General features: G+C 40.1%; 1 protein-coding gene across 1 annotated transcript; it reads left to right on the top strand.

The window, feature by feature from the left end:
- Positions 1-205,182: 205,182 nt before the first annotated feature.
- KCNB2 (potassium voltage-gated channel subfamily B member 2) lies at positions 205,183-572,061 on the top strand (the record flags this gene model as incomplete). The annotated part of the gene is made up of 2 exons (XM_080801383.1): positions 205,183-205,761; positions 569,902-572,061. 2 exons carry the CDS (start codon positions 205,183-205,185, stop codon positions 572,059-572,061), a joined length of 2,739 nt encoding a protein of 912 aa, XP_080657509.1.
- Between the last annotated feature and the right edge of the window lie 4,655 nt (positions 572,062-576,716).

The raw sequence follows: 576,716 nt of genomic DNA, 5'->3' as shown, positions 1-576,716 counted from the left end.
GAAAAAAGAAGCAAATAAGTAGAAAAAATATTGAATGTTTCAAGATAAAATTATCCCTAACTACATATTTTTTCACAGTGTACATGAAGATAAATAGTACACACCTTAGAGATTAGGAGAAAGTTGCCCTTTAAAATGGAAGAGGTATATGTAAAATGATTTATTATAATCATACAATAATAAATTATCTATGACTGTATTGGTAATTATGTTTCTAGGTGACAGGGCTTCACTTGGTGAATGTCCAGGAAGTAGGGATCTTAGAGAATGTACCTCTTCATAAGGAGGACGGAAATGCTGTAATTAGGCTTTTCTAGACCTTGGAAGCATAAAACCTATCATAAATTCAAAGAAGTCCTGTGATTTAGCTCTACAGTCCACAGTATTTTTTTCTGTCCAGGGTATTATTAATAAAAAGCTGCAAAAATGACCTCTGTATTCTTGTTAATGTTCAGCTTAATAGTTAATTATTAATGTATGTCTTGTCCCCAAGTGCCTCACCTTGAGCCCTGTACACAGTAGTTGCACAAAAGATAGTTTAATTTCCTGGACGTGACCCTGTGGCACACCCAACAGGAGTGTTGTTGAAGCACCACTCAGTGAGAGGCACTATTTAATTGGTCTGGCCCCTTGGTCAGCAGAATCTGAAGCACAGTTACCTCTAACAGGCTTAGAATGCACAGCAACAGGGAGAGGAAGCTGAGAAGGACTCATGCCTCTATGTGGGACAAGATTGGTGGACAGTTTTCCATGTGGTTAACTGAATTATGGAGGGAGATTAGGTAGATGGATAGACATATAAATGTAGAAATAAAACAACTAGAATTAATCCAAACCTATTCCCCTACTTCTTTTTGCTTCTTCCATCTGTTATATGAATGTGATTATTACTAATTCTATGCAGAGGTATTCTGGTAATTAGTGTTTAGCACTTACTAAGGAACTGGTTAAATGAGTGAAGTCATTTGCCAGGGATGCCACAGACAGGGTGGCTTAAATGACAAACATTGATTGCATCACAGTTGTAGAGGCTAGACATCCACCACCAAGCTGTCGGCAGGGTTGGCTCCCTCCCAAGGCTGTGAGGGAGAATCTGGCCCATGCCTTCTTCCTGGGTCCTGGTGGTTTGCTGGCAGTCTTTGGTGCTCCCTGTCGATAGGTTCCTCACCCCCATCTCTGCCTACCTCATCATATGGCATTCTCTCTGTGTGCTTCCTCTGGCTCCACATTTCCCCTTTTTATCAGGACACCAGTCACTGAATTAGGGGCCCCCTCTACTCCAGTATGACCTCACCTTAACCAATCGTATCTGCAATGAGCCTATTTCCAAATAAGGCCACGTTCTGAGGTACTGGAGGTCAGGATGTCAACATACGAGTTTTAGGGGAGGATGGTGGGCACACAGTTCAACCCATAACCAAGGGATACTTCAATGTGTCTATTCACCTTTGCTATGCTTCCTGGATCCCATCGACCCCTCTCTGTTGGTCATATATTCTTCTTGTCTTGTGTGGAAACACCCTGGGGCTGGTGCTGCTTTGTATCACAGGCTGTTGCAAATGGTAATTCTAAGGCCAGATTTTTAAGAGCAATCTTCTCTGCCTTTGAGAAAAGGAGGGTCCACCACCAGTTCTGTATTGCTGGAGATGGCTTCTCTGGGTGCTTGGGCCATGCTAGAGCCCTGCTTCCCATCTGCTTCAACTCTGCTGCCTAATGTCATGGTGGGTAGTGGCCCTACAAGGACAGTAGCTGCCAGATGGAGCTAGAAGGGCTCCTTTACTGCCCAGAAACACAGTCGGACAGGCATCCTGCACATGATCATGGACGTACCTCTGTGGGTTTTATTATTTAACAACTTCACCCCCACAACCATATGGTCTGAGTGGATGTTCTTTGGTGAACTACAGGCTTGAAGTTTCTCATTCACTCTTCAGGGGTATCATACTTGCAGCTTATCATTATGACTACAAGTAGAAAGAGAAATTGAGAGATTTTACAAAACAAGGTGAAAGTATATGAAAATATAATTTCTCATATTTTACATTCTTCCCCAGAAGTTAGACTAGCTAGATATAATGGAAGTTTATTTTACATTAGTCATTTAGCTGATAATAAATGGCATTTATTAAGCTCACACTGGGCAAGTTAATAATTAAACAGAAATTCAGTTATCTAGAATCCTTGGGTGATAAATCAATGCAAAGAACAGAATTTCTGGATGACTGAACATTACAACTTTCAGCCATCAACCTTAATAAATCAGTAAATAAATAACCTTTGGATATTATTGATTTTTTCCAGACTAAAATCTATGTTCTGTTACTTACTTTAAAAGCTATTTACCTTTAACTTTTGTTGAGAATATGTTCATCAGTATGAAATAAAATATTATTCTGAATTTTAGTATAGCTATTGCCATAGAATCAGTTGAAAAATCCTACTATTTGTCACTACACTAAATAACCCAAATATTTCTCTTTTGAAATCTCATATTGCATTCTGATTTTTCCCCCTTTCTTTAGATGTGTGTGGTCTTTATATAATAGCCATATTAACCCTCTTATTTTGTACCTGCTTATATTAATCCTTTTTGTCAGTTTCTAATCCACTATGGAAACCAGGTACTCAAACTTGTTAGATTTCTTTTTTTTTAATTATGTTATGTTAGTCATCATACAGTACATCATTAGTTTTTAATGTAGTGTTCCATGATTCATTGCATCTTACCCCCAGTGTTTCATGCAAATGTGCCCTCCTTAATACCCATCACCAGGCTAACCCATCCCTCCACCCCCTTTCCCTCTAAAACCCTCAGTTTGTTTCTTGGAGTGCGTAGTCTCTATTGGTTTGTCTCCCCCTCAAACTTGTTATATTTCTAAGCAAGGTAAGCAGAAATGGGTTCAGATTTGGCCTCATGTGAGAAATATTCATGAGCATTAGTGTTTGGATACTATGACACTTATTTGGGTAAGAAACTTAAATTGGGTAAGAAACTTGGGTTTCTTAAATTCTCTCAGTACTTTTTCTTATCTTATTTTGTGTCTGTTATTTGTGTCCCCAGAAATTTGAGATTTCCAGACACCTGATTCCTGGATGGGTGAGGCATTGTTCTATGAGTCAGTAATAACAAGCATACTTCCACATACATGCTCTCTCCTCTGAATCCTGTTTTATATCAGGCTTTTATATTAAGTCTTCACTTTCAGAGTTCACAATCCCGTCGAACTACACAAGGCACCCAAATGAAAAAGAACATTTACAAAGGAGTAGATATTTAAAGATCTTAATAAACATTTATGGGATATTAAGTGGAGTAGTACATGGGTGAAGTTAACCTGGAAAGAAGCACCTGTACGTATGAGACTTATGAGAAGGCGAGATGAGAGGACTGTCCAGTGGGTAGGGAATCAGATGAATTATGTAAATAGAAAGAGCTTTTGGAAGTGGGCGAGAAGGAATGAAAGCAGAGGGCCTGAGACTGTATGCTAAGAAAAGCACTCTGGTAATGGCTGGGAAGTGTGAGGGAAGAACCCACATGTGAGGAAGAATGATACTATTAACTGCCTCTCAATTAATAATGTGTGCATTGGGTACTCCATTCTCCTGGGTGGTGTATCAAATGTGTTATTCTCCAAATGCAAAAGAGTTGCAATTGTACTTTTGTCTCCTCCTCAACATGTTTAGTGGGGTTCCAGTTAATTTTAGTGCAAGAGATACAAATTAAGCAGTGCCCTAATGCTCCCTGTGCACTCGCTGTGGCTTCATCTGTACTCCTTACCCTCCACCCCCCACTTCCGTGGACTCTAGTTCCTTTGGAGGTTCTGCTGTGGTCAGACCTCCTATGGGGAGGTCTGACGCTCCTCACAGTGTCATTACTAAGGATAACAAAACTTCCACATCCTGGGTGCTCATGTACAGCATTCTGGTAGAGTTGGCACTCGATACCCACATGGAAGAAGCAGAAATATTTGGTCCAGGCATATCGCGTTGCCTGTATTCAATCTGTTTTGACCTACAAAACCTTTCGTAAAGTTCAATCTAATATTTTTATCCCTACTCCCTGTGAAAGAAACCAGCATGTACCACTCTCCTTGCCATGTGGCATGTGATTACCTAGACCCACTCAGCCAAGAAAGAGTCCGTGGGATGGTGCTGGTATGCAACCCAACTTTTTTTTTTTTTTAAGATTTTATTTATTTATTTGACAGAGAAAAATCACAAGTAGGCAGAGAGGCAGGCAAAGAGAGAGGGAGAAGCAGGCTGCCCACTGAACAGAGAGCCTGATGCGGGGCTCGATCCCAGGACCCCGAGATCATGACCTGAGCCGAAGGCAGAGGCTTAACCCACTGAGCCACCCAGGCGCCCCAGCAACCCAACTTTTTTTCCAACTTTATGCCAAGTTCATCAGATTTTATTTACTTTTACAAAAGCCCTGTTTGTTCTTTCTCTGTGGAGGTAGTTTTCTTTCTGCCTTCAGCAATTTTCTAGTGTTGTAGCAAGGACGTATGTTAAGGCTTGTAAAATTAAGGGAGCCATTGGAGGCACCACACATTTCTCCAGCTGTGTGCTTAAGAAATCCTCTGCAAGGGGCGCCTGGGTGGCTCAGTGGTTTAAGCCGCTGCCTTCGGCTCAGGTCATGATCGCAGGGTCCTGGGATCGAGCCCCGCGTCGGGCTCTCTGCTCGGCAGGGAGCCTGCTTCCCTCTCTCACTCTCTCTGCCTGCCTCTCTGCCTACTTGTGATCTCTCTCTCTCTCTGTCAAATAAATAAATAAAAAATCTTTAAAAAAAAAAAAAAAAAAAAAAAAAAGAAATCCTCTGCAAATGTTTCCTTGAGGACGCATTTCAACATGTGTTGAAAAATTCTTTATTACTTTAGATATCAACAAACAGGACCTCTTACTTAATGGAGATTTATAAACGGGATTAACAAAACCCATGTTGCATCCAGTGCTACATCCATTTCCTTTAAAGCCAAGATTGGTTCTTTTAGATGTGGAAATGCAGAAATATGTTACTCTTAGGGATCATCCAAGGAAAGAGTTCTCAGAAAGTACTCCAAATTGTAGAATTTTGAACTAAAAATGAGATTTAAAGCCATCTAATCTAACCTTCATATTTTTTAGAATATAAAACAGACAAGACAGTTAAGGAACTTGTCCACTGTGTATCTCTGGTTGGGAGAAGAACTAGGATTGTAATTCAGATTTCTTCAATCCCAGTCAAATTTACTGCTATGCCTACTGAGTGAGAGACTTGAGTCATGAAAAAGCCAGAATGATTACCATTTAGAGTGCTTGGTGATCAGAGGGCCACTGAACCAGACACGGGCCCAAGCACACATACAGAAATGTCACCCTCCTTTGTTCTTTGTCCATTTTTAGGATTTCATGGGGTTTGACGTTTGCTGGGAACTTAGTTTATTTGCTACAAACTGAAGCTGATATTTAATTAGTCTCCTGAAATGTCAAGTAACCAAAGTTGGCTTATAGTGTTTTGTTGGAGATGTAGCTGTATTAAGTATGAAACTGGACCCTGAAATTTGGTGGCTCAGATGTGATCCGTGTGGAAGCGTGAATATGGTGTTTCCAGATGAATGAAGCAAATGGCACCCTCTTGTCAGGAATACTGTTCGGTCACCCAAGCTAAGGGCTGTAATGTGTACTTTGACTTAACATAATGTGATAGCATCTGGAAGAAAAATCTTTAATATTCCTTTTTTGCCACTTTAGAGGCTCAGAGCTTCCTAGAGTTGCCTAGATTTTGAGTGCATGTTAGCTTAGTCCCAGGATATCTACTGAGCTCAGAGTTGATCTGATCCAACCTAGAATATGAAGCTTTAAGGCCCCCCGGGAGTAGGAAGAACTTGGAGATTTCATTCATGTCAACATTCAGGATCCTTCTCTTTCAATTCAATTTAAATTCATTGGGTGTTTAGTTAGAACTGATTTTTCTAGGATTGGATAGAATCCAAATTTAACCCTATGGAATCCTGGACTGGCTCAGGTTCAAGGGTTCGATCTTAATCTGACATACACAGTTGAAGTACATAGTGGTCAAGGAAAGAGAGAGAGAGAGAGAAAGAGAGAGGAAGGAAGGAAGAGAGAGAGAAAGAGAAAGGAAAGAAAGAAAGAAAAAGAAAAGAAAAGAAAGAAAAAGGAAGGGAGGAAGGAAGGAAGGAGAAAAAAAGAAAGAAAGGAAGAAAGGGAGGGATTTATTTCTAGGTACAAAGGAAAAAGTTGCCATACTTATGCAGATCTGGTTGCTTTTTCACTACTGAAATATAATCTGTTCTTTCAGTTTCTCTTCACTGTGGAATTAAAATATGAATGGAGAAATTGATACAAATACCATGTGAATAAAAGTACCTTTTGTCCTATGAAGAGTTTGACTTACAACTCGAAACCATTACATAGCTATATGCTATTGAATATAGGTAAGAGTAAGAATTTAATATAAAAGAACTTGACAGTTTAAAACCTTCCCAGCTCCAATCAGCTGGGTTGCTACCCTGCCATTATTCCTTCACAGGTTGCTTGACTGGCATGATGGATTTGGCTAGTTGCCTTCCAGATATATCCTCCCCTTCTTGCTTTGTAAGAATAAAGCTCCAATATAAACTGAGCACAGATAAAAGACACATTTCCTGGGCACCTGGGTGGCTCAGTCAGTTAAGTGTCTGCTTTCAGCTCATGTCATGATCCCAGATTCCTGGGATTGAGCCCCACATCAGGCTCCCTGCTCAGTGAGGATTCTGCTTCAGAGAGTCTGCTTCTCCCTCTCCCTCTCCCCCTCACCCCTGCTCATACTCTCTCTCTCTCAAATAAATAAATAAATAAAATCTTAAAAAAAAAAAAAAGACATTTCCTGCCTCTCTGATAGCAAGGGACAGCCATGTTGCAAAATTTTGACAAAGGAATTAATTACACGAGTGTTGTGTGTGGTTTGAGGAGATTTCTTTAATAATGAAGGGCATCGTCTCCTTCACTTCTTTTTTTTTTTTTTTCCTTTTGCACTGAGTGTGGATTTTATATGATGGCTAGAACATCTGAATTTTTTTCATGAGAAATTAGCTTCCTTGTTGCTTAAGCCATTGTTTTTGTTTTTTTATTCATATGAATTAAGTATAATCTTAAACCACACAGTCATTTGATGATCAATGATGATCTCTTTCCTCTGGGGCTCCACTCCATGGTGGCCAGTCTGATACAATTTCACTGCACCCTTTCCACACAGTCTTTCCTGTTAACCAGGTTTTTAATTGGACGCTGGTAATGTCTGTCCTTCTGAGAGGGCAGTCTTGGAAGCTGAATCCCTTATGACCAGCTGAGAATGCCCAGGGCAGGGCTACTCGTGAAATCCTAAACAACCTCTTGCCCATTTCATTGGCATCTATATCATTTTAACTCCAAGGTAAAGTCAACATTAGCATTTCTCCAATGCTTAGCACTTAACCTTAATAGCCATTCACCCTCCCCACCACGTAGCAGTGGCTCCCTGGCTCTGGGCAGCAAGGTGTTACCAAATTTGCAAGGCCTGGAGTGTGGACCCCTCAAGGGTCATGCCCAAGTTGTATTTACTTCTATATATTCAATACTTAATATGATGTTGGACATAATATAATTGAATCAACCAGTAGTTGAATGGTCTATTTTATTTTTAGAAAATTGTACCTCCCCCAGACATTACCAGACCAGCCCAAATGTTCCTTTCCGTTCCTCTTTCAACCTGGCCCCAGGCCCCTCTCTCCTATCTTTTCTTGGATTTCAACAGTTTTTTGACCTTGTCTACTCTTTGGTATCACCTGGTGATTTAAAAACACTCATGCCTGGGTCTTCCACCAGGAGATATAGATATATATATATATATATATATATATATATTTTTTTTTTTTTTTTAATCTGGGATATGACTCTTTAAAAACAACCCAAGTGATCCTGTTGTGCAGTCATAGTTGAGAACTAAAGCTGTTCTCACATTGACAGAGCACCATCGGCTCTACTTCCAGTAAGTCTCCCTCAGCATCTGCATCCTTGAATTCCATCTGTTTTTCTTTTTTTTTTTTTATTGAGGTTTAATTGACGTATAATATTATATTGGTTTCATGTGTACAACATAGTGATTCAACACTTGCATACACTGTGAAATGATCCCACAATAACTCTAGTTACCATCTGTCATCATACAAAGTTAATACAATATTATTGACTACATTCTGCACACAGTACATTACAGTGCATCCCCATGACTTATTTATTGTATAACTAGAAGTTTGTACGGCTTAATCCCTTCACCCATTTTAAGGAAGGATAGTCAAAAGAAAGGCAGGCAGGGACAAGGGCCCCCACCCTAAGAGGAAACAACCCTTAAAAGGATTTTACAGCACCCTAAAAGGAGCCCTCTGCCCTTTCTCACATGAACAACTACCCAATAGGTACATGAAAACGTGGACAAAAATCTGGTTGGGTGGCAGGCACAGAGAGGGTTAATCAGATTAAAACATTCCACCAACAAGCCCATAAAACCCTCTAGACTTAGAAACTCCAGTGACAACCCTCTAGGGTCCCCTCCCTCTTTGGGAGCTTTGTGCTGTGGCTCAATAAACTGCCTTGCTGCCCACCACTGTTCATCTGGTCTGTGTCTTCATTCTTTACAGTGGCGTGAACAAGAACCATGGGCACCAAAGGAAAAAAAAATCCTGCAAGATTTTCAACTTCCCACCCACCCAAGCAGCCCATCTCCCCTCTGGCAACCATCAATGAGTCTAGGTTTTGTTTGTGTTGTTTTTTTGGGTTTCACATATAAGCAAAATTATGCAATATTTGTCGTTCTCTGTCTTATTTCATTTAGCATAATACTTACAAGGTTCATCCATGTTGTTGCAAATGGCAAGATCTCATTCTTTTTTATGGCTGAGTAGTTAGTACTCCATGGTGTATATATATCCATCTTCTTAACCATTCATCAATCTTGGACATTTAGGTTGCTTTTGTATCTCAGCTATTGTAAATAATGCTGCAGTGGACATGGGGGTGCATGTATGTTTTTGTATTAATGTTATTGTTTTCTTTGGGTAGATACTCAGTAGCGGAATTGCTGGATCCTGGTAGCTCTACTTATAATTTTTTTGAGGAACCTCCATACTGTTTCCCATAGTGCTGCACCAGTTCACATTCTTACCTGCTATACAAGGATTCCTTTTTCTCCTCATCCCTGCCTTGTTATTTCTTGTCTCTGATAGAAGCCATTCTACCAGGTATGGTTTACTTTTGCATTTCCCTAATGATTAGTGACATTGAGCATCTTTTCACGAGCTTGTTGGCCATCTGTATGTTTTCTTTGGAAAAATGTCTATTCAGGTCCTTGGCCCATTTTTTAATGGGATTGTTTTCTCATCATCAAGTTGTATGAGTTCTTTATGTATTTTGGGGATATTAACCCCTTGTCATATATATCATTTACAAATACCCTCTCCCATTCAGTAGGTTGCCTTTTTGTTTTGTTGTTGATTTCCTTTTCTGTGCAGAAGCTTTTTAGTTTGAATAGTCCCATTTGTTCATTTTTGCTCTTATTTCCCTTGCCTTTGGATTCAGATCAAAAAACAAACAAATAAGCAAAAAACCATTGCTGAAACCAATGCAAAGGAGCTTACTATCTATGTTTTCTTCTGGGTGTCTCATGGTTTCAGGTCTTACATTCAACTCTTAAATGTTTTGAATTTATTTTTGTATATATGGTAAGATAATGGTTCACTTTCATTCTTTTGCATACAGCTGTCCAGTTTTCCCAACACCATTTACTGAAGAGACTCTCCTTTCGCCATTGCATATTTTTGCCTTCTTTGTTGCAAATTAGTCATGGATGCACGGGTTTATTTATGTTTTGTTCCAGTGATCTCTGTGTCTATTTTTATGTCACTACCATACTATTTTATTACTATAGCTCTTTGGTATAGTTTGAAATCAGGGAGCACAATACCTCTGGCTTCATTCTTTTTCTCAAGATTGTTTTGGCTATTTGGAGTCTTTTGTGATTCCATACAAATTTTGGAATTATTTTTTCTAGTTTTTTGAAAAATGTCATTGGAATTTTGATAAGGATTGCATTGAATCTGTAGATTGCTTTGGGTAGTATGACATTTTAACAATATTAATTCTTCTAATCCAGGAACACAAAACATCTTTCCATTCATTTGTGTCTTTTTCAATGTCTTTTATCAGTGTTTTATAGTTTTCACCATACGGGTGTTTTACCTCCTTGGTTAAATATATTCATATGTATTTTATTCTTTTTGATGTAACAAAAATTGGATTGTTTTCTTGATTTCTTTTTCTGATAGTTATTAGTGTATAGAAATGCAACAGATTTTGCATATTAGCTTTCTATCCTGCAAATTTGCTGAATTCATTTATTAGTTCCAAGTTTTTTGGTGGAGTCTTTAGGGTCTTTACTGACAGTTTTACTTCTTCCTTCCCAATTTGGATGTCTTTTATTTCTTTTTCTTGCCTAATTGCTGTAGCCAAGAATTCCAGTACTATGTTCCTTTCATTTCTATTCACATGGAGCATCTTTTTCCATTTATCCATGTTGAGACTATGTGTGTGATTACTTCTGAAATTGCTCTTCTGTAGGCAGTGTATATATGTGTCTTTTTTAATCCATTCAGCCACTGTATGATTTTTGATTAGAGAATGTAGTCCATTTATATTTAAAGTGATTATTGACAGCTATGTCCTTATTAGTATTTTGTAAATTGTTTTCTGGCTCTTTGGTTCTTTTCTCTTCCTTCTTTTTCTTCCCTCTTTGATGATTTTCTTTAGTTTAGATTCCTTTCTCATTTATTTTGTGTATTTGTTTTGTTTTAGCTTTGTGGTTACTAAGAGGTTCATTTATATCATCCTCTGTATATAACAGTCTATTTTAATTTGATAGGTACTTAAGTTTGAACACATTCTGAAACTACATTTTTACTATCCACCCCCAACATTTTTTATGTCCCTTTTTACATGTTTTTATTTTATGTATCCCTTACCTAATTATTACAGTTTTAATTTACTGCTTTTGTCTTTTAACCTTCTTTGTAACTTTATAAGTGATTATACTTATACTTATACACTACCTTAAAAATATATGTATTTTCCCAGTGAGATTTCTACTTTCATATGTTTTTTGTTATTAATTAGTGTCATTTCCTTTCTGCTTAGAGAAGTTCCTTTTTATTTCTTATATAGCCAGTTTAGTAGTGATGAAATCCTTTAGCTTTTGCTTGTCTGGAAACTCTTTATCTCTCCTTCAATTCTGAATGGTAATTTTGCTGGGTAGAGTTTTCTTTATTGGAAGCTTTTTCCTTTCAGCATTTTGATGTGTCATGCCACCCCTTTCTGGCTTGCAAATTTACTGCTGCAAAATCTGCTGATAGCCTAATGGGGTTTCCTTTGTATGGAATAACTTCTTTCTCTCTTGCTGCTTTTAAGATTCTCTCTTTATCTTCAACTTTTGACATTTTAAGTGTAATGTGTTTTGATATGGCTCTCTTTGGGTTCATCTTATTGGAAACACTCTGGGCTTCCTAGACCTGAGTATCTGTTTCCTTCCCTAAGTTAGGGAATTTTTCAGCCATTATTTCTTCAGATAAATTTTCTGCCCCTTCCCTCTCCTGGGAACCCTGTAGCGTGACTTTTATTCCCTTTGCTGTTGTCCTGAAGGTCTCTTAAATTATCTTCACTTTTTAAAAGTCTTTTTTTTTCTCTCTCTTTGCTGCTGTGTCTTAGTTAGTTCCATTACTTTATCTTCTAGCTTGCTGATGCTTTATTCTGCTTCATCAGTCTCCTGTTGAACCCCTTTAGTGTGTTTTTCAGTTCAGTTATTATACATATTTTTTTAAAGATTTTATTTATTTATTTGACAGACAGAGATCACAAGTAGGCAGAGAGGCAGGCAGAGAGAGAGGAAGGGAAGCAGGCTCCCCGCTGAGCAGAGAGCCCAACGCAGGGCTCGATCCCAGGACTCTGGGATCATGACCTGAGCCAAAGGCAGAGGCTTTAACCCACTGAGCCACCCAGGCGGCCCCAGTTATTATATTCTTAACCACTGTGACTTCTGTTCAGCATTTTATGTTTTCTGTCTCGCTATTGAAGTTCTCACTGTATTCACCTTTTCTTCTCCTGAGCTCAGTGAACATTTTTATGATCATTACTTTGAATTCTTTATCAGGTAAATTACTTATCTATCTCTTTCCCACTCTCTTTCTGTTTCTCTCTCTTTAGAGAGGGAGATGGGGGGAGGGGAAAAGGAAGAGGGAGAGAGAGAATCCAATGCTGGGCATGGAGCCTGATGCAGGCTCAATCTCACAACCCTGAGATCACGACCTGAACCAAAATCAAGAGTGAGAGGTTTAACCATCTGAGCCACCCAGGCCCCCATAGATTACTTATCTCTTTATTGTTTAGGTCTTTTCCTGGGGCTTTTCTTGTTGTTTCACTTGGAAAATATTTCTCTGTTTCCCTATTTTTCTTGGTTCTCTGTGTTTGTTTTTTATGTGTTAGAACAGCTACCTCTCTCAGTCTAATAGGAGTGGCCTTGTTTAGGGGGTGATCTTTCATGTTCAGCCTTGCACTTGGTTGTCTCCTAAACCTTTGTGATTATCTAAACTACCCGATTTATTCTTGATATACCTCCATTGCTGAAGGTGTGTCAAGACCTGTCAGTGATCCAAGGGAAGGAATCTCATTTAGCATCTAGTTTCAGGCTGAAGCCAGACCCTCAGACAATAGTTCTGCAGTATGAAAATATATAAAGTCCTGGGAAGCCACAATCATAGACCCTCTTTACCTCCAGGCTAGGGGATCTGGAGGTGTCCCCTGGGTGAGACTTGTAAAAATCAGGGCTCTAGATGAGTATATAATCTCTTTTCTGTGAGGTCTCATCCAACTGTAGCGAGGCCCAGGGTATGTACCTGGATAGTATCTCCTCACATTCCCCAGGAATGCCTCCGTAGCCTCTCGATGTATAAGAAACCAGAATCCTCTCTGCCAGGCTGAAGCTCCAGGAAAAGTGAATAGGTCTTTTTCCCCTGGGAAGACTGGGGTGTTTCAATTTACTGTCTGTGCATTGTCTGGGGGATGTTGGCCTGCCAAGGACTGCCTTTCCAATTATTGTAGTATGGTGGAGCTCTAGAATGCCAACCCTCTTGGCCACCAGGTGATCAAGGGGTGTCCCCTGGGTGCATTGCACATGCCTACATGGCAGCTGGAGAATGTTGGGGATGGGGTACATGTCAGCTTCAATAAAGAGAGGGGAAATGTGTCCACTGTGCATGCTTACAGGCTTCAACAATGCAACAGAAGAATGCCTCGTCTACATGCAAGCACTGGCTTTAAGCTGGGTGCAGAAGAATGCCACTACCACTTGCACTTCCCATCCCAGTCAGGTGGCAGGGGAATGCTGCTCTCCAGTATTAGCATGTACCGTAGGCAGGGTGTGGGGGTTAACTGAGCTTGCCAGACTGAGCCAGCAGGCTATGTGGAGAGTGCATTGATGGTGTCCATCAGCACCTCTGTCTTTGGGGAGCATCTCAACTGTCCCTATCCCTCCAGTCAGTCCCCCCAGATCAGCAAATGAAATCCTCTTTACATACAGTCTAGGCACTTATCAAGCTGCTGTTTTGTGCTGGGTTGAGGCCAGTGAGACAACATGTGAACCACCCAAGAGAGAAGTTTCAGTTTCCCATAGCACTTTGGGACCTCTGGACATCAGAGGTTTTCCTCTGACTGGTTTTCCAAGCCAGATGTTGTGACTCATCTCTCTGATGCAGATTACAGGGATTGGGGTGCTTGGTGTGGGACAACCCCTCACTTCTCTGGGGTAAGGGTCTGTCTGGTGAGATCCCTCCCCATTGTGTGAATCACTGTACTGGGGTGTATTTCTTTGTGAGATCATGTGCCTACCTCTCCTATCCATGGAAGTGGTCCTTTTATCTTTTGTTATGGAGAGCAGTTCATCTAGTTTTTGAAAGTTCTGTCTTTTTTGGAAGGATATGATCCATATGTAGCTGTAGATTTGGTGTGTCCACAGCAGGGGGGTTTGGGATCTTCCTACAGACTTCTAAGAGTTCTGTAGGACCTTAAGGACCTTTAAAGACCTCAAGGTTCTACAGACCTAAGACCTGTAGGACTTCCTACAGACCCTTCTCCCCATCTATTTTTCACCTCTATAAACTTCATGCAAAATTGTGAGGAGCTGTTCATTCTTACCTGGAAGCAGGCCTAAGGCAAGCTGCCTGTGTGTACATTAGTGACTACACCAGGAGCAAGGGACTCACCCCCTTTATTCCAGTTGACCAGTATACTGCTTCCAAATGTCTGTTTCTTATGCATTAGAGGATGCAAGGGTTTTATGAGGCCACAGAAAACAAGGAGTCCTTCTTCCCAGATGTCCTTTCCTAGAGTGAAAGTCTCTCCACTTATCTCACATTTGGACTGTTCTTATCCTGTCTCCACCCCACACCATATTCATGCCTTTGACGTTATGTTATACGTAAGCTTTCTGTAAATTATGTTTTCAATTGGCCATTTTCAAGATTTAAATGGATTTCCCCTTAGTATATAGATATTTAGATTGTGCTTCTGGCCAGATGTCGTAAAGAGACATTGTTAGCTAAGGTTGATCATAACTTAGTCTATTTCACTTGGCTAGATTGGAGAGGACATGCTCATCAACTGCCACACTGCTGCCACCTGCTGGATGCCTTTAGAATAGTGTTTTTCAGCACTCTCCCTCTTTCGTTTCTTGAGCAACAAGACCTACTATTTGGGGTCACGCACACACACTCACAAAAACACAGTTAGTCATTTATACTTCCCTGCTAAGCAGGCAGCCACATCTGTGGGCAGTGCACCTTGGGGCCTCAAGCTGGGGTCAGCCAGACTGGCTAGCATCCTCCACTTGGCTAGCATCTCCTGGGTAAACATGGTATGATTATTAAAAGCAGTATCAATACCATATTAAATGGGCTATTTAGTGAATTCCTACCTTCATCTTCTAAATCATTACTGTGATAGACATTAATTTCATTTTCATGGTTTATTGTTATTGCTAATGTTTTCTTCTCAGTAGAGACTAACATTACTACTCTCTAATGTGAAGAATAATTTATACAGAAACACAAATTCGAAGGGACATTTTTCCTTTCCTAGTAAAACATTTTTACTTTCCTAGTAAAATCCTAGTGAAACAGGATTTTGGGATCCTCTGATCTCTCACTTTGAACATTGAACAGTTTAAACAGTTTAGATCATCAGTTTGGATTAGAAATGGTAAAAGGTTGTTTTCTAACAGCAAAAAAATCCCTGATACACAAAAGACATCAACTGTTTTATGTCACTTGGCAGATTTGGGGAAACTAAATACAAACTTCCAAGTTTAGATTTAGTTCTATTTTCCTAATCATCCAGATGGTGGCAGCATCTCCAAATTTTATTGAATCTGAACCCACAGGGGAAAGAATTCACTTCTGCTTATTCCCTAGTGCTAATAACTACTTTGCTGTAGTTAGCACCATACAATATCAGTCTTCAAAGAATTCTAATTCTAATACTATGATGTATTATATTTCAAATATAGGACTTTGTAGTTACTGTGACCACACCTGTAATCTTCCTACCAATAAAACAGTATTTTCCTTAGCGCATGGCTCCTTCCTTGTGCAGTAACACATATTAGTTATTTTCTAGATTAGTAGTACCCAACAGAATTGGACTGTGTCCAATAGAATTAGTCTGCTGTGGTGGCAATATTGTATCTGTGATGTCCAACACAGTAGCTACTAGCCACATGTGGCTATTGAGCACTTGAAATATGCTGGTGTTACTAGTCTAGTAGTAGATGTACTAGTGCTAAGGAGGAACCAAAATTTTAATTTTATTTCTTTTGAATTAAATATATGTAAGCTGTATGTGGTAGTAGTTACCATACTAGAGAATACAGTGCTAGATGGATGGTACAGATGACTTGGCCAACAGATAAAAATTTTCTCCCAATATCAAACTTACTAATGTTGCTTTGTAGGTTAAATCTTGCTTGACTAATTTAAGAACACTTAGAGAAGGCTGTCTTAGAACTAAACTTTTAATGGGAGTTTGTAGTCTGGTTCTGATCAAACTCTATCAGATTTTTTCTAGTCCCTTTGGTTTTTTTCTCAAGCTCATCCCCCTGCTACTGCCTCCAACCATGCCTTCCTACTTCTCCTTTTCACTGATGGATTTTTTTTTTTTTTTTTTTTTTTTTGGTCCTTTCTGGGCCTCTCGTTCATTTGCTGCTTCTGACCATAGACCTCTGCATTCTCCCTGAGTCATCCCATTGACTACATGGTTTTAGTTCCTATCTCTCCACTGCTGACTTCCTAATCTGTAAAGGCAACTCTGACCTTGGCTATGCCCTTCAGCATGTATCCAGCTTCCTTGTGGATAGCTCTAGTAGGGAGCTCTAACATAAAATACCCAAAATTAAACTTAGGTTCCTCCAAGTCTGTTCGTTGTGTAGACAGCCAACCAGTTACCAAGCTCCACTACCTCACAGCTCTTCCCTTACCCCCTCCTGTGTAATGCACAACCACATTCTATTAATTTGAGCTCCTGAGAGGTCTCAAATCTCTCCATCCCTGTGGTTACTGCTTATTCAGGCTTTCATCATCTCTCTTCCACTGCAAAAGCCTTCTCCATGGTTTCCTTATTTTGTTCTGTTGGCCTTAAATCCTTCTTCCACATGGCCAGGTCTTCCTAAACACATCTTCTCCACACCCTCCAGTGGCTCCCACATTACCTAAAGATCAAGTCCAAACCTCTTTGTATGTCTTGCAGTGTTCTCCAAGGCCTACTCCGCATAACTATTGAAGCATGACTCCCACCTCTCTATTCTCATGTCTGCCCTGTCCTGCTATCAGCTTCTTGCAACTTTTTAGACATACCTCTGGGATTCCCATCTCTTATTTCAGACCTCTGAGGTTTTATGCATCCTGCTCCCTCCGCTGGAAACATCTTCCCGCCCACCCTACCGCTACCCCCATTTCCTGGCTGATTTCTCCTTATTCTGGCGCAACTCAAGTAATATTTTCTCTAGGAAGCCTTCATTCAGTTCCCAGGCTAGACCAATCATTCTGCTCAGTTTGTTTGCGTATCTTTATTATTGCAGGCGCAATGGTTTTCTCACTCAGCTTCTTGAATATAAGGATTTTATCTTATTCAGTGATCGCACCCAGCAGATGCTCAAAATTTTTATCAAAGTTCTAATGAAACTCATGAACTATTTGTAAGAACCAGGTCTCCCATTGTTGTAATTGTGCAGAGAAATGGATGATGAGTTTAAGCAAAGAAAGTTATGCAGCTCCTCTAGATAAGCTTTTCCTATATCTAAACTGTTCAACCTCTCTACACTAACTTCTCAGTCATATGATGGATTTCTTTTTTTGCATTCCTGATTAATTTTATTTAGTAAGCAGTATGGTTTGTTTTCGTTTTTGTTTTTGTCTTATTAACATATAATGTATTATTTGCCCCAGGGGTACAGGTCTGTGAATTATCAGTCTTACACAATTCACAGCATTCACCATAGCACTTACCCTCCCCAATGTCCATCACCCAGCCAGCCTATCCCTCCCCTGCCATCCCCCAGAAACCCTCAGTTTTTTTCCTGAGATTTAAGAGTCTCTTATGGTTGTCTTCCTCCCTGATTCCATCTTGTTTCATTTTTTTCCCTCCCTTCCTCTCCCACAACCCCCCTCCCTGCCTCAAATTCCTCATATCAGAGAGATCATATGATAACTGTCTTTGTCCTATTGACTTACTTTGCTTAGTATAATACCCTCTAGTTCCATGCAATGGCAACATTTGGGGGTTTTTTTATGGCTGTGTAGTATTCTGTTGTATATATAAACCACATCTGCTTTATCCATTCAATGTGATTGTTTTCTTTACAAAATCACCGCACGTGACCTGAAGCTCATCTCAAATGCCTTCTATGAAAATGAACATTCAGTGTCAGTTCTACCAAACAGTGCTGGTGATGGAGGATCAAAGACACTCCCTAAAGGAAATGAACTTGCAAGCTTTGCCCTTATAAATGTTGTTCAAAGCCTGATTATGAAGACTTAACCTCGGTCTTACCGGCACATTACCAGGTTTGTAATTCATAGTAGATAGATTCCTCATGACTTGGGACTGAGCTCAGCACGTGGATCATGGTGCTAGTTCAGAGTCTGGAAGCTTCCAGTCCTCCCTCCACTCTTTACCCCGTGCCCTCAGTGCCAAACAGCCCATGCACACCCCAGACCCACGTTCTCTGCACAGAGTTCCATAAAACACTCATAATTCACAGATCACCCCCTCCACCAAGAATGGTGAATGTCTCTTCTAGACGAGAGGTCAAAACAGTTAAAATTTTGTTAACCCTAGGGCATTACATTTAAGGGATCTAAATGCTTATTTGCAATTCCTTAAAGCAAATTTAAAAGTTTCAGATTTTAGGCTCACACTAAACTGTGAGCTAGTACTTTGCTTATTGCTGTCCCTATGTGGCTCTCTTTACACCCATCAGTTTGGGAGAAGTTTGGGGGAAAGTGCTGACATTTTGAAATGTTACTGCAGAGTAAGACACACACACACACACACACACACACACACACACGTGCAAAAAAATAGTTACAGGTTGTTTTGATTCAGTTAATTGTCAAAAAATTTACAATCAAATAAATTTCCAAACTATTTTCTTTGCTGTTAAAAAAAAAGTAGACTGCTTAAAAATGGTATTTGAAACCTTTTTTTGTTTTCTTATTACTCACACTACAGAGCTTTTATCACAGTTCTACAAATTTGGAGTGCCACAAAGCAGAACTCTAATGAAATCATTCCTTTTCAATGTAGTATGTATTTAAGGTAAACTGGTTACAGTTAATGAATTTGCAACACTTAATTTCTCATTTTGAAACTTGATGACCAAGAAGAACAAGTTACTTAGCATAAGTATTCACCGAAGTTCCTCTTTTTTAGGAGAGGAAAATTAGCTTGGTTTCATATACCTTTGCTATAGCTAGAAAACAAAGCTATAAAAGAGAAAGGCAGAAAGCACAAACAATCCCTTAATTACTGTTCCTTTTCCAAATAAGAAAATAGAAATCTTACCATTTGACCTACTTCTCCCACTCATTGAAATTGGATCTATTGAGAACTTCTTCTTTTTTTAAATCTGCAAGTTTCTGTGCAGTTTCTTCTTCTTTTTCTTTTTTTTTTTTTAAGATTTATTTATTAAAGTAATCCTACCCCCAGTGTGGGGCTTGAACTCACAACCCTGAGATCAAGGGTTGTGTGTTCTACCGTCTGAGCCAGCCGAGTATCAGTTTTGTAGACCAAACTGTGCTATAATTTTTGATTCAAAAACTTTACATTTCTTAAAGTATGAGGTATGGGTATTAGGTACCCAGGCTTGAGGTATGTTCCTCACTCATTTCCTCAGGCAGTGGTTCTCCAACAGTAGGGTACAGCAGAATGCCCTGGAAAGCTTGTGAATCCACAGATGGTTGGGCTCCAGCCCAGAGTCTCTGATTCTGTAAGTCTGGTTGGGACCTGGAAATGAGAGAAGTCCCCAGGGCATCTACTAGTGCTGGTCCAGGGACCACAGTTTGAGAACCAACGCCCCAGGGCAAAAAACCATAAGGGCATCAAGAGTAGCTTCAGTTTAAGTATCTTCAAATGTGATTTTCCACTGAAACCAACCTGGGTTTGAAGGGGAAAATCTTTTCTAGCAGTGGGGTTGTTAAGGCTGACTAATAGTACTATAAGTCAGTTGAAAACCTGAAAAGAAAATGGGTGATAATTATTGAATCCCTGGAAAGACTTCATCATTTCTGTTCTAATTAAACTAGACTTGATCCTCACTCCTTCCTTTTCATGGAAAGTAAAGTGAACAGACGGTTGGGATCTTAGACGTTGCCCCTGATGAGAACAGCCTTTTGTCCACATTTACTCACTTGCTCCTTTTATGGAATACACTGATCACAACCAACAGATCAGTTGCCCAGAGTTTACTGTGTTTTAGGCCCTGTAATCACTGTCTAGGTATAGATGATGACCGTTTATCCTGAAGAATTATTCAAATGCTCATGCTTCCCTTGTCCTCTATTTGTAAATGGTGATACTAGTAATAATACCCACCCCCTCAGGGCTGCTATGAGGATTTAAAAAGAGTCTAATGAGTCTAATGAGGTAGGTAACAAGGTACATGCCTCATGGCAAGTGCGTTCTTAGTTTGTTGTTGTTGTTAAAGATTTTATTTATTTATTTGACAGAGAGAGAGCACAAGTAGGCAGAAAGGTAGGCAGAGAGAGAGGAAGGGAAGCAGGCTCCCCGCTGAGCAGAGAGCCCGATGCAGTACTCGATCCCTGGACCCTGGGATCATGACCTGAGCCGAAGGCAGAGGCTTAACCCACTGAGCCACCCAGGTGCCTCATGAGTTGTTAGTTTTATTACTTTTACTGAGTGTTCTGGAATCCAAATGCAAAATACCAGAGGAGTGCATTACGTGGTCAAGAAATGTCACAGACCAGACTGTGATGTTTAAACAGTGACCTCAAGGAAGCAGAATTATTAGCTGGCAAAAGTGAAGGAGGCTCAGGGTGGGAGAAAAATGTGCAGGTAACAGGTGAATCTGTTGTGAATATCCGGAGGTAGGAAGAATTTGCCAGATTTGAGGAGCTGGAGGGCAAGAGCGGCAGGAGTGAGGCCAGAGAAGTCTAGACAGGGCTCGATTGTTCCAGAATTTGCCAGATTTGAGGAGCTGGAGGGCAAGAGCGGCAGGAGTGAGGCCAGAGAAGTCTAGACAGGGCTCGATTGTTCCAGAATTTGCCAGATTTGAGGAGCTGGAGGGCAAGAGCGGCAGGAGTGAGGCCAGAGAAGTCTAGACAGGGCTCGATTGTTCCAGAAGCTCGGGAAGACACATGATTCTTGTCCTCTAAGACCATATAATTGAACTGGAGTTCTAGATTCACACAGATAAATATCAAATGCAAGGCAGCCTATGACTTATTCCAAAGGAGCATGGAGAACTGGTACCAGGAATCTGCCAAGAGACGTTCTTTCCACTCCTGTTTCCACTTTAACTGGTTACCTCTGTTAACACTCACCTGCAAAGCCCTGCGTTTTGCAGGTGCTTTGGCTCTCAATGCCGCTCTTGGGAAGTACCAGTTTCTTGCTGTCAAGGTTCCCTCCGCTGTATTTGAACTCTGACTTAGCTGCCTCCAGATGTTCTATATGTGCTTTCTGGGACCTTCACTGTCTTCCTGACCCACCAGGCACAGGTTTCTGGCATACCACCTGTGTCCATCCAGTAGCCAGGCTTCTCTTCTAGTTGTAGCCACAGGCTCCTCCTAAACACAGAGCACCTAATGCGACCTTGGCCTTGGTGTGCACCCTTGCATACCCATCCACCCTCCTTGTCTCAGCAGTTGCCCCGAATCCACAGGGTAAATCCCTGTTTCCTACCTACCCCAAATCCCAGTAATGATGGCCATAGGACCTTTGAAGGGGGAAGATCACTGTGGGGTTGGTTCAAGGGGCTTAGATGGTATGACACGGAGGAGTTGAATGTAAGGAAGGGAAAAATGGACTGGTTATTTCATGCAAAGAAGAATATAATCAGAGGTTTTGTGCAGGAGAGTAAAAGGAAAAGTTAAAAAAGCAAGAGTTGGAGGCCAAGAACCTGAGATGCTAACAAGGATCCTGTGGACATGTGTTTTTCAAAGTGCTCTAAGTGTTGATCTTTTATATGTTACAAGTTGTTAGTCAAGATTGGAGACATTTACATACTTATTAAGGTGTTTGGGGAAATAAATTTTTAAGCAATGCTGCACTCTCCCCAGAGACAACTAGGAAGTCAGATGACATCCATTCTGTTCCATGATACACAGAAAAGTGCAGCTTTATATAAAGCTGTTTTGTGATCATTGGACCATTCAGTTACATAGTGATTTTTCAGTATTACGTAATTATCATTATATTAGTTCTGATAGTATTCATTGTTTCGAATGCTGCATTAGAAAATAAGTGTTGACATACTCTCCATATCAATTTATTTTTTTAATTTAAAAATGTTTTTCCGTGGGGCGCCTGGGTGGCTCAATCAGTTAAGTGTCTGCCTTCGGCTCAGGTCATGGTCCCAGGGTCCTGGGATCAAGTCCCACATGGGACTCCCTGCTCAGCGGGGAGCCTGCTTCTCCCTCTACCACTCTCACTCCCTCTGCTTATGCACTCACTCTCTGTCAAATGAATAAAATCTTTAAAAAATCTTTTACTGTGAAATATAATACACACCAAGAAAAATGCCTAAAATTTGTATGTACATGTTCATTAGCATGCCCATGCAATTTACCCCACAAGAGCAAAACCTGAGCAAGAACGGAACCTCTGTTCACGACAACAGACATGGGCTGGACTCTATTGCCATCCTAAATTAATGAACGGCTAAAAAGCCAGTTCCTAGGTAACTACCACCCAGATCAGTACACAGAAATGTCTCTAGAATCTCAGCCACCTCCAGTGTATCCCTTCTGGGTCACAAGCTCTTCCCAACCCCCATCATGCAACAGCTCACCTCTCTTCCATGGTAACAATTTACGTGCTTTCATTTATATTTCACACCTCAATTTGCATTATTGTGGAATATTGTTTGTTTCTCCTGTTTTACAATTTTTAGAAAGTGATACTTCTGTACTTTAAAAATGCTTTAAGTCTCGCCTCTTTTGCTGACATTACCACAATACTCCCCATGCGCTGGCACGTAGCCGCGGTTCCAGCATTTCCTTTGCCGTTTCATGTATCATTGTACAAATAGCCCGTGGTTTGTTGATCCATTCTATTTCCTATGATTTTGACCTTGTTCCCAAGGCTCGGATTTTTAGCAGGGGAATAATATGACAAAAGTAATGTTTTAGGAAGAGCACTCAACCGTCAGTATTTCAGATGTGCTAAAGAGAAAAGGAACAAACATGAGTTCTTTCCCGTGCCAGGCACAGCACACACCACTCTCACACACATGCAGGGACCAAGGCAAAAACCCCAAGAGGCTGGTCTCTGGTAACAGCGCAGTTGGACTCTGTCCAGGCTGTGACTTGCGTTTCATTCCTGCACCTGCAGCACCGAGGCACGGAAGGTGACATCTGTTGTCACAGAGCCCTGGCTGCCAGGACTGGCTCTGCCGCTGTCTTTGGTGCTTACAATCAAGCCAAGTCTGATAATACCACCCTCCTGGGATCGTACTGACAATTCAGTGAGACCATGTTTTCAGGAGTTAGTTATTTCAACCACAGTCCATAAAGGAGGATACTTAGAAAAGTTAAACACTTTTATTCAGTTTCTGTTCTGGCCTTTCTATCCCCATTCCCTTCTCCAGGGACAACTGCTGAAGTTCCTACCCTTAAAATATCCAAAGAACCAAATATTGTGCAAAAGTGCACCAGAGCACAAGATAGATAAAGCTCCTAATGCAACTCTTAAGAAAGACCATGTCATTTCAAGTTCTGTATCTTCATCACACTCCTTACTATAGATACACATTTTAGGATTACTAGGTTACACACTTTTTCAAAAAATCAGCAAAGAACCAGGGTTTATACCTCTCCGTCTCTCTTTGAGCCCTGAGCCTTTGAGTTTGACTAAAGCTACAAACTATCTTCTTCCATTCTAACATTCTCCCCCAAGATGACAACATGACAGACCATCCCTGTTAACATCCAATAAGAATGGAGACCTTTTCACTGAATAGCTCTTTGAACCATTGAGCAATGTTCCTTAAATGTATGTACCATCACTGGACCCTCTCCAAATAGTTAACTTAGGTGCAAGTCACAGAGATGCTGGCCTTTTTTGAAGAACATTAGCAGAGATTGCTATGAAAAGATGTAAATACATTTCCTTGGTCACCATTGGCCGATTTTTTTCATGATTGGAGACCTGGTCAATTTCTAATCAGGAGGAACCTTGATTTGGCAATGAATAAGTTCATTGTCTCAGTATGATCATATTTATTTACAATGTTCACATGCCCGCTAAATGGCTGGAGGGCAGTGAACAGCACAGAGCTAGAGAGAGGGCTCTGCTGCTTGGTTTCCGTGCACGCTTAGCTGTCAACCCAGTAGGTCTCTATGTTGGCAATGCCTGTGGCCTGAGTACAACACCTGACTCTCCTGATCTGGTAGATCAAGATGGCTCTCAATAACCTAAAGCCCTTAAGACCTTTTGCCTAACCGGCACAAAACCTTCAGGCTTCCAGAAACACTCAGCACTAGGCTTCACCCATCCCATCTGAAAGAGCTGTTACATCTTGCTAGGTTACCTGGCTTACGACAAGAGAATGAGGCTTTCAGAAAATATGGCTCGTCATGCACAACGAAAAATAAATGTGTGAGTCCTAGGACAGTCCTTCGGCAAGAATATCAAGGAAGGAAAAAAACAGAATGAAGTAAATTCTTGATTAAATTAGGGCTGATTTCTAAATCATAGCAGATGGTAAACTAAGGGAAAGAGATGACTCACTGCATCTATTTAGAGAAAACCAGTGAACAGACTGTTACCCATCCTCTTGTGAGTTTGTTTCCCTGTGAACTAGCCTAAGAAATTTACCAAATATATTAAATTGTTCCATTTTAAAAAAGGGGGCTTAGTGCAAAAAAGTACAGGAAATCACTGTTGACCAGTCTTTATAGTATAGGGAAACATAGACCCACCAAACTAAGGCCCAGGAAGAAACGTTTTCCCAGGGTGGTCTTTTTCAGGTCATCAGTTGCCTGCGTTTGCTTATACAGTTCCGTTGTCCACAGTGCCCTTGGCCAAAGGTGGATGATTTCACCCCACGTCAGCCCATGTACACATCTCCATCTCTGTGAGTGTCTACCACAACTCCAAGCAAACTAAGAATTATGAGACTTGTAAGTCACACTGCAGAGCACGTTGCCCTAAAACTCCTCTCAGACCTCTCTCTTTCCGATCCCTGACTTTCTGGGCTCACACATGCACTCTGCATCTCAGCTCACCTCCTGTCCCGTGGACACCAGCCTACCTTGCATTCTCTCTTCCCCTCTTCTCAGTTCTCAGGAAGTTATAATGCAAAGCAATTCCTCTGTCCCAACTTCTACTTCAAACCTATGTGCCATCACCCACAAAGACATTTAACATTCTGCTCAGAATATCCACACTTTTGGGAAAGAGTCATGTATGCAAATATTTTTTATGTTCCACTGAAATATATTGACATATGCCGTGGATTTCTTCATAACATTTAGCAAGAATCTTTACCAATCTAAACACATTGTTAAAATCTGTTTCAAAAAGGTCAGTATACATTTTTAACCCTATCTGTGTAGAAGCTAAGATTTCACATATTTATTTTCAATGATAAAATTTTCAGCACCTTAAATTGAGTTCCATTTATACATCACAGTAGGAAGGATATAGATGTATAGAGGAAGGTAAGATAAAATTAGAACGAACTTACAGCCTTTCATGTATTGGAACCTAGAGATGAATAAAAAGAATAGGGAAGGCAAATAGTCCGGAGATTATCTGACTAAAACAAATGTAATTTGGTTTATGTAAAGCTTTGTGCATAAGGCAGATCTACTTTGTACACACAAGCCTGGCACCCACACAAGTCACTGAGTTACCAACCATGTATTACATTTTCTGTTCATTTGAAAACACAGAAGTCACTACATTCTTTGAGGCTATTTTACCTGCAAATAAGCCTCACCTAAGTGCAAAAGCCCATGTGTTGCATACAGTCATGCTGTCTCTTTGACTACTTTAATCTGGAATGTGGTGGTCTTTCTTCGACTAAATAGTTTTGTAGAATACTTTTCAACTTGAGCTTTATCTGATATTGGTTTATTATCAGTTGGTTCAGCTTATGCGTTTTTTACAAGAATGCCAAGAAGAGAGTTGTGTTGTGTTCAGGGCATTGTATCAAGGGGCTCTTGATGTGTGTCTCTCCCATTACAGGTGAGATTAACTTTGGTTTCTCACTTAGGGTGGCATCTGCCATGTCTTTCAACTGTAAGATTACTAGTTTTGCCTTCCAAATTAATAACCACCTTGTGGGGAGATACTTTGAGACTATGTAATATCCTCTTCCTCATTAAACTTTCACACAATAATTTTAGCAACTATTGACAAATTTTTGTAGCAAATTGATTATTACTACAGTGCCTACAAAATGGCGATTTTCTAACTCCACCATCTTTTTACGTTTTTTTATTTGGCAATCAATTGCAAAGAGGAGCCCTTTCTCTCATTATTTATTTATTTATTTACTTACTTATATCACATGAGAGCCACTCATGCATTCTCATTTTATTGGATGGTGGATTTTGAATCCAATGTCACATAGCAAATCATGCCAAAACGTAGTGATTTGAAACAATAACCATTTATTGTCTCTCATGGATTCTGAAGGTCACAGATTTGGGGTGATTTGGCTGGGTAGTTCTGGCTGAGGCCTCTGATGGAGTTGTGGTGGTTATCTTCTTGTCTGTCATCCTTGGCAAGGTGAAGTGGAACTAGAGGGGCCACTTCCAGGGTGGCTCACTCACAGCTGGCAAGGTGACACCGGCTAGTGATAGGAACCTCTCCATGAGGCTGTGTGAGTGTCTTCTCAATGTGGCATCTGGGTTCTCCCATGGTGAGGGATCCAGAGACCAAGGGGGAAACTGCAATGCCTTTGGCTTGACCTTGGAAGTCATACACTGCTGCCTCCGCTGCATTCTGTGGGTGACCCAGACTAGGAGGTGGACATCATTGTGGACCATACTGAAGGCTGACCACAAGTGGTTTTGCCCTTTACTCTCATTACTTATTTTGAAGCTCACTTTTCCCAGATTTGGCCAGTGTGACCTCTTTCAACTTGGCTCCTCTGGTTTTTTGTTTTGTTTTGTTTTTAACATGCTCTCATCATTTTTTTAGATCATTCTTAATTTCAGGTTCAGTGGAAATTACAGGTTCATCTTATCCCTTCCCTGCTCTAGTCTGAAATCCTTTTAATGAGGAATGGTTTTAAGAAGCCAAGATGTGGGCTTTATGTGTGAACATTGCTATTGGAGTATCATTGCTTCCAAATTCTTTCAATAAAAACAGCTAGGAAATACATGTGTGCACATAAATATATACTTCTATGTCTATATCCAAAACTTTGGGTTTATACTAATACCACCAATTCCAATTCTGACACTAGAAGGTCCATTTCTAGCCATCTACCTTTCTATATTTTAACTCCCTTCTTCAACATTGAAAAATCTGCTTTCCTCTTCCATCAATGCATTTGCTTATTTGCTCAATTGTAAGAAACATAAAAGCAGTTTCAAAATTGCTAACCCACACCACAAGGAAAACAACCCTACTAGGTTAATATTTGTTTAATAATCATTAACAGCTCCTTTGTCTTTAATCTACGGATATATAGGCAAAACGTTCTGTTCAAAATTACTTTCGGGGCACCTGGGTGGCTCAGTGGGTTAAAGCCTCTGCCTTCAGCTCAGATCATGATCCCAGGGTCCTGGGATCGAGCCCCGCATCGGGCTCTCTGCTCAGCAGGGAGCCTGCTTCCTCCTTTCTCTCTGCCTGCCTCTCTGCCTACCTGTGATCTCTGTCTGTCAAATAAATAAATAAAATCTTTAAAAAAAATTGCTTTCTATTTCTCCCCTTAGTGCAGTTGTAGTGTTCACCCAAAATACAATTAGATACATTTTCTCCTACTTATATTACATTTTAGTTCCCTTCTTCATTTTCAGTGCTCTTATTTTGATATTTTTCAGTATGAAAAACATTAATATGTTTCCAAATGTCAAAACTACACAAAGGTCACAATGTCTACATCATTTCTGCCCCCATTTCTACATCTCTGTAGGCAACCAAGTTCATTAATTTAGTCTGCAGCCTTCCTATGTTTCCTTTTTTGACAAAATAAGTAGATAGACACAAATTTTATTATTTCTTATTTTCTTTCACTGAAGTTAAAGCTTGCATCCTAGTCATGAATGCCTCCTTAAATTTTGTGCCCTAGGTACCTGACTTACCATATCATAGTCCCTCCCTGCCTACCAAGAATTGATTAAAAAATAAAAAATAGCTTGACCCTTGTTGACAGATAGATATGCAGGGCTTCTGTGTCAGCCAGAAGTGGATGTCACAGCACAGTAATGCCACCCAGAGCAGGACAGAGGGAAGGGAAAGCCTCCCACCAAGCATGTCTAGCAGTTCATCTGAACGTCCACTTTGCCTAGATGAAAAAATGGCCAGGAAAGAAGGTGTGTACTAATTCACAGCCAGGTGCTAATGGGTTGTCTATACTATGGACTGAATGTTTGTACTCTTTCAAACTCATATGTTGAAGCCCTCTCAGTATGATAGTGTTTGGGGGTGGGGCATTTGGGAGGTTATTAGGATTACATGAGGTCATGAGGATGCTCCATGTTGAATCTATGTGTGTGATTACTTCTGAAACTACTCTCTTTCAAGCAGTGTATATATGTGTCTTTTTTAATCCATTCAGCCACTATATGATTTTTGATTAGAGAATGTAGTCCATTTATATTTAAAGTGGTCATTGACCCATATGTCCTTGTTAGTATTTTGTAAATTGTTTTTTGGTTATTTGGTTCTTTTCTCTTCCTTCTTTTTCTTCCCTCTTTGATGATTTTCTTTAATGTTAGTTTAGATTCCTTTCTCATTTCTCTTGTGTGTTTGTTGTTTTTGCTTTGTGGTTACACAAAGGTAAGGTTCACATATATCATCCTATGTATATGTCAGTCTATTTTAATTTGATAGGTACTTAAGTTTGAACACATTCCAAAACTACATTTTTACTACCCATCCCCAACATTTTTTGATGGAGCCCCCATGGTTGAAATTAGTGGCCTTATAAGAAAAGAAAGAGACCAAAGAAAGTGCTCTTTCTCTGCTGTGAAGATACAGAAAGAAAGCAGCTATCTGCAGCCCAAAAAAAGGGTCCTTACCAGATACTGATTCTGCCAGCACCATGATCTGGGACTTTCTCAGTGTCCAGAATTGTGAGAAATAAATTTGTGTTATTTAAGCCACTCGGCCTGTGGCATTTTGCTATAGCCCTTGAGCTAATTAAGAGTGTCCATATGATCAGAATTCAGAAAAAAATAAGATTACAAAGGATGGATACCTACCATTTGCACTGACACAGTTGGGACTGGAGGGGATTATGCTAAGTAAGATAAGCCAAACAGAGAAAGACAATTATCATATAGTTTTACTCATATGTGGAGCATAAAGAATAGCATGGAGGACCACAGGGGAAGGGTGGGAAAACTGTATGGGAAGAAATCAGAGGAGACAAACCATGAGCGACTCTGAACTCTGGGAAACAAACTGAGGGTTACAGAGGGGTGGGGGGAATGAGGTAACTGGGTGATGGGTATTAAGGAGGTCATGTGATGTGATGAGTATTGGGTGTTATATGCAATTAATAAATCATTGGACACTACATTAAAAACTAATGATGTGTTATATGCTGACTAATTGAACGTAATAATTTAAAAAGGTTAAATATCACAAAAAAATAAGATTAGAGAATTGATTGGAGGTTCTGGGAAAAGCAATGTGGGAGAAGTTCTTGAACTGAGACCAGTGTATGAGGATATTTGGGTCCCTTGTGAATGGTCACCAATGGCACTAACTTTCAAAGGGGGCTATCAATAAAGAGGTAGGCAAACTCATTAATTCTTCAGATATCAGCTAAACTCTTAACTCTATAGTCATTCCAGTGGAACTTAGTGGTACCATTTACAGGTACTTACCAGGGCAGAGGAGGATATGCAGAAGCTCATCAACATGGATTCCCTTCACTAAGGCTGATCTCGATGCCACCATTCTTGACTTCCCAGCTTGCTGGGAGCAGAGACCAGCACTGAGCTCCTGCACCTGCTACCTGGAAGCTGATTACAATGGACTCCTTTTACCTCACAGGGAATAATTACATGTTCTCACTGGAATAAATCATATTCTGGGTATAGATTTGCCTTTTTGCCCACTATACATCTCCTAGCACCTTCATACATGGTACTATATTTGCTTTCATCTTTTCCCATATAACAAAGAAACTCATTTTATAGAAAGAAAAGAGAGACAGTGATACCACAGCCAAATAATTCATTGTTCTTCTCATTTACCTGGTAGATTTGACCTATTGAAAATTGAACTATGGAGCTAATTCTCTGCAAGGATACACACACACACACACACACACATACATACCTCATACTTATTAACAAGGTTTTTACTTCCCATTTATATATATATAAATATATATATTATATATATTTATATATATATAAATATATATATATTTATTTATATATATATATATATATATATATTTTTTTTTTTTTTAAAGAGAGAGCAAGTGGGGAGGTACAAAGGGAGAAGGAAAGAGACATTCTTAAGCAGGCTTCATGCACAGTGCAAGAGCCCAATGCAGGGCTGGAGCTCACAACCCTGAGATCATGACCTGCACCAAAATCAAGAGTCAGACAGTTAACCAACTAAGCCACCCAGATTCCCTCCATCTTTGTATCTTTGAAATATGATATGTTCCCAGGAAACACAACAATTGTTTGCCAGTTGGAAACTGGGCCTGCCACTTGTTGTTTGAATCTCATCATTCTATAGAATGAAAAGACAAAGAAGCAGATGACTGTGTTGGCTAATGCTGTTGAGCCCAATTAGCGAGACAGAACTTGGTTACTTACTGCTACACATAGACGTGGAAAGGGAGGAGTATGCCTGTAGCCTACAGGATTCTATGGGATACCCCCTGGTATTTCTATGTCAGTTAGTAAAATTAAGAAAAGGCAATAACAACTCATATTAGAAGACAATAACAAGGGGTGCCTGAGTGGCTCAGTGGGTTAAGCTTACTCTGCCTTCAGCTCAGGTCATGGTCTCAGGGTCCTGGGATCGAGCCCCGCATCGGGCTCTCTGCTCAGCAGGGAGACTGCTTCCCCCTCTCTCTCTGCCTGCCTCTCTGCCTACTTGTGATCTCTCTCTCTGTGTCAAATAAATAAATAAAATCTTTAAAAAATTAAAAAAAAATTTTAAAAAGACAATAATAAATTAGAAGACAATAACAACTTGTCTTCAAATTAAAAGACAGTAACAACTCATGCAAATAAGGTAGAATCACTGAGAACTTAGATCCTTTAGGAGTGAAAGTTTGGGGTATTTTAGGTAAAATATCCTAATCAGCTGAAGTGTTCACAGGATGCGAAGAGAACACAAGGAATGGTGGAAAATAGAAGTTATAAACATGAACTAGAGCCTTGTGACTTGTTACAGAGATGATTAGAGTGGCCATGTATATTTTTTTCCATGCTTTTCATGGTGGTCAGCTTCCAAGATGGCCCCTAATGATTCCTGCCTCCTGGTATTCCCACCCTTGTGTAATCCCCTCCCACATTACACCAGGGTTGACCTGTGAGTCCAGTAGGATATTAGCAGAAATTGTGGTATGACAATTTTTTAAAATTTTTTATTTTTACTAACATAAAATGTATTTTTAGCCCCAGGGGTACAGGTCTGTGCATCGTCAGGCTTATACATTTCACAGCACTCACCATAGCTCATACCCTCCCCAATATCCTTAACCCAACCACCCTCTCCCTACCCCCCTACCCTTGGCAACCCTCAGTTTGTTTTGTGAGATTAAGAGTCTCTTACAGTTTGTCTCCCTCCCGATCCCACCTTGTTTCATTTTTTCCTTCCCTACTCCCGAAAGCCCCCACTTTGCCTCTCAAATTCCTCATATCAGGGAGATCTTATGAAAATTGTTTTTCTCTGATTGACTTAATTGATATTTTTATCTCTGCAATTTTAGGTTTAACATACATTTTCAGCATTATATGTCTCAAGCAAGCTAGAGTATGATGGTTAATTTCCTCTCAATTTGACTGGGCCAAGAGTTAGTCTAGATAGTTGGTCAAACATTATTCTAGCTATTTCTTTGAGGGTGGGCCTAATGTGGGTGGGCCTCATTCAATCAGTGGAAGCTGACCCTCCCCTGAATAAGAGGGAATTCTTCCTGCCTGACTGCCTTCAAGCCAGGGCATCAGTGTATTCCTGCCTTGGACCTGAACTTAAATATTGGCTCTTCCTGGGTCTCGAACTTGCCAGCCTTCAGACTAGAACTACACTGTAGACTCTCCTGGGTCTCCAGGTTGTTGAGCACAGATCCAAAATCATCCTGTGAGGCAATTTTAACACATACATACATACACAAACAAACAAACACATCCTATTGATTCTGTTTCTCTGGAAAAACCATAGCTACTGCACAGCTGTTATTTATGTTTTCTATAAATGACACATTGATAAACACTATCCATGTCAACAGACTATCTCACAGGTACCATTGGTCAAACATTTCCTCAGAATGATTATGGATGATTTGATTCTGGTGGCACTACTATTAGACACCTCAAGGATCTTACCAATCTTGGCTTACTACTTTCATTCAAATGTGTAAACAGAGGTCAACACAACTAAGACAAACTGAATAGCATTTCAATAGCAATTTGCAAAAAAGTACCTTCTTTCATGCATTCACATTTGGTAGAGACTATGGCTCAGTTCAGAGCCTGTTGTCACCAAGGGTGCCTTCATTTACACCTTTCCATTGAGATCACAGTGTGTGTCACCACATCTCTGAGCTGTGTTTTCTAACAAAGAACTAATTTTGCTTGATGAGTTGGTTTTATTTAAGAATGTACCATCTGTCATGCTTATTGGGGTGCCTAGGTGGCTCAGTCGGTTGAGCGTCCAACTCTTACTTTCAGCTCAGGTAATGATCTCAGGGGTTGAGCCCCATGTTAGGCTCCATGCTCAGCTCGCTCGCTCTCTCTCTCCCTCCCTCTCCCTCTGCCTCTCCCCACCATGATCACCTGCTCTCACATTCTCTCTCTTAAAAAAATATATGTGTGTGTGTGTGTGTGTGTGTGTGTGTGTGTGTGTTTCTCGCATTTGAATTACTTAAATCAAGTTCTTTTTTCCCACTTGGATATTTCTAGACATCACATACATTTTGCATTCCAAAACATTTTAGGTGGTGTTTACTCTAAAGCCATTCCAGTTGTAGAATATTGAGAAATTGGGACGCCTGGGTGGCTCAGTTGGTTAAGCCGCTGCCTTCGGCTCAGGTCATGATCCCGGGGTCCTGGGATCGAGTCCCGCATCGGGCTCCTTGCTCGTCAGGGAACCTGCTTCTCTCGCTGCCTCTGCCTGCCTCTCGGCCTGCTTGTGTGTACTCTCTCTCTCTCTGGAAAATAAATAAAATCTTTTAAAAAAAAAAAAAAGAATATTGAGAAATTAATACCTGAGATACAAGAATCAGTGCTGTATTTCTTCTTATTTCCTATACTTAAGAAGAATCAAAAATACATCTTTTCTTCTTAATGCTAATTCAAGTTTATTGAAATATAAGAGAATAAACCATAACTGTCTCTTCCATTTGCCTGGTATTTCATTTGCTTTTATTGATTGTAAGTCAGAATCGAAAAGGGGGAGAAAGAAGCCCCACAAAGTTGTGCGTCAACTAAAAGTTATTTTTGTTCTGCCTTTGCCACTCCGCTTTGGCATCACTATCTTTATGGCTGTTTTCTTGGGGGAGTAGACACTAATCTCTGCCGTCTTTGTATCTTCAGCATCTGCTGGCATGCAGTAAGTGCTCAATAATGCTTTTTGATGGCAGTAATTGCTCTTTACTTAAGAAATAATAAGAATTACACTTGTCAGTGCCTTAGAAAATGTAATCAATCAAACATCCGTATGGATTTGATTTGCCTGCCAAGATTTATACTGTTTTGAGTAATTCTCCTCGTTCTGTGCCTGGAGATTTTGGTGAGTTTTGTTTGTGTGTCTGCTGAGAAGGCACCCAGCCCTCCCCCTCCTGGTTTGCCCCAGTTACCCAGATACTTTTATTTTTACACTAATGTTCCGATCTCATTTGGAGGGATAGTTTACTTGCCAGCATGTGGGCTCATTCACATGACTCTCCTGGAGAAAAATATAAAGCAGATTGTTCTGTTTTCTAACAGTTTATGAGGCAAACTTATCTCTTTCCTCTTTTTTAATTTCCTTGACTACTTCCATTAATCTTGACTTGGCATTCTATGTAATATGCAATTTCCAAGTTCTCCAAAGTAAACCTGCCACGTGTCCTAGCTTCAGTCTAAGCTTCATTATGTGGGTGTGGAGACCAATGGAAGCCTGTGCCCCTCCCTAAATTTGACGAAGTGGAATCATCAGTTTAAGCAGGTGGGTATTTTCTGTTTTTACAGTTTAGACAGAAAAACACACTGCAAACAAATTTGAAAGATTTATTACGTTGAAGAATTGAATGTGAAAGTTAACTTTTATCAGCCTGAAATGTCTGATGAATGGAATGTCAAGAGAGTCTTTTGCTAGTACTGTAACAAATTAGAGATCAGGAAACAAAAACATTTGTGAGCAGGAACCTATTGATTAAAGAAAAAGATGAAAATCACCGGAAAAAAATTACATAGAGAGCAAGCATAAAGAAAATAACACAATAATTAGCAGTCGTATTGAAGTCATGCTGAGAACAATGCCAGAATATTTAAACTTACCTGGTTAATTTACATGAGTCCAATGTTCAATAATCTAGGTAAAATGTCTACTTCCACATTTTAAATTTCAGACTGTGTTCTCCCTAGGGGAACACTGAAAGTTTCACCGCTAACCATTTTAATATGAGTAGGAAAATAATCAGACGTTGCCTTATGAAGAACAATTCTGAAATCACAAGGAAAGTGATTTTTAAGAGATGGATTTTAACAGAGTTTCCAAAATTCCCCAAAAGGCAGTTTTTTTTTTTCAAGTTGTTCTTTCCAAACAAGACAAATAAACTCACCCTGGAAAGAATGACAATACAGGCTCTTTAGTAAACTACTTGCTCTGGTGCAGTCAAGGGAAATGTTCTCTCTCACATCATCCACAAAGGAAGCAGGGATTTGGAAGCAGAGTTTGACCTGTGATCTGCTGGAATGAACCATCATAAAGTGAGAAGTGCTTTCAAGAATTCATAGAAGGGATACTGAGATTGTCTCTCTGACAAGGGATTATTGCGAAGACTGTAAAACCCAAAGGTGGATTTCTAATCATACTGGTCAGCACACTCTGAGCATGTAATGATCAGATAAACGTGATTGAGTTCATGCGTAAATGTCGACCCTGTCAGGCGCCCTTGTAGTAGGGGCCTGGGCATAGAAACCATATGTGTTTGGGAATATTTATTTGTCTCGCCTTCTTAAAATCAAGCTCAAGTTTCTATAGCACATCAGCTAGTTCAAACTTAAGCAGTGCCAAAAAAGATTTACATACATTGCATAGGCACCCAAGCATTTATTTATCTAAGTGGAGTTTTAAGAACTATAATGGTGGTTGAACCTTGGATTCAAATTCTGGAAAATCATAATGGAAAGACTAAGGAGATATTAGAAGAGATATTGACTGAGAAGCAGGACCTGCCTTGAACCTCTGAGGTTCTTCCCTACAGAAACTTAAAAAACAGAAGAAAAATTGGAAACAGAGAAAAACTGATTATATAGAATTACCAGGTAAGAATAATCACCTAACTGGAAGGCGTGTGGGAGAACATAAAAGAAATACACTAAGTAGCTACAAGCAGAGCAACGCAAGCATGGCCCATCCGTTATAATATCTGTCCGTATCAACAAAGATTTGTTGGAATAGTTACTGTTTTAAAGGACTTAGTTTTTTAGTCAGTTTTTGTTATAATTCATTATGATAAAGGATTTAATTTTGGGTGATATGTTCTTGTAAAAATTTGATTATAATTGCAATATTTAGTTATTTAGGAGAACAGTCTTCTTTTTATTTAATGAAATACCATATTCTCTCACTGGGTGGCAGCAATGTTTCAAAAAACCAAAGGAGTTTTGGGAAAAAAAAAAACAACTGCTTTACTGTTGGAAATCTCACTTACAGGACAAGCAGATGAACAGGTAACTACTGAACCATAATAATCTAGTTACATTGGCCATGACAAAAGTGCATACTCTCATGGAATTATATAGTATATAGAAATGAGCAATTAAAGCCAAATACCGGGTTTTGTTTTATGTTTTATTGACAATATTGATTATGGTTTCTTTTTTAAGATTTTATTTTTATTTATTTATTTGACAGAGATCACAAGCAGGCAGAGAGGCAGGCAGAGAGAGAGAGAGAGAGAGAGAAGAGAGAGAAGCAGACTCCCCACTGAGCAGAGAGCACAATGTGGGGTTCTTTCCCAGGACCCTGAGATCATGACCTGAGCCGAAGGCAGAGGCTTAACCCACTGAGCCACCCAGGCGCCCCAATTATGGTTTCTTAAGTTAGGATAAGAAAACCAGTTTAAATGGTATCATAAATGGATTAATTACCATCTGACATACAATAAGCTACAGAGATGTCGAGGTATTTCATTCCTCTAGAACAGATTTTAAAATAACAATTGTTTTGGGGGGTGCCTCAGTGGCTCAGTCAGTTAAGCACCTGACTTCAGCTCAGGTTGTGATTTCGGGGTCGTGGGATTGAGCTCTGCATCGGGCTCCCTGCTCAGCAAGGAGTCTGCTTGTCCCTCTCCTGCCTCTGCATGGGCTCCCCCCTGCTTGCGCACGCTCTCTCTCTCTCAAATAAATAAATAAAATATTTAAAAATAAAATAATAATTCATTTCAAAGTACTTTCGAGTAGGAATAATGTCATAATTACTTTGGTACTCCCTCTACCCAAAACTTTGGCTGGTACCTGTACGTATTCAATAAATATTTATTGAACAGAAACAAACTAAGGATATAGTCAGTTTTATAAAGATATGTAAATTAGGTAAAATTCCCTTGCAGTTATCCCTGGCTTGCCATCTTTGCAATTGTTATAAAGGAATGTCAACATTTATTGACTCAGTCAATGAAAGTATTGAGGATTTACCATTATCCAACACTTGTTAGGAGCTGAGAGTTTAAATATGACCAGCGGGTTTGGGCTCTCAGAGAATTAACACTTGAATAGAGTAGAGACTTGAAAACAAATAATTTTAGAAGACTCTAGGAATACTTAAACACATATACAAACTGCAGTGGCAGAAGAGGAAAAGGGCAATAAATTCTAGCAAGGGACAGGTCTCCAGAGTTTTCAAAAAGACACCACTGAGGTGTTTTGCCCCTTGCTTACCTAAACCACAAAAACATACGAATCTCTCATTGGCCCACAAGGTGAAATAGCAGAACATGGTACTCACCAGAGAAAATATTGAATTAGAAGTCTTCTAGCTCCTGTTAAAATTGAGGCGAACGAAAGGGAGATTCAAAGAAAACATTCTAAGTGTATGGAAGACATCATCTATTTACTCATTTAGAAAACAGCACAGGTTTGAGCCGGGAGCAGATGTGTTTCTGCCTCCTCATGCCCCTCGTGATTTTGCTTTAGAGTTGTATGAGTGGGCTGCCCATCATCCTGAAAGGGTCATTAAGAAGAGCCTCACAGATCCCTTGTGGAACCTTCTCCTCCTCTTCCTCCTCCTCTTCCTCTTCTCCTCCAGCATCCCTTGGCTTCTAATCCCTCCTCCACTCCCCTCCTGCGTCAAGGCTTCTGCTGAAGAGCCCTTCAGGGAGGTCAGCATCCTGTGCTCCTTGTGTATTCAGGAGACTGTCTTCCTAGCTCCCTTTAACAGTGTTTGCATAGAATCCAATGGAAGGGAGAGTAACATGGCCCTTGCCTCTTCTCTGAGCCGTTATCACTTCTCTCATAAGCCAGATTTCTGTGGCTTGACTTCTGTGAATGCAGTTTCCTATCAGACACTTACTTTGTTTATTTAGTTCTGTTGGTAAATACTGGAACACACTCTCCTAGTCATCCCCCAGAGCTAGGACCATCAGCTACTAGGAGCTAAAAATAAGAGGGACTCGCAGGCATTTAAACAAATACTGACATTTAAACAAAACTTCTCTTCCTTTATCCTAAGAATTCAAAAACACGATCCAGGCCATTATTTTTCACATACTTAAGTACACTCTTAGCTAAATATAGTGCTATGTTTTAGTATCTGTAACAGAATTCCCATCCAAGCAGAAATTTTCTGACTTACTCTGCCTTGTTGTGATAAACGTCTCTTAGGGAGACTGGTCCATAGACTCACTGGTACTGTATTTTAAATGTGAGTACCCCCTAGCAAAAAAACATATCTTCATCAGCCAAAAACATTTGCTCACTCCCTTGATGATTTTCCCCTTTCCAATGTAAGTCCTTATTAGGCAAAGTGAGAAGAAAATTGACATTGTTTGGTCTGTGTTACATTAAGGTTGTCTGATAAGCAATTTCCATACATTCCCTCCTTTAGGCCTTACGGCAAACTTCTTAGGAAGACAGTATTAACACCATTTCCCTCAGGAGAAAACAGATTAGTGGGATTAACTTACATATCAAAGATCACATAGCTAGAAATATGTCCATCCTGGGTGTTGAGCCATGGTTGGTCTGATTTTAAATTGCTACTTCTAGATTTGTGAGATGTAATCTATTCTTGACATAGGCAGTAGACTCTCTTCCTCTAGCTCTGGTTTTGGAGGAAAGGATCAGAGTGATGAGAAAATTTTCTGTAATGTACAAGATCATGTACACCCTACATCACATCAATAATTAAATTTGGTTTGCTTATATATGCAGTTATGTTTTGGTGGAGGTAAGACTCACAATTCAATAGCAACAATGAGGATGAATTGGTATTTAAATGATAAAATCTGGCTTGTACCCTGTACTTTTTTTACCCTCATTAAATATATTGAAACCTCCACTATATAAAATGGCTTAATGGTAAACTAACAGAATGTCCTATAGTTCTCATTGTATGGCTGGATCTTCTTGGTGTTTCAATTTTATTCTAAGCCAGAGGATTACAACCCGCCCTCCACCCCCCAAGAAAAGAAGTCCTCTGATTATTAACTTCTCTTATCTTTTAAGTTACTTAACCATCAAGAAGGTGGACAATGGCCTTCGTTCCTCGTATAAGAGGGCAGAACATACCAGGCCTTGCATCAACAAATTTTTTGTATTGGCGTTAAGGCTTTCACATCTGTCTTGGTAAGGGTTTTGGTGTGGCTTGAGGTCATCCTTTGGGATGCAAAAAATAACATCCCCCTCCAAGTTCTGGCTCCATTTGTATTTTTTTACTCTCTCTCATGGCTCAACAAATCCCTTGATTTCAGTATCAGATTAGTCTTTTCGTAAAACCAAATCTAAAAGTAGTTCCCGTTCTTCATTCCAAATTTGCTCATATACTTGTCTTAAACTCCTGATTGTCTTTCTAGTCATGCCTGTGTAAATTTAACTATGAACAGTCCTTTTTGACCTCAATATGTCACTGGTGCTCAAAACATGTTGTTACTAGAATCGTTTTTGCTGTGAGTAATAAAAATTTGTATTCTGATGGTGATGTCAGCATGGATCTAGCTTCTTTCCATCTCTTCTCAGCCGAGCCAGATTTGGTTCTATCTTTAGGTTAATGGCAATATAGCTGTGGCAATTCTAGTCATCTCATTCTGACTCATTATCTGCAGAAGAAAAGACCATCCTTTTTTGGGGGTGGGGGTGGGGGTCTCTCTTTGGAGCCAGGAAAATGTTTTCTAGAAGTCCCTGCAGACCTCCCCTCATATCTCATTGGCCATATGCCCATTCTTGAACCATTCACTGACAAGAAGAATGGACATGCCATGACTTGTTTAGGCCAGTCACCTGGGTGGAATGAATATTAGGGAACCAACTACAATATTCACATGTAGTCAATGTATGGTAAGCATATTACATAATGCTAATGCAATGTACTATTTGAATGTGTGCATAGTGTCTTGACATTAGAGTCTATTGAAAATAGAGAAATATTTTACATATTCTAATATTATTGATTACAGAACTGTAAAACATGTTTAATGCAAAGTTCCTGCTATATTTACAGATCCTACCACATGCTGGAATGTCTCTAATGCCAAGAAATTTATCCAAAGTTAAAATCTGAATGCATTATATTATCTACTTCATCCTTATAGGACAAAAATGCATCCTTAAAAATGTAGGACGTTAAGTGATGCTTTTTGCGATAGCCTGATTTTGGCAGAGGTCCTGGGGCTAAGAAAAATCATAGGACTTAGTATGGCTTTGCAATCATGCTTAGAGACTGTGATACTGGTTTTGTCAGCATTGGTAGATCATCCATCTCGATAATACCCAAAGGAAGGAAATTGAAAGCACCAGTAGATTTCTTTGATAAGGGATGTCACTGAGTTGTGTTCCCCTCCCTTGCTGCTCGTGAGTAGAAATGGGTACTTACTCCAAGAGAAAGGAGCTGTGAAAGCACCAGAAGCATACGCCCATTAGTATTTGGAGGTACCTGATGAACATCTGAAAATGTCTAAGGGGAAGGGCCTGGCCAACTACTCTGGAGGCAAGGCAAAGGGAGATTAAAATACTAATAAGGAGGACTTCCCCACCAAGAGCAAGGATAAAGTGTGTGTTTCCCATGATGACCAAAACTCACAGGAGAAAGTGGTCTTGAGTTCTCTTAAAAGTTATCTGAGCAATCTATGAAGAAAACCAGGCAGTCAGGATGTAGTGGAAGCCAGAGGAAGAGAATGAGCAGCAACAGCAAGAATTTCTAAGATACCAAGTGGCCATTGGATTTAGCATAAAGCTTACTGGCACCTTTGGTGTTGAACAAGTCAGGCTATAGCAGGTTGCATTTTCTTGGTGATCACCTATGCATTTGGTGGAGGAGAATTGAGGGAGTTTCCATCTGTCTTCATTATTTATTGATGTATAACAAATTATCCCCAAACGTAGCAGCTTAAAACAGTACACATTGATTATTTGACAGTATCTGTAGTTAGGGGTTTGGAGACAGCTTAGCCATGTCTTGAGATTTAGGGCTTCTCAGAAGTCAGCAATTAAGGTGTCAGCCTTGGGTGGACTCCCATCTGAATGTTGGACTGGAAGGGAATTGCTTCCAGGTACATGTGGTCATTGGCAGAATTCAGTTCCTCCAAGACTGTTGGCCCAATGGTCTTAGTCCTAGCTGGCTATTGGCCAGAGCCTGCCATCAGTTCCTTGCCATATGGGTCTCTCAAATATGATAATATATTAGTTATACATTTTATATAACAAATTACTACAAATTTAGAAACCCAACATAATACCCATGTATTTTCTCCCAATTCCATAGATCAGAATCCATAAGGGCTTTAACTGGGTTCTTTGCTTAGGGTCTCACAGGCTAAAGTCAAAGTATCAGCCATGCTGGGCTCTCATCTGGAAGATCTGGGAAAAATCCACTCTTAAGCTAATTCAGATTTTTGGAAGAATCTAGTTACTCATGGTTGTAGGACTGAGGTCCATGTTCCCTTGTGGGCCATCACTTGAAGGCTACTCTTTGCTCTTAGAAGCTGCCTGGATTCCTCATCATGTATTTCCTTCTGTCTGCAAAGCCAACAGTGGGTGGATGAATCCTTCTTGTGTTTCAGATTTCTCTTACTTCCCTTTTTGCAGCCAGTCAGAGAAAGTTTATTGTTTTTAAGGTCTTACATGACTAGGTTATATCCACCCAGATCATTTCTGTATTTTGAGGCCAAGTGTGCCATATTATATAACATAATCATAAGAATGATATTGTCCTGGATTCCTAGGTTCTGGAGACTAGAGCACAGCGACTTTGGGTGGTCCAGGTTAGAAATTCTGCCAACTACAGGCATTTTGATTCATTACAGTGTGGTAGCCAAGAAAGCAATACAGCCTGTTAAGATACTTTCCACACGGTAGTGTGGAAACAGCAAGAGGTGGTGATTATGGGGACCCATCTTACCATGGTCTGCCTGCCATACCACCTAATGTTCCTTTTTTCTCCATGAAGTAAGAGGCTGAGAGTGAGGAGGAATTGCTATGGCCAGAAGTTTAGGGAAAGTGGCAAAATTTTCAGATATTCATAATGGAGCATGAGGAAGCACACAGACTAGGAAAATACAGGTTTCCTGGGCACCTTGAGGTTGGGCAGTAGGAATTAAGCTTGTTTAAAAGACTGACAAAATGGTTCCACTTTTCAGAAATCTTGGTTTACTCTGTGTGTCATAGATATTAGATGGCATTTCTAGATTCATGAATGGTCTGAGGGACTTTGATTAATTCAGCTCTAGCAAACATGCCATTCTTTTTAATATCTGATATGCAGCCATGGCCCCAAGGAGGTTTTCTACCCAAAGTCTACAGATTCACTCTCAGATACATGTTTATTTTAGAGGAAAATAACTAAAATTTAGTCAATATAATAGTATAATTAAAATATGAAATTGCTATCAGGAAATGCGAGGCCTAATTGGTTAAATGTTTAGTGTTAAAACAATTCATCTGACACTGAGTTGACAACTATGTTATCTGATCTCAGTTTTCTTTAGGATTCTCCGGCCTTAGGTAATTAGAACAAGTGCATATAGAACAAAGCTATTGAATGGAGATAGCATTCAATAAGAAGGTGAAAAGTATGTAATTTTTTAACTCTTCTGTGTATTGCTCGGCAGAAGAATCTTGTTTTGACTTTAGACAAGTTACTTAATGTCTCTAAGCCTTAGTTTCTTTACTTGAAAAATTAGAACAATAACATATCTCTCACAAATTAATTCCAAATATTAAATGAAACAATATATGTAATTAGTATAGAGTAAACAATATAGACATTTATTTATTATAAATGTATTTGTATTGCTTGATTTACCCTAAAAAGAATGATTAATTTACATGTTGTCATTCTAACCTAAATCACTAGAAAACCAAATCAATGCCCATGGTCTATTCCAAGACTCTAAATGAACTGAAAGCAAAGTCTTGGATTTTGTTTTTCTTGTTGGGAGGGGAGTCTAAAAATAAACGCAAACCCCCTTTTTGATAATAGACATTTTATCTTAATTGTCTGCTTTTTCAAAAGGCTGAGTTACAATCATTTACTGTGTTCTGCTGCTGTCAAAGAACCCAATTATTTCTCTGATGGAATTGACCTATAAATGTTCATACTTCAAAAGCCTTAGTAAATAAATACTAGAGAATTTCACAAAAACTATGAATGAAAAATGTACATTGAGTTCAACCAAGAAAGAAATGGATATAATCAGACTGCCACTCAATTTTGAAATTGAAGAACAAAGAAAGTGGCAAATTTCATGACAAATTGGAATGCACTCATTGCCAAAGAAAAATGAATGTTTTTTTTGTAGACTCAAAAGAAAAGGTAGGCTATTAATTGCATTTTAATTATATTGGCCTTTCCAGTGGCCTTTTTTGTTCATATAAAACTTGAATTTTGCATTTCATTTGAATTGGAATTTGGAAAGGAATGAAGCGTATTTTCATTTAGCATCTGCTGTCTTTAATAAATTAATTCATCACTGATAATCAAGGAATGTATGCATATGGATACTAGTGTCATTCATATATCACAAGCCATATTTACTGCTTCAATTAAGCTAATAGTACATATGCAAAAATTAAAGGTTGAAGTGATCATTTAAAATTTCGAGTCACTTTTGACTGTTAGATCTGACTCACTTAGGAAGCAACAATTTACTTCCAACAGAATTTATCTGGATGAATTGGAACCATTAGATAAAATATGGAACTATAAGCCAAGACCAAACACAAAATCATACACACATGCATACGTACATACTCACATGTACATCCTTGCTACGGTACGTACATGTTTATGACTATATACTACTCATTCATTAATTCAATGAGCAAAACAAGTGAGGTCCACATCGCCGTGTCAGGCATAGATCTATGTTCTATAGAGACAATATTAAGCAAGATAGAGTCATTACCCTCAAAAAGCTCACACAGAGAATAAAATATCGTAATACCCTGTCACAAGTGTTCTAAATAATAAAAAGTACCACGGACTCACATAAGAAGGCCCGCTTCTATTCTCTTATTCCACCCACCAGACCATTTCCAGGTAGGAAACATTGGCTAGATGGAGACAAAAAATATGGATGCCTTAGTACATAGGCATAGATGCCCCTAGAAAATCAAGTCAGTCCACGTGTCCTACTGGCTATCCCTGTATTTGAATTACATGTTTTTCAGATATCTAGTTTACTATAGGAACATCCAGTTTTACCCATACCCTACTACTTCAGTTTTTTTTCAAGGAGCATCACAGTTAGGCATATCCGAATAATTATATACATAAAACACAACTGAAGGAATTTATATTAACTCTTAATAATTGCTTTCTTGGTGTTGAAAATTGGGGGAATATCACTTTGTTCACCATATATTTCTGTATCTTTATATTTTTCAATATACAAGTATGACTTTCATGATCAGAGAACAATAAGGATAAATATATTCCCTCTATTTCCTAAAAACCTCAAGAGCTTTCCTAGCTGTCATCCTCTTTCCGTTTTACTTCATAGTCAAATGTATTTTTAAAAATTCCATATTCCTTTTCAGTTCCTCAACTCCCATTTTTTTAAAAGATTTTATTTATTTATTTATTTGACAGAGAGAGATCACAAGTAGGCAGAGAGGCAGGCAGAGAGAGAGGGGGAAGCAAGCTCCCTGCTGAGCAGAGAGCCCGATGCAGGGTTCAATCCCAGGACCCTGAGACCATGACCTGAGCTGAAGGCAAAGGCTTAATCCACTGAGCCGCCCGGGTGCTCCTCCTCATTTCCCATTTCTTTTACCAACTAGTGAAGCCTGCTTTCCCTTCCTAGTTTCTTTCACCCTACAGTAAAAAGAACAGAAGAATGAATACCTCATCTCTTTTATTTATTTTTGGGGTTTTTTTTTTTTTGGAAGATTTTATTTATTTATTTGACAAAGAGAGACAGCAAGAGAGGGAATACCAACAGGGGGAGTGGGAAAGGGAAAAGCAGTCTCTCCGCCCCCCCCCCCAATCACCACACTCCAACAGGGAGCCTGAGGTGGGGCATGATCCCAGGACCCTGGGATCATGACCTCATCTGAAGGCAAATGCTTAATAACTGAGCCACCCAGGCACCCCTCTTTTATTTTTTATGTGAAGTCTTTGTCTTACTCTCTTTTCCTTTGAGCCACTATGTGCTATCATTTTAACATTTCTTTCTTTCTCAACTCCTTTTCTGAGTTGTTTGCCAACAAGATAACAAACCGGTTTCCTTTCTGTGGCCCTTGCCCCATTATATGTTCTCAACACAACAGCCTTTTACAGCTATGTGGCATTTGTCATTCTTCTTCTCAAAGTGGTCCAGTGGCTTCCCAACACACCCAGAATGAAAGGCTTCCATTGTCTCTGTCTTATCTCCTACCACTCCCTTCCCACCTAACTCTGTTTCAGCCCTACTGGCCTCCTTCCAGGATTCTCTTGCTTCACTCATTATGTTAGATTCTGTCTGCCTGGAATGTTCCTCCCTACCGAATTCACATGATTCTTTCTCTCACTTACTAACAATATTGATCCAAATGTCACTCCATTCACACCATTCCTTACCTCCCTCCTTTATGTTTCTCCTAAGCACTGATCACTAGTTAATATACTACATAATTTACTTTTATGCCTTGCTTATCATCATTCTCTTTCACTAGAATGTGAATCCTTCAAGGGCAGCACTTGCCTCTTTTGTTCCCGCTTATTCCCTCTTTATAGAAAAGTACCTGGCACATTGTCAACACTCAAAAAAAAAAAAAGAGTATTAAATGTAGGAATGAAGATAACAGTATAAATGTTTAATAAATAATACTTTATTCATTTAACTGGTATTGACTCAGTACCAAATACATGTCAGAAACACTTCTAGGCACTCAACACACAATGGAAAACCCGTACAAAAGAAATGCTGTCCTTGGGGCACCTGGGTGGCTCAGTCAGTTAAGTGTCTGCCTTCAGCTCAGGTCACTGGGATGGAGCCCTGCCTCAGGCTCCCTTGCTCAGTGGGGAGTCTGCTTTTCCTTTTCCCTCTGTTTCTACCCCAAGCTTGTGCTCTCTCTCACTTACTCTTTCTCTCTCAGAAAAATAAATAAAATCTTTAAAAAAGAAATCCTGTCCTCATGCAGCTACACTGAACAACTAAGTAAAAAATACAATTTTTGATCTTTAAATATATCATCAATGGGGCGCCTGAGTGGCTCAGTGGGTTAAAGCCTCTGCCTTCGGCTCGGGTCATGATCCCGGGGTCCTGGGATCGAGCCCCACATCAGGCTCTCTGCTCAGCGGGGAGCCTGCTTCCTCTTCTCTCTCTGCCTGCCTCTCTGCCTACTTGTGATCTCTCTCTCTCTGTCAAATAAAATAAAATCTTTAAAAAAAATCATCAAGAAACTTAAGGCAGAATATCAGGGTAAAAAATATGGGAAGATAAAATACTAGTGAAAAGGACAGAGAGTTAGGTAAGGGAAGACCTTCTACAGAGGGACATTTGACATCATGATGATCATGCTGATGGAGATGATGATAATGACATAATGACAATGAGGAAGACGGTTATAAAAGAAGTGGCCAAACGTTAAGCAGGAAGTTGCTGGGTACTAAGTGCAGCTCTGTAATATCCGTTATGTAGTGCTGATTCCCTAGAACAAGTCGTTTCTTGTATCTAATTTGTTAAATGCTTGAATAAAAGATTGTACAAAAATGTGAGAATAGCACCATTAGTACTGTTCCTGGTTCTATTACATTTTGTTCTTTTCCAAATTGCTTGTTTACTCTTTTAAAAAAATACATCATTTATACTTTCTAGGATGGATCTCAATGTATTTTAAATAAGATCATGGCCATCACTATTATTGAGTGGGAAAGTTCATAATTCTCAAGGAAGGTAAACAGTAAGTTCTCATTTTAATGAAGACTGTGACCTACAGCAAATTGAACATGCCTAATCTCTTTTCAGCAATCAATTAAAGTTTCCAGCAGGAGACCAGCCAAGGAAGGTCCAAGTAATGATTTTCCTTGACATTAACATTATTATTTCTTCCTCTGGGTAGCTAGTTGGATTTCTACCCTCACCCCCACACTCCCGCCCAGGAGGCTTTAGTGGTATGAGTCCTTTCCAGTATAATCCTGACACTTCCAGGCACAGAGCAGAGTATATTTCTGAAGTAAGCAGTCCTATTAGTTACTTCAAGAATAACATCATTTTTACTTCTTTTGTAAGTCATTATCTTTTGTAGTCCTAAAGCTCTTTGATTCCTCTTCCTAAATCTTTTTTTGCATCCAATAATTCCAATCACCTTTCTTCTCAATCTATACCCAAAATAGACCCAGTAAAGATTTTTCTAATATTTCCATTTTATAGGACTAAAACAATTCATGTTCATTTTATTTTTTTTAATATTTTGTTTTTTTTTTTTTAATTTGACATACAGAGATCACAAGTAGGCAGAGAGAGGCAGGCAGAGAGAGAGAGAGGGAGAAGCAGGCTCCCCGCTGAGCAGAGAGCCTGATGCAGGGCTCGATCCCAGGACCCTGAGATCATGATCTAAGCTGAAAGCAGAGGCTTAACTCACTGAGCCCCCAGGTGCCCCATTCATGTTCATTTTAAAAGGCAAACTTCCTATAAAAAATATTTTAAAAGTCGCTGTTTTTCTTGAAATACAAACTGTGAAATACATCCCAATGTATTCCCATTTGTTTATTAATAAAGACTGCAAGATATTATCTTAAAATACTGATCTTTCTGCTTTTCTTCCCTACCTTTTCTTAAAATTTCCCTCTCTATTGACAGACACATGCAACTGCCTCGAAGAGGCACTATATTTTTATAGTGTACTGGAAAAAGAAGTCAATGTTGACTTTTTTACATAAACTTATATGTTAAGTCAGTGGTCCCCTAGTCCTGAAAAGCCAAAAACTCTTGAAAATCAATGATCATAAAAACAATTTTCCACCAGGTACCATTACCGAAACAGAAAGAACACCATTAAGCTAGTAATGGGATTTGCATCAGAAATAATTTTGATTCAGTGTAATTTGACAAGTAGGGATTTCCACTCCTTTGGAAAGAAGTTGTTCTCACAAATTTTTTTTTTGCTCACTAAGAATAAATTGTTTGCTCATTTGAATGTTAAGAATTTATCTGTGATAGATTCCCAAAAGGAGCAGCATTCTGAACTATGTGTGCATATTGAGGTCAGGATTTAGGGGTACTTGGTGTATGAGGGAGTTGGTAGGCAAGAATGACCCTTCTCAATCAGAAAGAGAAATTCATATTAACTACACATACTTTACGATCTTTACGGGGCCAGAAGAGTTATTTTCTGCAACAAGCTAAATGGCCCAGGAATGGACGTAAGTTGGTGCCTCTTGTAGACAGAAATGTTCACTTTAAAGACCCATGACCTGCAATGACCATGATTAATCTCCTCAGCAGGAAGGGGGGGAACATATTCTGGGTACTTAGCTTAGTAACTAATCTATAGCCCATGACTCTGTTTTATTTTGCCACATCTAAAATCAACTGTTATGATGAGACCAATCTAAATTGCAGGCTTTCAATGAAAGGTTTACTCAGAGATTCTGTTCTGCTCTCTTGGTCTTTGTTATGAGTTGAATTGTGTCCCTCTAGAAGGTATGCTGAAGCCCTAACTCACAGTATCTGTGAATGTGACCTTATTTGGAAGTAGGGTCTTTACATATTTAATCAAGTAAAGATGAGGTCATTAGGATAAGACCTACTCCATTATAACTGATGTCCTTATAAAAAGAAGGCCATGTGAAGAAAGTCAGGAAGGGAAGATTCCGTGGGACAAGACAGACAGAGATTGGAATGATGCATCTACAAGCTAAGGAATGCCAAGGATTGTGGGCAATCACCAGAAGCTATGAAGAGGAACGGAACAAATTCTCTCTCAGAGACCTCAAAAGGAGTCAACCCCACAGACACCTTGATTTTGGACATCCAGCCTCCAGAACTGTGAGGCAGCACATTACTTCTGTTTTAACTGTCAGTTTATGGTACTTTGTTAGCAGCCCTAGGAAACCGACACAGCATCTCCCTCATTTTATAATCTCATGGGGCTCAGGTGATATCAGCTCACCTTTCTGACCACATTGTAGTCAGTCCCCTTGCTGTTTACTCTAATCCATCCCTGGCTAACTTCCATGTCACCACTTTGGGAAAAGGATACCATCATATCTCCTTGTTTCTGGCTGCCTTAAATATATTCTAGGCCTTAACATGAACTTCCTGGTCATTTCCCTTCTTTAAGGAAGCAACAGCTTGCACACAAATCTTCTATCAGTCTTTCATTAGTTTATTCTTTTAAAAGGCAAGGATACCTTCAAATTGTGATTATCAACTTCCAAATTTCTTTATGAACTGATCATGAAAAACAATCACCTGTATCCAGAGAGAGAACATAGTCCATTCGATTAAACTTCTGCATTTTAATCCTGCCCCTTGGCGTTGCTTTCCTTGGAACTTAGGGCAAATCACTTAATCTTTTTGTACCTCAGTCTAATAATATTGACTTATCTTATTGGGATGTCCTAAAGATTAAGTAATATTGAATGGAAAAACGCTTGAGGACCATAAAGATAAATGTAAAGATTAAAAAGATGACCCTTCCTGACCTGAGAGGGTGGTTCAGGTCTTGATTAATTCACATTACTATCTAGCCACGTAGAATTCTCAAAGGATTCTTTTTTTTCTTTTTTAAGATTTTATTTATTTACTTGACACAGAGAGAGAGAGTCAGTGAGAGGGAACACGAGCAAGAGGAATGGGAATGGGAGAGGGAGAAACAGGCTTCCCACCAAGCAGGGAGCCCGATACAGGGCTTGATCCCAGGACCCTGGGATCATGACCTGAGCTGAAGGAAGATGCTTAACCGACTGAGCCACCCAGATGCCCCTCAAAATATTATTCTTAAAAAAACAAGCTGGTCATTAAATTTGGAGCAATAAAAAATCACCTTGCAAGGTAGGACTGATATATCTTTTTTTACTGATGTCACATTATTCACATTTCAGTAACTATATTAACAATAGCAGGATCAAACAATGTTTCTGTTTCCATGCATTGCATATTCACATTACTTTTTTCTGCAGTATTTCTTAGAGGAAGAACTGTCAGAATTTATCAAGGTTCTAAGTCATAATATATTACAACTCCCAAAGCCATAGACAGACTCTATGTTTACAATAACTGAGATGTCTTCTGTGTTTGAATTCTGGTATTAGGTATCAGGAGGAGAACGGGTTATTATAATTCACTTTGCATCCAAATTTACATGGCTTCAAATTGTTTTACCTTCAAGAGTGTGCAGACGGGGCAGCTGACATCAGCCCAGATAATGGAAGGTATAAGTCATGTTCTTTTATTATTTCATTTTACAAGTAGTTTGTTTGCTGCTGCTTCATTCTGTGCCCTGGTTGAACACTGTTGCTTTACTGCATTTAAACCTTGAGATTAATTTTTAGCTACATCATTTTATTTGCTAATTTATATAATTGTATCGCTGGCAGATTTCTCTTTTAAGGACCTGGGCCCCAGATACCGAGGAGAAAACGGTAAACTTAGCTTGTCTTGCATCCTCCCAGGGGGCGGGAGAGAGATGGCTGGAACACTCACTCTCTGGTGTTAAGGAAGAGCAGCAGTAAACCTGCATTCAGTGATAGGCACTCAAGTGTGGCTACCTGTCAGGACTTAGAATATTTTCTGGAAGTAGTCTCGCTGGTGGTGGGAGACCATCCTGTCCCAAGCTTGGAGCTGGGAGTGGACTCTCCACCTGGCATCTATCCTGCCTCATCTCTTTCTTACCTGGAAAGGGTCTCCCTGCGAGACTTTGCTTTGCCATGCTACTCTCTGAAAAATATGGCCCCTTCTTTCGTATGTTTTTTAAACTTGACTGGCAGAGAATTTTAAGCCTCTATCAGGTCTCTAATAAGTGTGACCTTACAGTAAATAGTCCCAGAAGTCTGTTATTTTAATAGAGAGTAGTTATACTTACTCTTCAATAATACCCATCTGTACTACCTATTGCAACAGCATTTTGGATCCAAACCTGTAAGTGGAGTATCCTCTTTTTTTAAAATGCATAGTCAAAAATTTTAAGTGAGAAATCCAGCCACTACCAAATATTTACTAGAGTGGTTTCCAAAATCGAGTACCATTAAGAATTTCTAGGGGTGCTTGCTCAAAATGTAGAGCTCCTGACATGACCCAAGAAATACTGATAGCAGGTGAATCTGCTGCAGGCGTGTGGTAGCTTGCCTCCACGATGGCTGCCTCTGGTCCCTTCCCTCCTTGTCTGGGGATACCATTCTGCCAGTAAGAGGTGGAGTCTGTTCTTCTTCCCCTTTGAATCAGGGGTATGGCTATGACCTATAGATATGACCTATAGAAGACAGAGGTGTTACACTGTCACACTGGCATTTTGAGCTGGTAAGTTGTGCCTGGTTTTCTTGCACTTCTCATTTTGGAAGAAGTTAGCTGCCACCGAGAAGATTAACTACCCAGAGACGACCATGCTATAAGAATCGGCCAGGTCATAGCTATTCCATCTTAGCTCCATGGTGAGGATATGCTTCTGGGTGAATCTAGAGTAGTGATTTAAAGATGCGAATGGGTCCTTCTTCAGAATTAAGAACATCCCCGGATGAGCTAACTATAATGTAACCCAGATAGAGGACTCCCTATGCTCTGGTCAAGACTCACCTTGCTCTGGTGTGTGTGCTTCCCACCAGTAAGAACAAACGAAACCTGGAGCCCACACATCCACAAGGTATGCATAATAATTTAGTTATAAATTACATAAACACTAATGCAACTTTTAAGTGGCTGAGATCACAAACAAATGGTATGAAGTGATAGAATATATGTGAGTGTGTGCCTGTCTGTCTGTCTGCTCCAAGTTCCTGGCACAGAGCTCCCAAAACCCTTGTAATTTTTTCACTGATAAGAGTACTAGGAGCACCTCTTCTTGTCATATTTGTCTTTGACCCTGTCCCCTAACATAGGGCTCTTAATACCCTTATAAATTCCTGGGTGATTACAGCATTAGGAACATCTTTTTTTCTAGTAAGGTGACCCTGGGTGGGTTCCTGCATGGCTCCTGGATGGGACCTGGTCACCAGAAGGGCCAAACTGTGATAGAAGCTCAGAATTTTCCGCTCCACCTGCTGTCCTCCAGAGGGAGAAGAGGGGCTAGAAAGTGCTATTAATAATTGGTCCTGTCTGATGAAGCCTCCATAAAAATCACAGAATATGAGATGGAGAGCTTCCAGGTTGGAAAACAGATGAAGTGGGGAGAGAGTGGTATGATCAGAGATGGCATATAAGCCCCGGCCCCTTCCCACAGCCCTTACCCTATGCATTTCTTCCATCTCTTCATTTGTATCCTTATTCAGATCTTATATCATAAACTGGTAAACAGTAAGTCAACAGTTTTCTAAGTTCTGTGAGCCTCTCTAGGAAAATAATCAAACCTGGGAACGGGTACCTCAAGTTTATAGCCACTTGGTCAGGAGCACAGGTGTAACCTGGACATGTGACTCCCATCTAAAGCAAGGGCCATCTTGTGTACTGAGCCCCAGTCTATGAGATCTAACACTATCTCCACATAGATGGTACCAGAATTTAGTTAAATTACAGGACACCCAGCTGGTGTCACAGAGAATTGCTTAGTGAGGGGGAAAATCCCCACGCATTTGGTGACTAGAAAAGGCAGAAGTGACGTGTTCTGTGTGAATAGTAGAGAACATACATAGCAGGAAAGAACTGAGGTATTCTAGTACAAGTGGAAATTCTAATAATTTCTTTTCATACCCTAGAAGTTCATCTTGCACATTCCTCTTTTTTTTTTATTAACATATAATATATTCTTTGCTTCAGGGGTGCAGGCCCGTGAATCATGAGTCTTACACACTTCACAGCACTCACCATATCACATATCCTCCCCAATGTCCATAACCCAGCCACCCCATCCCTCCCCCCACCTCAGCAACCCACAGTTTGTTTCCTGAGATTAAGAGTCTCTTATGGTTTGTCTCCCTCCCCAGTCCCATCTTGTTTCATTTTTTCCCTCCCTATCCCCCATGACCCCCTGCCCTGCCTCTCAAATTCCTCATATCAGAGAGATCATATGGTAATTATCTTTCTCTGATTGACTTATTTCACTTAACATAATACCCTCTAGTTCCATCTATGTCATTGCAAATGGCAAGATTTTGGTTTTTGAAAGCTGCATAGTATTCGATTGTATATATGTGCCACATCTTCTTTATCCATTCATCTGTCGATGGACATCTAGGCTCTTTGCATAGTTTGGCTATTGTGGACACTGCTGCTATAAACATTCAGGTGCATATGCCCCTTCAGATCACTACATTTGTATCTTTAGGGTAAGTACCCAGTAGTGCGATTGTTGGGTCGTAAGGTAGCTCTATTTTCAACTTTTTGAGGAACCTCCATGCTGTTTTCCAGAGTGGTTGCACCAGCTTGCCTTCCCACCAACAGTGTAGGAGGGTTCCCCTTTCTCGGCATCCTCGCCAACATCTGTCGTTTCCTGACTTGTTAATTTGTACATCCCTCTTGGAAGCTGCTGGTGGGGGGAAGGAGGCTGGCCTCATGTTCAGTCCTCGGTGTGTTTGTACAACTCCACCACTCTCAAGTAAACCTGACTTTTGCATGCTTCCATGGATTCCTCCATTTAAAAAGAAAGTCAGAATCACGTTTTATTATATAATATATCAAGGATATACAAATGTAAAGAGAATAATATAATGAACTCCCATTGACCCATCATCCAGCTTAATGAATTATCAAAGAGTGGTCTAAGTTGTTCATCTGTACAATTCCTTCCTACCCCATTTCAGCATGTCATTTTGAACCAAACCATATAATTTAACTTAAAATATTTTATTTCACACGTCTAAGAGTTAAAGACTGTTTTAACCCACATAGTGCCACTATCACATCCACAAAAATTAATAGCAATTTCTTAACATTCTAAAATACCCAGTCTGCCCTCAAATGTTCACAATTGTCTTGTGTATTTTTAACTGTGTTGGCATCAAAAGTGAAAATAAAGTGGATGCATTTTAATTGGTTGTAAGACTCTTACATATTTTTAAAACCTTCAGCCTTCTATCTTATTTCTTGTGTTCATATTGTTTGTGCAAGGAATTATTTTTGATTTCGATTGTTTGTTTTGCTCCAGTCTTCTGTGGTCTGAGTTTTGCTGATTGCATCCCTGCGGTATTTTTTCAAATGTGTTTCCCTACATGCTGTATCTTCCAGAAAGTGGTAGTTAAATCTATAGACTTGGTCAGATTCAAGCTCAATTGTTTTGCCTTCATTTTCTCATTCCCCGAATCCAGGTCAAGTGTAGCAAACTTCACTGATGGTTCAAGGATTAGCTATCTATTTTTGTTGGGCAAATTGCCACAAATTTAGTGGCTTAAAATAATACACATTTATTATCTCACAATATCTGTGGGACAGGAGTGCTGGCGTGACTTTGTGGGGTCCTCTGCTTAAGAGTCTCACTTACTGCAGTCATGGTTGGCCAGGGCTCTGGTTTCATCTGAGGCTCTCCTGGGGAAGGATTTGCTTCCAGGCTCACTTAGGTTGTTGGCAGAATTCAGTTTTCTTCCAGCTGCAGCACCGAGGACTCAATTTCTTGTGGGCTTTCCGTTGGAGGCCACCCTCAAGATCTAGAGCCTCTCAGTTTTTTTGTTTTTTGTTTTTTTGGGTTTTCTGCCACATGGGTCTCCCAACACAGGCAGCTTCTAACAGGGCAGCTTTCTTCAAAGACAGCAGGGGAAAGAGAAAGACTCAGCAAGGCAGATGCTACAGTCTTAGCACCTATTGTCGATAACACCTCAGTAATGATAATAATGATAAAAACAGCCAGTTTCGAAGCAAGTCACAAGTCACCAATGTGAGGGCATGAGCATCAAGAGACAGGAACCCTGTGGGGACCACTCTATAGCCTGTCCGCCATAGTTTGAGAATTCTGGAGAGGAATGCAGCACAGTGGAGCTTGGCAAATAACTTTCAGTTTAATATGTATTAGATATCCCTTAGCTTTGGTCAGACTTGCCACTATGAACTTTGTTCTGGCCACCTCGCTCTCTCTGGCTCTCCTGTATTCCCTTAGAGATAGGTTTTGTGCTCTCTACTCTCTGGGCATCACTCCTTCTTTCTGGACTCTTTCTAAAAGTTTGCTTTTCTTATACAAAGAATTTAGTTTTCTTTGCTCCAGTATTTAATTTTCCTAGCCATTCCCTAAAGCCTATTTTCCCCCTCAATTAAATGGCTTAGTTAAAAAAAAAAAGGCAAAACAAAATATATCTGTATTTTCCAGTCTTCATTTACATGGCCAACACACTATAATTACTCTCTTTACCATAATACTCTGCTGAATTGCATATACTTTTGGAAGCTGAAACATAAAAAATGTCATGGACAGGTAACTGCTGCAAAAGGTCTTTCCCATGCTTGATTTAGGGTAAGACTACGTGCTTTTTTAGAGTTTTTTAAAACTATAAAATTTCCCTAATATATGAATGAGGAATCGACTCATTGAATCAAACCTACACTGTTGAACATGATGGGCTTCCACACAGACTTCTGTCCTCCCATCCAGTTACTCTAATGAAACAGGTGTTTTATCAAGTAAGACAAAAGAATAAGAAAATCCTGACTCATTGATAAATTTAAAATTTTGGTTCAAGAGGATAAAAAAAGCTTTTTCTCCAAAAATACAGTGATCCTCAAATGCTGGTAAGCATCAGACTCATTCAGAGGGGTTGTCAAAATACAGATTGCTGGGTGCCACCTCCAGTTTTTTTTTTTTTTTTTTAAGATTTTATTTATTTGAGAGAGAGAGAGAGAGCGCGAGAGCATGCATGTGCACAGGAGCAGTGACAGAGGGAGAGGGAATGGGAGAAGCAGACTCCCCTGCTAAGCGGGGAGCCCAACGCTAGGAACCTGGGATCATAACCTGAACTGAAGGCAGGTGTTTAACTGACTGAACCACCTGGACATCCCCACCTGCAGATTTTTATTCAGTAAGTCTGCAGCAGGGCCCAAGACGTTGCGTTTCTAACAAATTGCCAAGTGGTGATGATGCTGCTGGTTGGGGACCATACTCGGAGAACCACAGCTATATACAACTGCCCCAAATATCTCACAACCTAGCAAAATGAGATGTGATGAAATGGGCGAATATGTCATTAGCAACAGCCACACCACCTAGAGTAGAAGACATAAGTCCAAGTGATTACGGATTCTGTATCAGTGCTACTGAGTTCCCCAGTGTTATCCCAGTTTTCTAGGGGCTATAAAACTACACGATCTGACTGTCTTTTATCATTATTATTATTATTGAGGTGTAATTGACATACAGTATATATTAGTTTCAGGTGCACAACATAGTGATTTATATACATTGATGAATGATCACCACAATAAGTCTAGTCACCATCTGTCACTATACAAAGTTAATGCAATATTATTGACTATGTTCTCCATGCTTTACATTACATTTCTCATGACTTATTTATTTTGCAACGGGAAATTTGTATTTCTGTCTTTGGAGAGTATCTGAAAGCGTAAAAGAATTGAGGTATTGGTGAGTAGGACTAAATTTTATTGGGCTCAATATAGCATCACGAGAAAAGTTGAACATGACATTCTAATCAATTATTAATCAGTCACTAGCAGTAACAGATTTTTAGCTAAAGGGCAGTCACTAAGATGTCTTTTGTAACATTTATAGGTTTCAATACTCAGATACATCCATTGTTACCATTTAAGAATGCCTTGTTCCTAATTTTGGCAGAAAATTATATGTGATCACCTTTCTTAGTTGGTAATAGGCGTTTTTTGTTGTTTTGATTGTTTGATTTGCTTGTGGTTTTATAAATAAGTTTACTATTAAGGTCGTTCATAAAACTATAAGTAGAAAGTAAATCCCTGAGACCTAGAAAATCAATAAATCCCATATGGAATAAATAACCAATAATCAACTTCAATATAAAGTAATTTCTCTATCAAATATGTCTGCAAAGAATTAACTTTACTTGTCCTTCATACTTCTAAAAGAATTCTTTTCAGAAACAGCATGCTGTTTAAAGCATATTCTTTGGAGACAGGCAAATGCCTATGGTTCTGCCAAAACCCAAAGATGAAAACCAAACCAAATCAAAATGTGTCATAGATACATCATTTTACGTGTAGTGTAAGAAAAAGAAGTATTTTCTGCTGAGTTATACAGTGAATTTTCTCTCCAATATTTCTATTAATGTGAATAGTTGATGAGTTGTGTATAAATCAGGGGAGAAGAGTGGAAAAGAAGGAATACATGTATCCTGTTGTGAATTTTATATATTTTTCTTTTTGCCTTATTTATGGATTTATTTATGGATTTATTTTAATTCCAGTATAGTTAACATACAGTGTTATGTTAATGTCAAGTGTACAAAACAGTGGTACAGCAACTCTCTAGTACTCAGTGCTCATCATGAGAAGTGTACCTTAATCCCCTTCACCTTTTTCCTGTATTTTATCCATCACCCCATCCACCTCCCCTCCCGTAAATGTTCTCTATAATGAAAAGTATGGTTTTGGTTTGTCTCTTTTCTCTATGTTTGTTTCTTAGATTCCACATATGAGTGAAATCATATGGTATTTGTCTTTCTCTGACTGACCTATTTCACTTAGCATTATATTCTCCAGATCCACCCATGTTCTTGCAAATGGCAAGATTTCATTCTTTTTTTATGGTTGAGTAATATTCCAGTGTACCTGTCTCTAATTTGGCTATTACAACTAATGCTTCAGTAAACATGGGGGGACATAGATCTTCGAATTCGTGTTCTCATATTCTTTGGGCAAATACCCACGAGAGAATACAGGGATGAGGGACAGGCTGCACTGTTAGGAAATTAGGTAGCAAATGTTGGCACGGGCAGGTGTCCACAGATGTTCATGTATTTAGGGGAGGGAAATGGTGCCCACCAACTCCTTCATTCCCTGAAAAGTCTCCCTAAGATCCCAGCCCCTTCAGTATATGTTCTGATGTTAGTAAACAAATCTCCCTTCCATACACCCCAGGCATTTTTCAAACTGCTATTTCTATTCCGTATCACCATGGAGCTGTCTCTTTAAGGGCAGGTACTCAGCTCCCTCTTGCCCTCCTGGCTTTCCTAAGAGTGTGTGGATTTTTTTAAGTTACAGGTGTTAAGCCCTGCTGATTGTAACAACTAATGAAATTCAACCCCTCTGGTTTTTAAAGCCAAACGTTGTGGAAATTTATCTTGGTGTGAGAATCTGTTTCTCACCCCTCTCTGGACCTGTGGCGTCCCTCCCTCTTGCAGACAGTCCCATGGGTCCATTTAACTTCTGACTGCATCTGACTGCATCTCCACCCTTTCTACCCTCTTTGGTCCAGCCTCATTTCTACATTTAGCTGCGGAGAGTCTCTTTTGTCAGTCTTTGGGTCATTTTCTAGATAATTTACACTCATGTGGCTGTTATCTAGTTGTACCTATGGGATGAGGTGAGCTTAGGGTCTTCCTACTCCATCATCTTCCTCAGAAGTTCCAGCGTGAATTTTATACCGAGGCATCTGGGCTATCTTTAGATGCAGGCATGCTCTTCCCTGTAGGTGAGTTCATAAATAATGCAGAGAAAACTACCTAAAAATATTTGGTCCCAGCTCCTTTAGTGCTGACATTTGCTGTTATCTCGTCTCCTCCAAAGGTAGATATTTTTTTTTCTCTCCCTGTACATGTGATTTTGGTATCTGTTAAGTTGAATCATATGAAGTTGCCATATTTGGCAATTTTTGAACTACAAAAATGATTTCATGTATTACAACTTAATAATTTATCAGGAAGAATGTTGCATAGTATTATATATATATATATATGCATGCTAATTTCTGGGGATTTCAGTTCTTGCACGAGAGTAGTTTTTAAATTGTGATCCTATTTTTTTATTAAATAAACTTGCTCGTGTTTTTTAGCGTCCTGGTGACTGACCAGGCAGACCACCATTGGAAGGAGAAGAGATTACCCAAATGCTTTTGCTTCTTCACTTATAAAAAGATTGTTTAAAGTAATTAGTGAACAAACAACTGCAGAAGGAACTTGAAATATTATAAATTTCATACATAGTTGGAAAATTAAAGTTTGTCCTACAAAAAGTTCATATTGTACCTTATAATAATTTTCAATAATACAGATCAGATTCAATTCTAATATCTGGGCTCAGTCAACACATAAGAGAATCCTCAGCAGTAAATTTGGGAAAGAGCTGTATTCCTTCCTTCCTTCCTTCCTTCCTTCCTTCCTTTCCTCCTTCCTTCCTTCCTCCATCCGCTCATACATTTAGCATTTGTTCAGTGCCTCTCTTGTGCCCAGTACCATTTCCCATCAACTGAGTTTGCACTCATGTAAAAAAAAAAGACATGTTCCCTTCTCTCACTGAGTTCACATTCTATTCTAACTATATTGCTGTTGAGAGAGTGAGAATGGCTTAAATATAATGCTAAATACAAATGTTTGCATAGTGATCTACTGGATGTCTATCCCAAATTTGTTAAGGTGTTTCTTTTCTTATTTCTTTCTCTTTCTTTCTTTCCTTACAATTTTTTTATTAACTTATAATGTATTATTTGCTTCAAGGGTACAGGTGTGTGAATCATCAGTCTACACAGTTCACAGCACATACCTGCTATGGTGTTTCTTATATACCTGACTTTAATTAGAAGAATAGTTGTAGGAAGCATATTGAAGTTGATAATGATATACTTTCATACAATCTGGAATCTGTAATTTGACATATGTAAAATAATTTTTAGAGCTAAAATTTCTTAATATTAATGTTATCTGTAATATGACTCTATATGTATATACTGCCTCATATATATTAAAAGAACTCTAATTATTCCCAGTTCCCAGTTAAAGGAAATTGAATCTTTGGATCAGTAGTTCTAGGCCAGGGGTGATTTTGTCCTACTCTCTGCTCTGCAACGTTCCCCTGAAATCTGCCACTTAGAGACATTTGGCAATGTTTGGAAATGTATTTGGTTGTTATTAGTGGCATCTGGTGGATAGAGGCCAGGGACACTACTAAACATCCTACAATATACAGGGTAGCATATCCCACCCCCACACCCCGAAAAAATTTCCTGCCCAAATTGTCAATAGCGCTGAGGTAGAAAAACCCTGCTCTCACTAATGAAAGAGTTTATTCCCTTCTTCACATTTTCTTTTTCCTTTGTCTCCACACCTCACTTTTATAAGTTTAACTCCACTGGATTTTCTGACCACTCATTTATTTACATTTCCCCCAAATCCACTGTTAAGACATGATGGGGGATACAAAGACATAAAATAGGCTATCTGGTCTCTAATTCACATCTGATTTTAAGAACCTACCTTACATCTGCCTGGAGGATTATTTGACTTTCTGAAAAGGACAAGTGACCCATCAAAACATTCCTCTGGGTGATGAAACCTAGAGACCTTTTGTGCATTCTGCTCATCTTTCCAGTTTCCTCTATCTCCCGTTGAATGCCATTTTGCATGGTAGAAGTCTGGTTCTGAATTCTCCGGAAGATAAAAATGCAGTTCTATTGTTCAAATTGCATTAAAGGCAGAACTTTGTGGGGGTGAGAAGGACAGGAAAATACGACCCTTTGTAATCATAATGTGGGGGAAATGCTTGGCTTAATAATAGGTTACAAAATAGATTTCTTAATCTAAAACGATAAAATCTCTTGAATAAGGGCAAGCTGATACTTCAGATCATGTACAAATAAGGCAATATTTAATTGCATTGTAATCCTAGGATACATCAAACAGCTAAACCTTTCTTGTCTGCTGTTAGTCACATTGACACTCTGACAATACAAAGATCCTCCTCCTTTGCACCCGAAATGGCAATGAGTTGAATCAAGAAGAGAAAATAACATCAGAATTGTGCAATAAATCCCTATCTGAACAAATATAGGTGTACTTTGACTGCATTTGGCTGAGAAAATATAGAGACACAGAAATGACATAGAAAAGCTAGGTATGAACAAAGAAAAGTTTTTTCATCATCAGTCACTATTGCACATACACTGTGTGTGTATATGTGTATACACTACACATATATTCTGTATTATCCAGAAACACCCATATAATGGAGATACCCTGCCTGAACTTCGGCAAAGAGCTGATTAAGTGGTTCACAATGGTGCAGTGTGCTATTTGCTCTTATCCTCAATTTTCCTGATGATTCACCTAGAATATGGCCATCTATCTAGAAACAGCTAAAATTAACAGAACAATTTAGAAAACCCACTGAGCTAAAGTTGCATAGTGCAGACTAAAAGAAGGGAGGAAGATGGGTGACTCAGGGGATTCTTAATGGAATTCTAAACCTTTCGTTTCCAGACTCCCTCAATTTATGGATGAGGCAGTGTTCTCTTGGATACTTCCAAAGTGCTTTTTTGGACAACTTATTACTGCAAATGAGGGGAGACAGCAGGTGTGGTGTTTCAGGAGATAGTCAGGAACATAGGCCAAATTTCCCACTCTGGATTGCTGGTGTTTAGAAACGTGGTTTACAGGGACTCCCACCAGAGGCTCAAGGGCTGTACAGTATTTGCTCTCCCTGGGAGGCCCCCTCCAGTGCTGATAAGCTCCTCCCCTAAATCAACCCCAAGGTCTGAAAGAGGTTCCTAAAAAATCCTTTGGTCCGCGGACATAATGATGCAGTGATTCCTCCCAGAGCAACTTGCATCTGCAGGAGGTTGGGGACTAGAATGCCCCTTAAAGTCACACATGATAATCTCCCAAGCTGGGAACCAACCCAGGGCAGGGGTCATTTTCTGTGAGCTCCCACCTCCAAAGACTTGTCAGGTTCATATCCCAGCATTGGAGTGAGTAGTCACGAGAACTGGAATAGCTCAGACATTTAGAAATCTGAAACAGGGGTACTGTGTACTTTTCCTGAAGTAAATAATTATAATTTGTGCAAGGCTTTCACAAGAGTCCAGTCACCCTACATTGGTATCTCAGAGAAAAGTGGATGGTGGCTGGGCACTTGATGAAAGATGTTCACAATTTAGTCTTGTTAATATGGGGACAAATTCTCCCTTTAGTTCATGACCATAAATCTGACATGTGCCTGGCAGCCAAAATGTGATCAAGAAAGAAGAGGTTCTGGAGAAGACTATGAAAGCTATTGGCCCTATGTAGGGTCCATAGCCAATATCTGGTGGCTAGTCTGTGGTCTGCATTGGACAGCAGGGCCAACAGTCAGGAAGACAGGCTAGATATGTTGTAGAGGGGAGCAAAAGCAAGCTACGCTATCAATCACCGCATCTCAGAACAACAACTTTTGGGGCACCTGGGTGGCTCAGTTCTTAACCCTCTGCCTTCAACTCAGGTCATGATCTCAGGGTCCTGGGATCGAGCCCCACGTCAGGCTCCCTGCTCGGTGGGAAGCCTGCTTCTCCTTCTCCTACTTCCCCTGCTTGTGTTTACTCTCTTGCTGTCTCTCTCTGTCAAATAAATAAATAATTCTTAAAAACAAAACAAAACACAGCTTTCTGAAGAAAGTAACCACTGTCTACCTGTTTTGTTGAACTCTAACCTGGATGGAACCTAGCAGGGGAGATAATTCTAGGAGAGAAAGCCAGGTGAGCTTAACTGAGTTAACAATAGCACGGCTCGGCAAGAAATTATAATCAAGTTAGATAAAGACTGAAAATTAATCATTGGATCCTGCAATGATAATCATGGCAAGAGCAAATTTGATAGACAAGAAATTTTTTGGTGTAAGTTTATGAGAGATCAGTTGGAAGGGTTAAATATTTTGAGAATTTTTACTGCAGAGAGAAGCAGAGAAATGCCTTATTAGCTGGGTGATAAGAGAGGCCAAGGGAAGTTTTTAAAATAAACATTAATTTTTTATTTGAGTATAGTTGACACCATGTTACATCAGTTTCAGGTGTACAACATAGTGATTTGACAATTCTATACCTTATGCTATTCTCGCCACAGGTGTAGCTACCGTCTGCTACCACACAACATTATATCATACCATTAACTATATTCCTTGTGCTGTATCTTTCATCCCCGTGACTTATTCATTCCATAATGGGAACCTGTATCTCTCATTCTCCTTCAATCATTTTGCCCATTTCCTTCCTCCTCTCTGGCCACCATTAGTTTGTTCTCTGTATTTATGGGTCTGTTCCTGCTTTTGTTTTTGTTTTGTTTTATATTCCACATATAAGTGAAATCATATGGTATTTGTCTTTCTCTGCCTGCTCACTTCACTTAGCATGCTGCTCTCTCTAGATCCACCCATGTTGTTGCAAATGGCAAGATCAATTCCTTTTTATGAATGAGTAAAATTAATTGTATATATATATATATGGAGTATAGATATGCACATTATACTTATAAATATAAGTATATACTATAAATAGACATATAAATAAAAATTTATTTATTTATTTATTTTTACCACTCCTTTATCCCTTCATCTACGGATAGACACTTAGGTTGCTTCCATATCTTGGCTATTGTAAATAATGCTGTAGTAAATATAAGGTTGCATGTATCTTTTTGAATTAACATTTTTGTTTTCCTTGGGTAAATACCCAGTAGTGGAATTTGCGGATCACGTGGTATGTCCATTTTTAATATTTTGAGGAACCTTCATTATGTTTTCCACAGTGACTTCACCAAATTTGCTTTCCCACCAAAAGTGCTTGAGGGTTCTTTTTTCTTTATAGAAGGGAAGTTTTGTTATTTGCTTTGTTTTTTAAGTTGGAAGAATAAAAATGTGTTCAGATGCTAATGGGAATGATCCAGTAGAGAGGGTGCAGTCGAAGCTGGAAAGTTAAGGGAATCCAGAGTGTCTCGTGCTTTGTCTCCCTCTCTGATTTCTTCCCCTTCAGTACCCACCCCTTTCCCCTATGGTCCTCTGCTCTATTCCTTGAGTTCCACATATGAGTGAAACCGTATGATAATTGTCTTTCTTTGCATGAGCACTGGGTGTTATACACAACTAATGAATCATTGAACACTACAGCAAAAACTGATGATGTACCATATGCTGGTTAACTGAACATAATAGGAAAAATAAATAAAAATAAAACATTTCAGTATCAGAATACGAAAAACAGAAAAAGAAAGAAAAGTAATGGGAGAATTTCTGGAGCAATGTGTTTGGATAGAAAAGAAGAGAGAGAATCCAGCACACTAGAGGCACTAGCTTTAGAAGGATGGAATCTCCACCCTGCTAACTACTTCCACGGCCACCAACGGGCCCAAGCTGTCGTCGTCTCTTCCCTGGATGACTGCAGTAGCTCCCAACTAGTCTCGCTGCTTCTGCCCTTTAACAGCCTATAAACTGTTCTCAGCACAGCATTCAGAGAGATCTTTATAAAAAGTATGTCAGATCAGGTCATCCCAGTGCTCCAAACCCTCCAATGGACCTCATTTCACTAGGAGAAAAATCAAAGTCCTTGCAATGATACACCAGGTGCTTGATGGTCTGGTTCTTCATGTGTCTATAATCTTCTTTCTTCTCTCTCTCTCTGTCTCTCTTCTCTCTTACTCTCTTCTTTCTAAACTTCTTGACTTTTCCTGGAACTCCCTGGAATCCCCCTGCCACAGGACCTTTGCTCTATCTTTTGCCTCTGAGTAGGACTCTCTTGAACCAGATATTTCCTCATTTGACTCCCTCTCTTGCTTCAAGGTTTTGTTCATATCTCAGATTCTCAATGAGGCCTGCCACGACCAGTTAACTAAAATTGTAACCTTAGTCCTATCCTCTCATCTCCCTCACAGTGTTCCATTTTTTCTTTTTTCCACGTATATTTATACCTTCTAAAGGTAATTGACTATTTTCTTATATTTGTACTGTTTGCCTCTCTTTCCCAGACAGAATGTGAGCTCCAAGAGAGATAGCTCCATAAGTGTATCTCGGGCTCCTTAAAACCATGCCTGGAGCATAGTAGGTAGTCAATAAATATTTGTAGGATGAATTAATATATTTAGCTATCAGAAAAACTCTAGTAAGCTCTCTGAAGATTTATGAAAGAGAATCAGAAACTGCCTCTTTGTGCCAGGTAAAATATATCATTCTCTGTAAATCTTGTCAAGGTGTGTCTGCTAAGCTGCAACAAATTAATTTGAAAGCTAAAGGCTGTGTATGATATTTTCATCTACCTTTTGCATTCAATGCAAAACACATTCATCAAATAAATATTTATAATAACCTTCACACGTGCTCAGCACTTACCGATTTATAATTGCATTTTGTTAAACCTCCCAACCTTGTGAGGTAGGCATTATGGTCTGTCTGCATTTAATTGATAAAGAAAATGAAATTCCAAAGAGTCCAATGACTTGCTCAGATTCTTACAAAATTAGTAAATGGTGGACCCAGAACTCAAGAACAGACTTTCTTATATCCATATAAGGAAACACCTTTATATCCACCGGCTATAACTTCACTCTATGACATGGGGAAATAGCTCATGTAATAGCAAATTGGCTAACTTCATACTGATGAAACTTGAATTCAGATTGGTAGTTTGAGAGCCTTTGTATAAAATTTTAACTAAGTATCTATATATCCATTTATCCATCTGTGTATCTTTCTGTCATTCATACATACACACATTTGTTGAATATTTGCACCAGGCATGATGTTAAATGCTATGCAAATATTATCTCATTCGTATCCCATCCAAACACTATAATCAAGATATTCCATTTTACAGACAGGAAAACTGAGGCACAGAGAGGTTAAGTAACTTGCCCAGGCTGACATCAGAATGAGCCACAGTGTAAACCCAGAAGTCTAACTGCAAAGTGTTCCTAACCGTCACAACATACACTTTCCTTCCTCAGTTAATGATAATAGATTTGATAATCTTAACCAGGTAGTATGTAGAGAGAAATAATTTCTGAACTGCTTTGCTTTATATCTGAAAAAAGATGGGTGTTTTTTTAAAGTGCCTTTGACTGGTGGTATGTTCTGGGGCTAGTTGCTGACCAGTCCCATTGTCCCGGGTGGAGCTGACACACAGTTTCTCCTGCAGTGAGGTCAGAAACACCACCCTGCCAGAGCTCCTCTTTCCTTTTGGAACCCTGCCTCTGATGTAAGTGTTCAGTTTTCAGACACCTGCCTCAGTGACTCCCCAGACTGGTCATTGTCAACCCAGCTCCTGGAGGCTGAGCACAGCATGCCAACATTCTATGTTAAAAGATATATTCTTTTAAATATGGCTAAAATGTCTTCATTTTCTACTCTTTGTCATCCTTATACCTAATGACATTTTAATCTGAGCAGTTTGGAATGGGTGAGAACAAAGAGAGATAAAATATCAAATTCAGAGTGCAGATATGGACGTGTGAAGAGATGAGCCTCTAGAAAAATAGTGCATGTGTTCAGAAACTCACTTTTAACTATACTCCAGAAATCTCTTCACACTCAGAACCTGACCAGAATTTTATAGTTCGAGATCTAGGCTTCTCTGGCCCCTGGAAGAGGTAGGGAATATTTTTTACTCCTTCTCTTTGCTGGCCTGTTAATTACCACTGGAGGAAATAGAGAATGGAGGAAAACAATATTCTTATTTTTAAGAGATCAAAATAGTACATAGAACAATATCTCTGGGGCTTCTATCAATTTATGATACAGCATTCTGCATTTATCTGGATTTATCAATAAGAGAAGAGCCAGAGAAGTTTCTTTCACCTAAATTAATGAAACTATAAGTAGATTGGGTGAGACAAACCTAATAATTAATCTAAAACAAGTGCAAACCCATTCCCTTAAGAGGTTACCAGAATAGTTTCTTTCTGAAGGTTGTCTGGCTTTTATTGGGCTACTCCACTAAATTTTCATTAGACTCATCTTGATTTTTTTTAACTGCCAGTCATCTGTCCACTAATTCATTTAACAAACATTTTATTGAACAGCACCTATATTCTAGAAATTGTGTTTCGCATCAGGGACACAGAGATGAATTCAAACCGGTTCCAACCCTGAGGGACTTATGGCCTCATGAAAAAACAACCACCCTAACATAATTATACTATAATGTGATAACTAGGGGCATGGAGATAGTTATATACGAACCTGTGCCTTATAGGACTATTTTAAATCAGACAATTTCTTCTGCTTATGAAAGCAAATTAGAAATCGAAACTGTCAGACTACTGTGTGCAAAACTGTTTTTCAAGCTACGCAATGTATAGAGCTATGCTATATTAATCTCAGTAACAGAAAAGAAAAAGAACCCATAATCTTACAACTTTAAAAAAAATCAGATCATTAGATATTGGGTGTGGAATTACTTCATTATCCTAGCCATAGTTTTAAAAATAGCACTGTACACAATATACTTTGTTATTTTTTTCATTCTTAATTACCAAGTTTTAATCAACTTCGCACCTCTGGTTCTTCTGAATCATAATAGATTTTTCTGTCTTCCTCTTTCTGACCGGCTATCTATTTTTAAGTTTGTATTTATATTTATTTGTTCAGAATATAGTTTTGTTTCTGCCTGCCTGATTTTGAAGGGCTCAACTATCATTTTCATGAAATCTTTGCATTGTTACTGATTGGCAGACAAGTAGACTCGTCAAACTGCAGAGTTAACAGGCTAATCTTGGTTCTCCTTCCTTTTAGTGACAGCACATCGGTGTTATTCAGCCAGAGGTGGGACGTCAAGGCACTGCTTAAACCCAGACTGATGAGCGCCTCTTCCACTCTCTGTGGGGGGAGTATGAGTTATATGCTTTCCCAGCAAGGAAAGTTCCTGTACTTCGCCTGTACTTCTCCATTTTGCATACAGAAACTACTGAAGCAGGGGGAAGGAGTGGGAAATAACAGATCTTGGCAGGTTCTTGGCAAGGATGGGAACCTATGTAGAACTGGGAGGAGGGGGAAATTCTCTTGATCTGCTCCTATGTGTTCACATGTGCATAGTCTGCTGATGTGCTTTTCTAGACATACTCAAGTAGAGACTTGAAATTTGCAGTGCTCCTTGGAGGAGAGGACATGAGACAGATACAGAAGGCGAGTGGAGGGGAAAGACAGAGAAGTGGCAGGCAGAGGCCCTGGAGCGAAAGACAGCCGCAGGAAACGATCAAAACTGGGTTCCATAAGGCGTTTTAAAGAAGAAAGTTACCTTTAACGCCCACATTGTAGTTTTTAACCATACTGCCCTACAGAAAGCAACCTTGTATTTGAGGTTGTTTAGGAACACACAAGTGAAAGGATCTACGATGCACATCTTAAGGTCATCTTGAGTCTCAAAAGAGAACAGCCACAGCACCGGAAGCACAGGACTCAGGTTTCAGTGGAAAGACAACATCAGGGCGGTGCCAAGATGGCCGTGCGGTGGGAGGACCCTAGCCTTGCCTCGCCTCTTGAACACAGCTAGGTAGAAATCATCCTGAGTACCCAAGAAATTGACATGAGGACTGATAGAACAAATTGCACAAGTAGAGGGAGACAAAAGTCCATTTCGAGGAAGGTAGGAAGAGCAGAGACATAGTTGGGAGGAGAAACAGATCACTAATATCATCCTCATTGCGCAAAAACTGAGAGCTTTTCCTCTCTTGTCAGGAACAAGAAAGGGATGTCCACTCTCACCACCATTATTAAACATAGTACTAGAAGTCTTAGCCTCAGCAATGAGACAACACAAAGAAATAAAAGGCAACCAGATCAGCAAGGAAGAAGTCAAACTTTCACTATTTGCAGATGACATGACACTCTATATCGAAAACCCAAAAGACTTCACCAAAAAATTGCTAGAACTGATATGAATTCAGGATACAAAATCAATGTTCAGAAATCTGTTGCATTTCTATACACCACTAATGAAGGAGCACAAAGAGAAATCAAGGAATCAGTCCCATTTAAAATTGCACCAAAAACAACAAGATATCTATGAATAAGCCTATCCAAAGAGGTAAAAGATCATACTCTGAAAACCATAAAATACTGATGAATGAAATTGAAGATGACACAAAGCAATGGAAAAACCTTCCATGCTCATGGATTGGAAAAATAATTTTTTTATTATGTTAATTACCAAACAGTACTTCATTAGTTTTGATGCAGTGTTCCATGATTCATTGTTTGTTTATAACACCCAGTGCTCATTGCAATACATGCCCTCCTTAATGCCCATCACCAGGCTAACCCATGCCCTCCCCCCTCTGAAACTACTTCCCCTGTGAAACCCTCAGTTTGTTTCCTGGCATCCATAATCTCTCATGGTTTGTCTCCCCCTCTGATTTCCCACCCTTCATTTTCCCCTTCTCCTAATGTCTTTCATGTTATTCCTTATGTTCCACTTATAAGTGAAACCACATGTTACTTGTCTTTCTCTGCTTGACTTATTTCACTTAGCATAATCGCCTCCAGTCCCATCCATGTTGATGCAAATTGTGGATATTCATCCTTTATGATGGCTGAGTAATATTCCATTGTGTATATGGACCACATCTTCTTTATCCATTTGATTATTGAAGGGCATCTCAGCTCCTTCCACAGTTTGGCTAGTGCAGACATTGCTGCTATGAGCATTGGAGTTCATGTGTCCCTTTTTTTTCACTACATCTGTAGCTGTAGGGTAAATACCCACTAGTACAATTGCTGGGTCATAGGGTAGCTCTATTTTTAACTTTTTTTTTTTTTAGTAATTATTTTTATTAACATATAATGTATTATTTGCCCCAGGGGTACAGGTCTGTGAATCATCAGGCTTACACATTTCACAGCACTCACCATAACACATACCCTCACCAATGTCCACATATTTTTAGCTTTTTGAGGAACCTCCATAGTGTTTTCCAAAGTGGCTGTACCAACTTGCATTCCAACCAACAGTGTAAGAGGGTTCCCCCTTTCTCCACATCCTCTCCAACATTTGCTGTTTCCTGCTGCATTAATTTTTGCCATTCTAACTGGTGTAAGGTGGTATCTCAATGTGGTTTTGATTTGAATTTTCCTGATGACTAAAGATGTTGAACATTTTTTCATGTGCCTGTTAGCCATTCGTGTGTTGGAAGAACAAATATTGTTAAAATGTCTCTATTACCCAAAGCAATCTACATATTTAATGCAATTCCTATCAAAAGACCACCAGCATTTTTCACAGAGCTAGAACAAACAATGCTAAAATATGTATAGAACCACAAGAGACTCCATCCAAATAGCCAAGCAATCTTGAAAAAGAAAAGCAAAGCTGGAGACATCATAATTCTGGGCTTCAAGTTATATTACAAAGCTGTAGTGATCAAGATGGTATGTACTTGCCCAAAAATAGACCCATAGATCAATGGAACAGAATAGAAAACTCAGATATGGACCCACAACTATATGGCCAACTAATCTTCAACAAAGCAGGAAAGTATATCCAGTGGGAAAAAGACAGGCTCTTCAACAAATGGTGTTGGAAAAAAAGGATAGCTACGTGTGAAAGAGTGAAACTAGACCACTTTCTTATACCATATACAAAAATAAATTCAAAATGGATAAAAGACCTAAATGTGAGAGAGGAAACCATCAAAATCCTAAAGAACACAAGCAGAAACCTCTATGACATCAACGATAGCAAATTCCTACTAGATATATCTCCTGAGGCAAGGAAAACAAAAGCAAACATGAACTATTGGGACTTCATCAAGACAAAAAGCTTCTGCACTGTAAAGGAAGCAATCAATAAAACTAAAAGGCAACCTACAGAACGGAGGAGATATTTGCAAATGACATATCTGATAAAGGGTTAGTATCCAAAATATATAAAGAACTTATAAAACTCAACACCCAAAAAACAAATAATTTAGTTAAAAATGGGCAGAAGATATGAATAGGCATTTTTCCAAAGAAGACATTCAGATGACCAACAGACACATGAAAAGATGCTCAGTGTTACTCATCTTCAGGGAAAAACAAATCAAAACTACAGTGAGATTTCACCTCATACCTGTCAGAACAGCTAAAATTAACAACAAGGAAACAACAGGTGTTGACGAGGATCCAGAGAAAGGGGAACCGTCTTATACTGTTGGTGGGAATGCAAACTGGTGCAGCCACTCTGGAAAATAGCATGGAGTCTCCTCAAAAAGTTAAAAAATAGAACTACCCAGCAATTGCACTACTAGGTATTTACCCAAAGGATACAAAAATACTGATCCAAGGGATACATGCACCCTGATGTTTATAGCAGCACTATCAACAATAACCAAATTACAGAAAGAACCCAAATGTCCATTGACTGATGAACAGATAAAAATGTGAGAGATATATATCTATATCTAAATATAGATATATATACACATACACAATGGAATATTACTCAGGCATAAAAGAATGAAATCTTGCATTTGCAACAATGTGGATGGATCAAATGGTGTATCAGATCAAATGGTGGTTCTACCTGTAAACCACACTTATAGTGAGAGATACTTACTGATAAATCAGACAGCTCAGCTGGTTTGAGTCTCTGCTAATGAAACCATTTATGAGTTTACCTTTCACGCCAGGTGTTTCCCCTTATGCAGAGGAGAATTCTATGTCAAAGTCGGGGCCACTCCCAAGTGAAAGATACAGAGCAATGCAAAGTCCTACTACGTTCCAAGCCCTGGCAAATGTTGCTCCTTCTGCCTGAACTCAGTCCCTGCCTCCCGACCCCAGATGAAGTGTACTATCACCCAGCTGGTAACTCTCTGTAAATCTTGGTATGCTCCCCACTCTGGAGAGGATGTCTTTTCCCTCACTCTCCCCCTATCCCACAGTGCTCTACTTGGACATGAGTCACTGCTCAGAAGCCCTGTAGAGAAAGTCATCCACAGTAAATGTGTAATGCTGGGGTAGCTAGTAAGGACTTTTAAAGGGAAAAATCCTTCTAACATTCAACTAATTAGCATTCTGTAATACTTGATTACATTGCACTATTATGCTTGTATCACATGCCAGGTTTTGTGTATGATGCGGTGAATCATTCCACGTCCAGGGACCCCGTCTTCTCACCTTATACCTGAACCGCAGGTCCTTCCATAACAGAAGTTTATTTATAAATGTGTGTTACAAAAATAAATAAATAGGTGGATGAACAGATGGTTGGATGAAAAGATAGATAAATCTCTTGCCCCCTAATACCTGCAGTTTCCCCAGAAAAGGCAAGGCTTCTTGTGGTTGCTATATTTTGCTTTAAAAAAAAAATAGAGATGAAAATATTTATTTGTGAACTAAGGTAAAACTGAGAAGAAACTTCTTAGGACCAGCCTTGTCCACAATCATAAAATACATCTTATATAAACCTCTCATAAAGGAGAATAAGAAAGAGATTGTGGATGGATTAGTGACAACCTATCATCACAAGAAAGTAAAACCAAAAGTCTAGAGGTTAAGTTAGATCAGTTTTGTGGTGGAAAGAGTGCTTCCATTTAGAAGATGTATTTGTGTGGGAAATATATTTATTTCCTGTATAAAATTTTTATGTAAAGTTATATATATATATATATATATATATATATATATATATATGAACTGAGAACAGGACATGCCCTGTAATACATGGGGATCCAGTGCAAAATGAAAATGCAGAGTCTAAATTCAAAAATTATTCAGAATTTTTAGACAGTGACAGTAGAGCATTAAACCCATCTCAGAGTCCTTTGAAGTGTAGGTCCCATGTGACAGTATGGTTGGCTTACCAGGAATTCAGCCCTATGATTATTCCTTTTTCTACAGTCTTTAGATATAATGCATTTTTGTTTGTTTACAATTATATATGGTTGTCTGTCATGCTGTCTTCAACTGGAGGATATAAAATGTCAGGGATTATATTATATGCACATATTCCACTTTGTGGCTGCTTTATATACTATTTATATCCTCCAATACTAATGTTTTTGTGTTCTACTCATCAAGATTGTTTACATAGGGTCCTGGTGTGGCATGTAGTAAACTCTTGATAAATGTTTAAAACAAAAAAATTATCAGGGCACCTGAGTGGCTCAGTGGGTTAAAGCCTCTGCCTTTGGCTAAGGTCGTGGTCCCAGGGTCCTGGGATAGAGCCCCACATCGGGCTCTCTGCTAAGTGGGGACCTGCTTCCCCCCTCTCTCTCTGCCTGCCTCTCTGCCTACTTGTGATCTCTCTCTGTCAAATAAATAAATAAAATCTTTAAAAAAAAAACAAAAATTATCTATTCTCTTTCATCTTAATAAAATAAAAGTTTCATCAGCATCCATGGACATTGGCAAATAGAGGTATTAGTGAATGATAAATTTACCATACAATATACATTTATATGTATAAACTTCCAAATACATACAGTAGTATTTGGGAGCTATATTCTAAAACCTTCCTTCAATTAAGACAAAGGTTAAATATTGCATTTTATAAGAAGTTCTAATGATGTCAATTATATCTTAGTTCCACCTTTCAAGGCATATGTACAAAGGAATGAAAAATTACATTTTCTGCTCTTTGGAAGTGTTTTTGAATTCAGGAATGTTAACTGCAGGTGTTTTGCTTTGGCCCCACTCAGAACACTGATTCCTATGTCCAGTGTTAGCCAGTGAATGCTAGGAGTTTTCTGTGTGTCATTTCGGGATCAGATTCTGTGTCTGGCATTTCTTTCATTAGTTCTATTGTTCTACCTAATGTGTGACTTAATCTGACTTAGTCTGAGTCCTGTCAGATAAGCTCTAAGACATCAGCTGTATTTTTGTAGCATTTCTTATGTACCAGAAACTTGCTTTAATCCACTGTTTTAATTCAGCTATTATCACAACCTATCTGACACTCATTGACTAATTTTTCTCGATGCCTATGATATACCAGGTATGATATTAGACACCTGTACCTCCGTTATCCAAATGCCAGAAATAACTGGGACAGATAAAATAGAATCTTATTATAAAGAACTTAGAATATTTGAATGTTTTATTAAAACTCTGAAAAAAAAGGGGGTCATCTAAATTAAACATATATTAAGGTTGTTGGAAATCTAGAAATCCCATGTAAAACTCTTCTTCATGTGGCCTTGGAAGATGAGAGGATGTGAGGTCTAAGATACAGTTTTTCCTCATTAACTCTTAGGAAAATATGCAACGGTATGTTTTTGTAGCCTCTGGGCCTAAATGGTTCCCTATCATTTACATTTCTCTTTTCATCTTATTAGCAGGTGAAACTGGCATAAAGCCCTTGAATAAGTATTTCTTACATAAGTGGGACTGATTTATTAGACTTAGTAAAATCAGATCTCCTAAGGACTCTCATAGCAAAATTTTCAGAAGCATCATCACTGATGTTGATTATGCCTTTTCACCCTGGAATCCATAGCACATAAGAACTGTGGTTTAATTTTATTTAAATTCTACCTGTTTCTTTATAAGCTGTTTGGAATAAACCAACACAGACTAAGAATAAACAATGGCAGAACGTATTTACTTTTCTTCCCAGTTGACTTCCAAAGGTTAATTCAAGGTAGCAAGCGACACATTTTGGGTTCCCAAAGAGGCACGCTGGAAGGTTTGCTTCCCAAGGAGACATGCTGGAGGACACTAGATAAAGAGTCAATGGACTACCTGATTTCTTGAGTGGCTGTGCCTTCTAAAGAGAAAAGCATCACTGCTTCCTGGTGGTGGCAGGGGGGATGATGAGCTGGTAGGATGAGCGGAATACAGATGTGTGGTCAGAGAGATCTAGAAGAAACAGCAGATTTGGACTTTAGATATATCTTTGAGTAGGTTCTACACATGTATTGTTTATAATCTGAGCCACATTAAAATATGCTGAAAGTAAGGGAATCTCACTTAGAGACCGAAAAGACGGGGTAGAGATAAACGGAGAAGAATAAAAATTCTAGACCAGGTTTTAACTGAGTGAGGTTACATGGCATTATCTCTAAATTTATAGATATGTCAGCTAGGAATCTTTGACTCTGAAAGACAGAAGGCTCAATTCAGACAGGCTCAACTACAATGGAGGTTATTGGGTCTCTTAACGGGAAGTCCAAAGGCATACTGGGCTTTAGGATGGATTAAATAAGCAACTTCTGCTCTACTTGTCTGCAGTTTTCTTTCTTTTTCTGCTCTTCTAGGTATCAGATTCATACTTGGGCTGAGAATAAGATGATGGCAGCTGCTCTGGGTATTCTATTTATATATAACAACTTCCCCACAAAGGGAGAAAGGATTATTTCTTGAAAATCTTTGGAAATGGGATAAAAGAACAGTTTTAGAAGCCTCTTCTTCAATTTCATTGGATTGTATTGGGTCACATGCTCACTCATGAACCCATCATTGGAAAAGTGGATGGTATTCTTTCCCTTTAGACTAACAAGGCATATTTCTTTCTTTCTTTCTTTCTGTCTGTCTTTCTTTCTTTCTTTCTTTTTTCATGAAATATATTTTATCTTTCTGGAAAACATTCCAATATACATCAACTATTGCGAAGTTTACTACACAATCTCTTCTGTAACATTTTATTAATTACCTTAGTTTCTAGTAGCTGTTCTGGTAAAGAAAATATAAGATGGTATTTAGTCCGTTTTCCTTGAAATTAACTAGCCTAATAGGGCCCATTTCTAAATCTGGGGTTTGGTTCACTTGAGATCTCGTTGGGCCTGCATGAGAACTCTATCAGCTGTCTAACACTGGGCTGTTTTTCCCCTACTGGATATAAAGTTATATTTAAGAATATTTGAGTAGCATATTTTGTAGTGAAGTTTTCTACTGTAAGAGGGGAAAAAAATAAGGGTTTCCTTAGTAATAAAGATTTCCTTCTCTTATAATGCATGTCATTTTTTATTATGGAAATTATATTACTCCCTTTAGAGAACTGTAAATATGGAAAAGTATAAAGAAGTAAATAAAACTTATGTACAATTTCTCACCATCATTAGCATTCTGAAAGCTTTTGCTACTCTGTTTTCTGTGTATATTTGTTTAACACGTATTCTATTTGTTGTTACTGACATAAGCCCATTTCAAACTGATTTAGACAAAAATGAGAATTTATGTAAAGTAAACCAGTGATACTCCGGGGAACCACAAGGACAACAGAACCATAGATGGGACGAGTACCGGAAACCAGGAAACAAGTGGGAACTTAGGGAGTAAAGGCTCCGTCCTTCCCTCTTTCTGTAGCATGGCTTTCTTTGCTTTGACATGCAGATCCTCAAAGCTGGCCACCTCTTCAGTCCCAACGGTGCACTTTATTCTTTCTCACACTTAGAAGAACAAGCCCATGCTCCTGGGGAGTCCATCGGTTTTCCCAGGCTTGTGCACAGTTCACCCTGAGTCCAATCAGCTGTGACAAGGGAGCACTCACATAGGATAACATGGCAGCTAAGGCCCCATGGGTGTAGGTAGCGGGTCATTTCTCAGAGAAAGTGGACCACTGGCTTTTGAACAGATGCCATCAGAAGGAGGTAGCATATTCATAGGTTCTGAGGATTAGGGGATGGACCTCTTTGGGAGTTCATTATTCTGCCTACCACAGACAGGAAATGGAGGAAACTTGGTTAGAATGATTTGTTTTAATTAATGGAATTGACATTTCAAACATTTCCACAAAATGAGTAAAAAGAGATAAGTCTGGAACCACTTGTTTTCAAGAAGCGAAACAAAAGAACACACAACTGGCAACAGTTTTGGCCAGCATTAACCATCGACTCTGTTACAACAGAATTAACTGACACCCCAGTTTAGAGATTGCTTTGCTTACTTGTGATTGTTTAGTTCCTTAGTTACACTTATTTGTTTAATATCTGTTTCACCCTTGGTTTGTAAACAATACGGGAGGGGGTGGGAGGCAGCTGTCTCTTTTTTTTTTCACAGCTGGATTTCCTGTACCTAGCATCTGTAGTAGGCACTAAATAAATATGAATTTACTGAGTTAAATAAAAGCCTTACTGGACAGTCTGACATTTCCACACTTGCAAATTTCAGTGGTTTTACTGGTAATGACACCAAAAATCTTCCACAGTCACCTCCAACTCAAAGGGCCAGGACTTCCAAGCCATATGGTTCAAAGGCTTTCCAAGCCCAAATTCCCCAGTCATTCCTTTCGTCAGCATGTGCTGTTCTGGATTGGTCCTGGGCTCTCCTAAGCACCTAGAGACATACCAGGGTGGGGTTTATCTTGATGTCTGATGGCTTGATTTTCTCACCGAGCCCAAATCCCTGATTTCAAGGTCCTGGATTAGATAGAGTCTTTTCTTCTGGAAGTATCTAACAGCTTACCCCCAATATAGACAAGATATTTTTATCTATTTTTTTATTTTTTAAGATTTTTAATTTATTTATTTGACAGAGAGAGAGATCACAAGTCGGCAGAGAGGCAGACAGAGAGAGAAGGGGGAGCGGGGCTTGATTCCAGGACGCTAAGATCATGACCTGAGCCGAAGGCAGAGGCTTAACCCACTGAGCCACCCAGGTGCCCCTAGACAAGATATTTTTAACAGCCTTACTCAGGTGTACTTGATATGCCAAACACACACTCACACACACACACACCCCTACACTTCTTTAAAGTATACAATTTGATGAATTTTGACACATGTATATACCCTTGATTAGATAATAAACATATCCACCACCTCCAAACGTTCCTTCCTGCCCTTTTGGTTTTTTCTGTTTTTTGTTTGTTTGTCTGTTTTTTAACTTGCCATGTTCTGGTAAGGACACTTAATTTGAGATCTACCCACTTAACATTTCTGAATGCACAGTATTATGAACTACAGGCACAACATTTAACAACAGATTTAATAGTAGCTTCTCAAAGAGTAATGCTTTCCTTCTTCCCGAATTTATAAATTGACCCACTAACTGTGAGGTGCCCATGGTGGTATTTCTGGAGCAGCCAGTTGTCCCCGGGTCCTCCTCTCTTTCCTCTTTGGGTGAAGTCATCCTTGCAGGATGGAGGTAACCCTGACTCCAGCGTGGCTCTGGGGAGCAATGTTTAATCAACAGTAGCCATTACCTCATGTTAAATCCCAGCCACAATGCCACGTGCAATCTGGCCATGGCCCTCACAATTCAAATTGTCGTGGACTTGGATTACGTAATTCTGAGCTACATATTTCCTTCAGACATGAAGTTGGCTCTTCTGAGATGAGGGAGATTTCTAAGGGTTGTTTTTCTGTTTGAAATGATAGATTGGTGTTGATCTGCCCAGTTCTTTTTGTGCTTATCAGGAAAAAATAGACCATGAACTGAGGCCAGGAGTAAACTGTGATGATCAAAAATAATAAAGGTAAATGAATCCTTGGTGATTTAACCCTTGATCATATAAAAATTTTAAGAATTTATATGGAGTACTGGGTGTTGTACATAAGCAATGAATCTTGGAACACTGCATCAGAAACTAATTGTATATTTTATGGTGCCTAACATAACACAATAAAAATTAAAATTAAATTAAAAAAGAATTTAAGTAGTTTGAAATATTAAATACACAAAGTTCATTTAATTTTGCTCAATAGAAGGCCACTCCATTCAGAATCCTGTAACAAGAGAGTCTGTAAGTGGCGCCTGTGTGGCTCAGTCATTAAGTATCTGCCTTCAGCTCAGGTCATGATCCCAGGGTCCTGGGATCGAGCCCCACATCGGGCTCCCTGATCTGTGGGAAGCCTGCTTCTCCCTTTCCCACTCCCCCTGTTGTGTACCTTCTCTTGCTGTGTCTCTCTCTCTGTGTCAAATAAATAAATAAAATACTAAAAAACAAACAAAACAAGAGAGTCTGTAAGTCCTAAAAGGAACAAATTCAGTTTAATAAGTTCAAAACTTCATCTCACTCCCTACAACAGCAAATTTTAAGTAAATTGAACAGCTAAACATAAAATTAAATAATAAGCATAAATATAAAAAATAGAAGCAAATATTTATCAAACCTTTAGGAGAAGAAATGTCAAGCAACAGAAGAAATTACAAAAGATTGAGAAGTATATTTACATAAAAAATAGATGACATCTCAGAAAAAAAAATATAATAGCTTTTGCCCCCATTGCCAAGCAGTGAGGAGCTTTGGTCTATGTTCACAGCCACACAATCCAAGGATCCTCTGCAGTCCACGCAGGTCTTCCGTGGCAAGAAGACGGCCGCAGCCCCCACCTTACCAAGGTGAATGGGCAGCCCCAACAGCACACATTGCAACATAAGCTACTGGAACCAGCTCTGCTTCAGCACAAGGAGCAATTTACCAGGGTGGACATCTGTGACCTAGTAAAGGGTGGTGGTCATGTGGCCCAGGTTGTTGCAGTCCACCCATCCATCTCCAAAGCCCTGGTGCCCTGTTATCAGAAATAGTGGATGAGGCTTCCAAGAAGCACAACAAAGACATTCTCCTCCAGTACAACCTGCCCATGCTGATAGCTGAACTCCCGCCCTGTCGATCTGAAGAGTTTGGCAGTCCCGGTACTGGTGCTTACTACCAGAAAGCCCACCAATAAGCCCATCATGAAGATCGGGGTTCACCTTTCTAATAAACAATTCTCACGGGACGTGAAAAAGAAAAAAATATAATAGAAATTAAAAGTCAAATAGCACATTGGAGCAAAGCATTTATTATACCAGGAAGGATTGTTTTTATATAAAGATATAATATCTTTTGATAAAAGCAATGAGAGCTGATAGAGTAGGCAAAGAACAAGGATTCTCTCTCTCTCTCTCTCTTTTTTAAGATTTTATTTATTTGACAGAGAGAGAGTGAGCACAAGCAGGCAGAGTGTCAGGCAGAGAGAGAGAGAAGCAGGCTCCCCACCAAGCAAAGGAGCCCGATTCGGGACTCGATCCCAGGACTCTGGGATCATGACCTGAGCCGAAGGCAGCCGCTTAATGGACTGAGTCACCCAGGTGTCCCAAGGATTCTCTTAATAAAAGAAAAAACACAGCTGGTTGATAAAAATACAGAAAAGTGTTCTACCTTGTGGTCATCAATGAAAATTTTTAAGACCCAAGATACCATTTTAACTTCTTTAGTTATTTACTTATTCGATAGGTGATTCACTCAACCAGCCTTTTTTGAAAACAGGAAGAAGCAAGGTGCTATGGATTTTGTGATCAGAGACCCAGACTGCTTCTGTCAATGAAATTTCAGCCACTTGGATAAAGATCCAGAGAAGAGGCACACACACACTAAAATAAAAGGAGTAGTAAATACACCTGGTGTAGGAAATAGTTTCGGAAATATTTCACCTCATTACTAATATTGCTACTGATGAGAATTTGGTATAAATGGGTCTCCTTATCCTGCAAATAAGAGTAAAATCACTATCACATTTTTTTGGACAGAAATTTGTAAAATTATTTTAAGAACTATAATTCATGAACTCTAAATTCATACCCTTTGATCCTACCATTATTTTTCTGGGCATCTAGTCAAAAGAAAGGGTTTTATGTTCTGAAAAAAAAATTAATGGGGTGCCTGGGTGGCTCAGTCATTAAGCATCTGACTCTTGATTTTGGCTGAACTCATGATCTCAGGGTCATGAGATGGAGCTCTGGATGGGGCTCCAAGATGGACATGGGATTCTCTCTTTCCCTCTCCGTCTGCCCCTCTCACCAAGCTCATGATCTCTCTCTCTCTCAAAAAAAAAAAAAAAAAAAAGAAAGAAAGAAATTTGTATATATATATATATTTCACAAGGATTTCCATAACACCATTATCGATCAGTATAAGAGCAAAAGATTGAGAGAAATTTAAATGGCCAAATTATAGAAAATTATGGTTCCTCCACTTAATGAAATACAGCCATTAAAAATAAGTTTCACAAAAAGTATGATACAGGGTGTCTGGGTGGCTCAGTCAGTTAAGTGTCTGCCTTCAGCTCAGGTCATGATCACAGAGTCCCACCCAGGATTGAGTCCCATGTCTGGCTCCCTGCTCAGCGCGGAGTCTGCTTCTCTCTCTGCCCCCTCACCCTGCTCATGCTCTCTTTTTCTCTCTCATCCTCAAATAAATAAATAAAATCTTTAGAAAAAAACAAAATTAATGCAAATATTTGAAATCTGAAATTGTATACATACAAAAAATTAAATTTATTTAATAAACTGTAATAAAATTAAATAAATAAATAAAATTATAAATAAATTTAATAAATAATACATAAATTTATGATATCTAAAAAAATCCCTTAATAAAAATTCTAGCAGAATGTTTGAAATGTTATGTTTGAAAATAGCAGTCATAGTAATGGTATTGTTTCTAATGAGTCACTTTATTCATAACTGTAAGAGTGTGACCCACCTTATCACATTCATTCTGGGTTTTGCCCTGTGACTTGCTTTGGCCAGTGGAATGTGCATGCGCTCTGTCCCAGGGGAAGCTTTTAATGCAGTTTCATGGGACTAGACATCTCAAAATAAGGACTCCTCCAGCCTTGACCTTGGAAATCACCCCCACAAACCCCTTGTGATGTGACAGGGAAATGAAGATGTTATTTTAAGTTGCAAGAGTATTAGAACTGTTTATTTCTTCAGCAAAGGCTAATTAATACAGAAACTTTGTTTCACTTTTTAGAATACTGTGTTTTCAGAAATTTCTCAGTAAGCATTTAATGACTTTCAAAGTTTCAGGTAAAAACAAGTATCTCCACCTGAAAACTAACAATGGCCCTGGAGTAAAATGAAAATAGTTATTTCTACACAGGATGGAGGATCATGCCCGAGTATCATGGGAAATTATTACGACTTGTTCTGAGAATTAAAAATAATAATAATAAACCCTCAGCTAGATAACGTTTTTTCACTCTTAAACTTAGTTTATTTTTTTATTTTCTTATTGAAAGTGAGGGGAAAGCCGTTGGGGACTGACAATCAGGAACAGCTAATGAAGATCCAGATACAGGAACAAATTATATCCTTCTACAGTGTGTTCTTTCCCTTCCTAGCTCATTCTTATTCTTTCCAATTAATGTTCTCCTTACTACCTCAGAATAATTGGAGTCAGCTCTGCCACCATTATGCTGGCAATGAGTGCAGTGGCTTTGCCTGTTGGCAGGGGTGACAGCAAAGGACCCCTAATATTTGAAGTGTAGAATGAACCTTTAATAAATAGTAGCAAATGATACTCTAAACATTCATTAGAGACAGTATTTTTCTTGTTCCAGAAATGAGAATAAGAACCAGTGTGTAAACTCACTGCTGCCAATACCAAATCTGAAATGGCATACAGGGTATTTTAGCGTAGAGGAAATAAAGAGATTTCCTTTAGTGAGGAATTGTCAAGACTACACAGGGGAGAGAAATGTCGACCACAAGATGTGTCTAGAGAGTGATTGGATCGCTAAGGCAGGTAGCACAAGCTATCTTGAAAGGACAGATTTATGTTATCCAAAGCCTCAATGAGAACAACTTCATAAGTAAAATTTATCATGCCTCAGTGAATTAAATTTTTTTTGATTTTGCAAGCAGCAATGTCATTTGAGATAGTTATTAATAATTGTTCAAGATTTGCTTTCAATCATGTGCTGTTCTATATACCTCCTCATAATTGCCCTCATGGCTCATTATATAAATCCTTCTAGATTAGTAACACCCATTACTCTCAACGTACTATGAATATTCCTTTCAAACGATTGTTATCATTTTTAGTTATATATCTGTAAAATAAATTATTTAATATTCATTTCATCCACTAAACTCACTGCCATATTCTCAGTGGCCAGTATCTGGGAAGCACTGAGTAAATATTTGTTGGTTAGTCAATCGGGTGATTGATTGCATGAGTTAGAAAGTTAGATTACATGACTATAGAAGTTGTGCTTCTATGATTCCCATATTTCTGCAGACAAGGATTTCTATGCAGTTTAGAAGATCTGATGGATTTCCCCCTGCTCTCCCACAGTGAGAAATATACGTAAATAAAGTCAAAGCTCAGAGAAGTTAGTTTTCTGCAGATCACACCATGGGTCTTAAGAGCATCTGGACCTGGACTAGCCCCACACTGCTTGCTTAACACATGTCTTTGAGATAATTGAAAATATATGTATTGATCTCTGCCCCTGGTTCCTGGCACAGAGATCCTAAAACCCTGATAAATTCCTAAGTGTTAGGAGCACTAGGAGCATCTTTGGTTCTATGAGGAAATTCTGGGTGGGTTTCTGGATGGCTCCTGGATCGGGACTGGTCACCAGAAAGACCAAGCCATGATTAGAAGCTTGGAATTTTTAGCTACCCTCCCCCACATCCTTCAGAGAGGGAAGAGGGAGTGGAAGTGGAGTTCATAGTTGATTATGCTTATGTAAGGAAGCCGCTATAAAATATCAACAGTATGGGGTTCAGAGAGCTTGCAAGTTGGTGAACACCCCCTAACTCCACAGAAACAGAAGCTCCTGCACTCGGAACCCACCCAGACCTTGCCCTATTTATCTCTTCGTCTGACTGTTCATCCAGTAATATCCTTTATTATATCCTTTATTATATCCTTTAATTTACAGGTACATGTAAGTGTTGCCTTCTGTTCTGTGAGCCATTGTAGCAAATTCAGGGAACCCATGGAGGGGGTCATTGGAACCTCTGATCTACAGCTGGTTGGTCAGAAGCACAGGTGATGACCAGGGCTTGCTGCTGGCATCTGAAATGGATGATCAGGGTGGGGAGCAGTCTTGGGGCACCGAGCTCTTAACCTCTGGAATATGATGGTGTTTCTAGGTGGATGATGGTGTGGGGAAAACAGAACCCCATGTTTGGTGACCAGAAGTGTCAGAAGCCAAGTGTGTGTGAGTAGTAGAGGAGACACACAGGAGACACGTGGGTGGGAAACAGAGTCTTTCGAATCCAGTGACCATGGACAAGTCACTTAAACTCTGTGTCCCAGGTTTCTCATTTGTAAATTGGGGATAATAAAAGTACTTACCTCATGGGGTTGTTTGAGGGTTTCAAGTCCTCAGAAGAGTGTCTGATACATAGTAAGCACTATGTAAGTGTGAATTATTAAATAATTGAAAACAATCTAGACTGAGTCCTAGCATCATGAGTCCAACTATCTATTTAAACATTTCCTTGGCATTTTTTGTGTGAGGTATGAATCTAGGCTTTGAGGATGCAAAACAAGGTAGCCAGTCCTTGCTCTTGAAGAACATGCAGTCTGGGAAGGACAAATAAGCCAAAGAACAGATACCCCAGTGAAATCATGGCAAATGATACTGCTGAATTAAAATCACAAAATACCCAACCCTGCTTGATGTGAAATGAGGAATACTTAACAGAAGAGTTGCCACATCAGCTGGGCCGTGAAGGATGAGCGGGAGTTGGGTAGATACAGCAGGTCCACATTCATGACACCCTCTGTTCTCTGAAAACAGATTCTTAATTTTTTAAGAACCCCACAGAGATTTCCTGATCCCCAGGCAAGTAGGTCCCTACCCTAGTCCTATGAGGGTATATCGAAATTAATTTAAGCCAGTCCTGGTAACATCTGTCCTCTTCACCAGGAATTGGTTCAGTCTGTCAAATTAGATGTAAGGAAAGGCTGGCTGGAGAAGGCTGTCCTTCCTGAATTAAGCAGACAAAGCCTTATGATTAGAAGGCCACTGTTTGCTTTTCCCTTCCTCCATCTGCTGGTACACAGATGCTCTGCCTGGAGGAGATCAGCAGAGGTAAGAGCCACCGTGCCTCAGAGGAGAGAACAGGGAGATGGAAGGAAGCCAGTTTCCCTGACACTGTCGTTCGGTCACCACAGCATCCCTGAACTTCTTACCTTTAGTCTTGTTAAGGGAGAATAAAAACACCCCAATTTCTTTAAACTGTAGGGATCATGTTTCCGCTTACTGAACAGCTGGAAGCATTCCCAGCTGACACAAAGAGGCAAAGCGGGGATGTATTTAAACAGAGCAGAGTCTGGGCAAGAGTTTGTTTTGCCTACAGATAGATCACAAGCTTAGGAAAGCAGGAGCAAGTGTGGATAATCGAAGGAAGAGAGAAGAGATGTGGGGCTAGACATGTAAGTCCCTAATGCTATAGGTTTGAATTTGGATTTGTGTATTATAGATAATAGCAAGCAACAGAGCATTTTAGGCAGTTAAATGATGTGATCGATATTGCTTATATAGGAGAATGACCCAGTAACTTGTGTACAGTGCCCTGGAAACCAGTTAGTAAATGGGAGTAGCAGTTTAAGAAAGAGGATGAATCGAAATAGCAATTTGGGATGAAGAAGAAAGGACAGCCCCAAGAGGCCTGCCAGAGGATCATACGTTGGCACCCGGAGGCTTCCATATTGTGTTGTGTTGGTCCCTCGGAAGCTGGGGAATTAATGGAAGGAGTTGAAGCGTGAACTTGGCCCCTGGAGTAGGATGACTGAATCACAGCTCCTCTGCTGGGCACCTGTGTAGGCTTCCACTAGACCCTCAACCTCGCAAAGCCAGTGTTCTCACCTGTAGAGTGTGCTCCATAATACAATTATTTTTATTTACTTAATAGGGAGTTATGTGCCACTCACCGCATGCCAGGAAGTTTCTAAGTGCTTTACAAATATTGCAAAATTTAATCCTTATGACAAACATATAAGTACTACTAATATCTCTATTTGTGGTATTGGTCCCCTTATTGTGTCTGACACATAGGAAACCCTCAATAGGCACTTTCTTCAGCTGCTCCTTTTCTTTCTGTTGAAATTATTACAGTGGATTTTCTCTTTTTATTTCTTACCCTTTGCATGTGTACATAGTGAGTAGCAGTACAGAAATATCCCATTTCTTCTCCCCGCCCCCATCCCTTTCTGAGAGGGAATGGTCAGGTTTATTACAATATTAATTATGTGCAGTAAATTTCACCCTTTAAATGATTGATGAGTTTTGACAAATGCGGGCCGACATGTTGCCACTACCAGTTTGGAATACTTCCATCACCTATTTCTATCACCCAAAAAGCTTCCTCTGGGTCTTTTCCAAATCAACACTCTCCTCCATCCCAGAGCCCCTAACAAACCATGGATCTGATTTCTCACCCTCTTTTAGTTTGTCTTCTTCCCAAATGTGATATACATGGAATCATATAGCAAGAACTATTGTGTTCTGACTTTTTTCTCTCGGCGGGACACTCTTGAGCTGTTGTTGTGTGTATCTGAGTTCATCCTCAGTGTGGCTGAGTATTGTTTAATGTATAAAGGTACAAGTCCTTTATCAAATAAATAATCTTCAAATATTTTCCCCTAGCCCATGGCTTCTTTTACACTCTCCCAGAATATCTTTTGAAGAGCAATAGTTTTTAATTCGGTAGTTTGTGTTTTTTGTATCTTAGTCTCTAGCTCTAGGTCACAAAGATTTTTCTCCTGTGTTGTCTTCCAGAAGATTTGTGGCTTTATGACATACATCCAGGATTGTGATCATGTTTGAGCTGTATTTTGTATGTGGTAATAGATGTGGGTTAAGTCATTAATTTGCCTATGGATATCAAGTCATTTGTTCAGTAAGACTACTCTTTCTGCTACTGAATTACCTTGGTACCTTGTTGAAAGTCAATGTCTGTACGTGTTTCAGTTTATTTCTGAATGCTATTCAGTTTCATAAAACTATGTTTTTCCATTCTGTCTTAATTATTACAGCTTATAGTAAGTTTTGAAGTTAGGTAGTGGGAGAGTCCCTGACTTTATCTTTTTCAAAAACTTTGGCTACTTTAGGTCTTTTGATTTTCCATGAAAACCTTAAAAAGAGCTTGTCAATTCCTTGAAAAGGAGCTGCTGGGATTTTGACTGAGATTGCAATGACATATAAAAATCTATAGGTCAGTTAGGGGAGGATTGACAACAATTTTCAGTTATCTGACATGTGAAATGACATATTTCTCCAATATTTAGAACTTATTTAATTTCTTTCAGTAATGTTTGCCTTATTAATATTTTAGATCTTACACATATTTTGTTAAATATCTTCCTAAAGATTTCCTGGTGTAATGCTATTATACATGGCATAGAGTTTTACATTTTAATTTCCAATTACTTTTTGCTACTATATAGAAGAACAATTGATTTTTTTAAAAAGATGTTATTTCTTTATTTGACAGAGAGAGAGATCAAGTAGGCAGAGAGGCAGGCAGAGAGAGGGGGGAATCAAACAGGCTCCCTGCAGAGCAGAGAGCAGATGTGGAAGCTCAATCCCAAGACCCTGAGACCATGACCTGAAGGCAGAGGCTTAACCTACCGAACCACCCAGGCACCCCTTCACATGTTTCTTGTATATTTTTTTAAAGATTTCATGTATTTATTTAGAAAGCGTGCATGCACAAGCAGGGAGGGGAAGGGCGGAGGGAGAGAGCATCTCAAGTAGACTCCAGGCTGAGCATGGAGCCCCATGTGGGACTCGATCTCACGACCCTGAGATCATGACTGGAGCTAAAATCAAGAGTTGGATGGTTAACCAAATGAGCCATCCAAGCGCCCTGTTTCTTTTATTTTAAATTATGATTCAGTCTAGCCTGGCCTTGATAGACTTTGACAGAACCTCTATAACCCTGGTGACCATGATCCTGGTAAGAACTTGGGGTTCCTCCCCCACAGTGTCTGCTGTGCTCAGCCTTGATTGAGTTGCTGGATGACCAGACACTGCCCCAGTGCACGGGAGGCACACCACGTGTCACAAAGAAATCACAGCACCCCACTGGACCAGAGCAGCTTCCCCAGGTTCAAGCTGACCTTTCCCCCACCCCTCACCATGCCTGCAAGGACGGGGCCCAACTCACATGGAGACCCAATACCAACAACGAAGGTGTTCTCCCACTGCTTTGGCTCACCTACTCCCTAAAATAGTCTTGGAACACCATGAATACTCTCTCCACATTTTAAACTTGACATCTTAATGTGTTTAATGTAAGTTTAAATAATTGTAGAGGATGACTTTTTTTTAAAAAAATATTTTATTTATTTACTTGAGAGAGAGAGAGAGAGAATGAGAGGGGGAGAAGGTTAGGGGGAGAAGCAGACTCCCCATGGAGCTGGGAGCCCAATGTTGGACTCGATCCGGGGACTCCAGGATCATGACCTGAGCTGAAGGCAGTCGCTTAACCAACTGAGCCACCCAGATGCCCCAAGGATGACTTTTAAAAATAAACAGGTTGTGGGACACCCAGTAGCTCAGCCAATAGACCACATTACTTGTAATCTTGGAATTGTGTGTTCAAGCCCCACGATGGCATGGAGCCTACTTAAAAAAATAAAAATAAAAAGGTTGTACATTAAAAAAAAAGATTCTATGTATTCATTTGAGAGAGAGAGAGAAAGAGCACATGAGCAGGGGGGAGGGGCAGAGCAGAAGGAACAAGCAGATACCGCTCTGAGCAGGATGCCCATGGCAGAGTTCCTTCCCAGGACCCTGGGATGGTGACCTGAGTCGAAGGCAGACACTTAACCGACTGAGCCACCCAGGCACCCCTGATTTTTATAGTTATTTTCTATCATGTGAATTTGTTAAACCCACTAATTCTAGAGGTACTTTTATAGATGCTTTAGATTATTTATATAGATGATCATATCATGTAAAAATAAAGACATAGGTTTCTCTATTTCCAATCTCTTCTCTTTTATTTAATTTTTCTTGCTTTACTTCACTGACTAGGACCTCCAATACAATGTGAAGAGAACCAATGAGAGTGGATACCCTTGTCTTGTTCTTTGTCTGAGAGAAAAAGCATTCAGACCTCCACCATCAAATCTGATGTTAGCTGTCGGTTTTCATGGATGACTTTTATTAGCAGTAGAAGTTTCCTACTATTCCCAGTGTAGTGAGAATTTTTATGATGAATGGATGTTGAATCTGTCAAATTATTTTTCTCTACTTATTGAGCTGAGCACACGGTTTTGCTTTTATAGTCTGTTAAAATGGTGAATTATATTGATTTGCAGATGTTGAAACCACCTCACATTCTTCGGATAAACTCTATTGTTCATGAAACACTCTTCTTTTATATGTAGCAAGATTCACCCTGCTGGCATTCTGTTAAGCCTTTTTATCCTATCTGTGTTCTAGTTTCTGGAAGAGTTTACATAGAATATGTATTATTTCTTCCCGAAGCATTTTGGTAGAATTCACCAGTGAAGCCATCTGGGCCTCAAGTTTTCTTTATTGGAAGGTTTTTAACTACAAATTCAATTATTTTAATAGATATAGTGCTATTACAGGTATCTGTTACTTCTTGAGTGAGTTTTGGTAGTTTGTGACTTTCCAAGAATTCGCCCATTTCATGTAGGTAATCAAATTTATTGGCATAAAGTTGTTCATAATATTTACTTGCTACATTTTTAAAAAGATTTTATTTATTTATTTGACAGAGAGAGAGATCACAAGTAGGCAGAGAGGCAGGTAGAGAGAGATGGGGAAGCAGGATCACCGCTGAGCAGAGAGCCTGATGCAGGGCTGGATCCCAGGACCCTGAGGTCATGACCTGAGCCAAGACAGAGGCTTAACCCACTGAGCCACCCAGGCACCACTACTTGCTACATTTTAATATATTTACAGTCTATAGTGATGGCCTTTTTCATTCCTAATGCTAATAATTTGTTACGATTCCTTTCCTTCTTATTCAGTCTGAGTAGACACATCAAATTAGTTGCTCTTTTTAAAATAACCAGCTTTTTATTTCATTGTTTTTAAATTGCTTTGCTGCTTTTTATTTCATCGACTTTTGCTCTAACATTATTTTCTTCCTTCTTTGTGTTTAATTTTATCTTCCCTTTTTAGTTTTTAAGGTGAATGCTTAATCATTCACTTAAGAGCTTTTATCTTTAATTTTCTAACATAAACATTTGATGCCATGAATTTCCCTCTCGGCACTACTTTAAGTGAGCATCTCACAAATTTTGTAAGATCTGTTTCATTTTCATTCACACCAAACTACTTTCTGATTACTTTTTAGTTTCTTCTTTGATCCATGAATTATTGGAAGTATATTTAATTCAAATATTTATGGATTTTTCCAGGTATCTTTCTGTTCTAGTTTAATTTCATTGTGGTCAGAAAACACTTTTTATGATTTCAATCATTTTAATTTACTGAAGTTTGGTTCCTGATCCAAAATTTTGGTAAATATCCCAGGGGTATTTTCAAAGAACACGTCTTCTTCTGTTGAAGGTTGAAGTGAAGATTGAATGACAGATATAGTTCACTGAGAGTAATGTTCAGATTTTCCATATATACGCTGATTGTTTTAAACTTCTTTTTCTATCATTTGCTGAGAGAGCAGTTGTGATGTCACTGAGCTAATTGTTGACTTATTATTTTCTTTTCACTATCAGTTTTTACTTTATGCATTTTGCAGCTCTGTTACTAAGTATAAGCATATTAAGACTGTTTTATCTTCTTAGTGAATTTATGCATTGATAAAATGTAAGGGTTCCTTTTTTCCCTGGCTCTATATATCCTGTATTCTGAAGTCTACTTTGTCTCATCTGAATACGTTTACTCCATCTTTCTCTTGATTAGTTTTTCCATGCTACATATGTTTTTCATTTTTTTCTCTTTTAACACCTATATCTATATGTTTAAATTGAATTTCCCTGCAGATGATATAATTGAAGTCTTGTATTTGATTCAATTTGATAATCTTTGTCTTTAATCAAGATGAGTAGTACATGTAAATTTAGTGTAATGATGAATTTGATTGGATTTAAATCTGTCGTCTTCCCAGTTTTCTATTTGTCTCATCTATTTTTGTTCCTTTTACCCTTTGTTTCTTGCCTTCTTTTGAACTAACAGAATATTTTTCTTCAGTTCATCTTCACTGTGGCATATTAGCTACCCTTTCTTTTTCTAGTGATTGTTCTAGGGCAGTGGTTCTTAAAGCAGGGCACTTTTTCCCTCAAGGGGAATGTCTAGGGACATTTTTGACTGTCATGACTTGATGGAGTACAGCTGACATCTAGGTGGTAGAGGCCAAGGATTTAGCTAACCACCCTACAATACACGGGGCAGCCCCCACAATCCAATCCAATCATTGGATTGTCCAATGAAAATGTCATTGTATGTCTGAGAGGCCCTCTGTGACTTCATGTTTCTCTTATTTCTCCCACACAATCTAATAACCCTTTCATGGCCTATGATCTCCTCTTGTACGTCATGAAGCAAAGAGAAGCTATCAGACACAAACTACTCCTCTCTCATACACTAGAGCTGCACAACTCACAGCCAGTCTTCCCAGTGGATATTTCCTCAAGCCCTGTCCCTCCAAAACTACTCAGGATCCCATTCACCCTCATCACCATCTCAAGGGCTTTGCCCTCTCAGCTGAACCCTCACACTCTTGCATCATCCATCAATTTCTGTCTAAAGGACCATTCTCATCATCATACTTATATGCTCTAGTTTCCTTCTACAAGCAAACAAATGTCTGTTGATCCCACATCCCTCTCTATCAATTACCACATTCATTGCTCCCTCTCATAGCCAAATGTAGTTGAAGAGCTGCCCATATCTAGTCTCTCCTACCTCCACCCATTTCTTCACTTCCAGTTTCTGCTTATATGTCTCTCAGAGGGGCTGTTCCCATCCCCCTGCCCAAAATATGTCTTCCTCCCTTAGTCTCTCTCTCTCAAACCACTGCTTAATTCCTTCTTTCCACTTACTACTACCCATTTTTTCTGTGTGTGTGTGCATGTGTGTATGTGTGTGTGTTTATGATAGGCTGGTTGTTTGCTCCCTCACCAGAATATAAACATCATGCAGACAGGAACCATGTCCAACTTACCTACTTCTGTATTATATTATCATCTGTGACTGACATGGAGACTGGCATGTAATAGAGGCTCAGAATATTCCATGATAACTGACTGACAATATGAGTGAATAAACAGATGGAATAGTGCCATTGAAAACAGGACATTAGTTGTGATGTCTAAAATACACTCTTTGGAATGCGGCATGGCTATTTTAAAAATTTCACTGTATTATTCATTGTTTTGAACTTGAAACTGCTGAAATGACAAAAGTTGTAGTAGTATCAGCTTGTTCCCTTTACATATTTTTTATGGGTAATTTAATGGTGGAAAAATATATATATATATATATTTCATTATTTTCCAAACACAGCTACAAATCTTTCCTCAGTTTCTAATTTCTAATTTTAAAGAATCCAGAACTAAATGATTTACAGTGTTCCAGTCCTCTATGAGGTGGTACTTCCCATTTTTTCCTCTTTTTCCCTTAATCTTGGACCCTGTGTAAAGTTGCAGTCTACAAAGTGACAGGCAATAATTTTACAAAATATATGCTATTGTCGTTTCAAACTGGCTACAATTTAACTTTATTAAGATGCTCATTTATCAAGCTTCTGGCAGTTTTCAAGGAGCACTAATGTAAATTCAAATGAGCTTTAAAAAATGCTTTACAGAAAGCCCATTAAAACACCACATGCTTCTTTTTTTTCTTTACTATATAAAGTTTGCCATTACTGGTGATAACCACCAGAGTATTTTTATATAAATCGAAACTCTCTCCCTTCTGGTCCAACCACTTTCTGGCCTCATTGTACCGTGTTGTCATTTATGACATCATCACACTTTATCGGGAAAGCACATGTGATGATGTGAGCAAAAGTTAGTGTGTCCAGTTTTTTCTTATCTGTAACACAGTTCAGTGATGGCCTTTTCCTCTCTTGGACCTTATCGAAACTTTGATAGTGAAACCACCCTTAGAAATAAGGGTTTGTAATCAAAACTATGTAATGGTAAACAGAAACAACTCAAAAGGAAAAGGAATGTTACAAAAAACTAAAATCACCTCATCTTCCAGTGTTAGAAATATCAGGAAAGCAGGAATTCTACCCCCACATTTTCCACAGATCACCCCTTGGATTTCAGGTTGCAGCAGAAATGCCAAAGCAGGCAAAGCAAGGATACACAAATTCCTCTGAAAACATTCAACTGGTTAGCCATCTCGTAAGATTTCAACCAGTCTCAGCTTCATTTTCTGAAAAAATGTCTAAGAAATTGGGTTCTAGTTTTTTGGTTTTTTTTTAACAACTTTGCTGATAACAGAGGCAAAGTCGTGAAGTTGAAGGAGAAATTGTTGGAGCCAAAGACATCTCTCATTTTTATATTTCAATTCCTTTATTTGAAATACTCATCCATTTCAAAAGGACTCAATTATCAGTTTCTTCTAGCACCATCATGTTTGAGCAGCAAAGGGGCAATGCTACATTTTGATTAATGGTTTCCAAGAAGCTAAAGTCATTAATGGGCAGTGTTGCTCATTATTTTAGGAAAAAAGTGACCTTTGTTCTGATTTATTATATATATTTTAACTGGGCTTATCACATTGTTCCAGTGATTTTTGCCTTGGAGAAATATTTTGACTTTTGAATGTCATAATAGCATGTTGTGACTGATTAAAATATAATAACTTGTATCAAAGGGATGGTTCCTTATTTCCAATCCACTAAAGAACCTTAGAAAAATCTGAGAAATATTGCCACTAGAGCCTTTAGCTATGTAAGAATCCTTTAAGAAGAGATCTTTGAATTATTTTAAAAAGTATTTTTAAAAAGTAATTGCTGGTACCATCAAGGAGAAAGGTTTCCCTTGTAATCATTGTGGGAACCTTAAATATAACAATTGTAAAATATCTTTCCCCCTCTAGATCTTATTAATGTACCTAATAAGAATGTGACAAGTTACTCACTTTACTACACTTTGGAGTTGAACATTTTTAAACATTGTGAAAATGTTCAACAGAAGCCTTGAGGTCAAAGTGCCCTTTGGTGATGGTCATTGTTCGATTACACAAGAATCAACAATTTCAAAAATATTTTTAAAAGTCATTTACTTTACCACTGTTAATTCAGTATTATAATTAAAATCTCTGATGTAGAAGAAAAGTAATTTTGTATTCATAACTAATGAGAACAAACAATTATGTATGTGTTTTCTAAACACTTGAATCCTGACTACTTTAAGTTCACCCTCTACTACTGGTGTGAAGAACCCATATTAATAGAGTTAATATTAGCTTACTTGCTCTGGAGTTCTTAAAGTCCCGTGTCATTAAATAGGGAGACCACACACTCTGGACACAAAGCCAGTGTATTAGTCCATTTGTAAATGCAGGCAACTTCTCAATGCAATAATCCTGCTGTGACAAGGACAAAATAACATTGCTCCTTCCATCAGTTATTTTGTGGTGATTTATACTTTTAATTTGGATGTGAAGATAACATCTAACCCTGCTAGTTTCCAGTGATCATCCAGAGTCATAAACGCTTAAATACTGGCCATAATTCTTTGTTGAGATAATATTGCATTTAATCAGCACCCATTATGTATACTCTGTGTTCTAGATGGCATCCCAATATACATTATAGCCTCTAGGCCTCAGAACAATAGTATTTTAATTGCAGCTTCAACAGGCACAATAACCTTAAAAGGGACATTTTAACTCACCTTTTTTTTCCCTTATCAGTTTTCATGCTATCATTGCTTCAAACTTGGAGGTCAACGCCAATTTGGTTATAAGATAGCAATATTATAGACATGTTATTTTCTTATTTATTTTTTAAGTTTATTTATTTAATATCTATACTTAACGTGAGGCTCAGACTTACAACCCTGAGATCAAGAGTCATATGCTCTTCCAACCAGCCAGGCTCCCCAATATTACAGATTCTTTAAAAGAGATCTTTGCTTTCAAGTATCATTCGCTTCAGTTCTTAACTACAAAAGCTATTTGGAGTAAAGAAGGTAAATTTTTAAAGTGCCCAGTGCTGTTTTCTAACTTTTCCTCACCATTAAGAGTATGATGAGAATCATAGAGGACAAGACTGTTGTGTTAATTTCATAATTTGTCCACAAAGTTTTGATAATCCTTCCCTTTAAAAGTGGGTCGCCTCTCCTTCGGTGTAAGCTAAATATAATGGCTTGATTCTAATGTGGCAGAAGTGACCATGTATAAATTTCAAGACTTTTTGAAGGGGCATGGGGGGTGGGAGGTTGGGGGAACCAGGTGGTGGGTATTAGGGAGGGCACGGATTGCATGTAGCACTGGGTGTGGTGCAAAAACAATGAATATTGTTACGCTGAAAAGAAATAAAAAATTTAAAAAATAAAAAAAATAAAATAAATTAAAATAAAATATAAGTGGAGTATGGAGATCTCAAAAAAAAAAAAAAAAAAGACTAGGTCGTAAGAGAAATTGTGACATCTTCCAAGCTCTTGCTTTTGGAACCACCATTCTGGGGGAAGACAGCTGCCTTGACATGAGGACACTCAAGCAGCTGTATGGTGAGAACCACACATTGAGGAACTGAGACCTCCTGCCAACACCCATATGGATGAGCCCCTGTTGGAAATGGGTCTTGTAGTAGCCTTTAGATCAGATGTCAGCAAGCTACAGCACATGGGCCAAGTCCCTCACATGGCCTGTTGTTATATGGCACTCTAACCTAGAATAGTGTTTTGTTTTTTAAGATTTTATTTATTTACTTAGAGGGAAAGAAAGAGTGTGAGTGGGGGCAGGGGCAGAGGGAAAGGGAGAGAAGGAGAATCCTAAGTGGGCCCCATGCCCAGTGCAGATGCAGGGCTTGATTTCACGACCCTGAGATCATGACCTGAGCCCAAATCAGGAGTTGGTTGCTTAACCCACTGAGCTACCCAGGCACCCCAAAACAGTTTTTATGCATTTTAATGGAGGTAAAAAAAGAAGGAGGGGGAGGAAAAGGAGGAGGAAGACAGGAGGAAAACAAGGAGAGAAGAACAAGGAGGAGGAAGAGGAAGAGGAGAACAGAGGACAATGTGACAGAGATTGATGGAGCTTAACATACTTGCTGTCTGCTGACCCCTACTTCAGGGGACTCCAGCTCTAAATAACACCCTGATTGCAACTTCAGGATAGACCCAGAGCCAGAACTGCACACCTAAGCTGCTCCTGAATTCCTGACTCTCATAACTGTATGAGATAATAAATGTTTATGAGATAGTGAACTGTTTTAAGCTGCTAGGTTTGGGGGTAATTTTATACACACAACAGATAACTAACAGAACTAGTTACAATATGAACTCCATTTTACCTTAGTCATTTCCCCCACCAACATTCTATTTTGAAAAAGTTCAAACAATCTTGATTTAGTTTCTTTCTTTCTCAAGATTAGATTCAGGTTAAACATTTTGTCAAGAACAGTATGTCAGTTATACCCTATTCCCAACTATCTTTCCTGCTTATCCATTAGATTGGAGATTAAACATCTTTTGCAAGAAAGTCTTATTTGAGGCTTTGTTCATCTCCACTATACAGAATTTTTATTTGTAATTCTCTCTCATACAACAAAGTATTTTCTGCATCACACAATCCTAACTGTAAATAATGATTAATATCTGTTGCACTCACACCTGTACTCCACAAGATCAGGAATTGCATTTCTATTTTAGCCAATATTAGCACTGTCCTTGGGAAAGAGTAGATACTGACCAAATAGTTGTTAAATCAATACCTTTATGAACAAAGTCATTGATTTATAGCTATTTTATTCAGTTGTTTAAATTTGTATATTAATTTTACCTGGCATTCATTGGACGCCTACTATGTGTTAGGCCTGTGTTGGGTATTTTAAAAAATAGGCATAATTCAATGAAATAGGCAATTTTCACTCATTATGTCATTCAATAGATTACTTTTAAATATGTACAGTGTGTAATATTTTGCATTTAGAACTACTGGTTAGTTGGTGCAATTATGAATCTCAAATCTTTTGAGCAAAAAAAAAGTGAACCATAATGTCTTTCTTCATAATTTCTTATTTTAAAGAGTATGAGGAAAGAACTGTATGTTATAAAATTGGTGAGAAACAATGATGTTCCAAAAATGTATGGTCTCAATCCACCAGCTTATCTAGGTCCAAAAGGAGACAGACATTAAGTCTTCTGCTCTTATTTCTACAGAATTTGGGGAATTTGAAACAGGTCTCTTTCTTTGATCTATGAAAAAACTAATTTGTTTAGTTTAGCAAAGATATTTATGAATTTTGTGATAAAAGACTCTGAGCACAGATGGTCAGAAAAACAAGAGACGAACATGGAGAGTTTAATGGAAGGAATTGAAATTGCTAAGTTGGGAAGACTTTGGTGCCAAATGTAGCCCAGAAGCAAATGCATCAATTCAGGGACACATTTACCAACTTAACACATGCCTGTTGTGTGACTACATCACACCTGACCATACGGAGCATCCCCACTCAGTGGATTTGGCTGGGCTCTCTTTACGTTGTTTATTTTTCAGTGTGAAAATCTGTGCCCAGTGCTCAAAAGTTCTCTGGATATACCAACCATATCAATTACCAAGCAAAAACAAAGGACAAAGGAAACAAGACTGCAAGTGACCAAAGACCCAGATGCACTTCCTTAAAGGTGCTGTTTCCAATCAATATGGTGGAACTAAGAATGAGCATGAGGGTCTGTCATTTGGCCAAGACGGTGCCCCCAGACAACATTTCCTGATTTTATTTTTTCCCTTGGGTTCATATAGGCAGTCGGTCCGATAAGGCAAATCACACTAGATACTTCTTTTTCATATTTTTTACAAATAAATTAACAAACATTTATTGAGGGGAAATGGTTCAAATTTAAAAAGTAACATGTTTGTAACATGCCAGGCACTATTTTACCATAGGGGTATGTGTGTATTTCCCTTTTAGCCTACACACACATACACAATTTATATTCCATAGCCCGCTTTATATACCACAGCCAAGTTAGTGGAATGGCATACAACATAAAAATGGAAAGAAACTACCTGTAAGCCTATTAAATCTGAAATATAATGTTAAACCTCATGTTCCAAATCTTTTTTAGTATAACAAAAATAATGAACTCATCTCAGAAGACCTGAATTTGGCCATTGGGTATAGTTTTTTTTTTTTTTTTTTTAAAGGTACATAACGTCTAAAGGCAATGAGTTAAGGTCATAGAGAATCTGAGATTATTCTTAGTTGACACCTTGGAAATTTATTTACCCTATATAAACTAAGGCTAAGAGGTATGGACTTTGTAGAATTCCTTACTGGATCTGGGTATTACTCACTCCTGTTATGGAGTGGATTAAAAGGCTTAAACTAAATAAAGTGCCCTTTGGAAGATCAATTCATCTCTAGAACCACCAAGGGAATGCTGTGAAAGAGGGAATACTAGTTTTTGTTGTTTTCTTTCTTTCTTTTTTTTTTTTTTCTTTTCAACCCTATGGGTGGAACTCAAAATACAGTCTATATAATTTTAAAAAGGAAATCTTTGGCATTCTCAAGATAGTAAATTCACTAACTTAATGCATTCCATTTGAAATTTGTGTCTCCTTTTTAATAGATTACAATCCTAGAATGCTTTCAAAATTCTAGCCAAGGAGTAGATAGGCCTAGTGCATGGCATTTCCATAATGGAAACTATCATATATTTTTTTCTTTTGGATAAATCTACTGAGAATGCTACAAGGTTATTTGCAGTTTTATTCCTCTTCTTCTTTTTTAACCTTAGCCTTTGACTTAGATAATTGGCTGATTGTGGGCTATGATGGATGGTTTTACTACAGGTTCGTATCTGATTTCCTTACCAAACCCATAGTGTAATTCTATTTCAGGAGTTTGGGAAGAATGACATCTTGAAACACAAAACAATAACTTCCTGTTGTCATTTAAAAGATGATGTGTTCTGTCATCAGTCATTGCCAACCTCCCTCATTTTTTAAACTTTTACCTCTTACTAAGGAAAAATTCAAACATATACACATAAATTGAATGGTATAATAAACTTCCACATATCCAAGTCCAACGATCATCAACTTTCTTCGTCTATATTCCTCAATATACTCCCCACTGTTCCATCAGATTATTATTTCTTTAGAGTCCTTTTTTCCACTATTCTTTTTAATTTATATCTTGACCACTTGATGTCACCTCTGGTGTGGTGGATGCATGCCTCCTACTATTAGAAATAGAAATATAAGCATTGTTATATAGACAGAGGACAAGGATTTTTTCTGATCTGCCTTCGTTAGACAACTGGTCTGGCAATGCAATTCCTGCTAAAGAGAAGAGCTGCAGATAACAATTCTGAAAATAAAGTCATTGTTTCTTGCCATTGACTGGTCTGTAGCCTGCCCAGTATTTCTCCCACTCTGGGAACTCAACTACTGTCTCTGCAGAACCTATTTCTTGTGGTTCTACTGGGGGCAACTCTACCCTGCCCAGGAGTAAACATGTGATCCAGACTGTCGAGGAAACTCCATTCCAAGGTGATTGGAATTCATGAGTACATGATTATGTGGGCCCTGGGGCAGAGGCTCTTACACTGCCTTTGAGATTGTGAGCTATGTGGACTGTATGAACATTTGAAGTTAAAGGCATTTATCATCAGGAAGAAGGAGCCTAAGAATGAAGCAGTATAGAAGAAAGAAAAATAGACCAAAGTAGACAGAGACAGATGGAGAGAGACTGAGGGAGACAAAGAGGAGAGAGCAACATCATTTGGACACTTGAATATCCAGCTGTGCCTGGGGCAATCCTGCCTTTTTCAGATACTTGAGGCAATACATTTCCTTTGTTGAGTAAGTGGTTTAAATTGGTTTTCTGCCACTCAAAACAGAATCCTAATACAGTAAATATCTGCCCACATTTGCTAGCCATCAGCCATAAATACTGCACCACAAATTCATTCAGTGCTCCGCTACCTGGCAGCACGTTTTTCACCCACCCTCACGGGGGCAGGGACCTACACTGAGCCTATGAGGAGCTGGGCTGGCCTGGAATCATGAGTATGAGAACAGCATGTCCAGAAATGAACTCGTGATCTTTCCCTGCAATCAGCTTTCTCCTCTGGCATTTTCTATCCCATAAATGGTGCCTTCATCCACCGGTTATGTAAAATAGAAACTGAAATTCCAAGCCTACCCCATTCACTCCTTCACATGCCACCCCAGGCCATTGGTAAGTGTTGTCCACTCTGTTTTCAGAGCACAGCTTTGCTCCATCCACTTCTCTCCGTACTTGTCCCCACTACCCTCTCTGAGCTAGGTCAACTCTCACGTGCACAACTCTACCCAATTGTCTGCTAAATACCGGAGTCTGCCACTCTCTTCCTTAGAACCATCAATGGTTTTCCATCCTGCCTGGAATGATTTTCAACCCCCTTAGAAGAGCCTGCAAAACCCCACATGATCTGGTCCCCAACCAATCCAGTCCAGGCCCATGATCCATGATGCCTGGCTCACTCATCATTTCCGCAAAGGACCCTCTCTGAGATGGGCTAGGATACCCAACTTTTTGCCACTTCATCCCTGGGCAGATTGTTGTCCTCTTTCCCCAGTTTTTACTGTACAAAATACCACTTATTATCTTGTTTTCAATTTGTCCTCTCCATAGAGAAGCTCTCCCTAACCTTTCAATCTGAAGTAGTCTCTTCTGTGTGACCCTGTAATTTACCTTTTTTCTTTTTTTTCCCTTAGAAACATCACAATTTTTAATTTTGTTTATTTCCGTAGTCACTTGTTTGTTTATTGTCTCTCCCTTTGGGCTGTAAGCTCCATGATGGAACCATGGTTCTCTGTCCTCACCATTGTATCTCGAGGGCCTGGCATAGCTCTTTATGCATAGTGGACACTTAATAAATCATTTAATAAATAAATCACAAAAATAATCATTGTTTAATGAATCTTTAACAAACATTGACTGCAATAAGTAGTTTTCTAGGAAACTATATTATAAAGCTATTAATTTATTTATTTTAAAGAATTTATTTATTTATTAGAGAGCACATAAGCAGGGGGAGGGGCAAAGGGAGAGGGAGAAGCAGACTCCTGGCTGAGCAGGGAGCACAACATGGGGCTTGATCCCAGGACCCCGGGATCATGACCTGAGCCAAAGGCAGATGCTTAATGACTGAGCCACCCAGGCACCCCTATTATAAAGCTTTTTAAAATAAAATATATATTTTAAGTTTTAAAAATAAGCAAAATATTTAGAATTTTGTTAAATATATAGAAATCAAAACAAAAATTTTCATTATTAATTTCTATAATTAATATATTATTATCATCATTTATAATTATCTGTCCTATATGTCAGGTTTTACTGGAGACAGGTAGCTGTCTCACTTTCCATTCACTGGTTATTAGTCATGCTATGGATCTATAGAAGTGACTTGTGTCCACATATGGGACTGAGGGAGAGTTTCTCATCTAGAAATCTGTGCCCCTAACCACTACACTTCATCACTTTATGTTTTTCCACTTCTGCGCCAATGGATTTGCGATTTGGTGTCGAGGAAACCTTTGAAAGTTGCCAGTGTCCTTGTTGGTTTCCTGCAACTCTAATAGGGCGACCTCAAAAAGTCAAGGTTTTGCTAGATTGAAAGAGACCAAGAGAAATCCATTCTTCCTCATGTCTACGATTTAGATGTTAAAAGTTTGGCTTTTACTTTCCTAGGTTTGGGCTGAAACTTTATGGTCATTCAAGGAAGACCAGAGTAGTTCCCTGGCTTTCCTAGAAGTCTCCACCTTATCTTACTTCCTTACTTGTCCATTAATCCCATCCCTTCTGTGTCATTAAGGTTTTCTTATGAGAACCATTTTTTGGATTAAGAGGACATACAGAAACCCTGGGTTCTGGGGCATGAAAGACTAGTAACATGCCTCTCCTCGCTGAGGCAGCCAAAAATGTGGGGCAAATTCATCTATTATCATAGAAATAGTAGGTTTATAATCAGCAATTTAAGTGTTTATTATTAGCAGCAATAATAATAATAATGAAGTAATTGATCAGAATAGCTACTTGCCATCTTGAACAACAAAGGGATAGTGATACTTGGAAGGTGAAGTAGGAAAAAGTTGATAAGCAGACAAAGGCTGTGGAAGGCAAACTAGATGTACGGTCACCTTGGGCACACAGGGAATCCCTGTATTAGAAGGTCAGTGGAAGGCTTTCCAAGGAATCTGGAGCCCTGGAAGTGAGCCCTGGAGAAGGTCAAAGATGACCTCTTTCTCCTCAACCTTTTTGTGCAGATTTTTCTTGCTCAGCACACAGGAGAGAATTCCCATCCTAGGCTACTAGAACTAGCAAATGTCAGAATTCAAATAGAAAAACTAAAATTTCTTCTTGGCCTGGTAAATTGTTTTGTAAATTGTTTTGGTAGCCTGATATATATTCCCTCCCAAACAATTCTCCAATTCTAAGAATTCTAAAGATTGAGAAAGTAAAGAATAATGGCAGGTAGGAAGCTACTCGCAGAGAGATCAACAACAATGGGTTAAGGATACACTAGCCATTGCTGGAAACAACATGTTAAGAAAGGCAGTCCCAGGTGTAAAGACTTTTGACCTTTGAACGGTTACAAAACAATATGTCCTGGGCCTGGAACATTTCCTCATGGAGAGATAAAGAGCTCTCTCAGCCTAGGTCGGGCATATTTGCTTGGCTCTCTCTTTTCCATGTTCTGGGTTTGTTCTGCTTCACTGTGTGCATGGTAAGGCACCTGACCCATCCCACTGCTCTATCTGTTCCTGGCAGGGAGCGAACAAAGTCCTTTGCCTGCAACAGAAACCATCTTCCTGTCAGCTACAAGGTGAGCCCCACTGGCTGATGGGGGACTGACACTCGTAATTAAGGCTGGTCCTGCTTTGTCTCTGTGTGAGGACAGTGTTGCTCCAACAGTGCCTGTGTGAGTGTGAGTTATGTCTTTCTTGGTGACCCTGACCAAGTGGGTTGACCTCCTGGGATTGTTGCTTCTAGTGGAAGGCAACAGCATTCACTTGCTCAACACTGAAGGCATCTCTGCTGCCCTCACCCCCATTCTCAGCTCAACCTGAGTCCTAGAGCTCCAAGTCCGTAGCCAAGAGCCAAATCCCATTAGGTCTCAGTTCAGTGCTTTTTTTCACCAAAACAGTCAGTCAAAGGCGTTGTTTACCCCAAAATGTATTATTTACCCCATCTGAGACTTCCATCACTACAGGTTAAACACTAAAAGCAAAACAAAAACAGTCCAAAAGCTCTTGGATGTATGTGTAGCTCTGGGGACTAAGGCTTTGTCCCTACCCAGTTAAATAAGGCTAAAATACTGAATCCAGACTGCACCATTTTATCTGATCACTGATCAGATTCTCCCCTCCTCTAGCACATCAAAGTATATCTCAACCACTCTGGTACTCAGTTAAGTATTACAATGGGGAATGAGTTCCAAGTTCAGGTTCAGAGAAATTTGTACCAATATATCCAAACTTGTCTCTCACAGAATATGGTTTCATATTAGAGGGTTTTTTTAAGTTACTCTTTTTATAGTTATCCATGCTAACTGATAAATAAGGGTAGCTAATATTAACCGAGTATCTTCCACATACCTGGGAAGGTATGTTACATATGTGTTTCACATATGACGTTTCACGTATGGAACACATATGTTTTGCATAAGATGTGACATGGATTTCATTCCATATGCTCAAGTATGCAAGAAATAGTTCCTATCTTCATTTTAAATTAATCAATTTAAGCTTTATTTTCATGCCCATCCCTCTGGCTGGCAAGAAACTTAATGACAATCACTCTTGGGTTTCCTCCCCTACCATCTAGAATTGTGATACTATGCTGAGAGCATACAAAGAACCGGTGGGGGAGTGGGGGACCCTTGCTCCTCGGCCATGCGTTTTCACAGATTCCCACTGAAACACGCCTTCTTCCTACCCACACGGCTTCTCTGCTCCTGTGGTACTCAGTGGCTTCTAAGCTAATTTTGGGTCACAGGGGACCACTGTGGAGCTTCCTGAGGCCTCAACAGCCTCTACCTACCATGTAGTCATTCCTCTTTGCGTTTTTGCTGCCTCAGTGGACACTGCCAGAAAGCAGCATGAACGCCACTGGCTTCTAGAATCCACAGTCTTCTCTGTTCCTTTCACATCCCAGGATATCGGTGTAGTAGACAGAGAGAAATCCTTCTTCAAGTTTTTCCAGATCCTTTCCTTTGGCACACACCCCTTTCTTCCTCGTCTTCCCTTTGGCAAAACCTGTAAGTTCTCCTATGAGCTTATGCTCTTGGAAAAATAAAGCCAGACGGAGTCTCTCAGGCTGCTTCTATTTCACTTCTTGCCCAACACCTGCCCAGAGGAAGATGAAGCCAGTCATTTGTGGGAACTGACAGAAAGAATGAGGAAGATGAGGTCAGGAAACTTGCGAGGAGGAAAAGTTAGCCTCAAAATATCCAGCCGTATATCAAATAGGCACAGTAACCCAATGAGACATGTGTTACCATTTAAATTTTATAAATAGGAAAACTGAAATTCAGAGTGGTTACCCAGGTCACATGACTGACTATTAAATCCCAGGCTGAAAATGTAACTCTAGGGCTAATCGACCCCATATGTTCAATCTCACTTGCAACATTCTTTGTAAATAGGCTATATCATAGAATGTAGACTGTATATTTAAAAGTATCTAATTTATTTGGATTATTAGGCCTAATTAGGTTTTTTTTAATTAGAGGAAAGAAACTCTCTCAACAGTGTTTGAAACTGACATACCGCTGTATATATTAAATGCTTTTGCTTCTGAAAAAATGTTCCCCATGAACTTGACTAAGATTGCATTAACTCTACCAGTACCAACCTGGGAACAAGTATTTTCAAGGAAGCTTGACAAGTTTTCATACTTAGAAGATTTGAACAAGAACAATCACTCAGTGGGGCATTGCTTGCCGAGGCTCTCCTGCCCGCTGGGCTTCTGGCTTTTAGGCATTTTGACAATATGTAGTCTTTAATTGGCCTCTTTGCAAATGTCTGCTCGGCACTTTTGGCATTAATTGCTAATTAATAAAAGCATGAAAATGTCAGTGTGTCAGCATATGCGCCAATATCTCGATGTTGAGGAATTAGGTAGAAACATAGCATTTAGATTTGGGATAGGAAAAGTGAGAAAAATGTAACAGGTTTCAACATTCCTTCTTCAGACGTACCTGAAGTGTTGGAGAGTCAACTTTCCCAAGACCCCTTGCACCTTCCCTTCCCCAAGAGACTTAGGTAAGAAGGTTCTGTATAAGCAGGTTGCTGCGTCACTCTTGCCACCCTCTGCATGGCACCCACCCATCACCCGAAGTGACTGGAGATTTGCTTGACCTGAAATCACTGTTAAACTTGGGATGCTTTAGGTACAAATACAAATACACAGTGGATTGGTCCTATTACTGCAGTTTTTGGTACTTGGGGTAAGATGTGAGTTTGTAAAGGAGGAGAAGCTTTCCCCTGGGCCACGAGCCTAAGCCACAGACCTAGCCCTGGTTTTCAGAAGGCAGAAGCTCTTCTGAAAGGAAGAGTCCCTCCAAATTCCCACTTGCTAGCAGAATGCCTATAAATATGTGCCTTAAGAATCTCGTGGGGAAGGCTTGCAGATATTTTTCTGCACTGATGTCCACTAGATACCAGGATGTACCATCATGGAGGGTTCTGAATGTAAAAAATAGAGTTCCTTTTGCTACAACTCTTTCTCCCTCTGCTCAGAGCCTCTGTTAAAGCAAGAAAAGGAAAAAAAAAAAAAAGCTGTGAGTTAAAATGGAAGGAGGGAGGGGTGCCTGGGTGGCTTAGTCAGTTAAGTGTCTGCCTTTGGCTCAGGTCATGGGCTCAGAGTTCTGGGCCCGAGAAGGGCTCCCTGCTCAGCGGGGAGTGTGCTTCTCCCTTTCCCTCTGCCCCCCACCCCCTGCTGCTCCTGCGTGCTCTCTCTCAAATAAAATCTTTTAAAAAATAAAATAAAAAATAAAAAAAAATTTAAAAAATGAAATGAGAGGGCCTAGCATTTTCTGAATATGGCAGATACTGTAAAAACATTGTTTTGAAATGGATTCTCTCCTATCCTGCTTGTAAGCCCAGCCCACCTCCAGGTAACCAGCAACTGAAGGCTTTATCACTGTTGATAAAGACAGGGATGATTCTTTCAGTTCTCCACTTTACTTTTATAAAAAATAAATTTACTTTAGAATATTTTTACAGAAAAATTACGAAGGTAATAGACCTTTTCCTATACCCCTCACTCTATTTCCATGAATGTGAACATTTTACATCAACATGGTATGTTTGTCAAAATGAGAAATCAATGTCAGGGCCTATTTTTAACTAAACTCTAAACTTTATTTTTATTTCACTAGATTTCCCCACCGATATCCTTTTCTGTGTTGGGATCCAATTCAGGGTACCACACTGCACAGAATGTCTTCGTCTCCTTCACCTCCTCTGGTCTGTGACAGATTCTCAGCTTCCTTGTTGTTCAGGACTTTGCCAGCTCTGAGGTGTGCTGCTTTGTATTTTGTCGAGTGTCTCTCAATTAGGGTTTGTCTGATGCATTTCCTTATGATTAGACAGGGGCATGGGTTTTTTGGGAAGAATATCATAGAGGTTGAGATGCCCTTCTCATTCTGTCAGAAAGGTATTTGAGGTATTTGAAGGGGTATTTGACAGCATAATATAACAAGAGGATCTTCACCTTAATAACTTGGTTAAGATAGTGTAAGGAAATGGAAAAAAGGAAAAAAAAGGAAAAAGGAAATTTTTCCTTATTCCCTTCTAGATTCTTTGGCTGGCCTGATAATTAAATCGGCATAAGATGGATGAACAGGAAAACAAACTTTAGCTTTGTACACATGGGGCCACCCAACAAAATGGGACTCAAAGAAGTGCCCAAAGTAGGCAGCGTTTATACATTTTAGACAAAGAAATAAATTTATGAAGAGCTGACAAGACAAAGGGGTTTGAGCTTAGAGAGTGAAATGGTGAAAAAGTAGCAAGGTTTGTTTACACATCCTTCATGACCCTAAATTCCCTATTTCTGGTGATAGGGATGTCTTCAGTCCTCTAGGCATGCTTCACATGGGGGATTTATTTCCTAATTTCAGGGGGACAAAGGAGGGCAGTGTGCTCTCCTTATACCAGCTCTTTCTTGCTAACTTAAATTCAAAATAAAAGTGGCATATTTGGGGGTGTCAGACTCTGCTTCCCTTCAATAGTATTCGCCAGGTTTTATAACATGGAATTACTATCACTCCCTTTCCGTACTCTAGTCCTCTGAAGCAACTTACTAAGTCCAGTGCATACGGAAGAAGGGGAGGGATTAAGCTCCCCCTTCCAGAGGAGGAGGGAGTATCTACATATATTATTTGGAATTCTTCTTTAAAGAGGGTTTGTCCCTTCCCTTCCACATATTATTCATTCAGTCATTTTTTTGAAATCAGTATGAACTCATCTATATTTTACTTTGGATTATACATTAATTTTTATTTTGCCCAGATTATTTCAGCTTTGGCCACTGGCAGATCTTTCATGTTGGCTCTGTGTCTGTTTTATATGCTCTTTTTCCTTTCTGATGGAGGCATAATACTCCATAGTGTATATGGGCCACATCTTCTTTATCCATTCGTCCGTTTAAGGGCATCTTGGTTCTTTCCACAGTTTGGCGACCATGGCCATTGCTGCTATAAACATTGGGGTACAGATGGCCCTTCTTTTCACTACATCTGTATCTTTGGGGTAAATACCCAGTAGTGCTCTTTTTCCTTATGTTTTGAGCACTGCATTACTTTTGGGCACAGCTTGAGGATCAGCCTATATTTTCCCTATCCCGCTCCTAGACTCAGTTATTTCTCCAAGCAGCCTGATTCCTCCATTGCAGAATGATATTTAGAAACCAAGCTCTGGGCACTGGGGGTGCTCATTGCCACTGTGCTTCATGCCTCTAAGGCCTCTGAGCTGACCGAGCTAGAACAGAAATATATTATACTGAGCCATGCAAACCTACACATTTACAATCATTTTTATAGTCACCTCTGTAAATACTAGGATAAACATGAGTTCTTTTTGATGTCTCTGATTCTACTCCTGTATTATAAGATTTATACCAATCTCTCCCCCTTGCTTATCTGCAACTTCTCTATGCAAAAGTGAGAAATGTAGCTCCCACCTTCCACAATCCACATACCTAGTCATTCAACTTTGCTTTTTAAAGCAGATAAAATCAGAATAGCTCATAATATCAAAAGATAGAGAATTCATATAGTGGTCTGTGTGATTCATGAAAAATAAGACTTTTAGCCCCCCCCCCACATAATGCATATAAATTCAACTTAAGTACTATTTTTAAAAAGTAGTTAAACTCTGTATTTGTAAAAATGCAAAGAATAATCATTTCTACCTCATAAAATTACTTGTAAGAATTTAAATGAGACAACACATTTAAAGATTTTAGTAAGTAGTAAGTTTGGGATAACTACTGGCTATTACTATTACACATAATAATTCAAACTGTTGAAATGGAATTCTTTATAAGTTTATCTTATAAAAATATAATTTTCTCCTCTACATAAAACCCTGAGACCCTCATTTAGAACAAACTAGAAATGGGTTTGGATACCGAAGTGGTAGGGAGGCCCAAGTTGGCCCACAAGTACTAAAAAACGATGCTGTGGGGAAGTCATGTTTAGCTGCCACACTTTGGGTTACCCAAAGACTAGAGGCCTGAGACTTACGTGAAACCAGAAAAGTAACAAAAGTTCAGTGAGTAAAATTCAGGAGTAAAAGGAGCACTGGGAAATTAAGCCCAGCACTGAGGAAGACAGCCCAAGCACAGCTTACTAAAGATAAAAAGAGGAGTCTTGTTTTTCCAAAATAGATAGAGGGTACTGTCTCCCACTCGGCAATGTGCAAATGCAAAGAGCCAAAGATATAATAAAGATTAAAATACAAGCACAGAAGATGAAAAACAAGAGCAGATATGACAGAAAGCCGCAACACCATCTCCTCTGTGAGTGAGGCTGCAAAGACCGCAGAGCCAGCAGAGTCTAATGATGCTACGGTGTCCAAAGAGCAGTGACCCTAGAAGTATGCTCCCCCGCCCACTGCCGTAAGGGTCTTGCAACAGATGGAGAACTGACACAAAATGAAAATCCTTTCTTTAGCTTTTAATCAATTAGATTATAGGCCTTTCTATGGATATTCATTTTTACACACAACTGAATCACTTCCAAGGAGCTTATTGGGTCATTAAAGATTGTATAAACTAAAAGTAGCACATTATGAAAGTTTGATCTGGCTGCCATGCCAAGCTGGGGAGGACTGAGAAATGCCCACTGCACGCCTGCACCCCCTCAGACATGTGGATTTGCAAACGAATCATTTTCTGAAAGGACCATTCATACTGAGTGCACCAGGGAGGTTGGGTAAAGGGGAGCAGACTACGCCACCCCAAAATGGGACACTTGGCATGCGGATTATTTTGAGCTGAAGACAGTCAAGACCCAGCAGAATCAGGAAAAGCTATATACCTCCCCCATAACTGCCTAAAAGAATTTGGAAAGAGGGCTTCCACCGGGGAGACCGCTATTACCAGAGATAACATTTTCATCTGAGACACCTGTCTGCATGGCCTGGCAAACATGTATTCACCAAACGTTTCCTCTTTTCACTTTCCTGTGAATTGCTTTCCACCTCTTTGAAGCCCCAAGCCCCCCTTCCTTTCCTTAGCTCAGGATGGTATATAAACCTCCATTGCTTTGGCTGCCTTTGAGTCTCATATCTTTATGGGGCTCCCATACACATGGAACTAAGTGAGTTTTTCTCCTGTTGATCTGTCTTCTTATTATAGGAGGGTCTCAGCTAAGAACCTAGAAGGCTAGAGGTCAGCTTAAATTGGTCATGCTTGCATTTACAGCTATTCTTGCTTTTGAATTATAAAACACTCCCAGTTTCATTTCTTCACACAAGTTTAGCCAGAGATTATTTGGTTCATCCTGTATTGATATGTAACTATAAATCATTCACACCATATTGTTAAAAGAAATACCCAGTAGTTGCCAATATCCCTGCCATAACAAAACAGATGTGCTTGGAGCATGATACTTAACTGTTCCCACCTAGCTTTCCCCACCCCCCCTACGTGAAAGGTAGAAATAGAGAAAGTAGGGAGTCTTATACACCAAGTTACTGGGCCAAGACAAAATAAATGAGGTGGGAGTGGGGAATCACATTTCTGCTATGTAAACTGTAACTTGTTATCAGTGTATGTATGACAAGTTGATCATGCAGTATTGTGATTCTTCCCAACCATTTATTAATATCAACGTTCAAATTAAAGAAACTTATTTAAGTAATGTGAAAGTAGAAAAACTCTAACCAGGTGGCCCCGAGAACACTTTGGGGATAGTCACAGTAACCAAGCTCGGAGCACCTTGACTGCATCTGTCTCATTCTGGCTGATGAAGAAGACTTTTGCCAGGAAGCAATAAGCTTTTCCCTAGTATTTAACACCACTGATTGCTGAAGAGTAGTTTCAAACCTCACCATCATCCTGGTTAATTTTTCTTTTAGAGAGAAAACTGAAAGTTTAAACATGGCATCCTTCTGGGTTCTATTCATTCTTGGGAGTTTGTATCTTTTCTCCTCAGTTTGATGTCTCAAGTGAAAATTTGTAATTGTCTTAATATACATCTCATTCTCCAATTTGGATTTTGCAGAACCTAGTGAATTTGAGCAAATTCTCATTTGACAATAATTTCTGAATTCCTCCAATAAAATATTTCAGTTGTGACTCATAGAAATATGTTAAAACATTGTCTTAGCTCAGATTCTCCCCAAAGCTGAGCCTGAGATAAGAATTCAATTGTAGGTAGCTTGGGAGTGGAATCCAGGAATGAGAGAGAGGAGACAGTGAGACGAGGAAAGCGGAAACGCCAAGAAAAAGACTAGCTATCTGCTAAGAGCAGACTCCCCTGGAACCTCTGAGAACTGCCAGGCCAAAGGATGGGGAGTGGGGCTTGACCCACTGCAGGTTCCTGCCCCATGGGCTGAGGGTTGCTCCAAGAGATGTCTATGCACTTCTACTTCCAGATGAGAAGGCTCCCGCGACTTTAGGAAAACGTGGAGGCACAAAGTGAGAGACCAAGAGTAGGCTGGAGGTGGCTGCTGTCATTTGAGTCCGTGGACCCACTGAACTGCCCTCCCCCAACTGCAGCCAAAATTAGAGGGAGACTAAGGGTATATGTTGGGGCACAAGAAAAGACCATCTGCTACAGATGCACCATCTGGTGCCTCTGGTCCCATCACGTAGAGCCAGAATTGGTCTACTTTAGCTGTTACTCTTACCTCTTTTAGGATGGATTGTTTCATTCTCTCATCATAATAGCTAGAGACTGATACACTCCAAAGATAAGGAGAGTATCATGTGATATTAAGTGTCTTCATGCTTTTAAAATTATATACCCTATCAATTAAAAAAAAGTTGAGAAGTTAATCCAAATATATGTATGTTATTATTTATACATCACATACATGTACTGTCGCACTAACAAACTATAAATAGTACATAGGTGTGTATATAGTATACATATATGTGTATAAACAATGTACGTAAACTAATATTAATAAAATTTGAATAAATAGCAATTTAGGGACACCTGGGTGGCTTGGTGGGTTAAGTGACCAACTGTTAGTTTCAGCTCAGGTCATGATCTCATGGGTCCTAGGATCGATCAAGGCCCATATCAGGCTCTGTGCTCAGTGGGGAGTCTGCTCGAAGAATCTCTCCCTCTGCTCCTGCCCCCAATCACACTCTCTCATTCACTCTTGCTCTCTCTCTTTCTCCAAAATGAAGAGATAAATCTTTAAAAAAATATATAAATAGAAGTTTGAGTAATTTTTTCTTAGCCTCAATATATCATTTGACATATTCCTGTTTTGGAGACTAGAGATTTTGATGTTTGTATATACATCTTTTTTTTCATAACTCAAGTCAGTCTGAAATAAGGAAATTAAGGTTGCACTGTTTAACTCCTGTTTAAATTTGTGTCTGGTTACTGAAAGCCACCAATAAATTTCATTTTACATGAAACTCCTTAATGTTAAAAACTCCATGAATATATCCTAATTCCTTTATTCCCTGGTAATAATATGCTATGAAAGGAAGTATATTCTTCTGTTTATTAGATTTACTGTCTACCCTGAAGCCAAGGGCATGACTCTCTAATCATGTTTGGAAAGACATTCTCTTTCTAATTTATGAATGAAACGAAAGTATACTAATTATATCCCTGCAATGTTGCCAATGTATGCAAGTAATTAAATAATCAGTTCAGGTCTCAGAAGGAAGTTTTAGCAATTCCAGACACATACTAGACATAGTCACTAATATTCAAGCTTACAAGAGGTGAATTCTCATGTTTTTTGAAGAACAAACATGTGAGCAATGAAACACGAATTGTCAGCTTTACATAAATACCTCTTGTTTTACCCAGCAATGAAAATTGCTAATTGAGCTATTTTTGTGGAGGTCAACTCTGAAACATAGACTTACCTGATGGAGAGTTGATGGGAAGTATATCTGGACCCTGTTCACCATTTTATAACCAGCTTCTTTTTTTTTTTAATTTTATTTATTTTTATTTGACAGAGATCACAAGTAGGCAGAGAGGAAGGCAGAGAGAGAGGAGGAAGCAGGCTCCCTGCTGAGCAGAGAGCCCGATGCAGGGCTCGATCCCAGGACCCTGGGATCATGACCTGAGCTGACCTGAGCTGAAGGCAGAGGCTTTAACCCACTGAGCCACTCGGGTACCCCTTATAACCAGCTTCTAGGGAAACCTGTTTCCTACCCCATCCCTAATCTCAAAATCAGTATGTTTTTCTTCCTTGCTCATATTGGGTTTTTCGGACTGCTTTGTCCTTGTCTCCTTTGTTTAAACAATTTTTTTTTTCTAATCTGCTGGTATGTAGCACTGGCCTCAGCATGATGCCACGGCATCTCATTTTTTCTTAAAGATTCTTTAGGAAATAAGCAAGGTCTCATACTTACCTTTTGATATCTTCAGCTCCTCTTGATTATGAAAGATAATTAATGGTTACTCAATCTATTCTAAAATTGGCCTAAACATATTCACAGGGCTTACTTCACTTTGTTTTCAAACTAGGAGTCTATGTTAACAGATGGCAGGATTTTCCAACATTTAGATTCCAGTATTGAGAGAATTCACAAAAGTATGAGCTTCAGTTATGAAATTATATTTAAGTCAATGATAAAGCAATATTTATACTGATTAAAAGCAAATGTTCCATGTGGTTACGCAAAAGAATTGAATCAGGAGAAGGAGGAAGGAAGAAGAGCCTGAAGAGTCAACAGGGGGTGGAGGTCTTCGAGGTGATTATTAAAGTATCTTTTTCATTTTTTATCACTGTTTTCCCACCCACCACAACGACTGGCACTATGATTATTGCTTTTGTTGTCATTCTTCTGGAGGAGAGGTATTAGTGGGAAGGGCAGGTCCAGGGAGAGAAGGATAGGACTACAAGTCTACCTGCATGAGGGAGGGAGGCTGCTCCCCGACACACAAGGGCCAGTAACAGACAAACCACATCTACTGCTTTTGCCCTGAGGATGCTGCAAAACCCCGGGGAGTTACCTCAGTGGTGAATATTAGAATGGTTAAAAGCCTGCAGGCTTTAGCTAGAATGCCTGGATTTGAATGCCAATTCCATCTCTTACAGCTCCAGGATTTTAAGCAAGTCATCAAACCTCTCCATGTCTGTTTCCTCCCTTTGTAAAATGGAGATGATACAAGGGCTTATTCTGTAAGGATGTTAGGAGGATTAAATTACTTATACATTTGCAAATGCTTTCAAGAGTGTCTGGTATTTAAAAAAATCATATGTGTTTTGTTAAATTAAAAAGTATAGTAAGTGAAATATGACTCCTCTCCTTAAAACCTTCTGATTCTTTTCATCTCACTCAGAGTAAAACTCCAAGTCCTTCCAGTGGTCTCTTCTATGGGATCTGTCCCCTATTCCTGCCTCACTTCACTCACTCTCTTCTAGACTCCAGGAGATTGCATTTCTAAGCCTTTTGCATTATGTGAGGCCACGCAGCTACTTGTGGCCACAGCATGTGGCCTGCCATGATGCACTTCTAGGCCTGGCTGACAGTCCCCAACCATCCTGGTGCGCTGTCCCGGTTTTCATTCCAGAAGTCCCATATCCTGGGAAACCTGGCAAGTGGGAAACAGTTAGTCACCCTAACCCTGGCCTATCAAATCAACCAACTGCTGGATATCAATGTCCAGAGTGACCTTGAAAGTCACATGTTAAAGATGACAGAGCCACCATCAGTCTGGGCTTCTGAGTGAAGCAATTACTGCCTCTGCTCCCCATTGGACTTCATGTGAGCAAAAACAAAATCTATTCCATTAAGACTAATGAAACCATTAAAATTTCATTGCATTAGCTTAACCAATAAACTGATTACCATGCTGGTCATTCTGGCCTCCTTCCTGTTCTCTGAACAAAATAAGCATGCACCGACTGTTCATTCTGCTCGGGAGGCCCCTTCCCAGACATCTGCACAGCCAAGTCCCTCACCTCCAACCGCTGTTTGCTTAACTCTTGTGGTCTACGGTACGTACTTGACCAGTTCATTCAAAAATATCACCTGAGGTTACTGCCTGTGTTCTCCTCTAGGATTTTTATGGATTCCTGTCTCACATTGAGGTCTTTCATCTATTTAGAGTTTATCTTTGTGTATGGTGTAAGAAAATGGTCTAGTTTCATTCCTCTATATACAGCTGTAAGAAAATGGTCTAGTTTCATTCCTCTATATACAGCTGTCCAAAATTTCCAACACCATTTATTGAAGAGACTGTCTTTTTCCATTGGAAACTTTTTCCTGCTTTGTTGAAGATTAGTTGACCATAGAGCTGAAGGTCCATTTCTGGATTCTCTACTCTGTTCCATTGATCTGTGTGTCTGTTTTTGTGCCAGTACCATACTGTCTTGGTGATCACAGCTTTGTAATATAGCTTGAAATTAAGCAACTTTGTTTTTCTTTTTCAACATTTCCTTGGCAATTCGGGGTCTTTTCTGGTTCCATACAAATTTTAGGATAAGGAATAGCATGAAAGACATTAGGAGAAGGAAGGTTAAAAATGAATGGGGGCAGGAATCAGAGGGGGAGATGAACCATGAGAGACCACAGACTCTGGAAAACAAACTGAGGGTGGGGGGGATGGGGAAATAGGTGAGCCCCATGATGGGTATTAAGGAGGACATGGGTTGCATGGAGCACTGGGTGTTATACACAAACAATGAATCATGGAACACTGTATCAAAAACTAATGATACTGTATGGTATCTAACTGTATGTGTATGGTGACTAACTGTACTGTATGGTGACTAACATGGCATAATAAAATAAAAAATATATATTACCCTGATCTCTTCCTCCTCTCCCACTTCCTCCTTCCATCTTCTTTCTCCTTCTCCCCTTTTCCCCCCTTCTTCTCCTCCTCCTCATCTTTCTCCTCCTCCTTTTTCTCTTCCTCCCACTCCTCCTCTTCTTCTACCTCTTCCTCCTCTTCCTCCTCCTTCCCTTTTTTCTTGTCCTCTTCTGCTTCTTCTTCTTTTAACACAGTATCATCACTTTCTAATTTACACAATAGCCTCTTCTTGTCCATGGGGGATGTGTTCCAAGACCTTCAGTGCCTGAAACCATGGATAGTGCTGATTCCTATATAAACTGTTTTTTTCCTATGCATACATACCTATGATAAAGTTTAATTTACAAATTGGGCACAGTAAGAGATGAGCAACAATAACTAATAATAAATTAAAACAATTATAACAATATACTGTAATAAAATTTTGGGGAGGGTAGTCTCTCCCTCTCTGTGAAAATATCTATTATACTGAATTCACCCTTCTTACAAGGATGTGAGATGATTAAATGACTACATGATCAGATGAAGTGGGGTGAATTACTGGGGCATGGTGATGTAGTGTTGGGCTACTATGTTTGAGTATATGTCAAAAAGAGGATCATCTGCCTCCAGACCTCGCATGACCACAAGTAACTGAAACCACTGACTGCAGATAAACCAAAACCACACATAAGGGGTGACTACTGTACTATATTGTTTACTCTCCTTTCTTATGTTTATTGTTTATTATCTGTCTTGCTTTTCCCCTCAGAATAGAAGCTTCACAAGGGTTGAGAACTTTATTCAGATCACTGTTTATCTCAAGAGTCTAGAACACTGCCTGATACATAATCAGTGCTCAATAAACCATTGTTAAATGAATGAATGATTTCAATTTATTTCATTTTCAAAGTTTACCAAGTTGACAAAAATAAAGTCAAACCTTCAAATGACTTCCTCCTTCAAGAAGTAACACATATCACAGAATTTCAAAATGACAATTCCTTCCAAACATTTTCAGAATATTATTATAGGTTTTAGAAATTACACACAGAATAATCCTGCTATTTATTATTTCACAATACCTTTTGTTCCTGGTGTGCATCCAAATTTCTCCCAAACAGAGAATTTAAATAGACTATGTCTGAAATCAGATATTTAAGTCTATCAGTATTTTGGCTTTTGTAGTCACTTTAATTACTGGTTAGACTCTGCTATGCCTCAAATCATGTTCCCTATCTTTTCAATGGTGTAGCAATAGCTTACTATTGACACTTCATCTCTTTTCTGCCTCAAATACTGAGTATTTGCATATCTCAGTAATTCTGGATGTTTCAAAGAATGTTCAAGATGTACCCAATATCTACCCATACAAATTGTAAACTCTTCTGCAAGCTGGAAGCTCTGCATCTTTGAGCAGAGTCAAGGGACAAAGAGTCAGTTGGCGCTCCTATTGATTCATTATCTAAAAATAAAGAACATATTTGTTATATTGAGTTTCTTAGGGAAGGTGTTATGTACCCGTCTTTTATGGCAATAGTTATAATGAAGAATTCTTCAGGTCACAGTTTGTATCTTCTTTTCAGCATACAGGACATAGTGTATCACCTGTCCTATGGGCACTCTTTTTGGTCCAAGTTTCCAGCTAATTGAGAGTTGGATTTGGCAGGTATAGCATCCCTGAGTGATTGCTTTTAGAGTGCATGGAGCTTTTGCATTCAAAGGAATGTTACCATGGAGAAAGTCCTCCATCCACTGATATGATCGGTATGATTCTGGAAAAGATTAAATAGGCCACCACTGTGTAATTCCACTGTTTATTTATATACCTCTGAGAATGGTTTCAGAACGGCTGTTATCACTGAAGGGTGCATATTCAGAGAAGCTGCCTAATGAGAGGTAAGTCTGAATAACTATTTACAGATGATCTAATCCAGAATCTTCCAGAATTAATATTTTATGATTTATTTTGAATTTATTTGCCTATGAACATTTTCGGTCAACCCTCAAATAGACTATGTATCGGAACTGGGCTAGGTCCTCCATGACCTCAAGGAGCTTGGAGGCCAGTGGCGAGGATGGGATGAGTGAACAGAATGAAATTCAGTGCCTTCCTGTGGTATGAAAGAGGGAAAAGGGAAGCACTGAGTACCTAGCCTGGATTCAGTTTGCCTCCATTTATCAGTAGATGGCAGATAGTGGAGGTGACAGCCAGTGTGGTGTGATAAGGCAACAGCAAACAGATCACTCTGGGGAGTGGTTGCTGGGGAGGGAATGAAGGATGTGTGGCTACAGGACCTGAATAAGGCTTTAAAGTAGGATTCTATAACTTACTGTAAAAGGAGTCTGACCTCTCTTTAAGCATACAGAAAACCATGGAAGGTTGTAAGAGGAGGAGCACTATCTAATGTATCCTTTAGAAAGTTCACTCTTCTGTAAAGAGGTGGAGGAATTTTGAATGGCTAGAACTAACAAAACAGAGTAGGATGCCAAGAGACCTATTTTGATAGGGCTTACTTGAAGAGGCTCAATGATGGTGGTGACCTAAAGAGTGAAGTGGTGGCCAGGACAGTGGAGGGAAATTAGAACCCAAGCCAAATGTGTAGATTGGTGGTGCCATTCAACAAGACTTGAGACACTGGGAGAACTCATGAAAACAGTTTGGGAGACTCAAAAATTGGAATTATTGGTAGGACAACTGAGAAGACACCTACCCTCTGTGTGTCAGATTCACCTTCCTTAATCTTGTTAAAAGTCCAATTAGGAGGGAAAATAATGATTTCTCTTTTTCACAGGCTTTCAAATTTTCAAGCAACCTACAAGCAAAAATGATATTTTACATCATTATACACATGTGCACAGAAATGGCCACAAAATATCTACAAACAGCAATTACCCTCATCACATCCCAAGTGCTCTGTTGTTTTCTGTCCTGCTACCATTTTCACTGTCTCTTCCAGCAGGGTGCACATCATGCTCACAGACACAGAAGTTCAACTTGAGGGGCATGTGGTGGCTCAATAGATTGAGCATTTGAACATCCACCTCTTGGTTTTGGCTCAGGTCATGATCTTGGGGTGCTGGGATCAAGCCCTGTGTCAGGCTACATGCCCAATGGGGACTTTCCTTGGGATTCTCTCCTTCTGTTCCTCCCTCAAATCATGCTTACATATGCTCTTTTCTCTCTCAAATAATAAGTAAAATCTTAAATAAAAAAATTAACTTGAGTAGCAAGGCATGCTCTGAGTACATTTTCTTCCTTTGAACTCAAGACCTTACACAGGAAAATAAACTGGAGAAAGACCTGGACTTTGAAATCACACCAAGTCCTGCCCTAGAGTCACAATCTACTAACTATGCTGACTAAATCAATATCTACCCCTCGAAGATATATGGTAATGCTACCAGCTGTCATTTACTAGGTATTTTCTCCATACCAGGCATCGTACAAATCTACACACACACACACACCACCACCATCACCAAAAACCCAAACCAAACCAAAACAAAAAAACACTAAAGTGAGGGTAAAAAAACAATAATACCAAATTAGAGGATTGTTGTCCTTTAGAGGATTGTTGAGCCCTAGTGTAGGATCTGGAATATAGTAGTTCATAAATGAGTGAAATATATATATATATATATATATATAACATAAATCATTTATTAAAACCCTTATTAGGTACCTGAGTGGCTCAGTCAGTTTAGTGTGGGACTCTTGATATCGGCTCTGGTTGTGATCTCAGCGTCATGAAATCCAGCCCCTGGTTGGCTCCTCACTCAACCAGGAGTCTACTTGAGATTCTCCCTCTTCCTCTTCCTCTGCCCCTTCTCACCTAGCTCTCTCTCCTAAATAAATAAATAAATCTTTCTAAAAACCCTTATTAAATAGAAACTGTTATTATATCGTTTCAGACATTAAAAGAATACACCCACCCACACAGATGCATGATTTTTTTTTTTTTTAATAAAACAGACCATTTTTATTCCCCACTTGGGTGGCAGAGAGGAGATACCTCCAGGTCAGTCCAAAAGCAGAGATACTGGGGGTAGCAGACGGCACAGGGACTCAGCACTCGTTCTCACCCAGCCCAGCACAGGGTTTTAGACAGCCATGCCAGACCCTGGAGGTGACGTTGGGATGTCCTCATCCCCTTCCCCTTCAGCTGCAGCCCAGTCCTCTTCTCCCTCCTCCTCACAGGAGCCGCTCAGCTCTTCCTTTTCCTCCTCATCACCTGCTGGCCCCAGCCTGCCCTGCAAACCCACCCGCTGTGTGGTCTGCAGGTGGGACTCCCAGGTGCCTTTCTGTTCACCATAGCTGGGGAGATGAAAGAAGATGACAAACCGTAAACTCACGTGCTCAGCAATCAGATTAAGAAAGAAAATCTTAGCAATATCTTTGAAGCACCCTGTGTGTTCCTCCCCACCTCATTGTCCTTCTTTCTCTTCAGAAGTAATCACCATCCTTAATTTTATGTTCATTTTGCCCTTACTTTCCTGCATTGTTTTCCCACATTTATATGAATCTTTAAAAATATATTGCTTCCCTTTGCAGAATTTTGAGGCTACATATATGGAATCTCTCTGTATATCTCTTCTGTGACTTGGTTTCCTTCCCTCTGTTGAGGTTGTGATATTCATCCAAGACAATGTGTATAACAAGAGCTCATCCACATTTACTGTCTCACACCCCACAATTTATTTACACATTCCCCATGTGTGAATTCTCATACATGTGTGAGTTATTCCCACTTTGTTTTTATATTACAAACAATATTCCTAGGAACAATCTTGCGCATGTTTCCTGGTACACATATGTATGAGTTTCTAGTGTTACCAAATCAAATAGAGGACATCCAATGAAGTTTGAATTTTAGAGAAACAAGTAAATTTTTTAAAATATTTTGTTTATTTATTTGAGAGAGAGATATCATAAGTAGGCAGAGAGAGAGGGGGAAGCAGGCTCCCCGCTGAGCAGAGAGCCCGATGCGGGGCTCGATCCCAGGACCCCGGGATCACGACCTGAGCTGAAGGCAGAGGCTTTAACCCACTGAGCCACTCAGGTGCCCCAGAAACAAGTAAATTTTTTAGCTTAAGTATGTCCCCATGCAAAATTGGGACATATTAATACTAAAATTTATTAGTTGTGTCTCTGGAATTAAATAAACTAAGTGTCCTGCTTTTTTGTTTGCTAAACCTAGTAACTGTATGAGTTTCTTATACCTAGGAGTGGAATTGCTAGGCTACAGGGAATGTACAACTTCAACCATTGGGGTGCTGTCAAATGTTTTCTAAAGTAGGTGAAACAATTTGTCACACATGCCACTACCAGGGGTTTGAGTTCTCATTGCTTTATATCCTCATTGCTATGGAGATAATCACATCCCCCCAAATTCATATAATGAATCCCTAACTCCCCGCATAACTGTTTGCAGAAAGCTCCTTTAAGAAAGTAACTAAGGTTAAATTAAATAGTAAGGGTGGGGCCCCAATCCAATATGACTGCTGTCCTTATTTGAAGAGGAAGACATGTCAGAGCTCTCTCTCTATATATATAAAAGAAAAGCCATGTGAGGACACAGTGAGAAGTTGGCTGTCTGCAAGCCAGGAAGAGATGACAAGTTGTACTTTAATTTTCATTTAGTTCAAAATATTTTTCAATTTCCCTTGAGATTTCTTTTTTGACCCTTATGTTATCTAGAAGTGTGCTGTCTGATCTCCCCAAGTATTTTGGGATTTTCCATCTATTTTTGTGTTGTTGATTTCTAGTTTAACATTATTGTGATCTATATTGTATCTATATATTGTATGATTTCTATTCTTTTAAATTTATGAAGTTGTGTTTTATGGCCCAGAATGTGGTCTATCTTGATGAATGTTCCCGGTGAGTTTGGGAAGAGTGTGTATTCTGTCATTGGATGAAATACTCTGTAGATGTCCATTATATCCTGTTGACTGATGGCACTATTGAATTCAACTAAGACCCTACTGATTTTCTGCCTGCTAGACCTGTCCATTTCTGTTAAAGGGGTATTAAAATCTCCACCTATAATAGTGGATTTATCTCTCTCTCCTCACAGACCTATCAATTTTTGCCTCACATATTTTGATGCTCTGTTGTTAGGTGCACACACAGTAAAGACTGTTACATTTTCATGGAGTATTGATGCCTTTATCATTATGTAATCCCTTTCTTCATTCCTGATAACTTTCTTTGTTCTTGATGTCTACCCTGTCTGAAATTAAGAAAGCTCTTCCCATTTTCTTTTGATTAGTGTTAGCATGGCATATATTTCTCCATCCGTTTACTTTTGACCTATATGTGTCTCTATATTTAAGGTAAGTTTCTTGTATACAGTATATAGTTGGCTTGCTTTTTATCCACTTTCACAATCTCTGTCTTTTAATTGGTGCATTTAGCCCACCGACTTCCAAAGTGACGACTCACACAGTTGGATTAATATCTGCCATATTTGTTACTGTTTTGTAGTTGTTGCCCTTACTCTTTTTCCTATTTTTGTCTTCCACACCTTTTCTTTTTTGGTTTTAATTAAGCATTTTATAATATTATTTTCTCTCTTTTCTTACCAGAGAAAGCATACTTTTTTCCTATACTCTTTTTAGGGTTACTCTTGAACTTGCAGCTAATTCAAGTCCACCTTCAAATAACACTCCATCACTTCCTTAGGAGTACAAGTGCCCTTTCTATCTTTTTTTTTTCTTTTAAGATTTTATTTATTTGACAGACAGAGATCACAAGTAGGCAGAGAGGCAGGCTGAGACAGAGAGAGGGGGAAACAGGCTCCCGCTGAGCAGAGAGCCTAATGCGAACCTCGATCCCAGGACCCTGGGATCATGACCTGAGCCAAAGGCAGAGGCTTTAACCCACTGAGCCAACCAGGCACCCCAGCAAGTGCTCTTTTTAAAAAATATTTATTTATTTATTTGAGAGGCAGACAGAGTGTGCACGAGCATGTGAAAGAGGGAAGAGGGGCAGAAGGAGAGAATCAGCAAGTAGACTCCCTGCTGAGTACAGAGGCCTATGCTGGGCTTGATCTAACAACCCTGAGATCATGACCTGAGCCAAACCAAGGGTCAGACACTCAACCGACTGAGACGCCTAGGCACCCTGCATGTACCTTTTAAAAACAAAATATTCTTAATTCCTCTCTTCTGTCCCTTGTATCATCTATATACATGTATAATAAAATATATTGTTGCTATTATTATTTTGAGCAAATTGTGTTAGATTTATTAGGAACAAGAAAAATTTTTTTTATTTTACCTTCACTTATTCCCTCTCTTATACTCTTTCTTTCTTTGTGTAGATCTTTTACCAAACCATGTTATTTTCCTTCTCTCTGAAGAACTTCTTTTAACATTTCTTACAAAACAGGTCTGTTGGCAACAAATTCCCTCAATTTTTGTTTGTCTGATAAAGTCTTTATTTCTCCTTCACTTTTGAAGGATGATTTTGCAATGTACAAAATTTTAGGTTGGGGGGGGTATTTTTCTCAACATTTTAAATATTTGACTTGCACCCTCTTGTTATTTCCATGTTTGCTAAGGATAAGTCAGATGTAACTCTTATCTTTGTTTCTCTGTGGGTATTTTTTTCCTCTTCTTTCAAGATTTTTTTTTTTAGTCTCTGGTTTTTTGGAAGTTTGAATATAATATGTCTAGGTGTCTTTTTTAGACATTTATCCTGCTGGTGTTCTCTGACCTTCCTGGATCTGTGGTTTGGTGTCTAGCCATTAATTGGGGGAAATTCTCAGCCATTGAGAAAAGGAGGAACTATTATTTCTTTCTTTCTTCCTTTACTTTATAGTATTCAAAAAATGCATATATTATACCTTTTATATTTGCCCCCACAGTTCCTGGATATCCTGTTCCTTTTTTTTTTTTTTCAATCTTTAGTCTCCTTGCTTTTCAGTTTTGGAAGTTTCTATTGATATATCTCAACCCCAGATATTATTTCCTTAGCTATGTTCAGTCTACCAATAAGCCCATCAAAGCCCTTATTCATTTCTATTTTAGTGTTTTTTATATTTATCATTTCTTTTTTGTGTTCTTTTTAGAATTTCCATCTTTCTGCTTACATTATTACCCATCTGTTCTTGCATGTTGTCTACTTTTTCTATTAGAGCCCTTAGCATATTAATCATAGTTGTTTTAAACTCACATTCTGACAATTCCAGTATCACTGCCATATCTGAGTCTCATTCTGTATGTTTGCTCTGTCTCTTCAAACTGTGTTTTTGGCTTTTAGTATGCCTTGCAACTTTTTGCTGAAAAACAGACACAGTGTACTCCAGTAAGTATACTTTTAGTTATGTGGTGGTAACATTTCTGGAGAGGGGAAGTGTTATATAGCCCTATGTTAGGTCTTGGTCTTTTAGTCTGCCTTTGTCAGCTATGAACTCCATAAATGCTTCTCAGTTTTTTATCCCCCTTAAGTGGGAAAGGATGGCTAGAGTGGGCTCTGGTTGGGTATTTCCCTTCTCCCACATGGAAGGTTAGAGAAGCTCAAGATCAGTATTTTCCTTCTCTGGGTAGGTTAGACACTGATAAAACGCCAATAGATTATACTCTGGTAAAACAGTTTCTCTGGAGGGAAGGCCTTATTAAGGAGAACAGAATGCTCTCGAATATTTCAAAATGGTTACATTTACCCTCCCCTTGCCTGAAGCACAGTGAGGAGGGGGGTGGATTTTTCTCCTTTATTCACTGTGAGGAACTATTAGAAGTCCTGGAGGTAAAACAAAAGTGTGAGGGCCTCTTTATTTCTGGGCCCCTCTTGACTTTTATACCCTCACACTTGTTCTCTCTGAGTCTCTAGCAATTTGTCAGTTACAGTTTAGGTTTTCCTAGCCTGATACTGGTTGTTGTGAAAATGTCTGTTTGTGGGCTTCTATTCTGACAAGTTGTGATTCTCTGTCTTCACCCAGCTGTCTCTCCAGTTTGTGAGGGCAGCAGTTTTCCAGGTAAACTCACTTCGGTGATGGACCCAAAAAGAACTGATGTCTCAGTTTTAGTTGTTTTTAGTCTGGAATGATGATTTCTAAGTTCCTTACATGCCATACTGAAAACTGGGAGTCCAGACATCCTTTATTGGTATTAGTTCTATAAATTTACCTATAGGATTTATTAGGGTTTTCTATGGAAGTAATCATACTGTTAATATAACCAGTTTTGTTTTTCTTCCACAATTATTTAATTCTTTATCTTGTTTTGCTGTACTAAGACCTTGAGTACACTGTTGAAAAGAAGCAGTGATATTGAGTATGGTTGTCTTTTTTATAATGCTTCACCATGGACAACAATGTTTACATTCTATTCCTATTTTACTAAGAAGTTTTTTTATATGAATAAATGTTATATTTTATTAAATGTTCTGCATGTTTTGAGATTTCATATCCTTTTCCCCCTTTAATCTGGTAATGTGAGTGATGAATGATAGCTATAGATTTTCCAATGTTAAGCCTTCCTTGAATTCCAACTCGGTTGAGGTACAATCTTTTTTAAACATCACTAAGTTTGCTATTATCAAATTTAGGATTTTTGCATCTTTAAGCATGAATGAAATTTTACTATATATATATTTGTTATTCTACTGTCCTGTTCAGGTTAATGTTTCTAGGTTACACCATCTCTTAGAATGAGTAGGGAATTATATAGTCAGTTTATGTTTTGGTAACAAATGAATGCAGAATTGAAATGACTTAAATATGAAATATTTACTTCTTGCCCAGGGTCTGCAGATCAGCTTCAGAAAAGCTGCACTAGGCTGTGCTCCATTGAGTTCTAGATGTCTTCTCACTCCAGGACTAGCCTGAAGAACAGCTACTCCTTGAAACTGATACTCACACATCCAAGCCCAAAGCTAGTGAGAAAGCCACCTAAAATCTACCACAGGGAGTATTTCCTTTTACTGTGTTTCAGAAAACCTTGTAAGCAGTTGAAATCATCTGTTTCTTGAATGTATGATGGTGCTGCATCATTAAAGCATCTGAACCTAGTGTTTTCTTTGTAAAGAAATTTTAACTCTTAATTTATTTAATGGCTATGTGTATTTTCAGATTTTATATTTCTTCTTGACTCTCTTAGGTAAGTTACATTTCTCCAGAGGTATATAAATTTCATTTAGCTTTGCAAACGTATTGGAATAAGATTGTTTTTAATGTTACTTAATTGATTTTTAAACCTCTGCTGGATTCACATCCATATATGCTTTGTCATTTCTAATGCTACTTGTCTTTTTCTGCTGCTCCATATCACCACAGATTTATCCTTTTTGATAATTAAAAAAAATTTTATTATATTGATCTTTTTTATATTATCTTTATTTCTCTTTCCAGTGAATTTTTAATCCCATTTTCTTTTTTTTTAAATCCAATTTTCTAAAAACATTTGAACATTATCCTATATATAACGAGAAGCACTTATTTTACCACCATTCTTTCTGTATAAAAAAAATGATGCCCAATGGTAGACTAGTATCCTTTTACAGTTATGTCAGGGGTTGGAAAAGTTGTTGGTAGATTGAATGCAAATATTTATAGTGCAAATTATGTGCAGTATAATCATCTTCCATGCAGCCTGTAATAATCTTGACAAATTTAGTATGTGTGTTGTTGAAGTAAGCACAATCTTGACTAATTTAGGTAAGTTCTTAAACTAATTAAAAAATACCAAACAGCTTTTTCTGAAATAACTATGTACATGTCACAGAGATTCTATTTTTGTTTAGAACCTAATAATAACCATACATGTTATAACACACACACAGATATGCTTCTTTTGTTATAGTAAATGTCACTTCTCTTTATCAGGGCTACACTGATATGACAAAATGCATGAGGCAAGAATATTTATGAAAAGTAGGTGTTTGAGAGTAATTATTTAAACAAATATTTTTTAAGATTTATTTATTTTAGAGAGAGAGTTGCGGGGGGAGAAGGGGCAGAGGGAGATGGAGAGAGAAAAAATCTCAAGCTGTCTCCCTGCTGAGCGTAGAGCCCAATGCAGGGCTCAATCTCATAACCCTGAGATCTTCTCGCTGAGATCCCGATGACCTGAGCCAAATGAAGAGTTGGACACTTAACTGACTGAACCACCCAGGCGCCCCTTGAAATTTTTAAAACCCATCATCATCTATATTGACAGTGGTTGTGTATGCATCAGAGAGACCAGTATAAATCATACAGCTATCACTAAAAAAAGTTTTTTTTAAAAAAATTAAGTTACTTTAAGATTCTCTGTTCATTATTCATATTTTCATAAATTTTTAAATGTCATACTTATTCTTAATCATGGCTCACTAGTTTTTTTTCTTTTCTTCATTATATAAACTCTCTCAAGCCATGTGCTATCTATTCTAGTTTGTTCTCATTCTTTTAGATTAAATACTTACATTGAAGGATCTCTTTCTTATTTCAGTTCACCAAAGTGTACAGTAACTTCAATTATATTTTTGAGATTTATAAAATGTAGAAAAAGAGAAGAATACAAATAAAACAACAGGTAGTTTTTTACCTTGTGCACAAGTCAACATGATTTCTTTTTTTTTTTTTTTCAGGCAAAGTAGGAAATACAGGACAGGTTATTATATTTCATTTAATATCTCTATAAATATAGGTAAAATTACTCTATATCTCTCAGCATGATATACTTTATTTCTAAAATATTATTATAATCATCAATTGATTCATTAAGGAATATCCAACATGTAAATGAACAAGGGAAGTTACTTTATGTTCTATTCTATGAAGTACTTTTCACAATTCATAAGAAATTTTTCTACTTCTCCAACACATTGAAAATTGCAAAACCGAGGTGTACAGTCATTTGGAAAGAAAGTTGAGAACATTTTTCCTACCAAATTAACACTGTAGTCTCATCAGAAAGGAAAAATAAAATTGAGGCAGCAAATGTGGACATATTAATTTAAGGTCCCTGAAGATCTTCTTGTTTTACTCAAGATGAACATACAAAACATAATAAACTCCTAGGAATGAAACTTTTCTTACTTTTTAGTCTTTAAAAAATATATATAATTGTTGAAACAAAAAATAATGATAATGTCATTATCATGCCAGCTCACATGTCAACCAGTAGCCGTGTTCCCTCAGTGACCTCCTCCCACTCTACATATTTAATATCAGAGCTTTAAAATACATGAAGCAGAACTGAAATAAGAAATAGATGAACTCACAATTATAGTCAGAGATCTTAACTCCCCCCTCTCCATAATAGATAAAACAAGTGAGGTTATAACATAAGTGATTGAACAGATTTGAACAAAGGACGGCAAGAGGAGGCTGGAAGTGTTTTATTAAGTTAGAGAGCCAGGATCTTGTAGGAAAAGGAGAGGGAATCAGCAGAAGGAGAGAAGAACAATGCAACAATATAAGCATAAATATGGTCAATGAGTGAGGACTCCTGCAAATGCTGGAAGCGTTGGGAGTAAATGCAAGGATGATGAGTTAGTCAAGGCAAAAAGACAGGCACAGATAAAAGGGAGAATGAAGATTAAGAAGTTTTTGATTTGAAAGTGAAATTAAAGAAGCCTATATACCCTTCTCCCTTCCTATACTTGGGTTGCTTAGTACCACTGCAGATACCACGTGGTCCTGCGGATGGATACCAGTACAGATTTATGGTGTCCAATCATTACTGTAGATGTTTTCAAGGATCTCTCTCGTCTGTTTTCTCATCCCCTCCCTTCCTCATATTAAATATTCCCTTGGACAATCATATACATGTTAATGGGTCTAATTATAATCTTGGTACTTATGACTCCTAAATTTATAACTAGCCCAAATGACTTGCCCTTTCCAGAGCCTTATGTCCAATGTTGATGCCTTTGATTCTACGCTACCCGGAAACCTCCCCAACTCAACATGTTCAGAAGCATACCTATGGTTGACATCTATTGTCATATTAGATGGCACACAAATGTCCACTTACTGAAGCCAGAAACTTGAGGGTCACCCTAAATTTGTCCTTTCCCTTACCCTATATTGAATCAGTTATCAATTTCTATCAGAACTTCCTCTTTTATCACCCGTACCACTGCCATTTTCCTACTGCTAACATACTGTGTGGTCTTGTCAGTATTCTCTTAGAGAAGAGCAAGAACTTCCTAACCATAAAAAAAAAAAAAGAAAAAGAAAAAGAAAAAGCAACCTACTGAATGGGAGAAAATATTTGCAAGTCATATATCTGATATGGGGTTAATATCTAAAATATATTTAAAGACTCCTATAACTCAATAACAAAAAAATAAAGAATCTAATTTAAAATGGGCAGAAGATCTAAATAAAATTTTTTTTTCCCAAAAAAAGACGTGCAGTAACCAATAGGTACATAAAAAAGGTGCTCAACAGCATTCATCATCTGGGCAATGTCAATCAAAACCACTCCCTACCTCACTATTCCTGAAAATTCCTATTCATCCTTTATATCTCTCCTCAAAAACCTTGCCCATAAAGCTTTCTAAGATTCTGCCACTCAGTCTTAAGTGCTCCTTCTCCTATATACCTATGTACACTTTGACTTTCATAAGATTAGGTGCTGAAAGAATTTGGTACAAATAAAATTACGATAAATCAGAGCATGACTTCACATCAGTAAGATTTTACAAAGATTCTCAAAGACAATGGGAGTATGAAGGAAATTTCAGAGGAAAGGGAGTTTAGATACTCATTGAACTCTGTGCCATTTGGACTGAGCTCTGGGAGAGAGGAAAGGGTAGGGGACCGTAAGTGATAATACAATGTCCAGATTGATTGTAGAATCTGAGAGTAGAGATCAGAGTCTCTCTTCCTGAACAGACCCTCAGGGAGGGATGGAACAATAAGAGGAAAATGGCAACATCATGCATCTCAGCAGACAGGGCTACTCAGGATGGAACAGAAATAGGATGATGACATTGTCGGCCTGAGAGGTACACATAGATCGGGTCTCAGTCACAGAGTGGATTTTCAGGACCCACTTCAGGGTCTTGTGGCAGCAAAGTTGATTTCTGTGCACCAAGGAAGGTTGCAGAAGTATCAAGAAGAGCTGCCAGAACTGGGGTTCTGGAACCAGCAATAATGTATCATGACTTCCATGGGCAAATGACATTGAGTCAGTTAAGATTCATCCTTGGAGTTGTTTAGGTGTCCAACCTTTTTCCTCATCTCCAGCTCCAAAGGTAAATTGTAACTGGTAGCTGGTCCTGGTAGCCATGCCAAGTCATGGTGATTTTACTGGGGAAGGGTCTAGAAAACTCTTTGTTCACGCCACAGAAGGAGGCCCTGGAAGAGACAGTACCTTTCTGTCTCTGAGCATTGCTGTCTCTTGACATCTCTGCAACCACTCCAGCCATTTTATAGTCATAAGGCAAGACAAACTGAGAGCAGAGCTAACATAAGGAGGAGGCAAAGAAACAAATAAAGAACCAAGGTCCTTCATGATGTTGAGCCACTGTAACGGTTCTGAAATCTAACCTCCAATTAGGTGAGGTAATATATTTTTCTTTATTATTTAAGCCACGTTGGGTCAGGATTTTCTGTTACTTGAAATCAAAAGCATTTGAATTATCTAATTATATAACTTAAACTTGCCCTCTGAAAACCAGCACGATCCTCCTCCTTTGCTCATTTGCAAGAGTTTCATTATCAATTGTATGCTATTTTGTGTTGAAAGGTTCAATAAAATACCAAATAAATGGCAGAGAGGGAGGCCAGGGTGGCGTACATAGTACATGTTGTATAAAAACACTCAGCTGAGGGTTGTGCAGACAGCCTACGTTGGTGGAGAGATCTCATTAGAGATCCTGCTTGAGGGGGTAGAGTTCAGTCTGCCCTGCTAGTTGTCATTGTCCAAGGATGCCTGAGACTGGTTGGCATGTGGAGGGATATACATGAATGTTTTCTTAGGAAGCTACCTCAGGGAGAGACATTCAATTAACTAATAATTTTAGATAACTACAGAATTAATCAGTGCTGCATGGTTGGCATCAAATGGGATCCCTACTCAGTGTACTTTCATGGTCTCTGTTCTTCAGAGGCTAGAAGCCTAAAGAACAGAAAAGAAAGCAGACAGTGGGAGTCGCACAGGCTCGTGGGAGTAAGAACCTAACAGAGGGAAGGACGGCGGGTTGGAGGAGGGGGAAGGAAGGTTAAAATGCAAAGGACCTAGGGTGGCACCGATTGCTGTTTAGCTCCATCTGATCGGGAAACCCGGTTGAGGGGGACAGCAAGTAAGAGTGGAACAGTGTGACAGTCCGAACCCATTAGGAAAGGTGAGTCGATGTAATAGCAGCAAAGAAGCGGCACAGATGGTGGCCCCAAAGAGGATTTTGAGAGTCTGATATCGAAGAGACAGACGTAGAGGGGAAGGGCTAAGAAGTAACTAAGCTGGCTGAGTGAGCAGGGAGGATGGGGGGCAACGAAGGACAGGGGGAGAGATACTGTGAGCACCCCATGTTGTCTTATTACCCTGTCATCTGGATGGATGGAAAGAGAAAGGCCATTTCAGAAAATAGCATAATCTTTCATCACTGGCAAAAGATTCCACATGCAGAGATAAAAAATTGCATTATTGAAGGTGTTTAGCATAACGCTAATCATCTCTTTTTACTTTGAAAGCACAAAGAGATACTGTGCATATTTTATTAAGATGTTTGCCTTAATCTGCTTCAAAATGCAGTCACCATACAAACTGGCTTACTGAGCCATTTCTAGGGGAAAACTGTCGACTTGTTGTAAAGGCCATTTGATTAGCCTACACCTAACTGGCAATATTCTTTTTTAAATTTCCTTTGAAATGCCTAATATTTTATGACAGCTTTCTGCTCTGCTTACTGAGAAAGGTTGAGAAGAAAAAAAAATTTTAATCTGTCTCTTGTTTAATTGCTTCCTTCCCTGTAATGACTAGTTTCTTTTTGCTTTTGTTTTTCCCTTGTATTTGTTTTTGTTTACTACCTTGCAGGTTGTGACCCAAGCAGAGCCTTTGGATCCTAGAGAAGCTGCAGCTTCACCCCCAAATACAGACTTTGCAGCCTCCTGAGCACCATCAGACCCTTCTGTTGAAGACTCAGAATGGAAGCATTGGACGACATGTCCTGGATATTCTCAAAGACCCAAGGTCTTTGTTTCAGTATTTTCCTTTGAGAGCTAAAACTAGTATATGTACCATGGAATGATGAAAGAACTTGGACTTTAAGATTCAATGGATCTTGTATTTTTTCCTAATTTTGACTTCTATAGAAATTTAACCTTCTTATGCCTCAATTACCTATCTGTAAAGAGGGGTGACGATAATGGTCATCTTCCACATGTCTTATGACAATTAGGTAAAATAACATATTATGATAGGTGATTAAAAGAAGCGTTCAATGAATAGTATCCTCCTCTAATTTTCTTCAAACAGGTAGATTCAGTTTTTTAAACTAATAAAAAGACTTTATTTGGGTCTTTTGTTCCACTTTGTTTATACTTTTTATGGATCATGGGAAACTGAAAATGTGTTCCCAGCCAAGCTCTCATCCTAGACTTCATGTCTGATTTAGACTTTCATCACCTAGCTTTCCTTTAAATTATTTTTCTTTTCTTCAAATAAGACATTCAGGTCCCCTTTTCTAATGCACTTTGCAATTGGCATTGCTTCAAATAATATGCCACTCTCATTAATATTAAACTTGCAAATGAAAATAATTTTCTGTCATTCCTAAATTTTTTAAAGTACAATATGGATGATGTGTGTCTCTTTGAAAGTTTTCCATAAAGTGCTGCTGATGTTTTCTTTCTCTTTAGTCTCCTTCCCTTAGCAGCAGGGGCATTCCAACCTGTGCCACCAATCATTACCACTGAGTGACAATTGCTGCATCTTACAGTGGGAAAATGCACTGAAATGCAACTCAAGAGACTGCGTTTTAGCCCCAGCTCTGCTATCAACCAGCTAGGAGAAGCTTAACTAGCTCACTAAATATTCTGCTACATTAAGTGATTAGAACAGAATTGCTCTTCCCAATAGTCTTGAGCACAACATTACCATTCTGTTAATTAAGAAAAAAAAAGGGGGGGGGGAGAGCATTTCATACCAGATTAAACAGAATAAAATGTTTCTAAACTGTGGAACTTCTCAGGGCCTTTAGTATGCTAATGAATATGATGAATCCTTAGAAAAATGTATGTGCTGGATATCAGTAAGTACAATGTCATGATATTACTATGAAGAAAACAGAGATAATTTAGGAAATTCTGCATGGGATAATTTCTGAAGTCCCTTCTTCTTCCATAATGCTTACTACTGATTGATTAATATTTAGATAACATTGAATTAGTTCTTGCTATGTACCAAACAATGTGGTAGCACAGGAGCACTGGTCATACTGAGAATAATGATATAATCTCTCCCCATAAAGATTTAGCAATGTAGTGAGGGAGAATATGATACCAGAGTTACTCAAACCCGAATCATTTCTTAATTTTATTCATATCCTCGCCTCACATCCATCTCAAAGACAGGTGAGGGGCACCTGGGTGTCTCAGTGGGTTAAGCCTCTGCCTTCGGCTCAGGTCATGATCTCGGGGTCCTGGGATCAAGCCCCACATCAGGCTCTCTGCTCAGCGGGGAGCCTCCTTCCCCCTCTCTCTCTGCCTACTTGTGATCTCTCTCTCTGTCAAATAAATAAATAAAATCTTAAAAAAAAAAAAAAAGACAGGTGAAACTAGATATGTGTAGAGTGAGGGTCAGTCAGGCCTCTTTGGTGACAGTGGGTTGTTTATGCTAGCAGTGGAAACCCTTCTGCTCATTCCCACTGCTCTCCTTGGAGAGACGCTCAACCACTACTACTCATTTTAATGACCTCTAAAGGGAGGAGTTGTTGCAAAAGGATATTCTCCTCCATAAAGAGATCTCACAGACAACAAGAAAAATACAAAAACATCATTAGGGAGAATTAGTAGAAAAAGGATACATGAACTAAAAATCTACAAAAATAAAATAAGCCTTAAAATGAAGTGAAATATATCATAGTATAGTATAATATAGTGTGATATGGTATGATATGACATATACCAAGCACCATGCTGGGGCCTAGAAATGAAAAATGACTAGATTAAAGGGAAGACAGAAAAATGACTGATAGATTTAAGGGAAAGAAAGAAAAAGAAAAATGACTAATAGATTTCAGGAAAAACAGACACATAGACAAGCAATTATAAAACACTATGGTAATGCTAAGATAGAAAGCTCTAAGCGAAGAGAAGTTATCTTTCTCTAGACCATGCCCATAAAGGCATCCCAGAAGAAGGAGTGTCTTAGCTGAGTCTTGAAGGACCCAGACTGACAAAGAAGGGAAATGAGTCTAAGCCAAGTATTCGTTCTTTTCTGTGGTATTATCTAAAAATAATATGGCCCAACAGGGCCCAAAACTTGGAAAACTGAATGATTGTCTCTTCCCAGTAGAAATAAAGGCGGTCTCCCTATTCTTTGACCTTATTCCTAAAGCTTCCCTTTAGATATTTACTTTGTTTTTATACCATTAGTCTCTTAATGCACAGCTGCTTGAACTCTGAGACAAGGAGTTGGCTGCAGGTAATTTATTTCAGATTATTCTAGAAAACAGAAGTGAAGAAATAGAAAAGTGAGACAGGCATATTTATTTCCTATTGCTTCTGTAACCAGTTACCACAAATTTAGGGGCTTAACACAATACAAATTTGTTATTTTAGAGTTTTATAGATTAGTAGTCGAACAGAGGTTTCAAGGAGTTAAAATCATTGTGTCAGTAGCCTGCATTCAATTCTGGAGGCCCTAGGGGAGAATGTGTTTCCTTGCCTTTTTCAGTTCTAGAGGCCTGCCTATATTCCTTGGCTCATGAATCCTTCCACCATATTCAAATCCAACAACTTTGCCTCTATAGGACTAGTCTTCCATAGTCACATCTCGCCAGGAAAGTTTCTCTGCATTTGAAGCCTCCTGTGATTAGCTTGGGCCCCCCTGGAATATCCAGGGCAGTCTCCTCATCTCATGGTCCTTAAACTCAATCATATTGGCAAGGTCTCTTTTGCCATGTAAGTTAATATATTAATGTATTCTGGGAGTTATGATGTGGGCATCTTTGGGGGACCATTCTGCATACCACAGAGTGAATGGTAGGGAGACCAATCAAAGGTGCTTTGATGAGTGTATTAACCTATGGGATGCAGTTTTGCTGGTGGTCCTCTGAGGAGCTGTGCAGAATGCATATCAGAATTGTCCCACTTTAGGAAAGGGAGACTGAAGCATTCTACCACCACCTGTTCCCCAGGGGTTGAAGGCCGAGCTTGGAGACATTAACACCTCCCCATTTTGGGGTGGCCCCTGTCATATGTGAGTGGTCTGAACAGCTTAAGGAGTAGCCAAGCAGAGAGATGTGACAGAGAGCACATAACTGTTCAGTATTTCTTGGTTAAAATCAGGTGGGTCAAGAGGATGTGATATTGTATCAAACAAGTATGCCTCAATCTGTTAAACACACTTTACTGTAGTCCTTTATTAGAGAACAGATTAATTAAGAAATTTAGGGCTGTGTCCTAAATGCCCCTTATTGAGGCAATAAGAAATGTCAGTTGTTGGGGACACTGTCATATTTGGATAATGATGACTGTCCTCTGACCACCAAGGTAGAGAGTAGGAGATGCTGTCATGGAACAGAATCTATAGTTTCAGGGGAGGCAATATGCTTCCAGAGTTGCAGAAGCCAGAAGACACTGCAAAGGCAGACAGAAGTACCATAATGGGTAGCTAAGCCAGAGTGGTCAACAATGCACATTGGCCTATCTTGATCTATCACGATGACTAATATATCATTATCTTAGGGATGAGATAGACGGTCAACTGACTAGTGAATTGCTTGATTTGTAAAACAAGAAAAAAATTCAGAGCTGGCAAGAAGAAGGTTAACATCTACTACTTCAATAGGGCATTGCAATTCCTTGCTCAGTTCCCATATCTGAGTCAAATCTCAGATGCAAGTGCCATTGGTTGAAGCAGAGACGTTTTCTTCTTGAGGAAGTACCCTGACCATCACTGCAAGTATACTCAATAAATATTCCTCCAATAATTCCCCAAAGAGATGGGATGCTGTTTATCAGAGTAACTTCACACTGAATACAGGGGAAAATTCACACTTTTTGAGAGCTATTATATACAAGGCTTGGGGAAGCGATAATACCTGAGCTTCCCAAATTCCATCATAAGGGTTGTCATGGACATTTACTGAGGCCAGGTGATAAATGTATCCTAAACGATTGCATCTTAGAGCCACTGCAATGGTTCTGTGAACCAAACAACTATTTGTTGGAAGAAATCAACAAAAGCTCTGGATGCCTTACTATTGCTATTGCTCTAATAATAATTCGTTTTAATCCCCATCAGTAAAGAGAAGAAGAAGTAGCTTGCTTTCATACGGAGAAAACAGCAGTTCACATTCGATGTCTTTCTCTGGGGCTCTGTTAACTCTCATGCTCTTTGTCACAACATAGTAGGACACTGACTGTCTTAAAATTCTGCAGAATGATACGTTGCTCCAATGTTCTGATAACTTCATGTTAAGCAGAAAGTGGCAAGTACTCTGGACACTCTGCCAACATATTTGCATATCAGAAATAGGAAATAAATTTATAGGTCCATCATATTGGTAAGTTTTGTGTAAGTCCATTGATCTGAGACATGCCAAGACAACCTCTTTAAAGTAAAGGATAAATTATTGCTCCATGTACCTCCTGACATTAAGAGGTATATATCTATCCTTATTAGATCTTGAGGCAGTTTAAGCCATACCTGAGAATATTCCCCCAAACCATTCTCCACCAGGTGACTTAGAAGGCTATTAGTTTTAAGGGGGACCCAAATCAGTAAAGGGTTCTGCAGCAGGTTTAAGCTCTAGTTCAATCTTCCATGCCTCTTAGGTCATAGGATCTTGCAGATCGAATGGTGGTGGAGAGGACACTGTGTGAGTCTTTGACAAGCCCTAGCAGAAGGGTCCTAGGGTTCTAGAGCAAGGTCTCATGTTCTTCAGCAAAGGGCTACTCATTACTTGAAAACTAGGTCCTGGCATGCTCCTGAGCCCTAGTAGGGCTCTAAAAGCTTGATAGTGAAATATCAGTGACTATGCAATATCAGTGACTGTCAGATATTCAAAGTCACAATGTAGAGTGGGTGTGAGAGCAATTCCTTGTATAGTGGAAATGATCCAATGGGGATCAAGCCCAGCCTGGTCCAGAGAGCACTAGTAAAATACATGAACATGTGTCTAAGACTCTCATTTCACCTATTACTATTGAACTGATACTGCTCCCTCACTTTCTACCTAAGAACTCAGGAATTTTCCCATGACCAGCTGATAAGGGAGGAAAATTCTCAAGCCTCACTTAATGGATGGGTTGGCTCAGTACATTGGTGCCAGCCAAAAATGGACTGCTGCTACATTACAGTCCCACTCAGAGTTGGCCCTGAAGGATAATGGTGCAGGGAAATCCTCTCAGTGGGTGGAGCTGCAAACATTTCAGTTCATCAAATTTATATGAAGGAAGACATAGCCTGGGAAATAATATAAACAGACTCCAGTGGCTTGGATGGTTGATCAAGAGCCCGGAATATTAGGAGAATGGAAGCAAGGAGTTTGCGGGTGAAACGTGGATGGACTTGTGAAGCGGCACAGATTGGGAAGGCACCTGTGCTCATGGCATTGCACCCCAGAGATCAAACTTCATAATCCAATGGTGGGACATCAGTCAGGCTCCATCTGTGGTCACCGCAAAGATGGTATGTAAGAGGACTATACACAGAGTACCCCGAGTGGTAGAGATGAACCCTATTCATGGACCTAAGACAGGAGCACCCTTTCACCAATGCTACTGCTGAAGACTGAGACTGACCTATCAGCTGCAGGGACCAAATTAGGTGTTCTCTCCTGAACACCTGACTTACACAGCCAACTTCCTCTTGACATTTCCACATATATACTGAATCAACATCTCAAGGAGGAAGGAATGACAGAAGGAAGGGAGGGAGGGAGGGAGAGACAGAAAGGTAGGAAGGAAAGTGTAATGGATTGAATATTATCTCCCAAAAAGATGTGTCTAAGTCCTAGATCCAAACTTCACACCTCTGGTATCCATGATTATGACCTTGTTTGGGAATAGGGTCATTGCAGATGTCATTAAGTAATTAAGTTAAGGATCTCAGGATGAGAACCTTCTAGATTTGGGGTGGACCTTATAAGATAAAGGAGAGGGAGATTGGAGACTCAGAGATGCTGAGGGAAGAGACAATGGGAAGACAGAAGAAGATGGAGTTATGTTGCCACTAACAAAGGAATACTTGCGACCACCAGAAAGAAGCTGGAAGGCAAGGAAGGATCCTTCCCTAGAACCTTTGGAAGGAGCATGGCCCCACAGACACCTTTATTTCAGACTTCCGACTTTCAGAACTGTGAGAAAATAAATTCTTGCTGTTTTAAATCACCAAATTTGTGCTAATTTGTTGCAGCAGCCCTAGGAACCTGATACAGGGAGAAAGAAGACACATAAGCAAGAATTGCAAATACTTGATAAGAGCTTCATCTTTGAAATAATTTATAAGTTGAGAGATAGTAAGTGATTGTAATGATTCCTTCTAGCCCAAAACATTCATGAGTCTAATCAAGGTCTTGCAATAAATATCTATTGTATTTTGTAGGAACTAAGGGAAGACCAGAGAGATTGAATTCTGTGCTCCCTCAGCCGTGTACCTTGAGGTTCCCCTGCAGTACAGGTTGTGTAGACAGACTGAGTAAATCCTTTCTCCAGTAATGGAAATAGGACAGTTTCCTTGGCATTGTTCCGTGGAAGAAGTATATGTGGGAAATTGCCCTGCAAGAATGCAGTCAGAACTATTTGATTCAAAGTAGTTAACACAACTTTTATAAGCATAGGAGAAAGAAAATAGATTTTATTTTAGTCCTAATGCAGCAGAGATCGAAGAAAATGGAAAATACTAATGAATGTAATTCAGGTCTAAAATATACAGAGAAGTGAACTTAATAAGCAAATTGGCCTCCGGCCGTAACATTAGGTTTCATTTCTGCAGGTAGAATAATTATGTTAAAAAAAAATCTAACATTTTTGGTTCTCAACTTTGTTAATTAAGCAGGAAAGTTGGAGGTAAAAATTTATTCTACTGGTTCTTAGGCAGAGATGTAGTGTTTCAGTGTGCTTCTCAGAAATTCAAATATAGAGATGAACATACAGATGTTCTGGTACTTTTCGAATGTCGATATTTGGGTGTAAGTAATACAGATATGCTGGCTTATAGGTGATTTTATTAACGACACACTTTTGCTATCCACAATCACTCCCTGGTAAGCTTGTCTAAGTTTCATGGCTTTAAAACACCATCTTACTGCCGACAACTCCCAAATTTGTATCTCCAGCTCAGACTTCTTCCCCGAACACCAGACTCATACATCCAACTGCCTCTTGACATCTCCACACATGTATTGAATGAACACCTCAAACTTAACATGTCCAAACCCCCTGTTGTCCCCCCTCAAGCCTGCTGCAACTCCTCACTTCTCTGCATTCATTAGTGGCATCTCCATTCTTATCACCATTTTCCTCTGGCATCTCAATCAGTCCTTCATGAAATTCAGTCGTCTCTCCCTTCAGAATACATCTAAATTCTGATCACTTCAAACCCTGCCACCCTAAGGCAATTCCATCATCCTGACCTGAATCTTGCAATAGTTTCCAACTGGTATTTCTGCTCCCACCCTCCTACAATCTAATTCTCAAATAGCTGCAGGAAGGATCCTTGTAAAACATTAAGTGAGATCATGCCATTCTTTTGCTCAAAATCCTGCAGTTTCTCTCCTTCTTACTGAGAGTAAAAGGTTCCCCTTACCTACTTCCACAAATTTGCCTGCAGCTACTGGATTCTAGTCCATCCTCCCTTGCTACCAGCCTTCTTCTCTTTGAGTACAGCAGGAAAGGCTCCTCTCAAGGCTTTTGCTACTGCTGTTCCCTCACCTAGAATGGTCTTCTGTTAGTTCAAGTCTTCCAAGAGGCAGACACCCAGATGGGATTAAATGTGCCTGAATTTTATTAGAGGATTTCCTATAATGCAAGTCTGACCCTGGTGAGGGGGAGAGGGAAGGAAGGTTGGGTGGTAGCATCCTCAAATGCCACACACACCATGAAGTTTCCACAAAGCCCTCAGGGAGTTTCCAAGCCAAAGTCAGCTGTCTGGAGAGTCTCAGGTGCCCCAGGAATGGCCTGCCTTGATGCTGGCACCCCTGAATCTTGTGGAAGTCAGAATTCTGCAAACCACCCCCAAAGATGTTCACATCCTCATCTCTGGAACCTGTAAGTATTACTTTTTTTTTTTTTTTTTTTCTGGCCAATGTAATGAAGGTTAGAGATCTTAAAGTAGGGAGACTCTCCTGAATTGGGGACAAATCTAACCACATAAACCTTAAAAGAGAAAAACCTAGTGAACTGTTGTGGGAATGCAGGTTCTTTAGGAGCCAAGAAGCTCCAGCGGACAGTCAGCAAGTAAATAAGGACTTGGGTCCTACAGCTGCAAGGAACTAATTCTGCCAAAGACCTCAGTGAGCTGGGAAGCAAATTCTTCTCCGGAACCTATAGATAGAAGTCCAGGCCTGCCTACTCCTCAATTTTAGCAGAGGAACCAGCCAAGCCCATTCAAGCTTCCTACCTAGGGAAACTGTGTGATAGTAAGTTTGTATTTTTTTGAGCGACAAGGTTTAGGGTAACTTGCTATGGTAATAGGAAACAAGCACACCGTGTAGCTGGAGGTGTGTGAGGCACACTCGGCAGGCCTCCATTCCATCCCATAGAGAGGCACAGCCCAGCCCTTTACTCCCCAGCCCTCCCCTGCCTCACTCTCTACAGCACGCATATATCACTTTTTAATACTACTTATCATTTCCTGATTGATTTGGCTTATTGCTGTTTTCTTCCAGAAGGACAAAAATTTTCATCTGTGCACTCACTGATGGGCTTCTGACAGTGCCTAGAACATAAGAAAATGCTCTTTAAAACTGAAGGAATGACTATCAATACTCTAGCATTTGCATTTGGTCTGGATTATGGCAGCACGCACTTAATTGAATGCATGGGACGTGGGTCAAGAAGTCCAAGTACAGAAGGATATAAAGCTAGGGGTGCCTCGGTAGCTCAGTTGGTTAAGCAACCAACTCTTGATTTCGGCTTGTGCCCTGATCTCAGGGTTGTGAGATCCAGCCCCGTATTGGGCTCTACAATGGGCATGGGCTCTTGAGATTTTCTCTCTCTCCCTCTGCCCCTTCCCTCTAAAAAAAAAGAAAAGAAGATATAAAGCTATAAAAGCTATAAAAACTGAGGATCAGTGCCATTGATCTTCTGTCTTTTTACCTAGGAATTATGTGGTCACTGATCATCAGAGTAACAGCATCTTCTATGTGCATGCTCACAGACTGACTAGTAATTTGCTGAGAGGGACACCTCCTACAAATCTTTTGGCTCACTCCTTGGCAAGGAGATGGCTAGCCCCTTCCCCTCTCCTCCCTCCTTGGGTATCCTGGAGCTACCTACTTAGTCCAAGAGAGCTGGTAAACCCTGCCTTTGGCATTTTATGGTTTGCAAATCACATTGACACTTGTGATCTGGTTATTTTGATGAGGTCATTCACCTCAGGTCCAAGTGATACAATCTACAATTTAGAGATAAACTGAGGCTCAGAGAGACAGTCATTTGCTCAATATTATGCAAATAATTAGAAGCAGAGCCTGCACTCAAACCCATAACATCCAACTTCAAATTCCATGTCGATCACATTGGGACAATGTGCCTTTTGGCTTTGGGCTTGACTGGTTTAAAAATGATGAATGAGAAAGAAGGCATGGGGGAACAGAGAAATCAGTTTAAGAGAGCTAACTGTAGTAGAGTAAGAAAATTTTGAGAAGAGGAAAAAAACTAGGGCATAATAAATTTAGGAAGAGTACCAAAAAGCTTTATTTTTGAACATGCCTAAAAACAGACGACATGCATTAAATATGTACACAGTCACTGGTGACTCACCCATATATTTCATTAACCTGGACATGACACTGGGAAAATCCTAATGAAAACAATGACTCTACATGCTGAGTACAACATGAGGAGAGAATTATAAGCATTGTTGAAGTCAGAACATCTTAAATTATCATCTCACCTTAAGGACACTGTGGCTTACACCTGCCTAGAGGAGAGCATCAGGAACACATATCACCAGGGTTTCCTCATAGCCCATGCTGATCACAACTCGTTTTTCTTCTAAAATGGAGGCTGCTGTGGGGAGTCTGGGTGGCGCAGCTAGTTACGCATCTGACTCTTGGTTTTGGCTCAGGTCCTGATCTCAAGGTCCTGATCTCAGGGTCATGAGATTGAGCCCCACGTTTGCTTGAGAGTCTGCTTGAGATTCTCTCTACTTTTTCCCTCTTCCCCTCTTATACTCTCTCTCTCAAAATAAAGACAGAAATCTTTAAAATAAAATAAAATAAAATGGAGCCTGCTATGATTGTTCCTATAACATGGATGGTTAAAAAAAACATGGGGAAGGGAAAGTTATAAAATTAACAATTGGTCATTTTAGAAAATTTCAAAAATAGAGAAAAAAATAAAGAGTAAGGAAGAATATTGTCCAGAGTGCCACTCTCCAGAGTCTCTATTAACATTTTAGTATACCTCTGCCCAATCCATTTTGGTTTCGCACATTTTAAATAGAAGGTTATAAATAAAATTGAATTACATTAAGGAGGGCACGTGTTGCGATGAGCACTGGGTGTTACACGCAACTAATGAATCATTGAACACTACAACAAAAACTCATGCTGTACTATATGCTGGCTAACTGATTATAATTTAAAAAATTGAAGTACTTTAGATTCTCCCTCCCCAGATCCATTCTCCTTTCAAAAATGTGACACACATCCTTCAAGTCAATATTTTATATTTTTGTTACATACACATTTGCATTATATTATTTTTGTTTTTAAATGTTTGCATAAATGCCACCATACTGTTCTAAAGCTTTCTTCAATGCAGCTGTTTTTCATTCAACCTATTTTTTAAATCTATCTTTATTGTCAAAGGTAAATATATTGCTTATGAATTTGAACTGCTAGGTAATATTTCATTATATGACTAGACCACAATTTATTTATTCCTTCTGAATAATACCTAGTTCTTTTCAATTTCTTCTCATATTTAAAGAACACTACAGTGGATATTCTTAAAATATGACTTCCTGGAGCACATTTGCAAGAATTTGTCTGGACAATATTTTTAGAGGAGAAATTCGTGGATCATAAGGTATACACAATTTTAGTTTCACTTGATATTGCCAAATTACTCTCCCTGTAATGGGTGTACCAATTCACCTGTATGAATGAGAGGTCTTTTCTTCACATGCCTACCAATATTTGGTACACACACACACACACACACACACACACGTATAAACATATATACACATAAACACATCTATACATACATGAATCTTCTGGATATGAATTTTTGTTATTATGTTTCAGATGCCTTCTCTCAATCTGACTCTTGCCTTTTAAACTGGATTATCATACAAGTTTTAAATTTGATAATAGTCAAATTTATCAGCCTTATGCCCTAATAATTGTGCTCTTTTTTATCTTATCCAAAAAGTCCCTTTCTTGACTCTGTCATTGTGTTGTTGGATAGTCACTGTTTGCCCTTCCAGATTCACCCTCCACCCTTCTCTACTCTGTGTTCTATGCCAGCTGGATTCACTTGGCCTCTGTCTTCCAGTTGAGCCTCACCAGCGGGAAACATCTGCAGATTGAGAGGCAGGAAGAGAGAAAAACTGAGGTATTTGCATTCCTGATTTATTCTTTGCCATATGAAGGTTTGGAAATATTGCATTCCTCTATCTCAGGCTGAGGTCCTGCTGAGTAGCCCTTTTCTGTAGCTCTGGCTTTCCCTTAATTGACCCCTTCCCATTCCCCTTCAAGCCTAGGGATTGTAACAGGATTGTTGGCTGTCATCAGTCCCAGAAGAATTCATGATTCCCCATTTGTTTCTCTTAACTGTCCCCACAGCTTTGTAAGTGGTTCAGTCATTAAGCTCTCTTCGGTTACCACTTTTGAGTGACTACCTGTTTCCTTCCCAGACCCTGATCAATACAGTCATCAATATTTTCTTATATATGTTCTTCTAATAATTTCAATGTTTCTTTAGAGTTTGTTTATGCACAGCACATGGTATGAGGTCAGGAACTAATGTCATTTTCCCCCATATATATGGAAAGCCTTGTGTCCAGCATCACTTATTGAATAGTTCCAGTCCTTGCCACTGACTTACAGTGGCTTCTCTATCATACATCACAGTATCACAGACACTTAGGTCTGTTTTTAAGTAATTTACTCAATTCCAGAGAGGCAAGACCCTTAACCTCTCCATGCAGATGGTACCAGTGTGTATTTCATATTGTTGTTGTTGTGAGGATGAAGTGAGTTCATACTTATCTGTTACTTTGGTCAGTAGAGGGCACACAGTAAAAGCCAAAAAAATTCAGCTGTTAGTGTCATCATTAATATTCGTAGGTCTTTGCATAAATCCTGAATTATTTTAATGACTCCAGCTTTATAATTAATGTTGGTATCTGCTAGCGCAAATATTTTTTCCTGTTTTCTTTTAAGTTAAAATTTTCTTAAATATTTTAAGCATTTTCCCCTTAAAATTATATCAATTATTAAAAACCGTTAGAATAATTTTTTGCTAATAAGAATAATTTTTAATAGTTGAATATTATTCCACCATATGTACACATCTTTTTTTATTTTTACAGGATAAACAGGTAAGCTTTATACTGTCTTTTGAGAACAATATATTGAGTCTCCGTAGAGACTGTCAAAAATTGCCAATGCCGACTATATTTCAAGTCGTCATGGCGGGGTATTGGGAAAAGTTTTCAATTAGCAATAATCATGCCTCAGATAAACCTCATTGGCTATGATACTGCCACTGAGCAAAGCTATATATACATACCTTTTTTTTTTTATTTCTTTTCAGTGTAACAGTATTCATTGTTTTTGCACCACACCCAGTGCTCCATACAATACGTGCCCTCCCTAATACCCACCACCTGGTTCCCCCAACCTCCCACCCCCCCGTCCCTTCAAAACCCTCAGCTTGTTTTTCAGTGTCCATAGTCTCTCATGGTTCACCTCCCCTTCCAATTTCCCTCAACTCCCTTCTCCTCTCCATCTCCCCATGTCCTCCATGTTATTTGTTATGCTCCACAAATAAATGAAACCATATGATAATTGGCTCTCTCTGCTTAACTTATTTCATTCAGCATAATCTCTTCCAGTTCTGTCCATGTTGCTACAAAAGTTGGGTATTCATCCTTTCTGATGGAGGCATAATACTCCGTAGTGTATATGGACCACATCTTCCTTATCTATTCGTCCGTTGAAGGGCATCTTGGTTCTTTCCACAGTTTAACGACCATGGCCATTGCTGCTATAAACATTGGGGTATGGATGGCCCTTTTTTTCACTACATCTGTATCTTTGGGGTAAATACCCAGTAGTGCAATTGCAGGGTCATAGGGAAGCTCTATTTTTTTTTTAATAAAGATTTTATTTTATTTATTTGATAGAGAAAGAGATCACAAGCAGGCAGAGAGGCAGGCGGGGGGGGGGAAGCAGGCTCCCTGCTGAGCAAAGAGCCCGATGTGGGGCTCGATCCCAAGACCCTGAGATCATGACCTGAGCCGAAGGCAGAAGCTTAACCCACTGAGCCACCCAGGCGCCCCGGGAAGCTCTATTTTTAATTTCTTGAAGAATCTCCACACTGTTCTCCAAAGTGGCTGCACCAACTTGCATTCCCACCAACAGTGTAAGAGGGTTCCCCTTTCTCCACATCCTCTCCAATACACGTTGTTTCCTGTCTTGCTAATTTAGGCCATTCTAACTGGTGTAAGGTGGTATCTCAATGTGGTTTTAATTTGAATCTTCCTGATGGCTAGTGATGATGAACATTTTTTCATGTGTCTGATAGCCATTTGTATGTCTTCACTGGAGAAGTGTCTGTTCATATCTTCTGCCCATTTTTTGATATGATTATCTGTTTTGTGTGTGTTGAGTTTGAGAAGTTCTTTATAGATCCTGGATATCAACCTTTTGTCTGTACTGTCATTTGCAAATATCTTCTCCCATTCCGTGGGTTGCCTCTTTGTTTTGTTGACTGTTTCCTTTGCTGTGCAGAAGCTTTTGATCTTGATGAAGTCCCAAAAGTTCATTTTAGCTTCTGTTTCCTTCGCCTTTGGAGACATATCTTGAAAGAAGTTGCTGTGGCTGATATCAAAGAGGTTACTGCCTATGTTCTCCTCGAGGATTCTGATGGATTCCTGTCTCACGTTGAGGTCTTTTATCCATTTCGAGTTCATCCTTGTGTACGGTGTAAGAGAATGGTCGAGTCTCATTCTTCTACATATAGCTGTCCAGTTTTTCCAGCACCATTTATTGAAGAGACTGTCTTTTTTCCACCAGATATTTTTTCCTGCTTTGTCGAAGATTATTTGACCATAGAGTTGAGGGTCCATATCTGGGCTCTCTACTCTGTTCCACTGGTCTATGTGTCTGTTTTTATGCCAGTACCATGCTGTCTTGGTGATCACAGCTTTGTAGTAAAGCTTGAAATCAGGTAACATGATGCTGCCAGTTTTATTTTTGTTTTTCAACATTTCCTTAGCAATTCGGGGTCTCTTCTGATTCCATATCTTAATTTAACTCTCAATTTTCCTGATGTGGAACCTGTCCCAGCTTTTTAGTATTGTCAGTAATGTTATGACAAATATTTTACATAAATTTTTATTTGTATTTTATATTATTACTTTAAGATAGAGCTATTAATCGGGCTCCCTGCTCTGCGGGGAGCCTGCTTCTCCCTCTCCCACTCCCCCGGCTTGTGTTCCCTCTCCCGCTGTGTCTCTGTCAAATGAATAAATAAAATCTTAAAAAAAAAAAAAAAACCCTTAAAGTAGGATTAGAGTCAAAACTCAGGTTGCTAAGGGTACTGAAGACCAGATATTTCTTACACTTTTGAAACAATAAATTGCTTTTTTTTTTTTGAAACAATAAATTGTTTTAAAAAATCTGTCAGGCTAGTAGCTTCTGGATTTAGTGTGTGGTATAACCAATGAATCTCATAATTATACGTCTACTGCTGTACCTCTTTTGCTATCAAAGTTAGAGGCAATGCTATGTGGAATTGTATGCCGGTATTCAGATACTCCCTAAGTCTTACCTGATAGAGGCTGAGATCAGCATAGAGAAAGGAAAATGTATACTTGGAATATGATTCAATTGCAATAGGGAAAAATTGCTGACCTTTTCAGGACAGAATGGATCTTTTTAGGGTAATCAACTTATCACCAAGTAGCTGATTCGTTTCCTCCAAAATAGTAATATACTGGAGGCTTAAAGTCAGTCTTTGTGGCTCATGAATTGGACATTTAGCAGCAGTAAAAGATATATCAGCCTTGTTGAGAGATCCATGGTGGTCGGCCCATGTATAGCTTCTGTTCCGCCATAGCTACCCCACACACGAACCCATTGCACAGCACTGAGGTAGCCAAGGACAGAGAGTGACCATCATTTTCTGGACTAATTATTCAGTTCACCTGTATGCTAATGTCTCTTCTATAGCAGATGCTCCCCAGTAGATGTTAACATGTGATACCAAGACTCTTACACTTTGTGCCAACTTCCATTGGTCTATCAACATGCACGCTCCATGACCTTATGGCCAATCTTCCAATCTTACTCCTCTGGGCCCTAACCAACCACTAAAGACATTGACCCCTCCACCCATAAATTCAAGTAAATTCTTACCTCAGGCACTTTCATTTCAACACAAAGTAGATCACCAAATGGTCATGAGGAAGATTTCTACTTTGCCATTATCTTTCAGAAGTACCCTTAAATGGGACTGTATTGCAGTAGTAATCCATTTCTAGTTCACCAACATACTAAGCCATGAATCAAGCTCATTTTTTTCTCTTCCAGCAGTCAGTCATAGGCAATCCCCCATAAGGCCATAGACAGCTAAAGGAGATGCCATGTGCAAAAATGATGAGTTTGAGAACTCCTTGGGCCTGAACTCAGATGTATCACCTTTACTGTACAATGAAATAAAACTGAGCTTTAAGTCTTGGTGGGTCTGCAGCACTCATCTCATGATGGCCAGCCTGGTCTGTATAGTTACAGGATATCCCATGGTACAGACACTCAATCTCTACCAGGGTAAAGAATAATATTGAGAGCAAGTTTTCAAGTGGTTTACAGTTGTCTGCTGCAGACGACATGACCTTGCTCTAGAACCCAGGAATCTGTGCTGTGACATTCCTATTGTGACTTGCCAGAGACTCCATGTGGCACTTTTATCTTCCAGCAGATCCTTCTAGCATGATAGGATTTGCCATGTCTATAGGGCCTCACTGGCAAGTACAGGTGTGATTTCAGGTGAATACCAAGGCTTAGCCTGATCATGTAGGAAGGTCTGGAGTGTAAATAACAACACAGGATCTATTGTGTTTCCAGGAAGTAAGCTGGTCTTTCATATTTCTATATCAGCCATTGGGTTGCTCCAGGTTAGGGGAGGAATAGGTAAATTCTTGAGCATCTCCACCTCTAGTTGTCTATGTGAAGCAACTGGAGTAGCCTAATAGTGGTTCTTGAAGAAAGGTGCAGGAACAATCTAATAGCAGTGAGCACGCTGAAGTAGAAGGAAGGTAAAAAGAATGTGGGGGGGGATCTGAGCAGCGTACCAGCATCCTTCATTATAGCAAGCCCATCCATGGAATTACCGAAGGCATGAGTAGATGGGGCCCAAAGGTCTGATAAATGTCAGATGCCATAGCAAATCCTCCAACCAAAACCAATCCTTGATACCAATAGAAACAAGTGAAATAAGTCAAGCAGAGAGAGTCAAGAATCATTTGGTTTCACTTATTTGTGGAGCATAACAAATAATATGGAGGACAAGGGTAGATGGAGAGGAGAAGGGAGTTGAGGGAATTTGGAAGGGGAGGTGAACCATGAGAGACTATGGACTCTGAAAAACAACCTGAAGATTTTGAAGGGGCGGGGGGCGGGAGGTTGGGGAACCAGGTGGTGGGTAGTAGGGAGGGCACAGATTGCATGGAGCACTGGGTGTGGTGAAAAAACAATGAATTCTGTTACGCTGAAAAGAAAAAAAAAAAGAAAGAAAGAAAGAAAGAAACATGTGTTAAACCCAAAAATCCTATCTAGCCAAGTTTGGTATTTTTGTATAGGATATATATAGATGCATATAATATCTGTCAATCTCCTAGTTCTTACACTTTTTCTCTTTTGACTTTTTGTTCATAAAGGAATTTTTTATGTGCAAAGTTTGTTCCCTTTATGCCTTGGAGTTACTTTTCTTTATTCTAATTTAACAGATGACATTTGGTACTACTATTAGTATTATTGAAAATCTTTAGGCCTCATGATATTTCCTTTCCTAGGATTAGCCCTAATATTTTGGAGTGAAGTTGGAATTACTGATGGTATTTTTGCCAAAATAACTTTTGATTATGGTTGATGTTGAAAGAATTCTCAGTAGTTACACTATATGGCTCTGGATTTGGAATGCTGGTGGGTATTCCAGTGATGATATAATAGGAAACTATTTGTAATGATGACAATCCTGAAGGAGAAGGAACATATGAACATAATGTCATCATAGAGGAATGAAGGTTACTTTTGTAAAAATAGGACAAAGCAACTTGTTAAGTATGATAGACCCAAACAGATAAAAATGAATATACTTTTGGTGATAGCTATTTTACAAGAATTCTCTATTTTCATATAACCTTGAAGAAGATTATATAGTGTTTAGGGTCACATACTCAGAAAAGTTGTGATAAATATTACGACATTTTAAAAGTATAGTTTAGTCATTGGGCTAATCTCAAGTGAAAAATGAAGCGATTTGTTCTATTAGACCCAAGAGATCACAAAACCTAATTATTCCATTGCTTCCTCAGGCATAATCTCTATGTCTGTTGTTGTAAGAAGCTAATTCTCTGAGGATGCTATTAGTAACTCACTTCTGCACGGGTTGTCCCACACTGGAAATTGTGCAGGTGTTATAAATGTCACCGTGTTTCCAAAGCATAAAGCTCCATTAATATTTTACATTTATGGTTTATCAGGAAATAATGTTGCTAAGTGGTAATAGGATATTATCAGGATAAGTCGAATAGGATACTGAGGATTTTTTAGGAACAATATATACTTTCATGCCTCTGTACCTTAGTGTGTGCTATTCCCTTGGCCCAGGTTCCTCTTTATCTCTCTTTGCTATTGCATTTCTGCGTGAATTCAAGGCCCAGATCAAATATCAACTCTCTGAAACCTTCTCTTTACTCCCAGGTAAAAAGCACTCGCTTCCTCCTCTTTGCTTATGCAAATATTCTGATACTTTACAGGCTCTGACCATGTGCCTCTCTCTAGTTCTGTGCCTGCTTCTCATCTGTCTGCTCTATTACATTTCAAACTCTTAAAAGTGAACGCTTCTCATCTTTGCTTCCTCAAAGGCCAGAACAATGCTTGGCACACAGTAGTCACTCAATGAATGCCTATACTATGTGTTGTTATTTTTGTGAAGGGTCCCTTCGATTCACCCATGCCTTTGTCAGTACCTGTCAATATGGATACCTCTTTGCAAATATTTGTAGAATCGAACAGAATCCATTTACATGTAAGACAAATATTTGATGATTATTTTAATCTTCTTAACACTCTCCAAATGGCACTAATAATAGTAGGCCGATGTTTATTTCTGTTGCTACAGGCAGTCCATAATGGCACTTAGAAATGAATAACTGGCTTCAACTTTTTTTAATAAAAGCCTATAAACTGAAGCCGCTATACATGTATACTGGAACTGGACAATTAAATAAATGGATGGTAGAAGGTGGGAGCCAGGTTTCTCACTGTTGGAGTGGGACATTACAGAAAAGCAAGGGGAGAAGGCCAGAATGATCCATGTGATAATAGATTAGAACTAGAGACATCAGTGTGAACTAATGTATAACTTACTATAAATAGAGATGGACATATTTATATATATAATATATACACATACATATATACACGTGTGTGTATATATATGTATACATATATACATATATATATTTATACACACACACATGAACAAGGATTTGTTTACACATATGTATTTCCATGCTTTGTCAACAGAGAGGTCCTAGAATTAAAACACCCCAGTAGCAACGAGCACATTTACAGCCCAGATCTTGATGTCTAATACCATTCTCCAAAACAGGAACCAGGCATCCTTGGAGAAATGGCTAATTATAGAACTGGAGCAGGAAATACAAGATGAGCCCAGAGCATCCTACAGTGCCAGAAAGTAAGAAAGCGCTCAAAAACCAATAATGACGGAAATATGTCAAAGGGGCACAGAAGTCAAAGAAAACAGCTCCCGCTAGCCAAAGTGGCAATAATTCGAGGAACAAAATAAATTAGTATTGGATTATAACCCGAAGTATAAAATAAAATCTCTAAGTCCATACCAACATAAATAAATGATGGATAAATAAATAAATAAGCAAAAAAGACAGACTTTCTCTGTAGAAGAATTCTAATGATTTATGGTACTCTATTCTCAAGAGGGAAGAACATCGTTCCTTGATCTTTAAGTGTGGGCTGTTCAGTGACTTCCTTCCCAAAGGTACAGTATTTAAAGGTGAGAAAATAGAGGAGACACCTGACAAATAGTACCTCAGGCAGGTGGTAAGAAGCAACATCAACAGCTCTAAGTCAGGGGGATATTATGTCGTGATGAGAATGACACCTACCTCTGTGGGTCGTCTTTGATCTCTTTTGGGATCTTCTTTCCCAAAACCCATAACCCCAAATTAATCATGAAGAAAAATGCCAGAAAAACTCCCAAACAGGTACCTTCTACGAAATACCCCACCAGCATGTTAAAACTTTCAAGATCATCAAAAATAAGGGAAGTCTGAGAAAGTGTCCTAGCCTGGAGGAATGTAAGAGGATGTGACAGCTAAAGGGAATGTGGCTTCCTGAATGCAACAGAAAAGGGACATTAGGTGAAAGCTAAGAGAATCTGAATGAGCTTTTGACTTCAGTTATTTTTTTTTATTTTTTTAAAATTTCTTTTCAGCGTAACAGTATTCATTGTTTTTGCACCACATCCAGTGCTCCATGCAATATGTGCCCTCCCCAATACCCACCACCTGGTTCCCCCAACCTCCCACCCCTTGTCCCTCCAAAACCCTCAGGTTGTTTTTCAGTGTCCATAGTCTCTCATGGTTCACCTCCCCTTCCAATTTCCCTCAACTCCCTTCTCCTCTCCATCTCCCCATGTCCTCCATGTTATTTGTTATGCTCCACAAATAAGTGAAACCATATGAAAATATGAAATATGAAAATATGAAACCATATGAAAATCTCTCTGCTTGACTTATTTCACTCAGCATAATCTCTTCCAGTTCTGTCCATGTTGCTACAAAAGTTGGGTATTCATCCTTTCTGATGGAGGCATAATACTCCGTAGTGTATATGGACCACATCTTCCTTATCTATTTGTCCGTTGAGGGGCATCTTGGTTCTTTCCACAGTTTGGTGACCGTGGCCATTGCTGCTATAAACATTGGGGTACAGATGGCCCTTCTTTTCACTATATCTTTTATCTTTGGGGTAAATATCCCCAAACTACTAGAACTCATACAGCAATTCAGTAACGTGGCAGGATACAAAGTCAATGTACAGAAATCAGTGGCTTTCTTATACACTAACAATGAAAATACAGAAAGGGAAATTAGAGAATCGATTCCATTTACTATAGCACCAAGAACCATAAGATACCTGGGAATAAACCTAACCAAAGAGGTAAAGGATCTGTACTCGAGGAACACTCATGAAAGAAATTGAAGAAGACACAAAAAGATGGAAGACCATTCCATGCTCTTGGATCGGAAGAATAAACATTGTTAAAATGCCTATACTGCCTAGAGCAATCTATACTTTTAATGCCATTCCGATCAAAATTCCACTGGTATTTTTCAAAGAGCTGGAGCAAATAATCCTAAAATTTGTATGGAATCAGAAGAGACCCCGAATTGCTAAGGAAATGTTGAAAAACAAAAATAAAACTGGCAGCATCATGTTACCTGATTTCAAGCTTTACTACAAAGCTGTGATCACCAAGACAGCATGGTACTGGCATAAAAACAGACACATAGACCAGTGGAACAGAGTAGAGAGCCCAGATATGGACCCTCAACTCTATGGTCAAATAATCTTCGACAAAGCAGGAAAAAATATCCGGTGGAAAAAGACAGTCTCTTCAATAAATGGTGCTGGAAAAACTGGACAGCTATATGTAGAAGAATGAGACTCGACCATTCTCTTACACCGTACACAAGGATGAACTCGAAATGGATAAAAGACCTCAACGTGAGACAGGAATCCATCAGAATCCTCGAGGAGAACATAGGCAGTAACCTCTTTGATATCAGCCACAGCAACTTCTTTCAAGATATGTCTCCAAAGGCGAAGGAAACAGAAGCTAAAATGAACTTTTGGGACTTCATCAAGATCAAAAGCTTCTGCACAGCAAAGGAAACAGTCAACAAAACAAAGAGGCAACCCACGGAATGGGAGAAGATATTTGCAAATGACAGTACAGACAAAAGGTTGATATCCAGGATCTATAAAGAACTTCTCAAACTCAACACACACAAAACAGATAATCATATCAAAAAATGGGCAGAAGATATGAACAGACACTTCTCCAGTGAAGACATACAAATGGCTATCAGACACATGAAAAAATGTTCATCATCACTAGCCATCAGGAAGATTCAAATTAAAACCACATTGAGATACCACCTTACACCAGTTAGAATGGCCCAAAGACAGGAAACAACGTGTATTGGAGAGGATGTGGAGAAAGGGGAACCTTCTTAACACTGTTGGTGGGAATGCAAGTTGGTGCACCCATACCTTGCAATACAGTGTGGAGATTCCTCAAGAAATTAAAAGTAGAGCTTCCCTATGACCCTGCAATTGCAGTTATTTTTTTTTTAAAAGCTGTAAGTACATGATGTAAACCTGTAAGTACCAGAATGCAGGGTAGGGACTGGCATGTAGTAGACATTTAATGTGTATTAGATAAAAGGGTGTGGGAATGATTGGCCCTCCCTTAAATTTATGTTCCTCGCCCAAACACATATAAGGCCCATAATCATATAAATATATATACTTATATCCATATAGCATAAATACTAGTAAGTAAAAGTAGATAAGCAATTGTATACATTTCTGTTGTATTAGTTTGACCTTATTTTCAGATCCTAAGCCCTTTATTTTTATTCTTCCTCTCTCATTTAATAGAATATAAGGATTTCTATAGCCCAAGTGGTGACACATTTGTAGGCCTGTTGCTTCTGCATTTCTGTGGAGCTCAGAGATAAAGATGTAGAGAAACTACTAAACCACTCTACTGAGAAAACAACCGCCAAGTGTAGCTGCGGATTGCTTCTTTTAAACACCCCAGTGGCAAATGGCCAAACATTCATTCACATCTTTCACAGGGATTCTGGACCCAACACTTTTCACAATCCCTGATCACAGGCAGCTCATTCTCTGTGTAAAGAGGGATACAGACGGGTGAACAAGCAAGTCAAGGCACTAAGAAGCTGCACCTGAAATCAAGGAAGGCTGAACCAAAGAGGTCTGGTTCAGCTGGACTTGAAGGATAAGTAGGTGCTCAATCAGGAAGAATAATCATACTAAAGGTTGAGAAAAAAGGAACACTTAGAAGAATGATGCCTTCTGTGGCTCTACATGAGGATGGGGGGTAGAAACCTGGGAATAGAATTACCCTACTAAGGAAAAACTGAGGCAAAGTGGCAAAACTGGTGAGGATTATTTTTGGTGCTTCCTGCTCCTAGGTGATGTGAAGAGTGTTTAGGATCAGGTTTAAGAGAACCTGAATCTGAATCTGTAGCCCAGCTCTACTATTTATGGCTGAGTAAAGTTATCTATGCTCCAATTTCTCATCTGTCAGATGGGATAATAACAGTGCCTACTTCACTTGGTGAGAGAATCAGTGACTAACTGCCAAATACGTCAAACACTTTGAGTAGCATGGGGTACATGAAATTCAAGAAAAGTTGTTTTTATGTTAGTGCTGTTTTTGATAACACAGGTCGGTCCTACTGAGATGGCGTGGTCTCTCTCGGATGGTGTGTCTGCATTTTGGGACCTGCCATCAGAGCATCATGGAACCTGCCTTTGGCTGGATAGAGGTTACTTTTTAGGCTTTACCCAAGCATTGAAAATGAATGATCTTTGTCATAAAATCCTATCGTCTCTGAGTTAAGATGCTATCTCTGTCATAAAATAAGTTCCTACATGTTTTCAATCTAAATAATACAACATTGTATCATAAAGTGTTATATATGAATTTCTAAAGCTGATGTATGGTGAATGCTAGAGTGTCCACAACCCTGAAGGAGTACATTATTCTGACTAACTGCATCTTCCAGAGAGCCAAGGGAGCAGTACCTCAAGATTCAAAACTTCTAGAATTGTATCAATTTCAAAGGAATATTATTCTATATGAAATATCTTTATTTTATCAAGAGTACTTTTTTATTTATCCTTCAAGTTACAACTCTAATACCTATTCCCTGTAATATTTCAAACTCTAAGGGGAAACTCATTGTGGCCCTACTGCAGACTAACAAAGAAAATTCATTATTATAAATTCATAGAAATAAAGGATGAAATACAACTAAACTTGAAAAAATACACAACTGAGCTAGGAAAAAAGAGAAGAAAGTTCCTGGTGCTAAACTCACCAGCTAGAGTTGCAGCAACCCACAGGATGTAAGATCAGAAATAGAGGGAGGGTCTAGGAACTCGGGTTTTAACTGACATGCCAGGACAGAAGGTATTACTTTGGGGCTCCATCCATTCACTGTGTTTAGCTACAGCTGAGACACCCACACGTAACTGAGCACTGGAAAGCAAAAAAAAAAAAAAAAAAGAACTTAAAAAAGTTGTTCTGACAATACATCTGTCCAGGGAAGTGATAAAAAGCTGTGGGTGAGAAAGGAAATAGAAATCTGAGCCATGTACCTGTAAATCTTACCAAATGCATAGTAAGGGAGTCATCAAAATAAGAAGTTAATGCCAAAAACTAGCCCAGATGTGGGCCAACAACTGGGACTTCAGGCAGAAGCAAATTCACAGCCTCTCTAGGTCATGCTTCAACCCAACGGACATGTGGTTCTCACGAAAAAATGATCCCCTTTGAAAAAAACTCACCTCCCCAAATTACAAGATGTACGAGGAAATCATCCACCTTATGCAAAAATCAACAGACAGGAGAAAGAGACAGATTAGACTTTCATATATATATATATATATATATATATATATATATATTAGTATATATAAAGTCACAAAAGTAGTTGTATCTAGAATGTTAAAAATTCTTTTTAAATGGAAACATTACAGGCGAAACCAGGATGTTCTAAGAAAATAAAACATATTTTCTTAAATAAAAAGGAATATCCAGAAATAAAAATTTCAACTATTTGATATTAAAAACTTTGTGAATAAATCAGATTTTAGGTAAGATACAGTAGAAGAGAGAATTAATGAAATGTAATATGTTTCTAAGGAAATTCATTGTAATGCAGCACATTGAGAAAAATAGATAAAAATATGAAACAGCTGTTAAGAGACAAGGAGTAAAGAATCAAGAAGGAGAGTGTATAATGAACAGGAATATTAAGAGATATTATAACTGATAAATACTGAGAACTTAAATAAAATAGAAATCCGCAGATTAACGAAAAAACACCTAGTCTCATTGGAATGAACAAAAATAAATTTGCACCTGGAAAAAATCATAGTAAAAATGCGAAACATCATAAACAATGAGAAGATTGTTAAAAATCACCCAGAGGTAAAAGATAGATTATCAGCAAAGGAACATTTGGGCTGATGGCTATTTTCTCAAAGACAATAATAGAGGCTGAAAACCAATGGGACAAAGTCAAACTACTGAGAGAAAATAGCTGTGATCCTCCAGTTTTAAAAGTATCTAAACTACCATTTAAGAATTAGATTAAAAAAACATTTTTCGGCAAATATTTTTAAAAATACTAACAGATGTACTTTAGGAATAAGTAAAGTGACCAGGAAGGAGTAGAATAGGATGTATGGAGAAGGGATGAACAAAGGCATTAGAAAACATCCGGTAAATCCAAATAAACATGCCATAAAAACAAGAGCAAAGACTAATTTGGAGTGAGAGGATTTAAAAAGAAGGTGGACCTAAAATATTTCCCAGTCATGACATGGACCACAGGAAGAGCTGTAATTTGATTACAAGTGTTCTAAAATGCTTCTATTGTTCAAGCTGAAGCCAGACCTTTTGATTATTAGCTTTTTATTTATTTTTTTTTAAGATTTTATTTATTCATTTGACAGAGAGAGATCACAAGTTGGCAGAGAGGCAGGCAGAGAGAGGAGGAAGCAGGCTCCCTGCCGAGCAGAGAGCCCTATGTGGGGCTCAATCCCAGGACCCTGGGATCATGGCCCGAGCAAAAGGCAGAGGCTTTAACCCACTGAGCTACCCAGGCACCCGATTATTAGCTTTTTAGATTCAAGAATGCATGTCACCAATCTTTAGAAGTTCACCTATACTTTTAAACTAATCTCAATTAAATATTACCCAAAAAATCCCTTTAAACTCTCATGTTTATGTGGAAGATTAAAAGATTAAACCAGTTGAACAGCTAAAATTGTATTTTTAAGGCAAGGTTGCTATGATGGAGCTTGAGGACCCAGTTGCAACTATAAGTAATATTAAAACATGCTATAAAGCTGTAATATATTTACGCATGGTAAAATGATGACACAGAATGAAGAAACAGGCCTATGAACTAAAATAGTTAGCTTTAAAAAAAAAACAAAAAACCAGAATACGTCAAATGAATTAGAAGATTTTAAATAAAGCCTTATAATAAAGCAACAGGGAAGGGGAAGATTATTTAACAAATGATACTGTAACCATTATCAATTATTTTTAAAAAGTAATAAATTTTCATCTTCACATATTATTCTAAAAAAGGAATGCACATCAGGAATTTAAGAATAATTATTAAATAAATAAGAAAAGAATCTGTAACTCTCAATTAGTTGATGGGTAAAATGGTGAGGAATAAAGAAAACTTGATCGATCCAATAGAAATGTTCTGTGATCCTACAATTCTGCTTCTTGCTACATAACCCAGGGAGACTCTGGCACATGCGCAAGAGAGGTAGACAACATATTCATTATGTCATTCATCTCCATCAAGAGTGGAGTAAGTAAATTGTGGTAAGCCTAAACAACAGAATATTATAGGCAATTAAAATGAATTAACTACATCAACGTTGGTCAAGCTGGAAAGGAATGCTGAGTATAAAAAATAGAACCATAGGTAAAAATGATACCATTTATGTAAACTTAAACACCAAAAGAGATCTGGGATGTCTGTGAAAGCATGTGTGCCCAGGTGAACTATGAAATCATGCATTGGAAGGATTTATCGCCATGTTAAGATAGTGGTTATCTCTGGGGAGATTGGGAGGAAGAGTGGGAACAGGAACATGGGTAAATGCCTTTAACTCTATCTATGACACTTAAATTCTTTGGTAAAAAGAAAACTGCAGAAAATATGTTAAAGTGTTGACATTTGATATATCTAAGTGATGGAAAAGAGGTATCAGTTATATTTTCTGTACTTTTCCATATGTTAAAGTTCTTAATTTTAAAATATTAAAAAACAATTCGAATAATTTATAAGTATACAAAGCAAATCAATCTTCTGTCCGTCTCCCCTGGCAAATTTATCTTTCCATATTTTCTTTTGCTTGTGCAAGAATACATATTCTGGAAGTTTTTTTGACTCAGTATATTACAGAAAATTTCTTTTTTTTTAAGATTTTACTTATTTATTTGAGAGGGAGAGAGAGCATTAGTGGGGCAGGAGGGCGCAGAGGGAGAGAGAGAAGCAGGCTCTCTCTCACTGAGCAGTGAGCCCCACAACAGGGCCAATCCCAAGACCAAGACCTGAGCCAAAGGTAGATGCTTAACTGACTAAGCCACCCAGGCACCCCTAGATAATTTCTTCCAGTCAATGCATGTAGATTTACTTCATTCTTTGTATTTTTCCACAGCATGGATGTATCTTAATTTTACCCACTGATTACCATATTAATTAGATTTCCAGGAACATTTTCATTTGCTGGTTTGTTTGTTGTTTGTTTGGGGAGAAATTGCTAGTAAAACAATTCTCTAATAAGTTGCTACCCTCTTATCTTTGTCAGATATATTCCCAGAGGTAAGACTTTGGGGTTAAAGAATATATACACTTTATATTTTCATAATTATTATGAAATTACTTGCAATAATAGCTATAATATTTTATAGTCCCAACAACTGTGTTTGAGAATGCCAGATTCATGTATCCTGGCCAGCCCAGAAACTATCAATATTTTCCATCTTTGGCATTCTAAATTATTGTGTTTTTGTTTTTGTTTTTGTTTTTGTTTTTTTGCATTTCCCTAACAAGGTACAAATCTGAACATCTTTTGTATGTTAATCCAACATTTGTGTTTTCTCCTTTGAGAACTGAAAAATTACTATTCTTTGCTCTTATTAAAAATAACTTCATAACTTCTATATAACTCACTCATTTGCTCAGTAAACACTATTATAGAGGTGATAGTGAAGGTCTGGGACTAAGCACCAATGGCAATTAAGATACAGACTGGGGGTACCTGGGTGGCTCAGTTGGTTAAGCTTCAGACTCTTGGTTTGGGTTCAGGTCATGATGTCAGGGTCCTGGGATACAGCCCGATATCAAGCCCCACAACATACTCAGTGGGGAATCTGCTTGAAGGTTCTCTCTCTCCTTTTCTTTGCCCCTTCCCCTGCTTACACACTCTCTCTCTCTCAAATAAATAAGTCTTAAAAAAGAGATACAGTTTTTACCTTCAAGGAGCGTACCATCTAGTACAGAGACTTAGTGATAACAAGCTACAAACACTGCAAGAAATGTCTGTCTAAACAGAGTGCAATGAGCCACCTTTTGAGACCCAGAAAGGATAGGAAACCTTAATCCAGCAAGTTGATGCTTCCACTATCGGGTCTTGAAAATGAGTAGGTATTGGCCAGCTTGGGATCTGTGCAAAAAGAAGACAACACAAGTAGAAGAAACCGTGTATAAAATCCAGCAGATATGAACAGTGTGGATTACTGCACAGGAGTCATGCCACTGAGACAGGAAATCAGGACGAGTTGTAGCTTCCAGAAGAGAATGAGGAAGAGAAGTTGGAATTGCCTTTAGATTATCCAGCTGGAGACATCCAGTGCATAGTTGAATACGTATGTCCAGAGTGCAGAAGAATGGTCTGTTAGAAATCCATTCTTGAAAGTCATCTACATATAGGTAGCAGTCTGTCATTCATTATAGCAATTTTGAAGCTCCACCAGCTTTCTGGGGTTTCTGGTATGTGGGACAGTTTGTTAGCAAACTAAATGGCTTCCAACTGCAATTTTTTTTTTTTAAAGCTTTGGTACTTACTTTATCGCTTGAGGTTTGTTTTTTTTTTTAAGTGTCTCTTCCCTTGCTTTTAAAACTCATTCTTTATGCTGTGAAGTACCTCCTATTATATTCCTTTTTCTGCCTACTTACTAAAAAACTCTGTACATAGAGATTGGCTACTCCTCCCCCAAATTTGGGATTGTGTGTCTATACGGGTGTCAGTATCTTTTAATATATCCAACAGGGGGAACAGGAGAAGCTGTCTTGGTAAATACTGAGATGTGGAAGTTTAAAGGTTTAAAAGTTTTTACTTAAATTCCAGTTAGTTAGTATACAGTGTAGTTTCAGATGTATAATACAGTGATTCAACACTTCCATACATCACCCAATGTTCACCACATACATGCACTCCTTAATCCCCACCACCTGTTTAACACATTCCCACCCCCCACCTGCCTTCTGGTAACCATCACTTTGTTCTCTATAGTTAAGAGTCTGTGTCATTGTTTGCCTCTTTCTCTTTATTGCCCCCTTTGCTCATTTTTTTGTTTTGTTTCTTAAATTCCTCATATGAGTGAAATCATATGGTATTTGTCTTTCTCTGACTAACTTATTTCATTTAGCATAATGCTCTCTAGCTCCATCCATGTTGTTGCAAATGGTAAGATTCCATTCCTTTTTATGGCTGACTAATATTTCATTATATATTTTATATATATATATATATATATATATATATATAACATGGAAACATATATATATATATATGTTTCCATAATTTGGCTATTGTAGTTAATGCTGCTATAAACATTGGGGTCATGTATCTCTTTGAGTTAGTATTTTTGTCTTCTTTGGGTAAATACCCAGTAGTGTGATTGCTGGATCTTAGGGTAGTTCTATTTTTAACTTTCTGAGGAACCTCCATACTGTTTTCCAGAGTGGCTGCACCAGTTTGCATTCCCACCAACAGTGCAAGAGAGTACAAGAGGGTTCCCCTTTCTCCACATCCTCACCAACACCTGTTGTTTCTTGTGTTGTTGACTTTAGATATTCTGACAAGTATGAGGTGATGTCTCATTGTGGTTTTGTTTTGTATTTCCCTGATGATGAGTGATGTTGAGGAACTTTTCATGTGTGTGTTGGCCATCTGTATGTCTCCATTGGAAAATTGTCTATTCCTACAGTCTTCTTCCCATTTTTAATTGGATTATTCATTTTTGGGGTGTTGAGTATTATAAGTTCTTCATAGATTTGGAATACTAAGGAGGTTTTATCTTTTAAGAAGTTTGTAATTTACATCCTGATTCTTGTGTGTTTTCCAAGGATAGATTAAGGGGTCAGATATTTGAGATCTGGATTAGTGAAGTTTTGCTGTTTATAGACACAGACATAATATCAGTATTTTTAATTGCCTTCACTTTATAAATAAGTTATTTATGAATTGAATTTTTCAAGAAAAACATTTAAGCAAATGATTTACATTTTCATTTCAGACACACTTTAAGATGAATATTTAATAGCTCTACTTCTCTCATGTTCTAGCTTGAAGACCTTCTTTATCAAGCAGTTTATGATCCAGGACTAATGATGAAATGCAGATGGCACCCTCACTATTTAAAAGATGTCCATCACTGAATCTCTAGTAAATTGAGTAATATTTTGTAATCAAATCAGTACCCCAAATTATTCTGATTTATGAATTCTAATCTGATTTCACAATTTCCTTTTGTCATTGCACTTTGTATTTCACTTTACAATGTCAAAACAAAATATGCCTGTGGTTGCAGAGTCAAATAGACTGAGGAGTCTGCTGCTATATCTTTCCAACTCACCAGTTTGCTCTTTAGACACAACCCTTAAAAATGTTTGCTTCTAGTTCCTTTGTGATGCCTCAACAATCTCCTAACTTGCTCACTAGTGCTCATTGCTCATTAGAGTTTGTTTTCATAACAGTTTTAGACAGTGTCGACTGACATCCTACTGATAGATGAGGGTTTATCTCACATATATCTCCCCACTTCACTTTCCCCTCTTCCTTACCTCCCCATCATTTATCACTGTTTACACTTCTTCTACTGGATGCCTCTGCAATTGTAAACAACTTATTAAATCTCCACTTCCTAACCCAACAACCACAGTCATCAATCTCTTGACCTCCACTATAAATGATCAAGACACCAATACACCAGTTTTCTATCCATCTCTTCAACTCCAACCCATCTCCTTATTTCATGCCTTTTATGTTATAAAGATGGATAACCTTTACATTCTTTCTAGTAGTACAATTAAGTCCCTGATTTGTCCATGAGTTAATTTTTGTTATTGAAAGTTCAATGAACAATTTAAAATTTACAGTATTATGAATATGTAAATTTTGTTTCCTGTAGAGCCAACTTGTATGACTGGATTATATTTTTTATACAGATCCAATGTCATGAGCACTGTGCCATTCAAAGGAAACATTCCTATAGTCAGGTTCAAATGGATTCTCCTTTTTCTGTTCCACCACATGTCTTTACCATATTGCCAAGCTTATCAAAACTCTCATTCTCTTTAATCAATTAAAGCTCCTTCTCTTTCCAAGTCTGGATTGGGAAACTTTGGTCCCTTGCTCATATTTGGACTAGTTACTCTTTATGTCTCGGTAAAACTGTGATTTAGGGATTACATACCATTGATCTTCTGGTTTGGCACTTCTATCTCCTAAAACCTACCCTGTCTTTTTTCTTGGTTTAGTTGGAACACTTCTATAAATCACTTTAAAAATTGGTGAGCATTATAAAAAAAGACACAGACCAACGGGATAGAGGAGAGAGCCCCAGACGAACCCTCACATACATGGCCAAATTATTTTTAACAAGGGTGTCAAGATCATTCAATGGATAAAGGATAGTCTTTTTAACCAATAGTGCTAGGAAAACTGGAATTCCATGCTAAAAATTAAGTTGGACACTTACCTAATATTATATGCAAAAATAACTGGATCAAAATGAATCAAAGGCCTAAACATAAGAGCTGAAACTATTAAATTCTTAGAAGTAAACATACAAGGAAATCTTCATCACATTGAACTTGGAAAGACATCAAAACCATAGGCAAAAAAATTAATAAACATCATCAAAATCAAAAGCTTTAGAATATCAAAGAGCCCGATCAACAGATTGAAAAGGCAACCCACACAATTGGAGAAAATATTTATAAACCATCTGATAAGGTATTAATATCCATAATATATAAGGAACTCATACAACTCAACAACAAAAACAACCCAATTAAAAAATAGGCAAAAGAAAAAAAAAAACAAAGACAAAACCAAAGAGTTACAATAAAACCTTATATTCCAAACTGGAGAAAAAATAGGCAAAGAATTTGAATAGGCAGTTCTTTAAAGAAAATACATAAATGCTCAATAAACACAGGAAAAGATGCTTAACATCACTAAGTATTAATGAAAATAAAAACCACAATGTGATACCACTTCATACCCTAGGATGGTTATTATAAACAAACAAATCCAAAAGTAACATGTGTTGGTGAGGATGTAGAGAAACTGGAATGCTTGTGCGTTGCTGGTGGGAATATAAAATAGTGCAGCTGCTGTGCAAAACAGTATGACAGCTTCTTAAGAAAATTAAACATATACCAGAAATTCCACTTCTGGATATTATTCAAAAGAATTTAAATCAGGGACTCAAACAGATATTTGTACACCAATGTTCACAGCAGTATTATTCATAATAGCCAAAAGGTAGAAATAACCCAAACTTCCATTGACAGATGAATGGATAAACAAAATGTGATATATACATACAATGGAACATTATTCAGCCATTGAAGAGATGACATTTTTTTTTTTTTTTGAAGAGATGACATTTTGATACATGCTACAACAGGGGTGGGCCTTGAAAACAAGTGACATAAACCAAATACAAAGGTCAAATATTGTATGATTCCTCTATGAGGTACCTGGAATAGTCTAATTCATAAAGGTAGAAAGCTGAATAGTAGTTATCAGGGTCTGAGGGAAGGGAGCAATGTGTATTTGCTGCTTAATGTTATAGAGTTTCAGTTTAGGATGATGAAAAAGTTCTGGAGATGAATAATAGTGATGGTTGCAAACAACTGAATGTACTTAATGCCACTTAACTATACACTTAAAAATGGTTAAAATCAGGGGTGTATGGGTGGCTCAGTCAGTTAAGCAGTTGCCTTCAGCTCAGGTAATGAACCCAGGGTCCTGGGATTGACCCCACATTGGGCTCCCTGCTCCTGGGGACCCTGCTTCTCTCTCTCCCTCTGCCTGCTGCTCTACCTGCTTATATTCTCTCTCTCTGTCGAAAAAATAAATAAAATCTTTTTAAAAATGGTTAAAATCATAAACTGTATATTATGTTTATTTTACCATAATAAACAATTACAATTATATGGAAAAGATAAAGTAAGCTACTTAGAATATTTTAAAATAATAAATGAAAAGAAAATATTTTGACTTTTTGAAAATCTAAAAATCTTTTAAACTTTCCCTCAGATTTTATTGATAATTTAGCCAAGTAGGGAATTCTAGGTTTAAAATAGTTTTTATTCAGAAATCTGAAGAACTTTTTGCCAGTAAGAAGTCTAATGACTACCTGATTCTTGTTCCATTTCTCTCAAAAGTTCTTAGAAATTTAGCATGTGCTCTTAAGATAAGACATACCTATTGAAGACCTAAGAATTTCAAGATGGCCTTTTTCCTGATGTTTTACTTTATTTTTTTTTAAGATTTTATTTATTTGACAGAAGGACAGTGAGAGAGGGAACACAAGCAGGGGGAGAGGGAGAGGGAGAAGCAGGCTTTTCCGCTGAGCAGGGAGCTCCTGGATCCCAGGACCTTGGGATGATTAAGGACTGAGCCACCCAGGTGCCTTGTTGTTTTAAAATAAAGCTTCAAACGTAAGTTATAGGCATCTAATCTGTTAAGAAATCCAAAGATTGGTTATGGTATTTAAAAACAACTCATTCGGGGCACCTGGGTGGCTCAGTGGGTTAAAGCCTCTGCCTTTGGCTCAGGTCATGATCCCAGGGTCAGGAAAGCCTGCTTCCCTTCCTCTCTCTCTGCCTGCCTCTCTGCTGCCTACTTGTGATCTCTGTCTTTCAAATAAATAAATAAAATCTTTAAAAAAAATAAAAATAAAAACAACTCATTCTTACAAACTTCAGAGTTCTGCAACTAAGTAACCAAGCATATCATATTATTAAGAAAAGATTTTCCATACATATTCCAACAAAGAGTTTGAATCCTGTATGGGTACTTGTTTCTTTTTATGCTGTTGTAACTTAGAAATAGTGAAATCCTACTGCCTAATCAAGCACTATAGATCCTAATATAAAAAAAAAAAAATAGCGTGAAACACCATGAAACTAATCATTGACTGAAAAGACAAAAGCACTGTTGGGGCTGATTTTATCAATGGAAACTGTGCAATATCTTTTGATACCAGAAATTTAATTAAAAGTAATATGTATTTTGATTTTTCTTTTTTTTTTTTTTACCTTAAATGGGAAGACTGTCAAGCCTGAAGGCTTAAATACAAGCCAGAAATAATTAAACTGTATAATCAAAGCTATACTTTTGAGTAAACTTTTTTCATGTCCTTATGCTCTGAGTTCATTTTCAGTAAAAGGCTAGTGATATTAACTTAGCTGAGTTGTATTCTAAGTATCTTGTATACTTAATCGACATTCCAATCCAGAAATTTATAAGCTGATTTATTTATATAATACTGCTTTTGTATTACTTATTGTTACCAAAGAAACATAGTCTTTTTTTCTGCAACCAGAAAGTCAATGATGAATGCCACTAAATGATACGAAGAAACATAATATTACTGATTATGACTTATTCCTTAATTCTGTTTATAATTTGTGGGTATTTTCAGATTGTTGATTTCTGAATTTGAATTGAATTATCTTTGCTCCATAAAGCCATATAAGGTTTAGGGCCTAATTACCTTTGCATCTCACAGAGTATATTCCCATTTCTGAATACAGAAACACAGCAATGTCTCCACCTGGGGGCTTCCTCAATACCATTACCCTGTTGGTCCTTCGGGCTCCAAGCACAATGCATGCTTTTGTTCTGCAACAGTCTATTGAATTTTCTGCTGTCTGGATTTAGTTTCATTTGATGTAATGCTATTACTTTTTTGCAGTGGTCAATGTTGTCTTATACATTTAGTAAGCAGTCAAATTACATTATTTTGTTTTATGGCATTTCCACCTGCTTTTGAAATCTGGCAGCACTGAGACCAAAGAAAGAAAAAGGGACAACTAGCAGTTAAATGCACCCATCCTACAGGGTTCACTGCATTTGGTACTGTTATTTTCTTTGTACCTATAGCCCTCCTTGGAAATGGGAATTCACCCCACCATTACTTAGTTGTTAAACTCCCGTTCCACCATAAACATAGACATGCATCTTATTTTGTGTGTGTGTGTGGAGACTTGTAAACCATATAGTGTATCTCACCAAATCTAAAGAATACTATTGTCTAAGAAACAGGACATATATGTCACTTTTAACATTTTATATTCATGTGGCACTTCATATCTTGTGAATTCTATTTTATATATTTAATCACATTTTATCTTCAAAGAAATTCCATGAGAAGAAAATTATTAGTCTTATTTTACAGGTAAGAAAACAGAAGCTCAGAAAGGTAAAGGGATTTGCCTAAGGTCACATAACAATTGACTGTCAAGGCCAGAAATTCAACCCAGCCTTCGGAAACCAAGTGCATGCTTTTACAAATATCTAGCACCTCTTCTTCCCCATGGTTCTTACCCACATATTACTAGGGAGGCAGGTTAAAAAGAGAGCAATAGTTCACAGGACTCTCAGGTCAAGTGTTTCAGCGTCTCATATTTCAGATTAAGTGAGAAAAACTGCTCATAGCCTGACAATCCACACTCTCCTCAGGGTTGCGCCAGCCTACATTGTCAACCTTATTACTCTCTATCATCTTGCATGCACTTTTGGTCTAGCAACCTTTTTCCTAAGAAATGTTAAAAATTTAAAATTGTTACAAAAATTTTGACCAAGTCCCCACTGTGAGTAAGCTACTTAGAGAACACAAAGGGAAAAGAAAAACTTATATTTACTGAGAGTAACTTACATTATTTCTGTGGTTGCCATCTTTACATAATATTATCTTAATTAACCTTTAATATACTTGCAAGATAGTCATATTCTCTTCCTTTTTGCAAACAGGAAACCTGAAGCTTAGGGAAGCTAGGTAACTTCCCCATTCTCATGACGATGTCCTGGGACTGTTTTGAACTTTATAGATTATTTTAATTTCAAAGCTAGTGATTCTCAGTTTTTTCTTTACCAACTTTCTCTCAAGTTGCTTATCACTAATTAAAGAAACAGATGTCCTCTGAAACTCTCTTTGAAAAGTAATTGTGAAATAGCATTTAATACACGTATTACATTAGAAATCTGGTGTAATATATGATAGATGAAAGAATGTCTATTCTAAATGCTACCATTTTCTAGGAAAAAAGAGTAGTAGATAATGTGGTATAGTTTAGGAGAGAACAAAAGCTCTCCTGCTTACAGTAGTCAAGAAAGTTACTTCAGGGAGTAAGTGGGATTTAAGTAAGATGGAGAAGGACAGAGAGGGTATTTCAAGATAAGAACATGGTGTGGTTGGAAGAGTGAACTGGGCAAGGCTGTATCTCTCAGAGAAAGTCACTAAAGGAATGAGTGTGGGGAATAAGGGGGCAACATGAAGTAGTCAGATCATGTAAAGGTTTGAACCTCAGGCTAAGGGACTGAACATTTATTTCACAGGCAGCAGGGAGAGATTTTTGAACCCAGGTTGATAGTAGTGTTTGGGGAAGGTGAGAGTGGGAAAATATTCATACTGGGGGGAACTGTGGAAATGGGGCAGAGAGTGAAGCTGTGTGTGTGTGTGTGTGTGTGTGTGTGTGTGTGTGTGTGTACATTCAAGGTTGGGTGAGAAGTCATTATGAAAGAAAATTCATAGTACTTAGTTAAGTAGCTGAATGTGGGAGGGAGCAAGCCATGAGTTCAAGATGGCTGCCAAAGCTCTGATGCAGACCGTGGAAAGAACAGTGGTCAGGTACGGTGATCAGGGGAAGAACTATTTCAGATGAATTAATTTGAAATAATGGCAGAATATCTAAGTGAAAAAATCCAATGCACAGTTGGAAATGCAATACTAATTGCAATGATAACGGATTAGGAAATGTGGCTTTAGGAGTCATCTGCATATGGACGAAAGTCTTAGGGATACCATTGGTCATGGCAGGAGGAAAAGATGGAAGCATAGGGAAGGAGGATGTGGTCAACTTTGATTCTGGCTTTCCTCATTTCATCATGCAACTTTCTAAGGGGTAACCCCACTTGTGGTGGAAATTATTACACATTTTTAGCTACTAAAACTGTTCCTCTAGCTGTGATAAATATAAAATTGTTAAAAAAAAGTACAACAGTGTGAAGGAAATAAAGAAGGGATATCCAATTGGAATGCTGAAAACTTTGTGAAATCCACACATTTCTTAAGGAAAAAATGAATGACTTTGTACAGAAATCATTTACTCTGAGATAGTCAAGTAAGTTTTCATTTATACAGGAGACTTACTAGAATTGTAATTCTCTAAATCATAAATAATTTTGGAATATAGCAATGGAACAGGCAGTTCAAATACTTAATAAAGTCGATGTTTATTACTTGATATGATACATATTTTCAACATAAAATTGGTCTCCAAAATATATAACGTGCCTTATTATTTAAATGATCAAAGAGGGGCACCTGGGTGGCTCAGTTGATTAAGTGTCCAACTCTTGATTTCAGTTCAGGTCATGATATCAGGGTAGTGAGATGGAGCCTGGCCGAGGCTGGCTAGATGCTGGGCATGGAGCCTACTTAAGATTCTCTCTCTCCCTCTCCCTCTGCCCCTGCTCACTCTTCTTTACAGAAATAAAAAAATAAAAAATGAATAAATGATCAAGGAAAGTCTCACGGTTCTTAGGTGCCCATTGCCTTAGTGAGTTTTATTAGGAAAAAAAGCTCTAATGTACTTTTATTTTCTTAAGAGTGTGAGAAAAGTAACTCTTTATCATGAACATGTTACATCCTTTAAGTCTAAGTACCTTTTTTGTTTTGTTTCACTTTTTTGTTTTAAAGAGGGGCTTACTAAATACTTTGAGAAGAAGCTTCCCTATGTTGTAAAATGAGATTTTGTTTTATTTTTTTTATATTGGTGACCACTTTTTTTTAATTTTATTTTTATTTTAAAAATAGTGTAGTTATCTTTAACCTCACTCTTTAATTATATTTATCTTTAGTCACTGATCATTATCTCAACATTAACTCCATTCGTACTTATACGATCATAAGACACAGGATTTCTCTATCTCTGTTTCCTCATTGTTCACTCTAGTAGTACCATTTAAATGTTCCTCTTCCTATTTTCCTCTTTAATCATTTGTGTTACTCTTTTCCAAATTCCCTCATCTGGCCACATTCTTTTGGTAATAAAGTGTACAGAGTGGACTGTAATTTTCTAGGTCAAATCTTAACAGAGTCATTTAAATGTCAACAGGCACATTTATCAAATAGGGATGCCAGCAGTACTTCACAGTTCTGCAAGCCAAACAATAATATTGTCTACGGGCACTCAAATCTCATGCTTCAGGGAGTAAACTGGAAAGTTTGTAAAGAGATAGCAAAGTGTTTCTTCCTTCCTCAACATTCACAGTTCAGCTAATTCAATTTATCCACTTGGCTTTTTTAAGTGTGTGTGTGTGTGTATGTGTATGTTAATCTCTAGTTCTACAATTATTGGCAATTGCCATAGGCAACATAGAGAATTACATAAGCCAATAACCTTACACTATATTGAAAGTCTTATGCCCAGGAACAAGCTCTCTTGAGCTTGTCATTCACAATAGGTAAATTTCATTTTATGTAGTAGATAGAAACATGCTCTTTTCAATTATTTCATGATATCCTATAGGGTACACTTCAAAATTTCAAATGAATTTTGTGCAAAATGATGAACTTTCAAGCTTTCTCCTGGGAATATTGGAATTGGAAATGTTTAAAAAAATTTTTTTTAAATTTATTTATTTGTTAGAGAGAGAGAGCGAGCGAGCACGGGCAGACAGAGTGGCAGGCAGAGGCAGAGGGAGAAGCAGGCTCCCCGCCGAGCAAGGAGCCCGATGTGGAACTCGATCCCAGGACGCTGGGATCATGACCTGAGCCGAAGGCAGCCACTTAACCAACTGAGCCACCCAGGTGTCCCTGGAATTGGAAATGTTTAAAGTAATGAAATCTGTAAAGAGAATATGATGGGCCTTATGCTAGATTTTTTGTGTGTCTCTTGTTATCAAAGGCAGTTGTCATAATGATTGCATCTGGTAATTTCCAAAACAGTCTAAGAGAAGGCCACACTCCTCTTTGTGTGTACTCTAACTAGCTAACCCCACCTGGTACCAGAGAGGCACACCCACAGCTAATTTTGGAGGGAACTAATTTTGGAGGGAAATACAAGTACTGAAAGAGGAATCAAGAGAAGTTCTCTAATGCAGGAGAGATTTTATCCCCCTACTCCAATCAGCATTAACCACAGAAGATATGTAGTTTTGTTTTTTGTTGCTGTTCTTGGGAGAGGTTAGTTTTCTTTGCCCTCACTTTCTTATGTGGGGGAAAGGGATTTGATGGAATGAGTCATGACTAACTCAAAGTTCATGAAGATTTTCTTCCTTAATGATGCCAAAGTGTCTGTCAACGCAGTGCCAGGTGAACTCAGCAACAGCTAGGGCAGTGGGGGGCTTATTTGATAGCAGGAGCAGAGAGTCCAATTAAATTGCTTTTGTGCCAGTTAGACTGATCTAACAGGCTGAATTTCCATGTTTGAATTTCCATCTTTTCTCCCATGTGTGACTATCACTGTGAGCAACATGATTAGCTAAATCAAATATGAAATACGACAAATGCTAAAACCTACTTGGGTCCGGTTTAGTTATGCCCAGAGTAGAAGTGGTGGCTGGGGTATAAGAAGTTGTCGTTTCAAAATTTTTGTTTCTGAATTTTAAATTCCAGTCAAAATCACTCGTTCTCATGTTCCAAGACATACCATGTTTGTTGAAACAAGTCTTCATTTCTTTTCATTGAAAAGGACTAGATTAATAAATAGAACCAAACATGTGAAATACACACTGGCAATATTTAACTTCAAATTATATATTTGGCATAATAATATATATTATATGAACTAGGATAATGAATATGTGTCATAATTAGCATGTATATTCAATTCCATAAACTGGCAATTTGCTGGTAATTAAGCAACCTAAAGGTTAGAGTTATTGAAAAAAGATCATTCTTCCATTTCCATAATATATTTTAATGAAAATATGCTTACATTTGAGTTTGTACTCCTTCTCATAAGTGTCTATTAATTTTCACTAGTTATATCTATTTATTTTTAATACCTAATGTTTTTCAATAATTACTTAGTTAAATTCTTGATATAATTTTAGTGAATATACAATGTTAGGGTTCTTTTAAAAAGCTCTGATTTTACATTTATTACCATGATATATTTTATTTAGAACAAAACATCAAAGCATGGCCTTAATTAGTAGTGAGAAGTGATACTTTTAAGGCTACAGATCCTAGGAATGATTAATATTTCTGCTTGATACTGCAAAGAAGGTTTTAAAGGTTCAAGAGTGCCAATTACTGGGAAGACCAAGAAATACGGCAGCATACTTTTTTGTCATTCTGAGAAATCATGGCCCTATTGGAAGTATGTCTCCTTTGAATGTACTGTCAGCTCAGACTTTCTTCTCAGAAGGGAACAAAGGCACTGTTAGAATATCTACCACAATTTAAATCCAATTGCTTTGTTGAGTCCTAGATCTACACAGAAATTTTTTCAGAAAAGACTGTGGGTAACGCATTTAATTTTGCTTGTTGTGGTTGTGATCTTGGCTTCTGACAGTCAAGATTCTTGCCTCACCATGAGAGACATCTTACATCATTATATCCACTTTTTGCTTATAATGATGTGAAGTCTGGGGCTGAGAATAATGCCCTTGTAAATGCAAAGAGGGCTCTTCTCCAGTGTGACTGGTTATTCTTCCTCTACTACTGGAGATTATTCCATTTCTTACTTATCCCAAACCTAGATTATACTAAGAGCCCCAGAAGCTTTCTGATCTGCCACGCTGGTGTTATGTTCACAACGTGGAGCTGATTACTCCTTTTGGGTGGATTGCGATTCACACAGGTAACCTTCCCTATGTAAGCCCGAAAGCCTTTATCTTAGTCCATGGCCACATGCTTCATCCCAGACATACCCAGCCTTGTCAGGTCAAATCTCAGATAAACATCATTCAGATAGCTAGTGAGTGGTGTGGATGGAGCAGCATCAATCTATCTACTAGGAAAACAGAAGGTCTATATCCTACCTCCATCCCCCTTTAGGACCAGGAACGCATTTTTTCTTCTCTTTCCTTTTCTTTTCTTTAGGTAGATCGTGGTTGGCAGCTCCCACATTTATCTTAACCAGATTTCCATCCTGAGAATTAAAAATAATATTTTATACGATATTTTCCCACATGAACCTGAGACAACCTAGTGAAACAGGCAGAAAGGTAGTATCAATTTGGGGTGAGGTAGAGGGAAAATAGTCTAAAATTTTAAGGTCACACTGCCTTAGTCAAATTCCAATTCTGACAGTGTGAGCTTGGGCAAATAATTTAAATTCTCTCTAGTTCACTTACTTCCTTTATTAAATAGAATAATAAGGATGGGACCTACCTCAAAGAACTATTATAAAGTGCAAATGAGCATATACCTGTAAAGAATTTAGCCCAGTGCCTGCCATGTAGTAAATGTCTTGGTAAAACTTACTTGTTATTATTACACAGCACAAATACGTAACAGACATAGGATAAAGATCTAACTAGGAATCCAATTCTTGTTTCATCATGTCCCAGAATAACAGTTACATTTCAGATCTTATGTAGCATATTTTTGAAATTTGCAGTTCATTGGTCTCAGAAACCCCTCCTCCTAAGGCTCTTAGATTTCCACAAAGAAACTAAGTTCTAGACTCGTAATGTTTGGAAGTATCACTAAGGATGGATGCAAATACAGTGCTTACATTCATGCTACTATATGGCAGAGAAATGTTGTGTTTCAGCATCTGGCATCTTTCAAAAAGTTCAGGCTCAGTACAAGAACTGTTAAAAAAAAATACAAATTCAGTCAGTCTAGAGCTTATCTCTCACTTTGAATCTTCAAAGGACAGCAAATCTGTCTCAACTAAATTCAAAAGAATCAATGAGATAGTACTTATCTCCTCAATGAAGAACACACAGACAGCTCATTTATTTTTCAAGCCTTCACTGCAATGTGCAAGTGTAGGATTTCAGTGGCTGCTAAGATTCTTAGTTGCTCTAAAGCATCCCAGCTTTCCTACATTCTCCTTTAGAAGGGCAGAAGAAAGCATATCGGGTCTAAGAATGTGGTAAATCCCAGTTATTCTTCAGTGGTTGCTTTCTTGTATGATAAGTACCACAGTAGTATTAGGCCTTATTTTTAAAAAGTATAGTTTCCATTTATTTGATTTCTGATTAAAACTGTAGCATCCTCATGGTGCTGAGGCTTAAATAAGATTACTATTCATCTATCTTTTGGTATAATCAGGTTATAACAAATAAAATAAAACCTGCCTCTCAAACTCTTCAAGATAATTTCTTTAGCTTGTTAATGTATATCCTCCCAGAAAACACACACACACACCACATTTACATAAATGTTTGTAAATATTCCCCTTTAATGGGGTTTGGCATCATTTTAAAATATTGTTCCTTTAGAACTTTTTTATTTTGGGTTTACTCAATACATCATACACTTCTTTCCATTTGGCCTTCTACAAAAACTTAAATCCAACTTTAATTGTTCAGTCCCCCAAACCATAAATTCTTAGCCTTATGCTTTTAACATTTTAAAATACGTTCATCCTTGAGCCTTTACTACTTTATTCTAATCTATACAGGTTCTCTCTGCAAGTCAATTCACCAATGAAACTCCAACTTGAAACATTAAAGTGTAGTCAGTAATGATGTTATTCAGGTTATAGTAAACATTTTCAAATGCTTTATTCAACAACAACAACAACAACAACAAAATACCAAAAATCTATTATGCTTGTGATGTATGAGGAAACACTTCATCTAAATTTTATCAGCTGATGTGCTTAAAACTATTGCAAGTTAAACTTACATTAAAGTTATTTATTTTGCCAAGCATTATGAGGAAAGCATTTTGACATACAAAACATTTATCCCTTTTCTTATTAATATAATTCCATCAAAACTCAAGGTAAACCTGAGAAATTAAAATATAAACAAAGGAATGTTTCCATAAGTATCAATAAATGTAAAAAAAATGGCTTAAGGAGTAATGTGAAAACACGTCTGATTTTTCAGCAAGATCATTTTCAGTTTTGCTTTGGAGAACAACTGAAAAAAATACAAAACCGTATATTCTAAGGCAGTAGAACCATGTGATGATAATCAACACAAGAGCCGTTGCAGCCATCCAGAACTCAAGCTGTGCATATGGAGAACTCAGCTATTCCAAACAATCTGTATACTACGGGTGATTCTCCATCATAACCTATTTGGGCCACGAGTAATTTATTAAGCAGAATTAGATTTTATTTCCAAAGACTGTTTTTCCATAGCATTGCATGCTTGTAGACACAATTCAGGCATGATGGATATGCTACTCCTAGTGGCCTACTTCCACAAAATGGAGACAGTAGCAATGACTTTTAGCCAATAGATAATTTGATCTCTTGACAAACGATCATTTAATAGGAAAATGGATTTGGGTTTCTAAACTCTAATGGATATTTAAAGTAAAATTTAAAGTAAAAAAAAAAAAAAAGAATTAGTAAATTCTTACTGCAATGACCATAATGTTGATGCAAGACCAGAAAGTAAGGGGATTTTCACTATCTCTAAAATTTATGAAAGAGTATACCACTTAAATTTAGGCACACCTGAAGTGACTCTTAAGTGATTTTTGTGAATTTAAAATATTTTATAAATTCTATTCACAAAGAGTGCCTAAGAGAAGTTGCAAAACAAATGTTCGGTGGATAAATAGGTATCTCTTACATATGTGGCTTTGGGTTAAATGTAAGGAATGCAAACTAAGGGATATGGAATCTACCCTGGAGAAACTTACTTAAAAAGAAAGACCTGGGACACCTGGGTGGCTCAGTTGGTTATGATTCCAGCGTCCCGGGATCAAGTCCAATGTCAGGGCTTCTCCTTCTCACTCTGCCTGCTGCTCCCCCTGCTTGTGCCCTCTCTCTCTCAGGCAAATAAATACATAAAATCTTTTTAAAAAATTAAAAAATAAACAGTAAGACCTGAACAGGGGGAGTACATCTACTCTTCAGGAAGGTGATATGTCTTTAAAAAGATAGCTCCAACGGTGTGCTATACATCAAAGGGGAAGAGTTGGAGGAGGCAGAGTTTGAAGTGTGACCCGAAGGGCTGGGATGATTTTGGGTGTGAGAAGGGGAAAGGGGTGTCCTAGAAGGAGAGATGTCCACATGCAAGGGCACAAGTGGGCAGACACTGGTAGGGAAGGGGAACTAGGGAACCTTTGCGATCAGGAAAATAAGATGGTCAGTGGTGTGCTCGGGGAAGACCAATCTGCCAAAAGCACGTGAAATGTATGGGAAGGTGGAAAGACCATAGGCGCAGGAGGGGACATCCTGCAGGTCCCTGTAAATCTGGAGCTGAAGCTTGGAAACAGGTCAGGGTTGGTGATAAAGGTCTAGCAATCTGGAAGTCCTAGTGTTCATACTAGAGAAGCCTCAAGAATAGCAACGGACCAGGACAGGTGGGGGGAGGGTGATGGCGTGTGAAGGGCCAACTTCTATACAAAAAAAAATCCTTCCCCAAACACCAGCACAAGGTAAGGCCTATGGAAGGGCGAGAAATCAAGGTGTAGAGATCCCAGCTTTAAATATACTATCATGGCCTACATGCTTTTTTATAGGGTGTTTTCAGCTACTTTGTTTTCCTAAAAGCCCCTCTAACTGTGCCCGTTAAGGAAGGAGTAGAGGGCTCAGGGAACTGGAGAGCCTGGTGATGTTTGTATTCAAGTTCATCCTGTCTTCACCGCGCCCTGAAGGTGGGGAAAGGTCTGGGTGTCCACCAGGCGGCCTCGCCAAGGAGGAACTTGGCACAAATTCTCCAGATCTCAGAGAGAGCGGGCAAAATAAAGCAAGCCAGAGTACGAATAGCGCCCCCGTGGGAAGCAAGAGTTAAGGCTGCTACCAACTCACCCGGCTTTTCCCTCAAACCCAGAAGGGAGGGATTGCGGAAGAGGGCTACGGCCCCTGAACGAACCTGAAGGCGCTGGGAGGAAAGTCACATCCCATCTGCGCTCTGGGTTAGCCCTGACTCCTCCGGGAAAATACTCTGGGCCCTATCACTCAGGAGCGATCTCCCCTCACCCTACGTTCCCGGGGTCAAGTAGCGGGCCCCGTGTCAGGGTCGCGTCAGGGCGGGCGTGGGGAGAGCCCAGCAGCTGGAAGCACCAGGGCCCAGGGAATCCCGCGAAGCCACCACAGCGCTCGAACGCGGGGCGTCCCGGGCTTTCCCCGCCGCCCAGTGCGTGGCGCCCGCCGAATGCGGACCCTCCTGCCCCGCCGAGCGGGAGCCACAGAGGGAAGCAGGTGGGTGTGGAGCCAGGCCCGGGGCCCCAGGGAGCAGCGGGCGCGCCGGAGGAGAGGGAGGCACCCGCCGAGGTGTGGGCGGCGCCCGCCCGCTCGCCAGCGCCCCGGCCGCGCCCTGGGCTCGGGGGCGCTGTCCCAGGCCGAGCGCACAGCTCCCGCCCGGCGAGGCCGAGCCGGGGCGTCCCCGGCGGTGCCCGGCCAGCCGCTCAGCCCAGCCACGCGGGCCCGCCGCCCACCTCGAGAGCCGCGAGCGCCTGGGAGGAGGAGAAGGAGGCGGCGGCGGCGGCGGCCCCTCCAGCCCGCGGGTGCGCGGAGCGCGGGAGGAGGCGGAGCGCGAGGCGGGGTGGCAGCGGGCGGGTGTGCGCGCCGGCCCGGCGCCCCCGAGCGCCCTGCCTCGCCTCCCGCGCCCAGCCTCTCCCCGGCTCCGCCACAGACACACACCCACCAAGCACCCACCACCCTCCGCCCCCGCCGACCGCCGCCGCCTCTCCGCCGGCCGCCCGAGCGAGCGGCAACTCTCCGGCCCGCGCGGCTCGCCTTCCCGGCTCCTTCCGCGCGGCGAGCTCAGCCCCGCTCGATTTTTCCTTTTCTATCCCAGCCCTCTCCAGTCTGGGCGGCGGCGGCGGCGGCGGCGGCGGCAGGGGGATGGGGGCCCGCGTGGGGAAGGGGGCGAAGATCGATGAAGATTATTGTTCTTTTTAAGGATACCTTAGCTTCCTCCCGCCGCCTCTCCTTTGAGCTTTCCTGCTAGAGACCGTGAACAGAGTCAGGGATGTGAGGAGAGGGGGAAAAACGCCAGGAGCTCCAGCCAGCCGGGGAGACCCTCCTCTCCGTGGAGGGGAGGGGGATTTCCAGCGACAGATCATTGGCGAAGGGGACCGTCGCAGGGAGAGGAGCCCCGGAGGGAGCGGGGAATCCCACAACCCTTTGTGGTGCCCGAGCCCGTGCCGCCTGCTGAGCGGGGTCTGTGGGAGCTAGGTAAGTGAAGGGGCTTTGCTGCTCCCCGAAGGGGTCTTCCTTGTAAGAATGAATCATCGCGGGCAGCCTAGCCAGACTTGAGTTGCGAAAGGAATTGGAAACTGCCATATGGCGCCGAGTGGACTTACACACAAAGCTGAAGCTGACTTAGCCCTGAGAGGGTTGTTCGTGTACGGCTCCGTCCCCGTGGGGAAGGCACTCCAGTGCCTTCTCAGCCCCTGAGAAGGTGCTGAGCAGCCTGCCTGGGAAGGGATGGGGAATGTTATTTCTAGGAGACGAGCTCTTGTTGCCTTCTGTTCATTTGTTGGTAAATGCCACACTCACATGCACACACTTGTGGGACCGGATTTAGGGAGTGTGATGTCTCTGATGTATGAACAGTGCTCGGAGCACAGAGACATGCATGCATTTTATCCTTGAAGCGGTGCGCGTTCTCCGTTCTGTAGCAAGGTTCCTGAGAGGGAGAACGAGTCTCTAAGGAAAGAGCTTCATGGCTGTTTCCAACACACTCTGCTAGGGGACTTGGGAATACAATTGCCCTGAATGGCACCAAAAGACACCGACCATTTCCCTCTTCATTTGCTTCCAAGGCTTAATGACCGTTTTCAAAATAGTGTGCTGCCATCCATTTTCTCGAATTCTGAACATTTTTGTGTATTCATTCATAAAAATTGTCAGTGTGCAATATGCACAAACATGCCATTTATGCATAATTTATGACTGCACAAGTGATAGAATCGTAGAGACAAGATTATACTGAAAAATGTAGGGTGCTCAGGTGTACACTGGGTTTATTTCATGTGGGCTCAACATTCCTTCTAATCAAGTTATGCAATAATGTCAATATTTTAAGTAGCATTGCACATTTCTGTTTTTGCACTGGTTGTTGGATTTTGTTGGAATTTGATTTTTTACGCCCAACTCAAAAGAGAAGTAGGAATTTGTTACTGTTTCTAAATGTGTGGCATTGTGTGGAACAGTGGTCTCTTGGTATGTTTATCAGTACTCATCTACTGAGATACTACATTTCATAAGACAAGAGAAAGGTAAGTGCTGGTCAAAAATCCAAAGGACAACTTGTCAATACTGCATAACTTCCAGGAAAGATTTTCAAAAAAGAGAGCAACATTAAAAAAATATGTGTGTGTGTGTGTGTGTGTGTATACATACACACACATACATATATATAATAAAGTTTTACTTTTTTTCACTCTTTAGAGGGTGTATGTGTGTGAATAAATATAAAGTTGTCCAAAACTTACGTATAAGACAGGAATTAGATTGATAGACATCTAAACTAAAGAATTCTTGATTCTTAAATAAACCAAAACTTAAAACAGTTGAGTAATGTGGCCCATTATGTATATGTATGTACTTTTAATTGCTGCTAGGGGTGGCGTTTTTAATGTAGGGCATAAACAATGTGCTTGCTTGTGTGGTTGTGTAGACTTTCTGAGAATATTGAGGGTACAGTATATAAATAACTTTTTTTTCTCCACTGAATAAAAAGTATTGTCTTCACCTAGAAGAATGAATATGCCTCCACGAAGTAAATACTATAATCCCCTCCCTCTTGCTGTCAGGCTCAGACCAGTTGTTTACCATGAATAGAATTCGGTCTAATGCACTCTTTTTCCTTTTCTGGCACAGTACAGACTCTTGGAGAAAGGAGTGAATCAGTTGGCAGTTCTCTTTGCTTTCTTCCTCCTTTTAACCTTCACCATTCCTTCTCCAGGGTAGTGCTTCCAAATCTCCCTCATATACAAACACACACACCGACTCCAAAAAAATAACTCCATTGCCTGACACTTTGAGAATTCTAGCATCTGTCTTTTCTTTCTCGCTGATGTTTTTCTAAGTAGAATCAATCCATGTGTCAGTTTAAACTATTTCCAATTTCTCTTTTCTCCAAATCCCACAGTTTAACTTTCCAGGCATACATGTTTACTGAATATTCAGATGGGAGTAGTGAAAATTATTACCTTATCTAATCCTGGCTGTTTGGCTTTTAAAGTTTCCTTGTTGACACCGTGGAGCAACTGTGAGCATGAACTCACGCTTCTCATTTCCAGCATGGTAACAAAAGTGAGACAGCTAGAAAAAACACAATGGCAGGATATGCTTTCGGTAACATTTCTTGGTAACTCAGAATAATAACCTGCTGAGGTTCTTTTTGGATATCTGGCTGTATATCTGTGGAAAATCTTCATTAAGCATGGAAAAAATATTTTTTCTTGAATTTATATCTGGCATTTTGAAATGGTATTCTGGGGAGATTGGGATATGTGTGTACATACTATGAAAGCAGACCAAATTACTGGTAAAATCTTGGAGAGCTACAAAATTTATTCATTCTAACCTCATACATTTTTTCCTTGAGGAATTATAAAGAAGTAATTCGTTATTTGAAATGTGCTGTCCCTTGGAGACTAAATTCCTTAAAGTTGATAGGACATCTCATGTACATTTTAGGGTAAATACATAAGGTTAAGATACTCTGTTTATTTCAGAATATTATATTATTTGAGATTTGCTAATATTCTTCAAGTGGATTTTGCATAAAACCACAATGCCCGTTATTTTCACAAAGCTTTCAGAGAAGAGTAAGCATGCATTATAAATGATTATTTTTTAAGTTCAGTAATTTTTCGGAGTATTTTTTAAGATAAGAGCTTATGACCTTGTTACTCCCAAAATGATAAGATAAACTTTATAGAGCAGCTCAGTCTTAAATTTTTCAGTTATATACTATAAGTGTCTTCATACTCTAGATCTATAACCCATTCTTCTTCAGTGGTTTTTTCCTCTTTGAGCTTTTTAAATATAAATTCCCACCAGTTCTTTACTACAAGCCCAGGCTGTCGAGCTAAAGGTCTAGTGTGTGTGACCAGAGACTCCTTGGTCTGTGTAAGCCAAACCCTACCATATTATCTTTTTTTTTTCCCTATCATATTATCTTTAAGGGAAAAGTACCTGTTCTTGTACATTGAATTTTACCTATCTCTATTGTTATTTAATGTCATATATCTACTCACTAACTCATTCATTAATTCATTTATTACTCATTAAATGTGTATAAGGAGATTAGAATTGATTAGAATGTAATCAGTGTAAAACAGATAGCAGACATAGTCCCTGCCTCTCAAGGATTTTTTAAAGTGTAGAGAAAAAAACTTGAATATATAACTAATGGAAGAATCACATATATAGTTCAGAATCAGGGCTCTCTGGCATTTAGACATGCATTTAACAGTTTCATACTTAAGAAATTAATTAAGGCAAATTATGAAGAAGATCATGAAAATTTGTCACAGTCTATAGTTTGGGGAATTATTGAAAAAGAATAACAACTTTTATTAAAGTGATTACTCTTTAAATTTAAATTAAATGAAAACATTATTATAAGTATTTGTATTATATTTTAATAATTATATTATGATTATTTTATTTACATAGACCAAATAATTTTTTTTACTATTATTATTTTAGCAACCACTTCAGCTAGGAAATGTTTTCAGTGTTTTTATTAAATATTCTCACAACCACCCTCTGAGGAAGCTATCACTAATCCTCTTCATTATACAGAAATGAAAATTCAAGTACAGAGAATGTCTTGTGCAAAGTCACATAGGAGGTAAATGGTACAAACTTGAACTCAGGCATTCTGGCTCTACTTAACCACTATGATATTAAGAAGTATTAAGTGTGATCACAGAATAAGAAAAGATGTTTGCAGCTTCTAGATTTATTTGAAGCTCTGTCTTCCCATTAAAGGATATGACCATAGTTATGACAGGGATGCTTGGAATAGGTCAAAAGGAGAGACTTTCAGTAGGTAAAAACCCCCAAATTTTCAACATCATTTTAAAATCAGAAGCTAGGTTACTGGAGGTTACTGGAGGCTGATCTTTAAAAGTTGGGTAGACTGTTATCAGAATGCTGAAACATTAGAAAGTACTGCTCTTAGAGTGACAACAGGGAATAAAGCTGGCTGGGAAGTGACTGGCCAGTTTCAAATGATAGTTTATTTTGTTTTCATTTCCAGTTTTTAAAAACTTTTGTGAATTATTTTGAATAAAGTAAAGTATTACATTTTTAATTATATTACATTACATTTTTAATTTGTTAAAATTATGTATTCATATGTTAAAAGAAAAATTTTTAGTTTTTTAATATATAATTTTCATTTACCTGTGTCCCCATATTTTCCTGTGTAAAATGTACCTCCCATATATTATAGAATTGGAATACAGTCACATGACAGGTTTACTTTCTAGTATATTGTCTAGAATGCATTTTTTTAATTGACAACTGTAATTGTGAAAGCATAAATCAGATTATAAATTACTGAGATTTTCATCAAGAAAAGCTTATATAATGATTGAGGTAAAGTTCTTTCTAAATAGCCACTGCTTCTGATTGTGTGAAAAATACCATCTGGATTAAATCTGGAAGATAAAATGGCCAGATATTCCCTGCAGGATGCCATATAATTAAATATTTAGATATATCCTCATGATTGACATTTTAATTTTTCCCACAGATGTTAGGTCTAATAAGCTTGGTCGCATACTGTATAGACAACTCTCAATCTACAATTGGCTTACAGCTTATAAGTTGATTTTAGAAGTTTGGTTTTTTTGGAACTTGTATTGCATCGAGAGAAGCAGTACTTTTTTGATGTTTAGGTCTCTAGCCCAATCCACAAATGCCCTTTTTAAAAATCAGGGATATACCCAAAGTATAGTAATATTAGTACTAAAAATGTAACCAGTATGTATAGCGTTATTCCCGGGGAATAATTTGATTTAAATAATATTTATTGACTGCTTCCTCTACACAGGGCTCTTTGGGGCTACAAAGGTGAACGTGGTACTGCTTGGGCCTACAAGGAAGAGAGAAAATTGAGTTTGTACCTAACTCATTTTCATGTTAGGCAGAATGAAGAAAGCTTAGTAATATTGGTATAGGCAAAATAGTGAATAATTGATTCAGAGATCTATCAGAAGAGCCAGGGGCTGCCTACCTCCTTAGGATTCTCATTGGGTATTTCGTCCTCAGGATATCTACTGAGCTCCTTTCTTGGTGCTCAGCCCTACACTAGGTGCTGGGGACATAAATATGAATCAGCGTGCACTCACAGCCTGCACATGCAGACAAGTAAATCATAACAAAATGTCATAAATGCTGTTGGCAGAGCAGAATGGCAATTCAATGGAGTAGTTGCCCAACAGAAGCATCCTGAGAGTAAAAAAAAAATGTGATTGCTTTGAGTTCCTAGATGTATTTAGTCATGATTCACTACTCCATCAGACCCAGTGTCCCCTTTTTGTAAGCAGGGTTTTGTAATGTTCCTTTTACTTCCCTGAAATGGTATTTATGGGTAATATGACCTATCTTCATAGGTAATATTTGAAAAATCAGTAAGTTCTTTATCTGTAATAGAAGCCAGAAATCAAAGGAAAGCTGCTTACGATAAACTTGTAGGTATGTCAGTTTGTATGTGATCAGGATAACTATACCAAGAGGTACTAAAGTTGTCAGATGCTTGCTACTTAAAATGCATAAATTTGGATTTGAGAGAAAGCATTCAACTGAATATTGGTGACACTTTTGTATATTTGGCATTTTTGAAATAAGAATGAAGTCAATATATCCATTGCATGTGACAGCTACAATTGCAAACATGTGGGTGTACTCTATCAGTGAATGAGCTCCCATGAGCAGCATTATAGTTGGTGACATGACTCTCTAAAATGGTGAGCAAATCTTGGTGAAGTTCCAAATATGGTACTTTCCTAGAAAATTCCCATGTAGAAAAAACATTTGCTGTACAACAGGGTTAAGATACCACAGGTACTCACAAGCTAGTTTTTCATGCACATATGTGTCAGATCAGTAGTGTAAAACTTAGGGGGCACAGGATTTCTGTACACATTATAGGGTTTCTGGTATTCCTGGGCCTTGCCTTCCAAATATTTCACAGTTGTAGAAAACTCACCCAAAAGACTGGAGTAATCTCATTCAGCAACACTGATCATGGATAGAGTCTCCCACTGAAGGGAGACAATCTCATTCTAATGCATCACTGGCCTGTTTGGAAAAATCAGGACCCTCTAAGTTTTTAGTAAGAAGATAAATTGAAAGGCTGACTGAATAACAAAGAAAATAAACAGCAACAAAATCAGACCATGAGGATAACTGAATAATAGAAAACACCCCAGTAGTAGGCACAATAGTGAGGCTGGCTCATAAAAGTCAGGATTCCGTCTTCTATGTGGGAGTGTCACACAAGACTTCACAGATGAAATGACAACTCAGCTAATTCTTAAGAGATGAGTGAGCATTTTCCAGGCTAAAAAGGAGGCTGATGGAGAACATTCTAGGCAGAGGGAACAGCATTTGCAAAGCAGTGTCATAAAAAGGGCTTGGCTGGTAGTTGGGGCTCAACATTGTCAGTTGCAGGGAAATGAGGGGAGATGATGTTGAAGAAGGTTGGAGATTAAATGGGAAAGGTGTTGTGTGTTGTGTCACATCACTTTGATTTTATCCTATGGGACAGGTAGTGAGGGTTAACTGTAATTTTTTGTAGCATGACACAGTCCTCTTTTTGTTGGGGGGGGCAGTCTCTGAGGTTGCGTGAGGAAGATGGATGGTAAGAGGAGAAGAGATTGAAGCCCAGGAGACTAATTAGGAGACTCTTGAAGCATACAGGTAGGATAAGGGCCAGGACTTACCCTAACAGAAATGGTGAAGAAGAGGAGGGTCTGAATTCCCCATGGCAAACATTTATAACCCAAGTGTCCCTAAGTCTGTCAGCTCCCAACCTGGGTTGGAATAACAGGTTTGAAAACCCACTCTTTCTTCTTCAGAGGTCAATGTCTTGGTTGTGGTAACATGAACTTCAGTGATTAATAGAGTAGAAGTTTATTTTTTGCTCATATGAGAGTCCAGTGTGTGTGTTTTTTGCAATGATTTGGGGACCCATGTTCTTGCCAAGTTCTAGGGATTTGGAGTTCTCTGTATCTAGCTGGGAGTTGTGGCTGTGAATGAACATAGAGAAGGTTTACCTGAGAAGTGACCTACCTTGTTTCCATTCACATTCTGTTGGTGAGAGAATCACATCACTCCATCTATATACAAAGAGGGCTGGAATATCTGACCTCTGGCTGGCTAGCCACTCCACAGCAACATTTATGTATCATGGAAGGAGAAGCAAAATTCTGCTCAATAACTATTTCTATCATATTCTGCCTCTCTGGCCACATGTAGCAAAACTTCAGCCCCAGAAAACTACCTGAATTTCCCCTGGTCATTGTGCCTTTCTCAAAGTCCATGCTGTAAGGGTGATGCTAAGTCCTCCCCATTAAGACTGGCTCCTCGTTGTCCAGGAACCTTTATACTGAAAGACAGGTTTTTGGCCTCCCATGGCATAATGTTAGATCAGGTACAGAATAATTGCATTCAGAAATTCCCATTTGGTAAAGGGAAGAATGGGAGATGCATTCATTGGCCCATAACATGGAAGATATCCTGCTAGACATTGCCAGAGACCTCCTGCTCTGGCAGTAGGAGAAATTTTTTTTTTTTTTAGACTTTGGTTTTTCTGTCTTAGAATGACTCCTTTGTCCATTGTTATCTGTAGCCCTGGTCACCCTTGAGAGATTCTTCCCTACCCATTACTTCAGCCAAAATGGATGTTGAGAAGTATGTCCTTCTTGGGAATTATATTACCTTTTCAGCACCCTTCTTGCTGGGCTTAGAAGTTGTTTTATAGTCATTGTTTTCTTTTTCACCCCCACTCTTTAGGCCAGGCTCCTAATTTCTTTGACAATACAATTCCCTCAAAATCTTCATAGGTTTTTAATATGTTTGCTTTGTGTTGGTTACACTACTAACTTCATTGAAAATTCTTTCCTATTTGTACTTCTTGATCCTGTTTCATTTCTTTGCTCACGTCTCAACCACCATGTCTCAAGTGGTTACTTTGAGGTCATCTGAAAGAATAGCCATGGGTGGTTGGGTGACTTATTAGATCTTTGTTGCAAGGCTGAGTCATTTTGTCAAAAATACGTATCTGTTATTCGAAGCCATTTTCAGCGTTATTCCTCACTGTTAGAGTCCCCGAAGCAATGTACTGTTGCAGCTTCATAGTCTTGGATTTCTAGAGTTTAGCTATTTGCCCTTATCTCTGTTCTCAAACCAGCCAGTTCTTTCCTGAGCTCATCCATTATCTTGTTAACACCTTGCTGTAGGCACTGAGAAGCAGCTATCACACACAAGCATTCTGGCTCTTTCTACCCATTTCCTCTGGAGTTAGTGCAGTTTCAGTAGGGCTGAGGAGGGTTCCAAGCCTTTAGTCTCCTCTGTCTCCTGACTGGTGGCCACGCTACATATTTAGATTTTTATAAAGGAAGCACCCCCTTCAAGGTATCAGCTTCAGAATAAGTTAGGATGATACTAGCTGCTGTAACAAACTGAAATGTCAGTGGCTTGACATAATATAAAATTTTCTCACCCACATATCAAATGGGGAGAGGTGTTTATGTGGGGAGAAAGGGAGAGTTGAAAAGGCAACATCTACTTCTTAAACATCTTGACTTAGAAATGATGACAGCAACATTTCTGGTTGTAATCTGCTGATGAAAACTAGTCAGATGGCCCCCTAGATGCACAGGGGCTGGGAAATGCAATCCCTGGGTTAATAAGAGCCTCCCAGTGACTGTTCTCTCTTGCAAAAGTGAAGCATAAATTTAGACAATTAGCCCATTCCAGCTATAGTCGTCTTCCTCCAGAATATATTAGGGAGGAAAGGGTTTGAATTACATTCACTCTCCAGTTAATCCATTCTACGCATGACATCGCCCCACGTCACTCCCATCTTCTTATTGGCTCTCGATGCAGACTTCTGGGACCAGCATAGTCTTCCCTAATTCCCTAAAGCATCACTGGTGTGAGGCTCTTATCCGTAACAGACTCTGGTTGAGTGCTTTGGGATAAAGGATGGTAATTCTACCATAGATAAGAAACTAGTTCTAATTGAATGTTAGACATCAGTGCTTCTACAAATGTCTTTACCATTCCTTACCATGGGGGTTTGCTCACCCACTCGGATCCCTCTGGGGCCCAGATACAAGCCATTTGCTAGGCCTTTCTCTTCCTCTAGACTCTTCCTCACATCTCTTTATCTAGGATTTCCCTTCTATCCTTTCTCAAGGTGCAGTGGACTCAGTGAGCAGGTCCACAAAGGGACTTGCCTGTAATAGCCAAACATTCCATTATGTTTTCCTCCCCAAAACAAAGCAGTAGTTCCTTCTCTGAAAGAACTTACTGCTTTCTCATACCCCAGCTGTCTCCAAATTGTAGCTAGCTTTTTAAAGACATGCACTTAGCAAATATTTATTAAGTACTTTTACTAGGTAAAGCACTCTTCTCAGTCATCAGGTTAAACAATATTGGTCATTACCTTCACAGTGCTTATAATCTATCTGGAAACAGACAAGAACCCCCCCAGATCCCTCTTCAGCGGCAAGGGCAGTGAGTCTGCCCTGGGTCCAGTTGATTGGGGCTTCTTTATGAACTACTTGGAAAGGAGAGTGACGGGCAAAGGCAAGGCTGCTGGAAATGAAAGGGTGGGGATGATACTTGTGGACCGAGGAGCCACATGTGGGCTGTGGTGTGCTAAAATGGGGGAGTTGAGACATTATGGCACCATTATTACCCAGAGATTCTTTATGCTCTGCTTCCGGTCACCTGATTTGTTCTTTGCAGACTCTGGGACTTGAGTTCTTTGCTTTTTTTTCCACTCCCTCCTCCTGTTTTCTAACAGTGGGCACTCAGTCATGTCAGGGCCGGGGTAGCTAGTTCTAAGAGGAAACCAGCCAGGTAGGCACACGTGGCATCTGGAGAGGCCAGAGATGGATGGCCGGTAGCAGTCCAAGTGGGCAGGAAGTTAGATCTGTGGAGTACTGGGGGAAGCCCTGGTCAAATTATGGGGGAGGGGAGTCTGGGAACAGGCAGTATTTGAGATTCAGACGGGGCAGGCAGATTTAGGAAGATCCAGGCCCATAGGCTCAAATGCTATGGTTTGTGAATATTTAAGAATTTATTTAGAAAGAAGTCTATTGTATGTAGCTAGCAGGAGTCTAGACTAGTTTGGACATGGGTGTCTGTTGTCAGGAAAGCCATGTGATGGTCACATTATAAATGCAGGGTTTCAGGCACAATGGACAGGACCATTTTCTATGCCATCACCAAAATGCCAACACCTCTTTCTGGACTTCCACTAAAGCTTATTAACTGGACTCCTAGCTTCTATTCTTGTCCCCTCATTCCATTTTGCCCTTTGCTTTTCTTTTTTTATAAATGGCAGATCTGATCATATCACTCCTGTACCTTAACCCCTTAAACAATTTCCCACTTTTCTTAGACTATAGGCCTCAGTCCTTAACTCCGGGCTTACCATATTCCTTCTTTGCTTTCCAAAGCATCACTAGCATAAGGCTGCTGTTTATAGAGGCTCTGGTCAGTCTGGCCCCTGCCCGCCTGCCTCATTTCAGGCCACTCACCCTTCATAGTCTGCTATGATTTCTGACTTTCTTTTAGTTTATCCAAAGTGCTTGAGATTCCTTGGCTCTCAAGGCGTGCACAGGTGGTTGTTTGGGGGTGCTCTCTGATCCCTCTTTTACCTGGCTAACTCTTACTTATGTCCCTGATCTCAGGTCAAAAGTCATTTGCTCAGAGAGGCCTTCTCGGGCCCCCAGAGTAGAGCAGGTCTCTCCATTATTCTCTTTCTTAGCATCTTCTATTCTCCTTCGCAGCACCCCAATTCTAAATTGTAGGTCATTTCCCCGTGTTGTTTCGCTGTGTGAGAATGTCGGCTAACTAAAGGCAGACACGGTCCTTATTCACTGCTTTATCCACAGCACCGCCACGTGGTTGGTGCTCATTGTTAATGCGTTGGGTCAGTGAGTGAAGGAATGGATGGAACCAGGACCTAAGTCAGGTTCTGGGTCCCAGAACAGCTACCAGGAATGCGGCTACCAAGAGCTGCTGCTCCGGGTAGACCAGAGGAGGACAAGAGTAGGGCCAGCATGTTGATGAACAGCCAGGCCATGGCCCTACACTATTTTATGCTCAAACACTCTTTACCTGCTTCTTGACCAGGACTAAAATGTTTCTAGAATCTGGGCTGGAACAGTTGAAAGTGCAGTTTGAGGGGCTATCACTGGCAAGATTGGAAGCCACTGGTGGAATGAGTTGAGGAAGAACATGGTATTTCCAATAGAATTTTTCTGTCATCCCTATTTTCAGAACAGAATTGAGCTTCATAACTTCACAGGAGAGTTGTCTAGACCCGTGCTCTCCAATAGAACTGTCGTGGTTTTGGGCATTTTCTGTGTCTGTGCTCTCCGATTCTGCAGGTACTAGCCACATAAGCTATTGAACCCTTGAAATGTGACTTGTGAGGCTGAGAAATTAAATTTTGAATTTAAATACCCATATGTGGCTAGTGGCTACCATATGAGACAGTGAAGGCCTGGGTTATTATTAGCATGAATTACTTTAGGAAGCACTAAGTTTCAAAAGCAGTATGGTTTAAAGTCTAGAAATACCCGCTTACAACCAGCATCAGCCTCCAGCTAACCATATATAAACATGCAAGCCATCTGTGGAGACCAATGCCTATTTTGACTCCGTGGAGTATCTCCCAGGTATCCCAGTGAAGGGATTTGAATGCACTATGATTTGTTTCTATGCATAGGAATTGTTCTTTATTGAAGGCATTTCTTTCTTTATGTGAACTACAAAATGAAAAATATTATACAAATATAGAACATTATCTTTGTAAGTGTCTAATGTGACCTTAAATGCTTTCTCATGCCCACTTTGCCCAGACAGGATGTCCTTCCTTCCTTTCTCTCTCTTTCTTCCTTTCTTTCTTCCTCTTTCATTCTTACATTCTTGTCCATCCTATCTCTCTGTCTTCTTCTATTCATGTTTCTTCCTCTATTCATGTTTCCTCTCTAACCTCTAAAATGACACAGACACAACACTGTGTTCTTTAACAAATTCCTTTCCTTTTGCATATTGGTTTCTTTTGTGTTTATTTATAAGAGCTATTTTATCAGTTCAGATTATTAACAAAAAATTCCCTCTGAAATGATAATAGCTCTTGACATGCCAATTGATATATTTTTGGAGATTTGACAGATACAATAATTTCAATATTTATTATGTAAAGCATGTTACGGTAAAGTATTGTGCTTTTTTTTTTAATAGTTATCACCTAGATAACATTAGAGTTGCTTTTAATCCTTTGAAAGTTCCCATGTGACTGGATCTCTTGAATTCTTTGTTCTGCTTTTCACAAATAAAAAGCACTATCTTCCAGAAAGATAATACCAGAATGAGAAAGTGGTATTTAGAAGGTACAATTCTGAAATATAGCATAAAGTAACATTTGAGAAGAGATGGTCCATCTTTAGTCCTATTCTCTAGTCTGTATAGTTTAGAACAAATGTGTCTAGGGGCTTCAATGCTAAATGTCTTTAGTTCATAAAATCACAATTATTAATTAGGCTACCATTAAATATTAATCTACTTTTGAGATAAATGTCATTTTAAATTTGGAATCCTAGTTTTTTCCCTAAATCTAAGGAGAGCATTTTCATTAGGCTTTATAGAAAGAGTGTACATAGAAAGCTCAGAAGTCATTAAAAAGTTACTTGTTAAAATTGTCTTCTGGTTTCATTCAGGCCCAGCAAAATACTTAATGATAAACTTGGCTTGTGATTCTATATGCGCAGCTAAAGTGGAATATTATAGTAAGGATTGGTCTTTTCTCTTTTTTGTCTTTTCTTTTTTAGGGACCCATTTTCTGACAGGAATTTTATAACACAGTGTTTGATATAGTTGTAGGTGCTCGGTAAGTCTGTGTCAAATGAATTAGTGAAATAATCCATTTAATTCATTAATTCATTTAAGACCTCAAAAAGCTTTTAAAATTGCAAATGGTGGCCAAGGCTATAGCTCACATAAATGAACATTATGCTCCTTAAAGCCCCATGAATTAAGACATCTGTGTCATTTGCTGGTATTTTATACCTTTCCCTTTCTTTACATTAATATGTTTAAATCAGGCGGAAGGCTTTAATTAGGTGCCAGTTAAAGAAATATTTAAGTCCATAATATTATCTGAGCCTATAAGACATATGTTAAAAGCACAAATCCAAAAATTCTTGTAATATTCTTTGTAGTAATGCTATGGGTTCTTTGAGATCAAGGGCTACCTTTCCAAATTTTGTATCCCCTGCATTCAGTACATAGTGATAGCCAATTAACACATGGTTTTGGAAGGAAGGGAGGAAGGGAATGAGAAAGGAAGAATATACCTAACTTAGTATGTGTTATTTGTAACTTTTGATCTTTTCCCCTTTTGACTATTATTGAAATAGGAGAAATTATAGATTTATGTTTCAGTCAGGATTCATTAATAATTAGGTTCAATTCATCAGTATTTATATTATATATGTATGTACTGATATATATATATACACACACATACATGTATATATATATATATATATATATATCAGTATTAACTGAATATGAGATAGTTGGATTGCTCTTACTTCACTTTTTCCTCTTCAATTATTGTACTTTTATATTTATTTTTGGTGCTCTAAGGTAGCAAGATCTAGTGGAAAAATACAGACTCAGGAACAAGAGAGTTGGCTTCTAGCCCTGACGCTGAATGGACCCTGGGAAAATCATTTCAATCCACTAATGTTGCCCTTCCAAATGCTATAAATTTTGTATACATGTTTTGAAGGATTTTATTTATTTGAGAGAGAGAGAGATATAGCGAGAGAGAGAGAGCACAAACAGGAAAGTGAGGAAGAAGCAGGCTCCCTGCTCAGCAGGGAGCCCATCACAGGGCTAGATCCCAGGACCCCCAGGATCATGACCTGAGCTGAAGGCAGATACTTACCTGACTGGGGCATTCAGGTGCCCCTGAATTTTATATTTTTAAAGCATCTATCTTGACTATAAATCTCAAATACTAAGGCTAATAATATTACTTTACAAAGTCATTTACTAAAATTTGTTTAGGGGGCACCTTGGTGGCTCGGTTGGTTTCAGCTCTGGTCATAATTCCAGGTCCTGGGAATGAGCCCTGCATGGGGCTACCTGAGGAGGAGTCTGCTTCTCCCCATGCTTGCTTTCTCTCAAATAAATAAATAAAATCTTTTAATAAAGTAAAATTTGTTTAGTTTTAAAAATTTAGAACTACAAAAATAGTTGCCTACCCTACCATCTCTATACATAAGAAAATTAGGATATGTAATATATTTATACATGCTTCTTAGACCAAAGGATAGATATAATGGTATAAGAATTATTTGAGTTTTAGTCTTCTGTATAATGCTAAAAATATACCTCAATATTGGTTCCATATTTCCATTAATTTATCATTCTGAGGCATCCAGAATCCTGCCATTCAAGGAAAATCTCCAGCATCTTATGAGGTTAAAGACATGGGAGGCTTTGCATTAAGATAATGCTGGACTGGAATCCTGGTACCAGCACTTACTATTTATGTCATCTTGAACAAAGAACTTACCTTTTGAAGCCTCAGGTTATTTTTTTTTTAAAGATTTTATTTATTTATTTGAGAGAGATCAGAGAGCAGGGGGAGGGGGAGGTTGAGGACAGAGGGGCAGAGGGAGAGGGAGAAGCAGGCTCCCCATTAGCAGGGAACCTGACATGGGGCTTGATCCCAGGACCCTGAGATCATGACCTGACCTGAAGGCAGATGCTTAACTGACTGAGCCACTCAGGTGCCCCTGAGCCTCAGTTTCTTTATTGGTAAATTAAAGATAATAATACTCATCTTTAGGTGGTTGAGAATTAATGAACATGTTCATTCTGAAAATTAAGGGATAAGCATAGTGGCTACATACAATAATCACCCAACATGTGGTAGGTGATAAAAATGGTAATTATTAACAAAATTCACAAAGCAAATGAGATCATAACTTTGGCTTTCCTTCATATACATCTCCAAGAATATTCTTACTTTCTAGGAAATACAGTTCCTACTTATGGGCATTTTGATCTTAAGCTGAAATAAAATCCAAATTATAAATCTGAATCTTACAGCAATAGCTTATTTTACCTTGACATACTCTTGGACTATAATCCTGACTACATGAGGCTTGTAGAAGTGAAAAAAGAGTGCTTTAAATATCACCATACCTAAACCCAATATTATTGACTCTTTCCTTGAAGAAAAAACATTGGGAAAATAATATGACAACATTAAAGAAGAACTGAAAAAGGGGGGGAAGTCCATAGTTTCATCATTCTTAAACGTACTAGTCCATTCAGTGAAAATAATAGGTGTCCTTTATTTATGAATATTTTCACCTTTGCTTCAAAATGACATTCCCTGTTGTACTGTCACAACCATAATTTTTATTATTTTTTCCACACTGTTTTCCACATTATTTATTTCAAGACTGTATCATCTGGTATAAGTCACATGAACTCAAGGCTTTCAGTCAGTCCATCTGTGGTCCCAATTTTCACATTTTTATTTTAGAAAATGTTGATGGAATATGATTAGCTCATTTTCCTCATCAAATGCTTTGATATTTTCTTATCAAATTGTGCTAAATTATATTATTAGCAGTAAATTTAGCATCCTAAGATTCTTAGATGTTAGTAGGTCATCTCATCCATCTGCCTTATGCTCTTACCATTAATTATTTATTATCATTGTAGTTCCCTAGCATTTTATACAACAGAGACACATGGTAGATTGGGAAAGGGAGCAGGGGCAAGGGGAGGAGTATTTATAAAGTGCCATACACAGATGGATGCTTAATAAATGGTGTTTAATGATCCTCACTGATGACAAGGGTGGATGGAAAACATTAATTATAAGGGATGTGGAGATGGATGTCTGTAGTTCAGTGAGCCTCTTTCCTTTTCTACTTAATGCACAGAATAAAAATCAAGCATACGATTACTTGTGACACATTCTGATTTTTTAAATTAGTTTCATTAATGAAGGATACCATTGATCTGTTAGAAACTGTTTTTCCATGGTAGAAGCTAGAACACGTGACAGTATTTTGAACATGGGCAGTCAGGACTGTGGCTTTGGCTACACTGAGCATCCTAAGGCAAATTTTGGCCATAGTCTCCTTTGAGTCTGAAGATGTGGCTACCCACATATTGTGATTTGAATATGTTGGGAAGGATTTCTACCTTTCAACTATTTCAACTATTTCTACCTTTCAAGCTATTTTCCCAACCCAAATACTGCTCTGCTTGTATTTCCATTACCATTGGGTCATTCCTTTGATTAAACTTTGTCCTCTTCATATAGTCTTTCCATGGCAATACTTTATATTACTTAGAAAGAGAAAAGATGGTTGTTAAAGGATGTAAGCTTATCTCTTGGTGGGGCTGGAGGAGAAAGGACTCACTAATTCTGCTACTTTCTTTTCTTTATTTTCTTATTAATGGAAATTCAATCTCATTGTCTCTTCTGGCCTGCATATTTCTGTTTTTTCAGCTTATACTGAGAAATAGAAAATTCACTTTTGCAAAATTTTAAACTTAAGAAATTGAAAGGGTGGGGTCACCTGGGTGGCTCAGTCGGTTGAACATCCCCCTCTTGGTTTCAGCTTAGGTCACGATCTCAGGGACATGAGATGGAGCCCCATGTCAGGCTCCGTGCTCAGCGGGGAGTCTGCTTGAAAATTCTCTCCCTCTGCCCCTTCTCCACACTTACATGCCCTCAAGCTCACCCTCTCTCTCTCTCTTTCAAACAAATAAATAAATCTTTAAAAAAAAAAAAAAAGGAAATTGAAAGGGTGAGGTTTTCCCTATTCTGTATCTATCCAGTGGACTGTCTAGATGAGTGGTATTCACTTAAATCTTATAGAACCATAAAATTTGAGTGATAGAAGCCACTCTGAAGGCCATCTTCTCCATCTCACAACAGGGTAGGAGTTTCTTCTGCACATACTTGACAGGTGGTCACCCAGGGTCTGCTGAAACATTACTAGGCCCAGTAGTGTTTTTAGGTAGCATATTCCAATTGGGACAGCAATAATTGTTAGAGTCTTATCACTTCTTCCCTACAAATGGCCAGAAAACCTAGTTCTTATCTTGAACCCAGGCCTTGTCAAGATAGACAAATAAGGGCCAGTAGAACTTCTAAACAAATTGGAAGTCACCAAAATAAACTGATATTAGATGATGTTAACCAAAACATTTGATCAAAAATAAGGATAATAGTGCCTTGAAATTCATTATTCACTCATTCATTCATTCTCTTGGATAGTCTACAAAATTTGTTAGGCATTTGCATGCCAAAGTTGCAAATATGGATAAGAGAAGCTTAATACTTTTAAGAGCTCACAGCCAAGAAGGTATTTTCAGTTAAAGCTCACATGGAACCTTCTTCTCCATTGTAGTTTTTTCCACAGTTGTAGTCAGTTGCTTGTGTGTTTGTTTGTAGAATGCCTATCTACCTCCACTAGAATATAAGCCTCATGATGTCAGAGACTGCACCTCCGGCAGAGTAGGGCTCATAAATATTTGCTGAATGAATGAATAAAAAGAATGAATAAATGAATAGTTATGATACAAGATAAAAGCATTATAACATATAGAACAACTTTTAATCCATTATGGCAGAAGAGATTAATTCACCGTGGAACAAAATATTTTTTCTTAATCTTGAATAATGAATAAGGATTTATCAGATGGAGAATGCAGAAAAGAGCCTTTCAGACATGAAAGTCACATTGGATTTGGGGAGTGGCAGGTCATATGGAGTAGCTGGAATGAGAATATGATTTTTAAATAAATGTTAAGTAAAATATAAATCTGATCATTTACTTTTTCATTCAAAAATATCATGATGGGTCTACTTCATGCCAAGCACTTGGGATACAGTGGTGAATAAGATGAGACATGATCCCTGCCTTCAAGGAATTTAGAGTCTATTGAAGAGGATGCATATTAATCAAATAGTCAAAATACTCATCCCAGGGGCGCCTGGGTGGCTCAGTCAGTTAAGCATCTGCCTTCAGCTCAGGTCATGATCCCATGGTCCTGGGATGGAACCCCGAGTCAGGCTCCCTGCTCAATGGAGACCCTGCTTCTCCGTCTCCCTCGGCCCTTCCCCCCTGCTCATGCTCGCTCTCTCTTGTGCTCTCTCTAATAAACAAATAAAATCTTAAAAAAATACTCATCCCAATAAATACAAAACTGCTGTTGTGACAAGTGCTGTAGGTACAAGGCACGTAATTCTATGTAAGTTCTTAAAATAAGATTATTTTATAGTCAAGGTAATCAGGTGATGTTATCTAAGACGTGATTCTTTTTTTTTTTTAAATTTATTTATTTGACAGAGAGAGATCACAGGTAGGCAGAGAGCAGGCAGAGAGAGAGGGGGGAAGCAGTCTCCCCGCCCAGCAGAGAGCCTGATGCAGGACTCGGTCCCAGGACCCTGAGATCATGACCTGAGCTGAAGGCAGAGGCTTAACCCACTGAGCCACCGAGGTGCCCCCTAAGATGTGATTCTTGAGTTGATATCTGAAGGTGAAGAGGGGAGAAAATAGAAGATGTGCAAATTCCTTGTGGTAGAAGAACAGCACATGAAAAGAAATGAGTGAAAAAGTCAGAACACAGAATGAGAGCGAGTAAGGTACGTGATAGAAAACTGCAGGGAGAAGTCGATGACAGACCTTGCTGTCTTTGTATGTAGTGTGTCTTTATCCAGAGAGTGGGAAGCACGGGAACATCTGTAGGAAGTGACTCCAGTCTGCTGGTGTTGGGGCTGCAGTGTGCAGAATTGACTGAAGGGATCCACACCAGAAGGGGGTAGTTATCATAAGAACTAGTACTCAGAAGAGAGAGGTAATAAAAGAACGATTCTGTGAAGTTCACCTCTCTTCCTAAGAGCACAATCAAGTTGCCTGACAACAGCCATTAGCCTTTAAAGAAATCAACAATATAAAGGAAATATCACATCTCCGCTTAGTGTAGTTTGAATCAGTATTTTGATATGGGGGTAGACAAAGAAATAAAAGCTTTTAAAAATGGGCTATAAGGTGAAAAGCAAAGAATAATGAGGTGGGATGTAATAGAAGGAGACTTACGTAGGCATTTATAGATCTGGGTTCTAGCCCAAGTTCAGCAGCTACCAGAAAGAGAGATCAGCCAAGTCACATGACCTCATTGGATCTCGGTTTGGAAACCTGGAAATGAGGAATTGGACTAGAACATATACAAGTTCCCTTTGCCACATTTTGTAACTCCAGTCTCCAAACTGAGGGGATATAAAGTATGGTATAATGTTTAGGTCATAGAAACTAATCTCAGATCAGACTCACTATTTACACTTTTAATGAAAACCACGTTGCCTGTAACATGTTCGATTATGAGAAGTAAGGGACCAGAAGGTAATTGGAAATTGTATTTTTGTTATTAAGTGGAGCCCAACTGAGAGAAACATCCCTTGTCAAGAATGTTACTACTGGGGGCGCCTGGGTGGCTCAGTCGTTAGGCATCTGCCTTCAGCTCAGATCATGATCCCAGAGTCCTGGGTTCAGGCCCTGAGTCAGGCTCCCTGCTTGGTGGGACACCTGCTTCTCCCTCTCCCACTCCCCCTGCTTGTGTTCCTTCTATCGCTGTGTCTCTCTCTGTCAAATAAATAAAATCTTAAAAAAAAAAAAAAGAATATTACTACTGAACATTCCTGATCAATCATTCCATGATCTAAAAACTAATTTTATTGGAAGAAACCTAACAAATATTCAAATCCTTTCCAAATATCATGAACATTTTTTTTACTTGGTTTTGTAGAGGCTAAATCTAACTTAGGCCAAACACCCAGAGGGCATATGAAATTTAAGTCCATCACCCAAATTGAAGATTGTGTCATCCACATAGAATTGAAGTTTGTGGTTTTTATCAGGATATGACAGGGTGGCCCAGCCTTGTTTTTGTTCCCTTCAGTGGCACCAGTAGTTTTTCCATTGGTTGCCTTTTTCATTTTTCTCATCGCCTTTCATCTTTATTTATCCCCTTCACTGCATTGTGACTCTGGGAAGATGTTTGCAAAAAGAAACATTTAAAAGAACACATCTTGAGCCCCAATGTAAGGGGCATTTTTACCTACATAATAGAAAAATCTTCCATCACCTGAATGGCTGAATGTTCCTCTAAATGTTTTAGCCTTTTTGTGTGTTTGGAAACAGACTGATTTCAAGCCACGACTATACCTTGTAGTTTATAAAAGGCCCAAGTTGCATTATAATATCAGTATTCTATTTTTCAAAGTAGAGAAGGATATTTTTGTCATCTACATCTTATAAAAAAACCCTGTTTCTAAAGGCAAACCTAGTGTTTTACTCTCTAATTATAGCAAACATATATATATATATATGTGGGATCTAATTATTTAAATAGTTCTCTATTCTGATGAAGAACAATCATATTATGTGTCTAAATAAAATGGTTTATTTATAAATTTGGTTATTCAGAGACATCTGTGATATTGAAAGACACTCATATTGCATATTCTACTTATTACTTGTCTTTTCCCCTTCTTATTGCAACACAATGCTTCCTCTGACCACTGAAAGCAAAGCTTTTAGGATTTTGTTTGAGTGTATCTAAAAAAAGCATCGGTTATATCAAGGATAAAAGTCCTGGATTTTTTTTAAACTAAGGACTGAATATTTGTGCTAAAATCAAGAAACATATTGGTATTAACAGCTTTTTGATTGCAGAAAAGAAAGGCTGCCTTTCACCTTTCTGATGACAAGGACAATGTATCAGTTATTACTAGAATTTGATATATTAAAAAACAATAAACACTATGAAATTCATTGATCTTTCTGGCCAGGTTCTGAAGTAATTCAGTAGGTTTGTTGACTTTCTTAGGATAGCTGAGTTTTCAGGACTTTCCTTTAAAGTACTATCTTTCTCCAGTGAATCTGATTCATTTTTAACTTGTTATAACTTTATTTTTTTTTATTAGTAAATTCTGGAAGTTATTTCAAAGATTTCAGGAAGTACTAAAACTTTTTTTAAGAAGTATTGATTATATTTTCTTTTCTTTTTTTTTTAAAGATTTTATTTATTTATTTATTTGACAGAGAGATTGAGATCACAAGTAGGCAGAGGCAAGCAGAGAGAGAGGGGGAAGCAGGCTCCCTGCTGAGTTGAGAGCCAGATGCGGGGCTCGATCCCAGGACCCTGAGATCATGACCTGAGCCGAAGGCAGAGGCTCTAACCCACTGAGCCACCCAGGCACCCCATTGATTATATTTTCAACTCATAGTTACAGTGCTTTTCTCTCCAGGTTTCTACTATGTCTATAACTTTGTGGCTCTCTGAACCAGACATAGCTGTTACCAAAAAAGATTTCTTCACTACTTAATACCATACATGAAAATTTAAGAAAATGCTTTAGCTCTACATAAAGCGATTTTAACTTTAAGGTCTCAGAGCTGCTTGTGTGCAAATGCCTGCTCAGTGTGTACTAGCAACACAGAAATGAAATGTTAAACATCGCTTAGATCTTTAGAAGGATTGGCTTTGCATCTTCACAGGATCACACATGGGACTTATCATGCCTTGCTACCCTAAGGAAGTGTCAAGTATATGACATAATGGTAGTATTTTTGAGAGTACAGTAAACTAGCCCCCCACCCCACTCCCCGCAGCCGCCGCAACCTGGAGTCTCAAGCTGTAATTACGATGCCATGATCCAAAAGTTGTGTTTTGTCAGGTTTGGCCCTGAACGGGTTGGCAGCATAATTTCACGCTGCTGGTAGGAGCACAGTGCAGCTGTGCAAAACGAGAATGTTTGTTGTTGTTTATTGTTTAAAGAGTCGCTTTTTTTCTCCAACAGACTAATGAAGGGAATTTTAGTACATTTGCACGGGTCGACTGATTGTTACAAGCTTGACTTTTCAATTAATCAAGTGAGGTGAAATAAATCAACAAACTGCCATAAGAAAAGGTTCACTGAGATTTTGCCCTTGAAATAAAAAAGTCAGAGCACCTGGGTGGCTCAGTGGGTTAAGGCCTCTGCCTTCTGCTCGGGTCATGATCCCAGGGTCCAGGGATCAAGCCCCGCATCAGGCTCTCTGCTCAGTGGGGAACCTGCTTCCCTTCCTCTCTCTCTGCTTGTGATCTCTGTCAAATGAAACAGATCTATTCCTTTAAAAAAAAAAAAAAAGTATTCAGTTTGTAACTATTAGTGCATATAAATTTTACACAGTTGCATAACATCTACATCATTTGAACATTGAATTAGTACATTTTATAGTATACTTTTATACTAAATTGAACTAGATAAATTTTTGTGGAGTAAAATGAGGATGATAGACATAATTTCACTTATAAAGCTAAATGTGAGAAAATGGTGCATCATATCCATTTTAATTACTAAAATTAAAAACATAAATTTTGCGAGCCCTTAAGAGTGTCAAGATGCAGTACCTACCCCAGAGGAAACCAACAGGTTCATTGTTAGAAGTAAAATTAATATAGCGGAAAAGAACATAGATGAAAAATGAAAAGTCAAAATATGGAAACTTAACTAAACACTAAATAATAGAAGTGAAACTTTTATGATGTTCTAAAGGTAGTTTCAAGCTCTGGTAAATACTCAAGGGTTTCTTGAAAGGAAACACGGAAACCACCTCTTTTTAAAGAAATCAGGAAAAAAAAATTTCATTGACTCCGAGGTAGTAGGATATGTTCACTTTTATCTAAAGTGAAGATAATGAGTGGAGTGGAGGGTGGCAAAAATCACAGAATCATAGTGGGAGGAAAGATGAGCCAAGTGTCATAGGATATTAATGATCTGTAGGCATAAAATGCCATTATTTAATGGGTGAGGAAACAAGTCCAACCAGAAGGGTGAGGGGAGGCAGAAACTCAGCCCAACCGGACCCAGGGGTCCTGAGGCTCAGAGCAGAGCCCCCTGTGCAAGCTCATACAACTTCCCATACAGAGCAGCTCAGTACCGATGTTTTTCTCTTCTTCTGGAGGGAGATGTGGCATTTTCTGCTTAAGAGGTTTTCATATTAAGACCTTCAAAAAATTTTTGAAGTGGGCACGCCTGGGTGGCTCAGTGGGTTAAGCCTCTGCCTTAGGCTCAGGTCATGATCTCAACGTCCTGGGATCGAGCCCCGCATCAGGCTCTCTGCTCAGCGGGAAGCCTGCTTCCCCCTCTCTCTCTGCCTGCCTCTCTGCCTGCTTGTGATCTCTGTCTGTCAAATAAATAAATAAAAATTCAAAAAAAATATTTTTTGAAGTAGGTATAAGTCTGAAATTATATAGTTTGGTTTTGTGGTTCGTCAAAGGCTCTGAGGACAGAAAAATCTAGGGAACAAGATCAGAAGAGAGGGAAAGCAATGGGAGAAAGGTAAGCAATGTATGGTGCAAGACAGACAGGAAGGTGGGAGAGGAAATCCACAGAGGAAGAAAGAGAAGGGAGAATGACAGGCAGGGGGCCAGACAGAAAGGCTGAGTGTATTTCTGAGGTACTGTCCTCTGTACTTGACTTCAACTACAGGCTCCAGAGGCAACCATTTGTTTCCCATGATTATTCCGAGCACCTGAGGAACTCTCTCAACACTGTTCAGAGTTCTTCAGCGGCTCCAGCCAGAACTTAGGCCTCTGAGCCTGCACTTCTTATGAGATAACAAGCAGAACTTTCTGCCAAAGGAAAATGAAAACTTTCAACCAGAGTAACAGTAATCAGAGCAGACCATCTTTAAGTCTTAAGAAAATCAAATCAGTGGGTCACATTCTCTCATCCTAAGTTTCTCTACCCCTGCTTTGAAGACGGGGCATTGAATTTCAGCTGCCTTTTATTCTGGGATTTGCAGTCAACACTGGATTTCCTATAATAGAAAGTTTTTGATCAGTAAAAGAGATATTGTGAAATTTAAGTCCTATGACCTCTCTTCACTTGAGACACACAATGTACAAAAAGGAAAAGTCACTGGAAATCATCTGTGAAATTCTCTGAGACAAATGGTGACTATGACATAGCATTTATGCTTTTAATAATGATTTTTGTAAAAAGATTTTATTTATTTATTTGACAGAGAGAGAGAGATCACAAGTAGGCAGAGAGGCAGGCGGAGGAGGGGGGGGGAAGCAGGCTACCCGCTGAGCAGAGAGCCCAATGCGGGGCTTGATCCCAGGACCCTGGGATCATAACCTGAGCCGAAGGTAGAGGCTTTAACCCACTGGGCCACCCAGGCCCCTAATAATGATTTTGATAAGAAAACAAGCCCCACTAAGCCCTGGCACCGGAACAGGAGATGTTTGTGTCAGTGTTGGGGTTTGTTCTCACCCTTTTCAGAAAACCTCTAATCTGATATTCTGGTCAGTTCAAAAACTGCTTATCTTTTTCACATTAGGATGACATGATATTCCAGAAAGAGTAAATTCATTTTATATGTATTTGTAACCAAGTTAAAAATGAATTAGCCTTTGTTTATTATTTGTGTGGACTGTTCACATAACCTATGTGAATTGCTGAGATGTCATTGAGTCTACAACCAAGTTATTTAATGGAGAATAAACAATGAGATTTGCTACCGGAATTGCCCCATCTCTAATATTTTCAGTTGTTTTCCCTGATTCTGATCCTGTTTCTCAGTTCTGTGTATGTGTATATATACATATTCCCTTGTCACCCGAATACAAAATTTGGACATGGGCGTCAGTGGCATCCAAGATACATGCTGTGAGGTTCAGAAAAGGTGGGACCAACAGTTCTTCACCTTCCGGACTTAAAATTTACTGGAGGAGACAGAACGTATGAATAGGGAAACAGTTAATTGCTAGCATTTACTTAGTAGTCACTAGGGTAGCTTTTAATCTCAGTTTTCTTTCAGTGACTGGAAAGCAAACTTAAAAGGAGAAATATAAATTTTCTTATTCTGTTCAGATATACCTCCCTGTACTGAGCACCTCACATAAACTATCTCATTGAATCATTATAATACTGCTGTGGTACTGTAGATACTGATATCCTCATTTTGCAGAGTAAGAAATTGAGGCTCAGAGAATTTGAGTTATTTGCCCAATCACTGTGGCTCATCGTTGTTTTTATAAAAATAGGTATTTTTGTCATCTGTGATGATGGTGTGTATGTATTTACCTAACATATTTCCGTCACCATGTGGTTGGAAAAAAAAAAACCCTCTCAATTCAAGTGTATTTATGGGTTGTATAGGAAACATTTCTTACATAGTCCAGCCACCTTTTTTTTTCATAAATGTGACTTATTTTAATTTCAGAGGATACTTGAATTCCAGATGGAGAAATAAATTTAACTTATAGGAGTGGAGAAATCAGAGACATGCAGACATTGGTGTGTATCTTAGGAGAGAGTTCTAATTATAAGGACCTCTTAAATCTAAGAATTTTTCCCCTTGGTATAAAAGGGCATTGGCTATGAAGCATGGTGTTTTACATTAAAAGCGGTGTTTTGGATGTATTGCTTGAAGCGCCATGATTTTCTGCAAAAACATAGGACAAGATCAAATAAGAAGATCCTTGCTGCCGAAGATCAAAATAATAGATCAACAAGAGGGGCTAACTAGAGCAGTTATGTCTTAAAGAATTAGTGCCCAGGAGAAAAAGCTGTGGAGCAAAAGAATACACACACACACACACACATGCACACACACACACACACACATTCTGACAGATAGTATGTACACACAAACATATACACATTTAACAAGTGAACATGGATTCATTTTAGGCAGGTCATTCAAATAACCCCCATTTATGCATTTTTCTGGCCATAAGCATTAGCCCTATTAGATCTTTTGTCAGCTGTTTTGTGGAAAACAAAGAATTGATTCATTATTTAACATTTATTAAACTCTCACAGGGGCGCCTGGGTGGCTCAATGGGTTAAGCCTCTGCCTTCCGCTCAGGTCATGATCTCAGGGTCCTTGGATCGAGCCCCGCATCGGGCTCTCTGCTCAGCAGGAAGCCTGCTTCCTCTCCCCCCGCCCGTGCTTGCCTCTCTGCCCACTTATGATCTATGTCTGTCAAATAAATAAATAAAATCTTTCGAAAAAAAAATAAGCTCTCACAATCTATAAGTGCTCGGTGGTAAGGATACAAAAGACTTTGTCTTTAAGAGCTCCCAGCATCTTATGGGAGAGGTGTTATTGCATGGTATGGTGAAACAGAAGTGACATTCACAGAGGTTTCACGATCCTAAAGGAGGGATATTATGGAGGGCTTTCTGGAGTATGTGATTGATGTCTGAGATGAGCCTTGAAGAGCAAGCAGCAGTTAGTAAAAAGGAAGTGGGAAAGGCAGAAGCCCTTCCAGGATACAGCATGAAGAAAGCTCCAGAAACTTGAGACAGAAGGATGTATGTAGTCTGGGGTTGCTGGAATATAGTGATGTTGGAGGGATGAGAGGTGAGGGTGGAGGGGTAGGCCAGACCTAATAAGGCTAACTGTTCTTTATACTGCCAGTAATGATGAATCTTTGTAGGACTGAAAGCATGGATTGGGCCAATTTTGTATCTTAGCAGATCATTCTAGTAGCTGTGTGGAGAAAGGTTTTTAGGTTGACAATACCAGAGTTTGGGATCCAATTTAAGAGGCTGTTGTAGAAATGTAAGCAAGAGGTGATGAGGGCTTGAACCAAAATCATGGTTCAAGAGTAACAGGGACTGGGTCATGGTGGTGGAGCGCTTAAGCAATGTTTAGAAGGTGCAGTTGGTTAAGACCTGGTTCTTAATTGGATGTAGACAGATCGATCGGGACTTCGCAGAGTTTTAGCTCAGGTGGCTGGCTGTGGGGATGTGGAGGGCCAGAAATCTGAAATGGAGAAGGAACAGGAACTAGTTGGGCAAGTTGGAGGTGTGGGCAGGTTAGTGTAAGGTGTTGGTTGTTCATCTAGAACAAGATGACCAACACGTAGATATGTTAGTCCAGAGCTTGAGAAAGTGGTCTCTGGTGATAAATTTGGGAGTTACCACCTTCTAGATGTATAAAATTGAATACGCAGCCTCTTCTGTGTGTGAAGCACATTGTATTGTCTTTTTCTCTTTTCTCATACCTTGGGGCAATGATTCCTATCTCCATTAATACACAGTAATTACTATTAGACCTCCTGGTTGTGCAGGAACAACAAACCGATCTTAAAGAATGGGAAATGCTTTAGGGAAGTGGAAATAACCAAGTGATTGTTGTTCCCTTTTTTTCCAGTTGTGTTGGTGGAAATGCCTGCCTCAGAGGGCTATCGCTTCAGCTGACACTCCCACAGCTCATTCTTTTGAGGAGCCTGGCTCTGTGGCTTTGTCCAGTTCAAAATGGCTGAAAAGGTCCCCCCTGGCTTAAACAGGAAGACTTCAAGATCGACACTGTCCCTTCCACCAGAACCTGTGGACATCATTAGGAGCAAGACATGCTCGCGGAGGGTTAAAATCAACGTGGGGGGCCTCAACCACGAAGTCTTGTGGAGAACGTTGGACCGGCTGCCCCGGACACGCTTGGGGAAGCTCCGGGACTGCAACACACACGAGAGCCTCCTGGAGGTGTGCGATGACTACAACCTCAGCGAGAACGAGTATTTCTTTGACCGGCACCCGGGGGCCTTCACTTCCATTTTAAACTTCTACCGGACGGGCAAACTCCATATGATGGAAGAAATGTGCGCTCTCTCATTTGGCCAAGAGCTTGATTACTGGGGGATTGACGAGATCTACCTGGAGTCCTGCTGCCAAGCCAGGTATCATCAGAAGAAGGAGCAGATGAACGAAGAACTGAGGCGGGAGGCTGAGACCATGCGAGAGCGGGAGGGAGAAGAGTTTGATAACACCTGCTGCCCGGAGAAGCGGAAGAAGCTCTGGGACTTGCTGGAGAAACCTAACTCGTCAGTGGCTGCAAAGGTATGAAAAGCGGAGTGTTGCTTTCTTCGGTGTGCGGTCAGAAAAGGGGTTGCCCACCTTCCAGTGAGCATGATTGTCCTCTTTTGAGATGTTCCGGTAAGACAGAACAGCATGTGCTTGCTGGGTGAGAAACACTTTCCAGAAGCTGATGTAGTCAGAGTTTTTCTTCTTGTGAAATGGCACGCAGTGGCTTACTCTGTCTTAACTATCGATATTGGGTCAGAACAGACCTGGGCAACAGAGTCTGGAAAGGTGGTGGTGGCGCTGCGTGGGGTCGGTGGCTGGAATTTGTGGAGAGCGCTAGCTGGGGTCCTGCGGAAGGCTGGAGCCTGGGCTCCTTCCTCGATAGAGGTGAGGTCTGTCCTTGAGGATAGAGGAGGAGCCTCCTGGCCTGGTTCTCTAGAGGAGCAGTGAAAGAGAGAGTGTGACCCCGTGTAGCTCAGAGGGCTGCTAGGCTCCACGCCTGAGAAAAGGGCCGTCTCTTTTAGCTGTATAAGGAGCGAGTCAATGTCCACAGAGCATCCATTTACCTCCCTTGTGAAGTCTGCTCTGATGGTGGTGTTTCTGACTGTGGGTGTATCGTTTTTTTCCACAATTGACCTATTACCCTACCTCAGAGCTCATCGTGGTTGCTTACCATCAAGGTAAATTCACGTTTCCATTGTGCCTGCATGCATCTCAGTCTCAGAGTTAGTTTGTTTTGCCACGATTTGCAGCACTTAATTCAATGGCATGATGCTGTTTATCTAATTTTATTTACAACTTTGAGGGTTAGCTCAAACTGATTTTCATCCCATATATTTAGTTTTGTATTGCAATATGAATTGTGAACACAATGTCAAGAGTCGTCTTGAACTGCAGAGGCTTCGTGTTGGTATTTTGTGCATATTAGATGAAAGTGGAATATGGAATAGAGAAAAGAAAATAGCAGAAAAACATGTCATCGTGTGAATTCTTTAAATTGCTCTGAAGTTTTTCAGTGGTTCTTTCTTAAAAAACAGTGAAGATGATGGAAATTTAATAGACCATATGTGCCTTTTGATTGGAAATTAAGGTCGTATATGATAATTTACAACATGTAAATTATGTAAACAATCAACTGAAGGCAGACGGTCGTAAAACTGCTTCCGCCCTGTTTGATATGCCTAGTGTTGCATCCTGGTGACTTCTAAAGGCATTTTACTTTCTGACCAGAACATGGAATTTGGTGGAATAAAATATGTCTCTGTTGTACATAATGAGGAAATGCACATCTTGTAGCAAACGGAAAGATTTCCACTAGGTCTTTTTGTCGTTATGAATAATGTTTGCTTTTCTTTATCCATAAGAAAGAAAGAAATGTGCTACACTTGTGGGTTTGGGTTGAGAAAGGTTACTGCTCATCGCAGTGTCAAGCGTTAGGTTACATATTTGAGTCACTGCTGAAAGTATAGAGGCATTTTAAAGATGAAGGAGATAAAACTCTGGATTTAAAGGAATGTTTTGGATGCTAAATGAACTCTTTCAGACCTTTAGGCAACTGTGGTCTAAGTCATTGTTCCATCAGATGTTCCAAAGGGTATCATCCACATATGCAAAAATCAGCAGCTAAACCAAAGGAAATGTGAAGGTTAATATGGCTTATTTGCTTATAACAGTGTTATTAACACATATCTAAAATTAAGTAATGTTATAGAAAAGATTTGAAGGTATATAAATTTGTTTTTCTGAAGCATTTCCCTTGAGGATAGAATACGGTCAATAACCTGACTTCCCAGATGAGGGAGTTCACTGAATCTCTAAATTTTAGAATTTAATCGAGTTTTAGAATGTAAAATTTAATAGAAATTTTAGAATTTAATAATGGCCTATTACAGTACACTGTTCTATATACCTGCATGTCAGATAGATTATTGGAACTCGCTTCAAATTATGTATGCATGGATAAGAGATCTACCTACAAACTATACCCAGCAGCTCAGGACATTGGTTTTGGAAATTTTAATGTAGTTATAAATAATAAATTTGTTTCCAAATTATTAATCAAGCCAAGTGAATCTTTGCCAACCTAAGTAGATTCTTTACTAAATTTTCATAAGGGATTTGTATCTGTTTATTTCAAGATCTACATTTTCTTCTCTGTTTAAACGGTGAAATATAATAGAAATTATTTACATTTGATTATATGGTAGTTTAGTGAAAGTATTGTTCATTTGTCTGAGGTTTGGAACCTTTTGAAAACAGCTCAGTATGATGTCTTATATAAAATACTACCTTTTCTTGTACTCTTCTGGAATCATATAACTTGTTATTTCTCTAGAATAATTCTTGATGAAGTGAGTGCTATGTGTGAATAGTATTTTTACAACTTAGGAACAATCTGTTTTGCTAAAACTGTAGTAGGATGATACTCTAGCCCTCACTATTTAGGTTATGGGTACATCAGGATCCTGCTTATGCTATGAAGCTCTTGTGTTGGAATGCTTGGAATCTGTGTGTTTTCCCTAACTTGCTTAGGAGGTGAGATATCTTTGGAGGAGAATATCTGTTTACCTTGCCTCTGCAGTGATTGCTTATTCAGTTGGGTAGTTGAGTTGAACATATATAGAATGCTCTGTGTGGACAACACACATTAAAGTGGACATGTAGAAAAATACTCCCTTCTCTCCAGAATTTAAAATATATTTTCTTCGCTTGAACAGGAATTTCATATCCTTGAAACCATTTGTTTTCTTCCCTTTTCGTTTTTCTGTCTTTTATAATTTATCGAATATTTCTGTAATGAAGTTTGAAGTTATGAGTTTATCCACCAAATCCCTAGAATAGAAGGAAAAACTTGACCTTTTCTATCAAGTATTCCACAAGAGGTTAAAATATCTATTCAGTGACATGGAATAAATACCCAGTAATCAATTCAGTAATAGTCATTCAGCCCAAGCTATGTGCATCGACTATGATACACAAAATTATGGCAAGGCTCCTTGACCAGTTGTGTTTTGTCCTTGGGTATGACCCTGAAAATAACAACTTGGCTCTTACAGAACATGCTTCTTGGTGTCACTTCTATTAATTGAACTTTGTAGTATATAAACAACTGAAAAAAATACCAAAACAGATTTTAAACAGGTATATCTTCACTGCCAATATTTCACAAATTAACATTTTTACACATACACAGAAGAACATGAAATATAATTGTGCTTTTCACAAAATAATAACAGGGCTAATAGAAAGTGTTCTTTCATAGTTTTCCATGATGCAGTATGATCTGGTAACGTGACACAAGTTTATATCTGTATGATGGACTTTGGGTTCTTTCAGTCTTGTTAGTTTATGTTGGGGACTGTCTGTATACCCTCACGTAGAGATAACGTACAAAGTTGACATCTGAGGCAATTTGTGAGTGTGGGGCCCACCAAGTGCGCCTGCAGGAGGGCTGGCCCAGAGCTCTGGGTTACCATGACATGGAATTGCTGCTTCTGGCATGCCTTTCATAGGAATGTGCAAGGGGAGAAGATAGGCTTAACTGGCTGCCAGTTTCCTGGGCGGTGAATTGGAATTAGACTTGGTCCTGTATCTCTTCCAGCCCTGGGCAATTTAGTCAGCCTCTGGCTTGGAAATAGTTTTTCTCCCTTTTCTTGGGCCTTTTCCCAAAGGGACTGCAGTAGCTGTTTGTCTTTAAATTTTGCATTATAGATAACTTCACTCTAAGAGGTGTTTGAAAGCCTTTAAGGGAAGCGGATCCTATGGCACGTGGGATTGTCTTTCTTTGTGATGAAATGACAACCAGCAACCAACAAGGAGCAGGGCCTCCCTGAGAGCCGAAAGGAAAGAGACTCAGTACTAGATGGTGCCTTCACTTTAGATCTCTAAAGAAGGTCAAGGACAAAGGACATCAACTGTGTCTTCAGGTAAAGCCACTTAGGAGAGGGCTCAGCCTCCTGAGGCAAGCCTCAGCCTGGGCGCAGACATGGATATGGTGTTTGGGGACAATGCTGGCCAGTGGGCCCGTCTCAAGTGTCAGGTCAGGAAGCTAGACTTTAGCCCTTATTTGATAAGAACAATATAAGACTGCAGAAAGACTTCTCTGTTCATCTGAACCCATACAGTGAGAACCACACAGCAACCCTGTTGGGCACGGTCCAGGGTAGAGGGTGCGGGACTGCTTCTTGTCGGCTTCCCTTCCCACTTCTCCTAGGTATCCACAGCCATCACTTTCTTACCTAAGGATTCCTCCCTCATCCTCTTAGGCTTTTCCCCATTCTCTCCTCCTCCTCTTTTTCTACCTCTCTCCCTTTCTCCCTCCCTGTACTGCCTTCCCTCAGGAAACGGAAGATGATTGACTAGAGAATTATTTCTCAACCTTTTTTCGTTAATGGCCCCCTAAGGAGAAAAATTAAGTTAAATTTAAATTCTCCCTAAAGAGAGAAACTAAATACTAAGGAATAAGATTTTGCCACAAGGGTGGAGCTTGGAGAGCTACAGACTATTGTAACATCTAAGATTTTTTCACCCTTCCCCTCAAGAACCAATTTTCTCCCACTGACAGTGACATTGATCCCATGGAGAATGCATACAGTCGTGGGGAGACCTGCCTCCAGCTCATTGCCTGCACACACCCACATGACCATCCCCATTGGCCCATTGGCTTGGCGCAGCACAACACCTAAAGCAAGCATGGGAATGCTCGGCAGACCTTAGACAGTTTTGGTCAAGAGAGAGGCCTGTATTGTAGGAACAGATGTATGGAGTCTGCTGCTGGGACTATAGCTCTCTGGAGAGAGCCAGAAGTCAAAGCTGTGTCTCAGGGGATGGTTCCTGTTTAGTTGCCCTATCGGTGATTACTCCCTGAGAACCACACTCAGCCTTCCACCTCAGTTAGAGTGTGGGCAACTTAAGTCACAGAAATAGTGAAAAGAAAATAAATCCAAGTAAAATAAAAAGTCCTGTGTACCCATAAAGGGGAAAAAGAGTACATAACATTTTCATTCTATTTCCAGTGTATGGTTCACTTACTCTAATGTTTTGGATGAAAAAAAAAAAAAAAGAACTATATTGTAAGAGAGCCACCAATTATTTCCTTTTAGTCCAAGAACAGAACTTTCACATGTTGTGTATTTGTGTGTGTGTGTCTGTGTGTGTGTGTGTGTGTATACACATGTACAGGTTTCCCCCATTATCTGAAAATAGAGCATTCCTATGAAATCCTTTGTAAGCTGAAATGACATAAAGCAAAGAAGCAGTTATCATTTCATAGAAGTGAAAATCCTATTTCTGTTTCTTTCAGTTAGTGAAAACAGGTCCTAGTGTAGGTCTTTCATAAAAGCCAGTGGCATAAAGAGAAATTATAGATAGAGAGGGAAGCCGACGTCTATGTATGTATACATAGGCACGCACACACACAGTGGGGGAAACAGTTGTGCCTGTACATAGCTCTGAGTTGAGCTTTCCGAGGACTGTCTCAGTGATAAACAACAACAGCAGCCATCAGAACCATCAATGGGCCCCCAAACGGACTGATGCAGTGTGAGTGCACATGGAAATCTCCCTACATCAGTGCACCTCTTGGTGCCTTGGTGGGACCTGTGCAATCCCCGAGTTCTAATCTAGGATTGCCAGGGGCCTAATTAGTGTACCAGTCATGTCATTTCTGTATCATTTACTGTTTCTTCCTCCTTCCCTTTCCTTTCTGCAGCCCAGCTGTACAGATGAGGTTTGTGCTCTACCAATAACATGGCATAAGAGTTCAGAGGTCCTTAAAAGAACTTGGCGGGTCTGTAGAGGTTTAGATTGGAGATATGTGGGGTTTTTTTTCTTTCTAAAATACATAATTCATGCAGACTAAATGGTTGAAAGCCTGGAATAAATTAGGCGTAAAAAAAAAAAAGGAGAGATAAGATAGAAAATGTTGGGTTTTGATTAAAATGTTTCAAATATTCCATTCCTTAGCTCTAGTGGTCCTATTTTGAGATCCATGCTCCTCTGTTTTCCCCTAAAGGCTGCCCTGAAACTGCACCACTTTTTGTCCACTTGACCTCATTTGATCGGGGAGAGATGGTGAGAACAGAGGAGGAAATTGATAAAAAGCTCACATCACACATTCTCTTACCTAGGGTGCCATGGGTCCTGCTTTTACTGAGAATGCCCTGGTTAAAGCCTTTTGTCTGAGGCTAATTATTAACAGCATCTCCTTTCACTCTTAAAAAGTGTCCCAGTTTGGATGATAAATGATTACCTTACATGGGAATATTTTTGAAAAAAGAAATTATCCAAGAATCATGCACTTTTCCTCTTTGCTTTTTTGTTCCATTTGAGGAAGGCTTGTCTTAATTTTCAAGCACTTTTCCCATCTCTTTTGAAAAATCATTGGTTTTCATTAATATTAGAGTAAGATTTTTGGATTCCTTTCAAGCTTGGTTTTTAAATCTCAATAAGTAATTATCATTTTCAATGTTTAAAAAACCCAAAACAAAACCAAGGCGTTCTTTCTACATTATCGAATGTTATCACAAAACAGACATTGGGAGTATTTAAATATTCTGGTTTTGAAAATTCATGTACACTGCTTTGGTTATTAACAGATTTGTTTTCTTTATTTCAAGTGAGAGACTTTACAAAGTGAATGTTGTACTATTTTAGGTGAGCATAAGTATTATGAAGGAATGGTCACAATATTTAACACTTTCCACTTGGAAGACTCTAGAAGGATTTGACTAATACTTTAGAGTAAGTGTCCTTATCTGAGCTCTGTCACTGTGAACTGACCTTTCTAATGAAGAAAGATACTTTCAAAATGATCAACAAAGTTGATTTGGAAAGAATTACTGGAATAAAAATTGATCAAAGCATGAGTACATAGAAAAAAAACCCTCCAGCTGCTGATGTATAATTCATGAAGTAACCATAGATTACAGTAGATTTTTTGGTTTTGGCATTGATCTAGCATTGGTGGTTTTCCTCTATTTGACAACAACCCCATTGTTCCATGACATTCAATAATTTATAATGTGATAAGGCCTAAATCTGAATGCTGTATTGTACCAGGTTGGTTTGTTGGAGCTGGTTGACTTTGTTAGAGAGTGAGCTTAGCTGGCCACTGAGCACTAGCCTAACCCCATTTGGTTTTTTTCTCTTCATTGTTACATATACCAACTCTTATTAAATGTTCCTGTATTTTATAGGGGAGATTATATGGTACAGTAGAGCTTTGCGAAACTCTCAGGACACATTCCTCATTAAAAATATCCTATTTAGGTATTCCAAGAGTGACAAAGCTTTTTAAGGTAGCAGTCAGCCTGGAAATTATTCTTTCCCTCCAATAGCCTGGTCTTTAAACCTTTTCCTGCCTCAGCAGTGGACCAAAGAAGGACGAAGGAGTCTCCAGGCCAAGACAGTGGGCACATTCCATAAGCTGCACTTCCTGTATCTATCAGCAGCATTCAGCCCTACCCAACTCACTCTTTCCTCACATCTCTTGGAACAGAGTTGATGATGACTCTATAATTTACAATCAGAACTTTGAAGAACTCGAGGAGATGGAGACTTCTCTGTAATTGCAATGTCAGCCTTGATACACAGATGTGACCAAGCTAGAATAAAGAACCTAGACACAGACCATCCCACTGGGAACAAAGAAGTACAGTGACTGGCACAGAGACAGGTAGAATAGTGGAAGAGGAAGACATTCGCTCTCATCCCTCCCAAACCTTTCCAGGAGGCACTAAAAGCTAACATCCAAACTATTTTAGATTTCTCACCTATGTATTATTTAGTTTTGGCTGTGTCTACATCTATGTTTACATGAACTCTTTTGCTAATGCATGAAGCAAATGTATTTTTCCCCTTAAATCATAACATTTTGAAAAAGCGCTAAGTGAAAGAACTCTGGATATTACTAAGAACAGAAACCTGAAGTATATAATCCAGCTAATGTTTGTAGTGATGTTTGCATGTCTTGGGTGGGCGAAGCAGGTAGTATCAGCCCTCACTGAGGCGTACCTGAACTAGGGGTGTGTGTGTGTGTGTGTGTGTGTGTGTGTGAAAGAGAGAGGTGCATGTTATTTATACACACTGCCACCTCTCCACTATAGCATATTATATTACAAAAATCCACCTGCACAAAAATACAATAAACTTCCACCCATATTTGGTAATTTAGGGTAGATGCAACTTTGTCATCCGAGTAAGACACCTATTCAGAATATAGCTCTTGTGATAACTGATCAGGCATGAAGTCCATGGAAAGTGCTCTAATGGTCTAAGAATAGCAGGAAGAAATTTCATTAGTCTCCTAGGATTTTGTTTCAGGATGCTAGAGGTCATTGCCACCCTGGATTTCACGCTTTTACTTATGTCCCGTTGAGTCACTCTTGACACAACCACAAGTCTTGAATGCCACTTTAAATAGCTTCTCTAGCCTATGCCACAACACTGCCAAGGACAGCCACGTATTCCCTACACAGCTCGGAATGAGGCTGTTCGATTGTGGCATCCTTCCCTGAAAGGAACCTCAGGATATTTGCACATGAGTGAAAGAACTCCCAGGCTTCCAGTCATTGTTTTATCACTAATTAACGTAAAACCTAGAGTACAATTTTGGATATTGAAATGCAGTTGTCTTAGCTGGTATCATCTAAATTAAATTCTCAGCTATATTTGTTCTTTGAATTTGACTTTTTCTCTTAAACAGTCAAATTTTAGTTCACATCTTAGAGTCACACCTATCTTTTAGAACTGTCTAACTTTTACAGTGGTGTCCAAGCATACAGTTTCAACCAGAATTTGGTTGGATGGAAAAGTAACTCAGTGCCACCATCTATGAAGTATAGCAACATACTTCTGTGATGAAAAATAAGTGTGTTTCATTAATACAATGGAAATTTTCACTTCGGGAAACTAACAGGAGGCCTTGCATAACATCCTTAAGGTGAGCAACCTGTTCCATTTCAGTGTAGCTTTTAGTTCAGAGGGAGAAAAACATTGTTAGGCAATTCTGTTTTTTCAAAGGTGATAATTTGCTATACTACAGATGCAATGACCTACAAATGCAATGAAAGAAAATATGAAATAGTAGGCTAGAATCCAGTATAATGTGAACTTGCTATTACATATTTACTGTGTAAAAAAATCTAGCACATTTTATTATATTTCCTAAGTGAATTCTGCAGGTGTGAAAATTATTGTATTATGTATTAAAGTAATTGCATTATGAGCAATATTAAAATTCAAAGCAAAAATCTCTTTAAAGCACTGGTCTTTATTTTTCAAACTCTAGCTCATGAGCCATTATAAATATTTTAAATTACAGAGTGATTACAAAGTGCTAATCACTGAACTCTCTCTTTTTTTTTTTTTTCAAAGTTTTGTGTATTGGTTATACATGAGGTAGCTGAAAGGGTAGCAGACTGTTTTGATAGGCGTATTTTAACAATCCATGAGGTACACGTATGTGTTTGAGGGAAGAAATATTATATTTCAGTGGAAAAAATTGTTTTGGGTTCTGTGTTTCCCTATCTTTGTTAAGTTTTCCAGCATAAGCCAAAGCACTGAACTTTTTCTTTTCTGCTGCACTTTGATGCACACATCTAAAGTAGAGTCTGAAGGTTAGATGACATGTCTCTGCTGTTTTTCAGGAATGCAAAACCTGTCCTGCTCCCCACTTCACGCACAGCTCTGCTGGTCCCCTCAAGAACCCCCCCTCCTCAGGGACTGTCTTAGTTATACTTCCTAGAACAACTTTTTATTGTTATTATTTTTTTATTAAGGTGTAATTGACATAGAACATCACATTAGTTTCAGACATACAGCATAATGGTTTGATATTTACGTATATTGCAAGAGGACTGCCACAGTAAGTTTAGTTAATATCCATTACCGAACATAGTTACAAAAAACTCTTTTTCTTGTGATGAGAAGTTCTAAGATCTATTCTCTTAGCAACTTTGAAATGTACAATACAGTATTATTAACTGTAGTCACCATGCTGTACATGAACAACTTTTGATTTTCCATTTAATTTCTTAGGCTCCAGTTGGATTTCACCTTTTTTAAAGCCCTGTTTTAAATATTTCATGAGGTGATATCTACTTAAATTTCAGTGAAATTAAATGTAGTGAAGTTTCCAAATTAGAGAAGGTTGATTAACCTGAAAAAAAATCCAGACTTCATTTTGTCTTTAACTTATAAACAACCATTTGCTTTTCCTTATCCCAAAGCATTAGAGCCCAAGAGTAGGTAAACTTTTTCTTCTAGACTGTTTAAAATCGGTATCTAAATAGCACTTTTCCTCTCTATTTGAAAGAATCTGATTCCTCACCCATCCTGTACCCTTGCTTAATTCACAAGCTCTGGCTGTTAAAATTAAGCTGGTTTTTCTTTTCACTCCCTCATAGTAGTTGTCAGTATCCCCAGAGCCTTCTGTTTTGAGCAGAAATTTAATTCTGGGGGAAGAGACTGGTTAATTGATACCTGATACAGTAGCAGATGCTTTTTACAAGGCTAGATTAGCTTCTGTTTTCAAAGTCCTCTGTGAGGTAGAGCTTTACTTCCTGATAGCATCAGAGAGTTCTTGCAACACTTACCCTGCCTTCTTATTTTGAGACCAGTTCTCTTCTAACAATACTGCTTCCTTCACAACCTGGGAAAAATGAACCTTGTTCCCTGAAGCCCAGAGTCATGAAGTGAAGGCCACATTTTTCTTGTCCCTTCCATAATTAGTGTGACCTTCCTCAAAGAGCAGAAAGGGAAAAATTTATATTGAGCCTCGGCTGTGTGCCATACACTGAACTCAGGGGTTTTGCACATTGACCCTTTACAACAGAGGTCAGCCAACATTTTCTGTAAAGGGTCAGATAGTGAATATTTTCAGTTCCTGCCACCGTTACTCAACTCTGCTGGTGTAGTGTGAAAACAGCCATAGACAACAGGTAAACCAACAAACATCACTGGGTTCCAATAAAGCTTGGCAGCAGGCGGGATTTGGCCCTTGAGCCGTAGTTTGCCTATTACCACTTTATATCAGTCCTATGTAAAAATGTCATTTATCCCATTATGCAGATTAGGGAGGCTGAAACCCAGAAAGATCAAATTCATGTCTCTTGTCCTCTGCTAAGTGGCATATTGGAATTTGTATCCCATCTGCCAGCGTTTCCCTGTAATTTTTCTTCCTGTCTAGTTGCATTTATCGCTCCTTTCTCATCACTGTTCATTATTCCTGTCACTATCCAATATTCATTGAAGACTTTGATTTATGACTGAAAGTCATCTTACTACTGTACCCCCTTGCTATCCTGCAGGACAATGAGCTATCATAAATTCCAGCCTAAATATCCCCCACCTTGAGCTCAGCACATGGGTGAAACTGCTTTCCCTTCAGAATCTGGAACTCTGATGACAACCTCTGAGCCTTCCATTTCCCATCAAATCTGTACTTTGTCCCTGTTGCGACTGCTTTTGCCTTGACTTATCCCATTTTTTTTCCCTTCTCTTGGGCACACTGGATCCATTACCATAGGCAAGGCCTTGACCACCTCATACTTGGATGGGGGTGATATCACGAACCGGACTTGCTCACTTCATTTCCCTGCCAGTTCTAATCTATTCTCCATGTAGCCAGCAGAATTGCCTTTCAAAACACGATTGGGTTACTTCTGAATTCTAAACCCCAGTGATTTCCCATTGCCTGCAGTCTAGACCTGAGCATTGCATTTAAGACTCTTCCCGACCTACCTATCCAGCCACATGCCTTGCCACTCCTCGTACATAATGGCCCAGTTATTCCAGACTATTACCATCTGTGAAGGTGGGCTCTTCTCTAGACAGATGGTACCCTGTGTTCAACAAGCAGTGCTCGTACAGGGCTACCTTCATCCAGAGGGGACATCCTTTCTGTCATTTGCCCAGGGGCGACTTGTAAACTGGCTTTGGCCATACCTGCATACAGCTGACACATTCATGGCTCTGTAGCCACCACACTTCCCTGACCTAGAGTACCCTTTGCCCCTTTTCTGCCCTTCCTTATGTCTCAGCTCTTATGTCCCTCTTCCATGATGTCATCTGAATCTCCCTCCTCTACTTTTCCCAAGTTCTTCCCTCATACTTGGATCTAGAGAGTCTGTGCTGGGCCCATTTCCCCAGCTAGGTTGTCATCCTTGAGGGATCAGACCATGTCTCTTCATTTTCAGTTACTGACACCTATAACAGTTCCTGGCACATACCAAACACTCAGTAGTACCTGCCACCAAATGGCACTGAAGGGTAGAAATACCAGTAGGACCAAATGTTTCACGATATTTCAATTTCTCTGTAAAAATTGAACAAAACAGCTAGAGGTTGAGTATCACATCCCAGTGATAATACCAGAATAGTGCTGGGTTTGTTTTAGGCAGTTTAAGAAGGCTGGATATCTTACCCGTTTTAAATGGCTTTATGTTTTTGAAATAGGCGAAGAGCCATAGATGTGGGTTTTCCATTTTTACATTGTATAAATTCTCCATCTAGAATAGCGTGTAGGCTGCTCTGTATGCCACAGAGTTTATGCAGAGAAAGGCGTCAGGTGCTGCTGAAAGGCAAGCTTTCAGATGCTTTGCTTTGCTCAGATTGCTCATTTTATTTGAACTACAGGTTCTGGGAACTCTTGTTATAGGTAAAATGTAGGCTGTGTATGGATTGGAGCAGGGTAAGGGCTTTGTCTGGCCCCTAGGGGAGTATGTGGTCCTTCTATACCCTCTAGAAGATGGATAGATCATCTCTTTACATTCAACCACCCAACCTTTGGAGGACCTTTGGCCCCAGTGGAGTTATCCCATTACTCAGAAGAAGTCACAAAGATGGATAAACCCAAGATTTGAATCAAGACAGAGCTCCAATATGGTGTCTTTTTTGTAGGAATATGAAGAGAGTCTGAAAAAATAAATTCTTAATGGCATAATGTAAAAAAGGGAGATCAGGAATCTATTTTTACTACAAAAGCTAAAAGAATCATAATGGTTTCAGCTTAGGGGAACTGACTTTTATTGTAATCCAAAAAGGTATTTTCTGGAAACTTTGTAGTTTGAGTTTGTTTGTTTATTTTTAAATAGAAATTAGGCATTCTTTTTTAAGCTTAATTTTGCTTGTTATTAGCATGCAACTTGGACATCAGGTATTTTCAAATATTATTCTGGTATTTCAGACTGCTGGGGTTTTCATGCTTGGTTTTTCTCATTTGGGTGGGTTTTTCAGAAAGAACCTTAGTCAACCCATTTTCAAATTTCCCAGTCACTTAGGAAGCATCTTCGACATATTTATGAACTTAATAATTCATAAAATTATTGTTTAAGGAGCTGCTTTGTATATAAGAAGCCTCTAAGCTGCATATGTGTCTTCTAAGAATTTTAATGAGGTATCTGCTAAGAGTAAAATAATTTTCATTTATTGAATCTTTTGACCTTATCATATCTCAGTTTTTAAGTTTTTAGTAGGTTCTATAATTTAATTATTTCAATTTCACTGCAAAAGGAAACTGTCAAGTTGAAGTATGTTTTGAGTTCTGCTGTTCTAATTATTTGTGCACTGACCTGGGGAAAGTAATCTTTAAAGAGATCATAAGACTTTATGAGAAACAAAACTGATAGATATAAAATGATCAGAAAATGTTCTTAATACCACACAATTAAGTCGTCTTCCATTTTGTATGACATTTAGAATTTCAGAGGCGGGATCTAATAATGTGAATTTTTAACAGGTAGGGAAAGGTTTGTAAGAGAGAGGAAACCAAATAGAAATAGAAAAAAAAAATATTTCGAGAAGGAGGAGGAAAGCATAAACTTAGAGTAAAGAAAGGGATTAGAGTGCCCCATGCATTTACAGGGCATTAGGGAAATTGTCAGTATAAGGAATTGGGGTGGAAGTGTCAGGGAGGACCATGTACTGACACAGCTTGAGTGCCCACCTAAGAGTCTGGATTCCCAAGGAAGGTCATATGTAGATGACATTTGGGCCCATAACTATTCCTTGCTGGTGGGAAGCTGTTGGGGAGGTGGGGCAACAGAGTGGTGAGGCGCATAGGCTCAGGGGTAAGACAAACTTGTGATGGAGGTGTGGCTAGGATTCTCAGTGGAGTGTGGAGAGGATACTCATTTGTACCTAATGCAGTTATCATGAGGATTAAATGAGCTAGTAAGCTAAATGCCTGGCATAAAAGCACACCCAGAATATTTTATGTATTAGTGTTACAATTATTATTACCATTATTACTCAAAATGATTAATTAATTAATTAATTAATTTAGATTTTACTTTTTTGAAAGAGAGAGGGAGAGCATGAGTCGGGGCAGAGCTAGAGGGGAGAGGGAGAAGCAGACTCCCTCCTAAACAGAGAGCCCAATGTGGGGCTCAATCCCAGGACTCCGGGATCATGACCTGAGCTGAAGGCAGACACTTAACTGACTGAGCCACCCAGGTGCCCCAAATAATTCATTTTTAAAAAAGATTTTATTTATTCATTTATTTGAGAGAGAGAGTGAGAACACAAGCAGTGGGTAGGAGCAGAAGGAGAGGGACAAGCAGACTGTTGATGAGAGTCCATTGAGATCGCGACCTGAGATGAAACCAAGAGCCCGATGCTTAACCAACTGAGCCACCCAGGCACCTCCTCAAAATAATTCATTTTGAACTATTACCAAGAGAATTTTTTACCCCATAAGTATTTGGTGTTCTTATGTTGCACTTTGAATTTTATTAGACCATGAAGCTAATGTCTATGTGTAGGTAACAAGTTATTTTCATCTCATCTTTAGAACCAAACTCCTTAAAAGTAGCTAATTAAATTGATGTGTATTGGTTTGTCCAAATTTTCATGATAGTGATACCTTAGAACTGGAACCTGGAATACATATTAAAATTTAAATCTTAAAAACTTTATTTTGGGGAAATGGATCTTGGTGAAAATGAAAACAAAAAGAAGGAACTGACCATTCCAAAGTTTGATTACAGTGTAACATTTGCATTCATTGCTCTTCTGATGGTCTCTTTTGTGTTAATCACTGATACTAATATAACTGTCTGGAAGTCAAGCAGCTATAAATAGCTCTATTCTTGTTCACAAACAGTGTCTTCACCCTGAGAGAGGGAAGTGATCAGACTATCAGTTTGTGCTTTCCGGTTGGGCTCATTGGCTCATCTTTCTTATCTAAGTATCTGTTAGTAGGGTATGAAATTGAACACAGATCATTGCCCTTCTAAATCCCTTGTCATTATGATGCATTAACAGTAATATGTTTGATTGCAAATGATTATTTGGCTCAGGAAAAATTGGATTCAAAGTAAATGTAGTCTCAACCGTAAAATTTTCCATGCTGAACCTCAAAGACACTTAAGTTTGTTAGAAATGCTATAATAACTCAGGAGTCTTTAGAAGATTATTATTTTTTTAAAGATTTTATTTATTTATTTGACAGAGAGAGAGAGATCACAAGTAGGCAGAGAGGCAGGCAGAGAGAGAGAGGGGGAAGCAGGCTCCCCGCTGAGCAGAGAGCCCGATGTGGGGCTCGATCCCAGGACCCTGAGACCATGACCTGAGCCGAAGGCAGAGGCCTTAACCCACTGAGCCACCCAGGCGCCCCGAAAAATCATTTTCTTGATTAAGGATGGGTATTGCTAGATCTCTCTTCCCCTAAATTATTCAATGGATCTTGCAGGGATATATAACATGGCAGGATGATTAATGACTGAATGGATTGTGGGTAGATAGGTAGATAGACAGATAGATAAATAGACTAAAGGGAAAGATAGACTAAACAGGAAGCTAACCTGAAGAGATGATGGATGGATGGATGGATGGATGGATGGATAGATAAAAGACGGAAAGGAAATATGGGCAGAAAAATAAAGAGGAAACTGAACTGGGGAGATTAGTATATAAAATAGTCATGACACAAGTGCCCGGTACAATTGGTAGAGGAGGGCAACAGGCTTTGAGCATTCTTAATGCTAAAGCAAACAAGAAAAAAAAAAAGAATAAAATTACATGAAATCTAGACTTTGCAAGCAGGATTTATGGTACTTTACTGAGTAGGTTCATTGGAAAGGAAAGAACTGTGTGGATAGCGGCTCAGGTGACAATTCACTTAGTGAACAAATACTTACAGAGTACCAGGCTCTGTCTTAGGTGCTGGGGATCCCATCTCGAACAGAGTAGACACAACCTACTGCTGCCATGGAATTTATATTCTATAGGGAGGAGACGGATTATAAAGTAAATGAATAATTATGTAACAGACACATAAGTAATCACTGATACGGAGGAAAACAGCAAGAAACAGGGTTAGGGTGTGTCTGGGGTGGGTGGTTTCATTTGAAAGAGAATTTCCAGGGAAGGCTTTGTTGGAAAGCTTTCTGAGCAAGGCGTGAAGTGAAGAAGTCTTGTGACGTCTGAGGAGAGGTGTCCAGCAGCGGGAGATGCGTGACTGGCGGCGTGGCTCTCCACCTGGGGGGCTATGTCTGTCCTTCAGGGAACCTGTAGCAATGTTGGGAGAAATTTTTGGTTTTCAGCTTTGGGGTGGGGGTGCTGTTGTCCTGCAGGGAGGCTGCAGGTCAGTTCCCTGAGAGAGAATGGGAGCCAGGGGTGACCTCTGAGCAGCGGTGACCTGACTCACAGTGTAACAGGCTCAGTCTAACTCCTGTGTTGAAAGTAGACGTCAGCGAGGGGAAGAAATGAAGCTACTTGGGGCCTATCATAAGAATTCTGGAGAGAGACTGAATCACATTAAATACTAAAATTATATAGGGTGAATGAGTATGTTATTTATCCAACAAATTGTAGAGAAAAATTGCTATCTGTCAAAACTTAGGTTTCACCAGAGGATAGAGTATCTCAAAAACAAAAACAAAGCTCTTTCATAAGAATAAACCAGTGTTAAGGATGCTAGTAGTGGTAGATTTGTCTTGAGCAATCCTTATAATTAATTAACTTATTTAGTGCTAGCTAAAAACAGGAGCATTTAGGAAAAAATAAAACCAAGCACAGACATACCCAGATACCTTTTTAGGGGCATCAAAAGAGGGTTGCTTTTTTAAAAAGTCAATCAGAGAAGATCGATAAAGACAAGTTTAATAAAAAAAAAAAAAAGGCAAATCCAGATAAACATGAGGAACTATGATAGTAGGCAAATCCAGAGTCAGGGAAATGCCATAAACCTTGCTGGGCTCTGGTGCTTAGAGTGTGCTCAGTGCTGACACATCTGCATGCCCTCTCTCCTCAACTCCCCAAGGCTAATTCAGTGCCAGTGGACGATACCCTTTTTCTCATCTTACCTTTGCTATAGATAAATAAATGCATGTTTATGTTCATGTATATAAATACATATATTTATAATATTTCATGAATTATAAGTAGCAAGAATGGTTTACAGGAAGTGAGAAAAAAAATTTTTTTGGAATTTAGACCAGATTGAGACTGCCCTACAAAGCTCCACCTAATGACAATATTCTAAGCCACGTAACCCCCCTCCCCCCCCGCCCCCCCCCCGCCACCGCCCCTGGATGGGGATCATAAACTATCTTTCTAGATAGCCACAGCACATATCTGTGTAATCTTGAGCAAGTAAAATAATGCTGTTCCTACTGTATGAAAAAGGCATGGTCTTATACATTTGAGTATTTAAAATTATGGAACACACTTCGGTGTTCCTTTGTGGTTACTCACTATTCACAAAAACAGCCATCAGGAGCCCTGATTTGGAGCCTTTGCTTCTTTCTCTCTACCCATCTCTCTTGGCTCCCCTACCCCAGATTAGTAGAAGGAACGTGAGGTGATGAAGAGGGGCCTCTGGAGCCTCCCCCTTGCCACTCATGGCTCAGAGACTCAAGGGCACACTAGGCATTCATGCAGGCAAGCACCTGTGCCTCCCGCCCCTCATCTGGAACATGGGGTTGCTCCGAGTCCTGGCTCGCTGGGTCTTGCTGAGGATTAAGTGCCTTCATACCTGTTCTGGCTTTGCAGAATACGTGATAAATGGAAAGCACTAAACCAGGGGATTTTTTGTTGTTGTTGTTATAGTTTCTGTCCCTGGCCAAGTGGCCGTGTATAGGCAAAAGATACTGTCAAGCTTTGTGAACAGCTCTCAAGTAACAGGGAGAAAAGTTGCAAGTAATTCCGTAGGAATTGTTCATAATACCTAAATAGATTACGTTTTGTTTTAAGCGATCATCATGCATTTAGTTATCTGTTTCTTCTTGAGCTCTCTGTGGATATGTGTTCATATCCCCAGTTAGATCTTAAATTGTGTGAAGGCTCAACTCCTGTTTCCCATTTCCCTCTCTCTCTAATATGCAAAGTCGTGTTACGGTGTGGTGTGAAAAAGTATGTGATCAGAAAATGCTTCGTTTTGGAATGTTTTCTTTAAAGACAAGTTACATTGATGGCAAAAAAAAAAAAAGAAAAACTAAGACTTTATATATACATGCTTATGCTTATGAAAAACTAAGACTTTATATATATAAAAAAAGAAAAACTAACACTTTATATATACATGCTTATGATAGACCATGATTTCTTGTAACAGATACCCACTGGGTTTTTCCAAGCAGGTTTGGAAAATACCTTATTTTAGCCAAATAATGCCAGCTGACGTTTGTTTGAATTTGTCATTTGATGTTTTTTTAAATCTACATTTTCAAAAAAGAAAGGAAACCGGCAGTTTAAAGACAGTCGTTTGAAACGTTTTAAAGAGTATGGCATTTCTATCTACTCAGCTCTCTTCCAACAATTAATTGTCATTTCGTATGTTCTCTGTCGCTCTAAGTGGCCTCTGATTAGCCCACCAGCATTCCCTAAAAAGTGCCATACTGATGTTTCTCCATGTGGAGCAGAAGAAATGGCCACTGGGCCAAAGAGATGCTTTAGGCTTAGCAGAACAAAGCCCTGCATTTCTGCCTCCTACCTCCTTACTGCAGATCAGAAAAGCTTTTACAAAATTGACTGCTTAGAAATATGAGGGACTGTTTGGGACATGGGACCAATGCAGAACCCATCACTAGTTCCATTCTACTTTGAGGGACTCTCTCTGAGGATGGCAAGATTCAGTTTGTAGCCACTTTTTTTTTATCATGGAGGAAGAGTTCCAGGTGCTACTTAAATTAGGATTCCTCTTTTTATATATAAGCTCCAGGTAATTTAACTAGTTCATCAAAAAAGATAATAAAATTTATCAAGCGATATCATCTTCGAAACAAATGTGTTGAGTGTTTTGGAATTTCTGCACTTAGTTAAAAAAAAAAAAAAAATCTTCATAGAAAGGAACCAAGCAAATTGAAGAGCACAGTGATAATGCAGAAATGTGAGAGGTCTAGGAAGGAGACGAACATTAATTATCTGCCATGATACTTGCCCCATTGTCCTATTTCAGCCACACAGTAATTCTGCATGTTGGGTGCTCTTATTCTTACTTTGGAAGATGAAAATCTAAAGCTCTGAGAGGTTAAGAAATAAATCTTGGGGCATTTCCAAACTTCAGGTCCTGGTTTGAGTGACTCTGATCGTCTCGGCTGCAAAGACAGTATACACGATCCTTGGATAAAGAAGGCAGACTGCAGTCAACAATCTGACCACATCACATTTATTTGAAACCACTTTGACTCCTAGAACTGAGGACATTTCTTGTGGTTACTTATTTAATTTTCAAGCCATCAGGAAGTATCACCCTCACACTCTACAGAATAGGTGACGTACACGATCCTCTCTCAGAGGTGGCTAGGGATTCTGGATCTGAGATTAACATCCTGGAGTTCTTTATTAAAATATGACCTATGGAAAGCAAAGACAAAATCTGGAATTTTCTCTTTGAGTACTTATTACCAGTGCACTGCTGTCAAGAAAGAAACAGTTCTTTGTTGGTGGTGGTGTTTTACTGGAATTCATGCAGTGTGTACAGACCAGATAGGGAAGAAATTAAAAAGCTTGACTTTGTAACCTTGCACACGGCTCATCAACGCAGCTGTAATAGGGCAGCTTTACCCTGTGTGTGCTAGAGTCACATCATTTTGCACACTGACTGGCGATCCATGTGGGTCAGCTTGTCTGCCTCAAGAGACCGAGAGCTTGTTGAAGACCGGGATTATCTCTCCTAGTTCATTATTTCCCACTCCTCCTAAATAACAAGAAAATCATCAGTGCTCTGTATACGGGGCCTCAGTGAAAAAAAAATGAATGAATGATTTTGTTACGTTGAAATATGCTAATGCTGCTTTAGTATAAATGTTGCAAATGTAAATTTCAAAACAGGATGAAACTGGTATGCTTTGATCACATTACGAGAATAGGAGTGAATATGACTTTTTAGTGAGCATATGTATATCAGCTAGAGCCAGAGTTAACTTTATCAAAATGGTTCATTTAATTGAGGAGACTGTCTTTTCCCCATTGTGTATTCTTGCCTCCATTGTCATAGATTAATTGACCCTATAAACGTGCATTTATTTCTGGGCTCTCTATTCTGTTCCATTGATCTAGGTGTCTGTTTTTGTGCCAGTACCATACTGTTTGGATTACTACAGCTTTGTGGAATGAATAAGTCATGGGAAGAAAAGCCACAGCATGGGGAATATAGTCAATGATATTGTAATAGTGTTGTAGGGTGACAGATGGCAGCTACACTTGTGGGGAGCATGGCGTACTATAGAGAAATGTTGAATCACTGTGTTGTGCACCTGAAACTAACATAACATCATGTGTCAACTCTACTCAAATAAAACTTTTTTTTAAAAATAAAGTGAATCATTGAAAACCTGAAAGAGAATAGATTTAAACATCTACCCATATACAAGAAAAAGGTTAATGTTATGCTCTGTGGGCGCTATTTTTGTGGAACATTTTTACTGAAAAGCTATTTTCCTGGTTGTTGGATGAGAACAGAACTGGCTCCTTGAAACATGCTCGTATCTTTGAAACCTGAAAGTTCTTTCTCATACATTTTTGCAGTTACATGCTTTAGCATTTATGATTTTACATTTCTAGGTTTTCTTCCAGTCTGCAGTGTCTGAGACCCTCTGGGAGGATTCTTCACCTTAAAAGAGACTCTTGAATATCATTCATCTCCATTCCTTTGGACTGTGGGGCCAACAGTAACAGCCAGTACTTAGTGAGCACCTGCTCTGCACCAGACACTGGTTCTAAGCACTTTTTTTTTTCTTTAAAGATTTTATTTATTTATTTGAGAGACAGAGAGAGAGCACTAGAGGGAGAAGCAGACTCCCTGCTGAGCAGGGACCCCCCCCCCTGCCCATGCAGGTCTGGATCCCAGGACCCCGAGATCATGACCTGAGCCAAAGGCAGACGCTTAACCGACTGAGCCACCCAGGTGCCCCTGTTCTAAGCACTTTAATAGAATAACTCACTTAGTCTACACAACAAACTGAAGATACTGGTATTTTTTCATCCCATTTTACAGATAGAAACATGCCCTGAGTCACAGGGCTGTTGGCCAAGCTGGGTCTGAGCCCAAAGTCTGCTTCCAGATTGTCTGTACTGCCTCACTGGGCATTCTGCTCTACTCAGGAGGAAGTGTGAAAATATGCAGAGACCGTACCAACGAGAAGAGGACAGCCAACACTAGAAAGGAGGAGTAGCTAAACTGAGCAGTCAACCAGGGTCAGCACCAGCCATTGGTTACAGGCCATGGCAGTGTTAGGGGACCCCTGAATGTATGAATGTAGATTGCTACTCCCTCAGAACATATGACATGGCTGATGGCAAATAAATCAATTAAGTTGAATCTCTTAGAAGGCTTATTTGTAATTTTGGCTGTGCGTCTGTGGTCTGCTTTAAGTCAAAGTCTGTGGTATGGAGAAACCTATAAAAGCATAGATATCTAGCTTTTTATCATAAACTTCCATTTTAATATGTGAGTCAGGACAGTAGTTCTTAATGGGGGTGACTCCTCTCCCTAAGGCAACAATATGCATAGGGGGAGGTTGTCTCAATGATTGTGGTGCTGTTGGTACTTAGTTAAGTAGGGGCAGGGGTCCTCTGCCATTCACAAAGCCCTCTCCGCCCCCCACCCCCCACCAAGGAAGAACTGATAAGTTTGGGAAGCCTGTCTGATCATCTGAACCTAGAACCTAACTCTGTTGACATATTTGTAAGTACAGTTTTCATCCACAGTGTCTTTCTCAGGGACCTAGTAGAAGTGTACATCTACAAACAAGTGCATTTACTTTCGTTCTGATTTTTACAGTTGTTCGACATTTCTGAAATCCCGTCATCAGTAGCAACGCTGCTCATGGTATTTGAGGCACTAAGAACACATTTGTAGATGCCATAGTGCTTTCGTGGTGGTGATTATACAGTGAAGAGCAGGCATATGGAGGTTCCATTCCAGTTGTCCAACCTGAGAATTTACATTATGAAAATATAGATTACTTTATTATAAATTCATTTCCTTTTCTCTCTTTTATATTACAGCTGGATTCTTATAATGATTTTTTTTAAAAAAGTGAATGTGTAGGAAAGTTCAATTATCCATGAATTTCATTTCAATATAGCAAATGAGACCACACAAAATGATGTTTCTCAAATGAGGTGTTGTGAGTGATAGAACTGAGAATCCCTGGGTTCAATTCCATGTGGAGCCATGAACACCAAGAGTCATTCATTTTACTCTTCAAACCCCAATGTTTATAGCAGCAATGGCCACGGTCGCCAAACTGTGGAAAGAACCAAGATGCCCTTCAACGGATGAATGGATAAGGAAGATGTCCATATACACTATGGAGTATTATGCCTCCATCAGAAAGGACGAATACCCAACTTTTGTAGCAACATGGACAGGACTGGAAGAGATTATGCTGAGTGAAATAAGTCAAACAGAGAAAGTCAAGTATCATATGGTTTCACTTACTGGTGGAGCATAACAAATAATATAGAGGACAAGGGTAGATGGAGAGGAGAAGGGAGTTGAGGGAAATTGGAAGGGGAGGTGAACCATGAGAGACTATGGACTCTGAAAAACAACCTGAGGGTTTTGAAGGGGTGGGGTGGGAGGGTGGGGGAACCAGGTGGTGGGTATTAGGGAGGGCACAGATTGCATGGAGCACTGGGTGTGGTGAAAAAACTATGAATACTGTTACGCTGAAAATAAATAAAAAATTGGAAAAAAAAATTTTATAGCAACTTTAACTGTAGGTAATTGAATCACCTCAGAATTATCTCCGTTTTAAATACCATGTGGTACAATTAACGTATATGTACACCATCTATCTTCTTTGTAATTTGAATTTCACAAAATCCAAAAGCAATATGAGAAGGAAGGTATCTTGGGCCCCTGGGTGGCTCATTCCATTGAGCCATTGAGCCTCTGCCTTCAGCTCAGGTCCTGATCCCAGGTGCTGGGACCAAGCTGCTATCCGCCCCCCACCCCAAATTGTGGGGCTCCCTGATCAGTGGGGAGTCTGCTTCTCCCTCTCCCTCTGCCCTTCTCCACCCTCTGTCTCTCTCTCAGGTGAATAAATAAATTAATCATAAAAAAAAATGGAGATGTCTTCCTGAGATCGTTCTCTTCATTTTCCAGCTGCATTGTTTTTTTGTTTTTGTTTTTTGTTTTTTTAACCTCTTCTCTGGAAGAACATTGGAATCAGAATAGAGCTAATACCATTGAGCAAAAGGGCAAAGTTACTTTAAAAAAAAACCAAAAACTCATTTTTCACCATGGTAACCAGCACATCATATGACATACACACCACATGGCCCATGAAATATGAATCCTTTCAGAAATAAATTTCTACCAGAGTATAATGAGCTTTCACATTAGCATAGCAAGGACTGGAATAAGGCGACACTTCAGGTTGATTTGGGTCAAATGATTCCTTTTATATCTTGTAGTGTTTTTCTCACAGTTTGCAAGAGGTAACACTAGCATTTAATTCTTTTTTAATGCGTAATGAAAATGAACCATATGCTATGAACGCAAGATAAGTGCATTCCACTGAGTCCTAGAAACGGCACGTTTCCATTACCTGTGAGTGTTAGGACCAGAAAAGACCCTGAGATTTTGACTTCGGTTTCTCAGGGTGTGTATTTGTCACTGCACACTCAAGGAAAACAAAAACAAAAGTTAAAAATTGCAGCTGAGCGTCGTGCGCCCATAGCTACTGCTCTTTCTTTTATTTATGGTAGCTAAAACCATTGTTTCTGATTCAGATTTATGGTGCTTGACCAATGACTATAAAAAAAAATGAAGACACCTCTTATAGGTATGCGTCATATCTTGGGAGAGGGAAAAGTGAAAATATTTCACTCAACTTTTAAATATCCTTTTGCCGGGCGCCTGGGTGGCTCAGTGGGTTAAGCTGCTGCCTTCTGCTCAGGTCATGATCTCAGGGTCCTGGGATCGAGTCCCGCGTTGGGCTCTCTGCTCGGCAGGGAGCCTGCTTTCCTCTCTCTCTCTCTGCCTGCCTCTCTGTCTACTTGTGATCTCTCTCTGTCAAATAAATAAATAAAATCTTTAAAAAAAAAAAAAAAAAAAAAAAAAAAAAAAAGAAATATCCTTTTGCCCTTTTCACTTGGAAACACCTTTTGTTCAGTCAGCTCTTTTCAGTTAATTTCTTTGAAAATCTCTTCTACCCATAGTACTTTCTAAGCATCCTTTCCCAATGCTGGGATATTTTATATTCAGGTGAGCTAGTTTCATAGGCATTCAGAGGTTTCCTAGGTCTCTGAAAGCTCTGGGTAGCTTCAGATCCAGTGACCCCCATAAGCACAGATTTCTATAGCCAGATACTGATCTGTCCCTTTCGGGGCATCCAATGGGTCACTAGTGAGTTTGGAACCAAAACGTTTCTTTCCAAGTATATAAATCCACAGAAAATATCTTGATAGTTGGAGGAGAGCTGGAAGTTGATGGGCACATAGATTAAACTTCTTTGGAAGTTTACTCAGAAATGCAGTAGAAATTAAATGTGTTACCTATTGTGAAAGTAGAAACAATTTATTCTAGTAATCCTAATGGCAAAACTATCAAATCCTATCATATGTTTAGTCATCAGTGAAGAGACAGGTCAGGAGTTACATTTCTCTTTCTTACTCCAATTCCTTTTCTTCCTCAAATTTTCCTGTCTGCATGGATATGAAGTTGCAAGATTTTAAGGAGGAGATGCAAGAATGATAAGATTCTTACACACGTTAGAAAAAAATTCACAGTAGGATAATTAAACCAGACTATCAAAGGATTGGAGATCATAGTTCTATTTCATTCAACTTTGGATCCCTTGTGGGTGCTGTGGGGCTTAGTAGATACTCAGTAGATGTTTAGTGAGATAAAATTATTTTGGTTATTATTTTATGTAAAGCTTTTCCAATTATAATGTTAGCCTTTTGAATTATAAGAATAGTATCACTGAGAATAATCTTATATAAGCTTATGTAACTAAGAGCTAGATAATCTCTTGAAATGAATATTTAGCTACATCAAAGTATACATCTAAAACTTAAAGCACAAGAAATTTACATTTTGGCTTTAGAGATTCACATTATTATTGAATTATGCTGTGTCCATCTGCTCAAGTATTGGATATATTTAGGCTCTAGTGAGCCAAAATGAAAGATTCAATGGATTATTCATCTGCCTCATGCTCTGATACATAGAAACCTTCTGATTTGTAATTTTACCCAAAAGTTGTCTTCTCTCTTAGTTTCATGGTAAGGAAATTATGAAATGCATACTTGGGTTAAGAATGACTTTGTGATTTTTCTTCTTCACTCTTAAAGAGAGAAAACAGAGTTAAGTATAATAGAGTGCTTGCATTGATGCTAAGTTTGAGAATAACTTATTTTTTTCTTACACTAACATCACACACAAATATAAATATATAAATGCATATATATATATTTAGTATATGTAATATAATTTGGTATGTAAATTAAGTTAAGGGGTTCGTTTCTGGATGCAAGGTCTGCCTAAAATTGTGGTTGTCCTTAGTGCTGTTCACAACTATGTCTTTCAGGTCTCATGGCTATATGACTTGCATTGGCCAATGAACTGTGACTATTAAAATGGGTGTCACTTCTGAGTGGATACTTTAAGATTCAGTGTGTAGTTTGCACATTTCTTTTTTCCTGTCTTGGTAGATATGGAAGTGTGTGTTGATCTGGGTCTTCTGTGGGCCAGGGTCCCTCAGTGACCGTTGAGCAGAACACCCTGAATGAAGGTTGGTGTTAGTCCCATTGCCTTGAGAATGAGAAAGAGACTTTTGTGTATTGAGCTTCTTAGGTTTTGATGTTCTGGTTTAGTGTTGTTTTGTTATAGCAGCATAACCTAACATACTGAGGCCAAACCTGGAATACCCATACAGGTCATTTTTGCCTATGTCCCTGAGGGAAAATGTAGGTTTGTGTTTGTGTAAGTATGGCATTTATAAAAGGATCTGAGGGAATCACAACAAATAAAAGAGTTTTTGAATTTGTGCTACTTTGAAATTTATAGACTTTTATTTTAGGCTTCTTTTGTAAAGTTGTCGTAAGAGAAGAGAACATGTAAAAAGGAAGTTTTCTTTGATTACATTGAATATTTGGCATGCTTGGTGGTTGGTTATAATTTAAATTAAAAAAAATAACTACTATAATTAGTGTTCATGGTTGTTTATAGACATCTTTTAAAGTTTGTATAATATTTACATTTAGAAAGATATGCTGAGCCCTAAATATCCGTGCGAAAAGAAGCACTTTAAAGTACAAAACACTATAAATGAAATAGGACTTATGGGAAGAGTTGCATTAAATTCTTTGGTTGTGTCCTTGAAATTAACTAGTTTTTGTTTTGGGAAGTGCAAACACGTAACTTGAAGATGTGTTAGATCTTCCTTTTTGGCTATGGAAAAGGCAAAAGAGACAGATTCTGGGATCTTTAGTGACCAAAGAGAAAGATGTCAAAAGTTCAGCTGAATGGGAGAAAAACTAGGCTTTCCCAGAATGCGACTCTTCTGAGATGGGTAAGAAAAGCAGGGTAACTGCTTTCCTTTCCTATTTCTGTTTTTTCCTTGACAAGTAGTTGACAACTGATATGAGGTCAGGGCTGTGCTCTGACACCTTTCTCATTTTGGTGATCCTTCAGGAAATGGTGTTGGATGTGGGACCACAGGAGTTAGGGACCACTTCAGGGTATGAGTGAATTTCTGAAAACCCCCTTCCTGATCTGGACCCATCATCTTTCCTATGGCTGAAGTGGTTATGTGATGATCAATTGTGAAGACCATTGTTATGGCATCTAAAATGATGGACTCTTCTGGGTTTTGGTTAATTTAATAAATATTGAATGAGCTATAGTCTGCCAAATGGCTTTGCTCTGTTTTTTGTCCTCATAGGAAGCAAATGGAAACTTGTTCATTATTTTTTTTTAATTTTCAGATTGAAGAGGAAAGAAAATCTCTGCGTACAATGTTAATTAATACAAACCTTTCAGTAAGTTTCAGTGAAGGTTGTTTTGTTTATCTCTACTCAACAGTAGTTAATTGAATAAGACATTATGCTAAACACTGTAGGGGATAGAAAGATGAGAAAAGTTAGCCTCAATTTCAAGGAATTCATAGTCTAACTGAGGAAATGATAATCTTGTTGTGTACCTCATCTTGATATTTCTCATGAGCCAGCTCCATTGATATTTATAATAGCCTTCAAAGAATTTGAAATAAGAAGACAATAAACAAGTCCCTTATTATTGAAATGTAAGGAGTTTTCAGTTTGAAAAATGTTGAAAATTTAACTCTACAACAGGAAGCAAAACAATTTGATCCCCTCTTATCCTTGCTACCCGCTGTCATTTAAACGAATGTCTACCACATTCTCTGGTCCAGAGGACTGCGAATATATTTTTCAAACTAAATAGAATCAGGGAGAAAAAAATGTAAATGCTTTGGCTTGTGATGAACAGTCTTGGAGGTATGGCTGGGAGTGGAGGGAAAGGTAACATTTCAGGTATGTTTTGGCGATTATAGGAAGTACAGTAGCTGAGTTTGGTGGCTGTAGCCTAGACTTTTCTTCTGGTAATGACCCAGATTTCTAGACAAATGTGTCAGGAGAAGGGCACACAAATCTCAGCAAGCTACTTGCTCTTCATATGGCAGAACTTTTCTTTACCTGGGGATCATTGACTCCGCAATTCCAAGTAAGGAAACACAGGGAGTAACAGAGCCCTCCATCCCTGTTATTTATATTGTTATTTATGAAAGTTATTTTTCATAAATATGTGTTATTTATGAAAGGTCACTCAACTGATATACTTACTCTTTTTTTAAATTAAAAAAAAGTCAAACATTTGAATAAATAGTTTTAAATATTATAGCAGATTAGAAGTGGCCAACAAGATTAGAAAAGTTCCTTCAATGGACTCACATTAGTCAGAAGTGATGGTTGACAAACAACTAGATAAGTGGAGACAGAAAGGGTCAGAAAAACTATACAAGAACAAAGAGCTCAGTGACCTGGGACCAGTTAGTGGAAGGGAATTGTTCGTAGTTCAACAACGGGTGCTACTATTTTACAAACAGTAATACAGTCTGATCCTGTCAGGCTCCCAGGTAAAACAGCAGCCTCTTCCCATTAGCATCACCTCCAAACTCATTAACAGAGCCCATCCTGGGCTAGCCCTGTCTTGTCCTTCCCACCATCCTGTTCCTGTCTGCTCCAGCCATTGAACATTTTCACACAGTCGTCCTCAAATGCATCATGTATATCTCTTGTTTCTGGGCCCTCTGGGTTTTTTTCCCCTCTGAATTCCTTCTTGCTAATTTCTACTCACCCTTCGATGACCACCTCCTATGTCACTAGCTCTGAGATGTCACTGATCCTCCTAGAATCAGTCGAGTGGTCCTGCCATGTTGTGCTCCCATAACATCCGGTATATCCTATACCTAGCTCATTCCACATTTTATTGTAATGGCTTGTTTCATGGTCTTGATCAGGGATTGGCGAACTGTGGCCTGTGGCCCGTGGACCAAATCCAGTTCCTGCCTATCTCTGCAAATAAAACTTTATTGGAACACAGCCATGTTTATTTTTATGGCGCTTTTTACACTGGCAAACTTGAGTAGTTGAGACAGATACTATTATGTCCCACCAAACCAAAACTATTTACTGTTGCACAAAGGAAATATTCCATGAATTTTGAAGGAATGAACTAAAAATAAATACAAGGAAACTGGTCAAGGAAAAATCAAGATAATTATCCAGCATCTTCCATGTGCTAGGCACTGTCCCCTGTGCTTTATGAGTATGCTTGTGGAATCCTCACAGTAACCCTGTGAACTAGGGCTTGGTCTTCCTAGTTTGCAGTTGAGACACTGAAGTTAAGGGTGAATAAATGATATCCTTAAATGTTGTGAAACAAGTAAAAATGGCTTACCTGGAGTTTGAATGCAGATTTTCTTTGTAGTAAGGTGCTCTCTCTAAATGTGGAGAGACCGTCTAGTATACAGAGGTGGTGAGAGCAGAATCTGGCACTGGAACGTGAGATTTAAATCTTGGCTCTACCACTTACTGCTTTCATGACCTTGTATGAGTAGTCACTAAACTGCCCTGAGTCTCATTCTCCACAGCTATAATAAGTTATGTAACCTCGCTGGCCTTTGTCTCTGCAGATGATAAATGAGGTGATTTTAACATCTCGTTTGCATGTTGTGAAGTTTAAGTGAGATATTATGCCTAAGGTGCTTTGAGGTGCTTGGCACACAGGAAGTGTTCAAGTCATGCTTCTTTATTCTTTTATAAAACTGCCTCAAAATCACAGATAATAGATCAGAATTTTCAAGAAATTCCATTCTGTTTATAACTTCTGTTTACCCCGTTTCAAAGAGGATTTTCAAAAGCATTTTTTTTTGGTGCCCTGGCTCTGTTTATAAAGGTAAGGAAGTGGTTCGAGATACACTTACTAAAAGCAACACAAAGTTTTATATCTTATTTTCTCTGTTGAGCTAAATAAATCATGTGCTGTTGCCTTTTGCATGAGTTGGGCCTACCTTTTGGAATTTTCCAAATATTGTATACATGATGTCAAAATGTAATGCCTGAATCAGTGTATGGCTTCCTTCCTAAGGCTTTTAGTGACTGTGCTATTGGCCCCAGCATGGCTGGAGCACAGTATGGTAGCCAGCTTCCTTTTTTTTTTTTTTTTAAGATTTTATTTATTTATTTGACAGACAGAGATCACAAGTAGGCAGAGAGGCAGGCAGAGAGAGAGAGAGAGAGAGAGACGGAAGCAGGCTCCCTGCTGAGCAGAGAGCCCAATGCGGGACTCGATCCCAGGACCCTGAGATCATGACCTGAGCCAGAAGACAGAGGCTTAATCCACTGAGCCACCCAGCTGCCCCAGTGGCCTGCTTCTTTTCATTGCACATTGCCTGAAGCTGGCACGTTTTCCTTTATGTAATGAAAGGATCAAGCCCCAGCATACAAAACCGAAGACGTCTAGAATCTACATACAGTTTTGGAGGATTTTTCATTTGTTTGTTTTGTCTTTTAGTTAAAACACCAATGGGTTATCAGGGCACCATAAACGATTTGGGGGAACATTTTGTAAAAATGAAAATATAGCTACTCACTGAAAATATGTTTGCTCAGGCGACATAGGAATCGGCTTTACAGACGTCAATTCAGATCCGTTGCGGCCTCTTGGAAGTCCAACCTAACAGAATAGACTATTTTCTTCATCAAAACATTGTTAGAATAAGAATGAAGTTTATTGGACAGAAGGGTAGACTTCAGCCCTAATGATATGGTTAAGATTATTTGTTCTGCGTGGGTGGAACCAGAGGGTATTAGGCTAAGCAAAATAAGTCATAGAAAGACAGATACCATATGATTTCACTCATATGTGGAATTTAAGAAACAAAACAGATGAACATAGGGGAAGGGAAGGAAAAATAAAATAAGATAAAAAAACAGAGAGGGGGTTCAAACCATAAGGGACTCTTAACTCTAGGAAACAACTGAGGGGAGAGGGTGGGGGATGGGGTAACTGGGTGATGGGCATGAAGGAGGCATGTCAGGTCATGAGCACTGGGTGTTATATGCAACTGATGAATCACTAAATTCTACCCCTGAAACTAATAATATATTCTATGTTAACTATATTGAGTTTAAATTAAAAAACAAAAAAAGCACCCAACAGAAGACCCCCAAAAATATGTTTTGGGGTATACAAAACAAAAGATTATTTGTTCTGGCCTCCTGTGAGAATATGAAGTTGTCCTGGACTCACGGTTCTAGAATTCATCCCCAACTTTGCCAGCCAGTGCACCCCAGCTCATAAATACTTAAAAAGAAACAGGGATAATATGTTTTAGTCACAATGAATCCTGTATTTTGATCTTAAAATTGTATTACTACCTATAAAGAAAGAGCATCAGCAAATTTGTTAATTATCTTTTAAATATTTTAGTTGGTCTATTAAAGAGCATTTCATTTAACGTTCTCTTAATTAACCATAATTTCAACTCTCAGTAGGAGTTGATGTACTTGACTTTCACTATTGTGTCAATTACATTGGCCTTTTAGTTGCCAGCAAGGGATGATCCTTAACAATCAGCATTTTTCTTTCCACAAAATGATTTCAAAGATAAAACTCTAATAACTAATTTGTTAATACACTTTCATAAAACAAAACAAATTCCAGTGGGAATACTGTCATTAGACTTCTATCAATTAGCATTTTGCTCCCTGTTACTTACAGAAAGGGGAGCATTATGAGCCATGAGTTTGGGGAAAGAAAGAAATGGGGAGTCACAGACTTTTCACCAAGCAGTAACATAGGAAGTTCTGGTTCTGAATTTAATTGGCTTCTTTTTAGTAGTGGTATCTACATGACAAACTTTTATAGCTTGAAAATCTAACCACTGTTGTGTGGAGTTGAACATTAAATCTTGCACTGACTTCTGGGTAGTGATGACTCATTCTAATTTGATTACTTCACTTCAACTCTCAAGGGTTTAAGGAGCAAATACTCAGGCAGGCTACGGAACACTGGAAATAGGACTATTGTGCTAACCAAGTGAATCTTCATTCTTGAACTTGACACTGATGTGGTTTCTTGACCTGGGTAGCTTGAGATGCCAGTTTAGGACAGGACTCTCTAACACAAAAACAGTTTGTGGAGACTATCACTGAGCACTCCTTCAGCAGGCCTAGATGATGTTGGCAGGCCACAAGTGAGGACAAGAAATCATGAACTGAAGCTCCAGAGACATGCACAGGTTTGCAAATGTATTTTAACTTGCCTGGGTCCTCAGAATTGCAACTCAAGTCTGGTCAACAATCAAGTAGTTGAAGGCTTGTGCTTTTCCAGACGTACTCTATTTCTGTTCACTCTGTGTGTGTGGGCAGAAGCCCTGGGAAAGCTTTGTTATCATTCCTGAAATGCAAAGTGTTCTATTTGGCTTAGAAGCTCTATTCTTGGTCCTAATAACTGATATTAGGCAGCTCCAGCCATTTTTCAAACTATTAAGAGAGAATGAAACTTGGCATTTAATTTCAGAACATCTGTATCAGTAACTCAGCGGTCGTCATGGTTATACCAGAGTAAACCTGGGGAGGTAGCCTCAGTGTTGTCTGAATTCCTCCCCTTCCTTTGGGTGGCATAACACAGTAAGTCGAATTTTTCCTACGGATATCCCCTACGGAATCACTCCTAGAATATTTCGCTGGCATCCTGAATTTTAATCATGGGATAAGTGTGCATTTTAAATTACTTTAATTTCTGTCACCCTCCTCAATATTTGTTCATTTAGCTTTACAGAACATCTGTGTGAGAAATAAAATGAATCCTGCCACCTCATTTTACCAGGAAGTTCCAGTTATCTTTCCCAAGTGACCCCAGAATGTAGTGGCTTCGGCAACAGGTGTTTTACTCTGACTCATAATTTTGCGGACTGTGAGTTCAGGCAGAGCCATGGCCGGGATGGCCTGGCTGTTCTGTAATATCAGGCAGTATCAACTGAGGTCAGCCGATTGAATTCAGGGGGCAGCTGGCTGGTCTTTGCTCATAAGCCTGGCCCCCGTGTGGGAGCAGCTGGAAGGCTGGGCTCACAGAGGCTCCTTTCCTTTTCCAGGTAGCCTCTGGAGATTTCCACATGATCTCTCCGGTAGGATAGTCAGACTTTTTATATGGCAATTCCAGTTTCCTAGGGGCCTAGATGGGAGCTGCAAAGCTTCTGCTGACCTAGCCCCCGAAGTCTCACAGCATAATGGATTACCCCCAGAACCAAGGAAAGGAGACACAAACATTGCCTTTCTCTAGATGGAAGGAGCATCAAAGATTAAGATGAAACATGCCAAACAAAGCTACCATGTTAGTCACTGACCATGAAGCCGTACTTCGCACAAACCTAATGTATATTCTATCCTTGCCTTACTCCCTACAGCCAGTCAAATTATCATCTTGAGCTTTACTTCTGGAATTTAGTCTCTGGGCATCTCTTTTACAACCTCCCAACCAATAGCCCTGCCTTTCCGGCATCCTCTCCATTACTGCAAAAGCCCATTTGTGATGTGTCACTCACTTCTTATTCATGGCTCCAAGTGGTCTATAAGGCAAAATCCAAATGTGTTAGCCTGACCCACAGGGCCCTCCATTATTTGGCCCCAGTCTTCTCTTTAACCACAGCACCCACCATTCTCTCCCCACTCTCCCCGACCCCTGCTCTCACCCTCCGAGTTCTCGTGTGCTCTGCCCATGCTAGTTCTCCAGCTGCAACATGTTCTTGCATGACTGTGTGTCTTACTTAGCTGTTCTTTCTGGAATATTTGCCATTCTTCCCAGATCCACCTATCATGCTTTTGTCTCTTTTTTCTTTGTTTGTTTGTTTTGTCTCTTAAATCCTACATATGAGTGAAATCATATGGCATTTGTCTTCCTCTGATTGACTTATTTCACTTAGCATTACACCCTCTGGCTCTATCCATGTTGTTGCAAAATGGCAAGGTTTCTTCCTTTTTTATGGCTTAGTAATTCCATTTGTGTGTGTGTGTGTGTGTGTGTGTGTGTGTGTGTGTATCACACACACATATATATGCCACATCTTCTTTATAAGCTATTTTTAATATTTATGTCTGTATCTTCCAATGCAATGGAGCTCAAGTTCTATTTTTTTTTTTTATGCCTTATTTTGAGAAACAGTGTGCCATAGCAGAAAGAGTCAGTGCTCAGTAAAGGAAACCCTGAGTTCAAGTTCCAGATGTGGTATTTAAAAGCTACACTGGGGGCGCTTGGGTGGCTCAGTGGGTTAAAGCCTCTGCCTTCAGCTCAGGTCATGATCTCAGGGTCCTGGGATCGAGCCCCACATCGGGGTCTCTGCTTAACAGGGAGCCTGCTTCCTTCTCTCTCTCTGCCTGCCTCTCTGCCTACTTGCGATCTCTGTCTGTCAAATAAATAAATAAAATCTTAAAAAAAAAAAAAAAGCTACACTGATTTTTGAGCCTGTCTCCAAATTTTGCAGAGCTGTTGTGGAAATTAGAATTAATATATGTCTCATACTTAGTAGGTCATCAGGTAGTGAGAAAGCTACATACTTTTCCCCAAAATCACTTAACAAGGAGCCATGAACATACTAATTGCTCAAAAGGGCTTTGCAATTGGATGTGTTAATTAATCCCTTAGTACCTGTTCAAATGAACATTTTTGGCAATGAGTTCTGTATTTTTCCCCAAAGTATTTTTGTTTTTTAAATTCTGTGTCCTTTCACCTAATCTCCAAAGGTCATCCCTATCAGGGATTAGAATGCTGAGTGGAAGCATATGATTTTTTTAACGTTTTTTTCATTATCTTATGAACTCGCCATCAATCACCCCTTCTCCTGTGTTTTGTGAGGGAGCTGAAAATGATTTTAACATTCTTGACAAGCTTTGCCTGATGGCATCTTGATGCCAAGTTGGTTTTGTCTTATTCCCATAACTTTACCAGCAGTCTTGCTTAGAATGGTTTATTTTGTCGCTGTTGTGCTGTCACTTTTGAGACAGCCAGTCAACCCAACTGTGGTTCACCATTGTGTGCCACTCAAATGTGCACTAAGAAAGTATTTGCCCCACAAGGCTAGGAGATGAAGTTAATTAATAGAAGAAGACTGTACAAAGTTGCTTGGGGGAATGTCAGGAAGAAATGCAGTTCCCCATCACATTACCACCATGCTCGTTAGCAAGCCTGACACAGCACAGCCGGGATGTGGTAACAGCGGTGCCCACACACTCATCTAGCTTCTCGGCAGCTGGCTGGTGTCTCGGCTACACTGAGGGCTCTGCCTAAGACATCATTAGGGCTTGTGTGCTGTTGGCAGCTTTTGATTTTGTTCATTGGGCTCATTTGGGCCATTATTACAAGTCTGAGACATGAAGAATTTTAACCATGGGAAAAACTATTGTGTAGCCTTAAAGAATTTTCTTAGGAGAAGAAGAGAACAGGATTTAAAGAGAATCATGTGGTCTAAGTCATTGCTAAGGAAAGGAACATCTTTCAAGAGGTAGATGTTATATCCATACACAAAGAGAGATGTATATAGAGTATTTTTTAATGCTTTGAAAACTGCTTTAAGAACATTGTGGTAAGCCTTTTATGTTACACACAAAGTAATTTCCTTGCAGACCAATTTCACTGAAAAGAAATCTTCCAGATGAGTCTCTTTTTCAGTTTTTAACTTTGTCTCTGTCAAGATGTATGACTCAACAAAGATGCTACTGATGACAGTGAGCATAATGGTATAGACAAGTGGTAATTGAATAGAATTTATTTTTACAGGAAGATAAAAATAATAATTTTAGACTAGTTTTTCAATAGAAACTATAAAAATGTCATACCCAGAGTATTTTCTAAACAAAAGGAGGGCTATCCCAACAATTGGGGGAGAAAATTTACAAATTAACCAAAATATTACCAAAGAAATATAGATTGAAATAACAACTTACTTTTCAAATTGTATAATGGCAAAGATTGCAAAGATTTAAGAAAAAAAAGAAAAGAAAAGACGACTCCGTGCTTGTAAGTATGAATTGAGATGGGCCCCCAGTATAAGCTAAATTAATATCATTTTCTGGAAAACAATTTAGTGGTATGTTCATATCCTTTGACCCAGTACTTTTATTTCAAGGAATTGGTCCTAAGGAATAATAAGAGACTCGTTCCATATTAGGTACAATACTTCTTTCACAGAACTATATAAGAGGAAAAAGTAGAAACAATTTTAGGGGAATGACTAGACAGAAGTGACAAATCCATGGAATCCTTTTTACTGCTGATGAATATTTAGGGATATTTGGACATGCTCATGATTCAGGTAAAAGAAAATACAGAATTGTAGATGTACTACTATACCATATTTTAAAAGATAGGAAAATGTATCAAATGTTAATGATTGTCTGTGACTTAACAGAATAATGGTGGTTTATGATTTTATTATTATTAACATCTAGCTTATTAATTACTAATTATCATTTTACAAGCAGAAACAAAAGGGACATTAAGTTTTTAGCCTGCAGGCATCTCAGTTCCACAGCCCCCTGGAGGTTTGGCTCTTTATGAGACTGTGGGTTGGTCTGTTTGGTCAACATGTGATTTTCATGGAGGACTGATAAGCCATGGAGGAGAGATTGTGACTAGACCATCAGCAGGCTCCCCATGGAGAAATGATCCAAACAAGTAGAAACAGATATCCGCCCCTTAGCTGCCACAACCCAGGAGCACCAGATGATGAAGTAACATCTGGAAGGTGTTGAGGTTGAGGTGGAAAAAAAAAAAAAAAAAGTTGAGGTGGAAAAGTGTACCTGGAACCTCTGGGTTCCAGGACCTCATTGCTGGGAATGAATCCTTGCTGTTGGTTTGGATGCTAGAAGGAAAACTGAGATTGGTGTCTGAGAGAGCAGGCCTAAGGAACCAGTGCTGGGGCCTGAGGCTGGGGTCCTATGGTTGGGAGTACAGTCTGGCTAGAGAAGAGCCCAGGACAAAACCAGTTCTGGAGTGATGGATTGTACTGTGTGTTGAGGGAGGGAGAGAAGGTAAATAACTGGGTAACTCCCTCAACCACAGACTTGTGTTTGCCAAGTCCCTTATGGGGGTTCCTTCCAGCAGTGTTTGGGGCAGCTCAGGCAGTGGTAATGCTGAAGAGGTGATTGGTGTCGAAGGCAGCTAGAGGAGCAGCAGCCAATGGAGTGGGGAGAGGGATAGGGTTTGGATGGGGACCAAAGAAGAGGCAGATGAGCAGCAGAACAGAAGGGAGGAAGGTGGGCTTCATACAGTAGAAAGGACTGTCCTTCTCAGGATTGCAAGGCACACCAAGGACCCCTTGTTTCCAAATGCAGCAATTTTGGGGGAGAGAGATGGAGGGCTGGGATTTTCACAGTGCACTTACTGGAGACTGAGCTAGAGAATTTACCCGTGTTACTGTTACAGTGCGTCATTCTTCACCATTGCATTCCCAGGCTGGTGTGTCCTGGCAAATGTGAAAATATTGAAATATATGAAGAATAATGAAGATAAAACACTTCATTGTCTCTGTGATTAACAGTAATGCAATGAGTAAGAAGATAGGATATTTTTTTTTAAAGATTTTATTTATTTATTTGTCAGAGAGAGAGAGAGAGTGAGCACTGGCAGACAGAGGCAGAGGGAGGCAGAGGGAGAAGCAGGCTCCCTGCCGAGCAAGGAGCCCGATGTGGGACTCGATCCCAGGATGCTGGGATCATGACCTGAGCCAAAGGCAGCTGCTTAACCAACTGAGCCACCCAGGCGTCCCAGAAGATAGGATTTTGTGATTTCTACTTTATGATCTGTTTAGAAAATAATCAAATCCGGGGCGCCTGGGTGGCTCAGTGGGTTAAAGCCTCTGCCTTCGGCTCAGGTCATGATCTCAGGGTCCTGGGATTGAGCCCCACATCGGGCTCTCTGCTCAGCAGGGAGCCTGCTTCCCCCTCTCTCTCTGCCTGACTCTCTGCCTACTTGTGATCTCTGTCTGTCAAATAAATAAATAAAATCTTTAAAAAAAAAAAGAAAATAATCAAATCCTTTTCTTTTTAACTTTCAGATATATTTATAGAAAATTTGCCTTCCCTTGTCTTTGAAGATTTTATCACTTACACACTGGATAATCAGTTTTAGGAAGGCAGTCTGTTTATTACAAAATGGAGAAGATCCATAGATGCACTTCATGTGAAAGTGAAACAAGATTGGATAGGAATATGAAATACTATAAAAAAATTAGTTTGTCTTTCCAATATGTTTTGAACATCACATATCTATTTCTAAAATTAAAATTATGAAAGAAAAGTAACTTACTTAGATTGTGTCAGCAGATGCAAAGGCAGAAAGCATTCATTCATCATTATGAAGCAAACATTTATTGAGCTGCTTCTATGTGTCAGGTGTTGTTCAGAGAGCCAGTGTTTCAATGTGAACTGAGAAGACAAGCTCCTGCTCTAATGGAGCTTATATTTTCATGGGGGCAGAGCAGCAATGACCTGAAAATTTTTGCGGATGGTGATGAGCTGCTTAGGAATTTTATTATTTTTTTAAAGTAGGTTCCATGCCCAGCATGGAGTTCAACACGGGGATTGAACTCACAACCCTGATAATCAAGACCTGAGCTAAGATCATGAGTCAGATATTTAACAAACTGAGCCACCCAGGTGCTCCTGATCTGGGATTTTAAAATAGAGTGATGTGAGAGAGACTGCCGGTGGTTACTATAGATTGTGTAGTAGAAGAAAACCCCTTGGAGAAGGAGCCTGCCTTGTGTACACTTGCAGCAGGATGCAGGAGGCATTCCCAGCAGAGACAGGAGTGGCCAGGATGGGGGAGTGAACAAAGATGGGGGAAGAGACCAGGGGACACAGAGCCATGTTGGCCGGGGAGAGGTGGCTGGACATGGTTTTGAGTGCAGTGGGCAGACATTAGGCAGTGTTAAACCAGGGCTGTGGTGAGATCTGATTTATACTTTTAAAAAATGACTCTGAAAAAAAAAAAAATCCCTCTGACGGCTGTGTGGAAAGTGGACTTTCGTGTAAGTTAGAGATGCCCAGTGGTGTCAGCCTGGCAGCTAGAATGTAGAGATGGAAGCAAAGTGAGCCCAGGAACTAGCCCTAGAGCACTACTGACGTCGAGAGGTTAGGCAGAGGAAGAGGAGGCCGCAAAGGAGGCCAATAAAGAAAGACTGTTCGAGTGGGGGCTCTCAGAAGATGAGAAAGGAAAGCGTTTGAGCAGGGAAAGGGGGAGACGTTAAGTCCGGGGCCTGGATGTAGGACACCACTGGGCTGATTAATTAGGTGGAAACCGGGAGCCTACTCAGCTTCACGACCTGGCCCAGCTTACAGTTCGGATTTAGATGTTAACGTTCCGGAGATTGCGTCAGAGGATGGCTGTAAGGAGGAGCATGATGAACAAAACAAGCGATTGTACTCAGTGGCTCATCATGTGGGGCAATGAAGTATCACAAGTGATTTTCTATGACGGAGACATAACTTTAAGCCAGAGCGATGTGGTGGGGAGTGGGTGAATTGTTTCATGGAGTGAATGAGAAGAAGTCTCAGGTTCAGTCTAACACCCCTTTCATTTAACACATGAGGAAACCGAGTCCCAGAGCATTTAAGAGAACTTGTTCAAGATCATATAGTTAGTTGGGGGAAGATGAAAAGCTATAACCTGGGTCCATGTTTCTTGGGCCAAATAGCTCCCCTACACACACACACATACGCAGACATTTTCCACACATATTCACAAGTACATGCACACATATGAGCACATTGGTTTAGGTGATAGTTATTTACTTTTAAGAATGATTTAAAATGGTAATGCTGAAAAATAATGCTGGAGCACTTTTAAAGCTTTGATTCATAAAATTTGAGTTAATACTTCTTTTTCATGAAGTTTCCTTATAAACTATGTTGTGTTTGCCCTCTAAGGGGGGAAAAAAACCAACAAATGCTATTTCTTCTGAATCAAAAATGTTAACATAAGAAATCTCTGCATCAGGGTTTATAATTTTACTTTTTTTTCCCCACTAGTTAGGAGAATTTACCCATAATGAATATTATTAGGATTTTCTGCTGGTCTTTTATTTGTACTTAAACATAGAGTAGAGTAGACACAGTTAAAATGAGATTTGGAATATTCTGCAAAATCTGATATTAGACAAAAAGAGCAAGAAAGAAATTTTTAATATTTTATGATACAGTGTCAATTAGGCTCAGTTTACTATAATTTGATTTGCAGTTCTTGAAATACGTGTAGAATATTTTAGACCATCAAGCACTACGCTCATGGGCATTTGCCCAGACATTTTCCTTTATGGTCCCCAGCTGCATACAGCATTATCTTCTAGACATTGGGAATGGAGCCACACTGACGGCCCGCTCCAGTGCCCTTCACGTAGAACCTGATCTAGGGGCTGCTGTTCACATGAAATGTGTTCATGGCTCCCTGAGACTTGTACCAAGTGTGGTCCTGGGTATCTTTTTTTTTTTTTTTAAATGTAGAAGATCCTGAAAGCCTAAAATAGCTTTTTCTTGCTCCTATTAAAGTATAATAAAATGATAGTATTTGAAAAAGAATTTGGTTACTTTTCTGCCCAGAGTGTTATGATAAGGAAACAGGAAAAAAATCTACCTGTCCATGAACAAAAAAAGATCAGAGTGAGAAGTTGTTAGAAGGAAGAGATGATGACTCTTAAAGCACTTCAAATCACTTCCCTTGAAAAGTAGTTGTTGTACTGAAATATAATCCCCTCGGCTTCAAGGGTTTAACATCCCAGTGTTCCTGCGTAAATCAGTGGGATCGCTTCTTCTAACTGATGTGTGTACAGGCAAAGTAGGCTCCAACCTAGGAGCAATGTTTCAACCAGAATCTAGACTTTAAGTAACTGATTTATGATTTAGGATGATATTTCATTTTTTTTTCTTATTTGGGTTTACCAAGCATTATCTTTAAAAGCCTAGACATGCAGTTGATTTGTCTCTTTCTGAAATTTTCTGAACAGATCATGCCTAACAAAAGGATAAGGATGTGATCTCCTATTACATATTCAGTAATAATTCCACTAACAATAACCAAAAATTATATAGCACTTTGTATAGGCAAGGTACTGTTCTAAACACTGCGAGTATATTAACTCAGTACTCAACCAGCCATATGATGTAATGTCTATTATTAGCTGATTTTAAAATGTAGGTGAGGAATTAAGACATCATTAAATTAAAAATGGAATCATTCCAAAGGAAAACGAAGACAAATTAATGATTAGATGGGGCAAATTCAGAAGACAGCTTACATAAGACAGGATTTTGGTATTTTAAAACATGTAAGAATAAGACAGGCAGCTTGGGTCATAGAAGGGATAACAGGGTGACTTAGGTCAAATCCAATGAGATCAGATTTGTAAGGAAATAGGTTTTGTCTCAAATGAGTAGTGACTTCACAGAATGGCCTTGAGTTGGAGAAACCACCTTTTGAACACTGCTTTTGTCACTGGTACTGATTAAAAACAGGGATGTGCAAAAAATCAGGGTGTGTATGCTGAGATTACTATAGACTCATGTAGCTGTCATTTTGTAGGGAATAAGGAGCACTGAGTAAAGAGAAAAGATGTGGTATAAATCTTAAAGCTGAGGCCATATTTTATTTTATTTTAAGATTTTACTTATTTATTTGACAGACAGAGATCACAAATAGGCAGAGAAGCAGGCAGAGAAAGAGGAGGAAGCAGGCTCCCTGTCGAGTAGGGAGCCCGATAACGGGGCTTGATCCCAGGACCCTGGGATCATGACCTGAGCTGAAGGCAGAGGCTTTAACCCACTGAGCCACCCAGGCACCCCATGAGGCCATATTTTAATTCTCAGCATATTATCAGTATTTTTTTAAAATCTTGACAATTATGCAAATGGTTGATCTTCAAATACCATGTTTAAAGTTGATTGGTATTTCAAAGTGTTAGCTGTATTAATTTTGCCAATACCTTTACAAAGGTCATCAACCTAGGAAAGGCTTTTAAATAAAATATGGAGGGAGTTTCCCTGTTTCCAGATGCCACCTGGGTTTATAGTTGGTCTCACCACCTTTAAGCTTGCAACTCTTGAGTTTTTGTGACCCTGGCATATTAAAGTCCCCTGTCAGAAACTGTCAACATCTATCATATTACTTTAGTCGCAACTTACGTGTATATTTTGCAACATATGATCTTTTTTTAAAAAAGATTTTTTCTATTTATTTGACAGAGATCACAAGTAGGCAGAGAGGCAGGCAGAGAGAGAAGGGGAAGCAGGCTCCCTATGGAGCAGAGAGCCGGATTCAGGGCTCGATCCTAGGACCCTGGATCACCCAGGTGCCCCGCCACATATGATCTTTAAGTGACCTGTACTTCCTGTGATGGGAAAGATTCCCTTGCCATGTGAATTGCATATAACCTGTATGGCAACATTGATAGACAACAAGAGGTCAGGTGTAGCAGTTTGCTTTGCCACAAGGCACGCTGGCTCTTCACAATGGACTGTGTAAGGAACACCTTCTCCTGAGGTGTATCTCCCACCCTGCAACACCTGAAGATATAAATAAAATACAGTTCTTTCAATTTCAACTTTTTGCTCTTTATTAGTTATGTATGGGAAAAATAAATATCAGGCCCTAGTGCACTCCAATTAGGGCTTAATATCCTAAAATCCTAGGTAGCCCACTTGCTCCCAACTTTAAGGAATCCATTTATTTTTTTCAGATTCTTACTTTCCTCATTTGCAAAAAGGGACAATAGGATTGTGATACGGATGAAATTGGTATTAATTCTTGAGTATCTGTGCCTGAAACATGATGTAAACATAACGGACTGCTAACTGTACTATTATTTAAAGTGGAAAAATAATGCTAGCTTGTCTGTTGTAGAGTTCAAATAAAACACATAAACCTTAAAAATACTATAGAAGTGTCAGGTACACTTAAATAATGTATCCTAGGCAGTGTCATTATCAACTCCACGTTTTACTTTAATTTCTTATCAGTAAATTCTGTGACTTTTCTCGATTCATTGCTGTTCCAACAACATTAAGGATTAACATGGGATTGTTGCCCCATCCCAAGTTAATTCCCTAACAAGTATAAATTTATTTGTGGTTCTAACATTGCAGGATTCAGCAATGCTGGGTTCTGGGTGAATTCTGGTATTTAACCTGATCCCAAGTAACTAAAGATGGGTTATACTGAACTTTTGGCAAATGTGAACATAAGCAGTATAAACTTTGACAAAGCAAGGAAATAAAACTTTGTTGAAGACTTGCTAGACAATTTGTAGAATGAGACATCCCTTCTAATTCTTCTTTATCATTTCAAACTGATGAAAAGTTTGTCCATCTTTCTTCCTGCCTTAAGTTTTCTGTCTCTTTTAAGCAAATTAGATCATGGAATATGCTACAGGAATTAGAAGCAGGTGCTCTCGAAAATCTGGTTCTAATTCGAGTCTTCGAGACTGATATAATGATATAATTGATATAATGGGCACAGATTCCACAGAGGCTCTGCCCTCTGCCCTTTGCCTTACACTGAAATGATGGAGGAAGCTTGGAGGGGTTTCAGTGAATTGCAGCTCTGAGGCGATCTTTGGTAACTTCTAGAATTCCTTCCTCTCCCAAAGTTTTCAGACTTCACATGACGGGCCAGGTTCCAGCTCTCATGTGATTGATCCAGAGCAATTCCAAGTAGCCAGTGAATTATTGAGAAGTAAGTGTCTCCAGGGTCTGCACTGAAGCAGACATTGCCAGGCAGCCAGATAATCAGGGTCAAAGTCTAGAACAAGGTAAATAGAAACAGTTGCCTTGGGCTTTGTGGAGGTAGAAGGACCACTGAGTGCTCCTGGGTGAAATAATTGCTTTTTCCTGAGGCCAGTATTATTGTAGTCCTTAGAACTCCCAGGCTCTTTCAAGTTTTAACTTCCTAGGAATTTTTTTCAATGTAAAGTGCAGTGTGAGAAAATAATCTGGAATGTTCTTTTCAGTAGATTTCTTAGTTAGAGTCCCTGTGTTGTAACATTTTTTTGGAAAATTAAACTTGATGGTATTGTTAGAAGATACAATCCCCTGTTGAAATAACATTCTATAAAGTTAATGTCAAATGTCATTTTATTCATTCACACACATGCTCACACATTATAGAATTAAAAAAAACACACACACACTAGATAACAGTTTATCAAGAACTGCTCCACAATGGGGCACCTAAGTGGCTCGGTGGGTTAAGCATCTGCCTTCCACTGAGGTCATGATCTCAGGGTCTGGAACTGAGTCCCGCATCAGGCTCCCTGCTCAGTGGGGAGTCTGCTTCTTCCTCTCCCTCTGCCTGCTGCTCTCCCTGCTTGTATTCGCTTGCTCGCTCGCTCTCGAATAAATAAAATTTCAAAAAAAAACCCTGCTCTATAGTTACATATGGACTCATTTGTTTGTGTCCTGCTGCTTCATTATAGGGTTTTCCACATTTAGGGCCAGATAGAGTGAATCTGAATTTAGAACAATAAGCTGAAAATAAAAATGAAAGCAGTGGATTTCCAACAGGCAATTATCTTCCAGCTGATTTCAATCATAATAGGCAAAAACCAGATTATCACATTTGGCCTCTGCAAGTCTTTAGGGAATCTGCTACTATGCCTACGATAACTATAAATTTATATTCCTCGGAAAGAAGGTTTTAAACTCCTTTCACATGGTGATCTGATACACATCGAGTTGCTGACAGACTATGAGTTGTGTGTCTTGGAGGTCTAAAAAATATTTCTCATCAGTTGCATGTTTCTTCGTTTGACTTAGAATAAAAACAACACAAAAATAAAATACCACTTTCATCAGATCAGTGTTTTGCTGGGTATTAAGATCTGTCATCAGGGGAAGAAGCCCAGCTGGTGATACTTCATGCCTCAGTTTAAGCTGTGCTCCGGGAAGTAAACTCCAACCCACTCTGGTCTATCCCAGCCATTGTGGGAGGTCTGAGAACCATTTCCCTACATCCAATGCCGTTGCGTTGTCGCTCCGATGTGGTTAAACAGCGGCCTTGTCAGTCGCTGCCAGTTGGCACATCAGACATTTAATTGCCAGAGTTCTTTCCTCTACCGGTAAATTCCAAATGGTCCACATTGGAAACTCAGCACCACAAAGAAGCACTGCCTAAGAGTGGTTTCTTAAGCCCTTGGAGTTACTTGGATTGAGTCTTATCCGTTCTCAATACGCAGAGATTATGGGTTTAAACTCCCACACGGCCACTGAGATAATGACACCAACTCAGAGCATAAATGTGGACTAATTTTAGTCGGGTGGCCATGAATTCTCCTGTAGAAATGCTGCCCGTCATCCCCCGGGGGTGGGGGGAACGGGGGAACATACCGACTCACACTACTGATGCCAACTAGCTTTGCTCTTTTAAGAGTCTGAGTGAAGCAGCTCTTCCTTCTGACATCGTAGTCCCTTCTCCTAGCACCATCCATTTGCTAAAAATAGTTTTATTAGCTATTGATTCAATGCCAAGTAGGAATGAAAGACCTTCTAATTTATTTCTCATAGACTCCTTTATTTTATTAATTAATTTTTTGACTCTTTTTTTTTTCTTTTTTATTTCTTTTCAGTGTTCCAGACTCCTTTATTTTAGCTCCCAGCATGAAGGATTTTGTTGTTGTTCTGAAGGGTGAATGTATGATGGTTGAAATGAAGAATCATTCATTGATTCATTGAATCACTGATGATTCAGGGAAGAGTCAGGCCATGGGTTTAAATTCTAGCTCTGCCATAATAGCCCTGTGCAAGGAGGCGAGGTTCTTAACTTGGATAGTTGGTTTCTTTTGTTGTTAAATGAGTTTTCCCCACCTGACTGTATTGTTCTCATGACTGAATGGGATTACACAGTACAATATAAGATCAAGCACAGAGTCGATAGCAGTTCATGGCTGTTGCAGTTGTCTGCTATGTTTGTCCTTGCTCTGTGTGTTGGAGAAAGGGTGTTTGTAAGGGGGTGTTGCTCTTGAATGGCTTTTCCATGGGGAATTGCTTCAGGCTACTTTAAATCCCCCACCTTGTGCCTAGATGCCCAGTCTTTGTCTGTTTCTGTAGATTCTGTCCTTTCTGAAAACAACTGATTTCATTTCTTGAGTAATTTTCTTTTCCTACTCCATCCTGGTAGAAAAGTTCATGAGAGACATGGTTTCCATGGAGACCTGGAGACATGCCTTAACTAGGTGATTGAACGCCGAAATAATTTTGAGGAACCCAAATTACCAAAGAAGCAGGAACTGTCTTAGTCTGCTCAGGTTGTTGTGGCAAAATACTATAGATTGGGTGACTTAAACAACAGAAATTTACTTCCTCACAGTTCTGGAGGCTGGAAGTCTGAGGTCAGGTGCCAGCATGGTTGGGTTCTGGTAAGGCTCTCTTCTTTGGCTTACAAATGTCACCTTCTCGCTGTGTCCTCACATAGCAGAGAGAGCAAGCTCTCTGGGGTCTCTTCCTATGAGGGCACTAATCCCATCACAAGGACCTCATCCTCACGACCTCATCATCTTCCAAAGGTCCCATCTCCAAATACCATCACATTGGACCTTGGGGCTTCAACCTACGAATAGTGTGGGGGTAGGGGGCACAATTCATTCCACAGCAGAGACTATGTATTGTTACTAAGAAGCCCCATAATTGGGTGATAGAAGTGGCCAGGGCAACATTAGCAGTCCAGAACAGTGAACGGACTTCTTTCCACCTAGCACTGGCTGCCTGAGCTATCCCTCGGACTCCATGTTTGCAGCAGGTGGGGAAATTATGGCCATAATCCAGGAACAGGAGCATGGAACTCCTTAGAAGACCTAAAATCTAGCCCCAGGTCTGCCTCTTGCTAAGTACTTGCAGTGAGCACATCATTTTTTGTTGTTGTTGTTTTTTAAACCTCAGTTCCCTTATCTGTTAAATGAAAATCAAAAGATCTCTACTGCCTCCACTGAAAGGGTGGTTTTGAGAATCAAATAAGACGTTGTATGTAAAATCACTTAGGAATCTATGGTCCTCTTAGTCCCTTTATCTGCTCTGGAGCTATAGAGTGAGGGGCAGAGCAGGCTCAAGCTAGAGTACAAAACTCACATTAATGCTGTGGAATTTGTGTTCTCAATTGCATGAGAATTACCCAGGGTGCTGGTTTAATATACAGATTTCAGAGCCTCACTCCATGAGTTCCTAATTTCTTTGGTCCATAATAGAGCCTGGAATATGGATAGAGGTGAATCTTAGGCCAAGTTTTGGAAAAATGCTCTTCTGCCCCATAAAAGGCCAGACCTTTGATGAAATAAAAAAGTAGAGAAGTGGGACGCCTGGGTGGCTCAGTTGGTTAAGCAGCTGCCTTCGGCTCAGGTCATGATCCCAGAGTCCTGGGATCGAGTCCCACATTGGGCTCCTAACTCAGCGGGGAGCCTGCTTCTCCCTCTGCCTCTGCCTGCCTCTCTGTCTGCCTGTGCTCACTCTCTCTGACAAATAAATAAAAAAATCTTTAAAAAAAAAAAAGTAGAGAAGTAATAAAATAGAGAAGAAATATAGACCAGGAACTCTGATACCTGTATTGTACTTGAAAATTTGGAAAACTTACAAAAAACTGGATGAGATTTTTAAAAAAAAGAGATGCTCTAAACCTATAAATTGGCTTTTCTTGGCTCACATCGGGCACACACCTTTTGTAAAAGTGAATAAATGAAATGAATGGATGACGGAAGAAAGATAAGAAGATTCACCCTCACTGGAGTCCTTAATCTCATAGCTTTAAGTATCAGAAAATTTTTTACTAAGTTTATAAAGTCAGTAGATAAAAGATAATTTAAGTTTAAGACATAGAGAAAAATAATGTATCGCTGTTGAAATGTCAGCTGCCCTGTGCAGGATTGTCCCAATTCTTAGCCATCCCTAATTTTTGAAACCCTAATTTTTGTACATATTGACAAGAGAAGAAAGCCTCTTTGAGCTATGTGAAGACTCAGGCATTCTTAGTGCACAGTGGGCCATCATGTTACCCTTTCTCTTTTCCTTTTAAATTCTGTGTTAAAGGATCCCTTTTGAATTTATACATTTTGTTGGAATTAAGCGTAGAATCTTTCTGAATTGCCATCTTCTACTTCCTGGCCATCCAGGGTTTCCAATAGAAATTTGGGGCAGCTATAAACTTAGTACCAGGGTGGAAATACAGCTGTAATTTTTAAAGCAATATGGATTTTGGTGGTGTAAGTAGCACATTCATGAGGACCACTCTGTCTGTAGTTAGATGGAGGAAGCAATAAAACCTGGTTTGGTGGGCACCTGGGTGGCTCAGCTGGTTAAACATCTGACTCTTGGTTTCCGTTCAGGGTCATGATTCCAGGGTCATGAGGTCAACCTCACATGGGAGTCTTAGCTCAGAGTCTCCTTGGGATTCTCTCTCCCTCTTCCTCTGCCCCTTATCCCACCCCTCTCTCTAAAATAAATGAATAAATCTTTATTAAAAAAAATTCTCTCTCCCATTCCCTCTGCCCCCCCCTTTTGTAGGTGCACACACGCACCCTCACACTCTTTCAATTAAAAAAAAAAAATTAAAGCTTGATGTGGGCCCCAGAGTCCTGCCTTCCTCTAATGAGGCCCCCACCTTTATTTCACATATTTCCTTTGCTATTTCCTTTTCCATCTGAAACATACATCACCAAACACACATCTTTGTTTTTGGAATCAGAAGTAAGGATGTCGTGTTCTGAAATACTGTTCAGATACCAGGTTAGAACTCATGGTTTTAGAAAGGCTGGAGGTTTAGATCAACTTAAATCATGAGATTTACTCTTTTGTCAGTGTGTGGCAGTGGGTGGAACTTTAAGATAAAGGTTATTAGTCAGGGAGAGAAAGGTTTTGCAAAGCTGGGGAAACAAAGTGATGTCTACAGAATAGTCCAGAATCGGGTGCACAGGTTGCAGATACAACAACACCTCCTAGCTGTGAAACCTGAAGGAAAGAAAAGGACACAGACCAATTTCCCAACCTCACTGACATGCCCAGAACAGACCATATTTGTCCAGTGCCTAGGTTTCACGCCTTCTTCTCATTTCTAAACTCTCCACCTAGTGGTTTCCCCAGACACTAAATTTCCCCACACCCTTCAACAACATAAACAACCAATTAAAAATAGAGCAATTTTTGGCAAGTGCTGTCTGCAGCCTTTTTTTAGAAAATACACACCATAATATATTATCTAAGCTTCTCAACTCTTTCTCGAGGGATGTCCATATGTGGGAAAACAATTTCGGGGCTCACAGTGTAGAACATCAACAATGACACTAAGAGTCGTTCACCCCTCAGCCACTCTGCAGCCTCCCACGCTGTGGTAGCTCCCCACACTGCTGTTTCCCATACAGCCCCTCGTGTTGCTGCATCTTTGTGACAGGGAAGCTAAAAATACCTGCCAACATGGCGGTGTAGACTGACGTTATCCCACAAGCTTTTGGAACAGCATGGTGTATGTAGGAAGATGATCCCAAAGCACTAACATCTCAAATGATTCAAGTTTCTATGGGACCTCAAATCAGAAGAGGAGGTTCAAGTTCAAAAACAAATAGTGCCCCAAAGAAGTTTTGGGGTCCACCCCCTTAGAATCAGAGAAACTCTCCTTTTTTTCTTGCCAGTTAATTCACCCTAAGTATTAATTTAAAAATAGGTATCCTACTATATTGTCATGCATATCCTTGTCACTGATAAAATTGGATTTTAATAAAAGCTTATTTTTTGTTTTTTTATTTTTTTAATGTAGATTTAATTAGCCAACATATATTACATCATTAGTTTCAGATGTAGGGTTCAGTAATTCACCTGTTGCACATAACACCCAATGCCCATCACATCACATGCCCTCCTTAATGCCCATCACCCAGTTACCCCATTCCCCTACCCACCTCCCCTCCAACACCCCTGTTTCTTTCCCATAATTAAGAGTCTCTCATGATTTCTCTCCTTCTCTGACTTCCCATTCCATTTTTCCCTCCCTTCCCCTATATAGCTAAATATATTTCTTATATTCTTTGTATGAGTTTCTTATGTTCTTCATATGAGTGAAACCATGTGAATATTGTTTGTTGTTGTTGTTTCTTTGATTGACTTAATTTTGTTGTTTCTTTGATTGACTTAATTTGCTCAGCATAATGCCCTCCAGTTCCATCCATGTCGATGTAAATGCAAGATTTCATCCTTTCTGGGACACCTGGGTGGCTCAGTTGGTTAAGCTGCTGCCTTCGGCTCAGGTCATGATCCTGGGGTCCTGGGATTGAGTCCTGCATCGGGCCCCTTGCTCAGCAGGGAGCCTGCTTCCTCCTCTCTCTCTGCCTGCTTGTGTGTACTCTCTCTCTCTGACAAATAAATAAAATCTTAAAAAAAAAAAAAAAAGATTTCATCCTTTCTGATGGCCGAATAATATTCCATTGTATATCTATACCACAAAAATATGATTTCAATGAAAATAATTTTTTTATTGTTTCACTGTCAATAATGAGACAGAGAAGTAGTGAAAAAGTTAAATACTATGTTGTCATGCAAGAGGAAATATAACTAATAGTTGAGATGTTCTGTTCAGAGAGCTGACCAGCGCTTTTCTAGTTGAAACTAGAAAGGCATATCTGGAAAGAAACAGGCAGGTTTATTGTCTGTGTTGATTCAGTCTTAAGTCCTCTTTTGCAATATCAACAGTATAAATTAATGCTGACTAGAAGGAGTTATTGGATCTTAAACTTTCTGGAAAGAAAGGGTTTTAAATGAGCATGTACCAGAGAGGCAGGCATTTTAGTGTCCTCTTAAATTTGTCTGTGATAAATCCCAGTGTCCCTTTCTAACCAAATCATTTCTCTGAGAAGCGATTCTGTCCAAAGATGTCAGCCAGCACCATATTTTAGATATATTAATTCAGTGCATTGTGTGTTAGGCCCTTAGATGCAGAAGTGGATCTCTGGACTTTTTCATTTTAATTGTGGTGAAATGCACATTACAGAAAATTTACCATCTTAACCACTTTTAAGTGTATAGTTCAGAGAGTCAAGTACATTCCCACTGTACAACGAATCTCCAAAACACTTCGTCTTGCAAAACTAAAACTCCATCCATACCTATTAAACAGCAACTTCCCATTCCTCCCTACTCCCGTGGAGTCTGGACTTCTGTCTTCCTGAGACTTTTGTTTTTCTGAGACTTCTAGCCATCTTGTATGTGAACATCCTAGAACAAGGAACTATTACTATATTGTGATGAATATAAGTGTTTCTGCATATAACATTCTTCCTTTTTGACATAAGAAATAAGACTGTGAATTCATGCAAACGTGTTTTTCAAAAGAATCCCAGTTGAAATTGCATCATCTTAACCCTTTCTGATCTGAATTTTTAATTTGATCAGAATGATTTTTCAAAATTTTTGTTTGTTTGAGCATAGCTGACAGACAGCATTACATTAGTTTCAGATCTATAATACAGTGATTTGACAAATATGTCTGTTATGCTGTGCTCACCACAAGTATAGCTACCATCTGTCGCCATATAACCACTATTATAATGCCACTGATTATATTCCCAGTGCTGTGCCTTTTATCCCTGTGACTTTTTCTGATTCCAAAGATTTAAACCCAAGCATGTCGGGAACGACCTCCCATACATACCAAGTAGCTTCTGCCATCTGGTGGTGTACCTGGAAGACACGGCAGTCAAGATCTTCAACATGATCCCATCTCCCAGGCCACATCCCAGCTTCCAGATCTTTCTACTCAGACAACTAGAAAGATGGAATGGATCATCGCTTCAGTTAATGAATGGCTCTTTCTCTTGCTTCCCAGAAAGTTTTTTGTTTGTTTTTATACAATAGCAACATTACTTGGCTCAACTATTTTCCTTCATTCATTTTAATTAGCAGCACAGTTTAAAAAAAAAAGAAAGAATCCAGTATCAACACAACAGTTTTTTGTTTTTTTTTTAATCTTTATTTATTTGAGACAGAGGGAGAGAGAGCAAGAGAGAGCAAGAGAGAGCATGACTGGGAGGGGGAGAGGCAGAAGGAGGCAGAGAGAAACAACTCCCTGCTGAGCAGGGAGCCAGATGTGGGGCTCGATCCCAGGACCAGGGATTATGACCTGAGCCAAAGGCAGAGGCTTAACCAACTGAGTCACCCAGGTGTTCCAACACCACAGTTTTAATAAAATTTAGACTAAAATCTTTCATCAATTACAAAAATCAAATAGAGATCTACTGAAAGCTATAGCTTAATTTAATCATATTTTGAAATTCATTTTGAAACATTATCTCCGAGTTAAAGGCTGATATTTACACATCTGATGTAAGTGTTCTTGTAAACCCAAGCAGATACCAAGGCAGTGAGCCTTAGACAAACTATTTAGAGTTAACAGTTTGCCTCTTAAAACATAAATTTATATTCCTTATCTGTAATCTACTTTAATAACTCATTCTATCTATTAGTGCATGGGTAATGAGTATCTGCCACGTGCCAAGCCCTGAGTGAAGTGTTGGGGAGACACTGATAAACAGGACATCATTCTAATCCTCATGAAATGCACAAAGAAAACGAATACACCTTAGACTTTTCTCAGGGCTTTGTTTTGTTCTGTGAAACAAGAAAAGAAATATTTGCATGGTTTTAACATATGATAAACATTTTTAATTTTTTTTTGAAGATTTTATTTATTTATTTCACAGAGATCACAAGTAGGCAGAGAGGCAGGCAGAGAGAAAGGAAGCAGGCTCCCTGCTGAGCAGAGAGCCCGATGCGGGGCTCAATCCCAGGACCCTGAGATCATGACCTGAGCCAAAGGCAGAGGCTTTAACCCACTGAGCGGCCCAGGCACCCCAACATATGATAAACATTTAAAAAATGATTTATAAATGATTGCAGAAGGAGAAAAGCCCTACATCTCTGTAACTGGTCTTATGAATCAATGTCTCCCCAGATTGTCGCTATTATCCAAGAGAATTAAGACTAGTTGGAGCATTTCTTGACCCTCCAGTATCAGGAGACATTCAAACATGTCATGATCTGCCATTGTACACAACAGCTGAAAAAATGTGATAGTAGTCATGATCTGCTGAGAGTCTAAGAGTATATGTATTACATTGGTGACAAGTGATTGAATAAGCATCTTCCTACATATGCAAAGTGAAATGCGGATGAAAGGCGTTTCCTCTGGCATCAAGCCTCCCAAAATGGTTAGTTTATTAATCAAATTCTTCAGGCAAATTTAAAAAAGTCGGAATCTGATGAAAAGGGACATGAATAATTTATGTGATGAACTCTTACTATGCAATGTTCTTTAAAAGTTAACCTATGGTTAATGCCATAAGAATCTGGTAAGGGAACCCTAATGTTTGATTGTTCTGTTCTGTATAGCACTGTTCACGCAAACATAATTTTTTTACATGGCAGAATTTGATTTTAAGTGGGTTCATTTCAGACCCATATCTGTTAGAGTGCTCAGTGCAACTTACTTCTAGTCAGAGGTACCTGAAAGAGATGCCCATGGAGCAGTTCCAGGAGCCCAGGATCTCAGCACTTCTGTACCTGGGATCTATTCCAACTTGCTCTCAAACTCATTGTGTGGGCTCGTGTGAGACACTTAATCTCCCTGAGCCTGAATTTCTTCGTCTATGAAACATAGGCTCAGCATTCTGATTTTACAAAATCAGAATAATGTAAAAAGAAGGAAGCTGGAGGCTGGTAAAGGTTATTTTTGGTGTGTCTCCATTGACTGGCTTGTTAATCAGGATGCCATCTCATAGCAGCATTTCTGTTGTAAAGAGTTCTATTGCAGTCAGCCAGAGTCAATCAATGTTGAGGTTAACTTTCTCTGATGGTATCGATCAGGCAAAACAGTTACCCCAAAGCTGGAGGAAGGAAATAAATTCCTTCCACCAACTTAGATCATAGAGATGCCCATCACGATTTAGTGGCGTTTCTTGTCCTTTGCCCTTCGGAAGTTGACATGACTCCAGGAGTGCAAATACTCGGCATCATCCTTGAGGAGGGACCAGTCAGGAGCAGTGGGAGGCATCCCTGGGCCTCAGAAAGCCCATACGGAGGAAGGGATTGGGAAGAGGACTCAGGCGTCATTTACTGAACCAGGGGGGGTGGGGAGACAGAAAAGGCAGGAAATTAAAGGCTCTGGTGTGCAGTTGCTGGTCTTTTCTAGCGGAGGACCTTGGAATCCCAGCCATTTGGACACTTTTCAGGGGTCAGTGAAGAACCCAAAATGTTTTACAAATGGAAGGAAGGTTGATAGGTTGTTAGGGGAAAGATGAGTCACGACTTTTGGAATAAGCTGAAGGAGGGAGGCTTCTAGTATATAGGAAGCTTAGACCAGATTTCACAAATATTACCTATGCGTAACATTTCAGAACATAGAGCCTACATCTCGTTGTTGATTTGGGAAGAAAAGGAAAGTGGTTCTCAGTGATAGTGTATTAATATGGCTTCTTCTGAGGTTATCAGAGTGAATTTGTGAACGTCTTTTTTCTGTTTGGCATGTTTCTGTGAAAGAAGATATTTGGATGCGTATGATCAGTTGGATACCTTTTAATGTGTTTTCCTAACAAATAGTAGTAAATCTTACAGCTAACTTTTATCTTCCTGGCAGTATTCTAATGCATTACCTATATTAACTAATTCTTATAACACCCATTGGACGTAGGTTGGTTCCTCTCCCTGTTTGATAGGTGAGGAGATATCATGGGGAAATCAGGTCCCCAAACTTTGAGCTGTAGAGGGTCACACTCAGGCTGGCCCCTGAGACATGCATCCATTTGCATAAAGTGTCCTCTCTAGCTACTGTTCCCTGAGTGTCCTTGTGATCACCTCTTCCTTCTCATAGACAGCCAAATGTTTCAGGGCTAAGTCTTCATCAGCACATAAGCCTATGCTCATTAGATGGAGTGGTTAAGCTGGTCCACAGCTAATCCTATAAATCACTAGAAGACCCAGAACTTAAAAACCATGCTCTTCCTTTTTTTGGTTGACTCCACTCTGACATTTAAATAATTGAGTTTATGTGATGTTCATATTAGTAAAGTGTTTAAACATGAGCTATTCTATAAATGCGGGCTGACTTCTTAAATATCTTTATTCTGCCTATTACAGGCTTGGATTTCTCTAGTAGTCTGTCAGTCAAAGCATATACGACTAGATGATTCTGAGGGAAAACTTCTCCAGTTATCTGTATGCTCAGAAGGTCTGGGAGAGCAGCCTAAAGGAGGAAGCACACATTCAGTGCCTTCTCCTTGACTGAGATGTTCTTATTCCGTGGCACATGGTCTCTTTGTGTTTGTAGGAACACCCTCTTCAACAGTAACACAAAGTGGTACCATTATGGTTCCGTGGTACATTTACAATCTTTTACACATTTTATAATCCTGAGATGGCTTTTAACAAATCATTCCCCCCAACCTTGGGGGTAAAGGAGGAAGGAATTGAAAGTCTACTGTTTATAGAATAAAGGACTCAAAATTCAAACTTAACCTCCATGATCATGCTAAATGCTAACTCGATCCTGTGGCTCTGCATCCATATATTGGGTCAGCCCATCCAATGGAGCACTGTGGAAACAGACTGTCTCTGGGGGGCCCTAGAATCCCATCTCCTAGTGTTCATGCCCTTGTGTCCTGCGTTCCTCTTGAGTGTGGGCAGGGCCTGTGACCTGTGAGTAGTGCAAAGGATATCCATGATGACTTATAAGTGATTGTGTAACATCATACCACAGCACTGCATCTTGCTGGAGTCTTCCTCTCTCCTTGCTGGCTTTGAGGGATGTGTTCTCTGCGTTGGGAGCCCACGTGACAAGGGGCTGAAGGTGGCCTCTTAGAACTAAGGGAGCCTCCAGCCAGCAGCTGGTAAGAAACCAGAACTTACAGTATCATAAGCGTAAGGAACTGAATTCTGCCACCAAAATCAGATACGATACTTCTCTACTCAAGCCTTAGATAAGACCTCAGCTGACACCGTTATTATAGCCTTTGTGTAATCCTAGCAGAATACCTGACAACCCATGTCTGAACTTCTGACCCATGGAAACTGGGAGATGCTGAATATCGCTTTAAGTCATTAACTTTGTGGCAGTTTGTTACATAGAAATGGGAAGCACCTACAGTGTTCCAGACATGGTTTTAGATGTTGGAAATGGAGCAGTGGACAAAACAAAGTGCTTTCCCGGAGGAGCTTGTGCTCGAATAAACCGAGAACATGCACATGCTAGAAGCTTCAATTCATCTAAGTTATAATTTCTAAGTACAAAGCTCACTAACCTTAGCTAAATGGAAAAGAACATCTGAATTTCCTCAAATTTTTTTGTTTCCAGTGTGGTAGATACTTATACATTTGAGGATTTGAGTTTGGGTCCAAAGGAGGAAAAAAAAATTATTCCGAACAAACGCTAGTACAGGTGATTCTATTCAAGGAAGAAACATGGGGACGGCATTGTCAGCCACAGAGAATGCGTTCTGTGCGGACTTCAGCTTTGGAATCAGAACTTTGCAGGGCCGCCCTGAGAATGCGCTCACATAGTACATGTAATCATTTCAAAAACAAGATACTTAAAAGCTTAAACGCAAAACTGCCAAATGTTGCCAGAATAAAAAAGCAATTTCAAAATCAGCCTAGTGATTCTATAGCTATAGAAAGACTACCATCTAAAAGAAAACCTAGAATTCATTCAGGAGATTGGAGTCACGTTTATTAACATGCACACACATTAGTTCTGGTGCTGGGCCAGAGAGCTAAGGAGGGCGAGGGCTTGGCGAGAATATCTACACGAGACCCCTGGCTTTGTGTATAGCCCCAGAATGCCTGTGCACACAGGCCACAGCCCACCCTAGGTCACCTGTCCAACACTTTTGTGCTACTAGTCTCTTGGGTCCCCAGGACCCTGTGCTTATTCAGCAAATCACAAAGCCAGCCAGGGCCACATTTTATAGAATAAACTTAAGCGTCTTTTGAAATTGATGGGTAATCCATCACATCCCGAGCACAGCTGGGTGGCTTACGTGTAGATGTGTCGCACACAGTGAAATGACTGACATTTGTATCCTGTACAGAGGGTTCCCGGAGAGCTAGGTCTCATTGAAGTCCTGTTATTAATAACACATATTGAGCACTAGCTCTGTCTAGACTGTGTGCTGAGCACTCTAATATGTATTTAATTGTGTTTTCTTAAAAGGATCACTGTCCCCATTGTATGGGTGGAGAAATGGAAACTTGGGAGCATAAGAGACACACCCAAGTTCCAACAAAGTGGGAGCGGTGGGATCAAGACGTGTCCAGACGTTCTGATTGCAGAGCTGGTGCCCTCAGCCGTCACGCGTGCTGCCTCCTGAGGGTGTGGCAAGCACGACACCAAATACTATGTTCTTCCATTTGTTCCTCATAACAACCCTGTGAAAAATATTTGCAGGTGATGGGATGGGCTCTTACACAACTAGTATAAGGAGTAACCAGGATAGAGACATGCATCTTCTAATGCTGCAGCCACTTCTTCAACCACCAGGATAAATGAGGCGCCGAGGGCCGTCGTTCTGAGTAGATGAGCACTGTGTGCTATTTATGAAGTATTTACGAGACCTCTGGTTTTACCTCTAGTAGTAGTGCTCCCACCCGTTTGATAATGCCTGACATTCGAAAATACGTGCTAAATTCCTTTAGCTTGAAGTTTTGATTGCTATAAAAATTGTTTCTTCCCCTTTAACCTTATCAGTCACATACACTTCAGTAAGAATAAGTTTATCACACTTTCTCATGAAAGCAGATTTTCTTGCAGAAGAGAATGCAAAAATATGAGGATCCCAAGTGCTGAGTCTAGAGGTCGCTAAGGATTGAAGAGAAAGGGCAGAAGGGATTTAGCCTAATGACTAACAGATCCCAAAAACATCTTCTGGAGGTATTAAATTTGGATTTATCTGTATATCTAATTATATTATATTGTTTATCATAGACAACCTTGTCTCTAACCTCGATTCAGTAGAAAATAGAGTCAAAAAGCAGGGCACAGTCAGTTTGCTACTTATTTATTTATTTTATTATTTTTTAAAGATTTTATTTATTTACTTGACAGAGAGAGAGAAAGAGCACAAGCTGGGGGAGTGGGAGAGGGAGAAGCAGGCTTCCTGCTGAGCAGGGAGCCCAATGCAGGACTCGATCCCAGGACCCTGGAACCATGACCCAAGCCAAAGGCAGAAGCTTAACCAGCTGAGCCACACAGGTGCCCCTGTTGCCTACTTATTTGGAAAACGCAGTTGATACGTTAGGGAATGGTGTGAGCATAACAGAATGTTCTGTTTTCTTCTGTGTGATTTCTTCTGTGTGATTTTCTTCTGTGTGATAAACGCCAATGAATGCTTAACACTGCACCCAGCTGAGAGGGACTGAGCAGGAATGCACCAACCATGCACTACACTACACGCATCTCTCATATTTGCCTTTTTTTTTTTTTTTTACAGCTACTTCAGTTCCCCGTGTGTTGGGAGCGACATACACCCATATCTGGGGTTCCAGCCTTCCTTCTGCATTCAGATCACCTTCCTCCCACCCCTTCCCAATCACTCACAAGCTACAGCCCTTCCAAAGCCCACTTCCCCAAGCAAATTCCAGGTCTTTTCAAGATAGTGTTATATTTATTGCACTATTTATGTATTTCTGAACCATTTAACATGTGTAAAACTCTGCTCCCATTTTTAGTGGGTGACTTTTTCCCTGATGTTTCACTGACACAGTTTGCGAGCATCCATCTTTCTCACAAGCCCTGGAGCTTTTATTGCGTGATTCTGCATAGCGTGGTGATCTTAAGAAACTGCGTGTCATGTTATAGCAGAACTAACTGTATTGTCCTCGATTATGTGGGCAGTGTCCCTGTCAGGGCATGTGTGTGTGCTGTGCCCTGAAGGAGTGGCTGACATTATCTGAAGCCCTTCTTTTCACGGTGGTTTAGCAGGTGAGCAGGTTTCTCCCAGGAAGGAAGTGCTAACCAGGCATCAAAATCACACGTTTTAGAAGAGTTTCTGGAGCATTGATTCTTGAGATTGGTATCTCAGGAGAACTCATTTATAAATGGGTGTCTCTGTGGTGCCTGGAGAGGCAGCTTTCAAGGTAGGGAAGTTCTCACCTTTGTATTTACCCCTTTATCCTTACATATAGCTGATCTCAGGCATGGATGGATTTCTCTTAGGGTCAACGTTTGCGAACAGGCCTCACCCTCCTCCCTGCACACAGGCACTACCGAATGGGCTTTCCGAGCCCTGTGCAACTCCAGAAGGTATTGTAATGGAAGAGAGTCAAAGCCGTTGTTACCAAGGACAAAAACATGAAGACATTTGAAGCATTATGCCACCTAACATTTCTGACATAAAAAAGAGTCAGATATGGTAAATCAAGGTTGGGTAAATTCAGGACTTCTGAAGAATAAATTGTGACTCGTACCCAAAGAAACACGATAGAGAAGGTTCAGGTGTTAACAACGGGAAGAATCCCACTGATAGGAGGAGTGGATTCCTGGTGATTAGTAACTCCTTATTTAGGGACACTGATGTTACCAGAGTTAATCTCAAATCCTGTGTTCATCAGTCTTGGGCAGGCTCTCCCTTTGTTGGAGTTCTGTGGCATCCAGAAACTACAGGCTTACAAAGTATCCTCTCAGCAATCCCAGAGGAAAACAAATTCCTCTTTCACAGAATCTCAAAATAATAGTGATGGTAATGATAATAATACAATACGGAGCTGTCTTGGTTCTGTTTGAGTCACATGCCAGTCCCTAGGCTAAGCAAAGTAGCTGGTAAGGCAAGGGAAGTGTGATGCTCTGATTGGCCAGGCCTGATTCACATGCTCAATTTTGAGTCAGGAAAGGAATACATTTCACTTCAATCACATGAATTGAGAGTAGAAGATAAGTTCCTCAAAGAAAATGAGAGTGCTATCACCAGAAGAGAAGGGCTCTGGACATGCGAGAATATCAGATAGACACTGTCAGAGCTTCCTAAGCCAGGCACTGTACTAGACACTGGGGCTAACTGTGAGCAAGTGACGGAACATTCAGCCTCTCTCAGCCTACAGTGCTTTAGAGAATGGGAACATTAGTTGAATAAATACACAGATGAGGAAACTGAGGCCTACAGAGATAAGTCCCTTTCTTAAAGTCAGCACAGCTGGTTAGAGGCTGCACAGTGTCTAGAAACTCTGCAATCACTTCCAATACCAAGGTGCTAACTTACCCTAACCCTGATAGAAAGCTAACCCATTTGAAGCATGAGTATCTGTCAAATGTATAATTTTGTAAGTTAATATTGTTATAACCAGTTGTATTCTGGACCTGACTGGCACCAGCTGATGAGAAGTGATCCTACTAAGCTGTTTGGTGAAATAACGCTAGTAATTCGAAATCACCTATGGAGGAGAGAGTTATGCCACAGAAATTGGCAAATATGAGAAATGAGACCTCTTCCCCCCAAGAGCTGGTGATTAAACATTTATCCCCACACTACTAGTTATTATAATAGTTGTAAGAATTAAATCTTCAAGTAAGCTATTCTGCACAGTATTTAATAAAATTCACATGATTATTATCATAGATGGAGACATATAACAGGGTGGGAAGTTAATAAACCATTGAATTTTTGTTTCTTTTTTCTTTCATTCTACTCCAAATCCAGAGGTCTTCAGTTTTACACCTTTGGTGTAACTGGTATTTCATTTCTCCATTTAGTACATGTTGATCAAACTGCCACTCTCTATTAGCAGGCCCCAATAGGTAGCGTGTGTGAATTTCCAGCTACTGACTTGACCTCATTAATGTTGATTTTCTTTTTTCTTTTTTTAAAGATTTTATTTAATTTTTTGACAGAGATCACAAGTAGGCAGAGAGGCAGGCAGAGAGAGAGGAGAAAGCAGGCTCCCCATGGAGCAGAGAGCCCGATGCGGGGCTCGATCCCAGGACCCTGGGATCATGACCTGAGCCGAAGGCAGAGGCTTTAACCCACTGAGCCACCCAGGCGCCCCAATGTTGATTTTCTTTTAACACAACAAGTAAAAGGGCCAGACTTTAGATATGTTCTTTTTAACAGTTCAGAGTGGTAGCCAGTCCCCTGTACTACCAGATTTGTTAACACTGCCCCTTTCTACCAACAGGCAGTTATTTTGGCAAATGAGGGGAAAGAAGATATGTAGAGACCACCCCTCTGAAGGGAAGAAAGACGTTTATCCTAGGGCTGTTATTAACAAGGTATTACAGACGGAATGGCTTAAACAACAGAAATTGATTGTCTCACAGTTCTGGAGGCTAGAAGCCCTAAATCAAGATGTCAGCAGTGTTGGCTCCTTCTGAGGTTGTGAAGGTAGAAATCTGTTCCATGTCTCTCCCAGCTTCTGGTGGTTTGCTGGCAATCCTCGTGTTCTCTGCCTTCTGTGACGCCTCGATTTCTGCCTTCATCTTCACGTGGCTTACTCCCTGTGTGCAGGTCTGTGTCCAAATTTCTCCTTTTCATAAGGACACTAGTCATATTGAATTAGGGGCTACCTAACTCAATGACTAATGACCTCATCTTAACTTGATTACATCTGTAAACACCCTATTTCCAAATAAGGTCATATTCTGAGATGCTGGGGATTAGGACTTCGACATATCTTTTTTTCACTATTTGCAGGGGAGGGGGGGGTTCATGTTTCAACCCATAACAGCATTGTCATTGAATTGTTAAATAGTCAGACATTAATATCAATACATGAACAAATGTTCTTTGTCAAGGTAAAATTCTAATACATGAATATTTCATTCTGTGAAAAAACAGATATTCCTACTGAGTTGACTTCCAGATTATTCAGAATGTCCTGAAGGAGTTGTCAGTCCATCCCGGTCTTCAGCTTTGGGCTGGTACCTCCTTTGTCCAAGAACAGCCTTAATTTTAGGCAGGGGTCAGCTAACTCCATCCCACTGCCTGTTACTGTATGGTCTCCAGGCCTGGAATAGTTTTCACATTTTTGAAGCGCCGAGAAAAAAAATTAAAAGAAGAATAATATTTCATAACCTAGGAAAATTCTATGAAATTCAAGTTTTGGTGTCAGTAAAGTTTTATTGGCTCACAGCCTCATTCATTTACGTATTGTCTGTGACTTCTTTCACATCACACTGGCGGAGTTGAGGAATTGCAAAAGAGACCATTAGGTCCATGAAGGTTAATATACATATACTATGTGGCCATTTATAGGAAGAGTTTGCTGATGCTTTAGGATGCTAGTTCTGTGAATTACAACTCATTCACAACTAATTGCTGCCACTCCTGAATTACACAGCCTGGTCACCACAGCAAATAAGTATGATGGTGCCAGCCTTCCTGCTGTGAGGGGATGTTTTCATTCATCAGTGAAAACATCATCATAATTTGGCCTAATCTGTTAGAGAAGAATTACACAGTTAATTGGTAAGCATTTAATTAGGAAACTGAATCAACACTGTTAATGGGCATGCTTCATATTCCATTGACAAAACTACTTCCTGGAGGTCAAAAAAGTGTGTTTATTATCACCTCCAGCCTTCCCCCCAATATGGCAGAATTTTGTTAAACATAACCTCTATGTGTAACTCCTATCTTAAAATAATTCAGTTCAGCTACATTCATTGGGTTTGTATTTAATCCTTTTTGTATTAGCTTTTTATTGAGGCCAAAACAAGTTACTACTAGTGGCTTTAAAATGTGAATTTATTATCTCAGTGACCTGTGGGTCAGAAGTCTGGTGGGTTTGGCTGATTTCTCTGTTCCTGGATTCCTCATCTGAGTGTCCATAGTCTAACTATCAATGGCACCTCAAATCCTTCTCAAGCTCCAAATCTCTCTGACTTTTCCTTCTGCCTCATCTCACCCAACCCCCAGACAAAGCCTGTAAGGGCTCATGTGATTAGACTGGTCCCTTCAGACAATCCAGGATAATATCCCTATTTTAAGGTCTGTAACCTTAATTACATCTGCAAAATCTGTTCGCCATGTAATTTCACATACGTAGGTTACAGGAATTAGAGCATGGGTATCTTTGGGGAGCCATTCTGCTAGCACATCTTCTGTGGGTTCTGTCTTTCTGACTTGCATATTCTGTATCTCTATGTTCCCCTTGGAGCTTGGGAGATCAGCACTTGGCCCTGGTGACTGCCTTCTCTTACCTCTCTGAATCTGGTTGATGTTCGTGTTTGGACGAGTTCTTAGACTTAATCCAAATGTGGAAAAACTTGAAGCATTCTGAAAGTTTGGGCTCAATTACAATTTCTTTCAGGAAATGCTGGATAACTAACGGAGAGGGATTCCCAGCAAGATGAAAGGGGAAATAGTAATGGCGTACTTATCTTTCAATGCAGTGACTATGATCACACTACAGAGAACTCAGAGAGAATATAGAGTAGGGCTTCTGAACTCTAATGTGCTCATGAATCAGCTGGGGATCTTGTGAAGATGCAGATTCTGATTATCTGGCTCTGGAATGGGACCTTAGCCTCCACATTTCTGCCCACCTCCCAGGTGACATGGCCTCTGTTAAGTTCTTAGGGCTGCACTTCGCATGGTAAGGGTTAGGCTATGAATTTTTTCCCAAAACATTGGTTTCTTTCCCATACTAATTGTGATTTCTAGATTAAATATATCCATATTACTGGGAAAGTTAAATGGCTCAGTTTCATTTTTCTGCCTGGCATTGGGATTTAAGTATAATTTCAGTGATGCTATATTCTCTTAGCGGGGATGGAACAACTATGAAGAATGCTATTAGCTCTAATCAACTCAAATCTAATTAAAGAGAATAATAAGTTTACAAGAGAATACGTCAAGTTAAAATTTAGATCCAAATAGGGTCTTGACAGGGTTAGCATCAGGAAGATAATATCTTTAAAAATTTTAAGTATAATTGGAGAATGGAGACAATATGGTCTAATAATTTGTGTTGATGGGGAGACATTTAAGGCTTGACTAAAATATTACCTTCATTCTCTCCCTCCTCTAAATCTCTTTTAAGCTACCTAGAATTCTTCCAGAAGCCCAGAAACAAGCTAGCTTCTGTTGTCTTGGGAGCTAGTCTAAGCAACGTGAATCGGAAATCAGTGTTGCCCCGGGTCTATACAGGCTCCACTTTCAAACCTATGGGGGAAACCTAATCCCTTCATGAGGCTTTGTGATGCCTGAAGCTGGCTATGAGGCCAGGGTGTACCTGTCTGTGCTTTTTGCTGATTCTGAATCATCAAGATTAGGTTCAGTTACCATCAAAATGAAGGAATTATCATCCCAGTGACTTTTTATCCTGTCACTCAGCTGAGTTGGCCTGACAGAACAGGCCCCCAGAGGAACTCCGTGTGATCCGTGGGAGGAACATGGAGCCCAGACCTGAGTGAAGAGTGCCCTCACCACCGCCCCCGAGATCTCACCATGTGCGAGTGAAAACCGGTCCTTGTCTTCACTTTTCCTTCCTCACCTTTAGTGTTACTGGGTTTGCCTCTTGCTGTTTTTGTAGAAGAGAAGTTTACTGCAAAGGCTGGTAAATACACTGCCATGTTAACTACGAAGAAAGGTGCTAAAGCTTCATTTGGGGCATGAAAGGTAAAGGAGAAAAGATAAGAGTCTATGTCAAAGAAACCTTTAAAATAACCCCCAGCCGCCTTCCTTCTGACCAAAGGGGCCTGGTAATTCATGACTTCTCTGTGGCATGGCGGTTAACAGTGCAGGCTTTAGAGAACAGTGGTCTGGTTTCTGCCTACTACTTGTGTCACTTTAGGCAAGTTCCTTAATTAACGTCCTTGTTGCCTCAGTTTTCCTAGTCTGTAAAATGGGAAGAGTAGTACTTCATAGTGTTTTTAAAGAACTCTGAGTTTATTGGGTGATCAGTAAAGGTCACAAAGGTTACAAAAGCTCTTGTTGTTTTAGTGGAATCAGAAGACATTGGTTCAAATGTCTTTCACAAATTGGGGCCCTTCACACAGTGTCTCTGAAACACCTTGTCTATAAAACAGGGAATATAGTATCATCTCTTATAGTTATAGTTAAGTGAAAAGGACAGTTTACATGGTGAGTCTGGCATTAAGTTGTTACTTAGGAAGAGGTGGTTGAAGTCCAAATCATTAGAGCAAATATGTACTACTAAAAGGCATTAAATTAACTGAGAACAAGCAAACTAGCTTTTTATCTAAATTAGAAATCTATTTGCAGATAATTATCTGTTATGAACTATGAAAAGGATGCAGTTTTTCTCTAGTTAGCTCTAATCCTTTCGTTTTGATTAGATAAGGTTGTGATCATGACAGCAACATTTATTAAATGCTTTATATACTTTATCTCATCAGTCCTCACCATGAGAAGAAATATTATGGTCGGGAATACTGTGATCTTTATTATCCCGGTCATTAAAATCTGCAGCTCAGGGAAGTTAAGTAACTTGCGCAAAAGCACATGCTACAAAGAAGCACAAGAAGGGCTGTAACCTAGTTCTCTTTGACCCCAAAGACAATGCTCTTTACAACTACAGTATTCTTTCTTTCTTTTTTTTTTTTTTTAAAAACGACTTTATTTATTTATTTGACAGAGATCACAAGTTGGCAAAGAGGCAGGCAGAGAGAGAGGCGGGGGGAAGCAGGCTCCCAGCCAAGCAGAGAGCCCGATGTGGGGCTCGATCCCAGGACCCTGAGACCATGACCTGAGCCGAAGGCAGAGGCTTTAACCCACTGAGCCACCCAGGTGCCCCTACTGTATTCTCTCTTAAATAACTCAAGTCTTGGGATGCCTGGGTGGCTAAGGCAGTTAAGCATCCAACTCTTAATTTCAGTTCAGGCCATGATCTCAGGGTTCTGGGACAGAGCCCCTCATAGGTCTCTGCACTCAGCAGGGAGTCAGTCTGTCTTTCTCTCTTTACCCCTCTCCCTCAGCCTCTCCCCCTGCTCTTGCTCTCTCTCTAAAATAAATAAATAAAATTTTTAAAAAATCATGTCTTGATCTCTGATAGCAATTTCTGTCATGACAGTTCAAATTATAGAAGATCAGATCTTAATTTTAGTTCAAAGTAAGCAATGTAGTTAAAGGAGAAAAAAGAAAAAGGAGCCGTAGAAATGAGGTGTTGACCCATTTCTGCCACTGACGAACTCTGACATGCCATAAGGCTGAATGACTGTCTTCCAGTCTTGAAATATCTACTTCCCAAATCATTTGCCCCAGGAGGGCATTACAGGCAGTAATGGGTTAAAAGAGCAGTGGTCGGTTGCTCTTGTCCAGAAGATATATCTGCCAAGCAAGCACATGGTTTGTATTAAGATACAATGCTTGTTGGGGTGCCTGGGTGGCTCAGTGGGTTAATGCCTCTGCCTTCGGCTCAGGTCATGATCTCAAGGTCCTGGAATCGAGCCCCATATCTGGCTCCCTGCTCAGCAGAAAGCTTGCTTCTCCCTCTCCTATGCCCCCTGCTTGTGTTCCCTCTGTTGCTATGTTTCTCTCTGTCAAATAAATAAATAAAATCTTTAAAAAAAAAAAAAAAGACACAATGTTTGTTGGGGTGGTTTGACATGGTTGATGGAGATTTTGGAGCTAAAGCCTTTCTCTACCGTCATCACTAGATAATGCGGGTCCCAAACCTTTGACTCAGTCTCTGCTAACAACAGCCAAAAAGATGTGAGCATGAAATGGTCTGCTGTACTGTATGGCCTGGGGTAACCCAGTAATTAGCAGTGTTACCAGATTAAATCAGAACAGTCCTACTCTAAAAGAACTTTGTATTTTTTAATAACCCGTATTGAGAGAATTAATCTGTTTTTGCTTGGCAAATTGTACTAAGGGATTTCAGTTTAGCTTATTGCTTTTATAAACAGTGTTTTTCCTCCTCTTTCTGAATAGATCCATTTTTTTTTTTTTAAGGAAAATTAGAGCTATCAGTCCATCCAGAGTAATATAGTCACTTTACTCTTTTCCATCAGATGATCCCTATTAGCTAATCATGAGCAGGTACGTAGGCTGGGAGACTGGAGGAATGAGGACATGTGTGCCGTGTTGCTAGTGGTGCTAATGAAGCAAAGGTATGCTTCAGTGCTCATTGTCACTCTTAGGTTCATTCTCTCTCTCTCTCTTTCTCTCCCCTTCCCTCCCTCCCTCCCTTTCTCTTATGTTTCTTTTTAAATAGCTAATTCTTGGAAGACCTCTCCATAGCCCTCTTCTCCCATCTCCTTTACATGTAAATTCCATTTAAGAGATGACTTTCACTCTTTGTTATGAACTTGACTAAAAGACTGTTAAACCTACAAGTCAAGAAAGACCAGCCGTCAACCTCATATGAGAACAGAAAGCAGAGTGGGTGCTGGAAGACCTACTAAAGACCAGATTAGAAGGTAATTGAGTGAGATGAACAAGGAGGAGGAGGAGATGGAGAAGAAATTAACAAGCTATGGAATGAGGCGTAGATAGGAAAGGGTTTAAAAAAAATCTCAAGAAGCGGTTGGGTAGGTGTTTCCTTGTTTCTCCTCTTACCAACTCTAAGACTTTGGCCAGCTCACTCTTCGTATTCTCATCTGCAAAATGGGGTAATAATAATGTCTATCTCGTATAGTTGTAAAGATTGAGAGAGAGAATGAATGGAAAGCAGTTAGCACATGTTAATACCTGTGTTCATCCGTTTCCTACATCAGCTGTTCAGAACACTGTAAAGGGATCATTTAAGATCCTGGGAGAGCTTTGCAGTGGGTCAGAACCTATTCTGTCATCTCTTCTTTTTTTCTGTCTCTCACAATGTACTATACCTAGAGTGGATGCCCTGAAGCTTTCCCCTGTCCATACGTGGAAACTTGCACAAGACTGGTAAATTACCATCAAATTAAGCCTTTTTGTTCTCTAATCCCCAGAAACTTCTTCCATGGAGGGCTTTGGCCACAAAGCTTCAGGGGTGTGGCTAATTTTTTGACTTCTTTCCAAATAACCACAGGCCAGGTTCCTGAACACCTCCAGAAAATCCTCTTATAAAAGCCAAGTTCTTTTTTTTTTAAAGATTTTTTAAGATTTTATTTATTTATTTTAGAGAGAGAGCATGAGTGAGTAGGGGAAGGAACGGTGAGAGAGGGAACAAGAACTTGAAGGAGACTCTGCACTGAGCGTGGAGTCCTACACAGGGCTTGATCCCATGACCTTGAGATCATGACCTGAGCCGAAACCAAGAGTCGTATCCTTAACTGGCTGAACCATCCAGGTGCACTGCTGAGTCCTCCTTTTAATGAATATTTGTAGTTACGCAGTTCTCTTGTATAAAGCAAACACACATATTTTCAAGTCAGCCTTAAAATCTTAACTACTCTCTAATTTTTGCCTCTTAAGCAAACAAAAAGCACACACAAGCCAGCAGTGCTGTCCCAAACTTCTGCAAAATCCAGTTTCAATAAATGTATAGACTTTTATAGCTGAAAAAAACTCAGAAGCCATTTAATGCCATTTTCTCCATTTTATTATTAAAGAAATTATATTGGAGAGGTTGGATGACCTGCTAGGACATGTGGTTGTTGTGAAAGAGCCTTTAACTTCTCCCACTATGTTGCATTGTTTCCTACCCCAAAATAGAAAAACTCCAAATAAAAACACCCTTGGTGTCTTTAGAGGATAAACGCCCAAAGGATGTACTTCTAAGGCCAACTTTAGACAGTATTAAATCTATCATCCAATTTTTTTTTAAAGATTTTATTTATTTGAGAGAGAGCACAGAGGGAGATTGAGAGGGAGAAGCAGACTCCCCACTGAATAGAAAGTCCGATGTGGGGCTAGAGCCCAGTATAGGGCTCGATCCCAGGACTCTGAGATCATCACCTGAGCCAAAGGCAGACACCCAACTGACTGAGCCACCCAGGTGCCCCTCACCCAATTTTTTTAAAGATTTATTTATTTATTTGAGAGTGAGAGAGAGATTGGGGGAGGGGCAGAGCAAGAGGGAGAGAGAGAATCTTCAAGCAGACACCCCACAGAGCGAGGAGCCTGCTGTAGGGCTTGATCTCACAACCTATGAGATCATGACCTGAGCCAAAAACAAGAGTTGCACACTTAACCGACTGAGCCACCCAGGCATCCCTCCATCACCCAATTTATGTAGATTCATTGTGACTTCTTTGATTTTTCATTATTAATTCAAGTCATGCCCAGGGTGCGCCAGTTACCACCTAGGAAATTAGTTCTTTCTATCCCCACTGATGGCACAGAATAGCAATATAAACTGGTTTTAAAATTTTAAATTATTTTATGGCTAAAAAACCCATCATGATACAGAGGAAGCTAGGACTTGGGGCATTAGGTCCCTGCTCTTTGAGACTGATAAACAAAACCTTCCCCAGTGTGGTCTTGTTACATCCTAGAAGAACCTTGGGCCTTGTTCTCACCTAGCCTGGCTGTTCGAAAGCTTGCTTTACCACCCACAGGAGAAGCACAGAAATAAAACTAGCGGGCCCCAAATCTATTGATTAGATATCCACCAGTTATGTTACTAATTACCAGCACCTTAACCTTCAGGCAGGAAAACACATTTCCAGCTCTCATTTAGTCATTTATTTTAAAACTCTTTAATATTTCACATTTTCTTTCTTTGGTTTTTGATTTCTCTGTCTCCCTCTGTGAGGGTTGCCTTGTGTTGTTATTTGGCAAACAGAGCCTGTTTCATTTGGCCCCTCTTCTGCCTCCAGCCAGAGAGGGGGGAAAGCGCTCCCTCCTACATGGGATTATGCAGGGATGCCAAGGGATGTGTGACTTCAGCCTAGTCTGGTTCTTCAGGCACCGACTAGAGCAGTGTTTTGGAATCCCAGCTGTTTTTAAGAATCACCGACAGAACATTGAAAACTAAACTTACTGTGGAAATCCTTTTGCAATATATGTAGGTCTGTCTCTCTTAAACTAGTATGGTGCCATCTGTCAGTTATCACTCCATTAAACTGAAGGAAAGGAAACATGCGGATGCCAGGGCTGCCCGGGAGACCAGCTGAAACACAATGTCAGGGGAGAAGGTCCTGACATCTGTGGGTCTATTTTTTTAAACTCCCAGGTTAACCTAGTGGGCCAGATTTCAGAACTACTAATTTAGAATTTTCCTTAGAGAATAAAACTAAACATAGAATAAGGAATGGAAATCCCCAAAATGGCACAGTGTCCGTAACAGAGAGCTGATGGCAGAGAAGGCAGGACTGGGAGTGCCTAAGTATGTCATGGATTTTTTTCCACTGTCTTTTCTTCTCTCTCTCTCTCTCTTTTTTTTTTTAATTTGAATTCAATTTAATTAACATATCATGTATTATTAGTTTTAGAGGTAGAATTTAGTGATTCTTTGGTTGCATATAATACCCAGTTCTCATTACGTCATTACATCTCATTACATCATTCATATCTATCATCCAGTTACTCCATCCCCCCAACCCCCTCCCCTCCAGCAACCCTGTTTATTTTCTATGATTAAGAGTCTCTTATGATTTGTCTCCCTCTCTGTTTTCATCTTATTTTTCCTTCCCTTCCCCTATGTTCATCTGTTTTGTTTCTTAAATTCCACATATGTTCACTGTCTTTTCAAGAGCCGTTGGCCAAATGCATCACTGAGTATGTCTAGAGCTATAAGCTCAGGGTGGCGTGGCAGTCCCCCTGACCCATGACCGAGGGGCTCTTTCACCCAGTTAGGGCAAGTTAAGAGTCGTGTGCACTTTGTTCGGTGAACAGCAACTGCTAACTCTGATTCTAGGTTTTGCTTGCTGGTGTGATACTGACTAGACTTTGTCCACTGGGTTCCTTTAAGACAGTGACTCCTCCAGTACCGGGAACATGTCTGTCTCTAGTGCTGGGTGCATAACAGCAGCTGAAGATGCGCCTGAGGAACAAGTGAATCAGAGGAGAGTGAGCAGCAAAATTGTACCTAGGGGCCAAAACCTGTTTTGCCAGGTTTTATTATGGTCGCCAATGATCTGATGTCAGATCAGATTCATTTCCATCATACCATGGAAATGAAGTAACCCAAATCCTGCTTTATCACAGTCTTCAGATAAATTATTAGAAAATTATATCCTGATCTTTCAGAAAGTGCTGCTTTCTGAAATGATTTCTGTAGTAGCCCTTAATCCAGTGTGCTGGAAACACTGATACTAGGAAATATCCATTTTTTTAAAAAAAACAACTTTGTTAAAAATTTCATTTTAAGCTCTATAACATCAGATGCTAGATAATAAGATATTAGAACATCCATAAAACTCATAAAAATATGTTAAGGAGAAGAAAATTAATTACAGTATATAAACTGTTGATATTACATTATGATGAACTTCACTATGAGACAGTTTTCATGATTTTGGTGAAAAACCTTATAGTCTGAACATAAGGTTTTTTTAAATGATGCTGTTGTCAGCTAATCAATTAATTCAGTTTTATATTACAAATGGTGCAAGATGAGTCTTAAGCAAAGGTCTAAAAGCAAAAGAAGTTGGTTTCGATGCCCTCCCCACCATAATCATGGGCACTTATGTAAGTGTTGATTCTACCATGTTCCCGTATTAGAGGAGGATGTGCATGTTGGTTGGGGTGGGGGGGGGGGGATTGGAGGAGATCAGTAAAAGGACAGTGAGAATTTTTGAAATGTTAAAAATGGAAGCAGCAGTTCAAGAGATCAGGCAACAGCTCCCGGGTATAATCCTGCCAGGGATGAAACTCCTACATTCTCTCTCTACAATCTAACAGAATTTTCCTCTCTAATAAAAATTTTGATGAACCAAAGTGCCATCATGAGCTTTAATTTGGGGATGGTTATTTTGATGGTAATGGTTTTACTGGTGATAATAGACTTAATTACTCCCTGTTTGTAGATGCGTTCATTTATTCACATCCCCCAATCCCCATTTTACAAAGCACCTCCCAATGTACTGATTTTTCTGTAACTGGCTGGGTAGCTTAAATCAAGTCTATTTCATGAATTCTTCTCGGTCCACTCAGGAGAGAGATGTGTATCATGCATTTCTATGTCAGGCAAAGGAAATGGACATTCTGATGTCTTGGCAGATACTTTCTTTTCTATGTCAGGCAAAGGAAATGGACATTCTGGGGTCTTGGCAGATACTTTCTTTCCTCGCTTGGTTAGCACTCATTACTAATGCTTCTGGTCCTTGTCACCTTCATTTTTACAACACATTAAATTAGAAACCAAAGAAATTGAATACCTTTGTCTGTCCTTGAGTCATCTGAATACCGTGAGTGGCTGGTGGGTGGCATGCGCCAGACTCTGTGATCAGGAGACCTAGACCTGAATCTTGATGGATACTGCTTCTCACTCGCAGTGTGACTTCGGGCCTGCTACTTAACTAAGACTCAGTTTCCCCTTTATAAAATGGGCACAACCAAACCTCATGAGCTAGTCCTGAAAATTAATAAAACAAAACAGGTAAAGCATGGAGCATAGCACCTGGGGCCAGGAAAGAGCTAGATGGGGGTTAAGTACTATGTGTAACATCACTTATTTCATATGCAGTCATGACCGCTATGCACATATACCTCTGTGAACCAGAAATACTTATTCAGTGAATTTTCAACTACTTATTAATTATATACTCTGGACACAGGACTATGTTAAGCTCAAGATTTAAATTGAACCTTGAAGTTTAATTAGGTAGGATTTAGTTAAGTACGTGGAGAGGAAGAACAATCTATACTATGTAATATGGTAACTTCTCACTCCATGTCACTACTGAGCACTTGAAATGCGACTTGTCTGAGCTGAGATGTGCTGTGATGGGCACGAGATTTTGGAAACTTGGTGCAAGGAAGAGAAAATTTAAAATATCTCATTAACAACTGATGATACGTTGAACTGATAATATTTTGGATATATTGTGCTAAATGAAATACATTATTGCAGTTACCTTCACCTATTTCTGTGTACTTTTTAAAAATGTGACTGTTAGAAAATGTAAAACTACGTGTGTGGCTTACATTATATTTCTAGTAGGAAGCACTGGGGCAGCCCCTCATTAAAAAGAGAACAGTGGGTTGGGAAGTAACTCAAAGAACTTACAGTGAGAAAAAGGAGACAGAACTAAAACACAGGAGAAAAGAGTCCACAGTCCCTCATCTGACCTGGTTCAGAACACCTGGGAGCTGTTCTGGGAACATACTGAGGTCACCAGTAAGTAGCCTTGATACTCAGGTGGAATAGAGGTTTTTTTGTTGTTTTTTTTTTTAAGATTTTATTTATTTATTTGACAGACAGAGATTCCAAGTAGACAGAGAGGCAGGCAGAGAGAGAGAAGGGGAAGCAGGCTCCCCGCTGAGCAGAGAGCCCGACATGGGGCTCCATACCAGGACCCCAGGATCATGACCTGAGCCGAAGGCAGAGGCTTTAACCCACTGAGCCACCCAGGCGCCCCAGATGGAGGGGGTTTTGACAGTGGTTGTCCTCTTCTGAAAACCCACCTAAGCAACAGAGGAATTTTCCTAACCATTCCTGGGAACCTAACAGCACCCTGTTTGCCTTCTGCAAAATCAGATATCAAAATAACAAAATGAAGGGGAAATTTCTCACCGATGGTTCTTCAGCCTTCAGGGCCTCTTTGTTCAGCAAACATTTTTCTTTTCTTTTTTCTTTTTTTTTTTTTTTTTGCATTGGTTTATGTAGTATTTTGGCCAGTAGAGTTGAGACATATTCTGGAGTACTTTGTTGAAATAATATAAGATGTGAAATAAGCTGGAATATAGAGGACTTGAAACCAGAAGAAAAAAGGCACATTTTAAAGCTTTTAGCCTTGTCAAAAATAGCTATTTTAACTTTCAGAGAGACGACTCTTGAGCCTGCCAAGAAAAGGAAACAAAATTTTTACTAGCCTACCAGAATCTTATTTTCCTTTCCATAATATGCCTAATTTGAAGTAGCTGTTCTGTGTTCTAGTTCAAAAGCATGCTTTTATTCTGTTTTCAGTCCCACCCAATAAGTGCACTCCAGGTAGCCTTTCCACTCACAGCCAATAAACACAAAACATCTTTTACCTTCAATTTTAGAAATAAAGAAGAGAAGGATGAAAGTAAGGATGGAAAAGACAGTCCCTTTGTGGAGCTTCTTCCTTATGTCAGGCACTGTACTAGGCATCTTTACTTTTAATCAAGGAGGTGTGAGATGGGCTAGAACTCTCTGGGAAGTCGTTTAAAGTGTGGAATCAGAAGCTCCTTAGTCATCTCAGGTCAGCAGTGATGGTATAGCACACCCCCAAACTGCATCTAGACTGAGACTGTTTAATGATTCCTTTCACCCATTTTGCATGTCTGACTCATTAAAGTTGCCTGAAATCACAGGTTCACCATGGATAGGAAGATCCCTCTGCAGTGTGTAGTGTGAACCATTCACTCCACTGAGATGTGCTGGTCTGCCCTTTTTTTTTTTTTTTTAAGATCTTATTTTTGAGTAATCTCTACACCCAAGGTGGGGCTCGAACTCATAACTCCAAGATCAAGAGTTGCATGCTCTTCTGACTATACCATCCAGGTGCCCCTGGTCTGCCTTTTGATAGGAACATGGTACACATTTTGAGGACTACTCATCCTTCTCAATTTCTATCACTTTTGATCACTGTTAGCTTTTCTCTTTTGGGAAATACTCTTTAATGCCAGGAATCCATAATGGACAATATAGAGACTCTAGACAATTTCCATACAGAACTGATTTTTTTTTTTTTTTGAAGACCAGTGGACTTCTGCTGAGTAAGAGAAGATACATCTGATAGACAAATTCTCTCCTTTCTGAAAAGAGCCTGTAGAGAAAACTTGTTAGGAAAACATCAACCAACTTGAAGAAATCCTCCAAAAACATGGAGAAGGGGAGTTGGAGTAAACTTTTTTCTCATGTTCTCAGCATTATGAAATTAGCTTGAATGGGACAAATCAAAGGAAATAACCTTTGTTTGTCTGTGGGTTATAGCATTTTGAATATCTAGGGAAAGAATGGCCCTTCATTCATTAAAATATGTGTGCAGTAAATAAGTAATAACATTGTGATTGGCAACCTAAATTTGTATGTAAAAAGCCATGTTCTTTGAAAATAGATTTTGTGCTGTACATGAACTAATTGTTTTCATGCTATGTAAACAATAATTCATACCAGAAATTTAATTACCCGTGTGTGCCATGATTATTCCAACTATATTAAACCCTGACTTTTAGAAATCCCACATCCCCTTCTCTTCGGATGAATGCTATCTGGAAATGAAATAGTGTTTTTGTTTTATTTTGTTTTGTCCCCGCTTATATTGCCTGATGATACTAACTGGGTACTTACCAGGTTTGTGTTCTATGCCAGTGAGTAACAGTTTGGCCAGTCTTCATGGTGCAAGTGAGGGTCTTTGCAATAAAAGCCAGAGAAGCAAAGGATCAAAATTTATTCAACTTGCAAAGCAATATGGTGATGTCACATACCAGAGCCCAAAAGTAATAATACCCATTGCTCTTGTAGTATTAGGACAAACTTTGCCAAATTGGAGTTGCCATGTCAGAAACTGCACGTTTGTCTATAGAACACAAGCATAGCCTTAGAATAACACCTTACTAAAAGAACTCTGGATGTAAAGTAGATAGCCGTCACTTTAAATACCATTTTAAATACAAGTCAAGTGTTTGTTTGGATCTCTAAATGTATTAGCTCATAATTCAGCTAAGATTTGTTGGGTATTTTCCTTATACTGGGTGCTCACGGAACTATTCATATACATTATCTCATTTAGTTCTTGAAAAAAGTCTTGTGAGCTTATTTCTCTTGCCTTACCAACAGAGATGTCTAGAAAAACTAAATGGCTTGACCAAAAGAAATGAAAGTCAGACTCAAATCTGAGTCAGCTGACCTCATGTGCACTGATAGGCTTGCTGGCTCTGTAGTAGTCCAGGAGCCAATGTGGAAGACTTAGAGGCAGGAGTGCCCCCAGAAGGCAATAGAGAAAAGCAAATGATGCCAGGATTTTCTATTAGGAAATGAGGAAAATTGTGTTTGTGATCTCTGTGGAATATAATTGAGTCTCAGCCCTACAATGCAATCCATTGCCAGTGAGTACTGGGAATAGCCTAATCAGTACCACCCCAGTGTTAACCATGTCTAATATGCAATGATGCAAAAATCCTAGAGCCCATCTCTTGCCGAAGACCCATGTCTCATGGAGGCAGGGTTCACCCTCAGGATTTGCTGTTTCATGCTCTGGGTATATTCTCCAGATTTCTGCCCCTTGCCATTTTGCATGCTCCTTGTTGCAGATCGTGTGTCCCATTACTGGAATATGTCTTGTTTTCAGGAACATCCAAGTACTCCTGAACTCTTCATATGAGCAGCTACAAGATGGCAGTAGTGCATTTTATGATCTCAAGTGCATCTTTTATATATATATTTATCACAACATCAATTCTATCTTAGCTAGGCCTAGTAACAAAGCTGCCGTCCTCCTCTACTGCTGAAGGCAGCCCCAGAGAAAGTATTATATATAGTTCACTTTGATTCACTTGGCTCAGCTCTTAGTGATATCAGAGCTTCTGGGCTCCTATTTCAGAGTAACTAATGGGTGGCTGTGTTCCACTGAAGCTTCAGAGAGGACACGGGACTGCTTTAAATTCTATCAGCTCAACTGCCTAGTGATCTCAGAAGGGAACCAAATACCAAATTATGTCCTGATGCTTCCAGCTGCCAGGCTTAAGCATTCCCTGAGTCACACCTGCTTGAGATAAAACTCCAAATGGATACATGAACAATTTTACTGCCTTTATCAGTTTCAGATACTGATCCATCAACAATGTCACCTTCTTGATTAGTAGGTGATGGAGGACACTGATGAGTCTTTCCAGCTGTTGTCACTGTTATTCAATAAATGTCCTGTTTCACAAATTACAGATTGTTACATCACTGAAAATGCCACCTGTCCCGAAATTATTTTTAACACTTCTTCTTTTTCAGCTCTTTCATTAATGTCAACAGCAAAAGTTTCCACCTTCATTTTATAACATGGATGAAGGATCTGCCAGGTTGAGTTAGGGAGTGTTTTTTGAGTTGTGACTCAGTTGCATTTTCACTATTTTTCTAGGTATATGTAAATGTAATAGAACCTGACATAGATATGTCAGAAATACTTTATATATTTGAATAGTGCAGTATATTTAAATAAATATGTTAAACACTACATATACATTAGTATTACCATTTGAATTGCCTTTTATTTTGTGTTTGCATTTTTTGTTGCTATTTAGGTTGAATGTATTAGAATGTATATATCATGAGAAGTCAAATTAAGAAATATATTTTCCCGGGGCGCCTGGGTGGCTCAGTGGGTTAAAGCCTCTGCCTTCGGCTCAGGTCATGATCTCAGAGTCCTGGGATCGAGCCCCGCATTGGGCTCTCTGCTCAGTGGGGAGCCTGCTTCCCCCTCTCTCTCTGCCTGCCTCTCTACCTACTTGTAATCTCTCTCTCTGTGTCAAATAAATATTTAAAAAAAAAAAAAAAGAAAGAAATATATTTTCCCTTGGGGCGCCTGTGTGGCTCAGTGGGTTAAGCCTCTGCCTTCGGCTCAGGTCATGATCTCAGGGTTCTGGGATCAAGTCCCGCATCGGATTCTCTGCTTGGCAGGGAGCCTCTGCTTCCTCCTCTCTCTCTGCCTGACTCTCTGCCTACTTGTGATCTCTCTCTCTGTTAAATAAATAAATAAAATCTTTAAAAAAAAAAAAAAAAGAAATATGTTTTCCTTAAACTCCTTCTTTCTTATGTGAGGATATAGTGATAGTCCCTCAGAACTGAACTGTTTCAAGGAACTGAAGAATTCATTTGTAAGTCTTCCAGCATCCACTTGGTTGCATGATGAAAGTCAGAAAGATAATTTTTAGACAGGGGTTCTACTTCCTAACAAATTAGGTCATAAAGTAATCTGTATTCAGCCTTAAAAAGGAAGAAAATTCTTACACATTCTACAACACGGGTGGACGTTGAAGACATTATACTAAGTGCAATAATCCAGACACAAAAGGATAAATTCTGGGTGATTCCATTCTACTCCAATGAGATACATTGAGTAGCCAAATTCATAAAGACAGAAAGGAGAATGGTGGTTACCAAAACTTGGGGAAGCAGGAAATAGGAGGTAGTATTTAATGGGTATGAAGTTTCAGTTTGGGACAGTGAAAATGTCCTGGAGCGAGATGGTGGTGATGGTTGTACTTAATGCCACTGAACCATTCACTTAGAAATGATTAAAGTGGTAGATCTTATGTTATGTATATTTTACCTATACAATATTTTGAAAAGGGGATTCTGACATGGTTTCCCTGTTACTTGAGAGTGTGATTCTGTGAGTCCTGAGGGGTTTGCGGACAGAGGGAGAGAAACTGGGGAGGGGACCAAGCACACATTTAACAATGTGCTGTTTGGGGGAGTTTACCTCTTCTTACTTTCTAAAAATTAGCGCGAGTGTTGGAAAACAGCACATTTTTCTGTTTACCACAGCTCTAAATAATTCCTGACAGAGGTGCTGCGGTTCTGAGAAAGATGATAGAGATGCAAAATAATAAGATATTTTTATTAAAAAAAATTTTTTTACTGAAATCTAATAAGGAAAATTATAATGATTTATACTCTTGGCCAAAGTTCCAAAATAAAAGAAGGTTAAGTCACCTCAAGATCATTCAGTAAATAAATGAAAGAGCTAAAAATGGAACTGAGGATTCCCCGACTCTTGGAGTCTCGATAAACACGCTCACATCCTTCTCTGCAGCAGCGAGGTTGGCAGGATGCGTGAGGGGCTGGCAGCAGGAAGAGAATCTTCCATGTCTTAAAATAGTTTTCGAGTTCTAAAAACCTATCGTGGCAAAGCAAACTCTTACAAATGCTGACTCTGCATCCCAGCCCACCACTATCTACTAACGGAGAAGAAACTTGAGGAAATAGCTGTCTTTTAATAGCCATGTTGTCATTTCTTGATGAATTCCTTCTATCTGGATGCTTAATTGTTTGGCTAATTTTTAACACTGTTTTTCCTCTTTTTCTAAAATAACATCCATCAAATTTGCTAGAACTTTTTCGTGCCAAGGAAACTAACAGAAATTTAAACATCAATTCAGTTTCAGCATATTTCTCTTCAGTTTACTTTAGAAAGCACATATATTCATTGGATTTCTTTGGACACTTACCCAAAGATACAGGTATAATAATTATATTTCAGTGGAAAAGCAAGAGCTGGGTGCTGTCAAAGATAAACAAAGCTGGACGTTAAAGCGATGACAACAGATTTTCTTCAGTAATTGCTGATGGTAGGGAACAGAGATGGGCTCTGCTCCTCACAAGGAAAATGAGGAGGAGGACAAGCCAGGGCTCAAGTAGAGTCAAGGTTAGGATTCGTCCTCTTCCGCAGGGACCAAGGTCCTGTCCTTCTGAATGGTTACAGTTCAGAGCAATGGCTTTCAGGTCCTTGAGGAAGACACTCCTGAGTGGTAGGATATACCTTACATCTCAGAGGGACAGAGGAAGGATTCACAATTGTTAAGTCGTGTTTGGTAAATATTCTAAGGAATAGAGGTCCGGGGCCTTTATCTTCAGGTGTTCGCTTAAAGAGCAGTAACTTCTTTTGACAGCCTTGAACTTTTCCAGAGGGGAACTCTGAAGGAGGCGGGGTTTTCCCAGGGACACCACCTTGGCCTGATAGAAGTCCTGCTTAAGTTTAGTCAGGTGGTTAGTGCTGGGGTTTGAACGGAGTGCTCACGGAGAGAAGTTTTTGCAGTTCTCAGTAGTCATGATACTGTCTTTATCGAAAAGAATATAGTATCTGATTCAGACAGTGCAACAGAAAGCTTCATTTTAAGCTGTGCTGTAGTTCTTCTGTGTCACATTAGATACGAGAATCATGAGTAAAGTTTAACTTGTCTTAGATAACATTAGTCATTTAAACTACACGGTAATATTTTTGCATCAAATGCATTACAGTTTTTAGTAAATTCTTACTCCATTGTGCATATTTTATATTTCATTTTTTCAAATAATAGAAATATTAGCAATATTAACAATAATATTCATTGAATAAAATATTAACAAATTATTATTAATGAATAGTTGTTCCAGTTTCCAACAATTTTCAGTTCACAGGCCAGAATTTTCCTGGTTAAGCAGAACATAAGATTTATTAGTCTATCTACAGAAATCCATATAGAATAATGCATATCACAAAAAGGAGAAAGAAATACTGTTTCAGAAATGATGCCCTGTCTATATAGCTTTTATAGCAAGTAGAAGACTCTATTATTACCAGACCAAGTAGTGGTACCTAAGAATCAATAGATAATATCTATAAAGTACGCATTTACTTTATAAGAAATATGGTCGCTACTAAATTAATTTTACATTGTTTCTTCTGTGAAATTTTATGTTGTACAGGCTTTTTAAATTTGTTCTTTTTCTTGCATTGTGTACTTTTCTTTATAGATGTGTACGTAATACAAAACTATGGTTTTATATTAAAGACATTTTTATTGTCTACTTTTAAAAGAAGAGATTTCTTTGTTTCTGATAGCCTCAGAATATATATTTTTCTATTATTTCTCTGTATTTTACAGAATGGAATAAATTGTGCATATTTCAACATCTTCTCACTCATAGCTTCCGGAACTATACCATGTTGGATTTACGGATATGGGTTTCTGTTTTCAAGTTATTCATCACTGAGAGTCTGTTGTTTGTCTTATTCTAAACTTCTCTGAGAAAGATGCTAGAACACAACCTCCCATTCACTTAAAGGATTTGATATCATTCAGTGTGCAGCAGGGAGATTGAAGGATGAATCATGGGTCCTTTAAAAGCTGTATTTCCTACTAATCATCAGTGAGAATAGATGTTTCCACGATGGAGATGTGGAATCACAAATGTCAAGCAGAGTACTATGAAAATCTCCCCAGGGCTCCATCATAGACTAGATCCCATTAGAATCTCAGGGAACCTCTAAGAACACTGATCTTTTCCTCCTTGTGGGGATTCTTAACAGTTCCAAATACGATATGATCAAATAAAGTGATTGACATGGCCACCTGGAATAACTCCTACAGAGCAGATCATTAAATTGTAACTGATGGCACATATCACTAAACAGATGATTCTTCTGATAATGACAGGTCTGTTCTTAATTAGTTGGTAAGAGAAGGCACTGAACCCAGAAGGCCAACCCACTAAAGGCAGGACTGGGTAAGAGTGGTCCAAGGTTCTTCTTCTTCTTCTTTTTTTTTAATATTTTTAATTATTTATGTGAGAGAGAGAGAGTATGAGCAAGAGGTAGGACCAAAGGGAGAGGGAGAGAGAATCTTAAGCAAACTGCGCTTAGTGCAGAGCCTGATGTGGGTCTTAATCTCACAACCCTGAGATCATGACCTGAGCCAAAACCAAGAGTCATTGCTTAACTGACTGTGCCACCCAGACACCCAAGTGTGTCCAGGATTCTAATCCATTTCATATTACAACATGGATCATAAATAAGCACAGTGTCATTAAAAGGAGATCTTTAAAGTAATCACATATATACTTATTTCCTTAAATTAAAAAAATATTTTTCATAGGGAGAAAAGTAGATAGGTAATATCCTGTAACTATTTTATAGCCCCTGCCTATAAAGCACTTTAATAGATAGTCTGCTTTTATTTTTACAAGTCCATTCAACTGAAGGTTCCAGGTTTCTTCCCCACCTTAGACACTTCCCTACAATCCAAACCTTGGGGGGCATCTGGGTGGCATAGTCAGTTAAGCATCTCTTGGTTTTGGCTCAGGTCCTGATCTCAGGGTTGTAAGATTGAGCCCCACATTGGGCTCTATGCTAGGTGTGAGCCTACTTAAGATTCTCTCTCTCCCTCTCTCCTTCCCCTCTCTCTGTCTAAAAAAGTAAAAAATGAATTAATCAATCAGTCAGTCAATCCAAACCTGGGATTTCAATCTTCTGGATGCCCCAACATCATCTTCTAGCTCCCCCTTAGTGGCTGCCTTTTTCTAATAGCTCAGCTCCTGTGCTTACTTATAACAAGAGACAGGAAGTGACATTGGAAGAATTCTGGCCTTGAGTTAGCTTTCAATACATTTTCTCACTTAATCTTCACAACAATCCCTGTTTTCTGATGAGGAGATTAAGATTCAGAAAGGTTAAGTAACTTGCTCAACATCATGTTGATGACCTTTGTCAGAGCCAGAGATCACCACCAGCCAGGTCCCTCTGATGCCACCATGACATCCTACAACCCAAGGTCCAGTCACCCACTGATGAGTAAGGGTATCTTCAATGGTCTGCTTCGAAAAGAGGGATTTGGGGATTTATAGGATATTTTTTATTGCTTATTTTTAAAGGGGAAGTCAACATTTATCATGCTTTCTGAAGAATCTACCTGTCAATGTCTCTAAGCTCTGATGAAGACACAGAAATAAATACAAAGATACAGATATAGAGATACCTCCCCCCAGTAAAAGTGACTCAGTCTCCCCAGAGACACTTTCTTATTTACTATATGGCAGCAAAAACCTATTTAGTAGACTGATACATTTGGGAACTTCAAGATAGTACTGGGTGTCAAAACTGACATTAATTTTCCAAACCCTAGAATTACTGTGTCACAAGGCTGTGGGAAGCACTGGGGAAAAAAAATGCCTTTTCCTGTGCTCTGCAGCATTCATTGAGAAAACTCTGGTGAAGAGAGTATAGGGAATGAAGGAAAAACAAAGCACAAGCTTAATGCTTTTCTTTCTATCTGAACATGTTTAGAATTTACTTAAGAGACATAGTTATGTGTCATTTCATTTTCTACAAGCATTATAAGAATCATTTGTTAACAATTTCCTCTTTCTGTTAATGTCCAGTATGACCTATAGCTGATGGAAGTCATTTTCTCCCATAAGTAAACTTTTTTTAAAAGATTTTATTTATTTATTTGTCAGAGAGAGAGAGCACAAGCAGGGGGAGCAGCAGGCAGAGGGAGAAGCAGACTCCCTGCTGAGCAGGAGCCTGATGTGGGACTTGATCCTAGGACGCTGGGATCATGACCTGAGCCGAAGGCAGACACTTAACTGACTGAGCCACCCAGGTGTCCCATAAATAATTTTTCAGTATGGGCCAAGGGAGGCTCTTCGGGCAAAGGAAGAATAAACAATTTGCTCTTGGGAATTCTTTCAAAAGTTGCATTTCAGTTCAGATGGTGTTGGATAACAAAGGCAGTGTGAAGTGGAATTATGGATTTGAAGTACTTACCATCCAACACTAAAACAACTCATTAAACTCCTACTGTTAAAGATTACTTAACATTAACATCCACAGAGACTTTCTGCCTCTCCCCCCAAGTCAATGAAGGCAGTGCTGAGCCACACAAACCAGTGATAAAAGGCTCAGCAGTGACTTGGCTAGAGGCCCAGATGTGGTTCATCCACCGTAAATTTTACCAGATAATCACGGTCAATTCCAAGCACCTTTTGAAAAATGCACCCCCCCTTTTTTTGTCTTTGGGCACTCGATATGCATCCAGTTTATCCAGTCAACCTTACACTATTAGGAGGAAATGTGACATCAATTTATTACATTATTTGAAGATACAATAATACTGGAAAAGAGCTTTGCAGAAATTAACCCCCAATTTAGTGTATGCAGCTGTCTACTAGATTTCTCTATTTGAATGTTTAACAGGCATCTCAAAGGTAACAGGAAGAAGCAACTCTAGAGCGCTAGAGTCCATCCCCACCTCACGCAAACACCCCACACCAGATGAACATCACCCCGTTTGCCTCATCTTGGTAAATTATGTCACCCAGTGGCTCAGATTGAGAAAGTAATATGTTGTCCTTGATTTTTCTTTCATTTTCACTCCCAGCAGTAGCAAGTCCATCAATTCTACCTCTGTAGTCTATCTACTTTGAATTTTACCGCTTCTTGGTACCTTCTCACCAGTAGCCCAAGGCCTGAGCATCATTAGGTCTTCTGCAGATTTTTAAAATGCATGCCTTTCTCAAGACATACCATCTTTTGGAATATTGCTATTCTGTACTGTTTTTCTGCAAAGAAGGCACATCACAGTGTATCTGCTGAAAAGCTGTATTAACAAATATATAAGCCATCTGACAAATATACAGTGTTCATACTGTGAATGGCACCTCTGGGATTGTGCTGTGCGAAATCTGCAGGATTGTATAGCAACCCTGAATCAGGCAGCCATCATTTGATGCCTAGATTACTGTTAGAGCTACCTACTGTCCAACTTCCTCTCTTGCCCTACTGCTACAGTCCTTTTTTCCACAGAGCATTTAGAATGATCTTTATAAAATCAGGCATCAAATCACATTCCTTCCCTACTCAGAACCTTGCAATGGCTTCCATGTACACTCAAAGTAAAATCCAAACTCCATTCCATGGTGTGTACATCCCAGTAAGATCGGGCCTCTGCCTACCTCTGCAGTCTTTTCTCTGACCTCTCCGGTTGAAGATGTATCAGTATGTATTGCCAGGCTGTAACAAATGGCATATGTTCTGATTGGTGGTGCCTTTGTCAGGTCAGCACTAAATTTTTTAGATATCTACCCAGATTACCTCTTTTTGGTTCTGCCCTCATGGCTCTAGTTCTACTGGTTTTGTTGTTCTCAGAACATACCAAACATATTTCCATTTGCGTTAGTTTCCTAGAGCTGTCTTAAATTACCAGAATCTGGGTGGCTTAAGATAAAAATGTATTCTTTCACAGTTGTGAAGACAAGAAATCCAAAATCAAGATGTTAGCAGGGTTGATCCTTTCTGGAGGCAGTGAGGGAGAATCCTAGCTTCTGGGGGATGTTGGCAATCTGGGATTCCTTGGCTTGTAGCTTTGTAACTCTTGTCTCTGCCTCTGTCTTCATGCCTTTGCCCTCTTTTCTCTTTGTTTCCACTTTAATTCTCTAATAAGGACTTGTCATTGGATTGAGGGCCCACTGTGATGAGGATAGTCTCATCTCAAGATTCTTAACTAAATTTCATTTGCAAAGACTCTTACTCTAAGTAAAGTCATATTTCTAAGGTTCCTAATCGTGTTTTTTGGAGAGCCACTATTCAGCTCATTGCACAATATAATAGTTCTTTTATTTATAGGTTTTTTCCTAGAATTTCTGTTCACTTAGTAAACATGACACTGCTCCTTGGTTTTATCCCAGTTTCATCTCAAGTGGTAATTCCCTATAATTTCATCTACAATAGCTTCTCTGTTCCCCACTCATTGCTACCGATTCTCTTATTCTGTTTCTACTTTTCTTCATGAAACTTTAATACCATCTGCCATTTCATCATATATTGTTTGTTTATTGATTATTGTCCCCACTAACATGTAAGCTTTATGAGGTCAGGGAGTTTGTCTTCATTTCAGTATTACCTAGAGTAGGAGTCCTAAATTATGTCCCACTGGCCACATCTGGCCTACCACCTGCTTTTTTTTTTTTTTTTTAAGTTTCATTGGAGCACAGCCATGCCCATATGTTTACATGCTATCTGTGGGTGCTTTTGTGCTATAACAGCAGAGTTGAGTAGTCATGACAGAGACCATATGGTCTGTAAAGCCTAAAATCTGTACTATCTGGACCCTTAAGGAGAACTACGTGTATATGACATATGTGTTTGGCTTATAGAATAGATTTATTGGTTTACGTTGTAAAGAGTTATTTCTAAGCAGAGAAATTAAATTTTGTCTTAGGGTTGATACTTTGAAAAGGAAGATATCTGGGTTCTTCTTTTTTTTTTTTTTCCTGTTTCTAATTTAGAATAATTTGTGTGGTTAAAAAAGGAAGAGGGAATTCTATTAGGATAAGATTACAGAATGCACTTCTTAGATCACAAATTACTTTGAAGAGTGTGCCACCTTGTTTAATTTTCATAATTACCTAATTAGTTCAATGTTATGCTCTCTATTTCACAGATAGATAAAATGAGATCACTCAGCTAGAGTACTTGCAAGGCCAGAACTCTACCTGGGCTCTAATTTGGGATTCAGATGTCTTCTGCCGACAGCAAATCCAAAGTCAGCAAATCCAAAGTCAGCAAATCTAGATGCTTCACTAGGGCCACTTCATGCTCCAGTCTCTGCAAACGTGTATCATCATGAGGCATATCTCAGGCTTCCCAAATCATACATATCTTACATGTTAGTATAAAACTTACACATTAAAAATTATCAGCTACCTCAGAGCATAAGCAAAGCTATGTATTTTTTGTACCCCCACAGAGTTTGTACAAGATACAAACTCTGATATAAGTAATCAGTACTTAGTGAATGAATTGGATTCTGATACCCAATACAAAATAAAAAGGAGTGCTTTTTAAAGGCTTTATATTTTTCTTGGAAATATTTGTTCAAAATTTCTATTGGCCATCCAGAGTATAAAGTAATAGGTATGTGGGTTTGTTAATAATTTAGACTCTGTATCATTAATTTCTTTTCCAAGTTCTTTAACCATTTGCTTTAAAAAGAAACATTAAATAAAAAGACACTAAATATCCGAATGGATAGTTAAAACAATAACTAGTGAATAAGAATACTAACTTGAATAATTTTCCTAGTGGAGCTGAGAGATAAGCAGGGAAAACTCTGAGAGAAAAGGCAAAAGATATGGAAGAGAGAGTGAGAAATACACTGTCTGTATAATAGGAGTTTCAGAAGGAGAAAAAAATGAGATGTAGAACAAATTATTATCAAGCAAAACCTTGAGTATTAATTAGATGAAAAGATTCAGAAAATGTTAGGATTAATGAATGAAGAAGAAAGATCGCTATGTCCTGGAAAACTACTGATTTCCAAAGTAAGTAGAGTACCTGTAAACCAATAATAGGCTGCCCATAAAGGAAAGGTAATCGAGCAAGAGACATATTTTGACGATGATACATTTAGGCGTTTGCTGGTTGGTAAGCTATTTTCAAGGTTATTGATAGGGTCAGAAAGTACTCATAATTATGGTTAAGACTTTGACTAGAAGAGTGGAAATTTCACCAGTCATATCATTCTGAAAGACAGGATGGATATTGCTACTTCAAACTTAGTCCTTTCTTGTTTTTTATTTCATTCATGCACTTCCCAGAGGTGCAGAGCACTCAGTGCTAGATACTGGTGATACAAAGATGAATAAGTCATACTACTCGCACTCACAGAGCGCGTAGTCAAGTGAGAGACAAACGATTTCAATAGGTATGGCCTGGGAGAGGTCAAGGAAGGCTTCTCAGTGGAAGAGCCTTCTGAGCAGGAGATCAGAGAGGACGGGCATGATGGGCAGAAGAACCAGCATGTGTCAATGTACAAATGAGTTGAAATGTAATTGTCATAGTCATGTTCTCCTTTCCACTTCACCCCTGTACTGTCAGTGTTGCACCACTGAGATACCAGGCTAACTATATTTTAGGAAAATTAACATCTTCTTTCATTGATTCATTGATCTCCTCCAAATGAAAGAATGTACAAATGAAGGCAAAAGGTTAAAGGGGGTAAAGAAAGGAAAGGACAAGTGTCTTAAAGAAACTTTTACCTTTGAGAGCTATATCTAGAGTGGAGAGTTTTAATATGAAATATTTTTCCTGTCTAATTGATTCAATAAGCCCCAAGGCGGAAACCATGCTTACTCTATGGCTTATGTAATGCTGAATTGGCTGTCAACACTCAAGTCATGAATAATAATAATGGCACACAAAAGCCAGGAAATGCAAAAGCGAAGGCTTTCACTGTAACCTTAACTCATCCAAATTGTACACATATATTATCTCTCAATATCTAGATAAACTTTCCAGGATTGTCTTATTGTATAAGAAATATTCAATATAGTCAGGTTAACTATAATGAGAACCTGGGGCACGTAGGTGGCTCAGTGGGTTAAAGCCTCTGCCTTTGGCTGAGGTCATGATCTTAGGGTCCTAGGATCAAGCCCTGCATTGGGCTCTCTGCTCAGCAGGGAGCCTGCTCCCCCCCATCCTCTCTCTGCCTGCCTCTCTGCCTACTTGTGATCTCTGTCTGTCAAATAAAAAAAAAAAAATCTTAAAAAACAAAAACAAAACCAAAAAAACCTGTAATGAGAACCTTAGAGTTTCACAGTTTGGGCCTTTTCTAAGCATTATAGCTTAAAGCCTTCACATTGTATTAGCAAGAGTTTTCATATTAAGGAATAAAATGAGGCTGCCCTTTGTATTTGTAAGTAATTCTCCCCTGTAGAAGCAGGAGCTCATGTACTATGGAAGCTATTTTTCAGCAAAAGTCATGGGTTTCCTTGATCACCTTTGTACTTTCTCACCAAATCCAGCTTAAGACTAGCAATTCTCTTTCTCATTGTGGGGATGTCTGAAGGGAAAGGAGGAATTGTTGTTGCCTGAGATAGAAAAGCTAATGGTCTGTTTCTGTAAGCATACATGTAGGATACAACCCCTAGCCTCTAAGTGATTGTTGGCCCCAGGCTCTGTTGTACTATTGTAGAAAATGCTCAGTATGTTTTCAAATTCACTATATTTAAAGTAAAGTGATTTTAATTTAATTTCATGAACATTTATTGACCATCTCTAATGTTCTTGTGTTTAAAACATACACTAGTTACAGTACAGCACATAGTGATTGAAGCATACTACATGCTCTCACACACACAAAAATTGTAGTCTATAGGAATAGTGGACCATTAAGGATGTTGCAAAGTAGTATACAATTAGGGTAGTACAAAATACTTTGAGAATTTATAGGGAGAAATCATAAAAAAGGATCAAAAGCAAATTCCTGGAAAGGGAAACAAATATAAAATTTTAAAGATGGAGAGTATTTTTAAATCAAGTTTTATATACTTAAAATATATTAATCTTGATTAATTCAGCCCCAGTTACACAGAAATAAACTTTGAGTTTCAAATATCTTAGGTTGCAAGATTATTCATGTAAAGCTCCTAACTACTGTTCACATTATGGAGAACCCATTAAGCAGCAACAACTGAAAATTTTATCCCTAAATTACTTAGAAGAAAAAGAAAAGGAACCATTTATCCTTGAAAATACTTTTAAACTACATTTATAAGATATTCTCCTAAGAATTGTATTTAACTTCCATTGAGAAATTTGTATAATCAATTAACTATAGCAGAAACTAAATGAGAAGAAATTAAAAATTACTTTAGAAGAAAAACAAAAAAGTTTCTGTGTCAATAGAAGAGATGTGAGGCATAAGGTATAAACCAGTTATTAATAAGATTCCCATTTGCACTTAAGAATGACAGTCCTATCAAGTTTCCATTTGAAATATTGTATAATTATTACATAATAATAATAAAACCAAAATCAAAATTATATTAGGAGAAATAAAATTCTTTTGCTGTGTTCCTGGATGATCTTAATGGATTTAACAACAATAAAAATATTGTGATTAGGGTACTTATACATAGAATTACAAAGATATAACTAACTTACAAGATCCACATTTCAGTAATATACAATTATAAATTATCCGAAGAATTATAATTCTATCAGGCTTCCATTTGAGCCATAATCACTTAATGGCAGAATAGTTAATGGAGAAAACATCAAATTATTTTAGTTTGAGGGTGGGGCAGAAAGCTTTTTGCTCTGGTTTTGGACCTTCAAAAGGAAGCTTCTTATCAAGGTAGGATCAACTTGGAAGGTGACTCGCTTCTGCTTTCAGGTTGTGTGGAGGAAGACCAAATTTAGAGCTTGGTGTAGAGATACCCCTCTTGTTGCCAGTAGAGGATGTTCTGAGCCAGGGAAGCCCCTCAGTGGCAGGAGAGAATTCCTAGGGAAATTTTGTCCTTACTTTCAAGAATAAGAGAGGGAAAGGGGGTTCTTTCCTTGGGAACTGTCTCCTAGGAGCCCAGGGTAACATCTGACCAGGGGGACCATGAGATGGAGAACCAGCACTGTGATTTGTGGCTTCTCATTCAGGTGGGAGAGTTGAATCAAAATAAGGTTCCAAGTGCCAATGCAGAAAGCCCGAGGAAAAATTCTGGCATGCTCTCATGGAAGATCTCCCACATCAGGATGGAGGTGGCCTTGTAGAGGGATTTTGCCCCAAAGGTTCTGGCCCCCGGTAGAATGGCATCTGGTTCATATAGGATGCTGAAACTGAATCCCTCCACCATCACAACTTTCTTCCATGGGGATCTGGTCTTCCAGAGGATTCCCTGGTGCCCTTTGCAACCTTCTGTCCAATACCCTGTTTCAACAAAAAGGAGGACATAAGTATACTTTTCAAAATGTTTACATCCTTTCACAGTAATTTTTTTTCTGATGTATGTCTCGTCTCTCCTTGTGTTATGGAGATTTCTCTCAGCCAATAAGACTCTTAAACATGAACTTTTCTTTCATGAGCAATAAACTGGCTTTGATAAGAATCTGTGATTCATTCAGAATTTTCTGAAAGAATTTGGCTTGGATTTTAGAGATGTCCAACCCTTGACATGCACAGATGATCTGATATCAGCTTTGAAAAGATTCACCTCTGTTTTCCATTGGTTATTTGGCAAAAATTCACTTTTTATTTAACATAGTTCAAAAAGGACCTAAAGTTGTTCCTGGACTTCCTGCAGTAGATTTTCTTCTTCTTCTTTTTTTTCTTAGATTTTATTTATTCATTTGAGAGAGTGAAAGTGAGAGAGGTCACAGAGGGAGAAACAAACTGGCCACTGAGCAGAGAGCTCAATGTGGGACTCCATCCCAGGACCCTGAGATCATGACCTGAGCTGAAGGCAGACACTTAACCGACTGAGCCACCCAGGTGCCCTGGACTTCCTGCAGTGGTTTTTCTAACTGCAGGGAGGCCTTCTCTGTGTGCAGACATCTAATACCTTTCAGTTAATTGGCATTTTATTTTCTTCAGTTAATTTAATCTACATTTATTTCTTAAGTATGTACTTGACTCAGCCCTGTCAATCAGTTTCTTCAGAACTGGTTTGATTTTCCATTTTCAGGAGGTCTCCTTTTTCTGGTGCATTGTTTTTTCCAATTCCAGGTTTCTACCCACCATATTGCTTCTTCAGGAACAGCAACCCAGTTTCTCTTTTTTAGCAAGAGGTCATCCAGAGGCTTCATCTGACTCTCTTTGTCATTTAAACTTGTCCCATAGGCACTTCAGCGTTTTCTGCTACTTTATTCTGATAAGTTCATTCACTCTTGCTTTCATACCTTAGCCTCTTATGAAAGCAGCTTATACTTCTTGAGAAGAAGAATTTTCATCCAAAACATCTTTTAGTGCTGTATGAAGTTGTTCTTTATTTTTCTAATGTGTTTTGAAAGCTGTTTTAGTGGCGGCTACTTGAAATTGGATGTTTGTTGATGCATCTTCTAAGGATTGAATCTTTCTCGTAATGTTAGGCATCAGCTCAGCTTTTCTAAACGTTTTTAAGTTTCTCTTCCTGAAGGCCTTTTAAACCTAAGTAAAGAGCTTGGTGCCTCCAGCTCTTGCCTTTCTTTTTCAGTGAGGCTGAGCTTCTCAAGAATTTGATGTCATCTCTCCTAAAGGGCGGAAATTCTAGTAGCCAGGAGTTCTTTATTCTGCTTGCACAGAGTGGATTTTTGATGCTTAAAAAATCCTACCATGAGAATCAATATCACCACTTCCATGGCAATTGTGGGGGCTCTGGGCCTGGTCTAAGGGTCCTAGCAGCACTGGTATTTCCTGGCACAGCATCTCTAGGGCTGATCCAGTGCAGAGCATCAGGACTATCTGTGGGTCCACCATGGCTCCCGAGGCCACTGCTGACTTGACTCAGCTTTCCAGGACCACAGCAGACTGCAGAGAACAGTAGTGAGCATTCGTCCTAAAACCAAACCCATGACAGGCAACTAGCACAGATGCCCAGCAGAAGTAAGAGAGAGAGGTCACTTCCTCCCAACCTTCCTCTCATCATGAAATATGTAGATAATGATAGCCTTGTGTGATGCTGGGGACTACGAACTGAGGCTACTAGATGAGACGGATGATGTCTTGGAGCCAGACCAGACTACCCTAGAACTAAGGGCAACAGTGTTACCCCATAACCCATTCAGTGTCACCCCTTGCACACCTTACTGGGGAGGATTTAAAGGACTCCCAACTAGCTAGCACTTCTCATTTACTTTATTCTGTGGCTCTCGAGCCCTCATTCTGCCCACAGGAGTCATAGAAAACTACTCTTAGGCCTTCCTTAGTCTACATCTAGCATGAGGATGGGTGCAAGAGGATGGGGTCTTTTCACTCAGTTGATCAATAAAAACTAAGGAAGAAATAAGTGGGATTTTCACAGTTCACACATTCCAAGAATGGGTCACCAACTGTGAGTGAAGAACACACACTTTTCAGACTCTTTCTGTTCGGTGACATGGAAGTCTTCAGTCTTCAGATGGTTCAGAATGACCATCTTAGAGGATATTAGAGTTATCCCCAAAGTGGCAGGAGTGCTCAGCCACCTGAGCTCCTCCTCAACATGTAGGCATTTTGGACATGGGATGATAACCAACATTGATGGGACATTTCTACCATCTGGGTGCTAATTGCTTTTCATGGGTTTGCTCATAATGACTTTATGAGGTAGGGACTTCTGTTTTCAGCTCTGGTAGATGGATTAACAAAGGCTTGTAGAGGTTCTACAGCTTGCATAAGGTTCACACAAACTAGGAGGCACTTGATCCCAATCCCATTTTTTTTTTTTTTATAATATGAGACATGGCAGAACAAAAGTGAGGAAATATTCCAAGTACCCAAGCAGGATGCTCTGGTTTAACATGGGATAGCTATTGGATATTGAGACGGAGAATAATAGAAAGGTAATTTGGGGTCATCATTTGTGGAAGATCTTGCATGACAGAGTGGGGGGGGGGGTCTATTTAATTTTTCAGGCCACGGTCTTGGGAATGGCTCCATGAGCCTGAATATTTCTGAATATGTGTGTGTGATGGTGGGTGGTGGTGGGGATGAGTTTAAGAACCAGTCAATTGGTTTCTAGGTTTTCTATCCCTACCCTACTTAAAGTAGAGCATTTCCACTTTATCTGTATTACATTTTGACATAACACTTATTTTTAAGAAAGGATTCTGTTGCTTAAATATAAAAGTCTCACCAACCACTGTTTTAAACAATGAAGAGTCCCTGGAGATATCTGAGAGGGAAACATTAGATGAGGTGAACTGTGGTAAGATTAAGATATTGCTAGAAGGGTTGCCTGGATGGCTCAGTGGCTTAAGCCTCTGCCTTTGGCTCAGGTCCTGATCTCAGGGTCCCGGGATCAAGCCCTGCATCAGGCTCTCTGCTGAGTGGGGAGCCTGCTTCCCTCTCTCTCTGCCTGCCTCTCTGCCTACTTGTGATATCTCTCTCTCTCTCTCTCTCTCTGTCAAATAAATAAATAAAATCTTTTTAAGAAAAAAGATTTTGCTAGAAGATGTATGGAGTAGAGAGAGATGAAGGGTAGAGCACCCAGAAAGGGTGATTTTTATACTGATAAAACATTAACTTTCATACTTCTGCATTTTTTTGTTTGGTAAACAAAGACCTTAAACATGTTAAGGTATTGCTTCCAAAAAACAACTACAGTTTGTCCATTTGTCAACGCAACATCAGTGTCTTCTTATAATTTTCTTTCCATAAATAAATGGGCCTCCTTTGTGGTGCTTTAGATGAGGCCCTGCCTGAAATGAAATTCTCTTGAATGCAAAAGTTGGGTTATTTTAGTTTTTTTATATGTTCCAGTTTTCTGATTTAGGTTAAGGTAAAAAGGACAGTTTGTTTTCAATACAGGAATTCTGACTCACCTGGGCTTTCAAAGCTAGAAGTTCCCAGGAGATAAGAATGAAACTTGCTGACCTCTCTCTTTTCAGAGGCTGTCTCTTCCACCCTGTCTTAACTTTGCCTCCTATTTTACTCTGCAGCTTCCTCCCAGATGACGTCTCCACCAAGGATTCTGTGTAGGGCTGGCCCAGAGATTAGGTAGATTAGGTAAAAGATCTCTTCCTTCCTTCCTTCCTTCCTTCCTTCCTTCCTTCCTTCCTTTCAAGGAAGGAAGAATCCTCCTGCATTTTGTGCTATGGGTTATTTTGAGGTCAAATGAGCATTCTTTATTTCTGTGCTTGAGGATAAGATGGCCATAAACACACTAGGGAGATGGTATCTCCAAATGCCTATCACTCCTCCCACCTAAAGCTCTAACACTTTCCATCATCTCTGGTTTGGTTGATGGTCTTATTTCTGAGAGTCAACACAAAATGCCACTTGCATCACACAAAAAGTTTTTGTATCACAGAGACCCCGTCTGTATAATCTGTTATTGCAAAGGATAGACTACACTTCTGTATTTGGAATATAAAAAGCATCCCTCTCATTCTAACATTCATTCATGTAACAAATCTTTACTGCATACCTACTAGGTGCCAGACACTGTTCTGGGTACTGGATATATAGCATTAAGGAAAACAAAAATCCCTCCCCACCTGCCACTGTTTTCCAGTAGAGAAAATTAGATAAAATAAATAAGTAAAATCATAGTATGTTAGAAAATGATAACTTCTATGGTAAAAAAAGAAATAGTGTAGGGAAATTGTTTCAGAATTTGGGGGGTATTACAGTGAAGCAGGGTGGTCAGAGAAGAGTGTGGGAGCAAACCAGTTAGCATAGACAGAGGAATAAGGACAAAAACCTGAAGGAGGAGAGTGACTTCAGTGTTCAGGGGTTATCACACAGGCCAGGGAGGCTGATATGCTGAGAACCAAGGGAAAGGGCAAATGAGGAGTCCAGGAGCACACACACGGAAACAAATCTGGAAGAACCTAGGACTGGCATTCACTCTGAGCTGGGAAGCCATTGGAGGGTAGTGACAAAAATAATGAGTTGCCACGAACTGATTCACTTTTGAATATGATGCCTTGAGTTGCTATGCTGAGAATAAGAGGAAGGGGTAAAGTAAGACAGAGGAGGCCTATCCTGTGTCAATTGTGATCATCCAAACAAAAGACCACAGTAGTTGCAGGGGAGATGGTGAGATATGAGTAGACGCCGGTGAGAGAAGCAGCGCTAAGAGAAGACAAGGATGTCTCCAGGCTTTTAGCTGGAGCAACTGGGATGATGGAATTGTCATTCATTGAAATAGGGGAAATACTAGGGTAACAGGCTAGTGAAAAGAACAGAGCAACCCTGTAAAATACCTGTTGCTTGTCCTTCATATCACCATTTAAAGAGCTGAAGGTTTGGGGGCACCTGAGTTGTTCTGTCAGCTGAGTGTCTGACTTTTGGTCATGATCTCAGGCTTGTGAGATCAAGCCCCACATCAGGCTCTACCCTTAGTGTGGAGTCTGCTTGAGATTCTATTTCTCCCTCTCCCTCTTCCTCTGCTCTCCACCCCCCAGGTCACATGCACTCTCTCTCTTTCCAAACAAATAAAATCTTTAAAAAGCTAAAGGTGTAAGTCATATTTATGAAAGAAAACATAGATGTGGAATTCCCAAATAGAGATTTTTAATCAACATTATAAAAACATCATATAGGCAGGTCATCAGATTACTTGGGGGGAATATCTTACTGACTATTATATTATATCCTTACAACCTAAGATGCCCTGGCACAAAGTACTCAATGGATATTCTTGAATTCAGTCAAATTTACTATTGTGGAAACTAACATAGGTAGATTTGTTCTTAAATCATTCTTGCTTTTATGGGTATTTATAAACTGGGGGATTGAGTTTGTCCCAGCCAAAAACTTAGTTCCATCCAGATGATTATGTTTTATTCAACTAAAAAAGCAACTGTAGGCCCAGCCAAAACAGACTAGTTGCCTCCCATCAAGCTAATCATTAAACACAGTAAAACTCTCCCCTCCTAACCAGCTGCGTACTGTGAAAATGAACTGGTTATTGCAGCAAATAAGGAGGGTGGAGTTGTGTGCACTCTGAGGGAAGGGGAACTGGCTCCCTGTGTCCACATGGAGGTCGTTGGGGGTCCCTTATCTCTTCCTGATAGCCTCTCCTTTATTTATTTATTTATTTATTTATTGGTAACCTAAAACCAGAAAAGTATGTTCCTTTTCAAGATAACTTAAAAAAAAAAAAAAGGTTTATTTATTTACTTGAGAGGGGGAGAGAAAGAAAGACAGAGTAGGAGGAGGGGCAGAGTGAGAGGCGGAGAGAGAATCCTCAAGCAGACTCCCCACTGAGTGCGGAGCCTGATGCGGGACTTGATCTCACAACCCTGAGATCATAACCTGAGCTGAAACCAGGAGTCAGAGCTCAACTAACTGAGCCATCTAGGTGCCCCTCAAGATGACTTAAAAAGAAAAAAACAAAAAAACAAAAACAAAAAACCTGCCCATGAACATCCTCCACTTCTTCTTCTTCTTCTTCTTCTTTTTTTTTTTTTTACAAACAGCGACAATAATAATATGTTTAATACAAAGAAAAGTTGTTATGCAGATGCTTCTGGCAGACCTTATTTTCTTTCTAGTAGCACATACCTAATACTGTCCCCCTATACTAAAAGATTACATTTTGGATCCCTTTCTCATATCTCTTTCTGCTGCTTAAAAACAGGACCTCTCAATTTAATCCATATATCATCCACCTAAAGAAAATGTGGTTTTTCCATTCTCTGAAGACTGTAAAAGAATAATGATGACCAATATCTATAACACTTTGCCACAGCACTTTTGAGTACATTTTCAAGCGTAATTTTCACTTGACCTTAGCCAAAAGGCCGAGAAGCGATCAAGCATAATTTTCTTTCCATGATCTTGATTTTATAGATGAGGAAATAAAAAGCTTGGGTTGAATTCTGAATGAAAGGTTGGGGAAATAGGGTGCCTGGATGGCTCAGTTGGTTAAATATCTGCCTTCGCCTCAAGTCATGATCCCTGGACCCTGGGATGGAGCCCCGAGTCAGGCCACCTGCTCAGTGGGGAGTCGGCTTCCCCCTCTGCCCTTCCCCCCACTCCTGCTCATGTGTGTGTGCATTCACACTCTCTTTGTCTCTCTCAAATAAACAAATTTTTTAAAAAAAGGTAAGGTTACAGAGAAATACCTTATGGTGTTATGCTTTATTCAGTTACTTGTCTGAGATGTAGATAATTTTATATTTTCATAGATGACTTTTAAATAAGAAGCAAAAAGACTTCTTCTTTACTGATAACTTTATTGTGTGTATTTTTCCTGACCCTAGAAATTATGACTACTACTACTGTTTTTGTTGTTTATTTTGTTGTTTTTGTTTCTTGTTTTCCTTTCTATTTATGACATTGGAATAGAACAAAAAAGAGCATAGGTTTTGGAACCAGATGTTTGGATTCTGATACTTTCATCTAATTGTGTATTTGTGGGGAAGAGGTGGTAGAAAACAGAGACAGAGACACACACACACACGGGCGGCCGGGGGAGAGAAAGTGAGAGAGTAACTGAGATACTTAAATTATCTGAATTCTCTATGTCATGTTTTGCAGTTGTTAAAAATTGCAGGAGTGGGTGGACTCCTGGGTGGCTCAGTCAGTTGAACATCTGACTCTTGGTCTCAGCTCAAGTCTTTATTTCAGTTTTGTGAGTTCAAGCCCCACATTGAACTCTGTGCTTGATGTGGAGTCAACTTAAAAATAAATAAATAGAGGTAGTAGAGAGAAGATGGCAGAAGACTAGGGCACCCCTGTTTCATCTGGTCCCTTGAATTCAACTAGATATCTATCAAATCATTCTGAATACCTGTGAATTCAACTTGAGAGCTAAGAAAGAATTGCCACAATTCTGCAAATAGAAAGGTGACCACTTTTTGTAAATGGCACAAAAAGCCTTCAGGGAACAAAAGCCACATAGAGCAACCTGAAGCAGCTTAACTGAGCCCAGCCCTCTGGCAAGGGGTGGTACCACTCCACCCTGGCAAAGACACCTGAAAATCAGTGCAACAGACACTTTCCCCAGAAGACCAGCAGGAACATCAGATGAATACCAAGTTTGTGGAGCATACAAAACTGAAAAATTCCTGTGCTAGGGGAAAATAGTATATAGAATTCAAGGTGTTTTCTCCTGAGTCTGTAGTCTCAGTTTAAAATTTTCTTTTTCTTTTTTTCCCTTTCAACTGGTTTCTTATTTTATCAACTCATTTTTAAGTCTCTTTTTAATTTTTATTTTTGCACTTATATTTTATAGATATATTCATTTTCAACTTCCTATCACTCTATTCTATTTTATTTTTGTGTATATGTAAATTTTTCTTTCTTTACAATTTTGGGATTTAGTGTCTTCTAACAAACAGACCATTATGATATACTATATGCTGGCTAACTGAACAAATAAGAAAAAAACAGAAAAACAAAATACACCCAGGACCAAGTGAATCACCCTGTTTGTCCACCTGCAATATTATTCTCTCTTTTCTATACTTTTTTTCCCCTTTTGGGGAGGGGGACTGACCTCTTCAGATTTGTCTAGTGTATTTCACTGGTGTTGTGGTTGGTATTTTTGATTTTGTTCTCTTGTTCATCTATTCTCTTTGGACAAAATGACCAGAAGGAGAAATTCACAACAAAAGAAAGAATCAGAGGTAATACTCTCTACCATAGATCTAATCAATATGGGTATAAGTAAAATGTCAGACCTAGAATCATGATTATAAAGTTACTAGCTGGGCTTGGAAAAAAAGCATAAAAGACATTAGAGAATCTCTTAGTGCAGAAATAAAATCTAATCAGGCCAAAATTTAAAATGTGTAAACTTAGATGCAGTCTAAAATGGATGCACTAACAGCTAAGGTAAATGAGAAGAGAGAGTGATATAGAACAACAAAATGATGGAAAGAAAGGAAGCTGAGGAAAAGAGATAAAAACAACTAATAGACCATGATGGGAGGCTTTAAGAAATCAGTGATACCATAAAGTGAAACAATATTAGAATTATTGAGGTCCTAGAGGAAGAAGAAAGAGAGAGAAAGAGGGATGGGAGTATATTTGAGCAAATCATAGCTGAGAACTTAACTAATCTGGGGAAGGAAACAGGCATTCCAGTCCAGGAGGCACAGAGAACCTCCCTCAAAATCAATAAAAATGGATCAACACCCCAACATATAATAATTAAGCTTGTAAATTTCAGAGATAAAGAGAAAATCCTGAAAGCAGCTCGGGACAAGGGGTCTTTAACATACAAGGGTAGGAACACTAGACTGGCAGCAAACCTATGCACAGAGACCCGGCAGGCCAGAAGGGACTGGCATGATATATTCAGGATACTAAATAACTAAATAAGAAAAGCATGCAGCCAAGAATACTTTATCCAGCAAGGCTGTTACTCAGAATGGAAGGAGAGATAAAGAGCTTCCAGAACAAACAGAAACTAAAAGAATTTGTGACCACTGAACCAGCCCTGCAAGAAATAATAAAGGGGATCCTGTAAATGGAGACAGAGCCCAAAAGTAACATAGACCAGAAAGAAACAGGGACTTTACAGGTAATGCAATCACACTAAATTCATATTTTTCAATTAGTACTCTGAATATAAATGGGCTAAATACTCTAATCAAAAGACGCAGGGTATCAGATTGGATAATAAAGAAAGATCCATCCATACGCTGTCTATAAGAGACTCATTTTAGACACAAAGACACCTCCAGATTGAAAGTGAGGGGGTGGAGAACCATTTATCATGCTAATGGACATCAGAAGGAAGCTGAGGTAGCAATCCTCATATCAGACAAATTAGTTTTTAAACCAAATACTATAGTAAGGGATGAAGAGGGACACCATATCATAACTAAAGGGTCTAGCCATCAAGAAGATCTAACAGTGATAAATATTTATCTTCCTAACTTGGGAACAGCCAATTATATAAACCAATTAATAACCAAATTAAAGAAACACGTTGACAATACAATAATACTAGGGGACTTTAACATCCCACTCACAGAAATGGGCAGATCATCTAAGCAGAAGATCAACAAGGAAACAAGGGCTTTGAATGACATACTGGACCAGATGGACTTCACAAATATATACAGAGTGTTCCATCCTAAAGCAAAAAAATACACATTCTTCTCAAGTGCACATGGAACGTTCTCCAGAATAGATCTCATACTGAGTCACAAATCAGGTCTCAGTTGGTACCAAAAGACTGGGATTATTCCCTACATATTTTCAGACCACAGTGCTTTGAAACTTGAACTCAGTCACAAGAAGAAATTTGGAAAGAGCTCAAATAGTTAGAGGTTAAAGACCATCGTACTAAATAATAAATGGGTCAACCAGCAACTTACGGAAGAATTAAAAAAAAAATTCAGGGAAACAAATGAAAATGAAAACACTACTGTTTAAAACCTTTGGTGCAGCAAAGGCAGTCCTAAGAGGGAAGTACATAGCAATACAAACCTTTCTCAAAAAATTAGAAAAGTGCCAAATACATGTAAAGGAGCTGGAGAAAGAACAGCAAATAAAGCCTAAACCCAGCAGGAGAAGAGAAATAGTAAAAATTAGAGCAGAAGTCAATGCAAGAGAAACCAAAAGGACAGTGGAACAGATCAATGAATCCTGAAGCTGGTTCTTTGAAAGAATTAATAAGATCCACAAACACCTAGCTATCCTTACCAAAAAGAAAAGAGAAAGGACCCAAATTAATAAAATCATGAATGAAAGAGGAGAGCTCATGACAAACACCAAGGAAATACAGCTTTAAGAACATATTATGAGCAACTATATGCTAACAAAGAGGCAATCTGGAAGAAATGAATGCATTCCCAGAAACTTATAAACTACCAAAACTGAAACAGGAATAAATAGAAAACCTGAACAGACCCATAACCAGCAAGGAAATTGAAGCTATAATCAAAAATCTCCCAATAAACATGAGTCTGGGGCCAGATGGCTTCCCAGGGGAATTCTACCAAACACTAAAAGAAGAACTAATACCTGTTCTTCTGAAGCTGTTTTAGAAAACAGATGGAAGGAAAACTTCCAGACTCATTTTTTGAGGCCAGCATTACCTTGATCCCAAAACCAGACAAAGATCCGACCAAAAAGGAGAATTACAGACAACATCCCTGATGAACATGGATGCCAAAATTCTCACCAAGATACTAGCCAATAAGATCCAACAGTACATTAAAAGGATTATTCACCACGACCAAGTGGGATTTATTCCTGGGCTACAAGGGTAGTTGATATTCACAAATCGATCAATGTGATACATCACATTAATAAAAGAAAGGACAAGAACCATATGATCTCTTAATTGATGAAGAAAAAGCATTTGACAAATTATAGCATACTTTTTTGATTAAAACTCTCCATAGTGTAGGGATAGAGGGAACATACCTCGATATCATAAAAGCCATATACAAAAAGCCCACAGCAAATATCATTCTCAAGGGGAAAAACTGAGAGCTTTTCCCCTAAGGTCAAGAACATGACAGGGATGCCCACTCTCGCTACTATTGTTCCACGTAGTACAATAAAGTCCTAGCCTCAGCAATCAGACAACAAAAAGAAATAAAAGGCATTCAAATTGGCAAAGAAGCAGCCAAACTCTCACTCTTTGCAGATGACATGATACTTTATGTGGAAAACTCAAAAGACTACACTCCAAAATTGCCAGAACTCGTACAGGAATTCAATGTGGCAGGATATAAAATCAATGCACAGGGAAGAAAGATAAATTAAGGAAATGATCCCATTCACAACTGCACGAAAACCCATAAGATTCCTACGAATAAGCTTAACCAAAGATGTAAAGGATCTGTACTCTAAAAACTACATAACACTTATTAAAGAAATTGTGGAAGACACAAAGAAATGGAAAAAACATTGGATTGGAAGAATAAATATTGTTAAAATGTCTACGCTACCAGAGCAGTCTACACATTCAATGCAATCCCTATCAAAATACCATCAGCATTTTTCACAGAGCTGGAACAAATAATCCTAAAATTTGTATGGAACCAGAAAAGACCCCGAATAGCCAGAGGAATGTTGAAAAAGAAAAGCAAAGCTGTTGGCATTACAATGCTGGACTTCAAGCTGTATTACAAAGCTGTAATCATCAAGACAGTATGGTACTGGCAAAAAAACAGACACATAGATGAATGGAACAGAATAGAGAACCCAGAAATGGACCCTCAACTCTATGGTCAACTAATCTTCAACAAAGCAGGGAAGATTATCCAATGGAAAAAAGATAGTCTCTTCAACAGATGGTATTGGGAAAATTGGACAGCCACATGTGAAAGAATGAAGCTAGACCATTTTCTTATACCATACCCAAAGATAAACTCAAAATGGATAAAAGACCTAAATGTGAGACAGGAATCCATCAAAATCCTAGAGGAGAACAGAGGCAGCAACCTCTTTGGCCTTGGCTTTGGCAACTCCTTGCTGGACACATTTCCAAATGCAAGGGAAACAAAAGTAAAAATGAAATTTTGGGACTTCATCAAGATAAAAAGCTTCTGCACAGCAAAGGAAACAGTCAACAAAATTAAAAGGCAGCCTATGGAATGGGAGAAGATACTTGCAAGTGACATATCAGATAAAGGGTTAGTATTCAAGATCTATAAAGAACTTAACAAATTCAACATCCAAAAACCAAATAATCCAGTCAAGAAATGGGTAGAAGACATGAACAGACATTTCTCCAAAGAAGATATACAAATGACCAGCAGACACATGGAAAAATGCTATATATCACTCGGCATCAGGGAAATACAAATTGAAACCACAATGAGATACCACCTCACACCAGTCAGAATGGCTAAAATTAACAAGTCAGAAAACAATGAATTTTGGCAAGGGTGTTGAGAAAGAGGAACCCACTTATGCTGTTGGTGAGAATGCAAGCTGGTATAGCCACCACGGAAGGCAGTATGGAGGTTCCTCAAGAAGTTAAAAATAGAGCTACTTGACAACCCAGCAATTGCACTACTAGATACTTACCCAAAGATATAAATATATTGATCTGAAGGGGTACCTACAACCCAATGTTTATAGCAGCAATATCCACAATAGCCAAACTGTGGAATGAGCTGCGATGTCCATCAACAGATGGATAAAGAAGATGTGATGTTCTGATCTTTCTGACATGAGGAATTTGCGAGGCAGAGTGGGGGGGTTTGGGAGGTAGGGAAGGTAAAAATGAAGCAAGATGGGATCGGGAGGGAGACAAACCATAAGAGACTCTTAATCTCACAAACAGACTGAGGGTTGCTGGGGGTTGGATGGGTAGGGAGAGGAGGGTTGGGTTATGGACATTGGGGAGGGTATGTGCTATGGTGAGTGCTGTGAAATGTGTAAGTCTGAGGATTCACAGACCTGTACCCCTGGGGCAAATAATACATTATATGTCAACAAAAATAATTAAAAAAAAATTTTTTTAATTCTAGAAAAAAAAAGATATGTGTGTGGGGGGGTATACATACACACAAGGGAATATTACTCAGCCATCAGAAAGGATGAAATCTTACAATTTACATCAATGTAGATGGAACTGGAGGGTATTATGTTGAGTGAAATAAGTCAGTCAGAGAAAGACAATTATCATATGGTTTCTCTCATATATGGAATTATCATATGGTTTCTCTCATATATGGAATATAAGAAACGGCACAGAGGATCATGGGGAAGGGAGGGAATACTGAATGGGAAGTCATCAGGAGGGAGAAAAACCATGAGAGACTCTTAACTATAGGAAACAAAGTGAGGATTGCTGGAGGGGAGGTGGGTGGATAGATGGGGTAATTGAACGATGGACATTAAGGAGGGCATGTGATGTGATGAGCACTGGGTATTAGATGCAACTGATGAATTATTGAACTCTACATCTGAAACTAATGATGTACTATATGTTGGCTAAGTGAAGTTTAAAAAACAACAATCAATAGCTGAGTTTGCTTATGATACACAACAAACCAGCCTCTTTATCCTCTTCCTGAACTTTCAATGTTAGAGGCACTCAGGGATTAGTTCTGGACCCTGTCTCTTTTATCTGTATACATTTTCTCTAGGTGACCACATCCATTTCTGTGGCCTTAAATACCATCCATCTACCTATCTGCTTTCACCTCTCAAATTTATATCTTTGGTCCTCTCCACCTAGATGTCTCACAGTCACCTTAAACTTAACCTGTCTAAACATAAAGTTTTGGCCTTTCCTTTATCCTATAAACCTGTCCTTTCTCCAGTCTTCTCCATTTTAGTGACACTGTCATATACTCAGTTAAGACAGAAACCTAGTAATAGTCTATGATTTGTTTTCTCTATCCCTCTTGAAATACAGCCCACTACCAAAGTCTGCATTCTTCTTATCCATTATATATCTTAAACCTGCTTTTTCTCTTCATCCCCACCACCCTCCTCACTGTAGCCAAATATGAGTCACCATTATCCCCCTCCTGGTCAGCTGCCTGTTATCTCTTTCTCCACTCTACATCACTCAAATCCTTTCTCCATGCGGCAGCCATTGAGATCTTCAGAAGATGTAAATCAGATACCATGCTCTTACTTAACACCCTTAAGTAGAGACTTGTTACCAATAAAGCATAAAAACTCTGTAACCTTTATAATCTCCTCATGAGAGATTCCTCATGATTATGTCCTTGTCACTCACTACCCTCTGCTCTCATTGACTGTGTTGGGGGATTCCAAGACCACTCTCAATTTCAGTGTTCACTAAAGGGACTCCCGGGACTCTGAAGACCTGTTATACTCATGGTGATGGTTTACTGCAGCAAAAGATAGAGATTAAAATTACGAAAGGAAAAAAGCCTCAAGTCAGAGTCTGGCAGAAGCCAGCCCTGAACTTCCCATTTGTTCTCCCCCATTGAGTCATGTGAATAGCACTTAATTCTCCTACCATGATGTGTGTATGTGACAACATATGGAGTATTGCCAACTGAGCATGTTCATTTTAGCCTTGATGCTGGAGACTAGTCACTTAGGCATGGAGCACCCATGTGGCTGACCTTAGTTAATTAACATCTAGCCTGTTCAGAGGCCCAACTGATAACAGATAACCCAAAGCCCCAATCATAAATCAGATTAACATAACTATCACAGACCTAGGTAAGCAAATAAGAATTTAGAGGAAATGGCAAAAGACCAGACTTTTCTTTGTGATGTGCAGGGTTTGGACAACCTAGACCAGTCAGTTTAAGCCTGTGTTACACATGGATGATCTGGAAATTCCTAGAACAGGCCATGTCCTTTCCTTCTCTGGGTTTTTGTACCTGGTATGTCCTCATTCTTAAGGTCCTACATTAGGTATCACTCTTCAAAGAGGTTTTTTCTGACCACCAGACCTAAGTCAGTCATCTCCTTTATTATTCTCCACCACAGAACCCTCATGAGATCTTTAGTAATACTTATTTCTAAATGATGATTATGTTTGTGTGTGCTTATTTACTTGCTTATTGTCCATCTCCCCAACTAGATTTGAAGACCCACAAGGAAATCTCTTTCCATGTTTGCCCTATGTATAGCAACTGGTCTGAGATGTGGTTGTCACTCAGACATTTTGTGAATCATAGGAGTTGTTCTTTTTATATGTGTATTTGTCTCCTTGGGTTGTTTTTTTTTTTTTTAAAGATTTTATTTATTTATTTGACAGACAGAGATCACAAGTAGGCAGAGAGGCAGGCAGAGAGAGGTGGGGGGGAAGCAGGGAGCCCGATGTGGAGCTTGATCCTAGGACCCTGAGATCATGACCTGAGCCGAAGGCAGAGGCTTTAGCTCACTGAGCCACCCAGGCACCCCAGTCTCCTTGGTTTTTATTTGTAATTTTAATGAACGTTTTATAAATCATTCTAATCTGTCAGTCAGATGTGAGAATATTCTAGTCAGCCTCTGTGTAGCCTCTTGAACTCATTAGACTAATCTGGCTGGTCAGGTAATTTCTGTTTGTCTGTTGGCTCTTCAGGTGGGTCTTTGTGAAGCTGCCCACTCTGTGAAAGAGGGAGAGAGGTAGGCCCTGAGGGAAAGCTACTTGTTTCTTGATAATTTTTTTACCAGAACAACAGCACCACTCAAGATCCACTGCAGCCATTGATTATGTCTCCCTTTGCTTTGCGAATTGCATGTGTACAACATTTACATTTTAACTGAATCATTGCTGGTCAGAAACTTTGAAATAAGTATCGTAGCTCAGTTAGATTTTAAAGCATATATAAGGCTGTGTTTTTAAGTTAACTAAAATACTGAACTAATAATGGTTATGGAAATTACTGAATAAAAACATACCTTTCTCAGTTCAAAGAAACCTGACACAGAGAGGAAAAAGATAAATACATTTAAAAGATTCTGATTCACAGTGGTGTAATTTTAGAAATGTCACTATAATAAACAGTAACTTCTCTCAATTTTGAAGTTTAAAAGAAAAAAATCTAATTGCCTGTGGCAATTTTCACAAAATTTATTCTTTCATAGTAATGAAATTATGTGACATGTATTTCATTCAGATTTTGTACAAGAATTTGAGGTAATACAGTACTTTTTTTAAAAAAAGAGTCTATTTATGTATTTGAGAAAGCACAGAGGGAGAAGGAGAAGCAGACTCCCCGCTGAGCAGAGAGCCTGATGCGGGGGCTCAATCCCAGGATGCTGAGATCATGACCTGAGGCAAAGGCAGGTGCTTAAGTGACTGAGCCACTTTTAAATACAGCACAGTTGTAAAAATCTTCCTTGATTCCATGATTTCACATTTTCCACTTTAAAGGATTTCAAATCTCCTAGCTTGTCACTCAGGGTCTTGGAGAATTAGGAAGCAGTCAATACATATAGCCTCCTTTTCAAATCACAGAGATCTACTCCATACCAGCCTTACCATACCACCTGCTGTTCCCTGTCCTTGAATGTTTTGTAGTTGAGGTGAAGACCCCATTGGTTGAGAATATTGACTTAAACTTCTGAACTGACATGAATGCGCTTGCATGCTAATTAGCATCATTAAAAAAGCACCAGACGAGCTGGTGAGGAGAGTTGGAGTGTGGGGAGGAGAGCTGGAATGTGGGGAGGAGAGTTGGACTTTGGTCTTAGTCCTCCCACTATTAAGCTGAATCACTTGACTCACTGAGCCTCATTCATAAGATAAGGAGATTGAACAAGATAATCTCTAAAGTGCTTACAGCTCTGAAGCCTGGATTCTATCTCCCTTGTGTTGATGGCCTAGAAGACTTCATTAGTTATCAAGAGATTAGACTGTGCTCAACCAGCCAGGGGGCAGTTCTGCCTGCAGAAAAGTGAATGACCAATGAAGTGCTTTTATGGGTGGTTACTGTTTTGGGTGATAAATCAATTTAAGCTTCACTTGACTCTAGTGTTGCTTTCAAGGCTAATTACTATGACAAGGATCTCTGTCTTTGCTAGAATATGATTTTGGAATAAATGCATTGTAACGGAAAGTTTGGGGAGATTTTGAGAACTGCCATTCACTGTAGAATATATAAACTTGGCATGTAACTTGACGGCTTCCTGTGAAGAAAGATTTAATGGGCAAGATGCTGGGCTATTGCTCTTACCTATAGTCCTCTTTCTTTGAGATTCCCCACTCTGACTGCCATTTTTCTAGTTCAGATCCTCATTATCCCTCACCTAGACAATATTAATAACCTGTGAACTCATCTGTGCACCTCTTCTCCCTACATAAGGCAGTTCTGTACAGAGCTGTCATTAATCTTCCTAAAACAGGTATGTCTGCAGAAATAAGTACTAAGTCTTCAGTTTGCTCCTCAAAGCCATAAACACTATAGCTCCAACCCGTCTTTCCAGGCATATGTCCTACTAGTTGTCCACATTTACCCTTTGTTCAGGCAAAATTGGATCACTGCCTGGCGCTAATTATGCCAAGCCTCATTTACCTGTGCACCTTCATGTCCTCCACGAGTTTTTAAAGTCCTCCAAGTCCTTAATTGTGACTGCTCCCATGAAGTCACAATGGATACGACCTTTTTTCCTTTAGATTCGTCTGTTATTCTGGATGTCTTTCCACCTTCTATTAGTTTGTACCTAAAATAATAAGATTGTGGAATTTCAGAGATGAATAAAACCTTATAGATCATTTTTATCTGAAAGATATTTTATGCATCCTACAGAATTCTAAACAAGGATGAACTTTGATTTTTCATTACTTTCATTGATTTTTTTCACTAGAGAGATATCACTCACATTCCTGAGCTCTTACCATAGTATTTTGCACAAAAGAGATGCACAATTCATATTTGTTGGATAAAATGGTTGTAATCGTCTCAACATAGAAAACTAAGTATGGATGTAGAAAATCACCAAACACACATTTGTTTTATTTTAATTAGTACTGTTACAAGTCACTACCATGTTGAACACTATAGCCTGTAGAACCTTTCATGCTCTCATTAATTCATTCATCCAGCATTTATTGAACAGCTACTCTGTGTTAGACACTGTGTTGAATTCTTATTAGCCTATTTACAGACGAGCATGAAACTTGCTATGGGACTTGTGATTGGGCCAAAGAGAAGAAGAGCCCAAGAATCTGTAATAAGAAAAATTCCATCACAGCTGAAATATACAAAACTGAGTGTGGTAGACTGTTAGTGCTCATGACTCCTTCGGACCCCATCGTTCTTTCCTCTGTGTATCCAATTTCTTTGTCAATATAACCTTGCAGTTTCTCACTTCAAAAGGTGGAGTACATTTCACCACCTTTGATTATGAATTTAGCCATGTGGATTTGCCTTGGTCAGGATAATGTTAATGGTTGTGCCCCAGTCAGAAACTTGAAAATATACCTGCCTGTCTTTTTTTCTCTTCTCTTACTTCATTGCCATGATCATAAGAACACACCCAAATTAAGCCTCTTGGAGGTTAAGACAGGGCGGGGTACCCCTTATGGTTTGAATGTGGCTGTCCTTTAGTCAGTTAACACCTAAACATGTAAGCAAGCCCAGCTCTCCTCAGCTAAGCCCCAGACAGACGAGTCCCTGCACACCCATGGGCTAAACAAATAGTTAATCCGTTCCATTGAGGTTCAGTGGTTGTTTGTTATACGGCATTGTTGTGCTAATAGATGGCTGATAAAATGAGAGTTAGGACAGTCCTCAGACTCATACATTCCTTAACAAGAAAGTGACAAGCACTGTAAGTTGTAGTGGAGTTTTTGGGTTTTTGTTTATGCCTTTGTTTATTTGTTTGCTTATGCATCTAAGGGCAGCTGGATCCAGTATTCATTGAATAATCAAAGGTGTTCTGGAAAGCTAATTTAGCTACAAAATTATTGTTTTTAATTGAGCTAAATGAATTAGAAAAATAATGGAATCTCTATTTAGAACCATAAAAGATAATATTGAACTACCTCATTTCCCTCAAACTCATTAGCATAGACATTTCCTATACAGTTGCAGCAAATTAACATGGGCTATTTCTTTATTCCAGCAATTACCAACATGTTAACATATCTTGAATCATGGGTGGTTTAATAAAATTTGAAGCAATGGCACACTGCTCTTGGAGAAACAAATCTCGCAGGGGTACTGTAAGGCTTTGGGCAATTTTGATCAGTTAAGATAGTTTATTTTTTCTCATAATTGCCCCTGTTGCTTATTCACTGATACTATCTCTAATGAAAGATCAGTTTATGTTGTCTCTTGCTTTATTTTTTATTTAATAACAACTGTTTCCAAAGTATCTGAAGTCTTCTGTTTACTGGAAAGGTTTTTGTTTCAAATGCACTGAGCCTTTAGGAGTATAAATCTAAATCTCAAGTACAAGTCTCCTGCTCCTCCTTATAGTGGGGAATCTTAGGATCTTTAAAAATTCTTTACATTCTTAGAATTCTTGTATACACTATGATCAGTACATTGCAACTTAAAAAGTAGTAGCATTATTAAAACAACAGAAAATAACAAGCATTAGCAAGGATGTGCAGAAATGTGGACTCTTGGTGGGAATGTAAAATAGTGCAGCAATTACGGAAAACAGTATGGCAGATGGATCCTCAGGAAGTTAACATCGAACTACTATATGATCCAGCAATTCCGTTCTGAGTATATACCCCAAAGGATTGAAAGGAAGGACTCAAACCGATATTTGTATACCAATGTTTGTGGCAGTATTATTCATAACTGTATTATGTACATTCTTTTGATGGAAACAACCCAAATTCCACTGGCAAATGAATGGATAAACAAACTGGAATATGCATATGATGGAATATTATTCAACCTTAAAAAGTTATGAAATTCTAATACATGCTACAAAATGAGTGAACCTTGAACATATTCTGAAAAGTAAAATAACCCAGACACAAAAGGACAAAATTCTGTAATTCCACTTATATAAGGTACATAGAATAATCAAATTCATAGAAACAAAAAATAGACTATTGATTACCAGGGTCTGGGAGAAGGGCTGAATTGCGAGTTGTTGTTTAATGGGTATAGAGTTTGGGATGACGATAAAGTTCTGGAGATGAATGGTTGTGATGGTTTCACAACATGGTGAATGTACCTGAGGCCACTGAACATATCATTTTATCATATAATTTTAACATGTAATTATTTTAGGTGATATACCTAAAATGATTAAAATGGTAGATTGTATGTTAGATATATTTTACCATAATGAAAATATAAAGTAGAAATAACTATTAAATAGGAAGTTCATCTGATATGTTGCATGGTTGGTCAGACGTCTGGACTGCCCACCTCTTCAGAAAAAACTAGCATGGTGTGGTATCATACCAATAAGGTCAAAGGCTATTCAGTCAGATGCATGAGTCCTAAAGCACATCTCTTATGGCTATGGGGCAAGTTAATTAACCTTTTCTTACCCTTAATTTTCTTTTCTGTGAATGACTCTGATAGTATCTACCTAGAAAGGTTGTCTCAAAGAATTAAACATTTTAGAGTTAAGAAGTTATTCTTCACTGACGCTTCGAATTTTTCTTCATTTGGTTTGCTGTACACTGCTTAAAGCCTCAGTCAACAACATCTGAAGTTGCAGGTTTCGTTAGAGATCAAGGATGTCTCAAGGTCCACTTAAGTTTTGAAAGAGTATAATGGCATTTTGAATCTAGTTACTTCCCATTTGCAACTTTAGGCTTTTGAGGAGGTAATGTACAATAATTAGATTTTACAGACATAATAGTTTCTATTCATCAAAACCATTAGCTCATCAGAGAAAAGTTCAGTGTAAATAAAAGGAAGCTTTACAGATATCATCCATGACAAAGATTGTAGTTCTCTTTATGAATAAGGACAAAGTGAAGCTATTTGCTTAAATCATCGGTGATGGAAGACATGCCATTTGTGTTTGTAGCCCTAGCATTTGGCACAAAGTAAGTGTTTGATAAATGTTTTGAATGGAAAGGAAAAAACCCTAACTTCTGACTAGAGAAGGATATTTGTAGGTTAAAAACTATATACAATAGTGTAAGAAGATTGAATAGTTAAAAGAATTGTTAGAACAGCTTATCTGTTGCTACTGCAGACTGCTGGATGAAGTCCTATTGTAAGGGCCTATTTAGCCAGAGCGGCCCCACCTCGCTTGAACTGCCATTTTGTTGTTTATGCCGTAAAACTTAAACTGACCCTGCCCCCCACCCCCTCCCAGGGGAACTTACTTAAAAACAAGTCCCAGAAACCAGTCCCAGGTAACAAAGTCCAAGTGCAAGGGTGGGTCAGGCCAGGTGGAGGTATTCAATCAGTGGGGGCGCATACTGTCTCCTAGCTACCAAGGAGTATAGGCCCCGCCCTTTGGGCACCTTTCGGGCACCAATTCTGACCAAGGTGATAGGCTGGTTCAAATGTCTACTAGGGTAAATTGTAATTCCATTGGTCACCTAGCATGACTGTGCAGCTTTCTCTGTGTGTTACAATTTCATTGGCCACCTGTGTGTGGCCAAGCCCAACCACATGGCCTTTGCTCTATAAAAGTTAGTCTGGAAAGCAGGGAGGGGTTGCCCTCTATGTAAGCAGCGGCCCCCACCGGTCTGTTTGATGGTCAGTTTGATTCCTGATGCTTGGCGCAAAATAAAGCTTTGCTTGACTTTCGCTTTGTATCAGTCTCGCTCCTTTAATCACGGACCCATTATTGGGGTACCCATTTTGGGGGGACCCAACACTATCATATTTAAAAAATAAGGATTTTTTTCTTGTATAAAAGCAAAAAATGAGTATTATATGGTTATGAGAGATCAAACATGTTCATGAAACAACCCAAAAGTAACTGCTGTGATTCCAGTTTGTTGCATAGGTTGACTATTTGTTCTAAATTTTAGTCATTCCCTTTGCTAAGGTACAGCTAAATGTAGAAATGACTAATGGGGGCTTTAATACCCCCTGTATACATTTTGGAAAATAACAATGTGAGAGAAAAAAAAAGGATTGTTTTCATCACAAAACAAGGTTGTATATGTAGGTACATTGGGGGAGAAAAACTTAATAAAAAGTGTTTAAGTATCTTTGCCAAGAATTTTTTTAATCAAAGCTTTTATGTTTATGAGTTTCCTGATGGAAGCAATGAGCACAGCGTTTGCTCAATTTGTTTCAAAGCAATATTGAGGAAAATTGAACAAAATATGCAATAAGAAAAAATTCTGTGCCAGTCCCCAGGGTATGACCATACTGACAGTGTAATAGATGTTTTCCATTTCCCTGTGTCTAGAGTTCTAGGTGGTTGCAGACCATATTTTACCCTTGGTCCACTCCCACCATTTGCACTCACATTAATGGGGTGCTCACTGCAGAAATAAGGCAGTCTGTAGTCCTATTTTTATATATAGAATGAGATCATTCCATCTGGTATAAGAGTTCCATTGCCCCTCATTACACACTCAAGATGGACAAAAAATGCTAATAACAATTATGTGAGTGCTTCAGAGAAGAATTAAGCCTCAGGAAAGTGTAACATTGGAAACATTTACTTAAGGCAGGGATGTTTTCGCTAAAACAGCAATGAACATTCCAAAAGAGTTGCATTGTTTTTGATCACATCTGTCTATCACATCCACTTCCCCAACCTGGTCTTCACATAGGCACAGAAATTCTTTGGAGTTACAGGTGAAAATTGTGAGGGAAATGACAGTATTTCTTTTGCCAAGTTCTCCATTGCAAAATCAAGTCAGTAACGGCTAACATGAGGGGCTTGAAATAATTCATTTAAATCATAAAGTTATTGAGGCCAATGAGCAATACGCATTCACCTCAATTCCGATGGGTAGTAAAATTGTTTTACCTCTGTTCTGGGGTTATTAAAATCCCAGAGCATCCCAAGAAGACTCCGTCATATTTCTCCTAGCTTGAGGAAGGTATCTGTTTCTGATCTGTAACACTCTCTGCTTCCTATATTCTTGTGCTCATTATCTCCCATTATCTAAAGTTTACATAACCATTAACCCACCATTCTAGCTAGTATTAGAAACTCCTTTGTATTCACACAAGATCGGAATTCCTTAACTCCTTAAATAGTAATCCCAATGGGAGTTTTGCTGAATTGCATACACTTTTTTTTTTTTTAATGTAGTGGAATTCACATTTAAGTGTAGTGAGACTTAAAATTTGAGTGGCCAGTATTCGGTAGTTGGTAGAGGTTAAGGTTAGTTGGGCAATCAGGAGTTGACCTTTGGATGTTAACATCGCCTTTTATTTCACTGAGAAAATAGAAACAATTGAAGGAGCACTCCCACAAACTCACCACTGAGATGGCAGCTAACCCTCTATCTGCATCTGAATCCATATACATGCCCCTTGGCTTCCTCCTCTCACAAACACCACCTTTTCTTCTCTGTGTTGGAATCTGTTATGAGTTGACTTGTGTCCCTCCAAAATTCAAATGTTGAAATGCTAGCCCTAGTGCTCAGAAGGTGCCCTTATTTGGAAACAGGGTTGTTGCAGATCAGTTATGATGAGGTCATGCTGGATAAGGTGGGCCCCTAATCTAATGTGACTGGTGTCCTTATGAAAAGGGAAGATCTGGACACAAAAAATACTGTGAAGATTGGATTTACATAGCCATAAGCCAAGGAACTAGCAGAAGCTGGAAGAGAGGCCCGGAACAGATCCTTCCTTCCCTAGCAAGCCGTGGGAGCATGGCCTTGCCAACACCTGAGCCTTAGACCTCCAGCCTCCAGAACTGTGAAACGATAAATTTCTCTTGTTTAAGCCAGTCAGTTTGTGGTACTTTGGGGCAGCCCCCCAGAGGCTGATACAGATCTTGCCCCTTTCCCCACCAAGCTGTTGTCCTGGCCAGCATTAGTAAGTCCTCCCCTCCACTTGGACCATCTTCATCAGTGCATGCCTGCACGTGGGCGCGTGCACATGTACACACACACACTGTACTCCTCCAGCTAGGGCACATGACCTCCAGCTGTTTCTTCACTCCCTCTTACTGAAAATCATTGGAAAAAAAAAAATGTTTTCACTCCCTTGGTCTACCTCTTCTCCATTTTCTTTGAAACTAGCTCCATTTAGGCTTTTATCAGAACTTCCCTTGATGCTGCATTGTCAGATCCAGCGTAAGCATCTCAGTGCATACTCTGCTTAACCAATAGCAGCATTCATTAAGACTCTAGGACACCATTCTCTCCTTGTTTTTCTCCTAACTCACTGGCCACAATCTCTAAGTCCCCTTACTGCTTCATCCCAGTTTTCTGCCCATTATCATTTGAGTTTCAATGATATCTCAATAAAGCTCTTATAAAAATACATCAATAGCAGAGTGCTTCCCATCTCGGTCCCCAGACTTATTAAGATTCTCTGAATCTACATTCATTTTTAGATGATCTTATCCAGTCTCCCTGCCTTTAAATAAAATACCAGTATGCTGAGGCTGTCAGGTTTGTCTTCAGCTTGGACCTCACCCCTGAACTCAGTAATTGTGGATCTAACTACTACTGGGCATCTCTAATAAGAATCTCAAGGTAAACTTGTCTCCCCCCAACATCTTCTTTCCCAGTCTTGTAATTGGTAATTCCATTCTTTCTGGTGTGTAAACTAAACATTTTGGAAATCCTTTAACTCCTGTTTTTCTTCTGTCTCACATCAATTATTCCGGAAGAGCCTGTTGGCTCTACCTTTGGAACATCCAGAATCCAACCACTTTTCCCCACCTCCACTGCCTGTGCAAGCCACCGTCATCTCACCTTGTTTATCATAAAACCTCCTAATTGAAGATGAACTGTGCTAATAATTGCCCTGTAGTCTACTCTCCATTTAGCTGCCTGGGTGATCCTTTCAAAACAGTATAGACCATGTCACTATCTTCAGTGGCTTCCATCTCAACTCTATCCAAAGTCATTATCATGACTGAGGGGCTCCATAAGATTTGTTCCTCACTCACTCTGGCCTTGGTTTTGTGTGATTTGGTTTGGTTTCCAAGCATACCACATGTGATCCTGCTTCTGGGCCTTTGCACCTGCAGCTTTCTCTGCCTTTGATGTCTTCCTGTTATGTTGTTGCTGCTCTCTACTCTCTTTAAGTGCTCAGATGTCATCTAACTGGAGAGCCCTCTATCCCTCTTACCTAATTTTATTTTTAAAGAACACAAAAAGCTTCAAAAAGTAAGGGACTTCCATTTTGTATCATAGGCCATTAAAACAGGTCCTGCCACACAAATATATATTGAATGCATTACTGAATGAGCCAAGGTTAGCCTGGTAAGGTTACACTCCCCAGTAGAGCCTGGTGTTTCTGTTCCTATGATACGTCCTCCAAGGATCCCACCACATATCCCTGTGTGGATTCTTATGATAATGCCCTCTGAGGAATGTTTCTTTATTTTCGTGGTGTCTAGGTGAGTGCCCCTCACATGGTAAATGATTTTGAATGACTTAAGTCATTCTTAATGATTTTGAATGACTTAAGTCATGACTTAAGTGTGTAGTTGGTTTTTAGGCCTTAGATTTTTAATCTTGAGCTCTAATCCTGAGCAAAATTGATCCTGCAATAACCTTGTTCCATCGAATATTTGTTTTAAAGAGATTTACATTGCCCATCTTCCTCAACATGATAGCTAAATCATGTTTTAGAAGATCCAGGGGACATGGTGAAACCTCAGTTAATAAGCCAAAAGAATAAAAGGAATAGTCCACTTTTTTTTTTTTTTAAAGATTTTATTTATTTATTTGACAGACAGAGATCACAAGCAGGCAGAGAGGCAGGCAGAGAGAGAGGGGGAAGCAGGCTCCCTGCGGAGCAGAGAGCCCGATGCGGGGCTCGATCCCAGGATCCCAGGATCATGACCCGAGCCGAAGGCAGTGGCTTAACCCACTGAGCCACCCAGGTGCCCCAGGAATAGTCCACTTTTAAGGAGTAGCATGGACAATGTTCCTCTTTGTATATGGGTTTGCAGAAGATAATTATGAACTTGTTTTTTTCCATTTGTATTAATGGGACATCATCTTTATGTCTGGCAGGAGCCTCTCATTACAGGATAACTAGATTCTCACTGGGTCTTAGTCCACAACACTTTGCGCATTACATTAGCATTTCTTGAGCTTTTCCAGTGAAATGCTTCTGGTATCAGAGGATAGCAACATACACTCCCAAAAGTCTGGCTGCGTAAACCAAAGGAGTCAAATTCAAAAGTGGTTCATGTTTTATTATAAAAACAATGTGGAATTTTCCATTCTACTCTATAATAAGCCCATGGAGTTTTTATGTTTTGACATAAAATATTATGAGATATTTTAAGTTCAATTATTTACATTTTTTCCTGAATCCTCAAAAGTAAATTAAAGATGAACCATGTTTATCCTGTGGCTTTGAGTAGCCCCTGGTACCTGGCATCATTTTATATCCCTGATCTGGGACTGACTATATGATCTCTAGAGAACAGCAGAATTGACCATCCTTGTTAGACATGGCCCTGACAGCTATTGAATCAATCCAGCTGCCTAGGAAGGCTGTTCTCTGATTGTAGGGCTGTTTTTGGCAGCTGATAACTTCCTGTCTGATCCAATCTTCATCTCTAATGGATGGTGCATCATGGTGTAATGGGTCCTGTTTTATCCATCCTGTTCTGTTAGGCCAAGATCAATAATGCAGCTAACATTCCAAAGGCTCATATTGTACCCAAATTTCACTCTTGTGTCACCTCCTTAGCATAAAACTTAGTTTAATAATATTGATTTGCTTACTAAGATTTTAACTACCTGAATTTCTAGAGCACTATAACATACTTTCAGCTTCCATACATTTAAGGGTTTACCCAGGTCTGTACTCCAGGGAATGAGGCCTTAGAGGACACCTCCATGAGCTTACAAGTGAAGGGTCAGAGCATGGAGGAATAAGCAGAATGGGCTAAGGAATGGAGATCCCCATGTAAGGAGCCATAGGAGGTCAAAGAAGAAAGGTAAGAGGGGTCAGATTATGGAGGAGTGCTATATCTCATCTTCTCACATGGCCTTTAATGCCAGAGTGATGAATTTGGAATTTCTTAAGTAAAAGCAAGGAGCCTTTGGAAGCTTTTGATCCAGAAAGTAACATGATTAATGCAGTGTCTTATGAAATTTAACATGGTGATCCTATCGGGGATGCTGTGGAGTGAAACAGGTGAAGCAGGTCTGGGCATGGGGCAAGGAGGCATTGCAGGGTAGCAAAGAGTGGATTTTGGAGCTACTTTCTGGCTATGAGGCCTCACGTATAAAGTTAGGACATGACCCACCTCACAAAGTCTTACTGATGACTAATGAGACAAGAGATAATAGTGTTGAGCTGAGTGTCATGCCAGGCCCTTGAAGTACTAGAGGCAGAATGGCATAGCTTGGGCTCTGAAACCTGCTGCCTGGGTTTAAATTTTGGCTTAGCTACTCTGTGCTGGATGGAGCTTACTACACAATCCTTGACTTCTCTAAGCCTTATTACCTCCTCTTAGAGGACAGGGATAATTACAGAGCCTACTTCAAAAAGCAGTTGTGAAGATTAAATATGCTAAGCACCCAATTGCTGCTCTCTGTTTTATCCCTCTGCCCTCTTATCATAGCCTCCAGACTGGGCACCAAACGAAATCAAAGAGCAGACATGGCAGAGGTGGACGAGAACTGAGAGCTTGTTTTATATAAAGAGTGATGCAAAAATTAAGTCAAAGACAGCCCTCAGAATGGTTAAGTTGGCAGGGAAGAGGAAATCAGGAAGTAGAGTGAGTTTGGTTTGGGGGATGAGATGATATAGTGGGAGATACCAAACTTGAAGTAACAGTCTAACTTCCCACTGGGAATAGTAGAAGAGGTTTATTGTTAGGCCAATGTCAACTTCAAATGATGACCTTGTTATTGGGTCAATGTAATTTATTTTCAGTATGTTGAAGTTAGTTGTTGTTAATATTTTCACCAAGGGATTCTCAACCCAAAGTTGCCAGTTATACTATTTGAGGACAGTGGAGCTTCATAGACTTTCCCATGTTAAAAATAATAATAATAATAATTCCCATGTTAAAAAATAATAATAATGTAGGTAGAGGGGATCAACTGATTCAACCCCCTCATTCTTTGGTTGAATAAATGAGGATTTACCAAGGTGATTTGCTCAGGGACATACAGCCACTAAGAGGATAAGCCAGATGGGACCCCTGACCCCAGGCTCCTCTTGCTGCTCTTGGGATGACATCTTGCTGCCTTTCATATCTGGCTCTTTATATATTAACTCTACTACTATTGGGTAGATGCCAGCATTAAAGAGCAAAGTATTTTTTTGTTTTTTGTGTTTTTTTGTTTTTTTTTTTTTTTAATTCCCTAGACTAGCTATATAGATTCTGACTGCTAATTCTAGAGTAACCTGCATCTCAGGTATGGTACTCTGTGGCAGTCGATGTTGGGAGAATGGCCCAGTAAAGACTCTGGGCTTTCCTAAGTGAGATTTCTTCTCATAAAAAAGAATGCCATCTTTGATCTGGAGGAGAGCTATTTATCTTTTCAGCAGGCGTTCATCTGGCAGCAAGCAGAGCTTTCAAGACAGGAACACATACATGGCCCTCGAGTGATACTTTACTCTTCTCTGGAATGCAGCAGAAGGTTCCAATGGCCACAGGAAGAAAGACTTACCATTCCGGTGTTGTAATCCCAAGTGAAATGTATTTCTGTTCACTTTTAGAGAGATGGCCCCTGGGACTCATGAATCCCTCCAAGGTCTGGCTGAATATATGTAGACATGGATCAGTTAGGTTGAGTTTTCTGGGAGCCTTTGCCCTTCTGGTTACCGCATGGGTTGCTTATGCTCTGCGCTGGTACAGCCTTGATGAAGAAGTCAAATGCGATGGTCTCTTTTGCACGATGGATAGAAATGTGGTTCTTTGGTCTCTCGTTGGACCACCTCCTCGCCAAATACAGTGTTTGTGCCCCTGTAAGTTTTAGATCTACTTCTGCTTAGGACAGAACCTTCTCCTCATTGGTGTTAGCAATATCTCCCTGTTTGTCTCTGCTTTCCAAAAGTCTCCAGCGATCCTGCACCTTTTCTGAGGATCTCGGAAGCCTGATTTAAGCCCCGTGGGTGAAGTCCACCTTCAGCACATTCTACTGCATCCTCAGTGATCCTGCTCTTAGTCAGTAATTCTCAATCTGTCAAAAGAGACATGCCTGCTCACCCCTTGGAAAGTCAGATCGCAGCTCGCTGAGAATGGAGGCTTTCCCAGATTGCAGATATCTGCCTGGAGAAATTGAGTATGTGTGGGGCTGCATCTTCTCCCAGAGCATCAGCAGGGCTGCATGGTTTGGCGTGGGGAAAGCAGTATCTTGAGCCACGAGAAAGGCTAACCTTTTAACGAAAGGAAAATCTGAGATGAAAGAGAGTGACTTAAGATCCCTGATCCTTCAGTTGGTATTTTTTTGAAAACTCTCTGATTCTGGGGGTGAAGAATCACATTTTAAAGTCTTTATGTCTCATCAATTAACCAAGACATTTGACTTTAAAGGCTGTGACAAAAAGGTTTTCTATTTTCCTATTTTCTGGACATGTACATTTAGTTTTCTTGAGATAATGTGTTAATGTTACCTGATTATCTGATTTCTATATGACACATAATTCCTTTTAGAAAATAAGGCAAAGCTTTTCAAATATATATTTTGAGTTCAGGCCATGATAAATATCCTCTGGAGTATGGTTATCTCGTATTTTCTCCTGAAAACTCAACATGACTTACTCAGTAGTTATAGACCAAGGCAACAGAATATCTTATACTTCAATAAATTATATGTATGTTAATGATTGTTTTGTGCTTTCTGGAATTGAGGAAGATCACTGACTACTATTATGAAGAATTTTCCAATTACCATATGAATATCATTCTGTTCACACAAGAATTTCTGTAAGATCTAAAGTCAATTTTAGTAAATCCAGAAACTAGAAAATACCCATTATGGCTCTCTTTTCCCTGGTCAGCTGCATCAGCCTTGGATTCTTTCTTAACACAATTGCCCAGGACTCTTTAACATGAGAGCTGAATTCTGTCGCCTGGGCAGATTTGATAAAATACTATCAGTGAGAGAAGATTGCTTCCAAATCCTAAAAGTTACTGTTGTTTCATATTTATTGCGTGTCCATAACATGTTAAGTGGAGAGAGAATCAAAAGGTTCACATGGTCTAGTACTAATGAAATAATAAGGTGGATGCTTGTGAACATTTATCCTGACAGAATAAAAAAATTCTCTTATCCCTTCTTTTGCAACATCAGGCCTTATGAAGTAAACATTAGGGATATAAAGAGACAAATAACTCCAGTCCTCTGCTGTCAGTGTTGGCCAGTGTCAGAAACTTTCTGTTGCTTGTGACACATTTTTTTCTGTTTCTTCTCAAGGGTTCTGATTATTCATGTATGCAAGCATTAATTAATCCAACAAATGTTTATTGATTTCTAGGCATTGTGCCAGGCCAGTATAGCAAGATGAAGAAAGCAGTAGAAATCCATTTTTCCCACAAGCTTTTTCAGTTAGCATTGTGTGTGTCTGTGCGCGCGTGTGCGTGCGCATTTGAGGAGGGCAGTGTATACAAGCAACTTAAAAAAAAAATAAAGCTCAAAAGGAAAACTAAGTTTTAGGAACACCTAAGATAAGGAAGACTCTTAGAATTTAGATGGAGGAACTACTGACCGGTCCCAGTCAGGGATTGCTTCCCGGGTGGACCGGCGCCACCTCTTGTCCGTTTGTGGTCATTCTACCCACTTAACGGCTCTGAGAAGAGCTTCCAACTGGCCTGGCTTAGGTCAGGAGCCCACCCCTTAGGCAGACAGGGCAGGGCTCCTTGATTGGCCCTCCACTGGAGCCCAAATAACTCCAAAGGTCTGTTACCAAAAGAAGGAGAACAAACTATGCACAGAGGGAGTCACGTGGGTGCAGTTCCCCATGCAGTGTGAGGCATGGATAGGGAGCTGGGGGGCCACGGAGGTGGAGACTTTGGAGAGAAGGAAGAAGTTCACATAGGAGAAAGCGGCAGAAGAAGGGGTTGGACAGACTGGCTGGGGCCAGATCAGAAAGGACTTTAAGTGGTGTCCCGGTGAGTTTGTGCTTTATCCGGTGAATAAGGGTAAAGATCCAAGGACATTAGCGTAAAAAAAAAGAGTTTAAAAAGTTACCCTGCTGGTGAGGCCATGGGCAGATTAGAAGGTAGGACCAGGAGCAAGCTTATCAGTTAAGAGAACTGGCAAGGCCTGTTTTAAAAGCAGCACCAGTGGAGTTGGAAGGGGCCAGATTCTAGAGATGCTTGAAAATGTAGGGAATTTTGTGACCGACTGAATGAGAGACAGGAAGGAGAAGTAGAATTCTGAGCGGCTCTCAGGTTTCTGGCTTGAGTCAAGTGTGTGGTCACTAAGAAAAGAAACGCAAAAATAAGGTGCTGCACTTGTAACGGGTTGACTTGGTATGTCTCTGGGACTTCCAGCTACGGCTAACCCAGGGGGCAGTAGTGTATAAAGATTTAGGGACGAGAGCTCAGAGGTCAGGCCTGGACATTGGGCCATCGGCAGTATATATAAGTGTAGTTGAGCCCTTGATGCAGGCAAGATTGTCCAGGGTGAGAGTGAAAAGGGATAAGAAAAGCAAATTAAAGTCTCTGGGAATCACAATATTTAAGAGACAGGAGGAAGAAGAGAGGCCATGAGGAAAGAAGAAATGTCTCATCTGTCCCTGCCTGACCCCTCCCTCCCCTCAAACTTCTAAGTAGGTTTGATAAATCTGTAGAGATTCAAATAAACCCGTTTCTCTAAAAAAAGCATGTCTCTAGTACAGTACATCCTGGTACCATGGGGAGCTTTGAATATGTGAGATTTGAAGAGAATATTTGATCAGTGACCAAGAGCTGAAAGCAGCCATCACTAAGAAGGCTTAGAATTTGTTGAGAACTGGACCAACAGAATTGCATTCAGAGTGCATCAGAAAGCCACTGATGAGCTGTGTGCTTCTACGCTGACACATCCAGGCAGATGTATTCAGGTTTGTTTCACGAGGTCCACTCGACGTATTTTAAATGTCACCTTGATTGTGCTTTTACCCTCTGAATAAACACAGCCATCCTTATTCCCTTATACTTGTCATCCTTCATCTTTAAATAACTTACGTCAAAACAAATTTAGGAGGTTTCCAAGCAATGAAAAAAATTGCAATTTCACTAAGGTAAAGGGAAGCAGGAAACATTTTTCTGAGGTACGACAGGACTCTGTTGATATTCTGAAACGTATGTGTTGGAGTCGATATATAATATGCCCTTCTGACGAATTAGAAAAAAGCTTCTAACATACAGCCACTGTGAAAGGCCATCCTGATATGTACATATCTCAGAAGAGAATGACTCTGGGATGGGTTACCTCACTCTTAGTATCAACACCCCATATTGTTACAATTTTCTTTCTTATGGTGCTTTTGATAACTCATTTTTCTTCTGAATTTTAAAAACAATATGTACAAAATGCATCTTCATAAAGACTGAGGAAGTTTTCAGCTAATTCAGTAACAAGGATTTATTGGAGCTCCTGCTCTATGCCATGCCTTGTCCTGGGAGATGGAGGTACCATGTTGAATAGGACCAACATAGCTCCTGTCTTCTTAGCTTACAGTCTACATAGTAAGACATATGCACAGTATTAAAACACAAGGAATGGTGGGTGCTCTGCCATTGCCGGTCCAGGGAGTCATGAGAGCATGTAGCAAGAAGCTACTTGAGGGGGTCAAAGAAAGGAACCCAGGAGAAGGGGTGTTCAAGCTGCAACCTGAAGGTAAGTGGCAGAGGAGGTGGTCAGAAAGGGAAGACAAAGGGAACAACAGTGTGAGAAGGTCCAGATGCCAAAGAGAGCGTGTTTGTAGAAACAGAAGAGTTCAAGATGCCAGAAGGGGGACAGTTCTGATGTCAGTTCTTTTTGTTTAAAACTTTGTCTCTAAGATTATATTTTTCCCACCTGAAACACACAATTTCTCAGTGTATTGCTTTGTCAAGACCTTAACCTTTCGCATAGCAAAATACTCTATCCTCGAGGTGGAGTTTGTAGTGTAAGTCTGTTATATCTGACACAAAGGTCCTGATATTCATCTCCGAAGCTCTGTTTGGGCTTCTCCGAGTTAGCAGTGTGTGATCATTCTTTTGGGGGTATTTCTTATGGGAGAAACTTGAAAGAGAATGAGAAGCAAAGCTACAGAGCTGTAAGGTGATATCGAAAAGAAGCAGTCAATAAATTATTTTGCCAGCGCGGTAAGCGACCTAAAAACAAACTTAACCTCAAACATAGTACATCATTGAGTGTCCGGCAGTGACCTCTAAGAAATTGTTTCTTGTCACCAGGTGATAAATAATTTTCTGTGACTGGAAATGATTCTTCACCCCATGGTAGAATTACATATCCTGGGTGATTTTGTTTAGAAACAGAGCCCTGAGGCACAGAACTGAGAGATTAAACCCATATCATGTTTACACAGATCAATACTTAGAATTAAATGTGTATCCTAAATAGCCGTCTTCAAATTACCTTGCTCTCCAGTACAGTGGTCTTCTTCCAGATTTGATGGCATAGAATAATGAAGATGAGATGTCCACGAGATTCCTGTAGAATTCCCTTGACTGGTCTGATCCACATGAGTGCCCACCTCCTAAGATTAATTACCCAGGAAGCTTGGTGTGAAGTCACTTGGGAATGGTATTGAGAATGATGAAAAGTGTCCTCTCTCACTGACAGGAAGCTGATGGTGTCTTTGTAAATCTTTGAAATGAATGAATAGGATTCAACTCACTCTTTGATATTGATAGGTCTTGATAGTAACGTATTGGAATACCTGTTCCTGAAAGCAAAACAATTCTTAAAAACTAATTAATCATTTTCAGTCTTTTTATAGTATTTTTGGAGCATTTTTTGGAAGAGTATTAGTGTTTTTCCTCTCAGCTCTATTGTCATCAACCAGAGAAAATTTTAAGCAATCTATGAGACAATAATAGAAAATTTCCCTCACTAAAACATAATTTTATTTTATTTTATATTTAGCCTGTTTTCAAGCTTGACCTGTCATCTTTCTCCCTCAGTGAGTGATGAGAATGCTGTCTAAGGAGATTTATTCTTTGTCATTTCCAGCCAGTGTGCTGCCTTACGGGGTGTGTTGGGGGGGGGTGCATATGATTTTCTCTGTGTGGAGGGGTTGCAACAATAGAACTCATTAACAATAAGACCACAGTGATGACCATATGAAAATAAAGCATAGTCTAAGTATTGTGCAAATTAAGTCTAAAGACACAAACTGTATTATTCCAGATAATTTAAAGGTTGGTTCTTTCAAACAAATTTTATTTCAGTATTTCATTTTGACCTTCGTCAGTTTTATTTTGACCTCCAATGGTGATGGTTCTACAACATCATATTCTAGAAAGCTATTATGGCCTTGGAAATGGAGACATTGGTTCACATTATTTTATCTGAGTATCTTTTATTTTTTTGTTTGTTTGTTTGTTTTGTTTTGTTTTGTTTTAAGGCCAGTAGAGTTGCCATATGGAGAAGGTATGGAACAACTCATTTTTAATTTTTTTTTATAAACATATAATGTATTATTAGTCCCAGGGGTACAGGTCTGTGAATCGCCAGGTTTACACTCTTCACAGCAATATCTGAGTATCTTTTAAAATACAATTGCTGATGACCCCTCCACATCCCATGTCACACAAGCCCAGAGATAGCCTGCCCTGGGTACCTGACAAGCAGCTGTGGCTGGGAACTAGATTTGTCTATGCCAGGGGAAGAATGGGAATTCCCATGTGGGGCATCTGGAGAACTGTTGACCACAGAGAGCAAGGCAGGCCAGAGTCTGTGATAGGAAGTACAGAAGCACCAGGAACTAGCTGAAGGCCTGGTTACTGAAGATGGAATCACAGTCTGGAAGCCTGCGATGTAGAGCCCAAGAGATGGCTGAGAGCACCACTCTTCTGGAAAGGGGATCCTGTCTGTCCTCCACACTCACACTGAAATGATCTCTTTAATATACCCATCTGATTTTCGTTCCTCAACTTGAAATCCTTCATGGGATTTCAGGTTCAAAAATCCTAAGACCCTTTTTGTGATCTTTAGCTTGTCGTAGTTGGCCTTTTCTGAACTTGTGTTGGTCCTGCGTTCTGACCTTGTTTCCATGGATCCCTAGAGTGCACTCATCCTCATAGTCTGCAGAATCTACACAGATTCCCCAAGTAACACATGCTCAATCTTTTTTTTTTTAATTAAGTATTTATTGATTTGAGAGAGAGAGCATGCCCAAGCAGGGGGAGGAACAGAGGGAGAGGACCTTCAAGCAGACTCCCCGCTGAGCATGGAGCCCAATGCAGAGCTTGATCTCACAGCCCTGAGATCATGACCTGAGCCAAAAGCAAGAGTCAGACGCTTAACCGACTGAGCCACCCAGGTGCCCCCATCATGCTTTTTCTTTTTTTTTTTTTTAAGTATTTTTTTTAAGACTTTATTTATTTATTTGACAGAGAGAAATTAGAAGTAGGCAGAGAGACAAGCGGAGAGAAGGGAGGAAGCAGGCTTCCGTTGAGCGGAGAGCCCAATGTGGGGCTCGATCCCAAGACCCTGAGATCATGACCTGAGCCGAAGACAGAGGCTTAAACCACTGAGCCACCCAGGCGCCCCCATCATGCTCTTTCTAACCTCCATGGTGTTCTTTCTGCTGGAATATCCATCCTCTTGGAGCCATCATGTAACTAATTCCTAGGTAATGTTCTTGAGTTGGTTTGTTGAAAATCATCTCCCCACCCCACAATATCTAACATATGCCTTTGTCATAGTATTCACCACATTTTGGTCTAATTGTTTATTATTTTTACTATACTAAACCATAAACTTCTCAAGAGCAGAGACCAGGGTTCATTGTACTTTGCATTTCAGTGGCTGGGAAAGTGCTTAATAAATACTTAAGTAAATATTGAGTAAGTAAATTAATTAACTACTATAAAGTATAATTACCATAGGAAAAAAGAGAAAGGGGGCAATTTAATTCACTCATTCTTTAATTTGTGGTGCATTACATTTATAAGTAACCTTAACATTTTGAGTCAAGATAGATGTATAGATGGCTATAGAAATAAACTTATAGGGAGAGAGATTGTCCTTTAAAATTTAGTTATGTCATTTGTATAATTGTTCATCGATACATACGTGTCAAATATCTGCTGTGTCACAGCAGCAAAGTGTGTATACCATAAAATTCACCTACTTTAAGTACACATGTCATTGATCTTTTTAATGTTTTACAGAGTTAAGCAACAATTACCATGTCCTAGTTCTAGACATTTCCATCACCCCAGAAAGGAAGCTTGTGCCCATCTGCAGTCACTCTTCATTCCCACAACCAGCCCTAGGGAGCCACTAATCTACTTCCTGTCTCCATAGATTTGCATTTTCTGGACATTCCCATAAAGGTAATCATACAGTATATGATCTTTTGTGTTCGAGTTCTTTCACTTGGTGTCAACTTTTTGAAGTCTGTCCATGTTGTGTAGATTATATTAGTACTTCATTTCTTCTTTCTTACCGAACAGCATTCCACTATAAGAACATACCACATTCTGTTTATCTGTTCTTCAGTTAATGGACATTTGGGCTATTTCCCTTTTTTGGAATAATATGAACTTTGGAATTGAAAAAATTCTTCTGATTGTGAGTCTTGCTTATGTTTTGCATTGTTACTACAAAATCTGTCTTTTCTATTTGGTAATCAGACTGGGACCAACTTCTTTTATTTGTGACACTGAAACAAAACTAGTCTTTTTCCAGGGATTATTTATTCCATTAACAAATCTGTGTTAAAGCTTGCTCCAGCCATGAAAAAAAAAGTTCAACTTCTGAACAATTTAGAGCCCTGTAGTCATAGTGGATACTGTAAGGGAGAGTTTTCCGAAGCCAGCCTGATATATTTTCTGAATTCATTGAGCTTTGAAAGATGCGAAGGACTTTATTTAAGATCGCTCACTCCCATGAATGACTGCTGTTTAGAAATGATATGAGCGCGACGTCTTGATTCTTTAGTCTACGTAAGAGGAACCATGTGATTTGGTAATTACTGTTTCCTCTCTCCCAAGAAGCAAATCGCTGTCATTACCAACTGTCATCAATTAAGTCAACTATCATCTCAGGGTATGTAGACCAGCTGAAGATCCCTCCTTTAGAGAAATAAAGCCAAAAATAAGTTTTCTCATTTCGTAGAAAGTCTTCCTGCCTTTTACATGGTCCCCACACATGCCTGCATCTCTCATAGCACTTTGCACTTTCTGTAATTCTCAGTTTGTCACCCTCCCTACACTTGAACCTTCTTGAGGACAGCAGCCAAGTCCTCCTTGGCCAGGGCCATCATTTCTAGAAATGCCCAATTTCAGATTTTGATGAGACTTTTAACAATTTACCACAATTATATGTGACCATTTTATTTCATGGTGACACCAAATGGATAGCTTGTACTTCCTGAAATTAAAACTATAAAAGGATACAATGCCTATTTCTTTAATTCAGATGCCACGAAGCCTCCACAGCCATCTGTTAAGTATCTTAACACAGCAGGTAAAAGAGGAATTTCACAAATACCCTTACATTTTAGAATCAGACAAGAGCAGTTGACTCTCACATTTGCAAAAGCTTCTGGTTCCATTCTTCTCAAAATGAGGACAACTGAATTTGTAGAAGGAGTCTTGAGGGCATCCAGATGCTTGTCCTATTTGAAAGATCCATGGCAGACCTTGAACTTGCTACGTTGATGGAGCTGTGTGTCAAGTCAGCTTGGTGCCTGTTTCATAAGATGGGCTGGTGCAGCTCCCCTAGGCTAAGGGGGCATGCAGTCTGTTTCCCTTCTGAATTAAGTGTTTGTATAACTCGATGTTTTAAAAAATAGACTTTGTCTTCCCAAATGCCTGTCGTTCCCTATAGTACTCTAATTTGAGCTGTAGTGGCAGACATCGCTGTGCCTCCCTGTGCACCTAACCTTCTCACAGAATAAAAATTAAGTGTCATAACTGTGAGGACACTTTCTGTCACTTTGAACAAATAATCAGTTGACTTAAATCCTCTTAACAGCCAATGCTGAAGTTGCAGTAAAAAGGAAAGTCTTACATACTTGAACTAATGCCATTTTACTGCACAATGGGAGACTCCTTCCAGTTGATAATCGGTTTTAGATCCTGAAATCTCAGAAGTAGTAAGCCTTATAATTATTCTCATGAACGTAACCGGTAGTTTTTATTCATGCATAAGGAGCTAATCTGTTTGCCGTAATAATATTCAGCCTCTGCAGGTGCCACAGGTTAATTACATGCTGTAGCACGTGTACAGCAGCTCACTAATCATTGATATCCTTGAAATTCTCAAGTGATTCTCCGGGGGAACCTGCAAGTTTCTTGATTCTCTGGGGCTGATCACCAGGGAACCTTAATGGCAGCTTATACTGTTATGAGGTCATCATCTTCCCATTAATATTTACATGCTCAATTCTGTCTCATTTTTATGCCCACTTTTTTTCTTCTCCTATTTTGATATTTCACATGAGATGACTACAGATCCCTTATTTCCTATTTTGGTACCACATAAAGTGAATTGTTTGTCTGAGATGAGATAAACACAGAAATGAAGAGTGGGCATTCATATATTACTGTTTGACCATGTCTGCTGAATCTCATTATAAAAATTGAAGGGTTGCGTTTGTATGTTTAGTTTTTTAAATTTGTTCTTCTAGTAATTGATATGTATTGTATTGTATTTTGCATTTCTTTTTTTTTCTTTTTTAAATCAAGTTTTATATTTTAATTCCAGTATAGTTAACATACAGTGTTATATTTGCTTCAGGTGTACAATATAGCGATTCAACAATTCTATACATTACTCGTGCTCATCATAATAAGTGTATTGTATTGTATTTTATAAGAATATCAATCTGTGAAGGATTGGGGTTGGGGAAAGCAGATCCTTTCCCCCAGACAGTTTAAGAAACACTACTCTGCTCTAGCAACACCTGATTGGTGGGAACAATTGACAGGTCCCCATGTTACCCCCAACAACATGGTTTGTTAATATTAGTGAAAGTGAGGGGCACCTGGGTGGCTCAGAGGGTTGAGCCTCTGCCTTCGGCTCAGGTCATGATTTCAGGGTCCTGGAATCGAGCCCCGTGTCAGGCTCTCTGCTCAGCGGGGAGCCTGCTTCTCCCTCTCTCTGCCTACTTGTGATTTCTGTCAAATAAATAAATAAAATCTTTTAAAAAAAATATTAGTGAAAGTGAATAGGAAAGTTCTTCACCTCCAGTGAGTGGTCTGTGTTGTCTTCCATCTAACGTTATGCCAACATCCATGCTATGGGACAAAGAGACACTTGGGTCTTGAATTTCAGGCTTGTATCCACCAAAATGCTCCCTGTGCATAATGTCATCCCATCCTGCACACAGAATCTCACAAACTAGCTAAAACAACTTTCTGTTTATTGCTAAAACTATATTCTGTATTACTTAGGTGTCTTTCTAAATTGGAGGTTATTAGTACTTAATATTGTATTAGTCACTGGATCTTAAAATATAACGATGTCATTCCTAAATTGGGTAGTTTCCATTCAAAAGTGTGAACTAAGAATAAGCTTCGGCCTTTGAAAAACCTCAAGTCAGGTAGTAGTACTGCTAGTGATATGAGTCTCATGAGTTTTGTTTTAAGGCTTTTTGCTAATGGTGAAATTATGCAACTTGCTTTCGATAATGAAGAAAGATAGAATACTATGATAGTTATGATATTATGATATCATTATCACTGACACCCCTCTCTTGGTCACCATAATTAGCTGCCTTGTCTAATTTGAACAAATGAGCACTTGAGTACCTTTTGCACTCCCTCCTTCCATTTGTGGCTGGTAGACTTTTAGTTATAGCCAGACTGTGGATGATGTCTGCATGGTTCCGTTTGCACAGGAAAAGTGGACAGAGGCTGGGGAGATAGACTTCCTACAGCACCTTTCTCAGCCTTGATTTGTTTCTGTCCCCTGCGCACAGTGAGACCACTTGTTGGAGGTCTCGAGACCGTTTTTGCTAAAGCACCATGGTACCACTGACTGTAGTCTCTGAAAGTACACGCTCTTGTGAGAAGCTTCGTCCTTCCCGTTCCCTTGTACCAGGTTCTCTGGGACTAGTTGAGAGACCATGTCATACAAGGAGCATAAATTCTACTGTCTATCAAACTGCACATCCACCCCACCGCCAGGGAGAGGGCAAGCTCTGTATTCTAAAAAAAGCAACAGCTGCCTGAACAGAATGTCACTCATTCTGCCTGGGATTGGGCCCAGGCTCAGAAATATATAGGCCGTTCATAATATTCCAGAAATACACTAAGAATGACTTAAAACTTAGCCAGTTTAGCCTTATCTGCAGAAGCCTGCTCCTCCCAGTAGTACCTGGGCTCAGGTTCAGACTAGATGACCCCAGGGAGGAGAGAATGGAGATGCAGAGAAAAACCAGAGGACCAGGGCAGGGAGAGAGTAAGGATGTCCCTTGTCTCTGTCCTCCCCGGCACACCTGAAGCATCAATTCTGTTTACCTAAAAATCAGCAAACTGGTCCCCTGACATGCCACTGTGCTTCACAGTTCAATATTCTGTTTTTCCTTTTCTCGAACAACAGGAAAACTTGCATTCAAATTGACCATCATTCCAACTGTAATGTAGGATGCTTATCCTGAAGATGCAATAATACATGTACGTTGGGAGAGAGAATGGAAACGTGGTATTTAGTATGTGCATTTTTATGTCCTCTGTTGTCCTTATGAGAGGAAGAGGGATAATTGTAGCACAACTAAATTATGAACTATTAAAGGATATGGAAGTCCTTTTGGCCTAATTTAATTTTTGTTTGTTTATTCTGCAAAGGTCATTTCTTAAAATATCCTCTTGCAGGCATGCAAAGCCCTTTCCTTTGCATAAGGTGGCTGGGAAGAACACTGGCTTTTGCAGTCAAATCACCAAGTTTGCATGTGTGCCACATCTGTTCCCTCTCTACATGTGTGCATTTCTTTGTGTGTCTCCTACAGTAGGCCCTCCAGAAGACTCAGAAAATGCCAGGATTTATATATTGTGTGGATTTGTTCCATTTATGTATTCCTGAATTTTAAAGAGAAACCTGCCCGAAGCCATCATTCTAAAGACCAAAAATAAATCTGTCACGTAGCAGCAGTTTTTAAATAACAACATTTTTTTAAATGGGTATGGAAAAATTAGATCAAAATGTTCTAGAAGATGACAACTCCTATATAGACAGACATTAAAAAATAGTGTTTTCAAACCTTGTGCGATATAACAAAATAGAGGGTATTTTATACTGATTCATAAGTATGAGCCATTCATAAGTGAACTCTTTTAAGTAGTGAGTACAGCGTGTTACCTACATTATCAGGCTGGATCAAGCACTAAGTAGTAATATTAACTTTTTTTAATAAAAAGCATTATAGCATCTGTGTATCCATCTTTTCTCATTAAAAAGATAAAGTATTAGTTTTTTAGGGCACCTGGGTGGCTGAGTGGGTTAAGCTTACAACTCTTGGTTTCTCTTGGGTCACGATCTCAGGATCCTGAGGTCAAGCCCCATGACTGGCTTTGTGCTCCGCCAAGAAGCTGCTTGAGGTTCTTTCTCCCTTGCTCTCTCTTCCCCTTCTGCCCCTCCCCCCTGCGCACACACCCACCCCCCCCACACGCTCTCTCAAGTAAATAAATAGGTAGATACATAGATACATAGATAGATAAATAAACTCTTTTTTTTTTTTTTTTTAAAGATCAAGTAGGACGCATGGGTGGCTCAGTTGGTTGGGTGATGCCTTCTGCTCAGGTCATGATCCTGGAGTCCCGGGATCGAGTTCCACATCGCGCTCCCTGCTCGGCAGGGAGTCTGCTTCTCCCTCTGTGTCATCTTCTATCTCTCGTGCTCTCTCTCTCACTCAAGTAAATAAATAAAATATTAAAAAAAAAAAAAGGTCAGGTATAAGCTTTTGAAACAAAACTAATATTTTGCTTGTCCTATTCATTGAGCTTTGTGTGTATGTTTCAGGCTCTTCGACTGATATTTTCCCCCTCAGAACAAGGACACCTCGATCTTCGTGCCAGTTAAATCTAGTACCTGAAGTCTATAAAGCTGAAGAGTTAACATCGCCTTTATGAGCCTGTCTTTCCTGGTCTGTAAAATGGGTTAATAATACACCCAGTTTCTAGGGAGCTTTTGAGGGATGGATGATATAATCTGTGTTAAGTAAATAACACAGTCTTGGCCTGAAGTCAGTGCCCAATACATTCAAGTTGTCATTATTAGTTACAAAGAGCTTTCGGCCTCTTCTACATCTCTGTGATTTCTCCTCTCCACTTGAGAGAGGGAAACGAGGAGATAAAAATTTCACCTTTTAACAAAAGTAGAATATTTAATGATGTTTCTTCTACCTGGAAACTTCAGCACTGGGAGCACCGGAAATAATTTTCCTCAAGATGATAAAATGTCTACTTCAAGAAGTAGGGACCAGGTATTCAAGGATGGTATTTACATAGAGAATGACAGATTTTCCTGTGTGCATGTGATTATGAGACTCTGGTAAATGTCTTCAAAGATGATGGATTTTTTTTTTAAAGATTTTATTTATTTGACAGACAGAGATCACAAGTAGGCAGAGAGGCAGGCAGAGAGAGAGAGGAGGAAGCAGGCTCCCTGGTAAGCAGGGAGCCCGATGCCGGGCTTGACACCAGGACCCTGGGATCATGAAGGCAGAGGCTTTAACCCACTGAGCCACCCAGGTGCCCAGAGATGATGGATTTTTAAAAGTTAATCAAGTAATCTAACAAATGAGCTTTTTTTTTTTTTTTTTTTTTAAAATAGGAGCCTTCTTAATCTTGGATCTTAATATTGGTTGCCTCCTTTAACTAATCCATGGAAAGATCTTCTGTTCACAGGGAAAGGTTCCTTTAAGCAGAGCCATCCGCAGATTAAACGAGAGCATTACCAAATACCCTTTGTGGTTTTTTTTTTCCCCTCTGCCCCAATTTTTCTATTCTTAATTAATTCAACTCCTCTGATGTATTTCCTAGAACCGATTTTGACATATCGGTAACCCCTGTATGAATCACAGACAGAACTTTGGTCGTTGTTTAACACAGACAGCCAAATCATTAAAACAGTTTCTTTGTCCTAATTGCTTAATACTTTCTGTGTCTGTTATGTATTTTCCAAGACCTCTTGCAAATTAAGTATTAGCTGTATGAGGTGACACATTAAATTAGTGACAGAGAGAGGATATAGATTGGGTTGAATCGTGGTCCTAGTTTGTAGTCAGTGAACCACGCCGTGAAAGTGATTTTGCTAAAGTGATTTAGTAGCTGACACTTGCAGAGTCATCTGTCCGAGGTGGTTTGGGGTAACCTTGTCAGGAGACCAGGAATAAATCTGACGGTTTTTGAAGTTTCCCTCCCTGCTTTCCTACCTTTATTCTTTCGTTCCTTCAGTAAATATTTATTAAGGGCTTTCTCAGTGCTAAGTGCTTTGGCAAGAACCCATGGGTGAATTGGACACGGATCCTGCCCTGAAGGAGTTTATAATCTACCAGGTAGATAAAGGAGGAATAACTAGAAGGCATATGGAAAGGGCATGAGAGGTTGTCTAAAATGATAGGCTAATTCGTGAGAAAGAGATTATTTCAGTTTTTGGAATTAAGGAAAACATTAATATCTTGGAAAACCTGATAAAGGGTATAGATCTTTCTCCAGAACAATATTCCTCCCATAGGCATGTAATTACAAAGAGTTTATGGAACCACTGGAGGTATGTGTATGATGTATGGTGTGTGTATGTGCTATATGTGTTATATGTGTGTGGTATGCATGTTGTGTGTGTGCATGTGGTGTATACATGTGTGTGTGGTTGTGTGTTTGTGTGTGGTATGTGTATATGTATTTGTGTAGTGTGTGGTATGTATATGTGGGGTTATATGTGTTGTGTTTGTGGATGTGGATGTTTATAGTGTTTGTGTATATGTGTATATGTATGTGGTGTGTGATATGTGGGGTATGTATGTGGGCAGTGTGTGATTGTGCAGTGTTTATATATGGGGGGTGTATGTGTGGTTTATGTATGGTATGCATGTGTGTGCAGTGTATGATACGTAGGGTATGCATGTGTGTACTCTGCGTATGTACAATGTGCACTGTATGTATGTTTAGTGTGTGTACAGTGTGTTTGGGTGTGTGTATGTACAATGTGTGGTATATGTGCAGTGTGTAATGTGTGGATATGTGAGGTGTGTGTGTGTGGTATATGCATATATTTGTGGTGTGTGCATGGGTGTGTACAGTGTGTGTGCATGCAGTGTGTGAAGTGTGTGTGTGGTGTGTGCATGTGTGTGGTATATGTGTGTCATGTGTGTGGGTGTGATATGTGGGGATGTGTGTATGCAGTGTATGCACAGTGTGTGGTACATGTATATGGGAGGGGGTGTGGTGTGTGCATGTGGCAGGGAAAGGGAGGGGGAGGTTCTAGGCCCTAGGTTAAGAATCACTGACTTAGAGAAAGCATTTAATTTGAGCCTTCCAGTCAGGGTAGGGTTGGCTGGGAAGACATAACGGAAGGATCTTTGGACAGAGGCAGCAGCAGGAGGAATCCTGGAACCAGGAAAGCATGGTGATCCTAAGGGAACACCCCATTCTGGTCTTGGATTCTCCTTCCTTGCTTGAGAACCAGTTTTCTGCATAAATCATCCTGCTACACTAGGGACCTTCATGGGCCATGGACATGCTAAAAGTTTCTAATTTTTCTAAGATGCTTTCTTTTCACTAATCATATTTTCTCTCTACTGAGAAGGGTTTACTTTTTTTCTACATATTGGCCTATCAATGAGTGAAGCAAGTAAAAAAACAGTAGCTTTGTGTATTTAAAAATCTTTCCTATATAGATCTGAAATGATGTTGTCTTCCCCCAAAACTTTAACTGTCACACCTTCTATCCTCCCAGTCATTCATCTGACAGCCTAAAATGTATTATCTTAGCAAATTACTGTTGAAACAGTGTGAACGTCACTGCTGCCTTGTTGTTAACGCTTATTACACTGTCCTTGGGTATTACTGGGGGGGTATTTCAAGGTCTATATTCAAAATAAACAGATTACTACATCAGATAACTAAACTAAATAAACAATTCCCTTTCCATAGCATGTGAAATATACCTCAGCTTTCTCATCTTAGAAAAAAATGGGGTAGACCCAAATCTTACAATGGCAATGCAAATGGACTGAGGTCATGCTCGCATGGTGCTTATGTGAGCCTCAGACCCAGAGTGAATGCTCAGTGGCGTCAGCTATAGTCCTCATTTTCATCGTCACTGATATTTTACTTTTACCATATATATTATCTATGTCTTTTCAGTACTTGATTCTCCAGCGTAGTACCTTGCACATACTACTCAGCACAGATTTTATACAGGGAGTCATCACTCCCTAGGAATCAAATTTGCATTAGAAATAGAGGCCACTTGGGGTGCCTGGGTGGCTCAGTGGGTTAAGGCCTCTGCCTTCAGCTCAGGTCATGATCGCAGGATCCTGGGATCGAGCCCCGCATTGGGCTCTCTGCTCAGCGGGGAGCCTGCTTCCCTTCCTCTCTCTCTGCCTGCCTCTCTGCCTACTTGTGATCTCTGTCAAATAAATAAATAAAAATCTTTAAAAAAAAAAAAAAGAAAGAAATAGAGGCCACTTAAAGTCAGTCCAATTCCAGAAAATTAAAACTTACAAAACAGACCACCTAGGGAGCAGTTATTGATATATCTCCTGTCTGTTTGGGCTGCTATAACAGAATAGCATAAACTGAGTGGTGTATAAACAGCAAAACTTTATTTCCAAGATCAATATGGTGACTGGTGGGTGCCAAGATCCTGGTTCATAGACTCCCGTATTCTTACTGTGTCCTTATGTGGCAAAAAAGCGCCCTGGAGTCTCTTTTATAGGGACATCCATGCCATTCATGAGAACTCTGCCCTCCTGATGTCATCGCTTCCCAAAGACCCCCACCTCCAAATAGCATCACTTGGGGTATTAGGTTTCAATATATGGATTTGGAGGGGGGAACCAAGCATTCAGTGTACAGAAACATAAAAAGTGATTTTTTTTTTTAACACGAGGCAGCATTTGAATAAAAACAAGATACTGCAGATTCTTTAACCAAGTTTTAAATAGCTGTTGTTTCCAAAGTGTGATCCCCGCACCAGTGGCATCAGCCTCACTTGGCAGTTGTGAAAGATGTAACTGTTCGAGCCTGGAAACTCTCGAGTTGGAGCTCGGCATTCCCAGTTTTAACAAGCCCCCCCAGGAGATTCCCATACACGTGAAAGTCTGAGAACAGCCGCTCTGATGCCTTTCCAATTCAAGCTAAACTTCTTTGCGGACCGGGCACTGTCAGTTGCATGTTAAAAATGCTATATTAGGGGCGCCTGGGTGGCTCAGTGGGTTAAGCCTCTGCCTTTGGCTCAGGTCATGATCTCAGGGTCCTGGGATCGAGCCCCGCATCAGGCTCTCTGCTCAGCGGAGAGCCTGCTTCCCCCTCTGTCTCTGCCTCTCTGCCAACTTGTGGTCTCTGTCTGTCAAATAAATAAATAAAATCTTAAAAAAAAAACAACAACACTATATTATGTGGAATTTGAGAAACAAGGCAGAGGATCATAAGGGAAGAGAGGAAAAAAATGAAACAAGACGAAACCAGAGAGGGAGACAAACCATAAGAGACTCTGAATCTCAGAAGCAAACTGAGGGTTGCTGGAGGAGAGGGGGTGGGAGGGGTGGGCCGGGTGATCGGCACTGGGGAGGGTATGTGCTGTGGTGAGTGCTGTGAACTGTGTAAGATTGATGAATCACAGACCTGTACCCCTGAAACAAATAATACATTATATGTTTTTATTGTATTTGATTTTATTTTATATCTTTTCAGTGTCCCAAAATTTATTGTTTATGCACCACACCCAGTGCTCCATGCAGTACGTGCCCACCGTAATCACCACCACCAAGGCTCACCCACCTCCCCACCCTGCTCCCATCCAAAACCCTCAGTTTGTTTCTCAGAGTCCACAGTCTCTTGTGATTCGTCTCCCCCTCTGATTTCTCCCAACTTACTTCTCCTCTCCATCTCCCCATGTCCCCCATGTTATTCCTTATGCTCCACAAATAAGCGAAACCATATGATAATTGAGTCTCTCTGCTTGACTTATTTCACTCAGCATAATCTCCAGTCCCGTCCATGTTGATACAAAAGTTGGGTATTCATCCTTTCTGATGGACGCATAATACTCCATTGTATATATGGATGACATCTTCTTTATCCATTCATCTGTTGAAGGGCATCTTGGTTCTTTCCACAGTTTGGCGACCGTGGCCATTGCTGCTATGAACATTGGGGTACAGGTGGCCCTTTTTTTCACTACATTTGTATCTTTGGGGTGAATACCCAGTAGTGCAATTGCAGGGTCATTGAGTAGCTCTATTTTTAATTTTTTGAGGAATCTCCACACTGTTTTCCAAAGTGGCTGCACCAACTTGCATTCCTACCAACAGTGTAAGAGGGTTCCCCTTTCTCCACATCCTCTCCAACACTTGTTGTTTACTGTCTTGTTGATTTTGGCCATTCTAACTGGTGTAAGGTGGTATCTCAATGTGGTTTTGATTTGAATCTCCCTGATGGCTAATGATGATGAAACATTATATTAAAAAATAAATTTAAAAAATGTTGAAAACATTATATCATCATTTTCTTTACTTGCATGATTTACAAGATGAACAGTTGCATGAAAGCAAGCACGTCTCATAACAGTAGAAGTCACTTAGGGATCAAGTTACCTGTTGGTAACACCAGCTTCTAGCATTCTCACTGCCCTACATCCCACAGCATGTTGATTCTGTACAGGTGCAGTAGGAGCTATGGGATGTGAACATTCCACATGCCCCTTTATGTAGGTTTCCTGTAACATCCTCCTACTTACATTTTTTTAATGCTTCTCAGACTACATAAGAGGATAGGATGGAGTAGGCAGAATGAACCTTAAAGGGACCTTTTCTAATGCTATTCCTAAGAATTTTTCCTAAGGAAATGCTTATGGATATGTTCACATGTGCAGAGATTCAGCTACAAGGACATTCACAGAGGATGGTTATCACAGCAAAAACAAAACAAAACAAAAAACTGGAAACACCTAAATGTCCAATAGTTGGGGAAATGGTTAAATAATTTATGGAATACAGGGGCACCTGGGTAGCTCAGTGGGTTAAGCCGCTGCCTTTAGCTCAGGTCATGATCCCAGGGTCCTGGGATCGAGCCCCACATCAGGCTTTCTGCTCAGCAGGGAGCCTGCTTTCCTTCCTCTCTCTGCCTGCCTCTCTTCCTACTTGTGATCTCTGTCTGTCAAATAAATAAATAAAATCTTAAAAAAAAATTTATGGAATACAGAGAAAAGGGAAAACTATGCAACTATTTGCATAGTGATATGGACCTATAATTTATTAAGTGAATAAAACTTACAAAGCAGTACCTTTTCACATAGAATATGTATATATAAAATATCATACATGCAGGCATCCTACGTGTTATCCACAATATTAACAGCAGTTATTTCTGGAAGTGACATTATAGGTTATGGAACTTTTTTCTTTCTGAGGATGTGTATTTTCTAACTTCTTGACAACGATTAGCCTAACAATTATCCACCACACTACACAGCATGAGGCAGACTTTCATCTTGATCTTTGTTATTGATTATGAGGTCACAAGGCCAACCCAGCACTGTATCAAAACATGATCTCATCAGTGAGCACATATCACTCAAATATAAGTGAACATCCCTGGATCACACTGGAGGTACTCACTGAGCTGCTGCCATCATTGCCAATGAACTTGGTTTCTTCCCAGCCCTCCAACTTGTCATTTTCCAGGAAATTCCCCCACTGAGACCCAAACAAGACTTTTGGAACATAGACAGAAACATGCATCTTTGAATGACACCAAACAAATTGTGCCAAGAGGACAGGGCCAGTACCAGTTCCTGTTGTCAGTGTCCTAAAATTATGCACACAATCTGTTTGTGGCCTGCTTGCAGGTGGAGGAGTCTGATTTTGTTTTTGTTTTGCATATTCTCCCCCAGAGCCTAGAAAATAGGGCATGTAGTCAATTACTTTGCTCGTGGCTGTTGAGAAACCTTGGACTCCCAGCCCATCAGAGAGGAGGAGAGGGCTGACCTTATCAGGCCCTCACCGTCTCAGGCACCCACTCTTGGAGGGAAAGAAATGATGTGAATAAATTGAACCATGAGGTGCCATTTGTTTAATTTAAAAGCCTGCTTCTGCCAAGAGTCTGCTAGAAAAATAGTGAACTTGAGCTGTTGAGGTGTTATTTTCTACTCAGCCTGGTTGGATACAGCTCTGGATAAGAGTCATGAGGCAGATCTGTTGTTACACTTTAGAAGAGGGTTAGGAAGTCACTAGGAGGGCTTGAGAACAGGTTTAGGGGACAACTTCAGGGGTCCTGTAGGTCTGTACATTTCCAGGCATTCATTCCCCTGAGCCATGCTGCCCTGCATTTGGACTTCTCTTCCCAGTGACCTGGCCCCATTTCCGGGCCAGTGGGGGGCATTAAGGAACCACTTCCCTGGCCTGGTTCTACCAAGGAAACTTTTAGGTTTGTGTCTCATCTTGCTGGGGGAGCAATTGAGAGCTCTTATGTAAATATCAATAAACACTCAATCATAAGGCCAATGAGTTCAAGGCTTTTCTCTTCTAGCTGCACCATTTTCTGCACGGTTCCAAGCTCAGTTACGGTGCTGTCAAAAAGAGAGGCTTAACCATTGGCATGCACAAGAATGGTAGAAGCACTCTTGTTAGGAGGTGAGGGTATGGAGCCCCAGCTCTTGGGGAGCATCTTGAGGAGGAGATTCACAAGTGCTACCTCAATAGGAACTGCCCCTGGGCTTACCACCTGTGGGGGAGGGTGGAGAGCAAGAGTGGGCAGAGAAAATAGAACTCCACTATCACCATCATGGCCTCAACTGATCCCACAGGTTGCTGGGATTGCCCTCCAGAGTTGTCAGCAGTTGGGATGATGGGGCTGGGCCTTTATACCTCTCTGTGGATCACTCCTTGGGTACAGGTTCTTGGGAAAGAGACATGACCTTGGGCAAAATGACTCTAGGAAGGTTCTCAGCTGAGAGATGCTTGCTGCCAATCCTTCCAGCATCTGTGAGGATGAGGGCTCTGGTCGTGAGGTCAAAGTCAGGGGAAGGCTGGGCCATTCTCCAGGGTTCAGTACAAAGAATACCGCCCCCCAAATCTGAATGTAGTATGTAGTTAGTTCTGGGACAAGAGGTACAGTTATCATCAAACTCCCTGAAAACTACCCACGAAAACAGTGGAGGCTCAGAGAGGAAGCACTGGATTGAGCAGTTTGTGGTTTATGCAGAACAGATAATGTTTCCAAACATCGTCCTATTAATGCCATTCTAAGAAGTATATTGCCTTTGATTCTATGCTTAAAATCTTAAATATAGTAGATAAATTTTCAGAACTAGGCCAGAGACTGATGTCTGCATTTGAATTCTTAGTGTATGACTACCAGAGGGTAAGCATCCCCCATGTAAACCTTACAGCTCAAAATCCATTCTTGGATAAAGTCAGTGACCATGAAAAACAGACCTTTGCTACTAGAGTTAATTGAGGGAGTTCAGATCCAAATTACTTTATCAGTCATTTAGTCAATGACATTTATTGAGCAAATAACCTTTTACATAAAGGTTGTAGGGCACTACCAAAGTAGAGTGGAAATAATTACTAACATTTGGCTCATTCTTCATTGTCTGCAGAATATTTTAGCATAATATTATCTCACTTAATGAGTTGTGTTAGTGTCCCCATTTTATAGATGAGGGAAGTGAAGTTCAGAAAAGCAAGCAAATTGCCCAATTTCAAGCAGGTAGTGACAGGTGGTATTATTACCTTACCTTGCCAGGAGTCCGCAGGCAGAAAGAATTACTGAGATGGCACAGCTATTATATCTCTCTTAGAGACAGGGTACCAGAGAAAGCTGGTGTGTGTGTGTGTGTGTGTGTGTAAAGCAGCTAGGCAGTCCTGGACTTAGGGTATCAATAGAATGAGGAAGCACTGTGTCCTTGAAATGACCTTAGCCATCAAAAGGATTCTACCAGCCCCCCAAAATATGGAGTGGGCTTCAAGATAAATCAGGAGTTACTCTTTTGAATGATCTCTCTGCAGATGCACAATCTAGCCGTGACCAGATTTACAGACATGAGAGGTAACAAAGCCAAAGGTTTGTAAATCTTAGTTGGTTCAGAAGGACTTTTTCCATCTATATCAGCGAATCCCTTTGACATATTTTCCAAATTACTCACTCTGTCTTTTACCTAATCATCTGTGGGGACTGAAGCTTGAGCTGTTTACTAGCAAAGTGATTTAGCTGTGGATATGTTATCCCTGGAAAGTGTTTCTCTAGATGGCCCCTTTCTGTTGCATATAGCATTGTAAGGTTATCCAAGTCCTACTGGTTATACTTTCACTGGATTTCATAGGCAGGAAATAGCTCCCATTCACCAATTCCACCAAGGAATTCCCACACAGAGCCTAATCCAGTTTTTCTGATAGAATGTGAAGATAGAATAAAATGCAGTGTTAGAAGGAATTTAAGCTAGGTCTTCCTCGTGGAGAGGGGGAAGAAAAGACTAAGACCCTCTGAGATGATGTGAAGAAATTAATCTTACTGGTAGGTGGTCATTCAAGTTTCAGCATAGATGGATATGATATGACGGGCATGTTTCTCTTACCTGCTGTAACACTGGGTGTGTTGTGACAGGGTGACTTAGGAGATTGTAAGAACCCACTAGAACTGAGATTTTTTTTTTTTTTTTGAGGTTGGAAGAAAGCAATCAAGTCAGGCAAGCCAGAGCACCCATGGGTGTCAGTAGACAATATAAGATCCAGACAGATGTAGAGGAGGGATCTTAAGAGGCATCAGAGTTATTTTGTCTGGTGTGTGGAGCATGGGAGTGAGGTGTTTGTTACCAGGACAGCTGACAGTAGATAATGGCACCCAAGTATTCTCAGTGGGAGAAATGAGAGTGCAGAGAAGAGGTTCAGTTTTTAAAGACCCAGGCAGATTCAGACTAAGAGGGACAAAGCAGGGGACCCAGTTCCTACCTGGGATACACTCTGTGGGCTTGGATGAAGAATTGGGGCAGATAGTTCACTCCTAGAGCTGTAGGTTCCCAGTCAGGGGGAGCCAAAAGCAGACCTAGCTAGACAGGCAGGGGTCTAGATGGAGTCTCCTAGAGGAGAGCCTTCCACAGCCAGGGTAAAACTGAAAGACAGACCAGCCCCCTTCATTTGACGAAAGCTGAGGGAGAGCTGGGCTGGATGGGTAGCAGGGGCTTGAGAGAACCTGGGAGTGGCAGCTAGATGCTGAGCCTCCTGGAAATGGAGAAGAGAAGGGTCAGGCTAAGAACTTCTGTTTGGGAAAAGTTGAACACACTGGTGTCTGCAGTTCCATAGTGTCTGAAAGAGAACTGACAAAACCTTTCACAAGCATCCAGCCTAAGCTGGAGCCATGGCTGCGTGTCCGATCAGTATGGTATGAGGGATCTGTTGAAATCAGTCTAAGAGCCTTCTGAAGGCTCTGATTTTACTCTTCCCCCACTAGGTAAAGTTGTGAGTTTCCACAGTTTGAAATAATATGTAGCACTGATCCAATAGCTAAATATTGGATCTATAGATGGAAGTGCATCAAGGGTTTTGGCTCAAATCACTAATGTAAAAAAATAAGTATAGTCCACCAGTGACCCATGTTGAATAAAACGCCTTTCTGTAAGGTGACTGTTAAATTCCTCAGTCATCAGAATTGCTATTTAATCACCTCAGAGAAGTGAATTACCAACTAGTGTCATAGCTGTAGGTTTCTCCTCATGCATGTAGACATAGGGGTTTATCGTTATTTGGGTTTTTAAACTATCCCCTGAATCATACTCTTTCTGTCTCTTACAGTGCTGTGATAAATACTCCATGAGTTGGGAGAATAAACATGATCTGTCTTTTCATTGTTCCCTGAATAATAATAATAGAAGTGCATCTAGTTTTTGTATAATAAATGTAGGGACCCTTTGAAAGTGAACCTGTCTTTTCATTGTTTCCTTCATAATAATAAAAAATGCTTCTAGTTTCTGTATAATAAACCGAAGGACGCTTTGAAAGTTGCTACAAGTTTGTTAGAATAACAGTTTGGTCACACCTCTTTATAATAACGTACTTCTCAAAAATTTTTCGAGAAACGAGACTGCTTTGCTATTGTGTTGCCCACAGCTCCAGTGTCTATCAGGAATCTGTGTTTGTTTAGGGTGTATGCTGCTCATTGCCCAGCTGGTTCTCTGCTGAGTCACGCTCCCCCTGGTGCCATCTGCTTCCTATGGTCAGCTGTAGGGCTTCTTGGTTTAATACCAACTTTGTACCCCTTTCTGCCATTACCTCATAAATGTTGGTGCTTTCTGATTGGTATTTTACAGACTAGGAAGGGACCTTGAAAGGTTATTTAATATCAAATCTTGCCTTCAGAGAGAGTTAGAATGAAATCGTCCCAGAGAGGTAAAAACCTAAATTTCAAAGACATCCAAAGAAACTAATTTCACAGCTTTCTTTACCAAGCCACTTCAATATTTTAATAGACAATAACCTTCATGGACAGAAAGTGACTCTTTTTCAAAATCTCTAATTTAGGTTCCTCATGCTGCAATTTAAATTCTTGGGAGCCCAGGAGGAATAAAGAATGGTTGGTTGGATGCCCTTTCTATTCTGAAGGAGCCTCATAATTGTCTCTGTATTTCTCTTCTCCTTTAGCTACCTGATCATTGATCTTCAAGCACTGCTTTTTTGATTGGTTTGGTTGCTTGGGTTTTTGTTTTGTATCTCCATTCCACAGACTGCACAATAGAACTAGCGGAGGCATGCTGTGTTGTGGTACAAGCTAGAGAGTATCAGAAAAACTGCTCCACTCCTGCGAGCCTGTGCCGCATGGGTGCGTTAGTTGTCACACATGCCTAAGTGCCACCAACATCCAATGCCCAATTTTTTTTTTTTAAAGATCTTATTTATTTGACAGAGAGAGAGAGAGAGAGAGAGAGCACCCGCTCAAGTAAGCACAAGCAGGGGGAGGGGCAGAGGAAGAAGAAGCAGACTCCCCGCTGAGCAGGGAGCCTAATGTGGGGCTTGATCCTAAGACCCTGGAATCATGACCTGAACCAAGGCAGATGCTTAACTGACTGAGCCACCCAGATGCCCCCAATGACCCATCCCATCTTTATCCAGAGCTCAAGAACCAAAAAAGGCACATCTTCTAAGAATGTTTAATGAATATGGTTTTGCTTTTTCCTGTTTGGGATTTTTTTTTCTCCCATTTTCCAGGTCATCAAGATGTGGCCTAGGATATATACTTTTTCACATTCAAATAAACGATCCATCAGGGCATCAGCCACCAGGAAAACAGATCATGCAGTACTCTCAAATTAGGGCAATCTGAGGACAGCATAACAAAGGGACTCTTTATAGAGGTAGCACAGAGTGACAGGAGCCCCTGGTAGTGGTAATAGTAGGACTCTGTTCCAATCTTGAGGCATGAGGAGTGGAGAAAATCAGATCCCAGACACAGGGGCCTGTGTAGAGAGAGCCCCTGACAGGAGTGGGCTCCCTGGGTGAGGGATGTAGTCACAGACCACTGTGACTCTGTGGCCCACTGCAGCCAGCCTCCTGCCAGGACGCCCCATCAGACAATTCCAACAGGAAGCATGGGGGTGAGGGAACCTATTGCTGTAGTCCATTTTTGTCAGCCTTTCAGGGCTCAGGGGAAAAATGGAGAAAGATGGAGAGTGCACCTGTGGGAAAATGAAAGACTTTCAGCATTGATGGAAAGGAGAAATTTGGCCTTTTATGAAAAGTAAGAATGTGGGTTTTCTCTTCAACTTAATTTCCTTTTTCTTTGGAAAGTACATTATGTGAGCAGTGTGACTATACAAGAAACAGCTAAGTGCTAGTGGAGATGCACCTACAACTTTGTTCTTATTTGCTGAGGTCATCTAAAATGACTTGTCCTGTACAACAAAGAATCAATAGATGTGTACGGACTGGAAGTTGTCATTGATTTTGGGGAATGCCATCTTCTGGTGCATTATCTTAGAGTTAATGCTTCTCTTATCAAGGGTTGGAAGAAGCCCCAGATTTCTTTGCAGGCTTCTTCGTATCAGTGTTAAATATTCAGACACTTTGCCCTTTAAGTGTGGAAAGAGTGATTATTTCTCAGTCTTTGACTTCAATATCTTCACAGATTTGTTCTTCCCGCTCTCCCCTTAGTCAGTAAGCAAATACAGACTTGTTTCAGATCAGAATTTTATGTATTTATGTGTTTTTCCCAGTTCCTACCTTTGGACTTCTTAATAATGTCTTTCCTCCTTTATGTTCCATAAAAGTGGAATCAAAGCATTTCTGGCAGTCTGACATGGTTTAAAGAATGAGAATCTGGCGTAAGATTATGCTTATTTCTATAAATTCTTGTCCACAGACTTAGTGACATGAGAGATTTTAGAAATCAGACCCTCCCAGGATCGCCTTTCTACCTTGTGGACATTAGTGACCTAATGTGTAACCTGGATATCTACCCTGCAGCTAGTGAAAAATGGTAGGCACTGAACAAAGTAACACTTCATTTACCTTTTGATAGTATTGCCTTCTCCAAGTATTGTTATCATCTCCCACCCCTTTATATATTGCCATCAAGTAGCCAGTGGTTTGAGCTTAATATGTCCAGAACAGAAAGAGGAATACTATTCTTTTTCTACTGGAAAAAAAGAAAGAAAGAAAGAGGGATAGAGAGAGAGAGAGGGAGGGAGGGAGGGAGGAAAGGAAGGAGGGAAAGGAGGGAGAGAGGGAAAAAAGAAAAGGAAGGAAAGGAAGGGAAGGGGAAAGGAGGGAAGGAAGGGAGGAAGGAAGGAAGGAAAGAAAAAAAAAGAAAAGAAAAAGAAAAGAAAAGGGACAAGGAGGGAGGGAAGGAGGAAGGAAGGAGAGAGAGGGAAAGGAAGGAAGGAAGGAAAGAAAAAAAAAGAAAAGAAAAAGAAAAGAAAAGGGACAAGGAGGGAGGGAAGGAGGAAGGAAGGAGAGAGAGGGAAAGGAAGGAAGGAAGGAAAGAAAAAAAAAGAAAAGAAAAAGAAAAGAAAAGGGACAAGGAGGGAGGGAAGGAGGAAGGAAGGAGAGAGAGGGAAAGGAAGGAAGGAAGAAAGAAAGCAGAAAAAGAAAAATGTCCCTAGTCTGTATCATTTCCCCTATAAAAAAAAACAAAAACAAAAAAACAGAATTTAAATTTTCATGGGCATGCAATAAGGACAAAAGAATATCCCCAAACAAATTTTTAATTAATTAATTAATTAATTTGGGTAACCTTCCTAAATAACCAGATTCTTTCAGCTATCTTGTCAAGCATGGCTCTTTTTGATGATAATAGAACCACTCGGTAAGTTGCATTGTACCCAGAATGTTCTACTGTTTCTTACAAAAATGCCTCGTATAGTCCTATGAGTGCTCAGTCATGAGAAGAAACGCCATTGACCCTGGATGAAGCTGTAAAATGGAGTCTTTGAATCTGCCGCCTCTTGCTCTGTCGATAACCCAAGTCCTAACTGTTCATGGCTTCTGTTTGCACTAACCTGTTCAGCGAGTCTATCAAATCCCCTCCATACCATCAAAACATCTTTATCTTGAGTCTCAGTGGTCTCAGGACCATTAGTTGGCAGGTGTTTGAGGACAATAATTAATTAATTTTAATCCGCCCCCAGATAACTTTCCAAAATTTTATAAATTTTATAAAGGACTCTGAGAGACACTAATGCAAAAGAATGTTGGCAATTTGAGGGCAGTTATGCCTTTTAGCTCCCCACAGGATGTAGCTAATACTGTGCAGTTCTACTTTGTTTCTTGTATATTATCTTTTGGGTTTCATAATAACTCCCAAATAGGAAACCAGTACTTGGAAGTGATAAATGATTTATCCAAAGACACAGATAATTTGAGCCAACAATGAACTGATATGGGGAATATGGTCTTAATTATTGTGTAGGCTTTGTGTTTTTTGAACTGTAAGGAAAAAGGGGAGAGAGAGTGTGTGTGTGTGTGTGTGAGAGAGAGAGAGAGGGAGAGTGTGTGTGTGTGTGTGTGTGTGTGTGTTGAGAAAGAGCAGAAACTAAAGGAAAAATAGATAGGAAGAGCAGTGGGGGCTTACCTATCTCAGCAATGGTGAGAGTTGGCCTCTCACTGAGCTGAGTTATCAATGGCTTCACAATATATCAGAACCAATAGCATACAAAATCCACAGAGTCCTTTGGTATTGTAAGGACACTCCACATGTCATGCCTTTAGTTAGATAGAAAGAAGAATTTCCTATTAGAAATGTGATTATGTATTCATATGTATTCATGGTCATTTCTAGATTCTAAGAGACTAAATTCAAAGTATGGTCTTCCCTGAAAGAGAGGCAATGGAGTAGAAGGCCTCTCAAGACAATTAAAGCAGATGGAGAGGCCAGAGTGCTGTTTCTTCTTTATGTATTCATCAACATTACGGACTTCATAGTATTAGGATGGGCCAAGTCATGTTAATAACCTGAAATTACTAGTTTATGGTTGTAACAAACAGTGCCAAAATCTAAGTGGTCTACAATGACAAAGATTTGTTTCTTGCTTGTGCTGTGTGTCCATCGTGGTCAGCTAGGGGATTAGCTCAGCATTATCTTCCTCTGGGGTCCAGACTGATAGAATAGCTACTTTCTGGGAAGTTGCTGGTCCCATGGCAGAAGAAAAGAGAGCTGGGTAAGGTCTTGTTCAGGCAACCGATTGTTCTGGCCCAGAGGTGATACCCTTTACAACTAATTGGCCAAAGCACATTGCACAGCAAGCACAACCACAAGTAGGCCAAGAGATACAGTACTACCATGTGCCCAGGAGGCAGAAAGCCAGGAATATTTGTGAACAGCCCTAATAACTGTCCTGCTGCTTATGTATATCAACCTCTCGGGGAGGTGTCCAGGCTTAGTTTCTCTTCTGGCTGTCTGTACATTCAGACTGAAGACTCAGGTACATAAACTGGCAACTTCACTAGCATTTCATATGGTCTCGAAAAAGAATGCACACAAAGGGGACGCCTGGGTGGCTCAGTTGGTTAAGCGGCTGCCTTCAGCTCAGGTCATGATCCCAGCGTCCTGGGATCGAGTCCCACATTGGGCTCCTTGCTCGGCGGGGAGCCTGCTTCTCCCTCTGCCCCTCTGTCTGCCTGTGCACTCGCTCTCTCTCTCTCTGATAAATAAATAAACAAAATCTTTAAAAAAAAAAAAAAAAGAATGCACACAAGGGGAACTCTAACTTATTCTTTAAGGGTCCCAAGAAGCCTTATGGAGGAAATCGTATTTATCTACCTGAAGTGTAAATAGACTCTAACTAGGCAAAGAAGTTTGGTGTGTCTCTCATCACTTTATGTAACATAGTACTGAAAGTCCTAGCCAAAACAATCAGACAAGAAAAAGAAATAAAAGTCATCCAAATCAGCAAGAAAGAAGTCAAACTTCCACTATTTGCAGATGATATATACTCTATATGGAGAATTCAAAGACTCCACCAAAAAAATTACTAGAACTGATTTGCAAATTGAGCCAAGGCACAGGATACAAAGTCAATGTACAGAAATCTGTTGTAGTTCTATATACACCAGTAATGAAGCTGAAGAAAGGGAAACCAAGGAATCAGTCCCATTTACAATTGCACCAAAAACCCTAAGTTATCTAGGATTAAACCTAACTAAAGAGGTAAAATATCTGTACTCTGAAAATTATAAAACACTGATGAAAATTGAAGATGAAACAAAAAAAAAGGGATAGACATTCCATGCTCATGGATTGGAAGAACAAATATTGTTAAAATGTCTATACTACTGAAAGCAGTCTACACATTTAATGCAATCCCTGTCAAAATACAACCAACTAGTTTTTCAAAGAGCTGGAACAAACAATCCTAAATTTTGTATGGAACCATAAAAGATTCCAAATAGCCAAAGCAGTCCTCAAAAAGAAAAAGCAAATCTGGAGGTATCAAAATTCTGGACTTCAAGTTATATTGCAAAGCTGTAGTGATCAATGGAAGAGAATAGAAAACCCAGAAATGAATGCACGACTATATGATCAACTAATCTTCAGCAAAGCAGAAAAGAATACCTAATGGAAAAAAGACAGTTCCTTCGAAAGGGTCTTGGGAAAACTGGACAGGAACATGTAAAAGAATGAAACTAGACCACTTTCTTACACCATACACAAAAATAAATTCAAAATGGATAAAAGACCTAAATGTGAGGCAGGAACCCATCAAAATCCTAGAGGAGAACACAGGCAGTAACCTCTTTGCCTCTGCCATAAAAGCTTCTTTCTAGATATGTCTCCTGAAGCAAGGGAAGTAAAAGCAAAAATAAACTAAAGAGACTACATCAAAATAAAAACCTTCTGTACAGTGAAGGAAACAATCAACAAAACTAAAGAGGAACCTAGGGACTGGGAGAAGATATTTGCAAATGACATATCTGATAAAGGGTTAGTATCCAAAATATATAAAGAACTTATAAAACTCAACACTCAAAAAGCAAATAATCCAGTTTAAAAAGTGTGCAGCAGACATGAAGATATTTTTCCAAAGAAGACATCCAGATGGCCAACAGACACATGAAAAGATGCTTAACATCACTCATCATCAGGGAAGCCCAAATCAAAACTACAATGAGATACCACCTCACATCAGCCAGAATGGCTGAAATTAACAATACAGAAAACAGCAGATGTTGGCAAGGTTGTGGGGAAAGAGGAGCTCTGTTACAGAGTTGGTGGGAATGCAAAGTGGTGCAGCCACTCTGGAAAACAGGATGGAGGTTCTTCAAAAAGTTAAAAATAGAACTACCCTATGACCCAGCAATTGCACTACTGGGTATTTACCCAAAGGAAACAAAAATACAGATTCGAAGGAGCATATGCACCCCAATGTTTATAGCAGTAGTGTCTGCAGTAGCCAGCCAAACTATGGAAAGAGCCCAAATGTTCATCAACTGACGGAGATAGATACATCACAGACACACACACACACACACACACACACACACACACACACACACACACACACACACAGTGGAATATTATTCAGCCATAAAAAATGAAATCTTGCCATTTGCAACGACATAGGTAGAGCTAGAAAATATTATGCTGAGTAAAATAAGTCATTCAGAGAAAGACCAATACCATATGATTTCACTCATGTGTGGAATTTAAGAAACAAAACAAATGAACATAAGGGGAAGAAAGAACAGAGTAAAACCAAGAAACAGGCTCTTAATTATACAGACAAATAGAGTTATTGGAAAGAAAGTGGGGGGTGGGTGGGTTCAATAGGTGATGAGTATTGTGGAGGGCACTCGTGATGAGCACTGGATTTTGTCTGTAGGTGATGAATCTCTAAATTCTACACCTAAAACTAATATTACACTGTATGTTAAGTGACTTTATTTATTTACTTATTTATTTACTTTTAGAGAGGAGAGAGAACGACAAAAACAGAGAGGGGGTGGGGAGGGGCAGAGGGAGAGAGAACCTTAAGCTGGGGTCTTGATCTCATGACCCTGAGATCATGACCTGAGCTGAAATCAAGAGTCAGATGCTTAACCAACTGAGCCACCCAGGCGCCCCTAAATAACTGGAATTTATATAAAAATTTGGAGAAAGAAAAAAAAAGGAGCCTATGGGGGGAAAAAAAAGGTTGGTGTGTGGTACTCCTGAAAAGGGAACAGCATATGCAAATGCCAAACATTGGTCTCCTAAGGGGATCATTTAAGAATTAAATTAACTTCACTTTTGTCCTAATTGATTATTTATGTATTATAATATTTTAAATATGTGTTCAACTATGCTTTAATTTGCTTTTATGATGGTGACTCCTTCCCATAAAAGGAAAAGCAAATAATTTGTAATCGTGTTTCATTCTGTAGACTCATCTAAGCAAGTTCAACCTAGAAGGGGAAGGAGGAAAGGAAAAGCAGGGTAAGAGGAGCCCAGGGACACCTGAGTGGCTCAGTCAGTTAAGTGTCTGCCTTCAGCTCAGGTCATGATCCCAGGGTCCTGGGATCAAGTCCCACATTGGGCTCCTTTTCAGGGAGGAGCATACTCTCCCTCTCCCTCTGCCATTCCCTCAGCTAGTGTGCACTCTTTCTCTCTGACAAATAAATAAATGAAATCTTTAAAAAAAGAAAGAGAGAGGAGCCCATTTTTGAAGATATGCCAAGTGCCACATGGGGCTGTAAGGTCCACCAGGTCTTGCTGGTGGAATGGGTTGTAGTGTTTCATTTACCGGTTCTTACTTTACGGTGGCAGCTTTCTTACCTGCTTTTATCCTGTGATACACATTTTGCTTGAAAACCTTTGGCCTAATGGCTGAATTCAGAAGGCCAAATATTTCCCTAGACTGATCCTTTGACCTGGGCTGACATTGAGTTGGATGAAGTGGTTTTCTTCTGTAACAATAATATAGCAGGAGCTATCACTTACCGCATGTTTATTAAATACTAGAGATGGTAAATGTTTATTAAATACTAGAGATGCACTATAGTTTATGTGCTTTAATATTTTAATATTTAATAACCACTTGGTGAGGAGATTATTCACTATGGTAATAAATCTGTAAATGAGCATTGTTTTTGTAGGGGTTCCCCCCTCTTTTATTTTTTAACAAATAAATAAAGTGAGATTCAGAGATGGGAGTAAACTGGCAAGGTCATAAGTTGAGATATGTTTTCCCCTATCTTTCAGTAGATTTGATCACCTCAGATGTTAAGATGAACGTTATAGCAATGAGAGTAGTATGAGACATGAAATATGGGGCAGGCATCAGTGTTCATTTTCTTGAATGATACATTTTCTACCTGGAATAATGCCCAATGTTGGGAAATAAATGGAATAGTCTCTTGAATCACTGTTTTGGATTCCTTTTGATTTTACCCTCAAGCTCTGCATAACCCATGGTATCATCCACATCCAAAAGGAAGAACTTAGCTCCCAATAATTTCTGACACTCTAATGGATGCATTGGGAACACATGCCCTTATTCCCCAGTCCCCTGGAACTAAAGTTTTGGAGGGAGTTTGGGCATAAAACTATCTAATTTCTTATTTTTTTTTAAGATTTTATTTATTTATTTGACAGACAGAGATTACAAGTAGGGAGAGAGGCAGGCAAAGAGAGGGGTGGGGGGGAAGCAGGCTCTCCACTGAGCAGAGAGCCCAATGCGGGACTTGATCCCAGGACCCTGAGATCATGACCTGAGCCGAAGGCAGAAGTTTAATCCACTGAGCCACCCAGGCGCCCCTAATTTGTTAATCTTTTCAAATGTGGAGGATAATGACATTCCTTTCATCTGAGATCTCTTCTGCTGAGTTTATGCTATTGTATTTATTACTAAATGCATTTATTTAACAAACACTGGTTTGTTTTAGAGAATAGTTGTGGTTTTCCTATTAAAATATATTTTCTTTAAAAAAAAAAAACTAAATTATCCCTTAATTTTCTATCTGCCTAAGTCATTGTAAATGTCCTCCCACAGATTTCATTTTAGTTGAAAAGTATAAAGAGACCTTGGGGCCTGGGGGTTAAATCTTCTCTCCTTTGCTCCTGCTCAGGCATTTTATAATCAGGGAGAAGTCATGAGTAGGTGGTGAGAGCTGGCATTTGTAGTAACCTAATGGCAAAGGAAGGAGGGAAGGACAGACAGATGGAGGGAGGGAGGGAGACAGGCAGAAGGGAGAGAGGGAGGAACAAAAGAGCAAAGAAAAGAAAGAAAAAGAAAATTAAATTCTAATGGAAAATGAGCCAAAAAGACCGAAGGGAAACCCTAGGAAAATAAGTTTTATTAGAAAATTTAGCAGGAAAAAAATGGTTAAAAAAAGAGTAGAAAAAAATGGCCAGTCTTTCCATTCTATATTCTGAAGGAAATATTCAGAGACTCCGAAGCATTCAAGATGGTGGTCCTTGACGTTGAAGAAAAATGGAGGCCAAACTAATGAGTGACCAAGGTTGGGCTACTCATCCATTTCATCATCCCACACGTTTCACAGTCTGACCTTGAGAAACTGTGCCCTAAGCCACATATTCTCTTTTTAAGTATATTTTTATGCTACCTTTTTCTCCAGAAATGAGCTTTTAGTTATTGAACCTCTAGACACCAGTACACACTCTGTGGTACTTAGTTGTTTTCACATATCTCTTCCCTGTCCAGTCATGGGTCCTGATCTCTCAAACTTATTAATACTTGGTGCTTTGAAGAAGATACATTAGCTTCCAGGTTTTCTGAGACTGAGTTGAAGGTGTCAGAGAGCAGAAGATAACTATCACGTATGGATGACCTTTATCCTTCCTAATTTTTTCTCATCTGTTGCAGAGAAACCCTCTCTGGATCCTTGCCCTTGCTATGGTGCTGTAATTCTTCCCCTAAAAATCATTTCTCTTAATTTCCATCAGAGCATGTCTTCCATAGCTTCTTCAAACTCATCTTCAAATCTTCAGATCTTCCTTCCAGTAGCCCTTCATGGCCAAGCTCATCTCTTCCCAAAACCTTTCTTACTTCTACAGATCCTCTCTGCAACATATTTCGTGGTTTCCCTTGCTGTGCTCCCATGATCCTTTATACTTACCTTCTGTAGCCTTCCCCACACTCTGTTGTACTTAGTTCTTTTCATGTCTCTCTCCCCTGTACAGTCATGGGTCCCATTCGTCTTGGCATCCCCAGGGCCCAGCACAATGACTGGCACATAGTAGGTACTTGATAAAAACTCGTTGAATGAGTGCATGATCATGGGTTGGATTTGGTCATTCAACAGACATTTATTGAGCATCTCAAATAGTATATTTTATGGCCCACCTTAGGTACTATCAACCTTCAAGTAATCTAAATACTTTTTTTTTGGTAAATATCTAATGACTTTCCAAATACTTACAAATTTGCTGAAGATTTTTTTTTTTTTTTTGACAGACAGAGATCACAGGTAGGCAGAGAGGCAAGCAGAGAGAGAGGAGGAAGCAGGCTCCCTGCTGAGCAGAGAGCCTGATGTGGGGCTCGATCCCAGGACCCCGGGATCATGACCTGAGCCGAAGGCAGAGGTTTTAACCCACTGAGCCACCCAGGCACCCCTGAAGATTTTTTTCTTCTGTTTCTAATAAGTCTTGACGTAGTGTTTTGTATTATCTAGATACAGTAAAACTAGTTGAGTAGGGCCTTGTGTAGAAGAGGGAGAAGTGAACTTTTATTTGACTTTAGCCTCAAAGTCACAAAGGACCCCAAGTTTGGACTTCATTATTATCTCCAGGCAGGGCTATGCCTACATTAGAGATACACTGAAATAATTGAAAGAGAGGACATTTATCATCCAGCTGTAAGCCTTTTATCCCATTCTTGTCTCATATTGCTTCTGATGTGTATACTGTAATTCTTGTGATCTTCATTTTAGTATTTCTTCATAGGGTCCTCTCTCAAGAGAGACCTACACTACATAATCTGGAGTTTAGTGTCTTTGCTGGTAAACCCTTCTGATGAGTTACAGTGTGAGAATCAGTTTGATATGGTCTTTTCTCTTTTAAAATAGAAGTGTCGGGAGGGCAACCACCTTTTCCCTTTGTTTCAGCCATACTCTCATTATCTAGTATGAGGTCTGGCAGTTAATAGTTCCCGAATATTGTTATATCCCCGCTACTTAAAAGAAGGTGAGAATAAGGTCATGGATGGGGTAGATGTCAGAAAAGAAAGAAGTGTCAGAGGGGTGCCTGGGTGGCTCAGTGGGTTAAGCCTCTGCCTTCGGCTCAGGTTATGATCTCAGGGTCCTGGGATCAAGCCCCACATCGGACTCTCTGCTCAGCAGGCAGCCTGCTTCCCCCTCTCTCTCAGCCTGCTGCTCTGCCTACTTGTGATCAAATTCTCTCTGTGTCGAATAAATAAATAAAATCTTTTAAAAAAAGAAGTGTCAGAGACTGAGGAACGGGAGGGAAACACTGGTTCAATGGTCAGTAAGAGCCATTCAGCCTTGGTGCAGGACTCTGTCTTCCTACATAGGAGGTAACTCAGACTTCACCTTGTGTCATCATTCTTACTGAACAAAGGAAGGCACGGAAGCTGCATATAGCAGAGCAGGGACTGAATCAATCTCTCATTTAAAGCCTTCTGTTCTGCTGCCTCCTGCCTGTAGCAAACATGCATCTTCATCTCTGGCACACCTTGGGCAGTAGAAATTTGAACCAATGATTTTTATGTCCCTTCTCTGAGCTCCAGACCTGTGTATACCACCATCTCCTAGATAGATTCCTCTGGATTGCCCCAATATATTCTCTTCCCCTTATGCTAAGTCTATTTCCAGGGTTTGCCGTCTTAGTGACAAGCATCCTGGTCTTCACAACTGAGCAAGCAGGAAACCCCAGGACTCTCAAAGCTCCCCTTACTGAGTCTATGGAATCTACCATCAGATCCTGTCTATTTACCTCCTCATTGCTCCCCAAATCTAACCACACCTTCTCTACCATCATCACCTGCCCAAGCTCCCCATGCAGCCTATTACCATGGCAACATTGCCTCCTCATGAGCCAGCCTGCATCCACTTGGGCCTTCTCTCAATCCACTCTACACGCTCTTGGCACAGTTCCTGATTCACAGTAGATGGTGATCAAGTAAGTGGACAAAACGGTCCTAAAATGTTTAAAGCAGATTTTGTTCTAGATATTTACACTCTAAGAAGATCTCTGTTGTTTCAGAGCAGTTAAGTCAAATTAAAATAAATCTGTCTATAGGGACAAGGTTGTACCGTGACAGATGGTAACTGCACTTGTGGGGAACATAGCAAAATGGATAGATTTCTCAAATCACTAATGTTGTATACCTGATAGCAATATAACATTGTATCCAGTGTACTTTAATAATAATAAATAAATAAGCCTGTCTAGATATGTCGACAATGTCAACTAAATTAAATACAATATTTTAATTAAATTTAACCAACTCATTCTGTACTTGCAGTAGAAAATGCCAGATAGTCTATATCTGCCAAGGCTAGTTAACACCTTCCTCATCCAGGTGTCTAGAAAACTTCATGTGTTAGAGAGCTCCATCATTTTCTCACCAATCAATCTAAAACTGACTGCCCCAAGTTTTGCGAAGAGCCAGCTTCATTTCTTCTTTTGACATTACTGATATTATAGAAAGCACGTATTGATGCATGGAGAATTTATATTTGCCTGAGAGGTCTGAGAAGCATTTAACTTGACTATTTCCAGTCATGTGGAATTTTTGTTTTTATTCTGTTTAATTACAAAATAATTGGTTAATTAAATTTTCAGCTGGACTGGGAAGTGCAGAGAAGCAAAATTCCTCTTCAGTTGTGCTGTTTCTCTGCCTTGCTTTAAGGGGAGCACCTGATGGTTGCGTTAATGCCTGCTGACACCATGCTTTGCATGATGTGTTTATTTGAACTGGAACATATTTTTAAATGGGGTAAAACTAGAGCTAAAGAAACTAGAAGCCTTAATATCCATTCAAAAACCAAGCCCTGCTGTCCCAAAGGAATTGATTATTCTGATTTCTTCAGTGTCCATTATGGTAACAGTCTCCTTACTGACCTCCATCTATGTGCCCTCCTCTCAGCCTCGAGGAAGTACTGAGATCATCAGGATGCCATTGTCAGCATCATGGCCTCCCTGGGGCCGGAAGACTTGTAATCCAGCACCTGGGAAGCCCAATGGGCTATGCCTTCCCTTTGGTAGCCACCTCGGCTTCCAGGTGGCAGTCCCACCTCTGCCCAGTACTGAGGCCCTGACACACACTAAGCCTTGGGTACAGATGGGATTGATCCCCTGTCCTGACCATCCAGGAGCCCCAAGCTCAAGAGGCCCAGAGTGGTGGTCATGTGTTCCAATTTAAAATCAATTGAACAAACGCTCTTGACATGGCAGAACTTCCCATGCCCACTCTAGGTAGGACATTTGCTCATGGAACATTGTAAACCAGATTTCTCTCTCTGGCAATTATCTGAAGAGTCACTTGGGCAAATTGGGAGTTCCTCCTTATCCTTCGTCTGATCGCAGTTTTTGCATGTTGTGCCTGAGAAGGAGTACTCTCTGTGTCCTTTATTCAGGGGCTAACTTTCCCTTACAAGTTAGAGCTTTTCCTTTTCTGCTCCCAGTTAGCCTCTTGACCTTTCCCTTGCTTTGCCTTCTTGTCATAGGGTTAGGGCCCTGTTTCATAATCTTACTTGAGAATATCTCGTGTCATTGACTGCTTTGTATTTCTATTGTGTGCCCGCAGTTCTGTAAATTAAATATGAGTGCGTGGTTATGGCCAGGAAAATCAATCTTTAAACAAATTAATATTTCAATGCCAGTTGTAGAGCTATTTCCCCCATTTAATGTGTGCCTTGGCTTAGAAATGGAAAACAATGAATGTATCATTTTGGAAAAACTTAAATCAAAATGCAAAGAAAGGAAGCCAAATACGCCATAAGATTCTGAAACTGAATGTGAGAGGAGAGCTAATGCCTTCATTTGTGGAGTCCAGATGTTTTAGGACAAACAGTGGCACCCTTACTTGATTTCTTTCCCCACCATTTCATTTCCATACTATGGAAAGCGAAATGTGAATCACCATATCCAACCATGGGTTACCAAAAAATATATAGGCTGCCAAGTTAAATTTGAATTTCAGGTAAAGAACATTTTTTAGTATAAGTATGTCCCAAATATTTTTGGGACATATTTATACTACAAAAATATTTGTTGGGCATCTGGAATTCAAATTTAACTGGTGTCCTATATCTCTGGGTTCATGCTAAATCAGGTATCCCTACCATATAAGGCAGTTGTGAGAAATTGAGAAATAAAAGCAGTTTCTCAAGATAATATAAATGAAAGAATCTAGCACAGTACTCAACACACAGTAAGTATACGACTTTCTCTTTCCATTATGAGGAAGTCATAGGTTATCATTCTGACAAAAATTCTTTATAATTGAGAGAAGTGGTTTGGGTTTGAGAACTTGGCTGTTGCTTTTCTCTTCTCTTTTTTTAACCCTAGAGATTTCACAGTTGCTTCCTCCAAATTGTTTAAGATTTAGTTCTCTTGACACCTCTAGAAAATCAGTCACTCTTCTCCATTGGAGGAAACCATATTTTAGAAAAGAAAATTACACTTTTAGTTGTATCATTGCCCCCTCCCCAGATTATTCCAAAATTAAAATTTGGGCAAGAAGTATTAAATATTTCAAAATTTTCTTTTCTTCATTGTACCTCAGAACAGGGTGTCTGTGGTGAATAGCATGTATTTTATCTTCTTTCTCTAATGAAGGGTATTTCTGTTGTCTCTGAAATAGTTTGAGTTACTGAGCCAGCAAATTGATTACTAGCAATTTCAGACAAGAGCAGGGGTTCCAGTGATGGGACCAACAAAAGTCAAGTTCAGTCCAGTAAATTTTGAAAACTCAACCGACAGAGAAGAGGGCTCTCTGTACAGCTGGTAGGAATATTATAAGCTTTCTGGAAGGCAGATTGGCAATATGTATAAAAATCATAGTTATGCATCCTGCTGAAATGAGCTGGCTCTCTAAAGGACAGAGGGAATAATAAGCATGCTTCAGCTCTCATTGTTTGTTTACTTGACCCCCAAATCCATCCCTCATCCTTCTGCTCAGACTGTTAACTCCTTGGGAGCATACATTATTTTCTCATTTTTGTTTATTGTACTCACGGTAACTTACACATAATAAGCAGTTAGTAGTTATTTGTGAACTGAGCTCATTTTGAATGAACTGAGGATATAATTGGTTATCCTAAATTAATTCGGGAGAAAGCCTCTAAAAGAACATACTCTTATCCAGCAATTCTCTGAATTCATGCCAAGGAAAAAGGCTTTTATAGTTAGAGAGCTGTATGTCCAAGGATGTTTATCACAACATTATTATAGTGATGCAAATTGAAAACAACTTTAAAATGGGCTGTGAACCATATTGTGTCCCCTGCCCCAAATTCATACATTGAAGCCCTAACTCCCCCTGTGATGGTATTTGAAAGTAGAGCCCTTGGGGGATAATTAGGTTTAGGTGAGGTCATGAAGCTCTCCGATGGTGATCCCATGGCTACCCTCATGGCGATATTAGGGCTCTTTAAGAGGAAACACCAGAGTTTGTTCTCCGTTTCCCTCTCCCTGAAATGAGGATGCAGTGAGAAGGTGTCTGTTTACCAGGCAGCAGGAGAGTCCTTACCAGAACCCCACCACTCTGGCACCCTAATCTCAAACTTCAGCCTCCAGAATTATGAGAAAATAAATCTCTGTTGTTTAAGTCACACAGTCTGTGGCACTTTGTTGTGGCAGCCCAAGTAAACTGAGGCAATATCCAAAAATAGGATATTGGTTAAATTAATGATGGTAGTCATAATCATTCTTTAAAAGAGTTATGCTAGGGGTGCCTGGGTGGCTCAGTCGTTAAGCATCTGCCTTCGGCTCAAGTGTCCTGGGATGGAGCCCTGCATCAGGCTCCCTGCTCAGCGGGAAGCCTACTTCTCCCTCCCCCACTCCCCCTGCTTGTGTTCCCTCTCTGTGTCTCTCTCTGTCAAATAAATAAATAATCTGAAAAAAATAAAAATTTTTTTAAAAAGACATGGTCTAGGAAATTTTTCATTACATTTAAGTGAAAAGGCAGCCTATAAACGGTGTTACATGTGGTGCTATCTTTATAAAAACTAATACACATACCTGCATATACAACATATACAAACTTTTGAAAAAATGCGAGGTGAGACGCTAGAACATGAATAAATAATTGTCTCTGAGTGATTGAATTACAGGTTAATTTTTCTATAATTTTTTCTTTGTGTTTTACCATATTTTACAAGTTTGGGGTTGTGAATATATTTTACTTTTCTAATCAGAAAAATAAGAGATTTTCTTTTTAAAGATTTTATTTATTTATTTTACAGAGATCACAAGTAGGCAGAAAGGCAGGCAGAGAGAGAGAGAGAGAGAGAGGGAAGCAGGCTCCCCACTGAGCAGAGAGCCCGACGCGGGGCTTGATCGCAGGACCCTGGGATCATGACCTGAGCGGAAGACAGAGGCTTTAACCCACTGAGCCACCCAGGCGTCCCAAGAGATTTTCTTTAGTTAATGAACTGATACCCACCCTGGGGAATGACATTGAAAATGAAGAGAGAGTCTGGGAGATACCTTCTGAGACCTGGGTGAGGGTCTTTCCCCATGATGGTTGATGGCTCTCAGCTGAAGCCAGCAGCCTATTAAATGTACTAGGCAACATGAACACCACCTAATGGAAACACTCTATTTTCCTCTTTCTGCTTTTTATCTCATCACTATTTATTGCCAGAATTCCTGATATTTGTGTTCATTGGATGAAAAGACTTCTAAGCGAAAAAGGAACTGGGAAATCTTTAACAAGTAAGGACAGAAAGATTTTATTTTTGTTTTAATGAGCTAAAGAGACCTTTAGAAATTGAAACAGAATGAAGAGAAATGTTTCAAACAGGAACTAGTTGCTTCAAAGGTAAGACTTGGCTTCTCTACACATCCCTAGGGACCTATTTTAAATCCCCAATGCACTCACCCATTTGCTTAATCTGTGCAGAATTTGAAAAGTTTTCTAGCTATCAGATATTTTAGCATCACACTGCAAACTCAGTAACAGGGGTAGGTGCCTTATCTTTCTTTGGCTATTACAGTAAGCTCATTAACCAAGACTTCTGCTCCCTTCTGTGGCATTTTTTTATCGTACAGCTTATCATAGAGCATCTATGTAACTGTGTTCACTGTTACAAAATGGAAACATTTTTATAGCTTAGATTCAAAAGCCAGGTAAAGCTGCCAATCTGTTCATTTACTGGGTGATGTCCAACCCTTAGCATAGCTATGAGGTCCTTACTTCCTGGCATCTTGTTTGAAATATTGGCAAAATCTGCACCTAGTTATCAAGGTCACTCCTGAAACCTGCTGTAGGGTAGTAACCCTTGTTCTCTTGCGTCGTCACAGCTGTTGTGGTGAGCAGAAGCCTGAAGGAGTGCCAGAATGACACGGATTATGTGTAAATGGCTGGTGGTACACGAATTCGTAACGGACCCTCCCAAGGAAGAACAGACGGGAGATCATAAACTATGACTGAAAAACGTACAACAGAACATTGAAGACGGGTTAGAACCATGATTTAAGGAGGGAAGAAACACGATTCTTTAGGCAGCTATTTTAAAGCACAACTGTATGGAGTGCACATGCATAATAACCTTAGCAATACTTTTTAAACATTTTTAGACTTTATTTAAATACCAAGATTATTTATCCCAAAATACTTAAAGAAAATTAAATAATTGGGGAAGCATGAAAACTTGCATATACAACGTATACAAACTTTTGAAAAATGGAACATGATCTCTTTCTTAAGGGAAGTTGTGACTGTCGCTCCACAAAACTGCGCTGCAGTTGAGAACAATGAAAAAGACGTCAACTGGGGACGCCTGGGTGGCTCAGTTGGTTGAGCCGCTGCCTTCAGCTCAGGTCGTGATCCCAGGGTCCTGGGATCGAGCCCCGAATTGGGCTCCTTGCTCTCAGGGAGCCTGCTTCTCTCACTGCCTCTGCCTGCCACTCTGCCTGCTTGTGTGTACTCTCTCTCTCTGACAAATAAATAAAATCTTAAAAAAAAAAAAAAAGTCGTCAATTCTTCCAGTTCCACGGCTTCCAGAAATGTCCCCAACATACCCCGTTCTCAAGTTGACTCTGTTCTCCTGACATTTCTGCTCACTTTTTAAATGAGGAGAGAGGAAGTAAACCCTAATTCCAGATATTGTCGACTAAATATGTGGGGGTAAAAATCTGTGTAATTTATAGTGATTTCATTAAGCCTGGTAGTGTGACCCTCAGTCATTCCTCACAGAGAGGCTGATCACAGAGTGTCATAAATAGCATTGTTCCCTATTCCTGTTAAAACTGATTTCTGATCTTGTTTCTGTGGTCTGATTCCCTGCTGTTCTATTAATGTACTGTGTTTTAAGAGCTAGATGAATGGACAGTCATTCAAGATTAGTTTAGAGAAAGACAGACGTTTGATTGAACAAACCCTTAATGAACACCTGCATATATTGCTTTTCAAGCCCTGTGTTCTTCTGGAATAAAACACATGCAGCAGCCCTTGAAGTCTGCACAGTCTGGTGGGACCAGCAGAGGTAGACAAATATCCATGATATCATGTGTAATGAGATCCATGCTGAAATGGAGGTATAAAAGAGCACTGTGGGAAAATTAGTTGTACCTTAGTTAATAATTATTATTATTATTTTTTACCTGTGAGGTAAATGGGCAGGGGGAGGGGAAAGGAATGCAAAAGAAATTACAGAAAATAAGTAACATTTAAGCAGGACCTGAAAGTCTCATAAGTTTGCTAGATGAAGTGTGCAACAAAGGCATTGCAGGAAGAAGAGCAAACTGTCTATTTATACCTGATGTGACTCCTCAGACAATTTGAGGTGAATACCATTCCATCAGCCCATTTTCTATTTTTAATTTGCAAACATTTCTTTGGGCTTCAGCTCCAGAATTCCAGACACAGAGGAACCCGATGGTTAAAAAAATGACTCTTAACTGCACACAGATAGGGAGGCCATTATCCTGACCCGCCATGGATACCCTGTTTCCTTCCACTGACAGAGATAAATGTGTGGTGAATTACCACCCATCAGAGCCTCACGTGACATCAAGATACTCTAGGAATACTCCCTTCCCTGATCAGATTTCTCAGGAAGAAAAATTTTCATGAATTAAAAAAATGTTCAATAGATCCATGTCTTATGAATGTATGGATCTTAATGAAGGGCAAAGCATAAATTTTAATATGGTCATTTCAGGAACCAATAGGAGAGGATTTTGCTGCTAGTTCTAGGACTGCCTCTAATGTTTTTGATGTTTTTTAATCGGGAGCTCCTCTTCCATGCCCTCGTCATCATCCCACTGAAGAGAAGCCCCCAGTTCTGTCTGCTCCTGAGAAAGACCCTGTGCTATACATTAGTAGCAGAACTTTGAGATTCTCTAGGCAGTGGGGAAGCATTTAGCATAATTAAGGCTAGCCAGACAGCAGAATATACTCATGCGTTTGCTTTTGACATATCTTTCCTTCAGACTGCCCTTAATTTGAAGTAGTCAACCACCATTCCAAATGCATTGCAATACATTTTAAATTGGATGTCTACAATAGCTTTTGATGAGATCTAGAATGATTTGTATTAATTTCAAGTGAAATGCCAATTGAATGCTATAGCCATATTAAGAGAGAATGGAGTATATATAATGCTCAGCTTAATGATTGATTAGATTTTACCTGTTGTGATGGGACTTTTTTGACTCAGTGAAGTCTTACTGAGGCAGTAACTCATGAGCTAATTCATTTGTCCTGGTTCCTTCCCAATCAGTGTCACTTTTTCAGTGTTTCCTTCCCAATGGACATTGAAATTTGAAGAAAAAAAGCAATTAGCTCTATTTTAGATATATTTATTTTCAATACTGAACTTCCAAAGGTAAAATGGCAGAGTTAAATCATTTATGTAAAATATAATATGTGTAAAGGAAAGAATATATCATATCTTTTTCTTCAACATCAGAATCATAGAGTTATATCCAAGCCCAAGGTTGAACTTCTAAAGACCAGCCAACTTAGCCCATTTTAAAAAATCTTATTATCAAGAGACTTTTCAGGTAAGTCTCACCAAACAACAAACCACTTTGGGCTCTAAATGATTGGGAAATTTCATACCCCCCCCCCCACCAAAAAAAGAGCCAGATGTAGCTCTTCTGACTAGAAGCAGCAGACTCCCTCTTGATGTGGGCCATATGCCCGTGACCAGGAAGCCCTTTCCCTCTCCCCTCCCATCTGTTGTGGGCCAACCCAGTTTTCTAGAATACTGCTGCCAGAAATGAGATGTGGATTTTTGGTGATTCTGATGCAATGATCAGAACCTCATACTATAAAGAATAGGGTTATAAGTATGGATTGGTTGGAAGAGTGGATGAGTGGGAAAGGAGACGGTAAGAGGAAAACATCTTGAATTGTATGTGTATTATCCTACATTTTTAGAGAGTGGAACGTTTCACTCGCAAGAAAGTCAGTAGAGAGAGAGAGAGAGAGAGATCAGTGATGAACTGTTCACTTAAGAATTAGCGTACAGGGGCTCCTGGGTGGCTCAGTGGGTTAAAGCCTCTGCCTTTGGCTCAGGTCATGATCCCAGGGTCCTGGGACCGAGGCCCAAGTCGGGCCCTCTGCTCAGCAGGGAGCCTCCTTCCCCCTCTCTCTCTGCCTACTTGTGATCTCTGTCTGTGAAATAAATAAATAAAATCTTAAAAAAAAAATAGAATTAGCATACAGGGACATCTGGGGGAGTTCAGTTGGTTAAGTGTCTGCCTTTGGCTCAGGTCATGATCCTAGGGTTCTGGGATCAAGTCCCACATCAGGAAGGAGTCTGCTTCTTCTGCCTGTTGCTCCCCCTATTTGTGTATGCTCTCTCTCTCTCTTTCTCTCTCTCTCTCTCTCTGACTAATAAATAAATAAATAATTTTTAAAAAGAATTAGCATACAGTCAAATGCACTAAAGACAGAAACCCATATGGGGCAGAATTTAATTTTCTTTTGAATGATTGGGAAGGCATTTCAGAACCTTGCAATCCTCATTTTGAATATCAATCATCATTGTATGTTAAACATGTAAGTATCTGCCAGGAGAGTTCCCCCATTAACCAAGTGTTACTATGTTTTTAAAAATAATTCACAAACGAGATGAAGACAGACACTTTGTAAAAATGTAGCAGTTTAAGAGCGTATTTGAGCAAGGACCCTTGCTCAAGGATAAACGTGGCCAGGCAGTGCGGCCCTACTCACAAGTGAAAGGCCATGCTCGATTTGAGGGTGAGCACATCACTTAACCTTTCTCAGCCCGTTGGCTCTCCGGCAACATGGGGTGAAAAGGTCAACTCCTTTCGGGACAACTGTGAGAAAAGAGCTAAGAAGAGAGAAAAATACATTACCAATCAGATATCACAGAACTTCTAATAGGAAGTGTTCCAGGTTTGAACAGATCGTTGATTTTAGCATCTGATTCTTTGATGTCCTGCCTGGGAAGCTGGGTGCTCGCCGTGGCTGTCTTGCCAGGCCCCGGCTACTCGGCCTTCCTGGGAACTAGCCGCCTGAAGAGACAGTCTCAGCTGAAGTCACATGGCATCTGGTAGCACCCGGGAGGTGAGCTAATTCGTCTTCCCAGAGAGGAAGACGTTTTCACAGTCAGATCTGAGTTCCCTGCTGACTCTTCTTCCCCTTCAGATGCCAAGAGGGTGTGTCCGTTGGAAATCGCTGCTTCCACGCTCTCGGAGTTGGTTCTCACTGGTACAGCCTGTTTTGTTTGCTTTCACAGGAGGTTGTTTTTGTTGTTGTTGTTGGTTTTTGTTTTGGGGGGGGGTTGTTGTTTTTTGGTTTTTTGGTTTTTTTTTAAAGATGTTATTTATTTATTTGACAGACAGAGACCACAAGTAGGCAGAGAGGCAGACAGAGAGAGAGGAGGAAGCAGGCTCCCTGCAGAGCAGAAAGCCCGATGTGGGGCTTGATCCCAGGACCCTGGGATCATGCCCTGAGCCGAAGGCAGAGGCTTTAACCCACTGAGCCACCCAGGCGCCCCCCCCCCACCTTTTTTTTGGCCTTGGGAGTTGCTTCTTTACTTGTTCCCACAGTTGTCCATTCAGGGGCAGCTTACTCTATGTCAGGCTGCAGGTCTTCTGTTGGAAAGTGCTACTCCTTAGCCAAACCTGTGAACGCAAGAGTTTCTGAGCCTGTCAGCTCAAACTCCAGACCTCACAAGTGAACGCGAGGCAGAGTGTGCTTTGCGTTCCAAGCTGTGGTCCTCTGGCCGGTCTTCACTCTGACCTGACTCCCAGCTGGGACGCAGCCCGTTGCTTCCAGGAAACATTTGGCAACCTCATGTTGGTCACTCTTCCCTTTAGACATTTGCACGTTATAAGAAAGTAGGACTCATGGATTTGAGGTGCCTACTAAAGAGCTAGATTATTTTCAAAAGGTTTTGGTCACAACGACTGATTAGCTTAGGTAGGACTTAGAACCTCCTACCAGGCCCCCGTGTATAGTCATGGAGATGTTGAAGCCGGTGTTGGTCATTCTGTGGACTCGGGAGAAAGGATGGGTTACAGAAGAGTGACTTCATCTATTGATTCTTCTTCGGCCATGTGTGAGACTAATATTAAACATAATGCATCCTGTTAAAGATAAGACAGAGAAGAGCATTTGATCCCTCTCTCAGTGAAGCCAGGCTGATTACCCATCCTAGGTGCCATCCTGGGCTGATTCCCCAGACTCAATGTGATATCCCCATCATAAGCAGTATCAGCCTGGATGTCTGCCTCCCCAACTAACAAGTAAGCACTTTGAGAGCAGTAATTGTATCTTTGCATCTCTTGCACCAGAACTGTGCCTGGTGTGTTGAAGGCACCGAAGAAATAAAGGCATGAATAAATAAACATATAAAAGCAAGAATAGGGAGGGGAAAATAGAGACGGAGAGATGGAAGAAGGAAGAAAAGAAGTGGGGATCTCTGCAAATGCTAAGGCTATTGTTATTTAGCATGGACAGATGTTCTATCATGAGCTAAAACTTCATTCATTCCCTTTAAGCCATGTGTTGTCATGGAGTATCCCAGGTTTTAACGAAACTGTATCCCTTTATTTCTTTACTTTTCACTTAGAGTACCTTTTTAAAATACAAGCTGACTGGACACAAGAATCTGAGTTTTGGTGTGAGGTAGGGAGTGGGAGGTGGCCAGTTGGCGTACCCCCGACACCTGCATGCGTGACCAAACGGGCAGCTCCGAATAATGGCTGAAAGCAGGTTTGGGAATCTGCTCTCCCACTAATTAAAATGTGTGCCCATGGGCAGGTTATCCAAACCACTGTTTCCTCATAGGGCTGTCGGAGGTCTCAGTGAAGTCACATGTTAAAGCATTCAATACAGTGCCTAGCACCTTGTACACACATTCTAAGCATCAGCACTAAAACGCCCTCCCTTCCCAGGCAAGTGGTTGTTAGAACAGCAAAGTGGAGGAGCATACTGAGCCGGCTACCTCGTGCCATGGCTTCTGATGTAGCCCGGTGTTTGGTGCCCACGACTTGGAGGCACCTGCTACGAGCGCTGAATGCACCATAGACATTGTTTAAGGAGCTGGAAGGGGGAGGGAGGCAGAGTGGTTGGAGGGGGAAGCCTGCCTGACATTGAAGTGAACTAAATCTGTGCAAGTGGCTATTTTTGTCAGCCCAACCACAGTGGGTGTGTGATGGGGCGTCTACTTTTGATCCAGCTCTTTTTATAGATGCTGATTTTTCTTAAAGGTGACTGTCCTTTCCCGGGATGCTGAACTGATTCTGAAGACTGCTCATGGAGTATTTAGCATCTGCAATCTGGAATAGACAACATTTAGATTAGTAATTAGATACTCCTTTAAGATGTAAAATCAGTCTCATTATCAACTCTAGCACAGATTCAGCATGAGGGTATTTTACCCATCAAGACTGCAAAAACAGCATTACTGTTCAAAAAAGTGCTTCGGACCGGCAGCGTGGGCTCAGCCTATCCGGGCAGCTTTGGTGAAAACAAGAGCCCACATCCCTACCACAGCAGCCTATCTGTTTTATCCTTTGAGCTTCAACCATTTCAAAATATTTCCCCATTATTATGACTCAGACTGGTCCACCTCGAGTCCCCGTGCTTCCCGGGAGCGTGTGTCTATGAAGTCACAAATTGTCTGATACAAAAATAGGATGTCTGTGTCATTTGGTGCTTTTAAAATATATATACTTTTTAAAGAATGGTCTGAGCATTCCCCACATGTGTCACCATCCCGAAAAGTCGTTGTTCAGTGCCTGGTTGCAACTGTGACCATCCCAACACTTGGACCACAGAATCCGTAATGCAGTGTGAGTGCATCGAGGTATGTGTGTCTCTGGGAAAAGAGGGTTAGTTGAAAGAGACTCAGTGCCGTTGCCTCTGAGACTTGGGTACCAAGTATCTAGACTGGATGGGTGACCTCTTCAAAGAGGAAATCAGTGTCATTCTGTTGGAGCATGCTCTAGGGGGTTACCTGGCTGTGGGCTGCATACAGCATTTCACGGTCACGGGAAGATTTTGAATGGTTTCTGATAAAGGTCAGCCATTTTAGAAAAAACGTGGACTTCTTTCTCCCTTGTACTTTCCTCCCAGAGCCAGGCAGGTGGTCCATGCAAGTTTGTGCTAATGAATTAGGCAGCTTGTACCGTGCAGAGTGCATTTTCATTACCGTGAACAAAGCAGGCTGTGGGGGAAATCTGATAGGTGGCTTCCACTCAAAGGACAAGATGCATTTATCTGAAGGCAATTCAGTGGTTTATAATGGACAGCGGGGCCCTTTTGTCTCCTTGTCACAATCTTCCTGTGAGCATCATCGTGATTCATAGTCAAATTATAGTCACTTTCTACCACCCCAGCTATTTAAATCACAGACTCCCCAATCTACGATCTTCACAATTTTAAATAGCATCCAGGAGTGCAGTTCCATTTTTAACACAATATTTTGCATTTGTACAAGTAAGAATTGGTCACCAGGAAGTGACTTTTGATTATTTCTTGTACTTCGCTATAGATAAGTATTGAAGCTTTTACAAGGACTTTGATTACAAGCGGTTGGAATCACATCATTTCCCAGCAAGACTTATTATTTTACTCATGAAAGTCATTGTGTGTCTTACCAAAAAAAAAAAAAAAAAGGCAATAATTTCTCATTTCTCACAAGAATCTGTACGTCAGCTTTGATACTCAGCCTGGGTAAAGGTCTCCCACACATAAAAACAATTAGGTTATAATGTAACAAGCTATTGTCTAGGTGAAGGATTCTCAAATTTTGCTGCATGGAGAGTCATCCAGGGAACTCGATGAAAATTCAGAGACTGAGGACTTCACCAAGCCTGGCCTTTGTATTCCTTGTGGTCCCTGCAGGTGCTGATACACATTAGACTAGATCATTTCATTTCTTTAGTTTATTAAGGAGAGGAACAACCCTAGGCTGTCTTCTGGGAGCAGTAATGGCACTGTTGGTCTAAGAATACACATAGGGTATGCATGGTATGCGTAGTAGTCATTTACTAAACAGATTGCCAATCCCTTAAGCTCCTGGTTTGCTCAGATGCCAACAAGATTGTTCTTAATGGATGCTATTAGGATATATTATAGAAATTGGACAGAGCTAACTCAAGTTCAGATTTCACAGAAATTACAGCTTGCCAGTAAATCACACTGCAAGTTGATAGACAAGTTGTTTATTCACTGCTCCTGCTTAGAGAATATCTATGCTAGAGAATAATTTCCATGCATCCATGCAGGACTGCGAACTTTAATTTACAATTCCAAAATCCCATTGAAGACTGAAAGATTTTGGACGAGAATTCGCTTGACAACAAAATTTGGCTTAAATTGACCTGAGGCTATTAATAGCCCTTGCTTATTTTATAATTACACAATTTAGTGCAAATATTGAAATGTTTCAGTGAAGAAATATTATTCATTTGGATTCCCCAAATATAATATAATATAAATAATATAATACCCCCTCTTGCCTTTTATCATTTAGTTTTGTTTTTTGAATTTTGAACTACATTTGGCCCCTAATGTTCAAATATGAGGTTGCAGACCAGATTTATATTGATGTTGATGATAGAGAACTGGGGACTTGACTGCTACCTTGGCTCAGTCTCAAGAGTTGTTCCTGATAAAATTTAACAAAATAAGATTCACTTATTGAAACTTGGAATTATTGAAAATGGTCAACTCTTCTTATTTAAGAACCATGACAAACGTTAATGCTCATTCTCTAGTGAGCCGTGCATTGTCCTTACAATTCTCTGACAAAATGCCCTGCTTGAAACAAACAAACAAAAAAAGAGGGTTTTTTTGGATTTTAGATCCATATCCTACCATGTCCTCCAGTCTTCTTTTTCTCAGACTGAACTGACAGCATGCAGGGATGATATGTTTACATTAGCTTAGAGTTTAAGAGTGAAATTTGAGCTGGAGGTAAATATGATGGTGAAAAATATGCCAAATTAATGATATATATGGTTAGTTATTTCTGATTAATGTCAGAGATGTCTTTGGGAGAAAGCTGCTACAGTAGACTTCAGATTCTGGGAAACCCAGTGATCATTCCTGCTGCAGTAAATGTACTAGCAACTGCTTAGAAGATATGCCCCTTTGAAAGTATTTTATGTGTATATGTATGTTCGTATCTAATATTAATTTGTATACTTTTATTTAAACTTATATAACTTACATATAACTTAAACAGTTTTACAGTTGTGTAATATTTGAAATACAGTTGCTATTGTTCTTTGGGGGTTTTTTTTTGGTTGTGGTTGTTTGTGTTTATTTATATGATACAGCATACTGGAAACCACAGTTACTTAAAATATATTTTATAACAGTAAAAAAATATTTTTCCTCAGGATATTTAAGCTATTATTTATGCTTTATGAAAGAATCAAATGACACTTCCAGCTGATTCCTAGCACAAGTTTGGGTTATAGTTGCATTTGCAAATAATCTCTCAACTAGATAAACAACAATGAGCTTGCTTTACAAATAAGGACTATTAATTGTGATTCATAATATCTGGATTTTGCCAACTATATTAAGTAATGAGTGCTCCTTATGGACAAAATCAATTGCCTGTTCTGCTAAAATCTTGGCTCTGGTTCAGAGTCACTATGGGACAAGGTTACACCTTCACAGCTTGTAAACATGCCTACTTAGCCAGTGTTCATTAATGCAAATTATGCATTAGTTGAAGACAAATGTTTTCAGTAATAGTATTTAAAGAGAATGTAGATCCTTTCTGTGATGTTTTCAGTAGATAGCCAGATTCAGTGTTCAGTTTCAGCTGTTACAACTGCCACCTTTACGGCAGCATGGAAGGTGTGGTGACCTTAATGTTGAGTCAAAGATCAGGTCCTCTGCAATAGGATGGGAAGATTACTAAATTAACTAGTACTAACTAGTAATTGGATATGGACATGGGGGTGAGGACTGATGGCAGGTGAGGAGGACTGTTCTGCTCTAGGTCAAAGAACAGGAAATAATCTGGATTTCCTTTCAGAAGAGTATATAAATCTCAGTATTTGATTGTTACATAGCTGTTAGCATTTGTGTTTCAGATTCCTACTTTTGGTGACATTTTTACTGAAATTTAGAAATGCCTGTATGAGGTACTTCTAAAAAATTTGAATGAGGTGAGGGATTTTCCTAATTTTCAAAATGGTGGCCCTATGCCCACTGCTGACTTGCACCACATATATAGAATCAAGAATTTTTAAACTCTTAAAACCCAAACTATATCCCCTTACTCGAGTTGACAAACTCTAAATAATTACAGTCTTCAGAGATTCTTTGAGGAGTTCTCAACTTGAGGGGATCTCTGAGGAATGGGGACACTGTCTGTATGTATGGAAATTGTATATTTTCATGGAAAACTGCCCACAGTGTCCATCAGCCTCTCAGAGGCTCCATGACCCTGTAAAACCGCAGAAGAGCCCTCGTGTTAGAGGAAATAACAACCTACAGTACCTATACTCACAAGTCTGTATCTTTCTGTTTCTCATTAGAAGTTTGGACCAACTTGTAAAGCTTACCCTGTATTCTGACCCTGGGCAGGAAGTCCCTATGGGAATTGATCGTGACATTGTTGCTTGATTGCTCATTCTATCAGAAGTGACTTCTGTGATTGTTTCCTGATGCTTAAAGGGCGGTTGTCTCAGTTGTCCTCTAAGGTAGCACCTAGCAGCTCCAAGTCTGTTTCCTCCTTTCTCAGCTCTGTTGCCTTCTCCATTTCAGAGCCAGCCCCTGGCCACTGCCTACACAAATACATGATGGTGGGTATTCACAAGCAGCCCTGTATGCCCTCCACCAGTCTCTGGGAGAAAACCAAACCACCCAGCCCACCCTTTGCTGTACTGCGGCGACTGTACTCAGCTGGCATATGGTGATTAAAATTAATTGGTTGTTCTGGCATCATTTTGTAACTCAGTACCAGGGCAAAAAAAGTCAAGTCTGAGCATCCCTGGCAGAAGAATAACACACTGAATTTAAAAACTAAGCTAAAAATAGTTTCATCGTATTATGTTACATCTATGTTCTAGACAGACAAGGATTGTTTTGGTTTTTTTTCCAATGAGGCATCTGAGAACATTATGGCATAAGAGGTAGTTTTCATCCTGACATCACATTATAAATAAAAGTAAAACATGGAACCTTAAAATATTGTTTATGGATAACCATCCCTAACTTTAATATTTTAAAAAATTATTCACACATTCCAACTATACTGCCTATTGGTATTAAAAGATCCATTTGCATAAAAATTTGTTTTCCAAGTATCAAGTGATTGGTCCTGGCTTTAGAACATATGGTGGGACTTAGTAGATAAGTTTATCTCACCTATCTCTTCTATGGTTTCATAGGTGTCATCCCATAATTGCTCCGCCCTATTGTACTCTATAATTTCTTTACTTATAGTCCCATCTTTCAAGCCTATGGAAGAAAATCTGCCTGCCATCTGCCACCCATTACCACATTGGAATTCATTTAACAAATATTTATTGACCAATCTATTAGTGCCCGTTAAGCACTAGGGACACAAATGTAAATGAAGCACAGATGTTCATCCTCACTTTAAAAGCTAGGGTAACAAAGGAAGTGAACAAATATACAAGAGATTTCAGTACAATGTGAAATTGCTCTCATATGGTTAAATACAGACATCAATGGAAACAAATAAGAGGGGCACAAAAGTTTTTAGAGATTAGGGAAGACTTCCCAGTGGAGTAGACTTTTAAATGGATGAGTAGGAATTAAGCAAATGTGAGTGGGAAGTGCATTTCAAGCAGAAGGAATGGCTTGAGGTGCCAAAAAAAAAAAAAAAAAAAGGATATATCTGGAAAATTGCATATGATTTGGTAGAGCTGAGGCTTTGAGTTCTTGAGATAAAGTGCCAGAAGATGAGACTGGAAAGATAAGCAGAGAAACAAACAGAAAGTGTTCCTAAAACTATAAGGAATTTGGACCTCGTCCTGAAGATTAAAAAAAAGGAAAAAATAGAGAGGGTAATCGATCATCAGCTCTATCAGTACCTCATAGTTAATCCTTTTATTTTTTTTCCCAGTTGTTTCATGGGAATTTTGTCTCTCCAACTAACCCGAAGAGAAGAACCCCATCAAATTGTGCCTTGTACAGTAGTGCGCACAAAACAAACATTCAACAAAATAAACAATCTGATTGATTGATTGGGAAGTACTGCTGCTTCTAGATAACTTTACTTTGGGCCCAGCTCAGTGATGTTATGAGTACCCTTTTGTTGCAAATACTCATCTTCTAAAGGTTTTCGACTCTGCCCTTAAAACAAACAAAAACCTGCCTTGTGAAGTCATGTTTTTTACCTTCTATCTAAATTTGTTAGATATTGATATTCTCTGAGGCTGGATAATATTGAAATGATGGATTCATTTAGACAGAGTTGAAATCAGCCTACTTGTATGATATTTGGAGCTGTGTCCAACAAACAGGTACTATTTTTATTTTTATTTTATTTTATTTTTCTAAAGATTTTATTTATTTATTTGGCACAGACAGAGATCACAAGTAGGCCAAGAGGCAGGCAGGGAGAGAGAGGAGGAAGCAGGCTCCCTGCCGAGCAGAGATCCCGATGCGGGGCTCGATCCCAGGACCCTGAGACCATGACCTGAGCGGAAGGCAGAGGCTTTAACCCACTGAGCCACCCAGGCGCCCCTAAACAGGTGCTATTTTCATTGACACTGACCCAGAAGTGCAAATAGGCTATCATTTTCTGAAACAGATTTAGAAGCAGATTCAGACCTAGGAGATAGAAGTAGAGACTTCCATGTTGAATACTCAGGCTCATAGAGTGCCACAGATCAAGATTCACCTCCTAACCTAGCTAATAATGGCTTATGTTCTTCAGTAAGAAATTTAGACCACTGTCCTCTACCACCAAGTGACTATGGCAGGGAAAGATCCCCTATTTAAGCCTTAGCACTCCTTCAGACCTAATACCAATATGCTCATAAAACCCTCTTAAAGAGCAGTTTCTCCTGAGGAAAATATGAGGCCCATGAACCAATGGCTGCAAAAAAAAGGGATAGAGCAGAAAAAAGGCTCATATCAAAAGCACACACTTGACCCTCACCATGGACTTGGCCAGCCCCTCATTCTCCTTTTACTGCTTGCATCTGAATTACAGCTGAAGAAGATCCCTCAGCCTATCTTTAAATCCAAAACATCAGTCTTAATTTTCTCAAGATCTTCTGTTTGTCAGTTCTTCCAACCAAATAAAACATCTTGGAATGTATGTGACTAAGTATCTGTGAACCTAGACAAGGTGGCTTTTGTAGCAGGAGGGAAGTGAATTCTAAATTGTTCAATGGCCTATTGCATCTTGCATATTACAACTTTATTCTAGGTATTTTAATTGACATCTCCGTTCTCTTACTGGTTTTAATCAATGTATTTTTCTCTTCTCAAGACATGTTCACAATACTTTTGGTTACTAAAATAGAGAGCAAAACAAAATCAAACCCTAATAAATGAGAAGTTTCCTTCTGGTCAAATACAGTCTCAGGGAATAAATCCCAAAGGGGATCTAGATGGGAGGTAATGAATGGAGGTCTTTTGAAAATAGGAAAATTACTATTTAAAATAATCTTGTCAGTAAAGTTCCCAGTAATGCAATTTGGTATTATTATTAATTTTTTAAGATATTATTTATTCACTTGAGAGAGAGAGTGAGTGAGAGAGCGAGCATGAAGGGGATGACGGGCAGAGGGAGAGGGAGAAGCAGATTCCCTGCTGAGCAGGGAGCCAGATGTGGGGCTCTATCCCGGGATTCTGGGATCGTGACCTGAGCAAAGGCGGATGTTTTACGACTGAGCCACCCAGGCATCCCTTGGTATTATCTAACATTATCTTTAAATCTTATATGTTTTCTGTATCTCCCCCAGAGCTTTGGCTAAAATCTGACAGTTCATAAATGCTGACTTTGATGACATTGATTTGTGAGGAAGAAGACCAAATTTAGTGCGCACCTTTCCACGTTTTATTTTGCTGCTACCTAATGAACACCTGGTTTGTGCACTGCTCTGTGGTTTCTAGAACATACCACGTACCTACCATCATACTTGGGAGCTCTACTGTTGAAAACTGCCTTCTTCCTCTTGCTGCCTGCTAGATCCCAACCCAGCCTTTGTTCCTCGGTTAAAAAGTCATCCCTTTCTTAAGTCCCCTCCAGAATTAGTGGCTCTCTTGTCTATCCTTATATTTCCAGTTGTTCATGTTTTTGCTGCCCTGTTTTCCTATCACCTCGTGATGATGGTTTTGCTTTAGGCTTCTTAGATTTTGCCACAGTTTAAAGTGTGTTTGTTTACCATTGACCCTCGAATCTCGAGGGGAGACAAGATGGCGGGGAAGTAGGAGGAGGCGCCGTTTCAACCTGTACCCTAAAGTGAGCTGATTACCTACTAAAGAACTCCGATCACCCATGAAATCAACCTGAGATCAGAATTATACACATCTGGATCTCTACGGGGGCAGAAGACACCAGTGGGCAGATAAAGCGGAGTGGGACCATGGGACTGATATCGGAAGATATACAAAAGGGGGAGGGAGCCACCAGAGGTGACCCATTGGAAGGTAATACCCCAATACGAGAGTGCCCTGTGTCTGGGGACCAGCATTAACTTGAGGTCTGGTTGAAAGCCCTCAAAAAGACCACTGATCCTCGAATCTCATTTCCTCCTCCTATATTCAGGCTTCCTTTTCTTGATGTACATTCTCTAATAGTTCTTTTTCAAGTACATATCTGTAGTGATAACTTTCACGGTCTCTTTCTGAAAATGTATTTTTCTCTCACAGCTTGAAAAATAGTTTAGCTACGTCTTTGCTTAGGATTCCTAACACCATAAGGGTGGTATAAATTAAGACTTTACACCCGTGATGGGTGCAGCCTGGAGATTTTTATTTATCCCAGGAGATACCTCCCACCCTACCCTTCCACATTCCAGAGCTAGGGGCAGAAATGAGCTGGTCTGTTGCTTGTCTGGCTCGCTGACTCTCTGCCTCCCAGCAGCCAGAGGCATCCAGATGGCCTCTGACTTCCCACACCACAAATAATTTAGCAATGAACATCCTCGTGCGTGTCCTCTCTGGTACTTGTGGAGGACGGATGCTGCTTCTTCTCCTTTGCATGGATGGGGCATATTTTTTTTTCCAGGGTTCTGGCTTTTGTAAGGTTCTCTGTCCTGGCTTCTGTTCACAACTATTCTTGTGGAGGAGGTCAGGGTCCGTTCAGTACATACTGGAGCCTCTAGTCAGCTTGTGACTTTCCCAAGCTGATGATAACCTCTCCTTTCAAACCTGGCTCTGTAGTTTTCCAGAAAAGATGGTTACGTTTTAGTAGCATTTACAAATGCTTGCCGATGGACTCGGGGCAGAAGCTCTGCTAGCTCAGTCCATATGTTCTGGGGACTGGAAACATGGTACGGGCTATGTGTCACTCTGCCATGAGCACCTTTCAGACAGATAACAAATCTTAGCCATACTTTATTTTTAATGAAGAGCAGTCTATGTCCATAAATATCTGGAATGAATAAATGAGGCCATGGGTACCAGGTGAGACCTGGGGCAGCAGGGAGGGGGGACCGTGGGGAGGTTTGTCACTTACAAATACTAGAAGGAAGGCCTCAGTCTGCTCATTTCTAAAATGAAGTCCTTGAATTGCACCTAGACATTCTAGAAGGTCTCTTGTAGCTCTGGTGTATTCTGATTCTAAGGAATACGAAGGTACTCCCTTATGAACATCAGGCATTAAAGTTGCCTGTCTACAAATGTGGTAGGATCCTAAGTCATTATGGCCCAGTGAAAACACATGACTGCTCTTTTTCATGTCATCCCTAACAATGACCTATACCTTTTCTAATATATGTTGAACATTTTTTTAAGTTGTATCCTTTTATCTAGAGGATAAATATCCCAGGGAGGTGTTGTTCCATCTTTCAGATGGAATGCCAATTTCCCTTTAAAAACACACCTTCCATTTCCAAGGGTTGTATTGGATGCCACTTACAGAGAAACTGCAGCTGGTTAAATTTAGGGTGTTCAACAAATTCCAATCCAAGAATATTCCTTGGCGCTGGGCCTATGGCATTTTTAAATGATTCCAAATTGGATAAATTTTAATTCATTTTAATTCTTTGCCTTCTGTATTTTTTTTCTTCTGAGACAGCAACCAATCACTGGTTTTTATTCTGTCTTTAACACCAGAGTTAAATTATGACATATTGTATACACACTATCACATTCCCTATCAATTTTACTTACGATTTTACAAATCCCACTATCCTTTAAAAGTTACCCATCATGGGGCGCCTGGGTGGCTCAGTGGGTTAAGCTTCTGCCTTCGGCTCAGGTCATGATCTCAGGGTCCTGGGATCGAGCCCTGCATCGGGCTCTCTGCTCAGCGGGGAGCCTGCTTTCCCCTTTCTCTCCGCCTGCCTCTCTGCCTCCTTGTGATCTCTCTCTCTGTGTCAAATAAATAAATAATATCTTTAAAAAAAAAAAAGTTACCCATCACATCTCATGAAATCTCAATAAAAATGTGCCCTAAAAATAATACAAGAAAATAATCACACCATAAGTCTTCCTTCCTTACTTAATATGGCCTTATATTTCCTGATGTCATTTTAGTAAATTTTGAAGCCCTGTGAATCTTATTTTCCTATACACTTTTTTCCCAGGGTTTTTGTTTTTTCGTTTTGTTGTTGTTGTTGTTTGTTTTGCCCCTGCTTTATGTTTCCTGGGAGGCAATGTTAATTTTTAAAAACAAGAGAAAGAAAGCAGACTTATTATATTTTGCTAAGACTATAGGAAGCAATTTAGGAATCAGCCACATAGGATACTGTTTAAAGTCTGGTTGGGGAGACATCTGGGAAGCAGGAAGAAAAGGCCAAGGGCATGATCTTGAACCACACAGTAAGAAAGCAGAAGCAGCCACAGAAATGGCTGGAGTTCTCTCCTTTTTCTGTGTGTGTGCCTCCATTTCTCAGGTTCCTTCAGAAGGAAGCCAATCTTACACATTTCCCATAGTTCTCACACCCCCCGCGCCAGTGAGCGCACCCAGGGGATTCTTCATTCCCGTCATTCGTTCACTAAGAGCTGCCAGTTACTCTGCTGTGGGCCCAGAATACGGTGTAAACAAGCTCTGCAAAGTCCCTGTCATCTCTGCTTCTGCTAGAGTTGTGTCTGTGGAAAAGATAGAAGCAGGAAACGAGATGGTAAGCCTATCCATAGCGTAGGGAAGACAGCGTTGTACGCACAAGTGCTACGAAAGGAAATTCACCAAGTCATAAGCTCAGAAGGAGCTCCATGGAGGGGCTGAGGGTGGGTGGGGCTGAGGGTGGGTGGGGCTTTGCCAAGTTGGGCAGGGGATACCTCTGGGAGGAGACGACCTTGGAGATGAAATGTGTGTGCTGAGAAAGAGTCACCATGGCCGCTGCTGGGAAAAAGCAATTCCAGAAAGAAGACAAGCGCCAAGAACCTGAAGCGGGAACATACTTATAGTGGCTGAGGTGTAGGAAGAAAGCCTGATGCACAAGGACAGAAAAGAGTCACAGAGAGTCAGCCAGTGAGGCCCCTTTGGCCAAGAAAGGTGTTTGAATTTTATTCTGTTCGCACTCATCTCGCAGGCGAACCCACTTGATCCTGTCCTCACACCGAGTCTGCTCCTGTCAGCCTATCCAGGTGTTAGGTCCTGTTTGACCAGAGAGACAGGGAACCCTTTGCTACCACAGCTTTCTCCTTCACCTTCTGAATTAAATATGCATATCCGGCTCCCTCCTCCACCCCCGACCCATCCCAGGAGATCTGGTGCCAACCACCCACCTTGAGAAAGAAACCAGGTATATCCTTCACACTGGAGTGAAGTGAGCAAACTTAGAAACTGCACTAATGGGGCGCCTGGGTGGCTCAGTGGGTTAAAGCCTCTGCCTTCGGCTCGGGTCATGGTCTCAGGGTCCTGGGATCGAGCCCCGCATCGGGCTCTCTGCTCAGCAGGGAGCCTGCTTCCCCCTCTCTCTCTCTGCCTGCCTCTCTGCCTACTTGTGATCTCTCTCTCTGTCAGATAAATGGATAAAATCTTTAAAAAAAAAAAAAAAAAAAAAGAAACTGCACTAATAAAATAAATGTAAGATGAGGAGTTTCTGTCCTAAAAATATGTCGCATGTTAATTAGGAAGGCGGGAAGGAGAGAAAGAATGACTATGGGTATTTTAGGGCTTCTGTATTCCTAGATGCCCAGAGGTTAAGGACCCAGTTCCTCACAGACTAGTTTCGCTTCAGAGAGCAGTCACAAGTTTGGGGATCCTCAGGGCCACCCTCGCTTCTGGCCAGCTGGCTACAAATGCAGGCATTCCCACTACCCTGTCAGGTTTGATAATTCACCAGAAAGACTCGCAGAACTCGCTAGAAGCACTGTGATTATTATTACGATTTCATTATAGCCAAAAGATACAAATTTGAAGAGACACCCAGGGCAAAGTCTGGCAAGATTCCAAACGTGAAACTCCTGTCATCATTGAGAATGCATTACCCAATGCATTCTACATGCAGAGAATTGCCAACCAGGACCACTCACCCAAGCTTCAGCGTCCAAAGCTTCTATTGGGGTTCCAGTAAGTAGGCATGACTGATCAAGTCATTGGTCCGGAGGCTGAACTCAATCTCCAGCCCCCTTACCCTCTCCAGAGGTTGGATCTGATATTGTCTGGCTCAAAGCTTCCACCTTCCAAACACGCAGGTCGTCTTTCCGGCACAGCCAGCCCCCATCCTGCCTCTCCTCATTAGCATAAGCTATCAGGTGTGGTGTGAGGGGCCCACCATGAATGACAACAATGACACGTTGCTCAGGAAATCCCAGGGCTTTAGAGGCTTTCTCCCAAGAACCAAGGACAAAGGCCCCTCAAATTCTTTATTAGACACTTGAAGTCTCAAATCAGCTTTGTGATCAGTTGCCTATTCTGCATACCAGTCCTGAGGACAGTTTAGAGTGCTTGAGTAAGGAAGAAGCAGTGCTCGTAGCTGGAATTTCTTAGTGGATGAGAGCTAAGGGATTGAAGGCATCATTACAGAAGCATTGCAGATTCACGTGGCCACCTCTAGGCCTCACCCTCCTTTTCCAAGCAGCATTTCTCTGTGCTTCCTTCCTAGCTGACAGTTGTCACAATTCTACTCAATCCTCTACTGAGCACAAGTTGGATTTTTGCCTATGGCTGGCAGATGTTACATTGCGCAAATGACATAAATATTATGAAAGACACAGAGAAAAAGGCAACGACCCTGGCTCGTCTGATTGAGAGTGGTCATTAATAGAACTTCGATGTCCTTAACATTTAGAATCAGAGGCTGTTGTCAACTTTTCAAAATTTTCTTTGTCTACTGGCAAAAAAGCAGACACACACACACACACACACACACTCACACACACACACACACACAACTGGGTGACTCAGTGGGAAGATGATGTAAAAAACTTTGTGTCTTACTGTGCAATGAGCTGGGAGATATGTGCCCTTATGTACTGGTTTTCAAGGTGACCTTGAACAGTGCACAGAAACTCTACCTTCCGCATTTCCCAACATGTGTGACAGCTGTGAGGTATAGCTTCAAAATGATTACATCTCTCTTTGAAGGAGCTGGAATATATCTTTCTATGATTGCTGGGTCTGCTCTGACCTGAAGAACTCTGCGGAAGATGACAGTCACATGACAGCTGACTTGTAGATGGAAGGCCACAAAATGAATCACCCAAATGCTTCTAAGCATTCTGTAGACCAACCATCCAGAAAACTGAATTTTCTTCTAGCTAAATTTTATTATCTTGGAGCCTCAGTTTAATGCCCCTCTCCACTATTCCAGTCCCTTCCAAGTAAAGGTTTATTTGATCACAATTCCGGTGGAAATGTGATATCATCTTAATGGGTTAGTGAGGTATTTTAAAGGGTACCTGGGATTCGTTTAAATCAGGAATGGTAGGACACCCAGACATGGAAATGATTGTCACGAAGAAAAAGATTACTTAGGTTCTGATTTTATAAACAAAATCCTTTGAATTTGTAAATCCAAAGACTCTGAAACCACAGTAAGAAATTGAGACATATTTTTGAAAGAATATAGAGGTTATTTCCAAAAGCAAAGGAAATTATCAGGATGATTATCAGCCTACTATAATACTCTCATGCTCGGTAGAAAGCTCAAACATAGATGATACTCTCTTTATTTTAGAAAGTCATTGAAATTATATATTGAGACATTGAACTAAAGCAACTGCAATTTTTCTCTGTTTAGGAACAATCTGGTACTTCCATCTTCAAAGCTGTTATTTACATATCAACAGCTTTGTTCAGCTCCCCAGTTCTTTGGTCAAGTGTGAAATTGCAAAGAAAAGTAGAGAACAGGGCGGTACCCACAGATAGTAAGATTAAAAAAAAAAAGCAAGGAAGGAGTAAACAAGAATTTTGGAACAAATAAACAATACTGATTAAAAGTGCAGGTGGGTTGTTTTAATTTAAAATGAACTGAATTTTTTGTCATAATATTTTAACATCCTGGATGCTTATTTCGTCATCACTTTAAGTCTCATGAACTTGCAAAATGTGAAGTTTTTTTTATTAAGAAAATTGCTGAAGTAAATGTAGCCAGTAAGGTGATTTTATGTCACTCAATATCATTCTATCCGAAATAGCTTCAACAGATGCTTAGAACCTTTCTCTGTGCTGATGATTGATTGCACACTAAATCCATTAGAAGAACAAACTGTCATGATTAGGTTTACATATTTTACTATGCCATGGTAAATTTCATGCTATTTTTATTTCAAACCTTACAGACCTTTGAAGGGATGGGTCTTGGGGAAGAGTAATTAGGTCGAAATAAATAAATAAATAAATAAATATTACCCAACATTTTTTCCATTCCTACTGAATTTACAAAGTATCCAGCCCATCATTTATTTAGAAATTGGAAGCTAAAGAAATATGACATGAAGTGTTATTATAATGGTTTATTCTGATACATATCTGTGCATAGTACTCCTGAACCTAAAAATCACCCAGGGCTTTTTCTGGGCCCATTCACAGATTGAGTCTGACCAGTTATTTTCTCTGAAGTTCTGTGGGAAAAGAAATCATTTTTTAGCTGGTGAATATGTGTGATTTATGGTAATAAATGATCATTGTATTCTGAACTCTGTAAGTAATAACATTCCCCTGCATCCCAGGAAAGGATCCAAAAACCATTTTTAAGTATAAATATAAATAGGATCCCACCTATTTCTTACTGCCTAGAACAATTAAGATAAGGGAAGTAACATTTTAGACCCCAAAACCATGATATAGCTTAAGAAGACTTTTTTAATACATACACTTGGCACATACAAAAAGGTACCATAATATATATGTGTGTGTGTATATATATATGTATATATACACACACACATGTAAAAAACAGAATAATGAAGTATCCACAAGCCCACCAAGCAAGTCAAGATCTAGAATATTAGCAATTTTATATTTGAAGTAATACCTGTGTGCTCCTTTCCTGCCTCCCTACACTCACAGGAATGAGGAATTTTGTGTTATCAAAGGTTTTATCGTCTGTATTCACATCTCTGAACCACACGCTGCTTAGTGTACTTGTTTTAAGCTTTATAAAAGTGATGTCACACTGTACAAAGCCTTCTGCAACTTCCGTTTTCTTCAACATTCTGAATCTAATATTTAACTCTTTTGTGCGTGTAGCTGATTTTTATCCATTTTCCCTGTTGTATAGTATTCCCTTGGGTAAACCCACCACCGTTTATTTGTCTGTGAACATTTGTTTTGTTGCAGGTCATTTGCTATCATCTTATGGTACCAATGTATGAGAATTTCTTTTATATACTCAGGAGTAACATTCCTGGGTCACAGGGTATGCTTATGCTCATCTGCACAGGAGAATATCCAGTTGCCTTCCAGATTGGTTATACCTTCTCCATCAGCAGTGTATCTTATTGTCACTCATTGTATGACAAACTTAGAGGTCTAAGAAATAGTCAATGTTTGTACCACTGAACTGATTTGAAATACTTATTTCTGAGTTAATTTAAATACTGATTTAAATACTAATTTCTGAGTTAAAACTTTTCCAGATCTCAGTAAGGTGGTTACAATACATTAGTTTTGTCTTCTAGGTTTCCCTGCTGAATTTTGGCCAGTTTGTGCACAGATGCTCCTTTCAACTAATGCACCATGCCCTTAGTCTTTCATTCAATAGTTTGTTTCTTGTTTCCTAAATCAGTGGACATTAATGGCTGTGTATTTTGCCTAACTTGTGCTTATATCTATTGGTGGAGAAACTCAAGAAAGGATATCCTCCATGTATCAGGCCCTGACATAGGGGTTATCACTTGAGAAGAGGAAACTAGGAAGGAAAGGACACTCAGCTCAAGGGCATGCAGGTAGGAGATAGGAGACAGAGACAGACAGACAAGAGATACACTCAAGTCTCCTCATTTACGTGCAGCAACTTCACCACTAGAAAACATGGCCCATTGGAAGCCAGGCTGACCTCTTCCTGAGGAAGAAATGAACCACTGACTTAAGCACTCTAAATACACGATCTCTCTTAATCTGTCCAACCTCCCTATGCAGTGATATTAACATTTCACTACCAGGTTATAAGTGAAGAAACTAAAGGATTAACAGTTTTGTAAAGAATTTCATAGCTAGAAGTGATAGAGCTAAAATATGAACTCAAGGCTGCTGACTTCAAAGCCCAAAATCTTAGTCTCTTTCCTATACTGCCTCTCCTTTTAGCAGGAGCCCTTTGGAGACCCAGTGCTTGCATTCAACAAAGTAATTGTAATAATATAAAGTCCTGGTAAAAGGACAAGTCTTAGGGACTTTGCTTTACTTGGTTCCACTTAAAATATATATTGTTCAATCAGCCCTGACTTTGGGATTCCAATTTTGACACTAAAAAGCTAACATAGTAATGTTTCCAGTTAGACTTTTTGATCATTAAACCAACAGCCACATGAGGCTTAATTTGTGTGTGGCACAATTTTGGATGACCTGTGAGCTCCTACACACACACAGTGAGAAAGCATAATGCCTGTTCTGAAGAAGCTTGAAATCTGATAGAGGCCAGGAGAGAAGAGATCTTTCCTGGGAAGACTAAGATTCTGAGATCTTATCCTATGAATCAAATGTTGAAGAAGAGATTGTGACTGAAGGTTAGATTCTGTCTGGAATGTGTCAAGACGACGAGGAAGGATGCTGTCAGGTGGCTGTAATTTTTTCCTTTTTTTTTTTTAATATTTATTTATTTGTTTATTTTAAAAATATTTTATTTATTTATTTGACAGAGATCATAAGTAGGCAGAGAAGCAGGCAGAGACAGAGGAGAAAGCAGGCTCCCTGCAGAGCAGAGAGCCGGATGTGGGACTCGATCCCAGGACTCTGGGATCATGACCTGAGCTGAAGGCAGAGGCTTTAACCCACTGAGCCACCCAGGTGCCCCATGTAATTTCTTCTTTTAGGAGTTTCTTGAGATCAAACTTGAATCTTTGAATAGGCTAATGGTTTTGACTAGTAGGAGTGATGGTGGAAATCTGTCTTTTCGTTAATCAATGAATTTTCATTATTTCCTCTGACTTAAAGCCTTCTCTGGTTTTGCTTACTGAACATGACTTTATGTTGATGAGCACAGTCTGCCATTAGATATATAACATAATAGACCACTTTAGCAACATCACTTGTATCACAGTGCAATTAAACAAATCTTTACTCATAAGCAACTTCTGTGCCTTGGGAATATAGTAGTGAATCAGGCAAATCTAGTGCCCAACTTCATGGGGCCTATTGTCTAGTCCAGAAGAGTCATTTAACAAGTAGCTTACAGTTGGGGCGAGGGTTACACACTGGGAATACAGATGTTGAGGGAACTTATAAGAAGAGGATATAACCAACTAAGGAGATTGTCAGTTGCAGAGTTTTATTTGACACCCTTTATCTCATTCTAAGGCTAAGAGACTTAGTAGCTTAATTGACTTGCCCCATAGTTAATAAGAGTCCAGGACTAGAATTGAGCCTCTATGCCAAGTCCTGAGTTCTCTCCACTGTATCAATGCAGAATAACAAAAACAGTTTAGATCAAGTTACTCCTAGATTGAGATAAAAGGCAGAATTAGTTCTTCAGCCTACCAAATTCTGCCTTAAAAAGTCTTCCTAGGATTTATGCTCTCTAATCACCCAATAGAACACCATTAAGAAAGACTCTCGATGCTTTTCTTTTATTTGAACCTGTGAAAACTGGAATTGGGAGCCCTGCTATCTAGCACTTGTTAGGTGTGAGAAGGAGTCCACAGTTCAAGTGCTTAGCCCGTGGAGCCTAAAAATGGCGTCGGATGAGAATGTGTGAAGACATACCAGCACCAGGAAAGAGTGTGAGCCAGAATTCAAGCCAACTAGACCTAAAGCTCTAAAGCCCGGGCCACATGCATGGAACCAATATTAGAAGACTCTGCAAAGTAAATGGTAGTAGGCCAACTGGGGAAGAAGGTTAGAATCTGAAATACCACCATGTCTAGTCCTCAGTAAGTTTCCCATTTCCCTTTAGTGCTCCACAGCCTGGAATCAAGGCAGCCTGAAACCTAGAAGTGGACCTCAAGTGTAGACAGAACTCCAAGAGAAGCCCTCTAGTTCAGACTCAAGATGAGCAAACGGGACTGCTCACAGGTTTTTCCTCTCAGCTCTGTCACAACCCAGCCCCCAGACCATTCCACAGAAGCAGCTGTTCAGGGTCTACTGATGCCTAAAATCCTGAGGGAGAACATTTTTCTTCTGATCTAAAGAGCTATGCCCCCCCAAAGTATAGAGAACCCACCTCTCTCTGGCCTTCCTGTCCTTAGCCTAGAATGTGCAGTGGCAGCAAAGGAAGTGAGCAGAGCCCCAGCTTTCTGGGTTTCTTGAGGACTAAAGATGGATAATTTGGACCTCAGTAAAATTTAAAACTTTTGCCTACAAAAGCTACTATTGAGAGAATAAAAAGAGAAGCCATCAACTGGGAGTAAATACTTGGAATTCATATATCTGACAAAGAGTTTGTATGTAGGACATCAGGAGAACTCTTGAAACTCCCCTGTAAGTGAGCAACTCAGTTAGAAATGGGCCAAAGCAATAAAAAAGAATGAAATCTTGCCATTTGTGACAAGGATGGACCCTGAGGGTGTTAACACTAACTGAAAGAAGTCAGACAGAGAAAAACAAATACCGTATCATTTCACTTATATGTGGAATCTAAAAAACAAAACAAAGAGGGCACCCGGGTGGCTCAGTCAGTTAAGTGACCAACTCTTGATCTCAGCTCAGGGCTTCATCTCAGGGTCGTGAGCTCAACTCCATGTTGAAGAAAGTAAAAATAAAAAACAGAGCAAACAAAACAAAAGCAGACTCATTGATGCAGAGAGCAAACTGATGGTTCCCAGAGAAGAAGGGCGGTTGGGGATAGGGAAGGATAGGTAAAGGGGATTAAGAAGTACAAACTCCCATTTACAAAACAAATAAGTCATGGGGATGTATTACACAGCAGGGGGAATATAGTCAATAATGTTGTATTAACTTTGCATGGTGACAGGTGGCAACTAGACTTACTGTAGTGATCATTTTGCAATGTGTATAAATGAATCATCACTAGATTGTACACCTGAAACTAATGTGATATTGTATTTCAGTTATACTTCAATTAAAAATGGGCAAAAGCAGAATTGTACATAATACATGTGGCTAATCCACTCTCAAGGAGGAAGAGTATAATTCTACACTGCCTAGGTGCAACCTGCACATACTGACTTCCTCCCGCAGACTACAGTACGGAAAGGAGGGGGAATGGAGAAATCCAGCAAACACTACCTGTCAGTTAGGTGATCTAGCTTAACAGCAGCGAAGAGAGGCCATGTTGCTAGGATGCTATGATATGATGAAAACAGCAATTTTTCCTCTGTGGCCTTCCTCCCATAAAACCATAACCCTGTCTAACCAGGGGAAAAACATTTAGACAATCCTCAACTGAGGGATGTTCTACAGAATACCTAACCAGAATTCTTCAAAAGTATCAAGATCATCAAAAGCATGAAAAGTCTGAGAAATTGTCACAGCCAAGAAGAGACCAAGAAGACATGATGACTAAATGTAATATGGAATCCTGGCTGGGATTTTGGCGTAGAAAAAGTAGTTTTACAGAACAGTTTTAGGTAAAAACTATGAAATCTGAATAAAGTAGGGGCTTTAATTAATAATATCAACATTGCTTCATTTATTATAACAAACCCACCATACTAATGTAAGATAGTAATAATAAAATGGAGTTTAGAATGTATGGGATCTCTACCATCGTGGCAATTTTTCTGTTACTCTAAACTATTCCTAAAAGTTTATTTTTAAAAATCACATGAAAAGGACAAAAAAGGCAAGGAAAAAAACTGAGCAGGCAACTTCACCAAAGAGGATATACAAATGGCAAAAATCAAATGAAAAGATGCCCCATGCTGTTGTTCGTTAAGGAAAATACACATTAAAACCACAATTAGATACTACTATACACCTACTAGAATGGCTGAAATAAAAAATTCAGACAGTCTTAGTGCCAGTAGATGAAGAGCAACTAGAACTAGAACTCATACATTGCTGGTGGGAAAGCAAAATGGTACACTCTAGAAAACAATTTGGCAGTTTCCTTCAATGGGTGCATGAATAAGCTATGTTACATCCATATGGTATATTTTTTTAAAAAGCCATAAAAGTATTGAACTATTAAAAGACAACAACTGTTGGTGAAGATATGGAGAAATTGGAACCTTTGCACACTGTTAATGGAAATGCAAAATGTTTCAGTCACTAAGGAAAGCAGTGTGGATGTTCTCCAAAAAATTAAAAATGGAATCATTATGTGATTTAGCAATCCCACTTCTAGGTATTTGCCCCAAAGAACTGAAATTAGCTAACTGATGTTAGCACCTCCATGTTCACTGAAGCACCACTGACAGTAGCCAAGGTGTGGAAACACCTAAGTGCCCATCCATGGATAAATGGATAAAGAAACTGTTGTCTACACATACACTGGGATACTGTTCAGCCCTAAAAGTAAAAGAAAAGGGAAATTCTACAATATGGGACAAAACATGGATGAACCTTGGGAACATTATTCTAAATAAAATAAGCCAGTCACAGGCATTAAGAAGGGCACGTGTTGTAATGAGCACTGTAATGTTATACGCGAATGATGAATCGTGGAACACTGCACCAAAAACTAATGATGTCCTGCATGGCGACTAACATAACATAGTAAAATAATAATAATAATAATAATAAGCCACTTATGGAAAGACAAATAACTTCATGATTCCACTTCCATGAGGTATTTAAAATAGTCAAATTCAGAGAATCCAAGAGTGGGATGGTGGTTGCCAGGGGCTCAGGGGAGGGGGAGAATGGGGAATTACTCATCGAAAAGCATAAAATTTCAGCTGAGCCAGGAGAACAAGCTCTAGAGCTCTGCTCTACAACATTGTACCAATAGTCAGCAATACTGTGTTGTACACTTAAAAGCCTTTGGTCTTAGGTTAAATGTTCTTTCCAGAAAAATAGAATAAAATAAAATAATGACCTATTGATACACAGAACTTGGATGAATCTCAGAGGTCTGCTGCTGAGTGAAAGAAGCCAGAATCAAAAGGTTACATACTATACGATTCTATTTATATGACATCCCATGAAAGACGTACTGTGGTGTGGGAGATCAGATCAGTTTTGCCAGGGGCCAGGGGTGACGCATGGTGTGACTGCTGAGTGGTGGTTCCTGGGGAATGACAGAGCTCTTCTGTATCTGATTGTGCTGGTGGGGGCCATGAATAGACACATTTGTTAAAACTCAGAGAACTGATCAACAAAACAAAACTCATTTTGGTGTTCTCAATTTAAAATAAATAAAGGGAGAGAGATCCTAGGAAACTAGCCCAATTCTATTAGACAGAGAATGTCCAGGCTAAAAGCTGGAAAATCTGAGCCTCATGAAAGTCTGCCTCCTGCAGACCATGGAGACACAGGGATACCATCCTTACCACAGAAGATAAGACGACTTGGTGACTGTAAGCCGCATCGTGGCTGAATTTCCTTTTGTGAATATTGGGATCAGTGAAATTCCTAGAAGAAATTTTCTCAACATTCAGATATCAACTAAAAAGTGTGCAACCATATGCTAACATGGTTATCATGAGGTCATTTTTCAGCTAATAAATCAGAATCTGTAAAAATGTAGCAGTTTATTTTGGAAAGGAATTTGATCCAGGCCTTTTAAAATTTGTGTGTAAGTTGTATACCTATTGAGCTTCTGTGGGAAAAACAAAACAAAACAAAACAAAACCCTGCTGTGTTTTAGGCGTATCTGCACTGAACTTTGAATGAAACCTTAACAGCATATGGGAATATAATGCTTACCTCCATTCAATATTGGTGCTGAATGTATGACCACCTGTGGATTCAGGTATTCTACAAAATAAAGTAAAGAGGGGGTGCCTGGGTGGCTCAGTCGTTAAGCTTCTACCTTTGGCTCAGGTCATGATCCCAGGGTCCTGGGATCGAGCCCCGCATCAGGCTCCCTGCTCAGTGGGGACCCTGCTTCTCCCTCTCCCACTCCCTCTGCTTGCATTCCCTTTCTTGCTGGGTCTCTATCAAATAAATAAATAAAATGAAAAAAAAATACAAAAATAAAGTAAAGAGAGGAATGGACATGTGACTCTTGCAGCGGTTGGTTGGGAAAATGGCATTATAGTATCCCTGGGATTTACATTATTTGAACTGCCACAATATCTAGATCAATTACAGACTCACTGATCTGGATGGCCATTAAAATTTAAAATGTCTACTTGGGGATTTTTTTTTTTTTTCAGTAAACTGTGGCTATCTTGGGATTTTTTTGTAGCCTTCAGATTCGTAATAGTCACAGGCTGTCCAGAATGTGAAAATAGTAATGGTAGCCCCAGGTTGGCCAGGCCTGGATTCCTTAGTGAAGGGAATCCTGGCCCCAGCCATAGGAATGCAAGGAATGAAGCTGGAGTCAGGATGGCCTTGCGGTCTCCTCCTGTGTCCTCCTCTGCCTATGGAGGACAGGAGACTCTTTCTCCCGGGAGGAAATATTTGCAGATCATCAAGTCCGGCCAGGCGCTTGGCTCTGGAGTATATAGAGAATTCTTAAAACTCAACAGTGAGTAAACAAACTTAATTAAAGAATAGAAGGAATGGAGGGATTTGGGGTCCCTCGGGTCTAGTGTAATAACTCAGCTAAGAAATGTTGGTTGGGTCAATGTGTTAAAGCCTCTTTTAATTGTTTTATAATTCAGGGTGGGTCATGGCTCATTCATCAAGGAGAACAGCCACAAGCAGGCCCTAGCTTGAACAGAAAGCCTGTGGTTTATTATTTTTTTTAAGAGTTTATTTATTTATTTGACAGGCTTATATCACAAGCAGGCAGAGAGACAGGCAGAGAGAGAACTGACAGGCTGAGCAGAGAACCCGATGCAGGGCTCAATCCCAGGACCCCGGGACCACGACCTGGCCGAAGGCAGAGGCTTTAAGCCACTGAGCCACCCAGGCACCCAGAAAGCCTGTGGTTTAAAAAACTGTAGTCACCAGTTAGCAGAAAGATGTCCACGGAGTCCCTTTTGCTGATATCTGAAGCAAAATTTGCACCATCAAGCGCCTGCCTGAAGAAGTGTCTGTCCCCAGGAGGCAGCGTGCTCTAGTGAACTTGGCAAGGTCTTAGGGACCAGGTTGTCTAGGTTCACACTCCAAGGCCTGCCGCTTAGTAGCCTTCCACCTTGGCAAAGTTAGTGCTTCTGAACCTCAGCATCTGTACCCTAAAATGAAGATAATATCGCCTGTGGCCTAGGGTCCATGTGATAATAATGTATGTGAGACCAAGTGCATGTATTAAATGGTAACTAGAGAGTTCCTAAGGCTAAATGGTAACTAGATAACTCCTAAGGCAATGGCCCTCCCTAACTGCAGAAAGCAGTGACTAACCTTTGAACCTACACTCCCGCAGACTTCTGCCAAAGCAGTGGGTAACCTATGTCTGCAGAGAACAGACCGTAGAGGGAAGGAGTTAGGAGAAGTTCGCATTACTGAACAATACATTTAGCCCCAGAAGGTTCCTGGGCTGGAATGCATCTCAGAGAGTGTACACCTCTGATGATGGATGCATACTTGGTGTATCGGCTTCCTAGGGCTGCTGTAATAAGTACCACAAACTGTGTGACCTAAAACAATAGAAATTCACTTTTTCACAGTTCTGGAAGCTCGCAGTCCAAAAGCAAGGGCCATGCTCCTTCTGAAACCTGTAGAAGAATCCTTCCTTGCCTCTCCTAACTTCCTATGGCTTGGTAGCAGTCTTCGGCTTCCCTTGGCCTATAGATACTTCTGCAATTCTGTCTTCCCAGGGTTTTCTGCCTTGTGTTTTCCCTCGGTGTGGGTCTGTCTCCATGTTCAAATTCCCTGTTTTTTAAGGACACCAGTCATATAGATTATGGCCCACCTCAAAAACCTTATTTCAGTTTGGTTACCTCTGTAAAGACCTTATTTCCAAATTAGGTAACATTCGAAGGTCGTGGGGCTTAGGACTTCAACATACCTTTTTTTTAGGGGACACAATTCAACTTGTAATACCTGGTTAACGTGAGTTAGAGGTCTCAGTTGTCATTTTATCCCCAATGTACTGACAAGTAGGAGATTGCTGCTTGTTTTATAAAGCAAATGTTCTGGCTTTCTTGAGCCCAGAGAAAAGTTCCATTCTTCAGAGCTCAGTGAGAGGGAAAACTTCCTCCACGATGCCTAGCTCTTTACTTACCGCAGTAACTCCACGCCTGCAGCCTAAGCCTCAGGGGAGGGGCCTGCAACGGGCAGCCTCTTCATCCTATAAAGGCAGCTGAGAAAGCATGTCCGGGAGCCCTGCCCGCTGGGGAGAGCTGCCTTCTGCAACCTTCAGCAGCTATACCTGTGATGTCACCTTCTGGCCAGAACTGCCAGAAAATTCTGGATCTTCTCACAGTGGGTTCAGTCTAGAAGTGGGCAATATTAAGTCTCACGTACCAGGCAAGTCCCAACCCATCTGGGGCTGGAGGCGCGATGTGGGCTCTGCAGTCGGGGGCATGCCCTGAGGGACCCGGGAAGCAGGTAGCAACCCTCTAGGAAGCAAGTGTCCTGTGACCCTGCGCAGGCCCGTGAATTGCTGGGGTCAGCGGCTCCCCCTTGCTTGCTGCCATTGCTAGTTTGCCCCTTTCTGTAGATCTGTGCTCCCCTTCCATTCCTCCACCCCATCCCCTTATCCTCACCCTGCGTCTGACGGGGGATATCTTATACCAGTATCCTGCATGCATACAGACCGGGTTTTTACATTACAGAAGTGATGCAAAGACAATCCCACCAGCAGAGCCACAGCTCTCAACCTTGGCTGTGAATTTGAGTCACCTGGGGAGTTTTTAAAATGTCAGTTCCTAGATCTTCCCCAGACTAATTACAATAGAATGTTTGGAGATTGGGATCTATGCATCAGTATTTTTAAAGTTTCCTAAGTGATTCTAATATTTGGCCAAAGTTAAAAACGACTGAGTTAATAGGAAGCAGAGAGAAAAAAGGAGCTACATTACTTATCTGGTCCTTCCTATAACCAAGTTAGAAAGTTATTGCAATAGATCATGTAAGAGAGAACAAAACAAGGATATTTAGAGATGTAGAGGTGAGGCAGCTTCAAGCAATCATGAAAGGTGAAGTTAACAGAGCTTCAGAAATTAGCTAGGGAGTTAGAGAGAGAGGGGTCTAGATAAGGCACAGGTTTCAGGTTCTAGTAAATCAATATAAGGACGGGAGAAGGAGGGGTAAAATTATTTTGGTTTCAGACATGTTAAATGTCGTATGGTGAGTCAGATGCTCAGGATAGAGGTGGGCCAAAAATATCATTTGGGAATCATTGTCATAAAATGATACCTGGATTTTTGGGAGTCCATGAGATTGTCTGGGGAAAGCAGGTGGAGTGGGGGGTCCCCATGTGCTTATAGATAGGGGCAAGGAAAGGGGGCCAGCAAAGCTGACTAAGGAATTGCAAAGACAGAAGGAGAACAAGGAGAGTGTCACTAAAGACGAAGGAGCAGACAGTTTCAGGAAAAGAACCAGTCAGCAGGTCAATTGATGACGCTAGACCAACTATTGCATTTATTGAATTTAGCAATATGGAGGTCAATGGGGACTTGAGTCAGGCCAGGTTAGCAGAGTGATGGTAGCGGAAGCCTGACCACAATGAGATGGAAGAAAGCAATGAGGAGATAGAGACAGGGAGTACAGATGACGCTTCTGAAAAAATTGTTGTGAGTAGAAAGAGCGATACTCACAACTGGAGTTGAATACAGAATTGAATACTGGAGGAGATTCAATACAGAGTTGAATTCAATACAGAGTTCAATACAATATTCAAATATACAAATTACAAAATATACAAATTACAAAATATACAAATATACAAAATATACAAATATACAAAATATACAAATACACAAATTCAATACAGAGTTGAATACTGGGGGAGAATACAGAATTCAGGGAAGGAAGTGTGTGTGTGTGTGTGTGTGTGTGTGTGTGTGTGTTCATAAGCTACAAGGAAGGAATAGATACCAAAGAAGAGACTGAAACTCCCAAGAGAGAGATGCATAATTGACCCATCAAGAATCCTGAATGGGAGACAGGGGTTGGGATCTAGAGATGGTGGAGCTTTGACCTGGAGGGACACCTGTTTGTTTGTTTGTTTAGTGAGCCTAGAGAAACAAGGAAGAATTCTATAAGGAATGGTCTGGTATAAAAACATTTTCATGGGGTGCCTGGGTGGCTCAGTGGGTTAAAGCCTCTGCCTTCGGCTCAGGTCATGATCCCAGGGTCCTGGGATCGAGCCCCACATCGGGCTCTCTGCTCAGCAGGGAGCCTGCTTCCTCCTCGCTCTCTCTGCCTGCCTCTCTGCCTACTTGTGATCTCTGTCAAATAAATAAATAAAATCTTAAAAAAAAATTTTTTTTTTCATTTGAGCTTTTCCTTAGAAGGCCTGGGGTGGCGCAGTGGAGGCTGATGCTGGAGTTTGGACACTGACAACAAAGGAACAAGATTTCCAGGAACAGAGGGAGCCAAGGAGGGAGTGGGAGCGGACTCCCTAGAAGTGCTGAGTCTCAGTCGAGGAAGTCAAGAGTGGTCTTCAAGTTCAAAGATTCGGAATGGGGCCAAGACCACTGTGCTAAGCCAAGGTCAGGTGTCCTGTGGGATGTGCATGGTATGGCCGGAAGAGTCAATGGTAGGGAGGAGAATCCTGGGAGCTGACGCTTTCTTAGCCATCACCTGGGTCAGTCATAAAGTTGGGAGACTGCCCCTGCAGAGCTGTTCTTTCTCTCTGCTCTGGACAAAGCAGGGTGGGTGGTGTCTGTTAAACAAAAAGGAGCAGGAGTATGGGAAGGAGACTGCAGGAGAACAGTTAAGCTTTGGGATGGCCCCTAAGGAGAACCGAAAAGAAATAAAAATAAAAGAATAAATAAAAATAAAAGAATAGTCCAGTTAAAAATGGAGACTAAAAATCTGTAGCAGCATCGGCCCCTGTGGGTGAGTTGCTGAGTTGTTTTCACCTTGGCCCCCCAGGTATAGCAGCAGACAAAAAGCCTCACGAGACTGACCCCCTCACTGGTGTGGCAGAAGTCCAGGGCCAGGCATTCGAGGGGGCAGGGCAAAGAACGAGCCAGATGGGTGCAAAGATGTAAACGCACACATGTATATAGCTGTACGATTCTACAGCTAATAAATGGCTCACGGTTATCCACATTAACCCAGACCTGTGTTTAGATGGCATTTTCCTACTTCCTAAGAGTAAAATCTCCTGGTTCTTTCACTCAAGGAGATCATCTTGCTCATGTTCATTCCTTGGAATTCTGTTTCCATTTCCCTCTTGAAAGGAGAATGTTTTACTCTCTCTCGTCTTTCTTGCAGGTTATAAGACAGACAAGCAGCTGAAATTCCAGGGTACTTTTGCAGGGAGTACCTAATATTTAAATAATGGTTGAATTGGCAGTCACTGAAAACTCAGGGCCCACAGTTCCATATTTTTTGAAGAAAGAACATTGGTTATTTCCCATGGGCTTCCCATTAATGGAGAAAAAGCAGACACTCTACAAACTAACCTGGTTTGACATTTACTTAAAATATGCCAAGTGTTATTTATCCAGATTACTTATTGCATGCCCTAGCTCTGCCAAATAATTAAAAGGCAGCTGGGAACGAGGATAAAAATCATGTCGATATTTTACAAAAATTTTGAGAGGCTCTGACACTTTTGTTTAATGAACTTAGTCCGAACCAATCAATGGCTGTTATGTTGGGGCCAGGACGCGGAGGATACAATGGGAGCACAGGGAAATGTTAATTTCCCTCTTGTTTTAGAAAGAGCCTTGTTTGTTTCTCCTAAGTAAAAGAGTTTGCAGTGTAGATGGAAAGATACAAATCTTTTCAGTTTCAATAGAAAAAAAATTTCATTCTTGGCTCCTTTATTCTGTTCTGTGACATTATATTGCATTATGAAGTATAGAAATGAAACTCACCCTGAGGAATAAAGAATGCCACCTCCCTATGTTTTTACTGAAAATTAAAACATAAAATATCTTAATAAGAATTTATGGGGAAAAAAAATCTGGATAATCTTGGGAAGAATCCCTCACAGAGCATGGGTCCCATAGACAACACATATAAATAGGTGGTCGTGAGAATTTAAATTTGGTGCTCTGCTCCCACTCTACTGGTTTCTTTCTGCTGCTACAGTTACCTAAAATTATGCAACTACAACATGCTAGGTTTTCAACAGAATGTATATTTCTGTCTTTGTGTGAAATGAATGAACAAAACTATAACATGGGTGATCCGGGGTGCTGGGATCCACACACTTTATTCAAAGTGACAAAATAACCATCCCTAATATTTAGGAGAGGTCAAGCAAGGGACGGTGTGATGGGGCATGGGGTTTTGCCCCAGTTTGGAGGGGCATCACCATAGGTGGGCGGCATGGCTGGCAAGTGTATTCCCAGGAGAAGTCATCGGGAGCCTTTGTGGGATAAGCCGGTTGTTCAAAGGCAGTAGTGGTAGCTGGATACCTGAGTGAGACCAGATGAGGACCAAGGTCTGGGGCAAAGCCATAAGAATTCAGGTAAGTTTGTCAATATCTCAAGTAGAAACAAAGAGGTTCAGTAAAGCTGGAGTGCAACATCTAGAGTTTGGACTGTGGTGGTCCACATGGCCAACTCAGATGCATGACGTAAGCTAGCCTTGCTTCTTCCTTCTCTGGAGGCGCTATAAGACACCCTTTACAAAGATGGAGGGAAGGTGGTTTAAGGAGAGGCCTGGATGTCATGCAAGGTCTGTAGGTTTGCAGTCAGAGCAACCCAGGTTGAACATCAGCTTGAGCACTTACTATCTTCGTGAACTTCAACAAGTGAACTGACCTCTCTATGCCTCCATTCTCCTCACTAAGTGAGGGTAAAAACACCTGTCAGGGGACGCCTGGGTGGCTCAGTCAGTTAAGCCTTCAGCTCAGGTCATGATCTTGGGTCTTGGGTCTTGGGATCAAGTCCCGCATCTGGCTCCTTGCTCGGCGGAGAGCCTGCTTCTCTCTCTGCCTCTGCCTGCCACTCTGCCTGCTTGTGCGCTCTCCCTCTCTCTCTCTCTCTCTCTATCTCTGACAAATAAATAAATAAATAAATAAATAAATAAATAAATAAATAAAATCTTTAAAAAAAAAAATTTAAAAAGACACCTGTCAGGTTGTTGTGAACATTAAATAAGCTAATGTATGAAAGCATCTAACATGCAAGGGTTTCTGAATAGACATTTCTCTTTTTTCCTTTTTTTTAAGATTTTATTTATTTATTTGACAGACAGAGATCACAAGCAGGCAGAGAGGCAGGCAGAGAGAGAGAGGGAGAAGCAGGCTCCCCGCTGAGCAGAGAGCCCGATGCGGGGCTTGATCCCAGGACCCTGGGATCATGACCTGAGCCGAAGGCAAAGGCTTTAACCCACTGAGCCACCCAGGCGCCCCTCTTTTTTCCTTTTGTGGGTAAACATTCAAATGGCCTAAATGATGGAAGCCTGTATTGAAATCCTCATTTTTCAAATAGGATAAACAAGTCATTCCCCTTACCCAAGATCTCAGGATATGGTTCTCATGTTTGGTCCCTGGACCAGTGGCAACAGCATCATCTGGGAACTCGGGCCACATCCCAGACCAGACCTACTGAATCAGAAAGTCATGGTTGGGAACCAGAAGCCCAGCAACCTGTTTTACCAAGTCCCCCAGCTGATTGTGTTGCATGCTGATGTTTGAAAACTATGATATCAGGTTAATCATGTCAGTAACTCAGTGTGCACTGGGTATAGAGCTCACAGGCCTCAGGTAAAGAACTAAAACTGAACATAGCCTCGTGTTTACATCCCCAGATTTGCCTGGCATTGGCAATACTTTGCTTTGAGCATTGCAGGCTTGGCCTCCAGTGGACATCTAAGTGATGGCACCTAAGTCCTGAGCTTGAGGACAAGAGCAGCAATTCCCAGATTTCTTTCTACTGTCAGGCCATGTGTTCAATCACATATCCTTATTTATTCATTCATTCATTCATTCATTTCTTTTTGAAGATTTATTTATTTATTTCAGAGAGAGGAAGAGCATGAGCAGGAAGAGGGGCAGAGGGAGAGGGAAAATACACTTCCCACTGAGCACGGGGCCTGACATGGGCTCCTTCTCCTCACGGGGGGATTCTGACCTGAGCCAGACCCAAGAGCTGGATGCTTAACCTACTGAGCCACCCAGGTGCCCCGATCACGTGTCTTTATCAGGTTTGAGAAACAAGTACAGAACTTATTACCTCCTTGTTGCATGAATCCAGTTCTTTTTTTTTTTTTTAATAAACAGGAAGATTATTAAACCTAAAAAAAGGTTCTTTTTTCCAGAACCACATTATATCTGATATATAATGTTATATGGTTTCAGGTGTACAACATAATGATTTGATACATGTCATGTTGTGAAATGATTAGCACAGTAAGTTCATCTTACGTGGTTACAAATTTTGTCCTTATGAAAAGAAGTTTTGAGATCTTTTCTCTTACAGGGGCACCTGGGTGGCTTAGTCGGTTAAGTGTCTGACTCTTGGTTTTGGCTCAGGTCGTGATTGCAGGGTCATGACCTCAGGATCAGGAGATCGAGCCCCGCATCGGGCTCCACGCTCAGCACCGAGTCTGCTGAAGATTCTTTCCCTCTCCCTTAGCCCGCCTCCCCCCACTCACACGCTCTCTCTGTCCCTCTCTAAAATAAATACATAAAATCTTTTTTAAAAAATCTTGTCCTTTAGCAACTTTCAGATACGTGATTGTTAACTAGTATGGTTAACTAGTATCGTCGTGCTGGACCACAGGAAGCTGATCCTTAGTGGGCACCATCAACCGGTCTTCCACTCCTCCCAACTATATTTGGTGACTGGGTATAAAACTGGCCACTGAGTACCTTGGTATGCTTTCAACTATTGCAAAACCTCACAGTCTCCAAAATAGTTATGACAACAAACAGCAGTCCTGAGAATAAGCTTTCAAGTGGCGGTGGTAGTTCAGCATGGCGGTTATGAGGAGTGTGAGTCAATCTGCAATTTCTGACTTCAGCAATCTAGCATAGAGGTGGGCCTAGGGGAAGGCTGCCCTGCCATGCCCTGCTCTCTTCCGTGCCTCCAGCCACCAGGACCTGGCTGGGTGCTGCCTTCTTGTGCATTTTCAAATGACTTTTCACCCAGTGTCTGTCATGCTTTGGATTAACTCTACACCTGCTTCTTTTCCCTCAATGCCCTTTATCATGGAAGAGAAAAACAAAACCCAGCCTTGAGCTTGTTGAAACACATGCATTCGCAAATGAGGCCCTTTCAACAATGCCCAAGGAGATTTGGGAACAAAACTAGCTCTTTCTCTCTTGTACATACAGCAGCCACCAAAGGATAAGTGTTGTTCTGTCTGTGTCTAACACTCACAAGAGTGATTGCTGGAACCTTCAGGGAAGAAAGGTTGTGTTTATAATGAGAGGAAAATGGATTAATCAAAACTCTAGCCTTCACCTGTCAGCACTAGAATATAATATGTCAGTTGGAATATGACGTGGCTTTGACAAGAATGCCATCTCACTTGCTTTAGTCAGTCCTATTTGGAGCAACCTGATTTAAGCAATGATTTTCTCTGAAGCAGATAAATGCATACCAGCAAAATCCATTAGCTATGAAAGTTGTGGCATTGATTTTAGAATAAAATGCTGTTGTGAAAGAAGGAGATCATATTCTAATATCTCCACCTCTGACAGACTGTATAACCCTCGGGAGAGAGGGGCTAGCCAAAGTCTATCCCTTTCGTTAAGGAACATGGTCTATCTCAATCGGCAGACTACTGGAGTCTGTAACATCCTCAACAGTTAGATTTCAGTGAAACATCTGAAACCAAAATTGGCTTACAGCAGGATTACTTCCTGTATAGACGTCCATATCTCCCCATAGGCTCATTATGGAATTCGTCATGCTTCCACTCAAGAGTTGTGAGTAATGCTACCTCCACCTCCCTGTCCTGAGCAGACAGAGGCAATCGTGTCACCAAAGTTCTGTTAGAAACTCGCTGCAAGTTACTGCCTGCCCCTCAGTGGATGGGACTTTCTGACACAGAAAATGGTCAGGAGAAGGGCCCTTTGGTTTTGAGGCCATAAGTGCTGTATCTGTAGCTTTCACGTTTTCCAGGCAAAAATGATACGAGGTCTGTACCCATTCCAATACAGTCATATGAGCAATCTTAAAGAGATCTGCTGATGTGTTGGGACAAATCGGCATGGTATCACTCAAAGCCAGAACTGATAAGAATATAGTTTCTAGGGGTGCCTGGGTGGCTCAGTCGGTTAAGCGTCCACCTTTGGCTCAGGTCATGATCCTGGGGTCCTGGGATGGAGTCCTCAGTGGGGCTCCCTGCTCAGTGGAGAGCCTGCTTCTCTCTCTCCCTCTGCCTGCTGCTCTGCCTACTTGTGCTCTCTCTGTATCTCTCTGTCAAATAAATAAATAAAATTTGTTTTTAAATGTAGTTTTTAGTGGAATTCCACTTGAGCATTTCCAGTCTCTCCCAGGTACCCAGTGCCTTCACACTGCACTGGGCCTTACTCCACCTCAAAAGGACTGCTTTCCTCTGCTTCCTCACATGTAAAAAATATACATTATTCATATTTGTACCTATTCACAGAGCTTTAGAGGATTAAATGAAATGCAGATGTATTGACCTATAGAAAGTGCTCAATAAATGTTAATTATTGTTTTTCTAATAATGCTTATTAGCTCCAGGAGGCCTAACGAATAGATCATTTAATGTTCAAACTTCTCAGTTTGAGCACTGAAAAGTTGACTTTGTTTCCTGATAGCTGAGGAAGCAAACAAAGCAGAAAGCAAATAATAATATTAGTAAAGATGTGTATTTTGTGTTTAAATATACAAACATACAATGGGTACATTTTTCATTTTGATGGCAGAAGAAAGTTTATGAACTTATATGCAGAAAATCCTGTTTTGAATTATGTTCAGTAGAAAGTCATGTCTGGGGCCCCTGGACAAAGATTGTTCAGTAACAGTAAATGATGTCTTCAACCAGGATTTCACAAACTCAAAAAAAATGCTTTTAAAGAAAGCTTTCTTGGCAAACTGCTACCCTAAAGCTAAGAGTCTGATATCAGGTAGTAATGCAGAAAGAATTTTTCTGTAGGGATTTTCTCATTGGCGCTGTGTGTTAGTGCGGATGGAGTAGTGTAGGATCTGGAGCAGTGCATCTGAGAACACCACTTACTACCATTCAAATTCCTAGACCCAATGGAGACCTAGAAAATGTGGAACTTCCAGGGCACCCTGTGGATGTGTATTTTGAATGCACTCCCCTGCCCCAAGGCAGTTCTGATTTTTATACAACACTGAAGTATCAGAAATACAAATTTATTGGGTGCCTGGATGGCTCAGTGGGTTAAGCCTCTGCCTTCGGCTCAGGTCATGATCTCAGGGTCCTGGGATCGAGTCCCGCATCGGGCTCTCTGCTCAGCAGGGAGCCTGCTTCCTCCTCTCTCTCTGCCTGCCTATCTGCCTACTGGTGATCTCTCTCTCTGTCAAATAAATAAATACAATCTTTAAAAAAAAAAAAAAAAGAAATCCGAATTTATTGTCATCTCGGGCAATATGCTTGCCCTGCTGGCAAACATGCTTCTCAAAAACCCAATGCCTCTGGGAATTGGGTGCATTCTGAATATACTAAATCTGGTAACTGGATTCCTACGACAGGGTCTGCCTTTGGAGGGTCAGAGCGGAGAAATGAAATCGAGAGAGCCATGTGCTTAACATGCCACCCAAGGGGAGAGGCACCATTGGTGGCAATTATTTCAAAACTGAACCTCTGTTTCTCAGAAAGCATAGGGCTTGGGAAATTGGGTGTCTGCAGGTAATGCGAATAGTTGCCAATGATAAAAAAAGAATCCTTTAAACACTTACCCAAGTGTATGGGTGAGCCACTAAAGTTCCGTATTGCCTAGCACAGCTCAGATAACCAATAAGTTTATGTTAAATGATTGAATGCCAAGAAAAATGTATGTAGGCTTAAACAAGTAAGTGCTATTGTAAAGGCTTACATATACACTGTTGGAAAACAGAAACAGAAGGCTTCCTGGAGGTGGTGAGATCTCAGAGTGTATAAAGGCATGGACCTAAGAGAGACCTCATCTTGTTTAGGAATTCCAAGTGGTTCTGCGTGGCAAGCGTGTCACAGTGGCCCAGAGGTGGGCCACAGAGAGCAGGGCCAGTGGCTAAGATACCATGATCCTGCAAGATGATTTCAGGGGTTGAAGTGGAGAGGAAGACTGGAAGCTAGATGGGTAGTCCTCCATGAAAGAGATGGGGCCCTGAGAGTTGTCAAAGCACAGGGATGGAGACTGGTGGAAAGGATGGATAGAATGAACTTCTCTGCTGGGTGATGGAGAACCAGCATCTGATCTGGAATGATGGGGGAGAGTGTACCACCTTTTACTCAAGATTCGGCAAGGGGAAAAGTCAGTTTTCACTAAAGGTGAGGAAAGTGAAGGCAACATTCCAGAAACAGACTGAAGTTATAGGGAAATTGAATTCTGAAGAACAGGATAGGAATGGCCAAGAGGGAGGACCAGATGGGTGGAAAGAGCTGGAGGAGGGAGGGAAAACGTCCAGGGCTCATAGGACAACAACGGCAAAGAGCTGCTTCTGTCCACTTGACTTCCAATTCTAGAGATTCTGTCCTGGGCCCTGAAATGCCTGTTGGATTGTTGATGAGGTAGGTAGCTCACCTCTTGATTAAAGGAGAGGCGACTTGTTTTGGCCATTGTATATAAATTCCATTTGCCTGTGTTCTCTCTTAGTCTAGAAAATATGCAATAATAATCACAGAATAAGCCTATCTAACTTCTGTTTACTTCTTATGCACTACATCTTCGGAAGGTATATTCTCAGATTTATCAAGGAGAAAATGAGCATTAACAGGCTAATTTGGTTTTGGTGCTTTCCTACCCAACAGAAGAGTAATGTCTATTCTGTAGGAAATATATCTCTAAAACTCCCTAGAGTAAATTCCCTGACAAGAAATGACAGGGGCGTGCTAGCTTCGGCAGCACATATACTAAAATTGGAAAGAAATGACAGGGGCACTTCCCTAAGCGCAGAGTCTGAACTAACTATACGCAGATATCCTAAAGAGGGGCATTTACCCTTTTAATACAGTACAATACAACTTACTGTAATTCAATAGACATGTTTAAGTTTATAAATGTAATGGCTCCCATTTAGGGAATATCCTAAAAATCTATAAAATAGAAAGAGACTCACATAACCCTGACTAATCGAGGGGAAATGTCTGGCCAGTCATTGGCAAGCATGGTTTCTGGCCCCCCCACCTTCCCCGTCACTGAAACCATAATGTGAGAAACTTGTAACATCCCAAACCTTCATTATTGCCTCTGACAGCAGAGCCCAACCCCCACGCCATGGGATGGACTCTCACCCAGGGTCGTTTGTTGACAGTTTTATTCCACAGGGAAAATAATTCCTGGGGAAAGTACCTAACTTGTGAACCATCAAATGGTATTATCTGATTTCCACTTGTGTGTTGTGCTGACGGATACACCATTAGATTCACCACCCCTGTCCTCCCTGGCAGATTTTATTAAGCCAGATCTAGTGGCAAGTTCTCTGCTGGTTTCAATCAGTTTTGTGCTCATATACAGTTAAAGAGGATATTTTCCCCAGAATCAGTGTCAGGATGGTCATATCCAAACCTCTGCCCCTGGGAGGCATCTTCTTCAGCTTTAACCTTCTTCTCCCTCAAAAATAATTACAATCGCAATAACAATAATAATCATCATAATAATAACAATAATTACAGTTCCAGTTGTGCATCTAGTTAACAATTTTGAAGGTCAGAATGAGTTTTATGGAACAGAGTCCCTTTTAAAACAATCTGAGACCTTTACCTGTAGAGTTGTGATAAGCACAGACAAGCTGATTATTATATAATCAATAATACTGATTAGTTTATTTAAAATACATGTGTGATTAATGCTACACTTTATCCTGGTGGTTCTCAGACTTCAGAACACATCAGAATCACCTTGGAGAGCTGTTAACACAGATCACTGGGCCTCACACACAGAGGTCTTAATTCTCTAGGTCCGAGGCTGAGCCCCCAGTTTTTAAATTCTAGCAAGTCCCACAGTGATGCTGCTGGCTGGTAGTCTGGAATCCGCGCTGTAAGAACAGTTTTAAAGATTCTATTTATGGTGGTGAGTTCATTGAACCAGATGTTCTCCTCTTTCATTCTTAAAACTGGTGGTCTAAGGACTACGTCCTTCGGAATTACTAGGGATGGTTGTGAACAGTGAGTGGGACCCAACCCTGACCTCTGGATCAAGGGCTAGCGGGATGAACAAGCTCCCTAGAGATACCAACAAACTGCCCTGCAGCCATGATTCCCAGCCTTGGCTCCATCTGAGAGTCACTCGGGAGCTTTAACAGATTCCTGGGCTCCAACTACAGAGATCGCGATTTAACTGATCTGAGTGCAACCTGGACATTGGTATGTTTGGAAGCTCCCCCAGAGATTCTTACATGCAAAAGCAAGAACCACTGCCCAGGAAAGATAACCTATGGATAAACTCTTCACAGTCTGTCACTTTTTAAAGTGTGTTCCTCAAGAGAATTTGTGATCCACCAGATATTTATAAGTATTGTCATTTTTAAAAAATCTAATATGACCAGGAAACACTGGGTGAAGCAAAGTTACTAGGTTGTTTTGCACCAGGATGCCTGGGGGTCCTTGCAAAACAACTCTTCCATGTGACATTTCTCCAACTGTTTTTACCAAGGAACATGTCTTTGAAGAGCACTTTATTAAGTGGGCTTTGAGTTTCAGAGAACCCCTTAAAATTGTGTGTGTGTGTGTGTGTGTGTGTGTGCACGTGCGCGTATGTGTGTGTTTTCAGGTATTAACACATCCTCTTATGTGTTTTCTGGAGAGAAGGCCCATACTATTCATCAGACTTTTCAACCATTTCTGAACATAATCCATAGATGGTTTAAAAAAAAAAAAAACACTCACCTAGAATATCAGATCCCCTTTGGGGTTCTAAGAAGACCTCTGAGAAGCGAATGAAAGAAACAGAGAATTATTCCTTCATGATCTAAGACATGGGATATCCACAGGCTGTCTTTGCACTGATACTTGCTAGTCCCCTCCTTTTGGATTTCTAAAAATACCTTTATGATGATATCATTCACATACTATAAAAATCACCCATTGAAAGTATATGATTCAGGGAATTTGGTGTATCCAACAGAGTTGTGCAGTCATCACCACAATCTAAGTTTGCCCCTTTTTCATCACCCCAAAAGACATCCCACTCCCATCAGAGAGTTACCCCTTCTCATCTCCCTCCCCAGCCCCAGGCAACCTTATTCATTTACTTTCTGTACCTAGTCCACGTAAATGAAATCTTACAATATACAGCCTTTTGTGACTGATTTCTTTCACTTACTCTATTTTCCGGGTTCATCCATTTTGTGGCATCTATCTGTACCTAGTTCCTTTTTATTTTCAAGTAATGTACTGTTATATGGATAGACCGCCTTTTATTTACCCATTTATCCATCTATGACATTTGAATTACTTCCTCTTCTGAGCTGTTATGAATAGTGCTGCTATAGACATCCATATACAGATTTGTACATGGACATGTGTTTTCATTATGCTAGGAGTGGAAATTCTGGGTCCTTTGGTAACTCCATGTTTAACATTTTGAGGAATTGCCAGACTGTTTTCCGAAGTAACTGCACCAGTCTGCATTCTCACCAAATGAATGAGAGTTTTGATTCCTCTACATCCTTACTAATACTTGTTACCTTCTTTTTTATTACAGCCATTCTGGTGGGTGTGACATGGTATCTCATTATGTTTGTATTTGCATTTACCTGAAGGGAATGATATTGATCATCATTTCATGCTTATTGGCCAATAAGATACATTTCTGTATCTTCTTTGGGAAAATATCTATTCAAACTCTTTGCCCAATTTTTAATTGGGTTATTTAACTTTTTATTATAGAGTTGTAAGGTATTCTAGATAAAGGTACATACAGTGGTAAGTCCCTTACCACATATATGATTTGGAAATATTTTATCCCATACTGTGTATTGCCTTCTCACTTTCTTGTTTATATTTTTTCCCCATTTTTTGGCCTGTTATTATTTGGAGCACAAAAGCTTTTACTTTTGATGTAGTTCATTGTATCTACTTTATTATTGTTGTTTCTGGTTTTGGGTCTCATATCTAAAAAGCCATTGCCTTAACCAAGGTCGCAAAAGTTTATGCCTGTTTTTGTCTAAGAATTTTATAGTTTTAGCTCTTATATTTAGGACTCTGATCCATTTTTAATTATTTTTTGTGGATGGTATAAAGAAGGGACACAGTTTCACTCTTTCATTTTCTTTCATTTGCATGTGGATATCCAGTTGTCTCCTCACCATTTGTTGAAAAGACTGTTCTTTTACCCCATTAAATTGACTTGGCCCCTTTGTCATTCTTTTGAAAATTAAGTGACCTAAAAAAATAAGATAGTAAGATTTTCCTAGATTGAAAGATTCACTGAGAACCAAGTAAGGTAGATATAGGCACTGAATACTGTTAGTATCCTGGAACAACTTAAGAGCCTCATTCAGCCTTCCTTGGGCATTGATTAAACTTCCTGTGTGCTGTGTTCTGTGATAGAAGGGTGAATTCACCATAGCTTCTGTCCAGTCTCTCAGTCTACCTGGGAAGATAAGTAAGCAAACAAACACAGCAATACAGTAAATGCTCTGATAAGAATATGTACAAGACAGACAGAATGGAAACATGGTAGCCCCATTGCTTACTCAATCCAGTGTGAAATTGGAACTCAGCCATGAAGGTGGGAAGGGCACTCTTGGAAGAGAAAGGGCAGTGGAGTGTAAGGAAATGATCTCTGTGGAGTTCCAGGGACCCGCAGGCTGGGAGTGTATCTGGAGGGTAGGGAGTAGCTGGAGATGAGCGGGAACGTCGATCAGATTGTGAACAGCTTGGCATGTCCTGTGGAGTTCAGGCTGCATTCCGTGGGCAAGAGGGAGCCCCTGGAGGACCTAGGCAGAGGTGGTTTAGTGAGCTCCTGGGAGGTTTCCAGCCCTTCTGTGGGAACCTGGCTTTGGCAAAAGCTGATCCCAGTTCTGGCATCACTGGCTAAGAATCACAGACCTTTCCTTCTCCCCAAACCATGCCTCAGGTGCTTACATTTCTTGTTAGCTAGTAAGGGGTCCACCATCAGGGTTCCTATCACAGCTCAAAGTCCTTTCTTTTTTTATTTTTTTAATATTTTTTATTTATTTGACAGACAGAGATCACAAGTAGGTGGAAAGGCAGGCAGAGAGAGGGGGAAGCAGGCTCTCTGCTGAGCAGAGAGCCCGATATGGGGCTCAATCCCAGGACCCTGAGACCATGACCTGAGCCGAAGGCAGAGGCTTAACCCACTGAGCCACCCAGGCACCCCTCAAAGTCCTTTCTTTATGTGAGAGCACTGGCCCCAATAAAAATGAAAACCCAAGTAGGAGAAATAGTAACTTCTCCAGATACTACTAGCATTATCTCATCAGAAGCCGACCAACTTTCATCAGCTTGGGGGTTAATCCTTCTGTTAGGAGAAAGGGAATAGCCCTTAAAGCTGTGGGAACACCATACCTCCAGAAACCCTATAGCTTACTCTTAATGGCTACAATAATTCAAAAATATCCCTTCATTAGCAGTCCTGGCATAGCCCAGTAAATAATAAAGAACATTTTTCTTAGGCTCATAGAGCCAGGACACAGACACATACCTGAAACCATCTGTGTCATGTGCCATCTAGGTCTACAAAGACCTTGAAGGTATTTGATGATTCCTGTTAAGACATAAGTTCTGGGAGTGTGTGTGTGTGTGTGTGTGTGTGTGTGTGTGTAAATTGAAAAGGCCTCTTAAAGCAATAATCTCTAATACCCAATCTGAGCTCTGAGGAGAACAGTTTAAGGAGTCTTGAGTGTTGTTATTTGTAAAGCAGAGCAAGAAAATGTCCCTCAGCACTGTAAGAGGGAACTACAATCTTCAAAATTCGTGGGAAGGAAGGTAGTGGAGCAGTGGAGTATTGAAGCCGTCATGCTACTAAATTTAAACCCTATGTCTGTCACTTCTCAGCTCTGTGATCCTGGGCCAGCTCCTTCTTGAAGCTTTCCCTCCTCACTCTGTAAAATAAGGATAATAATAACACCTATTTCATAAAACCATCGTGGGGATTAAAGGGGATAATCGTGTACAAAGCCTCGCTAGCTGGCACAGACTAAGGGCTCAATAAATGATCTCTGCTCTTATTACTCGAGCCAGAGAGATTTCTTATTTCACTTCAGGAATCTGTATAGATACAGTACACTGAAAATAATCATGTATATTCATGGTCTATAAAAGTTTCTGAACTGAGTTCTTGGCCAAACTACACAGCTATGCATATTGAGTTAAACAACATGCATTAACGTCTGAGGAAATTATGCTGTTCTTGTGTCAGTCCAAGTGATATTTTTAAAACCTTTCATTGTGGTAGAACTCAGCTACCTTTGTTTATAATGATTCGTGTCTTGTCAAAGAAGAAAACTGCCGTTGGCTGACAGATATGACCAGAACTAGATTTCGCTGGAATCCATGGTTTCTCCAGAAAAGTCATCTGAGGCAGCAGTTACCACACAGGAGATGGACATACAATGTATAATTAAGGAAAGGATATATTACCAAAAAGTTATGATGATAAAAAGGGGGAAGATGATATGTAATTAACCTTTCCAACAGCTGACATGAGTGGTTACCTAAGCCTCTTTTCACAGAACTGCTCTCGTGAAAAGCAGCAGTTTTGCTGTGGCATGTTCTTAAATAATTAATTTACCTGCCTGCAGATAAAGTCATTTCCTCTCCCTCTTTTTTTCATTGAGCTCTAGAACTCTACTTTCACCACATCAACATTCAAAATTGTATTTTATCAAATGAAATGATTTTTAAAGGAGCTGATTTTTCTCTGTGTTCTCTAAGTGTGAACTAATATCTGCTAAATATTAATAATGAGGAGGTCAGCCTAAAGTTTCTGTATTGTTGAAGGATTAGCCCGAGGTGGGGATTTGAGGTTCTTGAATAATCAGGTCTCAGTGAATGGTTGAGAAGACGGGCCAAGCAGGGACAGAGCAGAGACAGAGAGCAGGGGGACTGGGGTTCTGAACAGGTGCAAGGAGAGGGTAGTTGGAAATTTTGGTCTGAGGGAAGTCTAGCCATTGTCAAAAGTCAGGTGTTCCAGGAACCAGCCAGAGCAGACCATTTGGTATAGGATTGTAAACCAAAAGCCTAGGCCCCCAAATCTAAGAGGTAAGCATGTTTATTCAATCTCTATAGTCTTCAGGAAGGTCCAGGAGCAGAAAATGGAGCAGATAAGTAGTTGGCATCAGGAAGATCCCATGGCAGTCCCAGAGGACTGGAGTGTAGGACTAAAGGACTCAGATGAAAGTTAAGACCACAGTGCCTGGTGAACCAGGCAGAGCATCAGTCAGGAAATTAGAAGAGGAACTCAGGGATGTGGGATAGGGAGACAAGCAAGAACCAGGCGCTGGGGTTCACGGGCAGAGCAGACGAAGTTGCAAGGCTGATGCTTATGAGCTACTAAGGCACTGGCTGGCGGACCTGACCAGAACAGATTAGCCCAGATCTAGGGCCGGTGGTGCCCATAAGTAAGAGTCAAGTCACAGCTTCCCAGCCTCAGCACTGTTGCCATTTTGGACCAGATGATTCCTTGCTGTGGGGGCTGTCTTGTGCATTGTAAGATGTTTAGCAGTATCCCTGGCCTGTAGCCATTAGCATCTAGTTATGAAACCAGAGATGTCTCCAGCCATTGCTAAATGTCTCCTGAGGAGGAAAACCTCATCTGGTTCAGAACCACTGGGTTAAGTGGGCAAGGCTACCTAAGTATGAGGTATACCAACATAAAAAGTCAAGTACATGATCAGCCATTCAGAGCTTCTGTTTTGTTGTTGTTGTTTATTAAGTTTGTTTTCTTCACCCTCCCTATCTGGACTTCCTAGAGGAACCTCCTTTTTGTTCCTAAGCACCGAGTCGTTTTTGCTCATGTTGGACATTGTTCTGGATTCTTCTGTAGCATGCTAGTAGGAAATAAATACAGTATTCAGTGTTTGCCATAGAAAGAGTTACATACTTGCATAATTTATGAGGTTATATTACAAATACATCAGCCCATCCATTTAGCATAAATACCTGGGTGGGGGATGTTCTGTTGCGAATCCTTGCTTACACTGTCCACATACAATGTCCACTATTTGATCAAGAACTCTACCCTTGCTTAGGTGGGTGTGTGATACTGATTTCTAGTCAGTTCCTGTCTCTGAGATGTCAGCTAAGGCATTCTGAAAGGTCTGCAGGTTCAAAAATTGCTGTATCATTAGCTGGTCACTGATGCTTGAAATGACCAAGGGTTAGGTGCCACTGGTCTGGCCCATGCTGCCCCTTGGGGAAATTTTGCCTAACCTTACTCTCCAGTCAGTTCTCCCAATTGGCCATAATCAGTGAATGGAAGGACCATGCTCAAGTTTTAATCTGGAAGGGTAACAAAAGATACTAACAATCTTAGCATCTTTTCTGGCCCAGGCATGTCCTAGGTAACACTTCTTAGCATCCGTCAAGTGAAATATTTGATAGATAGAAGCCAGTCACTCAGCTACTGCCATGTTGAGCTGAGCACCATGAAAATTTACCCAGCCTGCTTTGTATTGCCCAGACCTGCCAACCACTCTGATTATCTGTGACTATGGGATAAAAATAGGCTGACTTCTTGTTAGGGTGGAAGAAAATACAATCTCCCCTAGTCTTGCCAACTGTGAATAATAAGTTGTTAAAGATCTTCATGAAATCCTGCAGAAAGACCTGTCAAGGCTATTTGGACCTGCTGGGGAGAACATGATGCAAAATTTGCCATTTGATTATTCATCCCTTTTCTTATTAGCCTATGGTACATTAGGGTGGCTCCAGAATTCCTCCATAAAGGGGTGTTGGGATTTTACATAACTGTTTACTTCTGATGTGACATGGCTGATGGAAATTGGGAAGCAGGGCCTAAAGTTTACCCAAGCCATTCTTGGCAATATTAAATCTTATTGTTAGGGTATTTTCCCAGATGTTAGGTAAAGATCTTCCAGCTTTTCAAGTATTTTAGGTTGGTCAGTTTGCACTTTTATTTTCCTGGAGTCTGTTCACCTTCATAATGAATTCTGTACCAAGAATTTTAAGAACTCAACTGTAGAACTCTATGCTGAAATATTTTTATGCCAAAATATTTAGATTAAAGTATTAGCCAAATCATTCATTCATTCCAAGGTCTCGGTTGGGGTTGATATGAGATATAATAGTCAGTGAGGAATTCGAGAATCTAGAGTGGCAGTCTCGTAAAGCTTCTTAAATTCTTAATCGGAGTACCATACAACTTTTGTTACTAAGTTGTACTAAAGAGAAACAACAATAATGATAAAAAATTATCAAGGGCTTGGACGCCTGGGTGGCTCAGTCGGTTAAGCATTTGCCTTCAGTTCAGGTCATGATCCCAGGGTCCAGAGATTGAGCCCCACGTCAGGCTCCTTGCTCGATGGGGAGCCTGCTTCTCCCTCTACTACTGTTCCCCCCGCTTGTGCTCTATCTCTCTCTCTCTGACAAATAAATAAATGAAGTCTGTTTTAAAATTTATCAAGGGCTTATTACGTGCTACTGTACTGAGAACTTTTACATGCATTTCTCATAAAATCTTTTATAGCCATATGAGATTGTTACCATTGTTATCCCCATTTTATAGATAAGGAAACTGAGGCATGGTAAATAACTCACTTACAGTTAGTCACAGGGTTGTCATGAAGCCAGCATTTTAACCCAAGCAATTTGACTCCAAAGTTTGCAATTATCATGACTATACTATCCTGTCCATTTCTCTTGTATATGAACCAAAGGAGGGCATTTTTGAATTTATACTTTATACTCTTTTTTTCACATTTTACCTCACTTTCTGTCATTCTAATTGTATATTTTAAACATCACATCAATCATAACATAGAAATAAGAGAGTTCTCGTGTTTACATTTAGATGTCCCTGAATTATACTTGGCGGTGTGTTTAGAGCAACATGAAACTAAAGTGATGAAGCATAAATAATAATATCTGGTATTAAGTCACTCTAGAGCCTCCTATGCAGAGACCTGTTGAAGTTGTTCACTACTGTGGCCCGGAGAATCCAACTTCCTATAGGTTCTAGAGGCAGAGAACAACTCAGACCAGGTTTGGCATTGTAAAAAGATGGCGGAGTAGCCCACTAAGCACTGGCTGAGTGGAAGCAGTTAGCAGCTGAGGTCTCCATGTGAAAGAGGTGTGAAGGCACCAGAGAAATCCCAGTGCACCCCTAATGCTGACACCAAGGGAGAGAATTCTTGACACAGTTCATACCTCGCTTCCTGAGCTCAAGATTACAAGTTCCCTTGGACAGAGGAGAGCAAGAAGGAGACAGAAGAGGGCCAGGGAAGGCTGTCTTTCCCCTGCACAATGAGAGCCTTCTACAACCCCTTCTACCCTCCCGGAGCAGACAACATCTGAAAACTCAGTCCTAAGGGACTGGCCCCCACTGACATCTGGAGGTCTCGGTGGGTTCCACAAAGAGAAGGAGCAAGTATAGGGACTGTTGGAAAACACTCCAATTCCAGTCCTTAAGAATACTGCACCTATAGAGCAAAACCGTGTGCGGCCAAATTATGGCCTCATGCTGCTAATTTTTGACCTCTGGTAGAACCTCCCGTAATGAGAAAGCTTAAGGAATTCCTTCAGAGTAGAAACAGTTTGACCTAAGAGGAACTGTGGCTCTCCCTTCAATCACAAGATGTGTGCATGTATTTTTAAAAGCGTGGTCTTTATTCTCCCTTAAGTAAATAGATACTTAAAAAACACAGATGCGTGACTTGACTTTGTGACTCACAATAAACAATCCAACAGCAACGCCCCCTTGGCCTTGGAGCAAAAGCAAGAAGACACTTTGCCTCTCTCCCTACCACCCCACCCCTCAGCCTTGTATTAATAAACGAGAGGACAGAAATTAGGTGGCTGTATGAAAGTGTTTTTAAAAAATGATCTACAGGTGAGAACAGCCAGGTAGCCCTCACTTTACACTACAAAATCCCGGGCTGTGTCCTTCTTTAAAAACAATTTAGTTCTTTCCTGTGTTTTCAAAAACACATTGATCTTTATTCATCCTCCTGTCCTTATTTACATATGTTTGCTTTGTGTGGGCAACAGAATCTCAGGAGGATATTATCAATGCCAATGGTGAATATTTTTGTCTTTTTCAGTGTAGAAAAAGCATGGTTCACAGCATCTTATTTGTGTTTCTATGATTGCTGCTAACCAATATCCCTTACAAACATCTGTGGGATGGGAACGTGGGGCCTGAGTGTGAGGGAGACACATCTGACACGGCTGTGGAAAGAGTACAAGGGTGATGATCACGATGTATAGTTCAGAGATCAACATGCATTCATCCAAGTTCCGTACATGAGGTCTGCATCCTGGCAACGGGTTAGAGACCTGCAGGGCAGAGTCCCAGGGAGAGAGGACACCCTGGGGCTACCAAACCAGCTGAGAGATCTTGGACCCAAGCTCTTCCTTGCTCAGCTGGGAAATGAGCATGAATTGGAATGACTTCTGAGATTCCGTCCAGTTTCAACATTCTGTGACTCTGTGATTTGTTGTGATTCTTTGATTTGACACTGTGTGTGATTTCAATGGAACAGACCTCAGAAAATTCACAGGGAAATACAGAAATCATCATAAAGCAAACAAGATGAATTCCCTTGTTTAGCTAAATCTGCATGGCACCAGGACATTAACGAATTCTTGGGTTAGTTAATTTAAGGAGCATCTTGTTTGTTGGTACTACAGTGTTAAACCCGTGACTCAAGGACCTAGAGGCAAAATAGTTAATGCTATATAAACACAAAGCTCGGCAGACCGCTGAATAACATTGTACGTTCTATTATTGTAGCCTCGCATGTTGCAAAGTGTTACTAAGTCACTCTATGAACCAGTTTAATGTGGCAATTGGCAAATCAGAGGATGAGACTCTGAGATTTGGGAAGTATGGGGGTGGGGGTGAAAATTACTTGACTGTGATTGGAATTGGAAATGATGGAGGACTGCACTGTGGTGACTCAGCCCTAGGGCAGGAAGTCAGGGGCTTGTGCATTCAGTGTGTCTTCTTAGAAAAGTCACCCTCATTTCATGTCTCCTGTTCTTGGTTTATAAAATTGGTTTTATAAAGAGCATTGTCTCAGCTCATTGTTGCCACCATGATTGTTTTTTCCCCCCAAGAATTGTCAGAATCCCCAATTTTTAAAAAGTGATAAATGAATATACGCTATGGTCATATTATCAGAAATACTCAAAAATAGTTTATGTGTGTATATGCACGGGACGTGGATGCAGGCTGAAAATATCTGATTTACTTCTAGTACTCAGGTTCAGTAGTGAAAAGTAGAAAAAGGAAGGAGTTACACATGACATTCTGCCTGATTTTAAGACAAAAAAATTATACATATATATTTTTTAAGACAAAAAAATTATACCAGTTGGCTGGTACAGTCTTTGGGATTTTATATATCCACTGATTTGTTACTGAACATGTAATCTGTTACTTCCACCAAAGAAAACTCCAGGATTGAACTTCCATTTGAAGCCTTCTCCTCTCCTAAAAATAATACTATTCCAGACATCTGAAATAAAACTGGCCTTTTTTTTCCCCCGCTCTCATTTCTTTAGCACACGAGATCAGAAATGCCGCTGTCTCCATGCTTTGTACTTATAAACTAACGTTAGACTAAAAAGGAATTGTCTAAAATAGCATGTGTGAGAGTTAATAGCTCTCGTGGGCGGGCCTTATACTCTGCCATCACTTGCTGTGTGATATTTATAATTAATACTCTCTGCTTCGTAGCCAATAGTTATATAGCTTAGTTTTCTAATTATGGAAACAAAGAATGAGTTTGCACACAGAGGTATTATTGTTTTTACTGCCCCGGAAAATGAAGATTTATGAAAAGAAGCTAATTTCCATTGGCCTCTGGCGTCCTACCAATCCTTTAGTTTGGACTGGGTTACCTCACCTCCCGGGAAGGAGGTTAAGAATGCACATCCTTTTGTCTGGGGGCTATTAAACGGTAGCTAGATTCAACATCTCCTTTTTCTAGAAATATTCTGATTCAGTGAAGTTCACAATCACAGAGTAATCTATTCAAATCCCAGACCAATTTAGTAGCCTCATTTCCTACTGGGTCACTTGGAAAGCCAAGCCCCCAAGTGGAGGGCTTGGCAGACACATTCCCTTTTAAGCCTGGCTTCCGGTGCTACCTGCCGAGTGGACGGGTGAGGGGAAGAAGCCAGGTAATACCTTGGCAGCCAGTTCTAAGTAGCAGGACCGCTGAGCTCTGCGGTGATTCCCTCTGCCCCCCTCGGCAAGAACACACACTGCTGGAAAGTATCCAGCCCCTGGCTGGCTTGAGACTCCCTCACAGCCGAGCTTGTTGCTTTCCGGGTGGAAGCCAGTTGAGACTTGGGCATCATCGGAGGCTCAGGAGGAGAAGGGTGGGCTTCAGCCTCAGCCCGCAATGCAAAGGATAACAGCATTTTCATCACTTCTCTGTGCTGTAGTCCTTGTTGTATAAATTTTGCCTTCATTAAGTGAAGGCAGTGGTCTCTGTTTGAGCGAGACCCTTTTCAGCTCCCCCTAGTGCTGACCCTAGGAACAAAGGATAAAACGCGGCCGTGTGGAGGTAACTGCACACATTCTGTGTTGCACAACAGCAACACAGAATGTCCCTGTTTTTCAGGCTGAATGGACAGGCAGGCTGACATCCTTACCTGAGGCTGAATGAAAACCAGACACCTGCCTGCCCGTAGCGTCTCCAGCCAGCTGCACGCTGCCCGGCACCCGAGTTCCCCAATGAGGACCTGAACAGGAAAGTTCCAGAATGCCTCTAGGATGGTGCTCCAGTTCTCATCCTCTTCATTTTCATTTACGCTTTTCCAGAATTCAGTCCATAGCTTTGATTCGAAAGTCCTCAATTAGTGAATTTTATGGCTCTTAGAAAGTCTGACCATCTCTGGCGGTGGAGCTCTTCTTTTTTTAAAGCAACTTGACAATTTCAGGATGTAAACGTACAGATAAACGAAGAAAAGGTCCCAGATGAGAACACGTAAAACCGCAGTGACTGAATGATATAGAGGGTAAGTCATGCTGAATGTTCTTCTTTTCAGCTCAGCACAAAATTGAATACAGAAGAGCTGTAGAAAATGGGCTGCTCCCTCCAGTGACCCAGAATTGCGATATATGCTCCACTACTTTTCAGGATCATGCATTGAGTTTGAACCTGTTACTGACATTTATCTAGTACCCTTCTTCCAATTACTATGCACAACACTTGGATCAGATGATGGACCTGCCCATGTCTTCCAAGCAGCTGCCACGGAGAGAGCTGCGCTGTAAAGCCTCCGTTTCACTGTAAATCAAAGCCCCCATGTTTGAAATGTTATTTAATCACTTTCAAAGCTAAACGTGGAATGTAGTAGTTCAGGCTCAGAGCTAGGAGCCAAACACTATTTTGTCCCACTCAGCCCGCACACTTTTACTCTCTTGTATGACTTCTGACCATCTGTGCTCAGGAGGGATTGAGAATCCGAGGCCACCTTGACAAATAAATTTCATTTTAAACTACAGGGTTCATATATGCATCCCACTTCAAATTGCCTATTCCATTTCTGTTTCTTCTCTAAAATGACTGTAAGTGTCATTTAGCTGCTCAAAAATGTTAATATTCTCAAAGAGAAGATCTGTACATTTAAGCTGTTCAAGACCAAGAGCTTACCAAACATGGAACCAAATTTTAAGCCTGTTTCAGTGCTTGAATTGTGTAAATCTCAAATCATTAAGAAATTGTCTTTTTTTTTCATTCAGACCAAATTTCCATAATGATTAGCATTGTGCTTATTTTTTTCTTATTTTATTTAAATTCCATTAGTTAACATATGGTGTATCATTAGTTTCAGATATAAAGTCCTGCAATTCATCAGTTGCAAATAACACCCAGAGCTCATTACATCAACTCCCCTCCTTAATGCCCATCATCCAGTTACCACATTCCCCCCCACACACGTCCCCTCCAGCAACCCTGTTTGTTTCCTAGAGTTAAGAGTCTCTTATGGTTTGTCTCCCCCTCTGATTTTGTCTTATTTTATTTTTCCCTTCCTTCCCCTATGATCATCTGTTTCTTAAATTCCACATATGAGTGAAACCATATGATAATTGCCTTTCTCTGAGTGACTTAATTCTCTCAGCATAATATCCTCCGGTCCCATCCACATCGATGTGGATGGTACTTAAATCACATTTGAAAAGTCCACCCTTTCCAAATAGCATGTTGGTATAAGATGTCAAGAAGTTTTTGACTGCGCTTATTCCCAGTGTCTGCTCCTCACATTATTAAGAATTCCAGGTCAACCCATTTAAATATTTAAGATTGATTAAAGATGGGGACAGTGTGTAAGTATGCCTTGTTTCATTTTGATTATCTAAATCTCTGAGAAGCCCCCCAAGCCTGGAGTGCTTAGTTACAATCCATTGTTTTTCTGAGATGGCCATCCGTCCAAGTGATCCATTCTAAGTGGCTCTTTCCATCTCCTTTTTCTGGGTGACTCCTGAGTAAGACCCACTTCACACAAGTAACTTTTCCAATATTTGTCTTGCTGGCTGGGAGTGAAGTTCAAATTGAAGTTCAGTTTCATATTGAAAACCTTGGAAGAGTGTTTGAGGAGAGTGCTTAGCTATTAAGTTTTTCTCTCTCTGAGTCTTTTTGATTTTTCTACTGTACATATGATGACAAGATTTAGTTTAAGAATCCTCCAGGTACTGGTATTATAACATAAGAGAGAAAGCTTTTGCTCTGCGTAAGAACGCTGATAGAATTCAGAGCTAGTGAAAGTTGTAAGAAACTTTAATGGGGCGCCTGGGTGGCTTAGTCGCTTAAGCGTCTGCCTTCAGCTCAGGTCATGATCCCAGGATCCTGGCATCCAGCCCCACATTGTGCTCTCTCTCTCTTGCTCTCTCTCTCTCTCTCTCTGTCAAATAGATAAATAAATAAATAAAATCTCTTAAAAAAAATAAAGTTGTGAGAAACTTTAAGATTTACCTTCCACAACATCATCAATTGCTTGTATCTACTCTACAATATAGATAGAACTCTCCTATCGTGTCTTACAGAACTCTTTCCTACAGTAGGTTCTAGAAACTTACAAATAGCTTATGAGGCTCCATTTGTTTCCACTTTACAAAATATTGAAGCCACCATCATTTCTAGCCTCCTACAGGGACCCTGAGCTTCTACTTTCCTCCTCTTGCCTGTAATTTATTCCCCACATAGCAGCAGTGGTGACCTTTTTAGAGCACACGTCAGCTCGAGTCTCTCTTCTTCTGGCAGGGTCTTCCTGTGGATCTAACCCCCGCCCTGGGCCACAGGGCCCTGCAGGACCGACCTGGGCGCTGTCCTCTTGCAGGCTCCTCTCCCGCCATTCTCACCTCCTCTCTCCGTTCTGCAGACAAACTACTCATCTTTCAGAGCCTTCTATATCCAGGTTTATCCCTACCTCTGAGCCTTTGTGCGTGCGGTCTCCCTGCTCAGGAAATCTCTTCCCACGTAATCCAGTGAAATCCCTGGGTCTTCATGGTCCCGTGTTGCCTCCTCAGAGCAGCTCTTGCTGACTCACTGTCGAAAAATGTCTTGCCCTTCCCGCATTCCCTGACTCTCTATCCCATTAACCTTTTTTTAATTTCTTCACACAATCTATCACTGTGAGAAGTTACTTGTTTGCTTCCACTAGATGTAAGCTCTTAAGAGCAGGAGCCTGCCTCTCATTCAGGGCTATAAACCATGCACACAGCTGTTTGGACAAATGAGAAATTTTCATCCACGTTTTTTTATAAAACTTGCTTCCAGGCATACTAAGAGTAGGAACAGATTCCTGTTTCTATGAATATGCCATAATATTTCTGATTCCATGACCTTGCTCATATGCTATCCATTCCCTGGAAAGTCTTAGGTCTTCTGGGTAAGTTCAACCAACTTTTGATTCCAGTCCAACTTCCTGCCACATAGGAAGCCTTCCCTCACCTCCTCAGGCTGGGTGGGTATCCCATTCTAAGCATGTAACATGCTCTCTGTAGTCTCTACCATTGTACTCTACTCTACCATTGTTTTATCATTACTGATTTGGTTTCTGGGCTCTTCCAGACCAGAATCTACTGCAAGGAATGGACTGTTTAATTCATTTTAATTTTCCGAGTCAAGTACATGCCACCAAGCACGGGTACAATTCAGATTTGCTGAAGGAGATCAGAACCTTACACTTCTGACTGTGGTTGACTAGATTGCCAAAATACATTGTGTGTTCTACAGACAGAAACCATCAATATCTCAGCCCATATTTCATTATTTGCATTATTTAGTTAGACCTTCACAGTTAAAAAAAAAAAAGCAAAAACAAAAACACTTAACAATCCAGTGTCACTCAGTTTAAACCATTTTCAACATAAGGGGAATGTGGTTTATTGCTATAATTTGTAAAATAATCTGAGAAGTTGCTAGGGATAACTGAAATCCACAGATCATCCCCAAATCTCATTGTAGAAATTAATTACACCAAACACTCGATCAAAGGTGCTAACCAATAAGGAACCATATTTGATACGAGTTAAACTTCCTTACATATATCTTGCTAACAAAAATCTGTGGGGAAAAGGGAGGCATAAAATGAATTATAAACAGCCCACGTGCTGAATCATGAGCTCCGGAATAACTGAGAGCTGGCTAAATTTGTGTTGGTCCTTTCTTGCATTTCCATGGGACTATCAAGTCCATCTTAGAGGGTGAGGAGAGCACTGAGGAAATCATAAAATATGTTGTACTCTTTTTCCTTCTCTCTTAAGGAAGAAAATAATGTTAATCCAGTCAACAGGTCAGATAAAACGAGAAAGGAAAGTGACTCAGGTTTAAGCACGTTCTTAATTAAAAGACTTTTTTGCCCTAAGACAAGATGATACCATTTAATGTGGTATTTTTCTGACATTCTGTTTCATGTGATTATAGCTAACTGCCATGAATAGTAAGTCATTTGTTTTGTTGGTGTATTTCCAGAATTTCTAGTATACTGTCTTCTTGGGCAAAGTCACTGTCTCCATAGACCTGTTTTCCTGTGGCAGTGATTTGAGCAGTTCCTGGAACTTAGTGGAGAAGATGTGATTCATTCTTTCAGTAACTATTGAGCGCCTACTGTGTATCAGTCGTCGCTTAGGTGCAAGATGAGACACATCATGGGGTTTATATTTAATGAGACCTTTCCTTATAATGAGCATATTGAAAAGGGCAATTCCATTTTTAAATTCATAAGTATTTCCATATTGAAATGTGGCTTACAGACTCAAAAAGGTCACTAGTTTTTCTGCAAAAATAAAGTTGTACATAATTAAATGCGAAGGGGGAAGGAAAACCTGAAAACAAAGCAAAACAAAAAAAGAGCAAAAAGCTTTCCTCGCATCTTCACGTGCTCTCTGTTTATGTTTATAAAATCACAAATTATCTTTGACTTTCATGTCAGATATTACAGGCACCAAAAAAACCATTATAACTGTATTATTTAAAATATATGACACAGCCATGTTATTTAAAATATAGACATTCATCCCCGATGGTACACATAGCATGACATTTACCAGAATTCATGGTGTGTTATACAGATGGAAACGTTATATATATAATATAAGGAAATATATATATATATATATGCACATATATATATCTCTCTTCACATTTCATTACTAATAATTATTTAGTTAGATCTTTGGAGTTTAAAAAAAACTTCATTTTACGCATAAATCCTTGTAATCCTTAAGGCATTTTATACCAAATCTATTTTTAGCCACAATTTTAGAATGAGTAATATATAAATACATGGCTTAAAGGAGGTTGCTCAGTGAGTTTGAGACGCTCTCAGGAAGAGTACCCACGTTGACAAAACTACCCAGCGCCTTGTTCCTTGTATACATCGAGAAGATCCTTTTCCCCATGCTGAGGCGTTCTCTGGCTCTCTGTTAAGGCGAGACTGGGTGCACTGTGACATTCTTCTGGAACTGGAGGATTTTCCCCCTTGCTGGTGTCTCCACCTGCCATACAGCTAACTAAACTCAGGGGTGGCTCAGCTGTGAGGGCATCAAGTATCACCCCATCCTGCTAGCTCCACTCGTTGTCCTCTGTTGGATTCGTTGGGCAGGTTGTTTTACATAATCAGTTCGGCGGAGCTTCCTCAGGGTCAGTATAACTTGAGGATGTCTTCTGACCACCTTGATTTGCTTAAATCTGAGTATCTTAAATTGGCTATGTCTTCCTAAAATAAAAACAGTCTTTAAGGAACTGGAATAAAAATAGCAGAGAATAATACTCAATCGTTTGAAAAAGACTCTTAAAGAAAAGCAGACACCTTTTTTCCCATTTTCCTTTTTACCATAAGCACCTCTCCTAGGGCTCAGGGGTATAGTAGTTTATATAAATTCACAAGAGAAAGTGATAATAAATCTATGCCTAAAGATTGTATTTCATTGCTGCAAGCTAGTACTTTCCATACCAAGCATTTGCTAACTCTAAACTATCCCATTCCATTTATGAAATACGCGTCATAGGGGCACCTGGGTGGCTTAGTGGGTTAAGCCTCTGCCTTTGGCCTCAGGTCATGGTCTCAGTGTCCTGGGATCGATCCCTACATCAGGCTCTCTGCTCAACAGGGAACCTGCTTCCCCCTCTCTCTCTCTCTGCCTGCCTCTCTGCCTGCTTGTGACCTGCCTCTCTCTGTCAAATAAATAAATAAAATCTTAAAAAAAAAAAGAGAGAGAGAGAGAGAGAGAGAGAAATACCCATCATTTTTGCTTCTAATCATAATTAGAAAATGAGTCTAATTTTCCATTGACGCACGGAGCAAATCATGAAATGATAAGTGCTTTGCTCAAGAATAGCAAGTCACCCTAGAAAACATGAGGATCAAAACCCAGAATACAAAGTTGAAATGAATGTGATGCCATTTTCTGAAAGTACCCGTGGGGATGGGTGGGGTGCTTATCACTACAGCAGAAGCTCTCTTAATCTTCTTCATTTAATCAAGTAGCCAGATTAGCCAAGGCTCTCCATTCCCTTCTAACATACACTGAGTAGTTCCAGAACCTGTAGACCACTCAGGGCTAAGAGGATGCCCACTCACCTCCTCCTCCCTCCAAACCCCGTGATCAATTGCTAAGAATCTGTTGGATTTGCTCCCCAACCTGTTTAAACCAGTTGAGGTTATTGTACTTATGCAACTTAATAGTATATAAAACTCATGAAATACAAGCACAGTAAAAAAATGGGCTGTTGCTTTAAAAAAGAAAACTAAACTGGGTGTTTTAGAGAGATTCAGTAAGGGCATGTGGCTTTTAAAAAACTCTTTCAAATTAGGTATAGAGATGGCAACTTTAAAAGATTGAGCAGACTAGGACAGAACGAGGCAGAAATTCACACAATTTGCTTAGCAAGGGTCTTTAAGGATCCATTCCACTCTGAAGGAAATAAAACTGGCAATTGTCAATGATGCATTTCAGAGTATGGCTTATGGAAGAAAGATAATGCAGGATTCCAACAACCCATATCAGAGAAATGAGCATTGCCTTGCTCCTTCTTCCACCAGGTAAAATATTGGCAAAGGAATGTGCATTTCTACATTTTACATTAAAATGGCATTTTAAATTATGTATTATATTTTTATTGCTTTTCTCACTTTAATTAATTTTTTAATTAACCACTGATAGTCTCCCTCATGTTCGATAATTCAGTTTTACTACATTATACAGTGGTTGAGTACATAGCCTCTGAAGACAGACTGCCTAAATTCCAGATCTGACACTTTTTGCATTTGTTTCTTTGGGCAAGTTGCTTAACTATTCTGATCTTCTGTTTCCTCATTTGTAAAATGATGATAATAATAGTATCTGCTTCGTCAGTTTTTCAAGAGGATTTACGGAAATAACTCATATTAAGGATTTGCATTGTGTTAGTGTCTGGCAACATAGTAAACCCTTAATCAACAATATCAATTTATATTTTTATGATTATAACGAAAATGATAACACAGGTGTGTTAGTCAGCTCAACTACCATAACTAAATACCAGACTGGATGACTTAAACAACAGAATTTTATTTGGAGGCTAGACATCCAAAATCAGGGTGACAGAAGTGTTGGTGAACCTCTCGCCTCAGCTTACAAATGGCTTCTTCTCACTGTGTCCTCACGTGGCCTTTCCTCTGTGTGGAGAGAGAGACAGAGAGAGAGAAAAGCTCTGGTGTCTCTTCCTCTTCTTATAAGGGTACCAGTGTTATTGGATTAGGGCACCCATCCTTATGACCTCATTTTACCTAAATACTTCCTTAAGGGACCTCTTGCCAAATGTCATCCCATGGCGGTTTAGAGCTTCAACATATGAATTTTGGGTGCATGCAGTTTAGTCCATAACATCAGGAATATTTGTACTTTACTTATAATGAATGAAACCTAGAAGGAGCTTTGGGATACAGAAATGACCTGACAGGTAGGATGAATCCCAATGACAGAACATGTTTCAGTCCATAGTGACACATAGTGACACATTCAAAAGAGTTAGAGAACCTTAGTTCCATGCCTACAGCTGCTGATCCACTGTATGGAACTGTAGTTGTTAATTTCCTTTTTCCCTACATCCACACCTAAAATCAAATTATAAATGAGCTCATCATCCCCCTTGCTTCACTGAGGATGTATTAGGGCTAACATGACATTGTTCAGTAACTAGTCTGAGATTTCTACATAAAATATGTACCAAGGGGCATTAACAGGCTTGTTTCCTTGATGTTACATTCATTGTTGTTCTATTCATTGAGTAAAAACTTGATTACCTACTACATGCCACACAGTAGGGATCAGAGGAAACGGTTTCTAGAACATAACCCTAAAGTAGTTCACAGGCCTTTGAGAAAGGCAGACATACAATAAAATTATTATAATAAGTCAGGAATATAGTGTGCATTTGTTTGCAGTAAGATTAAATGCCATGAAAATGTAATAATAGATAACACTTATTGGGTACTTACTTTGAAATTCCAGTACCCATGCCAAGTGTTTTATATTTATTATCTCATCCAATATTTACAAAAATATTCAGCTAACTACTGTTATTGTCAACATCTGACAGGTTTAGAGAGATTAGGTGTCTTGTCCAATGGCTCATAGCTGTGAAGTTGGAGAGCAGGGATGAGAACTCAGTTGTGTTCCAGAGGACATTTTCGTAACCATTGTCTGTCCTGCCTCTTTGCTGTGGGACTACAAAAGAATATCTAAATCTCTCTGAGCCGTAGAAGATTTAATAGAAGAAGTTACTATTGGGCTGGATCTTGAAACATGAGTAGAAGTTGTCCAGGTGGTAGAAGAGGAAGGAAAAATGTAGGCAAGTTGAGAGATATGAAGGAACACAGTTTAGTAAGAAATGCAAGGTCAGGGAATGGCCCTGTATGAGACTTCTTTGAGGGCAAATGCTTGAGGAGCTAGTAAGTCATGCTTTATCTTAAATACAGCAGGGTACCTCCGAGGTTTTTTTTGAGGGGGAAAGTAAAGCAAAATGAGATACACTTTCCATTTTGTTACATCACACTGACAAGGATACATAAGCTGGGATGGGGCTGGTGGTATAGCAGAGAGTTGCAACATTTAGAGAGAGGAAAACCAGCTTAAAACCAAGCAAACAGTGATTTGGATCTGAACTTGGGAGGTGGGAGTAGAGCTACAGAGAAGAATGCTGAAAAGGTATATTTAAAAGATAGACTTGCCATTGGTTTGTAGTTAATCAGATGTGAGAAATGAGATTGAGTGTGAAGGCGAGACTGACTTTCAGGTTCCTGGCTCAAAGAATTGGGTGAAATATCATGCTCTGAGGTGAGAGAGGGAAAACAAGAGGAGGAGTGGGCTCAGAGTGGATGACAGAGCTCACTTAGGTTGCCATACTTGAGTTCTTTGTTGGATATCTAAATGAATGGCACCTCTACACAACCAGAAATTCTGAAGCTCTGAGAAAAGAAGTCAGGGCTAGAAGTGATGATCGGGAAGTTACCATCACTTCGTAGGTGACAATTCAAGTCAAGGCAGTAAATGAAACCCTCTGGAGAGCAGCTTGGGGAAAGAGAACCCTTTCAAGGTCAGCTCCCAGAGGAACCCAGAATAGATGAGGAGACCCTGGAGAAGTCATAAAGGCAGGAGAAGTAGAAGTCCAGAAGCCAAGAGAATTCAAGAGGGCAGGATTCAACGCTACAGAGGTTAAGTAAGGAGTATTTCTTAAAAATCCATTGAATTTGATCATTAGGAGGTCACTGGTGACATTGCTGAAGTATTTTCAGCAGAATGTAAGGATGAAAGCCAAATCGTAGTGGTTAAGGGAAAGTGAGGAAATGGAAGCTTCGAATAAGGAATATGTTTTCGAGAACTTTGGCACTTGGGGGAAGGATTGTTCTGTGACTGGAGCCAGCAGGGAGGCAGGATCAAGGGAGCACTGTTGGGTTTTTCCCCATTACATCTAATGTTTCCAATAATATTTTAACCTTTAAAGATCAAACAATATCCTAGCTTTTAAGGCCTTTGAACAACACCTTATAGACATCCTTTTTAAAGTTTTACTTCATTTGGTAGTGATAAATAAAAATTTGTTTGTGCTTGAAATTTGTATATAAGATTTTCCTATGCTTAACTGTATGTCTAGCTGATTTAAAAAAAAAAAAAAAAGCCTTAACAAAAATATGTTTGCTGAAGAGTTATCAAATTCAGGATGCTTTTATATTTGCTTTTTCTGTCAGTGTCAACAAAAATGTCCTATAAATCTGTTAGTTATTTGATTTATCCTAAAATATGATTAGAGTAAAGAAAATAATCCCACATGAGCGTTTCCATGATTAAACAAAGACCAGGTAGGGGAAGAAAGAGAAACCAAATGACTCCTTCCAAGGATTTGCATGTTTGGGGCACTGAGAGAGGGAGATCCTCAAAACATGGCTGAAACATTCCAAGTGGCCAATATGTGTGGCGAGATGTTAGAGATTCAACAGAGGCCCTTTTACTAAGTTCCAGACAAGTGAGGTCTAGAGTTCTAAGACAGAAAACAGGGATGAGCCTTTTTATGTAGCACGTTTATCCGCACATGGGCTGCCGTGAGATGCTGATCAGCTCTAGAGAGTTCTTGGGTCCAGGCTGTATAAAGTAGTCGGGATGGGAAAACCATCCTCAGTGGAATGACAGAGCCCTTTTCAGCAACGACAGAGTCCTCTTCAGCAGATAAAACTGAAAAGGCTGCTTCTCTTTATAAAATGTTGACTGATAATCATTTGAGGGCAACCAGCATATTCATCAATCTTTCACCCTCCAATTTTTCTTGCTTGGTTACCTGCTTCAGAGACACAAAAGGGATCCATAATTTCCTGTAAAGTGAGGGAAAGGGAAAAGTTAGAATAAGACATTAAAGATAATATCTTTAGGGCTTCAATGTCTACAAAAGCCAAAATATGGAAAGAGCTCAGATTTTCATGGACAGAAGAATGGGAAAAGAGAATGTGGTACACACACACACACACACACACACACACGTACACACACACACGTACACACACACACACACACACAAATATTACTCAGCCATCAAAAAGAATGAAATGTTGCCATTTGCAATGATATAGATGGAACTAGAGGGTAATATGCCAAGTGAAATAAGTCAGTCAGAGAAAGACAAATATCATATGATTTCACTCATGTGGGAATTTAAGAAAAAACAGATGAACAGAGGGGAAGGGAAGGAAAAATAAAATAAGAGGAAAATTGAGGGGATGGCAAACCATGAGAGACGCTAACTCTAGGAAACAAACTGAGGGTTGCTGGAGGAGAGGTGGATAGGGGAAGGGATAACTGGGTGATGGGCATTAAGGAGGGCATTTGATGTAATGAGCACTGGGTGTTATTTGCAACTGATGAATTACTAAATTCTATCTGTGAAACTAATAAAAAAGAAAAGATAATACCTTTAGGGCTTGAAGCAAAATTTGTCCACATCAAAAGAATTGAAAAAATAATAAAAGACATTTCAAATACTTTTTTTAAGATTGATTTATTTATTTTAAAGAGAGAGAGAGCATGAGAGTGGGAGGAGGGGCAGAGAGAGAATCTCAAGCAGACTCCCCTGCTGAGCCTGGAGCCCAACGCAGGGCTCAATCCCAGACCCTGAGATCACGACTTGAGCCAGAATCAAGAGCTGGATGCTTAACCGACGGAGTCACTCGGGTGCCCCGACATTTCAGACACCTCTTTTACCACTTACTATGTGCCAGGCATTGTCCTATTGATGGATACACTTATAATTCAGAGACAAAAGAAAGAGAAAGATAAAAATCAGCAAAAGTGCCTAGCACTTTACATATGCTACCCATGTTTACTGTAACAGTCCAGTAAGGAAGATACTATCATCCCATTTCACAGCAGAAAGAAATGAGCTAAGAAAAGCGCATTAATTTGTCCAGGGTCACAACTGGTAAGTAGCCACATAAGTGTCAAACCAAAGGTTCTCAGCCTGAGGCCTGGTCTCCATTGCACCGGGCTGCCTTCTTGCAGCCAGAGAATTGAGCTAACAAAAACCCTTAGTCCCTTTCTCAAGAAACTGCACATTCCGCATTTCTCTGGGTTCCTCAGCATTTTAAAAATATGTTTTCCTCAAAAAAAAAAAATCTACGTATTTTCTTTTTATGACCACTAATAGCATTCGTGACTTTGTAAAACAAGATGATGGAGTAAAAAATCAATGTGTTTCAAAGTAAAAACAAAATATTTCTATTGTCGGCAAAGGATTTCTCCTATTGGGGATATTTTCTACTTGTAGTAGCATATTTAATAGGTTTTCCCTTTCTGCCAGGCCAAATTTTGGTGACTGTCAGTGGCTCTTAAATCTGACTGCACAGCAGAATCACTTGGGAAGCCATACAGGGGGGAAAAAAAACAAAAAACTTTTTAAAATACTGATGGCAGGGCCCCATACTTAGAAATTCTATTTTAATTATCCTATGGTGGAATCCAGGATAATTAAGAGAGAGAGAGAGAGAGAGAGAGAACCCACGCATGCACGTGTATTGAGGAAGGGACAGGGGGAGGGAATCTCAAGCAGACTCCATGCTGAGTGCAGAGCTCATGGGACTCAACCCCAGAACACTGAGATCACGACCTGAGCTGAAATTAAGAGTCAGACACTCAATCGACGGAGCCACCCAGGCGCCCCCAGATATATTTATACTTTAAATTCCCCTAGAAGGTTCTAACATGCAGCCACAGTTGGAAACCACTGAGTTCCACCATCTGATAACCCAACCCAGAGCCTCAAAGCCAAATCGTATGTTTACAGGAAAGCCAAAAATCCTCAGTTCAGTGTCCTGCCTTAATCTTTCCATATAGATAGAATAATGATGGATCTATAAATCAGTAAATTTATGGGCTGCGGGATATTTTTTATTCTTACCGATTAGCTATCTTAAAATTTAAACAGTTAGAACATTTGAGAAGAAAGAACAGTAATACCTCCTCCTTCTCCCTTCCTGAAACCAAAGATTTATGCTTTAAACCTAAGAATGCCTATGCAATTTTAAACCTTCTTGTTGTTAAGCAACTAAAAAGCCCTAGATCTTCCAGGAAAATACCAATTTCAAATATTTGTTTATATTTTCTTATGATTATACTGATAATGCATTCATTTGTTTATTTATTAAGTAGTTGTTGAGAACCTACGATATTTTAAGCACTGGGGTTAGTTCCTGCTTGCATCAAACCTACAATCTAAAGATATGAGCAGAAAGGAGCAAATAAACAGACCAGAAACAAGCAGGGTTAGGACAAAAAAAAGCAATTTTGGGCTGTGACAGAGACCAGTGGCTGGCTACCTGAGAGTTACTGATTACAGAAGTCTTTTCCATCAAGGGGACAATTGAGCTAAGAACCGGAAGTCATTTCCCTTTTCAAATTAGTGTTTCTGTTTTCTTTGGGTAAATCCCCAATAGTGTAATTAATTGGGTTGCATGGTAGCTCTATTTATAATTTTTTGAGGAACCTCCATACTGTTTTCTGTACCACCTGCACCAATTTACATTTCCACCAACAGAGCCACAAGAGTTTCCTTTTCTCCACATCCTCACCAACACTTGTCATTTCTTATCCTTCTGATACTAGCCATTCTGACTGGCATAAGGTGGTATCTCCTTGGAGTTTGGATTTGCATTTCCCTGATGATCCCTGATGTTGTAGATGAATGGATAAAGAAGATGTGGGGTGGGTGTGGGTATGTAATGGAATATTACTCAACCATAAAGAAGAATGAAATCTTGCCATTTGCAACAGCACAGATGGATCTGGAGGGTGTAATGCTAAGTGAAATAAATCCGACAAAAATAAATACCATATGATTTCACTTATACATGGAATCTAAAAAACAAAACAAATAGTCCAACAAACTGAAACATTCTCAGAAATACAGAGAACAAACTGGTCATTGCCAAAGGGGAGGATAGGAAGGGGGTGGGTGAAATAGATGAAGGAGATGAAGAGATACAAATATCCACTTATAAAATATATCACTGGATGAAAAGTATAGCACAGGGAATATAGTCAATAATATGGTAATAACTATGTATGGTGACAGATGATAACTATATTTACAATGAGCATTTTGTAGTGTATATAAATGCTGAACACTATTTTGTACACCTGAAACTATTATAATATTCTATGTCAACTATTCTTCAATTAATTTTTTTTTCTAAAATAACTGAATGACATGAAGGAGCCAGCCTGGTGAAAATGAAGGGATAGAGCATCCCCAAGGCAGGAATGGGCTTAGTGTGGGCTGGAGGCCACTAGAGCTAGACCATCACGAAGGAAAACAAGAGTCAGAGAAGACATGGACATACAGGTAGATGACCAGGTAGGCAATGTTTCAACCCTGTCTATACATTCTGGAGCATGGGATGGGGGGAGACAAACCCAAAGCCTGGGCCTACCAGGTATCCATCTAGGGTTTCAACATTGGTTTTGTATACAAGTTCCTAATGTGCAGAAAGAATTGAAATCGACTAAGCAAGGCTGTAAAAGCCAGGGTTTAGAGGTATGGCATTTTATACTACATATAATGAGAAGTAACTAGGTGAGTGGCTTTAAGCAAGAAAGTGACACCACTTACTGGAAATGGATTGCGGTACACTCAGCAAGACCATAAAGAAGGAAATCAGTTAAGAGGCAATTGCAATATGCCAGAAAAGAGATGATGGTGCTTTGTCCTAGTCTCGAAAGTAGAAAGAAATTGGTCCCGCGTGGAGTGTTAAGGGCACATGGTATAGAGTCAGCCACAATTACTGGACTGGAGGTGGGATGACTCCTAATTTTGAGGTTGAAAAACAGTGTGGATAGAGGTATTCTTTAATAAGATAGAGAAGCCTGGGAGAGGAGCAGGTTAAGGGTGGGTGATGAAAGTATGAACATGGAGGCCCTAAAAAATCTGTTGTCCAACTTGTCTGTTGGTCAGCTGAGTGATGATATCAAGTAGGCAGTTGAATAGATTGTTCTGGGCCTCACTCAGCTCAAGATTAAGACCAGAAATGCATTACCTAAAAACTACTCAAAGTCACAAGGACTGCTTCAGAGTGTCTGGAGAAAAAGAGCCAAAGTAGAAAGTGTTTGAAGAAGAAAGGAATGACCAGCTGGTCCAAATGCTCCTGAGACATAGAAAAGTAACCACCGGAAAAATCTTTGCCCCAATTTGAGGTGTGGGAAACATGGTCAACCAAAGGTAACAGTGGTATGGACACTAAGATTCTTGCCACAAGCCAATGGGTACATTTGACAAAACAGATCTAGACTGAAAATATATAGGTGACGATGTTAAAGGTGGGTGAGTAGGGGTGTGGATGTGCTCGCTCATGAGAGATGAATGCGAGATTAGTGCAAGGTCATTATGAGATAAATAAGATTTAGAATTTTCATACCACACGGAAGAAAGCAAATGGATCACACTTTTTTCTGAAGCAGAGTAAGCAGATGCCTTCCAAAGTAGACAAACAGTGACTCAATAAATTTTACATATTTGCTACTTCCCTTTTTCCTTACAAATTCAGTAGGACCTAGGAGAGTTGATATGTGAGAAACAACAGTCACGAGCGAGGCTCAAAATGGGACTAGAGCAGCAAATTTACAGACACCCCTCACATAAATAATCCGAATGTCTTCTACCAGCCCGAGATTTCCTTTGAAAATTGTGTGACGTGAACCCAAGACTAAGATATTTTTTAAAGCCACCTGGATTTGTTTAAAGGAGAGTGCAACACGGGAAGCAATCCACATGCCACGGGGAAGAGTCTGCTGTTTCGACAGCTATAGGAAATCAAATAGATTAGTTACCGTGAGCCTAGTAATTTCTCTATCAGAGGTCTTCACTGCCGAAAACAAACAAAAACACTGAAAGTAGAATTTCACCCCTCAAACGGCCTAAAATGTCCCATATTAAGGTGAACTGTGAAGAATGAAGATAATGCTAAAATCCCTGAAGACGACTTTAAACACATACCAAATAAAGCCAAAACCATGTGTGCAGCCGCTATACATCCTGATGCTAAAGAATAGCATGTTTTATTTATTCTTCATACAGCAAGCAAGCAGGCAAGTGTCTGTCTCAGAGATGCATATGTAATGATGCAGCAATAACTAAATTAGCTTCTGTAATTTTAAGGTGTATGAAAGAAGGTAAGTCTTTTGTTCCAAATGACGGAAATACGAATATGCAGCCCAGAGAGCTGTCGTTCACCTTGTAATATAGCGTGTAACATCCAGGAAAAAGGAAAGCTCTCTTCTTGCAGTCCTAAGTAGATCATAATAGCCACCTTTTAAGGCTCCATCTGGCATGCCTTCCATTAAGCAGCCCCATTTATGACCCACGGTCTTTTAGATCACCAGAAATATTTACCAAAGGAAATATTTGTTCAGGCTTGTTTGTCTTGGGGTGACCACCTGCGTGGAGCTACTGGGATAACCAGTGCTCAAATTATTCCAGGTTCGGGATCGCTCTTTACAACTGAGATCTAAGATTTCTCGTGTGTCCCTGTGTCTTCCTCACAAATACGGAAGAGCCAGATAAAAGATCTTATGTATCAAAGGATTGGAGAGATAAACATTTGTTTTTGTTTTTTGTTTTTTGTTTTTTTTTTAGGGAGGCAAACAGCTGGCTAATGTTAATTGTAGCATTAGCAATTTGATAACTTTCCAAAGAGAGAGAGAATAAATGCGTTAGTTCATCACTATTCCTGTGACTTTAGGACACTTTAAGAAAATTGATTCATATCACATTTATTTTTTTTTCTTCATGTCAAATTTAAAAGCGGTTATGGTTTTCAGCTTCTCACTAGTGCTGTGGGAGAATTTATAAATATAGGGCATTTATTGAGATAATAACATTGGAATTTATGTACCTATTCAGTCTAATCGGATTTACTCTAACTTACTAAAAATTACAAAATCAAAATACCTCCGTTAAACTCCCTTGAAAGTGAATACCAGCGAAATAGCTTTTGATCTATTCTGCAAAATAAATAAGCCAACAGAAATATTTTAGATCTTATTGTGGCTAAGGTAATCATATGAGAACTTTGGTTTGTCACCAAATTCTTACCAACTATATAACAAAAAGCATGGTCCTGAATGCATGTGTCTCCCACAGAGAATTCCAGTTACCCTTTGCTGTGTCCAGAAAGTTACTTTCTGGCAATTCCTGAGCAGAGCATTTGCTAGATATTCCTGGAAATGTTTTCAGGTGAATCTGATGGTCAGTTGCCATCAAGTGTGTGAAAGTACTTTTTGTAAGCTACAAATAATTCTATTTATAGTATGCATCACAACCTCCTTGGGTTAATAATAATGATATGATCTATGATATGTGATATGATAATAGTGAGAACTTCAGAGCCCTCCATGCTCTTCATTTCATGATTCGGGTGATGCCAGGCGATGACATTTTTAATCTCTAAAGGGCAATTTTGGTTTATCTGAATTTGCAAGGATTACTGTTAAAAGTGTCTTAAAAGATTTTTGAAGATTCTCTCAACACAGTGCCCACAAAAGGTTCTGGAAAGGGTGCTACAGAGTGGAATGAATCTTCCTAGTTTACAATCTTGGAAGCCTGAAGTTCTGGCTTCCATGCCTTACATACATACGACTGACAATAAATTACCCCGGCACTATGAGTGTAATAAGTAGTAACCCCAGTTGCAATGGGGGAGTCAGCAGCAGAACTCCTCCAGGCCGTATCTCCTAGGAGGCCCCTCCAGCCCGGCCTGCGTTCACTAGAGACCATGAGAAATCAGCTGTTAACCTCTATCAATTTGATCAGTTTATTCTTCCACATATATTTTTAACTTTATTGCCAAGAAAATGTGCTACAAATGGGAGTTGCTTCATAAAGTGAAATGAGGTTTGCGGGATTCAGCATCCAGCACCTGCCAGGTTGAGAGCGTTTTCTCATCCATCTGGGATAACCCATGCTGACAAAGCTCAGCTCTGCGAAACCAATTATCCACATCGCTTACGGTAATGTGGCCTGAACTAGACTGTGCTCATGCCGACCGCTGAGAGGACATGACAACTCCCGAGGGGTTGTTTGGAATGCTCCTGGGACATATCCCATGCATTCTTTTGGGGAGTTGGAAGGGAAGATACGGGCAAACAGAAAAAAAAAAAGAGAACTCCCATTATCTTCCGGTTTTTTTGAACTATTTCTTATGCAAAACTTTCAAAATTTTATCTGTGTCTAACCGTTTCTTAGATCCCTTCTTCTGCCCCACTTACCATCTGAAGTATTGTTTTCTTGTCCTTCCCCACCACTCCGCCCATCTCTTTCTTTCCTAATATGCATATGCTGCTTCCTGTCCTCCAAAGTACTTTCATTAGGATATTTTATGACAGGTCAGGGTTGGAAAATGTACAGCAGCCTGCATCTATCATTGATCCTGAAAGAACAGCCATATCTTTGGCATTTTTATAAGTTTGAAGAAAACAGCCCCTGGCTTGGAACTATACAGCCCTGCCCGAATGTGTGATACCCAGGGGAACTTTCTTAGCTGTGCCTTAGGACTGGCCTAAAAGAATTTTCCTCCCAATCTGTGCATCTCCATGATTTGGTCATCCAAAACGGGCACGGGATTCTCCCGTGGCCCAAACATGAGCGCCTTGACGCACCCACGGACACACAGGCTCTGCTGGAAACCAGGCTCTCTGTATCATGTCTGCCATCCGCATTGCATGCCTTCCTCACAGTCTTCTAACAGGTACTTGTCAAAGTGGACTTGGCCTTCATCTCTTCTGCCCTTCTACTCCTGGAAACCTCAAAACAGCTAAAGGGGGAAGCTAGCTCTGCCAACTTGGGAATCCTGGTGGTCGCATATGCTAAGAAATAGTGGGTTTCTCTTTGGTGGGATAAAGAAGGTCTGCTCTCCCTCCTAGGTGACTCACTCTCACCTCCCAACACCCTCCCCACCCCCCCCAAACCTGTTGGTATTCCATTTCTCTTTCCATACTTCATCTAGCCCCATTCATAAAATATGACTCACCCTAATAGTAGAGACAGTTTGCCATGTGGTTCAGGTTGATAGGTTTCTAGAAGATTTAGTTGCAGATCAGATTCCTGTGAAGAATGGTCTTTCAGAAGAGGCACAGAATGAGCATTTTCCCGGGTGACTATCTGGTCATTCAAGGAAGTGACAAATAAGTGAAGAGAGTTTCTCACTGTCCCTCTTCTTGAAACTTCTTGCCTAGTGGCACTTCTCCAGGCCCATCTCTGCCAAGACAGCACCATCTCTGGGGGGGACTCTGTCACTGTGAAGTATTTCCAGGTGGAGTCTTCAGGCACAGCTCTGAGCTCTAGGCCTTAGTTCCAAAAGGCAGGCACTCAAGCTGCATTACACTGTGTGAAGACCACGAGAGAAGGGTTCATTACCATCTTCTCAACTCTTACTGATGAACATTAGTCCCGTCATCACACTTGTTTTGCACAATTCAGAAGGCCAGATGAAATGTTCTAGAGCTATCTCTCCTAAGTGTCAGTCTAGTGCTGCTACCCTGAGCAAATCAACTTCAGCTTCCTTAACTGTAAAATTGAAATAGCAATACTTTCTTCCTGACCCCCAGTCTACAAAGCTAAATAAACAACAAATAAATATGGGGAAAGGACTCAACTCTTTTCAACTAAAACATGCCTCTCAAGAACACATTCTTGTTATTTTCTCCAATACATGTTTGGTTTTTCAGAACTTCACGAAACAGGGTAATATTCAAACAAAAGTAATTTACTTTCAGAGCACTGATGAAACAAATTTCCTTAGCATTTCATCTGTTCTAGAAAATGAAAGACTTCATTGTGACTTAGAAAAAAGAGTAAGGGATCAGACGAGAGAAGAGCCTTCATGACCATAGTGTCATAGACTATTAGGCCAATCGAGTATCTAAAAAGATAGTAACCTTAAACCGTGATTTTGCCATCAGGAAAACCCAGGAAGAAGACAGTGACATAAAGCAGCAAATATGTATTCTGCATCCGTGGGCCAGGCACCATGCCGAGTGCTGAAAGGGGGACGTGTCTCAAGACACGCACATACATAAATATAATTAGAGAAGAAATTTGATATGGTGGAAGGACCAAGATTAATTTTAGTCAGAAAGGACTCTTGAAAGAAGCTGCATTCAAAGTGTGCCTCAAAGGATAATAGAATTTCAGTAAGTGGAGCTATAAATACTACCTGCTCAAAGCAGGAAAGTTTGTATGTCAGGGTGCTTTCTGGGAATGCTATCGTCCATTTGCCTGGTGCGTCAGTGCCAAGGGGAGAGTTAGGGGCGTCAGGCTAGCCGGTTGAGGCTAGCCCAACATAGAAACTGTTAATGAACTTGAGTCTCATCTGTTGGCCTCAGACTTTGAAAATTTGTGAACATGGGACTGAAATGATCAGAGCTATCTGTATTTAGGTGTTTTTTCCTCAAGTCCCCTTGGACTACCTTGAGGGATGTATGTGTATGGATTCGTGGACACAAGCTCATAGTTGTGTGTGAATGTAATTTGTTTTGCGTTTTGTGATGTCTTCATAGGTTGAAGGCAAGAATAGAAAAGACATTGAGAAACCTAGCTTGGCAGAAGCATCTTGTCATTGGACTATAACCATCCTCCCTCAAGAAAGCAGTGCAACTTATTCAGTGAAAAATAGAGCCTGCTGCATTTCTATATTTTATTCAACTATAACTCATGAATGTTTACAGAGTTCATCCCCTAAGTATGGGACACTATGTCTCTTGGCCAACAATTTTTGGTTATGGAATAAGTTTGAATTTTGTATAATAAAAAGATCATGAGGCAGCTTGTTTATTCCTGAACAAAAGCCTATATATGTTTGTAAAGAATCCCCGATGAGGCTCATAGCTCACTTGAGTCAGTGCCCCTGGTTCCCCAAGGCTCCATATTTGAGAAAATACGGTTATTACCTTAGAACTCCATAAAATGTCCAATACTTAATTTGTCTGTCTAGAGTCAATAAACAAGTTTTGGCAGTGACACAATCTCACCTACCATTTCATAGATTTTTCTTTTTGTCCTGCCACCCCCCCCTCCAAGGGCAAGGTTGCAGTTGGCTGCCGTTATGTTTATTATTATAACAGAATTTCAGATTCTCTTTCTGAAGTGACATTCTGTAGAGTGATGTTGCTTTTATAGTTATTGATGGTAAAAATGGCTCCTCGTGTGCTTGTGTTTGACTTCCAATAATAAAAATGCCATCTGAGGCGCACCTGGGTGGCTCAGTCTGTTAACCATCTGACTCTTGATTTTGGCTCAGGTCATGATCTCAGGGTCGTGAGTTCGAGCCCTGCAAACCCTCTGCGCTGGGTTTGGAGCCTGCTTAAGATTCTCTCTCCCTCTCCCTCTGCCCCTCCCCACCTGGCTTACGCTCTTGCTCTCTTTCTGTTTAAAAAAAAAAAAAAAATCCATCTAAGTTAAAACCTCCTTGCAGGTTCAGAGTCTTCCTAAAAGAGTGGAAACGTTTATTCCAACTGCTGCTGGTGCAATAAGTTCTTTGTAAAGTTTCCCTCCCAGTTACATTCATTCTGTGTCTTATGCAAGGTGGTTCCCCCGTGGCTCAAAACATGAAAGGGACAAATCTTGACTTGAATCCTGAGATTCATGTTTCCTCCTAGGGAAGACAATGCAAGCTAAATCCCCATTAGACCTGGAAAGACTAGGAATGATACTAAGTCCTGCTAGAGTCCTTTGATTCAAAAAGATGCTATTACTTGACTGAAATAGAATTTTTATTTAGCATATTGGGTCATCATATACCCCCCTTTTTAGATGCTTGTCCCAAAAACCTAAGATATCTTTATTGACCGCAGTGTCCCTTCTATGTTAGTAAAAAGAGTAGAACATTCTCACTGATCTCTCCTGAACCCTATTTTGGTGAGCCCCCTTAGGAAGATGGGTATTGTACCAACTATAGTTTAGGCTTTAGAACCTAAACTTTGAAGGTCAGATAATAAGACACCTTAGATCATTCTGTTAGCTTAATATTTTCCAGGATCCACATTTTTTTTTTCTGGAGCAGTTCTTGATTTCAGAATAGATTGTGTGTGAATTGAGACACTAGATATACAAGAATGAGTAATGCAGCCCCTTGCCTTCGAGTCTAGTGGGGAAGACAGATTGCGTAAACCCTCCTCTAGAGTATCATATAATGAGAGCTATCATATAGATAAGATCAACGCTCTAAAACCACAGAGAAGGACGTTCTTTATCTGGGCACATCAGAGATGTTATCTAAGAAGAGGTAGCTTGTATTCATGGCTTGGAGAGAAGCTTTCCAGATGAACTGAGTCAGGGCTGTGAGAGAGAGCCAAAAAGCCGCCACTTGTCCTCATTTTCCATTTTACACATTTGCTAAAACAAATGCAGAATCATTTAAGCCACTTCCTCCAGCCTCTGAGGGGGAAAACTTAACATTTAAGAGAAAAATTAAATAACTGATTTGCTTATTGAATCTCCGTGAAAGAAGAGTTTCTTATTAGTCCTATTAGCCTGCCCGGATCTCAATTTGGGTAATTACATTCCTCCTACCCAATTTATCCCTGTAGGTTTAATTGGTTTCAGAATTTGACTGCACTTCTCTTCAATTGTTGTGCGGTGTTGCTGTTTGGTATCACACAGCTGTTGTGTTCTTCCACAGAACTAAATATTCTTGAGCAATTGTTGCAGTGATTTCAACCCTGTGGGGCAAATAAGGCAATTTTCGAGGGCTATGAGATGACAAATAATCCCTAAATGCATAGATGTGTGGCATTAATTATTGACAGCAACGGTTACTACTCATAGAGTCTCAGCTCTTAGAATAACCCAGAGCGTCATCATCTTTGATCTGTAAAATCATCATCATCTCTGCATAGAGAAAAACCCTTGTTTCTTTAGATACTGTCTCTGGGCTGACATATACTCCAAAGTGTTGGTGATCTTCTCCTTTGCTGAGATCATATTGGCTTAATTAAATATACTGCAGTGTACGAAGAACAGATGTTCCTTTTGTTTTTTAATCAACTTAGAGGAAGTTTGTTAGGTCATTTCTGTGTTTGGCAATGTGCTGTGTAGCCGTTCTCCTTTCGACCATTTGTTTGTTTATATCTGAACGGGGATGACAAAGATTGAAATGTCTGCAACTAACAGCTACTCTGAAGCCTGACTTTAGTGTGTTAATGAATTCAGCGCTCCTCGTAGGGACCCACGTTCCTGCCGCCGCTATTGTGAGGCGTCATGTTTGACACCTCCAATGGGAATGAGCAGTCTCTGCCATCCAGTACGGTTTTCACTTTGAGTTAGTGCTCAGGCCCAGGGTAAGTAAGAATGACCTAATTAGTAGAAACTTAGACAGCTTCCTTTTCCACCTTTTTCACAGCAGAAAAAGTTTTTCTTTGCTCATTTGATGAATGTAGTTAAACCTCTGAAATAGTTCCCTCTAAGAATTGATGTTTACTAAGAGATTCACTTCTACCCAAATGTCCTTAAACTTCATCATCCAGATGTTTGAAACATCACATGATCTAGTAAATGTGGTCACCACTGACGTGCACATGCTCAGTGCAGACAGCTGGAGCTCTGGGCCAGAGGCCTCAACCTGTAGAAATATAAGTAAGACAGGAACCTCTTCATTCGCTTTAGGGGACATGTGACAAGCAAAGGCAGCATGGAGTAGTCACCATCTGCATTGAGGAGCTCAGAGTGAGCAGTGACCAACCTGGGCTGGGCCTGCTAAGGACCAGCCAACTCCATGGTCTAAGTCTGTCTTTCATAGGCAGTCTGCTCCCATCGCAGTTCTTTTTTTTTTTTTTTTAATCTTTTTTTTTTTAAGATTTTATTTATTTATTTGACAGAGAGAGAGATCACAAGTAGGCAGAGTCAGGAAGAGAGAGAGGGGGGAGCAGGCTCCCCGCTGAGCAGAGAGCTCAATCCCAGGACCCTGAGATCATGACCTGAGCCGAAGGCAGTGGCTTAATCCACTGAGGCACCCAGGTGCCCCTCCCATAGCAGTTCTGGTATTACCTGCCGCTCTCACACCTGACCTACACCAGATGTGCAGATTTTGGCTTGTGCTGAGAGCATCTCACCACCATTTGCCCTGTCTTCCCTAATGGCTGAAAAATCCCCGAAGCATGACAGCCACTCTAGGTAATGAAGCGCCATGTACCCATGGTACTAACGCAGCTGGACCACGGGCATCACAGCTCTATAAATCAGGCATAATAATATTTTCCCAACACCTGTGAAAACCAAAAGGGATATCAAGCTTTCAGAAAAGTCCTGGCACCAAAGACTATCTCGCAAACATCAGTCCCTCCTCCTGATTCCTCCTTGTCATGCTGAGAGTTCACAGTCTGGAAGAGAAGGAGCAAACATAGAGTTCCTAGAGACAGTGACACCAGAACTGAGTGTCTCAGAAAGATGGTCTCTGTGCATGGACAGGTGGACAGGTGAGCGAAATGTGAATGAGAACCAGGGTACCGGGGGTTGAACGGGATGTCTGGCAAAAGCAGAGAAAAGCAGGAGGCACGAATGAGGAGACCCAAACTATACTTCTGCCGGGCCACTGTGATTATGGAGTTGGAGGGGCAGGGAAAGCGGGAAGGACAAGCTGAGCGGGCCTGACTTTGAACTTTACCTTTCCATCGTAGGTGGAGAAGAACGTGTATGCAGGCGGCAAGGCATTTTATGGAGCTATCCCTCTGTGCAGAGGCTATGAGTGACATGTTCCAGAAAAACAAAACAAAATAAAACAAATAACAGAGGCTCCATTTGGCCAGAGAGAAAGGAGATGAGTGGACACAGCAGAGGAGAATGTCCAGGAAGGAAGCTGAGCCTCGCTGTGAGCGCTCCAAATATGGAGTCACCCTTGCTCTGAGGCAATGGGGAAGTGTGAAAGGTCTTCAGTAGAAGAGGGGTGAGAGGATCCAACTTCTGTTAGCAGAGCGGTAGCGTATATATATTGAAGTGGGAGATTTAGGGAGGCCAATAAAAAGTTTTAAGACGTTTCTCTGTCATCCAGGGCAAAAACTATCAAGAGTGAGTGCTGCCTTTCTCTCTTCCTTGTGTTTTTTTGGTAAAGTCTGCAGATGACTACGTATGATTCTCTTCACTCACCACCATGATGGCTTCTGGAACCTAGAAAATCTTGTCTGTTTTGAGTCATAAAGTATCACTGGGTTTTAGAAACGGCTGATGGCCACTTACAAATGGTATCACAGGGAGAAAGATTGAGTGGCTTGGGACAGCAGATATAAAATAAAATTGTTTCTTCTGATGAGGATTAGTAATCGTATTTGATTGTATCCCACTCAAGGCTTTAATCAGTATCGTCCTTTCTTTTCTACTTCCTCATTCTCCACACCGACCCCTCCCCACAGGTCAAGCCAAGTTAACCACTAATTAATTCATAACATTGGAAAATGACTTGTAAGGCTTTGCTGTACTATTAATAAAATGAAAGGAATGGCAGGCAATTTGAAAAATTCATTTGCTTATTGAACCAATGCTATCTGGACATCTGTTATCTGTATTTGTCAGCTACTAACTAGGCTACCAGTTGGCAATAGCAAGGTGAAGACTGGTGTCCCTGCTTCTCAGAGCTGGAGCAGAGGTCCCGGGAGGGAACTAAAGAGCTGGTCAAGTAGCAGCCTTAATAAGGAAGGAATGCTTCACAGGGAAGTGGGTCTTTTCGCTTCTTGATGTCCAGAGTCCATGTTACCGTGGGAATATCCACTTCAGGTCAGGAGGTTAAAAGGAGACGTTGCAGTGACTATGTTGCTGGGCGCCGGTGCCATGCTGCTTGGGTTCAGATCCCAGCTTCCCCACTTCCTAGCTCAGTTCCTTCATTGGTTAAGGGGGATCCTCACCTTGTAAGGATAATCATGAGGATCCTGTGGGTTATTGAAGGGCCCAGAGCAGTGCCTCACACGTGGTAGATGCTCAGTCCTTGTTATCTATTATTGTTATTACTAGGATCAAAATCCAAACAAAGTAGAAAAATCAAGTTTAACAGTCAACTATATGAAAGGAGAGGTGTTTTCCCCAGATACCTGTCCTTGCTCTCCAGAGATAAACTTTCTCTTTTGGCCATGATTCTAATCAGAGAGTGACCATCTCTGAAATCAGACAGCCGTAAGAAGGATGCTATTGCTGGTTGTTCTTGCTTTCCAAGGATGACAGAGCAGCGTGTGGAGCCCCTCAGGGAATTATAAAATGGAATTTAAGAACATTATCTTAGAGTACAAATCTGCCTTCCTCCATACAGCTATGCTTTCAAGAGTTATTCCTGCCACAAATAAAGATCTTGGGGCAACGGTGATCTATGGAGTTAGCCCAATCTATTGACCCAGTAGTGGTTTCCATTACCCCCTTCTTACCCCCCTCATTTACCAGATTGGTTCATGCTCCTCTCAACCTCAAACCCACTTTCAATCTGGTTCTTTAAATAAAATAACCAACTCAAAAGTTCATTTTCACTTTTGTTTCCTTCGCCTTTGGAGACATATCTTGAAAGAAGTTGCTGTGGCTGATATCAAAGAGGTTACTGCCTATGTTCTCCTCGAGAATTCTGATGGATTCCTGTCTCACGTTGAGGTCTTTTATCCATTTCGAGTTTATCTTTGTGTACGGTGTAAGAGAATGGTCGAGTTTCATTCTTCTACATATAGCTGTCCAGTTTTCCCAGCACCATTTATTGAAGAGACTGTCTTTTTTCCACTGGATATTTTTTCCTGTTTTGTCAAAGATTATTTGACCATAGAGTTGAGGGTCCATATCTGGGCTCTCTACTCTGTTCCACTGGTCTATGTGTCTGTTTTTATGCCAGTACCATGCTGTCTTGTTGATCACAGCTTTGTAGTAAAGCTTGAAATCAGGTAACGTGATGCCACCAGTTTTATTTTTGTTTTTCAACATTTCCTTAGCAATTCGGGGTCTCTTCTGATTCCATACAAATTTTAGGATTATTTGCTCTAGCTCTTTGAAAAATACCAGTGGAATTTTGATCGGAATGGCATTAAAAGTATAGATTGTTCTGGGCAGTATAGACATTTTAACAAGATCAAAAGCTTCTGCACAGCAAAAGAAACAGTCAAAAAAACAAAGAGGCAACCCACGGAATGGGAGAAGATATTTGCAAATGACAGTACAGACAAAAGGTTGATATCCAGGATCTATAAAGAACTCCTCAAACTCAACGCACACAAAACAGACAATCATATTAAAAAATGGGCAGAAGATATGAACAGACACTTCTCCAATGAAGACATACAAATGGCTACCAGACACATGAAAAAATGTTCATCATCACTAGCCATCAGGGAGATTCAAATCAAAACCACATTGAGATACCACCTTACACCAGTTAGAATGGCCAAAATTAGCAAGACAGGAAACAACGTGTGTTGGAGAGGATGTGGAGAAAGGGGAACCCTCTTACACTGTTGGTGGGAATGCAAGTTGGTGCAGCCACTTTGGAAAACAGTGTGGAGATTCCTCAAGAAGTTAAAAATAGAGCTTCCCTATGACCCTGCAATTGCACTACTGGGTATTTACCCCAAAGATACAGATGTAGTGAAAAGAAGGGCCATCTGTACCCCAATGTTTATAGCAGCAATGGCCACGGTCGCCAAACTGTGGAAAGAACCAAGATGCCCTTCAACGGACGAATGGATAAGGAAGATGTGGTCCATATACACTATGGAGTATTATGCCTCCATCAGAAAGGACGAATACCCAACTTTTGTAGCAACATGGACGGGACTGGAAGAGATTATGCTGAGTGAAATAAGTCAAGCAGAGAGAGTCAAGTATCATATGGTTTCACTTATTTGTGGAGCATAACAAATAATATGGAGGACAAGGGTAGATGGAGAGGAGAAGGGAGTTGAGGGAAATTGGAAGGGGAGGTGAACCATGAGAGACTATGGACTCTGAAAAACAACCTGAGGGTTTTGAAGGGGCAGGGGGTGGAAGGTTGGGGGAACCAGGTGGTGGGTATTAGGGAGGGCACAGATTGCATGGAGCACTGGGTGTGGTGAAAAAACAATGAATACTGTTACGCTGAAAAAAAAAATAATAACCAACTCAAATGCTGGGTTTTGCTTTCAAGGTATGAGACCATACCAACATTATTATGTCCTGAGTTTACAAATTATTTCACAGAACACTTTCTCTTCAGTCTGTGTGCATGAAGCCTACAGGGGTGACCTTTGTGCAAAAAAAAGAATGAACCAGGGGCACCTGGGTGGCTCATTCAGTGAAACTGACTCTTAATTTCAGCTCAGGTCATGATCTCTGAGTCCTGGGATCGAGCCTCCTGTCTGGCTCTGGACTGAGTCTGCTTGAGGATTATCTCCCCCATTCTCTCCCTGCCCCCCTGCTACCATATGCTCTCTTTCTCTAAAATAAATGAATAATTCTTAAAAAAAAAAAAAGTACTGACTATTGGAAACTTTTATATATATTGTCTTTCTCTAGGAGTGGTTAAGTTGTGGTAGGAATGGCATTTGGCTAGATAAGGAAAAGTGACGTGGCTCTCATCCTAACTCTGACCTGAGGAAAAAACACAATTTCTGGGGCTTTTAATTTTGTAATTTGTAAAATAGTGGAAGTATGTTATGTGAACTCTATGGTTTTAAGTTCCCAACTAATGAAAAGTGGTAAAAGTTTTAGTCAAAGATATAACTAAGTGAAAGCCTTCACAGAGAAATGTTAGATCATTTCATTCATTTGTGCAACAAGGATTTATTGAATGTCTGGACCAAGTACAGTGTTCAAGTCATGGTGATAGGCAAGGAAAGGTCCCTACCCACATGGTATGTGTTTTCCAGTGGGGGATGCAGACAGTAAATGATGGAATTAGCAAAATAATTTCAGGTTGTTAGAAGTACTCAGAGGGAGATAATTGAGTAATGAAAGAATAGCAGAAGGCCGCTCACACATCTAAAGAGAGTGGTCATGGATCTCTCCCCCCACCCTCAACCTTCTCTCTGTCTCTGTGTCTTTCTCTCCCTCCCTCCCTTCCTCCCCCACACCCCTCCCTCTCCTGCTCCCTCTCCCTCTCCTGCTCCCTCTTTCTCTCTCTCCCTTTCTCATTCTCTCTCTCTCTCTCTGAGGCAGATACATTTTAATTGTGACCAGAATGCAGAGTCTGCCACAAAAGAAGAGGAGAAGAGGTTTCCAAGAGAGAGTACAGCCCACTGCAAAAAGCCCCAAGGAGGGAAAATATTTGGGTCTTTTAATACAACTAGCAGACCTAAATATGCACATAGTAACAGCCAGTGGGAGATTTATAGCTGTTCTTGGAAACTGCAGAGATCTGGTTTCACAGTGTGCAGACCGTGCAAGTTATGTCCTATATCTCAAAACATGCCTGCTCCCAAAAGAGCTCTTGATATGAAGTATACGAACCATATACTGTGTGCAAGCCAACACAAGCAAGCTGTTCTGTGGGATCCAAGGGTGTTGTGAGAATCATATGGTGTTCTCTTGAGTGCGTAAGCCCTTGTAAACTGGAGCCCCCCTGCAAGTGTGAGTTATTATTGTGCTTCCTGCTAATACAGACCTTGCAGATGGCTTCTGGAAGTTCTGTCCACTTCTGGACACTCAGCTTGGTTCTGTGTGCGGCCCTGTTCTTTCTTGCCCCCGTCTTCCTTTGCGCAGATCAGACTAATCTTGCTTGGGATCCTACTCCTAGCGTCACAGAGGTGAGGTCTGACCTTTAATGACTCATACAGACAGATTTGTGTTTGAATTGCTCCCTGAATCCCAGGGAACTGCTCAGCAGCACGAATCAGAAAACACCATCTAGATGGCACCTGGAGAGGGGAGAGATGGCCACTTCTGCATCACATGCATGTGAGACAAGAATAAAATTATGTCTCAGTCTGAGCTCACATTTCTCCAGGAAGCAATAGATGAAAGAAGGAAACCTGGGTAAAATGAGCCAAAAATCAGTGAATGTTTTTCTAAGTCCTCATTGAGTTAATAAGGGACCTTGGGAGAAATAAAAAACCAGAGAAAAGGAAACAGAAGGGCAAACCCAGTTAGTAAAGCGGAGGCACTATTAAAAGGACTGAAAAATTGCTAAAATATCCTACCTCGACAATTTTCCTGAGGCTCACCTTCCCAGTGACTTCAGTGCAAGTTAGACAAGAGCCAAGAATCTTCACGTTACAGTGTTTCTCGGTTTGGCCAAATACAGGCTTTCACGTAATCTCACTGAGTCTCACATGGCCAAGGATCTGTTCTGCTCCGAAATGCTGTGTTCTCCTATGAGCTACAGTGCCATGTAGTTGGATGAGTTCTCTTAGCGATTCCCTGAACATTACCGATCTGTTTCAGGATATGTGCCTTGATCAGTACATCTAAGTCTATATAATAATTTCATAGTATTTCTTATGTTTCATTACATTCATAAATAAGAATATTTTGATAATAACTGGGGTGCCTGGATGGCTCAGTGGTTTAAGCCTCTGCCTTCGGCTCAGGTCATAGTCTCAGGGTTCTGGGATCAAGCCCCGCATCGGGCTCTCTGGTCAGCGGGGAGCCTGCTTCCCCCTCTCCCTCTGCCTGCCTCTCTGCCTTCTTGTGATCTCTCTCTCTGACAAATAAATAAATAAAATGTTTAAAAAAATATTTTGATGATAACAAATGACTAAACCATCAAATGATCCATTTCATATCATAGTCTAAAAAAAAATACCTAGGAAGCTGTCTGGTCTATAGTGGGTAACTCAATAATTTTGTTAAATGAAAACTATTAAGCAGAGTCTTTGAGAAATGTCGTTGTACTCTAGCTGCCATACTAACCTTGAGTGTGCACTAGAATCCATATGCTTCAGTTATGAAGTGAAAAAAAAAAAAGTTTTAGAGGATGTTTGCAGTTAGAAAATATGAGTCGCTGGGTGTGGTGCATAAACAATGAGTTTTGGAACACTGACAAAAAATAAAATCAAATTAAAAAAAAGAAAATATGAGTCACAACAAACTTGTAGTGTCTTTGGGAGAAATCTTCTAATACCACTGACGATTAGATCATTTAATGGGAAAACTGACAAGAACCCCACGTACTCAACGTATTCCCCCACCCTACCTCACCCGAGCCAGCTCATAACCTAGGTAATGCCTACTCATCCTCCAGGTCCAGAGACATGGCCTAAAGCAAGCTTCTTGATCCTAAATTCGTACCAGATCACCTCTTACATACTCATGGCTCCAAGTATGATGACCTCGAAATACTCCTCTTGCTGAGGCTTCTACTCAGAACATCACAGACAAGTCCTCTTTAACTGTTCACGTAATGATAATTTTGTATCTCTCCGGTTCATTACTTGATTAATGTCTGTTTTGCACATTAGACTATAAACTCCTTGAGGACAGGATCATGACAGATGTTACTTGCTATTCTAGCACAGTGTCTGGCCATAACTGAATGTCCAGTAAATATTTGTTGGATAAATATATGAAGTGTTTTTGTGTCTAGGACCTGTGTGGCCCATTAGTCATCTTAAGCAATCAGAAAAGTCATCTTTAAATCTAGTGAATTATAATCCAGGGTTTTATTCTGAGTGTTCTGCTCTGTGTGATGGTCTGGGGATAATACTCAGTTCCATGTGGCGATAAAGTTCAGACACCAAATATCCTTTCTCTTTTCCAAGACAAACATTACACCAATATCCCTAATCACTTTTCCCTCTATGAGAATTAGTTATCCTTTCTCTTATAAATCTTATTTGTACCCAAAAGTATATATGGCATTTCCAGATTATAATTAAATTAAAGTAAACAAAAAGAGAAACCTGAACTTGGAGTAGTTACAGCTTTTCTCCCTGGCAACTCCATGCATGACTGCCAGTACTCTGGAGAACTGAAAGGAAGTAAGAGGGTTGATTAGCTCTGGGATATTGGTCTCTGAGATAAAGTAAGTCTTCTCCATTCAAATTTATTAGAAAAATAGTTTTAAAAAACGAATTCATAATAGCACAGAGGATCATGGCAGGGTGGTGGTGGCGGGAACTGAATGGGAAGAAATCAGAGAGGGAGACAAACCATGAGAGACCCTTGACTCCGGTAGATAAACTGAGGGTTGCTGGAGGGGAGGAGGGTGGGGGGATGGGGTAATTGGGTGATGGGTATTAAGGAGTATGTGATGTGATGAGCACTGGGTGTTACACGCAACTAATGAGTCATTAACCACTACACCAAAAACTGAAGATGTACTATATGTTGGCTAATCGAATTTTAATTTTAAAAAATTAATATAAAATATTTTTAAAAATGAATTCATAATGCTATTACTGCCCCCAAATATCCTGTATCACTTCTCTGGCAAGGAGCAACCAATATACAATAATCAGTATGCAGTAATCAATCAATATACTTCCTCTGGAAGCCCCTAAGATCCCAAATAGTCTAGATTCTCCCGTATATTTGGTGCTTACTGTGGCTGAAGTCAGACCTTCCATCTCGAAATTTAGTAACAAATGCCGTTCTTAAATTGTAACCTGTTTTTTAAATTTTTTTGAAAGAAATTTTAAAAATACCGTTATATAGGAATGTATTTTTCAGGTATCTGTTGCCACAATAATGCTGCATAACAAATAATCACGACACATCAGTGGCCTACATCACTAAGCATTTTTTTCTTGTTTATACACACACACACACACACACACAGAGCAATCGAAAAGGAAATAATCACTTAATACCTTTTCCAAGGGCATTAGGCTTCATTTCTTATTATTTTTCTTTATATCTTTTATTGTCAGTCTTATTTTAGTATCTTTACCCTGACTACAATTACCACACTTTTTTAATTGGTCCCAATAGGACCAGAACACTAAAACCCCATTGGCTTAAATCTCTCTTACCTTGACTTACTTGAATGGTTTTTACTTGTAGAGTCAACCTCCCCTCTAGCCTAGAATCTACGTGGGTGTGAGGTAGATGCATCATTTGCACTTGAGATGCCAGAGGGAGGAGGACTCTTTTGAGAAAATGCCAGTCAAAAATCAGAACAGATCATCCAGGAGTGCCTAGCTGACTCAGTCGATGGAGCATGTGACCCTTGATCTCAGGGTCATGAGTTCAAGCCCCACACTGGGTGTGGAGCCTACTTAAAAAAAAATTTTTTTTTTTAGTTAAAAAAAAAAAATCGAAACAGGTCATCCCAACAATCTGAAGGAACTTAGCAGAGAGGGCTCTGCACCATGGGGACAGGGATGAGAAAACAAATGAGACACAGAAGGCTGATGGTTTAGGGACAGAATGCCCATATGATTTATCATTCATTTTGTTTGGGGAATGAAAGAAGTCACTGTAAATAATTACACCAGAACAAGAAGCATAAACCTCGATTGTCCCTGATACAAGCCAGATGGTGGCCATCACCAGAGGGAAAAGATCCAAGGCAATCCTGCAGGCTCTGCTGATGGAGACTGTCTCTCTATCCGTCTTTGTTCAGATACCCTTACTGGCCAGCTGCACTCTGATGGGCACGGGGATTCCTTCTCTCGCTTAGATCAAGAAGTACCTTCAGTCAGGTGTGTTCTAGTCTTGTCTTTGTACCCCCCAGTGTCTTTAAGGCAAGTGTTGGTTTTATAATATAGCTATTAGAGGAGGACAGATTTGTGTCCTTTATTCCCAAGTTTTGAAGAATATTCTCCAATACAGTTACTCCAAAATTTTTCTGCATTTATTGGAAGGACATTAATTTTTTTAAAAGGGGGCTATTATTTTCCATAGTTTTGGAATTTGACATCAAGTAATTTGGTGGCTTAAAAGAGGGAAAGCATGGGATTCTCCCCTGAATATCCCAACCTAAAGCCTACATGTCTCTGGGTGGACATTCATAATTTAAAATGTGATAGGGTCTGCCAGAGGGCATGGCATCAGCTACGTAAGTTGTGATATGGAGATTATGGGCCACTTTGTTGTATAACTGTCACAGTTGTCAAGCCAGAGCATAAAAGCAAAGAGAAATGATGAGCATCGTCATCTCGTGAAGAGAGACCTGTCTAAACCATATTTATGTTATCTATTATCCTACCTTTTCAACCATTTCTTTCTCAACTGACATCTTGCTTAAAGAATTATCTAGAACAAGTGCAGTTAAGGCAGTTAAGGAAGGGATTTCCATCTTTTTTTTTCTTTTTATTGTTGTTTATGTTTTTTAATCTTGATTTTGAGTCAGTTTAAAGTGGCTTTCATTATTCTGAGGTCATATATAAAGATATTTTGTCCTTTTCTTCTAGAACTTTTGTGATTTCACTTATTTGTAACATTTATGTCGTTGGTCCATTTGGAATTTATACTGTGATAAAAAAAGGATCCAGCTCTCCTTTTCCATTTGATTAACCCCCATCCCAAGGATGCCACATTTATCATGTATGAAGACCTATAAGTGATGGAGTCTGTATTTTTAAATCCTCAACCATTGGTTTATCTTTTCATGTGCTTATACCACACTAATTTAATTATTAAGGCTTTTTTAGCTATATAATATGTTTTAACATATGGTAGGGCTGGTGCTATTTTCTTTCTCTTCTTTCTCAGAGTTTTCCTGGCTCTTTGCTTGTTTTCCCATATGAACTTTAGAATCTGCTAGTTTAGTTTCTTTTAAAACTCACTGATATTTTTATTGGATTATGCTAACTTCATAAATTCTTTCAGGGGGAATGGCAGCCTTCTCTTGCCACATACTCTGATCCCAAGTCTGAAATGTCTTTTCATTTGCAAAAGTCTGATATTGTATCCTTCAGAAATGTCTTAACGTCTGAAAGTTTTCATATTACATTTCCACATTTCTCATTGTTTGATCTTTGGGAATACCATTCTAAATGGGATCTTTTATTTCATTGTACCTTCTGACTTGTATTTAGGTACAAAGACTATTGATTTCTATTAATTGATGTTGGATCTTACTGAAATATTATCTCATTGTATATTTCGGTGTAGATTCTCTTGGGTTTTTCAAGTAAAAACTCTTATCCAAATACAGTAATAGATCTAGCTCTTTTTTTATGCTTTTTTAATACTTTATACTTTCATACCTCTAATTCCTTTTTCTTGTCTAATTTTGTTAAATAACCACAGTAGTAACTATGTGTATCCTTGTTCCATCTAAGCATGAGTAGGAATGCTTCCTATGTTTCTCCATTAATTTTAATGGCAGCTTTTGGCTGGCATGAATGATGGATGGATGAATAGATAAAAAATATAAAGATACACTTATTGTGTCAACAATTCTTTAATTAATGTTTTTAAAAAAATAGTTGCTAGACTTAGACAACTATCTTTTCTGGGTCTGTGGACATGATCATATGTTTTTCTTTAAGTCTAAAAATATAATAAACTATATTCATGTACTTCCTAATACCAGTCCATCCTAGTATTTCCAGGATAATCTCCATTTAGTCATGAAGTTTCATTATTTTAATGTGTTTCCAGCTTCTGGTTGCTACTGTTTGATAGAGGATTTTTACATGGATAGGCGTAGGTTTCACTGAGCCATAAGTTTTCTTTTTTTGTGCTGTGTTTGTCAGATTTTGGTATCAGTGTTGGACAGACACCATATAAAGAATTTGGAAGGTTTCTTTATTTCTCTATGTCTTAGGAGAGTATAAATTGCATGGGAACTAGATGGTCTTTAATGATACGGTAAAATTCCCAGCAGGCTTGATTGATTGCCTACTCTGCGTCGAACACTGTGCTTGGTCACTGGAGACGAAAAGGTGAATGAGAGATAGTCCCAGCCTTCAAGGAACTCATGGTTTAATGGAGGTGATAAGCATATCAATAATATATTACGAAATGGAGTTGTATGTTTCTATAATAAAATTATGTATATGAGGTGCTGTGAGGCTATAAAGAATGGTTAAGATGATGGTGAACTGTGTGCATATCAGTGTTGACATTACTCATGAGAAAGGCCAGCAGAAGCTTAAATCAGTGTGATTTCAGAAGCCCTACCTCCCACCCCCCCGCCCCCAAACCTAACTTCAGCTGCTGAAGTGCCTTTAATAGGAGACTTTGTATTTCACATGAGAAACATTGTAAGGCTTAAAACACAGCTGCCCTTGAGAGGTGAAACACCCAATTAAGTCTACACTTGGAAGGAAATGATTGATAGACATCTGTTCCTAATGGTAATTTCAGTACAGAAAAAGAGAAGGTAAAGATTGTAAGGCCCCAGGTCCATGATAGTGGGACTACCGAGGAAGTCCCAAAAGAGAAGGAAAGGGGCAACAATGGTAAACGTTGTCAACTTTGCTCCTTCGTCTGGGTCTGCGTATGATGCAGTCAGTGAGTAGATAAGCTTGTCTCTTCACCAACTTCTGTCTCTCCTGCTCTGTCTCCTTCTAAATTTTTATTGAAGAATTATATACATACACAAAAGTGCACAAATAGAAACTGGATAACTTGATTGGTTTTCACAAATTAAACACCCCTGTGTTACCGTCAGCTCTTTCAACCATCCCTCAAGGGGGACTCTCCTGACTATTAGTTTGCCTGATTTTGAACTTGATATAAATGAAATCTTCTAGTGCATTTTGTTTTTGTTTTTGTTTTTTTTGGGTATCTGGTTTCTTTTGTTCAATATTTTGTTTGTGAAATTCAGCCATCTTATACATGTTAGTTCAGTTCTTACGTAGGTATAGTATTACATCATATGAATATGCCACTGTTTATTCATTTAAGACTGATGAGCATTTAGATAGTTTCTGGTTTGGAGCTGTTATGAATGTTCATACAGCTATAAGCATTCTTCTTGATTTTTCATGATCCTCCTAGTGGGTATATGCCGAAGAGTAGAATTACCACGTCATAGGACAGGCATATATTCAGCCTTTAATAGGTATCTCCAAACAGCTTTCCAAAGTGTTTGTCCTCCCAGCCGCATACGGAGTTCTAGTTGCTCTGTATCTTCACTGGTCCTTGTTAATTCTCATCATTATCATTTTAGCCATTCTGTGAAAGGTCATACATGAAGTTAGTTTTAGTACTTAGTAAACCTTTGGCTAATTTTGATTAAAGGACTCATTTTAAAAAAATAAAAAATAAAAGGAGGGCCACCTGGGTGGCTCAGTCTTAAAGCATCTGCCTTCGGCTCAGGTCATGATCCCCAGGGTCCTGAGATCGAGCCCCGCATCAGGCTCCCTGCTCAAGGGGAAGCCTGCTTCTCCCTCTCCCACTCCCCCTGCTTGTGTTCCCTCTCTCACTATGTCTCTCTCTGTCAAATAAATAAATAAAATCTTTAAAATAAATAAATAAATAAAAATAAAAGGAATAGAAAGTTTTTTAGTAGCCAAAGCTTTTATTCATTCAAAGGGTAAAATCTCTCTACTGAGGCCAATTTTCATTGAAATCAATACCAGGCAAAGCCCTAAGATTAGGTGGATGCATTCTTTTAGATTTTTTTATTTTTATTTTTTCCAGTTGCCCTGTTGCTTCTCTATTCTGCACACCGTATGACATCTCCAAGTGTGTGGAATAATAATAATTGTTTTGCATAAATAATGCAAGATGATGAGCCAAAGAATAGTGTATGAATTACAGAGAAAACAGTGGGTGGAACTATAGTAATTACTGGAAAAATTAAAGAAATCTATCAGAAGGTCAATAATAGGTAAAGAAGAATTAAACAGAGCAGGGAAAGAAGACACTTTTTTTTTTTTTTAACTGAGGTTGGAGAATTCCTTGTAAACTGGTAAGTTAAAGGTCACGAAGGAGTTGCAAAAATGTGCCCTTTTGGTGGGCTGTCTGTCTTCTCCCCCATGTTTTAGAAGCTCTTTAACAAAATCTCCTCAGGTAAAAGTGATGGGCAACCCTACCCATTCAAACAAATACTGAACACATCCTTCTTTAATCCTGAGGAACAAAGAAATGGAAATGAACGAGATCAAGGCAGAGGAGTTGGAATGTTCTGAAATGGTTCCTGATGGATATTTTAATTTTTCAGTGCAAACTCTCCCCAGAATGTCCTCAGACATAAGGGCTGAAAAGATAGGAAAATCCTGTTTTATCTCTCCCTATTAATTCTTAAAGATAAAGTATTAAATATAATGTAATAACATGTATTTTCTCCTTCAGCAGTACTTGCCCGTGTTATAACTGTTAGTCTTTTTCCCTCATTCACTATACCCTCAGAGAATGCGGGACTTTTGCCTGTTCTCCAGTGTATTTCCAGTGCTTGCCATAGCGCCTGAACCACTCCATAAGTAGTTCTTAGAAACACGAATGAATGAACAAAGCAAATGGGGACGGAATCTTAGTTAACACTTTGTCTTTAACTGATGAATCCTCAAATCTTAAATTTCATATCTTAGGTTTCAAAATAAAGGGGAAGGTGGAGATCTAGTCCCATTATACTAAATTTCTTATCCACAAGGAAAATTCGTGTGAAGGATTCCAAAGTGTGGGAGAGACGCTTAGACGCTCAACTCTGTCCTTTAGGATGGCCAGGAGAGGGCGTGGAGAATTTCCTAAAGCTCTTAGAACAAATCCCCAAATGGAAACCTTAATATGAAAAGTTTATGGGAACTAAACAAGAGTATGGAGAAACAGACATAATATAAGGGAGAAAGGTATTTGAATACAGTTACTTTGAGTCAACTGTAAAAAGACAAACATGGGAGAAGAGAGAAAATAAGGAAGATAAAATTGTCATAGTTAAGTGACTCAAAATTATATCACCATAAGTAGGATAAAGTTTAGAATATTTTATAAAGGGGAAAAAACTTACAGTCAGCAATGAGTGAGACCAGGAAGGAAAGATGGATCCCTTTTAAAATGAAGACAGATTTCCTTAAAGAGGGAAGATTGGACAGATTTTGGCAAAATGCGAGTAGTGATGCTTATCACCATGAGAAGTTAGTGAAGATAAGCTTCTTGGATTGAAGTTAGATCCTGAACCCAGGTCCTTTGCAAATTGCACAGCTGCCAATGCATCAGCCGGGTTTTATTTTAACAACATTTACAATTTCCCTTTGAGTTGAAGCAAGGCTGAGGGACCATCTGAACAGATAATGAAATAACTGTGAAAGTTCAGAGCATGCCGAACAAAACAAAATATGTTTTGCCTGATTTATGCAAACTAAACATATTGTCAAGGTTTTGAAGCAGTTAGTCCAAAATATGCACAAAATACAGCAATTTCTCAAGTAGCCTGGCAGCAGATGAATTAAATGGAAATATGCTCTGAAACAGTTTAATCAGACTATATAGATGTGCTGAACATTCTGATAGTTTCACAATTTGAATTCAAGAATAATGTCTTTTCCTTAAGGAATACCCTACTGAGTTTACCCTAAAACCATAACTCTTGATCCTTATAATGGAGTACTTCCATTATGGATTCTAGGAGCATGTTTATTTTTTAAACTTCTGCTAAGGAAGAAATGAAATGAAATACCTTGCTTGCTCCGTTCCCCAGGGTAAACAAAGCAGATCAGTGGTGGGCCTCCACTGTGGGTGCAGTGACAGGGAAGAGGTCCAGGACCTTCAATGTCTGTGGAGGGCTTTCCTTGAACGTCTGTGGAGGGCTTTCCTTGAACGTCTGTGGAGGGCTTTCCTTGAACGTCTGTGGAGGGCTTTCCTTGAACGTCTGTGGAGGGCTTTCCTTGAACGTCTGTGGAGGGCTTTCCTTGAACGTCTGTGGAGGGCTTTCCTTGAACGTCTGTGGAGGGCTTTTCTACCCCACAGCCATGGCTCTAGTGAAGAGGTCAGTCAGTTCCACAAATAACTCAAAGTTAGAGAACTCCTAAACAGATGTCCTGGTATGTGACATCCTGAAGGAGGACACAGCCTGTAGAAAAATCATCTTCCAAGAGGAGAGAAAAACATGGTCTCCGGAGAAGGCTTTAAACTATTTTGAATGATTAAAAAAGTTCCTGCTTATGACAACTTCTGAGTGGGTTTGTATTTCTAAAGGAGCAAACTGTGATTCGTAGAGCAAAACCTTGGTGAGGGCTGTGGCAAGTGGTGCTGAAAGCAGCCTTGCCCTCTTCTCTCCCAGTGTTGCCCCTCACCAGGCAGGTTTGTGCAAGGCCTAGCCTGTAGAAACTGAAGAACAGGCAATGCCTCCTCTCTCTGACATCTTTAAAAGATGTCTAGAACACCTCAAAGAGGCACTGAATTTTCTAGAATGTCTTCGGAACAAGTAGAGTAATTAAACCTTGGACTCAATACTTTCTCAGATTTTGGTGTGAAGAGTTTCTGCTGTTATGAAAAGCAAAGTGAGATCATTTCTCAAATTCCTTTAGGACAATGGATTAGATTTCGAAGTCCTTCAGTGTTCACCTTTCCTCATTGGATTCTGTGATAGTCAGTCTGGATCTAGAGCGTTAACATTTCTTTCAGTAAATTTCTCAACAAAAACCCAAAGAATTATTTCTCTTCTACCTCATGGTGACCCACCAAGCCCGTTCTCTCCTGGTCAACCTTTCTGCTTGGTTTATTGTTAGCAAAAAACAGCCAATTTTATTGGGGATTCTTCAGTGACTCTTGAAAGTGAAGACAATTCAAATGTCTTGCAATTCTTTCCTCATAGAAATATTTACGTTTTCTCACAATAGTACTAGTGGGCATGTTTTTTTATGCATGTCCTCTATTATGTTTTTAACTTCAATTTAGTTTTTAAAAAATTTCAATAAGTTATATTAAACTGTGTACAATAAAATGTTTCATAAACATTATGGATGTCTTTCCCAGTGTCAAATGGGAAATTTGAGTCTGGAAGGAAGGATTGACTAACAGTATTGTTATATAACAAATGTAGAAGTGTGTAGAAGGAAGAATTTGGATATGTACAGCTCTACCCAGTAGTTAATAGCCTATAACTTAATGCCAGATTCGTAGCCTTTGAATTTCATTCTCAAAACATGCTGCCCATTCTAACTCAAAGTGGGGAAAATTCCTGCAACTATTGACAAAATCCAGCATCCGTTCCTGATTAAAACGCTTCAAAGTATAGGGATAGAGGGAACATTCCTGAACTTCATCAAATCTATCTATGAAAAACCCACAGCAAATATCATCCTCAATGGGAAAAAGCTTGCAGCCTTCCCATTGAGATCAGGAACACGACAAGGATGCCCACTCTCACCACTCTTGTTCAACATAGTATTAGAAGTCCTAGCAACAGCAATCAGACAACAAAGAGAAATAAAAGGTATCCAAATTGGCAAGGAAGAAGTCAAACTCTCTCTCTTCGCAGATGACATGATTCTTTATATGGAAAACCCGAAAGACTCCACCCCCAAACTACTAGAACTCATACAGCAATTCAGTAATGTAGCAGGATACAAAGTCAATGTCCAGAAATCAGTGGCTTTCTTATACACTAACAATGAAAATACAGAAAGGCAAATTAGAGAATCGATTCCATTTACTATAGCACCAAAAACCATAAGATACCTCGGAATAAACCTAACCAAAGAGGTTAAAGATCTGTACTCGAGGAACTACAGAACACTCCTAAAAGAAATTGAAGAAGACACAAAAAGATGGAAGACCATTCCATGCTCTTGGATCGGAAGAATAAACATCGTTAAAATGTCTATACTGCCCAGAGCAATCTATACTTTTAATGCCATTCCGATCAAAATTCCACCAGCATTTTTCAAAGAGCTGGAGCAAATAATACTAAAATTTGTATGGAATCAGAAGAGACCCCGAATTGCTAAGGAAATGTTGAAAAACAAAAATAAAACTGGCGGCATCACGTTACCTGATTTCAAGCTTTACTGCAAAGCTGTGATCACCAAGACAGCATGGTACTGGCATAAAAACAGACACATGGACCAGTGGAACAGAGTAGAGAGCCCAGATATGGACCCTCAACTCTATGGTCAAATAATCTTTGACAAAACAGGAAAAAATATCCAGTGGAAAAAAGACAGTCTCTTCAATAAATGGTGCTGGGAAAACTGGACAGCTATATGTAGAAGAATGAAACTTGACCATTCTCTTACACCGTACACAAAGATAAACTCGAAATGGATAAAAGACCTCAACGTGAGACAGGAATCCATCAGAATCCTCGAGGAGAACATAGGCAGTAACCTCTTTGATATCAGCCACAGCAACTTCTTTCAAGATATGTCTCCAAAGGCAAAGGAAACAAAGGCAAAGATGAACTTTTGGGACTTCATCAAGATCAAAAGCTTCTGCATAGCAAAAGAAACAGTCATCAAAACAAAGAGGCAACCCACGGAATGGGAGAAGATATTTGCAAATGACAGTACAGATAAAAGGTTGATATCCAGGATCTATAAAGAACTCCTCAAACTCAACACACACAAAACAGACAATCATATTAAAAAATGGGCAGAAGATATGAACAGACACTTCTCCGATGAAGACATACAAATGGCTACCAGACACATGAAAAAATGTTCATCATCACTAGCCATCAGGGAGATTCAAATCAAAACCACATTGAGATACCACCTTACACCAGTTAGAATGGCCAAAATTAGCAAGACAGGAAACAACGTGTGTTGGAGAGGATGTGGAGAAAGGGGAACCCTCTTACACTGTTGGTGGGAATGCAAACTGGTGCAGCCACTTTGGAGAACAGTGTGGAGATTCCTCAGGAAATTAAAAATAGATCTTCCCTATGACCCTGCAATTGCACTGCTGGGTATTTACCCCAAAGATACAGATGTAGTGAAAAGAAGGGCCATCTGTACCCCAATGTTTATAGCAGCAATGGCGACGGTCGCCAAACTGTGGAAAGAACCAAGATGCCCTTCAACGGATGAATGGATAAGGAAGATGTGGTCCATATACACTATGGAGTATTATGCCTCCATCAGAAAGGACGAATACCCAACTTTTGTAGCAACATGGACAGGACTGGAAGAGATTATGCTGAGTGAAATAAGTCAAACAGAGAAAGTCAAGTATCATATGGTTTCACTTATTGGTGGAGCATAACAAATAATATAGAGGACAAGGGTAGATGGAGAGGAGAAGGGAGTTGAGGGAAATTGGAAGGGGAGGTGAACCATGAGAGACTATGGACTCTGAAAAACAACCTGAGGGTTTTGAAGGGGCGGGGGTGGGAGGGTGGGGGAACCAGGTGGTGGGTATTAGGGAGGGCACAGATTGCATGGAGCACTGGGTGTGGTGAAAAAACAATGAATACTGTTACGCTGAAAATAAATAAAAAATTTAATTAAAAAAATTTCAATAAGTTATATTAAACTGTGTACAATAAAATGTTTCATAAACATTATGGATGTCTCTCCCAGTGTCAAATGGGAAATTTGAGTCTGGAAGGAAGGACTGACTAACAGTATTGTTATATAACAAATGTAGAAGTGTGTAGAAGGAAGAATTTGGATATGTACAGCTCTACCCAGTACTTAATAGCCTATAACTTAATGCCAGATTCGTAGCCTTTGAATTTCATTCTCAAAACATGCTGCCCATTCTAACTCAAAGTGGGGAAAATTCCTGCAACTATTCCATTTATAGGCAAGGGAAATCTATTATTCTTTAACACAAATGAAAAAAAAAATTAAATACCATGGCTTACCACCCTGGTATGCAACAAAAATATAACTTATTTAATAATGCCAAGATTTTTTTTCTGACAGTCAACTTGCTAAATTTAAATCTGTTACTCCTACTAAGATGCATCAAGACTCACACCGGGTCCAATACTCTTTGTATGTTAGGAGAGAATTTGATTTGGAATAATTATATAGGGGGCAGCAACCCTAGTTCTCCTCCTCTCCCCCCAACTTGTTCTGTGACCTTGAGAATGTCACCGTAACTTCCCAGGGCTCCCCTGGAAAATTCAGAGTCATACCTCCTTCGCACATTGCTATTTTAAGGACAAAGTAATATGAACTAATATTATGCCATGCCAGGTGGGTGGGAAAACCTTTTAGGTAATAGTGATGTAAGTTTTTAAATTAATTGATATTGAGTGAACATATTTTATGATGATTTTTTAGAAACTAGCTACTTTACTTGCTTCACTCATGCTAATCTTCAGGCTATACATTTCCCTTCATTAGACTAAAATAAAATTCTTCCTCTTCTACTAGTCCTGATGTGTTCTGGGGTACACCTACTGTATACCAAGAGACACTGTGCTTAGTGACTTCTTTTTCATTCCTTATATTTAATCACCAAAGTTTCCAGTCCTTTCATTCAGGGCTCATTTCCTTTCCATCTTATCTTCCAGTTTAAGACTCTCCCAATCTCACACCTGCAGGTTCAAATCCAGGCTCTACTGCTTCCCAGTAGCATGGAACCATCCTTCTGGGCCTTAAGTTCTCCAGCTGTACAATAGCAAGAGAGTAAAACCCAGGAGGAGAAAGTAAGACTCACCTTAGTAACCACCAGACAATAATAAAGTCAGAGATAAAGCCAACACAAAACAATGATTCTTCCGATGTCAGCCACAGCCACAAAACATCACACCTCCTTTCTTTGAATAATGATCACTCTCTTATCAATGACTTCCCCTGCCCCACTTTGTTCCTGAAAAAAGATTACTGAGATAGCCAAATGATGAACTAGCCTCTCTTCAGGGCGACAACAGCCCAGAGCTGATTCTGTTTCTTGGGAATCCCCACGTGGAGATGATCTCCTTCCATCTTAGTTCCTCCTCACAGTTACTCAGCCAAGCCCAAACTCTGCGGAAAACCCCTGCCTCTCTCTCTTCCCAAGACACTCCTTGACTTCCCATGGACTAGACTCTCCCTTGTTCCAATAAGTTGAGTGACCCTACCTTTGTGGGACGGATTGTCCCCTGTGTGCTCCTAATTGTCTCCATCCTGTGGAATTTATCAGTAGGAACAGTATCATTCCCTTAAGGATGCTGAGAGAAGTAAATGAGATCATGTATGCAAAGCACTTACAGTGATAGGTGGCACAGAGTAAGCCCGAAATAAATGTTAGCTGCTCTTTTTTTGTTGTTGTTATCACCATAATTATTGTCCCACTCTCCTCATTGGTGCCGGCCACCAATCTCTTCCCTCCCAAGCTACCCTGTATGAGGCTTCCAATTGTTCTCATCTATGTGTACCCCTATTTGAAATTTTCAGTTGTTCTTCATTGCTGTCAAATAAAATCTAAACTTGGTCTCATCTCCAACGCCTGCTATAAGGATGTCGGTGACGTTTTTCTGTATATTGTCCTACAAGGAACCTCCATTCCGGCTGGCTGGTTTTTTCCTGGCTGCCAAAGTATGGCTTACGTGTGGCTTGCACACTTATACTGAAGACAAGTTCCCATCTTGCTGTAGCCCCCTGATTTCCTTCCCAACTCTCCAAATACTGCACTCCCTTCTGCCCACCGCAAAGCCCTCCTCCTCCAACACGAACCGTTCCTGAGCTCTCCTTCCCTCTGAACCACACAAAGCCTTGCTATTTATTCCTTACAGTTAGCGTAATATTTCTTTGCGTGGTTGCCGTGATGGGTTCTGGTTGGACGGGAGCTGGCAGCACAGGCAGTGAAGGATTCACCCACCCAAAGCAGAACAAAGAGGTGGAAGTTTACTAAGTACACTGCACTGGGGAGGCACACAAGACAGCAAAGGAGAGACTGCTATGAGGCAGTGGTGAGGGGCTCTCGTTGTCCAGTGGAGTTAGGAAGTATGGGAACATATGGGATTTTCCCTTTTTTAGTAGTCTTGGTAACCGTGCCTGGTTGTAAGTGGCCCATTGGTCAGTTGGGGCCTATGGCTATTTCGAGGTGGGTCGCATAGTGGGCCTGTTTGTGTCAGCTTGGTGATCACTGGGGGCCCTTGGCCTTGCTCGAGTTTCCGTTGCTCAAGCCTGTGGCCTACAGTCGGCCTCCGCAGTTACTTTTCTCACAAATATATTTTTATCTGTATGGTAAGCCTCTAGCAATAACTGGATTATAAATCTCTTTGTATTACAAATAATTTTATCATAGATAAATGATATCTTTTGAATAGCTTCATAAATCAACCTTTCCATTTCCCTGGATAGTATATTTATTCCATGAACTCCTTTCTTTTTTTTTTTTTTTTAAGATTTTAGTTATTTATTTGACAGACAGAGATCACAAGTAGGCAGAGAGGCAGGCAGAGAGAGAGAGAAGGAAGCAGGCTCCTGGCTGAGCAGAGAGCCTGCTGCGGGGCTCGATCCCAGAACCCTGGGATCATGACCTGAACCGAAGGCAGAGGCTTTAACCCACTGAGCCATCCAGGCGCCCTCCATGAACTCCTTTCTAATTCATTTGCACAAGGTGAACTCCTCAAAGATGTTTAGGGTTTTTCAATTCCAAACTTGAAAACAAATGTATCTTTTTGAACATAGTTACGTTACCTTTATCTGCCTCTCTGTTACAAAATTTATCTAGAAATCCTTGCCTGTATCTGACCTATAACTTTATTTGCTCTGTGTTAGTTTTCTGTTAAATTTTCAATTCTTTTACTTCACGAAATAGTATCATAGTGAATCCTGTGCTTATTCTACCTCTAATTCTGCCCCCCCAATTATATTAATATTATTTTCTTCTTAAAGATTCAAAACTGTTCAACTTATTCTCTCTAAATTTATTACCCCACTTCTGATTCCCTCTGTTGGATTCTTTTGGGGTGCGGGGGAGGGTCAGATCATTTTATAACAATCTTTCACTTCTCTCATTCTGATTTATTCAGACAGAATTATCCTCTCTTCCTTAAGTTCATTGGTTTTGTTAGTTTCTTTGCAACATTATCTCTTTCCTTTGAAACTGTCCTGCTATCAAGTCCAGGGCATGTTTCCATTCTTATTCATTCTTACCATATAAGCCAAATGTATTCTTTTCTAATCTCCTTGAAAATAACTAAAATCTACTAAGGTTTCCTTATGATATTCTCCAGCATATTCTAGCATTCTTCTCTTAGAGATTTGAATGCTCCTACCCACTGAATTAAGATTAAATTTTCTTCCTCAATTCTCATTTCTCTAAAGACAGTATTTGTTAAGAGACCAAACAAAGACAAGGTTAGTCACTTTGTCTTGTGACTTGCTTTTAACCACGAACGTTCACTGAACCCTCCTCTTCATATTCTCGTCTAGTACCAAGAACCATCATCCTGGTTCCTGTGTATTCGGAAGGGGTGCTGGTAAGATTTGCTGGGTTTTCCTGTGAAATATGATATACTGAATAAATATGTAGTAGTCATTAGTAATATATTCTGTTAGTATTCTAACACTTGACTTAAGACCTAGAAACACTTGCTGGGTGGACAACTAATTTAGATATAAAGATTCTTAAGTTAAAGTGCTGGCTTCATCCCCTTCCAGCCAGATGACCTTAGAGGACATTTCGTTGCTCTAAACCTCAGGTTCTACTCTGAAGTTGAGATAATGCATTTGACCCTTGAACAACACAGGGGTTGGGGCGCCAACCCCCACGCAGTCAAAAATCCGTGTGTAATTTTTGACTCCACCAAAACTTAATACTAACCGCCTACAGTTGACCAGAAGCCTTACCAATAACATAACTAGTCAATTAACACATATTTTCCATGTTATATGTATTATGTATTGTATTTTTACAATAACATAAGCTAAAGAAAAGAAAAGAACATCATAAAGAGGATACACTTATGTACTATGTTGTATTTATCAAAACAACCCTGTGTATAAGTGGACCCGTGCACTTCAAACCCATGTTGTTCACAGGTTAACCATAGTTAAGTATATAATAGAGCAGCGTAAATTTTACACAAATGTGAAATATCAGAATTTGTTAAAGAATTTAAAGCCAGTGATCTGCATTTTCTGGTATACTCGTCCCAAGTCAGTTTCTACACTCTACTAAACTGATGACTCAGCTAAAACACACACACACACACACACACACACACACACACACACACACACACACCCTGAGCCCTTCTGTGCACGGAATTAGAAAAACTAGATCATGATTAATAAAATGTAGTCCCATGAAATTTACCTTCTATAAGCAGCCACTGATGTTTCCTTACATCAAAAGTAAAATCTGTTGCTTTTACAACAAAAATGAGAAGGAAAAGCAAGAGAAAAGCAGCCATGGAGCCCGTCCTTCCCTCTTGTTTCATCTTTAGCATTCCCACCAACACCCCACCGTACCCCCACCATCCGGTCATTTACCAGGTCCAGTGGCTAAAGCGGTTTCCACCTCCTAAATGGATCTCCCATTCATCCCCTCCTCCATGTTCATCCTCACTCCCCTGCACCATGTCTCATCCTAGGCTACTGCACCAGCCTGGTAACCAGTCTCTCTCCACCATTTGCCTCCTTCTAATTCATTTGCCAATCTGATCAGGTCATCATTCTCCATGAGACTCTGCAGTGACTTCCCAGGTCACTGTAAAGGCCCTTTCTTCAGGGAAGAATTGTGTGCTCCTATAGCTGCTGCCCTTTCTCATCTAGCAGGACTGGCACCTTTCCTTCTATGGCACTTGCCATATTCTGTATTGTTTGCTGGCTGATTGTGCACTTGCCTTATGTTCCCTCCGTTCTAGTGAGTTCCTTGGTGGGAAGGGCCAATGCCACACACATGGCAAGTGCTTAGTATCCATGTGTGAAATGATGTGCCGAGACAAGTTGCAAAGACAAGACACAGACAGAACATAAAAGAATGGAGAGCAACTTCGAGGCAATATTTACGGATTATGTGGTCCATACAGGCAGTTGACCTAAGTGTTGTGTGGGCTGTTCTTACCTTGCTGGAAGGACAACAAGCACCTTCAGCCTCTCTCACTTACCTCCCTTCTGCCTCTACTGCTCTGGACCAACCACCATGGTTTGACATTCGGGTAGCTCAATCTCTCTCTGCTTCCCTCCTCCCACCCTGCCCACTGCCTTCTACTGGGTTCAATCTCTGATAGCAGCCACAATGATCTTTTTTTTTTTTTTTAATTTATTTATTTGTTAGAGAACGAGCAAGCACAGGCAGACAGAGTAGTAGGCAGAGGCAGAGGGAGAAGCAGGCTCCCCGCCGAGCAAGGAGCCCGATGTGGGACTCGATCCCAGGACGCTGGGATCATGACCTGAGCCGAAGGCAGCTGCTCAGCCAACTGAGCCACCCAGGCGTCCCACAATGATCTTTTTAAAGAAACTATAAATCAGATGACATCACTGCCCTGTTTAAAACTCTTTCATGATTTTCTATCAAACTTAGAATAAAGTCCAAATTCAGTACCGGGTCCTCCAAATTCAGACACTTAGTTTCTGACCCCTAGCTCTTCTGTGTGACTGGAATGGTCTCTGCCAGCATCTTCCCACGTCCTAGATCCTTCCTGTCATTCACATCTCAGCTTCAGTGCCACCACTTTATTTTCTCAAGCACGCGAAGACTGTGTTTGGGTGGCATCGACCACTGTGGGATAACTTCGGTTTATTTATTTTTGCACATGTGGCCTGTCTCCCACTGTATCCAGTGCCCTGTAAACTCACTAGAGAATGGCAACTTGTCAGTGTGGTTCTTCACCAGTTCCCAGGGACCAAGACCAGTACCTGGCTCCTGAAAAGCAGGTGGGGAATATTTACTGACAGTTCCCGAGCACTCCCTGGTATCCTGAGCCAGTCATGTTGCAGATCCTTCCTCTCTGCTTTCATGAACACGCTTTCTCCCTCATGAGGCATCTCTGTAACTGAGGAGCCTCTTTAATATCCTGTGTTTGCTCAGCATTTATGATCCAGCAGATAGCAAGAAAGAGAAAGCCATCATGAGTCATGCTGTGCAATTTCAAGTACCTTGAGAGCAGGTGATATTTTTCACAGTGTCAGCTGCAGTTTTGCAAGTGCTTCCCTGTTGCCATGGTAAAGGCTTTATGAAGCAAATCCAGCCAAAGAGAAGCAAGTTCTCCACTGTTCCTGAATGCTCTACACAGACGCTGTCCCCCAAACGGGCTCAGCAAAGGACCTCGCTTGTAGTAAGTCCCCTGTTAGTGTTGACCTGAGTTCAGTTGCATTGAGACTTTGCTATCTGATACCCTGCTCCCCAGCTCCTTGCCAGATGCAGGTTTCCAGAATTTCAGATACAACAGTCGTGTGATATTCATTGCTGGAAACTAAATTCTCAAAAGGCAAACACCTGTAATTTTTTTCTACCCATAATAATTATTATAGTTCACATTTATTAAGCACTTACCTTCATTGTCTCATTTAATTCTAAAAACCATCAAGGTGGCAGATACTATAATTAGATCCATTTTACAAATGAAGAAATCGAGGTTCAAGGAAGTAAATTACCACAGTGAACATAGAGAAGACAAAATGTAAGACCAGAACAAACGTTCTGGTCATGGGGGCCGTTGCCTTTACTTTCACCGTGAGGGGTTTTCCATGAAGCCCGCCCCAATTCTGAAAGGACTCCAAGGGAGCCTCCAACTTGTACCTGGTGGTGGTTAATGATCACAGTGGGGCTGTAGGTTTGCCTCCTCTTGTCCCTCTGAACTCCATGAAATATAAGGACTATCCCTCTTCTCCCATAACTTTTCTGCTCACTCAGAGGTAGCTACTTCATGGGACAGTCTTAGCTGAGACGTTTGAATGTCTGTAGTCCAAGGTATCAGTTGAAGCTCAGAAGTGTCTTGAATCCGTTCTCTGGGCTTGGCTGGCTTTGGGCCACCTTGGCTTGTGTCCAGCCCCCTCAGGTGGGGAGGGAGGCAAGGAAATGAGTTTGTACTTGAACAAGGGTCCCTAAATACTGGTTCTGTGCTCCCTGGCCTGTCAGATGTGTAAAAGCTGAATCTCTTGCACCACGCATCCATGAGTCTTTGGAGGACACCTTCTGGATCGTTCCACCTCATCCCCTGTCGCTCCCGGGGTGGCCCACCAGTCACTTCCTGGGCTTGCTTTTCTGCCAGGCCTCCTGTGATGTGCTGCAGACCATTGCTACTGAGGTCTTTTTGCCCCTGAGACCTGGTGGATGGTATCTAAGAAAATCCAACAACTTTCTCTCTGCTTGGTCCATAGGCACACTCACGTCCTCTGTCCTTCCAAAATTCTACAAGTGCCCATCTCAACGCAGCAGTTTATGGTCCATGAGACCAAAGCAGGGAGTCTGCCCTTCTCTACATGGTTGAGGGTGTCCCAGTTGCAGAGTCCAAGTTCTCCAAGTGTCCTCCAGCAACCCATCCCCCATTACACCACAGTGAAAGAAACAGCAGTCCCAGGATGAGGGAAAGTAGATGGGAACCCAAGGCAAGCCTTCTTCTAGAAAGCCTCCTCAATCTCCCCTCTCTTCTACACTCTGACTTCTTTTTTTCTATTCTGTTAAGATATACATAACATAAAAATGTACCCTTTTAACAATTTTTACATGTTCAGTTCCTGTGGCATGAAGTACACTCACACTGTTGTGCAACCATTATCACCGTCCAATTCCAGAACTTTTTTATCTTCCCCAACTGAAACTCTGTACCCCATCCCTGCCTCCCCACAGCTCCTGGCAGCCAAGTCTCTTCTTCCTGTCTCTGACTGACTACTCTGGGAACTTCCTAAAACTGGAATCTTACAATAGTTATCCTTTTGCAACTGGCTTATTTCATTTCAGTATATTGCCTTCAACGTCCATCTATGTCATAGCATGTGTCAAAATTTCATCCTTCTTAAGGCTGATAATATTCCATTGTACATACTGACCACATTTTCTTTATCCATTTTTCTACTGATGACACTTCGGCTGTTCCCACCTCTTGGCTGTTGTGAATAATGCTACTGTGAATATGGGTGTACAAATATCTAAATTTCTGTTTTCTCTTCTGTGGAGTGTATACCCAGAAGTATAACTGGTAGATCATTTGGTAATTTTATTTTTAACTTTTTGGGGACTCACCGTTTCCCACGATGGCTGCACCATCTTACGTTGCCACCAGCAGTGCACAGAGTTCCAGTTTCTCCACATCCTAACCAACACTTTTTTTTAAATACAGTAACCATCCTAATGAGTGTAAAGTGGTATTTCACCATAATTTTAACTTCATTTCCCTAATGACTAGTGATGTTTTCAGGTGCTTGTTGTTCATTTGTGTATCTTCTTTGGAGAAATATCTGTTCAAGTCCTTTGCCCATTTTTGAATCAGGTTATTTTTGGTTTTGTTGTTGTTGAGTTGTGCAAGTTCTTTATATATTCTGAATATCAATCCCTTATCAGATACAGGCTTACCTTGGAAATATTGCAGGCTCATTTCCAGACCACCACAATAAAGTAAATATTGCAATAAAGCAAATCAAGTAAGATTTTTGGCTTCCCAGTGCATTAAAAGTTATGTTTATACTATATTGTAGTCTATTAAGTGTGCAGCAGCATTATGTCTAAAAACCAACATGTATACTTTAATTTTAAAATACTTTATTGTTGGGTGCCTGGGTGGCTCAGTCATTAAGTATCTGCCTTTGGCTCAGGTCATGATCCCAGGGTCCTGGGATCAAGTCTTTCATCAGGCTCTCTGCTCAGCAGGAAGCCTGCTTCTCCCTCTCCCCCTTCCTCTGCTTGTGTTCCCTCTCTCACTGTCTCTCTCTGTGTCAAATAAATAAATAAAAATCTTTTAAAAAAATAAAATAAAAAATAATAATACTTTATTGTTAAAAGTGCTATCCATCATCTGGGCTTTCAAGGAGTCATAATCACTAATCACAGATCATCATAACAAATAGAATAATAATGAAAAAGTTTGGGGCGCCTGGGTGGCTCAGTGGGTTAAAGCCTCTGCCTTCGGCTCAGGTCATGATCTCAGGGTCCTGGGATTGAGCCCCGCATCGGGCTCTCTGCTCAGCGGGGAGCCTGCTTCCCTTCCTCTCTCTCTCTGCCTGCCTGTCTGCCTACTTGTGATCTCTGTCAAATAAATAAAATCTTAAAAAAAAAAAAAAAGAAAAAGTTTGAAATATTGTGAGAATCACCAAAACATGACAGAGACATGAAGCGAGCAAATGCTGTTGGAAAAATGGCACTGAGAGACTTGTTCCTGAGAGACAGGGTGGCCACAGACCTTCAATCTGTAAAAAAAATGCAGCATCTGTGAAATTCAGTACAAAAAAGTATGCTTATATATGATTTGCAAATATGTTCTCCCCTTCCGTAGGTTGTCTTTTCCCTCTGTTGGTGGTGTTCTTTGGTACACAGAAGTTTTTTTAAAATTTTGATGTAGCCCAATGTGTCTATTTTTTTCTTTTGTTGTCAGTGTTTTGGGCGTCTTACCCAAGAATTTATTACCAAATCCAATGTCACAAGCTCTTCATCTGAGTTTTCTTCTGAGTTTTATAGTTTTAGCTCTTATTTTAGGTCTTGATCCATTTTGAGTTGGATTTTGTATATGCTATAAGGGAGCTGACTCCCTTTCTAAAGTTTTGATCTGCTGTGGATCCCAGCACCATGGATTTTGTTTAGAAATCTCATGTGTGAATTTTCCTTACACTTTATCCAGTATATATGATATTGGCACTTCAATCAAAGCTGAGTCAGAAGACTATAACTCTAACATCTGTATGATGGGAATATGGGAAGAAGAAATTACATTACAAGTGTTCCCCAAGTGGATTTCATGTAGCACAAATCCTACTGGGAAAGCAGGTCCACACCTTGGTGTTTCCCATCCTGTGAAAACATTTTTGATATCTGAACAATAAGGAAAGGCAAAAGGGGTATTCAGCTTAAAGAGGAGAAGACCTGAGAGGTGGTAAGAATAGTTTGCAAGCATATGACAAGGACTGCAGACAGCTGTTCCCTTACTTCACCGAGGAAAGAATAAAAGGAAATAAGTTTAAATTGCAGCATGAAGGATTAATTTAGATATTTCCTGAGAATGTGTATCTAGGTTACCGAGGATGGCAAATTTCTTTCTTTAGAGATTTTTCTTTTTAAAGAAAATAGTGAATGGGGGTGGGGTGAAATGGAGAACTCCTTAAAGTCTCTTCCCCATTGGGAAATGATATTGCAAGGAAAAAAAAATTATTTGAAAGGAGCTAATTTCCTTATCTGACTAGTCCGTAATTTTGAACACTAAGAATTAAAACCCAAAGTGCTCTCAGATATAACTTCCACATATATTGCTGACTATTCCCTTTATACAATTCCCGTGCCATTTATGAGAGCTAAATGTTAGCAACAAAAATAGCATCTTTGTGCTACTTTTGCTTTTTCATTCTCTGCCATATTTGTTCCATACTTGAATGCTGCTGTTACAGTCACCTTTTAACTGATCACCGTAATGAAGGGAACCTGGCTTAAATATCTGTAACATCAGATAATCCAAGAATCAGTATGGAGGGAGTGCCTGGGTGGTTCAGTAGGTTGAACATCTGACTCCTGATGTTGGCACAGGTCCCCCTTGGGAGGGTGCCTGAGATTCTTTCTCCTTTCGACCCCCCCCCCCGCCACACCCATGCGCATGTGCACAAGCTCACTCTCTCTCTCTCTCTCTCTCTCTCTTTCTCTCTAAAATAAACAAATAAATCTTAAAAAAAAAAAAAGAATCAGTTGGTTTTTAGACTAGATCACCTGATTCAGCAGAGAATAGCTGAAGGGAGGGAAGCTGAACAATAGTAAATTTATTTTCCATCCTCTGAACACATAGCAGTGGCTCAGGAGGAGAAAGGGGAGGGAGAGGGATTCCACAGGTAATCCATTAAATAATTATGTGTGAGCTAACCTAATAACGTTAGCAATCCTGGGCCTCTTTTTTTTCCCCCCCTCAAAAATTCAAGTTACTTTAACCTAGATTATGCTTGAGATGTTTACCTTCCCAGCCTAGACCAACCATATCCCTGTGTTACTCTTACTTCCTTACTAATACAGAAAGTGAACCTGCAAGAGGTCAAAGTTATAGTTGGCTTTTTCCCTGTAGCTCTTCCCTGGCTCTAATGTCTCCTTGTCTTTCTAGCTACATCCCCCACCACTTCCCACTCTGTCTCAGCCCCAGCCCTAAGTTCTCAATGCCAGCCACACTGCTCTACAAATCTTTTTTCTAGACACAACCATGCTCTCTTATGTAGCCATTCCTTCGCCCTGAACACACAGCGATTTTATCCTTCAGGCTCTTTAAAAGTTTCCTGCTTCTTGAACTTAACCCAGGCAGAATATCCAGGGTATCCCCCACCATGGAACTCAACATTCTGTCCACTCTTGCTAAGCTTCTGGGCAGAAGGGATGTGCCATGTTCAAGCTTGAAATCCTTGCATCTGGCATATATAAATGGTTGTAGTAATTAAATGAATGACTTAGGATCCCAAAGTAGCTAGCATTTCTAAAACATTTAAACAGGTATTTGTAGTTGTTGGATTATTTTAAGCCAGGAAACAAAATCTACCCTTTAAAATACATCATAGAGATCTTTTAAACCTATATACTTTGCCATGGTAAAAAATTCCAACCAGTGTCTTAGCCGTGATCTTAGGAGAAAAGAGTAAATTAAGGACAAATGATAAAAACACCTTTAATTGCTACAGTAGCACCTAAGAGCTGTGAAGAGATCCTAACCTCCAACTCTTTATTTTATTCACTTAGTCATTCGCCAACATTGTTGAATACCTTCCTATTTGATCTTTACAAATAGGTTATAATGTCAAATGCTGGTGATATAAAGCCTAAGAAAGGCCATATTTCTTCCTCACATTCTGTTCTGTGTGTTCAGATTCCATTATTGTTCTTTCTTCAATGAGATATCCTTTTAATTGCAACCATATAGAAAAAGAAATAGTTGATATGAGGGATAATATGAAATATGTGATGGGAGAACCAGGTCAAAAAATGGAAGTTTACTTTTAAACAATTCTCTCATGAGGGTTCAGCTTAAGGATTGATTATTGAAAAAATGTAAACAAAGGTATTACATTATTGATTATATTCTCTGTGCTATATTTTTCATTCCTGTGACTGATGTATTTTATAACTAGAAGTCTGTACCTCTTAATCCCCTTTCGCCAATTTCATCCATGCCCCTCTCCCAGCAATCACCAGTTTGTTCTCTGTATTTAGGGGTCTGTTTCTATTTTTGTTCTTGTTTGTCTGTTTGTTTATTCTCTTTTCTTGTTTTTTTGATTCCACATGTAAGTGAAATCATATGGTATTTGTCTTTCTCTGTCTGACTTATTTCACTTAAGATAATACCCTCTAGATCCATCCATGTTGTTGCAAAGGGCAAGAACTCATTCTTCTTTATGATGGGGTAATATTCTGTTGTGTGTACACACTACATTTTTTTTCATTCATCCACTGATGGACACTTAAGTTGCTTCCCCATTGCATGGTGACAGATGGTAGCTCTGCTTATTCTGGTGAGCATTTCATAATATATGTCATTGTTGAATCAGTACATAGTATGCTGAAGTTCACATAATATTCTGTGTCAACTATAGTTCAATTAAAAATATATATATAACCAAATTGTATTCATGGCCTTAAATTATGGTAGTGTCTTGTTAAATAATGTGATGTGAACATATGGGAAAATAACCTAGTTTTTACAGTATTTCTGTATGATTTTCTATTTGATCTAATATCCTGAGTGCTTGGATTGTTACAGTAATAAGCATCTTAGAAGTACTTATGCATATTTTCATCAATAAGAAATGGATTAATGCCCATGCTCTGAGACCATTTATCATATGGCCCTAGCAGAGAAGTTGGCAGGAGTTCCTAGACCTTTTTTTTTTTTTTAATGTGCATATTTGATTAGAGCAGCTCTCCTGATCTCATAGGATTTGGTTCGAGAAAGGACAGATTTGCGCCTGCAGGGTTTCAGTATTTATCCAATTTTAAAACCCTGGACATGTTACAGAACAGCACATGGGTTTCCATCTGTTCACTCTTTCTATGGATCTAGTTTTTGGAAGGATTGAAAAGATTTATTATGCTAAAAATATATTCTATCCTATAGTTTTCAAGCCAAGAGAAGATCATTCATTTTCCAAACCCTCTAAGAATGAGGATGCTATAGTCACCCATTCTTAATACTTTAAGACTAGAAAGTCCTTAGTATTACTTAAGCAAAAGTCTCAAAGTAGAATGTAAACTAGTAATAATGCTGGTGTCTTTTCTCCTCTAGCACTCAAAGAAAGCTTAACATTTTAGATAGCTTGAAAAGAGCCCCTTCTATCTCAATGCAAGCTGGTGCAGCCACTCTGGAAAACAGTATGGAGATTCCTCAAAAAGTTGAAAACAGAGCTACCCTATGACTCAGCAATCGCACTACGGGGTATTTACGCTAAAGATACAAATGTAGTGATCCAAAGGGGCACAGCGCCCAAATAGCAGCAATGTCCACAATAGCCAAACTATGGAAAGAACCTAGATGTCCATCAACAGATGAGTCGATAAAGAAGATGTGGAACATATATACAATGGAATACTATACAGCCATCAAAAACCATGAAATCTTGCCATTTGCAACAACGTGGATGGAACTAGAGGGTATTATGCTGAGCAAAATAAGTCAATCAGAGAAAGACAATTATCATATGATCTTCCTGATATGAGGAAGTTGAGAGGCAATGTGGAGGGTTTGGAGGGTAGGAAAGCGATAAATGAAACAAGATGGGATTGGGAGGGAGACAAACCATAAGAGACTCTTAATCTCACAAAACAAACTGAGAGTTGCCAGGGGTAGGGAGGGTATGGAGAGGGTCGTGGAGTTATGGACACTGGGGAGGGTATGTGCTAATGTGAGTGCTGTGAAGTGTGTAAACCTGACGATTCACAGACCTGAACCCCTGGGGCTAATAATACATTATATGTTAATAAAAAATTAAAAATTATATTAAAAATTAATTAATTAATTTTTTAAAAAAGAGCCCCTTCTATCGCTTGTTTCTGTCTCATTCAGAATACTGTAATAAAATATTATTAAACATAAATGCATGGGAGCCCTGGCTGCACGCATTCGTGATCTCTGGGTAATAATGTTAGTGTTCCTCTGTTCGACTAACTTGGAGTCCTCTACAGGCAAACTTCCTCCTTTAATTCATTATAATTCAAATTTCCTTTGTATCTTTGAAAGAAAAGTCAGTCATTTATTTTCAATAAGACTGCCCAAAAGTATTCCCCAAATTTAAGGATGTGGGAGGCCTGAACTATTGTTACTAAAGACAGTCTTGCAGTCCTAATGGATATGGACATGGTCACAAAATACCTTAGATGTCATCGGATTCAGTCATTCTCCAGCTCTGCCCACACTGTGGAAAAGCGGTCTACTACAGGAACAACCTCACTAGTAAATGGGCCGCTTTGAAATCTTCAGAATGAATGGAAGCCTGCTTGTGTTGTCAGAATTGTGTCCTCTGATGCAGGGCTAGAACAGACTTTGTGTAAAGAGTATATAGAATAACAATGAAGAGGAATTAATATTTTCACAGTTGTTCCCAATGTCTGAAGACATTTTTTAAAAAGTATTTTCTCGTAAATCCCACAACAACTCTGTAAGGAGGATCTTCTTTTTCCCTCTTTCTGGACGAGGAAAGTGAGAATTCTAGAAATGAGATAACTTGCCTCAGGTCACATTACTAATAAATGTGGGTCAGAGTGACAACCCAGGTTTGGCACTTCTAAATTGCACGTTCTTTCCAAATATTAGCTTTTAATATACTGTTCTATTTGGCTTTGTAAACCCTTCCCCAGCACTTGATGTTTTAAGTAAACAAAGCAAAAATAACCTATCCGCTTGAAATTAAAATGTCTTAATAAGTCTTTGTATGTGACTGGCCTTTTAACCACAGATACAGGTGGACATCTTTATATAAATATTGTGAGACAGCAAGTGAGAAATTGTGTCATGAATTCTCATTCTCCGTTACGGTAATAACAAGGTATGGGTAATAGGAAGAGAAAGAGAGTTGGAAGAAAAAAAAAAACTGTTGCCTGAAACAAAACCAGAAAAACCCAGTTATTCCATAATTGGTTGCTAAAAATTGCCCCTCTTTGTCAACGGAGAATATCCAGTGTTTTTCAAAATCGTATTTCTTCTGCTCTTCACTATTTCTTCTGCTTTTAGTGTAACACAACCCACTTCATCATAGTCTCTTTGCCTTCAAATGACATACTCCCACACGTGTTGCTATAACCGTAGAAATTCTTAGAGCTGAAAGATGTCTTTATAGATATTTGCCAAAAAGAAAGGGAGGGAGGGAAGGAGACCTCAGCTTTCCTGTTCAGAAGGTAACCAGAAAATAGGTTATCCTTCTATGTGGAAATATGCTCACTCACACATAGATTCTGGTCATCATGATGCCCCTATGCAAAGAGAACTCTATAGAGCCATTCAAAACCCAGCGCTAATTCACATGCAAAAAAGGACCCTTGGGACATCAGTAAGCCAGCCAACCCCTTGAAGAACTACTTGTCCAGGTCTCATTACTCCCCATCCCACCTGTTCCAGAAGTAACTTCTTCCATGGTTCATTTAGTCTCCTATATCCAGGTGTGTACTAACTTTACATTTTAATCTCTGCTGATTGTTTTTCATGGTTTGTGGACTGTTTTGCAGTCCGTCTTTGTCCTTGGGCAGGCATCTGACTTGTTGCCAGGTGGGCATGCATGCCTCTTTTCCCGGGGTCATACCACAGCTGAGAATTAGTGCCTGGCCTCTCCGTGCTTTGGACACCATTTGAATCTCATCCAGACATCTTTTCTCTCTGCTTTGTGACACTGGGCCAAAAAAAAAAAAAAAAAAAAAAAAAAAAAACAATGACAATTTGAGAACCACTCTGGTGTAGTCTTGTACTTACATCCCCACAGAGAAAGCTTCGCACTCACCAGGAGTCAGACAAAGGACTTGATCACTCCCAACAATTGCAATGTCAGCATTTCCTTGTCCTTATTCACCTAGGCCCGATTCCCACAGAGTGACCTAGGAGAAGACCAGGTGACACCTGGATTCCATTACAGGAGAGGAAACCTAGGTTTAAGGATCCCAAATCTTTTATAATGGAGAGCAAGCAAACTTACCCTTTGCTTTGAAGGAAGATCCTGTCTCTGTCTTCCAAGGCTGCCATCTAAACATCCTTGGAGAAATAGTCCAAACAAAGACAGTCTTGCCTCTCTTTGTAGACATGCAGAAACTCAAGAGACCCTTGCAGAATTGTTTCTCAACAGTAAGTAGGGAAGTTGTTGGTGGAAAGGGAAATACTGATCACCATAAAAGACAACTAATGAGTGCCAAGTTTCTAGAAGGAGTTGGAAGAGCTAGAATTAAGAGTACTGAAGGAATTGATGGTTTTGGAAAGGAAAAGAGGTTGTTTCTATATAGAATTGGAGAGAGCCAGAAAAGGACACATATATTGTGCTAAAATATCAAAGAAGAGAAGTGGAACGCTGCAGGAACTTTGATCAGAATGCCCTTATCTTGGTGGGGTGGGGGGGAGGTAAGGAAGAGATGAGGCCAACTGTGAAGATCCACCAGGATGGTTGAGGGCTGAGAACAGGGGAAGATGAGATGAAGAAGATACAAAAAAAAAAGTTTCATAAGTTTCAGAGAGCTACTCTGGGGCATGTGACATGCTGCCAACAAGGAATGAGTAACAAGACTGCTGGAATTAGTGAGGGTCTACTGAGGAGAGAGAGATTGTGTGAATTCTTAGGAGGGCAGATCAGAATGGTTGGTGTCTTTGACCTATATCTCTGCTCCATGAAAGTGAAACAGGAGAAGCTAATGGTAGGAATTATTTAGGATGGGAGTAGCAGAAAGTCTGGCAAGAGGAAGAAAAGTCTATATAAGTAAATCAAAATTGAACTATCCATCGAAAGTATGGGAGGACAGGAGCTGGAAGGTAAAGGAAGAAAAGTCTATATAAGTAAATCAAAATTGAACTATCCATCGAAAGTATGGGAGGACAGGAGCTGGAAGGTAAAAATGTTGTGGTTGCAGAGAAGGATTAGGAACTTCAACAGAAGAGCAATTCTAAAAGAGGGGGCGGGCTTTAAGAGTGGCTGGTTGAAGTGGAGTTCAGACAGAACCATCTGGAGATGAAAAGGTTGAGGAACCATGCAGTTGGGAGAACAAGGCCTATCAGTTGAGTCATAATGAAGGCAGAAGACTGTGTGGACAACAAAGAGATCCACCATCCCTTCCCCTTAATTTTTGTCTTTTTTTGTCTAAACATTTTATTTATTTATTTGACAGAAGAGAGATCACAAGTAGGCAGAGAGGCAGGTGGGGTGCGGCGGGGGAGGGGAGAAGCAGGCTCCCTGCTGAGCAGAGAGCCTGATGCGGGGCTCAATCCCAGGACCCTGAGATCATGACCTGAGCCAAAGGCAGAGACTTAACCCAATGAGCCACCCAGGCACCCCATAATTTTTGTCTTTTCTTTAAAAAACAGAGTTGTGAGAGTGACACTTAACTGACAAGGACATACTTGTGACATTGTGAATCATTCAGTTTTCCATATAAACTAGTTATTTCTAATTATCTATTTATACACCTGTGTGAAACATCTTTTAACCTGTCCAGGAACCATGTATCCTAAATTTTAAACATTGCTTGGATCCCTTAGCATCCTTGAGTTTCTCCCTCTGTTGGCTCTCCAAGTGGCAAAAATATTTCATGATAATGATAAGGAAAGATGCCATGAAGAGATAATCTGACTTCCAGTCACATTACTATGAGGTGACTCTAGAATTTTGATTAGAGAAATGTTTGGAGAAACATTGGTATAAGAAGAAGAGAGCAATTCACAGGAGAAAACAACATCTGAGGGTATGCATTTGGGTTAGGCCTGAAGAGATCTGAGGACCAGCCTTGACACAACCCCCCAAGACACTATTCTGAGGGACTCATTATTGAGCCTGACAGGAACTCATAAAATAATTTAAAGTCTTTGATATGCAGTGGAACCAAACCAGTTTTCCCTGCTGGAAGTTCTCAGGATTTCAGGCTAGTCCTGGAGCAGTCTTCCAAGGAACTGTGACCTTCCTAAGATATCTTTAGTCTGCCATTTGGCCCAGGAATTGTGAAGTGAGCTCCATGTCGAGAATCTGGTGGGTAAAAAAAATGCACCCAAGCTAGTCATGCCTTTCTAAGTAAGAAACAAGGCAGAGTGCCCCCAGGGATATTTTAGGGAAATCATTACTATGACTACTGTAGAAAAAAATTAATCACCGTCTTTGAATATAATTTAAGGAGTCATGCCAGAAATATATATAGCATTGCCTTCTTGTTTCTGTCACTCCGCATCGAGCCCAGCAAATAGGACAACTGATTTCCTCCAAACCATGCCAGTGCTAATGAATGGAAAACTGGCAGAACACAGGGGATCGTGCTAGCCCTCTAGTGAATATAGTAGTGAGGCTCGTTTCTCATGTTCCAAGAACAATTGTACCTTTGAAGAGTAACTCAACTCACATATGACTTAGAGTGGGGGGAGGGGGTGGGGTTAAGTGAGTGAAACATGCAGGCAAAACAAACTGGGCAAATGCTAACCAAAGTCACTTTCTTTGTTCATAATACTTCAGATTATAGGTATACTACTAAGACTTCACATTAATGCTGGGCGTGATAGAGTTGTCAAATATTTTAGCTTAATTTACAAATAAGGTATTTTATTATGGAAAGACATAGTATACCCCACCGTCCTCAAAATTAAACCTTAAAATCACTTGTCAGGAAGAAGGAAGCAGTAGAAAACAAACCAACCAGGGAAAACAACAACAACGACGACAACACTGGTGAAAGGCTAAGCAAAAACTCCAAGATGCTGAGAGAAAGATGGGAGATGGGTAGTGTCCATGGTAGAGGGTTCTGAGAATCCTGTTTTCTTCATTACATCTCTGGCAGAGTAACCTATACATGAATAGCCTCTGTCTTTTACAGTTGCCTTGTGAGTTATGAAACTGCACTTGACGATACTTACAGTACCTCCGAATCAGAACCTGCACTTATGGGGCACCTGGGTGGCTCAGTCGGTTGGCCATCTGCCTTTGGCTCAGGTCATGATCCCAGGGTCCTGGATCCAGCCCTGTGCTGGGCTACCAGCCATGAGGGGAGTCTGCTTCTCCTTCTGCTTCTGCAGTGCACCCCACCCCCAGCCCCATGCTCGTGCTCGCTCTCTCTCTCTCTCTTTTTCTCAAATAAATAAATAAAAACCTGCACTTATTCTGAGGTTTCCCATGAAGAGATTTCCCAGATGTGTGACTCCCAAGGATGCTCGAGGCATAAGTGAACTAGGAAGTGCAGCTCACAACTTAAAAGTACAAATCACTCATGGCACAAGTTGAAATTTCATAAGTATCTGACTGATGGAAATAGTGTAGACAACCAAACTGATAGATCAGGTAAAAAAAAAACCTACCCCCTGCCCTAATCATTGCAAATTCACTTCTAAAAAACATCCGTTCATTCACGTACTCATTCACTCCTTCAGCAATCCTGTGAATAGTCGCTGTATTCAGAAGGGGCTACATTTACTGTGAACATTAACAGGACTCCAAGTATACAAGCATCGACATTTGGCTTTTTGGGTGTATGTCATTCTTGTATTGGCCTCCTTTGTCTTTGTCCCTTCATAATAACTCATATTTAATATTCTATCCTCTACTCATTTGGGAGTAACGGAGTAAAGGAGCCCATTTGGGCTCTTTTGCTCAAAGAATTCTCTAGATTTCAAGTTAAAATGTCAATACCAGATCTATCCCACTTCTATTCACCTGCCATTGTTTCTCTTCTCTTGAATTTGCCAAGTACCTGTGAAAGAAGTAGCAGAAACTACTATTCAAAAAAAAAAAATTCACCAATGAGATATGATTTGAAATTGTCATATTGCAGCTATAATTTTGCTTTTTAAAAAAACTGGCTACCATTTGCAAAGTAAATTTATCTTAAACCGATTTTGGGGGCACCTGGGTGGCTCAGTTGGTTGAGCATCCAACTCTTGATTTCAGCTCAGGTCATGATCTTAGCATTATGAGATGGAGTCCCAAGTTGGGCTCTGCACCGGGCATGGAGCCTGCTTAAGATTCTCTTTCCCTCTCCCTTTGCCCCTCCCCCCCCACTCATTTTTGCTCTCTTTCTAAAAAGTAAAAATAGATAAAATAAATAAAACAAGCCTATTTTCTCATCAACTTATAGTAAATCAAATAACAATGAGAATGAAAAATCCAGATATGTTTCTTTGAAAAATATCTAAAAATGTAGGTACTTTGCACAAGGGGGGACATTCCTATTACCTTGGCCCAGCCCCAGACAGATGCGAGTTGCTAGTGGTAGTGCCAACCTAAGTTCACTCCTTCTTCTTGGAATTTTCATTTTTCCTAGAAATTTTATAAGTCAGTGCATCCCTTTCACAAATGGCTATGCTGTGCCAAGGAATATGAACTCTGTTGCCTGTTTATCATCTGATTCTTCTTTCCCTACCGAAAACACTATCAGTTGGCTCTCTCCTTTAGTTTAAGTACTTCAAAGTCAAGGTGGATGTCTGTAAAACACTTCTCCAGAGCAGGCACTATCATTCAAGATCAGAACATCTCCAGATGGTATCTTCTAATTCTATGAAAAGGAGTTTGAGCCCGATTTTATCAATTCATTGTGTTTAGAATCATACATACATAGTACTCTTTGAATGAAAGAAGTCTTTGCTTCTAACTGGTCTGTGGGCTGCAACTCGCAAGAATAACACACCCTGTAACTGCCCTTTACTCACAAGCAAAAGGGCCCCCTGAGGTTGATGGGTCTTTCTTACATTACCTGGAGCTTTGTAGCACCTGGCACTCCAGAGCTACCACCTCTAGGTAGGACCTCTTGTGCCTCTGCTCATTGACTGACAAACTGGTATGCCTGGAATGTTGGAGAAATGTGGACCTTTATGGTTTCCAAAGATACTTCTTAAAGACCTGTATTTTTTTTTTTTTAAGATTTTCAAGTAATCTCCATCCAGTATGGGGCTCGAACCCACAGCTCTGAGATCAAGAGTGGCACGTTGCGCCAACTGAGCCAGCTGTCACCCCAAGACCTGGATTTTGACAATGACCAGTGGTTTCTCACTACAATCCCCTGGTCCCTGGACAAATTCCTTAATCAGATTGATGGGCACTACATTTAGAAGTTGCACCATGATTCTTCCATTGATCAGATGATTTCTCAATCTTCCCTGAACCTGGGCTGTTTGAGGGGATGTTACTGAGTACATATACAATGAAATCTCTTTCATTCTAATCCCATCAGTAAGGAATCCATAGTTCTTAGGTAATAAAAGGCTCTAAAGTTGATCATTTGTCATCTTACACTACCTGGTCAAAAATGTTGAGCCTAATTAGTAGCGTGGCAAGATCTACTAATCCCATAGTAAGTAGTTATTCCCATCGGAAGGGGAAATGTTACAGACTGAAAAACAAATCTTCTCAGGCACTTTAAAATATTTGCCATGCCAGTTTCAAAACTTATTTTCAATTTATTTATTAAAAAGTAATTTACCGGGGCGCCTGGGTGGCTCAGTGGGTTAATGCCTCTGCCTTCGGCTCAGGTCATGATCTCAGGGTCCTGGGATCGAGCCCGGCATCGGGCTCTCTGCTCAGCAGGGAGCCTGCTTCCCTTCCTCTCTCTCTGCCTGCCTCTCTGCCTACTTGTGATCTCTCTCTCTGTCAATAAATAAAAATCTTTAAAAAAAAAAAAAGTAATTTACCAAAAAGCAATCAAGATTACAAAATCCCTTATTAGCAAAGTTGGGGTCTAGACTGATATTTAAAAAGCAGCTTTATTCCTTTTTTTTTAAAAAGATTTTATTCATTTATTTGACAGAGAGAGAGATCACAAGTAGGCAGAGAGGCAGGCAGAGAAAGGGGGAGGAAGCAGGCTCCCTGCTGAGCAGAGAGCCCGATTCGGGGCTTGATCCTAGGACCCTGAGATCATGACCTGAGCCGAAGGCAGAGGCATTAACCCACTGAGCCACCCAGGCACCCCAGCAGCTCTATTTCTTTAGAATTATTTATGGGGCTTGATATATACATTCATACTGGCATTCCCTCTTAAATTATATTAATTAGGCTTTGTGGTGTTAACATTGTTATCTTCAGGAGATGTACTCATCCAGCATACTCTCTTAAAATATTCATTAACTAAGTACTTGAGTAAATGTTGTATGTATTATAGCTATTTTCTGGTATGGTAACTTCACATTAAAATCTTTGGATCTAAATTGTAACATAGGGACGCCTGGGTGGCTCAGTTGGTTAAGCAGCTGCCTTCGGCTCAGGTCATGATCCCAGGGTCCTGGGATCCAGTTCCACATCGGACTCCTTGCTCAGCAGGGAGCCTGCTTCTCCCTCTGCCTCTGCCTGCCTCTCTGTCTGCCTGTGCTCACTCTCTCTCTCTCTGATAAATAAATAAATAAATAAATAAATAAATAAATAAATAAAATTGTAACATATACTATAAGTCTACATATACAACAAAGTAGATAAAAATCATATGTAAAATGAAGAAAATTTCACATGTGATTTTTGTGAAATTTTAAAGAAAAACAATCTTGATTCATATGAAATTTCCAAATTTTTTGAAGCCAATATGAATTTAGGGTATTGAATAAGCAAGGTAATTCTCTTATCCCCCCTTTTGTAAAAGAAAAAAAAATAATTTTATAAGTATTTGAACTTATTCTCAACATTACCCTAAACATTATATTTATTTAAAAAGGTAACCTAGGGGTGCCTAGGTAATGCAGTTGGTTGAGCATCCTACTCTTGGTTTCAGCTGGGGTTTTTCATCTCTCCAGGTCGGGGGATCCAGTCCCACATCTGCTCTGTGTTCAGCACAGAGTCTGCTTCAGAGTCTCTCTCCCTCTCCCTCTGCCCCTCCCGCTCATGCTCACTCTCTCTCTAATATAAATATATCTTATAAAAATTTTAAAAAATAAAAAGGCAATCTAATATAATAAAAAAAGTTAAAGAAATATATTGTTTATATATATTTATTTGTTTATGTACAACAATCTATATATTATTTATTATAAATATATAAAACAGTATATAACAATATATAATTTATATACTTACATATATAAATTTGTATGTAGCAATATATTATGTGTATTATGATGGTATATATACTATATATCTAATATGTTAAAATTGTCTATAGTAAAAAATTAGTGCTTATAATGTTCATTCAACTTCAATTACTTTCGACTTTGCATGATTTCTCCTCGTTTTCTCATTGCCAAATGTGTGTATTTTCTAGGCAAATCATAATTTGCCTAGGTATATGATATATTTGTTTTATTTTTTCTGAATTCTGTATCTTCCACATTTGTTCATAGTTATTTTAACATGAAAATAATATTAATGATCAATGTCATTTAAATGGCAAGAAACAGTTTCATAAGAGCTGTCTCCTCTTAGAAAACCTCACAGTCCACCTTCATTGAACAAACATCTTTTGAACATCAGTTGTATGTTTCATCATGTATCTAGCTAGTCGTTACAGTCTAAAGATGAATGAGAAGTTGTCTTTGCCTTTCCGGAAATTATAATTTAATAAGGAAAAAGAAAAAACACATCAAAAAATGTTCACTGATTCCTACAGGTGCTATTTAATAAAATACGTGTTTTGCTTGAAAGGAGAGGGCTAGGAAAAGTAAAGAGAAGTGATCCTTCAGCTGAGTCTTGAGACTCCCACGTTAAAATTTGAAATGATTCCATGAGTTGGATTAGGATTCCACTCTAGAAATAGCTTAAGCATCAGCTCTCTCAGGAAGAGACTGGGTTTAGAAGCAACTTTCAGTGTTTTGTGATGGTCAAGCACTCCCCTAGTGTCCTTTACAACATCGCCCCCAAGTGGTCTTTCAACTTGTGCTTGAACTTGGGACCTCCCAGGATGCCAGTCTTCCAGGTATCTGATTTTAGTCTTACTGCTGGATTTACGCCTTGCTTTTATAAACAAGTTGCTTTATAGCTTCTAGCCTGTGGTTGCTACTTTAACTGTTTAGTTTCCAAGATATTTGTAAACATATGCATAAATTCAGTATTCTTGCGTGGAAATTATGTATTTTCTTTTGCATCTGTACAACCAATAAAGAGTAGGAGATCAATTTGAATATGTCAAATACAAAATTTTAATTTAATTTGATAGAATCATCTGCTGCTACTGACCTAGGAGTCCTGGTTTTTCTGTGAAGTCACCAGGATTTGTTTATGCTCAAACTAAGAAAACAAAAATTAAAAGAGATTGTCCAAATAAGACATGGCACCATATCCTGGATATTCCCGGTAAATAGTTTAGGGTATCAGCAGATAAATGTTTTCCCCATGTAGCTGGGCTAGTCATCTCCGGTCCCCATCTTACTATAAATAGACACACCCACCCCCGTATTTGTTTCAGCGGGATGGTTAAGGTAGAACACAGGTCTCCGTGGGAAGTAAATTCTCTCTCCCTTAGAATTCATTCTTCTCATCATATATTACACAAGCCAGGCCTGCTCAGTTGCTTAAACCTTTCCCTTTCCATGTGTGTTTCTTCTTGCACTGCGTTGATTTCAGCATGAATCCTAAATATTGGTGTTGCCAGGAAGGCTGTGTTTATACCATGAGGCTCAATTTGCATTTGGAATATAGAAAAATAACCAGGTCTATTTTCATTTTATCAGTAAAAATAGGTCATAAAATCAGGCCCTTAGATAGAAGATTTATCCTTTTTCCAAATATGAAAGCTTGAAGCTTTGGGATCCAAAAATCCCAATGCTTACTGGCTACTTGTCCTATAAACCTTGGTTTCCTTATCAGTAAAGCAGGGATTGTAGTACATACTTTAGGGCAGTGCTTTTACACTCTCTGCTAAAGGATTCGTTTCTGGTTCTTTCTTTCCTTCTCTTTCTTTCTTTCTTCCTTTCTTTTCTCTTCTTTTTGTGGTTTCCAATTTGTTATGGACTGATACTTTCTTAAGAAATAAAAAACATAAATTGGGGTAAACATGCCCTTGGCTGATTGGACAATGTCAAATTGCTATAAAAATTTTAAAATTCTCAATTGCTATAAAAATAAAAAATTCTCAATGCTTACTATCATTTCCTGTACTGATCTCGTCATGGACTGTGACAAACAACTTGCAGATGGGCACAGGTCCACGGACCACGCTTGGAGTAGTACTGTCTTAGAGGACCGATCTGTGACTCACTACGTAAAGCACCTAAAACAAGGCAAGGCACAACATGTTATAGGTCTAAATAATGTTACTTTCATTTCCTTTCTCCCAAAATTCATTATCCAAATAATTTATTAATTGCTCCATCCCCCTATTCTTCAACAATTATTTATTGAGCACTTATTAAAAGTTGGGCACTGTGCTAAATGTTGGGGATACATTATCAGAAAAAACCCTGTTTCTAGTCTCAAAGAGCTTACTTACTACGGGAAATATTTTCACTAGAATTATTCAAAATATTTGAGATAAAAATCTAACATTATAAAATTATTATACATTTTTAACTTTCATTTCTAACATTTTTAAATTTTTCAATGTTTTTACTATCTTTGAGATTCATACACACCCACGCATGCACACGCACACACACATTATTTATTTTAAGGCCCGGGTAGGTATTCATTATTCTCATTTTCTTAACCACAAAAAGAGGGTTTTCACTCAGCAGTCTTACAATTCTTTATTACCATATGTAAATTAAAATTTCTTTACGTTTCATTGGGATTAGTTCTAGCAGTCTTTCTAATTCTAAGCTGGCATGTGCTATGACTATAAAATCCATTTTTCCTAAATACATGTTCTCTTACTCAGAGTCTGTCAATCATCATTTAAAATAGATCATATAAACCAGCATTCTGCTTACTTTTTAAAATCCTCTCTCCATTGAAAATTTATAGACATTTAGAGTGAGAAAGTGAAATCTGTTCAATGCTTTGGAGAAGAGCTGGCCAAGAATGCTCTTTAAAAGCAGAAGGTCAGCTGGTATTCATTTTTCAGTCATTCTTCAATAGTGCAAGATCTGGTTTTTTTCTATAATCACTGCCATTGAACCATGAAGCTTGGGGGAAGGGGCGATCTTCCAAAGGAAAAAAAAAAGAGAAAGAGACTTCAAATCTGTGACCTACTGACAATCCACAAACCTGTACCCCTGGGGCTAATAATTCATTATATGTTAACTTAAAAAAAAAGATCTGTGACCTAACATCCAACAAGGCTGTGGGTCTGGTAATCAGTGCCCTGTTTGAGGAAAGGTCTCATTGTCTACAATACCCAGAAGTTTGTCTAACAGAATCATATACATCTTGAGGACAGGGATCATACTTGCTTTGTCATTTGTGTCCCAGTATTAAGCACTGCTGGGACACCTAGTAGAAACCAAACAAGTGTTTGCTGAGTGAATGCTAAATGCAGGGACAGTACATTTTCGGGTATGGTTGTGCATATATTTCATTTTGCATAATCTGAAGGCTGTGCATATTTCCTGTGTCCTTAACCTTTACGTTTAATGTATTGCAAAAATCCTCTCTGCCCATGAGTGCCAGGTGATGAATTATGGTGCAAAACTCAGATTCTACTCTATAAAAAGAAATTATTTGGTGGACACTTTTATGGGGGGCAGTAGTGGCTATATGATTTTATAAATCCCAAAGTCCGGTAAATGTGTGAGTGCCAGAGGAGAAATTTTAATGGAATAGTTTTATAACCCTGGGTGAATGAGATGCGGGAAGTTAACACATGGCATAAACTGGGAGAGGCTAATGATTCAAACCATTTTCCATTTGCATGTGTGATTATAACACAGGACTTCTGCATAAGTGTTAATCTTTAAAAATTCCTTTTTTTACGGTCGTATGATCTTGACACAGTCATGTTGATTGTCATATGAAGGGAATCCAGTATTCATGTCTGTGTCTAATATTGCATCCCATATAGCTCCTATTGTCTTCCTCCAGTATATGTGTACAATGAAGAACTTTCTGCCGTGATTGACAACAGCTAAGCCATGACACGCTGACACAGACACTAAACTACATCCCCCCACCCCTGCCCGCCCAAAAAAGAGTTGATGATCACCAAACTTGATTATCTTCCTGGAAGCTAATGCAGCAAAGCCTATAAGGGATATGAACATACTGAACCTTTCTGTGGAATGAAACAGAACATTTCTCAAAATGAACTACAGAAAATTCCACGTCTGCTTATTTCTACTGACATCTAAGCATAGGAAAGTCTCAGCATTACTGCCTTATATCCTTGAGTTTTTAGGGAACTCCTCCTGTGACATTAGCCCTGAGACCTGAGCCCGGTGGGGTTGCGATGAAGTCCAGTTGGGAGAAATGAAATACGCCATCTTAAACAATTAATGACCATCAATAAATGATACAGAGGCCACACTATATTAATTAGCCCTTTATTACATTTGTACATTCATTTTGCATTATGTTTATAATTTGAGGTTCAAAATGGATTTTGACATGGGGAATTTGAAATGACCTGAAATCTCTCTAAAGAGTTGGACACAAAGGGCGCCTGGGTGGCTTGGTGGGTTAAGCCTCTGCCTTCGGCTCGGGTCATGATCTCAGGGTCCTGGGATCGAGCCCTGCATCGGGCTCTCTGCTAGGCGGGGAGCCTACTTCCTCCTCTCTCTCTCTGCCTGCCTCTCTGCCTACTTGTGATCTCTCTGTCAAATAAATAAATAAAATCTTCAAAAAAAAAGAGTTGGACACAATACCAGAGCCAGAGCTCTCCTCCAGAAACTGAATTTGATGTACCTCTCAACTGAATTCCATCACGTCATAGTAAGTGGCACGAACCGTTCCAGAGCAGGCAAGTGACTTCTCCCCAGAACTTACACTGAACATCCATGCACGGAGGTTCCACAGCTCTGAAATGTCAGGTGGGACACGTGAGAGAAGAGAAGATTCCAACACTACTGCTGGTGTGATTCGTTCATCAAAAACAGCGTGCTGCTGGGCCACTCTCCTGGGCGAGCTGATGTCTACCTGAAGTGGGCAAAGGGTTCTTCGTTCTTTCCTTTCCTTTTTTTTCCCCCTTAAACACAGGAGCTTATAGAAAGTCACATGCTGCTGAGTTCCAGAACTTTCCCCACTGTCTTGGCAGACTCTTGACGAGATACAAGAAAATCTGATGCATGTGTGTAAAAAACAAAAAGGGATATAGGAAGGAAAGAACTCATTTCTTTTATCTAAAATTGAAGGAGCTATAGCTAGCACTCTGAAATTTGAGAGAAGAGAGCTCTCTTTGGTTTAATTCCCTCAGGTCATGTCTTTGTTTTCATGAGTCTAATACCTCGTTTAGGGGCCCCTACCTACATGGCTATTGAGCACTTAAAATATGACTACTTCACGTTGAGATGTGCAGTAATGTAAAATACACACCAGATTTTGAAGACTTTATGAAAAAAGAGAAGGGACAATTTTAAATACCTCTTTAATAAATTTTATATTTATTAAATAAATTTATTTAATATATAATATTTATTTATAATATATATAATATATATTATTTATTTAATATGTAAAATCTATTTATGAGTATGTTTAAATGATAATATTTTGGGTATATTGGGTTAGATAAATATTCTCATACTGAATATATATTATTGAAATTGATTTCACCTGTCTTTTATTAGTCTCTTTAACGTGACTACTAGGAATTTTTATTTATTTATTTTAGAAATTTTTAAATTACGCCGGTGGCTCACATTACATTTCAGTCGGACAATGCTGCTTTAGATAATGTAAGTTAATATGTAATTTATTCCAGAAGATTTTCTCTTTCTCATATATCTCTTCATTGTTGGAATCCAGTGAGGAAAACCATGAGAAAAGATGCTAATTCTGTCAACAAAGCTTAATGCTTACCATATATCTTAAAATCTTATTCTCAAAATAAGTTTCTTCTGCTCCTTAAAAACTGAATGAAGGAACCATATGTTATGTTTCTTTTAAGGTTCCCTAGTATGGCACTCAAAAACAGTATTAAATGATTTATACTAATTAAAAAGGCTGCCAGTCCCTTATAGATTTAACTTAAATGAAGACAGTTTTTAAATGTTTTTGAAGTTTTTCTTCCCAGATATGTATTTTCAGAACGAATATTACCTTTGTCTCACCGTGGCACCATGCATTTCATAGCCACTCCTACTGCTCTTCTACTAATCCAAAAAAAGATTTATGTTATTTATCAGCAATATTACATGTTCCGTTATATTTACTGCTTTATTTACACTCGTGCTGCTGTGATACAAACTATAGTTGAAATATTGCAGGCCCTATCATTCTATTACATTAATCTTCGTTTTATAGCAGAACGTAGGATTAAATATTCATGTGGGATGAGAAAGCAATCAATAGCCATATTCTACAGTGGGTAATCTACAACTGAGTAGGTTCATCTGTAATCATTCTCTGCACGGGATGGTGGAGATATTCCAATTTCTCTGCCTCATTTCTCTATATAAGAATGTTCTATGAATGAATGCACAGCAACAGTAAGCCAATATTAATGGGTTATCTAGTTACCCATGGTTTGAGAAGTTTAGTCATTTGTAATTTATAAAGTTAAGCCTTTTGTTGTATCAGGTAGCTTTTCAGGTATGGATTATTCACTTCTGGATTTTACATATGTAGAATCCAGAAAATAAGTCTGTGGTCATAATGCTTTCTACTAACAGAATGCAATCAGTAACAGCAAAACACTCACTACCTGGAAAGCCGTTGCACTGGCATATGCTAATGAATTCTACCTCTGCCTACAGCAATAGGCCTTTTTTCTTTTTTCTTTCTTTTTTTCTTTTTCTTTTTTTTTTAAGATTTATTCATTTATTTGAGAGATAGAGAGGAGAGAACAAAGGTGAGCAAGGGGAGGGGCGTGCAAAGGGAGAGAGACAAAAGCAGACTCCCCACTGAGTGGGAAGCCCCACCCAGGGCTCCATCCCAAGACCCCGAGGTCAGGACCTGAGCCAAAATCAAGAGTCAGATGCTTAACCAACTGAGCCACCGAGGCATCCCTTTTTCTTTCTTTCTTTCTTTTAGTGAAATCATTGGTTTCTATTAAACTCTGTTGAAAAGAGCACAAATCTGGAATCATTAGGTTTAGATCCAAAGTATTCAAGTTTCTGAGTAATATTGGGCAAACCCGCTTACTTTAAATTTTTAGAAGTTTTTTTTTATTTATTTGAGCGAGAGTAAGGGAGAGAGAGAGAACACGAGGTTGGGGGAGGAGCAGAAGGAGAAGCAGACTTGCCGCTGAGCAGGGAGCCGGACACGGGCTTGATCCTGGGACTCCAGGATTATGACCTGAGCTGAAGGCAGACAACGGACTGAGTCACTTAGGTACCCCAAACCTGCTTATTTTAAACGTTGTTCCTCAACCAGATCCCCTTTACTGGATCAGTGCACCCGTGCTCGCCTGCTCTGAATGGTGGTAACTACCTGACCAAAGTCATTGCCTATTCATGGAAGGCCCAGGAATTTACACTTCCTACCCCATGTCCTCCACCCAGGGCCACCTGCAGCCATTGGCTGAGTGGGCACACGAAAAGGCAGCCCCATTGACTGAAGGTGGGATCCCCCACAACATGCTTCAGAGCTCCTGTGGGCTCAAGCTGAAGCTGACGCCCCCAAGACCATGTCCTCCCATAGCTTTTCCCTTCCTTCATCCCGCTTGCCCCACTCCCCTGCTCCTGAAGGCTATCTTCCAGGACATCCCTGAACAAGAATTCCTGTCTCAAGCTCTGCCTTTAGGGAACCTGACCTAAGTTTTACCACCTAATGTCTGAGCCTCAGTTTCTTTAACTGTAAAATGGGAGTAATAGCTGGCCCAGGGGCTTATTGTGAGAGTTAGGTGATAGGTCATTATATGAGAGTGCTTTGTAACCTGGCAATAATTAAACAAGTGCTAGCTATTGTCATCGTCAGTGTCATTACTAAAACTAATGATCATAAACTGATTTTTTAAAATTCTCTGAGACTTACTTTTCCCCTCTGCTGAAATGTGCTATAAATGCCCTTTTTATGGGCATCAAGGGTGACAAATCTTTCTCTGTACCTTCACATAAGCCTGACTTAAAGGAAGAATTCCCCAGTTGCTTCCAAGTTCTACTTATTTTTAAATTCTAAATGGTGTTTTTCCATACAAGTGGATATATACTTCTGCAATGTTCAGCTTCCTTCTCTTACCTGCCTCACTATCTGTGAGATATTATTCTCTTATTAGTGTAAACAAAAAAGAATTGACAACTCATCTGTAAGTCTAAGAAGTTTCTTCCCAATTAAATTAGAAACATTTAATGCTATATTGCTTAATTTTGATGAGATATTTTCTTACTTGTTTATGGGATATTTATTTACTTATTTTTTTTAGAGCATCTGATTGCTTCCTGGACTGGTCGGTCTTAATCAGGAGTATTATGGTATTCCCTAAACTGAATCTAGCTACCTTTTGGTTATTATACATTTTCCCTAAACAGAAAAAATAAAATCAAAAGGAGTAAAATCTCATGTTCCTCCACACATGTCTGACAAATACAACTCAGATAATATGCAAGTGTCAGTTCTCTGTTTTTTTTAAGTGTTGGGAGAAAACTATTTAAAATTTAGCTTTTGATGTCAATTTTCAGCCTACAGACTGTGATATTCTTCTAAGGGCTAACCCCAGGATTAGTATTTTTTGGATTTTCGCAATGCCTTTACAAGTTTAAATTCATTTGTCTACTTGATGTTTATCAAGTTTCTATTAGGCGTAAAACACTGTGCTAAGAACCAGGGGAGCAGAAACATGATAAATGCCTGCCTTCTTCAAGTGCACCATAGACAGGGAGGCTGACTTTGATCAGAGAATGAATAAATGTAACCATGATAGGTCAGCGGAAGGGGAGTGAAAGTTGAGCAAGTATTGGAGAAAACTTCCCAAAGAAGTAATCATTAAGCTGACACTGGAGAAAAAGTAAGAGGAAGTAGAAGGAAGAGCATTCCAAGTAGCAGGAACATCATGTGCAAAGCCACTGTGGCAGGAGGAAACATGACCAAGATGTCACAGCTAGGGTTAGAGGGCCTACGATGATAGGACAAGCGTTAAGTCTAAGAGCAATAACCCAGAGAAGCTAAGTGCAGAACTGAAAAAGAGAAGAAGATCATTCGACTAAGGAGTTATATCAACTGAATGAAAATTTGTTTTGTGCACACCGCCGGCATGGGACCGTCCTCACTTTAGATCCAAAAGGTCTTCACAGTGGGAACCCGATCAACACCTCTGAGCTCCGTTGCACTAGTGCCTGCCCTCTGCCCGCCTCTCAGAGGTCACCCTTGGTCAGTCTTGAATTGTTCTTGCACCAAGGCAACTAAAAACAGGTACAGTCTTATGGCTGTATTTGTGAAGACTAAGATCTATTCTCCACTCTCGCTTCTTAGATAATATGCCCGACGTTCCTATGCTTTAAACCTTGCTTGCAGGACACAGTTTGGTTTCGCACAGACAGCACTTCAAGACTGGACTCTGTCCACCTCTGTGTCTCATTTCTCCCTGCACCACGACACTTCAACTGCTGACTGCTCTTGATTTCACTAAGATTTTCATCAAAAGTGGCACCTACCATGTCTCAGGACTCTGGCCCCTCCTCTCCTTCAACATTTAGCTCAGACTCCTCCCCAAGGAAGGCTTCCCTAACCTCTCACTGTCCTATCCCAAACCAGTTATCCGGCCCTCTCCTGTGTTCCAGTATTATCTTCCATATTCTTTGTTGAATTTTCCATGCTGTTAAAATGATTCAGTTATATATCAAAAGCCACTCCTCACTAGACTAGAGAGTTCCACAAAGTCAAACACATCTGTTTTGCCTCTGTATCTCTAGGGACCAGCGTAAGTTCTGGCAAAACATAATCATGATTACTGGATAGATCTGAGCAGGCAGTGGAGTCAGCCTGCTTTCCAGACCCATTAATTCAACCATCCAGGAACCGAGACCAGCATTGTCAAAAGGAAATATGAGAACGCAAGCCACATTTTAAATTTTCTAGTAACCACATCAGAAAAGTAAAAATCAACAGGTGAAATTCACATTACTAATTAGTAATATATACTAATTAGGCTAATATATCCAAAATATTATCATTTTAATGTATAATCAACCTAAAAATTATCAACATTTTACATTCTCTTTTTTCATATTTAGTGCCAGAAATCTGGTGTGTATTTTACACTTACAGCAAGTCCCAGTTTGGACTCATCACCTTTGAAGTCTCAGTAGCCACATGGGGCTAGTGGCTGCCACATTAGACGGTGCAGATCTGGATAGTTAGTATCTGGGTAAGGCTGGCAACATCAACAACCAAAAGGAAACAAACCAACCAGCCTGAGAACAAGTTGAACAGAATTGATACGGGACTCATTGAAAAGACCTTGAGGGAGCCAATTGACTGAGAATTTAGAGGCTTGAATTATCTGGTTTGGCTTTCTGTGCTTTTGGAATAAAACATTTCCACAAGTTTCTGCATCATATCTGGAGATAGTTTAAGTGTTCAGCTATCACTTGCAAAAACTGCCAGTATCTCCTCTATTCTTTATGGATCACTCTTCTTGGTTCTAAAACTACAAATGCATATGAGATAGTTGGATGTAGTCAAAGAGCTTTGTAAAGTGGTTTTAAAAATTCATATTTCAGGGGGAAAAGCCAGCAAGTGCAATATTTTGCCAAATAACATTTCTCTCTTTGCCCCAGAATCAGCATTAGTGCTTTTGTCACTTGATCAATTTATTTCAGTCACTGAGTGAGAGCCCACAAAGTATCTTGCCTCTCCTCCCTCACCACAGAAACATATGGAAACACAGAAGTAGACTGTATGGACAGAAAGACCATGATTTTCTTTATTGTGCCTATTCACCCTTGGGACCCTGTTCAAGGACTGACATGGGCTAGAGAAATGTAATCTTATTTCATTCATTCTTTTCACTAAATTCTTATTCACTAAATAACTTACTTAACACTTACTATGGGCATACCTTGTGCTGGACTCTGGAACCATACAGTCATTACGTTCAAGGAGCATGCAGCCCTTTGGGTTAGTCAGATCAGCAAGTCTGTGATATGCATGGTGAAGGTACAAGAGCTTGTAGACCAATATGGTGGATGGATGGAAGCCTTTTAAATGGATGTTTGGAACCTGATCCAGGGGCTCCGGGAAGGTCTTCCCATGGAAATGTCATTAAGCTAGGAAACGAAGGGGGAGGAGGAGTTGGACAGTTGAATAGAAAGGGGCAGATCAGCCAGGCAAAGGAAAGATCATATAGAAAATCCAAACTTAAGAAAGCGTATGGCGGTCTTGGCTCCCTGAAGCTTGACTTTCAAGGGACTAGAAGAATCCACTGGGAACGAAGAGTAGAAATTAAGGGCTGAAATGGCCGTGAATGACGCTAGAGAAGTAGGCCAGGAGTCAGCTCACAAAGAGCTAAAATTGTTACAGTTACAGGTGCCTGTGAGGTGGTTGGTTCATTTGGTTAAAATGACTAGAACTGGGGAAGGAGTAGAAGAGTGTGTACCTGGAGATGGAAGTGGGTAGATGAAATGGAAACAACAGGGCAAGATGAGGGACAGTAAATAGACAAAGGGTAAATAAAGAATGAAGATTCAGGAAAAAATTAGAAGACATCATTAATCACAGTGAGAGATCAAGACTGGATTTGAATCAATTACTGAGATGCAGTAATCTGGGAAGGCAAAGTCATTCATTGAAAAACTTGGTATAATTATTTTTTTTAATTCTTCCAGCAGTTTATTTTGTAGTGAAGAAACTGAAGCTCAGAGTGGTTTGAGTTTTTGTTTTATTTGTTTTTTGTTTTCAGAAATAGGTGTGTACGTATATATACATGTATATACATATATATATACATGTATATATATACATGTATATATATACAGTGTATACATGTATATATATACAGTGTCTGACTCTTCATTTCAGCTCAGGTCATGATCTCAGTCAGAGTCGTGAGATTGAGCCCCGAGTTGGCTCTGCACTGGGTGTGGAGTCTGCTTATATATACATGTATATATATACATGTATATATACGTACACACCTATTTCTGAAAACAAAAAACAAATATAAAAAACAACATACGTATATATATGTTTGTTTGTTTGTTTTAGAGAAAGAGAGAGCCCAAGCTGGTGTGGGAGGGGCAGAGGGTGAGGGAGAGAGAGAATCTTAAGCAGACTCCACACCCAGTGCAGAGCCAACTCGGGGCTCAATCTCACGACTCTGACTGAGATCATGACCTGAGCTGAAATGAAGAGTCAGACACTTAACTGACTGAGCCACCCAGGTGTCCCCAGAGTGGTTTTGTAACCTGCCCAAGGTTATAGATTAGTAAGTGGTGCATACGGGATTAAAACTCAGATCTATCAAACCTCAGTGCCTCCACTCTTTCCACGAGGCTCATCAAAATAGGTAATCTCAGCTGATGTTTAAAGAGTAACATTTAAAGTTAAAATGATGTTCATTCTCTGACATTAAAAGTTACATCGGAAAAGTTGTTCGACTCCATCTGTTGGGCCTGAAAGTTAAAACTGAGGATTTTGCTACTTCTGTTACCTGTCTACATGTGTAGCCATAAGATAATATATGAGCCAGCAAGAAAGAATGGTCACACATATTAATCTGCATGTGTACTACTACGTTTCTAAATCAGAGTTCCCGTTTTTTAAAATTATAGTGTGTTTTAAAATATGTTAAGGAAGATTGGCCAAATTAAATTGCACTGTCCGAGGCACCTGGGTGGCTCAATGGGTTAAAGCCTCTGCCTTCGGCTTAGGTCATGATCCCAGGGTCCTGGGATCGAGCCCGGCATCGGGCTCTCTGCTCAGCAGGGAGCCTGCTTCCCCCCCCTACCCCTGCCTGCCGCTCTGCCTACTTGTGATCTCTGTCTGTCAAATAAATAAATAAAATCTTAAAAATATATATATATGTCACCTTAAGTTGGCAGACCTTTAAATTGCACTGTCCCAGTGACATTTTGTGAGATGTGTATTATAATTTTCAGATCTGTCTTAAAACGAGACCACAATCACATCCATTAAAAACAGCACCACGCTAATTTTTATAAAAAGAAGAGTGCTTTTACAGGAAAAAAATATATATATGCTTAGATAAAGGAGCTACTTTAATTCTTTACCATCAAGTGCAAGTTAGCCATTTTTTTCCTGAAGTTGTTCAATGATTTTTCCTAACTGCGTTTTTGAGATGTGAAGGCACAGAAACCATGCAGGAATTTTCCCATTATTGCAGAGCTCAAGTGGCAGCCCAAATTCACTGCTCTCTACAGCTTAGCACTGAGGTCACAGCCTCTAGTAAAATCAGTTTTATCCAGAAAAACTTTGGAAACAAGATGGACAATGTATGAAGTTTCAGGATAGTTGTCTATAAATCTCCTAGTCTCCCCTCCTGGAACCTGCTGTGGTTACCAGTGGCCTTGCCAAGTGACTGTAGAATGGGACCACCTGGGAATCTGGCTTTCACTGCGGCTGCTGCTTCTCCTGAGCACGTATTGTCTTACACTGGTAGGGGCTGCTCCTCGCCCGGTAACTTTCCCCGACTAAATGCAACTCTCCCGCGGGAATCATGTTCTCAGTTTTCTGCGCCCTTTATCTCACGTAAATTACCCTTGGCTTCAAGAATGCAGCTTTTCATCTTGTTTTCCTCCATTACAGATACAAGATTACACAAATGCTAAGATTACTGCTCCTGCAAAATGTCCTCACAGGTGGGCCCTAAAACCTTTCGTTTTCACAGGAATGCCTCCAATTTTTAAAGCATGACTCTCCTTAAGGAAAAAAAACATCTCAGCATGAATTCAGGACACAGAAGTGTTGAGTCTCACTAAGTCCCTATGTGGAAGAAAGGGCAGAGTGCTTTGCCGTGGTGATTGCTGTCTTATAGATGGGGAAGTGCCAAAAGGCACAAACCTGAGATTCCTCAGGCATCGCAAAGCAAAACTGAGAATTCTAATGTGGGATATTATCAGGCAGTTTTCTCTTTTCTTCAAAGTTTTCAATAGGCTTTGATGACTTTTTAATTAACAGCTTTATTGAAATATAATTCACATTCCATTCAATTCACCCATGTAAAATATATAATTCGGTGTTTTTTAGTATATTCACAGAGTTGTGTGTCCATCATCACAATCAATTCTAGAATATTTTCATTACCCTTAAAAGAAACTGTGTCTGTCCTTTAGCTGTCAATCCCAATCTCTCCATCTCCTTGCCAGGTCGAGGAACCACTAGTCGACTTTCTATCTCTATACATTTGCCTATTCTGGGCATTTCAGATGAATGGACTCATACAACATATATAGACTTTTGTAACTGGCTTCTTTCATACAGCATAGTAACTTTAAGACTCATCCACGCTGTAACATGTAGAATGTTGTAGCATTCTTTTCATGGCCAAATAATATTCCGTGGCATGGATATACTACACTTTATTTATGCATTCATCAGCTAAAGGATATTCGGGTTGTTTCCACCTTAGGGTTGTTGATACGAATGCTGTGATGAGGGTTTATGTACAGGTTTTTGTGTGGACCTAGGTTTTCATTTCTCCTGGGTACATACCTAGAAGTGAAATTGCCGGGTCATGCAGTAACTCTGTTTAACTTTTTGAGGAACTGTCAGATTGTTTTTCAATGAGGCTAGACCATTTTACATTTCCGTCCACCATGTATGAGGGTTCCGGTTTCTCTTCCTCTTTGCCAGTCCTTGCTCTATCTTTGTGGTTCTCGCTGTCCTCAGGGGTATGAAGCGGTAGCTCCCTGTGGTTTTGATTTGCATCCCCCGATGACTGGCGACGTTGAGCAGCTTCTCAGATGCTTAATAGCCATCTGTGTTGATGCCTCTTTTTAAACCTATTTCTCTGTTGTGTTTTAAAAGTAACACCTCTTAGGGGCACCTGGGTGGCTCAGTCGTTAAGTGTCTGCCTTCATTCAGCTCAGGTCATGATCCCGGAGTCCTGGGACTGAGTCCTGCATCTGGCTCCCTGCTCCGGGGGAAGCCTGCTTCCTGCTTCTCCCTCTCCCACTGCCCCTGCTTGTGTCCCCTCTCTCACTGTCTCTCTCTCTCTCTGTCAAATAAGTAAATAAAATCTTAAAAAAAAAAAAAAAAGTAACACCACTTGAATGCCAGGTAATGGCCAGAGACTTTCAAATAAAGGATTGGCTCTTTGGGCTGTACTTTTTTCTACTCTCATCTATAAAACTGTACTTCCATTCTCCGGGAGAAGCATTGTCCTGTAGCAAGCAGGCCCTTTACTGCTATCTGAGGACATATATTATTTTCTTTAGATTTTCTTTTTGATTTATGTATGAGAGAGAGAGAGAGAGAGACCACGTGTGCACAGGGGGAGGAGCAGAAGGAGAGGGACAGGCGGACTCTGCTTGGGACCGGGAGATCATGATCTGAGCCAAAATCGAGAGTCGAATGCTTAACTGACTGAGCCACCCAGCACCCCTTAGAACATATATTTAAAAAGAAGACATCATTCCTACTCCTAAAGTGGTAAGGAAATTAAAAGGCAAAATCCATTTCTTTGCCCTTTTCTTAATTCATCTGTAAACAGTCTCTAAAGCAGAAGAGAATCTTCCCAGACATTTCTCGATTACATGATGCATCTTCTTGAAGGATGAACCAATATGACTCTTCAAGGACAGGCTTCCCATGTACCTGGAAAATGGTCAAGTTCTCACTAACTAGATAATTAATTCACTTTTGCCCAAATCCAAAGCCAAATAGCTTAAATAATTGATGGAAAAGTATTTAAAATTAGTTTGGTTATTGCAAAAACAGAACACTTCTCTTACATGGTTTATTAAATTTGAATGTTGATCTCTATAATCAGTGAACTGGCAAGGCTACACAGTTTTTAAGCATCAGAAACCTAAACTCTCATACCCACATGGGGAAATGCAGACACCAACGGACTCATCTCAGATCCTTACATAATAGTGGCAGGAGTGGAACCAGGACCTACCTGTTGGGTTCCCCAGCTCAATATATTTTTCTTAACAGCAGACCCTCTCTAAGGTCTCTGTTGGTTCTAAGTTCATTCACCACCTGTGAGTGACTTTAAATTTATATTAGAAAAAAATGTTAAGGTTCTGGCTTCGTGGAGATGAACCACATATGAATCGAGTGTCCTAGAAGGGAAAAGCTGTTTCTTATGTAACTCTGATGGAGGAGATTGAGTGGACTAAATATATTCATTTGTACAGATCTGACCCTAAGCCTGTGGTTTTCAGACTTCAGGTCTCAACCCAGATGGGGCAAGGGGGAGGTCACAAAATCAGAGACAGAGAGAGAGAGAAAATGTGTGTGTGTGTGTGTGTGTGTGTGTGTGTGTGTGTGTGTGTGTGTGTGTGATGTACTCGGTTATATGGCATGAAAGTTTCCTCAAGCAGAGGCAGGGAAGGATGTAGTCACACACATATGAGGTAATTTTCAAGGTGCCTGAAGGCCCACGTACACAAAGATCTCTCTGCCATAGTGTGGGAAATTGATCTCATTCCCCGCCCCATCTGCAATTTAGATTAAGCTATTACTGAAATAACGACAAACACGAAGCATTTGGTATGTGTGAGTGCTTCATACATATTAACCCCTTCATCCTATATTCAGCTACAAAGGTATCTACAGAGTTTCTCACAGCCCCACCACTAGTTAGTGGCAGAGGCGGGGTTGGATCCCAGGCAGACTCGTTCCAAAGTCTGCCTTCCTAACTACTGGGCTTGCAGGACCACACTGTTGCCCAGACTACGGCCTGCGGAGCACTCCCTGTGTGACTGCTGATGGGAGGTAGCTGACTCCGTTCCTGATTCCAGGGTTCAGATGCTGCGTCTCCCTTCTGATCATAGTTTATGGGACACTGGCAGTTCTATGGATTTGGGTTGGGGAGTGGAAATTTGGTTGAGGGATGGGACCCTTGAGAATTCCTGGAGCTACATGTGCACAGAAAGAAAACCGCTTTAAACCTAGCTTTATGTTTACTTGGGTGGTTTTGTGGGTAGGCTGATGGAGATGAAGGTCCCTCTACTATTGGCGTCCAGAGTCTGGGATAGGGAGTGACCGTGCCAAATAGTTTTCAGGAGTGAGGGGCCAGAAATGGAGGGCACGACGGGGAAGGGTCCCTGGTGGCCCAGGGCAACCTGCAAGTATGCAAGAGACTCAAGAGGAAAAATGAGAGCCAGAAAGAAGTGTTGTCCTCGTCAGAACCACACCTAGAGGCAAATCCCACTGGGCGTGGAGAGCCAGACAATTGTAACCTGCTGTAGACTAGTCTGGTGAGTGGGAAATAATTTATTACATTGAAAGAGGGTGACAGAGGCTAGGATCCATGTTTGACTTTTTTTTTTTTCAATTGATTTATTTTTGTTTTTTGGAGCACCTGGATGTCTCAGTCAATTAAGCATCTGCCTTTGGCTCAGGTCATGATCCCAGGGTTCTGGGATCAAGCCCCGCGTCAGCTCCCTGCTCAATGGAGAGTCTGCTTCTCCCTCTCCCTCAACCTTGCTCCCTGCTCATGCTCACTCACCCTCTTTTAAGTAATCTCTACACCCACCGTGGGGCTTGTACTCACAAACCCAAGATCGAGAGTCACATGCTCTATCAGCCGAGCCAGTCAGGCACCCCTAGAACCTGTGTTCGACTTTTAAGAAGAAACCACTACAATGCTAAAAATTTAGGTACAAAAACAAAAATCTGCTTGTGCGAAATATCTGAGAGGATATTGTGCACACCGAGCCAATGGAAGTTCCGCTTTCTTGCACAGCTGTAATTCTGCTGGGCCAGAGAGGGTTGTCCCCAGAGCCACAGGGACAACACGCACAGGCTCACATTGTACAGGGTTGAACTCAGAGATACAGTCAAGCACATTAAATTCCTTCTAGGCTCTGCTGTCCTCTGGCGTCCATGCCAGTACTCCCTTGCTGGATGGGCGAGAAGGGTGAGGTTGCTCAGGATATCATTGCCCTGCTACCTCCTCATGAAAGGAACATGCCAAAAAGCTCAGGAGGGCTCCAGACAGGTTTTGTTTTCCTGACTTTGTACCGGCTGTGATCTCTAAGCCCTGGTGCATGCCATTCTTCTCTCCAGAAATGCCTTCACTGCTTTAATCCAGCAGGGTCTTTTATTGCCTTTAAAACTTGGTTTGAAATTTCTTCCTTCTCTGGAAAGTCTTCTGTGATTATGAAGCCCCTCATGTATTATCGTATTTCCAGTTCGTTCAGCACTTGGATAAAATTTTTATCATTATTTAAAGACACATTTACTGGGAGGTTGGCGGAGGGTGGTTGGGTTATGGACTTTGGGGAAGGTATGTGCTATGGTGAATGCTGTGAAGTGTGTAAACCTGGCGATTCACAGACCTGTACCCCTGGGGCTAATAATGCATTATATGTTAATAAAAAAATAAAAAACTAAAAAAAAAATAAAGACACATTTACTAAACAGAAAACCATACTGAATGCCTTAGAAATTTTGCAATTTTTAAGAACATTGCAAATGTTCTTGAAAATTTGCAATCTTTAAGAATATTCTAGAGAATTTTGATGAAACTAGCCTCTACCTAACCAAAAGATTATGATATGGGAAACAAAAGCAAAAGAAAAAATTAAATTTCCACTACCTGTAGCCCACTGACTAGTCCTTGAAATGGGCGGGATGACATTCCTCTAGAAACTGAGGCCCCGGTGTTAATACTTCACTTTGGCAAAAGGCCATCTTACCCCTGCCCCCAGGATCCTGTAAGTCTACTTTAACATATAAAAATTCCTTTGGAAACTTCCTGTATCTCTACCCCTCATCCTCCAAGCATATGGCCCACCGATATACATCTGAAGGGTCTTATGACTGAGTTTTTACTAAACAGTGGTTAATGACCTTTTCCCAACAACAACTAACCCCTCAAAGTCCTGGAAACCTTGCTTCCAAAATTCCTTAGAGACCTGTGTTATCCCTAACCCCCTCCCAACCTTAAAGTATATAATGGACCACTCCTCATGACCCCAGTACAGCTCTTTCTGCCCATGGGTCCTGTCCCCATGCTTTAATAATACCACCCTTTTGCAACAAGGATGTCTCAAGAATTTTTTCTTGGCCATCGGCTTTGAACCCCAACATCTTTCCTACATCAGATATTATACACTTCTTCAGTAAAAGTTTGGGAGAATTTTTTACTTATGTCCTTATATATCTAGCATATTATAGTTTCTTAATGCATATTGTTTCATGTATTAATTACTTGATCATCTTTCAAAGTATGCAGTTGCTGTTTGTTTTTTTGTTCATGGTGATAGGTTTGGTTTTTTGGTTTGTTTTGTCTTGTTTTTTAGTCATTCTCAGATATTGTAAACCAGTGGGCCCATACAAATTTTTTTATGAAAAAAATAAAAATAATTTTTTATGTATCCTAACACATAGTTATTAATCTATGATATTATATCCATATTGTCTATAATTACACTCAGGTTCTTTTGTTATGTGCATGCTTGTATATACTATATTATAGTATATACAAATTAAGGACTGTGTCTTATTTTTTAATGACACCAGAGTACCTTACAAAATGCTGAGCCTACAGTAGCCGCTCACAAATAAGTATGTTAGTAAGCAAATTGTCTAGTTTAGAAAAATCTACACATTAAACCCACCTAAAAAAGCTAGAAGGACACAAGAGTTTCCTTCTTAATGTACATTTTTTTTGTTGTTCTCAAAATAGTACAGTCCATAATGAGGAGGGCGACTTCTCTTCCTTTTCAGCTTAAGTGCTTGTCTTATCTGAATAGACGCCATTTATAAATGTTGAGCTCCTACACATTTGCTAATGTCCCCAGTGGAAACAAATCAAAATGATCAAATTCACAAATTGTGATTTTTCTGTACACTTCTAACCTCAAACCCATTATGTCACTTGTCATAATGCAATTTGGGTAAAAATAAGCACTTGATCATAGCCATGCAATTTGAAGCCAAGAAGTGCTTACTAACTCTTCTTACTTGTAACCTTTTCAGAGGTAGTTTACAACACCTCTCCCCAGAAACAGGTCCTGAGAGATTAAAAAAAAAGCTCAGGAGAGGAGACTGAGAGTTCAAAATCCAATGCATGGGATTAGAGTGGAAGGTGTCCTTGTGTAGCAGAATGTGGGAGGGGGCTAGTATGTGTTGGCATTGACCCTTCCTGCATGAGGACTAGACCAGATGCTCCCTGCCCAAAGGAAAATCTCAATTTGCCTGGCCTGGAAGACAAAGCAAATCAAAGACTATTTCACCAAAGTTCGTTAATCTTATTAAAGTAAATGCTGTGCTTAAATCTTACTGTTAATTAAGGTCATTTCCTAACGTTCCATGAGTGCTCTGTGAAATAGGGATGGTTTAGGTCTCTTGTGGCCAAGACCATCTTCAGTAGTCAGAATTGTTACCAAGCTAAACGTTTGGTTGCGTTTTGACTTCATTGAGAAACACTACAAATTTGAAACTCAAAGAAATTTGTGAAATGACCATTTTTAATTTCTTCAAGTCTGGAGACAAGCCAAATTTAATTTTTTTAGAAGATTATATGTATTTATTTATTTGAGAGAGAGAGCACACGCACATGTGCCTGCACAAGCAGGGCAGCGGGTGGGGGCAAAGGTAGAGGGAGAAGCAGGCCTCTGCTAAGCAGGGAGCCTAATGAGGGACTCTATCCCAGGACTCGGAGATCACGACCTGAGCTGAAGGCAGACGCTTAACCGACTGAGCCACCCAGGCGCCCCTGTAATTTTTTTTAATTTAATTGGTTAAACAAATGACTAGCTTTCAGGCATAAATACGGATGTAAAGAGGAATAAAAATCATGAGCTTGCCAATGCTTTTGCCAGCTGCGGACATTAGTCAAAATCGGCCTTAAACTATATAGTCAATCCCTTTCTTAATACTTTTAAATGAAGCCTAAGACCTATAAAAAAATTGTAATTGCTGGTAAATATTTAAAACATATGAAAATTTCCCAAATATTTACACTAAGGAGGTTTTTGTGATTTTTAACACTGTTTTTATTGAAAATTCTTTCTTTTCTAATTCTCAGTCACTGGATTTAACACAAAAGTTTCCACGATTTTTTCATCTATGAAAAGAGGATTCAATAGTAGTTGTTAACCAGCAAATGAGAGCTGTTGTTTTTACTATTCCTATAATTAATTGAATCACCATCCCCACTTAATTTCTCTCCAGTTGGTGAGATTGTATTGTATTTCTATAAAGTCACATTTTTACCTTTCAAACCCAAAAGCTATCTAGAGAGAAACACAAATGAGCCCTTATTAGGTGCTCCCGGGTTCAAATAGTTTTATACGCAACTGTGGTGTCTTCACAGTAACTAACCCAAGGTAAGTACAGAAGCGTGGTTTACCTTAGAGAAAAGCAAGTGTCAGAGAGATTAGGGCTCCCACCCAGAGTCAGAAAGATACTTGAATGAAGAAGACTGTGGTGTAAATCCAGATTTGTTTGATTCTAAATCCCATGTTTTTTGCACCATTCCAAGTAGTTTTCTTTCTAATTACAATAGAGTATAAGAAGTGCAGTTTGAGTCTCTCAACAAACCATACAATAACTCAAATTAAGCCAATTCATTGTTGCCTAGTAGGGAAGATCTGATTTAATTAACAAATTCTAATGGTTGGTAAGCAGCATGTCATTTGTTTCTATGTAAACAGCACTCCTACAGGGCTTGTCAGTGCTGAAAACAATTTGTCCTTTAAGTATTTCAAACATTCCCTCTACAATCTGGTTTGCACTATTAATTTTACACTATTAAGAATGTGTTTTACCAAGCAAAAATAAGCCAACCCGGCTTGGTCCTGTCAAAATGATAATAAATGCTGAATTAGTGGAATTTTATTAGGTGTTTGTAGATTTTAATGGATTTCAGAACTCATACCATATTATAATCCAAAACTTCAGATTAGTTAATGCATTAAAAAAAATAGAAAGAAAGAAAAAGCCAGGGTTTTGTATCGTCTTCCCTATCAGTGTCACCTCTTTTTAGCGGTCATGCCACTGAGGTCACTCACCATATTGTCATCAGTGGTCACTATCCTAAGGGTTGGCATCTGTACGCAGAGAATATTCCTTTCACTGGAGGAGGAATGGTCCCCTACATGGGCCTCCAGCCTTTGACACAGTGTGGAGCCCACATGACAGCCTGCCAATTTGTGAAAGCATGACAATACACGTAATAACCTTCCACACACTCAGTCCAGGTGGCAGTGTGAGGGAAAATCACTGCCTTCTAAACCCAGCTGGAGCCTGTCTCCCCATTGCCTCAGTTGACCCCTAATCCTGGTTCACATCAGTTGCAGCTTCTGTGCAGAATGCTGGGTGATGGAGAAGATTATGGAATCAGGGCTTAAATAATACAGAAGTTATTAAATGAGTAATAACTTTCATCAGGTTGAAGAGTTCAGTGGTCTATCCACTGTCCACCCCAAGGACCAATGTCAGCCTTCATGCTCCTTATCCAAAAAAACACAAAAAATGAAAAAAAACAAACAAAAAACTACATACTAAGTAGATCTATGGAAATATGAAACTATTTTGTTGGAAAGTTCATCTTTTATATCCTTAAAGTAGGTTTATGTATTCTAAAGATGTATCTTCTCTTTATCTCTCCTGGTTCATAAGAACAGACACAAAAACCAAAGCAAAACCCCCTCCGTGAGTTCCTTTAGTAGACACCTCTGCCTGCTCTAGAGGAGGTATAAATAATTTATTGAGTCTCCCTCAAGGTCAACCAGAGGGTATAATGTGTCCATTATATGTGGACAGTATATGTGTCAGAGGAGTGTGAGCTCTGAGCTAATGATCGAGGAGGATCAAGAAAGGGAGGGTTTCTGTTGCTTGCAGCGAGTACAGATGTGTCCCGACATAGAATTTACCAAGACAGATATGGAAAACAACGGGAAGACACAAGATAAATGTAACAGGATTCTATATATAGCGTGTTATGGGGAGCTGCTCTGAGCACTAGTACTCTTCTTTCAGTGCCCGGCTTGATTAACCATCTGATGTTTCTTGAAGAGCACTTGTAAAGGAATAGGAATTGCTGGTGGCCGGTCTCTATTGGAGCCCTGCTTAATTAAGTCTCTCAGAAGGGATTCTGTTTGGTTTAATGAAATGGTTGTGAGAAGGAGTCAGAATCAGCATTGTATGAAATGTATTTGTCCTGCAGACGCCTCATATCAATACCTCCAATACTGAATTCCTCTTCTCCCCCTACACCCCACCTGGCCAAGTTCACCTCCCACGTGTCTCCCCGTTGTCTCCTCCCCTCCACCTGTGGCCATTCTCCCTAGAATTATTGCTGCTGGCCTCTGGCTGGCTTCTACGGATCAGCCTGACCCTCTCTTTCCCTTCACTTCACCCCGTTGCTGGCAGTTACAGCCATAAAACTATCTAAGCTTGTCTCACCTCCGCTCAGAAATGCCTAACTACTCCCATCCTCAGCCCCCACCTCTGCAGCCAACAGTTACCCATTGCTTGGACCCTAAAGGCTGGGATTCTCTTCCCTCAGCCAGGCACCAGGGATCACTCTGCTAACTCTAATAGAATGCTCTGCTCCAAGACCTCCGATCCCCAGGCATGCGCCTTCCTTTCTCCTCTGCCTTATTGTTCTCAAGCTTCTTTTAGGAAGACTGGAGTGCTCTCCCCAACTCCAGGGCGATATTTGATTGTATAGATTTTGTGGGAAAATACATGTTGTGTGCCTATAGCCTAGTGTTTAGCAAGCACTAAACAGTGAAGAATAACGATTATGATGATTATGATGATGATGATTAAATCACTTAGAATAATCCTTGGCACATAATAATTGCTTAATAAATGTTAATCTTTCCCCTCTTCAAGTTGCTCAAGAGGCATTCACAGACTCTCAAAATTATGGCAGACTTTCCTTTCTTAAAAACCTCTAAGGACGCCTAGCTGGCTCAGTTGGTAGAACATGCAACTCCTGATCCCAGGGTTGTGAGTTCAAGTCCCACGTTGGATATAGAAGTTACTTAAAAATAAAGTCTTCTTTGGGGCACCTGGGTGGCTCAGTCGGTTGAGTGTCTGCCTTTGGCTCAGGTCATGATCCTGGGAGCCTGGATTGACTGAGCCCTGAGTCAGGCTCTCTGCTCAGCAGGGGAGTCTGCTTCTCTGCTTCCCTCCCTCCTCCCCCCACTCATGCTCTCTCTCTCTCTCACTCACTGTCTCTCTTTCAAATAAATAAATAAATCTTTAAAATAAATAAATAAATATAAATGAATAATAAAATCTTTTTTTAAAAGCTTCTAATTTTCAGAGTTAATGACACACCAAACTCTTCTATGCATTTGTGTGAAATACTTGTCTTCTCACTCCTCAGCTTGCTTCCTCTGACTTATCCTTTCGGTTTTCTCCAAAATGTTACCTCCTCAGTCATGTGATCCCTGACACCCTTCCCTCCTAGCCTAACTTCACTTTGTTTCTTTTCTTTATGGTGCTCAATGCTACTTGTAATCATCTGTTCCCCAGTGTTTGCGTGTTACCATCAGCCTCTCCCTTATACTACCAGGTCCGTGAAGGTAGAGGACACGATGTTCAATTCACCGCCATTTATCTTCAGCTCCTAGCCCAGGACCCATGCCATTGTGGTCACTCAATAAATATTTGTTCAGTAATTATCAATTTCAGTCCAAACCAAATATGCAGAATTTACATTTCCATTTGGACGGTGAAAACGAGGGCTACAAAGAGCTATCAGGAATGAGAAAAGCCAAAAAAAAAAGCCTGAGTTTGCTGAGCGTGACTTAAACAACAACAACATTCTCACTGTGAAACTTGTACTTTCTGGAACATACTCCCGTCACTCTTCCCATGTATGGCTTGCCCAGCCAGTTGCAGTTAATACTCACAGCGTTCTACTGGAAAACAGAAACATTATCCAACGCAAACACTGAAGTGCTCCCCGGTCAGCACAGTCTCCTGTATGAAAGTAGATGGAGCAAAGCTTGGAAGATGGGAGACTGGCCTTTAAGCATATTTGCACAGATTTATTTTTACCTCAGTTTCAATGACCTAATTTAAATGTCTACTGAACACTTCTGCATAGCAAGTGCAATGTAGCCACACACACAGGATCCCCAAATTATCCGGGTTTCTGTGCCAGCCGTATTTGACTTGGTGAGTTAAAAAGCTTAAAAAGGAAGACTCAGAACATTCTTGTCATTATAGTTACTCTGTTTGAACACATTTCACACAGAACAATCCTTTTTTGGAATACACTTTTGTCAAGATAACATTCTTGAACCTGTCAGAATTTACTTGCAGGGATATTCAGAGAACTGGGTGTGCTTCCTACAAGCAACTGTGACTGCTCTACTGACACTTTCGCTTTATGAATTTAAAAAAAAAAAAAAGGCAAACTTCTCGTCTCATTTATTTTAATGCTTTAGAAGCAGTTGGAAATTATTACTTTTTTTTTTTTTTTTTGAAAAGGTAGGACTTCCAGTTAAATCAGTTGCAGGCTTTGACATGGAGTCAGGTCTCGTGTCCTCTTCGCCAAGAAACCCCGTCAGATCCCCTGCTGTAACCTCGGTGCCAGTTCTCTGCCCTCACAGTCTCCTCCATATCCCTGCATTGTACACTGTCCCCAGAGACGTGCTCCTTGAGGACAGGTACTGTGTCTTTCGGCTCTGAATTCTACGGAATTTCTATCTGCCCAGCTGTGTCCAGCATTCTGCCAGCATAGAGTAAGAGCTTAATAAATAGTGAATGAATGAGTGAATGAATGAATGAGTTAGTCATGGCTTGGAGAGATGTTAGTCAATTGCTCATCCAATTTTAAGCCTCTTTATTGTTCTCTATTGTATCTTTGTATCTATTGTATCTGTTGTATAGATAGAATGTAGACATCATTCTATCTATACAAGTAACACCTTGTCAACATATCACTAAATACCTTATGGTGAATTGTATGGCTTGTGTGACAAGTCATGTAGCTCCAGATGTGAATATTTACTCAGCTTCTAGAAAACTGTCCTTACATGTGTCCTGGGCAGTAAGTACTTGAGCATGTCTGAAAGCTTTAGGCCACAAATTTTCTTCTTCTTCTTTTTTTTTTTTTAAGGATTTTATTTATTTATTCGACAGACAGATATCACAAATAGGCAGAGAGGCAGGCAGAGAGAGTGGGCGGGGAGTAGACTCCCTGCTGAGCAGAGAGGCCAATGCGGGGGCTCGATGCGGGGCTCAATCCCAGGACCCTGAGATCATGACCTGAGCCAAAGGCAGATGCTTAACCCATTGAGCCACCCAGGTGCCCCAGATTTTCTTCTCGATAATAAACAGTGGCTCTTGTTTAAACTTAAATTAGTCAGATGAGTCTGTAATCTGAAAAGAGAACTTTATAAAAAGTAGTCCACAATAGTACAAGCTACATATTTCGGGAGCCTCATGAGTAAGTTGGGGCACATTTTTTGTTCCCGCTTGTTGGGGTTTCAATAAGTCAAGCCCATTAAATCCACTCACATTTAAAGTGAGCTATTAGTGCACAAGAGACATGGTCTGCCTTGAAACATTCATCCAGTGACAGCGTTCCCATTGCAAAGTCTCTTTTTCTTTTTCATCAAATGCAGATGACATCACTACTGTTTTCTAGATCAGAGCAGAGGCGCAATGGCCACTTGCTCTAGGTATATTCTGATGTTTCTTGACTATTATCTTTTCCTGCCCCTTTTACCTCACAAGGATGGCATAAAGATTCACAGGAAAAATTCTGCCTGGTTCTTTGAAATGAATAACATAAGTGTGGCAGATATCCGCATAATTGGTCAATGAAATAATGGTCTACAAGCCAGTGGAGGTTGGTTTCCATTTTATTCTAGGTTTTAAAAAATTTAATTATTTAATAAATAATAAATAAATAAAATTAAAATAATGAATGACTAAGTAAATAAATAAAATTTTGGTTAATTATTCTAGATTTTTAAAAATTTAATTATTGCACATTGATGTCTCCCAATTCTAATAAGGACCTTCTTATTAAAAGAGCCTCTAAAGCTTACTGTTTTGTAAAGTGAACATTTTAGGGGATGCCTTAGTGGCTCAGTTGTTAAGCGTCTGTCTTCGGCTCAGGTCATGGTCCCAGGGTCCTGGGATCAAGCCCCGCATCTGGCTCCCTGCTCAGTGGGAAGCCTGCTTCTCCTTCTCCCACTCCCCCCACTTGTGTTCCCTCTATCACTGTGTATCTCTCTGTCAAATAAATAAATAAAATCTTTGAACAATAAAAAAATAAAGTGAACATTTTGAAAAGCACTGCCTTAGTTGCCGGAGTTAAGCCTAGACAGGAAGATGTAAAACGCATTATTCTGAATTGATTTGGTGAGAGAAGTAAAAGCATTCAATCTAGAGGACGCGCTAGTGGGGAAGGGGAAGAGTGTGTTTGGACCAGCAGTGCACACTTGCCTCCATGGAAAGCTCCATCTGGGCACTTGAAGACTGAAATGTGGCTCCTGCCTGTGTCCCAGTATTGCCACCATCCATCGCTATAAACCACCTTTCAATGGGATAGTGTCTCTTTCTTACTCCAAAGTCCTCATTTATGAAAATCAGACCTAGGCAGGTGGCCAGAATTAAGGGCAGGGCTAGGGGTGGTTGTAATACAGGGTAGAAAAGTTGATCACCCAGGAGGGCGACCCACTGATTCTCTCACTGCCAAAGGGAGGGAAAGCCGGTCACTCAGGAAGCAGGCCAGAGTGAGAACTGGGGTTTGCAACAGGTTTCAGTGACCCTCAGGAAGCAGGGAGAAGTGGCTGTGTGCCTCCAAGCCTTCGAGGGGGTTTGGAGGGAGAAACAAACACAAGGAAGACTCACAGACTGTCTTTGAAGGTTTGTACAGGAGGTAGAGAGCTAAATAATGGGGCTGAGTTTTGAGGTTCATGGACCCAAGGCACTTTGGGTTTGTGGACACCTCTCTTCCTTAAAAACATTTTTTAAGTTGTATTTTATGTCCGCATTGGAATAAAGATAAATATAATCCAGGCTGGATTCATTATTATGTATTAGTTGTTATGTTCATTTTTTCTTTTCTGATTTTAAATGAACTTAAAATGATAACATTTAGTGGGCCCCTAAAAGTATCGTTGTCCTGGGCACAGTGCAAACGGGTTCCCAGTGGACAAAGTAGCCACATCAGGGAGGGCCTGAACATTCTTCCTGCTACATTCTCATCAAAAGGAAACAGTGTGCCCCAGAATAGAAAACGGTGTAGAGTAATGGCTCGCACATCACTTCTTCTACCTATTACCTTGAGCAAACTAATTTATCTGAATCTTGGCTTCCTTACCAGTTGTAATTGTGAGCACTTAAATGAGATATTTACAAAATAATTTGCCTACTACTTGTTTCAAAGCATTAAGTTAATGGTAGCCATTAATAGTAGCAGCAAGTGTGTGATATATAGAAAAACACTTAATGTGGAAGTCAAAAAAAAGTAGCTTCTAGTTCTCATTTTTGTTTTGTTTTGTTATGTTTTCGTTGTTGTTGTTCTTGCTGTGTGACCTTGAGCCATGCACTTCACCTTTCTAAGTCTTGGTTTCATCATCTATAATAATATCTGCCAACCTTACAAGATTGCTAAAAAACAAATGAGATAATGGATGTAGAAGCATGTTTCTTACTAGCTAAAAAGCATCACATACAGGAATTATTAATACTAGCAAAGTTAAAAAGTCTAAGGACGGAAGTGTACAGTGCCTGGCATGGAAAAGCCTTTTGGTGAATGTGTATTAAATGAATGAACACCTCCTTAAGCTTTCAACGTTTAGAACACTAAAATCTCCACTTGTGTACTTAATGGGGAAAAGCATTGCAAAGGCAGCTGAAGACAAAATTGACAAATATTTCATTTGAGAAGGAGACTGTAACTAATAATTCATAACTATAACCTTTACCAACATATGAGTGTCTTAGATTGTCGGCTTCAAGAAGGTACACATGTCTTGTATTTTTATGTCCCCAGCATTTCCCATCCTAGTGTTGATAACACAGCAAGCACTCGGCAAATGCTTAGAAATTGAATTGAATTAAATTTATCTGATAGGACTTACTTGCTCTAGTAGCCATTCTTAATGTCGCTCATAATGAAACATTCTTAATTCCATTCTTTACCCCAGGTTCTTCCTTGGCTATTTGTCTCAGTGAGACTCTCAAAAAAAGGCTTTTGGTAAATTTTACTTGAATGAATAAATTAATAAGTTTCCCACTGTACATTTATTTTAAATTCATATTGCTACCCGTATAGCTAGCAGATGCCTGAGAAAATACACTTTTGTCCTGTAGGATTTACAATAGAATAGTTTAAATTCATACCATGCTTTCATCAAACCAGACTTCAAAATGCCATTCATGATTCTTGCTAGTATAAATCGTCATACAAGTCCCTTATACCTTGGAAGAGAATCATGACCAAGTCTAGGAGTTTCTCATTGATGGGATCAGTCCTGCATACGCTTTTCTCAGCTTTGGAAGGTAGCCCCTCATTGTTCAAAAACAATGTGCTGAGTGGGGCGCCTGGGTGGCTCCGTTGGATAAGCGTCTGACTCTTGATTTCGGCTCTGGTCGTCATCTCAGGTTTGTGAGATCGAGCCCCACATTGGGCTTTGCACTGGGCGTGGAGCCTGCTTAAGATTCACTCTCTCCCTCTCCCCCTACTCCTCACACCCCCACCTATCCCCTAAGCTCCCACACGTGGACTAAGGTAAAGAACTCTCACGCTGGCTTGCCAGCATGACGTAGCCTGCTGAATCTTGGAAGCTGTAACCACTTACCTGTTGCAACAGAGAGTGTCTTTGGAGAATTAATGTGTGGTGCCCTTGGTGAAAATTGCTCCTTTTAGTAGCATCTGCATATAAATTGGCATCTCAGTGGTGCGGCCGTTATTAAAATTGACTGAAGTTCTCCCAGAAAGGACACAGACCGTCTTTCTCAGGCAGGTAACTTTGTCAGAAAAGCCCCTTTCCACATGTCTCCCAGCCAGCCTTTAAAAGATCTCTCTCGTGCTGGCCTTCTTGGATGAGCATCTGCAACATGGTTTTAGCCTTTCCCCATCCGTTGTAAAGTACTGGTTATTGTGTGTGCAGTGGGAGAGTCCCTAGAGAGTTGTTGGATAATAATTATCATTCGTTCTGGGGGGAAAAATGGAAGGAAGATTTCAGATTTCATTTATGGTTTGTGGAGTTTTCCTGTGACTTATCTCTGTACTGAAAATGACTGTCACCAGGAAATTGTGAAGAGTGGCACATAATAGTTAATGATAGTGAGATGTTCTACATGGAACAGAGAACAGCTTTTCAAAACAGAAACTTTTACCTTTCTGTTGAAACAAGAGCATAAAGCTAGAAGTGTGGTCTTCAACCCATGCCCAGATATATCTCCTTAGCAAAAAGCAATTCGACTATCAAGAAGAAAAGAAAGCTCTGGCACGTGATCTAAAATATTCTGGGGGGTTACCTTGTCTGCCCACCACAACTCTGACATTTCTCTAGGTGGGCCAGCTCTGTCTTGAGTCTGTTTGAAGGGTTGCATCTCCTCCAGATTAGGGCTGTGTCTGCATATTCCTCTTGAAGCCATGCACACAGCTCAACAAAGTTCCTCAACAGAGAGAATCTTGTAGGCTCATCTTTGTGTCTTGAGTCGGCAGCACTCACATTTGACCTAGCACAAGGTCAAATGCTGCCCGCTTCCTAGATCCTTTGGCCACTGCTGCATGCCGCCATGCCAGAGTAGGGGGTCTCAGTGATGACTTTCATCTTCAAAACCCCCATGATTAAAATCCGAACTTGAAAGGAGACCAGCATGGCCAGTACCTCAGGGTAGTCATTTTCTCCTACTCCATGGAGGGAACCACGTATCCTGCAGGTTAAGGCCACTTCATTTATTTGTGAAGTGCAAGGCAGCTCACAGATACAAGGAAACACCGCCCCTTCATTGTTTTGCAGAACCAGTAGAAAGGACCCCACGAATCCACAGGACTTCAAAACCTCACCCTGACATATGCCATGCAGCCTTTGATAAAAGCAAACAAACAAACAAACAAAAAACACAAAAGAACCCAAGGCTTGTGTTTGCATAGTTGAAATAATAAAAACAGTGTCTCCCCCACTCCCCCCCATTGGAGTGGGATTAGATGAGACAGTTGAAAGCACCTGTTACAAAACAGTTGCTCAGTGAATGCTGGTTATTCTTCCGAAGAGCCTCTGCCAGACAAGGCCAACAAGGGAACAAGAAACTATGACTGTAGGTGATGAGTGCATGGCAAGAAGAGAATAAGGCATCATCTGGTGGTTTGTGTGACAGCCGGGGCGGTGGGGGGGGGGGGCAGCGATGCAGATCCATGACCTTACACAGGGTAATGGGGATGCCTCCCATAGGAGTCTTCCCATTTACAACGACGGGAGATTCCTAGCTTCCTCTGTAAGTGATCGTGCTGGTGCCGCCCAGGATTGGGAGGCGTGTCCCATCCATCGTACCCATCCAGCTTATACCTCGTAGCCCACCTACCTTGACATGAGCCAGAGCCTTTCCCCCTACAGAGTCTCTCCAAGCGCAGTTTCTCCTGACACTGTTGTTTTCTGAGAGCAGATAAAACATTGCTTGCAGTTTTGACAAATTTGATATTCCATGAAATGTACGTGGTGTATTTTCCTTATTTCCAGAAGAAGCATCAATAGGCAAGTGTGGACTCGCTGACTCATGCTCATTCATCTCTTCCATTTAAATTGAATTAGGTTATTTGCTCCTTTGTCAGTTGGAGACCATGTTTCCCTTTAATTTTTTTTTCCTTTATTTTGTGGAGGACATAATTCCTATTTAAAAAATATATATATTTTTAGGGGCGCCTGGCTGGCTTAGTCAGTAGAGCACACAGCTCTTGATCTCGGGGTCATGAGTTCGAGCCCTATGTTGGGAGTAGAGATCTCTTAAATATATGTGTTAAAAAAAAATTCTTGGGGCGCCTGGGTGGCTCAGTGGGTTGAGGCCTCTGCCTTCGGCTCGGGTCATGATCCCAGGGTCCTGGGATTGAGTCCCACATCGGGCTCTTTGCTCCGTGGGGAGCCCACTTCCTCCTCTCTCTCTGCCTGCCTCTCTGCCTGCTTGTGATCTCTGTCTGTCAAATAAATAAATAAATAAAATCTAAAAAAAAAATTAAAAAAAAAAATTCTTACCACTGCCCAAAAGTATTTAGGAAGAATCTTAGGTAATGTGGCTTTGCCCTATTGAGTGATTGGAATTAGCTGGAGACGTTTCACAAATATTAAAGGTGTCTTAAAATGAAGCCTGAAGGCTCCATTTTATTCCAGTCACGGATGGACATGGAGGTGCCAGAGGCTTTCATGGCGTGTCTGAGCTGGTACGGAGCTAAATTCACCCACTGGGGTGTCCTGACAGACTGTGGACGGGTTGTGTTTCCAGCCTGTACCTAGGGCTTCTCCCACAGCGCATAAAGAGCAGGCAGGGCCAGCTTGAGGGGAACACCACAACACCTGCCCATCAATAGCTTAGCACCTTTCACATGGGAAGGCGGATGCAAAGACCGATTAGAAGACAATTATTCAGAGCAGCGATGGGACCAGCTAAGCACATGAAATGTTTACGTTGCTAATGGGGCTCTCGCTCAGCTGTTGGAACCAAACAACATCTGTCACGGTCCTGTGGGGCCCAGAGGCCCTCATCACCTCTGTGTCAGAGATGGGAGGGGGCGGGCCTGCCTGTGACACCATCTGTGTGCCAGGGACTTGGGCCAAAAAGGCCTGGCGCTCCTGGGTTTAATTTCACTCCCTCCAGTCTGCAACAAGGAAAATTTTGGAACAGACCGACAGAATTTCCCTCCTCCTCTCACTTACCTAACCTGCTACAGCCAACACACAACTGGTAATTTGCCACTTTCATGAGTCCAACTCGTTCTGCAAGCGATCTTCAGCTCACCCTCCTGCAGGGCTGCTGTTCTGAGAACAATGAGTGCCGGAGTGTCCTGTTCCTCCGCAAAGGAACACACCTGTCCCCCTTAGCCTTTGCTCTGTCAGCCACCCCAGAGCTAGGGACTTTCCCCAATAAGGCGCACATAACAGATTATCATCCTGGGCAGGAAGAAAAGGCATATCCTCAGAGCGAAGCAAGGGAAGCCTCACCTTCTCCCTCCTAGCACAGCCCCCACCCCCAGCTCGCTTCTCTTAGCCCTGACCTCCCTTGCTCTTCAAGGCACAATCCAAAGGGCCAGGAACATCACCAGCACCTGGGAGCTTGGAAGCTCTGCAGCATTGCAGACTCACCCAATCCCACAGGATCAGTGTCTGCATTTTAACAAGACCCCCCGGGTATGCTCCTGTGCATGACCAGGTTCCAGAAGCCCCACTCGGAGTCTTCTGTTAATGATCAGGTGTATGATTACTTTCTATTAATTGCAAGTGGAAGGAGATCTCTGCTTATTCCAAATCTGAGAAAAAAAATAACAAAGACACTCAACCATCTGTAGATTGAAAGCACCACTACCCTGAGGTTGGTGGTTCATATTAGCGATGTTATTGGAGGCCTGGCTACCTTTGCCCTGGCCCTGGCTCAGGGAGGTTCCCGCTGGGGAGGGAGGGAGGATTTCCTCTGCCAGCCTGTCTGCCCTCCGAGCAGGAGGAGACCCAGGCCCTCATGTCCCCCTTCTGCGGCAGCCAGAGAAGAGCCAGTGAAAGCCACTTGGAACTTCCCTGTCACTCAGAGGCCATTAAATTTTTACAAGATGAAAAGTACTTTTTCCAAAAATAAAACGCGAGAGTTATCATTTCGAGAGGCTGGGGAAATGTACAGTGCCTTTTTATAGCTGCAAATAAGAGCAGTTCTGTAACAATTCTAAATTTCTTCCTTTGATTCTACAATCTTCTCTCCTTTGCAGGAAAATACCATAGTAGAGCACTCAGGTGTCATTTCGACTCTCAGGGCACACCTGTGCCCCACAAAAGCACTCTCAAATCCCTCCACAGCAGGGACAGTTTCTCTTGATGTAACACTGCAGTGTTGCCCTCATACCTCTCGTCCTCGGTTCCCCTTTCGCAAGAAGCTGTTATAAGAGCTCAGATGCCTTCCGGGGCCACTCATGGAATGAAAGCTAGTGGGAGGTGAGGAGAGGACTATGCCGCAAAGAGAGGGGAGCAAGGGGTCGTGCGTCACTGCTAGGATATTTCCATGGCTCCTTCCAGCTCATTCAGAGGTCCAGTTTGGTCAAGCTGACCAGGCACATCTTTGCATTATTTTTGACTGTGCCAACTCTTGACAGCTGAGAGAGAGAGTGAGAGAGGTCATTACTTCCTGCACCTGTAGTCCGTCTGCAACAGGGAGCAGTAATGTGACCAGTCATGGCTCCCACCAGCAGGTGCTTTTTCTGTAGACTCCAAAGGAGACAGTCTGCTTGTGGAGATCCCCAAGGAGCAGCTGGCTTATGTTTTGTGGCTGTTATTGTTGTTGTTTTGTCTTGTGTATTTTTTTTTAAGAATGTTTGAATTACGGGGCGCCTGGGTGGCTCAGTGGGTTAAAGCCTCTGCCTTTGGCTCAGGTCATGATCCCAGGGTCCTGGGATCGAGCCCCACATCAGGCTCCCTGCTCAGCGGGGAGCCTGCTTCCTCCTCTCTCTCTGCCTGCCTCTCTGCCTACTTGTGATCTCTGCCTGTCAAATAAATAAATAAAAATCTTAAAAAAAAAAAAAAAGAATGTTTGAATTATTTAAAAACAGGAAATTTCACATCTTGTTTTCTTTCTTTCTTTCTTTCTTTCTTTTTAATTCCTATTTCTGGCTTCCTTCGACTTGGAAAATCTGATGATACTCACCCAGATCTCTGTGTGGCAATAGTCAGCCCAATGTGTAGCTGCTTCCTACTTTTTTTTTTTTTTTAAAGATTTTATTTATTTATTTAACAGAAAGAAAGAGATCACAAGTAGGCAGAGAGGCAGGTGGGGAGAGGGGCGGGGAACAGCCTCCCTGCTGGGCAGAGAGCCAGATGCGATGTGGGCTTGATCCCAGAACCCTGAGATCATGACCTGAGCCACCCAGGCGCCCCCCCACTTCCTACTTAAGAGGCCCTTTTCCCTCCCCCCACAATGCCCTTCGCTCCTATCCATACCTCCCTCTGGATTCTGACCCACCTGGTCCCCGAGGGCTTCTGATTCTGACCCCTTTTACATCCTGCTGGGATGCAGGGTTCCCAGACAGGGCCAGTGTCTAGAGGACAGATGGCTGTGAACATGGATGTTGGGAGGGTCTACTTCATCTGGTAGCACTAAAATGTTTCTTTGTCTCAGAACATCAGATTTTTTTTAAGACATGCATTGAAAAGAAAGTGAAAAAACTGTGCGGTGAAAACACTTAGGGATTAAGGAAGACACCCCCCTCATGGCAGTATAGACAGCAGGTTCCTAGTGCTGTCTGCCCTCCTTTGGGCACCTCCCTGGCTCCAGCCACTCCTCGGGAACGTTCTGCCATCCACGCCGTGTATTATCTGGGTGCAGATAATAGAGCCCCTTCCCATCCTCACTGACCTGGCTGCAAGGATGCTGACGGCAATGCCCCTTGGTGCTGCATTTCACTTCAATCATATAAAAGCAACTCATTTCTAACTGTTCCTTTGTTTTAATTTTTGTTGTCAGTCATTTCCTACCCATAGAAAAGAACTGAGGACAACATAACTTACCCATCTCTGGCTTTATCGTAACCCAACACATTGCCACACAGCTCTAGACTGTCTTGTTCTGTTAGGTCCGTTATTAAACAAAACGAGACTGAGACAAAGTGAAAGTTATTTACAGCTTTATTTTATGATAAGTATTAGAAATCAGGTTGATCGGCCAGGGGAACGAGACTGAAACAAAGTTAAAGTTATGCAAAGTTCTATTCTATGCCAAGCATTAGAAGTCAGACTGACCGGCCAGGGCCATTTCTGAAGAGAGCGACCACCCCCAGCTTACAGGCTCAAGAATAGACTGACCGGTCAGGGCCACCTCCGAAGACAGCGACCCCTCCCAGTCTCACAGGCTACCTTTTATTGGGTAAAACTGCAACCCATATTTTGATATCTCAACCCACCGGGTTTGTGTGTCTCTTGTTGATTGTCTAGTTTCATCCAGTCTGGTGACGTGTTATTCAAGATTACTCCATACTAGGACAGTTACAAACAGTACTTTCTGGGAAGGCTTAATTAGTTAACATATTCAGTGTGAATAATAAGATCATCGTCCTTCCCAAGATGGAGTCATTTAGGTTTGGGCAAGACCTTCTAACTGTTACAAACGGTACTTCCTACTGATTAGATGTCTCTGTCTGGCCTGACTTGTCCTTGTATTCTGGGCTCTGTTATCAGGAACTAGCCGACTACATTTTACTGGTTTCCCAGACTTGCTTCTAAATAAGTTTCTCTGGGGGGGAGAGTCAATTTACGTTTACTGCACAAACAACAAAATGGCTATTTACCCAAGATGGAGTCGCTCTGGCTAAATAGGTCCTTACAGTTCCTAAGGAATAAAACAGTACAGGTATCCCACCCTGACCCCCTTCTCTTTAACTTCCCAGAGGTCAGCAGCAGACCGAATGACCTCTCTTACATTATATAAAATACGTTTTTTAGATTTGACCATTCAATACAGGTTCCTTTTTAAGTGCTCTGCGAAGTTCCGCCGTAAGACCCGCTATGATGGATTATAGTCTCTTCTTGGCAGACATATACATTGTTTCCTACTTTTTGTATTACCAACAATGCTGCAGTGAGGGCTCCCCTATCTGTCTTCCTACACACACGTGCGCAAGTCTCTCCATACGCCTGGAAATGGAATTGTGAGTCACAAGGCAGTACTTCTTGATTTTATTGCCGCATCCTTCTCCAGAACAAGTGCCTTGCCTCAGCTCTCGCAGCAGCCATCCATGAGCACTTCCTTTCCTCCCCATATTCTCCTCTACTCGGCATGCCAAGGCTCTTGATGTGGGCCAGTTTGAGGGTGGGAGGACATTTGAATTTTTCTCTGATTACAGGAAAGGCTGAGTATTTTTTCATATGTTTAGGGACCATGGGAATTCCTCATACTGTGAATTGTCTGTTCACTGATTTTGCATTTTTTTTTTCCTATTCGGTTGTCTTATATTATTGATTTGTAGGCATGTTTTCTAATTCTGGTAAGAAACTGAAAGTTAGGTGCATCACGGATTTCTTTTTCCAGTGTGTGTATGGTGGGGGGAGGGTCTTGTTTTACAGAGATCTTCTTTTTTTTTAAAATAAATCATGAGAGACTTTTTTTCTTTTTAAGATTTTATTTATTTATTTGACAGAGAGAGAGAGGTCACAAGTAGGCAGAGAGGCAGGCAGAGAGAGAGGGGGAAGCAGGCTCCCCGCTGAGCAGAGAGCCTGATGTGGGGCCTCGATCCCAGGACCCTGAGATCATGACCTGAGCTGAAGGCAGAGGCTCAACCCACTGAGCCACCAGGCACCCCAGAGATCTTTAATGTAGTCCAGTTTGTTAATATTTTTCTTTACAGCTTATGTTTCTTAGGTCTTATTTAAAAAACATTTCCCTACCTTTCAATCATACATTTTCCGGTGTTAAAAGGCTTTTCTAAGATTTAAAGTTTTTTCTAAAAGTTTTAAAGTTCTGGGCGCCTGGGTGGCTCAGTTGTTAGGCGTCTGCCTTCAGCTCAGGTCAGATCTGAGTCCTGGGATCAAGCCCCACATTGGGCCTCCTGCTCAGCGGGAGGCCTGCTTCTCCCTCTCCTACTCCCCCTGCCTGTGTTCCCTCTCTCGCTGTCTCTCTCTCTCTCTCTCTGTCAAATAAATAAAATCTTAAAAAAAAAAAAAGTTTTAAAGTTCTATTTTTCACATAAGGCATTGATCCCTCTGAATCAATTTATCTATGTTAGGAAATAAGAACCTTATCGATTTCCCACTTGCATTGAAGATTTTTCCCCCGCACTGATCTGCAGTGTCACCTGTGTCACACATATATTTTCACATAGGTTTGGAGCTGTTTCTGTTTCCTTGGTCCTTTTTAATATATCCTGCACCCTTACCACATGCCTTCATCACCAGGGAAGGCTTCAAAGTGGGAAGGCCTCAGAGTAATGCCAAGTCCCACTCTCTTTTTCATTTCAAACTTACCTTAACTCTTTTTAACCTTTGACTCCTCTGTGAGACTCTTAAGATCAGCTTGTTGTGTATCGTGAGAATCTCTTGTGAGACTTCATTTGGAATCACAGCCCTATAGATTAATTTGGAATTTGAACTATCTTTTATCAGGTTAAGGAAGCTTCTTTTTATAATTTGGTAAGAATTCTTAATCCTAAATGACAGTTGAATTCTATTAAAAAAAAAAAACAAAACTGGGCGCCTGGGTGGCTCAGTGGGTTAAGCCTCTGCCTTCGGCTCAGGTCATGGTCTCAGGGTCCTGGGATCGAGTCCCGCATCGGGCTCTCTGCTCGGCAGGGAGCCTGCTTCCCCCTCTCTTTCTCTCTGCCTGCCTCTCTGCCTACTTGTGTTCTCTCTCTCTGTCAAATAAATAAATAAAATATGTTTAAAAAAAAAAACTTTGTGTCTATTGCTATGATGATATGGTTTATGACATCATCTCTTTTAATCCGTTTATTATAGTTCATTAATAGAGATTTTCAATATTAAGCTATGCTTACGTTCCTCGAGTATATTGTCCTTGGTCATACAGACTGCTGACCTAATTTGCTCATATTTTATTTAAGGACTTTTCATGCACATTCATTGTTGAAATTAGTATATAATGTTCTTGTACTTTCTGTTCATTTTTAGTTCATTCGCCAAATGAGTTGGGTAGCTTTCTCTTTTCCTACTCTCTAAAATTGTTGATATAATGAAGATATTATTTGTCCCTTGAAGATTTGTTAAGCATCATGTATGAAACCATTCAGGCTTCGTGTCTTTTGAGTACTGATTTCGGTTTCTCTCTACTTCTTCTTGAATCATTTTGGTAATTCATTGTTTTCTAGGAAATTATCCATTTCATCTTAGTATTCAGCATTATTGGCACAAAGAGATAGATACATCATGATACTTCATGATTTTTAAAAATTTCTATAGCATCAGAAGTTACAATCCCTTTACAATTTCTCTATCATTATTTCTACTCCTCTCTCTGTTCCATCCTTCCTTTCTCCTGCCTTTTACACTTTTTCATTTACACATATGACAAAGCTCAGCTCTGAAAAATAATTTCTTCTGCTACAATTTTGAAATTATAATTGATATCTCTGATGGTAAGTAAGTAGGGCTATTTGTAAATACTCGTGAATTTAGGTAGAATGTACCACAAGAAAGATTGTCTCCTGATAGTTTAATCAGTCATCCACGATATTTTTCTAATTCTGACTAAAGACGTCAATGTTGCAATTTGGAATATATAATCAAACCCCATCCCCCAACCCTGAGACTTCCAAACTAGCTGCTTTGAAAGAAGAAAGAAAAAAAAAAACAAGCTTTTATCCTTCCCTGCCTTCATATCCCACAGATTGTTTTTCCCTAGGTCAGAGATATGTTTGTTTGCCAAATTTTATGTATTTTAAATGTGTTTTCTATTAAACTTTCAAAAAGAAAAATATACTCTTTTTTAGATATTTACTCATACGTTCTGTGCTTAATTACAAAGAAGGCCAGTGTGAGCTTCTTCACTTGCCCCCTAATCTTCAGGCTCAACCCTCTCCCCACCTCCCTCCCCCTAAGCTTTGCATCATCAGCCTGCAGTCTGTGTACCTGTTTCCCATCAGAGTCCCTGACATTTTTCTATTATCCTAAAGGCTGCTCTGGCCTAGTCTTTCTTTTTCCCGAATATCATGAGGAAGACCAAATCAAACAGAAAGCCTGCGTGGTGATGTTGGAAGAACATTCCTGTAACAATCTTCTGGCTCCCAGCCGGAAGTTTTACTGAGAAAGATCTCCTCTTTCTTTCCTAGACTGTCTGCCGACCCCGAGCAAGTTAGACATAAAGCATCTTTCTGTCTGGGAAGTGTCAGTCCCCACAGTTACTTTTCTTTGAGCAGAAAGAAGTTTGTTTTTTGTTTTGTTTTGCTTTGTTTTGTTTTTTTCCAGAACAGTTTCCTTCAGGAAGGGAGTGGAGCTGCCTGCCCCTCTGAGCTCATTATGTTTGTCCCCATGAAGCCTTGTGGCCCCAACCCGTTGCCCTTGGCACAGCCCCTGGCAATGTGGTTCCCAGCAAGTTTCAAGTAGCCCAACTCTTTCAGGAAAACAAAATAGCCATTTCAACACATAATCAGTTACTTTCATCACAGTGGCAGCTGGTACATTGTGAACCTTCAGTAAATATTAATCAATAGCTATCCAGTGGCACTGGAGAGACAAAAGCATAATCTGATGGCTTAACCAAGGTCACACTAAACAGACGCTGGGCCTTAATTTTCCAGAGATGGCACGTGTTCCACCAGCTAGAGCTGCTTGAGCCAGGGGAATCTGCCCAATGCCAAAGCCCTTTGCGTCCGCATGCCGGCTCTCCAGGACAAAGGACATGTTCTGTTTACGGTTGATCTGTATTAGTGAAAGGAGATTAGGGATACTCTAAGCCAGCTTCATGAGAATTTTCTGTAACCGTGTTGTGACCCATCAGGTGAGGGATCTGAGATAGATCCTGACTGTGGCCCTTCAAACAAAACCACAGCATTAACAAATGCGTCATCCCCCCTCCCTCCCAAAATGACCTATTTGTCTAATACAAACTCAGTCAGTATCCCATCTTGGGTAGTTGTCTGTGTCTGAAACTTGGCCATGCTGGCGTTGGATCTTGACTACTTAGTGAACAATCTTCCAAGAACTAAAACAAGATGGAAGACATTCTTTAGAAACATAAAGAGAGGGATCTTTGCAAAATACATGATAAGTTCAGTCTGTTGGTTGCACAGATAGGAGCTGACGTGGTACCTGATTTTCCTGGGTGGTCCAGTTTCAAACAGTGATCTTTGTTGGGTGTATCGGAAGCTTGGCGCAGTCTCTCAGCAGGAATGGGAAGAGGACTTTCGTTAAGAGCCACTGTCTGAACTGACAGTGCCTTTGCCGGGGCAGAGCAGAGTTTCCTGGTAAAAGACTTCTTTCAAGGGCAAACTGTTGCTCACAGGGTTCCTTCCAGCTCTATTTCCCTAACTGCTTGACTCTCTGACCTAACTGGTCATCCCTCTTGGATTTTGGTTCCCTCTGCCCTACACCCACAGGTGGGACCCACCCTAGTCCTGCCCTAACTCTCCTCCCTCCATCTAGACCAGCTTTGAAACCCATTCCTCCGGCAGGCCCTGGACTTTCTCTCTGCCCAGACAGGGGGTTTAGATGTGAACAGGTTTCAAGGAGGGAACACCCCATCACAATCCTTCAACCTGTTCCCTGGTTCCTTGAGGTGTCTGTTGGTCAGACACGCCCCCCTAAATATAGTCCGCCTCATGCCAACCTGGGTATCTTGTCTCCACTAGATTGTAAGCTCCTTCAGGGACGAGACTTCACACTTTAATCAAGTGTTTTGCACATGGCAGTCCCCTAATAAAGATTCCTGGATTCATTTCCTGTCAGCTAATTTTCTAATCTACCAACTATCATGGTCTTGATTATAAAGGCTATTTTTTAAAGCTACTAAAACTTCGCTTTTGATACATAAAATTCATGAGGAACCAAGGATGAAGTAATTCTTTAAGCCCTTGCCTCAAACTGACTATCACCGTTGACAGAGCTATACGTTTTAAAACAAGAAACCCTCCCACAGACATAAAGGTAAATTACACGTAGCTCCTTGCCGTCACCGAAGCCTCAGACTTGAAAAACAACAAAATTAAGCTCGTTGTTGTTCAGGGATAGAGGCTGATATCATGATTCCCTAGTAAGACCACGATACGTAAGCTGCTGCTGCCTCTCAGCAGAGGGAAACATAAGCCAGCCTCTCTCCTTCGTAATTATTTTATTTAGAAGGCATGGAAGAGACATATAGAAAAATAACAATGTGAAGAGTACAGGGAGAACTCATTTTCTTGGAGTGGGTTTTAAATGAATTAGAAATGTATTTTCACCATCTGCTGCTGCTACTGCTCTTATGAAATTTGGGATTCACAAATTGCAGTTTGTATAACACTAACTCTGGGACTCGGAGAGCCTACTCAGGATCTGTAGCCTGGGGGAAATGTTCTGGATTCCTTCTGAGAGCTCCGCAGCACACTAAGGAACAGACTCTCTGTCGGGCTTCCCCAACATCTGACAGGCAGCACCATGTGCTCATCAGGGGAGAGGGAGGACGACAGCAGCATAGTACCGGGTACTGTACCACATTTCATGTTGGAAAATCCTTCACAACATTTGCTGTGACTACTCCCAGCATCACTGAATAGAGAGCTCCTCATTATCCACCTAAAAAGACATGCTCCCCAAGGCTAGAAACTTAGGAACACAGGACACCGAGGGATAAGAAAAGAATGTAAAGGTACATTCTCACATAGCCTAGCTCAAAGAGGAAGACATCTCCCTAATCAAAAAGCTAAAAAAAAACAAAAACAAAAATAAAAACAAACAATAGATATGAAGTGATAAATGCCAAACTCTTTACTTTTCATTATTTTTTCATCTTCATGCTTCAATAGGTTGGAAAGTGGGAGGAAAGAGAGGGACGGAGAACAAGTGTTCTGATCATCTCTCCAAGGGTCAGATTCAGATTCTGTAGTTCTAGAACATTCTCTGTAGCAAAGTTACCTCAGACAGCCAGCCTACCACATACAAATACCTAAAGGTCATTTCACTCATTCTGCCAACAGCGCCAGGCACAGGGACTGCAGAGATGAAAAGACAAGGCACAGAAGGTGTTTCACATCTAGTCAGGGGGCACAGACGCTGGCCATCACAGTGGGTAAGACGACGTGCTAATGGAAGAAGGTACAGAGTGTGGCAGGGCAGTGACAGGACGCAGCACCAGTAAGTCTCAGCCCACCAATCCAGGGTTCTTCAGACCTGTGAGGCTCAGATCCCCTCCCCTGTCCCACCACCTGAATACCACCTGCCACACTTGGTCCCACCAGTTACTACAGGAATCACAGCACCAGGATTGGGCAGAAAAAGAGGATGCACCTGAATTTTGAGCACCTACTGTCTACAGGGGGCATGGTTTTATTTAATCCTCACCGTAACTTCATTTCCCAGGTGAGAAAACTGAGGCCCAGAGAAGTCATGTGGTACCAGTATCAGAGAGGAAGAGTCAGAAGAGCCACCTCTGACCTCACAGACCATGTTCCCTCCATTACATTTCACTGCTTCCCCTCCTTTGGCCCATAAATAATGGTAAACAGTGATGGCGGTAGCTCTGTTTCTGTCTGTTGAAGTTTATTTTCTTTCCTGTAGATTGCAATCTGTGGCAGAAATGTAACTTTCAACAATGGCGGCTCACGATGTGCCTTTCGGGATTACATTGAAGAACTCTCAAGAATACCAAGCGTAGCTCTCCCACCAGGAGACTCTGGCCCAAACCACGTTGTCCTCAGAGCCAATGCAGTTATGTAGGGGGACGTGACACATAGTTCAACATGACCCGAGATTGGCACCTCTCTTAATTCTAATCACACCAGGCTTAAATATCATATATAAATAAATGCAAATGGAACACCAATTTTCTGCATTGTTGCAAAAATCCTAGTAGTTATAAAACCACATCCTGCTTACATACTTTCGGTATAAAGTAAATTTTGTTTTCTTGGAACCGTAAAGACCACGGCCCTGTATCTTTGTAAGGCAGCAGTGACAGCGGCAGATTCAAGAAATACAGACGTAGAGCTGAAGATGATCGTGTTTACTGTTTCCATTTGCAGGATGGATATGAGGGAGTTGTCGAGGTCCAGCATAAAGTTTCATTACTACCTTAAAAGTTATCGTACATGCTCATGTAGCAAGAACTAGAAAGGAGAAAGATTAATAGCAAAAGGATAAGCTAATAAAATTATTGATGGACAGAGTTTGTATGATGCAATTTTCTGAAATGGTAGCTGTCCAGATAGATTATAGAAGACTCATCTCCTTTCCAAGGTGCATATCAAGAAAGCCAAGGCTAAAAAGGTGGGCAACTTGGTGTCTTGTAATCCACTTTAACACTTACATACAACCCCTAAAATGCAGGCAAGCACTTTGATGAATGAATAATTTCATTAACCGTTCATTCGTGGTTCATAAATCTTTGTATTATGGAACATTTTCTGAGATTTAACTAAAGCTGGCCCTAGTCCAGACAGAGCTGGTGAGGCCTTGGCCTAACTCGAAGGGATGCTGTGGCCAAAGTACCAGCGATTTTTTGCCTTTTAAGACACAATAAGCTCTCGGGAGTTAACACATCATATTCACTATCAGGCCTTATTCCTTGTGTGAATAATTTAATCAGAAGTCATCATTGTCATGGACCACTGATCAAATGGGAGTTTTAGGTAGGCTGAGTGGAGAGGAGAGAATTGGGGAGCTTGGCCAGTGGATCTGGGGTGTGCTCACAGAACTGAGAAGCCAGAGCAAACTTGCAACAGGAAGTGGGTTATGTCTATACCCTCGGTTTTCCTCCTTTCGCTTGTCGGTGCTCACTGGAACCGTGGTAGGGGAGGAAATCTGCAGTCGTTTCCTAAGCTTGATTCGGTTGTGCATTTTAAACTTCTTTCCCACTGGGGATTATTCACAGTCAGTATTCTCCCACTCCTGGGCTCTCATTACGTGATTCCCGAGGGGCAGGGTGCTCACGCTTGTTCGCTCATGAGAATGGAGAGCAGACACCAGCTGTGGGTGTGGAAAGGGGCGCCTGGAGCCATGACCACAGGACAGCACCGCCTGTCGCTGGGAGTGGCAGCGACAACAGGACGCTTCCCGCTGGCTGACCACCCATGGAAAATCAAAAATGACCTCTTCCGCAGATAAGAAGGCCCTGCCACAAACATCGAAGCCTACCTCACCCTTTTCTTTCATTTTTGCCTGGGACAGCTGACTCCTCCCAGTTCATCCGGAGCCGATTACTAGGGACCTAGCACCTGTCATCTCACTGAATGTCCGACAGCCCGAAAAGTTGGCAGACTGTCCCTATTTTCTAGATGAGGAAACAGGCTCCAAAAGGGATCCCAGCTTGCCTGAGGCTTACATCACTGTCAAGTGACCAAGCAAGAAATCAAACCCGGGTACAAGACCTCCCGGATTAGACCCTTCTCCTGCTCCTACCCTGCCTCCTATCCTAATTCTCTATCTCACTTGGCTCTGGCTTAATTTTTACTAAATCCCCGAAGAAAGTGGTTGCCTATGAAAATTTTCCTACCGTCTGATTGCTCTGGACACAAAGCCATTAGGTTGTAAATTAAATTAAATCACTGTTCAAACAAGTATGCAAAATAAATCTTTAAAAGCAGCAAATGTGCTCAAGGAAATGGCCACGATAGCGTTTCACTTCGGATACCCTGAGCTTTGCAGGACCAGCTTATCAGCCCTCAGGAATATGTAATGATTTTAAGGAAATGGCCACGATAGCGTTTCACTTCGGATACCCTGAGCTTTGCAGGACCAGCTTATCAGCCCTCAGGAATATGTAATGATTTTGTCCTGGACTACTGCACAGCCAGAAAATGTGGTTTGACCTTAGGGTGATGAATGTGTGTGACTGAGATCTGAGGACTGATAAAAGGAAGGAGGTTTATGCAAGTTGACAAAAACAAGCTGGCCGTGGCTCGGTGTGATTTGCTGTTTATGAAGAGCTTCTGTTTGCTTTTGGGGTAGGCTTATCTGTCCTGACATTTATTCTTCTTATTAAAAAAAAAAAATTCGCACTCATCAGTTCACTATCCGGGCATGATAAATACATTTCATGTCCCAAGTCCTATTATGCTAAATTTATTTTCCATTCCAGCATCGGGCAGAAATATATATCTTTGATTTGTTCTTTCCTACTCTATTGAGTGCTTTACCCTGTGATTTTATGCATTTTATACTTTTAGATATTTCACTTGCACTTCTGGGACTTCTACCTGTTTTAACATATAAAGCCCACAGCATTAGCAAACACAATTGAGACCTCAAGTTTAATCATAAAACCTTTCACAGTAGCACTAAGTAAGGTGGGCAAAGTGGTTTTTATATATGCATCACTTTATTTGTCTTTGTGTTTATTACTTATCAAAATTCGTTGAAACGACTTAGAGTACAGCAGCTTGTCAGAGGATTGTCTCAGTTTTTGGAGGGGTCACCTAGCAGATAACACAGGAAAAAATGTTGAGGTTTGGGTGATGCCTACACAACACCAAAATATCTAAGGAGTTTCTTTTTTAATCTGGAGGTTTATTATACAAACTTAAAAGCCACATAGTTTGATTGAATTGACTTGCTAAATGGACACTTAACAGAAGTGCTCACAGAGAACAGAGTAAATTCCACAACATTGTAAAATTCGTTTTGAGCCCAGAAGTGTACCCATACAAATGACATGTATAAACCCAATTGCCATTCCTTCATGCCACCCATAATTGAGCCCTTCTGTCTGCCAGGCACTGTTCCGGGCACAGAGGATACAGCAGTAAGCCAGATTGGCACTTACCTTGCTCTCTTGGAGCTAATTATCTAATTAACAAGAAAAATCTCAGCGCGTGATAGCGTTGTGTCAGGAAGTAAAATAAGGAGCTAGGGTCCGTAGATGGTGAAAGTCTCACTAAGGAGGTAGCATTGAACCTGAGGTCTGAATGACAAAGAAGTAGCCGGCAATGTGGCAATGTGCAGGACAAGCATTGCAGGAGTCAAGAGGAGCAGAAATGCTGAAAGTGGGAAGGAGCTTGGCAAGAAGCCCATGACCAAGGTGGGGAGTGGAGGAGAGGAGCTCAGAGAGGGGAAGTGCAAGGTCATGTGGGGCTGTGCAGGCCTGGGCGAAGAGCTTGCATGTCATTCTGGGTGTGAGAGGAAGCCATTGGAGGGTTTTAAGAGGAAGGGCCCCATTTGACTTACGTTTTTTGACGTTCTCAGCTTACATGTTCGAGTTGTGAGTGTGCACTAATTCTCAGAATAAAGGCCCAGTGGAATTACCTGTATGATTACGTCCAACTGCGTGACATCGCATCACCTTGCTTCACTGCTCTCCTTGCAGCGTGAACACAAAGGGGCCGTACTTGACCAGTTCATCTGTCTTTCCAAGGACTTCTCGGTGAGGTAGCAGTCTCCTTGCCAACTCAGCTCATCTCGATGTTGTCTGGTCTGATCTCCCATTTGCCAGTAGCCTTCCACATGATTCAAGCAAGTCTCCATCACTTTATAGAACTTTCTCTCAAGAGTATTAATTTCACTTTACAGCAGGTTTGCCCTGCATAGTTTAGAGCATCTGGACACCCTGTGAGGATCTGGTCCTGGTGGCACAGAGAGACGCTAGAGTCAAGGGAGGGACATTTGAGAAGTATTATAAATATTCAGGTGAACATTTTCATGCTTTGTTCCCATAGATCTCTTAACTGCAAGGCGTGAAGTAGCAAACACTGCTATGATCCACCAGCCTTGTGCCTAAGACCCTTAGAAAGTGGTCGGGAAAATGGGGCAGCGGTCATGAAGCAAATCAGTGAACACAACAGAATGATACTTATTAGCCTTCTATAATAATGTGATGGGCAGGGGTGCCTGGGTGGCTCAGTCATTAAGCATCTGCCTTTGGCTCAGGTCATGATCCCGTGGTCCTGGGATTGAGCCCCGCATCGGGCTCCCTGATCCATGGGAAGCCTGCTTCTCCCTCTCCCTCATTCTGCTTGTTTTCCCTCTCACTGTGTTTCTGTCTGTCAAATTTATAAATAAAATCTTTAAAAAAATAAAACGAAATAATCAAATAATGTGATGGGCAGAATAATGGCACTCCAAAAATGTCTATGTCCCCAGCACGTGTCAATATGTTATGTTGTATGGCAAAAGGGAATTATGGCTGCAAATGGAATTAAGGTTACTAATCAGCTGACCTTAATACAAGGAGATTATCCTGGAATCTCCAGGTGAGCCCCATGTAATTACAAGGGGTCTTTAAAAGTTGAAGAAGGAATCAGAACAGAGTCATAGAAAAATGTGACGAAAGCAGAAAATCATGGGTTTGAAGACAGAAGAGGGGGCCATGACCCGAGGAACACACATGGCCTCAAGAAGCTGCAAAGAGCAAGGAAATGGGTCGTCCCTCAAGGGGGTACAACCCTGTCAAGACACTAATTTTACCCCAGCGAGACCTGTTTCAGACTTCTGAACTACAGAACTGACAGATAATAAATCTGCATTTTTGAAGTGGGTGGTAAATGGTTACCACAGCAACAGAAAAGCAGTAAGGAGAATAAAGCTCCACCCTATGGAGTGAGTTCAGATGAGCAAGGCATGAAGCTAAGCGTCCTGAACAGAGCAGCGTCTCAGGCTGAGAGTTTCTCAAGAGGGACACAAATCGTGGTCCAAAACACCGGCGATAGAAAACCTTATGTGGGGGCGCCTGGGTGGCTCAGTTGTTAAGCGTCTGCCTTGGGCTCAGGTCATGATCCCGGGGTCCTGGGATAGAGCCCCACATCCGGCTCTCTGCTCAGCGGGAAGCCTGCTTCTCCCTCTCCCACTCCCTCTGCTGTGTTCCCTCTCTCGCTGTGTCTCTCTCTGTCAAATAAATAAATAAAATCTTTAAAAAAGAAAAAAAGGAAAGAAAAACCTTCTGGAGGACAAGACAAAACAAAGTTCTTGATTAACATTGGCGGGGCCAGCGCTCCTGGCCAGCAGCCTGCCTTAATAAATGCAGGGCACAGAGTGTTTCTGAATGGTTTCTGTATAAATTTTAAAATGTTGGGGCTAATTAATATGGCTGCTGATTAGGGGATAAATCCTGTTCCTAATTTTAAAAATCTATATTTCATAACTATTTGAGTTGTCATTTACTGCTCATAAAATTAGCAGGGCATAATACCCTTGAGCTTTTATTTTTTTTCCCAAGTTTCTAAAATAAGTTTCCGTAAACTTCCTTGAATCTTTGAGAGGACTTATGATGAACATAATCTATACTCTGGCAGAGTTTTATTTTGCTGAATGTTCCAGACTAAGAGAAAGTTAGCTCAGAAAATCCTCTTAAATGCCTTTCGATATTTAATAAGCCTGACTCTGATGACAAGTGTCAGCCAGTCCCTCTTCCAGAAAGTTGACCCTGTCTGTGTTTGTCTGTTACCTAAGCCAGTTTGGGGAGGTGACCATCACCTCCGTGCCTTGCTCTGGGAGTTGCTGTGGGTTTGGCATCTGTCTCTGTCTAAATTTTCTCCTCCCTTGGGACAGATATAACGTTTATCTTTCAACTTTGTGTCCACCCCACCTACAAGCACAGTATCTTTCTCAGAGTCAACATGGTATTTCACAGATAAAATAAAGGAAATACTCTAATTATAGCCTAAATGTTGAACAAAGTAGCCTTTTCAGATTCATAATTATGTACAAATCCACATACTTACGTAGGAGACTTCCACATTTATACATTTGTGCAGATATGTGTGCGTGTAAATAGACTAAGTTCATCCTAATACATCTAAATTCGTCTGCTGCAAAATACCAGACTGTTGAGACCTAAATTATTATTAGGTAATAATATTACGAATAATTTCACTGATCCAGAAAGTGTTTCAAAAGGAAGCATTGGTATTTAACAGTCAGAAATTCTCATTCTTGCCAGACTTTCAAAATGACTGGTTTTCTTAATTGAGGGCTCTTCTGGATCCAGGCTCTGTTGCTAGAAAGAAAAAGTCAAGATATGAGTCATTTAGAGAAACTCATATTGCCAGCCTGTTGCAGACATCAAGACCAGAAAATTCCTTTTCACTTTTGTTGTCCATATCTATTTACCCATAATGGGCATTTTAAAATTATATATTTTTTGTTGTTCTGGACTGCTAGGAAATTGGAATAACCTCATGGAAAATATGAGAATGGTTGTGCCTACAAATGCGTAGATTTAAATAACGTCAGTGCATCATCTAAATTCTAGATAATTCCAGGCCAAACTTTTTCATTATATCATTACAATATAGGAAATTACCCAGTCTTTCATGCACGTACCCCTATATTGTGAGATACCATACTCATTAATTTTATGTAATTCTTATCCTTAGAATATAGTGGCCTTCTAAATTTTTGTTGAATTTCACTCTGTAGATAACAAAAAACTAATAAGACAATACAAAATCAAGTGAAAATAAAAAAGTTATCTGATTAATTTTACTGTTTGATGTGATGATAATAAAACTGGGTAGTTAGAGCCTCCAGACACTAACTTATGCCATCTAGCATGATAATAGAGAACTTAAGAAATTATCTAAACATCAAATGTAGAAGAACAACTTTTGCCACTACTGATATATTTAAAGCGTAAGTCATCTTCATCATGAATTATCCACAGAATAGTCCAATCCCCTCTTCTCGTTTTGCATACATACTCATAGATCAAGATTAAGTGTTTTATTTAAGAACCTATTTAAAAGACAATAGCAGCTAATCATTTAAAATTAGCTCCTTGACCAGAACTACACAGCCATGCAAAACCAAAGCTTGGGGCTTGATCTTAATTATTCAGATTGATTGCCTACTTCTCCCAAATTCATTAATTCAGAACTCCTGCTTTTAGCACCCTCCCTCATTTGGACTGTCTTGATCTCACCCTTGAAAGCATTATTATTTGGGGAGGAAGGATGACTTTTAAATAAATCCTAACTATGGGAAATCAATATAAAATCCCATCAAGTAAAAGAAGTTCTCACACTGATACTGTATTCTTCATTTTTGACTTGATGAATGCACCCTGTTCTCAGCTGTGCGATGATTTTGTGTGTCTTGGAGGAGAGTATAACAGACCCTGACAGAAAGGCAGGGGTGCCCCGGGTAGTTACAAAGCCTGTGTGCTTCAAGGTCAGTCCCCTCTGATAGCTCTTGAATTTTTAGGATTGTTTGGGCTTTCTGAAAGTACTCCGTAGACTCTGGAAACTGTCTTACTTGTCTTTTTATATCATCCTTCAAGTTGTTTTTTTTTTTTTTAATGGGGATTTATTTCTCTATGGAATTCAAGAGGATCTGCATGTCTAACAAAGACTAATATATTTGGAGGAACTGGAGTCTTTTGTAACCACCTAGATGTCTGACAGATTACAACTATAGGCAAAAAACATCAGTGACGTTGAAAAGCTGACCACCTATTTTGTCTGGCATAGTTATTCCCTGGCCTGCATTATGGAGGCCAAAGCAACATTAGCCTCAACTATACTCACCAAGTGTATTGAAATTAAGCCAGGGGTCTTATCAAACCTGGCCAGAAGTTTCCCTTGTTCTTTCACATTTCTTTCCGATTTTGCTGAGCTACTTAGAAATTTATTTTAAGAAGTGGTTTCTTCATGGCCTCATGAACCTGCCTTTACTTTTGTAAAGCTGTCTGAGTTCAACAAATATTCAGTAACCATTCCCTGAATATTAACTATAGACCCAGCGCTGTGCCAAGCCAATAGAATTCCAAGGGATTCTTTCACAGGTGCCAGTGAGCTTGGCTTCTGATGAATTTAGTCTATTCTTCCTTTAACTTACAGACCTCTCCAAGGGAAACCCCATCAGCTACTGTCCTTTTTGCTCCAGGAAAGTGATTTTCCCCGCCAAAGGGCAATGGCTCGAACTGAGATCTTTCGTGCTTGAGTACAGGAAACAACAAAATACAGGTTCCATTTTTAAGTAGTAAGTTCAGTAGTTCTGAATGCCTGCAGGCTGCTTATTTAATTATTTGAGAGAGAGAGGAAGCGCACGAATGGGAGGGGCAGAGGGAGAAAAGATTTCAAGCAGACTCCCCTCTGAGCCCACGGCAGGGCTCCACATGGGGATTGATCCCACTCCGCCAAGATCAGGACCTGAGCCAAAACCAAGAGTCAGGGGCTTAGCCGACTGCACCACCCAGGCGCCCCACCCCCCCATAGGTTGATTTTGAAACCATGGTTTATTTCATTGTTTTGGCCCTCCACATTGCTCTAGTCTCGAAGTAATGGTTCAGAGAGGGGTGTGGGAATACAGAGAGCCAGCCAAGCAGGGTCACAGAGCTGGAATCTGATGGCCAAGGCACAGACTTGTGCTAAAAGACGGCTCTGGCAATGCAGTGAGCAGGATGCGGCAGGATATCCAAGTGAACAATGTTGGGCTCATTTTAGCAAGTGACTGGCAAGAAACAGTAGCAGAGTTAAAAAAAAAAAAAAAAAGAGGCAGAACCCTGCCCGGGGACATCCAGGCAGTAGTCAATATATAAGAGTCAGAAAGCCACACATTGCTTTTTTTTTTTTAAACACAAGCAAATGTGTGTATAGAGTCCTATCCTCACCACCATTTTTACACCAAAAGTAGCATATTATAACTTTCTCCTATGCCTTGTCTCTTTCACTGAATGAATACAGAAGATCATTCCATTCCAGTCTACGGAAAGCGTCCCCATTTCTTTTTGACAGCTGCACAGTGCTCCACTGTGGACAGGCCATAGTTTACGATACTGAAAGACACTGGGGCTGTGTCCAATCTTTTCTTCTTACAAACAACCTTTTCTTCTTACTTTTCTCCTTACAAAGGCTAGAATTAATAGCCTTGTGCATAGGTCACTTTGTGTTTTTGTCATTTTATCTTTCAGATGGATTCCTAGAGGTGGGTTTGCTGATTCAAGGTATATGCCCTTTTTCTAGATGCTGCCAAATTCCCTTCCATACAGGTTGCACCATTTTGCATTCCCATCCCCAATGAAAATCAAGTGCAGGTGATGTGATGTTGGAGAAGCCGGTAGTAATCAGATCCGGCAAGCCTGGTGCGTCTGTTTTCCTGTTGAGATAGAAAACAAGGTCATCAGTGAATAGAGAAGGGTGGGTGTGAACTTGGTGTGTTGAGGGGAGAAGGGAAGTTTTTGAATAGCTAACAAAGGAGCTGAGCAACAAGGTAGAGAGAGCTATTCAGCAGTGTTGAAGGCTCAGGGCTCCATCTGCACTCTGGCCTTGAGTTTTTCCTGCCATCAGTCAGACCCATTTCTTCAGCAGGGGTGCACAGATCCAGTATAGGACTTTAAAAAGATAAGTGGTTGGATTACTCTGTGGCAGGGTTGGAATGGCGGACAGTCAAGGGGTCCATAGAATTGGAGGTATTGTCTTGGAAGTATTGTCAAGAGCATCGAGTCCCAGCTGGATGGGGAAGGAAGTGAAGCTACAGGGGGGTCCAAACAGGAAGGCGTTACCGGACAGCATATCATGATGAAGAGTCAAAGACACGTGTTATGGAAGTAGAGTCATGGGAAAGCCAGAGGACACAAAGCCGTGATCAGAGTGTACAGCTGTAGAGTTCAAGATTTCAGGGGATAGCGAGAGGTGATAACAAGGTCCTGGGGGGACCATGGAAGTGGACGGAGGAAGTGGAAGGGAATTGAAGTTAAGACGATTGAGAAGCTGAGGGGCTCGGGCAATGGAAGGGACATCGAAGTCCCCTGCAGTACAGCTGGAATTGACCAAATTATATGACCCCTGGAGGAAACGTCTACTATCATTTCACTCCAATAGAACCTATTGCCCAAACATACAGCTACCGTTCATAAAATAATTGTAAAGTGAAAGAATGAATGAAAAACCCAATTGCTGCAGAAAAGATTTACCAGTCTAGTTTAGGGATACTAGTCTAGTTTTGGGAGACAGTCTAGTTTAGGGATACTAGTGATACTGGCCAGTACTATTTAGGATAGCATTACTGACTTGTTCTATGATTTTTGTCTCTGAGAGCTGACTAGGAAGGGAAATTGGCATATGTATTTCCCTGTATCTATTTTGCTCTATCTGTGAAGAAATATATACTAGAAAGAAGTATAAAGGATAAATTGGGAAGGTTTTGGTACAGTTTCACTCATGACCTGTTACCTTGAGCCTTCGTCTTCAGAAATAAGGATTGTCCTGGATAATCTCTTGACTCACTTCTAACTCTAAAATTTAGATTTCTGTGACCATGGAATTTGAAGTAACTCAGAAAGTAAAAATTCTAGTTATATTTGCCCATCTAGCCTGAAATTATTTTGGTTTCAAATTATTTTGAAGGCCAATATTGAAACTTCTGAGTTGACCTTTTCAAACTACTTAAGGGAAATCATTCCAGTTTCTCGCCACAGAATGAGATTCAAGATGATGGAAATACCTCTCAAATATTCCATGACCCTAAATCAAAGGTTAACTCTGAAAAGAGGATCTTCCCCACAAAAGCTAGACGTCTAAGAAGCCAAATCCCTCAGTCTTGATCAGGTAAATAACATACTTCTCTTTCTATCTAGTCTAGGTTGAAGAATGAAAAAATGTATTTCTCTAGGCAGCCAAAATGTAATTTTATGTAGTACTTGGATAGATAAGACACAGGTCTTTGCCCTTGAGGAGATCACACACTCATAGGGGAGATAAAACCACATGGAAATATAAACAAAAAACCAATCCAAAGCAGGCCAAATCCCATGTGAATAGTATAAGTAAAAATAGATTTCTAGGTTATTTTTAAAAGGTGTTAAGAAGCAGAGAGTAGTTGAAGTATTTCTATTTCCCATTTTTTATACCATCTTCACTCTATTTTCAGCTCTTTCTATTTTTATCTAAATGATTTGCTTTTGTATACAGAAGTTGGCCACACTGCCAATTATTTTTATTCAATATCGATGTGCTTGCAGGTAAGTATAACGTTACAAAGATGCACAACTACAATGCTATTTTTAAGTGTGTATAAATAGTTTTAGACTCTTGCAATTTAGTTATCCAAAGTGGATTATTCACTTTCTGTATAATATTAACTTCTCCCCATTTTCCTTCTGTACCTTGAAATGATCTAAGGCATTTCAAAATTCTTGAACAAGTAGACAAGAGAAGAAAAACCAAAGATACAAATTAAATTATCTTAGCTGGTTGTCTCTAAGTAGTTTCGGTATTAAAATACAATACTAATAAAGGCTTCTTCACTGGTATCCCCATAATACTGTATGTGAACTTATACTTGAAGATTTATCACATTGTATTGTAATCCTTTACTCAAATTCTCCTCTCTACTTCTCCCCCTATCTCCTTCCTCCTCTCTCACCAGAATATAGCATCTAGGGCACAGGAACCTTGTCCTATTCACTTTTGTATTCCTCACACCTTGTGCAGAAGTAAACACTGAGTGGGTGTGTGGATGGATGGATGGATGGATGGATGGGAGGCAGCTGTAACGGAACTCTTCCATAAGACCTGGAGAACCACTCCTGATTGTCTCTGAGCCAGGAAATATCTGCCAACTATCAACCGTACTTTCAATGGGTTTCTGACTTCAGTTATATCAAATGATTTGTTTCAGTTTCTTTACAACTAAAATAGTCGTTTAAAAAGAGCTTAAACGATACTCGGTAGACTTTAAGCTATATAGAGAAAGAAAGCTGCTTCGGTGATATTATGTGAAAATCTTTTCCTTTCCTCTCTTAGAGTAGAAGCTGGTTTGCAAATTAACAAGGTGGAGCCAAAATAGAGAATTGCATTGTAAAAGAGTGACTCACAATGTTTTGACTTTTTAAAATATATCCTTCCCGACAGCAAAGACTGCCTTGTCATTTGATTGCTTTCTAATTAATGTTAAGTCTTCCATTATAAATATCACACTTTTGCCACCAGAGCTACCAGTCATGACCTCGTATTACCTGTCCTTGAAGGATGCACCAGGCAATTATGACTGTGGTGTCTATCATTACCAAGATGCATCTCCTCGTATCCTAACCCCAGACGTGGTACAATCAGTACCACCATCAGAATGCTTCCATTAATAGCAGAAAAGCAAATCAATGTTTGTTTGCATAGAAGTAAAAATAGGCACTTGCTGATACTCTGTGTTCCTTGCTACTTCTATTTACCAAGAATTAACCAACCATTAAGTATCCTCAGCGAATAAAACTAAGCTGCCTTCTTCATAAGGTATTTAAAATTCTGATTTTTGCCAAAGAAAGCTGTCCTTTATGCGAAGGAGATAGAGTGATACAGTTGCCCCAGGGTACACAATTACACCAAGCAGAGCAGATCCTGCTTCATGAGAACTTAGAAGAATTTGACCTGGAGGAATACAGGGACCCGTCTGAATTCTCAGAACACAAAAACATTTGCAAATAGAAAAGGAAAGCTGTGTTTTAAAGACTCCAAAGTCAGCCTGGACCAAAGGCGGCGCCTGAAAGCGTGTGGGTAACTCTGTCTACCTGCTACTCACTGTCGTTAGTAATTTCAATTCAGGGAGCTTGGGGGTGGCCTCCCCACTGTCTCTGAACCCAATGGACAAAGTTCCAAGTTTACTTTGCTATCCCTTGAATGTCATGTGATAAGGTTTACATCCCAAATGAATCAATTCTTAGATTCAACTTTCAGTTCATTTTTTTCCTTTCTTCTCAAGATGAGGTAGGGAAGCAATGTTTTCCTAGCTTCCAAGACACTGGCACTTATACACCCGACTACAGAAACCTTCATCCTCCACTTGAACAGATGCTGTGTTCACCTCTCCTCTGGCACAGCCTAGAAACTCCCAGAGTAACTTGGTTTCAGGTCTTCCTCGGAGACAAGGTCTGACTTGACTTTTCCTGACTCCACCACCCCTGATCATTCAGGGGGTATTTCTTTTTTTTTTTTTTTTTTTTAAGATTTTATTTATTTATTTGACAGAGAGAGAGAGAGAGAGATCATAAGTAGGAAGAGAGGCAGGCAGAGAGAGGCGGGGAAGCAAGCTCCCTGCTGAGCAGAGAGCCCGATGCGGGCCTTGATCCCAGGACCCTGAGATCATGACCTGAGCTGAAGGCAGAGGCCTAACCCACTGAGCCACCCAGGCGCCCTCAGGGGTATTTCTTGAGCTCCCCTTCTGTGCAAGGCACTGAGAAAAAGCTTTGCAGGAATCGAAGTTTTCTCCCCTTTCTACATCTACTTAATTCCTCTTTATCCTTCGTATGAATCATTGCTCCCTCAGAAAAGCAACCCTGATTCCCAGTCTTCTTTGTTGTGTAGAATCTCAGCCTTTCTCCTTCATAGAACGTGTTTGTTTATAAATAAACTTATTTGTTGATTATTTTTACGAATGCCTGTCTCATGACTCGAGAACAGCAATTATTCTGATTTCTCTCACCAATTTATTCTGGTGCCTGGCACAGAGCGGCGCTCCATTACTTAGTGAATTGATTGGTGGGTGGTGACTGGATGGATTGACAAATGAGGCGTAGTTTCCTGGCTCCAAGAGCTCATGACATATGACAGGGCAATAATTATAGCAGGGCATGGAAAAAAATGGGTTTGGGGTAAAATTACCAACAGCCTTGCTAAGGTGCTTCAATATTATCTTACAGGCAATGAGAAGCCAACAGAGATGTTGAAACAGCAATGATTAGGTTAATATTTCAGGAAGTTCCCCAAGGTAGCAGGGTGGAGAGCAGCCAGGGAAAGAGGGAGTTAGTAGGCAGGACAAGCAGGGAGGTGCCACGGTGGCTCAGGTCATGGATGCTGAGGTTTATACAAAGGCAACAGCTGCAGAACAGCAGGAACAGAGGGGCTGAGTCACAGTATCTCAGACATCCCGACACTTCCTTAGAAGATGAGTGTGCTTTGTAAGGGATACCCTCCAAAGGTGATGCTCCTGCTACAGAGTAGGATCTGGCTTGGAAAAACTTCCTGACCCAGGGGATCCACACAGCAGAACAATGTCCTTGAACCAGGGGCTGAGCCAGACTTAGGCTTGACACAAGTGGCAATGTCAACGGAATGACAATTCGCTAGGTTTCTTCCTGGCCATTTCTCGAACAGTTTCAGGAAGGTTGGAACTCCAGGTTTAGCCAGACAGACAGTGAGTCAGCCAATATTTATTAAGCCGTTGACCATATACCAGGAAGTGGGGATAGAAGGATGGAAAGATGGACGTGATTATGGCCACTGTGCTTGCAAAGCTTAGGGACTAATGAGCAAAACAGCAAAGGAACTTGTGCAGCTCAGGGTGGTAAGTGTTTCAAAAGGAAAGGCGCTGAGTGCTGTGAGCACCCAGCCTGGTCCCAGGGGGCATGCAGTCCCAAAGAACGTGTGATCTAAGCTACAAACCAAATGCAGAGAGGAGTTACTCGGTGGGGAAGTAGAAGAAGAACGTTCTAGGCAAAGGGACCAGCTTGCACATAGACTCATAGACAGCAAAGAACATGGCATAGAGAGAGAAGGAGAGGAATTCTAGAGTGTGGGGTACAGAAGGTCAGGGTGGGCGGCAAAAGGGGTGGGAGATGAGGGAAACCCTGGAGACTGAGGCAGGGACAGAATCACATAGTGCCTTGTAATCCAGGAACTGAGCTTTTCAGTGAGGGAATGGGAGGAAGGGCACTGCATTTCAGAAAGCTGGTTGGTTACAGTGTGGATAATACACTTGGGAGGAGGGGAGCCTGGGAGGAAAGACCGTTCCAAGGTTGAGGCATTCATCTGGGCAAGAGATGACCATGGCCCGCACTCAGGGAGTGGCAAAGGGGGTGAAGAGGGGGTGAATAGATAGGAGACATATGTAAAAGGCTGGCTGTGAGCCTTTGGGACTGATGGGCAAGAAGGGAGAAAGAAATATCAAGGATGCTGACATCACTTCTAGAAGGTGGGGCCTTCCGCTGTCACGGGACACAGAAGAGGAATAGCTTTAGGTGACAGGGAAGAGATGAATTCAGTTGGAGGTGTGTTTGAGGCAAAAAGGATCCACTGGACATCCCAGGGGACATAGTTGTCAGTTGGGTCAACACACCTGGAACTAAGTACAGAGATCTCGTTCATCATCGCGACTCTGTTGGCAGCAGAGTCCATAGCAACATGGGTCAGGGGAGACCTAGGTTCAAGTCACTTATTCGCTATGCGACATTATGTTCTTAAACCTATTTCTTCATCAGAAGCTGGGGTAATAACATAACCTACTTCATAGAAAATTGGGAGAAGCAGATGAAATAATGCTCGTAAAGCACTTGGCCTCAATAAACCTTCAGTGGTGGTGGCAGTTAGGGGCATCATCTCCCCCACAAATGTAGGTTCGAGAACAAGCGGCGTACAGGCAGTATTTGGAACCACTGGAAGAGATGTTGAGAAGAGGGGGGAGGGGAGGAGAGGAGAAAAAAGAACAGCAACCCTGGAAGGCTACATGAAGGACAAAGACAGCAGAACCTGAGAAGTAGCCAGGGAGGTAAGAGGAAAGCGAAGCGAGTGCCGTAACATCCTGGAACCCAAGGGAAGACCAGGTTTCAAGAAGAGGAAATGGTCAGTAAAGTCCTACCAATGGGTCAAGAAAGGAAAGGGCTGTAAAGTGACAGCAAATTCTGGGACAAGGAGGATCAGTGACCCCTGAGACCGCAGTTTCAGTAGAAGGGTGGGGACCAAAAAGCAAGAGAACACCAAGCTGAGAGACGTTGCTAATATGGATCACAGCTTAGTATGGGCACACATTTTATTTAAAAAAACAAAAAACAAAACCAAAAAAACGCTCAGGGCAGGGGCAGAAGAGAAGGTTAAAAATGTTTTCTGACTGTAGAAATTTGATTTTGCCTCAGGCTCTGGTTCAGCGTGTAACAAAAAGATCCTCAGGGACCAGACGTGGATGCCCTATTCTAGCTTTTTCTTGGCTTTGTCAGGTGCTGGCGTCGGAAAGGGAAAATAATCATTCTAAAGTCATTTCCTATAGAGGAGACTTCTTGCCTACACTATCCAAGCATAAAGAGTTTATTCTGTTCTCAAGGCTTCTTTGAAAAGGAATTAAACTCTGCATAGAATCAGGAGCAGTTTTCTGCATTGCGTGCATATTCACTTGGAAAATTCATTTTCCCATGTAGAGCATTGTAAGGTCTCTATTGAGCAGAAACTCTGACAACAGCCTCCGTCCCAAGGCCCCATTTCAGGGTCTTCTCAGTGACTCTTGTGGGTTCAAAACCAGCCTTGCTTTCCCAGTGACACTAATCAAAAGAACACACAGGTTGGGGATTTGCGCTCAGGATTTACTTGTCCTTATGTGGACATTGTCCGTGGTCTGTGTTATGGCCTTTACCCTCAAACCAAAGCAGCTTGAGTCCCTCCAAATACACACATACATGCATAGGCTCACACCACACAAAGCCTTTCACCTAGAAATAGCCTCTAACAGACAAGGGGACTGAAGTACCACGCGATGCGTTTTTAGACAGGTGTACTGGTCATCCCTGGTCACACCAGAACAGACCCCTTCTCCTTAGCCAGCAGCGCCCACTCAGCCAGGGTGTTCCGGAAGGTCACGGCAGTCTTCAGTTTCACGCGTCAGCTCAGTGGGATGAATTATTGCAGGTGATTCTTATTGGACCATCTCAGGTGTGAGAACGGCCCCACTCAGCCCTTCCTTAGCAGAGCCATCTCTGGAGCCAGACTGACTGGGTTCACATCTTGTCTTAGCCACTTACCAGCTATGGGCACTTACTGAGTCCCTCTGTGCCTCTGTTTCCCAGTTGTTCTAATCAGGACAACAATCACATCAACTGACAGTGGGGTGGTGAGGGCAACATGAATTAACGTATATCAAATATTTAGCACTGTGCACGGCCTTTAGCCATGGTTCCTTTTCCTCTTCCCCTCTGTAAACTAAGGATGGGACTAGCACCTACTTAAAGTGTATTTGAGACACTGGCATGAGTTGATGTGTGTCGGTCTTTAGTTGTCACTATTCTCCATCTCTCTCCATGTAGCTGATACCCTCGTCAAAGCTTGGAAAATCAGGATAGCTTCTGGGGCGCCTGGGTGGCTCAGTGGGTTAAGGCCTCTGCCTTCGGCTCAGGTCATGGGATCAAGCCCCATGTCGGGCTCTCTGCTCAGTGGGAAGCCTGCTTCCCCCTCTCTCTCCGCCTGCCTCTCTGCCTACTTGTGATCTCTCTCTCTCTCTGTCAAATAAATAAATAAATAAATAAATAAATAAATAAATAAATAAAAATCATAACAGCTTCCTCAAGACTTTTACACATCTTCATGGTGGGTCATTTTCCCATTGATTTAGTCTCTATGTATATTACTCACGTCTCCATTTTTCAAGTTGTGTTTGCAACAAAAGCGCGAAACTCAATTCCATGTGGAAAGGAGTTTCCTGATTGTGACGGATGGAAGGCTAGTGGCTTCCTAGTGGCTCTTCCCTTATGAAATACTTGGATCGGTCAAAATAACCAAGGTGTTCAGGGAACACCTCCACAATATTTAGTTTCATTAATCTAACATCCATAGTTGGTGAGAGACCAGTGACAAAGAAGGTACACGTATGCCCTGCAGGAACCTTGTCAATTCAGTTCAGTAATGCCAAAGTGGGGACTGGCCTTTATTTTTCACACATGGGGTATATATTCTAAAAGATATGTATTCTGTACATAAAAGATACTTATATAACTAATCACATGCCATGCAGTGTTCTACCCACTTTAGATGGATTTAGTCTTTATTCTTTATCATGTAGTATTCGTACTACCCCTATTTCAATAGGGAATACAGAATACAGCAAGCACAATAGGAATAAGGAGCTGGAAGAGGATCAATCCAGTAACAAGAAGCAGAGCCAGGACTGGGACCCAGGTAGTCCACTGGAGTCAGAGGCTCCAACCTTAATCGTTGTGCTGCCTGGCCTGTCTCATAATAATTAACACCTGAAGCAACTCCAGGGAGACGCTCAACCCAAGGCTTGGTTTTAGGGGCAAGGGAATAAATGATTAAGAAAAAGAGTCTGACCTTTTGAGCAGCCTCACATACCTGGAAACTTCGTTTTTGCTATTTTGCTCAGAAATGCTCCACTGATTGAAGTGAGATGAATCCTAGCAACAAAGCTGATGTAAGGACCGAAAAGTAAAAAGGGGGGTTTAATCTCGAAAATGCTCTCCAGCATTATCGGCAACCAGTGCAGAAAAGTGAGGCCAAATTCAGAATTACAGTGAATATAAATAAAAAGAGAAGTCATTTTCTATCTTCTCTTTAAAGTATATACCATTTGTAGGGAAAAGATACCTTTTATGTAACATTTGTATTTCCAAGGGAAACCTAGGGGACTTTGCCGGCGACCACGATGGAACAGAGACACCTACTGGTGAGAACGAGCCTCACTTCATGGATTTCTATCCTTTAGTTTAAGAAAGGCAGCAATTCTCGTTATTATTTGAAATGTATTGGTTATGGACAGAATCTTCCCTTTGGGACATTACATTCTAAAAGGAAAAAAATCAGATGTATCCAACTATTTATGTAACAACTCCAAGCACAGCATCTTTACTGTCCCTTGTAGGAATACCAAGCTACTTTTTTCTTTTTTTTTTTTTTTTTAAGATTTTATTTATTTATTTAACGGAGAGAGACACAGTGAGAGAGGGAATACAAGCAGGGGGAGCGGGACACAAGCAGGAGGAGTGGGGGAGGAGGGAGCAGGCTCCCAGCTCAGCAGGGAGCCCGATGTGGGGCTCCATCCCAGGACCCTGAGACTATGACCCAAGCAGAAGGCAACAAACCCCTAACAATTGAGCCACCCATATGCTCCACCAAGCTACTTTTTAGGACACTGAATCAGCTTTATTTGGGGGAGGCAAACATCACGATGGGTGCAGGGTTCCTGGGGCCTTTCATTACTCTCATTTCGACTCAACAGACCCTGATTGAACATTTGTATTCCAAGGGTCGGTAAGAGACCAGCCTATCCCTCAAGGCATGCCCATCTCAGAAGCCAGGAGCCAAGCTGCTCATCATGCTTGACATCCCACGGTGACCCCAGACGGGAGCTCTTCATCCAAGCTGGAGCTCCCATAAATCCGACCTGGTCTGATAAGATCAGACCTTCTTGTCCCTTCTGGGGCACTCAGATGTTACTTTGATTCCCCAGAATTTTTAATTCCCTCAAAAATGTCACGAACGAGTCATCATTTGAATTCTCTCCTATACCATGTCAGTTGGTTGGAGTTGGGGTTGCACTTTGAAAAGTAAACTTTTCTAAGTTTTGTCTAAGAGAAGGAGTTCAGAAAGAATAAGTGGACAGAGGAAAATGAAGTTTAGGAAAGGAGAAAACTTTGTAGGGAGATGGGAATATCGCTAATATTAGTTAAAATGTTTTGGATTCTGTTTAAACCTTCTAAACTTCCTAGAAATAACCACATATAACTGAAAAGTCTTGATGGCTTTAGGAGAAATAGTTCTCAGTTGGGTTGTTGGGATGCAACAATTTACTTTGTTTTGTTTTAGTTTCAATGTGGAATTTGGAGTTAAAGGAAAGGAACTTGCCTACCTGAAAGTGCAATTGAATGATACAAAAGTGATTAAGGCACCCAGTGATCCAGACAGGATAGTTTCATCTAGGGGGAGATGAGAGAATTGAAAACAAGTTAATGAGAAATGTGTGTACTGGCATGGAGAATATAACCGATTATTGAGATATACTACTAAATATTAAAAATAAATTCATGAATGGTATTGACTAGAATAAATTACCGATTAAATTTTATTTATTAAACGCCTCAGTATGAGCATTATGTTTAGAGTTCTAAAGAAAACAGATCCCAATCAGGTTTTAATCCAGGGAGAGAGGTGAGCCAAACGACTACCGCTAAGACCATAGGAAAAACTCGCCGGCAGAGTGAAACACGTGAGGGCAAGGAGAGCAACCTCTCCTCTTTGAAGTCCCTCTTCCCTCTCATCCACCTCCTCCCCAGGCAGAAAATGGGCAATACAGGGGGTAGTTGAAACAACCAGAAGGTTAATGGACTTGTTTAGGAATGAAAAGGGGCAGAGAAGGGAAAGAAGAAATGGATTGCAAAATAGAGGATGAATGAATAGAACTTAGGGAATTGGATGTGGAGCCTGAGGAAGAAGAGTTGTATGTAAACATGGATACAGACGTACAATATTAGAACTGGGGGAAAGAAACTTTAACTCCCAAGTTAGGAAAATGAAATAAAGGCTATACTGATAGAAGAATCAAGAGGGATTTGCTGCAGGAAGGTGGGGTGGAAGGTGATCTCATGAGCTTCCTTTTTCAACTGTGTGTAAGACTAGAGGGACCAATGAATATGGAGGTCTTAATATTACCTAGGAAGTTGGAAATGCAGAACTGGTCTCAGAAAACTATTTCTAAATCAAGAGCTCTGTGGAGAGTATCCATGAAATCTTGTGAACCGCCCCCCACCCGGAATCCTTGTGCAAATCTATTAATTTGTTTATATTAGGCGTTAATTTGAAATCACTTTCACTCCCATGTGCTTTTGTAGAAGGTTAGTTCAATATAAAAGATCGTTTATTATAAAGGAAGTTTCTAGACATGAAGAACAATAAATCATTAAACTAAGAAGGAAAAATTTCCTTGTGAGAATTTTCTGATGATTACTGAAGTCGAGAAATCATTTAACTGTTTAGAGAGTGAATAAAATGAAACAAACCCATCTATGGCTAAGAGAAACCAAAATCAAAAGGTTGAATTTAGCACCAAATATATTTTCAGTGGAAGAGAGTAAATACTATAATCAGTTGGCTAAAATCAGTCATTAATATGTGAGCTATCATCCTTATTATAATGTTCAGATTTTAAAAATGCCAAAAAACAGACAATGTAAATAAGAGGGAAATTATTTATACTATCCTTAAGTGAGTATATGGTCATTTTATTAAAAACAAAGAATACAATTCCAAAGTTAAAAGCCTGAAACCTAATCAATAGGTCAACTCTATCTAAAATGTCCTTAATTGGCAAGCATATGCCACATGAATAAAACCAAGTATTTAGGTTCAGTTCAAGCAGAATTTTATTCGGCCAATGGGGTTAAGATTAGAAGAGGAAAAAAAAATACTACATACCATATATTTAAGTGGTTAATTTTTTTACAAGAATGATGATACCTGATGTCAAAACACATTTCTCCAGTAATATCAGCCTTATAATTAGGCATAACAGGTAAATGTTTCATGGTATTTAAAAAGTTTACAGTAAAAATATCTCCATTGCCTGAAGTTCTCCAGAAGAGGGTATATGCCTTTGGGTCAAGATACAATCCAACTCTCATAGTGGCATCAGTTTGGTAGAACATGAGCCAGACATAAAGGTTGCTGGACAAGGATTTTTGTACAGAATGAAGATAGCAGAAGGAAGGGCCCCCAGCAGCTGGTGCTGTGATGGAGAGCCCTGGACAGGCCCCCAGAAGCTAAGGACTTGGCTCTCCAAGGCAAGGGAGAAGGCAGGACTGTGAAAGGCACAGAGGGGAGAAGGGGGAGCAAGCTGGAGGGAACCCAGGATAAATAAAACTTGCCCCACAACATCTCCCAGACTAACCTGGAATGCCAATATGCAATGGGGCAATTATGTTCTCATTTTCAACCTACCTAGTCATGGCTTTGCAGAGAGCAAATTAGTTCTTTTCAGCCCATTTCTATTGTGAATGTTGGTGTTCTTTGTTTTTCTGCCAAATATGTGGTACCTGACAATCTCCCAACCATATCATTAGGATTAGGATGAGAATCATTAAAGCAAAAAGATCAAGCAGATAAAAGTTGTGTCTTTTACAGCAGTGCTAAGCCATCATTTGCCTGTGCTTTGTTCTCTTGTCTGCTTAGATTTTTCAGAAACAAAAACCTACTACTTATGCAGGGAGAGGATAGGGCTGTGGGAATGACATGGTGAGGTATTATTATTATTATTATTATTATTATTATGTTAACTCTTTTACTTATACAGAAAGCTTAGGATTTGTTTTACTTGACTTAATGTCTTAGGAAATAAGATCTAGAAACTCTAAGGGCCACAGATGGTATTTGTTGGATTGCGTTCACATAAATAAAAATTTGATGAGACAACACACATATTCAGTGGGCTTTCTTAGGGTTGAGTACTCAGGCCTGGACAAAATCCTAGAAAATGCTTTTTAAGGAATTCTAAACCAATTTGTAAATAATGTGAATAAATGAATTTTGTATATTTTGTTATGTTTATCTAAATGATCCAAAAAACCATAAAACAGCACTCTGATACTATGAGAAAACCAATGATTCTGTCTCTCCTGGAGCCCAAACTCTCAGCCTCCTAGAGGCCATTTAACATGGTATAGCTGTCCAGTGGCCAGTGGCCAGCAATCGTTGGATTGCAGTTTTATGTGTTGTCTTAATATAATGTGTTTAGTTATGCCCTCTGCCTGTTTGGGGAGGTCAAATTTTAGCTTTTTGGCATATATAAAACTGGCCTGGCACTTAGAAGACCTAGAAGTCTCAGAGACAAAGCTGTGCTCAATAACCAACTCTGCCAACAGCTGTGGCCACAAATAAAATAGCCATTTATTTGTGAGTAAATAGTGTGGAAAGGACAGAGGTCTTTTCCAGCATGTTTTCAAACTCAAGAGTATCAGTATTATCATCTCCAAAGGACCAAAACATCTGTTGATGTATATACAGGCATGTGTTTGTATGTACACATATATTATACCATGAAATGAAAGTGCTTCTGTGAAGAATGTCCACCTCTTCCCTTATTTATGTGTCTTCAGCACTACATGGGAGGACAGCACCACCAGATCTGCAGCCAGGATGGGGTTCCCGATGCCCTGCCCACTAACTCTTCTTTCCAGAAGATCTCCAGAAAAACCACTTTGAAAACCAAAGAAGGAAGTGATTCTCAATATGGAGATTAAGAACGATTCTTCCAGAAAACTTAGCATTTAAATGGAGCCTGATTCAAACAAAATAGTTATAGAGGCACAGAACATAGGCTTCAGAACAGACATTTCTTCCTGCTATGAAAAGGAAAGGGGTGTGTGGTAGCCTTCAGATGACCCTCCACCTCTCTTTACATTTGGTGAATATTTTACAGGCTGTAAGAAAGGAGGCATGGCCAGAGGCTTTGACAGGGTGACTATGTATAAGTCAACAACTGACAAACCTCTACCGGAAAATTAAGAAATTCAGACATGATGATGTTTAGGCTATATATGAAACAGATCTGAACACCTGTCATCATATAATCAGTATATTTTTACATGTAGACTAAATAGCTGGGTGGTTGAGTTTTGCATTGCTAACCAGGAATCATTGAGGACATCAGTCTTTGTCTGTGAAAACTGTTTGTTGAATATGTACAATAACATTAGCCACTGTTAAATAAGCACCTACTGGATGCTATGTGTATATTTAAGTTCTAATCTTGATCTTATCAGCTCTTTTACCTGAAGAATAGATGCCTCATCGCTCTATGAGTGACAGAACTGGGATTTGAATCCAAAACATGACCAAAAGCTAAGATTATAGTTTATGATGGAATCAATTACTTTAATGTTAACTGTTTAAGTCATATATAACTCTTCTAGGATAAACATTTACCTAATCAAAAATTGGGTCTTTTGTCTTTTGGGGGGGGTCTTTTGTCTTATTTTGAGACAAATCATATAACTGAAAATCATACCCACATGATATTTAAAAACCAATATCAATCAATCAATGGTCTATATCAATAATGTCAACATCTATTCAATTTTGAATTATTTAATTCAGAGGTTAATAGAAAAAAGTCCTAAAATGGCAGTAATGACCAGGCATGAGTTAATATATGATGCTTCCTTACAACAAAGGCATATAATCTTATGAATTTTATAACAAAGTTTTGCAAAGTACATTTGCTAGTTATTAATGAAAATTTATCACTCCAGCTTCATCCTAAAAAATATTATGAAGTGAACTCCTTAGATCCATTTAAAACCCAAATAACAAAGCAGCACAAAAAGTAGTAAATAAAAGGTCAGAACTCTAAATGTCAGAACTAAGAAAGGGCCAATATGAATATACCACAGAAGATAGATGATAGATAGGTAGATAGATAGATATGTTGTCCAAGTCCTAAGTTAGAGTAATATTGAAAGACTTAAGAGTTTGTCGTTTTGGGGCATAGCCTTCCTTCTCTTCCGTTGATAGAATTTATCTAAAGCTCAGCTTGGGAAGCATTAGGATCACATTATCTCTATATAGATCATCAAAATAAAATAGTAAGTATAATTTAATAACTATTATTGTTACCACTGTTTAGAGGTATGACTTATGGTTCAACAAACAGTCAACCAAACATTACTCACCCTCCCTGATATTCTCCAATGCTGGTTATGAGGCCCCTGGCTGGCAACAGTTGGTTGAGCTGCAGACTCCCGGTTTCAGCTCAGGTTATGATCTCAGGGTCTTGGGATCAAGCCCCACATCTCACCTAGCACAGCGTCTGCTTGTAACTCTCTCTCCCTCTCTCTTTGTTCTTCCTGCTAGTGCTCTCTCTCTCCCTCTCTCTCAAATAAATAGATTTTTTTTTAAAGGCCGGTATGACCCTTAGAACTCATTTATGATCCACAAAGGGGTTGCTACTCACGGTTTGAAAAATCTGTTCAGAAGACCTGTTCATGGGCGCATGACTGGTTGTCAGTAGAGCATGCAACTCTTGATTTCGGGGTTGTGAGTTCGAGCCCCACATTACCCAAGTTTACTTTAAATAAACACATACATACATACAAGAGTAATTTTTAAAAGGTGCTGTACCCAGGTAGCTGTTTTGGAAAAACCTGCTTACAGAGAGACAGGGATACACAGTACACTTAACGGGTGCTTTTTATGTAAAAATTGGTTTAGCTAGACAACAGCATGAGAATTCCCCAACATTTTTAACTTATAAACCAATGCTACAGAAAGTGTTTTGAAATTGGGTTTTTAAATTTTCTAAGATCAGGGAAATATCTTGCCTACTTTACCACTTGAATCTGTTATTTTGTAGGATATCCTTACTTATCTTTCTCCTATATCCTGCTGGTATAAGCGACTTCTACAGCCTCCGGACCTGCATGTTCTAACTTGTTCCGGGCTGCTGTTTACAATGCAGGTGTTAATTACCTACTTAACAAATCCTAGCTATTTACTTCCAACAGTAAATACAACTTCGTTTCTCCCAATTAAGCTGTTTTTCCTGCTGACGAAGGTTCCAAGCCTCTTTGATTGTCCTCCCCTTTCCAAATAACATTAAAACCACTTTTGAAGGATACAGATGGAATGGCTTTGCTTGTTCTCGGCTCTATCACTACAGACGGGAAACTCTCACTGAAGAATAGGACCTGTCTGTACTGCTTTCCCAGAGCTTCTGCAACAAAGTATCACAAACTGGGTGGGTCAAAACGACCCCAGAGTATTCTCTCACCGCTCTGGAGGCTAGAAGCTGTGATCAAGGTGTTCGCCCAGCGGGGTTGTGGCTTAACAGAGGAATCCTTCCCTGCCTTGTCCTAAGCTTCCGGTGGTTGCTCTCAGTCCCTGGGATTCCTTCCTTGGCTTAGAGCCAGACCACTCCGATTCCTGCCTCCACTGCCACATAGCCACCTTCCCTTTGTGCGTCTTTCTCCATCTCTCCTGGCCTCTTTAGAAGGACAGCAGTCATTGGAGTTAGGGCCCACTCTAACTGAAGAGACTCCATCTTAGATAATGACATCGGCAAATAAGATCACATTCTGAGGTTCTGGGTGGACATGAATTTAGGAGGGCACTGTTCAGTCCAGGATGCTGACTTCCCAAAAGGACCAGACGTTTCTGTCTGCCAGACTTACTGAAATCAGCTGACAACATCCACAGAAATGAGCTCCATGGCAACATCAGGGGGAGGAGTGTACTAACTTCAAACAGGAAGTTGTAAGAATAAAATTCTTCTACCTCTAGCAATATTGACCAGTTAATAATTCTGCCTCAAACCTCAGAGTCCAGAGGGAAAAACATGTGTTCGTTAGTGTAAAAATATTGGCATTTCTGTGGAATAGGATAACCTCCAGAACACTCAGACATGCAGTATATAATGTCACAGTCACTGCAACCCAGCAATGTAGATGAAATTGTCGTGAGTAGCCCCAGGCTACGGAAGGAGAACCACTGGTTCTGGTCTTGACTCGGGGCATGTGGTTCATTTAGTATTGCAGACCCAGGGAGAAGGTCAAGTCCTCTGACTCCTAACCCAGCATTCTTTCTGCGGTCATGCTGAAGTGTAGTATGGGCAAGTGTTTAAAGCAGTGGCTGTCACCTGCAGGCTGGACGGGAGGTCAGGGAGGAATCGGAGACAGCGTTAGCATCACCTGTGAAGCTTTTTTCTAGTAACTACATCCGCCCACCCAACCCAGAACCTCCCAACGGTGCTGAACAGCCCCACGGGGCCTAACAACCCCTTCCCATTTCCAGAACTGAGATCCTCTTTAAAAATCTGTAGAAGAGCCCCCAAAGCTAATTTTTAAATGGCATGCTTTTGTGCCTTTGGTCAGAGCTCCTTAAATTTAAATGTGCATGTGAATCCCTTGGGAATCTTGCCAAAACAGTTCCTGATTCAGCAGGCCCGGGATGGGACCTGAGATGCTGCATTTCCAGTTAGCTCCCAGGTGATCCTCCTGGTCCAAGGATCCCATTGTGGTGAGGCCTTACGTGGCCCTCCCTATAGGACCCCGGAGCGACTCTATACAGAGACCAGAACGTGTCTATGTGATGGTAAGAAATAAACCACATGAGACAGCTACAAAAAGCAGGGCCCTCTGCCAAGTAAACAGTTCTTCAGTTCCTAATAAGTTCAGGTGTTGCTTGAGCCCATGTACAGCATTCCACGATGGCTGCTGTCAAAATCAGCCTAACAAAATTCAAATAAAGGCCCTTGGCGGTGAGGCTCACTGCATGCCATGAAGAACGCCTGTCATCGTGCAAGGGAAGCATCAGGGAGCTGCTGCGGCTCGCTGGCCCTGGGACCACCCAGCAGCCTCCCCATAGAAGCAGGTGTAAAGCGAACCACGCAAGTTCTCTGCGGGCCTGGCTGGCTGGGCTCTCCTCTAACGGTTCCTTTGACAGAGCTGCTCTGTTTCAGCATGGCCCTCACATCTCTTCGGTTTTCTGGCATTCTGTAATGTGGTCTTAATGATGCTGACCCCAAAAGTATTTTTCAGAAGAGGCTTACTGCAGAGATGCATTAAAAGGAAAAATAATGATTGTATTACGGCTTTGGGGTTTTTGGGTTTTGTTTTTGGTTTTTTGTCTTTTGTTTTTTCGTGGTGTGTTTTTGGTTTTTGTTTTTCTGAAACCGCTGGGACACAGTCTTTAGGGATGGGGATAATGGTAGAAATAAATCCTTGCATTTCTCTGTTCCTGGTGATTGATGAGTTGATGAGGCCAATGAGGTGTCCAAGGAACAAAGCCAGGTTTCAATGGCATCTTCAGTCTGGAAATTTAGAAGACTTCTTGCAGAAATGGGAAGTCAGAGTGAGTGAGAAGTAGTTTAACAAATGAACGTCCTTTCAGGGAACAGGTAGTCTAAATGGGTGCCCCCACTACTCTTTGCCCAGTGTGATTTCAGAATGCACACTTAAGGTAAAATTTTATAAAAGAAAATAGCTCGGGCAAATAATAGTGTGTGTCTCATAATGTTTTCACATACCAATGTTTTCACATACCAATAAACCGTTGTTTAACTCTGAGAGAAATTTTTCTCTTTCTATTCCAAACCCTGAAGAGCTTATTGGAATTTCTTTTGATATGAAGAAATAGTGTTTTCAAAGAAAGGGATGATTCAAGGCAAGAGTCACTCGGAGTTTTCTACCCACACAAGATATTCACAGAGATGCGTCGGGGCTTCTGTGTTCCCAGTAAACTTAGTCCCAAACATGGGGGGGTTCCTAGACTCACCATCGTCATAGTGAGTGGGGCTGAGATTCCACATTACAAATAATTTGGTGACGTACTTCCTTCGTGAATTCCTTTCCTGGTACCACTGCAGTAGAAACCTCTCCTCTTATCTTTAGTTGCTCTCCTACCCCAGTCAGCCCCACACACTATAATTAGTGATCTCTCTAAAATGCAAATCTGAGCGTGCTGTTCCTTGCTTAAATTTTTGTTTATTTTTGTTTTGTCTTGGTTTTGTTTTTACTCCTTAACTGTAGCGTCCTCAGCCTTTAGCAGGCATCAGAATCACCCAGAGGACTTGGCTAAAACATAGATCTCTGGGCCTTTCCCCAGAGTTTCTGATTCAGGAGGTATGGAATGGGGCCTGAAATTTGCCGTTCTAACAAGTCACCTCAAAATGCTGATGCTGCTGGTCTGGGACCACACTTGTAGGGAAACTGGCTTTTGGGGGAATCCCACCAAAATCTTCATCAGTGCGTTGAGTGCTCTACGGAATTTGTCCATTGCCTAATTTCCCAGAAGCACCCACCCCCACTAATCTCTGTGCCTCCACCTGCATCCAGTCCCACTGTACTACTCTGTTCCCTGAAGTCAGCGTTGTGGGAAGGTTGTGCAAGTAGAACACTGCACAAATGATGGAGGCGCCATTCACACGATCTCTTTATTGGTACCCTCTGAGGTTGACAAATGCATAGCCTACACCCTTACACATAGCAGCCTTGAGATCACCATGGACTCCTCCACACCATGCCTTCTTATAGATGTCCCCAGCCATACAAAATTACTTGGAACTTTCTGAGGAAACCGTATGTTTGGGGCTTTAAAGCCTTTGCTCACCTAGTCCTTTTGGCCTATAATACCCTTTATCCTCTTCTCTGCATGGGAACTTCTGCTCATCCTTTAAGGCCTCCCTCTCAAAGAGAAGATTTATGATTAGAATTACCCTTAGAGGAGCACCTGGGTGGCACAGTCGGTTAAGCATCTGACTCTTGGTTTTGGCTCAGGTCATCATCTCCAAGTCGTGAGATGAGCCCCACGTCTGGCTCTGTCCCGAACATGGCGTCTGCTTCAGATTATTTTTCCCCTTTCCTTCTCCCTCCGCCCTGCTCCTCCCCATGCTTACTTGTGTGCTCTTTCTCTAAAATAAATAAATAAAATATTTAGAAAGAGTTGTCCTTAGAGCAAAAAATAAATAAATAAATAAATAAATAAAATTTCCAACAGGAAAAGGAAGAATGTCTTAGGATTTGGATATGACTGTAAATACTCTAGTGTCCAAAACACTCTAAGTGTTCAATCTGTTTTTTCTCCCTCAGGTTTTCATGAATTATGGCTTTCAAAGAACTAGAGAGTTGAGAAGAAGGGAAAAACAGAGGGAGACTAATTTCCACCAATTTTGTTCTAGTCTGCACATCCCTAAGATGTGTATTTACATGGATATGGTATTTTAACAAATTACATTTGTAAATAAACGTTTTCTGCGGAATAGGTAGCATTCTTAAGTTTATACTTCTGTGACCCTTTTTACTTGTTTTCTGTGATGCTTGACTTTTGTTTACATGAAATGGTGATGTGGTGTGCACAGGTATTTATGTGTATATATATCTATATGCGTGTTCATGGGTACGCGTATGTGTGTAATTGTTTTAATTTGAGAGGTAATTGACGTGTAACATTCTGTTAGTTTCAGGTGTAAGACATAATGATTGGATATTTGTATACACTGTGAAATGATCACCATAGTAAGTCTAGTTAACATCTGTCGCCACACATATTGTTCTTATGACAAGAATTTTTAAGATCTCCTTCCAGGGTGCCTGGGTGGCTCAATTGGTTAAGCGACTGCCTTAGGCTCAGGTCATGGTCCTAGAGTCCGGGGATCGAGTCCCACATCGGGCTCCCTGCTTGTCAGGGAGTCTGCTTCTCCCTCTGACCCTCCCCCTTCTCATGGTCTATCTCTCTCTCTCTCCCTCAAATAAACAAATAAACTCTTAAAAAAAAAAAAAAAAGATCTCCTCCCTTAGCAACAATGCCATATAGCAAATGTGGCACACAGTCATTAACTACAGTCACCGTGCTCCACACAACATTGCCATGCTGGATTTTCTAACTGGAAGTCTACCCTTCAACCACCTTTACCCATTTCTTCTCCTCTCACAACCACCAGTCTGTCCTCTGTATCTATGAGGGTTTTTTGGTTTTGCTGTTGTTTGAGATTTCACATACAAAGGGGGTCAAATGATACTTGTCTTTTTTGCTTGTGTTTTTAGTGGATAACCTACATGATTGATTCTTCTCAGTGGATTCACATTGTATTGCACAAACCAGAATCTACCCTGATCTGTACATCGAACTACCACTTCATTCACTGGTTGAATTACTGCAGATTCCACATCAGACTCAGAGAAAAAAAAAAGTGACACAGAATATATACAGTACTTTTCTTTAAGAAAATGTATCCTTCTGTGAAGGTGAAGTCCAAAGCTGGTATAGAGTCTCGAGCGGGCTTCTTAAAGAATAAGGTTAGAAAAGAAAACAGCAGTGTACTCAGCATAATGAAAAAAGAACTGATTAATAAAAAGGATAGCTTCAACCTAGGAAAAGGTTATGTTGCTGAACTTGTAAAGCTGGTCTGTTATCATAAAATCGTCTATTTGTAATATGAATTTCTTTTGCTAAAAAAAAATTGTCTTGCTGGTTAAAACTTTTAGGTTGACTTTGGGCCACATGGAAGTGAGGGAACATGGCTCGGAGCCTGTCTGATTCTTCCGGATGCCATTAGGCATTGTAAAAAAAAAAAAAATTATGAAAAACGACCTAAAAAGAGGTTACCCAATCATTGGAGTGTTATTACATGAAAGGGATCTCCATCTCACTGTTGCTCCTTTCTTTTGAAGAGTTACTGTGAAGAATATTAAAGTTTCCTTCACTAGCCTCCTACCTAACCTACTTCCTAAAATCTAACCTTTTAAGATACAGAAACATATCTTGGGTAGTGAAACAAACTTTCTTCCAGGAGATACCAAGAGACTGTCAAATCAGTAACTTTAATCGTAAAATAACCAGAAACTCTTCTCTCAAAGAAGTAGTTTTGTATGTGGGAATTAAAAACTGAAAGAAGAACTCCTTACCCCAAATGAAAGGCATTATTCAGGAGGACAGCGACCTCAGTTTCAGGACGGATGACTCCTCATTCAATAGCATACATATACAGATGGGGAGGATTGAATTCCTGGGTTCCTGTTATCCACGGGACCAGAATAATTGACAAACAACTGAACCTTTCAGTGATGCTACTTCTTTGCAATGTGTCATGTGGTGTTAGCACGTAAGGGCTTCACGCTTGTGTGTGCAAATCAGCTGGGGTACTTAAGAACAGAACATTCTGTTCTTAGAGCTCGTAGTCAACTAAGAGCCATCAGGGTACAGGACAGTACCATGTGTTCTAGGAATATGAAAGCTAGATCTGCCAACTTAGATCAGAGAGCAAAGGATTTCCTTTCTGGTTTGCTGTGGTTGATAGTGTCCTGAGCAATAGCGAGAAAGAGAAGATCGGTAGGTGAAAATCATGATATTCTAACGAACTTCTAGATTCTTCCCTCAACAAATGGTTTAAAATTTGACTTATATGCTCATGCTTTGTCCTTTTCATAGAAATAGAAAATTATCCATGCTCCTAATAGTGTTTGTCACAGGGCTTTTCCTTCCTCTCAGTTTAAATAAGCTGGTTCTCTCCTGAACATTCTTCTTCTTTTTTTAAAAAAAAATATTTATTTATTTATTTGGCAGACGGATATCCACAAGTAGGTAGAGAGGCAGGCAGAGGGAGGGGAGACCAGGCTCCCTGCTGAGCAGAGAGCCCACTGTGGGGCTCGTTCCCAGGATCCTGGGATCACGACCCGAGCCGAAAGCAGAGGCTTTAACCCACTGAGCCACCCAGGTGCCCCTGTAACTCACTTTTAACTTTCAGCATATATTTGTGAAGGAAGGAAGGAGAGGTTAGGGAAGAGGGGAGAGAGAGAATGTACCTACACTGACCTTCAGTGCAAGGCACAGAAGTTTCCATGTGTTTTTGTGGAGTGTTGAATGTCAGTGACTTTAAAGCAGATATGAAACTGTATATAAATGGGGGATAAACCGTCTAAGTATTTTTTATTTCCTCTTGATGCTGGCCAAAGGCTTTGTCCAGGTCCATCTCCAGCATTTCCATTGCACGGTACATGTTATGGGATGCTTCATGTGCATGATCTAGTTTGATCCTTAACAACCCTGTGAGGCTGGCAAGGCAAATGTGGGACACCTCATTTTGCAAATAAGGGAACCAAAGCTCAGAGATGGAGCTCACTTCTCCAGCTAGTCTGCAGAGGTAGAGGCATGTGTTTTCATGCGCTGTCCTGTGTTCTTTCCACCACAAACCACCCATTAATACCATTATATCCCTTCAGAGAATATAACATTGACAAGTTGGTACAATTGAGGCAAGTCTTCAACTGCTTTACTTCCTCTCACAAACAGATATCAATGCAACCAGTTTTGGTACCTCTTAATGCAAGTGCTAGGAGTCCTGATCTTTTTTTTCTTTTAAGATTTTATTTATTTATTTATTTGACAGAGAGAGATACAGCGAGAGAGGGAACACAAGCAGGGGGAGTGGGAAAGGGAGACGCAGGCTTCCCACGGAGCAGGGAGCTGAATGTGGGGCTCGATCCCAGGACCTTGGGATCATGACCTGAGTGGAAGGCAGACACTTAACTGACTAAGCCACCCAGGCGCCCCAAGGAGTCCCAATCTTAACTCCATGTGATCCTGTTAATTTCTGTGTTTATATGAAGAATTAAAATCATTATCCAGGTGATTTAAAAGGAAATTTTTATCCAGAAAGAATGTCTATTCTCAGTAACTAAATGCTTGGAACATAGCGGTACAGTACCTTTCAAAGTCTTCTCCTTTGACTTTTCATTTCTTCAGCAATAAAAGTGTATTTTGGCCATTCAGCCAAATGACAGAATCAGTTGTGACTTGTCCTTGGTTTGGTTTGCAGACATGGCAGGAATTAGCAAAATAGTGGTGGTTTGGAAAGAGAATCATTACACGTGAGAGGTGAGAGGGACTGCGGAGATGATCTAATCCAAGTCTCCAGGGGAGTTGGCCAATCTCACACAGATAATTGTTTGCAATTTCTGCATGTCCACTTCACTTGCCATATGCAAACCTAAGTCTGCTTGCTACAGCGGAGAGATAGCCAGCTCTGCAGGCCAGTGGGTGGAGGTGATGGGCATTAAAAATCCAACCTTGCATAGTTAGGATAAAAGAAGCAGAGCCTAAATGCCATAGGGTTTGCTGTACTAAAAAATACCCATGTTTAGAAGTATATCCTATAGTTTAGAGCAAAATGTCACATTTGTTATATTTATTTTGTTTTAAAACTCTACAATAAAACAATAAACTCCCATTTGGCTTATTGTCCCACACATCATCTTTGGTATGTATTGAATAATTTGTCTACAGTGCTGTCTTTCTGGGAGAACTCCAAACTTCAAAGATATTTAAAACAAGTCATTTCTCTAAAGTGAGAGCAAATAGATTTTGACAGATTATATTTGAACAGGAGACAAAAAATAATGCACTTTGGTACCTATGGTTTCTTTAACACTAATAGGGAGTTGCTAAGAGCTTGAGTGTTGGGTTTTTTCTGTAGTCACTCTTTTCCTTCAAGCATGTACTCCAGGGATGCCTGGATGGTGCGGTCATTATGTGTCCAACTCTTGGTTTTGGCTCAGGTCATGATATCAGGGTCATGATCATGTTGTGCATGTGCTGAATTTCCAGGGATAGAAGGTAGCATATGTGTTAGATCGCGGTCAACTAGACTAGAGACTACAGACTATAGCGTTGGTAGCCTATAGTGCTTCATTATTGGCGCAAAATTAGTTACCGAAGGCAAATGACCTACAGTCTGGCTGTAATTATGGAGTCAAGGAAAACTGAAGGTCCACCCTGGACCATCTACTTTTGTTCCTTGACCAAAAGGGTTCAAAAATAATAGAATGGCTTCATTTGTATTTCTACTTCTCTCGTTGCTCTTCGAAATGATAAGCACCAGGAAGATGCATCCAGAATGGGCAGGTGAACAGATAAGATATGGAAATCTAGAATATGGATTGTCAGGACAGGAATGATGGCACCAATCCCAGCACTTAAAATCCTCACTTAAGGGAACCCTCCTACACTGTTGGTGGGAATGCAAGCTGGTGCAGCCACACTGGAAAACAGCATGGAGGTCCTCAAAAAGTTGAAAATAGAGCTACCCTATGACCTAGCAATCTCACTACTGGGTATTTACCCTAAAGATACAAATGTAGTGATCCAAAGGGGCACATGCACCCGAATGTTCATAGCAACAATGTCCCCAGTAGCCAAACTATGGAAAGAACCTAGATGTCTATCAACAGATGGAAGGATAGAGAAGATGTGGTACATATATACAATGGAATACTATGCAGCCATCAAAAAGAATGTAATCTTGCCATTTGCAATGACATGGATGAAACTAGAGGGTATTATGCTAAGCGAAATAAGTCAATCAGAGAAAGATAATTATCATATGATCTCCCTGATATGAGGAATTTGAGAGGCAGGGGGGTTGTAGGGGGTAGGGAAGGAAAGAATGAAACAAGATGGGATCAGGAGGGAGACAAACCATAAAAGACTCTTAATCTCACAACACAAACTGAGGGTTTCTGGGGGGTGGGGGTAGGGATAGGGTGGCTAGGTTATGGACATTGGGGAGGGTATGTGCTATGGTGAGTGCTGTGAAATGTGTAAGCCTGATGATTCACAGACCTGTACCCCTGGGGCAAATAGTACATTATATTTAATAAAAAAAAAAAGAAAGAAAGAAATAAAGAAAAAAATCCTCACTGAATATAATGTACCTGTTATACAACAGTATGACCTTTTAGAAAGTACAGAGGGTAAGAGCATAAGAATGGATGGGACCCGACCAATCGCTTCCCAAGGAATGTTGTAGTGGCAGAATTTTGTCAGCATCACCTTACCATTGGCCTCTGTGGGTGGAGATTCGAGATGAGCATTCCCAACTTGCCCTTAGTAAACCCTCTGAATCCAAATCCATTATCTAAACCTTCCGGGAGGATCTCTAACTTTAGCCTCCACAATCTCTTAGGATAGGATGAAGAGAACCTTTTTTCTACTGGGATTCATTGATCCACATTCTTCAAGGAAATTCTGAGGTATACTCAAGTAAAAAGTCCTTACCTTAGTTTTGTTCAAGAAAAATATATAAAATACTAATAGTAAAATATTATTCTTTAAGTTAAGGAACCATAAATCTTTATTCCATATCTGTAACACGCTCTGAAATATGTTATACTGTAATTTTACTTAATAGAGATTTGAGGGGACAGATGGAAGCTGAAAGAACAGGAACAAAAAACAACGAAACGTGTAAAGGAGGCATGAGAGGAAAAAGGGTAAGGAGAGTAACCCAGAAGAAGAGAAATTTACAAGAGTAAAGAGAGGAAAACCGAGGGAGAAAGAACAGGAAAAGACTCTTGTTTACAAGTCCTAATGTCAATTAGAGGCAAACTAATTTTTTCATGATCTAGATTTATTGGGCTGCTGGGTTTCAAGCTGTTTAATCATTGTCCTTTGAAATGTTTACCGGATGCTAAATCTTTAAATTAAAAGTCGCTGTCAGCATATTTTTCTCAGAGCTACCTACAATAATAACTGAGACCAATGACAGCTCCCAAGATCATTGATAAAGGTCAAAGGAAACCAAGCCAGACCTAATCTAGGCCAGAGAGGCTTCCTGCTTCACCAAGAAGTGTGTGTCCCAGATGCATAATCCTTACTAAGCAAAAAAGTGCTTCCTCCCATGGTTCTCAAACCTTAACCTTAAATTTTTTTTTATTTATTTGACAGACAGAGATCACAAGTAGGCAGAGAGGCAGGCAAAGAGAGGGAGAAGCAGGCTCCCTGCTGAGCAGAGAGCCCGATGCGGGGCTCGATCCCAGGACCCTGGGATCATGACCTGAGCTGCAGGCAGAGGCTTTAACCCACTGAGCCACCCAGGCGCCCTCAAACCTTAATCTTCGTGTTCAGCCTTGTAGCTCTTGGCCTTGCGAAGAAGTCCCTATTTGGGCCGTCTCTATGGTGCCTGGCTTCACAGATTTCCCACACACCTGTTCTTGCCCTTTGTCTTTCCAGACTAAAGTCCTGTTCATTCCAACCTCTAATAATACAAGTGCTTATTTACCAATATTTGGGAGTCATGTAATCTTCACAACAACCATTGTCTTGGTTCTACAGATTTGTAAACTGAGACAATGAGAGGTTGAAAACCTGCCCAAGGTCACATAGGAAGTGATAAAGCCAGGTTCAGAGCTCAGATCAACTAAAATCCTATCATCTCATCTTCTCGCTTCTCTCTGAGCTCTTCCTCTTTCCTGCCACATCTGACATTGTGCTTTTTCCTCCATGTAAAATGTCTTCCCTGCCTCAAAATGATCGTGGATGGTCAACAACCTCTTCTTTATGAAGACTTCATTCTTGACCGAATGAAGTGAGCTGTGGTCTTCCTTTCCCACATGATGCTGGCCAGAAGTCCCACATCCCAGGATGAAGGCTTTCCTGATTTGGTTCTGCCGTCAGTGCTTACCATAAAAATGGTATTTGTTTACGAGAAACACTGTTGTACCCAGTGCTGTATTACCTCTCATGTGTAGGTCTGCATCCGTGGTTTCAGTTGTAGAATAAAACTTCTAGAAACCATGAATTCTGTCTAGCATATGTGACATGTCAGGCGATTCATTTAAAGAAACACAAACCAGGTGGTTAAGAGAGAAAAATAACAAAACCGAGAGGAGAGAGACTGGTTCCCAAAGCGATTCCAAAGGGTGGTGATTCAACACAAGAACAAAGGCAGGGGTGGGGGATGGATTTTCTTTCTTTTCTTTTCTTTTTTTTTTCAAATTGTTTAGGCCCCAGAATTTAAATGGGTACTACATTGCGCTTCTAAGTGAAATGAACTCATAAAAAGTGAATGTGTTTGCATTAGTTAGAGAATTTTCAGCTATAAAGTTACCTTCCTGGAATATCTTTGAGCAGTTCATATCACTGAAAAAAAACAGTGAATCCATATGTCTCCCAGCTGCCTAGGCAACGAAGAGGATTTGCTAACTTGGGCTTCCTTCTCTTTTCCAGATCTTGGCCATCGTGTCTATCCTGTTCATCGTACTCTCCACCATCGCTCTGTCTCTCAACACTCTACCAGAGCTGCAGGCAACAGATGAGTTTGGCCAACCCAATGACAACCCCCAGTTAGCCCACGTGGAGGCTGTGTGTATTGCTTGGTTTACCATGGAGTACCTTTTACGCTTCCTGTCCTCACCCAACAAGTGGAAGTTCTTCAAAGGCCCCCTAAATGTCATAGACTTGCTGGCCATCTTGCCATATTACGTCACCATCTTCCTCACAGAGTCCAACAAGAGCGTGCTGCAGTTCCAGAACGTGAGGCGCGTGGTTCAGATCTTTCGGATCATGCGGATCCTCAGGATCCTGAAACTCGCCAGGCATTCCACAGGCCTGCAGTCCCTGGGGTTCACCCTCAGACGGAGCTACAATGAATTGGGCTTACTGATCTTATTTTTGGCCATGGGGATAATGATATTTTCCAGCCTGGTATTTTTTGCAGAGAAGGACGAAGATGCTACCAAGTTCACCAGTATCCCAGCGTCGTTTTGGTGGGCCACCATCACCATGACCACTGTGGGCTATGGTGACATTTACCCGAAAACACTATTAGGGAAAATCGTGGGAGGCCTCTGCTGTATTGCCGGGGTTCTGGTTATTGCCCTTCCCATCCCAATCATTGTGAACAATTTTTCTGAGTTTTACAAGGAGCAGAAACGCCAGGAGAAGGCAATTAAAAGGAGAGAGGCTCTTGAGCGGGCCAAGAGGAACGGAAGCATTGTTTCCATGAACTTAAAAGATGCCTTTGCGCGCAGCATGGAACTGATAGACGTGGCCGTGGAGAAGGCAGGAGAGTCAGCCAGTACCAAGGACTCGGCTGATGATAATCACCTGTCCCCAAGCCGGTGGAAGTGGGCCAGGAAAGCTCTGTCGGAAACAAGTTCCAACAAATCTTTCGAGAATAAGTACCAGGAGGTTAGCCAGAAAGACTCCCACGACCAGCTGAACAACACTTCTTCCTCCAGCCCGCAGCATCTGAGTGCCCAGAAACTGGAGATGCTGTATAACGAGATCACCAAGACGCAGCCTCACGCCCACCCGAACCCGGACTGCCAGGAACAGCCCGAGAGGCCCTCTGCGTACGAGGAGGAGATCGAGATGGAAGTAGTGGTGTGCCCGCAGGAGCAGCTGGCCGTGGCGCAGACCGAGGTCATCGTGGACATGAAGAGCACCTCCAGCATTGACAGCTTCACCAGCTGCGCCACCGACTTCACAGAGACCGAGAGGTCACCCCTGCCGCCGCTGTCCGCCTCCCACTTGCAGATGAAGTTCCCACCCGACCTCCCGGGGACGGAAGAGCACCAAAGAGTCAGGGGGCCCCCATTTCTAACACTGAGCAGAGAGAAAGGGCCCGGGGCCAGGGATGCCATCCTGGAATACGCTCCAGTCGACATCACTGTGAGCCTTGATGCCAGCGCTTCCCAAAGTGGGCTCCACGGCCCTTTGCCGTCGGACGGTACTTCCGAGAGCCCTAAGAGTTCTCTGAAAGGCAGCAACCCCCTAAAATCCAGATCGCTCAAAGTGAACTTTAAGGAAAACAGAGGCGGTGCCCCGCAGACCCCGCCCAGCACAGCCAGGCCACTGCCCGTCACCACGGCTGACTTTTCCCTCACCACCCCGCAGCTCATCAGCACCATCCTCCTCGAAGAAACCCCCTCCCAGGGAGACAGACCCTTGCTGGGCGCCGAGGTATCCGCACACTGTCAGGGACCTTCCAAAGGGCTGACCCCTCGGTTTCCCAAGCAGAAACTCTTTCCTTTCTCGTCAAGAGAGAGGAGGAGCTTCACCGAAATAGACACTGGCGAAGACGATGACTTCTTAGAGCTCCAGGGGCCCAGGCAGGACAAGCAGGCAGACTCCAGCCCCAACTGCTTTGCAGATAAACCTAGTGATGGAAGAGACCCTTTGAGAGAAGAGGCCTGTGTGGGCTCTTCCTCCCCCCAGGACACAAGTCACAACTGTAGGCAAGACATTTACCATGCTGTGGCGGAAGTAAAAAAGGACAATAATAGTCAAGAAGGGTGCAAGATGGAAAACCACTTGTTTGCCCCAGAAATTCATTCCAACCCGGGAGACACAGGTTATTGTCCCACACGTGAAACCAGCATGTGACTAGTTACAAAAGCAATAATAATAATAATAATAATAATAAAAACTTGTTTCTTAAAAATGCGGTAATAATGCCTGTGAACTAAAAACATGGGAAGCCCCCTCCCACAAAAAAGTGCATAAAATGTTATTTTTGCATGGCATGAACAGTTTAGTTTAAGTACTGTTAAAATAAAGAGTCAAGACTGCATTTTGTAACAAACAGAAATGACTGAGGAACAGTGAACAAATAAAGAGAGCTCTATTAGGAACCAGTATTCTGCAATGTCTGACATTTTTGATCCTTTCATTTCAAATTGTAGACAGATTTCGAGTTTTAACTTTTCTGTTACAATGAATTTTAGAATTTGCACATGAAAGGATGAAATGTCACTGCATGCATTCGTAATTAGGAGGACCAAGGTGCTTTGAGCTTGCAAAATGCGTAACTTTGTAAATAATGGGACCCGGGATGCAAAATTGTCAAGAACATATGGAAACAAGTTTCTGAGGCACAGATACTTCCTTCACAGCTACTGCCTAGAGGAGCTGTACAGACTTCCTGTTGCAAAATTGCAACCTCTTCTCAAACCATCTCACATACCTTGCTTTGGGTTATAAAGCTCTTAAAAGTCATTTGTTTAAAGGAATACAGTATTTTTATTGTGATATAATTCATAGGGTGCATTTTTCTTTTGTGCTTCTGCTTAGTTGTGGCACTTGTGGTTTTATTTATAAATCATGAAAATAGGCAAGATTTAATGACCAGATATCGACAAATTTGGAATTTAAGCTTGAAATTTTGCCAATTATATATCTAATTTTGCCACAGCCTAAAACCCTGAAAATATGTCAAAGGTTATATCATACAACTAAACTTTTTTTTCTTTTAACGCACTCCACATTTGGAAATTTAGGTGGTTTTTGTCTTTCGTTTTTTAGTTGTATGTTGACCATCGAAAGATGACAGTATTTTCCACTTGAAGCCAACATAAACTTTTCTATCTGAAGAATTAAAGATAGAATGTAGATATGCCAAAATGGGAATTCCAAAAAGTGACTTCTGACAAACTGAAAGCTAAGTCTTTAAATCAGACTGCCACCCCTGTTAGTTGGGTTCAGAAATGAGTTACCATAAAAAGAGTCATAGGCTGGGAACCCAGCAGGGGTTACTGGTAGACCAGTAATTCCCAGTGTGGGGAGGGAACATGGCTGCTTGAGGAGCCCTACAGAGGCCAGTAGGCACCAGCAATTAGAAACACCCCTTCATGTTTCCAACGTCCCAAGCATCACCAGGACTACCCTTGTGGAAAGCCACATCTAGCATTTTCTACTCTAAACACTGAAATCCAGAGGAGTTGAGACACGTGCTGGCGCTTATCCTGTTGGTGAAGTCTGTGCTATGAACCCAGGTCGGTGAATCCATTTTGCTTCACGGGAAATGAAGGCTGTGGTTCCAGATCCACGACTACCAGATGTGCGATTGTGGATAGCCCTTGAAAAACCTCTTAGTCTCTGTTTTACCCCCAGTAAACCCAAGACAGAATTCTTTCTCAGCTCCCTTCAGACTTCATGGTTAAGACAATTCCTTGGTCTCTCAGGAATGTTCAAGTTTTGCCTCAGCATAATGCATTTTGTACGTGTGTGAGTGTGAGAGTGTGTGTGTGTGTGTGTGTGTGTGTGTGTGTGTGTGTGTGTAGTTCATGGAAAGAGTTGGGAAAATTCTGAACCAAATTTAAAGCACAACTTTTGTTTAAAGAAAAAACAAATTCTAAATTGTTTTCTATTTTTTTAATCACCGTAAAAACACTGGCAAAAGACAACCCAAATGTTTAGAATTTAAGGATTTAGGGACAGAATTTATTAACAGAATCTGGTCATTATATCTCAGATAAGAAAACAGTTTTGTTCTTAGCTGAAATCCAAGCATCCCTACTGCTAAAAACAATTTTAAATATTTTTCACTGTGCTTAGAATTTCTTAATGGTTTTCATGTTTGTCTCAAGACATAACCTTGAAGGGTTTATGGTCATTAACCATTGATTATTTACAGTACTCATACTTATTTCAGTGTCTAAAATGAAATATTGATCTGTTTTTGTAAATCTAGAGTGTTGGAATTTTCTACGTGTAGTTTTTCAAGTCAAACAGGTATGTCTGCTGTTAGATGAATAGCGAATAAGTTATGAAAATCATTTTCTTTATGTAGTCTTAGAAAGCAATTATTTTCTAATGTCTCTGTATTGTTATATCTCAGTTTGGGTTTGGTTTTTTTTGTTTTTTTTTTTTTCATTTATCTGTCTGCACAGGTGGATTTGTCTTTTTGCCCTGATAGTTCACTAATGCCCACTTTCACACGTCCATTAGGCTTTCTACTAAGAACCCCGTTCCAGAATGCTTAATGTTAGAAATCTTACCTAGATAAGGAATCCTAGACATCCCAACCTGGAGTCATTTTCCCTAAAAACTTTTTTCCCTTTAATATCTTTTACGTTCCAGAGAACGTTCAAGACCACCTTATGGGAAGCTTAACCTTCCATTCTTCTTAGCCCCTCTGAGCCAAAAGTCTTCAGCTAGGAGAACAATAAAATGCTCCTCTAAAAAAAAAACAAAAACAAAACGAACTTTGTTGTTTCACAGGGAGGCAGTTTGGGAACGAGGGCTCCCAGAGTGCACTTCTGCGGCACTTCTGAAACCTTTTCAATGAACTGCAGCTGACGCAGGGAATGAACGTGTGTATGCCTGAAATGGTCTGCGACTATACCAAGCACAGAATTCTTTTGAAGTCTTATTTTTACATTAAAAATTCATGTAAATGCTGCATTTTACTCCATATGTTTCAATATAAAAGAAATGATGTCTTATATTGCTTATCGACTAGTAAAATCGATACTCTTATGACTTCATATACCTCTTTTGTACCCTTTGGAAAATATATCCCTAGCTGAAGAAGCACTGCGTGAATGACGGGCACACAGACTGGTTCCTTCAGGCGCGCTGGAGGTTTCTGCTCCTGGGAAAGGGTACTCATCAGGAGCTAGCTCAGTAACCAGAGACAAAATTCAGTGAGTCGAGACTATTTGAATGAACTCAAAATAACATGATCTCCAGAATGGTGAACTGGATTCTTCTAGCTACCGTAACAACCAGTGCAATGGCCAGAAGATCATCTTGGCTCAAAGACTGAGATCAATCGTGAAAGTATGGAAATGGATACGTGGGTTGGATCACAAATACAAGAGTAACATCATTGAGTGCCTGGAGTTGATCTAATTTGTCTCTAAATATTTCCACTAGAAATTTCTCCACTCTGGCAAAACCAGCTGCTTTGAAGCAAGCATTTAGATCAAGCATTATCCCGATGTGACTAGATCTGGTAACAAGAAGAGTATATGCCAAGTATCTGTTCCCATTAATTTCTTGTCAAAACAGTCTCACTCTCATGTAGACACAGGCTGGGGAAAGCCAACAACTCAATTATTTTCTCTTGAAATTTGAATAGGGGAAAAAAAAAAGCCTTATGTATGAGGAGTAACTTATAGTTTCTTCTTGAACTTAAATCTTTACAGCAGCCTTCTGAATTAGGTATTATTTATCAATAAAGGACCAGAGAGGTTATCCATTTTGTTCAAGTTGACACAGGTCACTGGCGAATAGTAGTGACCTGGCTTCATCCATGTCGTCTGGTGTCAAGTCCATCATTCCAATGTACCAGAGATTGTTTCGTTAGGTTTTTTTCCTGTTAGTATCTGGAATTATGTAAAAACAAAAACAAAAAACTGGAGATGCATTTATAGTCATGCAATTTGCTTAAAGCAGCAGTAACCCATGCCGAATAGTAATGACTAAAGATAACTGACATTGACCACCTTTTTAGCACATGCATTTGCCAACTTAGAATTCTGGTCATAAGATCCACACCCTCGGATGAAAGAAAAGAATTCGTATCTCATGATGTAACATGACATACATATTAGGCAGAGGGCTGAAGGAAGACACCTGTTTTTCTGAAACAAAAACCAAGCAGAATTGTAGAGCTACTTCTAGACTAATTGGACAAATTTTGTCTAATTGAACTTGTCATTTCATTGTTCATTCATTCAGCAAACACTAGGTGAGCACCCCTATTTTACTAAATACTAGGTATTATATCCCTAAATACTAGGTTAGCACCTCATATTCCAGAGAAGGCACTGTGCTTGGTGCTAGGATACAACCCTGGGCCTCATGTTGCTTACTGTCTGGCCCACTTACAACCAGACTGAGGATCATTTGGGTTACTGAAAAATGTCTCTTCTCAGTATGGAAAAAGTCACTCAGTTATCAAACCAGAGAAGCAGATGACAAGAACAAGTGAAATGCTTTTCCAGCAAACTGTTTTCCTAAGAAATAGATGGCATAAAAGGAAGTTTGATACCTAATTATTTTTGAGTCACAATTTAGATTTACATGAGATAACAAATTGTTAACCTGAGTGAGGTTATGGGTTGTCTTTCCTCTTTACCTGATAAATTGTAGAATAATTTTTGATTAGATATATTGCTTGTCGAAATAGCTAGTTATGGTCTAGCACTAATAACTAGAGCAAGATTAATACCAGTAAAAAGTCTATAACACATTTTATATTTTAATAGTTTGGTGATGGTTATGTGGTGTTTGTCTTACTTCCCACTGACTAC

This window comes from Martes martes (assembly GCF_963455335.1).
Source record: "Martes martes genome assembly, chromosome: 4".
NCBI lineage: Eukaryota > Metazoa > Chordata > Mammalia > Carnivora > Mustelidae > Martes > Martes martes.
Note: the sequence above shows the minus strand (reverse complement) of the source record. Positions and strands in the feature narration are given on the sequence as shown.